This window comes from Sparus aurata, chromosome 12 (assembly GCF_900880675.1).
Source record: "Sparus aurata chromosome 12, fSpaAur1.1, whole genome shotgun sequence".
Lineage (NCBI taxonomy): Eukaryota > Metazoa > Chordata > Actinopteri > Spariformes > Sparidae > Sparus > Sparus aurata.
Window position 1 is genome coordinate 11,140,480 of NC_044198.1, and position 576,716 is coordinate 11,717,195.

General features: G+C 41.3%; 21 protein-coding genes and 3 long non-coding RNA genes across 59 annotated transcripts in view; 12 read left to right on the plus strand and 12 right to left on the minus strand.

The window, feature by feature from the left end:
* Window positions 1-25,794: 25,794 nt before the first annotated feature.
* palm2akap2 (PALM2 and AKAP2 fusion) lies at window positions 25,795-119,803 on the plus strand. Of its 4 annotated transcripts, none has more exons than XM_030435367.1 (17): window positions 25,795-25,955; window positions 35,238-35,289; window positions 48,749-48,829; window positions 55,563-55,684; window positions 73,008-73,122; window positions 73,482-73,503; window positions 74,409-74,534; window positions 76,473-77,297; window positions 84,920-85,005; window positions 107,910-108,131; window positions 108,357-108,719; window positions 110,027-110,125; window positions 110,217-110,312; window positions 110,443-111,916; window positions 112,075-112,253; window positions 113,209-113,247; window positions 115,803-119,803. In XM_030435367.1, the coding sequence occupies exons 1-17, from the start codon at window positions 25,912-25,914 to the stop codon at window positions 115,941-115,943; spliced, it is 4,086 nt and encodes a 1,361-aa protein (XP_030291227.1). In that variant the 5' UTR covers window positions 25,795-25,911; the 3' UTR covers window positions 115,944-119,803. The 4 variants fall into 4 exon arrangements, with proteins under 4 accessions (XP_030291227.1, XP_030291229.1, XP_030291230.1 ...); XM_030435369.1 differs by having other exon boundaries at window positions 113,209-113,235; XM_030435370.1 differs by lacking the exon at window positions 113,209-113,247.
* A 550-nt stretch (window positions 119,804-120,353) lies between these two features.
* LOC115592520 (uncharacterized) lies at window positions 120,354-124,038 on the minus strand. Its single transcript, XR_003986182.1, has 2 exons — window positions 123,477-124,038; window positions 120,354-120,389 (listed from the first exon to the last, which is right to left on the minus strand). It is a non-coding gene; the product is annotated as an uncharacterized LOC115592520 (long non-coding RNA).
* Window positions 124,039-124,956: 918 nt separating this feature from the next.
* slc46a2 (solute carrier family 46 member 2) lies at window positions 124,957-135,064 on the plus strand. Its single transcript, XM_030435374.1, has 7 exons — window positions 124,957-125,625; window positions 126,921-127,091; window positions 127,361-127,576; window positions 127,701-127,872; window positions 130,049-130,132; window positions 132,978-133,134; window positions 133,568-135,064. The coding sequence occupies exons 1-7, from the start codon at window positions 125,146-125,148 to the stop codon at window positions 133,623-133,625; spliced, it is 1,338 nt and encodes a 445-aa protein (XP_030291234.1). The 5' UTR covers window positions 124,957-125,145; the 3' UTR covers window positions 133,626-135,064.
* Window positions 135,065-135,229: 165 nt separating this feature from the next.
* On the minus strand, window positions 135,230-152,837 carry snx30 (sorting nexin family member 30). Its single transcript, XM_030435375.1, has 9 exons — window positions 152,528-152,837; window positions 147,921-148,136; window positions 146,278-146,388; window positions 145,994-146,152; window positions 145,103-145,292; window positions 143,833-144,032; window positions 142,426-142,515; window positions 141,835-141,987; window positions 135,230-139,909 (listed from the first exon to the last, which is right to left on the minus strand). Exons 1-9 carry the CDS (start codon window positions 152,648-152,650, stop codon window positions 139,832-139,834), a joined length of 1,320 nt encoding a protein of 439 aa, XP_030291235.1. The 5' UTR covers window positions 152,651-152,837; the 3' UTR covers window positions 135,230-139,831.
* An 810-nt stretch (window positions 152,838-153,647) lies between these two features.
* LOC115592524 (ints3 and nabp interacting protein) lies at window positions 153,648-156,118 on the plus strand. 2 transcript variants are annotated; one of them, XM_030435378.1, is made up of 5 exons: window positions 153,684-153,820; window positions 153,946-154,008; window positions 154,411-154,507; window positions 154,719-154,806; window positions 155,619-156,118. In XM_030435378.1, exons 2-5 carry the CDS (start codon window positions 153,984-153,986, stop codon window positions 155,715-155,717), a joined length of 309 nt encoding a protein of 102 aa, XP_030291238.1. In that variant the 5' UTR covers window positions 153,684-153,820; window positions 153,946-153,983; the 3' UTR covers window positions 155,718-156,118. The 2 variants fall into 2 exon arrangements, with proteins under 2 accessions (XP_030291237.1, XP_030291238.1); XM_030435377.1 differs by having other exon boundaries at window positions 153,648-154,008.
* A 94-nt stretch (window positions 156,119-156,212) lies between these two features.
* Window positions 156,213-161,843, minus strand: kiaa1958 (KIAA1958 ortholog). Of its 2 annotated transcripts, none has more exons than XM_030435372.1 (6): window positions 161,638-161,843; window positions 159,568-159,876; window positions 158,996-159,479; window positions 158,664-158,837; window positions 157,798-157,989; window positions 156,213-157,681 (listed from the first exon to the last, which is right to left on the minus strand). In XM_030435372.1, the coding sequence occupies exons 2-6, from the start codon at window positions 159,865-159,867 to the stop codon at window positions 157,374-157,376; spliced, it is 1,458 nt and encodes a 485-aa protein (XP_030291232.1). In that variant the 5' UTR covers window positions 159,868-159,876; window positions 161,638-161,843; the 3' UTR covers window positions 156,213-157,373. The 2 variants fall into 2 exon arrangements, with proteins under 2 accessions (XP_030291232.1, XP_030291233.1); XM_030435373.1 differs by lacking the exon at window positions 161,638-161,843 and adding an exon at window positions 161,021-161,427.
* Window positions 161,844-163,542: 1,699 nt separating this feature from the next.
* LOC115593210 (sorting nexin-18-like) lies at window positions 163,543-174,634 on the plus strand. Its single transcript, XM_030436659.1, has 4 exons — window positions 163,543-164,796; window positions 165,270-165,563; window positions 166,987-167,369; window positions 172,336-174,634. The coding sequence occupies exons 1-4, from the start codon at window positions 164,066-164,068 to the stop codon at window positions 172,560-172,562; spliced, it is 1,635 nt and encodes a 544-aa protein (XP_030292519.1). The 5' UTR covers window positions 163,543-164,065; the 3' UTR covers window positions 172,563-174,634.
* Window positions 174,635-176,237: 1,603 nt separating this feature from the next.
* Window positions 176,238-210,354, minus strand: LOC115592178 (chondroitin sulfate proteoglycan 4-like). 2 transcript variants are annotated; one of them, XM_030434721.1, is made up of 22 exons: window positions 210,239-210,354; window positions 191,360-191,523; window positions 189,621-190,739; window positions 189,074-189,484; window positions 188,870-188,991; window positions 187,950-188,058; window positions 186,307-187,635; window positions 185,427-185,519; window positions 184,503-185,000; window positions 184,227-184,361; window positions 183,615-183,800; window positions 183,249-183,431; window positions 182,756-182,932; window positions 182,448-182,646; window positions 182,213-182,344; window positions 181,102-181,277; window positions 180,813-181,008; window positions 180,547-180,718; window positions 179,998-180,436; window positions 179,678-179,830; window positions 178,739-179,320; window positions 176,238-178,217 (listed from the first exon to the last, which is right to left on the minus strand). In XM_030434721.1, the coding sequence occupies exons 1-22, from the start codon at window positions 210,243-210,245 to the stop codon at window positions 177,111-177,113; spliced, it is 7,689 nt and encodes a 2,562-aa protein (XP_030290581.1). In that variant the 5' UTR covers window positions 210,246-210,354; the 3' UTR covers window positions 176,238-177,110. The 2 variants fall into 2 exon arrangements, with proteins under 2 accessions (XP_030290581.1, XP_030290580.1); XM_030434720.1 differs by lacking the exon at window positions 210,239-210,354 and adding an exon at window positions 194,448-194,637.
* LOC115592179 (uncharacterized) lies at window positions 206,627-212,334 on the plus strand. Its single transcript, XR_003986082.1, has 3 exons — window positions 206,627-206,755; window positions 210,252-210,438; window positions 210,562-212,334. It is a non-coding gene; the product is annotated as an uncharacterized LOC115592179 (long non-coding RNA).
* Window positions 212,335-217,886: 5,552 nt separating this feature from the next.
* LOC115592789 (ras-GEF domain-containing family member 1B-B-like) lies at window positions 217,887-233,846 on the plus strand. Its single transcript, XM_030435919.1, has 14 exons — window positions 217,887-218,107; window positions 226,057-226,587; window positions 226,682-226,804; window positions 227,247-227,384; window positions 227,613-227,828; window positions 228,774-228,848; window positions 230,007-230,099; window positions 230,440-230,542; window positions 231,034-231,113; window positions 231,213-231,308; window positions 231,408-231,503; window positions 231,845-231,968; window positions 232,091-232,163; window positions 232,271-233,846. The coding sequence occupies exons 2-14, from the start codon at window positions 226,063-226,065 to the stop codon at window positions 232,302-232,304; spliced, it is 1,776 nt and encodes a 591-aa protein (XP_030291779.1). The 5' UTR covers window positions 217,887-218,107; window positions 226,057-226,062; the 3' UTR covers window positions 232,305-233,846.
* A 78-nt stretch (window positions 233,847-233,924) lies between these two features.
* On the minus strand, window positions 233,925-247,902 carry LOC115592790 (anthrax toxin receptor 2-like). The gene is made up of 17 exons (XM_030435920.1): window positions 247,566-247,902; window positions 246,430-246,501; window positions 244,420-244,491; window positions 244,147-244,228; window positions 243,823-243,927; window positions 243,306-243,374; window positions 241,893-241,973; window positions 241,739-241,799; window positions 240,413-240,508; window positions 239,285-239,354; window positions 237,203-237,281; window positions 236,453-236,548; window positions 236,226-236,276; window positions 235,199-235,294; window positions 234,934-235,107; window positions 234,663-234,743; window positions 233,925-234,065 (listed from the first exon to the last, which is right to left on the minus strand). Exons 1-17 carry the CDS (start codon window positions 247,688-247,690, stop codon window positions 234,027-234,029), a joined length of 1,449 nt encoding a protein of 482 aa, XP_030291780.1. The 5' UTR covers window positions 247,691-247,902; the 3' UTR covers window positions 233,925-234,026.
* A 4,069-nt stretch (window positions 247,903-251,971) lies between these two features.
* On the plus strand, window positions 251,972-260,456 carry LOC115593136 (progestin and adipoQ receptor family member 3-like). The gene is made up of 6 exons (XM_030436526.1): window positions 251,972-252,197; window positions 252,357-252,519; window positions 256,661-256,816; window positions 256,967-257,164; window positions 257,352-257,442; window positions 257,729-260,456. Exons 1-6 carry the CDS (start codon window positions 252,001-252,003, stop codon window positions 257,869-257,871), a joined length of 948 nt encoding a protein of 315 aa, XP_030292386.1. The 5' UTR covers window positions 251,972-252,000; the 3' UTR covers window positions 257,872-260,456.
* A 2,034-nt stretch (window positions 260,457-262,490) lies between these two features.
* slc26a1 (solute carrier family 26 member 1) lies at window positions 262,491-281,871 on the minus strand. Of its 12 annotated transcripts, none has more exons than XM_030436750.1 (12): window positions 281,770-281,856; window positions 279,725-279,866; window positions 278,752-278,850; window positions 277,071-277,146; window positions 275,271-275,593; window positions 268,540-269,021; window positions 268,181-268,387; window positions 267,564-267,810; window positions 267,247-267,478; window positions 266,586-266,769; window positions 265,662-265,949; window positions 262,491-265,581 (listed from the first exon to the last, which is right to left on the minus strand). In XM_030436750.1, the coding sequence occupies exons 2-12, from the start codon at window positions 279,798-279,800 to the stop codon at window positions 265,000-265,002; spliced, it is 2,796 nt and encodes a 931-aa protein (XP_030292610.1). In that variant the 5' UTR covers window positions 279,801-279,866; window positions 281,770-281,856; the 3' UTR covers window positions 262,491-264,999. The 12 variants fall into 12 exon arrangements, with proteins under 12 accessions (XP_030292610.1, XP_030292609.1, XP_030292611.1 ...); XM_030436749.1 differs by having other exon boundaries at window positions 281,522-281,852; XM_030436751.1 differs by lacking the exon at window positions 279,725-279,866 and having other exon boundaries at window positions 278,752-278,855; window positions 281,522-281,852.
* Window positions 281,872-285,687: 3,816 nt separating this feature from the next.
* Window positions 285,688-337,355, minus strand: LOC115592196 (5-hydroxytryptamine receptor 4). The gene is made up of 7 exons (XM_030434747.1): window positions 337,132-337,355; window positions 316,749-316,830; window positions 316,285-316,458; window positions 315,471-315,671; window positions 314,801-314,954; window positions 312,822-313,480; window positions 285,688-288,247 (listed from the first exon to the last, which is right to left on the minus strand). The coding sequence occupies exons 2-7, from the start codon at window positions 316,769-316,771 to the stop codon at window positions 288,154-288,156; spliced, it is 1,305 nt and encodes a 434-aa protein (XP_030290607.1). The 5' UTR covers window positions 316,772-316,830; window positions 337,132-337,355; the 3' UTR covers window positions 285,688-288,153.
* Window positions 337,356-338,467: 1,112 nt separating this feature from the next.
* Window positions 338,468-367,363, plus strand: LOC115592201 (putative cytochrome P450 120). Of its 2 annotated transcripts, none has more exons than XM_030434755.1 (11): window positions 338,468-338,611; window positions 343,657-343,734; window positions 343,930-344,014; window positions 344,483-344,518; window positions 345,365-345,504; window positions 345,767-345,890; window positions 346,995-347,139; window positions 347,231-347,341; window positions 349,936-350,063; window positions 359,684-359,771; window positions 365,598-367,363. In XM_030434755.1, the coding sequence occupies exons 2-11, from the start codon at window positions 343,695-343,697 to the stop codon at window positions 365,757-365,759; spliced, it is 1,059 nt and encodes a 352-aa protein (XP_030290615.1). In that variant the 5' UTR covers window positions 338,468-338,611; window positions 343,657-343,694; the 3' UTR covers window positions 365,760-367,363. The 2 variants fall into 2 exon arrangements, with proteins under 2 accessions (XP_030290615.1, XP_030290614.1); XM_030434754.1 differs by lacking the exon at window positions 338,468-338,611 and adding an exon at window positions 340,716-341,250.
* A 22,694-nt stretch (window positions 367,364-390,057) lies between these two features.
* dusp4 (dual specificity phosphatase 4) lies at window positions 390,058-400,713 on the plus strand. Its single transcript, XM_030436355.1, has 4 exons — window positions 390,058-390,671; window positions 391,923-392,050; window positions 395,096-395,315; window positions 398,096-400,713. Exons 1-4 carry the CDS (start codon window positions 390,302-390,304, stop codon window positions 398,482-398,484), a joined length of 1,107 nt encoding a protein of 368 aa, XP_030292215.1. The 5' UTR covers window positions 390,058-390,301; the 3' UTR covers window positions 398,485-400,713.
* Window positions 400,714-404,912: 4,199 nt separating this feature from the next.
* Window positions 404,913-504,742, minus strand: tnksa (tankyrase, TRF1-interacting ankyrin-related ADP-ribose polymerase a). Its single transcript, XM_030435292.1, has 29 exons — window positions 504,167-504,742; window positions 502,705-502,820; window positions 500,314-500,422; window positions 491,371-491,466; window positions 469,589-469,625; window positions 463,687-463,762; window positions 445,414-445,508; window positions 444,945-445,011; window positions 444,393-444,579; window positions 439,373-439,494; window positions 439,191-439,282; window positions 437,674-437,752; window positions 437,156-437,327; window positions 435,911-435,990; window positions 430,437-430,582; window positions 430,165-430,330; window positions 422,679-422,898; window positions 419,725-419,834; window positions 417,761-417,949; window positions 417,020-417,100; window positions 416,739-416,925; window positions 416,564-416,643; window positions 413,760-413,880; window positions 412,895-412,992; window positions 411,976-412,050; window positions 411,391-411,496; window positions 410,469-410,655; window positions 409,688-409,844; window positions 404,913-409,459 (listed from the first exon to the last, which is right to left on the minus strand). The coding sequence occupies exons 1-29, from the start codon at window positions 504,699-504,701 to the stop codon at window positions 409,373-409,375; spliced, it is 3,873 nt and encodes a 1,290-aa protein (XP_030291152.1). The 5' UTR covers window positions 504,702-504,742; the 3' UTR covers window positions 404,913-409,372.
* Window positions 504,743-506,683: 1,941 nt separating this feature from the next.
* On the plus strand, window positions 506,684-511,793 carry LOC115592384 (homeodomain-interacting protein kinase 1-like). Of its 7 annotated transcripts, none has more exons than XR_003986131.1 (12): window positions 506,684-506,819; window positions 507,206-507,388; window positions 508,593-508,784; window positions 508,862-509,040; window positions 509,209-509,332; window positions 509,814-509,924; window positions 510,084-510,164; window positions 510,263-510,411; window positions 510,554-510,642; window positions 510,868-510,960; window positions 511,042-511,432; window positions 511,572-511,793. XR_003986131.1 is itself a non-coding variant. In XM_030435027.1 (10 exons), exons 2-10 carry the CDS (start codon window positions 507,218-507,220, stop codon window positions 510,882-510,884), a joined length of 1,113 nt encoding a protein of 370 aa, XP_030290887.1. In that variant the 5' UTR covers window positions 506,684-506,819; window positions 507,206-507,217; the 3' UTR covers window positions 510,885-511,791. The 7 variants fall into 7 exon arrangements, 1 of the variants encoding a protein (XP_030290887.1); XR_003986134.1 differs by having other exon boundaries at window positions 511,042-511,156; XR_003986132.1 differs by having other exon boundaries at window positions 510,868-510,955.
* A 7,211-nt stretch (window positions 511,794-519,004) lies between these two features.
* Window positions 519,005-520,992, plus strand: LOC115592194 (claudin-23-like). The gene has a single exon (XM_030434745.1). It carries the CDS (start codon window positions 519,072-519,074, stop codon window positions 519,897-519,899), a length of 828 nt encoding a protein of 275 aa, XP_030290605.1. The 5' UTR covers window positions 519,005-519,071; the 3' UTR covers window positions 519,900-520,992.
* Window positions 520,993-523,930: 2,938 nt separating this feature from the next.
* Window positions 523,931-532,199, minus strand: LOC115592172 (uncharacterized). Its single transcript, XR_003986081.1, has 4 exons — window positions 532,018-532,199; window positions 528,062-528,439; window positions 527,446-527,510; window positions 523,931-526,866 (listed from the first exon to the last, which is right to left on the minus strand). It is a non-coding gene; the product is annotated as an uncharacterized LOC115592172 (long non-coding RNA).
* A 4,250-nt stretch (window positions 532,200-536,449) lies between these two features.
* LOC115592163 (low-density lipoprotein receptor-related protein 2) lies at window positions 536,450-559,766 on the minus strand. 2 transcript variants are annotated; one of them, XM_030434703.1, is made up of 45 exons: window positions 559,618-559,766; window positions 558,816-558,938; window positions 558,110-558,349; window positions 557,218-557,331; window positions 556,963-557,082; window positions 556,726-556,851; window positions 555,958-556,161; window positions 555,180-555,348; window positions 554,895-555,063; window positions 554,495-554,717; window positions 554,033-554,152; window positions 553,592-553,810; window positions 553,039-553,347; window positions 552,233-552,451; window positions 551,841-551,987; window positions 551,489-551,737; window positions 551,124-551,357; window positions 550,726-550,974; window positions 550,374-550,619; window positions 549,946-550,194; window positions 549,238-549,459; window positions 548,884-549,138; window positions 548,512-548,727; window positions 548,133-548,315; window positions 547,760-547,882; window positions 547,344-547,511; window positions 546,726-546,941; window positions 546,409-546,638; window positions 546,082-546,211; window positions 545,282-545,475; window positions 544,971-545,157; window positions 544,310-544,522; window positions 543,954-544,137; window positions 543,676-543,877; window positions 543,419-543,583; window positions 543,021-543,275; window positions 542,628-542,855; window positions 542,268-542,402; window positions 540,871-541,072; window positions 540,671-540,796; window positions 540,142-540,249; window positions 538,016-538,252; window positions 537,527-537,845; window positions 537,297-537,393; window positions 536,450-536,941 (listed from the first exon to the last, which is right to left on the minus strand). In XM_030434703.1, exons 1-45 carry the CDS (start codon window positions 559,673-559,675, stop codon window positions 536,858-536,860), a joined length of 8,466 nt encoding a protein of 2,821 aa, XP_030290563.1. In that variant the 5' UTR covers window positions 559,676-559,766; the 3' UTR covers window positions 536,450-536,857. The 2 variants fall into 2 exon arrangements, with proteins under 2 accessions (XP_030290563.1, XP_030290564.1); XM_030434704.1 differs by lacking the exons at window positions 549,238-549,459; window positions 549,946-550,194.
* A 3,323-nt stretch (window positions 559,767-563,089) lies between these two features.
* Window positions 563,090-565,083, plus strand: ndr1 (nodal-related 1). Its single transcript, XM_030436244.1, has 3 exons — window positions 563,090-563,312; window positions 563,612-564,360; window positions 564,468-565,083. The coding sequence occupies exons 1-3, from the start codon at window positions 563,090-563,092 to the stop codon at window positions 564,618-564,620; spliced, it is 1,125 nt and encodes a 374-aa protein (XP_030292104.1). The 3' UTR covers window positions 564,621-565,083.
* Window positions 565,084-566,250: 1,167 nt separating this feature from the next.
* On the minus strand, window positions 566,251-569,445 carry LOC115592884 (eukaryotic translation initiation factor 4E-binding protein 1-like). Of its 5 annotated transcripts, none has more exons than XM_030436106.1 (4): window positions 569,313-569,445; window positions 569,070-569,236; window positions 566,647-566,838; window positions 566,251-566,573 (listed from the first exon to the last, which is right to left on the minus strand). In XM_030436106.1, the coding sequence occupies exons 2-4, from the start codon at window positions 569,203-569,205 to the stop codon at window positions 566,548-566,550; spliced, it is 354 nt and encodes a 117-aa protein (XP_030291966.1). In that variant the 5' UTR covers window positions 569,206-569,236; window positions 569,313-569,445; the 3' UTR covers window positions 566,251-566,547. The 5 variants fall into 5 exon arrangements, with proteins under 5 accessions (XP_030291966.1, XP_030291963.1, XP_030291964.1 ...); XM_030436103.1 differs by having other exon boundaries at window positions 566,251-566,576; window positions 569,313-569,443; XM_030436104.1 differs by having other exon boundaries at window positions 566,251-566,576; window positions 569,339-569,355.
* A 563-nt stretch (window positions 569,446-570,008) lies between these two features.
* ank1b (ankyrin 1, erythrocytic b) overlaps window positions 570,009-576,716 on the minus strand; it is a 90,290-nt gene continuing 83,582 nt past the window's right edge. For 6 of the 7 annotated variants that reach the window (XM_030436099.1, XM_030436100.1, XM_030436097.1 and 3 more), the window contains 3 exons: window positions 576,372-576,443; window positions 574,959-575,053; window positions 570,009-574,733 (listed from right to left, as the gene is read on the minus strand). In XM_030436099.1, coding sequence (XP_030291959.1) covers window positions 574,985-575,053; window positions 576,372-576,443 — 141 coding nt within the window. In that variant the 3' untranslated portion in view covers window positions 570,009-574,733; window positions 574,959-574,984. The remainder of the gene's footprint in view (window positions 574,734-574,958; window positions 575,054-576,371; window positions 576,444-576,716) is intronic. The other variant, XM_030436096.1, reaches the window with a different exon arrangement.

Below are 576,716 nucleotides of genomic sequence, written 5' to 3' on the forward strand. Positions count from 1 at the left end.
CCTTAAAGGTCCAATGTGCAGGATGTCGTAGCATCTGCCGGTGAGGTTTGGAAAAACGCAAAAAAGCCCTCCTTTGAGCTTGTGTGTGGTTTGTCTACTGTTAAAACATTGTGGTGCAACATGGTGACCCCGCTCCTTCTGTAGATATGAAAGTCTCGATCCAAAGTAACAAAAACACCACGATACTTAGTTTTGACTGATTATACAATGATGTAAACAGAATAACGATTATATTCCATCTCTGCCATTAAACCTTCCTAATTCCTACACACTGGACCTTTGAAATATAGTCCCTCTAACTACTTTAGACCTAAACCAACTCAGACTGTATCAGAATCAACAAGAGTCAACAAAAAAGGAAGAATCACGACAAAATCTTCTTCTAGACTATACATTTCACAAAAGGTGAGATGAAAATGCAGTCTACTTTGCACCACAGTCATTTTGCTTGCTGCTTTGACTAAAATAAACAGTCTGAATACTTCCTGCGCCAGTGTTTCAAAAAACACACTCTATATGGTGATTATGATGCATCGTGCAATCAGAGCTGACTCGAGTCCACTCTGGTACTAGACACGCTGATGCACGGACCCAACAGCTGCACCAGCGCGTCATATTTTGCCTTGCACTGTAGATGCACCCTTTGATTTTTTCAGATGATAATGCATCTATCCATCGTACTCTTTTTCACGTCAGCGCTGTTTACATGCTCCGCGAGAAGAAGCAGCAGCGAGTCGTCTGTCGAGAAAAGTTAAATACATTAGTGTCTCAGGCTCACTAGGGGATGAGGGCAGGGGGGATGTTTTGGAAAAACTCCGGTTCCCAAGGTTCTCCCACTGGAAGGTCTGTCGTGGGAAAGATTCATCAAGTTGTTTGTGTTTATAAATATTTTGATGGCTCTCTCTCTCAGCAGAAACTCTTTGCTCGCTGAACTGAATGTGCTGCTCCTGTATGTTGATATTCAGATGGATATTCTGCCAGGGTATTCTGTTATACTGAAATTTCTTTTGTTTGCCAACCAATGGTGAGATACTGAAGAATGTGAACGACCTGCGAGGACGAAACATAAAGACGAGGTCGGCTGAGTCCAGCTGCTTTGGACGTCAAGAAAGATGTGAAATAAGCAAGCATAATTTCTTGTGCCAGATGCACAGGATCCAGCTTCTTGGGAACAGCTGACTTCCTGTTCTTTTTTTTTTCCTCTTCTGCTCCACGGTGCCCTGAGCTTAAAAAGAAAGACTCGAGAGCTCACCCATACAGCTGCAGTCTTGATAGGTTTGAAAAGGCTTGTTGACGGGAGGGAACAAGTACATAAACAGCTTAGCATAATGGAAGCATGCACAAGGGCACTTCATACCTGTTGGCATTCCTGGAAATGTAAGTAAAATGATCCTAAACCCCCAACCCAGTCTAGCACAAAGTTAATTAAAAGCTGTTATCAAAGGCATGGTCTTTTGTAAATGTCAGAAGCATTTTTTCAGTATGTTTTCAAGCGCTTCTGGCATTAATCTATAGTTTGAACACACTGAATTATTTATCTATTTTTCTCACTTTTATTTTTCAACATTAAAATAAGCCTGCAGGTGACCTGTAACTACCCATATTAGCTGGAAAACACAATGACTCCACATCATGTAGTCTTACATGGTCCAAGGTCAAATTAGATAACAGCATCACTGAAAGTGAATATCTAACACACATTTTTCGAAGCAAATGTGAAGAAAGGGCTTTTTTTTTCTCTCCCTGCCTGAGTTACAGAGGCAAAACCTCATTATGGTTCTTTATCTCATTCATTATTTACATTAACTTTGTACATATAACATAGTGCTTAAGCAGAAAAACAGCCTATTCAAAGAGCAAAATGCATACAACTACATAAACTTGCATAATACATTTTTGAAATTTGAAATCACATTGGCTACATGATGCATCAGTCATCAGGAGGCTGGTGTGTAAGTTGCTCAGGAGAGAGGAAAAAGGAGAGAGAGTGGGTAATATGTCTGCATGATCACTTGTTGACTGTTGTAGGCTTTAGAGCGGGCCTAGACACACCTGAGCTGTCAATCCTACAGGATAGGACAGTGTTTGTTGGAGTTTAACTCAATACACGTCACCCAGACACCTTATTGGTTGCAAAATAATTTTCAGTTGATTGTATCTTGCTTGTGTGTTTTTATGTTGAAATAGTTTGCATGAGTAGAACTGGCTATACTGACTATACAACTAAATTGAGGTGTTTAGCTGAATGCTTAGCTGTGTTTGTAAAGTCGGGCGAACTGTAATTGAGTCTGTCAGTTAGGAGTTTCACCACAAAGCTACAGAAGCTCAATGAAATGGAAAACCATTCTGGGTCCCTCCTATTGATGATGATGGCAGGGTGAGCATTTAAGAAAAAAGGAGCACCAATCTGTGGATCCATTCCTGGCTTTGGAAACTCTTACACTAAAAGGTAATTTACAGCATTTACACCTGCATTTTCCTTAAATCTATTTACACGTAACACAATAGGTGTAAAAGTCTAAACAGAGCACAGTATGTAGGACGCTTTTGATGATGGGCCTGTTTGTAGATCCATATGCACACTCATCCTGGGGACTACACGCACATACACACAGAGGAATATCAGCTTTCACTACATCACACAGTGTGGATGCTTGTCATCTCATATACTGTACGCCTGCCGTTATTCTGCCAAAGGAGCTTTGCACAGACCCAACAGTATAGTGTAGTGTTTCACCCGTATGACAATAGAGAGAGCAATAAAGCACGCTGGGAAAGAGATGATTAGAGGCACACAATAACAAGATTGTGTTTTATTAATAACCAGACCCACTGATGCGCGATGATTTACCAAAATAAATTAGAGTCTGAAGTGAAATATTCATTAGGATGATCTAAAGTTTACATGACCTAGCTCTTCTTCCTACCCGAAGCTATTACTTACTTCCACCGAATCACAACATTGTGAAATGAGCACAGTATCTCAAAAATATGATTAATATTTTACACAAAGGGGAAAATGTGCAAACAAGGGAAGGACAACATGGAAAAAGTGGAACATTACAGGTGGATGTGAAGGCAGGCGGGCAGAAATATTACCGTAATAGAAAATAAAGCATATGCAATGGGCATATTCATAGACGGTGGCCAGGTCAATTACAAATATCTGGCATTAGCGAGGAGGCACTCTCCTGGTTGAGAGGCTACCTGGAGAAAAGGTAACAGTATGTCAAAATGAATAACTTCAAATCCCAACTAGTCAAAGTTACCCGTGAGGCTCCCCAAGGCTTAGTGTTTAGCCCATTGTTTTTCAAGAATTGATCAAACAAACAGCACAGAAACTTCAAAACAGGTCAAATCCGGCCTGTCATCATGAGAAAATATATTAGAATATACTGATGTATGCCATATACTGTACACCATCTGTTACAGAAGCTTACTGTGACCCATATTTACATGTCTTGTTTGGTGGCGACCTCTAGTGGCCTTATTTATTATTACGGCTGCAAAGGAGGAAGTCAGGTAAAGAAGTATGTAGGGCAAAAAGGTAATATTCAGTTGTATAGGAATGTGAATGTGTGAAAAGCAAAAATTATGACCTCATGGTTTCCAAAAGCTGTTTCATATTAAAGGAAGTCAGCATGACTGAAATCCATCTAATCCATACAAACTGGATATTTTTCACTTCAAAATGATTTAAAAATCGATTATTTCACCTATCAAAAAACTGGCCTGTCAATTGTAGGGTTAAACAATCAGACCTGATCAGAGAAGGGAACAGTTCATTCAGTATTCATTGTACTGTATGTCCGGCCTCATTTCTTCAAATCAAACAATGTTTTACTCAAATTGTTTGTTTCAAATTGTTATGAAATTCTCCCAAATAGAATATTTAATAGATGCTTTAGCTCCCTAAAATGAACATTAGCCTTAATATCTTGACCAAAGGCTTTGTTTTGTTGTTTGGTCTTTTCATGCCATTCCAAAAAACCCTGTTAATGTCAGACAACATCTTTTCGGATGTCCACCATGTATCATCTGTATTCCAGAGTCCCTGCTCATTTCACTACATTTTTGTGAGAAAAGTGATAGTTACACTCCAAATCTCCCTCTTCAGCAGTTTGCCAACTGCCATGACTCCTCTCTCCAGCACTCAGTTAAGTGTCTCAGTGGGTTTCAAAAGACTCTTCCTGACTCTTTCTCCTCTCTGTACTCCATCTGAATAAGTGGCTGAATTTGTGCTACGATCTACTTATTGATGGAGCTTCGGAGTCGCGCTGAGGCCGCTGTGTGTGTGTTTCTGTGTTTTGTGTGTCTACGGCCCCATTATTCAAGAAGCTTATTGATCGGAGGGTGTTTGGTTTCTCGGCGGCTCCTAAGTGGTGGGCTCGTTTCCATGGTAACGTAACAGGCTGGCCGCGAAAAGCGCCGGCCTTGGCTGTGATCAATGTTGTTGGAGAGACTTGGAAGCGGCCATACGCATGCATACATGCACACTCACACACATATACACACACAGTCTAAAGACCAGACAATGGAGACATTTTCAACATAATACTGTCTGTCTGCTTCCAGCGCTACCCAGAGATTCTCTCTTTCATTGTCACAATGGGATGTAATGTACATTATGTAAACAGAGCTGCACTATGCTGTGGCTTCTCCATTTTATTATTAAACTATGTAGGCTATTGACCTGACAGACAGGCTGTACTGTAAACAAGGTTTATTATATGGAAAATGTAAGTTAATATGCATTCCCACCACTGTAAAGAATACAAATTCAAAATTAATAAAACGTGATAAAAAATGGTGTTTCTTGCTTGTAATATGTAAAACTAAAATCTGCCAACAGAACAAGTGTGAATGGTCTAAAAACAAGTGTCTCACTGACTTGCTACTTCTGTCTTACAGTCAGTGTAAAGGGACATTTCAACTAACAGTGAGACAAAAACAATTTGATTTTGAGTTTTTGTCATTGCTTATAATTATCACTTATCGTACCATGTTTATTGTCCTTTTTGCTAAACTCCTTTCCGTTTTGCAGTTAGCAATCCCCTCCCTCCTTTCTACGTTACCACACTTGTACAATTCCTTCCTTTTTTTTCCTTCTTTTCTTCATGCGTTTTTTCATCACTTGGCCTGTTTGGCAGTGTAAGCCTATAGAATCTAGTGGGGGTGGGAGCACTGGAATTGGCAGCTCTCCCTGTTCCACCATTGTTGGTGTTGATACCAGACCAGGAGGATCCTGCTCTCTGCATGTTCCCCAAGCAGACAGGACCGCTTCTTTATGGAGTTCTCTCTCCTGATTGGATAAAGTTGACAGGGATACCAGTCTTTTCTCTTTTGCTGCATGAGCAGGGGGAGGAGAGACATGTGTTGCTGGTCAAGCACTTTTTAACTGAAATTACTGTTGAAATAGAGACCTATTGAACACTTATTTTATAAAGAAATAATGCTTACAGCAGCTTTAATCTGGCGCTCATGAGTTGCAAAGCAACACTACAACTTTCTAGTCATGATTGACCTGTTTACTGGGTGTTTTAGTGTTCTATGTTGAAAAAGAAATATAACAGACGTAAAGTTGACATGGCATGAGCACAAGATGGACAGTTTGTGACCAGTGCAAACTAACTGGTGTGACCTTGATCACACTTGAAAAGTGTCAAAATAGTGACCTGGTGGACATTAAAAGATAAAAGCTGTCCCAAAAACCATTGCAGAAAGCTGTTTCATTGACATTTACCCTGTCGCAACACATCTTCTTGATGGATACAGTTCTGTTATCATTCTGTTCTGTTCAAGTATCATTCGACAGTTTGTGCAAGGCACTATAAGTGGACCCCACAGTCAATCAGGGGCGGATTAAATAGACAGTTTCCTGTAGGCAGACTTTTTTCAAGGCCCCACTATACACACGTTGATATTTAATAAAATTTAAATTCCAAAGTATGACTAACAAAAGAAAGTCTGGCCAGCTACGCGGTAGCTTTGTGCAGCTAGTTGGTGAGCAAAATGGTCAGCTTCTACAGAAAGAGGTGAAATTTGCCTGTTGATAACAAAATATGCATCCCCTGCTATACCTCATGCTGCATTCTATTTGCTAGCTTTCTAATGTTAGCCACAGGTAAGTCCACATACAGGAAGTGTCTCATGTGTGCTGTCAGTGGAGCTGGCCCAGTCAGATCCCACCAGAAAGAGTTAGCATCTGTAACCAAAGAACCTAAATACAAAAATATATCCACAAGAAAGCTGGATTTTCCTGAAATATAAATGCATCAGACACATTTATGTATGTTAATTAATTCATAACAATATGCATATTGTTCTACTGAGATTGAATCAGGAGCAAAAACTTTTTCTTGAAGAGGAAACTTCACACTGTCATCTCCTGGCAAAAATAAAAACAACAACCCAAAAAAAAAAAAAAAAACACACACATCCACACACAGCCTGTATTGTGTGGGAGTCATGCTGATCTGCTGCTATAAATAACTTGGCTCAGGAGGTTGTCGTGGCAACCAACAAACTGATGCCAGGGTGGGAACGCTCAACTCCTTGAAGAGAGAAAAAGCACGCTGAATGGAGGGACGGTGTAGAGGAGAGGGGCTGGATGGGGCAGGAAATGGAGATGGGAAAAGAGCAATGTACGACAGAGAGAGAGAGAGAGGAGAAAGATGATCTGGAGAGGAGGAGGAAAGATGAAAAGGATAAGACAGATGGAGGATAGAGGGTAGGAGTGGAGAGAGGGAGGAGATAAAAAAAAAGAATGGAGGAAGGATGACAAAAATAAAGAGGGAATGAAGAGAACAAAAGAGGTGAAAAGAATGGAGAGGCGGGAGGAGAATGAGCGCCGGAGGAAGATCAAGGAGGAATGAAACAAGAACAACAGATAAGGAGAGCAAAGAAGAGAAGGTGAGGCAGGAGGAAGTAGAGAGGAGGATGAAAAGCTGTGAAAAAAAGAAAGATGGAGGGAAGTTTACAATGAGGGACAAAGCAAACAGCCTTATCACTACACAGTATTTGCCAATATGTGGTGTGTATCCACACCATCCATTTACTACATGGTCTCAGTCTGTTTTGCATGGTTTGGGCCGGGCCTCTCGGTTCCTGTTAGTTGTGTTTCATTTTCAATTTTACATTTGTGTCAGCACTGAGCTTATGTTCTGGATAGGTTTAGGCACAAATACGCTTGGTTGGGCCTAGGACTTCATCATATTTTGGCTTACCAGGTTCTGTCAACCCAAACACAGCAGGAAAGTAAGCATATTAAAACTAGTCCTTTAAAGGTGCAGTGTGTAAGAATTGGCCGCTTGCTCACTAGAGTAACCGTTAACTGCTGCTAACTGTGGCTGCCATTGGCAAGTTTGCTCATTTAGCCATGCATATAGTGGTCCAGACTGGGAGCTCGGAGCACCAGGCAGGTGTTGGGTTGGAATCAGAATGTGGGACCAGAACGGACCGTTGCCAGCTGGTCTAGCTTAGATGCTAACTTTTGTAGATACTATATCTCTGCAGAACAAGACAAAAGTCTTCATCCTGTTTATGCATTTAGTTAATTTTTGAATGCCTTCACCTATTATTCCTCCATATTCCACCTTGAAGGGGAAATGTGAGTGTGAAGGAAATAGTGACATCTAGGGGTGTGGTATCAGATCACAACCAACTGAATACCCCTGTTCTCGAAAGTGCAAAAACACAGCCTGTGTTTGGTTTGTCTGTCTGTTTGTTGTCTGCTACCGTAGAAACATAGCACATTGTCAAGTGATTATAAAGTAATGAAAACATAATAAAGAATATTATATTTAATTTCTGACCCCGAATCACCCTTAATTCTACATCATACAGGGATAAAGTACACCTCCAACTTTGGGGCATGTTTGTAGAAGACCACAGTCTTCAAACTGAGGTACATACAGTACATATACATTTCTCTGAGCCTTGCTTTGAAAAAAAAAAAAAAGAGGCCCTATCCCATTACCCCCCAGCCTCACCCCCTCCTTTAGCCTCACAGGACAGATGCTGATCCTGACCTAGACTCTGTCTGCCTCCAACCCCACCTCCAACTAGTACAACGGCTGTCTGGCTTAATATGTGGCGCACCGCTGTGTGAACCGACACTAATGCTGACATGAGGCTTTAACAGGATCACAGGGAGAGGAGGGGGTGGGTCACGGCTGGGAAGCCAAAGGGTGCAGAGGGCAGAATTGATGTGCGAGAGGGGGCGATAGGGGAGAAGGAGATGTGTAAATGAGTGGGAAAAAATCACAAGGGACGGGTTAAAGGGGAGCCAAGGGCAGAAATATGGAGGGGAAAAGAAGACGGGAGATAGATGTGTGAGGAGTGGAGAGAGGGTTGATGGGAAAACACAGACCGAAGACGTTCGGGGAGGATGTGGGTTTAAGGAAGAGAGAGACGGGGGGTGCTGGGAGGATTAGTGAGGCAAGACAAAAGCCCAGTGCTGCGGAGGGAGCAGGAGCTTTTCATCTGCATCAGCCATAAATCATCACACCCTTCTTCTGGGGTGTTTTTCTGTCCTGCTTTATCTGTTTGATCATAAACACAGCCGGTGGAAAATCCTCTCCGTTGTTGTTGCCTCTTATTCTACATCCCTCTTCATTCGCCCGTTTCTCTCCTTGTCTCCAACTCCTTCGGTGTCTTGCCACTTCTCGTTTTCTCCATCGTTCTCCACCGCTTTCTGTGTAGACACATTTGAAGGCAGTGGAGGGGGATTTCCCCAGAGAAATCCCACAAGACTGAAGCCCTCCAGAGTCTTGCAGTGAAGAAGCTATCGCCTTTTCTCGCAAACTAAAAGTTCCGCTTGTTGAGGCTTGTTAGTGTATATCTAACTTTTGAAAATATGGAATCCAGAGGGAGAAGGTCAGTAAATCCGTCCTTTAAATTGTCCATCCATTGCTGCACCTGAACTTCACTGAACTTCAAACTAAAGGACGAATCTGATTCAGGAGAATATGCAGTCTAGACTTTAGCGTCTTTCATTACAGGACTCAGGAAAGGTGTTAAAGGGCAACAAAACACAGTTTTTAGCATTTATGGCACATATGATTAACACGATTACATATTTAGAAAGATATCAATCATTCAAACTGAAAAGAGACAGGAGCCCGGTCTTGTTTCTTTCTCGGGTGCTATACAGTTTCTGCACAATGAGCGCACTGCTTGACTAAACAGACTGGCCCAGTTTTCATATCCATCAAATCGAGGATGCCGCTGCACGGTAAAAGATGATCCCCCAAACAGACACAACTTCATATGAGGCTTTCTTCATCAACCACTAAAGAAGTGTTCCGTCTTTGGAAATATGGGCCTGATGTACCATCACAAACAAGTCACTAAGGTTACAAAGCAAGTAAAATGTGACAAAGGACCACTGCTATGGATCTTCCACTCAAGCGTCCACGCTGCCATAATAACATGTTGGCATTTTAAGTTCCAGTAAACGATGGATACGTTTGATTTGCTTGTTTCATATGTATCATATCAACATTTCTGCAATACATTTTATGTCAGATGTTGTGTACATCATCTGACTTTCTGGAGGAGAGTCAAACTGAATTTAATAGAGGCCAATCTTATCTTCATAACTGAAGGAACACAAGTAACAGTTATTTTAAGCCAAACCACGATGATTTCCTAAACCTAACCAAGTCCTTTTAGTGCCTAAACCCAACCGAACTGCAACTGTACGAGGAAGGTTCAGTATGTGTGAAATATGTAGTTTAGAGAGTCAGAGAGTTGTTTTAACAAGACGTAAGAACATTTTTAGCCATGTGTATAGTGAAAAACCTTGTGTTTGAAACCCCAGGAAAGATCTTTTCGAACACTAACCAAGTGGTTTTAGTGCCTAAACCTAATCAGACCAAGCAATCTCAACATAAAACTGAAAAGACGCGATATAAATAAGTTAATGAGTGCCAGTATTTAGTCTGGCAATTGACATAAAGCTGTTTTCCGGCTGCAGATCTGACTCTCAATGACTCGGTGAGCACTGAAGACGATCAGACGTCACCTCTTGCGGTGAACTATTCGAGATGAATGGGAGCAGATGTTTTTCTAGGGGCCTGAGAAGCATGAATGGGGCAGTGATGTCACTGGATGATGCTGTCGCAGTATGATTCAGCCGTGCACTTTGAGTTATGAAGATAGCGATTGACGCGGGTGAAGAATAAACCTTAGGAGCTCATTCTCTGGCTGAACTCTTTTGCTAAAATGAAGCACTCCATCACATCGCGCCACTTCAGGCTGAAAAGTTCACGCCGGCCTCAATAATTCAAATCTTAATTCAAAACTCACATCCTAAGCCTTCAGTAACCTTCTCCTCTTCACAACTTCAGATAAATTCATCTTAAGCCTAATCTCAACCATAAACCCCTCGGTCGGACCCAAAAATAGCTCCAAAAAAATGTGAGGGGCGACAGGATGTCCTCGAAAGAGCTGATTTCTCCCAGGTTGTCCGACCTTGTGAGGACGCCGCCCTAATCAGTATGGGGAGACACACGAACATACTCTGACACACACAAACATGCGTTGTCACGTGCACTTTAGTGGAATTTCATACACAGGCCTCAGGGTGTTCTCAGAAACTCTGTACCTTGTGGTCTGACCTAAACGATGACACAGGATTATACACACACACACACACACACACACACACAAAGGTAAGTTCGACTGCCTATTTGTGTGATTAAATCAGTGTTGTAAGGTGGAGGAGGCAGCATTCATCTCCATTAGAGATTCGGAGGGCTGAAAGCTCGCAGAAACACTGTGACTCACACACACACACACACGCACACACACACACGCTGGGGACACAGGGAATCAAACACATTAGTTATGGAGTTTGCTCAGGGCACTGAAGTGTCCAAAAGACAAATATAAAAATGGGAACGCACACAACTACACCCAAATACTTCATATTCTGTGGATTTTGTTTGATTCAATTCTGCAGTGTGAGTGCACACAGCGGGCACGGGTCCCACACAGAGGGTCTGAACTGCCATTCTGACAAAAATAAATACTATCCTCCACACCAATAACATCATTTCTTTTCCGGCCAGAGAAGAAATGTGCTGCCCATGAGGATAAATAATGTAGACTTACATCTGCAGGAGATAAATAATCCAACACACAATCTTTTGTTTCCTCCCCTCAGCCCTCTTTAAGCACCGACAACCTTTTCCTCCCCTCCTCTTCCCTCGTGTTTTGTCACCTCTCCTCCCCGAACACAGTCTCACAGGCCAGTGAACACACAAGTACAAATGTGATGCAAATCTAGCGACCATCCGTCTGTGCATAAATATCTCAGGTGCTGTGCGATTCGTGCGTGTGGAACAGAACTGAACATATAGAATATCTTTTTGAGCTCATATTTTCGGGAGCCCTGGTGCTGTAAAGGTCACTGATGTCCCGCAAAACCAATTTGCCATCATTAATGCAGTGAGCTGATATGAACATGATGTTTGAGTGCTGCGGTAAATTGTACGTTTTTACATCATGCACACATCGAAGCGACGCTGCTGACATTAGAAATGTCAGCGCCGAGGTAATTACATTAACGGGATGCGAGAGGAGTGTAACATAAAATGCACGGCTGGGCATCGCTGCTCTGTGGGTGCCACTGGAACGACTTCGTCCAGACACATGCTGCATCTTGTAAGATTGTTTTTTCATTACACGATGTCAAGTCTGGAAAGACCAGTCTGAACTAGGGATAGGAACTGGTGAGATTTTATAAATACTATACTATGCTGATTCTTTATCGATTCCCTCGTTGATTCCTGATCAATATTAAAAAAAAAAAGGGCTACACAACTGTTATCCAATCATGCTGTCTCTGAGTTTGAACACGGTGGGCGAGTTGAGCAAGCAGTAGCTACAGTCAGTCATCACCTAAAATGGATAAAATGAGTGAATGTACATACAGCCAATAATGTGCATGGTAATTTATTCCTCACAGGGTTGCAGATGGAAATGGAGGTTCCTAAAGGCCTTCATGCTACACAAAACACACAACTTGTTGTCGGGCTGGATGTAAACGGCAGCAACAACGTGGTGAAGATAATACAGCCGGCGTCTTCACATCAAAAGATGTTCAACATCTGTGCGGGAAACTGAGTGTGAACACCGAGCATCAGTGTTGTAAACGCTGAGTCCACCTCTCTTCCTTACAGCCCGTCGAGTCGCAACCGCTTGATCCCGAGATGTTAAGGTGGAGACAGGTCTCTGTGGGCACAGCCGTCTCTGATTTCACACTGTTTGTCCACCCTGAGTCCTGTTTGTCCATGTCCTTATCCTGCGGTCGAACTCCTAGCCAGGAGAAACCTTACACAAAGCTGGATTAGCATGGCTCTCGTTCCAGCTCTCTTCCTCCGCGGGATGGTCCAAAACGGTCAGGTCGCTCCACTTAATCCAAAACAATCCGCTTTCTTCTCCAATGATGATGAAAGTTTCTGTCATAGGCAATATGTGTCTGAGCAATAAAGCGGCAAAAAATGACGGCTGAAAAAACAGAAAATGTAGCATTATTTGGAGGAGCTACCGGCTGCTGCATCTTCATGCGCAGCTGTCGCCATAGCATCTCTAAATCAATAATGTTAATAAAATATGTCAGCGTAACTCGATGGCTTGATTCCTTAATTATGTCACCCTGCTTCACCTTGACTGTGATGTCACTATCCATCAAGATAAATTAGAATTAACACTCCTTTGTGTTATAATCTCTGCTTTGTCTGCATCATGTTAGCATGTTAACCGTCTAAGTCATGAATTGGGATGACTGCGGCAGGGTGCATCACGTGACTTACTGTCATCACGCTATATTATCAGTCTTCTTTTCAGGGTTAGAGTTACACACACAAACACACACACACACACACACACACACGCCCTTTGACACAGATCCTCTTTTTAACACATGAAATATATCTTCATTTAGTGCTAGATAACAATCCGTCAAAGCCACACAGCATTAATTCAATAAAAAGCCAAGCTACTGTTCAGCTAAGCGTTCTCTGAAATCTCCTTTTTTGTCCACAGTCCTTTGAAGATGAGCTGTACAGTACAGAGAAAGCGTACTGCGTTAATTATAGCCTCCTCCAAGTCCTCGTTGTTTGCCACTATTCCCAAAGCAACCGCGGACAACTTCCTGTGATTTAACAAGCTAGGAACTGAGACAGATGTAGATGAGCAAAATCTAAATCAAGTCCAAAAAAGAAAAAGAAAAAAAACAAAACATCCTGTCTGAGGGCATTGCAATGCTGATGCCGTGCTATAGTATGCTTCTCGACTATGACAAATGAAGTCGGAACGAGCTGAGGGGCTTACAAATTTGACAAATCATAAAAAAGGTATTGAAGTGACGAACAAGGGGAAATTAAAAAACTGTAGGCTTAAATTGAATGATCTTATTAAAAAGAGGCTGGAAGTGAAGGGAGGCAGGACAACAAAGACATTTTCCTTGTCCGGGAGAGAATTTATGACAACAGGAGAGAAGGAGTGGGAGGTGCAGCCTAAATTAGGGAGAGAGAATCGAAGAAGAAAGGAAAGAGGGGGATGAAAAAAAAACGAGATATGAACGAAAGGGGATCCGGAGACTTAAAAAAAAAAAGGGGGGGGGGATTATGCAGGCAGTAAAGCAGCTGCATTATGAAACCGTATTTTTGCAGCTGTGGCCTTGGGCACAGCATGAATTTATTGGGTCCAACACACAGGTCCAGTCAGCCGAGTGAAGAGCACACACAATGACAGAGACAGAAACAGACTTATATAGACCGGCATTGTGTCGAACCCACCGCGTGCATCCAGGCTGCAGACCATCCTTACGCCACCGCCAATTTTTACGACTCGCTTTCCTTGAATTAATTTTCTGCTTTTTGGTAGAGCAAACACCAAAGTCTGCTGGGAATCAAGCGTCTCCCCCTGAGGTTTCCTATAACATTTAGTTTAACCTTTCTTTATGGAGGGGGTGTGGACTGAATACCCTTGCTAAGGCTTTAAACACACAAACTCACGTATTCAAGCCTGGAGGAATCCAGGACGGGGACATTCCTGCACTGTCGCACACACACACACACAGGACCACCAAATGAAACCAGCAGGGTAATGCACGAAGGCACGTTGGCTGACTGTGCGGCACAAATTACTATTAAACATTTGTTGATGACTCCAAACATCACAACCCAGTGTTCTATGTGACCTACAGATCTGATCTGCAGTTTCCAGATATGTATTCAAACTGTGGGAGGTTTCAGAGTCCTCATTAATAGGTTGATGCAGTGGAAGATCAGATTTTCAGTTATGTCCAACTCCCGGTTTGTCGTATTGCAAAGGAGCAGAATTAACCCTTTGTCAAACCCTTCTCCAAACAGCGATTGTCTGAGCATAGCATAGCTTCTAGCCAAAAACCAGCCAGGGAGCATGAGAGCAAATGCAGTGCCATGAGCACAGGCTGTGATGAGTCAGATCGAACACTCACCGGCTAATAAAGATAGTGTGGGAAGTACCTAATATCTTATGTCCCAGCTTTTAATATCCACCAGTAATTCTTATTATCACCTGTACAGCCATTAAAGGTGATTTTATAGGGTTTATGTTTCTGCCTGCCATATCTGAACACAGAGCTCACTGAGCCTTGTCTGCATGTTTCTTAAAGTTGAATTTTCTGTTCAATGTTGTGAAAACACTGTGCTTGCTAGGAATAAGACCATGTTTCGGCTTACCTGGTTCTGTCGGCTCGAAAGAATCCCGAACACAACATCTGTTGCCCAAAACACGCTGACATCAGACAGCTCATTTAAAATAAAAGATATAAATACTTATATATATATAAAATAATACTTAATATAAAATAATGATGAAACACCGGCACAAAGATAGAAAGATAGAAGTTAGAAGTTGAACATATCTGTTGTTTGTAGAAACATAACCTGGAATGGGCCATCTGTGACAATACGTGAGGGTAAAAGTGAAGTTGGACTGTTGAATTTGTTGAACATCCAATATACTGTACATGACACGGTAGCAGCCACTAGCTCTTCACCATATAGCCTACTAACTTGTACTTATGTACCTATATATACTCATCTATTTCCTAATCCCTGACCATCACAACTCCTCAACCTGAAACAAAGTCTCCACACTCACACAGCTCTTTGTAGAAGGGAGGTCCAGATAGCATATTATTGCTCCCCAAAACTGTGCTCTATCTCAAGAACCTCAGAGCGATATAATTAAAACACAGTAGCACGCGTGCGCGCACACACACACACACACACACACACACACACACACACACACATACACACACACACACAGACTACAGTGCACTGTTAAAAGCATTAACACGCTCTCTCTCTCTTTAAGTATCCTGCTGGCTCCGGCTATTTCCTCTTCACACAGCGCTGTTTTAATAGTGTCCAATCATTACACACAGTCACACTCACACACACACAACACAAACACACACCTGTGCCCCGGGGGGAATTACGATACGTTACGTTAATTGTAATATTGATGCTGTAGTTGAGGCTGGGTTGCACGTTCCAAAAACACCAATCACATCCCTCATTTGATAAACACCACAACAACCCTTAACTGTGTGTGTGTGTGTGTGTGTGTGTGCTCTCACATTGGCGTGTGTGTGTGTGTGATCGTACGCTTGCTTTGTCTTCATGTGAATACATTGTGCCTACGTGTGTGTGCGTGCGTGTATGTATGTATGTGTGTGTGTGTGTGTGTGTATGTGTGTGTGTGTGCAGGCATGCAGTGGTGTGCTGCTCTCCATTTTAATGGCAATTCCGACGGAGCCTTTCCCGTCTCCCCGTCGCCATGGCAACCAAACGGGTAAGCGGCCACATTTGTCTCGGGGGCCCTGGCCTTCTTTTGCGTGCCACAGCTGCGCACACACACGCACGCGCACACACACACACACACACACACACACACACACACACACACACCAAGACGCACATACACACCCAAACTGAAATCATAATTATAAATACATTAAGCCCACTGAACAAACGTTTACTTCTCAGTGCACACACACACGCGCGCGCACACACACACACACACGCACACACACACACTACAATCTATGCACTCACAGCTCCGCCCCTCCAGCCTCTGAGCGCAGGGTTCTCCCCAAAATGATTCCCACACGCCTCCCCCTCCTCCAAACCAATGCTTGGGATTTCCCAGTCAAATACTAAAAGGGCTTTCCCAACTGTTCCTCCCACAGAAAGCTCTATAACTACTCCCTCCCTCTCACATACACATACATTACACACACACACACACACACACACACACTACCCCCGTGCTCTGAACCTCTGAGGCTATTAGCGTGGTCTTTGTGTGTGTCTACTGGAGCTGGCTGGCCAGTCAATGGGCTGGAACGAAAAATTAACACTCCGCTCTCTGATGTTTTACTCACGCTGCTCACATGTGGGAGAACTGTTGACCTCAGCTGGATGCTGATGATGAGTAATGTAACCTCGAACTGCACCTCAGCTCAAGCCAGCTACAAAAGCCCAGGCAGATGGGCACACCAGCTCAGCTCTCTGCCTTCAGTCTGGAAAACAGTGTCAAGAATCGATGCGAGCACAGCAGCCAGAAACTGAGGCGGTGACGTTTCAACGTAACTCCCCCACCTCTTCAAACTATTGAGGGCAAACATTTAAGTTAGGTACTGCAGGTTAAAAATGAAAAAATTATTCTGCAACCAAGTGACCAGTCCTCTTCTAAAATGTATTCAGACTCTGATTTTGACAGATAATTTTAGAAGATGTTCTGTGAGATGTTTATGAACAGCTGCTGCGATAACAGACTGTGAGGAGTGTAAGAAACTGATGACTGCTCAGTTTATTAACCCGCACAGGTTCCTGTTGATGTCTTACTTGTCTATTATGTAGTGTGCAGCCAATTAAAAATGATGCTTTTCCTCAGCAGATGCCTGTTGGGCCCTTGCAGACCATAACGACTAGAGACACTTGTATTTTATAGGTTTTAAGAGGTAGAAATGAGCTCCTGTATTTCAGTTAGTAGTATAAGACTCTAAATAATTTCTAGCTCTGGAAATTGTATAAATAAGACCTCAGGGACAGTTTTCTAAAAAACCTGTCTGTGTGTTTCTATGCAAAATAATCCCTAAAATGTATTTTCAATGAGAAATCTTTGCCCCCATGTCTCTTGCTACATCATTACACCACCCCTCCTATTGTAGTTTCTATGCCTGAGTACATAATTCAGTGTAGCTGGATCACATCTTTTAAGGTGTGAGCGTAGAGGTTCGTTCTTGACCTTGCAAAAGCATGTCTGACAAACCAAGAATGCTTTATAGGTATTCACAGGAAACTATTTGACCATCATTCAAAGATCGACCTGGTGGTATCGTGTTATTCTGGGAAAAACACTGGGGAAAAAAAACAAAACGATGGAAAATAAATTGTTAAAGACAAAAAACTTATCGCACAAGCTATTGTTTTTTTAACTCAGATATTCAAATATCATGACCCATCCCTTATCAGTTCTAAGACAGATCTTGAACAAAGGCAAACGCTGTGGAAAAAGATATCGAGTTAAACTTGAGTTGAGAAGTGTATCACCATTAACTAAGCCTTATAGCCTCTACGCAGGATGCACTTCATTTTGATTGAAATCAAAAAAGGCAACAGGCTGAAAACACTCATGTTGCAGTGGCTGATATCATGCCTTATAACAGTACATCAATATTGTGAAAGGTTACAAATCGACTCATAACACACGACTCAATTTTCACTAAGTATACTTTTTTTAAAATTATTTGTAGATTACCAGCTCAACCATTAAATAATAGCAATAATGAAAATAACTAAATAAGTTTTCCAAATACACTAAAAGGAATCACAAAAGAAACCAACAAATAGAATAAATCACAGCAATGTGAGCCTCTGTAAACCCTGGGTATGTTGCAACTTTATGCTTCTTTTGACTCAATTTTCAATTTTATCCTGTGACAACGCTGTAGTTATGCTCTAGTTAGGTTTAGGCACAAACAACACTTGGTTATTACACCCATTTTTTCACATATTTTGATCTAAATTGTTTTGGTCACCACAAATATGACTTTCTTTGCCACCAACGCTGTTTGAAATAGTCCCATGTCTTCAAAAAAACACACTGTGGTCCAAAATGAATTTGTTGATGTCAGTGAAAAAGAAGAAGAACAACAACAACAACAACAAAACAACAACAATAGGAACGGGAGCAATAAGAAGATATTTTGGCTATCTGAAGTCGATGACCTGAATAATGTATTAGTATATGTTTAGTGTTGTAAAACAAAAAACTGTCTAAGTTGTGAGGTTACCACATATCAAAACGCTCTGACTTATTTAGAGCTCTTTTTTTGCCTCCCCCCCCCCCCCCCCCCCAGTGTAATAAGATGTCAGATATGTGCTGTAGTAGAACAGTTTGGAGCACTTTTGAAGTGGGTCAGAGTAAATCCCACTTGTGGTTCCTGTGGTGTCGCTGGTTTATCTAAGCTGACAGACTTTCTGGATCAACAACTAAAACCCACCGGAGCATGAAGCATCACCAGCTCGCTCTCTGTCTATTTTTTTCAAGCGTTTTGCCTGTCAGTCCGTCTATCTGCTTACACGTACAGGAATCTTACACCACAGTATTACTGTGAGGGTGTAGACGCCCTGTAGCACTAATGGAACGTCACATTTGACTGAGAACATTGATTTTCAGTCGTTAGATGTTGCTCTCCAAGTCTCGGCTCAGTGTTGCCTCCACGAACATTCCCTTTACTTTACCTTATCAGTGTACTACAGACTTTGTTACGGCATCAGTGAGGGTATACTTGATAAAAGCACGAAAATAATACATCTTGTAAGTGATCATAGGGCTAAACTGAAGCGTTGCTCTGAAAGCCCTCAAAAGTGAAATACTATCATTAGAATGTGTTGCCTCCTCTTGAAATTCTGACCAGCAGTGCCCTCTAATGGATGTCCACTGTTGGTGCAGCCACTGTATCACTCCCTATTCATTGTGTGTTGTTGTATACACAACCTGCATTATTTCAAAGGTAAAACATTCGTACACATTTTTTTCTTGACACTATTTTAGCATTCTTGAGCTTCAAGGAAACAGGGACATAAGGACACTCCTACACAGTTTAAAAGTCTGCCAGCTCCCCCCCCCAGTCAGTTAGAACTGAAGAAGCCTCTTGCATGAGCGAGTGAAACGTCTTCAAGAAACTGAAACAAGTCCAGTTGCCTATGATTCAGCACTTGGATTTACCATGACCTGGATGACTCAGAACCTACCTCAACAGGACATCATAAACAACATCAACAAGCATAACACTCAATTTAGTATAATAAAGAAATAGTGGAGTGTGTTTGGACATGTTATATAAAGCTGCAGGGATCACACCCCATATGTTTAATAGTTCCATTAATAATCCTTAAGACATTGCTGTCTGCACAATGTCTGTTTTGAGACTCGTAAGAATAATAAGTCACATATTTTCAGATAGCTCACTAAATCCTCAAGATGGCGGTATACTCCACACTTTCAACAGACATTAACCACCACCACCACCGACATCATACTAGATTACACATACTGTATGGTATGTTCAATATGGCATGACAGACTACACGACTGTAGTCCCTTGAGGCGCGATGAATGACGATACGTGATCGGCTTGAAGATGATTTAAATGTACAGGTGTGAGAGAGTTGGGAACGGCTACAGGGGCACATTTTATAGGATTCATCCCTCCCCATCTTCAAAGTCAATTACCATTTTCAACAATCTACAATTCTCAAGCAAAGTGCTGAAAATGTGACACAATCATTTGGCTATTAGTGGAATATATATACAATTACTTGCATAATGGGCTTATTCTTTACTCGCTGTGTGCAGTAAAACCCTTAAAATCAGTGTATGATAACATCAAACGTGTTGAGCGAGCAAGTTGAAGGGTGTGGGCTGAACGAGTTGGAATATATATCTCCTATCTGCAAATCAAATCCATTGTGAAATTGTTACCGGCTGATGGCGTTGACATACAGCTGGAAAACAAGAGAGACTTGTTTTCGACCCATGGGAGCTGCTGCCCGGGAGGCACTCTCTCAGGTTGCTGCATTCTGCTGCCACTGACACCAACACCCAAATAAATCACAATGGGAATGTGACATGGGTGCACCGATAATACAACACAAAGGCACGCAACACTTAAAAATAATACTAGAATGTCTATTAAAGACGATACACATGACCGACATAATACCCTGCACAGCTAAATAAATATACTCATTGTTGTAGAGGGTACACTGATGCACTTGTTGTATGCGATCGTCCCATTTAGATAGATAGATGTCAAACCTAGTCCAGTATCTTGTGAAATGAGGTTGAAATAGCCTTTGCCAAACCAAAAATGGTCCATCGTACTATAGCACTGGCCTCCCATCAGCCAAATGAATCATTCAAAAGATATTATCTGTTACACTTCTGTATTATAATGTAAAAAAAAAACTATCACTATCTTAAATGTTTCCAACATTTATGTCCCCTCTACATTATAGTCATGAAGTAAACCACATTTTTCCTCCAGTTCCAGTCGGCAGTCAACATTACAGAACATAATCACCCGATAATGGGGGTCACCTCTTTCGATTGCCGCTGCAGTCGGTTTGATAAACAGGAGTGAGGATTAATCCACTTTCCCGAAAAGTTGAAAAAGTAATCTCAGAGATGTCCTCCTGTCAGTAAACAGCAGTGAGTCAGAGTAGACTAGCTTATTGTAGTTGTTGTTTGATGGAATCAGTAAAATAGGCTGTTTTGATTCTCCAAGACGATGATAGGCCTAATGGACTCGTTTGACCTGGGAACTTTCGTAGACCTTGTCTTGAGAAAGCTAAGTTTCCTATCACAGTGTTTTTAATCTCTGTTGTCATATCCCACCTTCATTTTTTTAATTTATTAGTTTACTGTAAGCTATAGGGTGCTCTCACTTAGCAATAATGATCGATGGCAGACACACTGACAACTCTCACATACCACACAGCTGGCAGGGTGGGAGTAAGTGAGTCTGGTGTGTGTGAAGGGTAGAGGGCGCATGTATGATGTCCATTTAAGGTCACTACCTAAACTCGAAGAGGAGCCTCAGAATAACTGGCATACCACACAATATGATAACCAGGGGCTCTGCGTGAAGAGTCAGGCGGGGACAGAGAGACAGAGAAGGAGGGAGCGGGAAGATAAGTTAGGAAGGAACAAGTCTTCCTGCAAGTGTAAACATCTAAATGTGTGACAGGCGGGAATGTGAAATGTCTCAGCACTTTAAGAGACGTGACCTTCACTGTGTGCTCTGAGCCTTTGGAATGACATGTTGCCGACTCAACCGCCGGTACATAAAACAAGAAACACTGAGGAATTCAGTTGTGCTATTAAGCCACTCTTTCTTCAGAGCTCATTTTATTGATCACACTATAGAAATTCTGTTTCCATACTCTATGGAAACTCTATACATATTCAGTACATTGCTTCAGGTTTTTGTTTCAAAATATAGACAATGCCTGATTCATCTGCTGAATGTATAAAAAATGTAAAAGCACTGTTGGTGTTGGACCTCTGTTTCACTCTCAATTATACATGCCATGGCTTCACATTAGACCTTTATCTGTAGTAGAAGGGCTGAAACTAAGAATTTCTTTTTTTTTTTATGTTGATTAATCTGTCCATTATTTTCTCAATCAAGCGATCAGGTGCTTGGTCTATAAAATGTCAGAGAATGGTGAAAATGACATCTCCTTCTGTCCACAACCCAAAGATATTCAGGCTACAGTCAATTCATAATTTATCTAAATGGGTGAGGGTTAATTTAATAGTCGACACCTAATGGATTAATCGTTGCAGCTCTTATTTGTAGGCTGCAATTTATGTGCAAGGGCAACAATTTACAGCCACAGGGGGGAAAAAAGGGAGATGATAGCAGGGAAGGAAATGAGAAGGAGAAAGGGAAAGAAGAACAAATGGAGAAGAAGCTAGTATGAAAAACAGAGGAATAGATAGAAATAGATGGGATAGAAAAGGTGGGAAAAGATGTAAGGAAGAAGGACGGACAGAAGCTACCAACAGAAACAAAAAGTAGTGATCTTGCTTTCCCTCTGCCCTCCAGTTAGTGCTTCTAAGTACTCCGCCAGCAGGTTATAGACCTAATAAAAAAGTGTGCTGGATGAATATCTGAGGCAAGGCCCCATAGACTAAACTGTTCTCAGTGTAGCAGTAGCACTCACAGTAGCAGCTGGATTCTTGTCTCATCGAGCATCAGAGAAGGAGGTGTTTGTTAAAGGAGGAGGCGGCGTGCCAAAATACCATCAGCCAGCTCTCTACTGTAAATGTCAGTTGTCTCCGTCTTGCTTAGATTGTGACAGCTGTTTCTTTTTGGCTGTACTTTCATAATTTTCCACACTGTCTTCCTTGAGACAGTGAACATCTTTTTGCAGTTTGACTGGTGTTGCTTTGATGATTATCCTCTGTTCCCAACTTTGAAAATAGTCGCCATCATGTTACAACAAATCAAATCAAATCAAATCAATTTTATTTATATAGCCCAAAATCACAATCACATTGCCTCAGTGGGCTTTACAATATGTACAGTGAACAACATCCTCTGTCCTTAGACCCTCGATTCGAGTGAGGAAAAACTTCACATGTTGATGGAAAAAAAACCTTTTAACAGGGTAAAAAAAACAATGGATTGTTAGGTTTAGCACATACGCTCATCAGCCAACTCAAACTGCAACAAGAAACTTGTTACTGTTCATACTTAATAGGTAACTCTTGAGCAGCCCTACTGCATGTTGCCTTGTGGGTAATGTAGGAGCCAGGTTTTGAAAAGGAAGAAGAATGCATTAATTAAATGAATAAAAAAGACAAAGTCTCTAGCCTGCCCCCATCAGAAAATGACTGCTTGGTTAAAACCAGCTAGTCGACGGTGAGTTTGTTTAACTTACTAACGTGGTACAGTTACATCAAGTTCGTAGCGCAACTTGCGTAACATAAGTAGGCTACGTTTGTAACTGAATTTACATAGCATACTTAATTTAACCAAAACCACAATATTTCCTAAACCTAACAAAGTAGTTTAAGTTCCTAAAGCTAAGCAAACTGCAGTCAAAATTAAATGATGAAGTGTCCTGTAGCCTACGCCTGTTGCTTTAACGCTGAGGTCAAGTTGTTTTGGGAGGCGCTGGCAGTGGACATATTTAATTGTTTTTGTTGGAGGATGTTTTAAATATCTCTGGTCCTGCTGTATTCATTGTGAATGAATTCAAGCGTTGCTAATGGGTATATTTGAAAAAAAGGCCTCAAGGTTAAATGTAAGTGTAAATTAGCGTCTATCTCAGTATACTGTGAGGCCTACTTGTTTTTTTCGTGCTGCTAAGCTAGCTGGGGGGCGCCACCCCGCGTGCTGCTGATATACAGCATAGTGACATGCGTCACGCAATAACGAGCAGCGTGTGTCAGTGTGGATCAACTGATGCCTAACGTACAGTTGTGCAGAGCCATAACTTTATTACAAGTTATCTGTGCGTGAATGAAAAGGGGGTGAGAATTTATCTGCAAACCACGTGTCTCCATTCTGCTACTGATAACTTCTGTCAGTCGAGGTGGGTCGGAGTTCGGAGCTTGGATGCTAGCCCTCAGTTAGCATTACGCTAATTAGCCCCTGTCACGTTGCATACACGCTAGTTTATGGCCCTCACATGACCCCGCCCGCACGAGAGTTACAAATATATCATGTCGAGTTCAAAACATGTTCAAACCTTTATTAACGTTACCTTTTGTTAGTACAGTCATGTGCTTAATGTTGGCCTTAAAATACTAAGGTGATATTGTGAACTACTGTTGCCTGATCTGTTACCGAAGCTTTGCTAACTTAGTGACAGGAAGTTACTCTGTGAGAGGATGTAGTGTGACTGTCGGCTTTCACAATAAAAGCAACCCAATTGTTAGACAGAAGGGTAATTCAATGCAAATATAGCTACACAACAGGAAATGTAGTGCTATATTAGCAATAAATTGGCATAGCGTTAATATATCTGAATATCCAGTGTTATAAGTGTTTAAATTATACTAGAGCGTAAAGGAAGTGCACTGTGAATGTATAGCCATTAGACAACTCCTCTGTTAGCTATTGTCTAAGTTTATGAGACTTTAAGTGAATCCTAGTCAGAACATTATTATGTTTTGTAATATAATACATGTCATTGCAGGTATGAGGTTAATGTATACCTAAGGTTTGGCTTCATTTAGTTGTGTTTTGTTATTGTTTTCTTTATAGAAACCATAGCAAGATATAACTACACAGCTGTTAATGCATGGCTACTGGAATACATGTGCATGTGTTGCTGTGAGTAAAGGAAGAAGTAAACGGCTAATTTCATCCTCTGTTTGTTTGGTTTGCTTTTCAAAACCTGGTGCGTACATTACCCACAATGCAATTTAGCCACTAAGTGACATAACTAGAGGCAATTCATCAGATTACCAACTAAATTTGCTGGTCTCAGCTTCTTTGATATGATGATTTACTGCTCTTGTCTTTCTTTGTCTTTGGGTCTTGGACTGCTGGTCAAATGGAAGAAGTAGTGAAAGAGATCACTTCGGTTTCTGGGAAATTGTCGGGAGCTTTTTTCACAATTGATATTTTATATACAAAACATAACAACGCTGGCAGATTAATTGACAGTTTAAGTACTAATTAGTTGCAGCCCTATAGGGCATTATAGTATGACCCTGCTCTGACTCAGCTCAGAACCAAACTGAATGTGATCCTGTAGTTTGTTCTGACAGAAACCCGAATGGAAACACCTGTAATCTGCAACACTAAAAACTCTTCAGAGATTACACTCAAATTAGGCATTGCCTTATATTAACGCGACAGCTCCAACCCGCCTTGATTTGGATGTGGAGGATTTGAATCCTAAACTGCGACTCAGTTGTAAGATAATGTCTGTCCATTGTGACCTGCCCTAGTTCTCGTATGTCGTGACGATTGAATTAGAATCGTAAGGGGACTTAATCAGTTTGTGTTTTGGTTGTCCACATTGTTTTCCCAGTCGCACGTCAGTGTGCTGACTTCCTTTATAGCTGACAAATTCTGCTCTGTATCATCCAGTCTTATTCATTCAAACATGCATCCATTTAATGTAAACATTTGTCCTGTATTGGGTTGCAGTACACTGGAGCCTACTTAAAGAAGATTCTTTTTCTTCCTTGAGTGTATATCCTATCTGCCTCTTTAAATGAATCCCTCCTCTGTCTCGGAGGGGAAAGGTTGCTCTCAGGGTAGCAGCCGGAATAAGGCAGGTTGGCCACTCCTTTCATTATACAGTAACTCCCCTAAGGCTCTCCTCCCTCTCTCCTGTCTCTTCTCTCTCTATCCTCTGCTCTCCATCCTGGCCCCTCTCTCATCTCCATCTATCACACTTGCTCCTAGATTATCTCTCTCTCTCTCTCTCTCACACACACACTCTTATTGACAGCATCACGCCCATATTCATACCTATAAAATACACAAGTGACCACTTTTTCTCTATTTCTCGCACACATGCTTAGACCCATCCCCTCCTGCCGGCAGAGCGGGGCGATGCAGGAGCAGCAACGGCAGCAGCAGCTGCTCTGACACATTCTGGCGCGACGAGCACACACCGAAAAGGCAGGAGGAAAGAAGAAGGAGGAGGAGGAGGAGGAGAAGACAAGGAGGAGGTGGGAGGGAGGAGGAGGAGAGGAGGAAGAGGAGGACACAACTCTGTCAAAAGGACATTGGAGGACGGGGGAAGGAGAGGAGGACGAGGAAGAGGAGCAGGGGAAGGAGAGCAGAGGGGTGTTGCAGCCATGTCAGACACACCTTTGCAGAGGAACGGCACCGCCACAGCACCGTGAGTAGATGGTCCTTGCATTTTCCTATCTATCTCTGTCTCCATCTCTGCTGTCCTTGCCTGCATCCCTCCACCTCTCTCCCCTCCATCTGACAGGCTGGGTTGTCATGGGAACGGGAGCTCCGTCATGGTAAGGCTGCTGCTCAGTCATGACTGGCGAGGAGACCCGCCGTACACCGTGTTCACTCCTCCCTCTCTTCTTCACACACCCTCATGCTCTCTCTGCAACCCTCTCTGCTTTCTGCACATCACCTCTTCATGGCTTCACTCTGTTCCTCTGTTCCCCTCTTCCTGTCACTGTTTCCACCAGATCAGTCCTGCACTCCTTCATCTTTATCTTACTCAGCCTCTCACTCAGATAGTCCTCAGATACAATATGTGTGAATGTGCACCAGAGTTGGTGTAATGTGGCATGTTTCAGAATAGTCAATGTGCTTGCTGCAGGCTCGGTCCAGCCTCTGTGTGTCAGCACAGTCTGCCATGCTGCAGACCTTTTTCTCCTGTGCGTTATGTGTGTGCCTGGACCTGAAAATGAGAAATCAACCTGAAAAAATATCCAATACACCCGCAGTCGTAAAATCACAGCAAGACAAGTATCAAGCAAATACCCCCGGTGTGTTAGGAATCATTGGAGCTTTTTGGAATTGCTGCTCAGATGCAGACTGTCAAGTCTTTGGTGATGCGTCCCACAAGTACAAGAGAGGAGCAGTATCAGCAGATTTTCAAATCAATCTGACTTGTCAGCTGCATTGCCAGACAAATATAGAATTGTAGAAAAAAAGAAAAGTACCCCCTGTTTTTCCCAAATATAACAATTTCTGTGTAAAATGTTTCTTTTTTAATATTCAAAGACAAAATATCCAAATGTGTATCGCCTTTATACAGAGCCAGTGCTAGATCTGATGTTACATAATGGGCCTGTTGCTTTGAAAGAGAGTTGTATTATGGGTTGTTGGTAGCCTTGGTACCACGCTAGTAAGTTTTCCCCAAACATCAAGCAGCAGTGTGGCTGTTAGCGTTAGTCAATATTACAAGTGTGCAGTTAAACAAAAAGCAACCAAATGGAGAAAGATGGTTGATTTTTGGGTCTCATCCCAACGAAGACAAATACTGACACTTTGAGTTGGCAATGGACCTGATAGCATCAGTATTTGATGACCTGGGAATGACGCTCCAAAATGTATGCATTCTTTTTTTTTTTTTTTTTACGAACTAACAGTTACATTTGGTAGATGGATCTCAGGTAAACTTTCCTCAACTCAAATGAACATAGGGAGTAATTTATCAATCAAAAGCTTTGCAAATCATCAAACAGCTGAGTCCGCTGGCTCTTGCTGAGTCTCGGCGGGATGAAAGGACAAAGTCAGTAAAATCATTTTTGTTTGCACCTGAATGTGCTGCGATCAGCTGCTATATGAATCGGTGTGGAGAGAAGTAGTGACAGTGATACTGTAGTGAGAACAGCAGAGTGGGAGTTGTTCTTAAACATTCAAAGCTTTGTGGGTGTACAGTGTTATATTCCACTGAAGCTACTTTTGGTGGAGGGATTCAGGTGGCTGCTAAACAACAAAATCCAGAAATTCATGACTGATTACATTTTGAGAGTATTGAGGTGCTTGTGGCAGATTTTACTTAGAACACCAGAAAGCCTAATGTAGATAAGGTACAGGAGAGTCTTGTGCTGAGCTTTAGCTTTAACATCTGTCTGTTTTGAGGAGACAGACAGTGTATTTGTTTGATAAAAACCCTGTAGATGTTGGAGATTAGGGGATGCTGTGCAGTCAGCTGGTTTGAGTGATAACCAAGGTGTTCTAATGCAGCTCACCTCCAAGCAGAGAGTCTTAATAAGCTGTCGACAGGCAGTTCGAGTGACAGGTGGGAGTGATTTTTCGCGTCCTCTGTCAGAGCCGCACCCATGAAGCAGGCAGAGAAAGTGCAGTGACGCGTGAGGCAGACCTGCTTCTTTGGCACATCAATAGTTAATGTTTTAATTGGGAAAATGAGACAGTGCTGTCGTGATTCAGTCTGTCACGTCTGATCTCTCCTGAGCTCTGCATGTTTTCCTCTCTCCTATGGGCTCATTTTTAATCACCATATAGGCCGCACTTTCTTTGGGTTGTCCACTGATTCAGCTGAAAGAAGAGGTAGTATTTGTGGTCATGTAGAGCGCAGACACCACAGTGGCAGATGGCCCATTCTCTGCTGCTATTTATTGCACACTCAGGGAAGTCTTAGAGAGAAGGGACTCTCAAAAGCGATGGGATGAATTTAGCATATACAGTTTTACCAACTCAGTGACAGAGAGCGAGTGCCAAACAACCATGTTAATCGCTGTTATGTTTTGTTCTTTTTAAATCAGAGTTGATAGGAATTAATCCTCATTTATCCATCAAAAATATTCAACAATTACTGAACAAAACAGGCAGTATAAAATTGTGATGAGCAGCTTTTACAGCAATTCAAAGACTAAGAAGATAATCAATTACTTGTTGGAAAAAAACAATGGGTTGATTGATCATGACAACAATGTTGCAGCCCTTATTCTTTATTATTCCTTATTTATTCTTGTACATAATGGTCTCGATGGGTGTATTTATGACCCTGTGAGCAACTTCAAGCTCGCTCATAGTAAACAATTTCATACAAATGCACCTTAATGTCCTTTACAGAGTGGAAAACAACATAAAATGTTAAAACATAAACACAGACAGAGAAATAAGATGAACCAAATACATGGTTTGACATGAATTGTAAAAACTGGATAAGAGGAGACAGGCAAACTACAGAGAGAAAGAATAATGGCTTCCAGAGAAAGAGGGAGCAAACAGAACATGCTGAGGTGATGAGAATCTGAGTGTCTAGAGGCCAAGACATCTGCTTCTCCCACAGACTTTAAAAAGGAAATGGACGGAGTGTCTGGGTCTGAAAAAATGAAGTGCCTCGAAACTGCATTCTTTCTAATGGCCAGCAGGGGACGTCTCCCCTGGTTTCAAAAGATTAGTTTGATTCTATGTAAGCTTATGAGAAGATTACCCTGCTTCTCATTTGATTTATGACCTCAGTAAACAGTTTCCTGATGAGGTTGTGGTCTCGACCACTAGTTTGAAGTCTACCACGCCACCACGATGTGTCCTAGGGTTTTCAGGCAGATCAGTCAGGATATCCTCACCAGCTTCAACCTCTAATCCAGATATGGTCACTTCTGGCTCCAAAAAATCAAGAAGGCAAATGGTGAAAATGCTAAATGTGAGGCTTCAGAAGGGTATTTCACATAACAGTGGGTGACATTACGTCCACTTCTTTTATATACTTCTACTTTAAAGTGCATCTCAAGATAATAAAAATTCCACTTTAAAGATTAGGGAAAAAAAGTCTTATAAAAACATGCAGACACACAAACATGTGCATTGATACCGAAGGGCATACATGTGAATTCTCCTCTGTCAATATAAATCATCCTTAAGATACAAAAGACTGAACGGACACACAGGAGGCAGCTCAGTTTACTGTTCACCAGTACAGTAGTCCACTGCAATTATCAATTCTTATGATCCACACTGCTTGCATCTACAGTGTTCAGCAATCCTAGGCTAGTTTACGTATTTTTTACATTCAAAGCATAGATTATTCACTGCTTCTGTGTTCTTCTGCAGTTGTTTGCAATCATTGAAATCAAATGCTTCGATTTGTTCTGAGCATTTCATCAGCTTTGAAAGCTGTCAGGAGTCCTAAAACCTTACAGTAAAATTAAGGTTGCAAGACAGAATTATTAGTCCTATCTTTTAGAAAAAAGCAAGACATCAACATTTTTTTCTCTCCTAGCCTCACCGAGACACATATTTAGTTTTTTTTGTTAAATTAGACCAGTTCTGCTGTGGAAAAATAAACATACTTTGCAGCAGTGACAAGACTGCAGTGCTCAGGGAACTGGCCGTATTGAATTTAGGGGAAAGGGTGCTGAATATGAGGAGGGGGGTGGAGAATGTCAGATTTTTAAATACTTTTTCATAGCTTTTAGCTAAACTGTGTGTCAGACAGACAGTATGGCATACAAACACAGCTTTACCTCCCACAGTGATGTATAAAATATGAATGAGATCAAGGTCTGGCACTCCCATCGCCAGAAATATGTCTGTTTTTGTTTGGGTTGCTTCTTCTCTCCCCCTCCACTCTTTTTTTGTCCCTCTCTCTTTCCCTCATACACACTCACACACACATATTATAATTCAGTCTGCAGCAAAGGCCAGTCTGTAACAGATGTGTGGCTTTATCTGTGTGTCTCCCTTCTTTTCAGCAGCATTTTGGTGAAATGTGGGAGCACCAAGCTCAGGAAAGTTGGGCAAATGAGATGAATGCATTAGCATAATTACACACATGCGCGTGCACATGCACAGTTTTTCTGACTTATTTTCTTTGTCCATATTTGCTCATTCCCTCTGCCTCCTACTCAACCTTTGCATGTTGTTATATTTGTGTGTGTGTGTGTGTGTGTGTGTGTGTGTGTGTGTGTGTGTGTGTGTTTTCGTGCCTCTGGATCAACATCTGGAGGCCATTACCTCTGGGCTGGGATGGGGGGGAGGCGGAGCTGGGCTGGCTGTGCAGTGAGGTCATCGCGTCGTGGCGATGCAGAGGAACAATGATGCTGTTGTCTCGACGACGACCAACCAACGTAGCCGACGCCATAGTTGAGGGGCTGAAGGGGGGAGGGAAGGTGGCAGAGTTTTAGGGGGCGCGGAGAGAGTTAAAAAGTGGTGGGAGTAAAGTGAAATAGAGGGGAAATAAAGTGGAAACCGTTCTAAAGAAGTAGAATAATGTTAGAGTGAAGAGGAATGATTTGTAATGACAGTGTGCGCAGCCAACATAATGATGTGATTGGTGTGAATCCAGGTCAAACAGAGACTCGTAGAGAGGCCAGAATTCTGGACTGCTGCTGGCTGTAAAGTCAGACAGCTGCAGAGCTGAGCCTGGGTTTATAACATAAACCATATATCACTAAGTCACCAAACAGGTCACGGTCTATAACCTGCATGTGCCCACATTACAGACATAGCAATATGTTTAAATGAAGGCGGGTCCTAGGGTTAAACAGTACACTTTTTAATTTGGTATCTCGATGGTGAACCTCAAGCAAGCCAATAGTATGTTTGACTTGTGCTGTAGATATTATACAACCGAATACGTCAACAAACTTTATTTTTTAATTCATGAAAACTAGCAAGTCACATGTGTAATACATGTTCTCATCTTGACAACAAACTTTTGCTAAATAAACCCTCAAAAGAGATAAAAATGTAAAAACAATTCCAGCTCACCAGTATGCAACAGTACTACAACGACCATTACACCAAACATAAAGTTAGGGACACCTGTTAAACCTGCAAACGACAAGCTGTAAATACAACACTGATGGATTATCACCAACATCAGACCTTACACAACATTAGCTATGATTTGAACTTAGGTTTCTTGCACCCTAATGAATGTAATTATTCCCTCAACTTTCCACCCTGTTTTTGGTCTCCACCAACCTCTAAGGGAAAAATCTGTCTCTAGACGCTTCATTTGTCGGAAGTAACTGTTATTGTTACCGCTGCTTCACAGTATTTGGTCTACAGAGTTGCAGGTTGTCAAACCAGAATAATCAGCTCAAAGACACAAGCTGACATTGCTCCCAGAGAAAGAAAGAAAATCTAGTATTGCGCCACTCCAAAGTTGGCCAACAGCAAATAATCAGGACCTGAACCCAATAATCTACACTGTCCTCACTGTGGACAACTGTTAAAAGGACTCACAGACTACAGTAATAACTTTGTATCATGATATATCACTTCATTAGCTCTTATTTTAAAGACTGTGTTGGCAGTCAGGATTAGTAAACCTTAATGCAGAACACAACCTCTAAAGACAAACACATTAAACCAAAGAATAGAATATGTTCTAGTCGTAAAGCTGAAGTAGACAATTCTAGAGAAAAACAATTTATTGATGAGTCTCATTCCCATGTCGTCAAATACTGATGCTTTTTGGTCAGCAGTGTCCAGCCCCAAGCGTCAGTATGAGATGACTCAATAATCAACTATCTTTCTCTAGAACTGTCTACTGCAGCATTAAATGAGAAGACAAATATGCTTTTTTTTTTTTTTTTTTTACTGTTGTTGTGCACAAAAGTCTTCTTGTGTAACTTTAGAGAATTGCGGCAGATAAAAATTGTCAGCACTCCAGAACTGATGAATCTGCAAAATACTTGTCTTCGTGCAGTAATTTGAAAATGATATAATAACACTGAAACATCAAAATCCAGAGAGCCTTAAATGTTTTATATAGATGCTGAACGAGTGTCATTTTTGATTTACTCAACTCTCCGGTGGCTTTACAGGACAGACACTCTCCAGCTGCAGCTATTTATTATACATTTTTTTCTCAGAGTAATGCAGTGGCTATTATGTCAGTGTGTGTTTGTGTGATAGTGTGTGTGTGTGTATGTGTGTTACATGCTTCTGTATTCCCAAAAGACTCGGCCAGGACTGCTGCCGTTTCTCCTTATAAGGACGTCTGCTGGTGGAAGGAGGGATGGAGAAAAAAAGGAGAGAGAGCAGGACGTGAGGGATCGAGGAAGAGGAGCAAGGAATTGATAGATAGAAGGACAGGTGGGAGAGGAAGAGGAATTCGGGCATGGAAAGAGAGGATGAGGGGATCGGATTTGATAGAGATTAAGAGGAAGAGGAGGTCAGGAAGGAGACAAGGAGGGATGGAAAAAGGGAGAGGAGGGAGGTTTCAGGGGTGAGATTTGAGGGGGAGATCATTTGAACGGGAAAGAAGGGAGGGAGGGAGGATGGAGATGCACCGTGGGAGGTATGTAGGAAAAGGAGAAGTTGCATCGATGTGCAGGGATAGTCACAGGGAAAGCAATGGAAAGAGAGGACAAAAGGAGGAAAAGAGGAAGGGATGTGAGGAAGGGTGGAGGGAAAAAATGTCAAATAAATTTGGTTGAAGGGAAAAAAAGAGTGAAAGAGAGGAGGATAGTAAGAGAATAAATAAAAAGGTCTAAGAGAGAAAGCAGAAGAAGAACAGATGAAACTCAGGTGAACCTAGAGAGTTAAAATAGGGAAGGAGAAAAAAAAATTGGGACACAGGTAACAGTGACCCATTTACACAAGCTGTGCTTTTGTCTTTTGTGTGTGTGTGTGTGTGTGTGTGTGTGTGTGTGTGTGTGTGTGTGTGTGTGTGTGAAGGTGTGTCGTGTTTTTGCAGTTTGTACTCAGTTCTACTGATGTTCATTTGCATGCATCAATTTCACGGAGTGGCACAATTATCTTCTGTTCTTTTCTTTTGTTTCTATCCTGTTCCTGTTTCTCTAATGTGTTCGATTGATGTCACTGTGAAAGGTGCCGGAACAAACATAAAACCAGAGTGACCAGAAATAGATCCTGAAGAGTCAGCTGTGGGCTCGTTTGTGTGTGGGCGGCCGGTGGACTTTTATTAAAAGATCAGAATTATTTAAAATGATAGTACAATGCTATGGTGCAGGTTTAGGCACCTTGGTTCTTTTCTAAACGTCTGAGAAATGTATTGCATGACCCCTACTATGAGAGAGAGTGCTTTCAGCTCACAGTGTTGTGGTGGCCTGTGACTGGAAGGGAGCAGCAAAACAGCAGTTGCAGCAATTCTGTAAACTCCATCACATATGGCCAAAGGCTAGGCTGCCGGGAAATGTGAGGATGCAGTGGCAGCAACTGGCCAGTTCTAGGTAGATCTGCAGCAATTAGTCAATTAATCGATCAGTAGATAATAAGTAAGTCAGTCACTGGCTTGGTAGTCTTTTCTTCTTTTTCCGCTACAGCCCCTCCAGCTCCAGACTTGACTGTTAGGTCAGAAACATGTTATATGTTATGTTAAAATGTCAAAATGGTACATAGCCAATGACACGTACAAATGTGGATGTGAGTCAGTGGTTGCAGAAACAATCGTATGTTGGACAAACAAAGCAATATGAAAATGTCACTCTGAGCGCTGGCAAGTTGTGGTTAGCATTTTTCACAAAATTGTGACATTTTATCAAATAAATGAATATTCATCCCTAGTTCTCAGGTATAAATGCTTCATTTCCTAATATTAAAAATATTTTTGGTTAAGGAATACATTTGTCAATTGTGTCCAACACACATGTAGCATTTCATGTTTCAGAGTTGAGACACATTTTGTACCCATGGTAAGCAGATTTCCAATTGTGAGCTAACTTTAAGCCATGGTTACTCAATTGATTAGCCTGTATATTAGCAGTGTTCTAAAATGAACTTTTCTGCTTCTATTACTCCTCTGTGACAGTAAACTGAATGTCTTGAGTTGTGGACATTTGAAGATCTCATCTTGGGCTTTGGGAAACACTGGTCAACAAAATTTCCCCATTTTATGGACCAAACACCTTATCAGTGGGGTCAATACAAAGGTTTTTTTTGGTAAACTGCTTGTTTAAGCACAAAACCAAGTGGTCAAAGTTGACAATGGGAAAGATTATTAATCTGCTTGTTTATCTCAGTAAAAAGATGAGCCTAAATCCAGTTAAGATAAGAAAAGGCAAGAGGCAAAATTATTAAAAGAGCAGTTAAATTAGTCTTCCCTGTTGTCTCCTCTCAGCTTTCAAATATGACAAATTACACCTCTGCTTCTCTTTTCCTTACTTCTGCAATTTTATTATGCTCTTCCGCTTTCTCTCCCTCTTTTCTTCTTCTCACACTCCCCCCCACCTTCATGCCATCACTCCTCTCTTCCTCCCCTCCCCTCCCTTCCTCTCCTCTCTCTCCCTCTCTCTCTCTCTCTCTCTCTCTCTCTCTCTCTCTCTCTCTCTCAGCTGCTCCTCCCAGCTGTTTAATCACACATGGCTCATGCCTAAAAAAGAGAGAGAGGGAGGGAAGGAGAGGACAAATGGGAGGAGAGACGGAGAGTGCAAGAGAAAGAGTGGGTGATAGAGACAGAGAGAGCGGCGGGCTGAGTGTGGAGGCACATGGCCAGTGAATGAGAGATCTTTGCTTCCACTCGGCGCAAGCTCCTTCTCCCACTGTCTCCTATCTCCTGTTGGATTACTGCTGAGGAAGGACCTCGCCTTCTTGGATACTCCTCCTTTCCTCCTCTTCCTCTTCTCCTTCTTTTCCCTCTCTCCTCCACTCCCCTGCACCTCTTCACAGAGGGACCCCAGCTCTCGCTTGTCTTCCCAGAGATCTCACGTCTCTCCTTTCTCCTTTCACCCCCACCCTCTCCCCTGCCTCCCCCCCCTCCTCCCCTCAGGATGTCGTGTGAGGAGGCTCAGCTCCACAAAGAGAGGCTGCAGGCCTTGACGGTAAGTCAGAGTGTGTTTAAAGCGTCATTGACCTCCTGTCTGTTTGTCTGTCAGTGACTTACACAGCCACCCCATCTTCTTCTTCTTCTTCTTCTCTTTCTGTCGTTCACTGTACATTATCTCACCCGACTGTCTGTCACCTCGGAGTTCCTGCAACTTCACCAGTCTGTCTGCCTCTTTCATAATTTCTCTCTCTCATTCCCTATGAAGCTCTCTCTGCATAGCCACATTACTCATTCATGTTCCATTCGCGCCAGTTCAAACACATGTAGACGAGCGGGAAAAAGTATCTGCCTCTGTTTTTGTCTCTTTGCTCCAAGTTGAAGATTGTTTTTTTTACTTTGACCACACAGCAGAGGTGTCAAACATCTTGGTGACCTCTTGGCTGAACAAAGTTTATAAAATCTGGTCACTTTTGTCCCCAAAATACCAAAATGGGGAGACATTCTGCTTTTTCATTTAAATCCTTACCTTAAGTGTATTTTTTACATGTTCTTGTGCACTCAAAACTTTATAAGCTCCTGAAACGCCTCGTCAGTAGTCTTGCCTTTTAATTGCTTGACTCTGATTTAGAACAGCGGCTCTGTTGTTGTTAGAGGTGCTGGCTCAGGCGTGTGTGAGCTGACCAATCAGAAGTGACTGGGTACTCAGTAGTGGGGTCCTTCAAGAGACAGGAGCTAAAACAGAGTGTTTCAGACAGAGGCTGTATCATATGAGCCGAAACAGATGGTGAAGATACATCTGACATCCAGTGTACAAATTCCCCAAGTTAGCCAGCAGTCATACACCTAAACATCTCTGGTGTGAGGTTAAATGTTAATCAGGGCAACAGAAGCTAAATTTGGTCACTGCTTGTCACTTCTTTTGGTCATCGTGATTGCAGGAGTGATGGTGCTCTTTAGCCGTTAAATTAAAAATGGCTTACATGGTACAATATGTGAGAACTTGCCACCACTCAAATTCATACTCAAAACAAATAGAGGGCAGCATATCACCAGAGAAGCCGCTAACTGCTGTTCTTTGCTAGTTCAGTCAGCTCAGCTAGCCATGTAGCTAGCAGTTCGGACTGGGAGCTTGAGACGAGTGGATTGACATGTTTACACCACTAGCACAGGAGCTTTGGGCCAGGATGGGACAAGCCTCGCTGGTTAGCATGCTAACACCGTAATGTCAAACTTCTTATTATTCACATTCTGTCAATAATTTTTGTTGATCTTTGAATATTTCTACTAAAATTCTTATTTTTTGCCCCTTTAGTGTTTTGGAAGCCCTAAAGCATGACATCATAGCCTCCTACACCCATTTTGGTCATATAAAACAAATTGATTTCAGTTGCACCCATTATAATGTCCCTCACTAGCCTTCATTCCTGCACTGCTGCTGTGTTTGTCTTTCTGTTCGTGTCAGCTTTCATCTTCTTCCATGTCTTTTTTCTTTTTTTAGATGGGAGGGAAACTAACCTCATAGGAAAGTTCTTTCAGGGTTTCTTTATGTCTTTTTTGGCAGATGTCTAAGGTATCAAAATAGAAGAATCTCAGCTGCAAGGTGGTCTAGAATATGTTTCGTTACGTTGCCGTTGTGTTTCATGATCATCTGTTGAAGCGTTCCACTCGGCGCTGGTAGGACTTCAGAGCAACGGTTAGAACGGGATTGCCGGACTAAATTTGGCGCCAGCGAGGAACCACAGCATACCACACACACTCAAGGCGCACAGAGGCACGGGAACACACACACTCGTGCGTACAAGTGGGGGGAACAGCGGCAGCAGATGGAGAACTATTTTGGCCACGTTGAGCATGGCAGCCGTACCAGGCTTCATGTACTTTGAGGGTGGAAAGTTCTCATGATTTTGAGCAGAGGGGAACAAGCACTTCAGTTTCTTGCATCATTCTTGCATGCACACTTGGCAAAATACCACAAAATGGTTGATTATGCGAAAATGAGCTGAGAGTCAACTGCCATATTCTGTTGGGCAGCTGTCATAAACACTACAAATACTGGCCGTCTAAATCTATCATATCAGACATCCTACTGTAAGTGCCAAAAGCTTTGACACACATTAAAGAAAGGTCAGGCACAGAATAGAAGTGAATCATTTGAGCCTCTTTGTCTCCTCCAAATGAGCATCTGTCTTGTCTCACCTCTCTGTGTATGTGTGTGTGAAGTTTATCAAAGACAATAACAGCACTAATAGCTTTCAAGTCCTACCAGGCACTTAAGTAGAGAAGGCTTACTATTACACTAATAGTACTAACAGCTCTCTGAGGCAGCGAAGCACTCGGAGGGAGCCAACCAGCGCAGGTCCAGTGTAAATACAGTAGCTGGACAGAGTCCTCCAGGGGAAGGAGGTTATAAAACCTCTTCTGACTGTCAATCAAGAGCAAGCGTATCTGAATCCTACAGTGGATTAAAACCTGTCCCTTGACAAAGTTTGATCATCATCCGTGCTGAGACCGAACAATATTATCTTGGCTTGTCTGGCTTTCATGATAAGCATTACTTAAACCCCTGCAGAGAGGTGAACACACTTACACCCACTGTCTCCGGTTCGCAGCTGACATGGTAATGTTTTCATCAATAATTGATACCTTGAGATTTCATTGTCATCACTGTCGGTGCCTGACTTCATCAATACTTCAGCAGATCTTTAGACAAATTGGAAGCTTCCTCTCAAATGATTGCCGAGGGGATGGACCGGTCGTCTCCAATTCCGCCTGAAGACACGCCTGCTGAATCAGACACTGATTTTAATTAACATGTCATAAAGATGCTTGGACTAAAATAAAGATCACCGTCAGGTAGCAGACAGCTGTCATTTTAATGTTCATTAGCCACAGAGACAGGTCTATGTGCTGTGTGGTTCATGAATAATGCATGCCACTAATGGCTGTGAATCAACAGCCCTCATTTTATTTTCTAATTTAGCAAAAGAGACGACAGACATATCTGCCCAGTCACATCGGTCCGAGTGAGATAGTGTGACATTACAGAATGGAGGAGAGTGAAGTCAAATCCCGACAAATACATTTCCGACACAAAAGTGACTCTCCACAGCTTTTTAAGTTTGAATGATCTAATTTCAACAATTACTTATTTTACACTCTGTAACCAGAAAACAACATTTCTAATTTATGAATTCATATATCAACCAGCTCTTGAATGACCTGTCTTGTGAGTTTATTCCTATATATAACTTTCTGTGAGTGCATTTACACTTCTTATTAATTATTGAAAGAGCATACGCGCAATGAATCCCACGTGGCATCTTTCTCCTCATGCACAATTTACGTACAGTATTTTCTTGCTGCCTTTCGTCCCTATTATATCTTGCATAAAACTTAAAGGGTAAGTTCACCAAAATATGATAATTCTCTCCTTTTATACTCAGCCCAATGCAGTTGGAAAGTCTGGTGAAGTTTTAGAGTCCATATTCTGGAGCTTTGCAGCTAAACAGCGTGGCAGCATTCTCCCAGAAAACTGAAGAAGCCCTTTAGTTCAGTTGTTTAGAAGAACGCTGCAACACTGTTTTGCTGTGAAGCTCCAGAGATGCTTTCTGGACTACAAAACTTCAACTGACTTTCTCATCGCTGAGCGAACTTTTCCTTTAACTCAGCAAAAAGCACGGCTAAGATGCTTCTCTTGAGATTCGTCTCAGTGTCTTCCAAACTGAAGAAAAAAAAATGTACAACTGTCTGGTTTGTTTCCACATAATAAGATTACTTAGCGTGTTAATCAGTCGGTGCAACAAAGGGTGGGTGTTGCCAGTGTTTCATTTAAGAGTAGATGAGTCGATTGGCTCATATGTCCGCCCTGCACACACAAACAAACGGACAAAGATCCCCACAGTCTGATAATGATTACGGCCTGTCAGCTGCCAGCAGTGCGGGCTTCCATGGTTACTAATTGGTCAGATTAGTGAACAGTTGTGATGTAATGTCGTTAAATGCAGACCTATAATTGTTATATTATTAACATGTAATTATAGCAGCTGGATGGAGCGCAGCCTGGTCAGTGTTCCCAAAAAAACTGATTACGTGTTTGTGTGTATGTATGTGCGTGTGTATGTGTCCGTGTGCATGTGTGTTTTTTTTTTTATTTGTGCGTGTTCACCAAAAGCCTGCATGTGGTTTCGAGATCAACCAGTGACTGATGGGTGCTTCATCTTTCTAATTAGCTGTTGCCCGTGTGGCCTGCCGACCGCCAAATGGCATGGCAAAATACATGTGTGTCTTTTTGCGTGCACTCATTCACTAACTTCTCTGGAGTGTCTGTGATATGTTTACACAGATGACCTCAGCCCGTTGGACTTTAAGCTGCCCCCCAAACCACACACACACACACACTAGCACACAGACACACATACACTCATACACAAGGCTGCAGATCTTTTGGGGCCAAAGGGGAATTAGGAAGTGGAGCATGAGGAGTGAGGTGATGGCGCTGTGTGTGTTGGAAAGACAGAGAATGAGGAAACGACAGCTGCTGGCACTTGGAACAAGACAGAGACTGACGGGAACTTCAAGATTCTCAAAATCTAAACCTCTGATGTCTCTCTTGCTTCTTTATGTGTATTATTAACAATCCTGCAAGACTAATATGCAGTTATGAATGGTTGTATTTCCTTGGATTCGACCATTGGCTGATCTCCTCGGATGAGTTCTGTGAAGTAATGTGTGCAGCTCAGGGTTGTTGTGGAAGCTGGTCAGTGTTCTGGATCCACTTAGTGAGGTCTAACTGAGGGGAGTGAGTGGGGCAGGGTGAAGGTTAGGGGGATGCTTAAGCCAGACCTTGGCATGCGCAGAGATTTGTGGCTGTGGCATGCAGCGGAGGGTTGTGTTTAGAGAGGTAAATAGAGTGGGGGGCTGGGCCGCCTGCAGGCATGTGTCGTTTTAGGTTGTGGTTTTACTTACAGATTGTCATACTGGCAGCGCTGAACCACCAAGATATTGAGCGAGGTCGCAGTCAAGCGTTTTCTCTTTGAGTTACTAATATACAATCCTGTTTCCCCAAAAGTCCAAACTCTGTTGAAAGTGTAGATAATGTAATTGTAATGTAAGGCAGGTTGTTCTTGCTTTAACTTGATAAGTTGATTTACCTTGGTCTATGGTTGAAGAAAAGCACAAGGACAACTTATCCTCAGTAAGTCTGTCACCTTGGTCACTTGTCAAAATACACAGAGAATAAAATAAGGTAATCTACATAACAAAATAAATCCTCACAAAAAATAAATCCTACATTATCATTTGCAAACAAACTGTTGAAAACACAAAAACACAGATAATTTAATAACATTTATTTATATTGCAACTAAATTTTCTCCTGTCACAACACTGTGCTTATGTTCTGGTTGGGTTTATTCACAAAAAACTTGATTAAGGTTAGGAAACCTTAATGTTTTGGTTTAAAAGACCTGTTTAGACTTCCTGTGAAAAAATATTTAATTTTTTGTCACCACACACGGCTGAAAATTGTCCAAAGTTCTCCTCTAAAATATCCAGTTGTGTCAGGCTAACAACTGCGGAAATGCTAGGGTTCCTGGTCAGAAAATATCCAGTGGTTTCCCACACAAATGTGGAAATGCAGAGGTGAACTGTGGTCACTGGCTTAGCAGTCTTGTTGTCTCAAGAACCACCACCGCCCCCTCCACCTCCAGACATTACATTCAGAGAGGTCATGAACATGAACATGATATGACACATTTTGCAGAAAGGTTTACACGGTGCAGCCTGTGACACACACTGATTTGAACATATCTGTGGTTCGCAGAAATGTTGCCTGAATTTTGAAAGCCTTGAAAGAAAGAAGCATTTCTTACAATCTTACAATGAAAGGTTTGTTACAGATTAGCTTTTAACTTCCTGACATCTGCTTTTATTCGCAGGAATTTTATTTTTAACTCAAGTAGGTAATGGAAATTAGATCAACTGTTGCAAACTGCTGTAAACTTTGTATGGCAGAGCAACAAGAGCATCCTGAAATAACCTCTGTTTGTTCCTGTGTTAGTTATTTGCCCACAATAAGACACATTGCCACTAACTTAATGAGACACACCCCTGTAATGGTGTTCATATGCTCTGTCTGAGGTAAGAGCAAACTCAAGTTTCCAGCCCTGGATGAGTGCAGTTCAATTAAATCTTTGACACCTTCATAACAGATGCTTGCCATCTCTTTAAGCTTGTTTTTACTACATGGAAACTAGCTTATTTGGTCAAAAAGGTAGCCAGGTTGTTCCCAATTGCTACATTAAATTGGAAACAATGTAAATGCAGATGGGAAAAATATACAGATTCTAGTTTATAATGATTCACTGGTGTAGGCTATATGCTCACATGTGATTGCTCAATGGGCTCCCTAAATCAGTGTCTTAGGTCTTGAATATTTGGCAGAGTGGGTGTGTCTACCAACGGAGCATATTTGATCCTGTAGGGGCTGGAGGTGGTCAGGGGAGGCTTGCGTTATGGACTTCTGCAGTTGATGGGGGTGGGGGAGTGTGCTTGGGGCAAAGTCATTTTAAGGGGGAAGCGGGGGTGTGGTTTGCTGGGTAATAGGGGGTCTGGGGCACGCCAGGCATTACATGCCATCTAAAATTAGCAGCAGCTGTCTGCTGGACATTTGAGTGTGTTTGTGTGTGTGTCTGTGTGTAGACGCCTGTTTGTGTGTATGTTTGTACGTGTTAGGGTCCACAGAGACTTGAGACAGGAGAGGCTGGAATGCAGCTCTAGTGGGCACTGCTGGTTTTGAAATTATATTCTTGACATTTGAGCTTAATTGGATAGTAAACAATATGGAGTGACAGGAGGACAGAGAAATAGTGTAGATGACATGTAGCAAAGGTCATTTGAACAGATGCACATATGAATGCAACACATTGTACCTCACATTGCTCCCCCCATAATAGATACATTCTGGTTTGGTGATCACAGAGAGATTGTCGACTCATGAAAGAAAGAGTCGACAATCTCTCGACAAGGTTATAAAATGTCTGTTTTTGTGTTTATCCATGTGAATGCAGAGGTATGCGCGCATGTGTCTCAACTCAATAGGGACATGATGAGTATAGTCACCACCTGCTCCTATCGCATGACAACGGCATTCAAGACATTTCAGCAATGTGCTAAGTTTGCATGTAAAGACATCAATGTTAGCTCGGGATTTAGCAGGTTAGCGTTCAGTTCACTGTAGACCTGACAAATTAGCATTGTCTGAGGAGGACATCACTTTTCATCGTATACTTTTCAATACTGAAGGCCTCTAGCTGCAACTAATGGTTATTTTAATTTCAGCATGACCAACATTTTAAGTCAATTTAATGTTGAATGTTATCGCATGATTTATTCACTCAGAAATCAAAATCAAATCAAGTTATTATTACGTTTATTCATAAAGCACTTTTAAAAACAACCAGAGCTGACCAAAGTGCTGTACTAATAAGTGGTAAAATCTGTGGTAAAAATGCACAATAACAATAATTTAGAGATAATGAAACTATTCAAAGCAGTATCAATACTGTGGGCAATAGTAAAAAAATAAAAGAAATAAAGCTTTTAAGATCAATTTATTACAAAAAAATATAGAAAACACTGAATTACTATGAGGCAACCAAAGAACTTTCTAAAATCTAGGTCTTTATAAATGCTGAATCACACCCATTCAACACATTGAGGTGGCCAGTCCATTTCAGTCCCTGTTCTGTAAGCGTTCAGGTATGGATACCCACTGAGTGGAAGACGATCACTGTGAGATGTCTCCTCTGGGTGTGTTGGCATGTGCAGAATGTGACCCATCAGATCTACAGCTAACGTCAGTGCAAGATCTCATCACCAGCAGAACTTTGAATTTAAGCAGAATTACATCACCGCTTTACCGCATTATAATCGTGTGTGTGACCTCATGCCGGGTGTGTATGTGTATCAGCAGAGAAGAATGTTGTTTACGGGCAGGTTTTGTGTGTGTGTTTGCATTTCAGTGCTCGCATGTGCACATTCTGACACTTTCGTGTTAACATTTTCGTTGTTATGAAAGCCTTCCAATTAGTGTCTGGACACGCGATAACAAACCGTTTTTTTGCCCTATTGGCTGTATGTATAAAAATCATGATCAGTGGTTATTTTATTTATTTTATTTACTTCACAGTTCTAAACCATCTTAGATTTTTGGACCCACCCCTTATTCAAATCAAACTTTTCCTACTGATAATGGTTGGAGTTAGGATTATTGGTTCAAATGTCCGTTTTTTACATTCCCAATATTTCCACTTAAACAGCCTGTGAAATGACAATGAATCCTGCTCACAATTTTTGTTCAAGGATCATTCATTTAAGTATTTCTTGGATTCTATATCTGGATCCCTTGTTTCTACCTTAAAGTCTTTCGTTTGTCCAGTTGAGAACTAGGGTTGGGTGATGTCTACAGAATTGGAAAATGACGACGACCACAGTGAAACAGCATGATTGTCGATGATATCATTTGTGCTGGGGGTCAGTAAAGCTGAGTAGGGAGAATCCTCACCACTGTAGTCACCACTGCTTCCCACTGTCACTCTGATGGCATCACCCAACTGTGTCACAAAGCCAAGGAAACTCTGGCTCCTGTCACCAGCAAAGGCAGGAGGCAGATCAATTCTCACATCTATGCCAGGCAAGAGTCCCACAAACATATCAGTGTCAGGTTTAAAAACGGTCTCAAAAACACATCTCAGATAGCAAAATGCTTGTGGCCCAGATCTGGCCCACACCCGGCACATTCATCCAGCCCATATACCGTGTGGAATGCCCAAGAGCCAGTGGACTTTGTGAGTTTGTGGATGAGGGTGTCGGGTACAATTTTGCTATCTTGTAAGTCATAACTTAGTTGTCTTCAGCCTCTGAAGCTTGAAACAAAGTAAGCAGATTAGCTATAAAGAGGAAACTAAGCTTAGAAAAGTAACTAAAGTAATGTAACCAAGCATCTTGGGTTTGCCTTACTGGGCAGGTTTAATAAGAAAACAAGATAATACCATCATGGAGACATGCATTGACCAACAACACCAACAGCTTCTTTTTATTTTCCCTCCTACATGCCACAAACAACCCTAGCCTTTTGGCAACTCTGACGGGACACACTACCTCAAGTCCAAATACCTGTAGTAAACACACGACAGTGTAAGGGATTACCTATTAGGGAATAGGGGTTACATACTTTCACGAGAGTAGTTAATTAATCATGTCTTCCCACAACAATGACATCATTGAAATCATGCCTTTCCCAGGACAGTGACCCTTTGATGTTTTATTGGAATGTAAATGTCATCCTATCCACCTTCCTGTAACCACCTCAGGCAAAGAGAATTCCCCCACATGTTCTCTACTGCACATTGATTACTGAATTCAAAAGTATTTAATTTACCACAACAGTCTGTGACAGTACAATTGTGTAATGTTTAAAATCACAATGTTATGATGGTAGAGGGATCAGTAGTAGATTGTCAGCCATTGGCAATGGTGTCCAAATGAGAATGGTATCATTTGCCTGAAAATATTTGTCTCACTTCTTAACAAAAGTGTTGAACAGTTTGTTAGGGCTGAGAACATTATACAAATCTGCTACAGGAAACCATCAACAAACAGAAGGAGGTGAAGGTTAGAGACTTTAATTCTTTTCTGGCATAAACACTACAAAGAAAGAGTGAAAGTTCATTGTGCTGAACTGAAGTTTATTGGAAGTGTAATCAGATACTGTAAGTCCACTCCACTGCCAAAATGTTCAACCCTGTAGGATGAGAGGTTACTGAGATCTGTCCTGTCCACGTGCCTTTGGGTTCACTTATGAAGATAAACAAATGAACAATGAGACAAAGTGAAAGTTCTCAATTGACCCCAACCATTTTAGATATCGAACACAAATGTTGGACACCAATTTCTCGGATGGTGTCAACAGTAGTGGGAAAAGTGATGTGTCCCTTGTATAAGAGCACAGTGGCAAGCCAAGTGGGGCCAAACACTCAAGTGAGTCAGAGTGTGGGAAGTCATGAGTTTGTCACCAAGAATGTCAACATATTTTCCTAAGGGGGAGGATGTGTTTTCTGAGGGGAAATACAGTGAACAGAACAAGGTCAGAGTCTGTCTTTTCAACTGTACCAGGCAACAGACTCTTTTCATCTTATTGTAATCAGTTTCTGTTGCAGATTCTCAGAGACAACGACCATTCCTCCAGCTAGTGATTTTCAGTTCTGATCAAGAAGTGATATCTGGACTTAAATGATTCCAACACTCTTCGACAGGAACTTTATAACTCCAGGGAGTTGACTTGTTCTTGGCACTGAAACCCAACTGAAACCAATGTCAAATAGTGTTTCTAATTGCTGAATTTGTACAAGATCCGAGAAGCACTATGATAGACATTTCTCCATACATACATATAAAGTTTCCTTGGACAAGATATTGTGTGAGGCCATTAGAAAAAAGCAGGGCCTACTTCCTGAGTTACATCTCTTCATGCAGTTATTTCCAAAAGGTCTCACACCAGCAGCCTCCAACAGAGTGAATAGCTTGGTCTTAATCTACAATCACACTGTGTTCAGATTATTGAGTGTATGAGGAAGGAGCCTTTTAATCTGAAAAGTGCCTTAAACCTCCATTATTTCCAATGGCCAATTGGAGACAACTCCAATGGTTGCAAAAAGAAGACGGATTGTGTTTAAGCTTATGAGAAAATTACTCTTCTTCTTACTTGAGTTATAACCACAGTAAAAATGTTCCTGATGAGTTTATTGTCTCAATCGATAGTTTCAAGTCTTCTTTAATACATGGTCCCATTTAGAGTAAAATAGAAGATAGAGCAAAGTATGTTTAAGTGCTACCATGACATGTCCTTCGGTTCTAAGTCAGATATAATCAGGATATCATCCAAGCTTCAACCGTCCAAATATGTTCACTTCTGGTTCCAAAACATCCAAGAACAGCAAACTTTAGGCTTCAGTATGGTAGTCCACAAACCAATAGTTGTTTACTCAAGGTTAAAACTTACAGCAGCACTACTGCAGTGCTGCTTAGGCAACATTAATGCCAAGACACCCCTCCGCGGGTTTTCTCCTTTGAGACAAGATTGTAGAACAGAAAAATGGTTACAGCAGCACTTAAGGTCTTGACAATTATTACCTGCAGTGTATGTGTGCTAGGTGTTTGATTGGCCAGTACAGAGTGTTGCAAGGTTGCATTGATCGGCAGAAAAACAGTCTGCATCAGCTTTTTGGTACAATACTGTTTTTGAAGCAGAGCATTGCTTTGGGTGGGAATGTCCATTATTTACATTGTATTTCTGTAATGGTATGGAAGCCAAACCGTCTTTGATCTGCAGATGTCAAGCATCTGTCTATATGTCTACATGTGAGCAGGAGTCTGCATAATCAAGGATTCACCAACACAGATTACACATAACTTTTTTCTGAGTACTGTATTGTTTTGAGAATGAATTAGTGTGTATATCATGTGTATATATTCGTCCCTGTGAGTGTGTTTGCTTTTGTGTGTCTGTGAACGTGTATTTTGTGCCTGCGTGCGTGTGTGTGTGTGTCTGTGTGTTTTGCCCATTCCTCAACCACATGTCCTTAACAGTCCTTGACATCTGGTGACCATGCCTCTGCCCTGGCCCTCTGACTGTACTTCACAAGCCATGGGAACCGCTGCTGTGTAGGTTGCTGTGGTTTGTGTGTGTGTGTGTGTGTGTGTGTGTGTGTGTGTGTTGGAGAGAGAGAGAGAGCGAGAGAGAGAGATGGACACAGGTTTGGTGCAGATGTTTTCACAGTCTGGATGCAGCTTTGTGATGTGTTTGCTCAGTGATACAGATAAAGTCATGTTGTTTGGATCTGGTCCATGTTTTCTATGTTCAGTTCAGCTTTTTATGACTAGTGTTTTAAAGATCCATGTTTCTCCTGGGCTTTCTTTTTTTGCGAAAGATTAGATCTGTTTAAAGATATCCTCACTTAGATCCTTTGTGTTCCTGTGCATTAAAAGATTGTGTCTATGTCTTGCAAAAAGGAAGCACTTGTTCATCATGGTTTACTAGAAGCAGGGTCCTCCGGTGGCAAGGGCAGCTCAGCATATCATTCTGAACAACAAATCCTCGAAACACTTACAGTAATTGACAAAATAGAGGTGCACCTATAGCTTCAGGGTTGAGACGCATACCATGAACCACAATACTGACACTCCTCTTCTGTCTGTAAAGGCTTAAAATGTCCCAGAAAATATTAAAAATGACAAAAATTGTTTCATCATCAGAGCCTCCAAAAACAACCCAATGTGATGGTCACAATAACAGTCCACATGACCATCTTCTGATCTGCAATCTCTGTGATCTGCAGTTTATGCACCAACAACTACTTGGTCACAGTTATTACAGTTAAAGCAATTATTAACTGTTAGAGGGAGAAGTATGGAGGAACGAAACTGCCAAAATCTGATACTCCACCAACTCTACTATTCTATGCTGTGCTATACTTCATCCATGCCACTCTGTTCAGCTCTAACCTTTCCACTGTGCTGGTCTATATTCAGTTCTCTTTATTCCTTTCTGTGTCACTCAGCCTGACTCCCTTTGAGAGGTGGTCTAAGGTTTAGTCACATTTTGGGGTTTTCCCTGATGCTTATTTTTAGCCGACAGGAAACGTCCCAGAAATCCTCTTTCTGCTCCCACTGAGAGTGAGTGAGAGCGATAAAGCCACATACACATCTACAGTATCTCGTGCCCTTCAGCCCCGAACGGGGTTGTTCTGGGAACTGCTTTGTTTATATTCCCATGCATATAGTGACTCCACATAGCCTCAGTCTGTTGAGTAATTCCAGTTTCAAACTTCCCACTGACTGTACGTCCTACCCAGCCTCCAAATGTCTCCTTTATCACCTAAAAGAAAAGTAAAGGATTGTTCTCCCCAACTCAAGTTCAACCACAGTGCCATTTGGAGGATTCAAGGCCTAATCCATCCCCTTTAGATAGCCTGTGGACCCTGTCCCCTCTCAACTTTCGATAAGCCCTGACCACCGATCTCTCTAATACTTAACTTCCTCCCTGCGTACACGGGGGGGTCATTTTTCTCCCCATCTCTCCAGAATGAGAAGTTGAACAGTGCAGATGAACTCAAAAACTTGGATGTTGCTGCTGTGACTCCACCAAACCATCAATTTAAACTGAATTAGACAGTATGCTGCATCAGAAGACATTAAGTCTCTGCTCGACTGTAAATTGAATGGATAAAAGCTGTAATTGCCCCAAAGGGATCTTGTCTTGATGAACACTTAATATTAAAACGTTACATCAATAAAACAGTGTGCATAAGTGCATCACCATGCTCAACTTCCTCATCTCTGGTTTGTTCCACTGCTCTATTAAACCTAATAAAACTACAATATAAATATATATCCAGAACAATGAAATGTTTATGGAGTAAATTCGACCTTTTTCTCTTCTGCTTTTTGTCTCTCAGGAGAAGCGAAAGCGACAGACGGAGATTGAAGACAAAAGAAGCCAGCTCGATGACCTGGTGCTACAACTGCAGCATCTCAAGGTTGGTTTGTGTTGTGGTATATTTAAAACATGGAGGTGCTGCTGGTGGTGAAATTACAGCCGCTCCGTCTACAATCTATCTTCATTCAGTGTGTTCCCAACTTACTAGGTGCACGTAGCTGATTACACATGACTTCTATTTCTGTTGGGCTACTCATAACATGCATTTTGATCCCACTCTGCCATCTGAATCCTTGTCACACATCAAAAAAATGACATTATTTGAGGTATGACAATGATTATTGTAACTTTGGTGTAAGTTTGACTTTGGTGCAATGATAGTGTCATTGTAAAGCAAGTCATATCAAGTTCATGTGCAAGTCAGACTGAAGGAGCGTTTCCCTGGGATCAAGGTGCAACATGAATAACACGACAAGAACATTTATACAACACAACACAGTCCCTGAGCCTGCATACCCAGACTTATAAAGTGCTGTTAAAAAATGCAGGTTAAAAGAGTAAAACCAATAACAGTAGTCTAAGGCAATAAAAACAGTATTAAAAAATGTTTTGCCCCTGAAAGTACATGTGCTGAATCATATAATAAGCTGTGGCTAGCTAGAGTGAGATGGGTCAGCTGATGGCCTGTGAAATATATCCCCACAAAAACGGATGGAAATATCGTCATGTGTCCTTAAAAGTATCCACCAATGTGACTCAAACTGTGGTTGGCCATTAGGCAGCCACCTTGGTGGCAATGACCCCACTACTGTCGTTTTTATGACTCCCAATGTGAAAGTTAGCTCACAAGCTATAATATGGGTGTGATTTTGCTAAATCTCAAGCTTGGCAGTATCTGTGGTTTGCAGAAATGTTAAGTGCTAACATATCCTGGCGACTAGGCTGAAAGTTAATGTGTTCTAATCTGGGCCACGATCCATCCTGCAGCCAATTTCCTTGGAAATCAGTTCTGTAGTTTTTGTGTAATCCTGCTGACCAACTAACCATCCACAGAGAAAAAGACACAAAAGAAAACAAACCCTCTCAGCAAAGGTAAAAATGTTAACTACATTGTCATTTTCATTTTCTCTCACTAAGAGATAAAGTATTGCTTAAGACTTAATACAACCGTTGGTCAGATATTGAGTTTGGGGTTAGATTACAATGAGGTCAGTGTTATAGTGAAGGTAAGGTAGAGAGTTCGAATTGGGGTTAGAAAATGACTGATGAATGATGCTCACAAGAAAACTTTACAAATGTGTGTGTGAAACTCATTCATCTCTCTTAATCCCCTCAATCCCTCTTTCTTTTTTCCTAAACAGACTTCTTCCCTTGACCCTATACGTCACAGAGAGATAAAGAGACAGTGTGCTCTCAAACATACATCATGCACCTTTCTTAACAGCTTTGTTCTGGTACTGCTGTTACACGTGCGTGCATTTAATCACTCGCACGCACGGATAAATGTGTTAGCTTGCGGCTGACAGGTAGTGTTTTATTCCAAACACCCAGATCTCTCTGTGCTCCTGGTGTGCCGGCCTGTTAGAGCGGCAGAGTTTCCCTTGGCCAAGCAGGGGCCGGCCAGAGCTGTTTTCTTCTTTCCAGATAAACAGCTCCAATCCAAACACACATAAACATATCCCTTAATAATTACTGCCAGCCGTTGCTCGGAAGCCAGGATTTTGTTTCAAGTAAACCCTGATGTGACGTTCAAATCGTAAGTGGTGCGTAAACAGAGCTACAAACTGCTGACAGATTGTGAGTTTTGAAAAAAATCAACAGCTTATTTATGTGGTGTTCTTGAACCTTTCAGCCAATGAAAAATGAGTTCCTTGACCTCACACACATGCTCAGAAAAACACATGATCAGTCCTGTCAGGTGGAGACGCGCCAGATATAAGCACCTGATACACTATATCATGTCCCTTTTTAAAATACATTTGGACAGCAAAGACTTCAATTTGTGTTTCCTGATAATATTCTTGGAATGTATGCGAGAATAAATGTAGCCAGAAATAGATTAAAAGCAGTTCAGTTAAAAGATATTTATACTTTCACTGCTTACTCAATGATTGCACAGCATGATTCATGCACTTTTTGCATACTGAACTGCTGAAGAGGAATTGTTCCTAAAATCCTGCGGCCCTAAATGCTCCGCAGATGTAAAGTGGGTGGGGTTTCAGCTGTGGGTACCCATTATACTACAAATATCTATGGCAGCCAGTTTTAATATTTGCCATAAAAATACATTCCATTCTCTAATTACAGCCCTTAAACACGCTTGGCATGAATGGTTCCTTTATTAAATAAGTCTTATTCCTGTACACGCTGGTGTTTTCCACCATTTAACACCCACTTACGGAAATATGGACAGAAGAGGAGCATTGATTAAACCCATGTGCACAGTCTGGCTATTAAACGTATTCAGTGCAGTACAGCCATTAATGAAGCGATCGCACCGGGGCTTAATCACGGCAGTAAGTCCAGATGATACAGTCTGTGCATGCTGCATAATAACATACATACCGTTCCTGGTCTGTTCGTGCACTGCTTGAATTTGAACCTGACAAGTTCCTTATGTGCAAGTACAAGTTTTGTATAATGTATTATATTAGTCTCTATGCATACTTTCATGCATCTCAGTCAGTTTTCCTTTCATTATTTTTTGGACCTACTTATTGTGCATGGAAAGTATAATGATAACAAATTATACCTATGACATCAACTGCTGACATTTCAGACCACTGCAGTGACTACACTTTAAACTACTGGCTTGTGTTGTTTTATTTAAATCGCGGCTGCATTGCAGAGATCCCCAGGGAACTCTGCTTTAATTACATGCAGCATTTTCATACACAATGTCTGTTTTTCTACTCTCGTCTTTCTAATCGCCAGCTCATAATAATTAAAATATGTCCTGGTCAAAAAAGCTTTCCATTTGCTTTTTTAAACACTTGATGTCTCTTTTTTCTCATGATTTTGGCATTTTATGCTCGATTGCATAACCATATCCTTGCATAGCTGTATCTATACTGCAAGGTAGCTGGCAGTAGAGAGATGACAGGAAGTGAGGGGGGAGCGATGGGGTCTCCCATCCAACTCACTCATGATTAGCATTTTAAGGCCTCATTCAGACCAAATCAGCTGTTGTAGCAAAAACACCAATCCTCCCTTTGATTTAAGCGTGGGTAGTGCGTTCAGGCTGCGGTGGTGCGACCACAGTGGTTGCCGAAATAAAGCCCTGTGTCAAAAAGTTGAAACAGAATCTGAGAACCTAACACTGACGTTAGCCTGTTAGCTTTAATTTCCCAGAACATAATTGGCCTTAAATCCATTTTTTGTTTTTGAAGCTGTTTACACTATATAGCCTTCTTTTAAAATGCTTATACTGGAATTTTTTCATCTTTTCTTATACACGTTGGTTAATATAATACATTCAGTGTCATGTATTTATTGTGGAATTAGCCTCTGTGGAAGAAGGGATGCTACCAAGCGGGGAGCAGGAAACCACACGTTAAAGATCCTATTTGTAGGACTTATCCAGTAATCATAAATATGTGCGATGGCCTGCGTCTTGTATCTCTTCCCAGAAAAATGAAAACAAGTAACCGATATCATCTTAATGCTCCCTAACCTAAACGTGGTACTGCTTTGCTCTATCATCCACTGAGCTATACAGGGAATCAAATCAGAGTCCTCAGAGTCTGTGTACTGCTCTGTTTAGTGTTCTTGCATACAACACCAGCAGGCTTGAACTCCAGATGTTATCAGCATCTGGTCACAAAGTCCCATTTAATGGCCATTACCTCTGAGTGCCACACAGCCAGGCAGCATGAAGCAGGCTTTGTAGTCTGCTCTCCAGAGACACAGTGGCCTGGGAGAGGAAATGGAGACTGGAGCCGAGAGATTTGATAAGAACCTCTGGGCTGCACGATTCAAGCCGGTCAGAATGGAGGCGTTGATTTGAGTCTGGGTCCGAGCTGAACACCACGATGATTTCAGAGTAAAGTTGACCTTTAGGAGGGATTTATGCTCCAGCCTGGTTTCCTCACTAAATGGATGGTTTTTCCCTCCGGCAGTCATGTATTAAAGCGTTTTGATGCTCGATAAATGTGTTATTTCAGTTTCTGATGAATAGCTTCAGACCTTCTAACCGACCCCGATCCTTGCCTTCAAAAGTGCAGCTCAGAGCAGTTGTGTGTCAGAGCTCTACAGGAAATGGAAAGTCTATTAAACAGCGTGAGAAAAAGCAGAGAGCAGGCTGGTTCTCAAAAGGAAACAACTGGTCAGTTATCCTACCTAACTTTATCCTCAGTGTTTTGTTGACTGTCAAAATGGTCCAGAAAACCTTTTTTTAAGTAATTACTTTTTTGTACAGTTGTACTTTGTTGAAAAAATTCCACATGGTGGTCAGAGGTTAGAGTCAGCTCAATGCCAGCAATCCTACTCAAGACAAATAATGGTTTATTTGCTTCACGTTCACAATATTGGTATGGTCTTTATTGGCCACAAGTCAGCATGACTTTAAAGGAGCCATATTTTAGAAAGTGAGACATCCATGGCTTTTTTAATGATATTACAGGCCTAGGTGCTCAAGCTGCAAAGAATCGCTGACAATCAGAGATAGAGCCTGTAAACGAGCCATCAGGACTTCCGTAAGGTTGCAAAGACACCAGCAGGACCAATGCATAAACACAGCGGGTGGTGCCTGCTCAGGCCTGTGAGAGCTGACCAATCAGAGAAGACTGAGCTTTACAGGAGGGGGTCTTAGAGAGACAGGAATTAAAACAAAGCGTTCAGATAGAGGGTGAATAGGGGTGCTGCAAAAATGTTGTTTAAATTATAATCAAATCCTTAAACTGGATTTTGGACGAGCGTGTATCAATTCAGTCCAACAACATAAAGGATGCACAACTTGAGCCTCATTCAGAAATACTTCTGGCCGACAGCTCTGAATACGTGACGCACATGATCTATGCGAGGTTAGCTCAGCTATGTGGGTGTGTAGCAGCCACACATGCAGACACAAACAAACAAATAGCCCCGCTGCCACATTCTGACAGCAGGTGGTAAAATGCTTTGGAATCATTTCTGCAGAGCTCATTGTGTGCTGTGTGCCAGTGGATGTGTGTATATGTGGAGGCACTCGTACTGTTAATTGTCAACTCTGCGACCTCAAAGCCAAGCAACGGTTTTGACAGTAAACAGCCAAAGGTAAAGCTAAGTGCTCGTCTCTGTTGTGGTAACAGTCCCAGACTGAGACATTAGTGGCATAAACACACAGCTCTGGCACTCATCTTTAATACATTTAGAAGTATTCATGAAGTATTTACCCCTGTGTGATGAGATGATTGGTACTTTTACCTCCGTGTATGCAGCCCTGATGTAAGACCTAATGTCACCTGCACATTTTAGTAACATAAACATTGTGCAAAAGGGATTATAACAGACATCTGTGTGACTCCTGGAGACAGAACTACTGTAAAGACAAAGACAGAATAGCAGTCTCCACTTTTAAAGAATGTTTGTGAGGCAAAAACCGCCATCTGTCTTAATAAACAGCTTCACACAAGATTTATTTTATTCAATAGACTAGTTCAGTAAAATCTATTTTAAAAACGGAAGAATTCCAACTGAAAGCAGCAGGCAGATTCTTTGGAATTTCAAGAAAACACATTTGTTGAAGTTCCCAGAGAACTTTCAGGAATGGAAGAAAGAAAACAGACTCATTTGTGGATGAACAATTAGAGGGAAAAAAACCCAAATACTTCTATGTATATGTGTATTTGTAGATAACAAGACTTACTTATGATTGATTAATGTCGTTCTCTTGGCTTGAATGGATTCTTTGTGTTTTCCTGAGTTTCAAGTCCCTCTGTTTTATCTAAAATACTGTGTGCATGTGTGGGCCTACAGTGAGTGTTTGTTTATTTGTTAGAGCTGTGCTTGGCAGTCATCTTACACATCTCTCACAAATTAGTTTCCATGAAAGTCTGCTGGCTGGTTGATAATGTCTAAGAATATCACAGAAGCGAAGATAGGAAGAGCTACTTGAAGAGTGTGGTGGTGTTTCTGTAGATCTTTACGATACCATTACTACTGGTGTGTTTTGAATACATGTTTAGTTTGCTCACTAAACAGCTTATTTGCTGCTCCCTTTGCTCACAAGCTTGCTGGGTATATGCCAGTTTCATGCAATTCAACAGAATCACAGTTGGTGGTGGTAATGACCCAGAGAAATGTGTTAATCCTAAATAAAGGGGTAGAGATGAAGACTGCCAGTTAGCAAACATGTATGTAAACAATGTATGTTTTAGAATGTTTATAGGGAATGAAATGCATTTAAGGATGCACACATTTTGGGCTTTTAGTGAATAACTGTGTTTACAAGACATTTCTACAAGCAGTGGCCGACTCAGGCTGTTTGAGGGGCAAGGGCCAAAAAAATAAAAAGGGCACCACGTGTGTGTGTGTGGGGGGGGGGGGGGGGGGGTACCAGGGTGCAGAAAATCATGATATATTCATAGTGGTGAGGAGCACTTGCCACTTTTGTGAAGGGCATCACATTTATAAGGGCACCCAAGGGGGCACTTTTGCTGCATCTTTCGAACATGGGTGCACCAATCAGTCCAGTTGAGTCAGACAAATCAGACATTTTAAAACATTATCATCTCTTCACATTCATAGTTGACCTGAGGAGGAGGGCTTCCAAAATGTCTGGCAAAATATATAACATCACTGAATAAATAAAAAAAAAACTGTCTGACCTAACTGCGTCTCTCTTCCCTTTTCAGTCCAAAGCCATGCGTGAGCGATGGCTCCTCCAGGGAATGGCAGAGGAGGATGGGGAGGCGCGGCGGAAACAGCTGGAGCAGGATGAAGAACAAGGGAAGAGGCTGGAAGACCTGATACACAGGTACGCTGGTGGACACCACAGTGACACTCGGTGTGGGGCCTTGTTTATTTTTTCTTGATATAATTTTGACTTTGCTGATCAGTTCTGGCAAACTGAACAGATTAACAGAGTAACTATAAAAGCAAAGTTGACAAATTGATTTTGTCACTGCACATCTGCTTTTCTTGCCTCTAATTTTAATATGTAGTCCTCACTTCTGGCAAATAAAAATGTAGATTCCCTGAGGACAACAACAATAGTTTTCATTCATCAGCCAAATTTGAAGCATCTAACCGAAGTCCCAATAAAGAGATCTAATTTTGTGAGACTAACCAATGCATACTGTACAGTGGTTTAAACACACACACAAACACACACACACACACACACAGAGTAACTACAGAAGTATTGGGTTTCAACGGGACAGCTCTGTAACCTTAGAGCAAAATCTACATTTTTCTTTTGCATCGATGTGAAAACAAACACCAACAGCAGCTGTACAATCACACATCTCCGCTAAAAACAGATGCAACAAGAGATGACCAGGAATGAAAAGAGAGAAGGAAGAACATTTAATGGAGATATTAAAGAAAATTAGAGCTGGAGTGCTGAAACAGGGAAACTCATAAAGCAGAGTCAGAAAAAAACAAGTGAAAGCAGGGCGTAGATACCAAAGGAAGAGAGTTAGGTATTGAGAAGGTTGAAAAAAGGGAGAAAAAAAGAGAGAGTGATGTGATTCTGTGGGCACTTCCTGCGTTTGTGTCTCTGGGAGGAGCTTCCTGATTCCCATCAAGCATTGCTGTAAGATAGTCCCTTATTCCCCCGATGAAGGTTGGACATGAGATCACCAGTGCTATGAATAAAGCGCCTGCCAGCACTTGCCACCATGATGCTTTGTAAACTAGGCTGTGAGTGTTTCCAGTGGCAGGGTGTGAGAATTGGGCCGGGCTGCACCTTGTCTTCTCTGAGACAGGACAGGCATGTCAAGATCACGTTTATTTATTTATTTATTTTGATTTATTTTTAGGAGCTGTCCCCAGGCGGTACAATAGAGAAGATTCTTTAGATTTTTCCTGAAGAGAATTAACTGTGAAAATTGTTTTGTGAACAGTGCATCATATTGGGAACAAGTGCTCTTGACTAGTAGTGTCTCGTCCTCCCGTATTATAAAAAAACAAGTGTAGGACGAATTGAAATCTTCCTTGGGACACCAAGGAAGTGAAAACTATGACACATTAGAATCTTAAAAAGACACAATAAACTCACTATCAACATGGGACACACCTTATTGTTATGCCCAACAATACTACATTGTAGACAACAAATCTGTGTTGAACTCAGCAGGAGAGCTCGACTAGGTCGCTGTGGCGTGCTTGGCTAACGGAGCTAGCAGCTACGCAGTGAATAGTGATATAAAGTTTGGAGGTAAATGTACTTCTTGTAAAATGCTAATACTTTTAGCTAACAACTATAGATGATAATTACAGTAAGTAAAAAAGAGTAGCATATTCATTTTGGCACAGTGTAACATCACTTTGGGACATTTAAATGTGTTTTTTTGGGACTGTTGTTAACTGATTTACACAGACACAATGCTAAACTGTATCTTCTTCCTACGTCAATAATACTTCAGTTTTTATGCATATCACCATTTATTCATGCACGGAAAAAGAGAAGGCTGGCCCTATAAAATCGCTGACTTTGCCTTAATAATGTATGGATATACAGTAGCGTGGACAAGAACGCCCTTGAAAGTTGCTTGGGAAATTAAAAGGAAAGGAAAAGCCTCTAAATGGGATCTTTCCCCGGTGTTTCTGGCAAAGACAAATAGAAAGAACACAGCCTACAGCAGCAGAAACTGTTGGCACAATGCAGCAAAGGGTAGAGGAAAATATGACACACACACCCCCAAACACACACACACACACACACACACACACACACCACTGCATTAACAAAAAAATAAAATACAAGCATTTGGAAGAATATGGGCAGTAGTGAAGTGGAAGCAGACTTCTGTCAGTTTTGAATAATGGGAGTAATCAGCCAACATGCAATGTATTACTTGATGATGTATAATTTCGTATTATATATTCGTGTATTTGAGCAAAGGAGATCAGAGCACACTCACAAAATGAGGCTCTGGGTCAAATTGGCATCCGTGAGTCAGGCTCCACCTCCTCATCTATCACATCTCTGCATGAAAGAGACTCTGTTAGCCGGCAGCTACTGTAGCTTATCACCAGCTCTGAAATAACATCAACATCGTACGTTGCCACGAACGCCAGGATAACACTCGCTCTGGTCTGAACAGAACAAGAGTGAATGGTCAAAGAGAGAGCGTTGTGGACCAAAAGGACAGTTGTGATTGTGAAGCCAAGGCTTGTGAATCACTTCATTCAGCAGCTGTTGAATAGACTTGTTGTCCAATTCTATGTTCAAAGAGGACATATTGCAGTTACTTACAAAAGCAATTAAAACCACAAAGATAATTCTTTACTGTGCCACACTGACATGTGTTTTTGGTCTGGTTTCACTTTATTTTCCAGTGTTTAGAGTGTGGCCAAATGTGGCTTTATTTAGTTCCTCAGACAGGAAGAAGAAAACCGAGCAGTATCACAAGGATGAAGACATTCTGTATTTAAAAGACACAGTGCCATAAGTTAAAGGCTCAGTTCCCACAACCACAGATCATCCAAAATCACCCACAGTGGGTCAGAAACATCCTGAGTGCCTTTTTTCCCAGACTGTTTCTGACTAAATCTTAAAGTTTGTGACAACTTTGTGATACAACTATCCCTTGCTTTGTTTTATCTTAGTAATAGCATTTGTCTCTTTTGGTCAGACCGTCCTGTAAAAGTGCATATATACTAGTAATTGTATCAGTTCTCAAAAATACAAAGAATGATAACTGTCTTTGCAGAGCCCAACTTTAGTACTTGATTAAGTGGCCGGGCATTTTTCTTGCATGTTTGTATGTAAGGAATGCTGCAGAAGCAGCTCTCATGCAATTACAATAGTGAACAAGGGTCTCAGATGTGAGCTGGAAATTGCTTTAAGTGGAGCTCAGCTGTCTGAGATTCAATCCTCGAGGCTTCCAGAAAACAATCTTCTCTAGTGGGCGAAGTAAAGTCACAGAGCTCATGTGTAGGAGTCCAAGGAGTGCCTTCAGTCAAAGAAACCTTAAAGTTAAAACACTTTAACCATTAAATTACCACAAAACATTGACCTTAAAAATCCATTGCAAAATAGTTCATCGCTTTAAAAACTTAAAATGTGTGTGTGATGTGACTCTGTAGTGTGTGACCGTGTATGTGTGTGTATGAGAGTATTTCAGGCAGAGGGTGTGGCATCTATATTTACACTCTATGGGACACCATCCCAGAATATCTTGTAACCCGGGAAACTGGAATCTTTCCACCACTGATAGGGACAGAGGTGAATCGTTGGGACGAATATGGACTCTGCATTATCCTTTGTGTGTGTGTGTGTGTGTGTGTGTGTGTGTGTGTTTTGTTGAACCAACAAAGTGAGGAGATTTTTGGAAAGTGAAGACAGTTTGGCTTCTTCAAAGGGCTGTTTGTGGGTTACGGCTTGATTTTAAGGGTAAGGTTAGAATTAGGTTTTGGTTAGGCCAAGGGTCAGGATTGAGGTTAGGCATTTAGTTGTGATGGCTAAGGTAAAGGTAAGGAGCATTATGCATTATGTCAATGAGGGTCCTCACAAGGATAGAAGTACAATAACGTGTGGTAATGTGAGAGAGAAAGAGGGTGACTAAAGCTATAATCATGGATAAACCTGGATTTCCATGAAAAATTCACCTTCCTCTACCTATAAACACTTCTTAAATAGACTAAACTGTCTTGTAACCAAAAGCACAGAAGCCCAGACTTCTGTCTGTCCCACTTTAATGGCTGCTAGACTAATAACACATGCACTGTTAGACATTTTAATGACAGAAAGCAACAAAGACAAAGCGGCAGCTCTTTTATGGATGCTCGTATCACTTCATGCACTGGAGAACATATAAACAAGAGTGGAAGAAAGAAAGAGGAGGACCAGCTGTATCCGTCTGTTGAGAACATCTCTAGTGCTACTGAGCTTCACATGCATGAATAAAAAAAGGGAAACGTACAAAGAAAGAACAAGCCACTCTTCAGATTATCCATACGATTATGCAAAGCTAATGGAAAACACATTATGAAAAACAAAACTCAACAAGGACAACAGCAGCGTCTTTGTGTGGTGTCGTAAGCCTTGACCTTAAACAGAAAATCATATAAAATGACGTGAGGAAAAAAGGGTGAACAGTGCAATCTTTGTATGGGCTATTGCACACACATACCTACGGTCTTTGAGCACAGAGAAGGAAAAGAGACAGAGGCAGTCTGTGAGTGTAGTTGTAACCCAACGTGAGGAACACACAAAGTGACAGAGCGATGAAGAAATAGCAGCCATTGTATGCAGGGAAAGACGCTTTCTTTGCAGAGCCCTGAGAACAAACAGACATAGGGAAACAGAATGAGAGAGTGTGGCAGCAGCAGTGGTAGCTGTACAGATATCCCTATCATTACATGGACAGGCTAAGTAAACAGAGAAAGGGACATAGCAGCAATAGGCCCTCTCACAATGTGGCACCGGCCCGACACGTACCCACACCGTGCTACTTTTGGATCATTGCTTGTTCCATGTTGCACTTGCAGATGTGGCCGTCAGTGCAGGGGAGCAGTGTGGTTTTTGTACTGCGTTTCCTGCCACAGCTACAGGACAAGTTTCCCAACACGTTAGAGGAGACATTAGGAGGAATGGTGTTTTGTCTTTTAACAAAATCAGAGTGTGCAGGAGCATTTCAGGCATGCAAAATTGTATTTGATTGAGTTAAATTCTATTTTGCAGCATGGGCAAAAAGTAGGACACTGCAGCAAAACGAGCCAGTGCATCTGCATTACTGTGTACCTGACCTCTTTATGTATATACACCCATACTTAAAGGGTAAGTCGACAAATTTTACACATTGAAGTGTGTTTATAGGTCTTGGGGACTACTACTGCATATCTGAAAAAGAAGTATAGAGCATTTGAACGCTAGGTTCAAAACAAAACTTGGTGGAAACAAGGCATAAGACTATTTTAATATCTGTGGGTTCAGTTCAGTATGTAAAGCTCACTTACTGACACTTTATATCTAATGTGTTTAAATCATATGAAAGCTGTCATGTAAAAACATCATGTCGCAGTTTTACAGGGCAATATTGGCTGGACTATCTCCTTCCCGGGACACAGAAGCTTACCAGAGTCTTTGCTGGCTGCCGGTTTTCATGCCAAGCTAAGCTAACTAGCTATAGTTTCAGATTTTCTTAACAGACATGAGAGTGCATCTCATTTGACTCTCTGAAAGGAAACAAATAAGCAGATTTTTCCCGAATGTTTAACCATTCCTTTAAATGTATTAGTAGCACATTGCTATGTTCACACAGTGATCTCTTTTCTCTTTTCCTGTTTGCTATGTGTGCTAAGACTATTAGTCTTAACTTCCCTGCTGAACCCTGCTGCTGCAGTGACCTCATTTCTCTACAGAAGATCAATAAAGTCACATCTAATCTTATCTAACTATCAATCAATTACCAGACCAGAAAACCTTCATTCTGAACTCTGCTGAAGAGGCAAATGGAGTGTGGAGGATACAAGAGGTCCAGCAGGCAGTCTGGCTGCAGCAAACTAAACTTACTGCAACAAGCCCATTGAAGTGCCCTGTATGGTGTTACATAACGGTCTAAGAATATTTGTCTTTCGCCTCACAGTGGCAGTATGAGAGCACACACTGTCCAGAAAAGTATTTCGTAGAGTAAACCTGCCCTGATTTCTGAATGTATCAACATTTCAGAACTATTTTAACAACTGCAGTGGGAACAAACTGCAGACACCAAACTTGAACTTAACAAATGGGCTTTAAAGTCTTAAATAAGTCATAGAATGTGACATAGTTCAAACAGGATACCATGTTAGGATAGACTAGATTTAAGAGAACAGCTTAACCAGGATTCATGTTGGACATTTACTGCAGATAAAATCAGATCCTACACAGTCTTTTGTGTCATCTTTTGCCTGGTTTACAATAAACTTGTAATCATAACACACTCACGTTTCAACTCTCCAAAAAACCCAAATCTTTTAGTCTTTGGTATCTATCTTGATGTCAAAACAGAACAGATTGTATATACAGAGGAATGAAAGGGTGCTCCGTCACGGCCATTTGCTTAAATGAAAAACTTAAATGTCCTGTCATTCCTCTGGGAGACTCAACTGTTTGAGATCTGGCTTTTATCCTTTTATGCCCTAATTTTATGTTAATTAACCTAATTAACTGTTGCTTAAAGTCAGATCAAATGAGGAAGTCAACTAAATAATAATAAAAAAAATTTAAAACACGGTAAATTCCTGAGGTGGACAAAAAAGTGTTTGTTTTTTTCTAACAGAGCCTGATCACATTTTACCCTTTGGCTGCATTTTGCCGCTAAATACTTATTTTTTATGTTAAAGCAACATGTCAGGATTATAACATTATAGCTTACAGATGCAATTGTACAGTCTATATATAAAGGTGCAATATGTAAGATATTTTGTTTTAAGTATTCAAATATGTACTAAGATTTTCAACAGATTTAGACCATATGTGAACGACATCTCTGTATTGTCTTTGCAGATATATCAAAGTTAGCAAGCAAACGAGCTAGCCCCTTGCTACTTTGTACATCAACAGGTGATAGTTAACAACAAAAACACTCCCTCTGGTTCTCCAAGCTCCCAGTCCAGGCAAAGTCAGCTATTACGACCACTAGCTGCATGGTGAACTGAGCAAATGACAGCGGCAGTAAGCAACAGTTAGCGGTTACTCTTTGTTTCCAGCATCTCCAATCTAAGAATGTTCTGCTCTTTACGTGTTTCATAATGTTGTAAACTGAATATCTTTGGGGTTTGGCCTGTTGGTTAGACAAAGTAAAGCATTTCTATGACTTTTTCACGGACTGAACAATGAGGTGATTGAGCAAAAAACGAAAAGAAACATTTATCAAAAAGATGTTCATTGAGTAATCACAAATATGTACATAACCCAATTTTTAAAGTTCACATAGCCTCATAGGCTCCTTTGACCACTAATCTGAATTTAAAACGATTCATCTTTTTGAAGACTGATGCTTCTTTCATCAGTCTCATGGCCTCAGAACCTTCAATGTTGTGAAGTAAAGGCCTTTGAGTTTAACACAACAATGCTGAGACTTAAAGACAGCTCTGTCAGGCTGTCACTGAGACACTGAGATATTATTATTCAAACCCACTGAATGTGCTATTAACACCTTCCCAGATCTGTTCACTGTAAGCATCTGAAATAAAACACAGCACTGTCAAATGTTATGGTAGATAAGGTGCTACCTTAGCTTCATGAGTGCAAATAATAACAGAGAAGAAACATGACAGGGTGCTACAGTAAGTGCTGACATTTATTAAAGTAATGTTTATATTAACCTTATACTTCTACTTCTGATGAAGTATTTGTGGGTGTATAGTTTATTTAGTATCCATTCTGCCTGCTTTGTCATGTTGATGGCAGCAGAATCTCTAATTTGCCTGTTTTTTCCCTTTAAACTTTAAACAATGATACAGATAAGGACTTGGGACAGAGATAGCAAGAGACATATAATATGTCTTTATGTTGAGTGTGACTCAGCCAAGGACAGTAAGTCATAACAAAAGCCGAAACAACAAAGGGCTCCTTCTCTGTTTTTGTGCCAAGTCTCACTCTTAACTTCCTCTTTGTGATCTGGAAGACAGATCAGCGCTCGGGACAGAAACAGGAAGAAGCACACTTCTGTCTGGAAGCATTAAATCTTTTAACAGCATCAGTGCGCCTGAGTGCAGACACGTGACACAACACTGATCCATGACTTTGGCAGGTTGTGTATGTAGTAACATGGTGTGGTGAAATATTTTGTTTAGCATGAGAAAGTGAGCCCCCGAAGGACTTTGCAATTTCGCAATTTTTTTCAACTGTAGGCAAATAATGGAGTGGCTCAGTGTTGGCCTTGTTGATTTGGCTCGTCTGTGGTACATCGAGCTGAGCTGTGTGTATTGATTGTGAATGTGGTTGCGGTTGAATTTGGAGGCCGCTTATGAAAACCTTTGCAAAGCAACACTGCTTTCATGAAAACCATTAATGCAATCACAACTGTAGAAGCTGTCATCAAAGAACTTGTGAAAAATTAACCACATCATATTAATAACTAACATATAAATATTTATAAATGGTCCATCCATCCATCCATCCATTTTCATCCGCTTATCCGGGGCCGGGTCGCGGGGGCAGCTGCCTGAGCAGGGACACCCAGACTTCCCTCTCCCCGGATACTGCCTCCAGCTCTTCCGGGAGGACCCCAAGGCGTTCCCAGGCCAGCTGGGCGACATAGTCACACCAGCGTGTCCTGGGTCTTCCTCGGGGTCTCCTCCCGGAGGGACATGCCAGGAACACCTCCCGAGGGAGGCGTCCCGGGGGCATCCGAAACAGATGCCCGAGCCACCTCAGCTGGCTCCTCTCGATGTGGAGGAGCAGCGGCTCTACTCTGAGCTCCTCCCGGGTGACAGAGCTCTTCACCCTATCTCTAAGGGAGCGCCCTGCCACCCTGCGGAGGAAACTCATTTCGGCCGCTTGTATCCGGGATCTTATTCTTTCGGTCATGACCCAAAGTTCATGGCCATAGGTGAGGGTCGGAACGTAGATTGACTGGTAAATCGAGAGCTTCGCCTTTCGGCTCAGCTCTCTCTTCACCACGACGGACCGATACAAAGACCGCATTACTGCGGCCGCTGCACCGATCCATCTGTCAATCTCACGCTCCATCCTTCCCTCACTCGTGAACAAGACCCCAAGATACTTAAACTCCTCCACTTGAGGCAGGAACTCTCCTCCCACCTGGAGGGAGCAGGCCACCTTTTTCCGGTCGAGAACCATGGCCTCGGATTTGGAGGTGCTGATTCTCATCCCAGCCGCTTCGCACTCGGCTGCAAACCGCCCCAGGACATGCTGGAGGTCCCGGCTCGAAGGAGCCAACAAGACCACATCATCCGCGAAAAGCAGAGATGAGATCCATTGGCTCCCGAACCAGATCCCCTCCGGCCCGTGGCTGCGCCTAGAAATTCTGTCCATAAAAGTAATGAACAGAACCGGTGACAAAGGGCAGCCCTGCCAGAGTCCAACATGTACTGGGAACAGGTCTGACTTACTGCCGGCAATGCGAACCAAGCTCCTGCTCCGGCAGTACAGGGACCGTACGGCCCTTAACAGAGGGCCCCCGACCCCGTACTCCCGGAGCACCCCCCACAGTATGCCACGAGGGACACGGTCGAATGCCTTCTCCAAGTCCACAAAACACATGTGGACTGGTTGGGCAAACTCCCATGAACCCTCGAGCACCCTGCGGAGGGTATAGAGCTGGTCCAGTGTTCCACGGCCAGGACGGAAACCGCATTGTTCCTCCTGGATCCGAGGTTCGACTATCGGCCGAATTCTCCTCTCCAGTACCCTGGAATAGACTTTCCCGGGGAGGCTGAGGAGTGTGATCCCCCGATAGTTGGAACACACCCTCCGGTCCCCCTTTTTAAATAGGGGGACCACCACCCCGGTCTGCCAGTCCAGAGGCACTGTCCCCGACTGCCACGTGATGCTGCAGAGACGTGTCAGCCAAGACAGCCCCACAACATCCAGAGACTTGAGGTACTCAGGGCGGATCTCATCCACCCCCGGTGCTTTGCCACTGAGGAGCTTACGGACTACCTCAGTGACTTCGGCTTGGGTGATGGATGGGTCAACCTCTGAGTCCCCAGCCTCTGCTTCCTCTATGGAAGGCGTGTCAGCGGGATTGAGGAGATCCTCGAAGTATTCCTTCCACCGCCCGACGATGTCCCCAGTCGAGGTCAACAGCTCCCCACCTCCACTGTAAACAGTGTTGGTGGAGGACTGCTTCCCCCTCCTGAGGCGCCGGATGGTTTGCCAGAATTTCTTCGAGGCCGACCGGTAGTCCTCCTCCATGGCCTCCCCGAACTCTTCCCAGACCCGAGTTTTTGCTTCCGAGACTGCCCGTGCTGCCGCACGTTTGGCCTGCCGGTACCCGTCAGCTGCCTCAGGAGTCCCCCGGGCCAGCCAGGCCCGGTAGGACTCCTTCTTCAGCTTGACAGCAACCCTTACTTCCGGGGTCCACCACCGGGTTCGGGGATTGCCGCCGCGACAGGCACCGGAGACCTTACGGCCACAGCTCCGGACAGCCGCGTCAACAATGGAGGTGGAGAACATGGTCCATTCGGACTCAATGTCCCCAGCCTCCCTCGGGATCTGGTCAAAGCTCTCCCGGAGGTGGGAGTTAAAGATCTCCCTGGCAGAGGGTTCTGGGTTTATAAATGGTGAATAGTACATTATGTTGTGGTTTTTAGCAGATATGGGGACATTTTGAGTATTTGTCACCAATCAAAACTTCTCTTATGAAGACATATTTTATATTTATGAAAGTTTGTTTTAGTATTTTTGTAATTCATTATCTATTTATACATCAGTCTTCACTTGTGGGTATAAAACTGAAGGAGTTGCAGACAAATACATAAATTAACAGCTATATCCGTTTACAACTTAATTTGAAAGTGCCTTTAAACAATTTATTAAATGTTTACATGCTGCTTATAAATGCTGAATAGCTTACGAACAACATTCATTTTTCTCTGAATGACATTTTAAGTTGAAGTTGAAGGTCACAGGAAATATAAGCAGAGTCAAAATTGAATAGCCCAGACTACCTTATTCCAAAACCCCATTATACTTTGCTGAATTATGGAAGTGGAAGTTTCAGCCATGAATCTAACTCATAGATACAGATTTAGAGTTAAAGGTGCAATACATAGGAATTGGTCACCAGTTGAATTCATTTTTTGCAAAAAATAGGGATAGAATATCACTTGAATCACTGTTTATTGCTGCTAAATGTATTCGGTTTAATCATCTATGACAATAGTTACTGTTAGCTTGTTAGCCCAGTTAGCCGTGCAGCCAGCCTGACTACCAGGGGAATGTTGGTGTTGAAACCACTAACACAGGAGCTTTGGACCACTGGGAGAAAGAAGTTTCTGGCCTGAGGCTAGATGGTTAGCATGCTAACTTAGGTAGATATCTCTTCATACAATACAAACATGTCTTTGACACAACGTCAAAATTGTTATATTACATTCTGTTGACAATTTGAAGTAATTTTTGTATGTTTTAAACTCGAATTGTTACATATTGCACCTTTAAGTTTTGTCTCTTCATGGATTGCTTGAAAAAACTATGGCCCTTTGGCTCCACCTACTGAGGCCTAGCTCAGCCAATACAATTTTGTCATCCTCTGAGTCGCTCTGCATCTTAGAAAGTGTCCAAGAAAACCTCCAGGAGAAGAACTCTACCTAGAAAGCAAGTTTACAATGGTCCCACACAGCCCACATGCAGCATTATTTATAAATACACAATGTGGTTACACTTCCTCTCTTCCACCCTCAGTCTGTCATTGCTTTTGTCAGTCTATGTATCTCTGACAGTCCCAACACATACACATACACACACACACACACACACACACATATACACACATATACACACATCGACCAAACATAAAACCAGATGTCTGCTCTTCCTCCTCCTGTATGATGTGGAAAGCAGTTGCTGCCCACCCAGGCGTATCCATGGCAACTGGCCTGCGGTTGGTTGACAGGGTGGGACGGTGACATCACCGGCCCTTTTCAGAATCGCCACAGAGATAGCAACACCGCCAGACACAGAAGTATAAAGAGAGGACGAAGAGGAAGTAGGGGGGAGGGAGCAGAGGCAGTGCAAGGTCACGGCCTCATCTGTCTCATGCGCACACACATACGCATAAATCACATATTCTAATCTGCAACATCCAGTCTGAAATGAAACATTTCAGATTAATTGGGTTTTGAATGCATAGCATTATAGTGTTTAATTATGTAACAATACACTTAATGCATGCTTTATAAGGACCTTGGACTGTATGATGATAAAGAAGGAAGAGACACTGGAGTAACATCTGGTCAGATGGTTAATGAAAAGGTTAAGTCTATAAGATTTGTAGACTTCATGATCAGTCAAGAGTATAAATAAAATTGATTTGATTTGATCAGTCAAGAGCAGTTAAATAAACCAGTAATATTTTATTGTAGGCAATATTTTAGTGACTTAAATGTGGGAAATACAACAGGACTTGATTGTCAGACGGGTCCATCATGGTGTTTCTTCTCCTTCTGTGCTCACAGTGTGGGTCATTTTTGTGGTTTGATCACTAGAGGGCACCAGACACAAGTTTGGCCAGTGTGTTTCTGTTTGCTCTGCACATAATCTAAGAACCATTCAAGCTGACTGACGCATTCAAAGACGTAATGGTCTCAGCCAGTCTGTTGGGCCTGGCGGAAATGTCACTTTTGAGGATTTTCATTGAGAGAGGTGAATAATTTTGAAGTTGTAGTTCCCTGCTGCGTTTTGGTGGATTGTATTGTGACGTTCAATTATACTTCCCTCCTTTTATACTTGCCTAGGTCAGACCTTCCCTCCCACCCTTTTCTATAGCAACTTCTTACCTACCCTTCTTACCTACGGTCTACTATTTTTTACATTGGATAAACTAATTAGGTGCCGCAGACACAGTATGAGTCCCTACAGGATTATAAAGGTGATATTAGAGCACTTTTTCATTTGAGGTGACAGGTCCTACTCACAAAGAAGGGTTTTGATCATATAAGAAAGGATTTAGACCATTTATTTTAGTGTCAATAGCAATTCAAAGCATTTATGCTACTCATACGTGAATATTTCTCGCATTTGTCTTGTAGGATGCTCCTCAGGCTATAATAAAATTCCTGAGTCTGCATCCTCCTCTGGCCACAAATCTTGTTTCTTGCCCATTTTGCAAGGCCTCATGCAGCTTACAGGAAGCACAAGTAAAAGCCATTTCCCTCCAGAAAGGGAAAAAGGAAATGAGATAGAGAGGAGCTGGGAAGAGAAGCTAAAGAGAGCCGACGGGGTACAGACAGCTGCTTCAGAAAGGAAAGACAATGGTGAGGGCTTGAACAAGACAGGAAATTTTCATTCACCAACCAAATAATCATGGTTACTGACAAACACTGCTCATTTTGTGAGTTAGAGGCCCAAAACACCATCTGTAGGTCTCTGTGACTCATGTTCATGTACTGGTGCTCACAAACTTCTTACGCTTTCAAAAACTACTTTTAAACTGCGCACATCTCTGAGACAGTTCAGAGGCTAACTTTGACTCTAACAAGAGAGTAAGTTCTGTTTATTCAAAAGACATGTCTGTACCATTGACTCCTGTCTTGTAACTGTATGAAAACCATGTATCTTTTGTGAAAGAGTTTTTACTATGACAGTGAAACAATTTGGACGATACGTTATAGCTAATAGCCTAGCTAAGCTACAGTAGTCCTAGCCTCTTCCATTTTGGACTCTCCAGCTGTTAATTTCCCCAAAGGAAGGTCAGCATTGTCAAAACAGCTTGATATTGTTCAAATTTGTGTGTCAAAGTTCACCAAAGTTTAATATGACATGAAAGAATCAGGCAGCGCTTGTTAGCCTGTTAGCACATGGATATTTTTAATGGCTTCCAGCAGAATTTGGTTAGACTTGCTGCCACAGTTTGGTTGGCAGACAATTTTTAGTGTCTGTCAGTGTTAATTTTAAAACAATAGTTAAATTATTTTTCTTTTAACACTTTTATCATCCCCGATTAATTTCTTGTTTCAGCTAACATCATGATAAAGCTTATAACTGATAGATTTTTTAAAATCTATTTTTACTGGAAGATTAGTCTAATTAGCTTCATTGACAGAAATAATGACACTAAGTAAGACACCTCATTATTTCAGAAGCTTTATCTTGTCAACAGCTGTATATTTTGGAAGGATAAACAAGCACACATCCACTGAAACCTTCAGCACATCCTGCTAGCATGCGCTTACACGAAAACAAAGTTTGATAGGCTTATATTTAGAGGTCCAGGTATAGCAAGTAGTCTACTTACATAAACTGATTACACATTGTGGTGCAGTCCTTGCAACTCCAATCCAAGGCTGGGTGATTGTTTCTCATACCAGCAAGGCTAGAGATAAATATAGGATGCACAGTCCAGCATTACTGTGTTTATAAATAACCTCCATCTCCCTGCTGTTGAGACTCCTAGACCCAAAACACACACAGATATAAAGTTGGAGAAAAGACTGAAAAGCTACTTCAGAAAGGGTAAGAGTGCTGAAAGTAAGAGTGCAGTATCACAGTAAGTACAGACAAAATGAATGAATAAGAATCTAGTTTCAGTCCAACCTGAGCCTGGCATGCTGCATTATGTTGAACAAGACATTCTGAAAAGATTCTGGCTCTCTTCAGTATTTACAGTGGTGTTGAAATAGCCCTTGTGCATGCTGCTCTGTTTTCTTACTTTAGCAGGAAACAACACTCTGCTGTTTTTAAATGCACAAACCCACTGAATCAACTGATTTCAAGTAACACACAGTAACACTGTGGTGATTATCTTGATCCAAACAATGGCAAGGACACAGTTACAAGAAGCCAATTCAATGATGAGAAACTGGTCATGTGCATTGTTCAGTCTTCAGATCCCATCCAAAGTAGTGCGTGATTACATTCAGCAAAGACAAACAACAGATTTGTGTGACAGACGCAGCCAATAAAAGCTTTGCTTCTTACTGCAGAATAGCTCGACTGCAGCTCTAAACTAACACACCACAGCTTCTGGAGTGTGTGCTGACTGCTCGGCTGTTCTCTATTGTCTCCAATGCAAAAGAGATGTTGATCACAATGAGATTACCTGAATGAATAAAGATTGTATCTATAGTGCTGTGTGCACAGAATGTACCATTTGGCTAATATTACTGGGAGTATACATGTATCCGTGAAAAAGGGTACGTGGTGCACACAGGTATCAAAGCTTTGAAGACAATTGTTTGGTGGCGCCCAGAGTTGTAGTCAAGACCACAGAAACCAAGGCCCAGGCATCAAGACTATGAGGGGTTGAAACAAAGTCAACACCAAGACCAGAGTGTTTCAAGACTCAAATTTTTCTGCTTTTTTATTGAAATATTCTGTATGTGTGTGTATGGTGCCACAGCACAGTTGGGGTAGCAGTATCACATCCAAGTATCACACCATTGAAGCTGAACTCGAGTAGAAACTGGCAGAAGGTGAAGTGATGAGTGTGGACTGTGGGGATTTGTTTAGTTAGACCTCAGTGGTCAGAGCCAAGTCAGCAGGTTTTCTGGCAAACATTAAGGACACCATCCTTGATTTTGTTAGTGCCAGCTAAATATAGCCAAAAATATCCTCCATGGTAAATGTTGATATTATAAAAACTCAACACAGTTCAGGCCAATTCACACTTAAAATCTGTGCCCTTGTGTTTCTCTAAACTGCTTCAGATAAAACGTCTGTAAACAGTACAGTCAGGACAGTGTGTACTCGTGTTCGTACATGGTCACTGATGCTGATATGATGAGGGAGCCCTATTGACTCTGGAGAACTGTGGGAATACTGACTGTTGATGGCATTGTTATGAACCTTAATATCTCTTTTACACGCACACGCTTGCACACACTGACGCACAAATTCCTCGTGTCCCAAAGGAGTATACATTGAAGTGTTCTAAGTGCTGGCGTTCAGTGAGGAAGCAGCCCCGGTCCTCCTCCCTGACCGCTTCCTAGTATTGTTGCAACATCCATCTCTTAAATGTCCATGTGAGGGTACGTGTGTGTGTGTACATGAGTCTGTCTTAGGTGCAAATTTGGGAATGATAGTGATGCCTAGAGATTGGCATCATCAGTAGAAATGACAGAACTGGTTGCGTGGATGTTACTAAGGATCTTCTGTTAGCAATGTGCATTAATTGTAAAATGTCTTGTGTACACCTTGTGTCGAGTCTACAAAACATTTGTTGACAGACAAAGTCATCATTCTTTTCTTTTAACCATGATTATCTTTTCATAACCTTATCCAATTTGTTCTTGGTTTCTTGAACTTATCAGGACCTGAATTACCAGGGCATTTATTCACAAAACTGAAAAATTTGAAACAGTAATATGGGTGGTTTTGGAAGGCAATGACAAACATAAGGACTGTATCACTTAGGGTTGCAAAATCGTCTACTACTTGAAATCAGGACAATGATTGGTGATTACCATTACGTACACTCTAAATGATAAGACACTGATAACCGCGCCTTCTGCAAATACTGCATATACTGTATGGATCATGTCATTCCTCAGACTAGGTGTCAGAGTAATCTCACACAACAACTCAATCAGGATAAACTGCACCATAACAACTTTACACTACAAAATTAATGAGTTTAATGGCATATATCTTCTGTTTTTAATTAACAGTAAGGCTACTTCAGCAATCTCACCACCAAAAGCATTGTTAATATGCATTTAACTCCATTAAAACCATTGTGCCCACTTGACTAATATACTACAACCTGCTGATGGAGGATGTACAGATTTGTCCACCAGGCAAAGCTCTCGGCCAGATGGCTGCACATTTCTCACTGATCCCCTGTCTCTGTCTGATAATTTCATGTGTTTTGAGCATCTGGAATATATCCAGACGAGAATTATACACTTCAAAAGGCTGGTGCAAATTCATCCAGGAGGCACTGAGAACAGACTGAAAATTGATCGCCAGAAGCAGGTGGTCTAAGATTGCATTTTAACCAGATGTTATGCCGTACAGTGTACAGTATCTCTCTGCAAGCCAAATGCTAAAGAAGAAACATGTACTGTTGGACATTGAATGAAATACATTTGTAAAGTAATGCTGTCACAACTTCACAGTCTCTGCCCTCAGCAATGAACTCTGCATGGCAAAAACACCGGTAGAGATGATGCGAAACAATGTAGGTGGTGTCTGTTCATGCTTGTGAGACCTGCCCAATCAGAGCAGACTTGCCTTTTTTCAGGAGGCGTACCTTAGAGAGGTATGACCTAAAACAGAACGCTCAGGCAGAGGGTGAATGGAAGTGCTGCAGCAACGGATAGCTCGAGAAAAATAATAACATTAAGAGCATGTAAACATTTTCTAGTAGTCACCCAAAGTAAAAGATGTGAGCCTGAAAATAGACGTAATAACTTTCAAGCTGTGTTGTCCTGTACTTTTTTCCGTCCAGGTCAACCTATTCCTTGGCTCTTGTGATATCATAACAGAAAATGTTTTCCTGTATTTCTTGTGTTCGCAGGCTGGAGTCTGAAATCGGTGCACTTGAGAGTGAAGAGTCCCAGATATCAGCCAAAGAGCAGGTTCTGCGGGAACGTCTGAAAGTGACGGAGCGCTCAATAGAAGACCTGCAGAAGGTAAGAGAACACGATCTGCGTCGAGCCTTGCTGTTGAGGTGTTGAGCTGCTTCAAGAGCTACAAATTATTGGCTTTAAATGCACTTACTAATTTTCTTAAACATAACTGGTTATTTTTCAAATGCTGTCGTATGCAGCGTCAATTCTAGCATTGCTTGAAGAAAAAAAGTGGTAAAAGACAGAAATAAATGCTGTTTTCCAAGGAACAAGCTCTAATAGAGTATCTCATTATTAAATACATTCCATACTAAGTAATCATTTTGAATTGTATAAAGCATTTAGTCACGATTATTTAATAAAAACTGCATAGGAATCACTCTGCTATGACTCATATGGATTTCCTGCTGTCTTTCTTTCAGAGTCTGATGACCCAGGATGGAGGTATGAGCGATGATACACACAGACAGACTGAAAATGCACAAACCTCATTGGGATGGTGTCCTCCCCTGAGTTATTGTTGTTTCCTAGCAGTGGGGTCCCTCGCTTTCTTTTTCTGTGTGTTCGTGTGTGTGTGTGGATAATAGTCTCGCTGAGGCAGGGGAGATGCAGGCCAGAGCACGCTCTTGAACCCCCACGGAATCACACGTAGACATATGTACACCTGCACACAAACACACACACACGCGCAGTGAAACACACGCACACACACACCGAACCCGGCTCAGCGAGACTATTGAAGCTCACACACACACAAGGCCATGACTCTGCAGCCTGCAGTCGCTGGCTTTATCCCCCCTATTCACCAGCAAGCCCCATAAGCCCCTAAAGCTTTGTTTCTGCCAAAACACACATATACATTCACACACACACATAAGCAGAAACAAATACACGAACACACACACGCACACACTTCTGCTGCATAAGCACTGAACCTCTGGGGTGCTAGAGTTGGTGTGTACACTGAAACAGGGAGACGGGGAGAGGTAGATGGAGTGTGTTTGTTTCTGTGTGTGCATGTTTATGAGTGTGTGTGTGTGTGTGTGTGTGTGTGTGTGTGTGTGTGTGTGTGTGTGCGTGCATGTTGATAGGGGCGGGCAGGGTCACTCAGGGGTGTGGTTAGTATCACTACTGGGGGGCTGGGCTGCAAGTGTGTGTGTGTTTGTGTCAGGGTGTGGTTACACACCACCGAGGTTTGTGTATGTGTGTGTGTGTGTCTGTGTCTGTGTGTGTCTGTGTGTGTTTATCAGCGTGAGCCTGTTGTAGGTGTGTGTTAGCAGCTCTCCCTCACGGCCTCTAACGTCCCCCTGGCCATGTGTCATTTCCCCTCTTGTGCTCCTGCTCACTAGATGCCACCGGCTGCATGTCCGCCCCTCTCTCGGACTGCACGGACCTTGATCCAAACCACCTCGTCCTGGCTACACAGCCGCGGACCGGCCCACCTGCCTCTGGAGAGCACGCCATACCAATACCTGGTAAGACAGTGGGAGGAGAGGAGGGTGATGGAGGGCAGAGAAGAGAGAGAGGGAGGGGGGAGTGAGGAAGAGAGGACGTGAAGGTTTTGGGTCGCAGCCAAGTTGGATTACCAGGACAAACTCGCGCGCACATGGAGGGTGGACAGACGCACATATGCACACGTTTGCATAAAAACAGTCAAATCTCTTATGGACTACAACAGTTTAACATCCAGTTGGGCTATGACAGCGACACATTAATATTTACATACACTTAAAAACATATACTGAAAGCACATGGACATGAGGCGCTGGATCAATATTTAAATTGACTTTGGAGAATTAGTGCTGTCTCCAAGCTCATGTTAGGCCCACTATTCACTTGTAATAACTGATTTTCATTAGCAAAATACAAAATCAAAAAACATTTACATTTACTGGTATTTTTGTCAATATTAGGATCACTCTCAGTTAAAGTTTCAATATAAAACATTTCTTATCAGTGAGCATTAATATTAGCATTACTTTCAGTCTCCCTGATATTATCTCTATTTCCTTGTTTTAGTTTCAGAATTTGTTTTAGCACATGTATTAGTTGTCGTGTAGTGGTACTACTTTGCTGTATTACATCACTAGATCTACAGTTATTAGCTTTAGTCTTGGTACTAGTAGGTTTAGGATTAGTAGCAGTTTTAGTCTTGATATTTATAGTAGTTTAAGTCTTTTCTCCTAGTTATATCTATACATTTTTTTCAAGTTACAGAAAGAACAAAAGTTTCAGTAGTAAAGTTAAGTTCTTTTTGTGAATGTTTTGTGAATCATTGTATTTGGTGCTGCTGACTTTGCAGTGGGGAAAAGCTCTACAAAATAAAAGCTCAGCTTTTGTGTCAGCAAGATAAAGTAAGACAGTAGTGCTTAGGCTTATCTGCAAGAAGAGAAAAGCTTTATACCAAAACAAAACGAACTAAACCTTTAGTATGATTATTCTTTTCTCATTCTTTGACTTAATTTTTATTCTAGAAAATCACTGAAATATTTTGTTGCCGAAGAAAATATGTATACAATTACTGCATGGATCCTTGTCAGGATTGACTGTGTGTGGACCAATGGTGATGTAGATGCATATTTTTATAGTATTTCCCAAATAACTGGTAAGGAAGTGAACAAAATGTTGTTGTCACTAATAAAACTTGCTAACAGTTTTGCACATTAAAGTGTGTTCACAGGCCCTGAGGAGTACTACTGGATATGTGGAAAAAGTAGTTAGGGATTAGAAAAAGATTTCTGTGTCTCCAGAAGAAAATGATTTAATCGGATTATGGGCAGTTGAAAAACAAATGATCAACATTGATACAGCAGAACCAGAGATAACGCCCTTTTATCCCTTGCATTTTTCCTCATTTCAAAACCTAGTGCCTACATTATCCATAATGCAACTCAGCCACTAGGTGACATCACTGAAGGCAAATTTTTTCAGATTATATGCAGATTCTTACGGAGCCACAAAATTCTTTGTAATACTTGTTTCACCTGCATCTGCAGTTTTACTCCCTAAGACCTGTGAACACACTTTAATATATAAACTTGGTGTAGTTAGCCTTTAATCCCACACGATATCTGCAGTTTGCTAGAGAGTACCATCCACAGTTTACTTGTCCTTAATTAGTTTAAGCACAGTGAGGAATACTTAAGTGTTTTTCTTGTTGACTCAACATCATCTGTGGTTTGTGTCTCTTAAGGATAACATTAAGGTAATGTTATGTCTCTTACTAATGTCACGTTTTACAGTTTGCAGATATCAGTTTTATCAAAACACTGTGTCCCCATCCTCACGCTTTACTTCCCCCGCCTTTTCCTCCCAACACCCCCCACCTCCTCCACTGGTCTCTCCCTACCCCTTCACTTTTCCCTCTGCATCAAACCCCTCCCTTCTCCCTGTCTCCCCTCCCCTTCTAACAGCAATGTTTGCCATGGAGATCAACGTACAGCACGACCCACAGACCGGCGAGCAGCGCGTCCTGTCAGCCAACCGTGTGAGCCCGCTGGATGCAGCATCGCGTGGCATCAAAGTCTATGACGATGGCAGAAAAGTGGTCTACGAGGTCACTTCCTCAGGGGGTGTGTCCACCACCACCGTGGAGAATGGTTGGAGCTCTGCACAGGTTGACCAGCTGATCCAGCGAGCTGCCAGACCTGTTGGAGGAGGAGATGGTGGAAAGGGTCAGGTGACAGTGACCCCAGCTGCACCAGAGGCCTACGTTTCCCCAGCAGATATCGATGATCTTTCTCCGCCCTCCTGCGCCCCGCCATCCATCCCTTCAAGCCCCCCAGCCCAGGTCATCCTCCAGAGGGAGCCCCGGCTTGGCATGATGCCCCCTTCTCCTCCCATCACGACCCAGCCCGGCTCAATGGCCCACCCAGGTAATGAGCTCACTTCCCCACCCCAAGCCAGTGCGGAGCACCCAGTCACCATGGTGTTCCTCGGCTACCAGGACGTTGAGGACACGAGCGAGAGCAGGCGGCTGCTCGGCTTCGACGGTGCCGTAAAGGCCGAGGTGGTCCTGATCGACGAAGACGACGAGAAATCGCTGAGGGAGAAGACGGTCACCGATCTGTCCATCATTGACGGCACGGCAGCCGACCTCGTGTCGGGGCGGCCAGCCACGTCCGAGGCTGTCAGCACGGAACTGTCATCTGACGGCCGTGAGCCTGACAGCGCCTCCTCGCCCCCCGCCAACCCCGACGCCACCACGGCCCCCCCACCCAGCCTCACCCCTGCCACAGGTACAGACAAGAGGAAACGCTGCGAGTGCTGCATCCTCATGTGACTGAATCTTCTCCCTCTTCCACCCTTTTATTATTACCCACAACACCCCTCTCTTCTCCTCTGTCTCTGGATGGTTACTAACAGAAGCCCTGCCTTCCTCCTCCTCCTCCTCTGGACTCTGATCAGCTGGCGCACACATGCACGCACTCACACGCTGTTGTCTGACCTTTGACTTTTTACTCAGTCACGTTATTACCTCTACATCTCTGCTCTTTTGTTACCTTCTCTGTCGACATGGAGTCTCTGCCCTCCCGCCTCCTGTCTCCTCAGTATGTTTCATGGATTCAAATTAATTGAATTAATGGTAAAAGCAGACATACAGATTGAGAAAATTGACAAACAGCTTAAACCAGGTTACATCAAACTACTCTCAGTGGCCAATAAGACTTTACGGACAATCAGTCACATTACCATGCTGTTTAACAGCATGTCTGGCTCTGAGGACAATCAACCACTCATCTCCTTTAATAAGCCAGTTATATAAAACATTCAAAAAGACAGACAGTCTCAGTTATTTCTTAAATTTCTCTATTCAGTCACTTTCCCTCTCAACAGACACACAAAAACAACCACACATCCGACTTACGAAACTCAAACGACCCACCCCCACCCTCCCTTGCACAGACTCTCTCTGACCAGGGCGGAGAGGAGGGGACTCGTTGCCTTGGTTTCTTTATGTGCCTCTTCATTCTTCCACATTGATAGTTAACAAACAAAATAGAGATAATTAGAAATTCTATTAGACTTTCATTTCAGTTTGCTGTTGTTATCTGAAATTTTTTTTTCCTTTTGTTTTCAAATTTGAAAGGCCATTGAATTGTTGTGACGGCTGTTTCCGTGGGAGGTTTTTGACACTGTAGGACTCTCTCCTCATTTCTCTCTCTCTCTCTCTCTCTCTCTCTCTCTCTCTCTTTCTCTCTCTCTCTCTCTCTCTCTGTCATTTTGTCCATTAACTCCAGCTATTCCACTGCTGAGGTCATTTCCTCCTATTCTAGTACTTCCTAACTCAGCAGCCAATAAGAAGCCGTGGAACACCTTTTGGCAGCCAGTAGGATCTGCACAGCCAACTTTTTCCTATAGAGCACAGGAAGCTAACGGCAGCTTAATGAGTACACTCTGGCAGCGAAGGAACATGTATTTCCACCTATGAAAACAAACATGGGTCACCTCTAACAACTAACAGCCTGGGCACAACAGTGTGAATGAATAGTGACTAATAACAGGCACTACCGTATAACTAATTATGACAGCTGTGCTCAGATGAGCTTTTAGAGAAAGTGCAATCCACATTCACCTTTTTTGTCCATAAAATTGGCTTCATCGCCGCAGAAGGCTGCCAGAGATCCATTATACTCTTTACAATTAAAAAAACACTGCCAGCTTTTGCTCTAGTCATAGACCAGGCCCTCGTTTACAAGGGTGCTACAAATAATGTGGCCTGGGTGTCATTATAACATCATATATATTCCACTGTAGGACATTTACTTGGCTGGCTTTCAGAAAAAGCTCTCAAAAGCAGTAATCACCGCCATTATTTCGAATGATAATGGATGCTCTGGAAAGATTTTGCCTCATTTCAAGTGTCTTTGATGGTACATAGAATAGAGAGGACGCTGATGCTTGATGGGCGTCTAGTTAGTGACCACACTTAGCCATTGTACACACAAGAGAAAAACGTGTTGATATGTGACCGAAGAAGACATCTGCACATTTACAAAGAGGTTATAGAGGCTCTTCAGATCTAAATAATGTGATTTGGGGTTGCTTTGTGGCTCAGGTGTGCAGCCAGAAACTGCAATGTCCTTGGTTCAATTCCATCCTGGGTCTTAAAATGATTAACTGACATCAAAATGTTTTTATTCACATGGGAAAACAGTGACAGTGAACATAACACTAACCTAGAGTGACCTTAAGAGCCTCAACAACCTTTTTTTTTACTCTTTCTCTTCAGTTGGTAAAAAGAACATTTTTGCACTGTGTACTAACTCTGATAATAGTCACAAAAATAATGAAAGATAGAATTCATTGAAAGGTCTACAGGTAAATCAAATCTCTCCTCACATGGCTCTGCAAACAGCTATCCAATCCCACCACTTCACTGTCCTCGACCTTCAAACATACATGCTTTATTGTGATTGGCCACTGCTGCTGTCAGTCAGTCCCGCTGGCTGTGTGAACGGCCACCGCCAAGGCCCGTCGGGTCGAGTCTCCTGTGTAGATAAAGAATGTAAATACACTATATATTCTATTTAGCGACGATTTTATTTTCCACATCTATATAGAGATCTAGAGATAATTCTGATTATAATGGGTACTGTGTCCCATGATGATGCCATATCACAACTGTATGAGTGCACAAGCGCGAGCTTTGTATATTTTCATCCTCTAACTTCACTGCTTTGCTGTGTGTTATATCACTATTAACCCCTCACGACTTTTCCCCCTCTTCTGACCACCGCCGCCACCTTCTCTGAACTCTTGGTGTCTGCTACCATTCCCAGATGTGTTCCGGTGGGCCTCTGAAGGCATCTGAGGGTCTTAAAACATTGTGCAGAGGCAGGATCTCAAATATCCATACCATTTGCATGATAGCCTATTAACTACAAATCACATTCAATTTACTTTACTGCTGACCATTCCCCACAGTTTACATTGATTCCCTCTGGACAGCCATTGGTTTCCATTCATTTAAGTAAATCCATTAAAAAATGTTGTTATCAATTTTGTAATTCATCTGCAAAGTAACAATTTTACCGATAAAACATGCCAGTAAATTCACCCTTTTGAGCACGTCCATGTTTATTCTCTTGGTTTGTATCTACCACATAGCAAAGTTGGTCTGGCCCAGTGGTGTCGATCAAAGTGAACCGTGTTCTGGTTGCTTTGATTGAGTGCAAGTGCTGGTTCAGAGTTGATTCCACCATGAAACTTTAAAGAACTGGTTTACTTTGAGTCACATCATTCAGAGGCTCTATATGTTTCCAAATTCCCACTATTGCTAGGAAAATCTATGACTGACATACATTGCCTCCTTACAAGTGTTGCTCCTGGCTTGCATGCCTACATTGGCATCCAAACATGACTGTCCTCAGACCACTGTTACTTCAATTTGGAGTCCATAGTAAAAATCTTGTTTATTGTTACGCTACACTCATTCTGGTTTCTGGGTGTAGGTGGTCCTTGGTTGAGATAACCCCGCCCTCAGCCCTTGACATAACCGGTTCTTTGTTCTAGATCAGCAAAGTGTTGGACAACAGCTAAATAAACTCAGCCCAAATACAGCAATGTATCACAGCTGCAGAGGTTGTTCAGATCTGGTAGCCAGGACACGGGTGCCCAAGACATCAACAGTTCAACCAATTGTATGACTATAGCTGGTCTATGTCATGAGCAGACATGTTCTTGCTACCAGATCTGGACCACCTCAGGACCGTAATTGTTGTATGTTGGCTGAGAGTATGTGGCCGTGTGCCCTGTCGCTTGTCCAAACTGGTGGCCCTCTTGGGTGCCCTTCCAGTAGACACAACATGGTGAAGTGCCCTCTCTTCACATGAATGTATCACAACTTTCTATTTTTGGCCCCTGCCCCTAAAACATCCTGAGTCTGCCAGGCCAACTTTGATTATTTGTACACTACACCATTTGTACAACAGATATCATTGGGCGACAAAACACGAAGATGGTTCCTCTCACACTTATTTTCCCATAGTACGTTTATTTTCAGCAAACAAACTGCGAGGCTTGGCAGGCTGGGGACAATTGCTCATGTGGTCCTTTTTAGCGTCCCGTATTGGCCAACTCATATTCATTGCATGACTGTTTGGTTTTAAAGATTGTGGAGGCTTATGTGGAGAAATCTCAAATGCGTAGTGTTAGTTTCCCCAACGTTTAATGCACACACGATGTGCAACAGATTAAAGAAGCACTTAATGTATGAACCTACAAAAGGAAATGCAATCACAATCTCAAAAACATTTTAAGAAAAAGGAATAAGACACAAGGCAAGTTAATGCAGCCTGACCAATCTGGTTTGCCTGTGTGTGTGTGTGTGTGTGTGTGTGTGTGTGTGTGTGTGTGTGTGTGCATGCCTGTGCGTGTGTGCGTGTGTTTACTTGATGTAAAGCGAGGAGCTGCACAGGAAAAGCAAACTTGTTGAGTTTACCAGCCCAACTGCCACGCCTGCAGTACTCCTCTGACTCTGTAGGGGTCTCTCTCTTTCTTGTCTGCCTGCCCTCACTGGTTGTATGGACTGTTAAAACAAAAAAAGGAGCCATTTTCTATTGTTCAATCTCTCTCTCTGTCTCTCTCTACCTCTCTCTACCTCTCTCTCTCTCTCTCTGGTCATGACAGCTCACTCTGTCACATTCTCTCTCTCTCTCTCTCTCTCTCTCTCTCTCTGATGTCTGTATCCTTTCTCTATCTTTGGTCAATAAAGCTGAGTTTCTCCAGTGCCCCCCTGCCGTCTCTTGCTTGTTGTTCTTTCCATCTGTCTCTAACATTCACTTTTCCGTTGGCTGCTGACACAGAGATCACAAGCTATCCTTACTGCACCCCTATCTGCCACTAACGAGCACACACACAGACACTTTCAATACTTAGATTCATGAGTTTATAAGCAGATATGTGAAAGGGTGTTAGAATGACAAATAGGCCTTTAAGACTCTTTTTTTCTCCCTTGATGCTAATTGGGTCAGGTTTTACAAGAAAAAAGACACACACACAGGATTTTAAATAAATGCAATCAGGTAAGGGCATCAATCCCTATGAATGAGAAGACGAGGCACAAACACAAGTGACAGTCTGGTCGCACAACTGTTTTCTCATACAGCATGTTCTGTATAAAGTCACTGATGTAAGCTTAAACAATTCTACTTGGAACCACTTTATTGAGAGTACCTTGGTATTTTGACTGAATTAATTTCATGTCTATAAACATGGTGCACCCATGTTAAAAAAAAAGTGCCTGCTTGGATGCCCCTATGGTATATAACAGATGATAAAGTGCCCTTGAGGGTGCCTTTTTCGTGGAAAAAGATGGTGAAGTCTTCACTATAAATACACTATATCATGAGTGTCTACGAGCTGGTGCCCCAACACATACATACAAAGGTGCCCTTTTTATTTTTCGCCCCTGGTTCTCAAACATCCTGAGTCCGCCACTGCTTTTTCGCATAGCACATGTTGCAATAAAAGCTCGAAAAACAATTCCAATTAAAGATTATTCAAAGTAAAGAAATATCCCTGTTACTATTTGCTTTTTTTAATAGCATCAGTGTGTTCCTAGAAGTAGTAAAGCCAAGACTAATGGCTGGCTGTGCAGGGACACGATATGTAATCTCTTTCCGTATGACTAGCCGCTGCTCATGAGAAAATCGCTTTAAAATTACTGCAGCATTCCTGTAGGGACCCATGCTGTGTCTGTGGCATTTAATGAGTGCACACAGTGCAAAAAAATAATGAGTAGGTAGTAGCATAAGAAGGTAATATTTGAGAAGATAAACAGAGAAGAGAATGTGGGAAAGCATAGCTTGTTTTGACAGAAGGAAAGACGAAGGGTATGGACGTCGTTAGATAAATAGTCGGATCAATGTGGACCCAACACATGCCCTAGTTTTGCAGGAGCCCTGGGGCGCCCCCTTGGTATCAATCGTAGGTACTGCAAAGAAAAAAACATCAAACAGTGTGACATCATCCACTGTGGTCACTCATCTAACTTTACTGATACCTCTGAACTCCACAGAAAGAGATGAGAGACAAGAAAAAGTACGCACACTCCGGGAACAGGCCACATATGATAAATTCACGCAATACACTGTGAGAACATAAACATACTGGAAACCATACACTGTGTTCTGTTGATCAGTACAGTGCTGTAACAGGGAGAGTCAGAGATTCCCTTCACAGTTGTACAACGTCAGCTGTCCACCAGCAGAAGCGTGACACACACTCCCACAGAACACATCATCCACAGTGATAAAAGATTATATTACAGTCCTCATCACTGAAAGATATCTGAAAACAGGACGAGCGGGAGGAAGCCACACACACATTTCCTGCACAGCGGATGGGTGTTTTCCGCGATGATAAAACACTAATTGATTTATCTTGAGACAATGACAGTCCGGTGTGTTCGACAGAAACCATGACTGCAGATAATTATTACACGCACTCACACACATGAGGGGGAGAGGATGATAATACAGTACAAGTGTCAACAGTGGAAAATATGTCCAACTGTACGCATTCGCTGTGACATTATGATTTTGGCTGCTCTAGTCTGCAGTGAAAGGAAAGGGCAATGACTTCATGGCCCTCTAACATGATTTGTGGTTTACTCGTGTAAGTCAAAGTAGTATATTTGACGTCTTTTTGAGGCAACAGACACAACAGAAAAGTCAGCACACTGATGAGCTGCACAATGATCCTGAATGATGAAATGTTCTGCGCAACAAGTCTAATTTTAATAAAATTCTACCACCGCTGATGCTACTAATACTGCTGCCACTATACAGCCACTACTACTAATGCTTATAATAATACAACGGCCAATACTGGCACTACAATTCCTCCTACCAGGTCTTTTTAGGGGATATTCTATATATTTTACAAGTAGCAATCATACAGTGTAGAAATGCTTACACTAAGAAACAACACATTCTGTACAGAATGGTCGGTTTCAAAGTATATTTATATTATAGTATAAATACATTACGTTATTGGATTATCATTACTGATGCATTAATGTTTAAACAGCTATTTAAATTGGATAGCTTCATCTATATTTTAGAAACTGATCGTACATACATATAAAATATTAATACACAAAGCAGCTCCTAACTGTAGCTGTCAAATACATGCAGTAGAGTAGGAGGTACAGTATTTGCCACAGTAATGTAGAAGAGATGAAGTAAGAATTGGCATTTAATGGACCCTTAAAATACTGTGATTTTAAGAACATTATTTTGGTTACTTTCCACCACTGGCCACTACTACCACTACTATGGTACAGCAGTTACAGTATGAAGTGAACTTATTTTGAATGATAAATGTTGGTGCAAATTTTGTGCAAATAACTGAAACAAGATAAAATAAATAAAGAGACTGCAGCTGCAGGATTTATTTTCAATGTCATGCAAAAAGAGTTGCTCTAAATCAAAAGTATTCGCACAGTGATGATAACTGACAGAATATCAGATGTAAGCAGTTTACCGTTACACAATCCACCACAAAAGCATAAGGGCAGGTGTGCAGGTGCATGTTTGAGTCATTATCTTTTAACGGTGTTAGATTCAGACATGGAGGACAGATGGATTGTCATGCTTTCACTACATTTCAAGGTGATACGATCCATTCATTAGCGGTTTGTGAAACCGCTCTCAAAGCCAGATAACGAGCCAAAAAGGGGGTTGTTTTTCCTCATGAAATATTTTGGAGTTATATAATGTTCGTTACCATAGAGGTGGTGGGTATACACTGGAATATGTACAGTATATAAGACACAAGTGCAGATGAATATGAAAGTATGATGGTGACTGACAAAGATGACAGTGGTATCAACTCAAATTTTGTTTCATCATAGGTTACAGCCCAACACAAGGGGTTACCATGACAACAGCAAATGGGTATCAAGCCTTCACTCCGGCCAGACATCCTCACACTGCCATGGTGAGTAGTCTGTGTCCCTGTGCGTGTGTTTTTTATGCTTATTTACTTGAATCCATAAATGTGGATTTACCCACATTTATGTTCTACACATAATGTTCTGTCACGTTTTCCCAAAAGCTTGGTATGACAACAAAGTAGTAATAGGCAACACTCCAAGGCGCTATATCTGCCTAGAAACCTTTCATGATGCAGCTATAAAGGGGGGACCATTTGTTCACCCTTTTACAGGCTTCCAAGCGGCAATTTCCATTATGCATTTTTTTGACTAGCACTCGCCTAAATGGTGTGTGTACAATGTGTGAATGTGTGTGTGTGTGTGTGTGTAGACTAGAGGGAGGGAAAAATCTGATGGTGCGATTTTCTATTAACAATTGTTCAAAAAAGATGTTTTTGCCATCATTAATAGCTAAATACAACGTGACATGGATAAAGAAATGTAAAAGGAACATATAGAAAAAAACAGGGATGTGGAAATAATTTAAGGGTGGGAAATGCAAAGGGAGAAGATTACAGAAATATATGAATAATTTAAACTTTAAAATGAATGAATTATTAAAATGGAAAATACAAATGGGAAAGTAAATAAATAGTCAAATTAATACAACGTTAAATAAATACAGAAGCAAATTAAAGCAGAAATGTCTGTGTTTATCACATTCTATACATTAATTAATGGCATCATTTACTCGCATTAATGTATCCATTGCGCTAGAATTTATTCATTTATGTTGGCAACTTTAGTCCTCTATAAAATGCAATTTCATGCAGGGTGTTAATTTTAAAATATGTGTCTTTATATCTCAAACTAATTCTTTGGATTCCTGTAAATCACGGATGTGTTGCTGTTGTGTGTCAGACAAACACAACAGCAACAAAAGACATTACAGTTAAAGAGAGGCATAGAGAGCATAGCGCTGCAAAGTCACAGGCAGCATAGCGTTCCACAGCCAAATCACCATGAATATAAAAAGTACAAAAAACATAATTCTCGAAAGGGAATTCATAATGAGTCCGTGGTGCCAAATACTTTATTTATGGTCAGCTTACTGTACTTTGGGGTATTTTTATCTACTATGGAATCAGTTTAATATAGTAGTGATATACTTCTACTGGGAGACATGCGGTCAGTGCAGTACTGTAAATTTCAAGTTTATAGTGACCCTATTATTCCCTTATGACACATTTTATCAATATTTTATGTATAATGCTGCTGGCTTTCTTTGTTTTTGTACATTGTAGCCACTCTGTAATAAGTATCCATCAATTTACTTTGCCTGGTTAGCCTGCTGAACAAGCCAGCTAGCCCATTCCGGTCCAAAGCACCTATGCTACTGGTTATATTATATCTAGACACAGCCTTGGAGGCAGAGCCCCAATCAGTCCTATGAAAGCTGCTCAGTGGCATTTTGAAGCCAAAAGAAGCTCGACTTCTATAAAAATACCTGTATCTATCATGTTGTGCCGCCCACAGAGCGTGCGTGGTAGAGACTTCCGCCGACCGAGATGGCTAACATCCGGTTTAGCTCCTGGCTAACTTGAATGGGGATTAAATAATTTAATCGCGTGGCTCTTCTAGACCTTCTGAATTTCATTGGACCTAATGGCTGTAGTTATGACAGTCAAACGAGTCATTTCGCTGGGGTTGTGATGCTCCAAAAATAGATCCATCGTGATACCATCACTGCAAGATTGGGTCCTACACCTTCCATTATGCAAGTTGATTGTGATTGGTCAGACCCTTTTCGATAACGCTCTAGTCTTTAAACTCCACACACAAAGTTTGTAACAAAGGCTAACCCTAATGTCATCATCAGGGTCATTTTCTCATACTTTGTAAAATCCCATGCAGGGCCGGAGAAGACAGTAGAAATGAGTGCCCCTTTAAATGTGGTAAGCCACATGTTCAAGTACTTACCAACTTGTGTAGGCTCGAGCAGGCTACATGTAGGTTAGTTAACTTTTACCACCACCATGGTTCTGGAGTGTTCTGACTCTGTTGTTGTGTCTCTAAAAATGCCACCTGAGCACATTTGGGTGAGAGGGGGTGGGAGGGGGTCATAGAGCTGGGGGTGGGGGAGAGAGGGAGAAGAGAGAGAGACATAGGTGGGGTACGGGTCGGAGCAGGGGCTCGGTCGGGTGAGGTTGGGCGGAGGAGGGGGGGGACGCTGGTTGTCCGGGCTGCAGTCAGGTTGTTTTGCAGCTGAATAAATGAATGAAAGGCGGTAACCTGATCCGCGCGGGTCGGCCTCTCATTGTGCTCGGCTGGAGCTCGCGCTGGCGGCTCGCTCTCTGATTGTCTCTGGAACGAGACAGAAAACGGCTCGCGAGCCCCCCTGCATTATTCAGCGCGCGTGCCTCGAGGAAGAGAAGAGAGAGAGGAGAGAGAGAGGAAGAGGAGGGAACTGCTGGTTGGAAAAAGCTGGCGCGTAAAAAAGCAGCTCAATGTCATCTCAGTCGCTGGTGATACCGCCGCTGAGAACACACGAGCATCCGCGCCGCTACTTCTCCTGTCCGGCTGCTTCTCCCGACCGGCCGGCGGTGCAGCTGCCGCGTCCACGTTTTAAGTGAAGAAGGAGCAGACAACGAAAGAAGTAGAAGAAGAAGAAGACGAAGAAGAAGAAGTAGCGGTCAGCAGGTCGGTTACGCCTCCGCTGTTAAACAACTAATCCCGGTTATTAGCCGTTAATTAGTCGCTCGTAGCCTTGCTAAGGAGCTCCGAGGGGGATCAACACTTAGCCACACATCTTCCTACACACAGGTAGATTTAATTAAAACAAAAGTACTGCTCAAAACATGACAGAAATGTAATTTTAACTGAAGTTTATGTAGTATAGAAAACTCAGAAAGGGACGTCAGTGAAAGTGAGGAGGCTTTTTTTCTATGCTGGTGTGTTGTCAATTAGCAATGTGTGTTAGTTTTTGGAGTGTGTGTGTGTGTGTGTGTGTGTGTGTGTATGTGCTGGTTAATAGAAACAGAGCCTGTAATTACACTGATTGGCTTTAAAGTGCGGAGGACACAGGATACTGCACCCTCCTCTCCTGACAGAGAGAGGCAGCCAAAGGAGGTCAGTGGACCAGACTGCTTGCTGCAGTAGTCTCTGTTTCTCCCCTCTGTGTGCTCCTCCTACTCCTCCTCCTCCTCTGCATCACTTTAACCCAGTATAGAAATGACCTTAACCTGGTTTTCATCATCCACGCGCTGAATGACTTGGCAGAGGCAGAGACACAGTCTTCTCTCTACTGTTATGTCTCCCTCACCGAGAAAACATCATACAGTTGTTACACTGGATAATTGCTTTGTGGGGGTTTTTTTGTCCAGTCTAGTTATCCCCTTCTTTTAATTCCCAATTATTTTGACAATCAGTTGTTTCTGTCATTTTCCAATCAAAAATGTCAAATATTTTGTGGTTCCAGCTTCTTAATCATAAGGATTTGCTGCTTTACTTTGCGATTTTTAATAGTAGATGAAAAGTGTTTTGGTTTTGGATTGTTGGTCGGACAGAAGAAGCAATGTGATCGCATCACTTTCGGCTCTGGGCAAATACGATGAGCAATTTTTGACATTTAAAGACTGAACAATGAATCGATTCAATGTGAAAATAATTGGCAGATTAATCACTAATGAAAAGTCAGTAGTTGCAGCTCCATCTCAACAGCTTATTATGTCTCTCTAGCTTTACGTAACTCTCAAACATGCATACAAACATGAACATGCTCGTGCTCTCATAACAAACCTGGTCAAGAGGCAGTGCACACAGTTCCAGCCCCACCCCTGCTAAGAAACACTCATTTTGGATATTAAATGCATGTTAAAATTTTTTTAAAAAGGTGAAAAGAGAAGAGGCAGTCACGACCGTCACAGAGTGGCAGCCAATCGAACCAGAGAGACAGCTGGCACATGTCCAGAGCAAAGCACCTCAAGTCAGACTTCATTTGTTTGCTCCAGATTTTTCTGGTGGCGAGTTTTCATTCTTTCTCTTTGCCCGTAGCTGTTGCCAGGCAACTTGCAATTCTTTTGATTGCAGACCTTGTCGGTGTTAATGGTTAAAGAGGGATGGACTGACCTTGACATGCTTGAGGTAATTGGCTGATGGGTTTTCATTTTCTTGTGGTGTCAGATCAGCTCATCAGAGGGCTGTAGCTTTCTGTGTAGCTCACTGATGAGCACAGTGATGTGCTGATAAACATCCCATACTGGGTTAGCTGATTTAATCCACTTATTTTAAAATTGCACACTCATGGTGCAGACATATTCCAGTTAAATCCAGTATCTCCACCAGATGCTGTTTTTTAGGAAGGTAAATCTTCCTGCTGTTGTCAGAATAAAGAAGGTGTTTGGAGAAAAAATAATTTGACCCTGTTTTCCCATTGCTTCAATCAGGCCGATTGATTTGACTTCACTACAGTCATTTTGCTTGGGTGCAGCTGACCCATACAACACCAGAAGGGTGTAATCAAGTGTGTGTCTTTGAACATCCTCACAAACGCTCTGTAAAGAGAGACATGTGTTCATTTCGAGTTTATCTTGGATTTGACAGCGTTTATTTGTCTTGCACCTAGTTTACTCACCACAGCAGTGCCTGTAAGATGGGCAAACACATCCACCAGACACAAGGAAGAACAGTACAAGAAACAAGGCACAGTGATGAGATTCTGGTCAGATATGAAACGCAACATTCAAAACTGAGGGGCAAGCAAAGTTGTGTTGGAGGTTGGTGCCTTTTTTATTGCCCACCACACTCTATTTAGAATAGCTCATTGCCTGTGTTCGCTGTTTTGTTTGGTCATCATTTGAAATTACTAGCTCATTCTGGAAATAATGAAGCGCAGCAGCAAACTGCCAATTCAGGCAAAGTGTTTGCCAATCGCTCTGCCGGGCCCTGGGACAGAAAAATCACAGCCAGCTCTACAGTTTGATTAGATAGTCATTGACACGGGGGTACCTGCCATATACAGTGCCTGTTTGTGTAGCTGAAGATTTGCGTGTGTGTGTCTGGTGGAAGTACATTTTTCGTCCCCACCTCTCTTTCAGCAGCATGAATTGTAACAATGCTGACAGGAACAACAAAGTTATCAATGATGTCCTCTTCCTTCGAACCTCTCCCTCTTCCCAGAAAGCACACACACACGCACAAACATAATCACAGGTTATATAACAGCTGTGTGGTTGATGATCCCAAAGCTTGGTGTGTACACAGGAGGTGGAAATGGGTCTGAAGGAGAGACATGATGACAGAGACTGACGCGATAACATGAAACAATGAGTAGACAGAGAGATAAAGGGCGGTGGAGGTGCAGGTGTGTGTGTGTCTATCCGTGTGTGTGTGTGTGTGTGTGTGTGTGTGTGTGTGTGTGTGTGTGTGTGTGTTGGAGGGTAGTTGGAGCTGTGAGTGTGAAGCGAATGAGGAAAACGTGAGGGAGGGAGGAAGGTGGAAGATGCGGGTCTAGGAAGTCTGTTCAGTCTCGCATGGCTCGAAGTGTTGTTGACATTAACTGGCCGATGGCCTTTCAATGGCCGATCTGTTGATGTGCCTCCACTGGCTGTCTTCCAGGAAGAGAGTGATACTCCGCCTTGTGTTATTGGATGAAGTCCCAAACATTACAGCCAAATCAGCGCTGTTCACATGGACACTAATTCTGTCATTGATACACCATTGTGGTGTCTTTTCAGTTATCAGTTCTCATTTCACAAGTGTAATGTGTGTTCCATCAGCTGACAGGAACAGGAAAGAAAACATTGTCATTGGGAATCATGTGAGAGCCCCTCAGGCACAGCTATTACACTGAGCCTTGAAATAATTTTTGCTGCATTAAGACAAAGCCTGCTCATGTTTGTGCATGTTTGAAGTACAGCTGGAATCTTAAGTAGTTCTTTGCGGTGTGAATGACACTGCGGCTATTTTTGTTTGGCCCTTGGGAATGGATGACAGCTTAAAGTGATGAAAGGACACAGTGTATCTGTGTTTATTTCTCAGAACTTTCCCTTTGATTACACAGCAAAATGAAATCACCTTGGTACTATAAGAGAGGAGCAAATTGTGGGTTCTTGAAAAGAAACCCAAGCATCATGTCATAGGAAAAGATAGAGTACAGAAATGGGTCACGGGCATTAGTGCTGTGATTGGGTATCCAGTTAGATTTGGCTTTTGGTACCACCTGAAAGATCAGCGTCTTGTTTTCACATTATTACTCAGTATAATTTTCAATTTACATTTCCACCTGTCTACTTCAAACGGAATGTCAACATATACATGCGTGTTGATCTTACTCATGAATGTCGCCAATTTTGTTTATTTTGGAGTTGGTTCTCGCTCTGGCTCAAGAAGAGGATTTCCCCATTGGTGGTCTTACAAAGTCAGCATTTGCTCCAACTCAGGGTACACCAAACCAAACAACCTCGATTCCCAAGAAGTTGGGACGTTGTGTAAAACAAAAAGTGTCTAATTGCTAATCCTTTTTGACACACTAAGTTGAAAAACAGAACAAACACAATATATTTGATGTTTTTTGTAATTGGGGTTTTATTTGGTTAGGTGTGACCTTAGGAACCAGGTTTTTGAGGGCCATGTAACGTCGATGTCGGTGAACATGACAATGAAAGAAAAATGTTTGACTGTAGCACCTGACGAGGTCAAATGGTCAATTTTTGTCGCATTCCATCTCAGAAAAGTATTTTGTCCAGCGTTTTGGTATTTGAGTTCCAGAGAGGAAGAGAACTGGAGGGATGCAGGAAACGCAACAATACAACCCAGCCATTTGATGGCCACCATTACACAACCTCCGCCACCCACTATTGTCTACAACATCCACCGACTATTGTTAAACTGTGCAACAGAAGTCATTCATTCAGCACAAAGCAAAGCACAAACCACCTGCTAGCAGAAATACTGTGTTTACAACAAAGACGCTCTCATACACAATGAAAATGCAGCGCCGGAATACAGGGAACGGGACATTTTTAAGACAACTGCCTTTGAATAGAATATTTCAAAATTTTAAAACTGCATAAAATGACTCGTCTGATAGAAGTAGAGCGCTGAATCATTTTTTACCATGAAAAGTTACAGTAAACAAGAAACTGTCTTAATCGGTAGTTCGGTGAAGTAAGGCAGGAGGTTGACCTCTAATGTCAGGGTTTCATCTCACAACACAGTGCTGTGTTTTGGTGGTGAAAGGCTGCAGAAGTATCTTTATCACATTCCAGCCTAAGATTGGAATTTCAGAATACCATTTGGGCTTGAGCTGTTGCAGAACGTGTGAGGGGGGACTTGGGGCACCTTTGTCTGTAGGGGTGTTGTCGTTATCTTTGTGAGAGCCCAGCTGAACCCTCATAGTCAAGGTCATTTAAAGGAAGTGAGGTCCGTTACATCTGTGTGTGGGTTCAAGAATTATGATTTATGGTTGAGCTATAACCATCCAGTTAGTTTCTTGGAAATGACTCACAGCTATTACAGGATCGAGGACATGATCCATAACATTTTTCATCCACTTTTAGTTCAAATGGCCTCAGGAAAAACTTCCTTTGGGATAGCAGGCAGATTTGTGGGCTGTTTGTTCTCTGAGCCAGATGAAGTTCAAGGATGTTCCTATGCAGTGTTAAAAGATCGTTGGGAGAATTCAAGAAATCGGTAACTGGATCAGGAGTAGATAAGGTATCAGTAGTGAAAGAGGGAACACAGAACAGTAAATTACAGCACTCCATCACGAAATATCTCCAGGAATGTACTGAACGTCACAGAATATGTAAATAAATCTGATGGGAGTCTTCCTTAAACTGGGGCTGGGCAAAAATGTCTCTCCTGTGGCAATCAAACTTTCTGTTTGTTGTTGGATTTGTAATCATTGCGATGATATGAACTTCAGGAATGTACAGGGAGGGAATCAGTTGAGGTATTATATCTATGCAGTGGTAATTTATGCACACAGGCACAGGAATGGGTTCAATCTAAAGTCTAATTTCAGTTCATGTCGTTCTAACTCTCTCTAGTCATGTTTGTATTCTAAGATTTACTTAATTATAGAAGTTTTTCTAATATTCGATACCACACTTGTATACAAAAATAGTACTTGTTACTTCTGTCGATACCACAGCAAAAAGCCCTGTTGCTGTAATCGTCCATCTTAATGCATGCACACTGGCTTGCCTCCATTTTTTCTTTTACTCTCCCCCAGCAAGGTTATCTGCTGTCTTCCTCAGCACTGTGTTTTATAAAGTTGCCAAGAAAACATACTTCGCGTTGAGGATATCTTTCACCCATGACTCTGTTGTCATGAAAGCAGATGAGCTCGGTGGTGTGTGTTATATAGCCGTATAGCTCACATACCTGGGCGGCCATACATATACTACAGCAGCCCACCCAAATAAAGTCTACCTGTCGGAAAAACTAAATGATAATAACTGTTCAGCCTCGGGTTGAAAATCTGATTGTAGATTTTTTAGTATTTAGTATTTTTTAATAGCTCCTGCACTTACGACACAATTAGGATTAGGAGTTTATTTATTTAAAACAGGGACAATGCACAAAAGAACATTAAACTCGTAAAACAAGAACAAATGTATTGAGCCAGGTTATAGCAATTTTGCTAGTTTCTGCCTGTAGTCCCTGGGCAGGTAAGAACAGATGAAAGAACAACAATATTAAAATCGTTGAGATATGACAGAATAAAAAATGATGTGATGGCCATAGGTATTTAAAAGTAGACATATATGGATCAAAGAGGTAATGAAGTATTGATACTTTTGACAGCCTCGAAGAGGTTGTGAGCACAGAGTGGTTGCTGCTGTATTTCAGAATTGTACTGAAGCCATGCTTCTCCCTTGAAACGACAGAAATAGAAAGCACTGATAGAAACAAGCAGCATTTAAATGAATGGGTAATGCCTCCATTGTCAGGCTCAGACATGTTTTCTGTCACCCGGCTGTTTTCTTCCTGCGTGAAGCCTCCTTCCTCTGTCTAAATACTGCAGCTAATGAGCTAGTTTCCTGAAATAGACAGGTGATTAACACACTGCTCTTCTCAGTGTGAGGCACAGCGGAGCTAGTTAATGCTATAAGCTAACACTGGGTGGAGGTTCACTCTCTTAGGAGAACAGTGTTATTATGCTGTCTGATGGGTGGGAATAGGTTTTTAATAATCCTTGCATGTGCTGTTCAGGCAGGGCCTGCTACAGCCATGCAGCTTCAGAACATACAGCTGGGATGTTATTTCTAAAAGCAGTGAAAATACCAATCTGTTGCGTGATCGATCGACTCATGGAGAAGACGAGCACGTTGGTGATGGGTGATAAGGTCAGACGCAATTCCTGATAAGTTCATGGTATTAGTCGTGGTCTCAGATATTTTACTGTCGTTGTAGTGTGAGTATTGAGACTAGCCTTCTGTGTGTTTGACAGGATGATCTCTATATCAGTCTTCATCCTCAAAACTACTTCAACTATTTTATTTCAATTTAGAGCTTTCATTGTAACCTGTTTGAGCGCTGACATGTAATCTTCATGTGCTTCTCTTGACAAATCATGTTATTTAGTCCGCAACATGTGGTGATAACAAGCCTGCTAATAAGCAAGCATGCTGGAGTGTGATTCTGTAGGTGGGTGTGTCAAGCTTTCTAAACATAGCTAGCTGCTATCCCAGTCAGTGTTGTACCATGCTGCAAGTCACTAATCTAATCTGTCTCCACGCTTTGACTCAAACAGTACATGTAAGGTCATGCTAACTTTGAACATCTGATTTGAGCTAATCGTTTGCAAAAGTTGGATGACGCCCATAGTCATAACCATGCTTGATTGGCTGATTATGTTTGTGATGCAGATTGACAACAACATCCAGCAACCAGTGCAGAACTGTACATGTGGAACTGCAACAAAAGCATCTTATTACCCAGTTACCACACACTGTTTTCTGATCTTTCGTAAAGCTAATGGCTTCTGTCACTTCGGATAAAATCCCTCCAGAAAGCTTACATGTTAGCCTCTCTGACCACATATCTTAATTTTATTCAGAACCTTTGGCCCACTGGCCTGTTAGCCTCACTGTGTGGTCGTTGCATTGAGAGCACTGTGGGACAAAATACTAAAATGGGCCGATTCACGCTGGGAAAGGATTAGAATTATATGCTCCGTGGCTTTTTCTTTACTCGCGCACACACACACACACACACACACACACACACACACACACACACACACACACTGGGGGTAGCACACAGAATTAGGCAAAACCACATCCTCGAAATACCCTCAAACTCAGCCATCCGTGTGTCCCTTCCTCCTCTAGTGCAGATTTGGTCCTTCATGTCTTTCCTCAGCTTATTTCCTGCACAATCTTCCTGTTATTTTGGATTCTGATTAACTGTCCAAAGAGGCTCAGATCTGTCTCTTTAGTTTCACTTCTGAGATTGCTTATAGTGTTTTAATTACAGACTTAAAGTTTCTGAAGTTCAGCTATAAATGGACCAGAGAAGCACTCTTTTTGTTGCCTGGAATGATCAGTTATTCTAAGGTAATAGTTAAAGGTTAGTGTATTGAAAGGTTACTGGGTTCACTGTGGGTGTTTGTGTGTGATGTGATAAGAAACAAAGGGAATGAAAGTTGACAGCAAGTGCTGTGTCCTGCTGGATTAACAGCGGGAGAGAGCTGGACTGTTATATAACCAAGGGAGACTGCTGAAAGGAAGGAAAAAAGTCCTTGGCAATGTGTCCTGAAATTTTGGGAGAGTTGTGTCCTTTTGTCATTGATGTCACTGATGAAATGTATTATTCCTGGACAATCACAGGTTACATGACAGAGGGAAGTTTGCTCAGTAGTGCTGACCCTTATTGTGTGTTAGTAATGAGTCCTAAATCCTGGAAATCAGTAAGTATTTTTGCACTTCCAGTTCCTTCATCTCAAAGGTTTGTTAGTTTATTTGTTAGTTTTCAATGCCTGAGATAAGGTCTGTGTTCATCACAGGCATACGTATTCACACATTTTGTTGAGAAGAAAACGAAATACATCACTAGATGTCTAATAATTGAAATATAAAGCGTTCACTTGTCTTAATAACAGCAATTGCTAACAAGTGTCTAAATGAGAGAGGTTGTCGGGGGACATTAAATGTAATCACACCGAACAGAGACTCATTTAATGTTACTCACATGCCGTCTTTACAGGATGATTTTAGGTGCAAACCATTCTAATTCTACTCTAACATTAGCTTTTTGCTTAATTTACTGAAGGGAAAAGGAGCTCCTCTAGACTGTGGTTTTTTAAGTCATCCCAAAATCTGCACACATGGAAACCAGCAAAGGGGAATACGAGGCTATGATGAGCGAAGCACGACCCTCCGTGCTCGCAACAGCTCAACACTTGACTTTTGAGTCTATTGAAGCAGCGACAGTGGCTGATGTCTCCCTTCTGTCCTCCTCTCCCATTAGACTCATGATTAGAAATTATTGCCAAGTACACACTGTAGGTAAATAACGGCTACAAGTTTAATAGTCCTCAGAACTAAAGAGCAAATTATTTTTTCTTTGGATCACCATTTCAAATGTAATACTGTCTGACTCTCAATATAACCAGAGAAAACAGCTCTGCAGGCCTGTGTGGTATCTAACCTTATTACTCCTCATTTAACATGTCTGGTCCATTTTGTCGATTGGATTCTAATCAAATTCACTAATGATACTTCATGGCTTTCTTGCTGTTTCTTGGAACCTGCTGGCAGAAATTACCTGACATAAAATTATGTTTAGTCACTAATTAGTTTCACAGCCTTCATCTAGTCTTTACACAGCTCTGTGTGTAAGCAGTGTCATCTACAAGAAAGTGTAAACTGGACTCGGATTTGCAACTGCGACTGATTTAACGTACGTTATCTGTCACATAATACACACGCGGTCCGCCATTTCACTGGGCAACAAGCCCAGCAAAGCTTAGTTTGTTTTACTTTCACAGTGTGAAATATTATTATACACACAGATCTGGGCACCAGTCAACAAAAGCAGTACAGTCGCTGCTTTGACTCAGTCCAAGACATTACTCATAATGGACGGCTGTTCAGTGTTACTGTTCGACTGTGTTTTGTCCCGGTTAGTCCTGTACTCATGCTCTCTGTCCTGACTGTGCTTTGAGAGCTCATGTACACAAGTGGTCACACTCTCTGACTACAGACCTTTCCGCTGAAGAAGAGCCCTCCATCTGTGAGCATGTAAGTGTGTGTGTGTGTGTGTGTGTGTGTGTGTGTGTGTGTGTTTGTGTGTGTGTGGAGAGTAGCATTAGTATTCAGGATTGAGAGTCTCAGTGAAGCGCCCGTCGGGCCCTTTGTTGTTGTTTCATGAAGGGGTCTGAGGGGGTCTGCGCTGTGTGTGAGTGGTGTCATGAGAGACTTGAAAAGGGACAAAAATAGTTGCCATGAGTCCAGACATGCGCTGCATTCCTCTCTAACACTCTAAACTCTAAAGGCTTCTTAACATGATTTCAGTCTGGTTGTTGTTTGGAGCTCTCTGGCAGTTGGTAGGTGCAAATCGCCTTCATTATTATTCTTTTGCGGTGCTGTGTATGCTGTCACCGTGTCTGTGTGTCTCTGTGTGAAGCTGGGTGGACGTGCACATTATACGCACTAACCTTATTCTACCAGTGCTGCTTAAATAGTGATGGACATTTATTGACTCTGATCGAGTGCACTGTTTACTCCGCAGAAGTCCTAGTGACGTTTGTAGGACATTTGTATTAAAATGTGTTCTTTTTTTTATCTTTATGTCTGTTTTTAATTGGATAGGCCCATCTGGTCATATCTTTCAGACTATTTATTAAGCCAAATGTGTGTCTTACAGCATGTGGCTACTAGCCTGTGATTTTGTGTGTTTTAGTGCAGGTGGCCTCTAGTTTTTGGCGTATTTCCTGTGTTGAGGGCCATTTCCATGGACACAAGTAAGCGCAGCTTCCTGGTTTCCTGTTTAGATGACCTGTGAGTTGTGATAGGCTTCTATCCAATCAGTTGCTTCCTCTACATTGCGGCATCATTTGTTATATTTTCTGTGCTCACCGCCCATCTTTAAACTCACGGTCTTCATCATGCGGCAAGAATTAAAATAGCAGTATGAGAGTGGAGGATTTAGGAGGGTGTTGGCCCTCAATGCTGGACTCAGCAATTGGCAGCTTTTCTGAGAAATGGGTGGATTTTTAATAGGATTTTACAGCCTTGAAAAAAAAAACTATATTAAAACAGATGATTGGCAGTTTTTTGCTCAACTCTGATGTCATTATGAATGCTTCCTTTTGGTGCTGTAAATGTCAAATGTCTTCTAAATATCCACCAGTTTTAAAATACATTTGAAGAGAGAAACAGACCATGCCGATACAGAAAAGTACTTCATTTTAGGACTGTCATTTGAAAACTCCTGCTAGAAAAATGACAATGTTTCTAGCCCCAATTAAAACATAATGTCTTTGAATTTCTTCAAAGACTCCTGCACCTAGCTCTTTATTAATTATGCAGCTGGGCAACACCTACTTTAACAGGCCTAAAGCCTGAGCTTTCATGTCGACATGACAATATTTGACTTGACTGAATTAATAGTCAAGAGCTTGTTCACGGACCCAAAGGGATTACACTGCTAAAAACTGTGTAGAATATCAAACACTGAAAGAAAATCCTAGCCTACTCCTTTATAGTAGAAGATTTGATCTCTTCTCTGTCTCTTTGTATGCATGGTGTGTTGTAGACTCTTGGAATTGCACCAGTATGAGGCTCAGTACCCAACTTACCTGTGATCGTAGATGAGAGCACCACTGAAAGGTCTCATACAGACCGTGTACCCTGGAGCAATGCTGGACTTAATTACTGAAAGATTAAATGTGATTTTCAGGTCGATAATATTTTTCTCTTCATACTTGTGGAAAAACACCCCAGTTTCTTACTGTACGTGCAAAGTCTTCTGTTTTTGTGTGTCTCTGGATGGTATGCTGGAGTGTTTAAGTGTGTCATTCATTGATCAATCATGATCAGCTTCCATGACATAAGACTGCTCTGGGCACTGCCCTTTATTGGCAGGATGGTGTTGACCCAGATCCATGCAGTCACATGTAGACACGCACATGAATAATCCGTCACATACACTCCGGCTGTCTTCCTCTGTCTTTTCATTTTCCCTTTTCATCTTTCACAGCTCCTCTGTTACTCACTCTATAGTCTTCAGCTCTTCTCTCTTTAAATCACCAGTGCTGGCATAATGACCATCACAAGTCTCTTTGTGTGCTACAGGAATTGAACTCCCCAGTGAATAGGCAATAATTGGGTTACTGTCCCAATTTTCTGTGACCGATTTCTCTTCATGATATGAGTTATTTATAGCCGGGAACTCACCAGGAACTTGTGATTTGCCATTTTAAACAGGGACACCTAAAAGGGACGGAAGATTAGGATTAGGGTTTTGTTTGTTTTGCATTGTAATCATGTTTTCATGGTGAATACATTATCCACTTATTGTACATATCTTATCGACTTGTCAATGTATGTACATGAGCTTGATCATTTTTGCTGAGCTTCATATTGCCTGTTGTGTTTACATGCGTGTGTGTTTATATAAGAATATCACCAACACTTAAACCAAAATGAAGCTAGGATAAGTAGTTATGATTTTTCTGCATTTAAAAGACTTCCATTAATTGTTTTGAAATTAATTAAACTGTTATTTCCTCACATTTGTTGGTTTTATTTTAAGGAAATCTTCTCAAAAAGACTCATCTAAAACTCTTAAGTTGTACATATTGCACCTTAAAGAACTGAATGTGTAGTACTGTTATTTCAGTGGCATAAAATGGTGTTTAAACTTGACATCATTATAGGTAATTTTATCTAAAGCCTTATTTCTGGAATGATTAAGTGTATCCTCCAACTAATTACACTCAGTGATGTTATCTAGAGACATCCACAGTTAGCGAGCAGGGCCAGCTCCTGTTTGTCACTCTCTGACAGGACATCCAGCTGTTAGCGGGCTCACATTGGCTTTTGCCTGCCTTCCTCTGCAGCCACAGAGTAGGATAACCTCTCTGACCTCTGGACCACCCTGCTGTTCTCGACACGCTCTCCAGATTTCAGTCCATTTTCAGTTTGATAAATAATGTCATGTTCTAAAGTTAAATGACTGGTGGTTTGTACAAAACTGTCTTTTGAAGGTTTTGTTTATTGCGTTTAGTTTATTTTGAAGTGACAGGTGATAATTTGGCCCTGAGTAATTTCTAGAGAAGAGGTCATATATTATTCTGTCAAATACTGTGGTAAACCTGCTTTGTCTTTTGCGTATTTAGCTTTTGAAGAATTAATCTTTAATGCTCTGATTGCTGAAACGCATTCTGACATTGGTACCACGCTTGTAGCGCCGTCCTCCATCATTTAGCAGCTGCTAACACAATATTGCTAATTGATCCTTTAAATCCGAGGAAAGTGTTTCCAGCTGCGTCTTGATGTGTTGTGTTTGTGGACAGAGAAAGTGAACCATGACTCAGGTGAGCTCTGGTTTCCACCGGCCCGATCCTGTGACCCGCACACACACACACCAACACGAATAGCCTTACAGTGACCTTTAGACGCAAGAATTAGATTTCTGTCTATTTAGAATAAAAGTTACCGATTGCTGATAGCTGTTTTTGACGGGAGATTGGGTTTTTTTCCGTAACATTTCGTTTTTGTCGTGGTGGACATGCTTCTAAAACAATATTGCAACCAGCCTGTTGTAAAGCCTCCACTAATAATGAAATACTTTGAAGTATTCAGGCAGCGTGAGGTCACAGTTATTATTTTATTAAAAGGTGAATACAACCAGTCCATCAGTCTAATCCTCATGTGGGACTGAGTCAACAGTCCCACAGTGATGATGACAGAAGAAAATACCATTACCTCCCTTATCATCTCCACCCCCTTTCTTCAGTCATCATCTCTTCATCATTCCTGCCTGCCTCTCTCTCTCTCTCTCTCTCTCTCTCTCTCTGCCTCCTGAGTTTTGACAGTAGCTGTAGGTTAAGGGGAAAGTGGGCGAGAGACATACGTACAGAACGGGGAAAGCGAGGGCTTGGTCTGACACAGGAAGGGAGGAGTGGGGAGCCACAGGGTGGATGTTTTTGGTGTGTGTGTGTTTGGATGAGGGGCCTGCACAGACGGGGTCTTTGTGCGGGAGGGCATCTGGAGAAACACACATACACACACTCAGCCCATGACATCACAGCTTACCGAGCTGCCGGCAGGAATGTTACTGAGAAAGGAGAGGCTTTGTGGAGGAGAGGAAAGAGACGGGAGGGGAGGAAAAGGAGGAGAAGAAGAGGAGGAAAAGGCTCGGCCAGGGAAAAGTCCGGCACTCCCACTATCTGGAACAGGACGGACCGAGGCTGGACTGAGGGAAACAGAGCTGAATAGGAAAAACGGATAGACAGATATTCAACGCAGGCACATACATGGTGGAAGTTATTGTAATATTACAAAACTGAAGGAACCTTTTTTATTATTATTATTATTTCATCATGGATATACAGATATCACAATAATAGAGAAAACCTACTGTTGAGACACAAGATTTTGTCAGAGCAGCAGGTGAGTACTAACCTGACTTGACTTTGTGGAGTACTATGACAGTTCCTTTTGCTATTTCAGGTATTTCAGGGCATTTGTGTTTTATACAACAGATTTGATTTTGTTTTGGTGAGACGTTTTTGATTAAAAAAAAGGCTAGAAGGCTACTTAAAGTGAGAAAAGGAATGACTCTTCACTGTACTTAAGTTTTTAACAGATCATTGTTCTGGAAGCTTAAACTTAAGTCATAAACAAAAGTCCAGTTCAAGTCATAGTTTTTAATTAAGTACTGATGTCAAACTTTAGATTCTGGTGCTCCGGTAGTAAAAACTGGCAAGATGATGGCTGCAACAAATGATCATTATCGGTTAATCTGCAGGTATTTTTCATGACAACCAACAGTCCAAAACCGAAAGACCCAAAGGCAGCAAATTCTTACATGCAAGAAGGTGGAACCAGCAAATATTTGACAGTTTCAGGTCTGAAACAATGAATCGCTAATCAAAAGCATCGAAAACTTTAGCTCACATTAGAACACTCAGTCCTGATGTTACAACATAATGTTGTAAGAACTGAATTGTGTACTTAACCCTCTGCAAACTTTTGCCTGAAGACCATGCCCGACATTTACCTCCAGCTGTTAGCTCCCTCATCCAGCCCACCTGCCTGTCTGCTGACAAACCAGCCAACCACTATGTGTCAATGTAACCACTTGTTTAGTCACTTAGTGACTGAAATCATGACTAAGTCCTTGATAGTGCTGTTTTTGGCCTGGGATCATAATCCAGGCTGTGTGGATAAGAACACCAGGTTAACCCAGCACCAGGCTCCAGTTACAACGCAGGATCATATTTATCCACGGAACAGAGCCGGGAACACTGACTGCACCGGGTTACGTTTAAACTCAAGAGAGTGTGTCCACTCCAGTGTGTGCTGATACAAGCCAATGACGCAATATTAAAGGCATGGAAAATATGTTTGTGTGGGATGGAGAGAAGCTAAAAGATAGAAGGGACATCAAGGATGTGTGTTTACTTCCAGTCAGGGAGGATTCATATTCTGGTAAATGGGTTCGAGCTTACAACCCCCCCCCCCCCCGCGAGCGTGGCATGCAGCCGAGTGTGTATGATTAAAGTGTGTGTTTGTCTTTGTGTGCGTGTGCATGTGTTTGTGGGTTTTGTGCATCACAGTCGGAGCGTAAGCATTTCCAGATGTGATGGGAATGGCGACAGGCGGAGAATGAGACAGCATTTACACAGAACACGGTCATAGCTAGCTGACTCAGATAGACTCATGACTGTATCACTATATTTCACTATCAACCTTCCCGGTTACATACCTAACTGTATTGTCTGGTTAGTCTGGGGAATTGCTCTTTTTTTTCTTAAGTTATTGATCCGAGAGAAACCAAAAACAACACAGCGCGTAGTACAACAAGCTCAGTTAATCCTTATTAGATTATTAACCCTAGACTCACATTTAAGCAGCATAATCCTTCCCTAATCTTGGCTGTAAAGCTAAATCCAGTCCAGAAAATAGTATCTTAATCTTAACTGGGATCTAAACTTTCTCCCCAAAACCCAACCAACATTATCCTGTAACAATCCCATAATCCTCACCCAAATTGTCAATTTGAAGGTGCAGTATCTAAGATTTTAGTAAGGAAAACAACTGATAAAAATAAATAGAATAAAATTAAAACTTAAATGTGAAGAAATAACAATTTTGTTGAGATATCTCCCGAAGCAAGAATGCTAAGCAGCTAGCGTGGCCTGTCCTGGTCCAAAGCTCCTGTGCTAGCAGTGGCAGATTTTCCTCAGCTCTCCATCCTTTTTTGGAAAAACCCAAAAACAGCTGGCGCATCATGCCGGTGAGCGTGTGGCTCTGTTCTCACTTTCACACTGTCAGCGTAACATAGACACTTATGTGCGTACTGCTGGTCCAGAGGTAATAATGCATTCTGATGCCTCCAGACATTCAAATAAATCATGTGGAATTTCAGCTTTTTCATTACCGTTAGATTATTTCTTCCTCCACTTATACACACACGTTGCTCCTCTAGGCAGAGTGTACAGCGTCCCTCATCACAAGTATTAGAGTCAGAGCCTTGAGGACAGCCAGTTATGCCTGGAATGTCAGCTCACCTCAATGAGAGTCAGATACACACACGTGAATACACACACTTGAAAGGACACGCTTACACTGCCATGCACTGCTGCACAACTAGGCTCCTACACAGTTTATCTATTGTGTGTGTGTGTGTGTGTAGCAGAATAGCATTGCATATGAGACATTCCTGTACTGTAGTACTGTTTTCCTGAGGCAGTAACAGGATATCCTCCCCCTCTGTACTGTCCTGCCTGCTGGACACACACTCACACACATTCCTTAATGCGAACGCACATACAGTACACAAACAATGGGTCCAACGTACCAAGACGGACACCCTTGTCTGTCTGATCAAATAAGAGTGACATCTGGCCCTCACGTGATCGCTAATATCCTTAACTGGGTGGAAAATCATTTGACCTGCTGATGGGCAGAGTGTGGGAGAGCGAGAGGAAAACAAAGGAAGTAGACAAAACACTGGAGATGAAAGAAAAATACATTAGCATGAGCATTGTGTTTTGTGCTAATTAGCAAATGTTAGAACCGTTAACACGCTAGACTAAGATGTTGATCATGGTAAACATGGTCTTCCTCATTGGCATTGTCATTGTGTACATAATAGTATGTTAGCATTTAGCTCAAATCAGTATTGTCTCAAACTACATGCTCACAGAGGTGCTAGCATGGCTGTAGGCTCTCGTTCTTCTGACCGTTCACTCTCCAGAGATCACCTGACAGTCACTAAGTGCATTAATGGGCTCCTTTTTCATTTCCATCTTTGTAATTAGTATTCTGCTTGTTTTCTGTAGTGCTGTACCCAATGTGATTTTTTTTAAGCTTCTACTAAACGATAAGTCTGCCTAAAAACAAAGTAGCCATCTACTCAACCCTCATGTTGATGGAAAGTCAGGTGAAGTGTTGTAGTCCACAAAACATTTCTGGAGCCTCACAGCAAAACAGTGTTGCAGCATTCCCCTAAATACCTGAAGTAGATGGTGTTTTAAAAAGTAAATAAAACAACTAAAAAAAAAAGAAGTATCACATATACTGTATACTGGATAAAAAGAATCTAAATGAAAAATAAGTATTAGGTCCTGTCAGACATTAAAAGCTTGATATAAACTTAATATATCAATTTTAATAACACTTTTAGTAACATCAGTACTGTAGATGTAAATGTACACAGTGATGTCCACGCTGTCAGCAATTCTGGAGAATGATAGCTGATTGTTCAAACTTATTCCACAATTGTCAAATACCGACCATTTGGATTGGGAGCCTCCAAACCAAAGCGTTGGTAGCTTGTTGCTGGGAGTGAGATTGCAGAATCGCTGAATAAACAAGCTAATAATAGAGAGAAAGCTGCACAGCATTCAAATGTTGATTTAGATTTCAAACGTCAACATTAACAATGAAGAAACTGTTGAGAACAGCCCAGTTTTCTGTATAAGAATAGGCTCAGTTGTATTTCTAAAACCAACTTGAAACTGAATAGGTATAATGATTTTGTACATCAAGATGTCACAGAGTTTAATAACAATAGTCTTTAACCAGATGTTCGGGAGGTATTCCTTTAAGAGGATGTGTTTATTCTGAAGTATATTGAGACAGTGTTAAGTGAGGAATTTGCATGTGACTGAGCCAGATGGGTCACTGAAATGCCCTCAGAGCACATTTTTTCCCTCGCGGTAGAAACAAGAGATGTGAGGATTGGAGGGAGGAGGAGAGTAATGAAGACAGGGCTGAGGAGGAGAGAGGAGAGTGTTGCTCTTTGAGGAGTGGCAGGGTGTTATAATCCACCGTGTGACCTCACTGACAACTGTGGAACAATCCCAGAGAGGAGAGAGGAAGTAAGGGAGGAAGGAAAGTGCAGTAAAAGAGGGAGACAGGAGATTCAGTGGAAGAAGAGACAGGGAGCAAGAAACTTAAAAGGGAGGGGAAAAAAATTATCAAGATTTTAGGCCAGCCGTCCACTTTAGTCCGGCTGAACTCTTCTGCTGATTTAAGTGCAGAAACGCCCCATGTTTATCGTTAAATGGCAGTCTGGTGGTGTGTCTGAGAGGGGTCAAAAGCAAATACTTCCTCATTATGGCCGTGTGTGCTTAAACTGAACAGTGTTCCAATTCACTGAAGTGCTCCTCATTAAATCTCCGCACACACACTCTCACATGTTACAAAGACGGAGGTCAACAACGCCTCATGGAAGTTAAACACATCCTTGGAACAGAGGTGTAATGGGTGCATGGCAGTAAAACAGGAAGCCAATAGAGTATTTGTTAGTGGAAGCAGGAAGATCAATAAAGACAGGAGTGTGTAAATGCAGCTTCTTGCTTAACGGTTGGTCTGGAATGTGTCGGATGGACGGTTCACAAAAAACAGAAGGTCACAGGTTTGATCCCTGCATGCCAGTGTGTCGACGAACGTGTCCTCTGACCAGACACTTCACCCTACTATGTAAATATCTCCTCTGGATAAATCACACTAGCTGTGTTTACATGGACAATATTTCTTCAGTCTGACTGCTGCCATTCTTGATAAGAGATTCCAGCTGAGCAGTTTACCTGGACGCTAAATGAAGCGATCCGATTACATTTTAGTTCACAGCTAACACGCAAGCTTTTAATCCGAATCTAACACTGTGACGCCTCGAATCTTCAGATCAGGATGGCAATCGATTAAGCACAATGTTCTTGTAAGTGTGGTGTGCGTCTGTTTCACAAAGCAAGAGATATTTGAACAAAATTGCAACTTTAATAACAATAGCCACTCAGAAGAGCATTCATTTGTCAAAAACAAACCGATCATGAAAGTGAAGAATTTTGCTGCTGGAGAGATGGCCCAATGTCTCGGGTGTTTATACAATAGAAAGACACATTATTGGTGCTTCGTGACAGGAGAAACCAGAAAGATGGGGGAGTGGTATTTCCTTTTGCTCAAAAGGTAGAAAACCTACGACAACCACAGTGCCCTGCATCGCACTGGATCGATAAACACTGATGGGTGACATATTGTGATTATGAGTGTACCTTGGTTTTGGCAGCTCTCTCTCTCTCTCTCTCTCTCTCTCTCTCTCTCTCTCTCTCTCTCTCTCTCTCTCTCTCTCTTTCTCTCAAGATCAATATTTTATAAAATTAGAGTTCGGTTTGTCAAAATAGGGAAATAAGAAGTCAAAATCACAGTATTGCGTTAACTGGGGATTATTGCTTCATAAGGGTGAAACACCCTCTTTGGTTATGATATAATAACTGTATGAGGAAGTCTGTCTATTACTGTTCGTCAGCATGAGAATGACATCACTGGATAAAACTGTTCCTCTTTTTATGAACTAAAGCCACCTTTGTTCGTTCATAATGCAACATATTAAAAACAGTTGTTAGATTTCATTTAGAAGCCACTATTATCCCATTTTGACACCTTATTATCAGTTATCATGCCAGTGTCTGCAGGCTGTGTGACCACCTCAACAGGGAAATGTTGGTTTCTATGACCTATTCCCTCCTCTCATAACAACCACTGATGATGTGGCCTTGAGCCAGGCACTTAATCCAGAAACACATCAGTGGAACTGCTCTGTGAACAGCTGAGGATGAGAAGATACAAGGAGTGAATGTGCGTAACAGGAACAATGAGAGGCTATAAAACTTGAAATATATTTAAAGCTACAGAACCTGAAGTATCTTTGGTGACTTGCCAGTGGTTCAGACAAACTAAATGCACAACAGGTATTAAGGTTAAGGTGTCGAGTGATGGTGAATAGAACCATCCGACTCAGGTCAGAAAAACTCAGGAGAAAAAGACAGTTTTAATGGAAATAGGGAGCTTTTCCCTTCGTTCACAAACGTTTCTCCAAAACTACAAAATGGAATATCCACCATACCACCTGCCAGTTTAACTGTTAAGAAGGCACAAAGTGACTGTATTGGGAATATATTAAGATTGTTCAGTATACTGAACGAACAAAACTGTCATCTTTCTGGTCTGTCATAAAGCAGCAGCATTGGACCTGGTGCCCCCTAGTGTTGGAAACCAGTCAGCACAGACTCCTGCTGCTGCAGAGCTTGATTTCTCTGTACTGCTGCAGTGCAGACAGACAGATTTAGTGTCTGTATTAGGTGTGTGTGTGTGTGTGCGTTTTAGAGAGTCTGACAGGTTTTCTTCTAATTTCCACATTGAGCAAACCTTGTCTTGATCATGAGGCGTGAGAGCGTGCAGCCTCTATGAACCTCGTGTCTTTTGTTTGTTTGTTGACGCAGAAATCGTGGCGGGCAGCCGAGGATGTCAGTGACACAGTACCAAGAGAGCGAGCCCTGAAGAGTGTCAGTTTCCAGGAATCGGTCAGCGTTATCACTGACAGGCCTGCAACCATGGAACTGGAGAGCCAGCAGATCCAACATGGCTGCCTCAGCAGCCCCAGTAACCGAGCCCACAATGCAGTTGGTGTGAAGGTGGAGACTGCTGACAATGAGGTGGTGCAGGTATGCAGGGTATTCTGAGAAAGAGCTAGCTCAACTGTTCAGTTTGTTTTTATTTGTTCTGTAATTTTCTCTGAGATAATGGGTTTGGAAATTCTTTCTATTTTTTCTGTTCTTGTTCTTTTAGCAATATGAGCATGTCATCTTATCTCCATATTATGTCTTTCTTTTAAGAAAAGGAGGACTAGTACAGTAGCTTTACACACGGTAAATCTCCTTTGTCTACAGGAGATCCGCTACTTGGACCAGGTTTTAGACGCCGCCTCAGAAACACCCACCAACGGAACCTCTTCTCCGTCGGAAAACACCAGACCAATCAGCATCGACGGAAACTCTCCTTCAGTCTTCATGTCGCCCTCCTCTCCTGTCAATCACCAATCAATCATTGTGGAGGGGCAACGACAAACCACGTTCCTCCACCAGGAGGACCCGGCTGTGAAGACCAATGGACACGTGCAGGGAGAGGAGTCGGGGCGCGGCGGGGCCAAGTTTGAGCTGCGAGCGTTTCAGGAGGAGAGACGGCCGGCGAAACTCTTCACCCCTGGAGAGGAGCAGCAGGTCAGGGTGACGAGGAGGCGACCCACGGAGGAGGTAAATGACAGTTACATAATGTGTCAGCTGTAACAACAACAACACACCGGCTCTGTTATTCTGAATCTAGACTCAGTGTCTGTGTTGACACAGTGAGAGTAAGTAATAGAAATCTGGGTGCAAGAACATTCTATTCTATTCTATTCATATCCTTGAGTAACTCCCACCTAATGAGTTTAATGTAAACCTCCCTAAACTAAGGTTTACTTCAGTTAGTTCCTTTAAAAGTCAGACAGTGATTGATACCTTTGTCACAAAGTCTAAACTGTTTGCTTTGTTATGTTGGACAAGATGAATGCACCAGCTAAATTATGAGAAGATAAGCTTGAAAATGAAACATTAACATTCAAAAGAGTGGTTACTACTGCTATTATTGATAGTGTTAATACTGGTACATCATTGAGCCCCCTCACGCAAAAAATGAACAAATAATAGAATAAGAAAATAGAGGCAGAGGGAAGGGTCTCAGCAGATACAGACACCACCACACACGTCTAGCAGGTCATAAGTGATGATTGAGAGAGTTTGTCTTTGTATATATTTATGTATATGTCTATACATTGTTTTTTAGGAGAATCCTGCATAGTAGAAAAGAAGATAACATGATAGCAGAACCTTTTGAGGAGTTTTGTGTTCTTTTTAGGTACAGTATTATTTCTCCGTTTAAGGCTGTAATTTCTTGATTTCATGATTTGATTTGCAGTGCATTGTGCTATGGATAGTATAAGCTGTGATTTGGGTCAGTCGGCCCCAGCCCCAGCCCCAGCTCCAGCCCCAGCTCCGGCTCCGGCTTCTGCCGCAGCAGCTCCAGTTACCAGGCCAATTGAGTATTAAGTAAAATGTTTGTGAGTTTGGACCCATAGCACAATGCACTGCAAATCAAATCATGAAATCAAGAAATTACAGCCTTAAACGGAGAAATGTTGAAACTGAAAGAGTGTCGTCAGTTAACCTGAAGTAACACAAGCACATCATGCGACAGCAGTGTCCACGAAGGCAGTTGTGGTCACTTTTAGTTAGAAATTCTCTGGAGAACGAGATCATTTTCAGTCTAGTCAGGCTGTTTATGATCCTTCTTTAGAGTAGGCGGGTAGAACATGGTTGGCTCGAGGGCAACACACCCTGCTTGGCAAGATGATGGCACACGTAAAGCCTGTCAGCAGGCCTCAAACAGGTCTCGTTGGACTGAAAGACTGATATGCAGGGGCAAAGTGAATTCAGATGCTTAATATGCTAATGCTAATAGCAAAAATGTTGTGAATGCTCTTTTTGCATATTCATATTCTTTTCTTCTCCTTGTTTGTCAGGTTCAGGAGCTGGAGCGTGAGCGTCAGGAGCTCATCAAAGACCAGGCAGTGAAGAAAAATCCTGGGATTGCCCAGCGCTGGTGGAACCCTCCTCAGGAGGTAGCCTCACATTTAAACTTCATTTGGAAATTAAACTATATTGACTTCCCAACAAAACTGATTAAGTGGTTCTTTGGTTGGTTAATTCAAGGTTCCTTTGGAAGAACAGCTGGACACAGAGCAGCTCGAGTCTCTCAAGAAATACCAGGAGAGGAAACAGCAGAAACAGACTTATCCATACACACAGGTAACAGACACACACACACACACACACACACACACACACACAGGCTCTGTACCATTTGGAAACAATGCAGAAGAATGTTAAGTTCTTTCCTTATTTTTAGTTTCCTCTAACTTTTTGCTTCTATTTGCAGCCCAAGGTGTCAGGTCCTCCAACTGTGGTGACCTTTGACCCGGAGCTAAACAGGAAGGTGGATATTGTGGAGGAGCAGATCGACTTCTCATCTGCCAGGAAGCAGTTTCTGCAGGGGGAGGCAACCAAGAGAGATGTAGCTCCTCACATATACTCCGCCAAACCCTTCTCGAAAACCGTAACCAGGGGCAGCCAGGGGAGCAGTGACCTTCTTGCAGAAACAGGAGATAGTCACGTCACCTGGTCTGATGAAGGCCTGGCAGGGGAATTTACCTGTGCACGAGCTGTTATGACAATCCTGCGTGAGGAGGAAGAAACAAAGGGCCACTTCCATCCGTCGTTTCACCCAGAGGAGTCCGACTCAGGATTAGACGAGCTGTCTGTCCGCTCTCAGGACACGACTGTGTTTAGCTTGGATAATGTATCTGACAGCGGGGCTTCGCTACCACCTACCCCGCTGCCGCTCACCCCGGTGTCACCGCCAACCCCTCAGCCCACCACGCCAGTCAATGGACAGAGCAGCGGCGGTCCAACAGAAGACGAGCTGGAGTACCACGCAGGGGTACTTGTCCAAAATGCCATCCAGAATGCCCTTGCAGCTCAGAATGGAGACGAGTGGCAGCCATCTGACTTGAATTCTTCACAGCTGAGCACCCCCGTGTCTCCATCCTCAGCTTCTACAAACAGCCCAGTGCCAGTTTCTTCCTCTCCCGTATCTTCTGGTGGAGCTCCCAGTCTCCAATCACCTGTGTCCTCCAGTCCTGCTCCATCCAACCTGTCCCCTCCGCCAGAGAGACGGTCAGAAGTGAGAGTTGTTTACCAAGAGAAGACATCAGAATCACAGCAGGCTCAGCAGCAGCAGCAGCCATCCAGTCCAGCCCAACAACCACACCTCCAGACACCTTCTCCACCTCCTTCTCAGCCCATCTCGCCACCACAGAGACCCAGAGATGGAGGCCCCAGGATCAAAATCCAGTCCTCATACGCCAGAGCTCTCGCCTCCTCGGCCCCAGCCCCAGCCCCAGCTCCAGCCCCAGCTCCGGCTCCGGCTTCTGCCGCAGCAGCTCCAGTTACCAGGCCAACCCCAGTCTACCGTCCCCCTTCTCCTCCAAGCCCAGAAAAAACAGAGTTCAGCTACTTCAGCAAATACTCGGAGGCGGCAGAACTGCGCAGCACGGCGGCAGCATCGCGAGCCCCTGAGGCTGAGCCAGCCAGTGGCCCATTCCGCCTGCGCTCCAAGAAGCAGCGGACTCTGTCGATGATCGAGGAGGAGATCCGAGCTGCTCAGCAGAGGGAGGAGGAGCTGAAGAAACAGAGGGAGACGCAGCCAGTTGTCGCCGTCCGCCCCAGCAACGCCTCCAGCAGCGGTCATGGTCTTGTGAGGTCGGGGATGCGGCCAACCATTTCCCCAGCAGATAAGATGAAGAGCAACAGCCTGCCAGCCAGACTCTCACTGACAGCGAGGACAGCACCAGGTTAGTTCGTTCTGTAACTGTACTGCCTCTTAAGGTTGTTTCTGATTGGTCCCTGTATGTGACACCTGCTAAATCTAAATGGAATGCAGCCACCATTAATATTATTAGCAGAACCTGTGCTAATCTAACAAATCCGTGTTTTGTTCTGTAATGTTCAGGGAAGATCGAAAAGGTTCGTCCTGCACAGCCCGTCTCGCCCTCACCCTCAGAAGGAGCCCTGTCTGATGCCGGCAGCGAGGACTCTGGAGGATCACGGCCCAAAAACTTCATGCAGACGCTGATGGAAGACTATGAAACACACAAGGTGAAGAGGAGGGAGAAGCTGGAGGACAACAGTGTAAGTATTTAAACCTGAACCACCTGGGGTTATCAGAGAGACAGGAAAGACTTGTTTCCCATCTATAAGTTCATTAAAAGCTAGCGATTTTAGGTTCCTGCAAAAATAAAACACAACAAATGCATTTTCTATGGATTTACACAGGTAATACTTTACAAAGGTAACACTTTTAATGAGCAGCAGCTGAAAAAATAGCTTAAGGATCTTTCTCAATCAAATAAAACACAACAGAGATTTTGTAGCATAAGCATTAAAAAAAAAAGCCTCTCAGTAATTGCTCAGAGGTGAGCACAGCTTATCACACATAATTAAGCGCTTGTTTGACTCTTGCGGTTCACTGCGATTTGTTAATGTCAACACGGTTGAATGCCTCCATCCACGGCCTGCGGACATGAGCAAATAGTGTACAACACCAAAGGGAATTCCCCCGCCTGAAGCAGGAAACGGAAATGAAAGTTAGGCACAGAAGCTAGGGGAATTCTATCCTGACTTCATCTTTTTCTCATTTTTTCTATGTGAACACATCTTTTCAGTGCCAGACTACTTATGGCAAAGTGTCACTGTTCAGAATTAGGTCCCTCTTGAGAGGAAGTATTGCATTTTGGCAGACTAAACTGTCTTTAGAGGGCTAGAAAGAACAGTTATATTGTTCATAAAAAGAGTTTCATAACCACCGGTTATTCATTCATACACACAATACACTCCCATACAGTAGATTTAACATTAACATACTAGAAATGATACACTTGTGGGCAACATTACATATCAACCACCGACAGATTGTATACTACAGAAGAAACTATTACATTTCGTTCATATTTATCTAATCATTCATTTTTCAAGATATTGAGCTGAATGTGCAGCAGGTTATTGTTGCTCTTGTTGTTGTTCATTCATGATGACATCACATATGTTGACTGTGTGTACTGTTGCTTCTCTCCTGCTGGTCGGTCAGTATGCCCGTTTGTTGCTGGCTAACGAGGTAACCAACGAGGTACCTGTTCCCTCTGTTAACTGCCTTTACTGACAGACCTGGGTCAGACTGAAGTGGACAGTTAATACGTTCCTGAATATAGTGGAAATGTTTGTGCCAAGGTTGAAGAGAGACTCACCAGTAGGGAAATTCTTTGTATTTTCTGGATCTGTATTACTATTCATGGCATTTGTTTGGAAAATTGGGATGATTGAGAAGAGAACGTTTATATTAGATGTGTCACAAGAGTGGAAATTCCCACTGGCAATCACTTTCTCATTCTCCATTGAGTGTAGATGAGTCAACAGTAAGAAACAATGTCACTTTCATCAGTCTCCCACACGTGAAACCGGTCCAGAAAATATAGACCGAGGTGTATTATTTTTGTTTGAAACCCAAAAACTGATGGATTATCTGAAAGATTTTTTTTTTTTTTATCTGGTCCCAGGTCTGCTTGTGGTCTCACTGCATTACTGTTCTGCTCTGTGGTGTTGGTGCTGCATGTGCTTGTCCAAGGATTTGTTGTGACCTTTGACCTCCCACCCCAACCCCAAACCCTGCACAGTGTCATGCACTTGACCTCTGTATGCAAAACATATCCTGTACAGTATTAGTTACAAAAAAAATCTCTGCCACTTAAAAATAGTAGAAAAGAAAGAATGGTCATGACATTAAAACATATCACAATGTTACTTTAAGATACGAATGTAATCAAACATTTTGGATGGTCTACGTTTTATAAATTTGTAATTGTTGGAAAATAAACCTCAGATAATGACTTTAGTTTACCAGACAATACAATGAATATATGGGGAAATATACAGTATTAAAGGTCCCATACTATGTTCATCTTCATGTTCGTATTTTTCATCTTCTAGAAAATGTTTACATGCTTTAATGTTTATAAAACACATTGCGTTTCTCATACCGTCCATTGCTGCAGCACCTCTATTCACCCTCCCACTGATCGCTCTGTTGAAGCATAGTTCACATAATGTACATTACAACCTTACGGAAGTCCTGACGGCTTGTTTAATGGAACGGTTTCTGAATACGGACTATGTGCATTTCTCCGTGGATAGAGTGTATTGATAATCCCCAAATATTGCTTTATAAATAAAAAGACTTGGAAATCTAGTTTTCTACAATATTGGACCATTAAAATTTGAAGTTAACCAACCATTTTGGACAGGAAAAGTAACTTGTTACATACATGTGTATAGGTTGGATAATATGGTCATATGACTGCTGAAAGGCTATGTGTTGTTTATCAATGAGTCTTGCGCACTTGTGGTGGATGTCTGCGTTATCATCATTGACTCGAGGTTCTAGTTACAATTAGGGGTGGGTAAAAATATCGATTCATCAATGCATTGCAATATATTTTTTCCCAATTCAATATCGATTCATAAAATCCTCTGAATCGATTCGGGCAAGCGACCACCCGCTGTCCCTCGCCGGACCTCTCGGTCCCGCCTCAAGCAGCTGGAAGCGTCTCGCCCGCGACCTCGATCGAGGGTCAGAGGGTGATGCGCCGCAGAAACACCATCAGAGCTGCGGAGGCGGGTAGCCGATGTCTGACGCACCGCTCTTTCGGAGACTGTAAACTCCCAGCGCAGCCGGTCTCACCCTGGCCGCTGCACCGCGCGCCCGCGGGTAGCACTCTCCTCCAGGGAGAGAGGGGGGGTCAGTGTCAACGTTTTACCCCCTCACGTCTAGCCGGAGGGCGGAGGGACGGCGGTTATGTCTATGTTTATGTCAGAAAAAAATATACCATGCAGTCCCAGAAACAATGGCACTTTCTCAGCTTAACTATGGTTGCACTATTTTATACCTAAACACATCTAGTACCTTTGTTTACATTTCAATTCGAACTAGAACTTCCTAGAGGAAAGATTTATAATTTAAGATGACTTTTTTAAATAAAAAAATTATCAACAGGTACTCTAATGAATTATTTGTTTATTACTACTTATTACTGAAGCGATATCGAAGCATTTAAGTCAATTAAGAATCGAATTGAATCGAATTGCGAAATCGAAATCGAAATCGAATCGAATCGTGAGGTTCTTAACAATACCCAGCCCTAGTTACAATAGCTTAGAAGCTTGAAGCTCGAGTGGGCTCAAGCTTCAAGTTTCAGCCTGAATTCTCCAGCCTGAGTTCCTGCTCACAAAGACGTCGTTCCTTTGTGTGAAGATGTACTCGAGTGCTTCTAAGTGTGTGTGTGATGGTGTGTGATGGCATGAGAGGTGTTTGGAGAATATGAAACGTGGAACTAGTGTTCAAGCATGAACTTTCCCCTGAAATGGAGTGAAAATAGTTTTTATTGTCAAATACTGCAGGTGCGCTTCATTTGGTGGACTATTGGTTTATTTGGTCAGTAGCCGTGAAAGCTCTACCGCAGGATGGTTCAATCAAGCGCTCCCTCAGTTTTTGACAAACACTGCATGCCATGTTGAAGCCACTGTGGTGTGTTTTGTTTTGTTTTTTTTGTGATGTAAAGCATGTTATTTTTCAGGCTCTCTCTTACATTGACTGTGCGTGCATCTGATGAGCTGTTTTGTGACTCACAGGTTCTTGAGGCCACTCGTGTCACCAGGAGGAAAAGCGACATGGCGCGGAAGTGGGAAGCCGGTATCTACGCCAATGAGGAAGGAGAGGAAGAAGAGGAGGAGGAAGAAGAGGAGGAGGAGGAGGAGGAAGAAGAGGAGTAAACAGCTCCCGAAAGAGACAGTTGAGAGACCGAGTGGAGAGGAGAAGGAAGCGAAGGATGAGGGAGAGGGAAAAGGAAACAGTATTTATTTTACTTATAGTATTCTGATGATCACATGACCCACTGGCTCGATCAATGGGGCTCATCGAGGAGAGGCATCGAGCTGTGGTGGTTGGACCTGAAGATTGAAGGCGCAGCAGCATGTTGAGTGACTGAGTATGTGAGAGACATTTGAAGTGTTGAGCTGAGTTTGGAGAAAGAAGAGACACTCTGAAAGGTTTCATTGGTGGTTCAGGAGCGCTGGTCAGAAGTGTACTTGGGATGAAAGGTTTTTACTAGTTGGTAGATGCTGAATGACTTTAATATTCATAGGATTTTACATTTACCTGTAATTGTTTTTAAATTGAAATATGGGCTGAGATCCACATATTTTATTTTGAAAGGTTGCCTGAGACTTATATGATGATGGTTTTGGCAATGGGTGCTTGATAATAACCCCTGTCATCTTGAAAATGTGTGGAAAAAAAGACAAGCAGGTGTGTGCAGAGTGACTATGGATAGACTTTGGACTGAAAGTTGTTCAAGAAAGGAGAAAAACGAGGCCTAATCGCACACCCAGACATCCACTCTCACCTGGATTTGATGATGCTGCATGAATCCGGCTGCGATCTTTGAACCAAATGGGACTCGAAGCATCACCCTCAGTTTTACTATCTGCGTCCTGCAGTGCCACAGTACAGATAACACACACACATAACACGTTGGTTGGCGCTTTCGCAGTCCTTTTCAAGCATCTGTATTAAATCTTAAGTGCCGACTCGGGGGTCAGCAACCTCGAACTTATTGAATGCTAGCGAGGAAATGTGCAACATTAGCATCATGTTCTTCAACTTTGCCTTAGACCAGTCAGTAATTGTCAGGATGCACGATCTGTATGATGTATTTTATCTTCTCCTGTTTCAGTAGACCTTAGAGAAAATACGCAACCACATTAGATAGAAAGTCTGTAAAACACTTTTTTCTTCGGTGATTTCACGTCTATGAAGTGCTGTAAGTTCAATTAGAAGGAGTTTAAACAACAAAGGGGGGAAAGAGGGAAGCTAACTGTGGGTCATGTTTGCGTCACTTTGGTCAGCGTGTGTGTCCATTAAAGGGCTGGGTCGGGGGTTTTATATTCTAAGAAATCACTTATTTTACCGTCTCTGGCTACGTCGCTTTTGTTGACCTGTGCTTTCTGATGTAAGCAGTCGTTGTGGTGTATTATACTGAGGTAGGACTGTGTATTTGATATATGAACATGTATGTTGAGATTCCAGTGGGGCGACTGCTTTTCTTGTATCTATTAAACCTTGCTAGCTGAGGATAAAGTTTTGATGAGAAATATTGAAAGAGCTTTTTATAGAAAAAAAAACAAAAAAAAAAACATTGTTATACCAAAACAGAATGTTGTTATTTAGTCAGACTGCACTCTCAAGTCTGTTTAAGAAGTATTGATTGTGTGCATGACATCACACTCCTTCCCTGACCTGAAACAAGCACACAACAAGCGGGAAGGAGAAGGCAACTGACTATCAGTAGGACACGACAATACAAGAGCAGGCTGAACGTCTCTGATGAGTTGAGATTGTAATGTTTGTTTTTATAATATAGCGTTGACTTTGCAGGACGATGTTAATTTCTGTTTTGTTAGATGAATGAAAAAATAACCACAATACAGGCCTCTCTGAGTGTGGTGATGCTGTGGATCGTCCAAGTGTAGCAAACAAAGTTCAGCTTTCAAAATAAAACAGTGAACGCTAAGGATCATCTGATACGATACTAATACCGATTATTAGTGATCAAAGAGACCGATAACTAATAATGGAAACCGATATACATTAGCAGTGCATACAGTCAGTGTTAGAATAGCATACATAAGTACAATTTTGAGGTAATTGTACTTCTAGTTCCATTTGGCACTACTTTTTACTTCCCCTGCACAACATTTTGGAGGCAAATGTTGTACTCTTTACTCCGCTACATTTATTTGAACCATAGTTACTGGTACATGTGGCTACAGACAAACAGAGGCAGCCGCGTCAGAGCCACAGTAGCGCATTTTTAAATAAATGTATTTTATCAGTAATCAGACAAAAAATACAGATTCTGAAAATCAGAAAAATGCTAAATCCAGTGTTTCCCACACATAGACTTGGGTGGATCGCCTAAGTATATAAACTTATATTTGGCGACCCATTTAAGCCTTTTGTACTCTTATTTTTTTTTTTTATCCGTCCGAGATCGATGAACTAGTTGACAATCTGCCCTCGCTCTTCCCTTCCCATTTATCGTCAACCACACATGCTTTGCAGAGAGAGGTGTTACTGTGCATCCTCCTGTAAATGCCACAGGTACAGGTCTGTGGGAAACACTCATAGCAGATCCAATAATCGGCCTTAGTAAAGACATTGACACAAAATCATAAAGCAATCCCTGGAGCCTCCAGAACTGTACTTATACAATAATGCAAAGTAGAAATCTGTCAACAAACCGGACTTTTGAACCACTTTAGCTGAAAAGTAGCAAAATGACTCCTTCACTAGCTTGTTTTATTGAAGCCTTAGAGATTATTTTTTAGGAGGATGGTAAGAGAAGATTGTGTTGTTATCACAACATCTGTTAGCGAGGCCTGTTCAAGTGTCCTTCAGCGAGGCACTGACCTTCACCGGCAGAACGCCTGATATATAACTGTACACTGAGGTAAACTCGCACAACATATGACAAATAAAGAATTGACACATACTAACCCCTTGACAACAGCAACTCTCCTTTATATTTATTGGGACCGTCCCATCCTGCACACATGACGAGTTTCTCTTCTTAAAGATCCTCCGACGTTTATTTAATTACCTCTTGCGATACGCAGTGCCACTAACCTCACCAACCAGAAGTGAAAACCAAGGTCTCGTGCCTCTTGTCATGCGTCCGTTTCCCCCTGAAACAAAAAAGCCCACACTGGTTCCTCAGAATCGTTCTTGTAATTGTTCTAATACACATGCAATAATATATAAAATGATGAAAGTATTTAAAGGACTAGTGTCCCTTTTTATGAGACGTTTTTGTGCAGCAGAAGGTGTGCCAGGGACAGTTAACTTAGTGTAGTTTGTCGTCCAGGGGTCAGGGACATGACCTGATGTGTCAGACAATATTAAAAGCACTTGCTTTACTGCTATGTTGATGCATCCTCACGTTAGGTTTTAGAGAAATCGAGACATTGTTTTTCAGGATGAATGTCAGGTGCAGATCCTTTCTAATGAATGATAGTTTCACAGTGGCCTACTCTGGATGCCACCTGAGCGTCCGCTGTGTCTCTCTGCGCTTCATCCGCAGCATGATAAGAGTTTTAAGCAACATAAGCAGACGGCTGCTTCCCTCCTGTACTGTAGCTGCAGTGTCACATCGTAAAAACTCTCTTATTGTTAAACAAAAACCCCAAGATCATTTTCAGTTCTCAATAAAGAAACGCTACAGAAATCATGCACCCGCAGAGGAGATAAAACAGTGTGATTTATTATTATTATTATTATTATTATGCTTTTGTTGTTTGAATCCATGGTGCAGAGGTGATTTATTTATCATTTTTGAAATGCTGGTAGCTTGTTTTTTTCTTTCTGCCCGCAGAAGCTGCAGTGTGGGACTCGCACTGTCTGTGTGTGATGAAGCAATCCTATTATACAGTATACACAGTATAGCCTCTGTTCCTATGTTAACCACTTGTAATGCTCATACTCTGCTTTGTTATTTTATAGCACATGTAAGGCTCACAGTTATACACCTACTATACATATTATGAATATTTTCTCATTAAAAACAAAACCTGTACACGCGGGACTGCTGAGTGCTTCATTCATGTGTGTTTTAACTAATACGGCGGTCTTGTTTTTAAGTTCGTCTGCCGTGTTTGCTCTTGAATGCATCGTTTTTCTTTGCTGTGCTTTAACAAAAGATTGGACCTCTGACGTACACTGTCGCTGTCCTTGTGTGATCAAAAACTAAACATTGTCTGGTTGTTGGTCCTCCAAAGTGAGGAACAAGGGTAAAAATTATTTACTTAAAGGGTAACCCCACCAGTTTTACACATTCAACTCAAAGTGTGCTCACAGGTTTTCAGGAGTCTGCTGTATGTGGGGAAAAGTATTATGAAGCCTTTTGGAGCTCCAGAGGAAGCCGCACATAATCTGACTCCAGTGATGTCACTCAGTGGTCAAGTTGCACTGTGTGTAATGTAGGCCCCAGGTTTTGAAAACCAGTCCCATGGTCCAGCCTTGGACGGTGGACAATTTAAAAACAAAAGATCAGGATCGATAGATAGCAGAGCCAGAGATATCTCCTTCAAATTCCACGCATTCCTGTTCCTTTTTTTTTTTTTTTTATGTTTATTTAACTGAACTGTTATCATCCCGTGTTCCTTCTTACGGAGCCCCTTAAGGGACATGGGGGGAAAAAAATGATGGGTGAAAAAAAAGAAATGATGGGTGAAAAAAAAAAAAAAGATGTCATTTTTGCAAGATCTCGCAAAGGTTTTGACTATGAGCTACAAGGACCAAAACCCCGATTTTGTACTAAAATAAGCCGTCCTCCGAGCTCGACGGACAACATCGATCTCTATGCGCAGCCGGCAGCCGGGCGAGTGCGCAGGGAACGGCCGTAAGACCGTTTTTTTTTTTGGACCGCTGGATTTAAACCCTATAATGTCTCATATAAATACCCAACTGAGTGATGAATGCATTCATTGTGTCATGATATTTTTTTCAAAAACGAAATAACACCAAAGTGTACATTTTAACAAGTTTAATTATACATTTAGTATCGATATCATAGTCAACCGTAATTATTGAGGTTTTAATAGAGAAAACCCAGAACAAGAAAAAACAATTAAAAGTAACTTATTTGATTATGAAGCATTTTATTTTAACACTTAATATATAATAAAATAAATAATGATAATCGAAAAAGCTGGAAACGAGCTGATCCAAAACAAACAAACAAAAAAAAGAGCCGTTTCGATCACTTTGAGCACTCCTTGAACAAGATGCGGGCATTGATCCCAGCCAGGTCGAGGAGGATGTTATAGAAGACCGCCACTGGCCATCTTCGCTGACACGGACACGGAGGCAGTGCCGGTCCGCTGCAAACGGAACCAAACACCGGACACTTGAAATGCCACAAGCCCGTGTGTGGTAACTGTACGAGAGCGGAGGTGATGTGCGGAGATGTGACCAGTGATCACAACGGCTCTTTGTTTGTTTTAGATCAGCTCGTTTCCAGCTTTTTCGATTATTATTTTACTATTATGGTTTTATTATGTATTAAGTGTTAAAATAAAATGTTTCATAGTCAAGTAAGTTACTTTTAGTTGTTAATTTTCTATGTGTTTCTCTATTAAAATCTTGTGTAAATATGCAATGATTACAGTTTACTATGTGCGATGATGTGAATATTGATAAATGTATAATTAAACTTCTGAACATGTTCATTTTGGGGTTATTTCGTTTTTGTTTTTGTTTTTTTGTTTTTTTAAATATCATGACACATGAATGCATTCATCACTCAGTTTGGTATTTACCTGACAGATTATAGAGTTTAAATCCAGCGGTCCAAATGACCGCTTACGGCCGTTCTAGTGAATTCTGGCCCTTCTGAAGTCCAGCTGACACTTTGGTCACCGAGGGTCCGCTGTGTGACAGCGGATCAGCAGCTGGATTTTGCGCCCACGGTCAGTAGTATTAGTAGGTGTATAGGCAAACAAACAAACAACAACGACCCCGACCATTATTCATTGTATTATTACTTGTGGGTTTATTACATTAAATGCTGCAGATTTGTATTACGTTTATGGGTTTATTGACGATGTTAAATGACGATATTTGTCTCTTAATACCTACAAAGCCTCCTGCAGGCCTGATGCAGATAGTCAATGAAGCCAAGAAATTCAAATAAGGAATGTTCTACCTGCTCTTATAGCCTATGCACACAGCGCAGGTCTTTTTATAGGCTGTAATATATAAAAAATACTCAGTAGGCCTATAGTGAGGGAAAATTAGCTTTATTTGTGATTAAAATATGACGATGAGGACCCAACGATTGGCCTTCCTTTCCTTCTCAAACTATGTTGAAATTGCATCAAACAGCCCAATTTTCAAAATTTTCGAAATTTCCCCGGACCCGTTAAAAAAAGACTTTCTGCGCAGTGATGCCGGTATCTGACCACTTTTTTCATTAACGAGTAATCTAACACGTCAACATTTACAAACCAGTAATCAGATTAAAGTTACTTATCATTATTTTTGTCATTTTCCTTAGTAAAAATATATAGTTCTGCTTTCTTCCTGACTCGGGGAGTGATGTCACGTGTGCCACAAGTCACGTTTTCAGCATGAGCACAACTCACGTGTAACACCACGCAGCGACACAAACACACACAACAATGGAGGGAGGAGAGAGATGCGCGTTTTCAAGCTGGAAATATTGTCATTATTTTGAGTTCCTGTCAGCTAAAGATGAGAATTGTCTTTGCGAGATCTCGCAAAACTACGGAAGAGGATTAGGGCCACATGTGAATTTTTTTTTTAGTTCTGACTTTAAAGTCAGAATTCTGATAAAAAAGTCAGAATTCTGAGATTAAAGTCAGAATTCTGACTTTTTTCTCAGAATTCTGAGATTAAAGTCAGAATTCTGACTTTTTTCTCAGAATTCTGACTTTAATCTCAGAATTCTGACTTTTTTCTCAGAATTCTGACTTTTTTCTCAGAATTCTGAGATTAAAGTCAGAATTCTGACTTTTTTCTCAGAATTCTGAGATTAAAGTCAGAATTCTGACTTTTTTCTCAGAATTCTGAGATTAAAGTCAGAATTCTGAGATTAAAGTCAGAATTCTGACTTTTTTCTCAGAATTCTGAGATTAAAGTCAGAACTAAAAAAAAATTTACATGTGCAGACTTCTGACTTATTCTCAGAATTCTGACTTTTTTCTCAGAATTCTGACTTTAATCTCAGAATTCTGACTTTTTTCTCAGAATTCTGAGATTAAAGTCAGAATTCTGAGATTAAAGTCAGAATTCTGACTTTTTTCTCAGAATTCTGAGATTAAAGTCAGAATTCTGACTTTAATCTCAGAATTCTGACTTTAAAGTCAGAATTCTGACTTTAATCTCAGAATTCTGAGAAAAAAGTCAGAATTCTGACTTTAATCTCAGAATTCTGAGAAAAAGTCAGAATTCTGACTTTAATCTCAGAATTCTGACTTTTTTCTCAGAATTCTGACTTTTTTCTCAGAATTCTGACTTTAATCTCAGAATTCTGACTTTAAAGTCAGAACTACAAAAAAAATTCATGTGTGGCCCTAATCCTCTTCCGTACAAAACCTTTGCGAGATCCCGCAAAAAACTTTTGCGAGATCTCGCAAAAATGACATCTTTTTTTTTTTTTTCACCCATCATTTTTTTTTTTCACCCATCATTTTTTTTTTCCCCATGTCCCTTAAGGGGCTCCGTACCTTCTCGCGGTCTGACATGCTCAGATCTTTTCTTGTTGTTCCAAGGTCCAGATTAGAGCCTTTGCATTCCGAGCTCCAACACTTTGGACTGACCTGCCTGAGGAGCTCATGGCTGCAAACTCTGTCTTGTCTTTTAAATCACTTTTGAAAACCAACATGTTTATTAAAATTACCTTTCAGTTTATTGTATCTGCTGTATAAATGTATGTTAAACTCTTCCATGTGTATTGTTTTTATTATGATCTTCTAATTAGCTCTGTGTTTTATCCGGTTACGTGACTGCGTTTTTGAAAGGTGCTGTATAAATAAAGCTCATTATTATTATTATTACTTCTTTCAAAACGTGGCGCCGGTTCATCGGCTCAGGAATAATCATAAACTGCAGTAAACTTTATGGCGGGACCATGTGTGTGCTCAGCTCCTCTGATGGAAGACAATAGCTCCCTGTTTTTATAACAATAGGTGATGTTCTGCTTTCAGACTGGGCATGTTATTGAAAGAAGTGTGGAGCTAAAAGACAAAAATGCAATCGAAACAAGAAATCATCCAGCACGTACCAGTCGATAAACTGGGATTTTGGTCATGTTCCAACTTCAGGTCAGGCCTGCTCAACTTCTTTACTTTTAGAAGGGCCAGTGCCAAACAATGCTCTTTTGTTCATTTTCATAATTGAATAAGAAACATTCACAAAAAATACAGGTAGAACAGTGCACCTTTTGAATTTTTGTTGTGGGCTGTCAGTTTGATTCCCATAAATTCCCCCTTCCTTTGACAGTCTGGGTTCACGCTTTTGAATGAAACGCAGATTTGTTCTGCCGTAGGTTGCAAACGTGTCAGAAAAACTCTCAGGTCGCGTCAGTGTTTTATCAGAGAGGCTGAGCAACTGCAACTGGCCCTTTAATGTTAGAGGAATCCAGCTAATTCTGCCACGAGTCGACTGATCGATGAGGTAACTGTGGATGTGAACTGATCACAGTGAGTGAGAGTAACCTGATGATCATCTCATGATACACCCTGCACTGCGAGTCACTCCTCAGTTCATCATTACTTACTTACTTAATCATTACAAAATTAGCTTTTTCCTCATGTTTGACATCTTTATACAGAATCTCTTTGGCTTTTTTGGTCTGTCGGTTACACAGGACAAGCACCCTGAACGCAACATGGGCTCCAGCATTTCAAGACCAACAAGTTATTGACAGGAAGAGAAGGCCAAGATCAACTGAGGCGGGTTGATGCAATAGAAGAACAGATGTGACATGTTGTTTTTTTGTTTGGTTTTTTTTTTTTTTTTTTTCTGAATGCCACACAGCTCCGATCAGTTTTACTTTCTCTCTCTCGTCTTGCTTGTTGTGTTCATGAGCACGTTGTGTAGATGGAAAAAACCACAGCAGAAACACTTCTGCTGGGCTGAGGTGGAGCTGGAGGAGAGGAGGGTGGTGGTTTCCCAAATTTCTGTTTCACACACACGAACACACCCCATGAGTCCGCTGAGCACATGGAGGAAGAAGAGGGCGTGAGATTGATTTCATTTCCTCCATCGCTGCTTTATTTTCAAGCGCGCAACTCACTCTGTGGAAGTTCGGACAGAAGAGCAGAGCAGGAGAGAACAGAACCACAACTGCTGAGTTGCACTGAGTGACAAGTTTGATTAACTCACAGTGAGGTCATGGTTCTGCCGAGCCTCTGTCTGACAGCCTTCACGGCGCTCCGGCACATTGAGCCCATCCTGGTGCTGGAGCAGCTGGGCAGCACCTTCTTCGACACCGCCCTGCTGATGGTGGTTAAGGACCGGTGCGCCAACGCCACCTACCCCGACACCCACCTCTCCAAGGGGGACAGCCAGCAGAAAGCCATGTCGGACTTCTACATGATCTACAACCTCATCATCCGGTTCACGCCGATCCTGCCTTCGATGCTCCTGGGCTGGCTGAGTGACCGCGGCTGGAGGAGGACCCCGATCGTGGTGTCCCTGAGCGGGTACCTGGTGTCCAGGCTCGTCCTGCTCCTGGTGGTCATCTTCGGCCTCCCGCTGGAGGTGATGTACGGAGCGGCGGTTCTGTTCGGGCTGTCCGGCGGCTACTGCGCCTTCTGGTCCGGCGTGATGACGCTGGCATCGCTCGGCTCCACGGTGACGGAGCGGTCCAAGGTCAGTGTGACAGGGTGGTGGTGCGTTCAGGGCTCCCAGTGTCACTAAACAATACAGATATAGATTACAGCATTAACTGCGAGGCTGCTTTAATGAAAGTGTCTGTAAACTCTGCTTTGTTATTGTAACCAGGGGCGGACTCAAGATGTGTGAGGGGCAGGGGCCAAAATACTGAAGAGGGCACCAGCTGAAGGCGGGGGGGGGGGGATGGGGGGGATGATGGGGTATCAGTGGGCAGAAAGTTATGTTGTATTCATAGTTAAGAAACAGTACAAATAGGGTCTCAGCACATAGTCGGGGGCATCTAACCTCCGCTAGCTTAGCTAGGGAAGCAATTGTGAAGCTAAAAACAGACTTCAACTCTCCTCCATCAGCTTCCAGGTCGGGGAAGTCCTGACGCGACGATTACTGAGTGCGATTAGAAATGCTCAGTTCCGTTCTTTTCCATGTCCGCTCTCGATAATAACTGTTATAAACTGGCAGGTAAGACACATATGAACTTTGATTGCTTTTCCATGGAGTCATAATCATACATTTTCATCCATGAGCCGCGGAACTCTACTGCACTCGGTAATCGAGTCGTCGAGACTTCCCGTCAACAGGAAGCTGCTGCAGAAGATCCAGCTAAGCTAGCGGAGGTTAGATGCCCCGGACTATGTGCTGAGACCCTATTTGTACTGTTGCTGAAGTTTGGTGCTGTTCTGAGCATTATTTGTGGCTTTTCGGTGGCGGTTTATATTTGGACCCATTTATTGCAATGTATTGTTGTCGTGCGGTCGTTTCTGAGGTTGATAAAACTCGAGAGGGAGTCTAACACAGTTTCACGGTATGTTAGACCATGGATTAAACTTACACCAGAATATCCCTTTAATGGTAGATAGAATGTGATAAATAGTGAATTCTCTGATTCCAGCTTCATAAATGTGAGTATGTTGTGTTGTTTCGCTCCTCTATGACAGTAAACAGAATATCCTTGGGTTGTGAACAAACCTCAACTTGGGCTTTTAGAAACACTGCTAGATACTTCTCATCATTTCCAAACATTTTATAATTTAATAATTGCTATTTGCAGCCCTACTGTTATGTAAAAGAGTTTACCGAAATCATTTAAATCCTAATACTGGTCTGTCATTCATGCCCCTGGACAAATGCTTAATATTGTACGTTATTGAATTACAGAAAAATACCACAAACTCGATCATTTGTCTGCTAAATACAAACTAACTGAGAAATCTCAAATTTCCTCAAAGTTGTCAACTTTTCACAGAAGTAACGTGTGTCCATGTCCCGTGCAGGTGTTGATGAAGGTGGAGCTGCTGTATGGGATGACAGGTCTGGTGGGCAGCCTGGTGTCGGGTCATCTGTTCCTGCTGTACAGCTCCAGTTTGGGAAACGGGACCATCCTGCTCACCATGAGCACCCTGCTCAACCTGCTCGCCTTCTTACACTCCATAGTCCTGCTGCAGGTCGGTGTGCTGTGTGTGTGTGTGTGTGTGTGTGTGTGTTCGTATTCTAACCACTGTGTGAAATGTACTGTACATGTAGTTATACTGGCGTACATGAGTCTCTGGCCTGAGTCGTCAGTCAGAAAAAATGCTCATTATCAGGCTTGACTTTTCAATGATGTTCGTACCATCACAGCCATATTTTCACTTTCACTCAACCACAGCAGGAAAGTATTATTGCACATGAGCATACGGCTGTTAAATGTCTTTGTGTCTCCATCTAATTCAAGGTGAAACAAGTACCCGACCCAGAGCCAGAGCAGGACGCCAATGTCCTTTCTCGCGCCTCCAGTGACGTCACTGTGGAGGCTCCTGCCCGGGTCGACAGGGTGAACGTGGTCCTGCTGTTTGTAGCTGCCGTTCTGTATGCCTCTGCGGTGGGCGGAGCCATGGAAATACTGGCCGTCTTTGTGATGAAAGAACCACTCAGCTGGACCGCCACTCAGGTGACACTTTGTGATTTGGATGCATGAAAGATGGAATATCAGGCTGTTTGTTTGACTTGTGGTTATTGTCATACACAGTTTACATCACAGTGTATACTCACCATGTTTGTCTCTCGTCCTCCAGGTGGGTTATGGGAACGCAGCAGGCTGCATGATTTTCCTCACCAGTTTCCTCGGTGTCATTGTGTTCCGTCGATGCGTCAGCGACGGTTTGCTCATCCTGATCGGCATGATGTCGTTCGCCTCTGGAATTTACTTCATGTCCTTCATCACGGCAACTTACCAGTTCTACCTCGGTAAGACTGAGCACCTCCTGAGTCAGCGTTTTTCATAGATCATGACTAATGGACATTATTTCAGGTCCTGCATACGCACCTTTTTTTTTTTTAACCCTAACCCCCACAAATTACAACTTGAACATCATTCTGTAACTCCTTAACATCTGTCCCATTATATTCCCATATATATCACCAGACAAATTACTGGAATAATAAGTTTGAAAATGTGATACTAAAATAATGTAAACTGGGTTACTCTGTTGCCCAGAGGTCAGAAAATCCCACCACACATCCTCAGAGCTCAAAGTAACATCTTCAAATCTGTTGTTTTGTCTGACCACTAGTCATGAAAAATCCAAAAATAATCAATTTGCAACTATATGAAACAGAGAAAAGGAGAACAAGAATAACTCTCTTTAATGTTGAGACGCCTGAACCGGTGTTTTTGCCAGATAAATTACTTTAATGATCGGTTGATAACCAAAATGGTTGGCACTCTGTTAACCGATCACTTGAACACATTCTGATATGATGACACACAGACACACAAGGTGAAAACAATACCTGCCTTGTGTTGCAGCTGGCAGTAAGTCCCTTTGTTGTCAACTGGCTGTTCCTATGAAGAAGAACAGGTTCTTATAATAGCAGCCAGGCACTGTTTTTCATTTTCATTTACAAAACTGCAATCAAAGCAAACATTTAAAACTAGGATTTGGTTCCTTTTTTAAGATTTGACTCAGCAAACAAAGAAGGAGGAACTGATTTCATGTCATCGGTGACGTCTTGTAACAGGTTTATGACAGATTTAGGTCAGCACAAATTGTAAACATGTAGGAACCAGATTGAGGAAGTGAGAGTGAGAAGAAGCCAACCAACCCTTTTTTAACAACTAGCCACAGATACACTGGAAGACATCCTCTTTAATGCTTCAGGTGTTGTTTGGATAAACAAGCAAGATGCAGCGTGTGAACAGTGACAGAGCCAAGCTAGCCGTTTCCCTGTTTCGACACTTCCTGAGGCTTCCTACTTGTAGTCAAGTGGAATCAATCTTCTCATGAAACACCAGTCGTCTTTACCCGACCAAGCTGAAAAAAACAACGCATTTTCTTTGCTGAAGTAAAGAGACACAAGCTGTCAGGCTACATAACAGCAAATGGAGGCTAAAGTGAGCTAGCAGAGACAAGCACACGAATGGAAATTCATGAAGCAATTGATGTTGAACCAGCCGTGTTTCAAAGCAAGCAAATGGACTTGCATATTTTATAATATCATGTTACATTGTAAGACTGATTTTGACTGAGTTTAGTTGACGTGGACGAGATAATACCAAACTAGCTCCATTAGTGACCTCTGATTCGAGTTAGCACGCTGCTAGCAGAAGCTTCTCACTAAGCTTACAGACATGCTAGCTTCATTATCAAGTGTTGTCAACCCTTGTCATAAAAGATTGACTGACTCTTCTTTTGATTTTATTGTTTACCAAGTTCTGCTTCTTCTGTTTATTCCAAACAAAACAGAAATGTAACACATCATTTTTTTTTGCTAAAGTAAGTTAGCAGACACAAGCTGCGCACAAATGGAAATTTGTGAAATTGATATAATGTTGAGCCAGTCACAGACATTCGTAGGCATTACTTTAACAGAAAAGACTGATTGTTTGGATGACGTGGGTGAGATAATACAAAACTAGCTCCATTAGAGACCTCCGTTAGTAGAAGCGTATTACTTAGTGTACGGACATGCTAGCATTATATCAATGACTTCTAATGAAACATTGCCTTCTTTTTAAAAAGTTACTTTTTTTTAAATGGTCCTGATTTTTTTGTTAATTCCAAACCAAACTAAAATATAAAATCACATAATTGTAATTACGGCTGAAGGACCCTGAAGAGCTATTTGAAGCGAGCTGGAGGCTAAACAACAGCAAATGGATGCTAAAGTAAGCTATCAGACATTCATATTCGCTAATATCACAGGTTACAGTATTACTTTAACAGAAAACACTGATTGTTTGGGTGATGTGGGCGAGATAATACAAAACGAGCTCCATTAGAGACCTGACCTGCCTCAAGAGTAAAAAAAAAAAAACAGTAGCTGCGTGGCGGTTGTGGGCGGCGTGGTGTGCGACAGGACGCTGTGGAGGGAGCGCCGAACCTGAGAGGGAATAAACTAATCAATTTTCATTTCTCCGCAGCTCGCTCACTCAACCTGTTTGCCCTCATCCCGATGCCCACAATCAGATCCCTGCTCTCCCAGCAGGTTCCGGCGTCCTCGTTTGGTGAGTGTGTGACCTCTGTGTGTGTGTGTTTGTGTGTGTGTAGGTGTGTAAAAGCACTACGGATGAATGATGACAACAGCGGAGATTGAACAGTGAAAAACAATTAAATACACACAGCGGTATTATGCAAATACATGTGACTGATGGTTTCAACATAATTACATCATTTTGAAGTTGTTTTTACAAAGATGCTGTTGGCGGTTTTTCGATTATAAAAGGGTCGGTTCACCTTAAAGGGACAGTGCACCCCACAATCAAAAACATGTATTTTCCCTCTCACCTGTGGTGCTAATTATACACGTAGATTGTTTTTGGTTTGAGTCGCTAAGTTTTGGAGACATCGCTCCAAACACATCATCATTTCATGAACTCTTCCTTTAAATGCGTGTCAGTCAAAAACAGTTCTTTAGCATTGTAGTACAGATGGTGCCAAAGATCAGACGGAGGGGCAGGATCGGGGTGTGTCAGTGTCAGCACCGGAGGAAGTTGTTGAAAAAAAGGGAACATGACGTGAAATTTCCGTAAAGTTGAGTTTGCAGTCAGGAAGTCACGGAGCAGTCAGAAGTAAGAAAATTGCTGATTGGATACAGATTCAGTGAGAGTTGTGTAATAGTACGTCAGCTGACAGATAATAAAAGAACTAAGACGATGGTGAAAGCAGACATGAAGTTCACTGGGATAGAAGCATAGTTGCCAACTCTCCCGATTCACGCGGGAGACTCCCGATTTTTAACCCTATCTCCCTCGATGCTCCCGGTCAGTAATTTCTCCCGTTAATCTCCCGATTTTACAGTAAAGGAAACAAACAAGATTGTGGGGCATATTTGTTGCAGTATCTGGCAACCCTGGCCTGCCTGTGCAGGTGTGTGATTGTTCCTGATAAATCCCGCAATCCGGCTTTTCCGAGGTCGGGTCGGGTATTGGACGTGATATCACGAGCGAATGGCGAATTTAAGTTGCACACAGTGACAAGCACTACACCCTAAGTTATCTTGAAGTCGATTATTATTCTCATTACTGCTATCTGTATAATTTCCACAAGTCACCGTTTGAGTTGAGTGACTGAAATCCTCGTCATCCTATTCAAAGGCTGCAACAGGCGACTCATCGAACCGGGGTGAAGTTAGTTTCAGTTTGGATATTCTGTGGATATCTACTCGGGTCCAGCTGAGACTTTACTGAGGTTCACCCAGTGTCAGCAGCAGGAGGATGGTCAGCTCACCTCTCAGAGCCTCGCTGAATCACTGGAGACTGATTTAGGGACCGTCATTAAATTACTTAGCATAAATATATTAATACAAAATAATTGCTGTTTTTTTCAATATCTTTCATGTCATGTGACCCAGTGACTCCAAACCAGCTGCAGATTGTATCAGTAAACTGGAAGAATAAGACACACCCCTTGTTATTGTATTTTAGTGCTTCCTCTATTTAATATGAATATTAATATGCAGAAATTAGGATTATTTTTCTCAATAGCTTCTATGTCATGTGGACACTGACTTCTGAAAATAAAAAAGTTCTCTAATGCTCAGGATGTGAACATATTTTCAGGCAACAATGTCAGCTTCTACACTATTTTGTCTCATGTCTTAGATTCTGATTCTGAAATTCTGAAAATGACTTTTTTTTTTAAATCTCAGAGATTTAAAATTTAAGATTTAAGATTTAAAGGGTAATTTTTCAAAATTTTCTTTGCCCCCGGACCCCCCTAGTGTTGCTAGGTTATCAACTCAGAGCACCGCTGCTATACAAAATTTAGGGGAAACACTGTTCTAAGAATTTTGGACATGTGTGGTTTAAAATACAAGGCAAGAAATTATGACGAATAAATCGCACACCTGGCGAAGGAACCTTGTTACTTGGGTCGATACACCAATGAAAAAAATCTCCCTATTTTTCACAACCCAATGTTGGCAAGTATGATAGAAGTCCCGTGAAAATGTTGCCGTGTAACATCATCTAACATCAGGAACGCTGGAGAAATGTGTGCCAGAAATCTGGATTTTTATTTGGAATAATTTGCAGCCTCATGCACGACACATCAGATATTCAAGCGTTGGAGGGGGAAATTATCCAGCTACTTAGGTCAGGTGGTGTCGTTTTGGATCTTTAGTGTGTGTGCACAGTGTCTGGCAGCTTTCAGACAGGTATGTAACCGTAGAGGTGCGGTGTGTACTGGAAACCTGCAGTCAGGCCGGTTTATACCAATAACATGACGCAACATATAGAGCCTGTTCTGCCTTTCTCTCTCTCTCTCACACACACACACACACAGGATAGGTTCACTAATAATTACAGACCCGGGGTTATTGATTGTCAGGGTTTTTCCTCGTGTTGTTTGCTCTGACGTGACACATGTCTGAGAGCTCAAATAAAAAACAGCACCAGACTCGGCTCTTATTTGTTCGCACACACGTGTATGAGGAAATTCAAAAACGTACATCAACACAAGACAACAGTCTGTCATATAACCCCTCATTAAAAGGCTGACTGGCGTATATATCCACTTTATTGGTGGTTGTAGTGATTAAACAAATAGGACATGACGTGAACTGAGCTTTAGAGGGGCTGGACGCTGGATTTTGCTGCATGTGGACCGAGTCAGGCTAGCTGTCTCCTCTGTTTCCACTCAGTTATGCTAAGCTAAGCTAAGCTAAGCAGGCTGATGGTGGTACCGTCACATTTATATGAAAGTGGTTCTAATCTTTCCAATCTGTCGCTCTCTTGGTGTGAGTGCATTTCCATCAGTTATCTATCTTTGTGAGAGGGGGTTGTGGAAGTAAATGTATGTGCACGTCTCACCTTGTCTTTAATGTGACCTGTCTGTTCTCCCTCCCATCAGCCACCACTCTCACAGCCCTGCAGTTGTCTCTGAAAGTAGGCGGTCTGGCCTACATCCCCGGCTACACCAAGCTCTATCAGAGGACCCTGGACTGGTTCCCAGGCTTCGTCTTCACGCTGTCCAGCATCTTAACGGTCCTGGCGATGATACCCGTCAGGTAGGGCCTCGGGAATGTAACGCTGTTGGCAGTGTGGTGATAACGGAGAAGTGTTTATTTTACTGTCATCATTAACCTAGTTAAGCATAAAGACTGAAAACAGGGAGAAACAGCTGGAGCATTTGTAACTGCTTTACTTTTTTTCTTAACTTCTGTTATGTTTTACTTGTTAGTTGCATTTATGACAGTATGTGTCAGTGTGATCCCGGGTAAACGGGTGGAAAATACCTTTAACTTTTTAAAAAAAATCTGAGTTTTGAAAAGTCAAAGAACGAATCAATGAATATTATCTATAAAAGATAAAATCATTAAGGTCATGTGTCAAACTTGGAGGGGTAAGTGCCGTGTTGACAGGATGTACAGCCCTGAAAAAGAAACGTATTTTAAAAACACAGATCTTCTCATCACAACACTTTCTCTCTCCTCCCTCCAGTATCATCGGCTGGAGATCACCTCGGAGGCGTAACTACGAGAAGATTCAGGGAGAGTGATGGCGCCCACGTCGTCGCCAGCGGTGGTTCAGCGTCGGTACGAGGCAGACGGGAACTGAGACTTGATATGGGCCAAAGGAGAGTGCTGCCTTTAATCTCACTTCCTGTAATGTTTGAACCACAGAGACCTCAGGAGAGCTGGTTTTCCTGAGGTTTTGGTCGTTACAGGAGGGACTGGTCGCAGGTTTTGTGTTTACATCAGCATTTTGTATAAAAAAAAAACAAAACATGACTTTTTGTAAGTATGTGTATTTTAATGATGCCTACATAGAGTTACGGTATACATGCACAGAGGTACTCGCATGAAAATCTGACAGCCCAGTTTGAAAAACGGTTGCAAACTTTTGACATCAGCCAGAGATATTTCTCAAAAGCTCTCAGTACATATTGATAGATAGATAGATAAGCTTTATTTCAGACTCAGGGTCCATACAAAATATTAATAAAATATTGTAAAAGGTTTCTCAAAATGGGGTACTATGGCTTTATTTTATTTTAATAGACTATATAGACTGTTTACACTTGCAGTATGCTATCTTTAGACTGTGTTGCTGAATAATGAATTCATTAACCGTCTAGTAGTGAGCAGTGTTAACATACCAACTGCTGTCTGACAAATAGACTTATGTATCATAGCATTCACTGCAATATTACAATAGATGCACTTTGTAGAATCTATGCTGACTTCTGAACCTGCAGGTCAGGGACGGCTGACAGAGTAAAGGGAAAGTTATTTTAAGAAGACATTTTGGTGACGTTGACTGTTCTCTTTTACATATTTTAACCTCTTGTAGGTCCTCACATGTTTAATCTCTTCTGAAGTTTATCATGTTCTTTCTGTTCACGTGTCTCTCTGACAAACAAACAGACATTTACATTTTGTAGTAGTTTGTTTGGTCAGTTAATTTGTCAGTTAGCTGTAAAGCAACTGATACCAAATACGGTTAGATATTTTAATATCTAGCTTGTGCTGTGTACTTTACTTGTTTGACAGCCATATTACCTGACAGTGATCCCTTCACCATGAAAACAGCTTTGGAACTGTGTAAACTGTCATTCTGTTATATGGTACTAATGGCAGATATGAAGGTCAAATCTGCATTACTGTTGTTTTTCATGCAACAGGAACACGAGGGCTGTCGGTTATTTAGTGGTTCTGGGTTATTTACTGGGTTCGAACACAAGGGAAAATATTTGCTGTAAGTTGTAAAAAAGTGTATATATATATATATATATATATATATATAAATATATACACACACACTTTTTTACAACTTACAGCAAATATTTTCCACTAAATAACCGACAGCCCTATAAACATTATTGAGGTATGTTTTCAAGTTTTAAAATTCCATTCCATTGATATGAAACTTAACGGATGCAATGTTTTATAAGATTCACCTTGATTTTGTAAATAAAGTTGTTTAAATCATTTAAAATGTATTTTGTTTATTATTAGTATTGCATTTTAAGACTCGTGTTTTGTCTCACGTATCATTCTGTATATTTAATCAAACACTTGCTTATTTTTATGCACTTGCAATACATTTTAACACACTAAATGTTACAGAGAAAGAAATGAGACTAATCAGCGGACAAGTGTATCAAATGCATTCATTCTTTTTATTATTGGTCCAATATATCCAAAAAAATCATTTGAGGTAAAGATAAATTGCATCAAAACGACATCAATATACAAGCTTATTTATAATTACAATGAGATGTTGTTAACATCCAAATGTACAATAAAAACTCTGAACGTAAACAGTACACACTGGGGAGGAACAGAGATTTAAAAAAAAAAAAAAAAGATTGAAGCTAGATCCACACGTTCATAAATCGTCTGACTTTGAACCTTTCACACAGGTTTGATTGATCGGGTTTGTCCTTGCGCTGCAAATCAGAACTTCTCTTCATGTGTGAATCAATGTGGAGAAGACAGGAGGAAAAGATGGGGACATTTGGCTTTGAAAAGATTTGATTTGTACATTTCGGAAAAGCAAAAAATCCCGGCTCTCGTGACTCCCCCTTCTTTATAACCGCAGCCGTTTTGTACCTGTTTGCAGACGATGCCTTTCTTTACATCACAGAACAAAGTTTCCAAACTGAGACATAAGAAACGCCTCGACCAACTCAACACCAGACTTTTTATTGTCATTTTTGGCAACTGCAAAAAAGCAATTTCAGTTTTTTTTTTTGTTTAATGTTTTTCAGCGGACATGTCTGCCCGAGGGGCGGAGGTCTGTATATAGTGCAAAAACAAATCAGCAGGCACACAGTATAAGATGGTGACTTTACAATGGCTAAGAAGAGCTAAATGAATCAGAGAGCTACGGTTAGGCTTCCAATGAGCATCAAAAATAATTTACAAAAAACTCCCTTCTAACATGTGTCACTTACTCAGTGGAAACCCAACAATGATCTCCAGCTTCTTTTATATAAAAATAGACTCAGCTGCACCATATAATTCAGCTGTACACTGGGGTATATTGAATATACAGTATATTGCCATTAGAGCAAAAAGAATTTGAAATCAAGCCTGAATGATCCCAAAGCTTTCGGCGCCCCCGCTCAGGTCCCTTCATTGGGTCATTACTTCATTTACATCCATAGCAGGAAAGTCTACAGATGCACTGATGCCTCGTACAGTGCTCAGCTGTAACAGACACAAGTACTGATCTGATCCAATCAGATCATTTTTCATTGTTTGCTACATAACCATTTTGTTAGTTCTTTTTTTATCAAGTCAATAATAAAATGTTCTTGGCTTACAGTGAACATTGGCTTCTGGCTGAAATGTTGACTTTTTGCAGGTGACTTCTAAAAATAAAGTTTCAGAGTTCGGCACGCTAATATGAAATGCTGAACAGATTTCGAAATGTAGAACATTTAATGGGGCTCTGTGCAACAATTTGCTGCAATTTACACGCATCAATCACTTTTCACTGACCATATGTAAGCAGATTGTTACTTGACATGAAAAAGGAGACCTTCTCAGTCTCTCTCGGTTGCCTATACAAGCCTGTGGACGAACTGTTTGAGTTGTTTAAAGCTGCTGGTTCTGTGGATTTCTTTGTGAAGGACTAAAGCCTAAAGGATCGGACTGTTGTCAAGATCCCAAGGGCCTCGTCTTGGCGCCGCTCTCTGCTCTGCTAACAGAGAGCAACAGTAGCTAACATCCGCCAACATAAACAAATGAGAGAAGTTCCACAGAGCCCCTTTAAAGTCTGATATAACAACGAGGTTGAAAGGTGCCCTGTTGAGTTTTCTTGTAAACAAACAGAAGTATTCAGCTTTTCCCACCACAATGCTGTGTGTTTCCACGAGATACAAACTAATTGGGGACTGGTTCAGGAAAAAAACGCTCTCTTGCGCTACTAATGGTCACATAGAAGTTTCTGTTTTGATTTTTAAACACCTCTTACTGTGGCTTTTCTTGATTGATTTTAACGTTTTGGTACAAATACAGTATTTTAGCATCAGTGCATCCACAGTACTGTCCGCTGTTGCTGCCTCGACACTAGATCACAGTGAACCCACCCTGAAAGCTTCTCTCCTTCTCAGAACGAACAAATTAAGTTGTCTTCACGTGTCACCTCGCTGACAGAAGAGGAAACATTAGCTGCTCCGTGCCTTTAAAGCTCGAGGGGAAAACATGAAGGACGAATAAAAAGAGAACTGACAAAGAACCAAAACCAGTTTGCAAGCAGCCACAGTCACTTCCTCTCTAGCATTTGGCTACACCAAGGACGGGCGCAGCGATGTGACAGCAGCCTGAAAAAAAAACAGGGTGAGGGCCGTTTAAAGACACAAAAAAAAAAGAAACAAAAACAACACATAAGATTTTCGGTTCTTAACTAAACTTCTTCACGGAGCACGGACGGGAGAAAGTCACATCAGCACCTTATTTCTGAAAATCCTGTCAATAAATAAAACGATGCTAAAGAAACTCTTTGTACACTTTTTGGAAAAAATTGTTTTCTTTTTCCAGTTTGAGGCTACAACACTGTCGGATCTGTGCCACACACGAACCAAGTTAAAATCAGCGTCTATGTAAATGTCGTTCTGATGAAGATGCCACTGACGGAGTCCGCCCTCGTCATCATTGGTCCAGTTTTTTGCTACTTTATGCCGAGTTAATAAATAAAAAAAATTTTTTTAATTCAAATCGCCAAAATAAAATTTAAACAAAATTTCAGGGATCAACCATAAATATGATAAATGGGAGAAAGACTTTTTGGGAAAAGTCAGATCTCACAAAGTAAAGCGGGTTCAGCAGCGATTACACACTGAATGGATTTTTCCTTTAAGGCAACATGAGTAACATTTTGAGCCAAAAAATAAGAAAAGAGGAACAAGTGTGACACAAAAAACGCCGTTGGCCCCACACACTCTTAAGTCGCAGCTGAGCAGATGAAGTCAAATTGTCAAACCGCTCTATCACAGGGAACTATTTCCACATTTAGTCTGATACCAACTTGTTTACTTAAAGCTGCACTGTGTAGTTTTGGAGAATTTTTAATCAGAAGAGAAAGATCGTCATTGAGTGTTTTTTTATGCCTTAAACAATTTAAATAAACCAGCTGTCATACTGTTTCACTTTGTTTTTATGTGGCGGACCCTGCCACCTTTCTAGGTTCAAACAGTGTTCTGAGGAAATTATTTTCCTCTGAGAACAGCTTGTTTACTCAATTATGGAAAAATAAATATGTCTGACTTTGTAACATTACCTCAAGACTATTGGAAAATATAAAAATCCTGAATTTGAATTTCTTCTCCAAAACTACATACTGCCTCTTTAAAACAAACAACTTCACCTTTTAAAAGTGAAGAGTGCTGGTTTATCTAATTTCCCAGGGTGCTTACATGACGCAGCAGGGATGTGAAATGCTCTGTTCCTCTATGGGCTAGTGGAATCAACATGTTTAAGTTTTTTCAGTTCAGAGCCCACATCCAAGAACTTTCTCCTCTTGAAACAGGACTAACATTTTGTTGATGGGCTGCGATAATACCACATGTTCCCAATGCAGGTTTCTTTCCTTTCAGGGATGTTCTATAATCCACTTCTAAAAAGCTGACAACCGATTGTTTTCACCTCTTTAAAGAGAATGAATTAGTGTACCACTGGACTCTTCCCCTTTGTTTCTCTCAGTGTGCTTGTCATTGAGTAAACCTGCCCTTCTATCCCCAGCTGACTTAAAGCCTTCACTGATATCCCTACAGCCCCTTGAAATGGCCATTGTTTAAAAATAAAAAAAACACGTGATATCTAAATCAAACGCCAGTTTCAAAAGACTGAATGCCATTAGCATCTTAACCACTAGGTGGTGCTGCTACACTCACTCAAAACACGAGCACAATCAACTCTGCCATGTGGATCACTTCCCTGATAGAGCTCAACATTCATAACTTGTTGGTAAATGTGGTGCTTAAGAGTCAAAAATACATCCTAAAGTTGACATTTCAGAGAATTATTACAGGGTTTTTACTGAGATTCGTTGCTACACTTTCTGCTTCATCCCCATCCAAGCGTTATTTCTGTTTGAGCACAAAAGCCGCGTCACGATTCAAGAATGGTTATGAGTATATGGGAAAACTATAAAATATATAAACCTCCTGGAAAAATGAGCAACAGTAATGGCAGGTATAAGAGTTAATGTGCTGAAACATGCAAAAACAACAGGAATGGTCCTTTAAATTTAGAGCCGATATCACACCTCTAAGAGTCTTGAGCGGAGAGTTTTAGTGTTAAGTTGTGTGAGGAGGTTGTTACAACCTGACAGGGAGAAAGTAATCTCCGGGATGTTCTGAATGCTTCAAACTTTGAACGATATCCGTATCTGTTTTTTTGCTTAAGAGTTACCCTTCACACTTGAGAACAGGCAGAAAACTCTCCCGACAAACACAGGCAGCGACTGACTGTTAATCTGATATATGAAGTAGAAAAAGTCAATAAAAACGACGACAAAAAAAAACAAACAAAAAGGAAAATGTCTGTACATAGTAGGTCTCTCCTCTTTCCTCGCTGTCCTTGAACGCACCATTCGTTACCTCAGGTAACGAAGACTCCCCTCCGTCCAGTCGTCTCCCAGGTGAACACGGGCAGAGTCCAGCAGTCCAAACCTGCAGCCCGGTTGGCCCTTTTCCTTGGCATGAGAGTGCGTTTCACAGAGAGAGGGGGATGTGCAGGGACATGAGGAGGTGTTTCAGTTCGTCTCACTCGTTTTGTCCTCAGTCTGTTTGTCCTGCAGGAGAGTTACGAGCGACTCCCACGCTGCCTGGCACTGCAGAGGGCGGAAATGGAGGGAGACATTTGACAGAGGCAAAAAAATAAAGGGAGAGACAGAGATGTTTCAATACATTATGTGATTTGTACAGCTCGTTCATTCCAAAACCAACCGTACTGTAAATGTTTTTTATATATCATTTATATTTGTTCTTTTTCCTTATTGTATTTTTTTCTATTTCCTATTTATGTTTCTTGACTTTTACGGTTCTTGCTTTTTATCTTATTATTTTTTACTACTACCATGTTTATTGATATGTACAGATTCCTTGTCAGTTAAAACTTGCTTGGCAATAAACCTGGTATTTTGGTTCAAATTTTTTATTGTGCATTTGGTTCAGATTTATTCTCACCACTGCCAGTTGTGAAGCCAATGTTCTTTGGCCTCTGGCTGTGTGTGATCACTTACTTTGTGTTTCCAGGTCACCGCTCTTGGACAGATCAGATAAATCTGGGAGTGAAGTTTTAAAAGTACTGCCACTTTTCGCGAGCAAATAATTTACCTCCTAACTGCTTCGGTGGATCAGCCTGTTGTTGTACTGTCTGGGTGTGAGTACGAACAGGCTGTCTCTGTTACAGAGTGTTCGTGGTTTGTGAATCTACTCCAGAAAAACAAAAGGTCAACAACTGACAGCTCATTTCAACTCATCTGGTGCTCTGATCTGGTGCCAAAGCTCGGCTTACTACAATTACTAGATATTTAACAGAAATGGCTTATTACTGAGTGTTGACTACAGACCTGTTGACTGAAATTAAATCAAGAGATTGGCGATGATGAAGGCTGAGTGTCAAACGTCTGTACTGTTTGACTACCAACTGAATTAATTCTGCAGTGCCGAGTACTGAAAACACATTAATAGATAGTTTTGGATGCAAATCATGATGCTTGTGATTTCATTGTACAAACAGCTATCCTCGACACATTTCAGACATTTTTCTCAAGGTCTTAAAAGTGTTTTAAGCATTGTTAAAAAAGTAGTATATGTTGACGTTACCCTACACGTGCAACGGCTTCTAAGAAGCGGGACTCAACACTTTTAAAATCATTATCACACTAATGGAGCCCTCAAATACTCCTTTCTATGCCCTGGTATCATAATGGTATCCTTATGCATTTACACAAGGTATTCTTTATGGCTCCTCTTTACCTTCATTTAGATTGCATCTCTGTCCAAAAGAGCAAAACCCTTGCGTGAGTAATTTGTGGTGGTGACAAATCAGCCCCCGACTCCCTTAAATAATAAATTCATGAATTGTTCAGTTAAGGGAGGCTTTATAAACTTTGCTAAAAGCTGCCTACCACTAAATCTTAACCATGTGTCGCTTTTTGTAAATTTAGTGAATGCATACTTTTTTTAAATAAAAATATTGTGTCGTTTTGTTGTAGGATACTCTGTTCTGAGATAAATCATTATGCCCTGTTAACAGTAGACCAGCAGCATAGATGAGTTCAACACACACACACACACACACACACACACACACACACTACTGTGCCTCATTCATTTCATTTTTCCCACACTCCTGCTGAATAACTCTCCTTTTAGTGCTTTGCTGCACAGAGCAGGCATATAATCGGTACTTTAGAGGCGAGTCTCTTTCAGCCTCATCGCTTGCTCTCTCTCCAAATTGGAAGAACAAACTACACTTTCTGTTAGCTAAAAACAAATATCTGTTAAAGTGTTATGATTTCTACATATGCCAGCATGTTGTACAGACTGTTTTTACGTGTACCAAAGATCTGAAACACAATGTAAACCAAACTGCCTGACACAACACAGATAACACCTCTGTTTCAACTAGAAAAATGATTTGATGAATGATCACAAGTCAATTAAATCTCCCCGCAGAGATTCCAAGTCTACGCCCGCACCGCAATGTTTTTAAGTCTGTTCCATGGATTCCTCCAGCAGCCTTGCATACCTTTTCATAGTGGTTGATGTTTTTGTCGGCCATGCCTGTAAGAAGCTGTTTGAAGTCTTGTCTCTTGTTGCTCTGCCAGCGCTCCCAGTCTGCCTTTAGGTCCGCGTTGAAACACTCCACTTTATCCTGGCACTTCTCCACCTCCACTGGCATCTACGGTGACACACAGAAAACTACAGCTACAGGGGCCTTCAGGAGAAATATTACAAGACTACAGGTTACAAGGCTACAGCTGCAGGAGTCTAGATGGTGCGAGAGTTTTGGATGGGAGGGTTGTATTGGAGAAATTTTACAACGTGACAGCTTTAACCAATTCTCTCTTTCTCAAATCCGGAAAATCTTTCTTTGAGGAGTTAGTATGGAAACTCCTAAAAAATTATATATAAACTTAGTTTTGGCAAACAAAACAAAGCCACACATCAATATAATGTGATTAAATAGTTAAATGCTCAATCATGTGCTTACAACAGGTCAAGGGATACAAAGTAGTGCGAAGTCAGCTTTGGGCAACTACTGACACACCCAGAAATGGCAACAGACATGGCAGCCATTTTTAAGGTTTACGCATGTGAGAGGAAGGAGGCGACTTACTGGCGTTCTGTCCTCCTGTTTGCGCAATATGGCTGCTTCTAGTCGACCCTCGTACTCCGCCTGGGTCTGGTCTCGCTTCCTCAAAACATTCTACAACCAACAAGAAGACGTCAACCGTTTCACTGAGTGACATTCACCGATACTGTAATATTTCTAAGAAAGATGAAATGTGAACAATATTAACAGACAGAGAGACATGCTGAGTCAGGAGCTTGGTGAGGACATGACACATGCAGAATCTCAGATGCTGTTTCCTCAGTTCAGTTTGCTTTGCTTAAAAAAAGAGCAAGCGTGTCGCTGTGTTCGAAATTCACACTGCACACTAACTCAAAGCAGGTTCAAGTCAAAGTCGGAGTTCGGATTTTCCAAGCTGAAATTTCCAACTTCCGACCTCTGAGCGTTCCAGGAGCACGTTGCCAGAAGTTAACAAAAAACTTGGCGGACAATTGAAAAATGAAGACTCTTTGGCTCACAAGTGAACCCTCATCAGTGCATTATCTTTGCATGTATAAACAAATTAGAGGGAAAAGACACATGAAGTCAACAGACGCCATTATACATTTTATTTTACGGCACTTTTATACCTGGCAACAGATCTAAAAATCCCATTCAATGACCTAATACAAAAACTGTTGAGTTAACAAGTTGGAATTCTGAGTCGGACTGACATTCCACTGTACTTTTTCTAGCAGGAGGTCGGAAATATTTGAGCTCTGAGTTGTCTGGAACGCAGCAGTAGTATGTCAGTAAGCATGAATGCAAAATTGTGATTGCTGCATGTGCAGTCAATACACACTATTCTCCAAGAATGCAATGCAAAAATAAAAACAAATTATAGGCAGTGAAACAGCTCTATAAGATCTGTTCTTGATAATAAACAAATAAAAAAAGTGTGAAATTATGTGAAATTCTGTTCAGATGAATTGTCAGTGACAATCAAAAGTCAGTTTGACTGACATCCTACGTCGCTTGTATTGTATCATTTCCTGTGTAAAATGGTAAAGCGTGTTGTGTTTCTATCTGCTAACTGCCATAGCTGTAAACTATGATGATTAGTATGCGGTGCACCCTGAACACAATTAGTATATACAATACATGTAGTATGGATTTGGGATACACATTGTTTGGTAAATAATATTGCTTCATTGGTCTTTGCTATCTGTACAGAGCACCCTCAATTTAAGTAAGGTAAAACTCCCCCCAAAATACTTTGCAGCAGGGGAAAAATGTTTTTTTTTTGTTTTTTTTTTTTGAATAATAAATTAAAGAATAATTTTTCACATTTTAATAAAGGAAATCTGTGGAGGTAAAGCTTTTTGGGCAGCAGGTTTTTCTTTCGTATCAGGCCCACAGTCGTTAATTAACAACATATTTTACTGTACCAATCTCTCAAAATGTCCTTCTCACCTTCATGGACTCTATGTAGAGGATGTACTCTCTGAGAACGGGCAGGAAGTCCTGGCTCATGTTCTCACTCTGGTCCTCCAGCGCTCTGCAGCACGTTGCCACGCAGCCGGCCACGCCCTCGAGGGGACGGCGCAGCTCCTCCTCGGACCCAGCCCAGCTGGAGTACACGGTGCCGTACTCACGAAGCTCCGTCAGGTACTCTAGCGGGGGCGGAAGAAGAAAAAAAAAGGGAGATGAGGAAGCTAAACAAGAAATGAAGAAAAGAGGAGTTCACCATGTTCGAATTGTACAATCTATGTTGTAAATTGCACATGAGAGGGAGTGATGGCTAAACGCCAGGCTGCTGAGTCAAGGGGCATGGCATTTATTTTTAACACTTCCTATCAGCTCACAGGCCTTCATTATTTAAAGTTCCCAGAGTTTCCATCTTATCGCTTCCAATGTGGGAAGACAGACCTTTTGTTCACCCTGTATTCTTGGACCAAAGACCACAGTGTGTCTAAAACCCCAGAACAGATGGTGACGACGAGCATTTCACACAGCAGATGACAGGTATTTACAGGATCACTTGTCATGCATGAGTGAGGCCTGCAGCTATCAACCACGCATCACCTCAAGGCCCAAAGGTCTGTGGGTTTTTCTCCAAACAAACACTGAGTGGGTCAATACTGCAGATAGATTCACTTGAGCTACAGTTAGCCACCTGGCTGAAAACTGAACTGTTTCATGATAGGCTAACCACAGGCACCATGAAAATAACTGCCAGTAAGCAGGTCTTCTAAGAAAGTAGATCATTTGAGGCCGTGTTGCAAGCAGCACACGCCACCGTTTCAAAATGTTTCTTCCTGGTGCCAAAAATAGCCTCAAAGAAGTGGCTTCAGCTCTTGAGTCTCTAAAAGTAATGACAAATTTAAAACAACCACAAATGAATTTTATTTAAAAAATAGCAATATTAATTCCAGGTTTGTCAAGAAAGTCAATGCGTTGCCTCCAAATATTAAATTCTACTATTAAACGCACTCATTGAAAATTAAAAACAATGTTTTTTCTTGTCAATCTAACATTTCAGGGTCAACAAAGACATATTTTCAGTAGAACATTCGTCTGCTAGTGGCTATCAATAGCCAGATGCTTTGAAACGTGTAACAACCTGGACAGATTTGTTTCTTTGCTAACAAGTTTCCAATAAAGGCCAAAAATGCCCCAAAATATAATTCCATTATCTAAAAAAAAGGAGGAAGAAGAAGAGTCATCAACCTCTGTGTGATACCTGACTGCTCTTTGAGGATCCTCTGAGCGATGCGGTCGATGGTTCCCAGTTTCTGGCTGAATGTGTCCAGGTATTCTCCCATGGCGCAGAACTCAGGCGGCCGTGCCCGCAGCTTGTACCCTCCGGCCACGTGCTTCACAGACTCGCCCACCTTGGTCAGCAGTGCCAGACCCTGACGCTTGTTCAGGTCCTGCAGACACACAGTGAGAACAGGCGACAGTTGCATTTACATCCTAAAGAAACTAGCATTCATAATAACATATTCTTTTCTTCCACCTGCTTAACAATGTCACGTGTGTTTAGAAAACCCCTCGCCACTACTGTTGTTTTATCACCTGTAGTGTCACTTTACATTGTAGACCTGATCCTGTTCTACAATCCTTATGCCCTACTTTCTTTCTTTCTTTCTTTCTTTCTTTCCCTTCCTTCTGAGTCCAATTATTTTACTGCTGCAACAACCTCATTTCCCCCACAGGGATCAATAAAGTCTTGTCTTGTGTCTCAGCTACTTAGAGACTAAATTTGTGACTGATGACAGACATGGAAAGTAAGGAAGAAGAAGCTCTGTACTGTGCAGTTTCACATTTACTGAAAGAACTGCTGAGATCACTGTTTTTTTTGTCAGCATTAAAAGATCTCATGCAGCCCAAGTGGGGTATGAATGTTGTGAAAGTATCAAGATCCTGTCCACGGAAACAGCTACATGGACACTGCGTGTAAGTATTTGACAGGAGAAGTGACAAATGTCCACCTTGGGTTTCTGAATTAAGCTCTCTTAGTAGTTGAAGAAGTAATAACAGTTTAAGACAAAATTTGTCTGTGAGATAGTCATGGAAAAAAAAAAAATTCTTAAAGAGAGTCCCTGAACTTCCCACTCATGTGACGTCTTACCTTGGCAGACAGGAAAGCGTTTAGATGTGGGTTGAAGGAGAGGACAGGGTGGTCGGCAACCCGCTTCAGGAACTTGTCCAAAGCTTTCATCCTCGTCTCCACAAACTCCTCCGAGAAACGATCGACCACGCCCTTCATCACGAACTTCTCTGGCAGCGGCTGGAGATGAAGAGGGATTGAGAGGATGAGGGAAGAGGAGAATCAGAGCAGAGAGGGTAAATTGAGCATTTCTAAATGGAAAACAGCATAGATTGTAGGTGTGCGTCATGGCTCGTTCGCCCTACAGGGATGAGGTGGGTCGGCTGGCTCTCCTCCAACTTGATCCTCAGCCAGTCAAAGTCTTGGTAGCGCCGCCGCACACAGTACTCCGGCAGGTCAAACTCTATTCTTGATGTCTGAGGAAACACACACATGAAAACCTTTTAATTCAATACACAGCTAATTCGGATACATTTTTCACTGTGTGTACATTCATAGATCCACTGTATGTATATTAGACTGGAGGGTGACCGTGTCTTCGATCATCACATTGACGCGTTAGGAACATGCTTATTGACCTTAAAAATATAGCTGACATCGCATGAACACAAACGCATAGTCTCACAGTCTCACAGCCTGACAATACAGTTCTAAAAGACGCCCACCCACATGCTCTCAATTAACACTTTGTGTTCATATCGGTTTGTGATATTTGTCATGGGCCTGAGAGCCTGTGCATAAGGTAACTGTCGTCAGCTCCTGGCAGCGTCTCCCTCTGAATCTGTTCTTTCATTACACGAAGGAACGGCCTCCACAGCTATGATTCTCTGCTGGAAGTCTGAACAAATTAACTCTCTGTCAGACAGAGAAGATGCTCTGCCTCTGATTACTGGCAGAGGGATTTGGAGGATGGAACCGAGGTTCCAGCTGGTAAACACAAGTTTCTGAATAAATCTCTGGTCTCAAATATATTTTTTTATGGATTCCAGTAAAAAGTCTTTCCCTAACTAAAATCTTAGATGTTCCATCACCCCTGGGATATATTCTTTGGCAAGAGTTGGAGACACTAGCATATTTGAAGTCTAAACTCCTACTGCTATTCCTTGTCATTCCTGTAGGCAGCACAGGCTAATGTTGTGAAGTACTCAAGTGTAAACCCACTGAACCCTCGCCATCTGGTTTTTTTCAGATCTAGAAATTGGAAGTTAAAAAGATGAGAGGATGAAGCTAGGAAAAATATCTTCACTGGATCTGACTGAGAATCCGAGGACAAGCTGTGGTAGCGACTTGTCAATCCCAAGGTTGCCAAGCCCCAAAGCATACCCCACTTTATCAACAATCTTACTCTAAAAGGGACAATAACTTCCAAAATGAACATCATTCTGTATTGAAGAGGACATGAAACTAGGGAATGAGACCCTAAAGTCTTTGGAAACTGCTTAATGGGGCAATGAATAAAGTGAGAAGTAGGTTCATTTTCTCGTAAGCTTACATACAATCAGAACTCCTTTTGTAACCAGTGGAAATGCCCCCTGCTGGCCATTAGAAAGAATGCACATACTGAACATTTAATATGAAAACTAAAGTTTCTTGCATAAAGAAAGCGCTGCTGCTCATCAGAAAGCCCTTAGCACTCAGATATCAAGTGTTCATTTAACACACCATGAAGGACAGCTTTTAAAAACAAAAATGAAACAAAGCAAAGTATGACAAATAAGAATAAGATTAATTGTCCAGTATGATGGATTACCTGTGCAGTGGTACACAAAATACTAATTGTATTCTTTGAAAAATTATCAGCAGTAAACTTCAGTATAAATAATTGGTGGGTGGACTAAAACTTGATTACCAAACAACACAATCTCTTTATATTTAAGTTTAATATAGCCTCCACTGTATAAAGAAAACCAAGGAGACCGTTTTAACATGGCACCTGCCAATAGCAAACCTTGGTGGAGACTCTGTAGGTGATGTAGGTCTCCATGGTGGAGACGTGCTTCTTTGGGTCGTCCACTGTCACAAATAGGTCGCGGGTTTCAGTTGAGGCGTAGAGGTCCCTGACGTCTGCTTCCAGGTCGTCGTCCAGCTGCAGCCTGTTGAACAGAGAGGACGCAGAGGCGGGACTCGACGTCTCAACCGGCGTGCCATTGGTCAGCCCCGCTTCCTGCGTGGACAGAGACAGCGGTGACATCAAATTTAGATTGCTGCAGTGGGGAAAGCTGCAAACAAAGAGGTGATAGATTGATGCTGATGGTGATGCAGTTGTTGCTGTCTGTCAATGGGGCTCTTGTTGAGGCTGCTGCTGCACACACTCTACACCATCTGACACTACTCCTGTCTGTGTAATTGAATGATGGATGAGGGCAGAGAAATGAGAATGTGGACCAGGGGATACATTTCCCCAGCCTCTAACCAAAGAAATTACAAATATGGGAAGAATGGCTTGTTTGAATATATGGAGGGTAACAAAATAACACATATCTGTTTCATTGTATCATATTTTTGAAAGAAACAGGGTTTTAACTTGTTTCTGCCCTTAACAAATGATGCCTTTTATTTTAGAAGGACAGAGAAGCTTTCCAGTAAAATAACACCCTCTACTTTTATGGATAAACAGGTGCATTAATCAGTAAAGTCAGTATCTGGATTTAAAACAAAAAAAAATCTGATCAATATAACTATAAAAACTGAAGCAAAACTATTTATAGACTTTTCACAGATGACACTCCCCCACAGGTCTGACTTGTTCCAACGCTTTCAATCTTTCAGTGTTTTTACAGAAACAAGTAGAGACGACAAACTAGCCCCACGGATGTTTTTACTTGCTTCTTTAGTGTCGATACTGAGAAGATAATGGATATTCTTTTCTGTTTTTGTATGTTAGATGAAGTTCATAAACTGCTGTTTGAGTACACCTGAGGGTAAGAAAGGCAAAGATATACTGAGCAAATGCGGATGACTTAATATTCCACATCTCTGATAGGATTTGTTGCGTTTAACGTCAGGAGTGCAACAGCAGCGTCCTTCTTCTTCTTCTAGTTTACAGTAGGATTGCAAAAATACCATCACTGACTATATAGGACTGTATAGTTGCTGCACTATTTAAGTGAATGAAAGCAGTGTGACTTTGTGTTATTGGCTCTATTTATTGATACGAATACATTTCCGATTATCGGTCAGATCATTCTGACATTCTGTATATCATGCATCCCTAGTCACAATCAGATTTTCAACTTGTGGGTGTTGTTTAATCACATTTAGGTTGAACGTTTTGAAAAACAAAACACATCTCTATAGTAGATTCAGTCCTGGGCAATATAACCTTACAATAATATTACAATATTTTTAGGGTATATTATGTATATATTACTAATCATTATAATCATTATCAGTCATGCGGCTATTATGACTAAGTGGGTAAAAAACAAATATAAGAAGAAGTAGAACCAGCTGATCTGCTCAGAAAGGGACATCACTTTACTGTGATGCAAAAAAACATGATTGATGATTGATGTATTGCACATTTATAGGGGACTGCATTAGCAAACTGGAGGGACAGCAGGCAACAATCTGTCAAATCTAAACAAGACAAAAATGTAAACACCTCAACAGGAAGTAAGGCAGCACACCGAGGCAGCAGGGTCGCCGCCTCAACGAAAGTGGTTCTGAAAATAAAACTAACCGACCACATCTGCCACCAAAACAACCGGAGTTGATCTAAACTCTTAACAACACTTCACAGCAGTTACTCATGTCCCGCGGGGCCACTTCTTGCCTCACATGGGGAAGGAACTATTTTCACCCTCAACAACGTTTAGGTGCACGAAAGCACAGAAGCTAATGTTCAACCTTAAATCGTCTTTTTCTGCCAAAAGCTTTTTTTTTTCTTTTTTTCATTACCCTGAGAGAGCAGGTGTGAAATTTTCAAATTCAATCTGTGTTTAAAGAAGGGGGGGGGGGGGGGGGGGGGGCTCCTCTCACTCCTGTATACACACTCTGCATTTTAACACGCACTGACCACACACACAGGGACAGGGTGCTGACGTTACAGTGCTCTTTTTCTAACCTGTGGTGGTAATCACAGCTAAGATAATTGCGTTGCGTTGCATCATTACAGCGCTGTGAATGAACAGCCAGGCCACGGCAGCACAAACACACTCAGACAGACGGGGAGGAAGAATATGCAAATATTAGATTGGGGGACACGGATCAAACTTTCCTCTGTTTGTAATACAGAGGAGAGTTTGAATGTAGAAATAGAATTACCAGTATTGTAATACTGGAACGGATATGTGGAGTTCAGCTTATTGTAACGTTCTGATCCAGCTATATGATTGATATTGTGCAGTTGATTGAAAAATGTGACGATAAGTCATGAACAGCATATACCAGCTTTATTAAAAATGCTTGTACAAACACAGAGTGTTGTTTGCTTTCTCTGATTAAGAAATTAAGTCCATTATGCAAGAGTTTTTGTTGAAACATTCAAAAGTTCAATTCAAGTCATCAATAGGATGTGACGCAATGTTCTGACATCTATGTATTGTGTTGCTGAGAGGTATATATTGACTTCAGCATGCCAACCACGTAGCCTCAGACAGTTTTCGTCCAACATTCCTGTGCTAGTGGTGCAAGCACCGGCACTCCCCTGATGCTCTGAGCTCCCAGTCAGGACCACGAGATGCAGATGCTACTCAGAGGGCATGTTCATCCACCAAGGCGGCACAAAACTCTAAAAGTATTCTTTTATTTAATAAAAATAGAGCTGCAATCATTCATCAATTAGTTGTCAACTACTGAATTAATTGCCAAATGCTATCGGGGCTCCGGGGTACAACTATTTTGGCTTCAACTGTACGAATCAGACATTTTCATTTGTCGCACCAGTGCGCCTGAATTGAGTTGTTCATTATTTCAAACAACTGAGGTTATTGCCCCTTTTTTGTTGTGAGTGCTGTGATTTAGAAAAACAAGAATAAAAACATGTATTTTCATCTTTAACCCTGTTTACAATCACTAACTAAATGTGTTTTTTTTAATTAATTAAATTGCTGGGCATACCTTAAATATATTCAGTGCCGTGTAAAAAGCTAATATGGAGCCCTTATTCGGGTAATAATCAAAATCAAAATTCTCTGATTACAGTTTCTTAAATGTGAATATTTACTAGTTTCTTTGACAGTAAACTGCATATCTTTGGGTCGTCGACAAAATAAGACATTTGAGGACGTCATCTTGCGCCGATCAACACTTTTAACAATTTTTTCTGATATTTTACGGACCGAACAAATGTAGGACTAATCGGGAAAATAGTCAACAGATTAATCAACAAGAAAAATAATAATTTGTTAATACTAAGAAATGTTATCTGCAACATTTTTTTTAAATAAAATACAAAGTTGGATACGATCATGGGATATATGTGCTAGATTTGTTTTCATTCTGGCAAATAAACTACTTCTTTAAACAACAGCAAAAGACGTGAAAGAAAATGCTAAGAATGCTAAGGGTAAGTCATCCTTTCAGAAAATCTACACTAGGCTCTGTTTCACCTCAATAATGGATCACTTGTTCACTGGCCCACCACCACAACCTGACCTTCCATCAGACATTATTGAAATGTGTTGACAAGTCGTTTTAATAGTTGGCTGACAGCCCGGGACCAGAACCATTAATGAACACCACTGGTAGTGGGAGGAAATAGGGGTGCATAGAGGTTTTGCCTCTAGTTGCCATTGGGTACTTGAAATAAAGAAATAAAAAAGATGGAACAGGACAGTATGTTACCATGCAAACCTTCCCAGAAGGACATATCATGGCATCTCCTATTGGCAATGATTAACTGCAATACCCAGTGGTTGTTAAGGTTGTTACTCCTGTGTAAAACATCAGCAGGAGGAGTAAAAGCCTCATGATTTGTTTGCTGGGTCCATCGCTGTTTACACTGGACAGCTCTGCTGATAATGATGCCAGATCCTTTTTTAGAGAGTGAGAGGAGAGAAATCTGTTTTCTGACCAAAACATGTGTAACCTGGAGTCACCACGTGAAAACATAATGCAGTTTTAATGGTGTTGACACATGACTCATACTGTGGTGAGCTTCTGTGAGTGTGTGTGCATTAGTAAGACTGTATTCTCCATCTCATCACTATCTCTGCTTGTGTATGCTTGATGCTGTAGTGGCTTTGTTGCTGTACTGAAACTAAAGCCAAGTGTATATTAAAAAAATACTGCTAGCTAAGACAGTTTCTGAGATTTATCTTTCATGCAACAGTGATTCGGTGGCAAACTCAGACAGTTTAGCTAACAGTCGTTGGCAGTAAACCTTAAACATTAACCAGAAAAAAAGGCGTTGGTGTAAATGTTTATCCCGTTTTTTCCATTAAACTTCCATTTGTTTACTACTTCTCACTTGCTGCATTTAGCCATAAACACCGGTGCCAGCCTGTAAACAGGTTAGTTTATAGGGTTTTGTTGGGTTAACGGTCCTCTCTACATCCCCTGGTTGTGTTCAGACCGATGAACCGGTCTCGGCTCAGCCCCAGCGGACCCTACCTTCTCCCCTCCGACGTTGACTGGGACCAAGAGCGGCTCCTCGGCGGCAGAGAGCGGATGAAGAATCTCCGCGATGGGCTTCTGCCCCGAGCTGGCCAGGCCTCTCGGAGCGCCGACACTCATCCTGCAGGAGGCGGGAAGACGTGGCCGGGTAACGGGGGTGAAGGCTGTCCGGTTCTCCGCGGCTGGTAGCGGTGAGCGCAGACAGAGGGAGGCTTTTTTCTCGGTTCAGGGTCTCCTGAGTTGAGATGTTACACCCGCTGGTTGGTCACAACTGTCAGCTGACCCCCACTGCGCAGCTCCGGACGTTAAACTACACGAACCCGGATGTAAACAGACGCGTCACGTGACGACAGGCATGCTAAAGATCGTCTCTCGCGAAGACCAGTGACTTTTTTTGAAACTGGTTACTATGCTAATTTTTAGCCAGCTAGAATAACCACACAGCACACAAGAAATACTACATAGAAACAGCATCTGAAAGGCAGTCGCTTAAATAAAATATATAAGTTTACAAACTAGTTCTTTACAACGCTTTCAACTGTATCTCGTAGTTAAAAGATGGTATTTTGTAATGAAGAGATAACTCACTGTCATTGTCACCAAAGTATCTCACTGACAACTTAGCAAATGTTGTCTGCTGATGAAAAGCAGGAACTGCTGTTTGAATACCAGGAAAAAAAGCTAGCAACTACACATAAAGTTTGGATTTCTTTTTTAATTCACCCAGTTACCAAAGTAAAGACTGAATTTAAATGTATTAATTTAAAACATGTGACAGGGTTAGAATTTGGGATAATTTGTGCTATTAGTGATCCAATTTTTGCTGACATGCACATGGCTCCTCTGCTTGTTTTATTGTGCATACGCATTTTAAATATGGGGGAAAGATATTTGTTTTAATTCGTGTATATTTTCCACAGACTGTACTGTAAATATGTGGGCATTCATATGATATTATAATTTATTTAAATAGTTCCCTTTAAGGTATTTTCAGGTAACATACTGTCATGCGTTCATTATGCTCCTTCGCTAGCCTTTTTGCCTCATTTTGGTTAGTCATTACGTTTTTGATCACCGGAAGTAAAAGCAGAGTGAGACCTCTTGTCTTTTTTACTCCTATCTAGCCAACCCATCTAACAGAAAAACCGGTACACGGTCTCTGGAGGCGAAATGTGGATGACCGACAGCACATAAACAGGAGTTTTATCATTATTTTAAACTTTCACTCACTGTTACACTGGTCTGCCACAGCAATTGTAATCTGTGTAGTTTATCCACCTCAAGTTCGAGGTACATTCGTTGCCCAGTGGGACTTTTATTGCTGTCTCTCATCCACCAGTGAAACATTAGCTGGGCGGAAGCAAACGCAAACATAAAACGTTGAAGCTAAATCATTAATATAACCTTTTCTGTAGTTTGTAGTTTCGACCTGCCTCTTGCTACCTGCACCAACATGGCTACTAATCCTCCAGGTCAAGGTAACTCTGTTGTTTTGGGACGAATAGCATTGGTATTGAGGTGCTTTGTCTTCCTTGAATCAACTTGTCCTGACTCCAGGGGCGTAGCTACGATTACTGGACACCCTGGAAACATTTTCCTCTGTGGTTTCTGTTTGGGAATGTGCTAACTAGTTAGCTTCGGTAGTTCCTCTCTAACATTGGTCATGAATAGAAATGCAGATATTTTAGTTTTTTAGCTTTTACTTACCATTTGTTATCACAACTACTATGTGGTCAACACAATCAACAACATTTAACGTTACTCTAAATGTCACCTGTCATTAGATGAAGTCAGTTATGTCAGCTAATATATATTGTTCTTTCTGTCTTTTTGTCCTCTGATGTCTTTCTGTCTTTTTGTCTTCTCTTTTCTCCATCAAGCTTTCCCAAACAAGGCACGGGTCGCAATCCTGGCTGAGCTGGAGAAGGAGAGGAGACGGCTGATGCAGAGTCAGTCCATGAACACACCTGGAGCCAGGTAGGTACTGGAGCCTCCATGGAGGCTAGCAGGGTTGTCTCTCAGTCAAAACCTTGGAGAAACCTTCATAGGGGGACAAATGAACCCCTGATATAGGATATTAACTGTAGTATATATCAATGTACAGTAGACTGAGGGTATTGTCAGTGATTTTACCATTATAAACTATTTCCATTTTTTTTTCTTTCTTTTTGGCCCTCTCATCACGTAGCATCTCGCTGTCCAGACCGAGTCTGAAAGAGTTCCGGGACAACGCAGAACAGCAGCACATCGCTGCCCAGCAGAAAGCTGCCCTGCAGGTGAGACAGAAGCCAACCAATGCACCTTCATGCCCTTTATCACCACATTTTCACACTGTATCAAGTAGCACAACAAATTACAATTAAAAATGAAATGAAAGAATTTGACTTTAAACCATTCAAAAATGTACTGTAATTATGAATACAATGTGATGAAACAACAGTTTTAACATTATGTCAAAGACTTGTATATACTTTGCTGCAGAAATACCTACTTGAAGTTACTTATTACATGTTACATAGTTTGTATCTCGAGATTATTGTCCGATAGTGTAGCTCAGGCCTCCAAGGAGTGGGCAATGACTGATAGGATTGCTAACTGAGCTAACAGGCTAATGACCGCTACAGTTAACAGCAGTTAGAGGTTACCCTGTGATATACTACCCTCTGTTTGGTATGTATGAAAACAGTATGAATTTGACTGGTTGCCAGTTCTTACTTACGGCACCTTTTTATGCAGTTGCACTACAGTCATTAAATGCTGAAGTAAATACATAGTTCTTCTAAATTACTATGATTTATGTGGAATATTATTTTTGTTTCATTCAAATCATAATGGTGATGATGAGTAAATATCCAGTTAGGTTTTCATTCAGTGTTGTTGTTTAGTTTGTTTTCCAGTGTTTGGCTCATCTTCATGATGTTTGCGGCTGATTTCTTTTAAGACTAAAATGGGTAAACAGCTAGCATGATGATGCCCAATTTACAAAAAACACCTGCAGAAGCACATTATATCTTCTTTTTTTTTAATCAATATGCGATTGTTGGCAAAAAATCCAAACCTTTGCCCGTGTTTGTCTTTTTTCTTGCAGCATGCACATACACACTCATCAGGCTTCTTCATCACTCAGGACTCCTCGTTCGGGAACCTCATCCTCCCCGTCATCCCGAGGCTGGAGCCTGAGACCTGACCTTTTTACCTCCTGCTGCTTGGTTTGAGACAGAGCTTTAAACAACATTCATGAACACCAGACCCGCGTCTCTCTCAGTTTCCTCTTTTAAGTCTGTGATTAATGGACGGTTGTTCGTCATGTCGTAAATCTCAGGGGAGTGTGAATCTTGCACTCTTACATTTTCCAGAGTAACACGCTGGCTGCTGAATTCAGGAAAGTTTCCAAAACAGTCAGAAGATCCTGGGAAGTTGTCCAGGAGCTAAAAACAAACTCTTCAGATTTGTTGTAAATCCTGCTCTGTTGCCTTCCACGGCCCTAATCACGTGGCTCTCCATTAAATGCACATTTTGCCAGGTTTTTTACAATTGTGATGGATTTGTATAGATATTTGGAGAATAAAGTTGTTACATTGAAATATATATTGAATTTCAGTTTTTATTTTTCTAAACACAATAAAGGGGGTTTGAAAACATAGTCTTAAACAATAAGGGAACAGATGTCTGCTTTAAAAGCCAATGTTTAAAGCTTTCTTTTATTTTTGACCATACACAAAAATAACAGGGATTTCTTTTAAATGCCACATGATACCCACGGATAAAGGCAAATTTCTCCCTTTTCTAATGTTAAAAGAGTGCAATATGTAAAATTTGGCAAGCTGTTGAAGTCATACTCGAAATAAATAGGGATCAGCTTATCGCCAGAGTAACGGGTAACTGCTGCTAACTTGGTCAGCTGTACATCTAAAGTGTCGACTGGGATTCACAACGCTCACAGTTTTCAGTGGTTTATGGTAACAGTGTAATATTAGTGGTCTGCAGCACACAAAATAACCTATGTAACAGAATAAAAACTTGATTGTGTAAAGAAAAGAAGAGAAAAACTTAAAGCTGCGGAAGCTTGAATACATAAAAGTCAGTTATTTATCAGACTACTTGCAGGAGCATCAAAGGAAGAGCAAAAAATAACAAAGAATAAACCAAATAGTCCTTGTTTAATTGTTCTTATAGCGAGGGGGTTGACATACAGCAAAGGGCCACATGTTTCTTAAAGGGTGAAACTTGATTATGATTAATTCTGAGCTGCCATGACTGCAGCATCAAATATTTATAAACAGTTTTGGTGAGAGGAGAATAAAAAAATTTTAAAAACGTCTTTCCCACCGCAATATTGCACGGATGTTTCACATACATACAAGGAGAAATGCAACAGATAGGTGGCAGAGAGACTTATTCTACGCCTATAGTTGCAGATATGTGCATCTGTGATTCAGCCTCATAATCATCAGAAGTACATTAGACTGGAAACAATTCCAATAACCGTGCAATGTTGTTCCTGGAATAAGCTGTTAAGCACCATGGACTCAGACGGTAGAGGAAGAATGTGTTTTCTGTTTGTGCCAAATTTTCTTTTCTGTGTAGGGGAAATACCTGAGGTCCAGAACATTCTGGCCTCATCAGATAGGATGTCATACGTACCCTGTATCAATGTTAGGCCCGATAAGGTATGGATCAGGGCATAGTGACACCTGCTCTGTGAGATTCTATCTCTCATGGCCTTTACAAACTTAGCGAGACAAACTGAATCTTTTTCATCCCTCCTGAATGTTCAAGCGAGCCGAAATTCCACAACAGAGAGAGAAGTGTGCATCAGTGTGATTAAGTCTATCTGTATCCGTCACTTGGACACAATGGGCAGCAGTTCGCCCTTTGCCTTCATCGTCTTGATCTTGGCTTTGATGTCGTCGTCCATCGCCTGTCTGCAGCGGAGGGCATAATGTGCCAGCGTCTCCTCCTTCTCATCCCACGGTGCCAGAGCGTGAAACACCTCCGGAGAGGCCAGGCTGAGCTCAGCTATGGCCGCCGTACGGGAGATGGTGTTGCGGTCCACGCCGACCCGGTCAAAGGCCACCTTCATGGAAACACTGCGGCGAAACTCTTGTAGGGCTGCCATGTAGCGCGCTATCACACCCACCACGTTTTTCACTGGAGAGGAGACAAAGGGACAGTGAGAGACACATCAGCATGAACTTACAAAACTAAATAAACGCACAATATGACTAGTGTCAGTGTTACAGTGTGGTTTACAGTCAGGTCCTTACTCCTGACTCGGGTGTTTTCTCCATCTCGGCTCCTCTTGCTCTTCAGGATCCGGTGGCACTCCAGAGGGTGCAGGTCCATTTCTTCAAACGAGTCGAACAGTGTCGCCGAATCAGACCCGGCCACGTCGTCAGGAGAGGTCATGTGCGAACTTCCCGGTTCCATCTGATTAGAGCGACGATGCGACCTCCTCTCTAGAACCAGAAATAGAAAAATGACAACTCCAAATCTGCTTACCATGTTGCTAATGCTAGCTATCAAACGTTAACACTGCCAACGCTAGCTCGCAAATATTAGGGCCGTAGAGTCCGTTGGGCACATCCTGTAGAGCTCAGCTATTCCTGTGGGTTTTCGTTCTACGAACTGGCAACGACCACAACTGCTGATCGCTGACGAAACACGGATAACACATGATACCAACAGCATTATACCACCGGCTGACAGACATTGTTAGAGGCAAGAGCCGACTGTCAGGATTCTTTCGCAGACATAAACAAAACAATCTTTCTGGACCCAATAGACACTGTAAAATTATTGATTCACAATCATAATATTACATTATACTTGTTTCGTATCATCTTTTTTAAAATATCTGTCAATATAAAAATTATGTCAATATGATTTAAATTATTTATTTTTTTTGTCATTTTGATTTTGACACCCCTGGACTTTCTATAAGTATTGTCACTATTATCTGCCGACTTATTTATTTGCTGTAGCATGAAACATAATGCACAAAAACAGGTGTGATTTTACTTAAACGTGTCAACCTGCTGTCAATTTGCTCTCAACGCAGCAAAAACTGTGTACAAGTTAATCTTACAGTGACTTAAATCATCAGTAGGTGGGCTTCCAATCCAGACTCTACCTGGCCGCAGTTTGTCCTGCAGGAAGTCGCAGATGAGCGCGGCCTTTGCGGCGAGTTCATGCTGCAGCAGCTCCTTGTCCTGCTTCAGACTGGAGATCACCTCTGTCATCTTCTGGTTGCGGCTGCGTTCTGCACACAGTAGCTCTCGCAGCCTCGTCATCTCATTGAGCCCCACTGTGGATGTACATCCCCAAGAAACACTTTCAGGGAGACAGACAGCTGTATACAAACACGCACATATGCATGAATTTAACTTACTTTTGAATATTTTGCAAAATCAAGTTTCATTCACGCAGATGTGAAAATAAAAGTCCCTCACAACAAAGCTGTACCTGCGGTCTTCCCTGTAGTCTCGGTGGCAGAGCTGCGTCTCTTGCTGTGTTCCGTGGTCCCTCTCGTGCAGCTGCGTCCTCCCAGCAGCTCCGTCTCTGGGTCTGCTGACCCCTCATTACCTATTGCCTGTCCATGCATGTGCTGAGAGCTGGGTGGGAGGGGCCTGCTGGGCAACAGTGTGTGTGCGATTTCACAGTGTGAGTCTGGTGTGGGCCGACAAGCCAGCGAAACAGCGCCTGTCACTGCTATGTTAGCAGCTGAGTCAAAATCCTCCGCCGAGGTTTCTTCCTGCTTGACCTTCTTCCCGGCAACCGTTCCACCTGGTGCCCCGCCTCTTTTCCTTGATGGGCGGGGCTCGTAGTCGTCATCGTCGTCGGTGGCCGAGGAGTCGCATCCGGCGATGTCAAACAGCCGGCTGCTGAACTCCTCCCCCTCTGATGCTGCTTCGCTACAGGAGAGGTCACATGACGCCCTCACTGTCACCTGGAAGGTAAGAAAGAAAGAACAGATGAGATGCTCCACCGATTTCTCAAATTCAAGATTTCACAAACAGAACATCTAAAATCTTTACCTTATTGGATGGACGCCCTCCAACAAACCTCTCCTGGCCCTTGCCGGTATTCGCTGAGCCTCCAGGGCCGTTGCCATGGTCACTGAGGGGCCAGTGGTAGGCGTGTCCCGCGCTGCAGCCCCACACAGCGACAGGGACACTGCTGCCATGGTGACCGGGTCCTGGGGTCGGCACACCGCGGTAAGATCCGGTGGTGGGGTGCTGCAGGCTGGGGATGAGGTTGCAGATGGTGCCGTGGCTGTGAGCCCAACGGACGAGTTTACACAGACTGTCGGAGGTTGTCTGAACCGGGTCGGACATGGTGGAAACCTAGAGGAGAAATAAAGGACATGCAGCGTGTCTAGACCGTGAAGCCGTTGGTTGTTAAGTGTGTAGCAATTGTTAAGGCTGCAACACATTAAATCACTTCATTCAAGGTTTTCAGTTTGGACCTTTTCATTCATGTATTTATTTCATACTTTCATTAATCCATAGAATGGAGACTGGTGAATGAACAGCACTACAAACCCAGCAGGCTTGTCAGTCAGTCGAGTTATCAGTTCACACTGAGACGCTTGTGTGTTTGTGAAATGTGTTCCCCGTTCAAGTGCCACTTGAATTTTTTGCAGGGATTTCAGTGGCTGCAGCAAGTTCCCCCTTTGTTCTTCCGTCTCCGTACTATTGTGATACAAATGTGAGGACATGTCAAAGAGGAACTGCCCTCCACAGTCAAAGAGAACCGAGACCTGTCCACATTCTAAGTAAATTCGCTGGTATGATATGAAACTAGGCCAACTTTGGCATCCATTGGTAGAAACCATGTGACGCTAGCGTATCGTAAAGAGGGCTGCGCGACAATTCACATATAGGCTACATTTTCGTGAGGGGAAGTCAGGAATCATCCCAGTTCTGTTTCTCATATTTGCATGAAAACTACCGTGGAATTCAACTTGCACTTGAAAACACTTCACACAAACACAGGCTTCACAACGCAAACTCACAGCTCAGAAGCTTTAACCCGCCCCCCTGACTTTCCAAAAAATGGAGCGATCTATTGAAGTTACAGTCTGGATATTCTGGAGTCTGGAAAAGGATATTATAAAGGAATTAATTAAATCAAATAATAAATAGATGAATAAATGTATTAGTAAATGAGAATGTTTAAGTACAGATATTAAAAAGTAAATCCACACATACATGTAATATTTATATTGTTATATTGTCTCTCCTAATTTGTGATTTATTTATTTATTTATTGTGACATTTAGTTTTGGCCCCTAACAACTTCCATACTGATCAATCAGGTTTATTATATTAGAGAAGCTGCCATAATTCTACTCTCTTCATTTTCTGTCTCGCTTTTTTTCCCTTGCTATCCAGTCTTTACTAAATACTACACAGTTGGATAAAATACCCTTATTAATCGATTTTTGGGGTTTTGTTTTTGTTTGATTTTCTCCTCCACATTGTTTACCTTTCCTCCTCTATCTCCTTCACCTCCCTTCCTATCCTGTGATCCTCCCCCTCCTCTTCCTCTCCACTCCACCTGGTTTAAACAAGGCTTGTGTGGTGATGCTTTGGCTTCATTTCACACTTCCAGGTTTTCTGGTCTAGTTTCACACAGCAGGTTTTGTGGCAGAAGAAGAAGAAGAAGAAGAAGAAGAAGAAGAAGTGACACGGAACTGCTGCAGCTAACAGCTCCCCCTGGTGGCCAACATAAACATGACACGACAGAGACATCAACCACAGGCGCTGCTGGTTTGGTCTTCCTTACCAAGTTAAATACTATTTTACTTTGCAAGTCTAAAAAAAGGAGATATCTCGGCGGACAGCTTCTCCCGGGGACAGGTCATCAAAAAAAGGGGGACTGTCCCTGGAAGACAGGGACGTCTTGTCACACTCACACAACAAAGCAAGCAGGATGAGTGAACTGTGCTGACAAGTCTCTCTTTAAACTACACTCAGACCATCATCGAGGATAAACAGACATCTTTATCCAGCACCAGACTTCACACATGTCTGTGTGCACACCGCGACTCACCAGGGACCCGAACAAAGCTCACACCACTCATCAACATGTCTCATATTTACCTTTTATCAACAGAAATTAAATAATTCCTGCTCAGAGTCCAGACAGCATCACATCCTCCGCGTTTATCCCGCAGGCTTCAGCAGCTTCACACAATTAATATTGTTATGACGCTAATGATGTTTGATTAAATAACATGAAAATCACCCATAATTATCAAATTCCTTGTCTGGAGGGTTTAACATGGACCGATTCACACGTGAAAGTCGCTTTACTGCCATCAGCTGGACAGGAGGAGGAAGTGTTGTCTCCTCTCACTGTGTGATGTAACACTGACCTCTGCTGGCCGGGGTCAATCATCGCACAATGAATTATATTACATTATATTATATTATATTATATTATATTATATTATATTATATTATATTATATTATATTATATTCAATGAAACTGATTCCTGTGAGAACAATTCATGTAAAATGCTGCTTTTCATACAGTTTTAAAAATATTGCCGTCCACCCTTTATTTGAGGGCATTTGTTACAGCATACAGTTAGATACAGGCTGGAGGGGGGAAAAAGTTTTGTTGTGTTTACCTGGAATGTAAGATGTGTACACATGAGCAGGATTTTGTGACAGCATAACTAGTTTGAAAGACAAATATCCACTGGTCTAGGTTCAACTTACACAAGTGTGATATGGAAACTTAAAGCCTCCAGTGCACGCAGACTGAAAATGGACTTGTCAGTGAAGTTGAGGACAGTTTTAATATATTATTATATACAAAATTTGCATGTTTAAAGGTTTTGGGAATCCATTTTATTAGAGAAAATAATGCTGTTCAAACAGTATATAGATAATATAATCTTATTTAAAGTATTTAAGTTGAGTTATTTGAGTTAAATTTGCAGTTTCTTTGCAAGTCAGTACAGTAGTATTACTGTGTAATATATGAGTTGAATTTGCAGTTGTGTAATGTAGCCCATTCAGTGTTGTCTTAAAGTAAATCTTATATTTACATTACAGTAAACTATTATTATTATTATTATTATTATTATTAATAATAATAATAATAATAATAATAATAATAATAATAATAAATGTGGTCCTAAGAGTGCAAGGACATAAAAATATTCTTTGGTATTTGATATTTTACGCCCATTCACTTTGTTTCAATGTGGCGGACCCCGCCACCTTTATGGCTCAAACAGTGTTCAGAACCATATTTTCCTCTGAGGCCAGCTTATTTATTCAGTCATGGAAAAAATATATAATATATCTGAGTTTGTATGATTAGCTCATTAATATTATAAATACTACAATTCCCTCTCCAAAACTACACAGTACAATACAATACAATACATGTGTACAATACACATGCAAATTTAGAAGTATTGGCTTGACATATTTCCATAACTTCATAAACAAGCGTCCCCAGAACACTGTTGGAAGTTGGAAAGGTGGCAGGGTCCGCCATATATAAACAAAAGAAAACACAATTTAATGTCGTTGTCTTCAGTTGGTTCAATTAGTATTTAAAAAAATCTATACCAATGTGATCGTGTGATGCGGTGTGTAAATGTGATATAGACTTGCTAGAAAATGAGTTGGGCTTGTTATATGCGCCTATAAATGGTTAAGTTACAGAAGTGTTGGCTATTCGTAGTTTAAATCTGAGTAATTCTTCCGACAAATGAAGGTTTAATACAGAAATATATTTTTCAAAACCCATTAAATTGTATGTCGGTAATAATCAAACAGGCTAATTAATAATGTAATTGACAGCCATTATATCACTACATGATTAAAAGCATCAGAGACGATGACAGGACAGTACATTTATCTATATGATGGAGTTCATGTCGGCCCAGATGAAAGCTTGTGTAGGGTTTTTTTTCCATGTATGACTCCGATGACATGACCGGACTCGCTCCTGGCTCCACCCTCCGTTAGTCAGCCAGTCTACTACGTGTTAAGACTGGTGCCTTTAACTTACAAGCATCTCGGGGAGAGGAGGAGACACGGAGGACTTTCCCCCCTACCCCCGGCTCTTATCTGGAGGAATAACGCAGCTACACAACCCAAAAGGAAGTCCGTCAACTTTAAAAAGTCGAACCGGCATCAGAAAAACATCCCGTCAGCACTGGCTTCATCTCCGCTTTCCGCCTTGGATTAAGTTCTGGATGGAAACAAGTGATATTTGAACCCGCAGAGAGGAGGTGGGTGTCGGGTACAGCCCTGTGTGTTTTCTGCTCTTGTTCTTTTAATGCACGGTTCTCTGATACGAGCCTGTTTGCTTTTGACAAAAGTGGGAGGAAAAAAAAACAAACAAACATCCCAGTTGTTGCTGTTGCGTGATTTAAACCCTGTTCAAGTTTGAGACTGATCTTAAAAGGTCTAATCCGGGAGGAAAAGACAGTTCTTGGGGCAGACTTGTGCAGTGAAGGACAGGACACGGCAACGTATAGAAGTGACACAAGTCCTGAAGTTATGGCATTAAAGGCCAGAGTGCTGTACGACTTCAGCTCTGAAAACCCAGGAGAGATCTCCATAACAGAGAATGAGCTGGTCACTCTGTTCAGCGAGGAGGAGCTGGAGGGCTGGCTGGAGGGGGAGAATAGCAGGGGGGAGGCTGGCCTCTTCCCTGCCTCCTATGTGGAGATCATCAAGGACCACATCACCTCCAACACCAACAACAACGGCTTCTCCTCGCCCAAAGCCAAAGCCCAGACGCCCACCCACGCCTCCTACACGTCCAGCGGCAGCGGTGGAGGCAGCTTCCACACCAGCCAGGGCAGCGATGACGACTGGGACGACGACTGGGACGACGGCTCCCCTGCGACCACTGCGCCTCAGGGTCTGGGCACCACGCCCCCCATGTACCCGGTGACCTCCTCCCTGCCAGGGAGGCGTGAGAGCACCCAGAGTCATCAGCAGCAAGCCAAGAGCTCGGCGACGGTGGGGAGGAACCTCAACAGGTTCTCAACCTTCGTCAAGTCCGGAGGGGAGGCCTTCCTGCTCGGGGAGGCCTCTGCTTTCGTGAAGGACGGAGACAAGATCTGCGTGGTGATGGGCAAGCACGGGCCGGAGTGGCAGGAGGACCCATACCCGTTCACGTGCACCATCGACGACCCCACCAAGCAGACCAAGTTCAAGGGCATGAAGAGCTACATGTCCTACGGCCTGACCCCGACGCACACCAACATACAAGTCAACCGCAGGTACGGCCTCTCATCGTCTTCCTCTGTCCTCCTCTCCACTCTCTTGGGTTTCTGAACTGGGCTCATTTGTTCACCGGATCCCCCAAACTCCCACACACTTAGAATAAATGTTTCTGTGGCTTTTCCTGTGGCCACGATTGTTCACACAAAATGGCAAAAACAGAGCTGACTGTGGCCTCTTGCCCTCTGGAGTCCTCAGGAATCTCTCCCCCCCTTTCCTTTCTGAGATTCCCTCTGCACCTTTCACATTGTTTCCCTGTCAGTCGGCCCATCATTTCCAACCGACACTTACTCCTTTACATTCCCACTTGGTCCTGCGGGGAAAACATTTTGACAGCTCGCTCCTTCGTTTTTCACTCCTCACCACGTTTCTCTGCCCTTTACCCCACTTCCTAATCATTCCCTTTCACCGAACCCTCTCCCTCACAAATCCTCCCATCTGTCTCCCCTTCCATCCCCCCCCCCCCCTGCAGGTATAAACACTTCGACTGGCTGTACGCCCGGCTCGTGGAGCGCTTCCCCGTCATCTCGGTGCCCCACCTGCCAGAGAAACAGGCCACTGGACGCTTCGAGGAGGACTTCATCTCCAAGCGCAGGAAGGGACTGATCTGGTGGATGAACCACATGATCAGCCACCCGGTGCTGGCGCGCTGCGACGTCTTCCAGCATTTCCTAACGTGCGGGGCGGACGAGAAGGCATGGAAGCAGGGCAAGAGGAAGGCAGAGAGGGACGAGCTGGTCGGGGCCAATTTCTTCCTCACAATCAGGTAGAAGGCTGGGTTGTGGAGAAGCTGTGGGTCCGATTTGCGAATGTGTTTATTACCTGACACCCTGATTCCAGCAGGTCTGACCGAGTCGCAGAAACGTTTTATTGAGCTAAAACATCAGGTTTAGTGTCAGGCAGTAGCAGTTGGGGTTGTTCTGATACTGATAGTAGTATCAGCAATACCTGTGATATCGGAAAGGACACGAGTCCAATGATCCGAGGTAATTTATTGATTAAATACAGGACCCTGCTAACTTCCAACTGGTCCCATACACATGTGTGCAACTTAAATATCTATGTGTAGAAATTCTGTGTTACATTTTCTGAAAACGACCAGAGCACTGTTACATATTTTGTTGAGTTGTGTACTTATGTCATCCCAAACGTTCCAACGATGTTCAAACTCAGAAGATCCACATGTTTACTCAAGGTAGTTGTGTGTTTTGTTTGGCTCTACGTCTGCGATAGGGAAACGGGGAACAGATCTCAACTTAACACAAATATTTAAACAATTACCTCGTCTGCGAACATTTGTGAGTCATGTCTAATACGTTTTCATCAGCAAAGGTGGTTTTATAATGGTGTATTCATTACCTGTAAGACAAGTTCGACCGCAGGATCAATTGTGTTTAGTCACGTTACTCATCGTGTGTTTATCTTCCCTTAACTGCCAAATTACCACTAATTACTCTGCTCAGAGCTGAATCGGATGGGATCTGGGCTGTTTATTCCTCCAGACGATCTACCTCTGCACCCGACTCTATAGATGGCTCTAGACAGCGAGCAACTTGTGTAAGCTCAAGCACACTGGTATCGTATCGGGACATCGTATCAGTTGAACTTCATTGAAGACATAGACGGAGAAATCCATAGTCGAAGAGGCATAGAGACCCACATGTCCGCCAATAACAGCAGCAAATACACCAGAATACATTAATGATGCAACACAGAAGGGGTTTTCAGTAACGGCCGTGGTCTTCACTTTCCTAACTTGGAAAAGTATCACTCTACTTCTTTAACCAACCACTGAACATATCAGGTTACGTCCCAGATTGTAAAAGACATGCTGGGAAATGTATGCAGATACAGCAGGTCGTCGAGATAACAATCAAGGCTGTGGTGTTGGGCTGCATCATAATACAGCGTCAGGTATTCCGCTTACTTTGTCCGCTGACTTTATAACGGTATAAATAGCTGTGTAGCATAATTTCCCTTCAGCGAGACACACTGTTATCAGTATTCCTTGTTCCATGTGCTGTGACTGAAGGCTTTCATCGTAGGGAGTGCCTGATAGTGAGATAAGTGAGAGGAATAATCTGCTCTATCATGTTTGTGTAATAAGGTTGATGTAATGAATGAATTAAAAACATCAAATTAAAGCTTCAAAGTCTTACGTGACCATCTTTTTTCATCCTTTTCTTTAGCACGCCCTCTGTCCCACTGGACCTGCACGAAGTGGAGAGCAAGATCGAAGGTTTCAAGAGCTTCACCAAGAGGATGGACGAAAACAGCGTAGTCGTGAACACCACCATCAACGAGTTCGCTCGCAAACAGGCGGTCGGGTTCAAGAAGGAGTACCAGAAGGTCGGACAGGCCTTCAAACTGCTGGCGCAGGCGTTCGAGCTGGACCAGCAGGCCTACTCAGTGGGCCTCAACAAAGCCATCTCCGACACCGGCGAGGCCTACGAGGCCATTGGAGAGTATTTTGCTGAGCAGCCGCGCCAGGACCTGGATCCTATTTCTGACCTGCTGGACCTCTACAGAGGACATCTGGCCAATTTCCCTGACATCATCCATGTGCAGAAAGGTGGGTCTGTGTGTGTGCGTGTGTGTGTTCATGTCTGCAGGAGCGTTAAAGTCTGAGCTCTGTAACACAGATATTTCCACTTTCGAGGGGGGATGTAAATGCCAAACACGTCACAGCCTTGAAATAAACCAAAAAAGCGCGCAGGGCTGTGTCGAGCCACAGCAGAAGTACGGACCAAAAAAATGCACTAAACTGTGCAACATGCCGGCAAGAAATGAAAGGAAGGACCTAGCATACTTATCTTCAGAGGGATGTCAGAAGTCAGAGGATAGCTTGAAGTGGAGCTGGTAGAGAGCGAGTGGTCAGGACTCTTGCTCACGGATGCCTGCGCAGGGTGGAGAGCAGAATCGAGGGAGGATTAACACGAGGCCTTTCGCTGAGTTTCCATGCTGCAGGCTGTATAATCTCCTCTGAAACAAAATATTTATTTATTTTTAGTTGCATTAGAAGATAATTAATGGCATTTCCAAAGGCCATCCAGCCCGCAGCCGCCCTATCTATTAATCATGTTGGTGCGAAGGCAGACAATACACAGTCCCAGATTCTGACTGTTTCAACATCTGTTTTCATTTACTGAATTGCAGTTTGAATCTAGGTTGAAAACTGAAACCCATGGCCAGTCCATTGTAACACTCTGGATACTGTGAGAGCCTGTACTTGCTCACTGAAAAACACAAACACAGAAACACACACACACACACACACACACACACACACACACACACACACACACACACACATAGCCATGTACAAAGGACTTGCAGAGGAGTTAGCTTGTTAGTTCCATGCAGGTTGGGAGGAGGGAGGTGCTCCTGGCACGCAAAGTCCTGACGTTGGCCAAAACCTAGAGGCACTGTTTCTATAGTCCGCTGAGCTCTGTTCTCTAGATACAATCAGAGCGCCGAGCTATGGAAACACAGTCTGAATCCCAATAGTCCCTCTGACTGACGGGACTTCACCTACTTTCTGATTGACAAATAACACATTGTTGCACGTCCCTGAAAGAGCCTCTAACCTCGAAACCGGTTTGAACATGTCCCGCATTTCTGCTGCACTGGAGGACACTGCTCCTATTATCGAAGCGCTGACTAATAAGCTTAAATTTAAATAGATTACATGAAGAAATTCTTCACAAAAATGAATTATCTAATCACCCTTGTCTGATGGAAACTGAGGAGAAGTTTCTTAGTCCACGAAACCTCTCTGGAGCTTTACAGGAAAACTGAAGTAGATGGGGACCTCAGATTGATTTGAAAAGATGTTATTTATATCCTTTTTTAAGCCAAGGTCTTTGCAGTAGATGCTAAGCTGTTTGCGCTCACTACATCTAACTTGTGTGCACTAGCTTGACCCCGCGTTGAGGGTGTAGACATTGTCCTTTCAAATCATTTTGGGATCTTTGGGCCTTCCTCGGACGTGGATTGTGCCGCACAAACAGTGTGAAGCCATTTAAAGTCCCAGTCTACTTCAGTTGGTTGGGAAAATGAGCAACGCTAGTTTTTGTTTTGCACCAGAAATGTTTTGTGGACTGCAGAATTTAGCCTGACTTTCCATCTGCACGGGGATGAGTAGATAATGACTGAAATGAAAGTTTTGGGTGACTGTTCTTTGAACTTAAATGTGAAATTATTGCTTGTCTGTGTCTCTGTGGAGCATGATCTCATTTGTGCTTACTTGTGTAAAACAGGGCAAAGGCACAAAAAGTAATGGATCATAATGACTCAAACAGGCAGGGGAAGATTATATGACATGAGACAGCAATGAAACTGTAAATAACCCAAACAGTCACTAAGCTAAATAATTAGCTAAAACAATCTTATTCGTTAAATTGGACCAAGCGTTACCAGGGGCATTGTACTACTAATAGTAGTGTCACAGGATATGATACCATTATTTCTGTTTTCACAGTTCTCACTTCTGTAAACCGAAGCTCAGATTTAGATTCATGGAAGGAAGGGAGACAGCAGTCTCAAAAAGAAACAAAAAGAAAACATACTGTATCGCAGTTCAAAAGAATTGGAGAATTCTTGAATCCACACCAACTCCTCATCATTTGGGCGATTTATTCTCATTTGGCCAAAATTTCCACCAGATTTCACTGAAATCAATGGAAACAGAAAGCTGCAGGGATGACGTATTTTTTGTCTGCCAACCCAGAAGTTCACCCTGGTTCCCTCAACAATAAGCCGATGGGACTTATTTAAATTGGATTTTGGATTATTGCAGAAAAATCTGTGGCATACATGATACTTACATGTTTTGTTGTGTTTTCTGGCAATTTAATGCTGTAAAATAAACGTTAGGCTACAAACAGACTATATTGTGGTCACATGACTTCAACGTCACCACGGCTCAGCATCTTACTACACGATTACTTTACACGTTTTCTTTAAACGGATCAAGATACAAGTTGTAAACTTTGAGTCGGCCTGCAAAGACAGACTAATGAGTAGAGTCTCCATGTTTGGCCTGGTGACATTTAATGTCCGTGACAGCTTCTGTTTTTAATACATGTAAGTGATCTATAATTAGACTGTGGGGAATTTATTGATGTATTTTATGTCGGAGAACAAAACTTGTAAAGATCTTCAGCCTGTGGTAACCACAGACCTCATTTCAGGCATTTAACCGAAAACCCATTCAAGAGACCCATTGACTCTGAGGCGAGGGAAGCAGAAGTGCAGAAATGCGACCGGATTCCCAGCTTTAAGGAATTCAGTTGCAAATTGATTGACCAACAAGTCTGTTACTAATACAAAGGACGTCATTGGCTCTAAATTCTTGAAACGTGCCCAGCATGTCGTAGATCATGTAATCAGTCATCGCTGGGAAATAAAGACATAGACTCTGGGTTATTCATTACTGCTGCGTTGTTTTGTCTGCTGAGTAATGCTCATGGACACAACCCCCACAATGCAATCGCTGCACTTCTGTCAGTTGTGAAATAACTACCTTCAACAATGGATGGCTGGTTTAGTCACAGTTTCCATAAACAGTCAATTTTATGAAGGACTCACATGTTTGAACGAGTGTAAATGTATAAGAAATCTTTTTCCGCTGGCTTTTTTTCCTTTTCTTCCACACCCCCCAAAAAAAACAAAAAAAACCAAAACATTTGATGGCATTCTTTTCACTTGGCCCACGATATAAACCCTGACTGCTGGAGTGTCACGTCCACATTCCACAAATATCTATCTCATTTGGGCACTGAACATTTCTCTAATGCCAACCGAATTACAACATCAAGTCAACATTGCAGCACAGATCGGCGAGAGAAACCGCTGCCGGGCTCTCAAGGTGGGACGGCTTCGTTGACCTAAATGTCCCCTAAATGTACGGCGGCGGCGGCGGCTGACTGTGCCGGTTCTGTCTGTGAGGTCCAGAGGCTACATCTGAATTGAATGAGCGGAGATTCCTGGGCCCCTTGTCCTGTGTTGCCCTGGGACTGCAGGAATGTAAAATGGAGTGGTCTCAGGATTAGCTTCCCCTCCTCCTCTTTTCTTCTCCCTCTTTTCCTCCTGGTCATACAGCGAGTTGAAGAGAAGTCGGAAGAAAAGGAAGAGGGGAGGGCTGTGTGTGTGTGTGTGTGTGTGTGTGTGTGTGTGTGTGTGTGTGTGTGTGTGTGTGTGTGTGTGAGGGCGCAGATAGTCACAGAGCCGGACAAGTTTCCCACCAGCCAACAGTACAAGAGTTCAGATTACAGCTCTGTAATCGCCTTGGCAGCGAGGAGACCAAAGTCCAAGTTCATTTCGGTTCCTTAGCTTTCCTTTGCAGGAATGGTGTGTGTATTTTCCGCGGGTACATACGTGGGTGAGATAAAGGGAGAGACAGATCAAGAGACTGTAGGTCAGCTAGATCAAGAAGGAGGTCGAGAGTGACGGCTACCAGCAAGCTCATCGTTTCCTTCACACGCCGTAGCGTCAGATCCCTTACTCTGCGAGTTCCTCTTCATCCATTTCTTCGTGGGTCATGTCCGTCCAAACTGCGCGACTTCCCCCTCCGAAAGTTTAGTCACACTGAACTAGACACTCTGAGTCACAGATGTGCTTTGGGTGGCTGCAAGGAAACAAAGAGAGTATGCAAACCAGCTCATGTCTATAGTATTCAAATAAAAAATGTTATGGCCAGCTTGGAGAATTTGCCTGCCCTCCTCCCCCGCAGCCGTTTTGAATGTGGGTTGTGCTAGCTCGTCACGACGTTGCCTCCAGGCTAGCTGCTGTCCCATTAGCTCGCTCAGTGTAGCCCGATAAAAGGTGTAAAAAGGGAAAACACTTGTACTTTTACTAGATGTTCTAAGATAAGTGCGTTGTGAGAATGTGCGCTTGGTGTAAGAGGCTTGTGGTAGATGGTGTTCTTTCAAAGAAATGGTTTGAAAGTCAGCTTAGCTTTGCTTATAGAGTGAAACCAGAGGGAACCAGCGAGCATGGCTCTGTCCCAAGGTGACAAAAAAGTAATCTGCCTAACAATGAGTCTACTGATTTACATGTTACATCTGGTTTGCTTTGCGCCCGTAACCTCAGTTGTGTCTCAGGTGTCCCATGTACAGAGGCTTTGTCCTCGCTGCAGCAGCCCTGGGTTCAAGTCCCAGCCTGGGGCCCTTTGCTGCGTCCCTCCCAAACAAGTTGTTAATCTAAGATTGAAATGTATATGGGTTTATCATCAGGATTATGGATGACACTTTACTGGATACTTCAACCCAGAACTCTCTCAACCCTATAGTCAAAAATACAATCTGTTGTTTAATTTAATCGCCCAGCAAAATAGTGTAAACTGTTTGACTATTTTGAGCCTGGTTTCCAGGCTGCGTTTTTAGCCAGTGGCCTGTGATTTTTAATGACGCTGTTTCACTGGAACTATTCCACCGAGCTCTATTTTTAGTTCGGCTCTGTGCTTTGTAAACTTGCCACACATTCTCAGTCTTCTCCCTCTCTGTCCCTCTCTTCCTCCCTCGCACATCCTCTCCCAGGTGCACTGACCAAGGTGAAAGACTGTCCAAAGCAGGAGGGTGATCTCCATGACCGCTGCAACATCATTTCCTGCGCCACCCTGGCAGAGATCCAGCACTTCCACCGCACGCGCGTACGGGACTTCCGCTCGCAGATGCAGCACCATCTCCGTCAGCAGATCGGCTTCTTCCAGAAGATCACCGCCAAGCTGGAGGACGTACTTCAGAGATACGACGATGACCAGTGAGGAGGAGGGGGGAGGAGACGGAGGAGCGGGATTATAAAGGCCTTGACGAAATGGAGGGCTTCTTGTTGTCCTTTAAGAGAGAGAACTATTTAATGGATCCTGGGCCTGGTACAAGTGTTTGAGGAAATATACCACTCTTAAAATATATAGGTCACCGGACTGTGGAATGACGACTCCTTGGATTATCGGGACCGCTCTGATGAATGTACCAGCAACGGGGATTTTGCTGACGCCCAAGGCACATCTTGCAACTCAGCGCGACTGTGGCGATATTAAAAACAGCTGCTCTCAACATGACGGGGGCCGCCTCTCGATTCCCGGTTTCAGGCTCACGTGATCTCTCCATGCCTCCTCTGCCTCACCACTTCAATGAAACCCTCCATCATCCGGGGAACACGGTCAACTCGACATACACGTAGAGACGAACCTCCCCAAATCACTTAAACTGGATGTTTAATGATTGAAAAGACAGGACTTCTAGAATTTCATGTTTTATGTTCTCTCTCTGTATGTGTCTGTTTTTACTTGAATGACCTGTTCAGTATTGTTTTTTCGACGGAACATGACAGCATGCGAGTGATTGTTGATGGGAAGTGGGCATAATCTTCTCCGTTGAATCATCTAAGTAGTTTTATCCCAGGATGAAATTTGACCTACTTCTTCTGATGTCTGACATCTCTCACAGCTCGGATGCTGTCACATCTTCACTCTATTATCATTTGAAGCCTTTGCATTATGCTTTATGTGTTGCCAGACCTTAAATAAGAGTTGATTTCAGACTCAGATTTTATTTTTTTCATGGACTCGGCTTGTTTTGAGGTCAGGGGTTTAGGGTACACACATTCCAACGCGTAGGATTGTATTGGATGCATCTTGGCTTCAAGAAGTGAACCCAGATTTTCCTCTGATGTGATCATAGCATATTTAAAATTCTTTTGTTTTTTTTGCAAAAAAGTTCGACAATCTTGACATGGGCGTTTCTCAAACCACACCCTGCACCCTCTCCATACACAGTTCCCATTCCGTTGGTGCGTCTGGGTGGCGGGTCCGCCACATTAGGTGCCATCCCAAACCAAACAGCCTGGAGTGGAAGCGGGTTATAAAACCTTCCAACAATGAGTGTACACGATGCCGACTTATGGACCACGTGCAATGCCGCGTTGTGTTTCTCTGCGGAAGATGCTCCGAACAATTAGAAACAAAGTGAAAATTGCTACAAATTGTCACATAGAGCCCCGTTTAAGTATCAAGCAGCTTATAAACGGAGTGAAACACTAGGAGACGTTTACAAGAAGAAAATGCCACTTCCAAAAGATGCTAATAGGAAACAATTTTCTCTCCGTAGAGAGAGAAGCTTGCCACAAAGCTTGCCTCTGCCCTACATCTTAATGAAGGGCAATTCATTACAGAGTGGGAGCAGGGAGGAACCGGTTTGAGGGAAGCCCGGTGTGCTGTCTTTTTTGATCCTACCACTGGAGGGCGCTGAAGTTAGGATTTCTTGAATTCTACGTATGGTGGCTTTAAGGAGGGTTGATTTTCTCAGTATGCTAACTAGCTACTTTAAAAATATTCTTGTTAAACCCGTAAGTGACCAAAATAAACTCATGTTTGTTGATGCTGGGATAGAAAATCTTTTTTTTTTTTTTAAGTTGGCATCCTGGAGCACAGACAGACTGTATCTATGTCCTGGAGAGACTTTCTACAGACATCCTGTATTGATTTAACCAGAAACACAACATTTCAATACAGTGATTTTGTTTCTTAACCCTTCTAATGTAACACAAAGGAACAGCATTTCATTAAATAAATGAAAGTAGAATTTATTTCTGTCATATATCTGCATTGGTGTCTGTTTCATTTAATGTAACTTATAGTTTCAATTGACACGTTTCAATCAGTGTTTTGATGAATACAAATGTTTTAATTATATTTAAGATACATATTCCATTTCAATGTTTGTGTTTGAGTTGACACATGTGAACGCCAACACTGTTTATTAAGATCAAAGAGGAGCCAAAGTCAGCCACCTTAATCAGCTGCTTCTGTCATTAAACAAAATGCAAAACCACAAACGACTGACATTTTATCACCTGCCTTTTATTCGTTCATCAAATTCACCCCAATTTTTTATTTTTATTTATTTTTTACTAATAATAGTGCTGATTGTTCTTAATTCAGGTCATAAAAAACAATGTTGGTAAATAAATGAAAATGCCTCATAGATGACACTCAGCAGCACGTGTACGTAAAGCTGATGAGATCATATATCAATCTACAGTGGAGAACAGCATGACAGCCAATTATTTATATGAAAATGACAGATTGTTACTTTAAATCACACTTACTTTTTTCAATAAGACACCTGCTCCATTATGTTTTTCATGAACATCTGTGTTAAGTGTGTTTTCAGTGCAACGTTTTCTCAAAGAGGAGCTGTTATCATTAGTTTTTCCTGTGGAGGCGGCAGCAGTCCGGACCCTGATATCTGACACCAGAGCTCGCAGACTGCAGGTCGTGTTACTACAGTCGCAAGTTCTTCATTATTTAGACCAGCCGCTTTCTCTTCTCCTGTTTTTAATTTCTTCTTCACTGTTTTTTGGTTCTTGGTCATGCTGAATCAGCCAATACTTTCACTTCATAAATATGTTATTAAAATTAGTTTATACATATATTATGTATGTATATTCTTCCACTTCATTCAAGAAATTAAGCTCTTCCGCGCTTTCAAAATGCTAAACTAAATCCACCAAGTTTTAAAGTTTCTGGCTGGTCATGGTGTAATATGAAACATGTACGTACATACACGCAAATTATATGGGTCAATGCACATCTGGAAACATTCACGTACTGACTTGGAATATTTACCTTGAGGCTGAAGCCCTGTCCTTGATTATTGAATCTCTCTGCCAGCGGAGGCTTACTTTCACAAGTTACATAAAGCCTCAAGGTTGTCTACGTAATCATCGCACAATTATCTACTCTTTACACCGGTTTTATGGCAGTTTCTAGTGTGTTCAGGTACTCGGCTTATAAAATGTGCGTGATCAGAAGAGCAGAAGAACAGCCTGCTCCTGTTGATCATTAAAGGACCTATTATGCTTTCTGTTTTTTTGCCTTGCCTTCAGTGTTTTATATTGTACTGTATTTCTTGTGCTTGTAAAAGATTGAAAGGTTAAAGTCTGGACCAACAAAAGCTCCTCTCTCCCACAGAAAAAACTGCCCCGGAAATGCCTCGTCAGATTCTCGCCTTTAATTCCGCAACTTTGTGACATCACACTACATCATCATGTCACACATTTTCAGACAGCAATGTCTGCCTAGCGGCTTGTTTGACACGTAAGAATTTAAGACAACTGCAGTACTGTTGTTGTTAATGGTGCTGGCTCAGGCATGTGTGAGTTGACCAATCAGAGACTGGAAGACTGAAGTATTCAGAAGAGGGGGCCTTCAAGAAACAGCACAGTATGAGGAAACTGACAGTAATATTCCAAAATAAAATGATGAGCTCCTTTAAAAGAGCACGACTATATTGTGCAAAAGTAAGATTCGAAGAGGACTGAAAAGAGATATAAAAAGGAAGAATTGTAATCCTCTTCTAGTTTCTACTCCACTGACTGTCGTTTGAGCTCAACACAAAGACATCTTTAAGAAATGTTTTTTATTAAAAATAAGTCTTTGACAGTGCATGGCAAAAAAGAGGCTGGCATGAGTGTGGCAATAATATTGAGTTGATCAAGAACTGAGGAAACTAAACATGGCTTTGTTAATACTGTACGGACTACTAAAAACAGTTAGACTCGCTGCCTCAATCAAAGGAAAGGGGAAAGTGCTAAACAGTGAATGACTCCTGCGTCTGTGCAGGAAGGTGAATGTTATTACAGTACAGCCACTATGATTTACCAGCTGACATAAATGCTTTTGAAGAAGTAACACATGAACTTTATACAGTTACAGTTTCGAAGAATACAAACATTACACATTGGAGCTTAACTTAAAATTCAGCTACATGAAATCAGAATATTTTTTACAGTTTATGTTTCACTTCCTTGTTCAGCAACAGTTACGAAAATATACCACATCCATCACAACTATTGACGTGTTTTCAGGAATTAGTCAGACCGTGTTCTGACTAATCGTTGACTAATTGTTGCTATAAGAAACCAATGAGGTCATGTCCGTGTCATTGCAGTGAAGTTGTGCAAAAACTGGAAAAAAAACCTTGAAAGGACAATGAGAAACAGCTGCCTAAGCATTAATAATGGATTCTGATTACTTTGAATAGTACTTGACGGCTCCTATAGGTAGCTGGTAAGTGTGTTCAGTTTAAGTTGGTTCAGTGAGTTGACTTAAATAAAATGGCATTCATTCATTTCCTACAAAAAAGAAACAATTTCTTTGACAAATGTGCATATTTTTGTCCTCATTTTAAAAAGGTCAGAGCAGGTCACATGTGCCTTAGTTGTCTCCTCAATGGTACACACATCACATTTACACCCTTCTCACCAAGAAAACACCTGTAAGGCACAGTTTGTCTTTGAGTTGCCTCCATCAAACCCAGTACTGGTTCTCTTTAAGAGTCGGTGTCGGGGACCTAGATCTCACAGAGGTCCTGAATCCTGTAGTGACGGCTGCACCACCACGGCTTTCACGATTATTCCCAACTCTCATATTCCCATCACCACCTGATCCATCTGCTTCAAATGGCCCCCAGAAGGTCATCCCAGGAGCCAGACTCCTCCTTCTGGGGTTTATGGATACTCTGGGTGAGGCAGGGCAGCTTCTTGGGCCGAGCGGGGTGACCACCACGGAGGGCATAGCCAAGCTCCGCTCAGCCCGGGCCAGGTAAGGGCTGTCCTCAGTGGGTAACGTCACCGCAGCGAGCTGCTGGAGGATCCGCAGTCGGGCTTTCTCCTTGCGGCGGCGGAACACCAGAATCAAAACTACAAGGATTACGATGAGGAGCAAACAGGCCAGTAGTGGCAGGATGATGAGGAGAGGGTCCGAAGCGGGGCGAGGGAGGACCTCGACCTGGACCGGGTGGGTGTCTGGAGGGCTAACTGGACTGTGTTTGTCTGAGGCAGAGGGAGTGTGGGGTTGTGGGGCATGACTGTGAGCCCCTCCTGCTCCTTCTGCACTGCTCCCTGATCTTCCTCCATGACTACGTGTGTGGTTCCCCCAGCGACCATGAGGCCTCAGCCTGTGCTGCGTCCTGTTGTGGTTCTTATTTAACAAAATGTGGGGGGGCAAACCATCCCCGGCCCCACCATGCGTCGTGGATCCCCCTCGTCCACCTCTTCCTCCTTCGGTTGTAGACCTATTTTGTGTGGGCACGTGGGTTGTCGTGTGTTCCCGACTTGCACCATCTACTTTATTTGAACCGCTCGGACCATGATGCATCTGGTGGTGGGGAAAGATGGTGAAGTGGAGCTCTCCTTTCGCTGGTTGGACGGTTCCAGCCTTCACTAGGAAGATGAAAGAGTCATTGAGAGTTGTGGCGGGGGCGTGGCCTCGGGCGGTTGCAAGTGCTGATTTGTTGTTGAGGAGCTGGTCGTCACCGTCACTGAGAGTCTCCTCGATGGCGACCCGGCCTTGCACCACATCTCTGAATGTAAACGACTTCAGGACCTCTGATGCTCGATTAGGGTCATAGGTCATCTGCATACATGAGAGACAGACAGAGAAGAGGACGATAAAGAACACTGAAATAAGACGATTAGAGGGGTTTCGACTTTGCTGACCTCCAGTGGCTCAACTTTTCCCCTCACAGCAGTGATGGAGTGGTGTAGACTCGGGTGTGTCAGAAAACCGTGACATCACAAAGTAGGGTATGGGTACAGCACCCAATTCTGACAATTCAGCCCCACATCATTAGTGATGCAGAGTTTTGTCATAGGTACAGCAGATTTGAAACCTTCGGCCTGAGAGGGTAGAGAAACACTGATTTTCCGCCTGGTATTGTGTGACTGTTTTAAAGACTTTAAATTTAAAACAGTTGAGTCAGTCATTTTATAGGCTTACTCATTTTGCTAACACGTTCCTGAGAAGGCTAAATAGACTTCAGCTGTCCGTGTCTTAAACTGAAAGTAATGCAAGTCAAGCAGCTGACACATGGTGCAAAATAATCACATGTCAACTTCTTTTAAGCTCTTTCAAACACTTACAATGAGCAGCTTTACCTTGACTAGTTTTCCGTGTTTCGGTGGAGACAGAACCTCGAAGACCGGGTTAGCTCGGCTGATTCTCGCCAGCTCAGAGGCATCGATCATGGCTTTCCCCAGTTTCACAGCGATACCGCTGGGCACCCTCACCGGCTCCCTCAGGTAGATCAGAGGTCGCACAGTCACCTTCACCGCCTGTGCTGTCAAATTTCCATAGTCGACACTTGGAGAAGAGGCTGACACCGTCACCTGGAAGCTGTCCTCTGATTCGCTGAGTTCAGTCATGTGGTAGACGACACGGCCGAACTGCAGGTCCTCGTGGCGGAAGGTCGTGACTTCCTGGTCGTTAATAGCGATGCGTCCGTGGCGAGGGTGTGAAGTGACGGCATAGGTGATGTTGGCCGGGCTGCGGCTGTTGGTCTGAGCTGCGAGCTGGTTGGTTGTCAGGACAACAGCAGTCCTGCCTTGAACCAGTGACAGGCCAGTGTTATTCACCATGGAGACAGATGGCTTTATCACCTCCAAACTGAAGAGTTTGTAGAGTGGACGATGATGACCGTCGGTTACGTTGAAATAGAAAACACCTGTTGAGGGCTCACCCTGAAGGAGAGAAGACAGGAGGGAAATATAAAAGAAACAAAGAAGAAATGGAATGAAAGTTTAACAGCAATGTACACTTCTCTCAACTGCATTATCATACAACATTCGTATAACTTCGTAGAAAATAAGAAATGTTGATGAATTACATATTGCAAACAGGCTAACTGTAACATGTAACCTTTTTATGTACAACAAATGTCTATTCTTAAAGCTTTAATTTGTTTGGACAATGACACAGTGGGGGACAACAATCAAACAGCGATGCCTGCACATCTTTACATTTTTGCCATCAGATTCTGTTAAACATCACATGAAGTATGAACACTGTTTGCAGAAATAAATCTCCTGACTCTTCACCTGCTGTATGAAATGCAGCCGGCCGTGGTTGACGTCGTACTGGGTGAAGGAGGTCACTGGTTCTGGTCTCTCCCCCAGCGTCAGGTAGCCATTGTTGGGCTTACTGATCACCAGGTAGTGCAGCTCCTCTGGAGGGGTGTCATGATCCTCAACCTGGACACGGGGATTGACAGTTTTTTTTTTTTTTTTTTAAATAAGACTACACCATTATTAAGAAGCAACTGGGTAATTGGAAATAATACATTTTTGTCTTCTATAGGTAGTATAGTAGAAGTTTAACTTGTTTCCAAACCTCTTGTACTATTTTAATACTTGCCCACCTGCAGATTATCTGGTCCAATTATGACTCTCTCCCCGACAACGACCTTCATACTGGGGGCTCTGCTCCTGATAAGTGGCGGCTGGTCGTTTACTGGCGTCACTGTGATGTTGAACTTCTCCGTCACAATCAGGCCGTCCTTGACACGGCGATGAGAAGTCACGTCTGCTGACTGAGGGGAGGATGATGAGGCTGAATAGAGAGGGGAAAAGGAGGAAGAGGATGAGGAGGAGGAAGAGGAGGAGGAATCAGAGGAGGAATCAGAGGAGGAATCAGAGGAGAAAGCAGACAACGAAGTGGAGGAGGGAGAGGAGGAGGAGGGATCCAAAGGAGCCACCCAGGCCCGGAAAGTGAAGCTATCGTTCGTTGTCTCTGAGTCATCGTGGATGTATGTGATGCCGAACTTGTTTAGGGTGACCTGGGAGAAATCAGGCTGGGTCCTGAGGGAAGAAAAACACAATTACTTACTTAATATTGTTATGTTGGTTTTGAAGAAGGGAGGAGTGTAATGTCAGTGTTTTATCGAGACAACGAGAAATGAATTAAGCACCTGGTGAGATTGTATCCTCGTACAGACAGAGCCCCGTGGCGCGGAGGGGAAATCACGCGGTACAGGATGCGGTGGTCTTTCCTCTTGGGCTCCGGGACTTGCTCCAGGAGATTGGAGGCATCAAGTTTAGAACTGTCAATCATCACTTTTCCTCCCTCAGCCACCACAGCACCTGAATAATAGATATAAAACACCTCAGTTGGTCCTCTTGACCTTATATTCTTCCTGGTACAAGTGTTTATTATCCACACCCAGTCACAAAGTACCTGCGTTGTTCAGCAGTCTGGTCTTGTGTTGAGGGTTGTCGTGATGCTCATTGGCCTGGTAGGAGATTAAGATGGTGAAGGTGTGCGGAAGAAGGAAAGCGGGAGGAGAGGACACGGTGAAAGAGAAAGAGTCTGCAGCCGACCATCCCACTGACTCTGGCTTCTTCTGATCATACAAGATGACCCCATCATTCACCTGAGAGACAGAGACAAAGAAATGAGGAAGGAGAATTTTATCTGAATCAGCAAAAGTTTGCCTCTAGCTGCAGAGGCAATACCTCATCCCTACCATGCTCTGTGTGAATGTGGAAATGTCTTGAGTGGAGTTGTCGGGCATATGTCGGACCAGGCGACCGAGTTTTGGAGGAGCGGTCACTGCGAACACCACAGAGTGGTTTCGTTTGATGTCGTGGACATCGTTGGTTACGGCCTGAAGCTCCTGCTCAGTGATTGGTGTCACAGAGCCTTTAAAGGTAGCAAAGACACAATGAGAGTTAGAGGGAAAGCTCACAAAAACAGAGAAGAGGCAGTTAAGGATCCTGGTTAAATGTATTTTATACAGCCCGAAAAAAGGCAGACAGGCTAATAGTATGGGAAAATCATGAATGAACAGGCAACCAAGGGACCTTTTGGTAACGTTTTTCTCAGAAGCATTTTAAAAAATATTCTTAAATATCTAAATAAATATAATTTAACTTTTATCATCACTTTGATTATTGGAAATTACATCTTTTAAAGCCTGGAAAGCATCTAAGTGATTTTGCAAGTAATCCAAAAGTATCAACATTGGATTAGATTATTTTTGTAACCCAACTAATTACATTACAATGTAATTTGTAGTCAGTATCTATTAACTACATTTTAAAGTATTCTGAGCAAACGCTGTATATAAGTGAGGTCATAACGTTGTTTTATGTTTATAAATTCATGATCACAAGGAATATATATTGTTAAAGATATTGTTATTACTGTTTATCATAACAGCAGCTGCACTTATGTGACCTTGATCAGACAGACTACAGATCAGTGCGTGTGTTTACAGGTTAAAACCACAAACCCCTGGAGAGTGCCACTACCAGCCTGGCACCAACTGGTCCCAGAGGAACTGTAATCTGTTTGTGTTTGCCGAAGCATAATGCAGCATGCTAATGCTCAGACATGTGATGCCACCCAGTGCCATTGTTATATTACTGCACTACGTTGGATAGCTTCACTCATCAGATTCTTTAAGAATTAAAGGAAGAATGTTTAGAATATCTTTTCATGACCTTTAGTGCTCTGAATGCTGATGTAAAAAAGTTGTAGATCAACAGGCTGGTTTCACTAAATTCAAGAGTTTGGATATTTAAAAAAAATGTACATGTAACTGTACTGTACAGTTTTTTTATTGTAAACCTTACCTGGGTAGACCTCCATCGGACGATTCCTCAGCAGGGTGAGGACCAGAGAGTGGGCAGTTGTGCTGAAGATCTGGCGAGGTGCGAAGTTCACGCCGTCGTTCACCTGGAAGTGAAAGCCACCCGTCAGAGCACCTACACAAGAGCAGAGTCAACGTTAACAAACACAGGGATTATACCTTCATCTGTTCATCTGAAAATCTAGAAGAAAATACTCCAAATAACAAAGTATGCTTACCACTGTGCACAAACACCAGTTGTCCAGTTTGTATGTGATCCTGGGTGAAGTTCAGGATGTGTCTGGAGGGGGCACTCTTCAGGACCAGGTGGCCGTTGCTCGGTGGTGTGACAACAAACTCCAGGCCGTCAGGCTGAGTGTCTGAGTCCTCTGCACTGAGCTCATTCACGGTGATTTCTGTCACGGAGCCCACCCACACCTGAGGCAACGAGAGGAAAGGTGGAAGGAAAGGACAGGAAGATTATCACCTTTAGACGATGTTTAAATGAACATGTCCCGTTTTGTGAGAGTATACTGTCATTCCCCACCTTCAAACCCTTGTTGACTGCCACAACAGGGATCTCATCGTTGACAGGCGTGACCTTGACATGCACGGTGCAGGGCAGGCTGTGCTTTCTGATTTCTGTCTGATTGGCCACGATGGTGAAGTTGTCTCCCTGTGTGTCGCTGCCATCGTGGATGTAAGAGATGTACTCACGTTCCACCTGCAAACAGAAGCGTGGAGAAGATTCATGTTGACGTTGACCTGATCCGATCAAATAATGGCAAGCAAAACAACAGGAGACTTTCTCTTTCTCAGGCCTCTTAATGACACGATGAAATTAAATCTTAGGGATGACTTTCCTGTAGATGCCTTAAGGGAAAACTAAAGTGCTGCTCTGAGAAATGGGCATTGTTAATGATCCACCTCTACTGGATCAGACCTAAACACTCTTTACAGCATAGATCTTCCTAATTATCTGTTTGAAAAGAACAATTTCAAAATATGTCCTCAGCGTATGTGTGCATGCTCAGTCAAACCTCAGTGTGAGTGAAAGCAGTGATGGGCATCCCCGGGATCCGGCTGTGCTCCAAGTGTCCGTGTCGTGGTGGAATGATGACCTGGTACAGGAAGTTCATCTCTGAGAAGTGATGATTGGTGACCCTGATGATGTCAGAGGTCAGCGGCAGGGACGAGCCCTCATCAAGTGTCAAGTCAGACACCTACAAAATCAACCAGAAGATTGATTAACTGATTGTTCGACTGGTTGGTTGGCAGGTCACTTAGAAGTTTGCTAACCGATAAACTGATTCTTCCTTTGTGTAATCCTTTGGTTAAGAAAACAAACTTTTAATGCATTTTTTTTCCTTTTTTGAGGGTCTGGACATCTCGACACACATTCTTACCTGTAGGGGGAGCAGGATAGGGATGATATCAATCAACAGCCTGACAGGTCCGACCTTTGTGAGCCCGTTTGTTGCTTCCAGCAGAACAGAATCGTTGGTGCTTCCTGCAGCCTGCTGATTGTAAACGATCATTCCCTGGTTGATGTCCTCCTGGGTGAAGGAGGTTGTTAGCTGCTCTCTCATGCCCTGTGTGGAGGAACGGATCAGACAAAATCATCAAGTGCTATTTGTGTGTGAATCTTTTGACACTTGAATGTTGGGTTTCTGAGACTGAATGTAAAACTGTCACAACTGTCTCCCACTTTCTTGAGCCCTACAGGACTTTTTAGTCCCTTTTTGACTTGTAAACTACTCTGCTTTCAATAAAATCAATAAAGTGGGGTTTTAACTATTAAGTACATCTCTATAACCTTAAATATTCATTACTAACTGAGCAACACTTAGAGTTAAAATGTTAAAAGAAAACCTCCTAAGTGACCATTAATAAGAAGTTAAACATTCAGAAACGTCAGATTTGGGTGGGTCTGGTTTGGTCAGATTGGAGCCCAATAGCTTATTTGGCTTTAAATGTAACAAAATCTGTTTTAAATGTTTCCTTAAAGATGACTGTACTTGATAGAGGTGCTGCTGTTCTCCATTGTTGTTATGGTGTTTGTCGTTGGGCGGAAACCTCAGAAGGGAGCCCAGGGCGGGAGGACTTTGGACAGTAAAAACAATTTCTGAGGGCTGGCTGTCCTCATGAACCACCTGTTCAAAGAAAACATTACATATTAGAAAATAAGGCTTATGCTTAAAAAATATTTATTACATTCAAACATCCTCTTTAACATTGATGCTTTTGATGTCTTTTATTATTTTATTTGTACTATGTGATGATAACTGGCTTACCTCCAAGTGCTCCCTGCTTATGGAGACACTCTCTCCCTCGGCCACCACCGCTGGACGGTTATTTATGACCGTTGGCGGCCTCTGGTGACTCTCCAGGTAGATTTTCACAGGCACTCCGATGTCCAGATGCACCTCCCTCCTCCCTCTATCCAGTCGCCTCTCTGTACTCTTCTCCGTTGCTCTTGCCGTCACATTGAACCCATCTGACAGCTCCTGGCTGCCATCGTGGTGATAAGCCAGGCTCCCTGCCATCAAATCTCTCTGGGTGAATATTGAAATTGCATCTGCTTCTGTTACAGTCTCTCGATCTCCATCATTAAAGCAGAGCACGCCCTGTTTGGGTGGAAGGAAGACCTCAAACGTCACTTCCTGTGGGTCTCGGATGTCGAGGTTGCTGAAGACGCTGAGGTTTGCAGAGGTCAAGGTTGTGACCCTGCCTCGCTGGACCGTGAGGCCTGTGTTGTTCTCAACCTGGAGGTAAGGATCCTGAGCCATCACCTACACCAGCAAGTTACACAGCAGAGACACAAATGTATTATTAATTGTTTAAAGCAGCATCACTAGGCTTTATACTATATATTTGAATTATATTCTATATTTGTATATTTTACTGTTTTTCAGATACATAATCATTCTCTTTTGTCTCCTTTGACACCTTATGTTATCTTATTATTTTGTTTTATAGTTTTATATTGTTTTTTTTGTAAAATAATCAATCAACAGTAAATAATGTAGAAGGAGCTATAATTTACATATTAAAGTAAAACCATCACATACACACAAACAAAAACAAAATCTTAAATATCTAAACATGAAACAAACTATCATAGCTTGAAAAAATGTTGCCCCCAGCATTTTTCCTGTAAGAACAAAATAAATAAATAAAACCGTAAAATACATCTAGTGTGAAGATATTATAATCACCTCCAGCAGTGTAGATACGTAATGTTTCCCATCTGTTACGAAGAGCACAAAACGCCCAAAGCTTACTCCTCTGTGGACAAACAGCACCTTTTTCTGAGCGAAGAGAAAAGAGGAGGAGATGATGACAGAAGAGTAAAAAGCTGCTGCAGGTAAAAAAAAAAAAAAAAAAAACAACTAAAAAAACTCTGTTTTGGCATCTCAGTGGTGGAACGGACTCCCGACCAATGTCAGGACAGCGGAATCACTCGCCATCTTCCGTAAAACACTCAAAACTCATATGTTCAGACTTCACCTCGACCCCGCATAGCATGAGTTCAACTGAAGAAACATTAGTATTACTCTCACTGTTATAACTACTGAATCCAGAAGTCAAAAGCAGCTGGATTTGCTTTTTAAAGTGGTTATAAGACCTTCAAACAGCATCTAAACCGGCCACTCTGCACACCACACCAGCTGCTGGCCAGGTGTGTTTACAGGAGAGCAACGATGGATTTGAACATCTACCTTAAGCTCTCTTAATTCATTTTTCACCCAACTGCCTCACTTTCTATGTGTAGAAAGGTGTAGCACATAAATACCTTTAAGGACAGACTATCTAAAAGTCTGCGCTCGTATCCTGATTTTTATGATTAACCGCATCCCTGTGTACTGTATTTGTATGTATGACAGCAGGTTTTTCACCCTTTAGATTCACGTTTCCTGTGAACTAATTCAACTATTGAAAAAGCTTCATCAGTTCTTCTGGGAAGTTGGAAGGCTTTTAACCTCATTATTTGGATCAGTCAGACGATCACTAGAGGTTTGCTGAAATTATGACTTAGTGGTCCTCAATATTTTGCCACCCGTACAACCATAGCTCTTGACAAAAAGGTGTCCTCACCTGCTCGAGGTCCCGCTGTGTGAACTCGTACAACTTGTGACTAGTATCGCTGGCCAGCACTAACTCTCCCATTGGAATCCCTCTCCGCGTGTACACCAACCAGCTGTCCTCAAAGTCCGAGTCATCGTCTCGGTAACGAAGGTCATTCAGCGTCACCAACCTCTGCCCGTCTCGGGCCACATGGAAAACTTTATCGACAACCCTGACAGGCCTCTGATCATTGACGAGCTGCACAGAGATATTAAAGGTGTGTTCGGCTTTGTTTTTATCCTCCTTCTTGTTGGTGAGTTTGTGCGGTTTGTAAACCATTATTTGAAAAGTAAAGGAATCCTGCTTGGTCTCGCTGTCATCATGAACGTACATGATCCTCTCCTCAATGATATCATGATTTGTGAATGTTTTAATGTTGTCGTTAATGGAAGTTGAGTTGGAAAGGTTGATCCTCCGTATCTGCCCGTGTCTGGGGCTCACTGTAATGCTGTAGTGGACCTCCCGGTTACTTGCTGTGTGAGTGAACAGGATATCTTTGTTGATGACTTTACTTCCTCCTTCCATGATTGACAGGCCTTTGTTTACAACAACGATGGCAGACGACTCAGCTTTGATGTTGATTCTGAAGTCATAAGCTGGTGAGCTGGCATGTGATGAAAACACCTGAAAGCTGAATGTGTCCCTTGTGTCATCCTGGAGCCTGGTGAGCAGCTCGTACTTCACCAAACCATCTGTGATGTTCCTTTGGCTGAAGGATGAGTTCCTTTGCAGAACTATGTTGTTGAGGAATAGCCTCCCTTTCTTTGGTACTGTTAGGAGCCTGAAGAAGAGGTCGCTCTCATTGAGTTTAACACCCTTAGAAATCGCATGGAGGTCCTCGGGAGTGACAGCTGCAGTCTGAACACCGTTTAGCTCAATCTTGCTGCGTGTGACTTTGAAGTGGATCCAGCGTACAGCAATAATGATAACAACCTCCTCCGTGGCCTGGGAATCAATGCTGATTTTACATTTGAAGTGATCAGTGATGTTGCTCCGAGTCTGAAGGCCATGGTAAGTGTTGACATATCTGACCCGTTCTTTTTCTATAAGCTTCTGAGAGAAGGAAGTTGTCAGTTTCCATTCGCCGCTTGAGTGCAACCGCTGGAGCTCACCATACTGTGGCAGCTCTGTAACGTCATAGAGAATGTCCACTGCCTGATCAGCCACATTAACTTCTACTGCAAGGTGATCGGTTGTGATGATGGAAGCCCCGCCTTGGTATACCTCCAGCCCGGTGTTATTCACTAGTTTGTGTTCGAGTGGCACCGCCATAATCCTCAGTACTACTGTGTTGCTCAACTGTGGAAAGGAGAGGGACATTATGACCAAGAGACTACAGCCATGAGCAGCACTATGAGGCTATAATCAGGCAGGGTGGTGGTATTAATGTTAATATCAACAAGCTAACAAAGTCACAACAATGCTAACAAACTGATGTTTATCATGTTCACCATTTTAGTTTAACATGTTAACCTGTATTTGCTTATTAGCCCTAAACACAAAGTACAGAAAACTCTGTCCAAATTTCAGTCACGACCAAAGTCACACCTAAAGGTAGCTCACACTCTTTATGTTACAGCTTCTGGGTTTATTACAAGCTGTACTCTACTTACTTTCTCCCCATCGCTGACCCTGAATGCCAGCCTAGAGGTGGGGACCCCAGTGTGGACATAGCTGATCTTTCCCTCCTCCAGGTCACTCAGGGAGAACAAATTAATAGCCCTGGAAGACAAATACAATCCTATTAAATTCATTGTTCTGGTTTGTTATTTTAGTTATCATCAAAACATTGTATTATAAGTAGGTTTGTAGTATTGCTGATTAAGTTTCCCAGATCATGGTAATTTTAACTGCTGTATCGTAGGCCACTGGACCTGTTTCAATTTCTTGAATATGAACAAGAAACTGAAACAAGTCCAGTTGCACTTTGTTGAGTATTAATATTAAATGTGAACATATAAATATAAATATATATATATATAAATATAAATATATACGTATATATATATATACTGATCTTGGCAGGGATGTGTGTGTGTGAGAAAATATATATGAATATGTGTATATCTATACATATGGGTACACACATTGGAGTATACTGTATGTGCCACTGAGTCCATGATATGTTTCAGTGTAGGAAGGTATATGCATGTGTGTGTCAAAAATGATGTGTCCAATTATTTATGATTGTTTGTATGTTTAAAAGTCTAAAAAGTGGACTCTTGGAAGGTAAGTATTTTTAGATGTTGTTGATATTATGTACAAGCAAATTCAACAAGGAGTGACAGATAGCTCCACTGGGACTGATTTCAGTGCATTGAATATTTGACTTAATGTGGATAAAGACTGTTTTAACATTTAACAGCCATGAGTCATTCATACTCAAAAACATTTCAGGCATCTTTCTTTTTGTAGCCTGGCACTAATACAGATATTACATAAATAAAGATAGGCACTTCTCCAACAGACCTCTATGACTGGTTGTAAGAAGATTTGCGATGTACAGTAAAGCCTCACAAGCCATAGCACAAACCTGCCGGGGTAATCCTGGTGCTCAAGGTGTCCGACCTCCGTGCTGAGGTTTCCCAGGGAGCTCAGCACCAGATCTGCAGGACTGCTGTCAGGGTCCGACACTCTCAGCACATCTGTTGTCAGCTGGGGACATTATGGTTGTATTATTATTCAGTTTGTACTTAACACACAGATTCATACCATCTGGGCATTCTGTTACACCTACTGGCCGTTTGGACTTCTCCACTAGAGTGAAAAGGTTTCCCTCCGGCAGGCTGAGCACAGGTGCATCATTTACAGGGCTGATGCTGATATCAAAGCGGTGCAGGCGGCTGCCCTTCAGAAACACAGGCAGCTCTTTCTTTTTACTGGAGAAGACTGAAAACATGAAGAAGTCCTGATTGACTTCTGACCCACTATGAACGTACATCACCCGGCCCTGCCACAGGTCCAGCATACTGAAAGTTCGGTCGGCCTCTTCTGCTCCTATTGTGATAGTCCTCCCCAGCCCTTGCCCTAGAATGCCTTCATGATCTGGAGTGAGGTCCAACCGGAGCTGGCCGTGGACAGGCTGCCCCTCAATACGAAACATCAACTGGGATGGGTGAATGCCCAATTTCCGGAAGTCCAGATTCACCTAGAAGGGAGTACAAAAACGGAACTGACCTATAAATCCTGAGAAAACTAAATAACTATGTAATAATAATAATATTGACATTCATATATAAGAAACCTGTCAAATAACTAAAAGTGAAGTAGACAACCGGTCCTACCCTCATGTGTTTGGGCTCCAGTGGTGCCCGGCCTCCCTCTGCTACCTCTAGCTTTCTCAGCAACAAAAAGTTAGGGTTCTTCTTATTGTTGGTAATTGGTCGTGTGGTCGTAACATCAACATCAGGATGATCTGTTGGACCAGTGGTGGCCACTGCATCTGCAGCTAGCTCTGTCTTACAGCCAACTGTGATGTCCTTGGTGATGACAGCTTGAGGTAGGCCCATTCTTTGAGTGTTCACCCTAATTTCTCGGAGGCAGCCTTTAAAGGAGCCTCCTCCCCCAGCCAATAGCCCCCCTGGCACAACGGTCAACAGACCGGCTCGCCTTGCCTCTCCACGGGCTTCTTCGTTCAGCCCTCCAAGGAAGAGCGGCCTATTGAGCTGGATGACCTGAAGCTCGAGACTCAGGTCAGCCTTGACCAACTCCTCACCCACCTTCAGCTGGACACTGTGGGGCAGCAGGTGTAGCTGGATTGGGTACCAGGTGTGGTTGCTGAGGACATATGTTAGAGAACGCAGCTCAATCTTACTCCCACCTCCATTTCCCACTGTTGCCACCAGGTGACCATCTCTGATCTCTATGGAAACAAACCCTCCCTGGCTGCCAGAGCTATACAGAACCATGCCATCTTCTTCTCTTGCAGAGGGGTGCATTTGGCATTCAAACACCCCCTCCTGTAGCACCTCCCACGGTGGGAGAGAAATAAAGGCTTTAGAGCTGAAAAAACTGACAGAATCTTCTTCTGTTGCTGAAAACTGCGGACTACAGCTCAATGATACCTCATGGACACTCTTGTATCCAGAATAAGGCCTCAGGCTGGAAAGCAGGTTATGTTCATTGAACACAACTTCATCTACACAACCTCTAAACCCGGAGGAGATGTTGAGAAGGTGTTGGTGGTTCAGTCCAGCTGCCCCTCCAACAAAAAGACCATCCTCGACACTGAGCTCCAGATCTGGTCCTGGCATACGGAGACTGGTATGAGAGTTTCTGTCCACGGTCATGGTTACATTATGGCGGTCGTGGGTCAGCTTCATTGAGTGCCATGCCAGGTCACTGAGATGGATGCCTTTTTCTGAACGAAGAGAACGCTCACCTGAACCCAGGTCTAGGCGTACCTGAGGGATATAAGAGGATGCGAGGAAAGGAATGAAAGCCAAGACAGATGGAAATGGAAGCCTTTTAATATGTGTTTATATGTCAAACACAAACTTTAATTAGTAAGACATCAAGTTTCAAGACAGGCAAAACACATAAAAGCTGACAAAAACATAGTGATTAGATCTTAAGTGTGCACAACTGTAAACAACATCAAGGGACTTAACTGACTGTTAACTGTAGATCTAAGGACTATTCCACAAACACAAATGCAACCAAACTCTTTCATGAGCAGCTCCCTTGCCATGCTGGAGTTTTCATTAAACTATTGCGGTCTTCTCTTTAACCGTAGGTCATGAAGGAACTTGTTCTAAAATGAAGCCAGTGCCAGGGGGTTAATTTTTTCTCTTTGGAAGCAATCTGACACCAAGAGTGTGTGTTCAGTCCTCTCTGGCCCTCCTCAGGGTAGTAAATGCCAATATATATGAGCTAAAATGACGCAGGGGAAAAATACCTTTTTTTGAAGGTGTTAGACAACTTTATGTGAGAGCCTCTGGACAGGCTTAGTCAACTCATTGGATTACACTAACAGATTTGTCTTGCTTGTTGTTTTCAAGTGCACTACAGTCCTTTAGCCTACCTGTAGGCGACCAGAGATCAGCTCCAGCAGCAAGAAGTCTCTGCTTCCAGCTGCCAAAAACAGCAGCCCTGTCTGACTGGAGGTTCGAAAACGTACATGGAGCAATGTCTGAATGGATGCCTCCACTGTCCGAAGGTGGATGTAGCCATCACCGTAGAACGACACTATAACAATGAAAACAAAGACAAACAAGAAGTCCATAAAGCTATACCGAAAGTTTTAACTGACACTCTATGTGATAACAAATTGGCGATATTGATAAGAACTTATGGCAGAACTTCTTGGAAAACTGGAGATTTGATCTGGGCAGGGACCCTTTTTTTTTTTTTCAATGACATTCTCAGTAAAATTTACATACAAACAATCTACTGACATAACAACATTTGGTGACCAAAGGCCTTCCGCCTCCAAAGGCTTTTCCACTAATTTGTATTGACTGGCTTGTCAATGTGGTGTCTACTGTGCACTTTACACCTGCTATCTGAATTCAATTAATGACAACTAATGCATTCTGGAGTGGGCCATTCTGACACGTTCTGATGCTAATTAGACTTCACTGTTGACCCAAATGACGCAGACTGCACATTGAGTTGTACAAACATTTCTCAATGGCTTGACTGCTCTTAAAGCAAAAATAATGTCATTGGTTGGTACAGAGCTCAGGGGGTGCTAAAGCAAATTTGGTCTGGCTAGGCAAGAGGCCACACAGCCACATACACTCGAACCACATACAGCATTGACTTACGGTCAAGATCTAGTCAAGATCTGATAGCCAGAACACAGGTTCCAATTACATAGGCCTGGGTTCAAGGCCAAAATAGGGCCAGCTTTAATATAGCGTCTCTGTGATGCTATACTGGTGCGATGCAAACATCAGCATGCTAATATGCTCACAATGACAATACTGACATGCTGACTTGTTTATGTTGTTTATGGCTATCATGAAAGAGACATAAACATCTGTACTAAAAAACACAAATATCAACCTCATTGTGGTGCAAGTGCAAAGTCAAATAATTCAGATATAGTATATTGGAAACATATATGCACACATTTTTATAGCGATCCATCTCATAGTGGTTAAGAAATTTCAGTCTGGACCAAAGAGGATCAACAGGACCACCAGTATGTCCATTGACATACCCAGAGTCAAGCCATGGTCATGCTTAAAACTGCATGAAGCAATTCTGCTGCATTTATATTTAAATGTTTTCCTCTGGCATACTTTGATCTAAATACATTTACAAATGATGAACACTTACTAGGGCTGGGTGTAATGGCTTGAAAATACTATCGCAATTAATTACATCACTTTACTGTATTGTAGCCTTTGAAACCAGGAAAAGATGACACTTGTGAGATATCAGGATATATAGTTTTCCAAACTCTAAGATGATATATAGTTGCATATCACAATATATTTTCCAGCCCTAACTCCTTTCCATTCTAGGATTCTCTAATTGTGTCTATATGCAATTACAATGTCTTGATTGTTAATCAATTTGACCTACAAAGCAGCTGTGTTGGAGCACCCTTTCAAATGAACGTCAGGCCATGGAAACAGTAACACACAGCAAATAGAGGTCAGGAGATGTGTGTGTTTGTGTGTTTATTGTTGGGGATGGCTGACACTCTACACTCTCTAAAACTCTCTGAACAGTACAACAGTATGGAGTTGCAGTGAGACTGAACACACAAAATCAAAAAGTAAAGGAGTTTCAAACTAAACCACAGAAATTGGTTTATAAAACACAATAAAAAGGGTTAATTGGTGTTATTGGGAGAAAAACTGAAGCAAAGACATTTAATGAATGAATTAGTCAGAAATTATCCAGTATAATTACAGAACAGCCATTAATTCATGTGCCACACATCACAGAAAACAATTTGTCAGCAACATAAGCCAGATTTTTACCTGTTGAGAACCATTACCATTCAAGACATAACATAGTGTTTAGTCTCTTTTTTTTTGCATGTGGTTAATGCATCTGTCATGTTGGACAACACTGATAAAACAGTTACAGTTGACTATTTTTGAGAAACCTGTTGTGGCTAACGTTAGGTCAAGTCTTTCTGGTTAATTTTTTGTTGAAAAAAACATCATCTTTTGCTTCCATTTGTATGTACTCTACATTTTTATCCTGCACTGGTCTCATTTGTCCGAATAGCTTATCAATTTACTGCCTTTAAATCCGTTTGCAGCTCTGGCTAGGAAATGCACTGCCTGCAAAAAAACATAGTTTATTATCAAGGCTATTAATGTGTGTTATAAGACTGGTCCCAGTGAGAAGTACTCAGTCAGCAGGCCAGCCCAGCATGCCGCTCTGTATAAAGCCTATAAGCCCGCTGTCAGTATAACCCATGTCTGTCCATCTATCTCTAATCTGCCTCTATGATGCCAGTGAACATTGGATTATTAGTAATCTTCCTACAGACACACCTCGAACGTGAATGCAGGTCTTTAATTCACTGTCATGTGCAGGGAAGAGGACAGAGACATGTATAATTGTCTTCATTGCACTGGAAATGTTATTCCCTTACATGCAGCAACCGGTGTTAGCTTTAAGGTGAATAGGCGAAAAATAAACCAAAGTCTAATCTGTTCATATTTAGAAAACACTGTCAGGGGTAGGTTGGTGAGCAGTTTGACAGATCAGGTACCCATTTTCCCACGGCAATAACATAAGTAAATACAAGCATCCAGCCAAAATGTAATCCATTATCCAGCAGCATATTGCCATATGTCTACAGACAATATTAGACTGGATTAAACATTAAGCTGCCAACTGTCACAGATTTTCAGATTCTCAATCAAATGTAGTGCAAAAAACAGCACTGCATTTACAACACCACTACTATCTCCTGTTTTAATTCATTAAAAGGTGATGGGATTCAGGACAACCACAGCTTGTGTCACAAGACCATAAGAAACTTCTCTAAGGGAAAGTTTTTACAGCATTCCTAGTTCCATAGTAGCAATGCCACAAATCATTGAGCTATAATGTTGACGGACAATTCTTCTTAGGTTAAACTTTTGCATCTCACAGTTAGGAGGAAGGCTGCTTCTCCCTCCTCTGCAGTGTCTTACCTCCATAAACTTGTCCAGTGGAAACCAGCAGGAGCAGAATCAGATCAGCCACAAAACTCCCCATTGTTAGTTTGGCCCTTCAAATCTAACCTGTGTTTAGTTAAGAGCAACATCTGGCTGCTTGATTGTGCCGTCCATTCTCATTACTGCACATCAGTGGCTCTGCATGTCACCACTACCTCCACCCCTAATAGTCTCTACGCGCTTTGCTAGCTTTGGCTTGCAGCTTTTTAAAAAAAATGTACCTGAGAGCTGAGCACAGTGAGGTGGAGCTCCACCCTCTGACCCTCCGATTGGATGCTGTGGTGATTAGAACCGAATATGAACACCAGGGGGCGGTGTCATAACACATACAGAGGCAGAGAGGCAGAGGGGGAGTGAAAAAATGTGCAGAGGCCTTTTGGACACTACAGCAGATTGTTTGTGTAGCTTTGTTCATGAGGAAACTGACACTGTCTCACCTTGAAGACTATTTTGAAAAAGGGATTCAGCCTGAACTGAACCCATCCTTACCTCAACCCATGGCTTGTGTTCTGGTGAGCTAATCTCACACATATACTTCAAAATGAGCAGCACTGACATTTAACCAATTTCTACTATAAATTTATCATGATGAATATCAATGTACGTATAGGCTTTGTGTGTGTTTTTTGGTTGACCTGGAGAAATTGTTACTTACAATCAATAGGTCAAAGAGTCAATGTGGAATCCTGGCTGTAGCAGTATAACTTCAAACCAACCGCTTTACAATTTACTGATGCCAAAATGATAAATGTATTTGTTATGATAGAAAGGTTTATCACAGATCATTCTTATGAGGGAAAAGCAAATAATCATGTGTCTCTTTCAATCTACAGAATGAACAGCTTTAAAAGCTGAAGAACATACTGTTTATTAGAGCTTCTTTCTTGCATGTGTTTTAATAAATCAGTCTTAAAAACAGTTTTATCCAACTTCTATCCGTGAACATGTTGCTTTGGTGTTTGTATGCACATAATACAGTGTCATGCATTGTTAATCAACTGGTATGGTAAACAACAGATAACAATCCTGGCTAGAACTGGTATTTCAACTTGTTGAACTGGAACGCAGTCATTCCCAGCCCCAACCTCTAAAGTAAATGGAACACACCACAACAGTATTTTGCAATGCTGAACTAGATGACAGAAGAAAGTCTATATCTTTCCTACCAATCTGACACATCCCTTCCCCCTGACAGTCTGACATTTTCAAATTCAACAGTCAAGAAGATAAATTCAGTTACTTGAGTCAAAGTACAAAAAGGGATTTTAAATTGGTATAAAAAGAGAATCGTTTTGCCAGCAAAGCCGCCGCCAAAGAAAACATTAATGGAAAGAATGGAAAGGTACAGAGTGTGCAAAATGGCAAAAGCAGAAGAGAGAGAGAGGAAATGAAAGGAGCAAGAGGTTAGAGGAGGGAAATGTCCTGTGGCTGATTGAGGTAAAGTGGAAGTTTGGGTGTGATTGTTCAAACTGCAGGACACACTGTATCCTGAACCCATCCCACCCTCTAACCTACACACACACACGCACACACACATGCACACACACACGCACACACACACACACACACACACACACACACACACACACACACACACACACACACACACAAACTGAAATGCGGTGCTGTGCTGCAGCTTGAGAGAGTTTGCTCCATTAAGCTGCTGAAAGAACACATAAGGGCTTTTATTCAGCTGCTGATTCAAACTCTGCTTGGCTCGCACATGAGAGGAGTGCTGGGTTTAGGTTTAGTTCCCAGGATGTTGAATAATAGACTCTGCAGTCTGGTCTCTTAAGCGAAGGGGTCACACCCAAAATGGGTCACAGTTCAGCCGGTGATGGGGTCTTCTCATGACGAGAGGGGTGGTGTCTTTTAATGAGCCTGGATCCCACGCTGAGAGGATTACCGTCTTGTCATTTAGGCTGCAAAACTATTTATTTTTTTCACTCTCAAGCTAAAAATAATGTTTATATTGAGTTCACATGCAAGGAATTAATCATGTCTATGCATCAGGACCCCTTTGCGGGGAAATTTCTGAAGCTAAATGCAAATTATCTTCTTCTCTTCTAATAAAAACAAAGTAATTACATATACACACATGGTTGTGGGTAAAGTTGGTAACAACCCTTTAAACTCCAGCAGATATTTTATTAGCATTAAATGCTATTTTGGGAACTACAGTAACTGATAGAGACTTCTCTTGTTTCAAAACACAATATTTAAAGGGAAATTCAAAGTTTTATAATTAATCACTGAGCTAGACACAATTGTATAATATAAAGTAGGTGCATTTATATTAATTACCTATAATGCTTCCAACCAAGGAAGCATTACAGGTTAACCGGTTTTTTAACCGGTTTACTGATACCTACTTGGAAGTAAAAGCAAAGATGAAAGTTTTACCCTATTACAGATATTTCAGGATTACTTTGTTATTGAATTGCTCTGAATTAGGCTAGCTGTGCATGCATACAGGTTTAAAATACAGTAGAGATAAATGAAGCTTATTTTAAATCCAGTTTGTTCTCAGTTTCCTATCAGCAGTTTATAGATATCTGTCACACTAGAGATTTATTTATAACCATCTGCTTGCTTGATTAGTCATGCTGCTTGCCCTCTTGTACAATGTTGTTAAGCTGTGGCTAACAGTGTCGCTACAATCACAGAATTTGACAGGTTGATAGTTAAAATGTTACAGTAACTTGTGATGCCCAAAACTACAAAAGCACCAGCCTATCGTAACCAAAAAAAATGGCAAGATATCTCTCGTCTTTGCAAGCAGCATAGTACGACCCATGTTGATGTATATTTTAGGTGGCGACCTCTAGTGGCTATATTCATCATTCATCATGATGGGAGCAAAGGAGGAAATCAGTTGACAGAATAAGAGCAACAAAGTCCACACAAGGAGGATGATGAGTTTGGTGACTACAACAGCAAGCACAGGGCTCTCCTTCAGGACGCCACTGATCCCTGAGCAAAACTGAATGTCACTGGCGAGTTCTTTTAATTATGTAACATACCTAAAATACATCCCATAAGTAATGTATGTTTAATGTTTAAAAGCACTTTAAAAAGGTGCAATATGCTCATCTTCCTGAATAAAACTGGTTGGAGCTCATTTGAATTTCTTCCTCTACAAAACACTTACAAACACGAATCTTCTATTAACACTAAAAACAATGATTCAACATACATACCAGCCCTGCAAATTGTTGGCCAACTCTCAGAGACTAGAACCAGAGCAGTGAAACTTATGTATCATACAAGGTAGAGAACAGGAACCACCTGGCTTGGGATAAGGCAAACAGCGTAGACCAGGAAGAGGTGGCCGATTGGGAACAATTTAACTCCATCTGCAGCTAAAACAACAAAAAACACAGCACACAGCTGGACGCACAAACCTAAAAGGCCCCTGCTTTAAACCCTGTCACCAACACTTTGCTGATTAGTTCAACTGAATATGTAAAGAATAGAGAACAGAAAGACAAACCTGCTTCCCTCGTGGAAAAATAACGGATGACAAGCTTTCCCCATCCTTCCTTCCATGTGTTGGCGCATTTGTTCATGCCTGCACACATGTCAGGTCCAGTTTGAAACAGATCTATTGATTTCCAAGCAGCTAAAAAAACAATAAAAATAGAAGAATAAGCCGAGCACATTATCCACCTGTGCAGTAGAAATTAATGAGTCACCGTGTTTTGATACTGGGGCAAAAATAAAGTTAATGGAAGAAGGCTTAAAACACTGTGTGGGCACTAGTATAAACCTTGGCCCGAGCCTTTCGTCCATTACCAGTATAAATACAGTAATTGAGTGACACATCCATTTTCTATTTATGAGCTGGTTGCGTAAGAACAGAGACAGAAAGGGGCTGTGGAGAAAGGCCAGAGTCTCAGACAGAGAGAAGTTTTAAGAGAGGCTGTCAAGGAGAAAAAGGGAAGCAGATTCTGTTTCTAGCATGTCACTCGTGTGGCTTTAGTCTTTATAATAGTCATAAATTGATCAGCAGATTCCTAGCATTGGGGAGCTGATGTGTAGTGCACGTAGCCTTGTTCTTCTGGTAAACGTGTGTAGTCTTCCCTTTTCGTTTGTTCGCCTTCAAGTGTTTCAGAGATTTACTGCAGCATACTGAGCATTAACGCCGTAGTAGCTCACATGCTGTCTGCGGAGGCCGTATAAACAAAGCTTAAGAGGGTGGACATCAGTAGATGGTCCATACACTGACATTAAACCATAAAGGACACAGATAATTAACAAGCTGCAGTTTTTCTTTGTCATTTTTAGCATTTAGCTTAAATACCATGACATTTTTTAACAAAACTCAACAAAAGAGCAGCTCGGGACATTTGATCCTGTCGAGGAGGGGGAGTGCATGTTTGTGTGAGTGAGAGGGAGGCCAGAGCTTTCAGCCATTCATTAGGTGTGCTCTCTCCATCCCTGGCATACACAAGTTACATTAGTAGTAAGACACACCAGACTATTCACACTCTGTGTGTGTGTGTGTGTGTGTGTGTGTGTGTGTGTGCGCGTGTGCGTGCGTGCGTGTCCCATCTCCAGAGGCACCTCTTCAAACGTTTCGGGGAACTTTTCAGATATTTGATATTTCTCTGCTAAAACATGCAATGTGATGCTGGGAACAGCTGCTACCTTTGCTTGGGGACGCCTTGGGGAGTCTTTGTTTGCGTGTGTATGTGTGTATGTGTGTGTGTGTGTGCGTGTTTGTGTGTGCCTACATGCGCAGGAAAGTGATTAAGGTGTGAGTCAGTTTGAGTCATAGCTGCTGTATTTAGCTCACTTATTGAAAGAGAAGAGGCGACAAAATAAGACACAGGGAGAGGTGATAATCACAAGATAAGAAGAAAATGTCATCCTCGGGTTCAATTTAAGTCATTTATCAAAGAAAAGAAAAAGGACAAATAGGATAGTGCTAAAGCTACAGTACCGTTCACTAAGCTAACTTGTTTTGGATCTAATCATGTCTGTTTGCAGGTGTTGCAGGCTCTCACACACTTTAGAAAACAAGACTCTTCAGCCAAGCTAGCAGCTCTGTGAATCTGTAAGTGGCACAATAGTGCTCTGAGCTGAATGTTAATGTTGGCACACTAACACACTCACCATGACGGTGCGTACATGCTTTTACAACCGTATATTGGTCGTTCCATTTACGTAAGAAGTTGGAAGTCGGAGCTGGGAATGACGACATACCCAAGTTGACTAGGTTCCAGTACAACAAGCTGGAGTACCAGTTCTAGCCAAGTTACATGTTGTTAACTATTGTTCACAATACCATTTGATTAACAATAGACTACACTAATGGGAATGTCTGTAGTTCTCTAGTTTGGTAATTAAATTAAGCAAAAGATAATAAAGTGAAGTGATTGCTACAATTTATGTCAACTCACCATGGGGGAGACAAACAGACCAACAAGCCAACACTACCACCCCTGGAGCCATATAGCTAGTTAACTACCAAGAGATTTCATGGTAGAAAGAGAAACGAGACAAAAGACAACAAACCTTTCACTGCAGATAAAGCACAGGTGGAACCACAAACATTAAAGACAGCTCAGTTCAACTGAAGTGTCCTAGTGAGTGGAATAAAGCCATATTTAATTTTACAAGTAACACGAGTGCTTTTCTGGCTTGTCATATCCAAATGTCTCTTTATTATGTTTTCTTGATGTCTGGAACACTACATTGATGTATGTACAGAATAGTTTTCAAATTAATATTTTGAAGACTTTAAAATCAAAAAGTAAAGCAAATGAAATCACTTTTTTCAAAATCCATTGGACTAACTTCCAACTCTTATGCTTACATTCATTTTCCTCTCCTCCTTCCCAAACCTATAAATCACAGATTGCTCTGAGAAAACAAAGATGGGCAACATTTGCAAGATCAGCACTTACGATGAGGAGTGACGGGAAGGGAAACTGCAGTGAAGGAAGGATGGGAAGGGATCAAAGGAAACGACCTGTGGTTATCTTGCAATGTGTTTTTTTTTTCTTCAAAATGGAAAAAGTAAGTTAAAGGAATGGAAGAAGCCTGTTCACAAGTCAGGAGGTCTTGCTCGTCACTGAGTACTTTTTGCAATGTTCAGCTCTACAAACACTCAAATGGTGATTCTGTTCCAAAACCCTGGCAAAACAAGTACGTCAAGAAATCACATCTCAGTTTTTGTCTGAATCAGTTTTCCAATTACTTAACACTTTGAACGCACACACTTACACAAGCATACAAGCATGCAGAAAAGCTCTGAAACACAGAAAAATAGAGGACTACACATGCAGGTATCACATGAATCCCTTTCAAGTCACGCATGACATGTTACTCTCTCTTACACTGCTCCCCTGATACAATATCACGCTTTGTTTTGCTCTCCTCTCTTACTCTTCCTCTCCATCTCTGTGACAAAGGTCAGTCCCCAAACACAATGGCTGCTGGCAGCTGGTGGCCTGACTCACTGCCAAACCACTCGACCCTGCAGCTTATCGGGTGATTTAACATTGTTAAAGGCTTCTAAGCAAAACATGATCTGAGTCACTGCTTCTGTCTTAGTCATAACGACAAGCACTCAAACTATGAAATGATAGACACAGTCCATCATGTCACTCACTCAGCTTGACTTGTTGCATGCATTTACTGTACAACGCACCATTCATACATGTGATCGATGACAGGCGCAGGACACAACTTTGCAGTCTGTTTTTTTAAAACAAATTTAAAACCTGCGTTACTGCCGGTGGGCCTTTGAAACAGACGGGAATTGCTTGTGCATTGAAAAACGGGAATTTCTTTTTTTACCTATCATGTGCTGTACCAAAAGCTAATATCTGGTCTCTCTCCCTGTGATCTTTTCACATGCAACGTCTAACTTGATTATCTAAGGTGATACAACTTCTCAGTTTACGACTCACTCGCCAAAAGCTATTTCTGTTAGAGAGATGGGCCATGGTTTTATTCCAGGAATAACAAAACAAAAACAGCATGCTACTAAAAACATGAGCATCATATTTAATGTGCTTAGAAGGAATCTGAAAGGACACACTCTGTGCCAGGCAAACATACAATGTACAATTATGTAATATTGGCTGAATTTAAATAAAACATTAAATCAAAAACGACCTTTGTTTCAGCACCAATTTATCACCGAGATGAATGACCAGCATGCAAATATGCAATCAAGAAAGTCGACTGAATTTAAGCACATATATACAACAAATTGTTGACATGCAATTAAAAACAACAACAGTTCTTTATATCCAGAGCAGTTCTTGCTTATGTCCTTTCAGACTTATAACTAGATCCGCGTGGATCTTGGCTATGCATTAAGTCCAGCTCCACCCCCATTTAGTTTTTAAACCTGGGCTGCAGAGATTCCTTCAGCCCCACTAAACAAGCACAACCAGTACAACAACTCCTCACTGTCTTGTCTTTTTAAAAAACAACAGTGAGCCTGGACTAGACGGGCAGTCGCAGAGTTATATATGAAAGAGCCAATTGTAAGGTTGAACTAATTAGGAGGCCACGATTGAGAGTCATAGACAAAACTGGGGTCAAAGGGTCAAACTGTAACCTGGTCATTAAGTGAGTTAGATATGAATCAGCTATTGTTGTCTTCCACACGGAAACATTTTGGGGGGCTTATAATTGAGTTTTACTCAAATACAAAAAAGCTTTCACCACATGAACTTATGCAAAGGATTCTGTCAGCACACTCAACTCAATTTTGTTTGTGTCGCATGTTTCATACAAACATGCAGGCCCAAAGAGTTTCATAGAGCAAGATGCTCCTCAGATCCTCAGCCAGACTCTTCCTCCTTCTCATTACTTCTCTCACAGTTTACTGAAAGCTCCTGCACATCACGCGGTGGTGTGATTACAGATGTTGCTGTGAAGCCAGTGTCCTATTATAGCGTCACTGCTTGTTTGTGAACGCAGTCTAAATTTGGTGAGACAAACTCAGATGTGTGTTGCATGTCTTGTACACAATTGTGTGAAGACTTTCTTTCATCACAGAAAGGTTATGGAACATTGCTGTATTCAGAAATTTGTTCCCATAAAGACGCACAAAGTTTCCAAAAGCTAGCTTTTAGCTCTGGTTTGGCTGACCAACTTTGTCCTGAGAAAAAGCCGACTGTAGAGTTGATCCGCAGTGGGATTGGTACAGAAAGTCTTTTGATTCAGTTCTAAGGCAGTCGTTGGCCATGCCCTCTAGAAAGACACTCACTGTAGAAGTGTTCTCTTTAAGACATTATTTGTTTTCCAAACGGTTACAAATTACCATAAAAGAATGATTATGTTTTATAATGTGAAGAACCGTTTAAGGTCAGGCAAAAAAACAAACAAAAAAACAACTTACAATTTGGGAAACATTGTTGTTTGGGCTAAAATGACCACTTTATTAAGGGGTTGTGGACCTTCATGATCGTTGCAATATTGAAAACTTGAAAAGGTCAAGTGTGACGGATAAAAGGGAACTACTGGCAGACCTAGAATATTTATTTTCATTAGTGTATAAAACTAAGAATCTTTTATATCTACAGAGGAAGATGGTCCACTTCTATGCTGTCTGCCATGTTACACCGCTATGTTTCTACAGAAGCCCAGAAAGGACAAACTAAACCCTAAAGACAGCAGCAAACGTAGGTTCTCCAACACACTTGGAAGGGGAAGGTAAGTAACGGGTGTTCAATTGGTTGCCATTTGCAACCTCACTGCTACGTGCCACTAAATCCAGCACACTGGACCTTTAAGGTTAGGGAACCATGATTTTGAATAATGTTGACTGTCGATTAGAAACAAGACATGACCAGCAGTCTCCTGTAAGTCTGAAGTTTTATTGACCCATACATCAATGGCAACTTTCTCCCTCTGCAGACTTTGTTACTCTTTAGCAACTTCACCTTACCTTCCTCCTTGACGTCAGCATGTGTCTGTTAGAGGAAAATTTTGCTGTATTAAATGTCAGGGACTGTAATAGCCAGCAATAAATCATACTGCTCTTACGTAATATGAGTTTGCTTCACCTCTAAAACATCTAATGGAAACTACTGTTTTGTACTATAATGTGTTATCTCTGCTCTTTTTCTGTCTCCCTCTCTTATTTGGAATGAATCACTCACATGAGAGGAACTGAAGTGGCACTTCACTCTAAAAACAAACTCCTCTCTCCCTTTGGCGCCGGTGTTTACAGACGAGCTGTTTGTGGCCCAGATGCAGATCACAAATCGTTGTTGTTAAATGAAAACCTGATGTCCCTTATTGCCGATAGTCATATGAAAATCATTATATCCAACGGAAGAATTACGCACTCATCTGAAAACTGAGGCCATCTTCAATCTTACGAAACACTAATAAATCAAGTTGCATAAACCCAGAAACAATTGGCAGACTGGCTGGAATTTTTTTTGTTCTTTAATTCTTGAAAACTTGACATCTCAGAGCTCCAAGTTATGGATGATCTATAGCTATTATAAAACAATTACTTTAAAAACATTTGTTAGAGACTAAGTGCACTATTGCTTAACCCACAAACTATCTCCAAATTCCTCTAGTATCAGTTACTTCAGAGGCGGCCAAACTGAGGCAAAAGGCAATTTTAAAGGATCCTATTATAGCAGAAGTTTCCAAACTGTTTGGAGAAAAAATTGGACCAAAACACAGAAATTAGCCCTCCGCTGACAAACTTTCTGTCCCAAAACACAATCTCAAGTCTGGTGTGGGATGTCTGGAGTAAGTCGACAACATGAAAATGCAGACAGGCAGGAATGTTTGCCGTGACTCGTTAGTGACGCACAATTTGTTGTTGTGCCACGCTGCAGTGCACTTATTGTTGAGGAGGGACACTTCACACTTGTTGGGGGAGGAGGAGGAGAGTGAGGAAGGGGCAGAGGGAGGGGTTTTGTTGTGAGAATGAAAAGTCGAGGGTGTTCTCCTTTCGTTTCCTCGTTTCCCTGAAAGACCCCAGCCCCCCTCCCTTGGTCTGTCACCCTCCCTCTCCCCCAGCACTCATGTTGTTCCTAATGTCTTTCCTGTACTGGGGTAGGATCTGTTCCCACACCGTGTAAGACGCTCTCAGACACATACACACAAGGAAAACACACCCTGCTGCCTGTACTTACAGACCCAGATACTGCTGGAGTTTGGCCAAATACTAGGATTTGAAGGACGGCATATTCTAAACTTTACACATCTTCTTTTCATGAATCACTAAAAATTGTATTACAGATTATATATTGGCAGAGACACTGGATTCAGTTTGTGCAGGAAAAGAAATCAACTGTCTGTTCAGAGGGCAGTGATTAATTTTGGTAATTTTTTATTGTAAGTTTTGAACAAAAGAGTGGTGGCTTTCTAGCTGTGAGGTTTGTTATGACTTCTTGCTCTTTGCTGGAAAGGTTTTCTAGAGGGCTCTGGAAATTTTCAATTTTGTTACCTTGATGGCCTTTATATCTACTGTTATCCAGTGGTTTACATTGGCTGGTATTTACGTATTTCTTCTGGCAATGTGCTGCTAATAGTTCTACTGCCTTAGGCTCAGTATTTGCTTGTTTTGGGTCAAAAAGTGTTCTGGCTAAGACAAATAAAAAAGACTTGTCTTGCCTTTCACCAATATTAAGAAAAATATTCTCATAGTGTACCAGAACCAAATACTTTTTTAGCATGTTAGTGAACATGTTAAAAAAAGGCCTTGTTTTGCCATCAGAGGCATTTCCTGAACGTCCAATGGCATTCTGCCAAGACCTCCCATTAAATACTGACTCAGATCTGTATTTAAACAGTGGTCTGTGTGAAGATAAAAATGTGATCAATGACACTGAAAAAGGATTTCACAATGATAGATGTGAATTTAGTCCTTCAACAGCGCCTGTTATGTAAGCCCCTGGCAAAGCATATTTTGTTAGATAAGCCCGTGCAAGGACAACGTTTGGAATAAACCTTTCGTGTGCACCACTGAGCAGAAGGGAACACAAAGCTTGTTTCCTGTTTGTGCCACATTCAAACCCCTCCCCTCCATTTCCTTCCCTTGGGTTCGATTGTGCACCTGCACCCAAAGGCCAGCACAAACACTCTTAGCTGCTCGCCGCTCAACTGGGTGCTGACTTCACCAGCTGCACAACAACACATGTGGAGGAACAATACAGCTCCTGGGTGAAAACAAGGTTGTTTTCCACTGATCCTTGACAGTGTGAATGGAAAGTCCAGGATGCCTTCAGATTCCTTTGCATTCCTCTCGTTTGTTATTGACTGTTTACCTTCAGTCAGCTGGATGAATATAGATGTTATATCCATCTTATTATGTAGAGGAATGAAAGGACAAACAAACATAAGGATTCTAGGTCACACTGATGGATGTGGTTAAGGAAAAGTACACTGCAGGGACCTGATGGGGCTTTTGAAAACACAAGAGGAAAACTTTTTTGTTTCTATCTAATTTTTTACTTTGTTCATTTCTTATAACTGTTCACAATATGTATTGTGGAAAAATAGCCTTTGGTTTACCACACATCAAAATAATGAATGACAGCTGAAAAATGTGCTTGTCTTTGACAGATCAAAACACAAGGTGTAAAGAATGCCAAAGTGTTCTCTGCTGAATCTATTATGTGAATTAATCCACAAGAAGTCATGAGGTTAAAGAAAACAAAGCGACACTAACAAGGCAAACAGTAAAGAGTCAGTCTTTTTTTTTAATAACAAGGTTATTTATGTGTTCAAATTGTGCAGTGGTAATGTTTACAGACAGTTTATGACATCATGAGCACTGATTTAGAGAAGTGGTTTAAATGACCATAACTATGTTTGAAGTGCGGTCTGGATTATAAATTATCATGAACAATACATAAACCAAAAATATCCTACATGGCCATGGTACAGTACAGCAAACCATTATTATTGTATTATTATAGAGGAAGTCAATGTGCTTTGGTTGGCAAGGCAATGACACATTTAATGATGGACCCTCAGTATTGTGGACATTTTTTCTATTGTAAATTGTGGCCACAACTAGGAAGGAAGTTTTCATTTTTCTGATTAAACGGTAACCAAAATCTTGGCACAAGTTGTTTGACTGACCTTCACTTAGCTGTTCCAACACATCCTCATACCCAAAACAGCCGTTGCACTGTACCAGCGACAGGCCCTTTGTTGTTTCTGTTAAAGGCTGTATAGGTTCAGGCGTTCGAAGAACTTGGTTAGGTTTCGGGAAATAAATGGTTTGGATTCCTTTGCTGCCATAATAATTTTACAGCCACAACAGGACGTCGCCTTAGAACAAGGTAAATATGGGTCATAACAAGCTGCCTTCAAAGTCAACCTATATGGGTTTTTTTCTAATGTGGACAGGATATATGGCGAGCAACAACAGTACTACTATATAATACCAACTAATACATTAAATCCACACCAGCCAATGTTTTTACTGTTTGGTGCCAGCACACTTATATTTAATCAACTCTTTGGTTCATATTGTTAATTTGTTAACATCTACAGAGGATACTACGGAGCCCCAGACATGACATGGTCAAAAAAAAATTTAATTGTGGCCACAATATAGCTATAACGTGCGCACAAAATACAAATTAATAATATTAATATCATTCCTGGACAGCTCGCTAAGCAAATCGAGCGCACCTTCTCTAGAAACCGCAATAGCCTATGTGATGTCCTTAAGTTGAGCGTCTTTTCTTATTCTGTTGTAGTCAATATCTTGTTATTCCGCATTTAGGCAGTGCCTTTCACTGACCATCTCCTTTGAAAGTAGCATCATGTGTGTCAGACTCTCAGCTGAGGGATTACATAGGCTATATGAGCCGCAGCGTTTAATGATGCCACCGAACGCAGCTGTGCAGTTACAGTAGCGCTCACTGTATGTATCGCGTTGCCAAGGGAACCTATAGCCTATCAGTGATCAGAATCCAGTTTGTATTGATTTGCAGGTTGTTGTTGCTCTGACTGAACTACTGAAGGTGTCTGTAGTGTTCTCTGGACATTTGTCCTTCAATAAAATCACAGAAGATTAAAAGTTCACTATATTATAGGCCTACTTAAATAACTGCCTAAATGCGGGATAACAAGATATTGACTACAACAGAATAAGAAAAGACGCTCAACTTAAGGACATCACATAGGCTATTGCGGGTTCTAGAGAAGGTGCGCTCGATTTGCTTACCCAGTTGTCCAGGAATGATATTAATATCAATAATTAGTATTTCGTGCGCACATTATACCTACTTCGTGGCCACAAATTAGTATTTTGTGCGCACGTTATCCTTATTTCGTGGCCACGAAATGTTAAATTGTCGCCACAATTTAGTATTTCATGGCCTCGAATTAGTATTTTGTGGCCATAATTTAGTATTTTGTGGCCACGAAGTAGTATTTTGTGCACACGCTATAGCTATATTGTGGCCACAATTAAAAAATTTTTTTACCATGTCATGTCTGGGGCTCCGCAGGATACAGAGCAACACATGTGTTTGTGTTTCTGGGTACCAGACAAGTTTAAGTCCAATATTCATTCTTCTAGATCTGTTTTTGATCTCCACACACTCCTAAGAGAAATATCTGTTTTTTTAACTGCTACCATGTTCACCAACTAGTCACTAACTTTGTCTGTCTGTTGTTTGGCACTCAGTGGTTGGGTTTTTAGAGCTTTTATACAGAAAACAACTGCATCCGGAAACAAAAATGATGAGAGAGGTGAGAGTAAACCAAAACAATGACCTGAGAGATGCTGCAAATCATAGCTGGGCTTCTTCACTATGCGGAACACCTTTCACATCATAGTTGTGTGATCCATACTAATATAAAAAATATTGATTATGGCATCTTCAAAGCATAGGTCAGTCTTACGCACCACTGTTAATTCAGTGTTTCCTTCATAAGAAGATACAACAGCTAGATACAATGGGAAATTGAATATAATAATAAGAAAAACAAACAAACACCAGGCCTAGTGCATAGATGCAGTCCTTTAATCATGATCGAATAACTAAATATTAACAAGAGTGCTTCAATTACTTCTAGCACTCAAACCAACAGAAATGTACACAGAACAAAAAACTAAAATTACCCCCTGCCACTATTGTTACAGAGAAAACACTGTCATTACTTAAAAACACGTCTTTATGTTTCTTGCATAAGGTCTTGTTGAACACTGACATTTCCAGCATTGGTCAGTCATTGTATGTCTGCAGGATGCCCTCTGATTATATTGTTTACAGAACTAATGAGAGCAGAATTGAAGTCATTGTGAAGAAGTGAAAGGAGTAAACAAGTTTGTTTGCATTTTGAATTGTCCTGTAGAAAAAGAGTGATTGATTAACGTTTGTAAGGACAAAGTCCATTTGCTCTGAAAACACCAGCAGAATTCCTCAGAAATAATCCAATTTGGTTTGGACATGTAGCTGAACACACACACACACACACACACACACACACACACACACACACACACACACACACACACACACACACACAGTACTCATACATTCCCTCCCACTACATCCAGTGCCACATCTGCAGATGGTGTAGGAGTGGTTTACAGTAAAACCACCGGAGCTGCAGTGAAATTACAGAAGTAAATCAAAACACTCACAGACTGTGCTCGCTCCCAGATGTATCTTTACTTTTGTTTTTAGTAAGAGCGTGGGCAGCTCTCATCCCACCTCAGACATCTATTGGGTTTAACGCTTTATTGGGAGGATTGGGAAACAGGAGAGTGGGCACTTCATACTGATATAGAAACTAAATGCCTACGCTTCGTCTTTAAAAAAAAAAAGGTTACATGAATATGTGTTCACCGACTCCTTTTAAATATTTACTTTTCATGGGTCCTCAGCTTTAATTAGACAGTATATTGGTTCATGAGAGGAGGGATGATTTAAAGGAAGAGGGCGAAGGAGGCAGAGTGAGAGGAGAGAAGTGAACTGGTGCATGAACTCTATGGCCTGGAGTTAGACCTTTATTTTGTAAGTGAACAATAAAGACACAAAATGAAAACAACAACAAGATTTTTTCTCTGTCATCACAGAATTCTGCCCATACAGGGGCCAAATTTCACCCACACAACAAGATTGTGCAAGTTTCCAAAGAAGTGCTGTGCATGGCTGTGACGGCAGCATTTTCATTGTCCAAATGGCAGACAAATGGTGTGTAAAGAGAGTGTTATTAACAAGTTGTGTTTTTACTGACCCAAAATCCACAATCTTATTCCTAGAATGGAATGAAAAAGGGGCATTTTTCTTTGTTCTACATTAACTTTAACCAAGTGAGCTTCTATCTCCTACATAACAAAAGTTAAATAAGTCACATGAATTGGGACAAAACATACTCCAAGAGCATGTTGCTTAATCGTTGGCCACCAGTCCACTAGAGTATGACTGAGGTTAAGTTTGGTATTCTCTTTGCAGTGATTCATATGTTTTTCATGGATTCGTTGGAAGCAAGTTTATAGTTTTTTGGCAGAACATTCAGTCTGAGGAGGGTTGGGTGAAAGGGTTCACCTGCTTGACGTCTTCTTACAGGTACTTGCAATATTTTATATGCCGACTGCACTGCAATATGATTCCACATACTTAGAGGTATGCACAGACCATCAAATATTCTTTTAAGTTAAGGTTTTACCTGCCATCATTTATGTAAAGCAGATGTAGGTCAGTGTGGGGAGTGTAAAGGTATTTTATACAAAGAGAGTAATATGTAACATCCAATGTGTGCGTGAAAGTGGGTCATGAATGTCAATGTGTATATGCATGTACCTTCCATCCTCAGAGGATATCTGTGTGTGTGACACTGAAGTCAAGGGCACATCCAGGAAACAGGCCCTCTGTCCGACTATCATCCATCACCATTAACCATCGCAGGACTCCCACATGAAAAGGCAGAGGGGTCAAAACTGGAGGAAAAAAAAAGAGGAGGAACAAGTGTTGGTGTCTTTTTGGCCTCATTCAGAGAAGAGGTACATCCAATTTGTTCAGCAAATATGCAGTCTACTCTTCATTCAAGTAACTACAATCCTGTGGAAGTTGGTTCTCACTACAGCTGATCGACCAATTGAATTCTGGTTTGTTTCCTACTTTAGTGCAGATGACAGAAATGATCTTTTTCGGTGAAGGGCAGCGAGATGCAGGTTTCTAGGAGTGAGGACGACCCAAAAGCAACTATAGAAAACACCAAACAACAAAGGATTCTGGGTGTGAGGGGATGGCCAGCCCATTCAATTAAATCTTTGCACAAATAACTTGGGTGTACACTTTGAAATCGTGTGCAGTGCATTCTCAAGAGTCACATTTTGCATGTCAGGTAGCACAGGTGGAGGTTGGGGTTGAAGCTGGGATGTCAAGCAAACACAAGACTTTTTTGTGTTCCGTGTAAAACCAAAAGTAAATGTTGACTTGTGTTCAATTATGTCTGTAAGTTAACAGATGTAACATAGTTAACTTATGTTGTAAACACAATGTCATGTCAAGATTATGTAACTTGTTTTGCTTTAAAATAACAGCTGTTGACGGTACAGTATCTTGTGATAGGTTGAATAGTGTCTCTGTCTCAGCCACTCTGCCCCCATCACTTGTTTATGATGTAATGAGTTTTGTTTATAGTGAGCACCTACATTATATCTGGCAAATTATTACAGACCTGGGATATTTCTTTATGACAGTGGTGTTGCACTCTGCACTCTTGCACTCAAAGACAACTGCAACCGTTAAATTTCTTTTCTCGCCATGAGAATGAAGGTCACCAACTGGATCTGCTCTCCACATAAGTTAACAGGAAGGATTGGGGTATCGGAAACATGCAATATGCATATGGCATAACCATAACCATATTTGGCATTGCCAAAATAAACTTTGGCAGGGCATATGCTTCAAAAAATAGCTTCAATTTTTAATTTCATGTTGAAACAACTCTGTGTTAAGAGTGGTTTAGGCACAAAGCTCACTTGTTAGGTTAAAGAAAATATCATGTTTCGGGTTACCTGGTTCTGTCCCGCACAAATTCAAAAATATTTGATTTTGTTGCCATACATTTGGATGGAAAATATCCCAACATCTCCATAAAAATATCCAATGGTTTCACAATAACAAATGTTGAAACGCAAGTGGCCTCTTGATTAACAAACATCTCGCCTCGCTGTAACACCTTCACCATACCTGACTGTCAGTAAATGTAATGTGAACTCGATACGACACGTATTGTAAAAAACTGACCTGCTTAAATTTGACGGTATCCATGTTTGCAGTATTATTCTGACAACACAGATGACATAGACAGGCGTAGACAAGACTGAGTTGGGATGATTGTTCACATCTAATAGGCAACTGTTCCTCTCACTTGGTTTGATGCCTCTTCATGTGTTCATATCTGTTCTTAACAGCAGGAAAAAACACACACAGATGACGACTGACGTTCAAGCTTTAGTCACCAATTGTGTAATCAAACACCTGCATTTTCACCGTTTGTTTCACCAAATAGCCAAATACAAAGAACAAACAGCACAAAGGGAGCATTTCAGATGCGATTAAAATTGGAATACGAACACAGATCAGCTGTCTGCCAACCTGACTCATAATGGAGCATCTCTTCACAAGTTTTCTGTCACATGGCCACTGTTGCCGTGGGAGAAAAGGATAGATGGATCGCTTCACAGAATCAGTATAAGTGAGTGAATGAGACAATGTGCACTTGAATCAATGGGGGCTAGTGTGCATGTGCTCTTTTAATAGGGAGGATGACGATGAGGGGTAAATCAATGCATCACAAATGTGTGTGAGTCATGTACTTGTGTTTTCGAGAAGTTGAAGCCTCTTTAAATCTAATCTTTCAACTAAGCTGACAAAAGTGTAAAAATGTGTCTGAGGATCTTTTTCTGGCAAATCATTCATGTCTATAAAACACATAAAAATAATCCAGATATTGGGCATTATTCACCATCTTGAGAGTTTCTACACACACATCCAACTCTAACCCTAGAAGAAGTGAAAGCAGTGGCAGCTGTTCGTTATCATCTGTGCTCTTGCTGCAATCTTTTTGTTTTTATTATTGTAAAAAACTTAAGGGTCTCTTTTCTTCAGAAAGTCAAAAGCACAGATTGTTACCCACTTATTGACTCCAGACAGGGTCAGGGGCTTCCAGTAGCTGAGTCAGGCCTCTTACTGGAAGCCCGTGAGTCACCCGTCTTCCTCTCCCCCCTTATCCACCCCCCTTCTCCCCTCCTCATATATCCTGCATATTAACCTGAACTCTCCTCACACTTGTCTCTCGCTTCAGGTCCTTCATGAATGTAAACATAAATGCAAAAGGACAACTAAGCATGTTGGGATTTGAAGCAGGTCGCTGTTATTATACAGCTACATTGTTTGCTCTTCTTAACTTATCCAACATATAAGTGCGCGCATTCCTTAGAGAAAAGAATGTCACCATCAAAGCTTCCCACCCCCCCTACCCCAGCATCCATTATACCTCAACCCCTCCCCCGGTTCTCGGGTTCTCCCCCTTCTTCCTTCCCCCTTTTCCCGCACCGTAATGATCTCACCCAGCTGTCACTGTGTAATCCCACCCACACTCACTACTACACTAAAGTCTGTTGCTGCTGCTGGTGGCGGCTGACATAATTTGTTTTGTCCCTGTCACCATTTCCCTGAAATCCAAAAGACGCTGCCAGTCCGAAGCTTTTGAACATTTTCTTAAGCATTTTTGTTGAACTCTTAGTAATGCATTCACTGTGACTGTTATAGCAACAGCTTGGTAAGAGTTTTACTCTAAGATTTGCAGTTGGCAATAATTATTATTAGGATTAGGATCATATTGTGCAACTAGGGTTCAGAGTCCAAAGTAGCAATCCTATTGATCAAACAGACAAATTGAACAAGATAAATTGAACAAATGTGGACATGTAGAAACACTAGAAATGTAACTGAATACCATGCAGTACAAGACAATATAATCAGTAATTATTGCAGAAAAAGTAAAAAAATAATTTCTGATACCATTGCAACAAAAACTGAAATCTGCAATAATTGATTATTTTGGCCACTTGAAGGCAACAGATATACAACACCGACATCATATCACCTTTAAGGATGATATGTTGGACATTTACACATCCAGCGGCAGACAAAGAGATACATGTAGGTCCAATATTTACTCTGCTTTCAGCTCTGTTTTTGTTCTCCACTAACTCCTCAATGACATAGCTGGTGCTTTTGCTGCTAAATGCTCCACTAGTTAGTTGCTTACTTTGTCAGTCCCAGCAGCTAGTGTTAGAGATAGGTTATAGGGTAGCCGTATAGGTTTTTCTCTAACAGCTGCCTGCTGCTACACTTTGATAGAGGTTTTCAAAATTTATTTTGCTTATAAGTTGTCATGTGATCTTTTCTTAATGTATAAATATTTTCTATATCCATTTTAATATGATAACCATGATAAAGTGATCAAAGTACATTTGATCATACTGGTGTAGCTAATATACTTTTAGTTACAATTAGTTTTATTAGCTGTACGTGATTTCATCTTAAGTGACTCGTAGTTACCAAAGAAGATCAATTTCTCTATAATTTCTCTGTAACACAATCTTTCATTGCTCAAACACCTGCCAAGATGACTGTTGACTGTCATACAGCCCACTGAATTTACTACTGGATAATACTGAGACATAAAAAATAGGCTAGTGTTTAATTTAGGGCCTGGTTAAAGTCATCCACTTAAACCTGCGTAGGACGAGGCAAGAGACAGGTGAATTATGACTAAACTACACCTGTTGTTACTAAATGTCTACTTTTAGGTTGCTTGTAGTCAATATACAATTTGACTGCATCAGATTTTACTAGAGAAACATTTGCCTTACAGTATATTTTGTCATGTGACTTACAACTAAGGACAAGACTGCTACTTTCCCAGTTTCTCCTAATGAAGTATTCAGTAACTGCTTAAGTAATTCGAATGAATAATGTGAAAATGAGAAACATCTCTTGCGTTATCTGCTTTTGCATGTGTGTGTAGGAGAAAGACCTGTAGGCAAGATGATGAGTGGTTTCCATAAATACAGAACAACTCACAGTGTGACCTTCACACTAAACGCTTTCGCATCAGCTCTGTGCATATGCACAGGGCACAGATTTGTTTGTCATGATGTTCTTTCCCTGATGGACGTTGCTTGACAACGTGTGCAGACAAGAAGCAGAAATCATCCGTAACTCAATTTGACCACCTTTTCATTTGACCAATTAAGCTTATGGAACCATATGGCCTATGTTTGTTAAACTGACTCAAAAGAGATAATTATTTATTTTGCTATATTTGGGAAACATTTTAGGCCAGACAAATCTCACTGACATTAATTAATAGCTTCTAAATGTCTTAAGGTTTACATAAGATGTTTTTTTAGAAAGTCTGAACTCTTTTTTATTTAATACTTCTTGAAGTTTTTGTCTTCAAGATTTCAAAAGAATGAGACAAGTGAGAACAAAGAAGAGACAACATCTGACAAAATGTGGAATAAAAACAAAAAGTAACTGTATGCAAATACATCCTAACAATAACAACTGTTTGGCTAACAGGGATGGCGCTAACGTCATAGTTGCAGTTTATCGTATTTACATTGACATCCTTGATTTCATATGCCATTCGGACAGGAAGTCTCCCTCAAAAGCAGCTGTGGGCATCATGTAGTCAAAAAAAAAATAAAAATCTCATGAGGGCCCTCACCAGAGCGTCGCCACGGTCAATGCGGGTGCATGTGTGTGTATAGGCGTACTTTGTGCTTTCCGCGCATTTGTGATCCACACATGGCTGAGCACAGCCGGAAGCTGTGCACTTGGGAGCCTGGTGTAGGAGTTGGGTTATTGACGAGAAAACCCTGCAGCCTAAAAGACTCAGAGATCAGCTATTCTCGCCTGAACGGTGATGTGTCAGAATGGAAGAGGCGTCAGTGATCAAAAAATGAGTGCCGCCCACAGCTTCAGGGCCCGGCCGTAGTGTAAGTCTAACACTGTGTTTATGTAATTGAATGTTTATGCAATGAAAAGGACAGGACTGTGTTGAGGTGGATGACAGTGGTGCAGTGGTAGATGAGGGGGTGGGAATGGTGTGCACCCACCTTGCTTTAATTACCATATTTCAGAGGAAATTAGACTGTTGTAGGCAGAATAGTATATATATTTAGAGTGTATTCTAAACATTTAGAGAAAGAGATGAGGTGTGTTTTTATGCTCTGACAGAATAAAAATGTGTTGTTTTAACCCTGCCTGTGCCTACAACGACCCACACTGCGCACACACAGAGCAGGATTTACTGCACATATTCCTGTTGTTACATGAAAACCTAAATTAGATAATCTTCTTGTTTTCCCTTCAATTTAAGGATAACTGTGTTATGGGTTGAGTAATTTCTCCAACTATGTGGGCTTGTGAAATCTTTTTCAAAGCCCCACCAGATACTGTCGCCAGACTAGTTTTCTTAAGTCCTGAAGATAAAGTTAATGCAGCGTGTAAATATTCCAGTTCCTGTGAAATAAAATAATCATGTAAATTACCACTTTGCCTTTAATGCCCACTGTGTTGAATAATGTACACAGCACAGCTGAGAGTAAATAACGGTGTTTATAGATTTACTCAAAGTCAGGTACAGTTTAAAGGTTTAGCAACATACAGTTACAGGTCGGTCTTGCAAGAACAGGTATGACCAGGTATAATTAACTGTGACCGCCAGTCTGGTATAAATTACCTAATGCGGTTCGAGAGTGTTATACTGCACCTTTACACACAAACATTGTATGTTGAAGGGATGTGTGGCTTAATAAAAGTATTATAAACTAGCTCTGAACTCTTGGACACTTCCAACAACACTTAATAAATCCTGATATCAACTGCATAACCACACTACAATAAACAAATTAAAGAGTTACAAGAGCTACAAGAGTTAGTACAACATTTTATATCAACAATTGTCCAAATTACTTATATAAAACAGGCAACTTGTAGTAAAGAACTAATTATCGAGAAACTAAATTCTCTAGCCTTCCACTTACGTTCTTTTCTACTGCAAAAGCGAATTGTTTTCTACTAAATGCTCCTTGCTTGGAAGCAGGCAATAGTCAGACAAAGACAGATACTGGCTAGTGAACATAACGTAGCATGTAGCAGCTTAAAAATCCAATATTCTTTATAGGAGCGTGTGGACACCGATAGAGCTGAAAGATGAGCATTATACCAATACATACAGTAAAGTGAACAGAAATATGACTCCAAACAAATGGAAAAATTATTTTCTGCTGGATTTGTAATGTACAGGGTTTTTTTTTTTACCTTATAAGGCATACAAAATAAAACCTATAAGGCTTTTAAAACACATGTCAGAGGTGTTTTCAGTTTGCTCCACTACCCACTAGTGGCCAAATAAATTAGTTTGACTAGAAGAGGTTATTTGTAAGCCGAAATCGTCACTGCATCAAAGGTGAACATAATGTCTTTTCAAATCAATTTGGGATCTTGGGGATTCAGGAGACTTGGATTTCACCAGGTGAGCTGTATGGAGTAATTTCATGTTTCATGTTTTTTTAAAGTTGTTTTTCTGTGTTTTAAAAAATAAGTCCCCATCTACATAAGTCATTTAGAAAGAATGCTGCCATGCTTTTTCTGCTGTGAAGCTCCCAAAATGTATTGTGGACTAGGAAACTTCACCTGACTTTCCACTGGCATGGGGTTGAGTATACAATGTCTGAATTTACACTTTCGAGTGAACTTATTCTTTAATTATTAAAGGCAACTTGAAGCCAACAAAAATGTTCACTGGCCACAATGACCTGTAATGGAGCAAATCTTTAAAGTTGCTTCACTGCAACCTGATACCCACACTATGCTGAAATGCAACTTATGACAGGTATAAATATTTTGGACTTAATGCAAAAACAATGCTACAACGCTTCAGGTCTACTATCCATATATGAGCATCATATTTCTAGCTAATAGCTATTAAATAACTTGCTAATTTTCATCTCCTGGACCATGCCAGCACTCATGTGCCTCATGACATCATTAACAAGATGAACCTTTATGAACACTACATTAACCATCTGATACACTTATACTCTAACAAACTCTTGCTTTTTAAAGTCACTGAGACTAACTTACAGCCACACACAAGGCCACATTCCGGGGCGAAACCTTACACCTTCCATATTTCAGCTCTCCAACAAAAACATTCACTTCTCCTGGCTGCGGTTGAAAAGAAAGAAACCCCAACGAACGGCGAGCCAGCCAATCAGAATCTCCGGAGATTTCGATTTTTCACCTCCTCCGCCGCGATTGGCCCGCGCCGCCCCCAGAGGCCGCCGCCCCCGTGAGGCGATTGGTCGGTTTTCCCGGCTCTATGGAAGTCATTTCAATACGCCTCGCTCTGAGGCTCATTACGGCGCTGCTGGTTCAAATTGACTCAGCCAGCAGTAGCAGGGACACAATGGAGGAGAGCACGGTGCGGACACACTGCTGACAGACTTGTGTGAGTGTTTCACCGTGCGGCTGTAACCGGAACGGAGATTACAAAGAGTTTGGGATAGTCTCGTTTATTTGTCTACTGTTCGTGCCGGTGAAAGAAAAGGCATTCGGACATTGAGCTGCATCACACAAGAGGTAAGTTGAGGGTGTGGATGATGGGGGTATTTATAGGAACTTTATTCTTGTTTGAATGAGCTTCATGCCCGCAAAAAAACTATTACGACTGTATTAAAACCTGATGTGTATCGCCTGGAGAGGTATAATAGGATGATAATAAGACATTTTACTACACGAAATTAAGGTTTATTGCCATAAAATTACGTTTATAGGGGTTTAAATTTCATTTTAAGTGGCTATGGGCATCGAAGAAAATGAAGCTTTATTCTCAAAAACGACCGCGGCTTCTGTTCAGTTTTGTAATACTTAGAAAAACAATGCTAATATTATCCTTCCTAATGTCTTTTTTTTTCTTCTTCTTTGGTCCATTTGTTGTTGTTGTTATTGTTTACCACCCATGCGGGTTTATAATTGGGCTGGCTGTCAGACACACACAACAAACCTTACTCACCAGCACCTGTGATGGGACTGTGGTTACACAGCATGGCGTTTTTCACAGTCAGCTCTTACTTTTACTGTGTTATGACTCAGTCAGAAGCCCATAATATAGACCAGGCATGGTGGCCTAGTGTGTGTGTGTTTGTGTGTGTGTAGGAGAGAGGGGAGAGAATAACAGATTGTGTATGTGTCTGCTGGGAAAAGAAAAAAGACCGCGAGAAAGTGTGTGTACTTCTGGCCAAAACAGACTTTAAACAGCTTTATTCCCTCCACACCTCTATATATAAACCGACGGGCTCTTAACTTGCTGAAATGATTGCCTCGGTTCCCTCTTACTTCGCAAGCTGACGTGACAGGCTGCTTGAATAGACCTCAATAAAATGGTTTAACTCATTTAATAATTAACACAAAGGCAGTCTGGGGAGCACGGGCAACGTTTGAGGCTTCGGCTGGTCTAAAAAACAATCAAGTGCAGTTGTTTTCCAACTTTAATCTTGTTCCTGTTGTGCTGCGAGGCAGTGGTTTGTGGGATGTGCAGATGTATCGACAATAGGAACTGTGTGTGTGTCTGTGTGAGAGAGCTTAGATTTATTGTATCCCAGAAGCAGAGGAGATAATGTGTCTTTATCCTTTCTGACTCTAGGTTAATACTGTACTAGCCTACCAGATCATACAAGGGACAGGTGTGTGTCTGTGCCAAGTTGGCACAGTGTGACTGTGCCTACTTCCATTTAAAGCACTGTGGGTGTGTGTGTGTGTGTGCGTGCGTGCATGTGTGGCGCCTACACACAAAGCAACAAATGCTTGAATGCAGTGTGTGTGTGGGACTAAAAGATGAAAAACAGGACCAGCAGTGGGTGAATTGTATTCCACGTATCTCTCCAGCCAATCTGAACATGGTGTCTGTTTCCGGCTCTGTTTGCCCGTCTATCAGATTCAGTTCAGCAGGTGCAGGTTTTATAAACTGGTCAGCGGGTCTCGGCGTCTGGTGTTTTGACAGCAGCCACAGGCCTCGTCTGACCCCGTACGCTTACTCGAGCGTAAAGTGGAGCAGTTTGTTTGAGCTCCGCTGTGTTTTCCTACTTTGGTTTTGGCTCATTTGGTCAGGTGATGATGACGCTTGAAGGCTGGTGGTGATGAGGTTGCAGAGTCAGAACTGTGATTATGGGTGTGCTGTGGGCTGCCAACCAGAACAAAATTGCATCTCAGCGGATGCTTGTGTTCAGCTGTTTGTTCATGTGTTCTTAAATAGAGAAGAAGAGACAGCTAACTGGACAGAAGAACGGTCGCACTGACACTTAGGCTATAATTTGATCTAAAAAGGAGAAAATTGCTCAAATGTCATGTTTTGATTGATCAGCAGTCCAGAAGAGATGTATGATTAGTGAAGTAATTGGTTAGTTGATTGAAAGGAAATAAGTAGCCAGCTATATTTGTATTAGATTTGCACTAGTGCACCAAAGGTCTTCATTAACGTGCACCAGTACATGATTCTGGTGCACGTAATTATACATACAGAAATAAAGAAAAACACATAATGTAAATGATTGGAAACAGAAATAAAGGTGCAAATGTATGTTTTTCTTCATGTAGATCACCGCACACGCAATAAGAATTTGCCCTAACCTCAGTTGTTTAACGAAACCCCACAATAAATAACTTAAGGTTTGGGTGGACTGGTGCAACAAATTAAATGCTCAGCTGTACTTGACAGACTTTTGTGCGCATGTGCAACCAAAATACTCGCACCCTGGAGCCCTGTTGAGAATGTGTTGCTTTTATTTGTGATTTATGTTAATAAATGAGGAGTCTTTGGGTTTTGGACTGTTGGTTGGACAAAGTAAACAATTTGAAGACGTCACTTTGGGCTTCGGGGAAATTGTGATGCGCATTTTTCACAATTTCTTGACATTTTATACAGTATCACCAGAGTAAACGCTTACTGCTGCTACCTACTGTAGCAGCTGTTAGCTAGTTAGCTCAGTTAGCTGCACAGCTAGCGTTCATGACTGGCAACGTGGAGCAGAGGGGAAGTGCTGATGTTTATACGACTGAGGTCGGGACCAGGACAGGCTAGGGCTGGCTGGTTAGCATGCTAACTTCAGCAGATATCTCTGCAACACAACAGACCTACATAGATGTTGTAATGTCAAAAACTGTTATATCTGTACGTTGTTCAATTTTGATTAACATATTTCACCTTTAAATGCACATCTGCCAACTGTAATTTCAACAGCAGAATCAGCGTAAAATGGTTATCAGTAAAAGGATGTGGAGCTAATGAGAATTATGATTTGCGTGAGTATAATTCATTTCCCAACAAGGTGTGGTGAGTTAGTCAGGTCTGGTAGAATGGAAAAATTTCAGCAGGCAACATGTGAGGTGCTGCATCAAAACAAATTGAAGACCAGACTGTCACCATTCCATATATTTAGGCGTCACAGTTTCATCTCATTTGACGTAGGTGACAGTTCTCCGCCTACAGAGTCAAAGTCTGGGAGTGAGGAGTCGCTCCTTCCAGAGAAAAATGGACTGACTAATGTGATCTCACTTTCTGTTGTTTTCTTTGGTAAAGGTGCTCTGTTGAAATTACTGGCATCATCTTGACATCATTATTTCTGTGTATGGTAGTAAGCTGTTTAAAGGGTTAACTCTTGTACGTGTAAGACCACGAGTAAGTGATACGTGCCCGGACTTTAACCTCATTTATTGTGACGAATAAGGCTGACTGTGAAGGGTTTCCCCTCACACTCCGTACTCGCTGAGACTTATTAGTGCCATAGTACATGAAGTGCAAAGTAGAATAAAGATAACATTGCATTAGATTGACCTTTTACTACTCTGATAAATTGTTTTACACATCCTGTTATCAGCTGCTTTGCTCTCACACCACATTGTGTGAACCTATATGGTGAACTTTACACGAGTTAGTGCATTTTAAGGTGCTCGGTATCCAGATTATGCATCCCCACTGGAAAAGATTCAATTGCTTTCAAATAAACTGAACAGTATGGACAGAATATCCCAATCACAACAAATTAATTACAGGGCTCCAGGGTTTGACTATTGTGATTATTATAATGTTTTTGTTGCGTGTGCTTTCATGTGTTTTTACCCTTGTTCCTGTTTGTGATCAATTACATAATGTGTTAAGAAATTAAGTTTAAGTTTATTATGCGCTGGTGCATCCTAAATGATAAAGTTAGTCTGGAGCCCTGAATTAGTACTTCACAGATGCTTACGACAATTTCACTGTGGAAAGACACTAATGTTGAATTGTTTTCTGGCCACATGTCCTGCTTTAAGCCTTCCAATTTAATTAAACGTCTCAAAAAGCAGGAGTCTTTGCAAACACATCTTCTCTTGTTCCTTTCAGCTCCTGTTGTGGTGAAGCATCAGGGGGTTTCAGGACTCTTATTAGGTCAGTGAGTACGTAGATGCTTACTGGGGTCAATTGGCTTTGAATAGGGACAATTTAGACTGACCAGGTTAGCTGCAGAGTGCTTGCACACAACAATCCATGATTATATTGTTGTTTTTAATAGTCTATATGTGTGCTGTACATGTATTACTTGCACAAAATGAGAGCTGTCCTTGAGCCACGTGCAGATATATCAGCTTACGTCAATATGTAAGTTTCGATATGCTCCTTTACTTAAGCCACTAAGTCTACCTTTATTGCACTGGGCAAATGAAACTGTAGGCTTTATGGCATGTTACCTCAGAGTAGTTGACGCCTGTTAGGGTATAATAAGAATTCACACCTTTCCGAACAATGACAAAGTCTGCTTTAATGGTTCGACTGATGTGAAAATGTTCCCAGGCTTGGTTCATGCACAGGCAGGGCGTCATACCGCCCGACGACAGCAAGCAGAGTTTGTGAAAGCTGCTGTGTGTGTCTGATCTGCTGTGATCTGCTCTGATCTCTTCCTGAGGGTCTTTGTGTTGCTGTTAATGCCATGACAGGATAGATAATACCTCTATTGTTGAAGACCTCCCCCTCATTCTCCCCCGCCTGTTATAACCGGCCTCAGCATAGCTGGGTGTACCTTTTTAAAACCACATTATGTGATTTAGGGGGGGGAAATGGTCTGCTTCAGGTTGAAAGATTTAGGTTGTTTTCAGCTCTGGAACCAACTGGAGTGAAGTTAATCTGCAGGGATCTACGAAGGAAGCTAGTCCAGCAGCAAAACCAGCGCTTTCCGTTAATCAGTTTATTCAAACACCCTCTAAAGACGCTTTCAAACTCTTATTGGATTCTAAAACTGAAGCTGGAGACAGAAAAAGTGTTCATGTGCTGTAAGATATTTGACAGTGGTCACATCCATTGAAACCACCAAATTATGTTGTCTCTTTAAAGGCACAACATGTCAGAACTGTACTTTCAAAAATAAATATTATCAGCAGAATGTGAAGAGTAACAGTTTTGACATTATGTCAAAGATGTCTTTTAGTGCAGAGTTATCAACTGAAGTTAGCATGCTAAAAGCTAACGCCAGCCATTCTTGTCAAGTACTACTTTATACATTAAAGGTGGTATTGATTGTATAGTTCAGGCCTCCATGGATGGGCACTAACTGATAGGACAACTAGAAGCACTTCTAACTGAGCTAACAAGCTAATAGCAGCTACAGTTAGCAGCAGTTAGCGGTACTCTGTTGACTGGTTGGAATATGGAAAAGGTGGTCAGTTCTAACATATTGCACCCTTTAAAGCAGTTTGGACAAATTCCGCTGGTTTAAATCCTTTAGCAGATGATATTTTGGCTGCAGCTCTATCAAACATTCAGTTACTTCTAACCTTTTGATGAACCGGGTTATGACATTTTGGCACCACACACAACAGTCTGTGCCATTTGTCATCACAGGAGATATTGTCTGTTGTGCCACAAATACAAAACTGATGCCAGTGATAAGAAAAAAAGCTGTAAGAAACCATATATTTTTTGAAAAGTTGAGCACTTGAGCAAACCCTGCACACATGCAAATGTGTTCTTGTGGTTTTGTTGGGACCGTGTTCTAACAAAACTGCACATTTCTGCCTTTTCCTGTATTTTTTACCACCACATCAAACCCCTGTGTAAGGCTGCAATTTCTCAAAGTTTACAAACAAGAGAATTTAGACAATGCTCTCAATATGAAATTATGCTTCCAACGTCATCATTAAGTCGTCCAAGGAGAGTTCAACCTATGATTTAGAGCGAGTAAAATTTCAGTGCTGCAGCATGGAAGCCGCAGACTATCCAGAGGTCAACTTTTCAGGAAGTCTGACTGGAAAAACTCAGATTGGTTTTTAAATTTTTAGACGTTGTTTTTCATGTGTGTCACCTTTCAATGCAAACACAGGCTTGGAGACAGATAAAAACAGCATTCAAACCAGAGTAAATATCACTCAGTGAATTCTTATCTCAAGCAGCGCTGCTCCAGAAAGAATAGTGTAACTTTAGGAGCGTAAAGCCACCGTAATCTTTTAACCGAGTTAGAAGGAAAACAGCAGGCAGAGATCAGAGAGTTCAGATGAGGGGCTGGCACTGGACTGGCTTACACTGGCATGACTCCAGGCGCAGTGGAGTGTGTGTGTGTGTGTGTGTGTGTGTGTGTGTGTGTGTGTGTGTGTGTGTGTGTGTGTGTGTGTGTGTGTGTGTGTGTGTGTGTTTGTCACTCAAGCCATCATTTGTTTATGTGTGACATGTGTGTGTGTGTTTGGATTATACCAGCGTGGGGCTAGGCGCCATGGTGGACAAGGGGTGTGTGTGTGTGCGTGTGTGTGTTTGTAAGATGTTGGCTCAGGCAGACACTCCTCTGTCGGCACTGTGATGGACAAACAAAAGTCTGCTGGAGTCGTGCAGGGTTTTGTTTTCTGGCACAGTTCACGTGCATGTGTATACGTCGCTGTGTGTGGCACATGTGTAAGTGTGTGTGCGACTTGGCATGTGGTTCCTAGACAGACAACAGTAGCAGGATAAAGATGGCTCCAGAGTTAAAGCACGCCTTGGTAGTGATCTGGGATCGGCTTACCTACCTCAGATCCAATTATCTACACCATTAAGACAGAAAAGATCGTTGCCGTCTCGAGATCCTCCATCTGTCGGCCTATTTTTTTTCCTTATGCAGCGCCAATGCCAAAAACATTTGCCTCAGGAATGTGATAAAGCAGGAGATGGTGGGGAAAAAAATCAGTGTTTAAAAGCCAATTGCTAATTTTTTGTACTCACAAATAAGATTTAGGGAAAGTTGATTTCACAACAGGCATCTTTCAACAGTTCAGAGCCAAAACGGTAAACAGAGGAGGGGTAAAATTATGTGATTAGGTGTAATTACTACTTCCACAGACATGTCTAAGTCTCTGGGTTGCGTGATCGAGTCCTCGAAGAGATACTTACACAACATGCGAACACAGCAAGAAAACATTCCCAGGCAGTGAGGGGGGGATTGTGTCATAGTATAACATCAGGAAAACTACAGCAGACATTTGTAGTCATGATTTTTTATGTAGAAAATGTGCACAGTGCTGTGTCTTCAAATGTTGACTGAAAGATGGTTACTACACAGCAGCATTTTCAAAAGCAGGGAATATCAATGTTTGAATACCTAATGTAGATAGAAAATCCTTCATTCATTTGGTGTGACAGTGTAAAACAGGGCAAAAGACATGACACTTCAAGAAATCACAAATAAACACTAATTATATCATAGTATCAGTACTATGAGACAGAAGGACTTTGTCTACCTTTGCTTGGTTGCTATCCCTTTAATTATCTTTATCTTAATCGTGTTTTAGGTCAGTGGTTTCCAGGGAGGTTGTAAGATAAATATGAGGGGTCATGAGATGAATAATGAAATAGGAACAGATCCAAAACCTATTCCTCTGCGCAACAGTTTTATTGTGAAATAGTTTTGTCCCTTCAGGCTGCCAGTTGTTACACAATAAGGCCGCAAATAACAATTATTTTCATTTTCAATTAATCTTTTGCTTATTTTAAGATTAATCAATTAATTGTTTAGTCTGTAAAAGAAAAGGTGAAAAATACTCATTGTTTTGTCCAGCTAACAGTCCCAAACCCTAAAGCTCTTCATTTACCGTATAAATGACAAAGAATACTGCAAATCGTTACATTAAAGATGCTAGAACCAGCAAATACCTGACATGTATGATTGTGAAATAATGAAATTAAATGTAAAATGGCCTGATATAGTACATAGTACATACTGTATTGAATATGGAAAGTGGTCACAAGTAGAAGACCGCTTTATTTTAAAGGGAATCACTATCAGATTGCTGTGGGCAGTGTTGCAAATGACTAAGCAACTCCACTCTATTTTTTTTTCATAGGATTTTTGCATCTATGTTATGAAATCAATAGATCAATCAATAGAATTACAAAAGGGTTTACAATTTCTTTCTTGATTGAGAAAATATAGAGAATATATTGATAAATAATTTCCCAGTCTGGGATCATTAAAGTAATTCTATCTATCTATCTATCTATCTATATGTCCTGTAACCTCCTCCTTGTGTCTTTTCTACAGGTCATCATGCCTCCCACGACCCCTTATGCCGGAAAGTTCAATTCTTACAGCAACAACAACAACCATCCTCATCCTCAGCCTCACAGCCCATACCGCAACGGCACTGGCCCAAAGCCCGCAAAGGAAAACATCTACAACAGCACCTACTCCTCCGCAGAAAACCCCTACGACATACCACAACGCCACAGTTCATACCGCAGCTCCTCAGTCTCCTCTTCGACCACGAAGGAGCATCATTACAACAGCACCTATGCCGTGTCGGAGAATCCTTACTCCTCACCGCAGCCCCACAGCCCGAGACAGCATAGCACTTCCTGTCCTGGGCGTGCGTACCGCCACACCAGCGGCAGCAGCGGCGGCAGCAGCGAGCAGTCGTGTCGCAACAACTCCATCACAGCAAAAGGCCGGATTTACCCACACGGCGTCACCGCTAGCTATGGGGAGATGTGTTACCATGACAACAGTTTGGTTTCAGCATCCCTTGAGGCGCTGATCCAGCACCTGGTTCCCACAGTCGACTACTACCCTGATGTAAGCACCAGTAAACTGCCCGAAATGTTTTTGTTACAGTGGTTACTTCTCTTCTCCTGTTTCTCTGAGAGCTGTTCTGTTTCCTCATCATCAGAGGTCGTACGTGTTCACCTTCCTGCTGAGTTCACGCCTCTTCCTGCACCCGTACGAGCTCATGACGAGGGTTTGTCACCTGTGTGTGGAGCAGCAGCGGTCCGGAGATGCCCTGCTGGATAAGGTGGGCAGATTAGACACTCACACGCGTTCACACATACACACAGGTGTAATTAAGCCTCTAAATTTCACCGTCCCTCCTACACAAACTCACACCTACTTCAACACTGCTACACTCACTCTCCCACACACATACAAACCTCTGTATTTCTTTTTTGGGAGAAAGTATTTATTGACTATTTCATGAGCAAAGAAATTTCAGAGAAGACAGACAGGGTTCAAATCCACACCGGGGATATAAAAATGAAGGGAACACATTTAATGAGAACAATAAATTAAACCAACACACAAATAATGGCAGCATGCAAAGACAGACCACACTGGCTTCTTTTGTGCTGTTTGAGAAAGGTCAAGAGGTTTGCCTCAACGGATAACAGTCAAAAAAGCTGTAAAATTACAGAATGTCTACTTCAGCGACACTTGACATGCCATATGATGTGTTTTAGATTCGTTTCCGTGAGGTGGCGCCCAAGCTGGTGCAGCTGCTGACCGAATGGACAGAGACGTTTCCGTACGACTTCAGGGACGAGAGGATGATGCGATGCCTCAAGGACATGACACACCACGTAGCTCGAGGAGATGAGGTCAGTGTCAAATCTACTGTTGAAATCTAAAAAAAAAACAGCTTCAATGTATACATATTGTTATTATAATTGATGGAACATTAGCCCAAAGCTAACTAGTTTTGGGCTAAATTTTTATGGCTGCAATCTGATCTGTACTTTGAGCTTGTTAATGATGGAATCTCAATTAGGCAGCATTGTCTAGGAACAACTCTTACGACTTGTTCTGTGTGTGTGTCATGTCTCCAGTACTCTTGGCGAGCCATGCAGCAGATGACCCAGCGGCTGATCAAACGCCTCTCTGCTCTCGGCCAGTACGAGGAGGCTGTAGCTGCGCTTAACACGGTGGCGATGGAGCGGCCCGCTTCCCTGAAGAGCAAACAGGCCTCGGGTCAGCGAAGCGATGTGATGAGCGTGTGTGAGGACGCCTTCATCCTCGCCCAGCAGCTCACACACATCGAACTGGTAAGACATGAGATGGACTAAGATTTGGGACTCTGTCAGGAGTGTCCTGTGTAACCATCTGTTGTTGCCTCTCTGATGAAATGTGTTGATTTTATTGCATGCGGTTACTACTCTACGGGTGGTTTTTACCCATCTAAATTTAGTGAATTCATTATTTTGGTGGTGTAAAAGCTGTGTTTTAAGAGCATTCATTTATAAGCTCAATAATAATGTGTAAACTGCTAAGTTGTGTATGTGTTGACTTACTGAGTTTTTTTTGCCGTTATTGTCATCACTTGGTTTTATTGTTTTTGCAATAAACCCCTTTTTGTGGTCCGTTCTGCTTCACAGCATATATAGAAAGTTAATAAAACTGGAATTTTATATGAAGATAAATTGTTTTTACTCATGCTGTTCTTCTTCAAAATCACATCATAGAGCACATGTTAAAAGGGGCAATATGTTAGTTGGAAACATTCAGAGGTACTAGATTTAAACTCGATTTATCACCAGAATGTGTATGAATAGTACTTTTGACATTATTATGTCCAATTATACATATAGATCTACTGAAGTTAGCATGCTAACCAGCTAGCTCTGGTCCATTCTGGTCCAAAAATCCTGCGCTAGCAGTGTAAATACTCACATACTGCACAGCTAACTAGCTATGGGCATCTACAGCTAGCAGCAGCTAGCAGGGGGTATGCTGCCCCCTGTGCATATTGCACCTTTAAGATGTAGGTGTGGGTTTTTGTTTAGCTGTTTTTTGTTTGTAATGAACATGTATTCTAGTAATAACTGTCCTTCCACACAAATTACATTTTCTCATCATCATTTCCAATTTTCTCAAGCATCTCTTTAATCGCATTTCTTTTATCCATCTCCTTGTCTTCTTGATTATCTCCCTCTTATATAATACTGTTACCGTCATCCTGATCATTTTCTCTCCCTCTTCACTGCCTTCAGGACAGACTGAGTTTTATCGGCCCTGAGGAGTTCATCCAGACATTTGCCATGAAGGATCCTCTGGAGAACCATAAGGTACAATGGGTTTGAATGAAAGCCATTTATTAGCTGTCTCTCCCCAGTTGTTGGGTCTGTTTTTGGACACCACAACTCAGATAATTTCAGAATTATATGATCCCTATCACAACCTTTGGAAACAATAAGACATTAAACATAATCACAACTTCTCAAGCAGGAAACACATTTGTTAGTTTATTTTATGAAGCTGATTACAAGGCTTTGTCAATGATTAAAGCAGTCTTTCAATGGGTGACATGTCTATATAATTATCAACATCAAAGCAATGATACAGAAAAGCCCCAGTTTGTAGTTATTCCTTATTTTGATTTCGAGTGTCTTCATTTTGGGCCTGCTCTCAGTGTAATTTGCGGTCTGCTTCACTTCAAGTTAATTTGCTTTAGAAACCACATGAAAGGTCCTCCTGGCAAATTTGGGGAAAATGTGCACCTTTTATTTATTTTTTTTATTTGGTTTTTATACATGCGTTGAACACAGTATGAAAGAGCCATTGTGTGAATGTCTAAGTATATCTGAAGGGCTCTTTCGCTCCTAAGTGGTCCTGTGAGTCAGCTGAGGGGTCGTTTTCAATCAGCTCTGCCGAGAACAAGCTTTCATCCGCTGTTAGTGGCCGCGTGGCATCTCGGCCCTCACCGATGCTGCGCCGCTTATATAAGATCCACTTTGTGTAAAAGAGCGTTTGAGTCAGCGTAAGGGGTCCTGAAGTGTAGAGGGGAAGTTTGGAGTGGAGTGGGCTGCCGCTGTTGTGTAAGCATTTAACAGATCCATGAATCTCGGGGATTACATCACCACAGCCAAGTCAAGGTTATTTATACAGCGCTTTTATAATATTTATTTATATAAAAGCGCCTCCGGCGAGCAGGATCACTACTGAGTGCCTCACAGAACACTGAAGCAGATGTAAAGGGGATGGAAATAACAACAGACACGTCATGGACTCCACTGTGCAGGTTCCACGGGTTGTGTGGGTGTGAAGGCTGTCAAGGTCCATTTGCAAAGGATATCACAGAGTAGCAGCAGTCTGTTTCCTTGTATTTCTTTTTGATACAGTTATTTATAGGATATTCTATAATTATAAGGCAGAATTTCATAGAGCTATTTAGAATTTGTCTTGACAGATTTTGACCATGTCATCTTCCTCTTTCTGTTTTTTAGGGTTTCTTCCGGAAGCGTAAAACCAGCAACCTGGAGGCCTACATCAACTGGTTCAACAGACTGAGTTACCTGGTGGCCACTGAGATCTGTATGGTAAGTTGTTCTTAGGAGGAGAAGTTTGTAAACCTGAAGTCTGACACCATTTACACAGCAGGGCTCTTGTTGTAAATCAGCAGGATTCACTTTCACTTTTCATCAGTGCTTTGTTCTGAAATTCGCAGCTACAGTCGGCCATTTAGGGTCTGATCTAAATAATTCTGAAACACAGAACAATAACACAATGCTCAGTCTTCTTCTGCAACATAACCAATAAATCTTTGCTCATTGTGCTCCAAAACACATATTAACAATGATCATTAAGGTTAAATTGTGCATATATTTCATGGCAAGTGATTGACGAGTCATTGATTCACTTCCTGTTCTCCCTTTACAGCCGGTGAAGAAGAAACACCGAGCACGGATCATAGAGTTCTTCATAGACGTTGCTCAGGAGTGTTTCAACATCGGCAACTTCAACTCCCTCATGGCCATCATCAGTGAGTACAGAACAGAGAAATATACAGGAAGACGCTTTTTATCAACAGACAATTAAACACAACCCACACACTGTCTGACTGACAGGTGAGTTCTCTGAAATTATATGAGGAGTCACCACGGTGCTTCAACCTGTGTCAGCACACATTAAAGAAAGTGAAAATCCAACACACATTACATACTGCTTAATGCGCTTGATATTTCTGAAAGGCATTTGATAGTCGGCACTTAAAGCAGTAATTAACATTACTTTCGAATTCACAAACCACTTAGTCACTGCTTGTTTTTGAAGTACAAGACACAGTTTAAATGTGGTTCCCACTATGTCTTTGTCCAACAGCCAATAATCCAATTCAGTGAAGTCAATAAATATAGAGCCAGCTGGAGTTTAGGCAAACGCTAAACAGTTTAAGGACGTACAAACTGAGTTAGTGGTGGCCTGAAGCTGTCCAGTCTGCTCATGTTCATACTTTCTTACATTTCTGTCTCTCAGCTGGGATGAACATGAGTCCTGTTTCCAGACTGAAGAAAACCTGGAGTAAAGTCAACACTGACAAGTTTGAAATACTGGAGGTGAGAAAACATGCACATGTCACTGATTCATATATTCAAGTGGATTGGCGATTTTGTGTTGGAAACTGACTAATATCTCCCCTGCATTACCTCGCTCAGCACCAAATGGACCCGTCGAGTAACTTCAGCAACTATCGCACTGCGCTCCGTGGCGCCACCCAGAGGTCTGAGACGGCACACAGCAGTCAAGAGAAGGTAAGAGAGCACATGACATGACATGACTCTTGAAGACCGATAAAAAACTGAAGTCCCAAATGTAAAATATCAATAACAACTTTTGCCTCTTTCCTCCAGATTGTGATTCCTTTCTTCAGCCTCCTGATCAAAGACATCTACTTCCTGAATGAAGGCTGTGCCAGCAGGCTGCCCAATGGACACATCAACTTTGAGGTCAGTCCTCAGTCCAAGAGACACATTCAGTTGTTGAATGACTGACGCTGAAGTCTGTGTATTTGACTTGATTGTTATTATAAACATTTACACACATAGCTGTGTTATGAGCTCCCTTAAACACAATAAGAAATTGTCATTCACTGTACAATTGTGTTACAGTGACACAGTTACATTTTAGGCCCTGGCATTTAATGTCATGCCTCCCCCCTGTGGCTAAAAGGGACATTACATTTCTCCTCATCATCCCCCTTTTGTGTATTTTCTGTATCTTCATGAGCCAATGAGATGAGTCCTATAAAACTGGTGTCATAAAGTCTGTTGTCACTGTGTACCAACAGAAACTGTGGGAGCTTGCAAAGCAGGTGAGCGAGTTCCTGGTGTGGCGTCAGGTGATTTGTCCATTCGACAGAGACCGCCGCGTCCTCCAGTACCTCGTCACCACGCCTGTCTTCAGCGAAGACGGTCAGTTTGCAGTTTTCTCTGCATTTTAATCCCACAAATGTCATGTGTAGCACGGCTGCTTGCCATCAAGTAGGAACACAAATTCAAACGTATTTGCGTTTTGTGTTGTGTTGGCGCCACAGAGCTGCACCTGGCCTCGTACGAGAGTGAAGGACCTGAGAACAACATGGAGAAAGACAGTCGCAGGTCTCTTCGGTGAGTTCACACACACTCAGTACAATCAAGCCACCTCGACTGTAACATGACAGACCATTTAAGACAGCAAAGCTGATTATCTTTGTTCTGCTTTGTTTGTTATTCAGATCTTCCCTCCTGCATCGAGAGAATCGATCGTAAGAAAACGATATGACAATCCCCTCTGCTCTGTGCTCTACAGACTGTACATAAACGAGGTGTTTTAAAACTACAGGTTCCTCCATGCTATCATATGGACACATTCTTACATACTAATGGCCAAAGTTAAGGTCTTGGACCTGATAATGATACAGGACAACAAATGCAGCTTGGAATCCTGTATGCTGTCACGGATGAACAGAGTATACTACAAAATGTGGGCTCTGATCTCTCAAGGATCATACATCAGAGAGTCCTTGATGAGGTCCATCCGGTGCCAAAGCTCCTCAATGCTGCAGTTATTACTATAACACTCTGCCTCACAAGCAAGACGAGCTCAGATTACCTGATTTGGATCATCTTCTTCAACATCAGCTCGGGGCAAGGCTCTCAGAGGAAGAACATGTATGGATTTTGTTTATATCTCCACCGAACCTTCATCATGACAGCCTCACTTTGTGGAAGGACTCATGCTGTGGAGGCACGAAGGGAAGGGCCAGTTTTGCCTCCAAATGAGACACATATGGACCCGATACTGCAACCTAAGCATTGCTCCTCTGCTGTGTTGAGTCAAAAACCACAGAGAGAGAGAGAGAGAAGACCCGATCTGAAAGGACAAGTTGATGATCATCGATTTGTATTATAAATAACAGGCTTACAACTGCTTTCAAAAGTGGCGTCGGCGGCAGTGTTGTTTTGTTGAGTGCATGATTTTTAATGAGAACATCTTGACAGCAAACGCTCCACATCCAGCCTATTTGCTACCAGTTTGCACCGACATCTGGCTATCACGCAGTCACGCAAGCCTCTTATTTCATTTAAACACATACTGCAAGTCAATGCATCAGCTACATATTACCAAACACATTTACAGACAGTTTTCAACAATCATGCTATTTGGTTCTAAACATTTTGTGGTGTGTGCACTATGGTGATGCAGAATTATGCTAATCGTGCAAGTTAAATCAAATGCACTTCAGTGGGTTAGGTGTGTTGTAGTATAGGATGTGGTGACTCCTATTTTAAGGCGTCTTTCTATACAGTATTATGTTGTATTTTGTATCAGAAGGTTTGAAAAATATTTTTTTTTCTGTGTGTACATTTTGTGAAGTTTCTCTGTGAGCTTGTTGCTGGTTGGCTGGCTCTGCTTTGGTAAGCTATTTTGTTAATACAACACCAGTTATGACAAAGAAGTGTTTTTGAGTCTGAGTGAAGCACAAATCGACGTGTGTGTGTGTGCAGTTTCAACAGGATCCTCGTCCTCCTCCTCTTCATCTCGTCTGTGATGATGTGAGCGTGATGTGATCCTTTAAAATCTGCCAGTGAGTGAACGTGATGTGATTTGTATGTTGTTGTTTTTTTTAAAAAAGCTCATTTTTGTGTTGACATGTGTTCATTTTATAAGTGTTTACCCATGTATTCTTTTTTTCTATCCTTTTTTTCCCCCTGTGTATCATTTGTGTTACCAGTCAGGGTACTTGTACTGAAGGTCTTTTGTGAAAAGAGAATTATATTTTTTTCTTTCAAATAAACAGATTAACTGAATGATGTGTTCTTTGGTTTGGTTTTTACTGATGCACAAAAAGAAAACAACTAACTTGAAATACAATAACAACACAAAAATGTAAGTAAAAACATTTATTTACAGCACACACTCAACTCGATCAGATTATCTCTTGAGTTCACATGTCAGTCATCTTTGGCCAAAAACGTCTCGTTTGAACATCAGCGACTCGGAACTCTGGTGAAGTTAATGCAGCGGCCCTGGAGACAACAAAAGACAAATACATAATATAAACATAGAACACAAGCAAACCAATGGTGATGCATGTTGTGTTTTGAAGCTAGAAAGTCAGATTTACACGGAACAGCACACAAAATGTACGCTCAAAATGTTGGCTTTTCGTTTGAGCTCAGCTTGATCAATGTCACACTTCACACAGAGAGACAAAACATGACGATAAACCATCAGATTTAGATCAGAGAGGAAAACAATCCTGGATCATTAGAGGGCCTGCAGCCTGCTTGATGACGCACTACACAACCGCTGACATTCAGACTGTTATCTATCACAGCTGAGTTGATGGAGTAAGCTGTTAATTTGACTGTTGGGTAGGTAATTAGAGGGGGGAAATTGGGCTGTGTTATTTTCTGTTATTATCTAATCAAAGTACCGTCGAGTCAAGAGGGCGGATTCATCTTCTAATCAAATTAACTGGCGACAAAAAGAAAATGTCAAAAACTTCTTTGTGACTGCAGACAGACGAGAAATAAATGATCAAAGTAGTCTGAATTGATTGGCGGCAATGTTTTCGTTCGTCTGACTGACAGTTGGAGGGAAATGCTGCAGATGTTTCTCACCTTGTCCTGAGATGTGGGTCTCATGACTGCCACTCTGTCGTACTGTCTCCTCAGTAATGCCAGCAACGCGTCAAAACGCCCCTGAGATGGAGTGAGATCAAGTTGATTCAGTGATAAACACAAGATAAAAATACCGATAAAGAATGCGTGTGAAGAACAGCAGTGAGAAATTCAGATTCAGATAGATATTGAAGCCTTAAAGCATTTAGAATCTGCCGATATTGGAAGAGTGAGCACTAATGACTTGTGATTAATGACACTACTGTCTCACCTTGATCGGGGTGTACCATTTGGACTGTGGCGGCGTGTTGAAGACTGGAGGAGGTCGTGGTGGGGGTCGGGGTATGATGGGCTCCTCCACCTCCTCTGGCAGAGTGACCACAGCATCTTTGGTTTTCTCCAGCCGTGAGCCTTCCTCTGTGGACCCCTTCTGCCCCCAACGCACCTACAGACCATGGGTACGTCACTGCATTCATATACCACTGTTTGTGTGTTCAAATGCTGAAGTTTTCCTCAGCTATCACATTTGTATTTACCTCCATGCGTTTGATTCCTCCAGGACCTCTGCCTCCGTAGTATGAAGCGTCCACTGTGGGCCATCTGTGTTTGGGCGAAGGATCTTCTTCTGGTTCCTTGAAAACATACAAAAGGACATTGAAATAACTTTTATATGTTAAAAAAAAACAAAATTCCATACCATTACTATCCAAAGTAGAAATCCAGATCTAAATTTTAGACCAAGTCAATCAGTCTTCCCTGTACTTAATGCTGGGACAAACATCTTTAAATGACTCGACACCAAACAGTGACTACGATGGCTGAAAACTGAAGCCAGTGCTCATGTGGTGCAGTACCACTAACAGCCACAAGATGCTGCTCTATAAACTGACAAGCACCATCAAGAGTCTCCTCTTGGAAAACTTTTTTTTTTTCCACATTTGGTGGAATAATCCGGTGGCAATAAAAAAATGGCTTTTTCATTATCAAGAGAGCAAAGTTTAAAGAGCGGCATGACATCGCTGTGGTTGTTTGTGTCGTGCACATACAAGTGCCCAGCCCGTATAGACTTATAAGACACTGAGAATACAGCTGCAATGGTGGAAGTGTGTCATGTGTAGGATTTAGAGATATTTAGGGACAAACATTTTATGCTGTATATTGGCAGAAATGGGATGTTATTTTCTTCAATGGACAATCACCTGAAACTAATAATAGTTGTGTTTTTGCTACCTTAGAATGAGCCCTTTCTGTGTACAGAGGGAGCAGGCTCTTCTTCCACTCAGTCTGTCATGACTCTACGAAAGCCCAGAATTGACAATCCAAACACTGCATTTTTTATTTTTTTTTCAAATCTGCCTGAACTTCTTGACTTTTGGTTAAATTCGACCTCACAATATGTTCATAATTTAGGTTTGTGCTAAACAAACCATCATTTCTGAGTAACAAATTGTGCTGAGAACCAAAAGAAAGAAAACCTGGATGATGTGAGCCAAAATGTGTCGGTCTCACTACAACTGATGATGTAAGAGAAATACGTTTCCCACCAGTCTGTGGCTTACTCACGATGATAGGAGGTGGAGGAGGTGGGCGTTCAGGGGGTGGGTCTCTGATCACCTGTAAGAAACAATATGACAAAAGGAAAAACAGTCACTCTACAGTTATCGTAGTGTTGCCAAAGTTATTACTAACACCTAAAAAATGTGGCCGACTCCCTAAATAACAGTGACACTGAATTATGGTTCATACTTCCGCTGGGCCAGAACTGGCACATATATGGACCTTAAACTCACCACAGTGCAGCAGAGAGGCCAGAACCACCAGAGCAGGACCAGAGCCAGCAACAGCAACAGAGCCAAGAGCAACCACAGCACCCAGGTCCCATCTGACTGAAATATACACACACTAATCAGCTGCACATTTTACACCACACACACATCTACGTTTTCCTCCTAAGGGACACGTAATGGGTGAAAGTTGACTGTTTGACAATTGCAATTATTGGCGACCTATCATTCGTTGTTACATTATAATAATAAGAAGAATATATCTAATTTGTAAAGCACTTTACATTTAAATAAATCACCAATGAAAGAAAACATTAGTAAAAGAAAAAAAGAAAAACACCTGAAAGTCAAAAGCAACTTAGTGGTCATAGGATCTGCTAAAAAGGAAAGTTTTAAGTCCTTTTTTAAAACATTCAACAGTCTGTGGTGCCCTCAGGTATTCAGGGAGGCTGTTCCATAGACGAGGGGCGGCAGAACAGAATGCTCGGTACCCTAAGGTGCGGAACTTAGTCCTTGGGGGGTGGAGACGGTGAGAGTTGGTCGAGCGGAGGGGTCAAGATGAGGTTTGTGTGGTTAGCAGTTCTTTAAGATAGGAGGGGGCGTTGCCATGGACGACACTGGTGAGTGAGGACGGAGACCTTGTAATCAATCCTGGCGGAGATGGGAAGCCAATGAAGTGAATGGAGGATGGGTGTGATGTGTTCAAACTTTCGCACTCTCATCAGGATCCTAGCATGAGGTATTATTGCTACTCACACATCTTGTGGCGTAGATGGTGATGGGACTGGAGATGTAGGATTTTCCATCGTTCAGGCTGACCAGCACCTCGATCGATCTGCAATCATCAGACAGAATCAGAAGAAGAGGAACCAGTTCCAGCACACCTCTTATTATTATCAGCTACAACTATCATACTTAGTTGTAAGCCCTCATTGTACAGTATGTTAGAACAATTCAAGCCACATTTGAGCATCACTTTTGTTTCATTCCTCCCAGTATTCACTGGATAGTTACCTGTATTGATCATTTATTATGATGATTTAGTGAACTAACCTTGACCCCTATGAACTATCAAAGGTCAGTAACGTGGTTTGATAAGTTACTCAATTTCTCATTTTGTCATTTATTCATTAATAATGAGGCTGTTGTAATCTCACAGTTGCTGTCAGTTTTAACAAAACCTTCACAGATCACACCAATCAGTTGTCTCACTGTTGATGTGAGGAACTCTCTGACGTGGTGTTTGACACCTTCACAGTTCTAATTAAAAAAATCATGTCGCATTTACAGATACACTCAGTTGGAGTATTTCCATTTTCTGCTACTTTGTACTTAAAGGTGCACTGTGTAGTCTTGGGGAAGAATTTTAATCAGAAGAGAATTTTGCTTGTTTATTCAGTTATGGAAAAAATAAATATTTCTCAGTTTGTATTATTACCTCATGAATATTGTAAATATTAGAATTCAAATTTCTTCTCCAAAACTCTTTACTTTTGATACTTAAATAGGTTCTATACCTTTACTGAAGTACTATTGGTGTGGTGATTATTATGTTTTCACACAATATCTTTACCTTCACTTAAGAATGACTTTTGGGTTTAACTTGTTTTTCTGGTAACCTTATCAGGTTCCCTGCCTTTAGTTCCCACATCATTAGTGCCAATAACACTGACTCACTAAAAAAAAGGAAGCCGTTCCCATTCATATTCTTATCATTTTGGGGATCAGATTTCCTTGTTCACCGTTAAGCATGCAGTTAAATATTGTTTGGTTCCAACTTTTGAGGTTGGACTCAACTGAGATTGTTTCAGCTCCGTCCCTGCTGAATTATACAAACTATGTATGAGTGTTTCTGCATGGAGGGAGTGTGACAGAGTGGGCGAGACATGATGGAAAGCGAGAGAGAACTGGGGACAGATAGGGAGAGAAGGAGGGAGCGCTTAAGTGGGTGAAGTTAAATCAGCTTTGGCTCGCTCACTAAATGCCACAGAGATATTTATTCTGGTCAGACTGGCTTCAGATCATCCAACGCTTTGAGCTGTTCGCACATATTTCTCCTGTAAACATTCTCCTGGCTTCTCTCACCGCTGAGCACATTTGTAGTTTCTAATTTCCACCTGTTGTGTTTGCTCAGGCCTAGTGCGGATCGACACGTAGAACTTTATCGTTGTTTCAATTTACGAGCAGGAGGAAGTTAGGAATGTACATTACTGCGTTATTGATCCATCATCTCTGTGAAATGTCGCCACACCTCAGTGTCGTCCTGGGGGGACACCATTGCTCTCCACTGGGCCGATGAAACACTTTTTTTTATGTGCCTGGGTCGAGCCAGTGTTGTCAGAGAAATACCATGGTCGTGATGTTATAAAACGATGTCAGCCAAATAGCTTTCCACAACTGTTTTATTTAAAAAAAATTTTAATCTTGTATTTTTTTTTAAACAGGCTCAGTATCGGCCTGACAGTGAGAGAAAAGGCTGATGCAGCGCAGAGAAAAACAAGGACAAAAGCCGGATCGTGTCAGCTTGGATAATGAGAGCTTCACTCACTATTTTCAGTGTTGGAACACAAGTGGGGTTTCTCAGCTGTAGATTAAGAAATTCTTGTGGCTACTGTTTAATCTGAGGGGGGCTGCAACACTACACCATTGACTCTACTTATCAATGATCAAAATGCGAGGACGCAATAATATAATTCTAATTAGATTTGTCATCAGCGTTTGGCATTTTTTAACGACACAAAACATATCAAACTTTTTTTTTTCCACTGGCTGCTTGTTTACAGTTTCACACAGGGTCACAAATGTTGTGTGTGTGTGTGTGAGTGTGACTTGACTTACTGTCCGACCTCGTGCAGAACAGGAGCAGGACACAGCAGATGTCCGTCTCTAACTACTGTTGGCTTCTGGTCTAAGAAGAAACAGAGACAAACAAACACTGAGACACTGTTTCTTCCAAAAAAAAAAGTTAAAAATAATTCAGTCAACACATCAATTTGCCTCTCTGTGCAAAAAAGGTGGCCAACACAATTGGTGCTGATGGTGTTTTGACTCCTGAAAGATAGCTTTCAAATCATAGTCTTTGGTGCATTGTGTAGTTTACTCTATGGGAAGGTTGTATGTGTCATGGTTTGGGTTTTTTGGTTTAGATATCCCGTGTTTCCTGTTTTATTTTGTAGTTATAACCTCATGTGTCTTGTTGTGACTTTCCACTTCCTGTCTTTGTCCTTTTCTTTCCCCGCCCCCCTTTTTTTTGTGTGCACCCATGTAACATGTGTTGATTACTCCTGTGTATTCCAGCCTGTGTTTTCCCCTCATTCTTTTTCAGTTCCTCTGTTGTTTTGTTGGTGTTGGTCCTGCAGCTCCTGGGTTCCTGTGCCGGTTCCTTTTTCCCTTGTCCCTGTGTGTCCTCTGTGTCCCTGCTTTGTTCTCTGAGGCTTCTGGTTTATCTTCTGATTTGTAAACTTTTCTGTATTCCTTTGCCGGCCTCTCTGTTGCCAGTTTTACATGGCCTGTGATTTTATTGCTCACACTTTTGGATTTTGGACATCAGCTCATTACAGCTCACTTTTTGTTTGCAGCAAAGGAAAGAGTGACAGGAATTTCCAGCAGAACAGATCAAAAACAAGAAGAAACCAAAGATAAAATACAGTCATGTCCTCCCAGTGACCCCCCTCCCTTCGATCTGTTAATAGACTAATGACATAGATCTTCTCCCTCCCCCTGCTCTCATAATGTCTCCTCTGTTCTCCGGGCTGAAGTCAATAAAAAGCAGCCACTGTTTGTTACTGGACGTCATGACTCTGACTTTCCACAGCAACACAGAGATCTGCATTTCGCATCACATTTCACTTCATAGATGATGTTGTCCTGCAGTCCCATGTGGGCACATGTTCGAAGCATCGCTGGTAAGTAAACACGCTGAATATCACATGTGATGAGTGTGGTGAGTGTGTGTTGTTCACTGACTGTATGTCTTTTGATTGACAGTGATGAAGCAGAGGATGTTGTCTCTCCTCTTGGATCCGCTGAAGCCGCTGCCCCTCAGCACCACATCGAACGACTCTGAGAAACATCAGACACATTTCACAGCCGTGACGTTTTACATACACTGCAGCTTACAGACACAGCAGTCCTTAAACAGCAAGTATAGTGTATGGTAACTTAGCAAATCAGAAGGAACAAGAGGCTCGGTGAGCGAAATGCTAATGCCAATATGATAACATGCTCATAATGCTAATGTATAGAAGGTATCGGGTTAATCGATTGTATAAAATATGGATGAAGCTTCCAAGTGCAGCCAGTGTGGATGTACATCAAACCTCCATTCTTTATAATGACCAACAGAGGGCGACTCCACTGGTTTCAAAAGAAGTCTGGTTGTATGTAAGCTTATGAGAAAATTACCCTACTTCTCAATTGATTCATAACCTCAGTAAACAGTTTCAGTTTCAGAGTTTTTGGTCTCAGTCATCAGTATCAAGTCTTCTTAAATACAACATGATGTTAATTTTGTAAATGATGGTCTCATTTAGGGGAAAAAAGGACAATAAAGCAGGGTATGCTTTAGGGCATGGCTACCTAGTGATTGAAAAATCACCACCATATGGATAGAGGCGAGGCAGTGAGTGCTCCCCAGCTCAAAATGGTCACTTCTGGCTCAATAAAACCCAGATGGCAACGACCAAATGCCAAACTTGAGGCTTCATAATGGTAGTCCACAAACCAATGGGTGATCTCATGATGGCTTTACACTGACCTATATCATGTTCACCATCGTTGTTAAGCTTGTTAGCATGCTAACCTTTGCTAAAGAGCATTAAACACAGTGTACGGTACGGGCGAGGCTGATGGGAGTGTCATTAATTTTGGCCATTAATAAAATTGCTGGACAAAATCCTCAACTAAAGGATGGTGCTAGGAGGTTGTTAAAAATCATCCTGATTGGGGTCCTGAGCACGGGTACCAAATTTCATAGCAATCCATCCAATAACTGTTGAGCACTTTCATTTAAAAGCACTAAATTTCAACCTCATAGTGGCAGTAAAAGGAGTCAGTGAATCACCAAAGTCATTAGGCATCATCCTCTAGGGATCATTAATATCTGTCGGTACAAAATGTTCACAGCAATACAGCCAATCTTGGTTGCAATGTTGTAGTTTGGTTCTGTAGAACAAAGCAACAGACCAACATTCATTAGCTGGTGTGGTTAAAATACCATTTTACATAAGGACATGATTTTTTCCCACCATATATTATCTGCATAGATGCAACAAACTCTTCCCCCTAACTTACCATTCACACAAACACTTGACGGCTCTATTGTGAACACATCTGCGCACGTCTGCTTCAGGATCTGTGTGGGGACAAAGATAATGGCAACAGCTCATGTTGTAGGTCTGTACTCTCACACTGTGTGCCAACGTCTGTTTTTGTGGTGTGACCTCACCGAGCTGACGATGTCCTTGAGGGCATGAAACCCGGACAGCACTGGGAAAACCTGGTCCGTGCTGTCTGCTATTTCAGCAAGCTGTAAAACAAAATGTATGTTATTTTAAAGCGGCAATGTCGACATCAGTGTTTGTTGGTTCTGGTGGCCAATGTGGACAGAAGTGGTATGAGCACCACCACCTAGTTTCCTAATATCTTGATCTGGATGTGCGCTGGCTTTGAAGCAAATGGAATAAAGGTGCAACATATTCTTATTAACATCTTCTCTTTTCTTTTCCATGAATAATAACCATAATAACAATGTAGAAATAGCTAACCATCCGCTGGTGTAGGTCATATATCTATAACAAACTTTACATTCCACTTCTTGCCTCCATTCCGGGAGGTCTTCTGCTTATTTCAGTTCAGTGCTTCAGCAGCGTTTAGGGAGGAAAAGGCGGGTTATAGGAGATGAAGGCTGCGGACAGCTGGCTGTACCTTTCATCTCCTGCTTTAATGATAGCAGAACAGGAAGCTTGTCTGGCGTTATCTAATTAGAGTGATGTAATTATTTCCTCCCCAGACTGCAGAGTACACTCGGTCACTAACCGGGCAGAGGGACACTTGCACCCGTTGACTACTGGAACTTCCACAGTCATGATTTTTAGGACTTTAAAGTATTACAGATTCTTATTAATACTTATTATGTTGAAAAGTGATGTGATTAAAGCGGCTGCAACAGCAAACCAATCAATATTAATGCATGAATGACTCAGGGCAGGGGGGATGTGTACCACTTTAAATGAAAAATTGCAGTGTTATATTTCTCAGCCAATGTAATTACAGTTTCTTTGCGCTGTAAATCTTATAATGGATCACTTCTGACCCATGCTGACTGCAGACCAATGGCTCCTCTGGGATAATGCCTGTTTTTGTATTCCTTTCCAAACAAAGTCAGCAGGATACATTTGGGTTCATTCGTATTCAGCATTTAAAAAAAAACAAGATTTCATCCCCACTGAGTTTAGTGTTTTCATTACTAACACAACACTCCCTCTCAGTCACCCGATACCTGCACAGGAGGGAATCAAAGTCCCTCAGAGGATGTGGGAACTCAAACCAAAATGTTTTCTGTGTTTTGACACAATTTAAATGCAGAATAAACTACAAATCCCTGCCAGCTGCGTGCTGTTCTGTCCTCGGGAGGTTTCAGACCAACCAAACGAGGTCAAGGTGAGTTGATAAATTCGGGCCAAAAACAGAGCGGCCTACTGAAGCTCTGACCCACACACACTGACACACAGAAAGACAAATACAAACTCAATGTTTGAACAACCCACACTGTCAGGACGAGAGAGAAGTGTCTCTTTCTCACAGGCCAACAAATGAAACTAATGAGAAACAGGGGGGAAACAGAAAGAAGTCCTCCTACCTGGTTTTGGTCAAAGTCCATGACCCCGACACAGTACACCCGAGCTCCGTACCCTCTGGCTTTGTCAGCCTGGGAAGTACAGACACAAATTTCTACTGACATACTCATGTAGATCATATATGATGATATAGTATAGTATTATCTTTAAATGAATTCATGTTAAATCCCATATTTTTTATATTATCACATAAGAGAAGTCTTATATACAGACCAACTCAACTGGGGACCTGTGGGCCGAATGCAACCCTTAAACAACCTCATTCTAGCCCTTTAATCATTCTATTAGTTATGTCTGTTGCTAAGCATTAAAAAATACTCTTATTTCATAAAAAGAAAAACAACAAAGCAAATCTTTTTTTTTTGTACTGTTCTTGAATAGAAGTCAATGGCTGCTTGAAAAGAGTTAGAAAACTTAGAATTTGTGGTTTGATCATTTTCGCACGTACAATTTCATCACACTGTTTTTATTACTTCAAATTATTTAGCAGCAAAGTGTGTCTTTGTGTACGTGCGATACCTCCTGTACGCTCAGCTCATAGGGGTAGATGTCCAGCTTGCCATCGGTCAGAACGATGATGATGGTGGATGACGGTAAAGTTTGTGCATTCATCTGATCGGACACCTGATGAGTGAAAATACCGTTATAGAAAAGTTTGGTTAATCGCTGTCTAAAGCAGCACATCATCTACTTTAGTAAACTTTTGTAGTCTGATCCATAGTCTAATCTAATAGCATTTGTGGCAGTAGGGAACTAAGGAGCTAGTAGTTCATGTTGAAAAATAATTAAGTGTAATTGACAGGCTCCTGGCAGGTAGTCATAATGTCAGATAAGAGCACCTACCGCTCTCATGCCTTCGTGCATGTACGTTTCACCAGCAGGTCTGATCTGGCTCAGCTTCACCAAACCATCATCTATCTTAGACCTTCACAGCCAGATCACAAAACACAGAACCACAGTGTAAATAAAGACTAATAAGAGCTCTGTGTGATGTGGTTATCAGTGTTGGGAAGTTGTTTTTCTGTGAGGAGGAGGAAGAGGAGAAAGATGGAGAGGGAGTGAGGCGGAGAAGGAGCAGCAGAGGAGAGAAGGAGGTGTAAGAACTGAACAAGGTACCTGTCTCCAGTTAGTGGCAGTATTACAGCTGCTCTGGCTGAAAAGACGATGTAGGAGACCCTCATCCTGGGACTGAAACACACACACAGGAAGCTTGTGAATCAACAGATTTACGCAAGCAAACAACACCAGAAACTGTGTTTTGTATATTTAAAAAACTGGCTCTGGATCTGAAAACAGAATTTCGTGTCAGCGCTTTTATATAATAATTGATAATATAATAATATAAAAGCTTTTGATTGGACAGAAAATAGATTAAAACATTATAACCCACAGGATTACCAGAAATAACATGATAATGTGTGAATACTATATAATCTGAAACAAAACATGGCAAAACATGGTTTAATTTATTTTTTCTCTGGGATAGTGCTGCATGTACAACGCAAGAGCCTTCTCCCTAAATTTTGCGAGTTCATCTTCTGGGTCTGGGTTATATGTAATGAGACTATGAAAAATAAGTAAATTAAATTGACCAGATTACATTGTAATCAGATTATAGTTACACAGCCAAGAATCACTTGATTATATTTTTTATTCCTTATTCAACATACAGCAAAGTTATGATTTTCTTTTATAATAACAAAAGCTCTACTAATTAATGAATATAGCTGAATATGCAAAATGCATTGAATTTGCACTGAAACATTTTTGAGATTTATTATATTATATATAAAATTATATTTATCAAACTCAGATGTCAGTGGGTACGTCAATTTTTTAAAATGTATTTTAAGGTGCAATATTTCCAGTGCTTGATTATAAAGTAAACTAAAAGTAATTCAACACACACTCAGTTTAGAATCTTCTTTTATGTCACTAATATCAATAGTGTTATTTTTATAAAGTCAGTAACTGATTACATTTCAAAGTACACTGTTTATCTTTATATATCTCTATATGTAATTCTGCTACTTTATCTGGTTGAATGCTGAACTGTATTTCGTTGTCCTGGTAGTTTACTTATGGTGTAATGACAATAAAGTTTGAAATCGCACACAATGCCAATTTCTACATAATGTTGCTTTAGCATTACCATTCATCACCCTGCATTTAATTTAATTAAAGGTAAAGAATTTTGGAGAAATATTGTTGAGTGTCGGGGTCATTCATAGGTAGGGTAGCTAAATACTGATGCGTTGGGTTGGTGGTGCAGTCGAGGACCTGAATGAGACTCAACAATCAGTTATCTTTCTCAAGAATCACACACATGCACTCACATCAATGCATGGCCAGCCCTGGTATGAAAACAACAGACAGAGGAGCTCAGATTACAACACACGCAGGGGGAACGTTATCTTCCCTATGCCCAGGAAGCCATTACTCCGCTATGTCTCTTCATAGCATACAGATGCTTTCTGCTATATTAATGTTCAACATGATCAACCACAACACAGTGGTATGATGTCAGTGCCATGCTCACCCAGTGATTTCCACGCAGTAGGGAACTGAACCCCTAACCTCCATCAGTTGTTACTTCCTTGCTCTGCCCTTCAGGCTGTGGAAGGGGGACAGGGCTGTCTGTTGTGGTCAGCACCACCTTCAACATCTGGGTGGATGTTTTACTCTCATATTTAGCAACCCGCTATTAAACCTAAAGATATCACACACCCTCTGCACCAGTACCCAGAAGGGTTTTGGGGTAGTTGGTGGCCCTGTATGATGTCTGCTGCCCAAAATAGCCATGGCCTACTTTTCTACGCACTACCACTGTTTGATCTGTAATTTAAAGACCTATAACGACTCCACACTCTTTAAATAGTCTTTTTTTATTAGTGTAATTTCTGATGTATGACTCTAGTTCACATTTAATACGCTGGGCTGTCTGTAAAGCACTTTTCCCATCATTTTTGACTGTAAAGTGTTGTATTATTTCACATTTACTAATTCTTTTTGTTGTTTAAATGCCCCTAAAATCTGTGGAGGAGGAGATGAGAGAAGAGGGGCTGGAGAAAAGAGAAAGGAATAACATCACAATATGTGAAAACACACAACTGAAGCTTTACTTACCTGATAAACCTGTTGGTGAGCTGCTCCACAAATCCATAGATCTCATCCCAGTGTCCAAACACGCTGCCTGACCTGCAAAAAAAACAGGCAGTGCCAGAGAGATAAATCACGCTCATCCAAACAAGAAACATCACATCTAACACAACACAAGATTAAATCAGCAGCAGGCCAAACCACGAGGACAACACGACAAGCAGAAAAAAACAAGGGAAGGTCCTCATAAGTAGAGTTAATTCGTTCTCAACCTGCGGTCGGGCACCCTGAATGAGGTTGCAAGTTAATTCCTGGGGGGTCATATTTTAAACTGGAGAATATTTGTTATGCTACATTGCTTGTACCTGTGACTGAATTTGCCTTAAAGAACAAGTTCACCCAAAATTTAAGATACAGTCATTATCTACTCACTCCCATGCCAACGGATGCAAAGACAACACAAGCTCATCCGGCAGGATCCAAGTCTCTGGAAGCCCCAAAATCCCAAACTGATTGGAAAAGATGATAATTAAGCCCTCAATTTGCGAACGATGCTTTAGAAGATTATCAAAAGCCTTATGAGTTTCTTATTATTGTTAACAAACATAGTTATTGAGTTTCACAAACTTGACTTTTATTTCATTGTTGAACCTTTACAAAGCATTTGTTGCTGCTTTATTGAGAGTTATACATGCCTTATTATGCATTTCTTAACAGATAACTAAGCCTTTTGCTTCTATTTGATCTCAAGCGAGAGTTAAGGCTAATAAATTCAACATATCAACTGAGGGTTACTACCAGGACTTTGATATAAAGCACAACCTCTAATCAAAACACGTCACTAGAAATACATGTTGCACAGAGTAAACACAGAATAGAAAACTGAATCAGAAATTGTGTTCTGTTCTCGACTCAGTTTGTTCATACTTAGCAACAACATAACACACTGAGAGGAACTCTGGAGGCTCTGAAAGTGAACTTTCTCCAAGTTACCACACACACACACTCAGAGGAGAAGAGAGTAACACAAACTGTCAGACCTGCAGTGAGGCAGCAGAGGGACATGGAAACCAAACACTGCCATACAAGGAGAGGACTGAGTCTCTGCACTGAGGTTACAAATATTACATTACCACAGACAGAAACAGTGTGTATCCACTCACCTGTCCAAGACAAAATAAATATCAAACGCTCCATCACAGGACGCATCGTCACCATCACTTGGCGATGAATTCACAGCAACACCTAGAAGAAGTAGGATTTGGCAACATATCCACATCCGATCCATAATCCATGTGTTTCATATCAGCAGTCAGCCCATGCAGCTACAGTGCGAGTCCCGCATCACTGTTCACAGCATCAGGCCGGAGGATCACATGTTGGATCAGTGCTGACTGGAGGCGCGCACACACACACACACACACTCACACACATACTGGAGCTGTGAGCTCTGACAGCAGGCTCTTAATGAAGGAAACGGGGCAGGGCTCACAGCTGCTGCGGCCTGCTGTCACAGCGGCAGCAGCAGCAGCAGCACAGAGACAGCACTTCCCTCAGGACTCTTCAGAGTAGACCACAGACAGCGACACGGACGTGTGGCACTTTTATAATGTTGCTGCTGTAATCCATTTATAAATATATCTAAAAGCATTTATTTTGTGATATGCCGCTAAAATATTCACCCTGTTATCTTTTTTTTTATAGAGATTTGTATGTTTGCATTTATTTGTATTTACATATTTACTTGATTGTTTCAGAAGGATACTGCTGTACACGGCCAGAGTCAGCCTTTCGTTCCTTCTTTTTTTAAATTTAGGCCTAAATCTATCTGTTATATGGATTATATTAGTCTGCTTTTCTTTTCAAGTCCCTGGACAGATCTTATATAATCAACATAAAAAATACAATTAGAATGAAAACAGTTCGTATGAAACATTTGTATTAAAATACTTTGTAAGTTTATAGTTTATAGGCATGCAAAAAAAAAAAAAAAAAAATTTAAAGACCACATTGATGGACAGTAAAGATGCATAGGTAATAGTGGTACGGTCTATATAAATTAATTGCAACCAAATTGTATTTTTCTATTTTTTAAAGCTTTGTTTTTTTGTATCACTGTGTGGTAAGCCTACATAGATTTTCAGGCACATACATTAACAACATAACATTAATTCAGATTTCTAACATACCGTACAAAGAAACAGTTTGTTAGTATTGATGATCATACAAACGATAAAGACATTTCATGTCTTGCATGTGTTAAAGCGTCTACAATAAAATTAGAGAGAATATGTAAAAAAAAGAAATGTTTCAGAAAATTTTATTCAATGTGATTTCATTCCTGTTTGATGTCTGACTCCAGTATGCTTTTATTTTGAAAGGGGAAATCTTTTATTTTCCTGTGTTGTAGAGGCCACTCAGATTTGACTTTCAGTTGCCAGAGCAGCTGGCATAAATACTGACTACAATACTGAGACAACAAAAGCACAAAGAACTTAAAATAACTACTACGGAAACTATCTGACCTTTAAATATCCCTGGATTTTGAATAAGAAGTGAAGGGAGACATTTTCCTCTCTATATAAAAATATATAAAAAAAAGAATTCCTTCTCCCTGAAGAGAAGAGTGTTTCAAGAGTTTATCAAAATTTGCTTGTCAGTCGATGAACAATCCAGCAGTGGCTTACTCCCTGACTCATAATTCACTCTCCCAGTGATGAACTCCACCGTTTTCACTTCAGGACATACAAGTGCATCATGTCCCTGTAAATCTGTTGCAGATGGAAAATCAGAATAGAATATGCTAACACAATGTCCTTGGTATGTCAGAGTGATTTGCAGCTCGTTGCATGAGCCTGTTTCCACATGGCGACTCGTTCATTTCAGCTTGTCCGAGAGCTGAAATTAAACCGACCCCTTTGTCTCAAGAGAGCGGACTGGGCTTGACACTAAACACACACGTCTTTTCACCACCAATACAACCAATCCCCTAAAGCGCACTTTGTCATGCCCCAAATGCTCAATCTGAGATGATCAACACATTCCAGTAGTTCTTTTCCAGTGTTGTGCTGTAATTATCTATGTCATTGTGTTTGCAGGGATGCAGTGCATAGACTGCCTGTGGCTTCCCAGTGGGTTTAATTGTAACTTTTGAGTAGGATGAAGTCATGACAGTAAACAACTCAAATAATCACATACCAAAGTCAGTAAGTCAGCAAATGTCATTTGCTATGTCTAATCTTGTGCTACAGCCTGGGATCCCTCAAGGATATACAGATACAGACGGCTGTTCTGGATTATGTGATCCGGGCTTTGCTCTTGGGTGAGGTTCTTGGACGGGACAGGAGCTCTTGCTGCACGTTCCCTCCAATTGTTGCTATTTCTTCTTTTATTATAACAAAGACTAAACACGTAATGTTTAACACAACTGCAGAGTGAAAACATGAGGAAAGACAGAGAGCGCCAAGTCTTCATTTCAACAGTTTTAAAGGTCACCCAAAATGTATGGAAATTCGGTTATTAACTGATCAACCCCATACTAATGGAAAGTTGAGTCCACCAAACAATTCTTGAGCTTCACAGCAAACAGCAACAACAACATTGCAGCATTCTCCTGAACAACTGCAGCAGACAGGGACTTGTTTTCAAACTTTAAAGGTGCAATGTGTGCAAATTTTAAGACGATCAACAAAATGCGAAGAAACAGTTTTGGCTTTGTGACATTTATGTATTATGTTCTATCTACTGAAGCTAACATGCTAAACAGTTAGCCCCCTCCCACTCCGGTCAAAAGCTCCTGTTCTAGTGGTGTAAACACCAACACCTGATACCAGAGCACCCAGTCTGGACCGCTAGTTAGCTGGCTAACTGAGCTAACTAGCTACCAGCACTTAACAGCTACTCTGGTGATATGCTGCCCCCTGTCTGTTATGAGTATGAATTCCACAGGTGGCAATTTGTCACATATTGCACTTCATAAAATGGCTTCGTACAGCTCATCCAGCTTAATCCAAGTCTCCAGAGGCCCAAGATTTTCAGTGGAGCAGCTACAGTGAAGATTTCAACTTTAAAAGGGTGTAAATAACTTCGATCCAAATCAATTTTAAATCTTGTGACCTCTGGAGTCTTGTTCCAGGACTGTTTTATGGAATACAAAACTTCACCCGACCCTCCGTCTGCATGAGAAGGGTCAGTAGATGATGAGGGATTTTTTAAATTTTTGGGTGAACTTATCCATCAAGGAAGATACACACTGTGCACAAAAGGACCAAATGATGCGGGATGCGGATGATACCTCTTCAGTCCGACTGTCTTGCTGATGTGAGAAGGGCTCGCCAGATGTTCTGCTGACCTCATTTAAAAAACAAAACCGAGGGTGTTTCTTCATACCACTGCTGATGAAGCTTGAACCACAGCCAATCCCTTCATCAAAAACAAAACAGATGAAATTGCAGGGTGTGGTCACAAGTCTGCTTTATTAAATAGAAAAGCATTTATACGGCCAGAAAACAATCTGCATTGTAATTAAACTGTTGCCAAAAGCAAGGGCGTGATCTTCCTCTCAGACTTTGGTGGAGAAATCTGCACAAACCACTAGAATAAAATACGCCCCAGGACATGTAATGCTCATCTGGACAAAACAGACTAACTCTGAGCCTTTTGGAAATTAATTCAATGTAGGATTCAAGAGATATTTCGCAGGAAAGTTCAGGAAATGATCTTGTTTCATGAATGATGAATGAATGAATGAACGAATGAATGAATGGCTACAGGTGCAGTTCTCCACACCCACCAGTTGGTGACAGCAACGTACGGTGTCGTCGTTTAGTGTAAACACCAGAAAGAAGAAGACTTGCTGTGTTTAGGAGCGGAGTGTCATTTAACAAAAATGTGACCATCTTTTACCGCAATGCCAGCTTCCTAGCCATCCGGATATGGATGAATTATCTGAGCCAGGACATCAACAGTCGGGCCGCGACTAACGGTGAGCTTTGTAACCCCGTTTTCAATCTGTTCATCTGGCTGAAATAACGTCTGATAAGGTCAGCATAACGTTACCCGGATGCTAACATGGCTCGACAATAACAAAACGGTCGGACGTGCAGTTTGAAGATGTCAGTGTGTCCGCATTGTTATTTAAAAAGCCTCTATCGCAAAGTGGAAGATATGTTAGTCTCTGAGTTGAAGAGTCAACACGTCTGGCTAGATAAACGCTGCTGAGAGGCTGAAGGAGTCGGTAAACATCAACGACCTCGTTAGCTTTAGCTAGCTCACCTGTAAACAGTAAAGTCCTACTCTGTTATCTTAAAACGCTGACATGTGGAATGTAACTAAGAACATTCGAGGATTTAAATGCATCGCTTTTACTTTAACAGAGTATTTATTTCTACACTGTGGTACTGCAGTACTTGTCATGTCAAAACATGTTCACCCTGTTTTCTTCTCTTGAATGTCTTCTGTTGTTTCTTGACAAACTAGTCTAACCGATACAACCGGAACTAAGATGATGAATTACTAACCAGGGTTTTCCCTCTCCCTCTTCACAAACTCAGCCTGAACCTCCCCAGCTTGCCTTGTGCCAGAGGAGCAGAGGACAGGATGCTGCTGAAGATGCCTCAGAAGCTGCTGAAGACTGCCCACTACATCGAGTTGGGCAGCTACCAGCACTGGCCCGTGCTAATACCCCAGAGAATAAGACTGTACACCTACGAACAAATCCCCCTCTTCCTCAAAGAAAACCCCTACATCACGGACGGCTACCGGGCTCACCTGCCCTCCAAACTCTGCCTGAGGAGGTGGGAAATACACACTTTTTAAATCAGAATTTAAGACTTATTTAATATATTCCTCTCATGCTTCTTTTTTTGTTCATGGTACAGAACTATAACCATGCTTATGTCAAAAAGGTGCATGCTATAACACAGTCAATCTTTGTTTCTTCTTTTCTGTCACAGTATTTTTATGCTGTCCAATGAGACGGTGAACATCTGGAGCCACCTTCTGGGCTTCCTGCTCTTCTTCTCTTTGGCGGTCAATGACCTCTCCTCGGTACTGCCAGCCTCTGGAGCTAACAGAGAGGACTATGTCATCTACACTATAGGACTGTTCTGCTTCCAGGTAAGATTGTTTTTGGCGAGTGGGGCTGACATAGGGTGGAGAATCCCTCTCTTGGAAAAGTTAATGACATTTGAGAAAATCTTGTACCCTCATCCAGACCTTGTGATGTTGTTTGGACATGAAACTGAATACAAAGATGTTGGTTGATGAGAGCAGTGCTGTGATTTGGTCCACACAGATGCCACACGTTTACTAAAATAAGCTCTCCTCAGTCCTTCCAGCCGTCATTTTCACAGAAATGTGTATGATCAGCAAGTGTTTGTAATTTTGCTACTTATAAATTCTAGTGGCTTCTTCATTTTGTACAGCTGCAAGTATTACGTGTAAATAATCTACACAGTGTCCTGTGCTTACAGTGTAATTGTATGGCTTAACAAACTGATTCATGTCGATTCACGTTTCCTGCCACATGTGCACTCAGTTCACCTCTGCCCACCAGGTGTGTATGTTGTGCGTAGCAATTGCTGTTGTAAAGGTGGGGCTCAGTGTATTATAAAGAGCTACATTAGGAGTGTGTAGTCCCCAGTGGCAGCTGCTGAATTGTTCTCTGTAGAAACAGTGTTTATTGTTTGTGTGTTAGCTGTGAAGCGTTTTTGTTGTAGGTCATGTAGAAGCTGATAATGGTATTGGTAATGTCAGGAAGTACACTACTCACAATAAGTTAGGGATATTGTTATTTACATGAGTGCTTTTCCTATTTGGTCTGAATTTTAATGAAATAAGTAAAAGTTCCCTTTGATATTACTAATAATGAATGAGAAGAAACACCATTTTCATTAGTTTAATATTTATTACCCCAAAAATTTAGACAATAGCAAGGATAGCCCCAAATAACAAAAATTGACAATGTCAGTAGCGGGGGTTTCTACCATTTGCCGCAATGACAGCTTGACAGCGACGTCTCATGCTCCTCACTGGCCTCATGATGTTGTTCTGAGGCAATGCGTTCCACTCCTCCACAAGTGCTACACGCAGTTCTGCCAGGTCACGTGGGGTTGGGGTACGATCATCCAGTCTCTGCTTCAGCTGGTCCCAGACGTGCTCTATTGGGTTCAGGTCAGGGGACATTGCTGGCCATACCATATGAGGCACTCCGACTTCCTGAAGTCGAGCTGTGACAATTCTGGCACGATGTGGTGGAGCATTATCATCCATGAACAGAAAGTTGGGGGTGTGCTGGCGGAATTGGGGGATGATGATGGGTTCTATGATGTCTCTGGGGGGAACGTGCAGTGCCCAGACTGTTGCACCTCCTCCACCAAAGGGAACCCTGGGGACCATGTTGACCTCGGCGTATCGCTCACCTCGCCTTCTCCAGCAACGCTGACGACCATCATTTCTGTGCAAGGAGACCCGACACTCATCAGTGAACAGGACGGTAGACCACTGCTGCATTGTCCAGGTCACATGGTCTTGTGCCCACTGCAAACGTTTACGGCGGTGTCTTGGTGTCAGTGGAGTCACCTGCAACAGTCGCCTGGCATTCAAGCCAAAGTGGTGGAGTCGGTTTCAAATGGTTTGTCTGGAAACCCTAGTACCTCTCACATCTCGTAACTGGGCCTGCAGCTGTGTGGCAGTTGCATAACGATGTCTGAGTGCTTAGGTCCTTAGGTACTGGTCATCGTTGCGGTCTGTAACTCGTGGGGCTCCACTCCTAGGTCTGTCACGAACTCTGCCAGTAGTTCTGTGTCTTGATGCGAGTCTGCTGATGACACTTTGAGACACACCAAGTTCATGAGCAACATCTGACTGCCTGCCACCGACCCGAAGGCGCGCTATTGCCAGGTGGCGCTGCTCGTCCGTTAAGTGACGTTGTTTGTTCATGGCTGTTTGAATGATGAACTTGGAATGACTTACTGACAATACCATCTTTTTATACCCACAGAATGTTGAAATTGATGCCACATTGAAAAGGGTTGTCTTTTAGTTTTTTGGTATTAGCCCCAATATGTAAGGCACACTGTACACAGTGAGACCATTACGTGGAAAACACAAAATGAGGTGTGTCTATCACCCCAATACAATTGCCTCCCTATCCCAAAACTCTCTGAAGTGAAACAAACACCCTATGTATGAAAGCCACTGAGTCTCTCACAATATCCCTAACTTATTGAGTAGTGTATGTTGTGTAAGCATTGTGAAGTAATGTTAGCCTACCACTCTTCTTCTTAAACCCCTTTTCTTTTTTCATAGCAGTATGTGGTGTGAGTGTCTGGATTGTTTTTACAACCATGTATTAGGATTTTGTTGACTTCTAATCAAAAAAAGTCAAACAAAACAAAAGTTTATCTGATGAAACCATAAATGACATAAAAAACATAAAACCATTAAAAAAAAACCCAAGTGCTGGAAATCCTTCAAGACACTAGGATTTTATGAGAAGTGCTCGAAACTGCTTGAAATTGTAACTAATACATTTATAAAATATATTTTTATACTGGTTCAGACAGGTTGTAATGCTGAGTCCACTGACAAACAGTTTTCCTTCATTTTGACCATTTTGTCACCCTTCTGTAGAATGTTCTCACAAAACATGATGTTGGTTGTTTGCAGTAAAGTAACATGTGATTTAATGCGATGAAGTGAAATAATCATTTTTAGTTTATGTCTTTATAAATGTGTATTTTTTAAATTTCATTTATCCTTTATCTTAGTGGGGAGGACCCACTGAGACCAAACTCTCTTTTTCAAGGAGGCCCAGCGACTACAAAACGAAAAAGAAACTCTACACATATAAGCACAGCTATACAAATTTACATACACATTCATGTGTATATATACATAAATACCCATAACTCAACACATATGCACTAGAGGTGGGAAAAAAAAATCGATATTTTCCATCCGTCCGTCCCCCGGCTCCTCGACGTCAGCCGGGGGGCTGACGGACGAACGGACGCTCGTCACCGTCAGCCGGGGGGCGCTTGTTTTTTAACGAGAAGACTGCGGCAGCCCACTAACACCCGCTATAAAGCAGCTTACATTGAAAATGAGTATAGCGGCGCAGCGCCGCTGTTCCACCGTCTGGAGAGAACCCTGAGCTGGACACATTAAAGTGCATGAACGTTAATAACATGTCTTATGTAAACCAGGACAGTGCTTTCTGATACTGAAAAGTCAGTAGCAACTTGTTTTATGTAAACTTGGGCCCGTTTTAGTTTAACAATAGTTAAACAAGAATAACATAAAAATTAAATGAAATATTGGGCACATTTCAGTATGCAACCAATTATGTGCAGAGTTATGTTCACCCATCCAGTACCTGGGAAGTGGGAACATAAAAGTGCTTTGGGTCAACCTGGACACATCAAGGCATATTAAATTTATAGAAAATAAAATAAAATAAATGCAATAGATGCATAAGAAGTTTTCCTTTTTCAGTCACATATCGTGATATATCGTTGATGAAATTTCTTGCAATATATCGAATATTGCAGATATCGTGTATTGTGATATTATCATTATCGTGGGCCAAATATCGTCACAGTATCGAATCATGACTTACCTGTATCGTCCCACCCGTAATATGCGCACAATTTGAACAACTGCAAGTATTTTCCTTGAGCAGTTCGGCCACTAGGTCTTTGAAAATACACCATCCGATACCAGAGAGAAAAGCTTGAGCGTTGTTCCACATAATGGCTGCAGCAATACTGAAGGCAGCCTCCCCCATCATATCCTATACCGTGGCATTGTTGGTGTGATCCAATCATGAGATCTATTTTCATGTGTCATGTTGTTGATTGACAAAAGACTATTCAAGTACAAAGGGATTTTACCAATTAGTGCTTCATAAATATAAAGTAAACTATGTTGCTTCCTCCGTTGACCCAGAAGGGGCCAGCCAACAGTGCTATACAGAACACAGTGGTGAGTTTGAAACCCAGCACCTGCAATGAAATGCATTGCGCTATGATATATATAGCATCCATTGGCTTCAAGATCGAGACTGCCGCATGAGTATAGAGTGTGTCTCTGAAGTCTAATACTGGCAAAAATGTTGCCTGCACATGTAATTAACCACTGATGTAAGATGCTGGAAATGCTTGAAAATGCTTCTTTTAAAAAAGCTTGAAAAGTGCTTGAATTTGACTGCGGATCAGGTGTCGGTCTCTAATGTTACTGTGTGTTTTCGTCGCAGGTGTGTATGTTGTGTTCTGTGGGGTATCACCTGTTCTCGTGCCACCGATCAGAGAAGACTTGCCGTCGCTGGCTGTCGTTAGACTACGCAGGCATCTCTGTCGGCATCCTGGGCTGTTATGTACCTGGGCTCTTCTACGCTTTCTACTGTAATGCTGTAAGTGTGTACACTTAAGATATCAAGTGATTTGTACTGCAGTGATTCATATAGAATAAAGAATAAAGTCAAATATGTTATGGACTAATAGAGACAGATGCTCCAGCTCTGATAAGACTGTATGTTATTGGTTTCTCTCCTGTCTTGCAGTTTTGGCGACAGGTCTACCTGCTGATGGTCCTGTCCCTGATCCTGGCCGTCTTCTGTGCTCAGGTGCACCCTCGTTACCTCAGCAACGACTGGCGACGGATACGGGTGACAATCTTCTGCTGTGTGGCTGGAATCAGTGTGATCCCTGCGTGTCACTGGGTCTGGCTCAACGGAGGGTTCGGTACTGATGTCGTACAGGTGAGAAAGTACAGTGATGGTAGAAAACAAGCAAAGTGAGAGTGAGCTGATGTTTGCTCATGTTATGTTTTTACACCTTTGTATATACTAGTTTGCAGTTTTCTTAAGAGTGTTCCTCACTCATGAATCTCTGCAATTTCTTTCTCTCTGTTCTGTCATACAAACTTTGTTTTTATCATGTGTGCAGCTGTTCCTGCCTCGTGTGATAGTGATGTACCTGATTGCTGGATCTGCCTTCCTGTTCTACGTCACCAAGATCCCTGAACGCTATTTCCCTGGTGAGTCCTCCTTCTCTCTCTCTCTCTCTCTTTCTCTGTGTACAGGTCTGAAGTGGTGAGCCTTAAACCAACTGAGACACTTGGTCACCAAAAGAAGAATTCAGCAGTTAAAGTGACTGTATCAATGACTGTTATTGAGCAGTAAATAAATATATTTCCCAGTGTTAATTAGATTTTATTTTGTCAGCATTAAGCTGCAGTTCAAGGTTTAAGATGGTTTGAACATGTGTCGTCTGGAACAAAAGCACGTGCTCTCAGCAAACAACTATTTCCTCTCTTCTTCTAGGCCAGCTGAACTACCTGGGCGCCAGCCACCAGGTGTGGCACGTACTGGTGGTGGTGATGTTTTACTGGTGGCATCAGACAGCCGTGCACATCATGCGATTCAGACACAGCCAGTCCTGCCCCAACCAGAACAGCAGCAGCTAAGTTAAACTGATCAACTATTGTGATGGGAAGGCCGTCAGATGCAGGCTAATTGTTGGTAGATATCAGTTAAAGTCATTATTTTATCATTCAAGGATTTCTTACCAGTTAGCTGCTGGTAAGAAGTTGCTACCTAACTATCACTAACTACCAGCAGCTCCTGACTATTATCTCCTAAGGTCAGAAACCAAGAGTCCGACAGTAGCTTTCACTGAGCCGTCGGTTACTGTCGGACTGTTCGAAAACCAGTATCGTCACCAAGTCTACTGAAGATGCTAGCTAAGAGGTTTTAAGAGCTACACTAAATCTTAAATCCTCTCAGCAAAAGCTGAACTGATGTCAAAAGTTATGTAGCCGCTCCACACTGATGGACATAAAATATCACTTGATGTTGCTCCGTAAACACTATGATCAATGCATGAAACAGGAATTCTTTTGTAGAAACTGACAAACGTTTGGTGTTTTTTAATCGGTTGATAATTGGTTATTATGTTTTTTGTACAGAAGTATTGAGAATCTATCTATAAGGATTCTTTTGAATCAAACAAACATAGCCTGTGTGAACTTCTTTTTGCATTTAATTTATCTATCAGTTCCTTCAGGATTAGATTGTATGGAATGTCTTGAAAGGTGGAAAGCAGAGGAAAACAAACACGACAACTGGAAATTCAACACTGTGAATTGAGTATTTTAAGCTTTTGAACAAATATTTTAATCAGCAATCAAACTGAAACATGTTAAAAAAGATGTGGGAACCCTATTTAGGCCACACTGTTTTCTTAGCACTTATTGATTTGTGTCTTTTTTTATTTTGTGTGTTTGTTCTTGGCAACAATGGTGGCAGTTCAAGAAAAAAAAATACTGTAAAATCTCTTTACTGTGCCCTCACACTATGTGGGCTGTCATCAGCCTAAATACCAGACAGTTAATCAACATGTTGTATAGTCATCATCACCTTTGATATAATTGTCATTATTGGCCTGCCATTACAAGGCAAGTGATGAAATTATAGCTAAATCTCTCTCATATTCATATCGCCATCGCACATCAGTCTGCTGACATCATATTGCATGATTCTGGTGTCTTATTTATTTATTAGTTTACCTAATTTGCCCATCACAGCTTTCGTTCGTAGACGCACAATAAATCGGATACAACTGAATGCAATTCTGGCCAGTGAGCAAGTATAAAGTTGAGATTTCCAATGAACCGACAATGCTGTGTTTAAATATTGTGGTTCATCCAGATTACAGCAAAACTATATGTAACTCACCTTTACAGGGTACACATAGTTTTGATTTTATGCATTGTGTGATTAATATAATGAAGGTGAATGGGATTTAGCTTTTGGTGTCTAAAACTTAAAAAAATGACATGAAAAACACTATTCTAACAGTTTTTTAAGGACTGCTGTACTGTCTGCCTTTGTTAGAAAGTGTTTTCACAACCTGGGCAAAAACAACTCCAGTTCCCTGAAAAGTTGGGACGCTGTATACAGTATAAATAAAATCAACGGAAAAAAGAACATGGGGAAACAAAAGACTGAAAGTTGTGTAAAGTTCCAAAAAACACCTGTTTGGATCATTCCACAGGTGAACAGGTTCATTGGTAACAGGTGATTTTATCAGGATTGGGTATAAATCGTTGAATGGTTCAGTCATTCACAATCAAAGATGGGGTGAGGTTCAGCACTTTTTGAAACACATATAAAGGAGATTACTACATGGGCTCAGGGGCACTTTGTAAAAAAATTGTTGGTGAACACATTTTGTAAATGATTGCATTTATGTTTTTACACAGCGTCCCAACTTTTTTTGGAATCAGGGTTGTAAAACAAAAACGAAACATAAATCTCATAAATGAAAAAAAGGTTGATATAAATCTTGATATGATATATTACTCTTTTAACAGTAGCTTGAGTTATTCGAGAAAGACAATGAAATCACATTTTTGCTGAGAGCTCAGTGAACAGAAGTTCACAGTTCATAGTGGTAAGCAGTTATCAGATGTGCTCTCTCTCATAAAGGCTGCCGGCGTGTTAAATCATCAGTGTCTACTTGAAGCTGTTACATAGGGCCAGTGTTTGGAGCAGATATGTATTTAAATGTTTTTAGCGTTTGTCTTGTGTTTACTTTTACATATTTTTAATCACATTTGTACTGCGTTTGCCTTATTGTCTTTGAGTATTTATACCGTATACACTCATACTGTTTGAATCTGTTTTTGGTCCAGAAAGAAACAAAAACCTAAAGAAAATGATCAAACACGGACCGACGTCATCTTCGCTGTCACACCACAAGGCCATTAAGGTTTTTACTGTTCTTCATTTTGCCTTTTTAAGTGTGTGTTTAGTTTTTATTTACGAACATGAACTCTGCCCTCTCATTATCATATATACTATGCCTGATGTTTTTCTGAATGATCTCATGATTGTTTGATCCTGTGTTTGGGTTTTTTTTTTTTCTTGAATATCATTAATATGATGAAGCACTGGCACTGACCTACAAGGTGTATAATATTTATTTCAGTGCCTATGTGAAAATATATTTTTAAATATTTTGAATGAATAAAGAATGCTGGAAAAGAAATTGCCACTCAGTCTTTGGTTTTGGATTTCAATTACTCTCCATACAGAGATGTTCACATTATTGAACAACAGAGGGCGGCATTGACACAAAAGTTGCCCATTTACATTAAAGAGTTCAGAGAAAATGTTTGTGGACATTTCAGATTTTTATCACATCACTGTCTCTCTTTCAGTGCGTGGGAATCATGTTTTTCCCTTGCTTCATTTGACCTACTCGTCCATCCATTGTCCTCTAACGGAGGTGGTTCTTGCTGAGTGGAGAGTTTTCTGTTCACCCAGAGTCGAGTGATTCACTTCACTTAGCAATTTGACATGCTTTTTAAACACAGGGACTTCTCGATGGCTCAGCAAGTCATAGTCACATGCTCATATCGTTGCTCTCAGCAGCTTGAAATGCACCATAAACATTCCTAACTTTAATAAAGATTGTGCATTAAGACTGTCTTAGTTGCTGCAAATAATAACTGCCCATCGACAGATCCCGTCATCCAGTGATGAATATTTAAGCAAAGGGTGTGTGACACGGTCAGGATGGGAAATCACCCTGACCTCGGAGACTACTGGAGCTGCCTTTATGATAGCAATTTTGAGAAATTGGCTTACTCATATTCTTGCTGAGGGTTAGGTGACACTCAAACGCTCAAAGTTGTGTTTTTGATAGATTCCACTGTTAATTGTGACCAGCTGCTGGTTATCTTAGCTGAGCAGACTGGAAAGAAACTATGAACTAAAACTAAGAAAAGTATGCCAAACTCAATACACTGACCAGCTCCTCTGAATACATAATTGTTACAAAAACTGATGTGAAAAAAAACAATTCACGTTTTTTAATTGGGTCGTTAGGAAGAAGCGTGTAACCCGATTGTAAAAGAGCTAATTGTCATCTGGACATAATTTTATGCCACACTTCACTTTTTGCCCAGATTAACCTGACAAGATATATTTTGTTAATTGGTGAGCTTTAGAGGCCCTGGTACTGTCGGTCATTAACCTACATTTGGACAGAGCCAGGCTAGTTGTGTCCTTGCCTCGCAAGTCTTTTTGCTAAGCTAGACTAAAACCAGTTCCCGGCTGCAGTCTAAGAGGCCGATCACTCACAGTGTTCCCATGAGAAACCTTAACTTTAAACTTTGTGCATGACTTTTCATTTTCGTCAATGTAAATATGTTTAATCATTGTCAGTCTCGGTGCAGGAAAACAGCTTACCTTCAGCATGTGCACAGTTAATAAGTGATGATGGGCCCTTAACCTGAATGTGTAACTGCTATAGATAATAACATGGATTATAAGGGCAGATACATGAAGTGCTATAGCAGCGCTGTCATTTGGGATGACTTTGAGCGTAAGAGGAATACTACCGTGTTTAAAGTATGATAATTATGTTAGCAAATGATAGCCATGAGTGTGTCACCTCATGGAATAATGGTTGGTTGTGTGGAGCCTGACACAGCAGCACAGTGTTGCCTAAAAGCGTTAAAGCGTCTCGGGTTGCTTAATCATCATTTCTGGAACATTTCAAAGTTAATTTGGAGAAATTTAAATTTAAATTTTATTTATATTATTAAAGATGTAGTTGACTTTAAAAAGGGGCAATATCCTTTATATTTTAATTTATAAATGTAGCCTTAGGTGCTTTATGACAAAAGGTCCACATGTTTAACTTTTGCATATTTTGGTTTTACAGAACCCCAGACCAACTTCAAAAATCTCGATCCGCCTTGTTAACCACAACATTATTTGTGGAAACACACATTGCTGCTGAGTTTTTAGAATTCAAATTACACATTTTATAAATGGATATAAAAGCAAAACAATCGGCTACAAGATGCTGAAACACTGCGAAGATGAGGAGATCTACAGAATTACATATATTTAACATATTTAATTTGAACCATTGCTCTTAGGAAAATATTGATGAGTGCAGCTGTTCTATTCCTTCCTTTGGCAAAATAATATGGTAAAAATAACATTTGTCATTAACAGATTCCCTCGGACATCTGTAACCAGTGGCAATGATTGAGTCACAGACACATGCTCCTCACTAAAAACTTGTCAGTTTAATTCAAGTATTCAAACATTAAGGCAGTGTTTGTATACAAGTGTTGAATGTCAACACTAAGTCAGAAATGAAAGATGAACGGACTCTTATAATCACTGTCATGATTTGCATTAAATGAATACATGGAATAAATGTCGATGACAAAACAAGTATATGAAAATATACAATGATGATTTTCTTAATCAACAAACAAGAAAGACTACATCTTATTACAAAATCAGTTCATCAGCATGATCTGAACTTGTTTTCAGGAAAGTAGAAACACATCCTGTTTAAATTACTTTCAAGACATTATTTGAAGTTTGAAGAGCTAACAGGGACAACATTGCAAGTCATAAAAACAATTCTTCTAACAAACCAGTGGCAGTGAAGCATATTGACAAAATAGGTGGCATCACCTGCTGCCATCAGGGTACTCAGTAAAAATATCAATTTCAGAAGCACCATATGACGATTATCTTTCATCCGGTACCCGAGATGAGACCTCAGATGTGTGTCAATACATCTACTTTTCAGATAATGCTGTTCTTGCTGGGTGATCGGGAAACAGGGCAAGAGTACAAGTCTGTTGTAATGAGCCCTGGTTTGAAGGCAGTGCGCTCTCTGTGTGCACGAGTCCTCGTGAGTCATGTAAAACTTCTGATCCCTCCACAAACAAGCGCTTCTTCTTATGGTCAGGAAGAGATTAACTGGCCTTTTCAGAAATGATTTTGAGGTCCAGGGTAATAGTTGGCTACGCAGGAAATCCTGCTGACCGTGGCTGAATCTCCACGGCTGAACTCTGGACTCTTGGATTAGGGCCATCATGGACTTTGGCCAAAGGCTTGAAGTGATATCAAATTTTAAAACGGCTTTACAGTGACACAATTGTGTCGTATTAAAAAAAACAAGACATTAATCAGCAACTGAATAGAAGCTCACCCGGGGCAAAAAAACACATATGTGAGAACTAACATTCTTACAAATCAACTGTAATCAATCAATCAATCAATCAATCAATCAATCAATCAATCCCTAAACAAGCAAGAACATACATATTAGATGTAGGTCACAGTGCTCGCTGTTTTTACATTTATGAGACCTCATTCTTGATATCACTAATGCTATGGATCATGGGCAGTCCCTTAATGGTCTTCAGACACACACACACACAAACACACACTTTGGTCTGTGAGTACCAGCATTCAGATTCATTGATTGAAAATGTTTTCAGGTGCATAATGCAACCAACTTAGAAAAAAAAATCATATCTCTGTTTCTTTATTTGCATATTAATCTGAAACAGCACTTCTGAGTCAGACAGCAGATATTTGACTATATGGGCTATAACAGCTTATATAACTTATATGGTGCGAAATTTGTAAAAGTCTGGCTCCATTTTATTGTCATGGCAGAATTTGCTGATCAGTGAATATATTTACTGACTTGGTGTTCTTCTTTTTCATTTACTTCAAAGATCAGTTTCGCGTATTTTCAACTTGATGCCTGTTATTTTCTCCATCCTCCTCTGTTTTGTCTTTTAACCCCTTCACCCTCCATTTTCTTCACTTTTCTTCTTGTCTGGTCAGTTGCCTCACTGTGGTCCACATTACATTAGACTGGCTACTTTTCTTATTATTTTAAATGATCTGTTAGCTGGTTGCCTCTGTTGCTGCTCTGTTAGCTCAGCTCTGAGCCTAGCCTAGCAAATTAGCTTAGCCTTTAGTCATCCACAGCTAACGCAACATCGATAACTGTGTTACAACAGTTTGTTTTGACTGTGCAGATGGGGCGTCTCTTCTCAAGAAACATGTCAGTAAGGTAGAACAGCTCATGTCTGCTAACGTTATGAGCACTCTTGAACGCTTAAGCCACAGACTTGATGGCAAGCCCGCTACTGATAGCATTAGTGAGTTTATTTATTTTCAGCTGCCAAGTAACTGGTGGTGCCCCTAACTTCATAATTTCCTGTTTTTGACTCTCACCTGCTCCATTGGTTGTCCTGTTGCCCCGCGTGCCTCCTCCCAAACAATGTGTGATAGCATTAGCAAAATCGTAATCCATGTTGGCACCAATAATGTCAAAATGACTAAATCAGAGATCACAAAAGAGAGCCCAGCCAAAAGTTTGCGTGTGCCAGAAAGAAAAATGTTCTGTCCACCATATAGTTTTCTTGGTGATCGTAAAGAAACCCTGATATTGAAAGGCACCTTGAGCAGTAATAAAGAGTGAACACATTTCATGACCTTTTCATCAGTGAAATGGCATTTTATTTCTTGAAAAACTACTTTAAAGAATGCTCATTGAGCAGGTCGGATCTTATTTTTGTTGCATGGTTTTTAAGTGTACTAATAAGGGTATTGGATCCTCATGGTAACCCTGGGTTTTCTTGGACATCGTTTCCTAAAAGGCAACCTCAAAGCTGCCCACTACAGTATTGTTAAAGATGGCAACATAGCATACCTAAATCGTCTCTTTGTCTCCATTCCTTCTCTTTCCTGCTGCTCTACACCACAGAGTCTTCTGACCTACTTTCTGCTGCTGCAAATGTACTGTTTGCATGAAGAACTGCAGCGTGGACTGTATGAAACAGCATACTGCTAATTTCTTGGTCATTCTTCCCAAAGAACTGTCCCTTCTGCAGGGTATCAATGACCGAGGTGTTACAGTTGGCAAGGAGAACGCTCACATTGATCTCATTATATTCCTTGACCAGCCCCTTAAATGTGGCCATGCCTGTTGAGTCTATGAAAGGCATGGCAGAGCAGTCTAAAACTATCGTGTGGAAATCCAGTTCTCTTTGGACGAGTGCAATAATGACCTCTCCGTTGTTTTTATCCCCATTTGCCTTGGTTTGTTTTGAGGACATGTCTTTGGCCTTCTTCTCTGCCTTGCTCCTCTTAGTCATCTCTAAGAAAGGCTCCACTCCGACAGCTTTGTAGAGGGATTTGAGAAATGAGTCCTTGTTGGCGTAGTACAGAGGAGCCTGGAAGCGGAAGACCTGAACCCGAGGTGGAGGTGTGAGGTCCTTGTACTCGTCCATGTCCTCGTAAATATCAGTGTCAGTGGCCCGCCCCAGGAGAGAGACCTGACATCAGATGATATGAGATCATGAGCTTTCAGCTTTCAGCCTTCAAAACCTCTATCAGCATCAAATAAATTACTCACCTTAGGGTTCTGGGTCTTAAAGATGATGCAGGTCATTGAAAAAACTACTCCGAATAGGAGGCCCAGCTCCACGCTGATCAAAGCTGTAGCCGACATCGCGACCAGCCACACTATAGCGTCGTTTTTACTGGCACGCCACTTAGCTGGGACGTCCTTGAACTTCCTCAGAGCCCCCCGAAGGCTGACAATGATGATACAGGCAAGAACGCACTTCTGGAGATCGTAGAAGAAAGGGGCGAAGAAGAGGAGGACGAGAAGGACAACCAGGGCACTGATCAAACTTGATACCTGAGAAATGGAGAGAAACGCGGATAGATCAGCCACAATATTAAAAGTGCAGACGTGAGGTGAAAAACATTGATCATCTCGTTACAATGCAATGTTCTGCTAGGAAAGCTTGGGTCACCACTTGACACACACAGCCCATCCAAACACTCTTGCAGACTAAGTACACCCACTCATGGCAATGGCAGTGGCCCCCGAGAAGGACAATAAGCCCTGACAAACCACAAGAACTTTTCGGAAACGGCTTGAAAAAAACAACAAAGAACCCAAGGCATTAAACGAGCCTCCAAATTCTCCAGATCCAAATCTGATCGAGTATCTTTAGTGTTTAGTGAACATCTTCCTCAATGTTAACATGAACAGGAAAAAAACAGTTTGGTCTACATTATTTCACGTATCCCCATGTTTCATCCTTGTTAAGAAAATAAAGGTAGTGAGAAAGTTTTGCACGGATCTTTGAAAGCATGGAACAGTATTGAAGATGTTTTGCAGGAGAAGGTAGCTCAACAAAAATGTTTAAATGTCACAGTGTTGCCTCCCATAAAGCATGTTTCCCACCTGAATCCACAAAGCAAAGAAAATGATTGGACCAATTATTAGATAAATAGTTTTGACCATTTTCAGAAGTGTGACATTCACCTGTGTCTGGCAGCCTGTTGAGTCCTTCACCATGGTTTTTGCCAGTGCTGCACTGGTGGTGAAACAGTGGAAGAAGGAAGGGATGATGTTGCACAAGCTAATGGCCAGCATCTCCTGGTTTGGACGAACCGTGTAGCCGTTTTTCTTGGCAAACATCTCGGACAGCGACACCGTGAAGGCAAAACTGCAAGACAAAATGAGAGTTTGTTTAGTTCCTTTTAGACCTGATGTAAATAAACACTCAGAGTGGTCATATTGAATTGTTCATCATCCAAGAACTATTCAACAAAAGCTTAAGTCAAAGCCATTCCTTTACTTTTTAGAGAAAGATAAGATTCTGCATTCATAAGTATTGTTGAATTAGGACTACTGTCTTGCAATGGCATACTTAATCCATTTCAAGAGGTATTAAAACACTTTTAAATGAGTGCTTTCCATCATTCAGCTATGTTCCTTCCTCTATAACTAAAATAATACAGGAGGAAATGTCCATAGTTGTGTGTTTCTTGGGGTGAAAGTGCAATGAGATCTCAATCTAGGCAACTGGGGCACATATTATTGCCTGACGGTAATCGAGCTACTAAATTATATCTGCAACTGCCGAGATAAGAGACACATGTTTGTGCCAAGCAAACCTGTTGTTAAATTTGTTGTACATTACCTAATGACTGCCAGTGGAATGGCATCCAGTGCCACCCGCTGCATCAGACCAAAGCTGGGCACCTGGGGAGGAATGAACCCTGTGGGGATGTGACCGGAAACACTGGAGCTGTAACGACTGTTCAGCTCCCCAAAATGGCTGGCCAGTGTAGCTCCTGCAACTACTACCAGCTCAGTCGGCAGAGGGATCTTTAGACGGTCCTTGTAGCGCTCCTGGATCTCTTTCCCTGCCACTAAAATTAAAATTCAGTGTTAATCTATGATAAAGAAAATTACAAATTTGAATCTAATAGGAGGCATATAACATCAAGGTCTTACCTAATATAGAGATACAGATGGCACTAGTGATGAGGTCACACAGGTTGGTCTTATGAATGTTGGCAAAAATGTTAATCCAGGTGATGGCAACTGTGCCGTAGCCCTGGTGACGGGGAATCTTTAGACCCAACAGGTATTTAGCCTGCACAGTCAGGATGGTGAAAGAGGCTCCAGTGGCAAAACCATCCAGCATAGGAGACGAAAGGTACACAGAGACGAAACCTAGCCGAAACACAGCCATCAAGAGCTGGTGGGGAGATTAAGGAGGTGGAGCAGGAAGGAAGAGGATGACCAGGAAAGAAAAAGTAAAAAAACGAAATATCAGTGTTTTGCAGATTGACCACTATTTAGGTATATATATTATCCAGAATATAACTCAAGAAATCACGTTTTTGGTTCCATCAATAGAGTAACATTTGCAGCACTGTGTATTACATCACCCATATACATTTTTACATACATGTAGATTGTTCTGTGTGCACTAGACACAAACAAAATAAGGACCAACACTTAAAAACATGGCTCTTTAGCACTGCTAGTGGTCAAAAACTGCACAGGGTGCCTTTAATTCAGATATAGAGTGTTTTGTCTCATGCATTTGCACTTTGTTCCTTTACCTGATAGATGCCAGCCAGGAATGTAAGAGCAGTAGCGATGCTGATGGCGTAGCACTCCTTCTCGCACTGTAGACCCATTAGCTCCACGCTGTGAGGCTTACCAATTGTGAGGTTAGTGCCCAGGGTGGCATTAAACACATCAGGGACAGAGGCTTTGGAGTCCTCATTGAGGTCAAAACCTGCCAGGTACAGCTCCTTATCCACCACCTGCAGGCAAGCAGAAACCACCAGCAACAACTGATCAATGATCTTGCTGACCAGTTTTCCAGGGATCAGTATTAGCAGGAATAGAATTTTTTTTTAAATGTCATTAATGACCCAAATTGTATGATCGTTGCTTGCTACTTGTGATCCATTACCTGTCCGACCATTAGGCTCATAAGGCTGAAGATCCCCACACTGACATGTCTGGACGTCCCCATGAGGAAGTAGATGATGTTGGCGTAAAACGACGTGTATAAACCATAGATGGGCTCCACTCCTGCCAACAAGCAGTAGGCAATAGCCTGCGGTACCAAGATGATACCAACGATCACGCCGGACATGAGATCGCCCCAGATGTACTCTCTGAGCTTGTATTTCGGAAGCCAGCGGACCACGGGGAAGAACCCGGTCAGGGTGGATCGCACTCTGGGCACGGAGCATGTCGCACTCTGCTTCAGCTTGGATTTGAGGACTGAAACTGTGGGCTGTCGCTGGCGAACCCGTCTTTCCAGGAGAGGTGGCAGGGCCGGTACGGTGTCTGTGACCTTGGTGGCCTCCTCCATGGTCTTAGGGAGGAAGAGGAGGGGAAGGTGAGAGGAAGAGCGAGGGGATGTAGATAACGTGGTCAGCTGTGCTCCTGGGAGATCATCATCAAGGGAGATAGGAGAGGGGGAGGACAGACAGGGAAAAGGAAACAGTCAACATCAGCGGAGATGCCTTCAGTCAGATGATAAGATATTGTATCTTCCTGTATATACTAAGTATGATTGCCATGCCGCGTCTGAATCCTGGGGAGTTCAGACATTTACTTCACTTTGTAGGAACACTGCTGTTGTTTCTGTTTTCTTCTAGAGCTGCACTGAGGAAATCAGACCCAATCACCTGGCACTGACCCCAAACACAAGGGACCATAACGTGAGTGAGACACTGACTTTAACAAGTGAAAGTGGAGCAGAATAACATTAAGTCTTGGCTGAGTATTACTCGCAATCAAAGTGAGTCACCTCTACAGACTTTTATGTGATGCCATCTTTTTATTGCTTTGTTGCATTTATTTTCTTTATTTGTATTCATTTGCTTTAATGTGATAGTCTTTTCTATTGCTTTTATTATTATCATTTCATTTACACAAATCAAACTGTAGACAACTGTTCTGTTAACCTTCGGTGAATAGTTATGATTCTAGATCACCTGATCTGCTTGTTTAACATGTCACTATACTGATACCAGTGTAGCAGTCCTTGTTGGTTATCTTTACCCTTATGGTGTTGTGGTCTGATATGGGGGTCGCGGTTGAGTATGGACAGGGTTATAAAAGTATTGCCATGTGTGATGGAAATATCCGTATAAGGACAGCACGAAAGGTCATGACCCCTGTCACCAATGGAATCAATCTCGGTGCTGCTTCTGGGGACTAGAAATCTCTAGAAGAGGAAAACGATGCGAACATTGTGACATTTATTTGTTTTGAACAGCAGCGTAGCTCTAGACAGGCGTCGTCGGTAAGTCGAGAGGATATGGCCAAATGACGTATGTGAGCCCCTAACTTACTAATTTATGAAATCAGGGACATGTGTCCAGGATTCCAAGATGATGAGTCCTAATGATTTTGGTGATCCCCTGACTTTCCCCCTAGAGCCACCATTAGGGTAACACTTGTAGTTTTTGTCTTAAAAATGCTAGGAAATTAGCGACATTCATTCCCCCATCAGGTTGAATGAAATTTTAAGGCAGTATTGTATCCTACAGTTGTTACGTGATGGTCTAAATTATTTTTTGGTCGGTTTCCACAGAAAATTGTACCATTAAACTGTTCAATGGGCTTTTTAAACCTACAACTGTCACTATAAATGAGAGATGTAGATCAACACATCCATGACACTCGTGACTGCAGCTTGTGATTGGCGGGTCACAGAGGGCCTCTCTCATAAGATCGAGTTATTTTCAGTAGCAGCCGGTCTCAGCTGAGATAACCATGTCACGGATATCATAAAACACTATAAATTACGTGTTATCAGCCTCTGCCATCACAGCAACTCTGGTATGTGCTGTGATTTAGACTTCCTGTGGCAGCACCAGCAGCTCTCACAGACTGATATGATGGGGGGATAAAGAAGGAGGAGTATTTTGTGTTATTCTTATGTCTTCATACAGCAGATCTGTTATTTTGCAGTTTTTTTTTTAAATGTTCAGTTTAATGTGTCTTTTTTCCAATTTGATGATTTTTCTACTCACTTCTGGACAGTAATTGTTACTCAATGTGCATGGGAATGACCCTTTAAATGGATGTTACCTTAGTTTTTTGCTATATAAAAAGGCACAGGAGATAAATAATGAGCCTAAGCTTTGAGGTACAACACACACAGACCGAAAACTTAAGAGCTACCCCGCATTTGTGTTTAATACTCCTGCCAACAGATAAAAACCGTCCACTGAAACAAGGTTTTCTTTCACTGAGAGAAACACACACACCTGATTAACTGCTAGACATGAGGGGAGTCACACTGAGGACCTTCTTGAATAAAAGGATTTAATTTACTTTAGTGTCAGTGCCGAAAACAATTGATTAAAGCCGCCTGTACACCATTTCTAATCAATGCTCTCTGCCTTTAATCATGTGATATAAAAGCACCTCAGCACTGCTTAGAAATGACCTGAAAGCATCCTCTGAGGGGGGGAAGCACGCTTTTCATGTGTAGTTGAAATCTTTTTCAGTCAATCGTGTTAAAGGAGCAAAACAAAGCCTGACTTCACAGACGAAACATCACCGTGTGACAGGAAGCTGATATTCCTCATGTAAGGTCTTCAGTAGCAAAGAAACAATATCGACCTTGTTCAATCTAATGCAGTTAATTAGCCCTGAAGGTAATTTTCCCTTCTTTTATCCTGCATGTGCAGATTTAAAGAGAAATCAAGTGTGAGTGTGTTGGCCAAAACTACCGAAATATGTATGTATGTCCAACTTTTAAAAACCTGATTCCTAATCTGGTGACAAATATTGTGACTTTTGAAAAAAACCCTACACACTGAGCAACACTCTTCTGACTTGAAGAGAGAACAGGTGGTTTTAAAGGGGTTGCAAATCACATATCCATGTTGGAACTGCAAAGCCAAGAGTCAAGAGATTCTTTTCAATATTTGACATTAAAGGTGCATCATGTAGTTTTGACATTTTAATGAGAAGTGACAGATCTTTATTAACTGATTTATTTTCTGCATAAACAAACTAAATAAACTGTCTTTGTTTTCATGACTGAATGATTTGTGCATATGTGGCAGACCCTGCCCCTGCCACCTTTCTAACTTCAAGCAGTATTCTGGGGACCTTATTTCCCTTTGAGAACATCTTATTTATTCAATAATGGAAAAAAAAAAATTCTCTGAGTTTGTATTTTTACCCCATTAATATTCAAAATATTTAAATCCTGAGTTTTGAATGTCTTCTAGTGCTCTGTTAAGGAAAATCATAAAGGGCTTGAACCAGTAATTACTATGACAATTATCTACTCAAGTGAAGCAGACGTAAGACAGTTCCTATTAAAAAATGACTCAAGTGAAAATACAAAACTTGCTCCATTAAAGACTATTCTGAAAAACAGTTACTTAGCTCCATATCTGTGAAAGGGTTTCATGTGGACTGACCAACACGTCTCCAGTTCAGTAACGCTCTCCACTGACTGAAAATCCAAGTCGAACTGATCCAAACTACAGCCGAACTGTACGATCTCCTGCCATTCTCACCTGTCCAGATGTGGTTATTATACAATACTTCCTGCCTGAAGGACAGTTAATGATTGTGGATTCACTCAAAACAGTGCATCACAAATCCCAACTGGACTGCCTTCAGTTACAGTATAACTACACTGAATGCACCAGTGTTCTCTTTGACACTTAAATCCAAATGGTAAGAACACACAGTTCCATTCAGTGAAGTGTCGCAACAAACTCACCTGCAGAGTCAGAGCCGCAGGGACAAACAGGACCACAAGTGTCCGATGTGTCGTACGTTAATCAGCTCTGTGTTGCCTTAACTTCTTCTTCTCTCTCCCTCTCCCTTTCACTATCTATATGTCTCGCCCTCTCTCTGTCTCTGATGTCATCTGAGCAGTCAGACCGCAGGAGATCTGAGTGATCGCTGCTGGATAAATAGGAAGATAAGAGCAGCCCTTTGCTCACCCCTCACACTGTTTCCTATTGGCTCGATCAACAGGCGTGGGTGGGGCATGGCGCCGTTCACTGAAAACCTGACAGGCATTTGTGTGTGTCTGTGTGTGTGTGTGCGTTTACTACTTATTACTGACACTGTGGAAACTTGTATTCGTTTGGGACACAAAATGAAGGTCCAGTTGTGGTAAATCATTACATTTTAGGGTGAAGATTTGGTTCATGGTTACTGGAAGGTTCAGTTAGATATAATGTGTATAATGCGCAAACATTTATGCCTAAAAATAACTTGTTGTGTACTGACATTGTCCAAAATCTTGCCAACGATCTGTAATGTTATTCAGGGGAACAGTAGGTTTCACTGGGTCAGCTGCCACTACATCTGATGAGGAAACATCAGATGATGCATCAGAGAGTGAGGAAGGAAGCTGGTCAACGCAACAGATGTACTTTGAATAAAACTTAAACATTACCTCGTCCGTTAGCATCTCTACCTGAGTCATGCAGAATAGATTTTCGGCATGGCAATGGAGGCTGTTAAACAATGAAGACAGCATCTCCCATGATCCCACGCTACCTCACAATGTCATCAAACTAGTCTTTTGTTTTCACTGATAAATGACAAGTTAAATACCTGGATCAAAGGGTTAGCGTTTATCTGCCCCGCTGCCGGCTATCATGTTTGTGAAGTGAAAATGAGCATAGACTCGTATGTCAGCTTGTCACACTATATAAATACATCTTGCAGAATGAGTGGATTACATAGTAAACATGAGATAAGCCACAGCTGAACAAGTGCTGCTGTTATCTGTGTGACCTGCAAAAGACACAACCTGTATCTGTCTTAAAGACTCACATCAGGGACGGGATAAGTGCTGTGTGTTTATCAAAAGTGGAACCAACAGGTAAAACGTGTGTATCTGATGTAAATATCAGATTGTTTCTCATTTATTATAAAAGCATCCAACGATGAAATCAATGCTCATCAACAGAGGCGTTAGTGATGCACCTATGACATTCTGACCCATATCTGCGTATAACACAAAATAGTTCAGAAATGATTGAAAGCCAATATCATTACATGTGAAGTACTTTGAAAAACTTTGAAGTCATGACAATCAAAAAAAAAAATCTTGAAGCACTGCAACTTTTGTCATTTAGCCAAATGTTAAAAACTTCAAACTCACTTGTTTGGATTTTGATATATAGATGGTATATAGTGTGCTAAAAAAGTTATAGTTGGCAGAACATTTACATTTTTTTATTTTTTTTTTAAAGATTTGTTTTTGGCATAGACACCTTTATTAAGCAGTAGACAAATAGGAAATATGGGAGAGAGAGGGGGATGTGACATGCAGCAAAAGACCTCCAGCCGGAATCGAACCGGGGTCGGCTGCGGTTATGGCATGCGCTCTAACCACTTGACCACCTGTGCGCCATTTGCATTTACATTTTGCCTTTTCCGGAGAACCATACGTTTCCATTTATATCATTATGGTATGAAATCTCCTGGCATAGACTTGTGACTTTCTTCAGAGGGTAAGTGAACATCTCATTTCTACACGTGGCTATTTGGTTCAGATGGTTTCAATAGTCGAGATCTTTCAAATAACTTCACATCACTACAAAAGTTCAGAACAACAGTGACAGTAATTAAAGAATATATGATGTTAAATGTGGATCACCTGCTTCAGGACTCACTGCACGTGGAGGAAAATGAGAAAACAAGGAAAACAACTTACAACAAGCTGCAGCACTTGGTGGTGAAACACATTTTACAGGAGGGATAGGTATAAACAATGGTACTGTCTTTTGCTTGCAGTATAAAGTCTGAGAATTTGGGGGGGTCCAAGGAAGTTGCTGGAATTCAGTGTCCTCAATGGAGGCATTTTCGAGGTGTCGAGTACCTGCATGAAATAATCTTAACCATCTAATCTTTCGGAGGAACTGACTACACTCAATCGCCATCGTCACTGTATGAATCAGAACTGCTGACAGCTCATCAGTGATGACTTTCTGGTTGAAAGCGTACCGTCATGTGAAAGCCAGATAAACAATCACCACCAATACTTGACAGCTTTACCTCTGATAGGATACGTCTGTACTGAACTGGACATGGAGGGGGATTTTCTATCATTTTGAGGAAAAATGCAAGCATGTTAATATCAACCACTGATAAGAAAGAGTTTCTTTTTTGAATAAATCCAACTAAAATTCACTGTGTGAGACAAAAGTGTGTCTGTGCATGTGTGTGTGGGTGTGTCCCTGTGCATTATATGCTTGTATGAATGGCGTCATTGTCAGTGTGACGACATGGCAATTTCTTTATGTTCATCTAAAACAGTCAGTCACAGTTAAGATTAGGGTCACATTAGGAACACACTACTGAAACATCGAGGGGGAGGGGGCTGCTATTTGGTATACGTGTGTTTTGTGTGTGTGTGTGTACAGTATATGTGTTTTCTTTTGACACTATCCATGCACAGTGTGACAGGCATTTGGCTTTGAGATGATAGAACCAAACCAGGGTATGATGTTAGGAGTTTCTCAAAGAGTTTCTCAAGTTCCTCACTTAACCAAAGCAAATAACCCCGCTCAACCTCAGAGGACAAATGCACTGCCCCTTTAAATCCACCGGCAGCATCCTTCTAGCATGTCATCTTCATCACAACACGATTTCTGGACACAGCTTGAGAGACAAGTGAAACGAGGGAGAACTCACCCAGAGAGAAGGAGCAGCTTGAATGCAGACAGGAGGCAGCATGGGCCATGCCTCCCTGACTGGTGCCTCTGCCTCCACCATCAGTCTGTTTCCCTCTGTACCGCCGTCCACTCTGCTGCTCCCTGACTGCTCCTGGCTTCTTCCTGGTTCCTCCTGCAAAGCATGATGGGAGAAGCACCCCCCTGAGTTGTTGCTGTCTGCTGATTGGAGCTGAGCAGAGGGGGAGGGGAGAGAGCGACTGCTGGCAGTGGATGATGGTTACCATGGTGACTAAGCCCCTATGTGTGCATGGATGACATCTTCTCCGAACTCCTGCTCCACTCCTGTATGATATTAATGACAGAACAATGTGTTAATTTTGAAAAAAGCTCAGTTTCAGTTCAGTTCATTGAATCTTCCATTTCGTATGTTTCTGTCTTTTTCTCAGAAACTCCTATTCTGCACGGTATCTGATGCATTAAAGGTATTAAATCATATATTTTTAGTAACATGCTGTTCAAAGCGTGTACCTTACAGTTTATTATAAATGCAAAAACTCTCCATCCATATTTGGACGTACTTCCTCTGCTATTGAGAAATCTTTACCAGGTATATAAAGCTTAGATAATGATGCCTTTAAAAGGTGCAATACGTAAGAATTTTTGTTGAAAAACACACAAAAGTCAACTAAAATGATCAAAAGCCTGTAAAGAAATAACAGTTTGTTATGACTGACTGACTTTAAACACCAGCACTCGCTGGTCTGAGCTCCAAGTCCCGACCGCTAGCTGCACAGCTAACTGAGCTAATGAGCTAATGGCAGGTACAGTTAGCAGCAGTTAGCGGTTTTCTTTGGTGATATGCTGCCCCCTATTTGTGTGTAGTATGAACTCGACAGGTTCATATGTTTACTCACCAAATCTACACCATAAGCCCAGTGGTATCAACCTTTGATATCTAGCATTTGGTAATATTCTATATTCTTTTAATTATGGACAAATCTCATGAAATAACCAAGAACAACAAGCCTGTGTAGGCACAGCATACTATGGCATATCTGTGCTCCATTATTACCCAAAAACTACTAAAAACCCATCAGTGAGTGGAGTTTATTTTGAGTCAATCCCACATGCCCTGTCCTGCGGCCAGAAATACTCACCAGAGTACCTGATGTGTATAACTACACCGCTGAAAATAGACCCTGAATAATTGTTTCCACCTGTTTGAGTGACGTTAGCTTAAAACTGCAGTGCTCTAGTTAATGATTCAGCCTATTTTTAAAATGAAAATATATATTACAGACTGTGTTCATTTCAACCACAGCAGTGCTCCTTTCGGAAGAACAAGCGATGCTCTTTTCACGTTCCCTCTGCAGATTAATTATCTCGAACCAGCAGCCATGAACAGTCAGGCCAACGCTGCACATTTTAAACTTTCCACAACAACAGCCGAGAATTTCCTCTTGTTGTTGCTATATCATTTGCGTTATCTATTGCACTGACACTGATCTTGATCTGTACGGAATCATTTACTATCTAGTGTCTGTCTATCTATGCGTGTGCTGCTGTGCAATACATTGTTACTAAATTACACCGAGAAAGCTTGATAGTGTCTTTTTAACATACTGTCAATACTTTAGTAAACTGACACTTAGACCAGTACATTTCTGGTGCCTTTGCCCTTATCTCCAGAGTGCTGGTTGTCCTAGAGAACTGGTCAGGCAAGCAGGATTCAAGAACATCGAGTGTGAAGTCAGGTAGCAGAAATTCAGGAGATGTATGATATGCGTGACAAGGTCAAGTACAGCTGAAAAATACAAACAATGTTTCGCTGGCGTTGATTGATGTGCAGATTCCCAGAATCCTAGCTAGGTGATGCTGTCCCAAACTGAGAAGATCTATGGGCACACAAATTCATAAGAAAGGAAAACACAATGTTAAGAAGGGATGGAGAGATGCCCTGTGGCTACAGACTAAGAGGGAGGGATACAAACAACCAGAAAAGACACTTAAAGGCGTTCCACCCTGCTATTAATGCCTCGCTCAGTTGGCTAATTGTAAGTCCTAATGGTGGCTAAGCATGCAAATTTGCTAATGTTAAGTCAGTGCTAACAGGCAGTCAGCTGTGTCAGCTTGTGGCAGATTTGTTAGCAGGCCATGTTGGGTCAGCCCGGCTGGAGGCCAGGAAGCAGCAGAATAATGACTGAATGTGGCCGGGTTAATGTGTTAGCTAATGTCAGTTCACTAACTTCAAAGCTTGTGAGTGTAACACTCAAGGCTTTACAATAATGTTACAACTTTACTGCGTGAGAGCTGATCTTATTTCTGGTTATGGAGCAGTTTTGGTAACGAGATAGAGGTTTCAAATCCTTTTTGGAACTTTAGATTTTTAATAAGCCTGTTGCACAACAAAGAAATGTCGATTTTTTGTGTGTCAATTTGGAGGCGTTACTCTGTGTTCAGCACCACATTTGTGAACATGCACTTCAAATGATAAAATGGCTTTTTCTGATGAACATTAAAAGGGTTTCCTGGGGTAGCCGGACATGCAGGATTACACTGCAAAACCGCGAGATTTCTATTAATTAGGTTTGGCATGTGTGATAATACCTTTGAAATCCAAACATCCTAATCAACAAACTCGCAGAGTGATGGACAGAGAACAAGGAGCTGATTGTTGTTTTTATAAATAACGCAGCAATGAAACACTCCTCTATCTACATCAGTGGAGTAGTGGTCATCACACATCACAACCCTGGTTAAAAAAGCACAGAGAAGGCTCTACTTCCTACAGAAACTTAGGAAGGCTAAATTCTGGAGCCAGATCCTGGTCAGCCTTTACAAAGGAGCGATAGAAAACATCCTGTCTGGCAACATCACAAACTGGCATGGTTCATTAACGGCCCAGGTCAGGAAGAACATCAGCGGTACCATCTGCAGAGCATCGGTGACATCGGTGAAGAACATTGCCACCACTTAACTTTCTCCTCCCCTCCGACATTTCTCAAGGGTTATAGGGCTCCGACAGCAGACACAGAGGTTCATTAAGTCTAGTTCTATACTCATTAACTCCTTCAGTTGAGAAACCACTTATCTGTCAGGAATGTAAATGTTTGAGGAAGATTAGTTGCAACAGAGGAAAAGTCATGCACACAAATAGCTGCTGCCAAGTCATTCTCATGGCTAAGAAAGACAGATGTCAGTGTTTCATTAAGGTTAGGTATGGAGAGCATTATGATTGGACACATCGCAAATTGGTTTGGGCAGAGCATGCATGTCACTCTCAACAACTGATGAAACTGCATTGAAAGAATAAGGATACAGTTAAAATGAATATGACAGCTGTAAAATAACATCACACACAAAATCAATTAATGTTTACAAGCTGAATCAACATTCAAAATTGGGCTTAATCTGTCAAAATCACCTTTCGTTACAGTGTGAGGCTACACATTTCAATGTCTGAACTGGGCATGCAATTTACTGCCTCTGTATGTTCTGACCTGGGGGTGGTAGACTGGGTCTTTGTGTCTGACCAAACTGACTTGCCTGGCTAGCTCCAGGTTCGGAGCTGCCAGGGCTGCTGACATTGGGGCTGGGGTCTGTGCTTTAAAAAAAAAAGAAAATTGTTATCTGTCCCTATACAAAATAAGACAGCCTGGTTACACCTCAAGACTGTGTTAGGCAGAATCTTAGACTATTTGTCCCCATTCTCGTGCGGTAGCTTAGTTTAAAATAAACTACCTGCCTAACTACAATAAAATTAAACTGGATCATGTATGCTAGTCAGCGCTAAGAAACTTGGTTATATTTTAGACCTTCACAATAGCAAACAAGCTACATCGACATTGAGATAATCTCTGAGCATTCATTACAATTTATCTTGAGCTCTAGTATAGCATTCTTGCAAACTGAGTTGATTTAAAGTCTCTAAATACCATTACTGAAAAACGATCTATGACCTGGTTTCCCCACATTATTCTAATCTAGTGCTACGTAGCTTCAGGCTAACATTACGTTAGCCGCTAAAGTTAGGTTAGCCGCTAACCTACTGTGTGAGTAGGCTAACAGCTAGCCTGCTCGCACAGTTGAACTATTGCAGACAAAATCTCTTCTCTACATGTGCAGTCGATTTGTTAATAAATTAAAACAATAACTCATCAGGAAAACACTTTGAAACTTCCTTCAGAATGAATGCTGTTGCGAAAGGCCTCCATCTGCCTTTCTGTAGTGGGCTTCTTTCAACAAGAGGTGCAGTGACCTGTCAATCAACATTGGAATCTGAGGTGTCCAATCAGCTCCGTCCCTGATACTTCATGAGAATTCTTTTGAGGTCCTCTCCACCAAATGGAGACCAATAATTAAAAAAGTAAAGCAATTTCAAATATGAAAAGTGTGTGGTGAGTGAGCGTTAGTTGTGACTGTGTGTTAGGCAAAGTAATTGGCATTAAAAAAAAATAAATAAAAAATTGGCACCTTGAGTGATGCAAGGACGACGGTAGAGGCCTTTAAATACTTGTGGACTACTAGCATGCTTTTGAGGTGGACTCATGGCTCTTGGCAGGTTCACTGTAACAGTCTTGTAGCGTCAGCTCCAACTCCGGATGACCAATGTAAACTGTAAAGGATTATAATGTTGTTACATTGCTTGTCTGGAGTTGTTACATTGACTTTATTCGTTGATAACGTTCAGATGGGATTTTGAAATCAAAATGAGTAAGTTTCCATTTCAACATTTGAGACTGTCTCAGCCTTTTTCTTGCTTTCTCTCACATCCTGACCATGAAATAATGCAAAAAATAATTCCTTGAGGTGAAAAAGATATTAGACCCGCTGTCTTCACTTTATGTGTAAACGGTTCAGAGGGGCCAACAACTTTAAAAAATATATATGCATTTGGAGGGAGAAGGCAACTAGATCTGCCCCTGAAATTAGAGCCTGCAGGCAAGTAGGCCTACCTAGTACACATGGCAGGTGGACAGAACGTCATGTGTGTTCTTCAATAGTGGCGTCGTTGAGTCCATGTTTTGTTAACAGATGACACCCCTTTTACCCACGATACAGAGACCATCATCTGCGATGGCCGAGCGGTTTATATAAATGTCACTCTAAAGCTATCCCTGGTAGAGGGCGGCCGCAACTCTGTGTGAAATGGTTTAAATACTCTCCTAAATGTGCAATAGCATCAATATTTTTTAAATTTTTTTATATGGTTATCTTTATTGTTTCTACTGCTTTTTTTTTTTTACTTATATCTGTCTAATCTTTTTCGTAGTTATTTCTACTACTGTTTTTAATCGATGCTCTCTATATTTGCTATCCTTTTTGCTGCTGTAATATTTCTATTTTTTTGTTTTGACAATTATCAGTTGTGATATTATGAGGCTTATTATCTTTTATAGGAACAATTTTGGTATTCAGCTCACTAATCAAAATGCTAAATTGCAACAGTTTCTCCATCTCAGTTGTGACAATACATTCTAATATGTGGTTCCTTTGTAGATGTGAAGCAGAACAGGTACAGAGTCATACATACATTAGCTGTATGATATTCACACTATTTAGTGAAAAGATTCAAGTTTGAGTTTTTTTGTATTTTGTTCGAAATCTGATTGATGGTGTTGTGATGATTAATTATTGATTGATGCATTGACTGACTGATTGATTAATTGATGAACATGACTGACTAATAATAGTATTCATATAAAAAAGAAAAAATCATCACGATAATATCAATAATTAATCATGAGTATCATGACATTTGATATTTTTCTGACAAAATGCTATAAATACGATCCACAACTGCAACCAAATACAAATTGGAATTCATCTCCTATGGATACTTCACAAGGGCTGAACTAGACTTTCATACAAGCGGTGGCCAGAGGGTGGGTAAGGTTTTATCAGGGAGTCCATATATTAATAAAGGAAAATATTATGACATAATTAAACTGCCTGTATAAAGTTAATAAAACGCCGTTATGGTCAAGAGTCCCCAACAGTACCAAAACAACAGTCCAAGTGTATTTGATCGAAAAATAACATGTTCTGGAACTTTAATAGTTTAGTCTTTATTCAAATCATATTACGAAAACGCAACAATCGGCATGTAACGGGATCATTAACGGCACCTGGTGTCTAAACGCTCTTGTTTGGTCTGCTTTGAAACTAGAGACGATAACCCTCTCCATTGATACCAAGCATAGCTTAAACCTGATCTAATCAGCTCATGGTAGCCCCCAAACAAAAATGCAACTCATATTGTTTCCTTACCTTTTCATGGTCATTTCAAGCCACTGCATGCATTGCTATGAGCTCCCTTTGTTTACAGTGATACCATGTTGTCACATGACAGCGTAACCATATGTTTTGTAAGAAAGTTACAAGCAGCATGAAAAATAGTAACATGTGCTGTTTGCTAATCAAAGGTGCAATATGTAAGAAATGGTTATCTGTCGAATTCATACTCAAAACAAATGGCGGGTGGCATGTCACCAGAGTAAACACTTAGTTCTGCTTACTAGAGCTGCCGTTCGCTAGTTAGCTCGGTTAGCCGTGCAGCTTGGAGCTGGGAGTGTGCAGCACCAGGGGAGAGTTGGGAGAATGTGATGTTCCAAGGCTAGCTGGTTAGCATGCTAACTTCGGTATATCTCTGCAACACAATACGTAGACGTCACAACATCAAAACTGTTATTGGTTCACATTCTCTTGATAATTTGAGTAAATTTTTTTAAGTTTTCAACTTAAGTGGGTACATGTTGAACCTTTAAGCATGACAATATCAGTATTTGGTTTTATAGGCAAAACTAGTCTAAATCCTAATAAAGGTGATTTCAGGTTTGTTTCTTTTATTCAACCCTCCTACTGTATAACTCAAAACAGATTCTTTTACCCTCCACTGTTAACGAGTGTGTGCTGTTGTAGAGCTTCCACTTCTCCTCCTCTCTGCTCACTTGACCTAACTGCTCATTGTTTGCGCCTGTCTTTGGAACATTAAAATGACAGATGAACGTCAGAGAACAGCAAAGTTTGCCAATGTTATGTGTGCCTTTGAATACCTTGTTCTGTATTATGAAGCTGCAGGGGAATATATCTGACTCTGCTTTGTCTAAGGCTGTTTGCCTTCTATTTTCTGAGTGAGTACAAGTGTTTAAGCCTCCTCAGCACCCAAACCTGTTGTATTACAAAACCAGTTTTTGACTATAAGAATGTGTCATACGATTGTTTCATTCATTCCAGTATTAAACACGTTCTCTTGTTACAGTAGGAACAACGCAGGTGCTACAAATAACATTCACGTTGGCTCTGTTCTGCTCAGGCCTCCAGCACGACATCATTTAACCCCTAAGCATTCACACCTGTGCTTTTCCTGCTGGGACACGTCAAAAGGTGAAATGGGCGTTCAGCTGCATGAGCTGAGTGTAGCCACTTGTGTTGGAGCAGCATCTAGTGGTTGTAATGAAAGAAGCAGCTAGGGTGTTAGAGCCCACACACAGCTGATGCTCACATCTTGTGTGTCTAGTGTGAGTACCAGTTTCACTCTGTTGTACATTGTGTGACATGTGATGAAATAAAGATTCTTCTTTTTCTTCTTCTTCTTCTTGATTAGAACATACAGTAGTTTGTCTTCCGTAAAAAACATTTAATAGTTTAAGTTTCTGACTGTTGAGGTGCTTCAACAGTGTTTGCAAGCAGGGTGTGTCCATGGTTGTCATTCCATATGCCCTACTGTGTCGGACTGGTTTGGTCTACTGTAACTGCCTACCTATTGTTATTTATTAAAGGGTAACTCCACCCATTTTACACATTAAAGTGTGTTTACAGGTGGGAGTAGGGAGCACTACTGCATATATGGAAAAAAGTGTTTTGTGGCTTTTGCATGTAATCTGATAAATTGCCTCCAGTGATTTCACTCAGTGGCTAAACTGCATTGTGGGTAGTGTAGGCACAACAGTCCAATATGGTCTTCAGATTCAAATGCTAGACCAAAACCTTGTGCCTTATGTTACCCACAGTGCAACTTGAAATTGAATGATAAGATTTATCTCCTCTGGAGCTACAAAAGGCTTTATACTATTTTATTCCCCAATGCAGTAGTACAAGACCTGTAAACACAGACTTTATATATAAAACTGGTGGAGTTACCCTTTAAATAAATGTAACCGACCATAAAGGCTCTCCTCGTAAGTTGTCATTTGATGTAGCTAGTCAGAGTTTTGGTGTTCTCACTGATATTCCTATTTGTTTTTTGTTTTTTTTAATCTTTCAAATTAACTTTTAAGACATTTTTCACTGGATCTCTGTAGAATAAATATAAAAGGATCTTACAAGGCAGGCAACCTATAGCCCAGATCAAATACTTACCTCTACAGGCTTTTCTTTATAAAATAACAAAAAAAAAGATGTTTGAAAACATTTTACAATAATAATACAGTTTAAAAAATGACCTTAGTGTTGCTGGTTTGAGTTTTTTAGGAAATGCTCCTTCTGGACTTGTTAGTGACTTGTTAATCTCAAGGTTGCCACGTCCTAAAGCAGACCCTGCTTTGTCGTGTATTTCACTCCAAACGGGACCCAAATTTACAAAATGAACATAATGTTTCATTGAAGAAGACTTGAAACTGGTGATTGAGATCATGACCTCATTAGCAAACTGTTAACGGAGGTCATTTTCTCATAAACTCACACACAATTGTCATTTTTGAAACCAGTGGAGTGGCCCCCTGCTGGACATTGGAAAGAATGCTCCGTCCACATATTAGGCTGTCTAAAGGCTGTTAACACCTGCTGTCAAGTAAAGCAGCAGGTGTTTTTCCACCATCTGGCCTCTGACAGCAGAAATTACAACCTGGCTCACCGTGATGAGGCAAAGAAAAAGACATCGAGCCAGGAAACTTAGTTGGACAGCAACACATAGGTCAGATTTATGCTTCACCAGAGGTGTTTTCAAACAGTATTTTTCAGTTTTACAAAAACAAAAGACTTCAGCGATGAAGAGTGTTTGGCTTCGCAAATGTACGCCTGGTTAACTTTCCCACCTCCGATGAAAAAACAGCAGCTCACATCTGCTTCCCTGAGCTTTTCTCTGGGAATCCTCCTAAACGGCCAGGCCCAGGTTTACTGCTTTGATGTCGGGGCTGACCTCTTACCTCCACATGGAAGGAGATAAGTAATAAATCCCCTCAAAGGCTTTATTAGAAAATCACATTTTAAACCCTAGAACAAATTGTTTCTTCGGTGGACGTTTCTGTTGGAAGAGCCGATTAGGTCGGGTTCATGCAGGAATAAAAACGTTGCATGACTAATTTGTGGCAGCCCATAGATGGATAAAATACTGGATCTTTGTCTTACGGGGTTAAAAATAATTTTGTGTTCCTCAGTTAAGTTCGGACCGAGCTCGGAGCCGAGGTGCTTTCAGAACAACCCAGGTCCAGCTGTGGCACTGCTGTGCTTTGAGCCAAAGCCTTGAGATCTTCATGCTTGAGACGGTGTGTAAGCCCGCAGAGATTGTGTTGGAGTCAGGGAGTTTCGAGAGGGCTCACAGAATAATGAATTCCTCCTCTGGAGTTTTCCTGATTGGTTAATGGCCCAGCAAATCAGCTCTGAGATTGTTTGCAGCGATGGGGGGAATGATTGGGGATAATCACATTTGCCGCTACCAAATGGGCTTCCTGACGAGGGGCTTTGTGTTTAATCGCTGCCTGCCACGGGCCAAAAGTAATAAAGGCTTGTTCAAATGTGTGACAGGCCAACGCGGGATAATATCAGCCGCCGCTCGATGCTCATGTTGTTGTACCGGCTGGGGCGAATTGCAGAGCTCAGGTGAGGATGTGTGAATCATCAACAGAAGATGTGCAAAGACTGTAACAGTTGCCCACCTAAAATGGCGAAAACTGCCTTAAAGTGTCAGTTAAAGAGCATTCACCGTATTTGACAGTGGTTCTTGATATAGAGTTTAACCCCTTAGGTGATCACGTAGTTAAATTTAGGGGTCTCAATATGATGCATACTGTAGTTGTTGAGTTGCAGATGAACATAGCGATCTTTCCCTCAGGACCAAAACAGATTTAAAAGAAGAGTGACTATCAGACTCCCATCCGTCCGGTGGCCAGGAACACGACTGAATGATAATGTTGATCTGTGGGTGCTGGATGTGTGAACAAGCCACTGTCTGCTAACCACTAAGCCACACAATGCAATGTAAATACACATTTTACAACGTGTTGTTGTCATTGTTGTTCTTGTCGTGCCAAGCAACTGGCCAATAAATAATTAAGCAGATAGATTCATGCAGGTTTGATGAGCAACAACACAACTCTACCGACTCTGGATCAACACGGAGAAATTCACATGATTCAAAAGACTCGGTACAAACCGTGTCTGCCATCTTGGCTCTCCCTCGTATGCTGCAGGTTAGAAACAAAAAACTTCCGAAATAAATCAGTCTATCTCAAGTTTATTCATCATCTCCATCACACACATAAATGATGAAATACAGGGAGCAGCGCACTGTTAAAATGTTGTCACATTGTAACAAGCCGTTCGTCGAGGCTGTCCGGAGGTTGAAGATCTGCTTTTGGGAATAAAAAACGGAACAATGATGAGTTGACTGTTGCTTTCTGAGGCAGAGATGCAGAAGGATTTCAAAACGGAAAACGCAGATCTCAGTGATGACTGTAGGCGTCTGAGCTGGTTTCACACCTCGGCGTGTCAGTCTCCTATATGTGATGTGTCTGGCAGAGAGAGCGAGACAGACGGAGTTCAGATATGTAAACTGAGCGGCAAACGTCAGAGGAGAGCGGAGACTGTTATAAAGACATTCTTCAATCTACCTTTGAATCAAATGTTGCTAATGCTGTCAAACCCACCGAGAAACACAGCCAGCCCTGCATCTCTGTACTGATTTTAGCTGTTATTGGCCACATTTTTCTCAATATTTTGTTTTTTTCCACGCGCCGGCTCGCCTGGCTAGGAAGCTGTTGCAATCAAAGCAAACAGCACAAAACAAAACAGCAGAGCGCACAATTAAGTGGCTGTTAAGAAAACAGAGACCAAATTAGAGCTCAAAGTTGAGCGAATATTGGATTTTTCTGCCCTTTAGTGGTCAGAAAACACTTACTGCAGCTTTAAAAAAACTCAACCATCAACTAACTCAAGAATGCAGACAAGCCTCGTGTTCTTTGTTTGAGTGACATCAGACCTTTAATATCCACCAAATTCCACTAAAGGAATTTTAAAATAGTTCATCAAAATGTTTTGATTTTGTATTTCTCAAGTTCACCGAGGAGAGGACACATTTTTTTTTTACCTGTGCTAAGAAACATGTGCGTCAGTGCATAAATGTTTATTTTGTAACAATCTTTAGAAAAAAAAAAAAAACGTGAAATGAACATTTCCAAAAAATGCAGATCATGAGTTGGCGGTTTAGTCGCAGCCATTAGAGGATGAAGTCACAGTAGCATCAACTGGACAATGAAAAAAAATTTCCTGTATTTTTTCATTTGTAATTTGTTTGTTATATTCAATTATTTTCAAATATTCATCAATTGCAATAAATGTAATCACTTCATCAGGATTTGTGTAAACTCAGAATTATGTCGCATTTCTTATGAATTACAGCCTGATATCATTTAAAAGCACTGTTAACTACAGTGCTTTTAAATGGACTAACTAATGGACTGTTAGTGGATGTTACCTCTAATGGATTTTATGTATTGGGTTTTTTATCGTTTTACCACTGTGTCAAATGACGGCTTGTTTACCTCTCTAAATAAAGGTAATGATGATGATGTGTGACAGATGATCACCTATATACCTACTGAGTTTTAAAATGTGGTCACTGAAATCCAAACTAATGGAGTTTTCATGTGGCGTTAATGCTACTGTGTCTAAAATTATGCTTCCTGTTTCAAGTTGTCAATTTTTTTTATAGCGGGAGCATTTTCTTTTCTTACACGGCACACATTATCTGCATTTTAAGAAATTCTGCCCACATTTAATGACACCAGAAAGTTGTTCTCAACTTTTTTCCAGATACACGTATTGGCAGTGTGATTTTAACACTGCTCATTTTCATTTTCCACCTTTGTGTGTCGTCAGAGATGCGACAGATGTCACGAGGTAAGTGCAACAATATTTTATGTGCCATGACAGGTTTAGGGAAGTGTTTCATCACAATGATAGGAGGGTTTTTATGACGCTGTATTTCATCACAAACTTTACAGACTTCTAATTTCACATCCTCAGACTGAGAAACTGGTGTTTCGAAGGGAAACACGAACATGAACTAAAGCATTTTAATAAAAAAAAAAATCCACTTTTGACATCCAACAGTTTCAGTGTGCCATTGATGCTTGTCAAAGGCAAGAATACAAACTTCTGTACAATAAACTGAACTTGAATCTAATAAGACCTGTGGTCACCTGTGTCACCAGCTGGCAGTTAATTCTGTAATGACGTTTCTCCTTCACAACATGGCGCAAAAGGAGTTCACGCTATGATGGAATGTCATCAAAGAGCGTAAAAAAGCAGAAGAGGCCTCTTGCTCCATCCAGCATGTTTGCCTTGTAGTCTGCTCTTGTTTTGTGAGATATGTGGCAGAGTACAGACCTGGAAACACTGGCACAAGTCTTCTATAACTATAAGGTTAATTCAGCACTATTACGCATCATTCCTTTCTCATTCAGAGTCACCGGGACGCCGATTTGCCTTTCAGCACTTGTCTGATGCCTCTAACATTTGGATTACCCCAGACAGCATCATCATACATGTAGCAAAGTCAAGGATGATGCTGGATCATAGCTGAATATCCAGGTAATCCTCATTAACAGGTCAGATCAGTTTACAGTGGCTGTTGAGAACCAGACCATCTCAAAGGTCCTCCACACAGCTCTGTGACGACATCCTCATAGGGGTCCGAGAGAGTCCTGGGACTCCTGCTCGTTGGCCAGTATCGTCCGCCCGTTGTCGCTGTAGCTCCGGTTTGGCAGGAAGGACAATCTGACAAAAGAGACGGAGACGTATTTAGTCAACTTAAATCAAGCCTTAAAAGCAAAAGTACCCCCTGAAAAACAATCCCAAGTCCGTCCGAAACAATCAAATAAAGATTTGATAGTTTGTTTTTGTTGGAAACTGTTGGGAGGTTGAGGTTGATGTCAAGGAAGACACAGTTGTACGATAGTTCTGCTGGCAGAGAAGAGTTTCTGTGGCAGAGTCAGTGGGAATAAAAGAAGAGGGAGGCATGGGAAATGAATAAAGAGCGACTGGGAACCACTGTCCACATTCTTCTCAAAGCAGGCAGCAAAGTCCTCACCAAAGACAGCGGAAGAGGAGGGAGCTTAGAAGCAGATAGCTGGAGTTTAAAATGGCCAAAGGACATTTTAGCATTTGTTTTTGCAGTGACAGTTTATTTAGTAAGTATCATTTTTAAAATATCCACATAGTTACCATGGCAAGAAGGAAAATATTCAGTGATCTACTGTATGTTTTCACTGGTCTGTTTACAACCAACCAGACTGAACCAGAGAAAACAGAAGCAAAATGTAGTTGTTTATAACCCGAGTGGATGTTTGGCCATGATTTTATGGTGGCTTTACAGCCATGACATTTTAAATGTTTCCAAGAACTGCAAACACACAGGTACGACGCATCGTGACAAAGAAATGCAGTAACTTCAAATATTTGTCCTGTATACGTTTGCACAGGACAAGTTGATGGTTTCGCGGAGAGAACGGAGAGTTGAATTTATGTTCCATCCTGGGACAAATAAATACTTAAGTCCTCCTGCAGGAACTCATGAGCACGTCACTACTACAAAACACGCACACAAGCAAACACACCTGAACGGAAGTCCGGGTGGTAAGTCCCCAGGATTAACTGTTATCAGACCATTTACTACAATGACCACACACACACACACACACACACACACACACAGTCCCACATGGAGGCATTTCCAGGGTTGAGGAGGTGACAGGGGAAATATAAACACAAATGTTCTCTAAGTTCTGCTCCTCTGTTTTGTGTGTTTTCTGTACAGCCAGTCTGTTTACTGTCTAAACACGGCTCGCTCTCCGTCTCTGTCTGTCTGTCACACAGTCGTGGATGAGAATAGCCACCAGGGGAGGGATCAGTGTAAGACAACAGCAGCCTGAAGCACCGAAGAGGAAATCCAAGAAAACAGGCATCCGGATTACAGAAAAAAAGAAAAAAAAATTAACCCTACATTGATGCTCACACAAAACTGATTTAAACTGGCAAATACTGTTCAGGGGAAATTGCAATTGCAGCAACTTTTCCAATGCAGTGTGGAAAGTGTGACACTCCAAGCGAGGATGAGATGCTAAAAATGAACATCTTACTCATACAAACAACATACTACAAAACATAAAGCATTAGCTGTAGCTTTAGCTTAGTGTATACGATGTCTGTATGCGACTCTGAGGGTTATGTTTGTGGTAACCTGCGTCAGATAGTGTGTTCGGAGGACATTTTGCCCCTAGCATCCACTGAATCCAGGGTTTGCACTGCATTCTTCAACATGAGTAACTAAATAGTCTGAAACTGAATATTGGCAGCCTCTCTTTGGGACCACAAATACCAACAACAAACCTCTGCCAGCAACAGCTGTCCTTACTGCCTTGAGAAAGATTAGATGTTTATTGAGTTTATTTTAATTGGATTGTAAAGCGGGAATCCTTTAAAAGACCCTCCCTCAAAATCCCTTTTTGTTCCCCGACTATTGCTCTTTATGAGACAAAGACAAAACCTTCCTTATCCCAGAGATCCGACCCCGATTGACATCATGTGAAAAAATACATGTCTTTGTAGGGACGAAGATCAAATTCAATCACTCATTAAGCATCGTTAACTGAATGCTCTCCCCGACATCTGGGGGCGTTTTTGGATTCAGTTTCACCCAGCGACTCAAGATGGATTCACTTTTAATTCAGATGTACAGTCCGACCATATAGACTTATACAGCACCGATTAAGATGTTTAGACTTCTTATCATCCTAAATGAATTCACGTTAAGTTGAGATACGGGTCAGGGTGCTGGACTTACATATATGGTATCGTTCGTAAGCAAAACACGAACATGTTATCCTTAAATCTAATCTGTGAGCGCCAAGCAGACGTTTATTGTCTACACACATCAGATGATATATGACACTTCAAGTACATACACATTAAATTTATCACTGCACATATCTTCCCTCAGACGTTCAGTGTAGCAGCAGCAGTGCAGCTTAAATTTGGGTCATGTCATTGAAAAAGCAGCTATTTTTTCCCATCCGTAACAGAACATTTAAAAAGAGAAGCGGAAGGCTGGGTGTGTTGGAAGTTTCCCACAACTTTAATCAAATCTTCTAACATCAGTTTCATGAAGGAACCGCAGGCTAACATTGTGTCCACAGACAATTTAGTGGTTAACTCCCACCAGAGACTTCCCTCCTGTGTCTCCTCTAATCTGTCTCACTTTCTGCTTCATCACTGTCCAGCTGGAAGGGGTAAAAAAAAGGGCAAGGTGAGAGGGATTTCTCCTGCAATACATGTGCACTTTGGGAAGTGTTCATCATTTTGTTTAGTTTAAGGGACGAGAAACATTTTTGTGAGGCTGCGTCAGCTGTCAGTATCGATCAAAATAAAAATGCTTGGGGAAATGGTGAATCCTCCAGTGTGGTCTGGAGGAGGAAGACGAGAACCAACTTGTGGTATTTTACCAATTTCTCTCAAGGGGATCTCAAATATGTTTCCGTTTCCATTCTTGATTACACAGCAACTGATCCTGAACTGAACTCCAGGGGTGATGACTGCACAGCTGAGAAACACTGAGAGTTTAGATTGAACATTTTTATGACATGAAACCCATTTTTGAGACAGTTTATGGTCCTCTTTATGTTGTGGTATTTCACTGTGGCGGGGTCCGCCATCAACAGGGACCCCCGGCCCGATGGATTCAGATTGCCTCCATTCACACATTTGTTTAAAGTGCATGTGGCAGCCTATGATCCAGCCTTACTCTCGCTGACATCTACCTCATCTTTCACTGTTCACTTTTAAGTTACTGCTAATGCTAACTCAAGTTTTTCTAGGATTCAAATGTTGAAAGACGGGTTCACTCGGAATGGGAACAAACACAGAGCATGAAGACTAGGCCTGGGATGACTAATTTGCGTCAACTCGTCGTCCCAAACAACCATGGGGGAAGGCGAATATCCGGAAGTGGTAGGACCTCGGAGGTTGGGAAAATCCTTCACTAGCCCCATTAAATGCCCATTCATTTGGGATTTTTTTGAAATCCCCTAACTTAACATAACATGTATCCTGTGCCGACATGTGGCTTCTGTGTTTTCTCTAATACAATACAAGGCAAAACAGGCTCAACTACCTCGTACTTAATGTTTGGGTCCCGTGAGAAGAATTTTTAGCATGTCCTGTTGTAGGGAAACTAACACTGACATAATTATGCCTGCGTCTTTTGGTCGCACTGAAGGGAAATAACCGTACTGTTCGGACAAGACGCTACCATACAATTTGAGGAGAAAGCCGACATTTAAGGTATGTTGAGCAAACTTACTAGAACAAAATCAACCTATTCGTCTATTCATTCATTTCTTTTAGGTCTATGCAAACAACTAGGCTACTAGATTAACTCTTGTCCCACTCCAGTCCAGTGATGGCAGTAATGCACCAGAACATTAGTCGCCAATCGCTGTAGAGTCCATAGTTTAAAACGGAAGAAGAATTCAATCAGCAACAATGGCGATGGCATGCAGCAACAGCAACACGAGCACCGTGGTGCAACAAATAGCAAAAAAAGTAAAGTGTAACTGAAAAATTAACCGTTAGATTAGTCGACTAATCAAAAAAATAATCGCTAGATTAATCATTCGAAAAATAATCGTTTGGGACAGCTCTAATGAAGACAGAGGGTGAATAGAGGTGCTGCAGCAATGGAGAGCATGTAAAGCATAGAAACCTTTAAAATTAAAGTATGAACCTGAAAATAAGCATTATATGAGACATTTAAGATATGACACTGGTCAGAGGCTTAATTTTCTAGTTCTGATTGTGCAAATGACTCAAATAAACGAAAATGAAATAAAATAAAAATATCTTCTTCAATTCTACATTGAATTGTACATTCGATGCTGTCAGATAACTTCTAAGTTGTTACAATTTCTTTAGTCCTCACACCTCACATGTCTGAGTGCCTGAGAAGCAATTCTCAGAAATAAAAGGCCAGTTTAAAAACAGCCCCCGTACAGGTCACATTCTTGCTGTTCCTAACTGCATCTGGTGCCTGTACGCTGCCAGATTTGCTGTCATCTACCAGTTAGTTTGATCTGTGGCTGAATGCCAGTCGATCAAAACATGCATCAAAATGCTAGATATGCAGGAAAAGATCGTGAGAAAGGAGTACTCCTTGACTCCTGATTTTTAAAGGGATTTGTTCTTTTGGGGAAAGAGGGGAATTTAACCAGCAGCAGGCACTTCAGACAAAGTTTATGAAACAATATTTATCATTTTATTTATTGTTTACACAGTTGTTTGTGTATGTTGGCTTCAATGTTTCTACTGCTTCAGCCTGGTGATTGTTTTCTGATGGACTGTTCTTGGTATTAGAAGTGGACATTTGACAAACAACAAAGGTTTTGCATTCTTTTACAGAAAATGTTTTTTAACAAGACAAGCGTTAAACTACTGAAGACAAGTCCCTCACTTTAAGATTTATGGGAATTTAATAAAAGATGCTTCCCACCCCAAAGGTCTCATGAATGCCTGATTCTAAAATGTCTTTGCATGAGCTGTTGTTGTAACTGTATCTATGCCACAGTCCTTGTGCAGGATTCATTCATGGCTCAAGTAAATTGAAATATCATAAATCATTATGCCAAGAATTAAAACATACATTGTACAAGCAACTTTTCTAATTGATCTCTGTGCTTGCATGTCATTTTTGAGAGGAAACGTCTCAGGTACAATCAGGTTAGGGCTGCAAGGCTTCAAAATAAGAGCTTTACATTGCACCCCATTGGAGTTTAGAACTGGGTTCTTAGCGGGGGGCTTTTAATTTGAAAGTAGCGACCGTTTCTAGCTTGTCGCTACAACAACAAGCTAGCAGTCGAGGCGGAAATAAGTGTACCGCGGACCTAGCCGTCAATAGGACGGGCAGATTGGCGGCTTGCTGCCTTGTCTAAAAACGGCTTCTCACACTCCTTCCAAACACTCAACTGCAGGTGGGCTTCCGCCACTGAATCACGTGTTGTAAAGACGCTTTACCACAGGTTGAGGGAGGAGGCAGCGGCCGTGCTGCGTTTGGGGGCGCTTCAAAAAGTCCAGGAGGAAAATAGGAGCATTTGTTTGTGATTCGGCTCGAGATATAAAATGCTTCAGAATCGCTGTGTGTAGAAATTAGATCACGTGTATGTGTGAATCGAGATCGCGATTTTTTAACGATTTTTTGTGCAGCCCTAAATCAGGTTATCGCTCAGACCCTATGAGAAGTAATCCCCCACGCACCCTTTCATATTTACTCGTCTGCCCCTCCAAATGCAAAAATTCCCAGTTCCCTTCTCCCTTCTGTCCCGTGCAACAAGTGACTTGTGACAAAACATCACCTGATCCATAATGTGACCTTAACAGAGATCAACACGAGATACAGGAGAGGTTTGTATTCGTTTAATTTTGTGCTAATATCTTTCAGGGACATTAAATAATCAAATTTCGCTCTTATCTCAGCGCTTTGGGAGCTGAAGTTGTTAGGAGGGAGCGCTGATAGGGACAGCAGATAAGCTGTGTTTTCTCACAGGATCGCAGAGGAGCAGGCTGGCCATGGATGTAGTGGTGATATTATGCCTGACTGACTGGAATGAGTGAGCCTTCCTGGACCAGTTTGCCAGATATTACTGCAAGAGATGGTTGTGTTAAGTTTCTAACCACCTTTGAGAGCATACTGAAGGTTTCACATGTGTTAATTACAAACTGTGTCTAGTTAACTTGATCATTTACTAAAGCAAAAAGACCTATTGTATTGTAATTTCAGTCACAAACTGATACATGTCAAATTAGTCGCTACTCTAACTCAATAAATTAATACATTTACTTAAAGCAGAAACAGACAGTATTTCCCTGTGGTATGAGTCCTCCTGTGGCATACACGCTAGCAACATGGCTACCGCTAGCAGCCTGGCTCCTGTCCGAAGCCAGAAAACCTGATCTCAGTGCTATGAAAAGGCAGAGTAAAGTGCCTGGTTATATTAAAAGGTAGGCAGGCTTTTTTTACTGACTGATTCAGTAAAATGAATGCCCGTTTTTAACTGTCTCAAGTCCTGGTGGAATAGGTGGACCCCACCACTCTCGTTTCTATTGCTCTCCCCCTATCCCTTCTTTGCCTTCTCAATCAGCTTGCTTGGACAGATCCAGCACCCGAGGGAAATTCACTGGCTAATTGGCAGCGTGAATTAATTCTGATACTCTGGAATCTGGACCACTGAAGCTTCAGTGCTTGAGAGATGAACTTAAAAAGTGAAATCCAAGTATTCTGTGATCTAGTTGTTTTATAATTTATGATCACCTGAACTGGTTGACCGCTAAGCACCACCATCTCAACACAGAAACAGGAAGTGATCACTCTGCTTTAAAATAAGAGCTCTACCCTGCTGCATATTAAACTAGATTTGTTTTTGTTTTGACATGTTAGATCAGACCATATCAATAATATATTACAGCCTTTTAGAGACCCACATTTTTTACTTTTCCTGCTTTCTACACTATAAACATTGTACATTCCTCCGAACTTGCTAAATTTTGCTTTTGCTCCTTATGGTAAAAGCGTAAGATGGATGCTTCTCTCTTCCAGTAACCCCTGATTTCAGAGACATTTCTTTGCAAAACCTCGATATTTCAAATTTGAGGGTTTCCCATCTCTCATCCTGAGATCAGACTGAATGAAAGCATCAAGAGCATGACAGGACATCAGTCAAAAACTATAGCTTCACTGAGCGCAGTAAACAAACACACAAAACAAAAACAAATCCAGCAATAAATTGTGATAAAAAGGTATAAATAAGTTGATACAAGTTTATCACTTTGGTGTTATTGTGTGTGAACCTTTTAGACCACCAGCTCAGTAAATTGAAGACAGAGAGCGACAGAGGAGGGGTCTTCTTCTATCACGAAAATATGACCTGACAAGCACAAGATGCTTTGCTGAAGTGTCTTTGCTCTTTGGAAAATAAAAAAATTCTGACTGCAAAGTGACAAGATGGCCCAAACATCACTTTAAAATTAAAGTTGTGTGCACAAACACGTCTTTGAAAACAAACTCTGACACTGACCGACTGAACCACAAACTGCATGCTCTAGCATCAATCCACACGGGAGTCCCGAGGCCTCCACTTTTTGATGCTGATCTGGGTTTCTAGGACAGAACACCCTCTGCATTTCATGTTTTCATGTTTACAACAAAGGAAGCTTTTCATGCAATGACTGAACACCATCTCCAAACAGTTCTTATAAGTCAGTCTTCACTAATAAGGTATTTTTATTAGCATCATACTGGCAAGTAGGGATGCAATTGAATCAGATTTTCATGCCACTGGAAAGAGACTGGTTCATTAATTTGATGTGGTTTTGTGTTGGTTATAAAGCAATATATAAGTTATCATAACAAATGTGATATTTAGATCTATAGGTTGAAACATGTTTACATGTTTAACCACTATGATAAAGGCTTTTTAACATATCCTTCCTCGTTTGTTACATTTTCTTATATTTCAAGTGCCTGGATTGCTTTGAATGTGGCACTAATTTTGCCCGTCTGCTGTGCGTCAGTGCTGATTCCCATCAAATAGCATTAAAAAAAAAAAGAACAAGAAAAAAAAAATTCCTTCCTTTCTCCAAACAGAACTTGTTTGGTTAAAGAAGAACGAAAGTGATTTCCTCTGACTGACTTTTGGTCCTGATCTCCCTCCATCCCATCAAAGTTAAACCATCTCACTTCCTGCTCACAGATGGATCACCTGATAGTGAGTTGCTGCTTCCATTTTAGACGCTGTTTTCTGTGTGTGTCTGTGTGTCTGTGTGCGTCCAGATAAACGACGTCATTTTCATTGTATCCTTTTTGTTGGATGAAATCTTGCCCAATAATCAAAACTAACTGTATCTCATGACTCGTTGCTAATAAATAGTTAGCAGCATTACTCAACCCAGACTGGCCTTATATGTTACACAGTGGCTAGTCTTCTTTTCTGCTAAAAAATAAACTTTGATTGCAGAGTTTAAACTGGTTTGATTAAACTTAGAGGAACAAGAAGAACAAACAAATAACAACCTAAAAACCTTTAAAAAATGGTCAGCAATTTTTCAGTTTATATCATTCATTTGTTTCTATGTTTTTGCCCAAACACCAGTATGGTCTGTGTGTGTGCATAGCCACAGCATTTTCCATGAAGCTTCTTCAGCTTCAGTCAGTCTTTTCCAATAGCTTTTTCCAATTCCTCTATCAATCCATACCCGCGGAGTGTTGATAGTTTTTATTTAATAAAACTCAATTAAAATAAAATGAAGTGACTGTCATGCAGCCTAGCCTGGAGTTTTATCTGGCTGCACCAGAAATGTTGGACTGAGCTCTGAGAACTGCAGAACCACTGGCCGATCACAAGCCAAGACAAAAAACACATGCGAGAAAAAATACTATCTATGTTCAATCTTTTGGCCAAACCTCAACAGTCAGAAGCTGTATGCAGCCAAAATCCATCCAATCCAACATCAGCACTGACAGATTACTGCAGGTATTCATCCACGCTCTCTGCAGACGGGTTGCCTGCCACTCATTTCTGATGGCATTCAAATCTATCCAAATTTCTGCAGGTCAGCGACTGTAGCAATGAAAGATTTAGTCACGTGAATTCTGTTGAATGAAGTCCCGATTTTCATACCAATAAAGAATGAAAAGAGGAAGTTCCTGTGGTTTTAAATGAGCTTATAATTTAGTGTCTGTTGTTTCCTAAATAAAAGGTTGTGTTTGTTAACTTTTTTATTCATTGTATGGTCTAGCATTTTTACATTGCATGGTTTCTTGGAGCTTCCTAAAAAATGTCTGAATGCTGCAGCTAGATCATGTACTAATTGTTTAAAAAGAAGAGCAATGTCACTACTAGAGGAACAGAGTGCTCTTGTTAAAATTTCCAGGGACTCAGCATAGTTTTTCCACATGAATTGCACTCGTCCTGTGCAATTTTTCCACAGGTGGAAAAAAAACTACTTTCTCAACGGTCATAACTTGTGAGAATGAGGTTTGATTACATGATATATTCAGTGAATCATCATCTGAAGACATCCCAATATACACTGAGAAAAACAGAGACTTATGGAACATTAATCTATCTTTAAGTCATTTACATTGCAGCGGCTGTGCTAGGCTCAGTTTTCAATTTAAACATTTGTGTATGCAGGACTACAAGTGTCAAGTGTCATACTTTATCACTGTCACATGTTATTCTGTCTCATTTTTCAACGACATTAGCATGTAATCTCAGAGTGACCCACTTCAGTGACTAACCCATGAGTTAAGAAAAACTGCTCATGATTTTCTCCTACCTGCTTGCTGTTGCTAAACAAATATTAGAAAAACACATTTTTTAAGAAAACTCTCTAAATGACTGGTTCCCTGAAGGGCTTAGAGCACACAAAAAAATCTGGGGAGGCATGAGAGAATCTGAAGGAAGAAAGCAAATAAGAAGTGCGCTTTCTCTCCTCTGTGACTTCACTGAATTCAGTAAAGTGCATGACAACAGAGAGGAGCAGCTCCGAAACCGACAGCAGAGGGCTGAGGCTAAACTGAGCTCTGTTGAAAGCTGGCTGTTACTAAAATTCACCATAGAGTTTACCTGAATAAATACAGTACACACACACACTGGCTTGAAACTATTGGCTAAAATGTGCTTATGTTGGAATGGTGTACCATCAACCTGTGACACAAAAGTAACTGAAGTGTCACAGTGTGAGCAAAGCACAGTTCATAGCCTGTACGTCAGATATAAACATCCATCTTTGTTAACTGAGATAATTCTGCCACCTATCCCAGCCATCCTGTCTTCCTGTTTTTTCTCACTATACATCCTTATGTCTGTATTTTTTTACTGCTGAGTAAATCCATCACTCTTAGAATTTCTAACCAACTGTAGCTACCTGTACATTTTACAACCTAGATAAAACGTACAGTAAACTTACACACGCACACACACAGACAGTTTATAGGTCACAAAGAATCATCTACGAGGGACAGTAAAGCCACATGAAATGTTTGACATATAAGGAGAGGCAAATGGTGCTCTAACTGAGAACACAACATCCAAATAGTTTCCTAGAAAACAATTTAACTGATCTGAATTGACCTGAATTACTGTACATCTTCACTCTTCCTTGAGGGGAAATGTGTGCTCTGCAGACAGAGTTTAAAGTAAAAACACATGATCAGAGCACTGAAAACAAATGAACAAACAAATCTGAAGAATGCCTGAACCTCATCCCCGAATTTAATATCAGCTCGGCACAACGCATTTGCTGAATGCCAGCATTTATGTGTGATTTAAACTGAGCCGTTATGATATCTGTATCAGACAGGAGTTATTTTGTTATTTTTCTCTCTTTTGATCGGGCGGAGAAATGTCAAGTATGTGATATTCACCTGAAGGTAAAAGATGGTCAGCAGTTAGAGATTGACAGAGAGACTTCTGACAACACCAGTGAAATTCTGATGTTCCGCTGTGAAGTTGAACATTTGCTGTATGATGACATATGGCAGCCTGACACAAGACCAAATAGTTCTTCATTATATATGCACACACACACGCGCACACACCTACTACCATCTCTGAAAAAACTCTTTGAAAAATCAGTAATTCTGTTTCTTGCAGTTTTTTTCCCCCAGAAGGTTTACAAAAATAAAAGCAACAACAGCGAAAAAACACAAAAATAAACACATCATTCAGAAAGTAACTCAAAAACAAGGGGAACTTTGGGCAGCAGAAGATGCTAATGTGATTAGCAGCGGGTTCTAGTGCTTGGAAACTCAAGCAGAAATAAAGTGAATCATCAGATTTGTTTCATCCATTCGCTGTCAAAATGTTAAAACCAGGTTATCAAAACTTTGTCCGTTTAATAAACTGCTTATGATTCATGGGATTTCTGCTTACAAGTCCTAAAATATCCTAAGAAGTCCTAAAATATGAGGCCGTAAATATCTTATGAAACACACCAAAATACAACAAAGCTGACATTACCAGACTCTTTTCGATACTTTGCTGGTGTGATCACACTCTTACTCATCATCACATACAGTATGTATCTACCTTGTGTTTTCGGTGACACCTGCTGAAAACTTGTAGAGTGCAGAATTTGCAAACATAACATTAGGGGAGCAAGACTGCTCACAGAAGAATGGAAAACTGAGATAGTGGAAGTCGTCAGAAGCCCAATCGGAAGCCTGGCAGGAATCCTGATGCAAAGTTTAATCACAATATTTCAAGGTGCTGAAATTAAGTTAGAACTTATCTTCCTGTTTTCAGCTACATCTATCTGTCAGGCCAACTGTCAGCTGAGGTGAAGTCCTGGGGGCGGTTTGGCTGTGGATCATCTTCTTTTGATATTCTGTGAAATCAATTAGAAGTAATCTGCTTGTGACACAGTGCTGCACATCTTGCTCCTGTTTGCTTATCAGCTTGGACATGTATCCTATTTGTCCTAATTCTCAGTTGTTTTTCACCAATGCATGAATGTGCACAACACATTTCTTGCCATTCTGCTTATCAGATATTTTGAATTTATTTTTCACAAGTCTGAAGGACTTTGATCACAGTCTGACAAATCAGCAAGCTGGATGCCTGAATGAGTGACTGACAGTTGGAATCCCTTTTTTTCTTATTTAGGAATACGCTCAATTTCTTGAGTAACTTTACCTTGCATATATGCTTATTGACAGCTCAAGTTTCTATTCTACATCTCCATGGATCTAAATGAGAAATTAGGAAGCGCAGAGGGTTTTGTGGTGTTTAGACTCAAAACCAGTGCACATAAAAAACTCCTGTCCTCTTCTCTTATTAGACTGATAATTAGGGATGTCCCGATCAGGTTTTTTTTACCCCGATCCCGATCCGAGTCCTTTAATATTTAGTATCTGCCGATACCGAGTCCCGATCCGATACTTGGCCTTAACTAATATTTTCCTAGATAATACAGCTGCATTAAGAAAAAATTAACCTGCATCTAAGCTGTTCCTTAATAGGTTTTTATTATTTTGTTGAAACAAAGTATATACTTTAATATAGCTCTTTCTTATTCTGCATATGCTATAACAACATAGGCCTCCACCTTCCTTGTGTTAGCAGGTGAGTGTGTGACGCTGCACTGTGACAGCAGACCCTCGTGTACAGCCAGCTGAAGTGTGTGTGAGACGCAGCTCACGCTTGGTACCTCCATATAATCTTTTGCTATTTCATGTACTTTACGTTGTCACATAAAATGACGTGGACACGTTGCTTGTCTATTAACGCGTTCAGCATCTCCTGGATTGCCTGCTTTACATGCTCTGCTGTATGAGACCCACGAAACTAGTGCGCATATACCGGCATGTTGTAACTCGAAAGTGGAATAAATGTAATGCAGAGATGGTAGGACATACCGGGGATTCAAAAACTCCAGGTGACGAAGAAAACCCTGATCCCCTACCACGGAGATGAGCTGGTTATCCAGAGCGATTAATTTGATGACCCTCTCTGTATTATTTGTGGACATGTCGCTGAGGATATTTCTCCTAACTGAAAGTATCCGCGACTGTTTGCTGCTTTGGTCTCCTTGCCTGTACTCTCGAGTGAACACGTTGTATTCTTTGAGTTTTTGTTTTGTATATGCTGTATCATATGAGTAGTAAAATGCAGCTCCGCGAAACGGCCGTATGGCAGATGTTACATGTCGCCGTTGGACTGCTTTCGCTTTCTAATTGACGTTATTTCCACACTGCAGACACTTTATTCACAGGTTTACCAGAGTAACACCACACGCGCGTCTGCGCTCGGCCACAAATTGTGCTCTGACGTTAAGAGAATGAAAGAGAAAAAAAAAAAAAATCGGGCTCGGGTCCACGTTCAAAATTGCCGATTCCGATCAGCGGAAAAATGCCCAGATCGGCTCCGATCCCGATCCTACAGATCGGATCGGGACATCCCTACTGATAATTACAACAATAACAAAGTACATACAATCAAATCATGACCGCAAGTAAAAAAAAAAAAATGTGATCAACAGCCCGACTCTGCAGTTCATCTTAACTCTACAGAGCATTTCAGCCTCTTTTAGCAAATGGTTTTGGTTTTTGGGCCGTGAACCTCCATAAATCCTCGGTACACTGTCTGTATTCAGAACCATTTAAAAGCTAATAGCCAGATATTTCCTTCAAGTGTTGGTTGATACCAAAACAAGAGGAAATAGGAGAGTGAATTTGGACTTATGCTCGGCGTCCGTCTGCTGGATGTATAATTAACAATGGCTTAATTATACATCTACCAGACGGACGCTGAGTTTGTCTTATCAACTTAAAAGGCAATAATTTGTTTGTCTTTACAGCTTGTTTCTGCTGCCCAGAGCAGACATTTTCACCTCTCATAGTAGGAAACTCACTAGTGTAACTGATATTGTTAACAATGGTTACATCCGGCCAACCAGGATCCTGAATCTCAAGCATCTTAATAGAATTCAGCCACCTGTGCTTTTCCTACTCAAATGTCTTCTGTGAAACAAGCCTATTGTAAATGTTAATCTTTTACTGTGCAATGTTGCGCAGTATCTGAAAGCACAAACAGGCAGTAGTTGAATGCATATAGTTTATTTAATTTAGATTGTATTAACATTCTGTATTTACATATGCCATTTATAGCTGGCAAGCATGTAACTAAAGCAACCTAGGGCTAGGTGAGCCCAGGTGTGAATAGCGAGTAGTATGTTATCATTTAAACACCCAGAAGGTCTTTAGTACCTAAAATATTTTTTTAAAAAACAACACACAAAGCCTTTTCTCACTCACAGAAAAAGATGATTTCCTTAATTAAATTTCAAAAAGCTGATTAGCCCAGGTGGGCCCATTCATGGTCCAATTTGTCACCAAGGAAACAATGTGTCTATAACAGGAGAGCAGAGACAGAGACGGACAGAGAGATGAGTTTCATTCAGAATCACAGCTGATGTCCTAAACCCAAGTCTCTTAGTTTTTATTATTTAGATGCAACTTTTTCATATTATATTTCCCCTTCTTTTCTTTTCCTGTATCCCTTTGTTCTGGTTGAAAGTAGGACAACAGACTTTAATCCTTTTTTTAAGAGCTTAGATGAGAAAGTCAGGGATATCCTGGTGATGACTTAATTGCACATAATTAATCTCCATTTCTTCCCCCTCTTTTCTAAATTTAAGGCATAAATGCTCAAACTCTTCTTTTGAGAGAATCTTTTTTTTTTTAAATAAAAAGGTTAACCTAAAAAGATCAACTTTGAAAGACAGATGGAGGAAGAAGAGAGAGGGGTGAAAATAGTAACGAGACAAATATTTCACACCAATTTTCTACAAAAAATAAGTAAAGAAACAGATGATTAAAAACCTTGTGAGCAATAATAAGACAGAGAGAGGAAACACTGAGAATCAGAGAGGAGCAGCTGGCGGATTTTAGGTTTCAATCAAACAATAATAAATCAAACAAGTCTCATAATAAATCACAGACCGGAGTGTTTACACTTCCCCTGCCTGTCTGTCCAAACTGTGTCTGTGGGCAAAAAAACATGCTCTTTTTCACCAGTGACCTGCTTCTCATTCATACATTAACACACCTTCACAGCTGCAGAGAGGGATGCAACCTGAACAACCACAATCTGAGGAGGAGGAGGAGTGCTAATACTCAAGGTTCCTGTTTTTTAATAATTTTGGCAGTGCTCAGCTCCGGCACCTTGGGACAAGAAAGGTCAGACACTCCTCTCCTGATGATGTGAAGGATAAACCATATGAGAGCGGAGGATGATAATCTATCCTATAATCACATCAATTCCTGGAGGATGTAACCATGAATCCTAAACCAAGATGGACAGATCTATTTTGGGACACTATTTTCACAAGATGAGAAGCAGCTTATTCTTATTCTCTAAGACTAATTTTACGTTAAAACAGAAAAGAGACTGAAGGCGACCTGACTTTCACGAGACATTATGTGTTTAAGACTTGATTTGCCATGAGACATCCAAGGAAAAAAGTTCAAGTTTCAAAAACAAGAGGCAGGCTTTGTATAAGCTTGGACAAGAACCTTGGCCTTGAAAGACTTGGACTTGCCCCAAAAGACTGAAAACAGCTGTCTCCAATTACTGACAGGAGCCTACAATTGTTTACAGCATGTTAAAGATGCATTCCACTGATTTGATATTTTATTTTCTATAAAGTTAGACAACACATGATTGGCAGTACTTCTCTACGCTAAAATCTTGCATTTTAGTCTCTAATACACTATATTGCCAAAAGTATTCACTCACTCATCCATCTGATTGAAATCAGGTTTTCCAATAACTTCCATGGCCACAGGTGTATAAAAGCAAGCACCTAGGCATGCAGACTGTTTCTACTAACGTTTGTGAAAGAATGGGTTGCTCTCAGGAGCTCAGTGAATTCCAGCGTGGTACTGTGATAGGATGCCACCTGTGCAACAAGTCCAGGCGTGAAATTTCCTCGCTCCTAAATATTCCACAGTCAACTGTCAGTGGTATTATAACAAAGTGGAAGTGATTGGGAAAGACAGCAACTCAGCCACGAAGTGGTAGTCCACGTAAAATGACGGAGCAGGGTCAGCGGATGCTGAGGCACATAGTGCGTAGAGGTCGCCAACTTTCTGCAGAGTCAATCGCTACAGACCTCCAAACTTCATGTGGCCTTCAGATTAGCTCAAGAACAGTGCGTAGCTTCATGGAATGGGTTTCCATGGCCGAGTAGCTGCATCCAAGCCATACATCAGCAAGTGCAATGCAAAGCGTCAGCTACAGTGGGGTAAAGCACGCCACCACTGGACTCTAGAGCAGTGGAGACGCGTTCTCTGTAGTGACGAATCGCGCTTCTCCATCTGGCAATCTGATGGACGAATCTGGGTCTGGCGGATGCCAGGAGAACGGTACTCGTCTGACTGCATTGTGCCAAGTGTAAAGTTTGGTGGAGGGGGGATTATGGTGTGGGGTTGTTTTTCAGGAGGTGGGCTTGGCCCCTTAGCTCCATTGAAAGGAACTCTGAATGCTTCAGCATACCAAGAGATGTTGGACAATTCCATGCTCCCAACTTTGTGGCAACAGTTAGGGGATGGCCCCTTCCTGTTCCAACATGACTGTGCACCAGTGCACAAAGCGAGGTCCATAAAGACATGGATGAGAAAGTTTGGTGTGGATGAACTTGACTGGCCTGCACAGAGTCCTGACCTCAACCTGATAGAACATCTTTGGGATGAATTAGAGACTGAGAGCCAGGCCTTCTGGAAAAATGGGCAAAAATTCCCATAAACACACTCCTAAACCTTGTGGAAAGCCTTCCCAGAAGAGCCTAAGCTGTTATAGCTGCAAAGGGTGGACCAACGTCATATTGAATCCTATGGATTAAGAATGGGATGTCCTTTAAGTTCATATGCGAGTCAAAGCAGTGAGCGAATACTTTTGGCAATATAGAGTATGTGTCAAGGTCCACCTGGATCCTACATATCCCACAGTGCAACTTGACAGCATCTTTTTGCTAGAATACTTGCTTGGTTAGGCCAAAAGAGGGGCAATAGGGTCACAACAACAATGATGTCTTCCAAACTCCAAACCTGCAGTTTCTAACAGAGGCTGGTTGGGTTTAGAAGTCTTCAAGCCCAATCTGAGACAACCCTGATGACATCATTGGTGGAGTTGTAATGAAAGATGTATGAAAGCCCTGTCCCTCCTGGTGGACCACTATGAAACCTTTATTCTGAAAAAAACCAGGGGAGTCAATGGTGTGATTTAAATTGCTCCACGAATTACACAAATAATGTTTGTTAATTTAAAAGATAATTTTGCAAGTCAATTATGTTGCAGTTTGACATCAAAATGTTTAACCCTCTGAGGTTGAGTGACGCGCTGGTGCGTCAAAATCAGATGACCACTTTAAGATGACGCAGCAGCGAGACGGAGCGTCAGTGAGTCTCAGTTCCGACTGTTGGAGTGGCCTTCAAACTATATACCGTTTTTTAAATTGTGTTGATAGGCCAAGTAAAACCGGACTTACGATAAGGACAGGGATAGCAAGTTTTTAGAGTTGAGAGACATTTGTGACATTTAGCGTGTTTGGAGTGTAGTGTTTGGTGTAGTGTGTTTAGTGTGTAGTGGAGTTGTCTTTTGGTTTAATGAGTCCAAACAATGAGGATACTGCTGAATGTGGAGCAGGCAGTGCAGCTCTTCATTGAGCTGGAAGGAGCTGAGGAAGATCTGAGCCAGAGGCATTGCCTGCATTTAAATGTAAATAGTATAATGTTGTACATTTTAAAAAACATATGCACACATTTAGCAAACAACAATTTATTTTTGCATGATAAGTAATAAAAATGGTTTGTTAAACATATTTATGGTTTTTACAGTAAAAAAAACTAACTAAACTTTTTCCTACTTGGATTTTATGTTTTTTTGTGATTTAAGGTCCATTGTGTTAATACAGTATGTCAAAATGAAAAAATAACTGTACAGTCACATATGTGAGGTTGTGCTGAAAATAATGACACCAAACAAGGTAAGATAAACAGTTTTTAAAGTGAAATATAATGACAAAATCCTAAATAGTCAAAAAAGGCCAATTATACCCCAGACGGTTAAGTATAAAATACCCAAAAGTGACTTTCCAATTAACACTCATAAAATGTGCCACGGTGACAGCCATGTAGATGTAGGTCACGGAGCAGTTTCACCCAAAACTATGTGGTACTTTATTGTCTTTGGAACAATATGCGACTTTCTTGACTTTCAAAATTATCTTTTAAGTTGATAAACACAATGGAATCATAAAACTGTATACTATACAGATTTTTCTTTGCCAATTTATTCTTGGACTTGACAGATTTCCTCAAGAGCTACTGAGAGCAATATACATACCAATGTACATTATTACTACTGTTTGACATTCTGAGTTACACAATATACATGGTGTAAAAATTGCTAGAGTGTGCTATTAACATAATGCGACAATCATTTACGTTGTGACCTGTCTCTTTTAGTGTTTCAACAACTATTTTGTATTACATTTTTGCACTCATAGCTCATAAGTCTCCTTTTCTGCTCAAGTCCTCTGTGTAGACCCTATTTCCCTACATGGAGCTGAATATTTTATCTTATCTCAACAATCAAAACACAGAAACATTGTGGATGGAAAAAAACAACTATTTGAGTATGGCGGCAGGGCCTTGAGATTCATCTTTCTCGTCTCCCACGTGACCTTCATTCCAGAGAGACTTCAAATTCTGCTGTTTTTCAAGGTACTAAACAGCTGTGCTTTGCTTTAGCATTGACTGCCAGATACATTGAATCACATAACAATCGCCCTGATTGTTCATGGCTGATAACCATCGCTGCTCGGCTTTATTTATGTGATTCTATATGACTTGTGATCTCTCTGCCAAGTTGAAGGTGGCGTCAGGAAGGATCACACTGTACCTGATTTACTGTTACAGGAAGAGTCTGACATTCTGAGCTATTGCTTGTTATTTTTCTCACCAGACACTTGAAACTTCGGGGAAGCATAATAATAGCACTTCCTGGCATCCCTAAAATGTCCAACTATGGGATCCTCTATTATCTCAACCATTTTCTTTAATAGGCACAGGATTGTACCCGTTTACCTGTGCAGGTTTTCCTGTAAAAGGAAGGTAGTTTGTCATCTAGGCCTGAATATGTGCAAATTAATCCAAAACCAACACCTTTCACTCTTGTTTGACTCACTCCCATTTTATTTATGAGCTCGAGCTCACACATTCAGCCCACACTGTTTGAGGTACTGATGTCAGCTGCTCTGAAGGAGGTAAGATGACATAGCTGAGAGCATCACAGAGAAACTACAGAGGACCAGAGGAGAAGTGAGATTCAACTTGGAAAATTCAGACAAACACAAAGCATTTACTGTCTTGACTTTTAACCACCTACAGAATCAGTCATTGTACTGCTGATGATACATTTTGTTTTTCTTTAATAAGTGGTTTTGTTTGAAGTTTAGTCACTGGCTCAGTAATAGCTTAAAGTACAGCTAACTCACATATCTTCCAATCACAATAAAGGCAGACGTAAGGCTGTGATCCACCTATATGTTGAAGAATAAGCAGGCAACTATTTTGTTCCCAGATTGTGAAATAGAATATCTAGCTGAATTAAATTTCATTTCAGAAATTAGATCACTTACATAGAGACCTTTTGTGGTCTGAAAACTATTCAGACTTTAAAGGGACAGTTCGCCCTTTGGTTTGAACCGAGCTTTAACTAGCCATCTAGTTCCATTATATGCAAGAGCAGATAGACATCTCTATGCAGAATATCCCCAAAACTCACACAAAAACAACCACATTATAAATGGCACTAGAGGTAAAACCAAAAATATGTTTTTTTGTTTTTGGGGTGAACTGTCCCACTGAAACGAGAATGAGGGAATTAATTTGAAACTATTTGCTTTCTCCCCACAACTTTTGGATCTTTCAAAAACTTAAGTGGAGTGTTTTTCTTCGATGGCAGATCATTTTCTCAAGTAGGACAACTGACTAGTATTGCAGCAAACACACCGGATAATACACATGGCAATAATATCTCAACTGTGCTCTTTTGAAGGGGAAATATGCTGAAATATTACTAAATTTCAAATGCAATGTGCAACACAGCTGTCCTTCATGAGGTAATAAAAGGTGCAAGTAGGTGTGCCTTTTGCTTTACCATAAACAACAATCTAGTTGAATTAACTAAAGCTAAACTTTAATACAAGCTTAACCGATTAATTTGTCCAGCTCCTCCGCATAACAATACCGAAGGTTCCTCCCAGTGTCATATCAGCAGTGTGAGTAAACAAACAAACCTTGACCATCAATTTGTCTGCTCATCATCTTTGTGTAAATGTGCCAACAGGGAGCAAAAATGCAATTACTGTAAAACAAAGTTGTACATTATCCACTGACTGGAGCAACACAAGGACCCAGGGGATGGTGCAACTGTATTTACTCAACAGCTTTAACCTCTTTCAGATGGTTCGATATGTCTTCTCTACCTTCTCTACTAGTGGGCACAACACACAAGGTCTTTGTTATGACTCTAATCACAAACAAGTGTCTACTATCCACTGCTGGAGCTATGAGCCACTACAGTGTGTGTGTTTGTTTGTTGTCAGGACCAATCAGGATAATGGCCTCAAGAATTTCAGAGTGGAAAATGACCACGCTGGTGCTGTTTCAGGAATGCAGATATGTGTAGTGAATCATAAGCCAAAACTCACAACACATTTTGTTTTTAAAACCTTCCACATGTTGAAGCCAAGACATCCAAGACAACAGGATTAGTTGAAAGATTTAAGAATTGTACTGTTACACATGAATAGACCCATTTTTACCCAGTATTTTCAACAGTATCCTGAGGTCTTATGTTGTTTTCCTGCCCTGCAGACACAAACTGTTGGAGGTGCTTTCAGTAAAAGGAACTTGCAGAGACATGAAACTTGCAAGGTTGCCAACAAAAACACAACCACTGCTACATCATATTCTTTGCCAATAGTGAATGATTGCTTGGAGCAAAATAAACTTCTAAGCCACATGACCAAAAAATACCAAAAAGCTACAAGAATTAGTCCATTAAATTGATTAGTTGTCAAAAATCGGTCTATTTTTGTTATCAATTTTTATTACTATGGTTCTTAGTATTTTTTCCGAAAGAATATCCAAATTCTCGGTTTTCAGGTTGTCATAATTTCTGCCTTCATTTTTCACAATTTTCTGTAATTTTTTGGTTTAACACCTAAGCGATTGATCAAGAAATTGATAGACTCAAACAATCTCATTAATCAATAAAGAAAATAATCATTACTCACAGCCCTAAATGGTATATGGTAGGCACCAAGTGGAAATACTCCTCTGTTACAAACTAATTGTATTTATCTGTAGCAAGGCTTCAGTAGAAACTCAAAATCTATTGCCAACCCAGATGAAAATGTACACTAAAGAAAACTGAAGGCTGTTAGCAGATGAAAAATGGTGGACTGACAACTACTTATTAATTGTGAAGGGAACAATCAATGGCTGCTTAAAAAGAACAGTTAAATTATGTATTGCCTTTTATCTGGTCCAGGTCCACTGACCTATTTTAGCATGTGTGCCCACAAGCACAAAAAAAAGATAAATAAATAAAAGACAGAGGACACTGAAGATGAGAAACACCCACACAAACACACACCATCCACCAGCCCACTCCATCCTAAACACCTAGACAAAATAATTCAACAGGATTCACCCAGTAATTTCAGTTTCCAGTATCCTGCCGGCTTTAATCTGATTGTCTGAGTCTGCTTTCTGTCAAGACGGTTTTTAAGAGAGGACATCAGATTGGAGTTAACACTGTTTGCCTTTTCTGTTTCCTACACACAAAGACAGAAAGCCCCAAAAATGCACACAGACACCACAGAAACAGACACACAGACTATACACACATTATACAAGTTGTAGTAAAGAAGGTCAGGTCAGCAGGTTTCTTCTCTACTAACTACATACGCACAGTGGAAACCACACATTACTAATGAACAGGCAATTAAAAAAAAGGAAGCACATTTAGAAGTGTGCGGTGTGTCATGTGAGACAACATTGGAGGGTCCCACTCACATGCTTGTGCTCGTACACATCTTGTAGAAATAAATAAATACATCAGCTGTGTCTGACTCTGTGTGTGTGCAAGTGCGTATGTGATTGCCTCTGTTTCTCTGCGGTGGTGAAGTACTTGTGTTAAAGTTAAACAGTGCAGACACAAGCAGGTCACCTCCTCCATCATCGCCACTCGAAGGAGCTGAGAGCACAAACACAGACGTCAAATAAATCACCACCATTAACGTCAACAGAAATCCTGCTAAAAAAAAGGATTGTTGGACTTTTACAGTGACATTGTACATTATCATCTAATCAAATATTCTGATCTGTAGAAAAGCCCAATTTGGAAAAACTAAATTGTTCCCTCCTGAAGTAGTCTTTCAACACATCAGATGACTCTAAGCTCAAAAACTATAACTCCAAGACTCATATCTTTAACAACAAGTAGCCTTATAGTGGCTACATAAAAGTAAGTACTACAAAGGCAATAAAGTTTACGGTCAGGAATAGTACTCATAGAAAAGCACCTAAGATCCTTTCAGTCCAAAAACAACACAAGACATAATAATAGTTAAGTCTCTTAATAGCCAGTTTAATGTTCAGTTATTAAAAACAACTTTGCGTCATTTGTAGTATTTCGTTCTCAAACAACAATTTGAAACAATGAAAAAAGGTCTTAATATTTTGCCAATAACAAGAAGACAAGACTAAAAGACTACAGCCATTCTAGCAGCTTGGTGAGGTTGTATTTGAGTTTTAGTGTAGCTTTGAGATTACTACCAACATCAACGTTAACCTGCTCATGCTTTATATTTAAGTTTAGCGTGTTATTATGCTTACATGTGATAACCAACACTGAAAGCACAGATTACAGCTGCAAGGCTAATGGGGATGATCAGTTTTCTTACAAGGGGCGAAAAAGCACAGCAAATTTAAAACTGATGACGGCATGAAATGAAAAGACAACAAAGCTATTCAGTCTTGACCAAAGTGGCGGATCAACATAGTGACTCTGACATCACCAGAGGCACACCTCGTAGATGATACACCTGGGTTCCATCCCATATCTAATTTACCCCTACGGCTCGTTTTGAAGTGTCTCCTTGCCCCTCAAAACAGATTTACAAGAGACTGCAAGAATATGAAAGGTGAAGATGAACCCTAAAATGTCACCAGTTGTCATGGATAGCGTATCATCAAATAAGAACACTGCCCCATTACCTGGCCACCGCTTTAAAGGCTAACACCAACAACCCATGCTCCTGTCTGCTCTGATATTAGAGGATTGTAGAATGAAGTCAGTTTTTTTAATCAGAAAGCAAACATAAGAGCTGACTAAACTCATTTTATAAGCCTTATATAAAATGACCAGCTCTTACTCTCAGCCACTCTAATTGTGATGTTGCTGCTGCTGGTTTGTCATCTGACCTGCTTCATGCTTTTACAGTCTGTGTCGTCATATTTCTCCGTCTTCCTCCCCTGCTGATACTGTTCTACTTCCTTACTACACGTGCTTAAAAGTTAAAGGAAGTTCAAAAACTATGCACATCTACAAAACACACTGCATGTGTTCCAAAACATGGACCAAAGTGTAAATTGTACTTTTAGTTCATGTTTCCTGATGAAATATGATAAAAGACAGAAAACATTTGAGAAGACAACATATCCACAACATACATACTATGCTCCAAATTGGAGTGATTCACCTATAAAATTAATTTTACCCAGGTCCAGAGCATTTTATTTTCTGGTAAACTGCTCCATCTGCAGAACACCACAGCTGCTTTGAGCATTTTGACATTAATTTCTGGAGAAGGCACAGCATGTTCACATCTATTATTTAAACATTAGGGTATGACACATGGACTAAATGAAAAATAATGACTTAATTCAAATAAAATGATGCTATTCTGTCTTGCTGCTGGTGTTGATGTGCAACTAATCTCTGATCTACTGGCCAGGATGTAAGAAAGACAGAACAAAATCAAATTATCGTTATTATTTTAAGGCAGCACTTTAACCTAATCTATTCGGCCAATCAGTAATTTACACAGCAGGTCACCTTGCATTTGTATCCATAAATGCAGTGTCCTTGGTACGTCCCAAAAGACTTTTGCAGTTTATAAGAGCTATGATGCAATGCTCTAGCTCTTTGGGCCAACTGGTCTAACTTTGGACCAGCACTGCACCATAACAAAACTTTGTTAACATCTGTTACAGTAATGTACCACATCCAGACTATCCACTGGTGATGCACACTCATCTCTTTTTGCAAAAAGAGATAAATTAACCTGTTTTCCTACCTGAGGCCTTGATCTGTTTTTTAATTTACTTTAAACAGAAAAGATAGCCAGTCAGTATAGGTAACTGAACCCCCTCTCTAATCTATCCTGTGTGGTCGCACAAGGCTCCATCCTCGGTCCCATTCCATTCTCTATTTTTGTGCTGCCTTTACATCAAACCATCCTGAGGCATCTCCTACCACTGCTACCCTGACAACACTCAGCTCTATCAACAATTGCTAAATCTGCATTGCCTCAGAGACTGCCTATAAGATGTAAAAAAGCTGAACGCCTCAAAATGTCCTCTAACTGAACAAAAACTTCTTCTCAATAAGATGCTATATTCACAGAAACTGGTACACGTGTGAGCTGAGCATTATTGTGTGTTTACCTCAGTGCCATAGACGTCCCATTGACCGACACAGGAGAGCATGCTCTGTGGGTGTGTCCATAGGAGAAGCTCCCATGCCGTGCGTACCGCTCATCCCCACAGCAGAGAATCACCAGAAATGCCCTCCGAAACGCCCGGTTCAGAAAGGCATACAGGAAGGGGTTCAAACCTGAGTTAATGTACCCGAGCCATAGCCAGGCTGTCCACAGCTGCCAGGGCACCGAGTAGTGGATGAAGGGGTCCACCACATTGGTGATGAAGAACGGCGCCCAGCATAGGCAGAAGCAACCCATTATGATAGCCAGCGTCTTGGCCGCCTTAGTCTCAACACGCATGCGGCTGTTCGCTATTGGGGCGTGTTCTGAAGAAGAGGAGGAGCCTTTTTTTGTCCTGAGGCGATAGTGCTCCAATGGATCAGAGGAAGTGGAGGACCTCACGGTGATAACAGGAGCAGTCCCGGTGACAGGGGCAGAGCCAGCCCGCTGTAGTGTCTCAATCTGTCGAACGTGGGTCATGGCAGTGACGTAGATACGCTGGTAGGCCAGGACCATGAGGGCTAATGGGACATAGAAGGCAACTGCTGAGCAGATCAGGGCATACGGGCGGTTGACCAAAAATATACAGCTTGTTTCATTGGAGCCTGCTCGCCTCTCCTCAATCTGGGAAGGAGAGGAGACAGACACAGATGTAATCTATATGTTCAGTTGAAATAGACTGATGACCAAAAGACAAATTTACAGGTATCAAATAAATGACCAAGGTCAAAACTAGACACATTGCTTTTCAAGTTAATGGGTAAACAGCTCGGTATTTTTGGAAATGTGTTTTGTTTTCGAGAGCCAGGAACTAAAGCCAGACGGTTTCTAGATGGCTGCTAGCCTAGCTTAGCATAAAGACTGGAAGCAAGGGGGAACTGCTAGCCCAGCTCTAGAAGTTTATCAACTCTTTGTTATTTTCATGCTTGTGTGCATGGATTAAACAAACAATGTATGTGTAAATTAGTAAGCTTTAGGCCTTTTCCACACACATTTTGCTCTAGTTCACACTGAAAAAGCATTTTAGGTCACCCCCTGCTCCAATGGAGTGAATAGACTTGTTCTTTCTTTTTAGAAAATGTTCTGACACAATTCAAACCAAGCAGACATGCTGTACCATATCGTTTACCTTGTGTCACAATTATTGAATCAGTTCTTGTGGCTTTGTGACAGCTGGAGTGAAAAGAAGTTTCGGTTTCAAACAACTCCTGTTTTTGGAAGTCACCGGAGTGCTATGGGAATCTTTTTGAATTTTGAGAGACAGATGAATGACCAGAGGAGACAGAAACGTACACACAACATGTAGAATAATAAACTAAAACCTGGCCCCAATGTGCAGACGTAAGTAATTTAAAGTTTTGTGCAATTTTCTCTGACTTCAAGACATCCAGTCAGCTTTTAAAAACAAAACATTGTTCTTTGGATGCTGCCTGACTGGAAGACAGAGAAAAGAGCCATGTATTTCATTAACTCTGGCCGAATAAATTCATCTATCCCCGTCTGCCTCTGGGAGTTCTGCAGCTTATTTCGGGGCAGCTCTGAAATAACCTCACGCCAAAACATATCCAAACCAGCAGAAAATGCTTGTTGAAGTGGCGTCTTTGCTTGCAGCAAGAGCGCCTCCACAGGGACTGGAATTGTTTTGTGATCACTGCATTACCTTGTCATTGTTCAAGGGATTGGAAACGTTATTAGAAACAGAGAATTTTAGCTTGGAAAGGTTTAGACGGCTTTTGCCCTTAGCAGAAAGAACATCTCTCTCTTTATGGGAAGTGTATAAACTCTTCAGTGTGATACTATTGTTAAAATTTACAGTATATTTTGTTGACAAAGGATTGTATTACATTTTTTTATTAATAATGTCACCAGCAATCATTTTTGAGCTCATACTGTGTCAACTCTTGCCCACTCCTTGATTTCCGATCTTAGAGAGAGAGGACTCACAATATCCTCTATGCCGATGGCGTTCCAGCTTTGCATGATGGGAAGGAAGGAGATGAAAGTGGGAATGAGCCAGCAGCCACTGAGCATCACTGCCACTCTGACCGGGGTCATCTTGTGTCTGTAGACCAGCGGCTGGCAGCAGATAGCGTAATACCTGAAACAATACACATGCAGAAATACATTCACATAGTGTGTACTACAGTGTACGGCTTTTCAAATGATAAACTCAACATCAATACTGTTACAATGAAAAGTGGATTGAAACTAATCTCACAAATTGACCCTTTAAATGGAATCAGGTGATAATCTTGGATCTTGGAAGACCCAACCAACTAAGTTCTTCCACCCATTAAATTTACAAGACTTTTATCTACTCTTTGTATCATCATTTCAAAATGTATTATGTATTATTACAAATGTATCATTATCATTTTATTTTATTGCCCTTTTTTATTCGACTTATTTGGAGGAGTCTCTTTGAAGTGCCTCTTTCATCAGCGGTTCTCAGTGCTTGCACATGATTTATTTTTTCATGATGTTTCTTTGGAATTTTTGGGATCTGCCTATTTGAATTACAGTGTTTTTAGGATCCATGTACACAACTTAGAGTATGAGAACATATGAATGAGGTTCAAATCCCCCCTATCATTTCTCTCTCACATACACAAACCTGTCCAGTGCAATGCAGCAGAGATGCAGGATGGATGCTGTAGTCAACTGGACGTCCAGAGACGTTCGGACCAGGCAGAAGATCTCTCCGTACCGCCAATGTCCGGTGGTCAACTCGATTGCAGCGAAGGGCATCACCACCACAGCAACTAGCAAGTCAGCAAATGCTAGCGACACAATGAAGTAGTTTGTCTTCTTCTTTCTAAGAAGAGACAACAAGAGACAAGTTAGCATGAAATATTATCCACAAACGTCATCAGAGACAGTTAATGAATGGTGTACTGTATGATGTACTCTACCACCGTGTCTCATATGACTATAATAAAGGTGCCTTTCTAACCTTCAAAAGTTGGTCAATCTGCCAACTGGCAGGGTGACTGTACAGAAATATGAAGCAGCTGGCAGTTTTCCAGTTTCTCATATAAAAAAGGCTGTCTAATGTCTGTTCGTTTGTAGGTTTTGATCATTTTTAATCATTACTTGATTGCTTTATGTATAGAATTTTCTTTTAAAGAGCAGTTTCTTGAAGTTTGTCCTTGATGTTAGAGAAGTCAGGAAAGGTCAAAGGTACTAAATATCTAACCTGTCTAGTCAGACTGTTCTGTCTGAGTGATTCTCCACATACTCTCAGGAAACAACTCCAAAACAGGTTTCATTCAAATGTGGAAAAAAAAAATACAGAAACTCAATACCATACCTTACCTGATGTGCTATGACAGCAGATTTATGACAGAGACAACACTAGCATTGTTATTGTTGTACATGGCATTCGAACACTGTATCCTAGAATGCCCTACAGAAACACATGTGCTCACCGTAGATGTCTGTCCTTGCAGAGTGCCACCATGACCAGCAGGTTTCCAAACACTGTCATGATGATGATGATGGAGAGAAAGATGGTGAGAACAACTGTCTCCAGTGAGCTCAGGAATTCCTGCTGCTGTTGTTGGTCTTGTTGTTGTTCTGTGTTTATCACGTCATCCAACAAACTGTAAAGTAAAAAAAAAAAAGGAAACTTTTCAGTTTGTGTTTTGAAACTCCTCTTATATCAGATTATTTAAGGTTGATAACAGTATCATAACTTCATATTTTGCAGCTGAACATGAACAGGGGTTTTGCATAAATAACCCCAGTGGTATCCTTGAGGACGGTTTCTTTCATGAATTAGAAAGCCAAACATATTTAGCATAAATTGCTAAAAAAGCAGCTGAATAAACAAGGCTTCCTACAAAATGAATTTCCTTTTTAGACTGACACAAAAGCATTTGACATAACTTACTGTTGAGGTGATGCTGTGGCCATCACTGGTCATCTGCATTGAGGTCAGTTGAGGATAGTCCTCATCACCCCATACTCTGGCCCTGCCGACACAATCACACATACAAAAACACACTGAGTAATTGTATTGGCTCTCGCAATAAGTGTGCGTTTTTCCGAAAATAGTATCCAGCCTGCGTGTACAAACGGGGTGGATTTCTTGATGTTTGTACGCCTTGTGGCAACATTAAGGCGCCAAAAATGCGGTATTTGTACCTCAAATAAGTAACTGGATCAGAGCTTGAAAGTGTGTGATATTTATAAGAAAAACAGGCTGCAACAGGCAGCAGCTGTGTCTGCCAGATTCCATCAGCATGTTAGTTTGTCTGTGTAATGCAATAATAACACCATGCTTTAGTCTGCACCACAAGGGAAATTCGCCTTTCTTATTGTCCCTGTCAAGGGAGGTCAAAGATCAGGGAAGAAGCTCCTGAAGAGCACCTCTGGGGCAGGCAGAGGTCCAGCAGATCCTTGTTGGCCTTTTTAAGGACAGTCCATCTGACCCTGCAACCCGTATTTTCCCAGGTAAGTGAGGTATACGTAACAATTTGACCAACAACAGCCTGAGGTGACAAGAGGACGTTTAGTTTTCAAATAGCTGAGGGAGGTCAAAACATTGACTCTGGATCAGCATACAGCTTTTAAAGTTTTTGCATCTTTGATTACAACTCAATTAATTACAAACCAAGTTTAATGTTCTAGTACTCCAGAGCACATACAAAGTCTAACAACAAGCTGACTTATCAATATCTCATCTTTCATTGTCTGTTTTTTTTAGTAGCACTTTTGAATATTCTTCTATCAGGAAGCTATCCCATTTTAAATTGGGTATGAGTGCACTGAGCCTAAACTTCTGAATTCTTATTCTATCATCAATTTAATGCCTCTATCACCACAAAGCACTACACTACAAAAACTATTTCTACTGCTAACATGATATGTGGTGACAATGCTAACTTACTGGTTATGTTATATTTGTGCACAGAGCTGGATGCTGACGACAGCATGCTAACAAGCTTACAATGACAATATAAGTATGTATTTACTAGGGATGTTCCGATCAGGTTTTTTTTTTACCCAGATCCCAATCGGAGTCCTTTAATATTTAGTAAATGCCGATACCGAGTCCCGATCTGCTATTTAGCCTTAACTAATATTTTCCTGGATAATAGAGCTGCGTTAAGAAAAAAAGAACCTGCATCCAAGCTGTTTTTAATAGGTTTTTTTATTTTGTTGAAACAAAGTATACACTTTCATATGGCTCTTTCTTATACTGCATATGCTATTGCAACATTGGCCAACCACCTTCCTTGCATTAGCAGGTGAGTCTGTGATGTTGCACGGTGACTGCAGACCCTTTTGTACAGCCAGCTGAAGTGTGTGAGAGGCGCTGCCCACGCTTAGTACCTCCATATCATCCATTGCTTTTTTCATATTCCTTACGTTGTCCCATAAAATGACATCTACCGACTGCTTGTCTATTTTACACGTGTTCAGCATCTCCTTGATTGCCTGTTTTACATGCTCTGTTGTATGAAGACCAACAAAACTAGTGCGCATACTGGCACGCTGTAACTTGAAAGTGGAATCAGTATATAATATTATGCAGAGATGATAGGGCATACCGGGGATTCAAAAACTCCAGATGATGAAGAAAACCCTGATCCTCTACCAAAGAGATGAGCTGGTTATCCATAGCAATGAATTCAATGTCCTTCTCTGCAATATTTTATTGTACCAAATGAGTAGTATTAAATGCAGCTCTTTTGTTACCCCCTCGCAAAACGGTTGTACTGCAGATGTTACAAGTCGCCATTGGAGTACTTTCGCTTTCTAATTTAAAATATTTCCACACTGCAGAAATTTCCACAGGTGTGCCAGAGTAACGTTACACGCGCGTCTGCATTTTGCCACAAATTGTACTCTAACGTAAAAAAGAAAAAATAATCTGACTTGGTCCACGTTCAAAATTCTCGATGCCTATATCGGCCCTAATCCGGATCCTGCAGATCGGATCGGGACATCCCTAGTATTTTCTACCTACTTTTCGATCATTACCAACACACTCTTCTTATTTCAATTTTTTTAGCATGCCAACATTTGCTATTTAGCTCCAAATATGGCGTACAGCTTAAAGGGGGGTACACACATAAGGATTTTAAAAATCTTAAAGAGATTTTTTATCTGTAGAGCCCCCACACATGAAGATTAAAAAATCTGCTTTGATCGTACTGTGTGTGGTGTGCTCCGATATTCTCAGCACAGGACACCACACACATAAAGATTATCTGTCTCAAGGCCGATCTAGAATCTAGTCCTCCGAGTCAGAAATATCGCGTGATTAAACGTGATCTACAGTAACCAATGGCAACAACCCCAGCGTCAACGGGCTCTTCATAAACGGAAAAGAGCATAGACTGTATATAAAAAAGAATAAATAAACGTTTGAAAACAAGAAAGACATGGAAGATATAGAAGAGGGAATGATGGTGGTCCTCGGACTATTGCTGTCCGAAAAATCCGGGGAGACAGCGGCAACAAGGACTTTATAGTCTACTGAGCGAGCTAGAGGTGAGTAGATTTATAGTTTATTTTTCCCATAGGGAAAGTTAGATCTCACCTCTGTTTTTATTTACGTCCGCTTCCGTATTCCTCAGTCAGCTGGTTGGCTACATTGCGTTTCACGTCACATTTCATGGAGTAGTGACTCTTTCCCCACACCCATCAAGACTTTTCGTCATAAATATTGAACAAGTTTAACATTTATGATGGTCGGCCGCGACCCGTTTCCGAGCAAATTATCGAGACAAACTGACTCTTAACACACCACAGACCACAGGATAATCGTATAGGATAATCTTATAAAACAGAAGATAATCTTCCATGGTCATGAAGGGGTAAAATCGGAGCCCGATTATCGTTATGTGTGTACCCCCCTTAAGGCGATGACAGTATCATCAGCTTAGCGAACATACTTAACTGAAGTATGAGACAGATTAAAACCTTGACCTGATTATGATACTAGATGAAAAGGTTAACAGCTACAGTTCATCTTCTGGGGAACATGAATGTTTGTAATCTATCCAGTATGTGTCGCAATTTTTCATCAAAATACAACCAATCATTGGTTTGTGGCATTGATTAGAACTTCTGCAATAGGGACTTTTGATGTCTGTAGCAAATTCTCTGGCAATATATCTAACAGTTGTCATTATATCTGACTCTTAACCACAAACTTCATGTCATGTTGGTGCAAAAGAAAATGTTTGGGGATTACCAAAGTCAGTTGGATTTGTCATCTGCAGACAATAAATGTCTGCACAAAGCTGAGTATTTCATGGAAATCCATTTTGTACTTGTTGAGATATTTCAATTTGGGCCAAAGTGGTTGACCTTTCAACAGACAGATGGACCTTCAGAGCAAACATTACCATCCAATGCTAGCATGGCTAAAAATAGATTGATTATAAACCACAGACAATTACTGCAGTGAGGTAAGACACAAGTACATCCTGTTTCTCTGTATTTTCACAATAACTGTGAGGATTATGTCAGAATCGACCAGTGTGACAGCAAACAACTACAAAGTTTGAACATGGCTGGAGTCATTTTACAGTAAGTATCTGTTGTTGCAGAGCAGAGAGCCTTCCATCAGTGCAGTTGGAGGTGCCTTATCAGCTTTAAGCACCTATTACAAACATCTGCTGCATCTCAGCCTTTTTATGATGCCTGTGCGCTTATTGCACTTGAGGGTAAATATCATCACCTGACAGATTGTGACAGCCGGCGATCCGGTCAACCACACCTTTTTGCTGAAGGCAGGTTATCATTTATAGCTGGTATATCATCCAGTCCAGTTCATTCTCAGTTCTCTGACCTGGTGACAGCGGTTGTACGGCTTTGATTCAAGTTTAACTAATCCACTGCTCACTAGAATCCTGGAATAGAATCATTTGATTTGCCCGAATGGTAAAGTTAACGTGCAGGTCCTCCAGACAGGTCTTGACCCCCTTGCTGGTCCGCACAGACAAAAAAGGCTGAGAAGAACTGATCCAGTCCTCACACTCTAGGGTCTGTAAGATATATTGTGCTTTTTTCCAAATGTCATCAAGATGGAGCTGAACTTGATATTGAAACAGCTGTGACGAGAAGGGTTCAGGATGGTTCATATTAATGGTTTCACTTCCTTGAGGAGAGTATAGAGATAACACAACCTAGATAGATTAGACCAAAGCCTCATTGTATTTACATACAAAGGCTATTATCTGTACTTATAGGGGCCAATGAGACACTATGTTCTTTTCTTACCACGTGAGGACCATGTGCAGATTATAAAATGCCACAACCAAGTCATCAGGACCTTGTTGGTCACCTACACAGGTGTTTGATGATTTCTTAATTCAACAATTCCCAACCAGGGGTACATGTACCCAAGGGTGGAACTTATGTTTACAAGGGCTCAACTAATTTGAAAAAATACATTAAAATTGGGTCACACTGTTGCCATGGCAACGTTGACTGTTGTTGCAATTCATGTTTTAAAATTACAATGCAGAATTTGATATCAGCTCCTAATGGTGGGTACACACTACAGGATTTTTCAAACCTTCACCGATTAGGAGACCACACACTTGATGATAACAAAAGACAGATCGCACAAGATCTAAGACCACACACTAACCGATTCTTCAGCAGAGTATCAGGTTCTTCACGCTCAATATTACAAATCTTGCGTGGTCAAACGTGACTTCAGTGTAAACAAACATGGCGAACGAACCGGAAGATGCAGTGGTGGTTGTTTTAGGCCTATTACTGGCTGAAAAAACAAAAACAAAAACAAAACGGCTATGGAAAAAGTCATGGAGACGGCGAGAGTGTGGGCAGTATGCGTTACAGCGCGAGTTGGAGGTGAGTAAAAATTGTCACAAGTATTACAGATAGCTTCGAGAGCAGCGCTGTGCGCTGCGGGTAACCATGGCAACAGGTAAATAAAAGGCTGACGGAGAAACACAGCTGACTCAGCTCGCGTCTTGATTGGCTGTTGGTCCAGTACACGTGACATCACACGCTGTGCGTGCTCGGCTCCGCTCGGAACACCCCAAACACTACAGGATTTCTAGTTGTAAATATTAAACATGTTCATTATTTACGATCTCTCCTTCCGACGCCTTCCGAGCGGATCTGACCGGACAAAATCACTCTTAACACACCCCACACCACAGGAAAATCAGACACGATGTCCTTTGCAAACATCAGATGATCGGGCCTTTGCTGGCTTTGATCGTAAGGGGCCCCGATTATCCTGTAGTGTGTACCCCCCTTAAGTTACCTATATAATGTATCCTGTTTTTCCTAGTAAACAAATCCTAGTGTAAATGTAGTTGTAAGAATACGTCTGAGTCAGAAAAAGATTGTGTGCTAAATGTGGGTAGATTTTGCATTTGGCAAATAAGTCTTGTACAGTAAGGCTATTGGCCACACTGGCAGGAAAATGTTTGTACAGAAGTAGTCATGAAACAGAAAACTATGCTGAGAGTTTCTGCTGCTTTCTGGTGTAATATGAGTGAGCTGCTTCGTTCCACTGATATGGAAAGATACGTCTATGCTTCACTCCTTTTGTTGTCTCTGTCTAAATTTTCCACCAATGAGGAACTTAATGGTGTATTCACATGCACACCATAAACTCAGAAACCTGATACTTGTTGTTTGAAACTGGAAGGTTTTGAGTTTGTTCATTAAAATACACAGGTCTACAGCTGTAATTACTTTCTTGTTCTTTCACTAAAGCAGACTTAATGATTAGATGCTGAAATAATAACAATTTCCCATGAATTTTTACATGGGCAGATTTTAGAAATTCTATTTGAAAAAAATCCTATCAAATTGATATCAGCAGAATCACCCATTTTTCTGAATAAAAGTCTAATGCCGACCTTCGAGTAATAAGAAGCACGACTTATTGATTAAACATTGCTATCCTCAACTAGTTTGCCAGAAATACTACTCTATCGACCCTATCCTCATTTTCTTTACTAATGTACACATTTCAATCCTATATTGACAGAATTTGCACTGAAATATCATGTCCTCTGTTGCTTTAGCAACAACAGCATCCGTCACTAAAATCAACATCTGTTTACTGTTGCATCTACGATGAAATACATGCATTATTGTATCGGACAATGTTTAACGTTACAGGTAAATGCTCAGTTTTACTGACTGTTCACAAGAGTGTTTTCTTACTTTCAGACTAGTCATATAGCCAGAGTTTAAACTTCTGTTTAAACCTCAGGAACATCCCATATTTATTGTCATAATAAAGAGTAAGCTTCCACCGGCAATAGGAAGACTATACAGGACACGCCTAACACCAGCCTCAGTCAGTTGTAACACCAAAACACTACATGCTGCTGTTGAGAGTCTGTAGCAAGCACACAGGGAAGTTGAAATTGGAAGTTTGGTGGTGATAAATAGTTGAAACGTCCAGCTTCAGCACTCCAGCACAATATATAACAAATGCAAGAGACCAAGAAGGCTAGAAAATTGACAATTCAAGGATCACTATTCCTTGCGTTTTGTCAAGACATACTGTTTTATATCTTTAACAGTGCTACATCCACTTTAAAAATCTAATCAATTGTCTACTTAATTCATGGTGTTGCATTGAATCAAATATGTGAATAGGTACAGAGATTTTTGCAAACGACCAACACAATTTCGCACCTCCAAGCACCTGGCTAACAAACAATCTAACAAACACCTAATTTAAAGCACACTGAGGCCTTTAGGGGCCCCTGACCCCTCGGCCACCTCAGCCTGTACCCGCAACCTTGATTAGGACACAAAAACACTTATTATACACACAGTAGGCTACATATTTTTAAATGTCAAGTTGCTGAAGGAATAATTTAGCTCAACAATGGCGCACAGATTGGACAGTGTTCAGCTTTGCATTCTCATTACAGCACCAAGTTTTCAACTGCACGCTGAAACATGACTGATTACTGTTTGCATCTTAAATGGTTTGTCGAAAAACTGTAATAAGCATTATGCTCTTTGCTCCCCCTCTCACACACAGAAATCATCATCGAACACCAAAACTAACACTACCCACTACCGTACTGGTTGCTCACTCGGTTACTCACACATCGGAATGTAAGGAATGAGAAAATATTTGCTCAATCTGAATTTCAGAGAGGAAGAAAAGAAGAGTGAGAAGGGAGAGGAGACGTGTTTCTGACAGGTTGCTGTGGGTTCTCCTGTGTGATGTGCATCCAGGGAGGCGTGTTTTCACAGCTCACCGTGTCCATTTCACATCTGGACGACACAGGGTTGAACTGAACAAAATGAACTCAGCAGAGCAGAGAGCAGGGAGAGACCAGGTTGCTTTTTGACTGTTTTATGACCTGTAAAGCCCATAGTGAAGCCCACAAAATTATTAAGACAATGTGACAAAGGTGACTTGTGTTAAGTAACCCTGACTGCTCTCTGCACTGACAGACTTCTATATATGTGGGATTTACCAGCGGGGAACCAAAGTTGTTCCATGTGTTGCCATCTATACTCTCTTCAAATCCATCAGACTGTAAACCACGTTCATCACTTAGTTTTGCATGCAAGTAACATTTGCATATTAGCATGATATATTTGATCAAATACCTCAAAATCAATATTGCGACAATATTGTAGGTATGTGCTTTCCCAAAATGCATTGAGATTTTAATAAATAATCATCATTAATGTGGATACAAATGGTTACGGGGAAATAGCAAACAGTATGGTTAGTTGAGAAAATCACATAACTTTACAACACTCACACCGTATCACAATACAATGATAAACTCATACGTCCCTGGAAAGATGTGATTCTCTCTTGATGCTATCACGTTATGATCAGATTAGCCTTGCCTTCAACTGCTACAAAATCCCTCCATTTGTGTTGACAGACAGCGAGAACAGGTGCTGTTAAAAAGACGTAAAAGGGTGTAAAGTGTGTGAAAATGCACACGTTATAGTGATTCACCAAGTTAGAAAAATTGGACAACTATCAAGAGAAGGTGCAAAAATGAATTCAGAAATCATTCATTTTATATCTTTTGTATTATCGCGGTGAAAGGACCATTTTATATATCAGCCTCCAATTCTCAAGAAGTGTCAGGAGGTCACAATATCAGCCTCCAATTCTCAATACGTGTCAGGAGGTCACAAAGAAGACACTAAGATGTTCTCTTAACATACTGAAGCACATTTCCTTCTTTGCTACCACTTGAATTATTGTACTTGGAATCGCTCCGTAAAGCTATTTTTAATCTAACATCAGAACTTGAGTGTTCCCTCCTCCCATGTGCACAGGACACTCCTGGCTGAAAAAGTCCTTTGTTATATAATTTAATGATTTTACCCATTTTATTCCTCTTCTGTTGGTGTCTAATAATTTTTCAGTACTGCTTTTAGCACTAACTGTGACATGGCTATTATAGAATCTAAACATGAATAATTTGCAATGTGCTGAGCCTTGACAAATTGTCCATTGATATTGAGTATTTGCTAAGATAGTTTGTAACTTAACAAAAGTCTAAAAGTTACAAATAATGTTGAATTAATCAAAGGGTAGTATCTGTGGTGACCATTTATCTCAGTTAACACAACAAATGCAGCAAATTAAATGCTCTTTAACTCTCCTCTCACTTGTTTTCTTGTCAGGTGAGAAGTAAATAATTCTCACATAATCTCACACCTAAGATTGTGAGAGGGCTGAACCATGTGTGTATGTGTGTGTGCACATTTGTTTGTTTGTATGTGGAGGAGGAGTCCTTGGTCCTGTTGCCACGGAGACTGAGAGGTATCATGCTCTGCAGACTATCCTCCTGTAATATTATATGTTTGAGATAGGAGGAAAGCTGGCTCTTAAACAAACCACTGCCCAGGCAGATGCTCTCACCAGACGTTGTGCTATAAAGTGTCTGTTAGTGTCTCTGAATGAGCTGCTGATAAGTGTTAATATGCAGTCCATTAGAAAGATCAATTAAAAGATGGGTCTGGAGATATCTTTTTCGTTTTTTTTCACTATTAATTATATTCTCTATAAAAACTTTTTTTTCTAATTTGATATCTGGTCCTCAAATATCATAATTCTGTCCAGTCAACAGTCCAAAACAAAGAATCTTCATTTAATGTCATAAATGACAACGAAAAGCAGCAAATCCTTACATTTAAAAAGGTGGAACCAGAGAATGTTTGTCATTTTGGCAGAAGAAACAAAATACAAATTAAACGATTAATCGATTATCAAAACAGTTGGTAATTAATTTCCTTTTAATCAACCAATCAATTAATCCATTTGTTGTTGCAGCTCTAAACACCATGTGAATCAATCCTTCTTGCCTGTTTTGCTAAAGGCTCATAAAACGTGTTCCTCTGTGTCATAGACCTCAACAAATGTCAGAAAATGATTTAAAACCCATCCAGAAGCCATATTGTTACACTTTACTGCCATAAACATGGTTACTGTTGTTTATTCAATCCCAAATTCACTTGCCTGGTTCCGTAAATAATCACGAGAGCAGCAGATGTGTATTTATCCACCACAGAAAACAGAAGTAATATTACTGAAGCCTTTTTAAAGATTTACATTCTCAGTAGGAGCCAATGACATTACTTCATACTGCAGACGTAAATCATAAATGGGCCCCAGACATGATAGAGAAGTTGTATTGACAAACAGACGTCTTGTGGGATTTCTTTTTTGACTAAACTGACAAATTTCACCAGATTTGTCCATTAAGAGAAAAATACACATTTCCACATAATTTATAAAGTTTTACAATATATGGTCCACTTTTTCCAAATTTCTATACACTTCTGCTTCATTTGGTGATTCACCATCATGCATTTAATCGGTGCAGGTGGAGAGGGTGACAGCATCCATCAAAGAAAATAAGTACCCCTAAAGCTGTTCACCAGATCTGCACTGGATTCTGGTCTACTTTGCTGCTACTATTAGTGTATTTATTTTCTACAGTGAATCTTGTGCTAAATGACGTCAGTCAATATTTTTGGAGTTTGTCTTTAATCATTTGCCAAATGTTAGTGGCTGGTATGATAAGGCCTCACTGGTAGAGGTGTTGTTTACTCATGTTACGATCTGCAAAAATCTCTTCTTTTTCAAAATACATTTGGAGCATCACACAGAAGCCCAGAAGAATTCGTTTTTTTTCACAGCCATCCACACACCATGCACCTTGTTGCTGCTAACTGGCCCTAACTGTGAGGAAAGTCAAAGCAGAAACCACAGGTGTCCCAAAATCGACCAGGACTATAACTTAACCACGGATGCTTCAGTGTTCACAACATTAGAGAAATAGGTATAACATGAATGAGGAAAGTTTACTCGTTCCAACAAAATATTTCTATAGTGTTCCTAAACTCTAAAAAAAATCCTCTCAGCTCACTGTGGATGCTCACTGGGATCCAAAAATCACATCCTTCACACTTCAGTAAAAACAGAATCTGATCTTGAATCTTAAAATATATAGGCTACTGAAGTCATATTGTAATAAAAATAAAGACATACACTATACCCTCTCAAGAGATACTCCTCACCTCAGCCTGACTTGAAGCTTGTGGAAAGATGACATCTATTTTGCCACTTTTTTTGTTTGACAAGCAGAACTTAAAGAGCGCTGTACACAACAGAAAGCAGAACTCCTGTCAGTTGTACTGAGCAATCATCACTCAAAAGCAAAAAACATCATCTGGTCTCCCTCTTCTTCTCTCTCTCTCCCCCACACACACACACACACACACACGCACACAAACTTAGCCAGGGAATTTTGATTCTACAGTATGACGTTAACTGAAAGCAGCAGCAGGAAACAGAGGAACGGGAGAAATTACAAAAGTGCAACGTTTGATTAAGAACGGATTGGTTTGGGACACCAATCAAAACCATGAAATGACTCCCCACCAGCAGCAGCTATCAACACACCAACACACACACAGAAACACAATCACACATTTTCTCTGGTTGGTTAGGAAGGCCACACTAAACTATTGACTGCGACTAAAACACATTAAATTCATAATCTGGCGTTGAAAGAGCATTTGTGTACTTGCCAGGCAACCAGATGAATCTACCAAGCTAATGTTTTATTTGCTCTGGCAACCCTGTATGTTCAGACAGATTGTGACCCGGCCTGGCCTGTGTCAGGCCAGTCGCGACTGCTTATCTAGCATGGGGTGGGTTTTAACCCTCTGAGGTCGATTGACGCGCCGGCGCGTCAAAATCACGTGACTAATTTAAGATGACGTAGCAGCGAGATGGAGCCTCTGTGAGTCTCCGTTCTGACTCTATGTGTTAGAGCAACCTTCAGAGCAACTATATGCCAGTTTTTAAATCGTGTTGATAGGCCAAGTAAAACCGGAGTTACGATGTATTATGTACGCCACACTTTTTCGCTAACGTTGCTGTCACGTTTGCTGCGCGTTTGGTGCAGGAAGAGACGGAAAAGAGATCGGGCTTTCCTCACGGACGTGTCCGCAAGCAGGAAGTGCAAGCAAAAAAAACATGTTCCTATTGGTGGAAAAAGGCACCACACCAGCCAATCACAAAATTACATGGCAAATCACGTGATTTGGTTGCTGAGGGCGGGGGGGAAGATTTGGAAGGGACGGGGCGGAAAAGTGAAAGCAGCAGTGCCGGTTAGAGAGGCAGCGACAGAGATCGCGAGTTTTGAGAGTTGGGAGATTTGTGACATTTAGCGTGTTTGGAGTGCATAGTTAGTGTGTTATGTTGTGTGTTTAGTGTGTAGTGGAGTCGTTTTTGTGTTTAATGAGTCAAAACAACAAGGAGAGTGCCGAATGTGGAGCAGGCAGTGCAGCTTTTCATTGAGCTGGAGGAGCTCAGGCAGACCTGAGCCTGGGGCGTTGCCTGCATTTAAATGTAAATAGTTACATATAACTTTGTAAATTTCAAAAACTTATGCACAGATTTAGCAAACAACAATTTATATTTGCATTATAAGTAATAAAAATGGTTCGTTGAGCATATTTGTGGTTTTCACAGTAAAAAAACTAACTTTTTCCTACTCGGATTTTATGTTTTTTTGTGAATTTAGGTCCATTGTGTTAATACAGTATGTCAAAATGAAAAAATAACTGTACAGTCACACATGTGAGGTTGTGGTGAAAATAATGACACCAAACAAGGCAAGGTAAATTGTTTTTAAGGTGAAATATAATGGTAAAATCAAAAATTGTCAAAAACGGCCAATTATACCCCAGACCCCAGAGGGTTAATAAAATGACTGACAAAGGAGCATCAGTGGTTCAGTCTTGAACTGCACACATCACGTAAATTGAGATTTCATAGACACGAATGATGCAAATCTGTGAATTTCATGTGACTTGCAAATATTAAGATTTCAGTAAAAAATGTGCGTGTGTTGCAGGGCTTTGCCTAGTGTTCTGTGGGTAGGGCCTGGCAGGTGTGGAGAGGCAGCTGCTGCTCTAAGCCGACCAGCTCTGGAGGAGAGAGCTGAGTGCAGAGCCAAAACTTCTGGAGGCATAAACAACTGGAGTCACACCAGATTCTTCTGCGATTAGTAGAAGCAAATACATCCAGTGCCAAGCTAACATGTTGTGTACCATCTCTTCGTTGGAGACAGAAAACAAACTAAATCAATGTTGTTATACCAGTCACCAAAAAAAATAGATATTTGTTGGATAAAAAAAAAGATGGAATAACTTTGCGGAGTAATATATCTTTAAGTCTCAGACAAGAGGATGTTTCTGCAGTGACAGCAGTGCACCTTGAACTAAGTGCCCTCTGGGTCATCAGCCTGGAATAGTTGCTGTCATGACAGATCCTGTTGGACAAAGTCTGCTGAGCATAAAGTCATTATCTCAAACCAGGATCTAATGTATGGAATGAAGATTAGATTAGAAAAATACATGACAACCTCTGCTCAACTTGCTGTTTTTAAACCCACATACAGTGGGCTCTGTATATGAGGCATGTGATGCGCAAACAGGACGGGTCATCTGGTAAGTTTTACAAAAACTACTACTCTGTGTAACAACAAGCATCAGGATAACAAGGCAGCATGTAATACTGTTCTCAGCCTGAAGACCACATTTAGCAGCTAGGATAAAGACAGAGATTGATGAATCTTATTGCACATCATTTTTACAAATTATTTCCCATCATATCAAATCTTTTGCCTCATGTATCTTTTTAATTTGGACCCAACGAAGAGCATTCTTTGCCAATAGGCAACTAAAAATCCAAATAAACAATTAACAATAGCTTAAAGCTACACAAAAAGCTACACCAAAGCTAAATCCTACTGTGCGATGAGTCTGTCATGAACAAAACCTCAAACCTAATCTCAGATGACACATACATTACTGTAAATTAAAAAAAAAAACCTTCATGTATCATAATTTTCTCGCTTTGTAAAGATGCATTGACTTTTCCATGTGCTCACAGCGATGCACTAAATCACACACTAGCCAGCTACACGCATGAGCAAGATGCTACCCTGAGTGGATGGAGCGTGTCTTCTGAATAAAGCCATGTGGGTGAGGGTAATGGATTTTGAGCGGGTAATTGAGTGTGCCAGGCTCGTAACAATAAGGGTGCCAGCTCACTGGATGGAGGGGGTAAACGGAGAATGACTACAGAATAAAGTGGAGAACCAGCAAATATGTGCATGCACACATAAATGAATGTGAAAGACAGGTAGGCTGTGGAAATAAAGCATCTACCCAGGGCCATCACCGGCCGTCTGCCTCCCCATGGATTTAGTTAGGACGGATCAGTTACCCACTTCCTCATAGCACCAGTGTCTACACCAATCTCTCTCTGTTCTGCATGAGCACTACCGGGGAAAAGTGCTTAAAATTTGCTCAAGGAAATAATAACCTGATTTGACACCTTATTAGAGCTGGCTATTACATTGAAATTCAGTCATTTTTGTGATACTATATTGTAACAAGTGAATTTTCCTAGTCAGGGATCAATACAGTCTTATCTTTTATGTCTGTAAATCTTACATTTTGGATAGTGTTATATGGTGCTATGGCATATGGCAGTGTTATGTCCTGGTTTTAAAGAGATGTAATTTTCTGAACTTATCAAACTGTTGCCTTTACCCACTTAGTCATTCTAACTACACTATTGATGATTATCAAAAATTGTGTTGATTATGTTACATAAGTAAATATGTTATGTCTACAATAATGTTGTGATATTGATATGTATGGTCAAATAAATTGTGATATTTAATTTTATCGCCCAGTCTTAGCACTTATTAGATGCCTTTGACGACATTACAGTATATCATGAAATATACTGTAATTTGCAATTATAGCAAAACATTTTCACAATGTTATTCTAAGGCCATACCACCTAATCAAACAATCTAAATACTAAAAGCGACAACAAATTAAAATGTTGTCAGTACCATTCATGGATGTATAATGGTTAACTTGACTTTTGTCCTCCTATCAACATAATTGTCAAAATATTTAAATAAAACTCCTTTCTGCACATACAACACTTGGTCCACAAAAATTTAAATGTGATAATATTGAACTGAACTTTTTATTCTGGTCTCTGAGTTGAGATAGACAATCGGATAAAATAAATCTTCCTTGTTCCTCTCAAATAGAAACCTTATACTGCCAACCCGCTTCCCTTATTGACTAAAATAGAGGGCCAACAATAATGTTTCAACACAATCTTGTAATTAAATTTTCGCTGCATTAAGAGACAAACATACTAACAGATTAATCAGTGTGATGGGCTATAGGTTTTGTTTGGGTTTCACTTCTGCGCACAATGACAGCTGATTATTATCTACATTGGCAACTCAGGAGGAACTGAGCTTTGTGTTTCTTCGGCGGTATGTGGGAAATAAAACCAGTACGTGATCATAGACACGGGGCAGCGTCAAACAACTGGAGGATGACAGCTGAACATCAACACACAAGGGAGTAGCTTGGAGACTCTCTGGCTGTAGGGGGTCAGCACAATGTCAGCAGTTTCAGAGGGTCTGCAGAATATCTGGCACATATTCCCCATTAAGCAGTTGTTCACCTGAAAGCTTCCATCATTGGCTATCAATCATAAACATGTTGGCTCACTTTTTGAAGACACAGGTACACTGTTTTTTTATTAGGTGAGAAAACTGTTCCTGGTACGATGCATAGAGAGATTCTGAAACAGGATTCTCTATTATAACTGTATTCTTCAACACATCCTCATACCTCAACCTCTGAATAGGTCAATTGTAAGGTGAAGACCCAAACCCTGAGGCTGTAACCAACGTTGAGTCTCGTTTTTAGACGATAAAATGATAGAAATAGTGAAAGATACTAATCAAGATTTCCCAAATCCCAAGGCCATGTCTTGAAATTTATTTTTATTTTTTTACCAATAGCCCAAAATCCACTTTTTGTTAACTGTCAGTTATCTGTTGAATTAATAATCGCCTGCAGGACTACATTGTATCCCTTTTTTGGAAGTATAAAAGTAGATGTCTGTAAGTCAAATTAAACCAACTTATTAACATTCTGGTTGCTATAACAATCCCAAGTGTCTCTTCTCTACACCTACACCTGTAGAGCAATAGCACACTTGTTCAGGTGTAGGTGTTCTTCCGTTTGCCTCAGCAGGTTGGAGTAGAATCAATCACTGGTAGCTTTTCATAGGGACTAAAATGAACAGCTGTAAAGGCAAAAGGACCAAAACAAAGACCTTATATCAATGTTGACAGCACTGTGTTGAATTTACTACTGGCCATAATATAAGATAACTTATCTCTATTGACGGATATGCTGCGGTGGGTGAGGTGATGTTGATAATGAATAAGGACTGGCTAGTCCTGGGAATCAGGCTAATGAGCTGGCTTTGGTACAGAGGGCCTAATTTAGCCTGAAGGCGGAGGCTCTCTCCTAAACGTCTACAGGGAGTGGCTAATAAGGACAGCACAGTGAGTGACAAAAGTTAACTGTTTCTGGCTAAGGAGGAGACCAGGGCTGATCCCCAAAGTCAGTTTTCTTTGAATCCTTCATTTGCCAGGTGTAGAATACTTTCACTATCACATTCACTATCACTTAAGACCAGTTTGTTTCACCTGATTCATTTACAGATGCTCATTCCTGGAGAGTGGCCTTCAGTCTGTTGGAGTTGTGCCCTGCTTCAAGTTTTCCCTTTTTGGCAGAAGCAGTAGGGCCTTTTTTTTCTTCCCAAATAATAAAAATCCAATTTCAATTTTATCCAGATTGAACTTTTAATAAATAAATAACAATATGATGTGTAATAATGGTGACTCACCAGGACTGCTTGTTTTCACAAATTGCCTTCTACTTATTTTTCTTTTCCCAGTTGCTGCCTGAGGTTACATAGTTGGGACTATTTATTCCTGGGAAACAATTCAAGGGAAGATGAGTGATGAGGATCTGTTGGTTTTTATTCTCAATGCTGAACAGAACCAATGTTGTGTGTTTAAAGGATTACACAATGTGGACACCATGTAATATGCTTTGGACATGTGGACGAGCCAAAAGATGTTGGCATGCTAATGTAGGTTTGGAGAAGATTTACTGAGAATAGGAGCCATGTCAAGGGAGAGCAAGGAAAATTATTTATTACCAGGGAGGGGATTTAAACAATGGTCTAGGGAATTGCTATTAGATGACACCAATACATCAGCCTTGTTTGAAAATGCTGAATCCCCTGCGATAGCTTAGACATGTTCCAGTCTGACAAAATGTAAGTCATCCCTTCCTAATATCTGTAATATGTGATGCTTTAAGACTAAGACTGCAGGCTACTGCCTGTGGGTCAACATGGTAGTCCAGCTGAGCAGCCTTGTCATTTTGATTATGTTTCATTACCTCACTGAAACAGAAAATAGTTCAAGTAAGATCAGTAAATCAGGACCTATATCCCCTGTCCAGTTCTACCATTTCACTGGCCAAATACCTTTTTAACTTTCCTCGACCTTCATTTCAACACATCTACAATACTGCATGTTGAAAAAAGATTCTGTCACTGAACTATTGCAATGTATTACATATTTTTGGTAATGAAGCAGGCCAGGTGCCATAGAAATGCTGTGTATGTATCAAAATGCTCAATTCAAAGAGAAATTCACAGAGCCCATATTCCGTGCCTTCAAATGAGAAGCCAGATCCTAAATGAGGTTGTGATGTCACAACAATACAGTCATTGCCCTCAGCAATGTCCCAAGCACAGCCCAATTGCAAAAAGTGCTGGCAGACCTGATGCCTCAGCCCTCAGTAACAGTGCCAGGCTTTGAGGCCAATTAGACATAGTGGCCAAACCATGTAATTACGACACAACGTAATGCAAGATAATGTTGTACTGAGCGTCAAAACCTCAATGAAATGACTTGTTACACAATCAGAATTTGAGACATTTGGTCCGATAATAAAGTCAAAAGAAGCCACACAATTAAACTTTTTTAGTATCATGCACCACCGGACAGTTTATATAGAAATGAACAGGGCTCTGTGTGTTCAAAGCTGTTTACAGATTTCCCTTACTTGATCCATGGCTGCAGTGGTAACCAGGGCGGGTGATGCCTTCTCAGGCCTGTAAAGAGCTGTCCAATAAGAACAGACAGGTCTTTTTGGGAGGCAGTGTTTTCCCATTATGCACCTAACAGCAGCGCCCCTCTGCAGCGGAAACATGACTGTCACCGTTTTACTGATGAGAGAAGAGTAGAGTAGAGTAGAGGAGAGGAGAGGAGAGGAGAGGAGAGGAGAGGAGAGGAGAGGAGAGGAGAGGAGAGAAGAGGAGAAGGGGGACAGGAGGAGACAGGAGAGGAGGAATGAAGAGGGCTGTGTTTTGTCTCATCAGTCGGCTTATGTGATTTGCTGTTTGGATTAGACAGCTGTGATTAGAGCATATTGACGGAGTAGGAACGCTTTCTTATAACTTTAGAAACAAACATTATATTAACTTACACTGACACACACTTGTATAAACAGAGAGGACACTAATTACAGGTCCGTGACGGTGGATGGACTGGATAATGAGGTGTGGAAAGATCCGATATGGACAGAACTCCCTAGTGATACTGGACACTTTTCATATTATTCGTATCTACAATACATAATCTTCTTTTTCTTGCTCTTGCTCATTTTCCGCTCTGTAAATGATCTGCCTGTCTCTGTTCACCACCACAGTATCGTGTGACACATATCTTTGTGAATTCTTCTGCCAACATTTTTAATTTTTTGCTGCCTGAAAATGGTTATTTTATGGACAGCTTAATGCAGCTGTGCACTCATAAAACAAGGTAAGAGGTGTACCTCAGTGAGACTGGAAAACCCAGCTGCTGTTTTCAGTAAATTTGTGTTAAGGCAGGCTGCATAAAGTTCAAGGAATTAAAAGAAAAAAAGCTTGAAAACCAATTATCAGTGTTGAAGGTAAATGATTTGATTGACTTGTGCTTGGGACATTACACTCTATTCACAACTTTCCCCAGAATCAGAAATCGCTTTTCACAACTTGTCAAGAACTGTCTCTCTGCCTTTCTCGCTTTTTGATCCCTCTCTTTATTGCTTTGTCTCACTCACAAACACACAAACACACACACACAAAAACACACACACACATATTCACAGAGTGTAAACAGCACAATCTACTTATATCAGGGAAGTTACGGCTGTACAGCTATATTACAATATTTACAGTCAATTAAAGGCTTAATCAATGAAAAGCAGCCAAATATAAAGCAGCAAGTGGATTTGGATCAATAGATTACATGTGTATGTGTGAGTACATAAAGCTTCTGAGTGTGTGTGTGTGTGTTTGTGTGTGTGTGTGTGTGTGTGGGGGGGGGGGGGGGGGGGGGGGGGGGGGTCATGTTCCTAACACACAAACTATAATAGTATAGTAATAAAGTAACAAGGAAGGAGAAATTGCATTAGGTCTGCAATGAAATGCCACCAATCAGTTCAGTGTGTTCTCGATAATTGAACAACAGCAGACCTTTTCATGTGTCCTGACAGCAAGCAAACTATTTCGGAGACGTCAATGTGAAACAAACTCTTACAAATCTTTCCCAGGAGTGACTGGGCAGAAGCCCCTGGCCTCTCCTCCTTTTGTCCACTCACAACTGGCCATTTTTTCACCTGTTACACACATCTGCTGCATGTCTACCCATCCATACTCTTAGATGGATACACCTGCCATAAAACACAAGATATGACTTTAAGATCAACCAACATTTAAGCACCTACTCTGGGGAAAAGTTTCTTAAAATTTCTTCTAAAATTAAGCCAAAAACTGTATCTTTGTCTTCATGTGAAGTTCTCCTGTTGACCAATTAACCTTTTCTTCTAATCTAATGCTAATCTTATATCTATAGATACAAGGGGTGGACAGATTATCGACCTTGGCCGATTATCAGAGCTGATATTTAGCATTTCCTCGTTATCGGTATCAGCGATTTTTCTGTCAGATTGATGAACAAAATTGAAAAATGTGCTCTGATACAGTAACCTCTCACACAATGTCCCGCCTACAACAACATCTGATTGGTAATGCATCACAACAAATAGCCCATAAACACTGAATAATCTGAATCTGCAAGGTAGCTCTGAACGGAAGTAATCAAATAAATGCAGTGGAGAGGAAATATTAAGTAGCAGAAAATTGAATTTTTTTCAATGTTGGAATACACAGTACATGCACATTATATTTGGGTATGTATTAAAGTCTCAGCTGTACATATAGATGTTCTGTGTGTTCTGTATTCTGTTCTATGTGGTGAAATAAGCTTATACTGAGAGGTAAATTCATAGTATATAAGATAAAGTAACGTAACTTATAAAAGCCATTACATGCATTCATTTCAAACATAGTTTTTTTGTGCAGGCTACAGGTTGGTTGGTTTATTATAGACATATACTGTATAAAAATTATAATCCATGAAACTGTAATACAAGTAATTTAGTCCAGCAGTAAATGACAGATATAAAATTAACAACCAAAACTAAGTGCGTTGACTTGACGGCTCGATGGAAGAAGGATGATGGACATTTGTTATCAGATGAACAACTGTGACACTAACGAATAATAACACGCAGAAGTCCTGGATGGAGAGGAACACAACTGTTCGTCTTGCTCGCAGGTAATTAGAGAAAAATAAGTTAGCTAGCTAACGGTGCGTCTCAAGTGCAGCTCGACGCCGCAAAAACGTGACTCTAAACTTCTACACATTCAAACCCCTAAAAAAAACCCATTTCCAATACCTTTTCTTCCTCGTGTCAAACTTTTACGAGTAATTTGAACGTAACGTGCTCACCTGTGCCGGGCTCCTCGCCTCCGTTGCTCCAACACAGTCGCTCCAAGGTGTGTTGCTGCCTCTCATGGTGCCGCTGAACGGACTGAAATAGCACAGAGCTAACTCCTGCCGCGTGCACACGGCCTGACCTGCACGAGCTGCTGATGAGTGACACTGGACGACAGACCGCCTCGTGCCACTGACACAGAGAGAGAGAGGGGAGAGAGAGGAGGGAGAGGAAAAGAGTGAGAGGGGAGAGACAGAGATGGAGAGGGGGGGGGGGGGGGGGAGAGAAAGAGAGAGGGGGTGGAGGAAGAGAGAAAGAGAAAGGGGGAAGACAAAGAGAAGAAGGGGGAGAGGGGAGAGAGAGAGAGAGAGAGAGAGGAGTGATGGGGAGGAAAAGAGTGAGGGGGAAGACAGAGATGGAGAGAGGAAGAGAGAGGGGGGACATAGCGAGAAGAAGGGGGAGAGAGGGGAGACAGAGGGGATGGGGGAGAGAGGAAGAGAGGCAGAGAGAGGATGAGAGAGATGGGGGAGAAAGAGAGGAGGGAGGGGGAGAGGAAGAGAGGCAGAGAGAGAAAGAGAGAGATGGGGGAGAGAAGGAGGTGGAGAGGGGGTAAGGGAGAGAGGGGTGGAAATAGAGAGAGAGGAGAGAGAGAGGAGAGAGGAAGAAAGGGGGAGGAGTATCCACAGGAGATGCACTTTTTAAAATCCAACTCGTATTTGGTTGCAGGTGTGGTTCTTAATTATAGCATTTTATCACAAAAACATCAAATGTCAAGATGCTGATGATTAATTATTGATTATATTGTGATGATATTTTTTTATATTAATACTATTATTAGTCAGTCATATCATGATCGGTGAAGCGGGCTATAACCTGAGGTCCAGTCATTCAAGCCAGAGCACCAGGCGTCTGTCTGTTCTATGTGCACACATACACACAAACTGAAGGCAGCGAGCAAAGGCCTGCAGATTTACACTTGTTAGACGTTGGTGCCCCCTGGTGGCAGCATCAAGAAGACACTGTATGCCCTGACTGTACCTGATTACAACAAATGTATATCAATCAATCCCTCTATGAATCAATCAATGAATCAATTAGTCAATCAATGCATCATTCAATCAATCATTAATCATCACATGACCATCAATCAGATTTCAAACAAAAAAAAAAACAACCTAAAACTTGACTCTTTTTTTTTTTCCCCCATGTCCCCTAAAGGGACTTGTGCGCACAAGTCTAAAGTATCTTGTGCGCACAAGAAAGTATCTCTTGTGCACAAGATACTTTCTGGTTTTCACATTTGAAATTGCTTTACTTTTCTAATTATTGGTCTCCATTTGGCGGAGAGGACCTCAAAAGAATTCTCATAAAGTATCAGGGACGGAGCTGATTGGACACCTCAGATTCCAACGTTGATTGTCAGGTCACTGCACCTCTTGTTGAAAGAAGCCCACTACAGAAAGGCAGATGGAGGCCTTTCACATTCATTCTGAAGTACGTTTAAAAGTGTTTTCCTGATGAGTTATTGTTTTAATCTATTAACAATTTGACTGCACATGTAGAGAAGAGATTTTGTCTCCAATAGTTAACCTGTGTGAGCAGGCTAACCATTAGCCTACTCGCACAGCATGTTAGCAGCTAACCTAACGTAACTTTAGCGGATAACGTAACGTTAGCCTGAAGCTACGTAGCACTACATTAGATTAATGTGGGGAAACCAGGTCATAGTTCGTTTTTCAGTAAGTGTATTTAGGGACTTCAAATCAACTCAGTTCACAAGAATTTCATACTAGAACTCAAATTAAACAGTAATGAATTCTCAGAGATTAATTCAATGTCCATGTAGCTTGTTTGCTATTGTGAAGGTCTAAAATATAGCCAAGTTATTTAGCGCTGACTAGCCTACATGATCCAGTTTAATTTTATAGTATCTAGGCTGGCAGTTGATACGCTGCAGCTGGAGAATCAATTTGGGATCTTTCGATATAAGTTTTGAATTTTGGGGCTTCAGGAGACTTGGATAATGCCATTCTAGATTTTTCTTATCTTTTAGCCTTTTCGAATGAGACCCCTTCTATTTCAGTTCTTTTGGGGAATAATGCAGCTCAAGCAATGTTTTGTGGACTATAAACTTTTCATCTTCATGACTGAACTATCATTTTTGGGGTGAACTTACCCTGAAATGACATTTAAAAAACATATATGGACACTGTACATCAGAATAGGCCTAAATTCTACGGAAGGTAATCGGGGAAGGATTGTGTAATGTTTCCTAAATTATAGGAAAAATGCAGACAGTCTAAGAGTGACAGGCCTGGATTTTCAGTTCATCAATTCCAGTTAATTTTTCTGGGGTGTTCTGGGGTTTTATTCAACTGAAAATGCGAGATGGAAAATATGGCTACCATCAAGCATGAAGTTCAACTGGAAAGAGAACAGTTTCCAATTCTAAATGGAAAATGAGTCAATATCTAAATGGATTTAAATGGGGCAAGCCTTTCAAGGACAATATTCAAAGGTCATTTTGAGAGAACATAAAACGACATGAAATAAAACTATTTTGTGAGAAGAAGCAGGATAAAGTATTAACATCTCACGATAATGAGCAGAATGTGAGAGATATTGATTATTTTACAGGATTCGTACGGGTGCTTGAAATCCTTGAAAGTGCTTGAATTTCAATGTTGTGTTTTCAAGGTCTGAAAAGTGCTTGGATTTTAGTTTAAGTGCTTGAAAGTGCTTATAACTCTGTGTCTTGGCAACATTGGGATCAGACTGGATAGTTTTGTTATTACAAGGAGAAATAAAATCAGTGTGTGTGTGTATCATCACACATGCAGCGTGGTAGCCATAGAGAAGGATGGCTGAGGAGAAGGTGAATTTGATGCAATTTGGACTGATGACACATTCAATATTAATAAACTTTGATGAATAAGCGAAAAGCTTATAAAAGTTTATGTCAAAAAAGAAAATTACAGGGTGCTCTCAGGTCTCTCTTTGTCCCGGTGCAAGTGTACCTGAAGAACGCCAAGTGGCTTCCCTTTTTTTGGATAAAACCTTTTGTTCTCCTTTAATTTCTAGTTCAGTTTTTGCTATCATGAAACATCATTTTAGATGTTTACAGCATATTACAATGTACATAATTGTGATAAAAAGTGAAAAAAATAATCATGAGTATATATATTCCTGTAGATATGTATTTTACCCCAACGATAAGGTGCTGGAAAATTTTGTGAAAGGCCCTTAAAAGTGCTTGAAAAGTGCTTGAATTTGACCTTGAAAAATGTGTACGAACCCTGTTTTAAAAAGTATGTTTCATGTTATGTCTCGATGTATTCTCATGCTCATTAATCTCAGAATGTATTGTAACACCGAACAATCAATCCTATAAATACATTGTAATTTTTATTCGCATTACATACCTTACGTTTTCATGTCTACACATAACAAAAGACAAAAAACTTCACACATCAATAACCAAACTGTCCGGGCCCTTTAAGAGTACCTTAAACACTTGGAGGCCCTGTTGAGGAGGCAGTGCAGCCACTTTAATTACGTGGCATACAGCAGTTGTAGTACAACTGTAGTAGCAGAAATATGCCAGCAGCGTAGTAGACATGACAAAAAACAGACCGACACAAACGCATCAGTAACAGGTAAGCCTAAATTACGATTAGTGCCTGAACGCGTCACTCTACGGTGCAGCAGGGTACTTCGGGTTACCTCAGAAAAGATAGTGCCAACAATGACAGAGCAGTAATTTGACACACAGGTAGCTGCGGTAGAGCCACGCTGATGGAAAATATTTACGGGCGATGACAGCGGAATTTACTGTGAACCAGGACCGAGTCTTAAGAAAGTCTGAACAAAGCGTGGTCGACATCCCTCGCCGAATCCACCTTTCCGAATCTCTGCGTAACTCCGTCTCCGACGTCGGCCCTGAATGTCTAAACTACCAGGAAATGCAGGTGTGTCGGTGCTCGGTGACAAGTCGCTGGAGTTTTATCGGGATCCGGTGAGCTTCTGCCGGCAGAGGATCGAGAAACACAGGAGCAGAGTGTTTCTGTGCCGGCTGCTGAACAGACCCACTGCCTTCATCTGCTCCGTGCAGGGGATGAGAGAGCTGCTGTGTGGTGTGTTATCTCTCTCTCATTCTCTCCCTCTCTCTCTATGCATTTGTGTGTGTGTGTGTGTGTGTGCGTGTGTGTGACAGGTGAGCACCTGCATCTCAAGAGTTCAGCTCAGTAGACCTACTTGTTTGCAAGCAACGGGAGAACAGACATGGTCATTAATATTTTAATGATAATTCACACATTTTATACTTAAGGGAATGCTTGACAACTCTATAAAATGTTTTACAGCTATTGTTTTAATCATCTGCATCATAGGTTGTATTCGCACATGGAAATTGTGTATTTATAGTTTTTAGTGAGCTCATAGTTACCACTTTGAGTCAGGCCAATTAGTCAGATTTTGCTCTCAAGTAAGGAACAAAGGGTAAATTTCCTCTGTATGAAGTCAAATTCCCCCCCAGGATTAGTGTGACCTGTCATGGGACAGACTCGTGATGATGCTGGAGGGGGGGAAAGGAGGATATTACTCAGATTAGGTTTTTATAGACTTCCACCATAGCTAATGTAATTGCACTTTTAACATTTATGAAATATAGCAACTATATGATGGATCAATAATTATCCTAATTCTAATGTCAGCATATGACATGTATATTAATAGAGGCTACAGGAGAGCTATGTAAGAAAATCTAGGAATATAAGAGGGGGAAAAAAGAGAATAAACATCATAAAACGTAAAAGTAAAGTTGCTATAAACTAACCTTAAAGTACAATGCAAAGCAATAAGAGTATTATAATGACATTTCAGATAAAATTTTAAAGAAGAATGTTACCTGAAATAAAAACTTAAGATATATGTGCCCGTACTACTTTTTGAACCACGGTGAGGATTGTAGACAGGTTTTTTCACTGCACATATCATATGCCAAACCTCTCAATGGTTGTTTTTTTTTTGTTTATAAATTTTGTGAAGCCCAAGGTCTTTATATCTACACATATAACTTGATGTCACACCCAAATAAAAGAAATAGTTTAACAGTATAATTAGATTAAAAAAAACAACAAAAAAAACATATAGAAAATGTTAATTGGACTTTAAAGGAAATAAAACTAATGTTCAAGGGTCCCATATTATGCTCATTTTCAGGTTCATGCTTTCATTTTGTGTGTCTCCTTGAAAATGTTGACATGATTTCATGTTCGAAAGCACATTATTTATCTCATAATGTCGGTCCCTGCAGCACTGTTTTTCACACACTGTTTGAACGTTGCATTTAGGGCCTGTCTCTTTAAGGTCCCTCTCACTTGAAAAAAGCACAGTCTGCTCTGATTGGTCAGCTCTCCCAGGCCTGAAAAGGCTCTGCCCACCTTGTTTCATCAGCTCTGTTTATGCATCAAATAAGTCCTGGCGGCTCCCTTTAAAGGAGAACTTCGGTCGATTTAAACATGCAGCTTCATTGCTCAAGCTACCCTTGACTTGCCAGTACCGAAGACGCGAACACATTTGGTCCAACCATTACAGAGCTCCGTGAACGGAGATTTAGCATTGAACGCTAACAGCATGGGGTCAGAACTTTACACTGGGTTTTAAGCGTCTTAACATGCTCCACATCTCACACCAAAAGTTATGCAACATCAGCAGACACCTTACAACACAGCACTGTAGTGTGTATGACTCAAACTGAATAAAAAAGTAGTTAAAACAGTGTGTTTGTGCAAGCAGCTACGTACCTGTTTGTTGATACCTTTGTCTTCCGGTAGCTAGACCAAACTAGCATATCCATCGAGTGTGCACTTAACAGGCTTAACAGGCTATTGTAAGGCTCATGGCTCATGACAGGCTGTAACATGGACATGTACATTATGAACAGAAACACGAAAATGCTGGATTACGTTTCCATCTCCGCCAGTGAGGGAGTAAGTGCACGCTCGACGGATTGACTAGTTTGGTCTAGCTACCGGAAGACACGGATGTCAACAAACAGGTACGTGGCTGCTTGCACAAACACACTGTTTTAACTACTTTTTTATTAATTTTGAGTCATACACGCTACAGTGCAGTGTGCTAAGGTGTCTGCTGATGTTGCATAACTTTTGGTGTGAGATGTGGAGCATGTTAAGACGCTTAAAACACAGTGTAAAGTTCTGACCCCATGCTGTTAGCTGTCAATGCTAAATCTCCGTTCACGGAGCTCTGTAATGGTTGGACCAAATGTGTTCACGTCTTCGGTACTGGCAAGTCAAGGGTAGCTTGAACAATGAAGCTGCATGTTTAAATCGACCGAAGTTCTCCTATAACACACGGTTTCTGAAAACTGTGTGCATTTGTTCATGGACTGAGTCTATTTATACTTGCAGCACCTAGACAGTCGTTGTTACACAGTGTGTTTGACTATGTACTAGATGTGTTTACTATTTATACAGGACATCTGTGTATTGTAATAAAGTTCATGTTGTGTGTTTCAGAGAAGTCCAACTTGTTTCTTAAGGATCCCACTGACTTGATGACCAACATGTATGGTGACACCGTTGTCACCACTAATGGTAAACACATGTACACACAAAAAAACCTCACAAATAGCACAAACATGTTAGGCACTTCCATTTTCCAAAATGGAACCACTGATTAACATCAATATATTCCCTACACTTGTGTAATACTAAATTGTTACTGTAACAATAAGCTTAAATTAAGCTGTTACAAATAGTATATGAGTTACTTGTATTTGTGTGTTGCAGGTGAGGAGGCATGTCTTCTTCGCCTGTCTCTCACCAGCCTGTTCACAGGAGGGTGTTTGGAGTCATCAAATGATTATATCACCAGGTGGGGGAGCATGAATTCATATCATTTGTTGTTGTTTAGTTTGGACTGAAGTCTGTGTTGATTTTTTATTTTACGACTGCGGTTCCTCTCGGATTGTCTTGAGGTTTCATTAGTAAATTTTTTTACTGTCTATTTCCTGCCCCTTGCTCAATGAATGTCCATGATGGTGCCAGAAATGACGGACAGAATATTTGCACAAAGCCTTCATTGCTGCAACAGTGGTCAGATCATTTGTCCTCACTTGTTGAAGGTTTCTTGAGCAAGAACTGAATGCCTGTCATGGCCAAAAATAACTACAATAATAATGTAATATGGTGATAAAAGGCTGGAAAAAAAGTGAATGTAGCTTAAGTTGTTTTTATGATAAACATAATTTATTAAAATGCACTGCCAAGACATGTTTTCAAACTTTTGCCTGAGACTAAAGTATGTTTGTCTATTTATGTTTCTACCTCTTTCTTTCCACAGTGTATGTGAGCGCTGTCTGAAGGACCTCTCTCTTAGGTGACACTCCACCTTAACCTCCACTAAGCACTCAGAGCAATCACTCAAATAGTCTTGATACATTATTAGTCAATTATTTGAATAAAGATTTTGAGGGGAGAGTACACATTTTGTTAATTTATATCCATGCAGAACAACATCACACAGGTCTTATAAAAAAAGGATTAAATAACTCAAAACAAAAGAACAGAGACTTACCAACATAAGATGTTTCCGTTGCCCGCTTGCCCAGCTCTATATGCAGTAAAAGTATACAATAACTATACATAACATAACACATAACAGGTTGCTTCAAATTGTATTTCCTTATATTTCTGTTTGCTTTTGGTCCTATTTGTCCTTGTTTTAATGGAGAACTTTGGCCGTTTTTAACCCATATCCCTGTTGATCGAGGTTACCGAGTGCTGTCATTAGGAAAAATAACGAGAACATTTGGCACAATATTTACCGAGTATCAGAACGGCAGCTTAAGCGAACCTATGGGGGCAGACATAACCGAAAGTGAGACTTAAGGATGTCTGGCCCCATAGGTTCGCTTTAGCTGCCGTCCTGATATCTGGTCAATATTATGTTAAAAAATTCACGTTATTTTTCCTACTGACAGCACTCGGTAACCTCGATCAACATGGATATGAGTTAAATACGGCCGAAGTTCTCCTTTAAGTTCCCCTGTTTTCTTGTACATAGAGTTTCATGATGTGTGGACATTTTTATTTTCGGTCCAATATGGGATTCATAGTCGTACATCATTCCACTAACTTCATGTTACAACTCAGATTAAACTGTTTTGGCATGGTAAAGGTTATGTATTCATCCGCTCAATGTTTGATCTGTGTGTGTGCGCAGTGGCAATCCAGAGTGTGTGTACTCTGCCTTTAAGCATCTTGGGACAGAGTTGGTGTTGGGCCTTTTCCTGAATGTGCGAGCAGAGGAGCAGCCTGAACTTTACAAGGAAATCGTGCAGCTCTGCACTGAGCACTGGCACGGTAGAGACACAAAGACATACTATGTACACATACACATAAACACCACAACTCATTCCATTAAAAAAAAAAAAAAAACAGTAAGCCAATCATTTCGTTTTACAACCCTGTGTTGTTGAATGATAAATAAATGAACCTTGTACCTTGTCATTCTGCAATACACTATTGCAAAATCCACCTCTTCCCCTTTTCGTTTGGTTCAGTAAACAGAACTTTTCCCACGTGGTCTTGACCGTGCCTGTGTGTTTGCCTCTGTCCCTGTCAGGTCTCATCTCTGCTCCGGTGAACGTGAAGGTTCCTCTGTGGTCGTCCGGTTTCTCCACCGCTCTGGACGCCAGAGACAAACTGATGGCCATCATCAAAGACAAACTGGAGAATGACACACAGGGGTGAGACTGCATACGTCTCTGTACATTGTCTCATAAACACAAACGGCCAAGCACATACACACAGAGACACACTTAGAAGTACTTACATTTTACATGAATACATGTTGACATATGTATAATTTACTTATAATTGTTCTTTTGATACTCAAGTAGATTTATTGCCAGGAAATTCCTTTGATACTTCAGTACATTAAATGTCAGATACTTACTTAATAAAGTCATACCATAACATATCTTTTACTCAAGTATGACTTTTGGACACTTTTTAAAATGCACGCATGCACGCACGCACGCACGCACGCGCGCGCACACACACACACACACACACATACACTGTTCCTGAGATGGAAGAAACCGCCCCACTGCATCTCTTCTTCCCCTCTCAGCCTCTTGTATCATCTTTCTTTCTTTCTAACTTTTCTCTGTCTTTATGTCTTTCTCTTGCATACAGTCACACACACACACACACACACACACACTCACACACACACCCACACCCACACACACACACACAGATATTGCTCTCAAAGTCACTGCTGATTGAAAACTGGGTTCTTAGCCAGCCAGCACAGAATTACATATGGCTTCTCTTTTTTGTTTCTGCTTCCTGTAGATTGCCAGTAGTTCTGTTTCCACAAACTTGTTGCAAGTTTCTATGTGATATATATATATATGTTGTTGAGATATATGTGGTAGCATGACATAAACCCTTTGTATCCCTCAGAAGAAGCAGAAGTGGTTACCACAACATCAAGAAAAAAATGCCTCTTCTCTTTCTCCAACTTTTCCATGTCAGTCAAGTACTGCATTTTGTGATTTTCAGCCTCTTTTATGTACCAAGTTGAAAATGCATTTTGTCCAGTTTGTCAGTTCAGAGGTATTGAAATACCTTTAAAATACAGCAGTTGTGATGGCTCAATACGACATTACATAGATCTCTTTCCTTCTGTGCTGTAAATCAGAGGCTAGTAAAGGCTTTTGATCTATGGTAACAGCACGTTCTTATTTGTTTACTGGAACCATGCATGCATACTTATTATTTTTTTAAATGGCATCTTAATCTGAATCTTGCTCTCTCCTTTCTGTCTTGACGATTCTCTCTAGTTTTGTTGGCTCTCTTCGCTCTTTGCCACTGCCTGACTCCAGCTCTGCCTCCCAGCATCTGCTGTTGTTCATCTCGGCTCTGATACCGAAAGCCCTGGCATCGCTGCTCACCTCCTTCACATTGGAACTCAGTGGAAATGAACAGGTACACAAACTTTCCCTTGTAACTTATTTTTCTTTCCTGTTTTTCTGAGCTAGAAATGAAATTAACGAACACAAATCTTCCCTGTGTTCAGGAGAAGATGCGTCGGCGAGCAATAGAAGACCCTGATTACCTGCGCGGAGTACTGCTGGAGGTTCAGAGACTTTGGCCTCCTTTCATTGGTGGACGCAGAATAGCTGATCAGGTAGAACTGTTTGCATCCTATTTTTTTTTTCATGAAATACTGAATAAGTATGCAGCACAATACTGAATAAGTATTTAGTATTTATTACCTGATTTTGAGAGATCAAGCCTTGTTAAAACACCCAAACAAAAACATTTGCATCCTCAGCTACATAAAAGACACAGCACAAATACTTTATAAGTTTTCATTTACTTCTGTTTGCTCTTTTGTATGAAATGCTTCCCGTTCCTGTACAGAATGTGTGATAGTTGTTATGACACCTTAACACTAGCCAGGATTTTTTTTGCTGTTTTCTGTGTTTCCTTTTCTCCTCTAGAGGGCGACATGTTACTGCTGCTGAAAGTGTCTTACGCTGAGGGAGCCTCTCTCTCCTTTCTCTCTTCTGTGTACTGCACAGTACTGAGAGTTACTATATATGATCGCTGCTCTAAATACCAGTTTGGTCAATATTATAATGTTTAGTTTTGTTGATTAAGTGTTTTTTACTTTTGTCAGTGGGCATCCTGTAACAACTCCTAACCAATTACTTACTGGACATTCAGCTGAAATTCACTGAGTTGGTACTGTAGGCCCAGTGTTTCTGTTATTTTGTACATCCCTTGTTTATTACAAGTTGTTCAGTGCAGCCATTATTTCCACGTGCTTTGTTTACAGGTGCCTTATTATCAGTAAAGGTTTATAATATTCCTTCCTGTGACCTGTTTTGTTGTCTTACATCCTGTAGTTCTTCTGTATTTGTTACAACATTGATTTTCATTAATTGCAATGATTGCTTTCTGGTTTGACACCATCACTGTCAGCCAATAGACTCCCACCTTCTCGATTGGCCGGCTGCTTACTCCTAGGACGGGTTGCTCGCAGTGTCCCCGCCTCCTCCTGCAGCCGGCTGTCTTTGATCGTTGTGACCTCATCAAACAGCCTTACGCAACAGCCCAATCAGAGGCATTGATCTGTCTCTGTGATTGATCGGCTCCGCTTCCCCGGAAGGAAAGGATGTGGGGTGGGCTGGTGGTGGTGGTGGGTGGATGGTGGGGGGGTGCGAGCGATGTGTGCTGGTGACACTGTGAAGCCGAGCGGAAAGTCATTTGTCACTTCTTGGAAAGGCATTGGCACACTTTGATTCCTGTCGGCTTCAGTGGGACACGGGTTCATGACGTGTGTGGTTTCAGATAGTTTTACCGACGAAAGTACTCAGAGACAACGTGCGTTTCATTTTTGAAGTCATGTAGTGCAGAAAGGCCATGATATAAAACAGTGAAAATGAAAAGAAAGCAAGATGGATTTGTTACAGTGGGAGAAAGAGTACGACAGCATTGATGCTGATTCAAGTTGACCAGATTGTTTGTGTTGAAAAGTACTTACTTTGCATCAATGAATTATAATGAACTAATAAAGTGAGTAAATAAATATTTTTTCTTCCAGATAATCAGCGATACATTGATACCTCATGCAGTCCTTTCTGTTGCTTTGTTTAGAAATGTATCAGATTATGACACCAAGATGGTGTTTTAATATGGAATAATTAACAAGGAACATAATCGGAAAGAGTGACAGTTGCACCTCCCCCAAATAAAACCTCCTGTAAAAACCTCAAACATGCTACTAATAAAAGGATAAGCAGAAAGGGAAGTGTCGGATGGGAAGTGCAAAGAGCTGATGAGATGTTTATGTGTGCAGGTGGGGGTGTAACACAGAGAGAGATAATCAGTATTCACAATCAGGTGGAAAAAGTAGAAGGTCCATCCAGGTGGAACTAAGATATGCAAAAGTTGAGACAACCTGAATGTGTTTGTGTGAGTGTGTGTGAGAGCGAGAGCGAGGGAGCTAGTGGGAGAGAGAATGAACTCGGCAAGGGCAGAGGCGTTTCTCTGTGAGAAGCAGGAGAAAGAAAGAGATTTGTAAAAGATTTTCCACTCCAGCAGAGAGAGGCGGAGAGAAAAATGAGAAAGAGGGTACAAGAAAGAGAAACGGTGATCATGTTCTCTGGCAGTCCATTAGTGCAGCGGCTAATGGATGGAGTGAAAAGATGAACAGAAAGGGCAACAATTGTGGAAGTGGTCTTTTTGCCTCAAGGTGGCTCCTTTTCTAGACTCTGGGAATTTTTTGATTAAAAAATTTAAGAATCATTAAAGCCAAACATCAGGGTTAAAGAAGTCTCCCCATTCATTTTGCTTCAAAGGAGTTTTAATAGTATGTCCCGAAAGCTGCGTCACGTCAGTGTTCCCTGTTGACTTTTTGTTCTGGTTTTGTGCGTTGACACTATGTGCTTCAAAATCCCCCAAACTCGTTCACAGCCCACTGAGCCAGTATGTTCATCTAGTCATTAGAGCGTGCTTGTCCAACCCTTGCATGTTTATAAAGGTCTCAATGCAGACAGTTAGAGATATCACAATATGTCCCAAACTTGATATATTCAGTTGTCAGCTACTGGAAAGCTGCTTGAAAATGTAAATCATCACAAACATGATCCTGACCAGCACTTTCTTTGCTTTTCAATGTAGATATATTGTGTAGATAAAGTAAAAGATAAGTAAATGTCAGTTGATCTCAATAAACTGTAATAATGTGATGTCTCCTTCTGTGTTTGTGTGTAGGACTCCACACTCGCTGGGTTTCATGTCCCAAAGGGTTATGGTGCAGTTTACATCAGCCAGTCTGTCCACCGTGACCCAGAAGTGTTCCAGCAGCCGGACAGCTTCCTGCCAGAGAGATGGAGCGGAAGGTCAGACTCTGAGTTTATTAAGTTTAGAAGTTGGTGCAGAATTAGACTTAAGTGTCATATTTGGTTCCTCCACAGAGTAAAGAGGTTTAGACTTATTTTACTTAGTGACAATAATATGATGCAGAACACACACAAGTTGTAATAGAAATGGAGGCATGATACAAAGAACCTCAAAGACAAGGAGAGCGAAACAAAAGAAATGGGAAAAGTGGTCATAAATTTAAGAGAAGGGAATGAAGAAACAAAGTGTATTGAAGTGTATGTGGGCATTATATTGTGGGATTTTATGTCCATTTGTATTCATGTCAAGTCTTTGCCACACATATGGGAGTGTTATGCATAAAACAAAGTTTCTAACAGCCAGTGAACCCTCTGACCCCTGCAGAAACATACAAATCTTGTCTCTCTGGGTTAAAGTTCTGTCTGTCTGTAGTCTGCATGTCTTAAAATTACCTGTAACCCATCTTCAGGATGTGACATGTCACATCCTTAAACATCACAATTTGTCAGGTACAGCCAATCAGTTCTTTGGAAAAATTCCTTTGCATGTGATTTCAGAGCATTTTGGTCAGAAGATAGAAAGACGATATGGCCATGTCGTTTTCAAAAAAAAAAAATCTGGTTTGTCCAGAGATCTAACACACAGTTCTCTGGATCTAACAGAGACACAACTTTCACTCAATCACACTAACGATAGGTCTACTAGCCAATCAGAAATACGGTGGGGGCGGGCCTTGACCAAACAGATTGATCCAGGCCTCGTCCACACGAACCAAAGCAATCTTTTTTTCCCTGTCTTACTTGGCATCGTTTCAAGAATATTTGCATCCAAACGGATCCACTGTAAATGACTCAGCACGTTGTTGTTCATATTATGGATTTGCTCATGCAGGTAAAAATAAACCAATTATTTGAACCAAATTTGAACTGTTGTCAGCAGCAAGCCATCATGGCAGTGCTGACCTTTGAGGAAACAGAGAGTTGGAGAGTCCTAAATGGAGGACGTTATCATAGCTGTACAATATCTGAGGTCAAAATGCCAGGCAGGAGTAAATGACCCAGTAGCTGCATAAAAAAAGTGAAGCTGAGAGCTACCCTGAGGGCGATTATGACGTAATAGCACAAGCATTTTTCCAGCTCACAAGCATGCTAGATTTTAGCTTGCCAGCCTTGTTACAATAGTCCCAAATGTGTTTATGCCTCCAACATTGCCTGTTTCACATAGAACGTGCTTCTTCTTGCTAGCCCTGTTGGCCTTAGCTGGAAGGAGCCTAAATGTTATTAGATAATGTTCTAGCTAGCATATGTGATCGGTTTAAACATCTCAGATGTCTAAATTCAGGGACATTTCCCTCTCGATAATGCTGCCTTGCGCTCACATTCATTAAATGTCTGAATTAATTGTCGTGTACAAGTGCACTTGTGTTGCTCCAGATGAAGACCACCTTTGCATCTTCTCAAGATAATGAAACCAAAATTGAAAGCTACACATTTACAGCTACACATAAATCTTCAGGTTCCATATGGAAGTGCAAAATCATATTAGTTTATATCATTACACTTTTCAGTACAATAAAACTCCAGTTAATGAAGGAGCTATAAGTAAAGGGGTTTCAAATTTTCAGCAATCTGAACTAAGTCCTTTTTGAAAGAGCAATCTCTTCTGTCTAGTGCTGTCGTTTTGCTGTTGTCTTCACGCACACATCCACTGTGTACTGTTGCATGTTATTATCTCAGGGAACTGAACCTGTAACTTTTTCTGACCACATTATACACGGTCCATCCTTTAAAGTTTGATGGAAAAAACGTCTACAGTGTGTGCAGCTCTGTTCACACACCCTACCTGGCCCTTACTGGGGCTGACTATGATATCACGTAAACACACTAACAAATGGAAGAAGGTAGAGAGAGGAAGCATTTAAGAAATGCATCTCAAAAGGACATCTTCATGAAACCCATACAGACAAAAAAAGACAGATGTAGCAGAAGTCCTCTGTTGTGTCATCCTTCCACACACAGTAGACTAGTAATCAACTTTGTCTGGGGGTCTAGACTGCAGCTTGCTTTATGCTTCTGTATAGGAAAATCACGCTTGTTAGCGTACGCCTACGTTGTTACCATAGCAACCAATGCAGATAGATTAACAATGCCTGAGCGCACAAATCTGACCTGATCACTTTCACATGTGCTGTGCAGCGCGGAGCAGCCATGAAAAATAAACAGATATGCTTGGCCTCCGAGCACAAAAGAGATACACAAAGAGACAGCTGAAGACCCGCTATGAGTCAACATCCGTCGCTCACACCTGTGTGCTACCTGCTCGGGGGAAAATTAAACCTGACCCTGGCTCCTGCACTAATTTGCTTCCTCTGTCAAGGGTTTTTCTATTCATACACATCCTCCATTCACCTGTTTATTCTCATTCATGCCCCTTCATTCAGGCGACAGAGCAAAAGGGGGGGAAAAAAAATCTATGAATGTATGTATGTAGGCAGCTGCTGTCATGGAAACGGGTCACCTGACACCATCTTTACCAATAGGGATTCCCCCTGTGCGTGTGTGTGTGCAGGGTGGGGGAGAAAAATGCCTTGTGGAGTGGGATGGGATACAGAAAAATGAGTCAGAGAAGATTCTACCCCTCTTTTTTTTTTTTTCTTTTCTGTGCGTGTGTGTTTTTATTTATGTATTTGAATTCCCCATTAACCACGAATAAGGTAGTAACAACTCTTTTTGGAGTCCACAACAAGGGAGAGCCCTCTTTTGTATGGGTCCCTCTATCATTTAAAAGTAAGCACCATTATAAAACCAGTTTTATTTAAGCTGACCGATAAATAAGATACACAGACACACAGACACACAAGCACACGTGCACACACAGCATCATTATAAGCAATTTCACAGGAAGGATTACCCCCTTTTTTCTTTCTTTCCCTTTTTTGCTGCAGCAACCATTTTCTGAAACTGAGAAATGATTCATCTTTATAGACAAACTCTCAGTGTCTCTTGCTGGTCTCGATGTAAGGATTTTGAGTTGTGTGCTTGTATATTATTTAAGTGTATTTTTGCTACAGCAGAAACATCCTCTTTGTGATCCAATAGATAAATAAAGCTTTATTCCTTATCTCTGTTAGAGGACATCTTTATGATCCCACAATTATTTAATTTAAAGGAACTGTAATGTAATCTATACGATACACTCATTAGTATGGATAAATTAAATAAAAAAATTGTCTTTGTAAACCAATGCATTTATCTGTCTTTTATAAAACACAGTGTAAACTTATGAATGAGTGCCATAAAGGCAACAGAACACTGCTGAAGGAAGAAATCTGAATGAATAGACAGGTAGCTGCTGCCATGGTAACTGGCCACCTCACACCCGTTTTTACCAATGGGGATTCCCTGTGCGCACATGGGATGGGGTTAAAGAATGAGTCAGAGGAGACTTTCCTGGAGACAATATGATGTAAAATCAAGCAAAGGAATTCTAAAAATACACTACAAAGAGAATATGGAAAAAAATTGAAATTGTCGTGCGTCAAACTTTGGCCGTAACTCGTAGTGTCAGATTCTGGAAGAATACGTTTTCTTACCACAAACCGTTTGAAATCAAAGAATGAAGTGATCTTACTGACAGGTATTGTTTGTGTAGCAATGCAGCAGATCTCCATTGTTGTCAAAATCTATCAAGACTGAGCCACACCTTTGCAAAAGACTCTTAACAACAATGTACAAAGGCGGGGCTGGATTAAATGGGTATATTACACTGGGCCGACCGTATTTCCCCCCCGGGTGCACAATTTGATATTTGGTAAACAAACATAATGTTTTAAATGGCTTATTATTATTATTATTATTATTATTATTATTATGCTCATTACTATATATTTTAGCCTTTTTATTTATATATTTGTGTTCACGCGCACTTTGTTAGTCATGTATTTATAGAAAACTACAGTGCCTGTTTCAAGAAATGAGTGATTACACATGTAAATACTGAAGGTCTGGATCTGAGATTCCTTTCAGTTTATTTTTTTTTAATGTTTTAAAATGTGTGGTAAACATTATTTTAATGTAGGCAGTCAATGTTCCTTCCCCTCTGTCTGTGTCGCCTAGTTGCAAGGATGCCCAATACAAGGCATGTGCCTTGAATACTTTTGTCTAAATCCTGCCCATATACACCGATCGCTAAGTTTGTGAGGCAGCTGCATTCACACAAGAATCCATCTGGCCAGGCTGCAAGCGATGCATCTCCGTCTGAACCCAGGTGATATGGTTTAGGTGTCAAGAGACGCGGGTTCTTTTGAAAACAACAGTGACTTCTTCTAAAGAGGTTAGCGATGCTGCTGCTAGCAAAGAACAGCACTGAAGGATTTTCGCAATGCAAAGGGTGTTTTCACTCTTCTCCAGACTGACTGTGGCAAGAGTTTGATTTACCAACTCTGGTTTGCTCTGATTGGTTGAAGTAAGCCCGTAATAGACGGATGATTCATCCAATCATCTGCCAAGTCATTTTTGAAGGTGCCCTCTTTTTTCCAATCACTTTCCAAGGACAACTTATCATGGTTCTGTGTAAGAAAACCATCTGGATCAGTTTATTACCACCCTGCTGCTGTAAATACTAGCTAGTGCTCCAAATTCACCTGCTAAAATCAGTCCCCAAAAAATGCATAATTTTCTGTTCCCGTTAGTTATTGATTACTAACATGTCCCCTGTCCACTTGTTCTAGGAAATTGTTTAGCCTTTTCTAGAAGGACCGTTAAAGACTGTGTTTGTGACCCATTTTTACATTTCTAATGTTCACTTCTTCAGGAGGAACCAATTGAGGCTAAGAGGTAATTGTTGGCGTAGGAGATGCAACGTTTTGATTTATATCAGTCTTAACTAGTGAATTTCCCTCAGGATGAATACATTAACTGTCTCTCTCTCTGTCTCTCTCTGTCTCTCTCTGTCTCTCTCTGTGTGTGTGTGTGTGTGTGTGTGTGTGTGTGTGTGTGTGTGTGTTTGCTGTAGCTACTCCTCCAAGCCTCCATTTATCTTCCGGTCTGTTTCCCTTTCCTCCTACCTGCTTCTTTCTCTGCTTCTCCATCTGTCAGTCTTCCTGGCGATTATTTTCCTGTCTGCCTTGATAGTTGCCTGGCTCCTCTCCTTGCCACCTGGCTGTTTAATAAAATGACTGCAGTCCTGTTACATAACGAGCCCACCTACAATAACTACACTTTAACCACATCGTCTATTTGTGTGTCTCGGTGCGATAGTTTGCCTACGTTGTCGGCTGTGTGTGTCCCGGTCATCCTGCGTGTGTGTATATCTGTGTGCTTTTCCAGTTGGAAGCAAATAGCGGAGCTGGCAAGTTAACATCCTATCAGCCAAACGCCCACACAGGCTTTGGCCGTAGATAAATGAATCGGAAACGCTACCAAACACAGATAAAAATCCAAGCTACTGCAGCGGGTCGTGTCGTTAGATAAATCTGAGGACAGGGAGTTTCCTTCTTGTCAACAAAAAAATGCTGACATCTGTTTTCATTTGAACAGCAAGTCTTTGATATGTGATTGCAGATTAGAGTGTGGTTACTTGATACTTCACTCAATCTCAGGAAATCAACTGCTGTATGAATGCAGAGAAACCATACAAGTCAACATATGAAACCTATATATAAATTCAGGTCCGTCCGTCATGGTCTGTGTAATAATGGACTGTGTTACCGATTCATCCCACTCATTTATTCTATAGTTTAAATAGCAAATTAATGTTTTGTTCCCTTTTAATAGGTTTGTCATTTGTTTGGGTACTAATTATAAGAAAAAAACCTCTTGCTAAAGGGTTCTTTGTGGATGTTTTTTCTGTAGCATCACTCGAGTTAGCACCATTTATTTTTCTGTGTGTTGCTTGCTAAAGTTCTATTGTTAATTGCTCATTTGTGCATGACAATCCAGTATTTTGATGCATTTCATTTGGACAGAAGGAACAATATACTAGTAAACAACAGCATCGAGCCAGAAATAGAAATGTTTCAGTGCTCAGCTGTTGCACCTCTGTTAAATCTAAGACTTAATTAGATAATTGGATAATTTAAATGTCTTCTAGGCCCAGAGCTCAGTGCTAGCGTGTCAGAGTGCACTCCCATTACAGTAGAAAAATTAATTATACTGTACAACAGATTATATGTGTCTAATTTACTTCCCATCCACTTAGCATATTTGATGTAGCCTTTTGCTGGTGTGCTTGGTAAGACTTCCCCTCTCTGTGTGTCTCAGTATTACAGGCCTGCATTGTACACTGCACATCTTACTGTTTCAGGATGAGCCTAATAGAACATTAAACCATTAGACAGATGCTGCAGAGAACACTAATATTCTCCCTTCTCTCTCTCTCTCACACACACAAAGCCCTCTCACACACACTGGGCCCAGACTATACACACCACTAATGCTTCCTGTTTGCCTTTAATCAGAGCTCAGGTTTCAGGAAGACAGGATGCATTAGTGGTGAGAGGGGAGAAATGGCCTGCATTAGCAGGCTGTTGACAAACCTGTCGGCTGGAAACAACCAGCATCTCTTTATTTTGAGTATATTTTTAGAGGAGTTAGAGCAGGTACGGCGGAGAGAATCAGACAGGCAACATGTGTCAAGTAGTGAAAATGATTCAGGCTCATGTTGCGTTACTGTGCACCTTTAGACCCGTTCTTTGTCTCTCACGTCACAGAGAGGCGAGAGGTTGAGGCGCTTTGAACAAAAGTGCATTTCCAGGTCGGACAGGTGCCATTTCGAGTCCTTGAACTTGGCTCTTAAAGGCACCCTGTGGAATTTATGTCTACTGATTGTAGTCGGTGCAAATTCAATCCATGTTTAAATTGCATTTATGCATTTTAACATAGCTGAAAGTACATAACAATGTCTGTATTTCCCCTAGATTTTTTTGTAGCAGTGTTGCTCTGACTCGGTAACCTAGCAACACTAGAGGGGTCCGGGTGCATGCCCCCCCCTTGAAGAAAATTTTGAAAAATAACTCTTTAAATGGTGACTACTGGTGAGATTTTTGAAGAAAAAAAAATGACAGATTGAGACTTACAAAATGAGTCTCATAACAACAGCTCATTGTACAAATGCGCCTTGAACTAGGCAGAAACAAGGTTCATAATTTATGTTAATTTTCAGCTTAATTTTCTTTGATATTTATCATAAGCCTTAAAAAAAAAATAAGTGGCACAATGCAGAAACGTATTTGTTGAATCTAATTTATTTTAAATACAGCTGCTTATATACTGCTCGTTTGGAGTCACTGGGTCACATGACACAGACGCTATTGAGAAAAAAAACGAAACATTCCTGCATATTAATATTCATCTAAAATAGAGGAAGTACATTAAAAAACAGTGTGTTATTTCTCCAGTTTACTTATAAAATCTGCTGCTGGTTCGGAGTCACTGGGTCACACGACATGGAAAGTATTGAAAAAAAACTGCAATTATGTTGTATAAATATATTTATGCTAAGTAATTTAATGACGGTCCCTAAACCAGTTTCCAGCGATTCAGCGGGAGGCTCTGGGAGGTGAGCTAACCGTCCTCCTGCTGCTCACACTGGGTGAACCTCAGTAAAAGTCGCGGCTGGACCCGAGTGAATATCTGCCGAATATCCAACCTGAAACTAACTTCATCCCGGTGGTTTACGTAGAGTACCGTTTTGCCTCAGAGTGTGGACAGCAGGTCTGAGGGCGCTTTAGAGGGCTCTGCCAAGTTTACCTAGCTAGCTGCTAGCAACTTTTAATGCAAGCTAGCAACTGGGGTCTATTGAATGTAACGTTAATCCAACAAGCGCAGTAATTCGCTCACGACATGGGGTAAACAGTAAAATCAGAGACGGTTAATAGAGGATCTAAAGGATATTTATTTTGTACTTGTTTTTATTCTAGCCTAAGTTAGGCTGCCTAACTATACAAATGTTGTTGTCTGCTTCACGTCCGGCTTCGATGATTTGCCTGTTGCAGCCTTTGAATAAGATGACGAGAATTTCAGTCAGTCAACTTAGCGGTGACTTGTAGAAATTATACAAATAGCAGTAATGACAATAATAATCGATTTCAAGAGAACGTGCTTTCACTGTGTGCAGCTTATATTCGCCATTCGCCCGTGATATTAAACCTACAAAAATCATGTATTTTTCTTTTTGCAGAATTTTTACCGAATGCATATAGGGGAAACAGTGCAATCTTCAGGACAGGGAGATGATGAAAGACTCACCAAAAGTGCTAAAATATCAGACGAGAAGGAGGAACGATCTCATTCTCCATACATGCCACACAGCTGATTAGATTAAATTTGTTGTTGCATGTAAATACCAGACCCCATTTATCCCATCCCATGCAAACAGTTGATTTGAAATTGTCAATTGGAATGAAGAAATGTTATTTATAAATAACATGTTATTTGTTCATGAAGATCTAGGTTCACGACTTTATTGTGTGATGACTACTAACTCTATTATTACTGATGAGCCCATTGGGCTAACGCTTCTAAATCCTTGAAAGTTCAGCGGGTCTGTCGGTGATGATGATACTTTGTATCACCCATAATCATTTCTCCAGTAACCTCTCCGGTAACCTTAAGAAACTAGGACATCTTAATGCTACTGAAAGAAAGAAACACATTTTAAAAGAAGAATTTAAGTGTAATATAAAAATGTTTGTGTGTAAAGTGTAAAATATTTATTTAGAAAAGTTATAATAATCTTTAAACAAGACTAAGTGTCAACAGCTATGCCAGCAGCTCTTTGAGGCTGTGCTTTAAGATAAATGTTGACCTCAGCATGCTAAATAAAACAACAATGACAACTCTAACATGTTGATGAGTGGTGCATATAATCTTTATACCATGTTAACATCTTCGATAAGCATGTTGGTGTGCTCACATTTGGTAATAATAACCTGATGGTGGTGCTATACCAATGAGATTACAATTCATACTCTGGGAACCTTGAACGTTTGTACAAACAAATACATAGAAATCCATCTGATAGTTGAAAAGATATTTCAGTTTTGACTAAATTGGTGGACTGACAAACAGAACGACTCTGCCTGGAGTCATGACGCAAGCATGGCTTGAAATATTAATTGTGTTGATAAAGGTCTATAAAAGTCTGTTTAATTGCAGTGTATAAAAAATAAATGGATAAACATATTCAGACAATACTGCACTGTATTCCAGATTAGGAGTAAATATACAGTGTTGCGTATGAGAGACATTCTTACAGTGCCAGATTTGATCACAGCTGCATGAATTAAAGATGAACAAGGTTTACTTGTATGATCAGTGGCCACTGGCCACCATTTGGATCCAATCACTGGTTGAGTGATGTGACGTCTGACCATCATGACATCACATCTGATGTGGATAACAGCGCCTTCTTTGATAGTTTTGTAGGAAACAAGGGCATGAAGTGGTCATTATTCTGCAGAGAACAAACAATCCTCAACGAGGGGCTTGAGTGCTCTGATTTGTACACGATACTCCTTAAAAAGTTTTCTGTTCATCTAACACTCGTTAGAATATTGATTTTTGCATCTCTTGACATTTTGTGTGTATGTTTAACCCTGTAAATCTTTGTATATGTGCAGGAATGCAGGCCACGAGCACTTCCTTTGTTCCTTCGGCAGCGGGGCCAGAAACTGCATTGGAGTTAAACTTACCGACGTCTTCCTTAAGGTGAATTTCTGTCCTCATAACACTGCCACACACAGACACACGTGAATACGTACACACACACACACACACACACACACACAAAAATATCATTTGTGCCACTTCTCATTCAGTCTGTAAAATTGTCTTCTTTTTGGCGAGGGAGGTAAAAGATGACAGATGGTTGTCTTTTTCCCTTCCTATCAGACTTTCGTTATATATGATTTTTAGTTACCGAAACAGACGCAAAGAGGAAGTTAAAATCCTGAGATGTTGAGACATCAGTGGTTTAGTAGCAGCCTCTGCACATCATTTTTAATTTTGTGCCTCTGGGTCACATTTAAATGGAAGTTTACTGGACTGAATTAAAGGTCAGTGGAGAATGTGTTTCTTCTCTTGGGGTAGGAAGAAACAGAGCTCATGTAAAAATATTGAAGGCACCAAAAGTTGTATAAACTGAACTTCATCCACTCTCCTTATTAGTGTCCTTATCTGTATTAGATAATATCTGGCCATTTGTTGTAATCATAGATTTAGAATATTTCACACAAAATGGCACTCCTTTAAAAAGACGATGAAATTCCTCCTTTCATGAGGACCTTTTGTTTTCGATGAGATCTGAAAGTCTCTACGGAATCCTTTACTGCCAAAACAACAGCTGCACGTGAGATTGCCTTCAGTATCTGTGTATGCTGAAACAAAAATAGTGTGAATTAAGGATGTGACTATTATTATGGGATACACACTCCGCGTTATATGATATAATTTTAAGTGCAACTGAAAGTGCCGACTATCGGGAGAAGAAATGGAAATTAGAAACTAAGGGGACACCGGCAGAGACAATTCTTTGGGAAAACCCCTACTTATCTTTTGAAATAATCAGAAGGACTTTTTTCAGTCAGTCATCGATGTAGTCATCATAGTGATGTGGATTTTGTCCAGTAGCATTCCTGAGTTTTGTAGCTTAACATGCACTTAATGAAATAAAAGAGAAACCAACAATGACAGAGAGAGGTGACCCATCCCCAAACCATTCAGTAAAGGAAGCTCTGCTCCTGTGAATGATGAAATGCTTAGTTCAGTGTGTGTGTGTGCGTGTGTGTGTTTATTAGAGATATATCTATATATAGATTAGAGAGCTCCGGTACAGACTGTCCTGTTTGAACCACCTGATAGTCCCCAACGCAGAACTCACCATAGCCACCATTGCCTATATACTCCAGAGACACAAACACACACATGCATGTGCAAACATGGCCTATGGAAGGCTATAGAACATGACAGGTGTGTTACAGGTGTGACAACAGGAAGCACAGAGATTTATGTCCCATGTGAGGAAGTTCCCTGTGGGAACAGCTGTGTGTTGTGAGCCTCGACACTAGGGAGTGGTGGGTGACTCCCGTTTGAAAACAACCACTGTGATCCACTGGATTCCCAAGGTTTAAACTGGAAACGTCTCAGATTTAAAGTGTTCACAGTCAAAGCTCGTGAGGGGAGAAGAGACTGAATCTTTGATTTTCTTAGTTGTAACCAATAAAGTAACACTTAAAGGCATAATATATAATATTTATATTTTCAACAAGCTTCAAACTAGAGGAAATCTGTTATTTTATTTGAGGTAATGGTGTGTTTCATGTGGTCGCCTATCAATAGTGTCATATTCTCTTGACCCCTTTGGTTGCTATTACTCCTGATGTGTATGTAAAAAAATATGAAAACATGTAAAAAACAAAACAAAAACATGATATGTCAGAGTTGATGAAATATCTAGCTGCCAGCTAGTCACGCTGTTGTTTACTAATATTCTTATTTGTCACTCTTGATAAGAAATAACATTATTCATTGGTGTTTGCTGCGCCTTCTGTTGCTGAATAAAGATGGCAACTCCCATGATTCCATGCTACTTCACAATGGCATCAAGCTCCATCTTTTGTTAGCATATAGAGGGTTAGGGTTAGGGTTAGCTGGAGAAATAAGCAGAAACAGCAGAAACATACTGTGCATTTAATGGACTTCTACTATGCAAAATTTCCTTGATATCTGTTGAAAGCATATTGTTTTCACACAGCAAATTATACAGTAAAAACAATCAACTCAATCATGTTCTTATCACACATAAATCCAAACTCAAAGGTTCTTGTTCTTGATAGCTGCACAGATGATGTCCTATACCTTCGCTCCAGTGGCTCATTATTACAAAACCTCAATAGTCTATAAAATATTCAACCAAAAGCTAATTTGTCCTACAGCACTCCCTCCCAAACAGCCACCGGTTCCTCTGAAAATGCATCCAACTGTTATTTCATTCTTATAAAACCCTGTTTGAACGCTTACATACTGGATGGAGAATGGATAAACTTTACTATGTCATGAAGAGGGGTTTGTTTTATGATACATAGTTGGCTAATGCAAAATTCATAAGCCTCTCAGTGATTTGTTGAAAGGCTTATGAAGGCCTGACATGCTAACATTGTGATCATGTAACACGATTTCTGCAGCCACACTTGAAATTTACCAAAGAAAACATAGTTCTGTTGTATTTTGAGTCAGTGGGCTACGCAATATTTATGACTTCATTAATTGCCACATCATCTGTTCATCATTGCTGTTTCTCAATAAATGTGGCAAGACAGACCTGATGAGAGAGCATGTGGGAATGAAGCAGATTGCAACACTCAGCCCATGAGGGGCTTATCTCAGCAGTTGACTTCTGTTGAGTCAGAGGGTTAACTGACACACTCAAAGTACGTTATTTAACCACCTCTGGTGAATTACAGTCACTAAGACGGCATTAACGTTTTTCTTCTCAGACTATTAATGAGCAAAAACAGCAAGGCACATGTACAAAAACAATATGGATTGGGATGTCACTGCAAGCTATCCAAAATGCAACAGTGAGGGATGACTCACACACACGCACATACACACACACAGTCATGAGTCATTGTTAATGTTAGGCCTGATTGAACAGAGCTCAGGTGAAATGTCCAATGCCGTTTAATGATCTGCTCTCTCCTCATTCAGGTCTCTTCATTGTTCAGGAGGACAATCATATCTCATTATTGAGAACTGGTTATTTTAGACAACCAGAGGCTGCTTGTTTTTTTTTTGTTTTTTTTTATAGGCTTGTGGCATGGATGGGATACTGTAGGCAGAACATTATTACTCTCCAAATGGACAATAGATAACCATCTTCCATGCATATGTAATATACACGTTGAGGGTGTCAGTTGTTAATTCCTATTTTACCACTGTTAAAGTGAAACTTACGCCAAAAAGCAACTGAGGCTTTATTTGTGATTGAATATGAGTCAAACCTTCGTGTAAAATCATAATTGCGACCTAACAGGCAGAAGAGTAATGGTGGACCGCTCCTCAAGCCTGCCTGTTAGATCGCACTCGGGGATCGACACTTTTTGTCTGCCATGAAGGCGGCGCTCCAGAGATACAGCTACTAACGAGAGTTGTTCAAAAACCTTCTTTTTAGTAAACTCTGTGTACACAAACAATGTTCTCAATGCTCATGTTCATGAGTAGAGACCCTGGTGATACTACGAGCAAAGTTTCATGTTGTGTCGAGCCTTCTTAGTGTTTTAAAAATAGCGGTTTTGATACTAGCATCAGAGTGCCCCTGTACTCCATTTAAAATTAGCTTGCCCGAAAACGAAACTACGGATAATCCTAAAAGTGCCTCTTTCGTCGTAATTATGCTTTTACACGAAGGTTTGACTCATATTCAATCACAAATAAAGCCTCGGTTGATTTTTGGTGAGAGTTTCACTTTAAAGCTAATAGTGGGCACATGTTGAGTAATAGCTTTGACATCACCTGGCAGGTCATCCAACAAACTGTTATTTGAATAACTTCAATAACAGCAATTGATATAGTCTCATAACATCCAGAGGCTGGTTGTTAAAATAATGTTAATAGCTGATGGAGAAGGACAAAACTCTTATGTAAATTCATCTTGAAAACACTGCTATAAGGTTGTGTGCTCTGTAGGTTAAATGCCATTTAACAACACTGTGTGATGCAGAGCTTCAAAGAGTGCCAATAAATCTGTGACAACACTGCAGTTAAATTCCTTAATACATTTTATTTTGCTTTCCTTCAGTGTTTTATATAGGTTCTTATGCATGTATAAATAAAGTCTTCGCCAACTTTCCCACAGAAAACACTGCTCCTGAAACACCTCGCTAGTAGACCCGCCTTTATTTCCTTGACTTCCTGACATTACATCACCATCACTACATCACCATAATAATAATAATAATGATAATAATAATAATGTAACCTTATATGATGGTGGAAGCTGATCAATTGGAGCAGATTGGGTATTCAGGAGGGGGGTCCCTAAAGGGACAGGAGCTTAAACATAGCTTCTAAGACAGAGGGGGAATACCGTGCTGCAGCTCAGGACAGTATAAGTATGAGACTTCTGTGTTTTTTGAGCATTAAAGCATGTAGACCTATTCTAGTAGCAGCCCAACATAAAATTATGAATCTCCTTTAATACTGTATGTCAGCAAATTTCATTTGATTTAATTGAATTATTGAAATTTAATACAATTATTTTTTTTAATTAAATGTTAAATTTTTTTATCGTATCTTATCCAATCCAGTCTAGTTCTTTTTCTCATCCAATGTATTGATGAATATTTTATTACAGGATTTGCTGACACAGACTGGTCACTTGCTGTCAACTAATCACTGTCAACAACATTAATTCCGAATCATGATGTCATTCAGAGCACGGGTTCAACCCTGCTCCTGTTCGCTTAGCTGTCTGAGCCTTCACAAAAGTGGCTCTGACCCAACACTGCCGTGTATTGATGGACATGAAATGCACACACTGTCCATCACCTGGTTGAGGTTTATTTTGCTTATGATTTTTATTCTGCTGTGTTCTTACTAAGAGACCACACCGTCTGGCCGATTGGCTCCCAGCAGACTGACCACTTGCACATACCACCACACACACACATACACACACACATGCGCGCGCGCAGAGGCGTGACCAGAGTAAAAAGTAGACCGCGGGGATCTAGGTCAGAGATGTGACTCATCGCCTCCTTCCTCCATCCTCCAGCTCCCCTCTTTCCTCCTCCCCCACCCCCATCATCCTTCCTCCATTCCTTCATCCCTGTTCATTTATCCCGCTCCCCCCCTTTATCAGGAAAATCTTCATTCATTAAGTGGAGGGAGGCTTGGCGAATGGCCCTGGTGGATGCAATTGGTCGGCTCTTTGGCTAAGTATCATCCAATGGGGAATGCTGACTGTGATATCACCAGCCATGGGGATCTGAGGGATTAAAATAGAAGAGAAAATCAGGTTCTTCCTGTCGTGTGCCACCAAAGTTCAGCTTTTACACAAATAGATGATAACCAGTGACTTTTGGGTGAAAAAATGGGAATTGTGCACAGTTAGAAAAAAAGCATTTATTGACTGTCAAATGCTTACATGTATAAAGAAAGTGTTTATGGTTTGAGTCATTTCTGCCGTCAACCACATCCAAGGACCTAATGTTCTGTTCTAGCTTGGCTGCTGAGAGGTGTTGCGTTGCTTTGCTATTTTCGAACCAGGAAAACAACATAAAAACAGACATGCAGCGTGATGGAGGCTGTAGCTTTACAAGTTGGAGACTTGTTCAGCGTTGGCGGAGGCTCTAGCTCTGCCAAGTTCCTTCTGGTTTAACATTTTGTTTTTGCACTGCTGTAGAAAGATTTGGAAATGTGACTTAACACCCCCACTGCTTTTAACTTTAGATATCATCCTTCGGGCAGGACGTAAGTTCCATTTACGTCGATGATGCAAAAAAAAACCCAGTTTTTCTTGTGTTTTGCTGCCAGGAAGCGTGCATGTACCTGTTAAAGCACTACGACTGGTGTTTGGACCCTCCATCGCAGGACCTCGAGTACAAATGGCTGCCTGTGTCTCGCCCTGCCAACCCCCCCACCATCTCCTTCACCCGACTGGATCCGACCAGATCTGACAGGAGCGACACCAGCTAGGGATGCACAGTATGTTTAGTGGAATAGCTGCTGAGGGGGAGAAGCACAGAAACTAGTCTGAGAAAACACACACACACACACACACACACACACAAACACACACACACACACACACACACACACACACACACACACACACACACACACACACACTGAGGGAAGCCTGCAAACTCAGAGGCTTTCCCCCGCTGCGTGTAAGACAGTGACGGTCATGGGGAAAGCCGAGGAGTATGCCGGTTTCACTTTGTGTGTTCCTCTGCCAGATACTCTGCAGCTCTCCTTCGATGAAGCTGCAACACAAGAACAAAAATTGAATGGCTCATTCTTCCATTATTGAATGTGACACCGCTTTGTTTTGAACAAAAATTTCAATTGCCTCAAGAAATGGCAGCTTTTATGCGCTACAATCTCCATTTTGTTCCCCACACTGCAGTATCACAATTCAAACCAACATAAATCCAAGGGAGCACACACGCGTACACACACGTGCACACACAGAGGTAATCCCTCAGATTCCATCACTGACTGCAAACCTGTCTCCCCCTCCCCATCAACCAGCACTGCTTAGCAACGGTTCCGTCATGCCGTCACTGACTTGCTCCCTTTTAGTATGCAAGTCTCACACACGTACACACACACATACTAACCTGGTTATATTTTGAGAGCGGTTGGCAGTGATACACACACCCTCTGAATCACATGTAAATGATGCCAGAAGACATTTCAAAATAACCTTAGCAACCTGAATAATTGTAGGCACATGGATCAAAAACTAGACTATTTATGATAAAAAAAATATTTCACTTGTTATTTATTAATATCACAGTGCTGTACACATTCCTTGTATGATATTACATCTTGTTATTATTTGCTTGCATCTTTGCAGAGTCATTTAAATGTTTTAAAATGTTTTTTCCATGTCGTCTTCTGGTGTGGGACAGTTTGTCCCTTTTATATTATGTAAGTCAAATGAAAAAGAAAATTCAAAATATCAGGTTTCATTGTTTTTTGTGTGCCTGTGTGCTATTTTTTTGCAAACATTTTAGCTTTTTCCCTTTGTAGTATGAGCAGCGCTGTCTCCAGGATGAAATGTCGTTAACGGTAATGCTTAGGCAAAACACTGATACTGTCACATTTGTACGTGTCGTAGGCTACGTGCCATACTGACATTTTTGTGTCATATCAGCCTAATGAGCTGGAGACTGCAGTTTGAGACTGTGGCAGACAAAATTGAATCTGGAAAGGTTAGGGAGCCAATGGAAATGCTTATAGTTTCATTCTTCTATATCCATTATATTGTGCATTCATCATTTATTTCATAATGATACGTTTAAGCATAAACCAGTCAATTGGCAGTTTACAGTACAGTAAGATAACATAAACATACCACACAAATCCAGTTTCAGGACAGCTGCAGTTAAATTGTCTCAAGTTAGCTGAATTTAATGGCAAAAATAAATGAATCCTTTATTTTATAAAGTCTTAAAGATATATTGGCAGCAGACGTGTTCTGTCTGTACCACAGCAGTTTGAGTGAAGCCTGAACAGTGTAACATGAATAAAATTTGAGCTATGCTGTCTGCAGTCTGCATAATCATCTATAAGCATGTGTCTCAGAAAGATGCTTTTGTCCTGTCGAGAGTTGCCCAACAAACCTACTGTGTTCTCTTTGCTGCTCCCTCTCTCTCTCTCTCTCACACACACACACACACAACCATACTCCTCTTATACACACTATATTGTGCTGCAGACGTGCATATTTCTCACTTGTCTCACTGAGTCTCTGTTTCTCTCTTGCACACACTCGTGGACATACATCACACAGGATCTGGCAGAAAATGGGGTTCTTGTGAACAGAGTGGTATGACTCACTGCTCTCCCTGCACTTGTCCATTAGCTGCAGCTCCTACTCAAAACAGTTTACGACGGGCGAAAGCGCCTTGCAGTGAATCCTCTTATCAACAAGGTCACACGGCTGTTCTCTTTATTTTAGCTTGTTTCACGTCATTTACTTCTGACATTTATGTCATTGTTTCCTTTACTCTGTTGTACCCCTCTGATGTTGTTTAAAACACAGAGGGAACACTGGGAGACTAAACAGCTGAAGTACCACACTAGTGGCTTCTTCCTTCTTCCTTCTTCCTCGCAGCTGCTGGTTTAAATTCATGTCTGTATAGTTGGAAAAGCACTTGCAAAAGAATTGTAATGTTCTTTACAATGGTCATGAATGCAGGGACTTTAAAGCGGTAGTTCTAATTTTGGGAAATATGTCAAATTGACTTCCTTGCCTCTCGAGTTAGGCGAGAGGATCCACTCCCATATCTTTCAGTTGAAAATTAAAATACAGCCAGCGGCCTGATAGCTTAGCATACAGACTGGAAATGGGTGGGTGGGGGAGACAGCTATCCTGGATTGGCAGTGATGAACTTTATGGTGGTATCAGTCAGAGCTCCCTTCAACAACTGCAACGGGTGCAAAAAGCTGCTGCCTGAATTTTAGTCTCAAAGAAATCCGAAAACATGACTAGTAGTAGTAAAGAAAGGAAAAACTAAATACAGTTAACAATACAGCTAAGTCAAACACTTTCATACTTTTCTTTCAACAACTATCACCCAAAAAAATGAAACTTCAGTCATCATCTACTCAGTCCAACACAGATGGAAAGTCAGGTGAAGTTTTGTTCTCCCGTTCCGGGCTTCACAGTAAAATGTCTTTGCAGCATTTTCCTGAACAACCGATGTAGGGGAGGACTTGTTTTAAGATAAAAGAAGGGAACTGAAAGAAAAAATAGGTCCATACAGCTCGTCCAGGGTAATCCAAGTTTCCAAAAGTCGATTTGAAGACCTTATTTACACCCCTTTTTTAAGACAAGCTCTTCACTGTAGCTGCTAATCTGCAAGAGTTCGCACACACAGGCTCAGCTGTGCGTCAAGGATGTGAATAACGCCTTTTGACATAAATTTGAGATACCAGGGATTCTTGAGACTTTGATTATGCCAGATGAGCAGTGTGGTTATGATGATGATTTAACTGAACTCCTTGTTCTCCTTGAATTTTATGTTACTTTATTGTAATATATTCCTTTTTTATTTATCACTGATCTGTTTTTTTTGTGTCTACATGTTACTGTACAGTATGTGTGCAAGGCAAGCTTGTTGAATCTATATCTCGGTTGATATAAAGGGCTCATACTAAGGTAATGAAAACACATGACTCAGTTTCAGGTGATTATAATATAGAATAGAGCCCCCTAAATCCTAAACACTGGTCCTTTGTGCTGATGTCCTCTCACTGCACACTTCCACAGATAAGAAAGATTTGTGACACATTGCCTATTGGGAAAACGTCCTCTGGCTTTTAGGTCACGAGATGAACAAATCAGCATTTCACGAAGCATATTTGCTACATTCCAGGCTAAACCAGCCATCTGTGCTTCTCCTAATGGTCCACCCCTTCACATAAAAAAAAAAATAATAATAATTTAAAACCAGCTGACCATGTACCCACAAACAATGGCCTGGTGAATGTGCTCGTGTGAATGTAATGTTACTGCGTTCCAAGACTGTGATGAGCTCAATCAGCATATTCCTGCTTTCCTACATTTAGACGCTGTTCTGTGGAGTTAAGTGGAAGCTCAAGTGTCGATTATGTGCACACGATCCTTCATTCATCACATACAAAGGGTCATACAGTTGGAAACTAAGATATGAAAGCTTTACATTCATAACGCTGTGACAAATAAGTTGGAAGTGCTAACTGTTTTCCAAGGGCAGAGGACTTCAAATATGTCTGCCGGATGATCCATAAATACAAAATTGGAAAGCAAACACATAAAAATACACTACAGGTGGGGTCATGTCTGGTCCCCGGAATGTAAAAAATAGCATATCATTTCAGTCACTCACACGCTTGTCTAACAGGAGGGAGGACAGTGTATCCAGATGGCAGAACAAAGCCTGAGGTCAGTTTTAATGAGCAGAGCTAATTACCACATGACTGGCCTATCTGTCCACTCCCAGTGGACCGTCGGCCTTTAAAGGGTATACAACAGGAAGTGAAGGCAGGAAAACTCCATCCCCAGCCCTTGCCACACACGCACACAAGTAACAAAGTGTGCCACACACGCAACCAGCGCATTTCTGCAGACACGGTCGACTCATTGTGATAATGAAGTGTACAGAGCTAAAAACACACACCTACATTTATAACAGCTCCTAAGTATTTTGACAGTAACATGGGTCTTAATATAACAAATTCTCGCAAAGTATTTATTCAATATTGACTTAATGTGTTAATAACATAAGCTTAATGTCACGCTATTCAGTCTCATGCTGAACTAAGTTTACATGACAGAACATGACACGGACAGCGGTAGACAAAAAGTGGTCCTCATATTTCTATTTTGTCAGCTATAATGACAGCTGTTGCTAGCAGATTTTAATTTATTTCAAACAGCTGCATAAGATTCATAAGAGTGGACCATAACACACATTGCTCCGAGGGTCATTTGAGTGTCTTACCAAATGATTTGATATGAATGTATTTACATTATGACCACTGTGGGGATAGGTGTTACAATTGTATTGTTACGTAGCCATTGTTTCCACACATATGTTGAATACAACAACAAAAATAATTACACCTACAGCAATTATGACCTCCCTCTTGACAGTCGTGAATGAAACCTTTCCTAATGTGACCAGTAAACCCAAAATTTATTGAGTTAGATTAAAATTTGGTCGTTGGAGCTATTGTCACAGAATTTCTACTATTGGTTACAGGGCACTTGCTGTAGTTAGCATTCTTAATTTGTAGATAAGAGCTGAAAAGCTCGGAGAAGTGAACGGTCTTCGCACACTTCTTATGCAGTTCCCTCTTTTTAGAAAGAGATCGGATTTTTCACAACACAGCTTGTTAACGCGATGCACAACATCGGGTTGAGATCGTTCCCAAAAATCTGTGTAGCCTTTGCGTTTCCTTTGCAACACCTGGCACGCTCAGTCCGACTGTTTTCATATGTAAGCCTACAAGTGTTTTTCTATCTGGCGATTCCTGCAACAGACCTGGAGCCCACACACAAACAAACAGAGGCACACTCACAATCCCAAAAACACACTAGCATGCGTCTGACAATTCAGCGCGCACACTCCTTGCTGCTTACTACTGTGTTTGTCTGTGCTCGGACAAGCAGGAAGGAAAAGCCATTAGTCACTGAGGTGCCATCAAGCACTGTTTAATTGTCTCATTTATCTTCCCTGTGCTGCTTAAACTCTGCACCGCTGCTCAGATTCACTTGGGAGCCCTCAGGAGCAAAGCACTCAAATATGAGTATATTATCATTTGTTGCAGCACACGGTCTTACGTCTTGTGATGTAAGTGTCTCTGATAGAATTTGAGAAGCGGTCAGCTCGTTGCCGGATATACTGTGACAGCATTTGAGTTTCAGGTCACTCAGCTCAATAGAATATTAATGAACTTCCTGTTATGGATGTGCGGACAGAGTGTCCAATCCTCCGTCAACAGTACTGACGTCAGGAGGTGAAGGTCTTCATGTGGGATGACCTACATTTAGTTTTGAAACAAGAAGGGCTAAAATAAAAAGAAGTGTGTAAAATGTAAGAGAAAATAGACTCAACGTGTGGTTGATGGGAATGTCATCAGTTTTTCAAATTGAAGAACTGGACAAATAAAAATGTTAAACTGATGATTTAACGATAAGGGATCATAACTCTATCCTAAATATCGTACACTTGCATACGTACACTAGTTGGTTTGTGACCGGCCTTTAGACACAAAGAAGAAACAAACACTTGCTTCATCAACACGTAGAGTAGCAGCATGGACATTGAAGTATTGTTTTGTATTGTCAGTGTAGATATTGTCCATACTGATTGTGTGACTATATGTTACCTACACAGTATATGGACAAGCCCTCCTTTTATATGGAGACACCCTCCTTTTACCTACACTTTTATTTATTTTCTGTGCTGTGCTATTCGCGACCGACCAAACTGCCACAATGTTACGCTAACAACAAACACTAGCGGGAAGAAAGCTGGCAGTTGATTCGCAGACATTGTATGTGAAAAAAGGCAAGCATGGAAATGTCTGCTGTCATTTTCAGATACATGGTTAAAGATGCATACCTTTCTCATGTTTCTGTTGTGCCTATTTTATGTGCTGCGGTGCTCCGCCAGCATCTTAAAACATCAAACATACATTTTAGCTGAATTAAATGCTGAAACAACATCGTGGGGAAAGAAAAAGAAATTTCTACGTGCTACGTGACGCAGGGGTTTTCTGCTACTAACCCCCAAAAAAAGCCAAGGGTTATTCTATGATGCTGCAGTTGTAATGTGAGCGATGGAGAGGAAACGGGGGAGTCGGATGAGTGGTTGGGAGTACAATTGAGTAAAAAGCATCCCTTCTCCAGCCTCCCTCTTTCCTCTCTCACTGGCACACTCTCACGCTGTCTTTTAAACGCGTTCAACCACTCGTCCTCCTCTTCTGTCTCTCGTACCGCTCCCCTCCATCTCGCCCCCCTCGACTCTCTTTGGGACCACCATCTTTAATTTTAAACATCACGGAACAACACTTGACCTGTTTTTAGCTGCTGGGGTAATGGCTCCGTCTCCGGTGACATCCGCTTGGGAAGAGGAAGAAGAGTGGGGGAGAGGAATGGAAGGAATGAGGTGGGGAGGAGGTGTGTAGGGCTGTGTGTTGGAGGAACAGTTCAGCCAGAATTTGAACATTTTACCGCCGTGTTTTTGACTGAACAAGTAGCTGCTTCTCAATTTTCTTAAATTTAACCTTTTGATGTAAAAAAATGTTTTTCTTACTGTTGACAAATCTCAGGAAAATACTAAAACTAACAGTGAATTTATCTAAAAAGCTTTATCTGTGTATTCAAAGTGTCATTGTATATCTGGTTGCCATAGATGAACTTATTTCCAGAAATTATATAAAGCACATCAACACCACACTGTTGCACCGGGTGACCTGTCCCATCTTTAGCATGAAATTGAACATTGTAGTTTTCACTTTTGATTTTGAGTCAACCCCCTGATGTTTTAAATACTCGCCAGCCCACCTAATGTGTATTAATCCGCCTCTGAAAATAGTCCCCAACAGATGCAGGATTTTCTCCTGTTTGGGTAATGTTGATAATTAACACTAAAAACTACAGTGCCCATCATTTTGAAAAAATGATTCCACATTTTTTAAATTAATGACACATGAAATGGGTTTTCTCAGTAAGTTTTTGTCTTCTCATGAGGGTTTTTCATTCGAAAAAAGAAAAATGTAGAATAATGGCAGTTGGGGTGTGTTTGGTTAAGATAGGAATTTGGTTTGACTTAGAATTAAAACTGAAACAAGTGGAAATTATGTCTTCACAGATAGTAGCTTAGGTTTGAGTCTTGGGCCCCGTCCAGGCCGGCCGTCCATACGGATCCTGAAAACGCAGCGCCTGAAAACGCACTTTTTTGAAAATGGGTCTCAGGGTGGAGAAATCCGAAAAACGCAGCCCTCCCGTTTTCATGTGGACGGCAAATCCGCATACTTTCCAAAACGATGACGCGATCGCCCCACCCCCGCGACGTCCCATAACAACAACAACAATGGCGGACTACATGCTCGTGTTTGTGCCGCTGAAGATATTGAGCCTTTCTTGCAACTTACTCGCCTTGTAGTTGAGTGTGAGTCGCAGCAGCAGTTCGACCTCATTAACGGTCCACACAAACGATTCTGGTTTCCTTGCACTAGCTATTTTCATCTTCTTGTTGTTGTGTTCGGTTTCTCCGTCAACTGTTTGTTTACAGCGCGCAAGCTTAATGCGCATGCTCCGTGTCTTCTTCTCCGTTTTTGGTGAATATCAAGCGCCACCTAGAGGCCTGGAATATGAACTACAGCACTTTCGGTCGTTTTCAGTGGATCCGTATGGACGCAAATATTCTTAAAACGATGACGAGGAAGATGGAGAAAAAAAAGATCTATTTCGACCGTGTGGACGGCCCCTTGGTTATAATGCACGTGTTAAAGGTCAAAGGTGCAATCTCTACGTCTCTCACGTCTTTGTGTTTTTTTTACCTGCTTGGTAATACTGGATGTTATTTAATTAGGCTATTGTTTGATCAGATTGTTCCTCAAGCTCATGATAAATTTTGCTCTACTTCTGGCACCTGACTTTTCCTATTTTATTGGTTTTAATTTGAGTTGTGGTTGAAGTCCCCGTCGTGCACACTTGTGCGGACAGAGTGAACGAGCAGGGCACGATCCAGACTCTCTGCATACTTACCCTCAATCTGTGCCGTTTGCTTGGTGTTATAGAGATCAGTATGTTTATCCTCAGCTGTTAGCAAAGCTGGCTTCCCAACACGCTCCAATACAGAGACAACAATAGTGGGGCTGTTTTTTTTTTACAGCTTTAGCCACGCTCACACAATTTGAATTAAGAGGTCAGGCCATTTCCTAATACTCCCTTTCACTCCTGACCACCAGTCCAACACAGGGAACTGTTCATTCAAGTAGGTAAACAAGTAAAGTGGTAGTCAAGCCGAGTAGTTTGAGTCACATAGTTGGCAGTCACGCGTTATCATCTTGAGTTTACTCCAGTGTTCACCTTTAAAACTTTCATTGTTCCAGTCAGCCAACTCATGTGAAATGGAAACTTAATGTGTATGAATGCAGAAAATGTGCATGAAATCAGGACAGCAAAGTTCGGGGAGTGACAATGAAAACTTTAGTAATTTCATTGTCTTACCCAAAGACATTTTGATGCGTAGAATGCAGAGGCTTGGGATCGATCCACCGATCACTCCAATAGATGAACAATATCTTTACCACTGTGGTGCAAAGCCATGATAATATTAATAGTTCCATTTGTCATTGAAATATATCTGAAATTATATGTTTTCAATACTAGAATGGATTTTGCAATTCCTAAAAATATGTAACTTTTGTTTTTTAATGATTGTACAAGGTTCGAAAATACTCTGATTCCCCTTGATGGTCATCCCCCAAATCTGGGTTCAGTTATAGTCAAATTGATTTTCTAAAGTGAACACATATGGGAAAAAAACTACCCTTTTTCAGCAATTCTAGTTGTAGTAGTCAGTAGTCAGTTCAATACTACATCATGTTTTGTTTTGTTTTTTCCTCCTGGGAACTCATTGTATTGAGAGTGTAGGAGGAGACATTTGTCTTTGCAACATTAGCAAAAATGACATCAGTCGGAACACAGGGATTTACAGCAAAACTCTCTCAGTCCCAATACTCCTGATGCAGGAAAGGAAAACACATTTTCTTCGACACTGATGAATGGACTTGGTGTTTGGCTGCTCCTGGTGGAATGAGTAGGAGTAGGACTGCGAGTTCCATTGAACTTTCCATTGTTATATCCTCCAGGTCTTTTTAGGATTTGAAGATACAGTATGATAATAAAGTATTAAAAGTCTGCCCACAATAGTGTCTTCCAGGATGTGAAGTGAAGATGGGTAATATTCCCAGCATTAGACAACATGCCCAAAATATTACCAAGTGTTTCCTGGCAACCACAAGTTTCAGTGCCATAAAAGCACAGTGCTGAGGCAAATGCGTGACAGGCTATAGACGTAATTCATTGGAAACATTTTGGGTAAGTCATTTCCCCTACAGTTTGAATGAGAGCCGGTTAGTGGGACACATTTGATATGGATGATACAGACCTCTCCAAAGAAGTAAAATCATTCAAACATCTTTGGTTCCCAGAATTAGATCCGCCCTCGGCATTATGTAAGTTCCTCTAACAGCCCAACTCTCCAGTAAATATTGCCCAAACATTGCTCTTTACCTAGGGTTGGCTATTTATAGACTATGTGTTACAGCAAAGGGCATGGGCAGTATTGCTTGCAGCAGAAACAGACAATGGGTATCCATGGCAGAGTCATTGTGGATAATGCAGTGTGCTTTAAAAGAGCAAAATATCATGTCATATCAGCCACAATACAATGAGATTAGCTAAGAGGTCCAGTGAATGTGACTCGACCCTCACGTCTGAAAATGTAATGATATTTAATGGTCTGGTTGGAAGTTACTAAAGCAGAAAACAGGGGAGGGTGCAATTAGATTAAAGAGAATGATAATCTTATTTTCAGACAATGTGACTTTGCTATAACCTGCCACAATACAGAGCAATTACACTTGAATGAAGTTGACTCTGCGTGTACAGTATGCTCTTTCACAGAAAAGCCCAATTCATGTTAATACACTACTGCTCATAGGTCACTTCCATAGCCACAAAATGGTGGATAAAACACTAAAGTCATTTTGTGTGTTATCCTAAAACACATTTTTGGCTTTTTGCGTGTCATTTTTTTGTGTATGCCATAAAGAAAGAAAATGTCAGGTTATGTAGTTAAAAGAGAAAGCGCACATTGGGAAAAGAGTCGGGGAATAAGTATTTAACTTTTTTTAACTTACATTTGTAACATACCGTATACTCTGGTCACGTATGTAATGTTACTCAACATACTTTTTTTTTGGGCCTTTTATGGCTTTATTGATAGAACAGCTGAAGATATGACAGGAAACAGGGGGAGAGAGGGGTGGAGTGACACGCAGCAAAGAGACCTAGACCAGGAGTCGAACCCGGGTCCGCTGCAGAGCCTCAGCACATGGGACGCACGCTCTACCCACTGAGCTAAACGGTGCCCCTTACTCAACATACTTATTTTAATCAGCATCATGTTTTTTAATTTTTTTTTTACGAAACCTAACCGAGTAGTTTTGAAGCTTAAATCTAACCGAACAGCAACCGTCTCACAACATCAACCACGTTTGTTATTGTCAACATGACAGAGAAGCTCACATTATTATTGTTACCATAACGACCAAGGTCACGTGACTTTGGGGACAGGGTTAAATGACAGGCGAAAAGGGTTAAAACGTCTGATAAATGCCCTAAATGTAAATGTAAAATGTAAATGAAACAGCTATCTCCAGATCAAAAGTCCTGTGTTGTTCGACCTAACCATCAACCCCACCCTTCGTGGATCTTGTCACTCTATACTACATCAACAGACTCATTTTGCCATGGATGTATTTACATTTAAGTTAATTGATATGATTTAAACGTCAATTTTTTGACCTGCATATTTCAACTCTTACAAGTCAAAAAGTATATATGAAAGGCCCAATGTACAGATTTTCCCTTAGCATCTCCCATATCCAGCTAGGATTTAATGAAACTTCACAGTAAGGTGTTGGTCTGCAGGTAAAGAGTGGACCCAGAAGAGAGAGCTGAGCAGCAGGTCTGCAGGTGAATGCACAAAAACATCCCAGATACAATATTAATTTAAAGAAAGAGCATGTTTTATGATGAACATCCTGAAACAATATGAAGATGTCCTCCAGTTACCTCCTCCAAATGTCAACACTAAAATAAAACACATTTTTATAGGACTGAAGATGCTCTTAGTTGTCTCCTGAGTCATCGCAATCGATTTGCGTGTCTATTTTCTTTCCCAAAGACGGTAGTATGTGCCGAAACATCGATTCACAGAATAGAAAATAAGACGCATCAGAGTCATGACTGTGCAGCTCTCGCCTCCGTCCTCTCGGTATTTTTATCATTCCGAGGATTCAAACCGGTGATCTGCAGGCAACAATCCCAATTCTCAACATGCCTTGTTCAGTTTTTAACTTGCACAGAAGCAACACCTGTGTTAGGGAGCAGCCAACATAGATGACGATACAGTGCAAAAAAAACTAAACAATGCCTGTTTGAGAAGGGTTCAGTTGGCGGTAAATATTGGTTATATAATCACATCATCAGGGGTCAAATGACAGAGGAAGGCTTTGCTTCCCGCTTTCCAAACTCTGATGCAAAACTGGTTGGAACAGGAATGTTGCTTCCGCAGACACACACTCCTCTCACTCTGAGATACAAACAATAGGTGTTGAGTTTTAGTTATCTTTTCTGTCACTATATTGTTTCTGTAACTCTTGTTATTTAAGTACCGCAACAATGAGACGTAATACAGTTAGTTTAAAGAAAATACCATAACTACAGCATATCTTGTAACAAACTCTGCCTGTAGGTTATAAGTTCACAGAGGATAACAGTTGAGTTACGGTGGATTACTACAAAAGTCAATTCACAATCAATTCGAAATAAAAGTGTATGCAGCATAATTTTTGCCAAAATACAGCTAAATACACAGCTGCTAGCTCAGTTTAGCCGTTTATGTTACGTGTGGTGTTTGCACCTGAAATTGCTGATGAGCAGCTCCTGTTAACAATAGACTGTTTGATCCACCATGTCCACCCACACTGTGTCTGTGGGCAGCAGCTGGCAGGTTAGCAGGCTATTGTTAGTGGGTTTCACACATCACTGTGAGTTCAGGCAACATTACATAATGTGTGTTTGTTTTCTAGGCTATATATCCTGCGATGTGAAAAAGAAATCCATGAGCTGCCTACATAGGTCTATCGGGTCTGGAGGTAGTTAATGTTCGGGGATTCAGCTCAAGTGCTTTAATGTTATTAGATCTATTGCTGTTCACCAACCAGCAGTCTTTCAGTTGATTCACCTGTTGTCACTACCTGTTGATCAGCTTACATGCTAATGTAAAGATCTTCAATTCTTTTAGAATATATGTAAACATCAAGCTAGATTTGATACATTTTTTTCAAGGCAGTAGTAGTAACAGTACTACCTGATAAATTAATGGCAATGTTGAAAAACGCCCAACGTTGAAATCTCCCAATTGCTATAGAAAGTGAGAAAAATGTCCTGGATCTGCCACTTTATCTCGATCCAGACCAAAAGTTAATGGGGTCAATTCTGGGCCAAGGCCCATCTTCCATCCACATTTCATGGAGTTCTCTTCAATAATTTTTGTGTAACCCTGGTCACAAACCAACCAAGCAACATACAACAATGGACACAGGTAAAAATACAACCTGTCTGGTGGTGGTATTAAATGCAGTGGAGAAAAAAAATCTGAAATCTGAAATGTAGTCGAGTAGAAATGAAAAGTAGCAGAATATTCATGTGTAGTACAAGTACAAGAACAGTTATACTTAAGACCAGTACTTGAGTAAATATCACTTTCCACCACTGGTTTACAGCGTGACAAAAGATAAGTTAATCTGTTTGTAATTAAATGTGTAAGCTACAGAGAGAGGCAAACTGGCAAACATTTACAATAAGTAATTTTGAAGACACTGACACTACATTCAACCTGCTTTGCACATGTAGGTAAATTAAGCATGCACATTTTTGTGTGGTTCAGGCTCCTCCAGGAGGCTCCACAAGGTTTAAGTGCAAGCTTGGTAACAATGTACATCTTACATTTCACTTTGACTTCTCTGCTGCATGATATCAGTACAGAGTGAGTGGGAAGAGAGCTCGTCAAATGTCGCAACACTTAATATGATTCAGTTGTGAGAACACCTCGAGCTCTGAGTTTCATTTTGTGCCTCCAGCACTACACAGGGGAGGGCCAAGGAGGGAAATGTTTCAGTTGTGTGTTGCGTAACTGTAGTCATGTTGGCTGTCAAGCAATTGGGCAATTGACTCATGGCTATACACTCATTCACAAACACACACACACTCACAGAGAGGAAATTCAATCACTTAAATGTGACCGTGTCACATTAACAAGGACACTCCGCTTCCTCCTGTTCCTCCCCCATTCATCTCCTGTCTCTCTCCCCCCCCCCTCCTCCCTTTGTACCCTCCATCACTGGTCAGCTGCCTGTCTTGCTTTCTGGGAACATAAGCAGAAACATGGTCACATGAGACACCGGTCAACATGAGTTCATCATGTTCGTTTTTTAATATATGCTCGTGTGCTATCAGGAAACACACAGGTGTGTGTATGCTTGTGTATATGTGTGTCTTTACCTGTCGTCACCAGTCATATTTGCCCCGCTCGTTGCCTTAGTAACCACAGTTTCATGGCTCTGTCACACTTTCTCAGACAAAAACATGATGGACTGATGACGTCAGGAATAACGCTGGTCAAAATTGGACGCAGCACAGCCACACTAGAGTGCGCTGCCAGGTTGTGTGTGCTTGTTTGAGTGCACATTAGCAATTAAAAAGGTGCAATTTTATCATGCACATCCACAAATTAAATGTACGGTTTACCAACAAGCTGCAGGAGAGATTGTGTGTACAGATGTGGAGAGGGTATCAAGGCCAGTCTGTTTCCTGTCTTTCATCCCCGTGGCTGTTCTGCTCAGAGTGCCACATGTCAGACAAACACACACAAAACACACAAGTCGTGCTTTAGTCCTGCCTGCCTTTGACCTAATCCCCGTCACAGTCTTCACTTGTAGTCATTCATTCACAATTGTGCTGAGAGGAGCTTTGAGAGAATGGGTCTTTGTGAAACTCTCTTGTCTGCCATTGATTCACAAAATGTAGTGAATGTAGATAATGTTGTTTTGTTTGCACTGATGAAAAAGTAAGCTAAATTACATATTAGTGTTTGTTGTGTAGGACAGAACTAACACAGGAACTATTTATTAGGCCTGTATTAGTATTAGTATTAGTATTAGTATTAGTATTAGTATTATTATTACCCGGAGACAAACCACACAGACACTTGGAGAACATGCTAACTCCACATAGAAAGGCCTGAATAAAAAAGGTTCCGTACTTATTTAACCTGACCGTCCATCCCGACCTCCTCCCTATGAGGACTTTTCATTCCTTTAACCACCTCCTCTCTTCACTTCCTCCTTTGTAGCTATGATAATTACTATAACCACATGGGTCATAATAAGCTGCTTTCATCATCAGTCTATATGGTTGTTTTTCTGATGAGGACAGGCTCCCACCAAGCTTCTATAACCTCTTGTGAAGGGCCAAAACAACTTGAACATTAGCAGTAAGCGTCATCACGTCATCCAAATATGATATCTGCTTGTACCTTCACCTTTCTTTTTTTCGGCATCTGTGGACATTACCCAGACTGCCAAACATAGATAAAAGCAGTCTGGACTGGTGCCTGAACTGTGAGACAGTATTTATGACAGGAAAGGTATTTTAAAAAACCTCAGCTTGCTCAAAGCAGTGATCTCCAACTCCTCTCCTGTTCTCATCTACTCCAACAATATTTGTATTAGCTGCATGGCTTAAAAGCACAGTGTGACCATTACAGGTGTCACAGGAATGTTTTACTGCACGCATGTCCCGGGGTTACAGATGTTTGAGTAAAATATGAATAGGTTTGAATATGATCTCACCAGTTCATCCTGTGCTGCTTTGACTATTCAAATCACACAGCGAGATTTGAATGAGGAACACGTGTTTTTTAATTTTTTTTATTTGAGTGTGTGAGAGAGCAAGAGACAGAGGCAGAAGAAAAGAAAACATTATTCACACTGTCAAGTCATTTTTACTTTAGGTTTATTTGCTACAATTTGGGTTGAAAATGTCAAAGCCTCCCACTGTAAAAACAATCCTCCATGACAAGTAAATACTTCCTTTATGTGATGTACATTTTCTGTTGATCTCTTATGCCCATTGGAAGCCTTTACTATTTGTTCTTACTTTCTTAAAGTGGCAATATGTAGGAATTTTAGTTGAAAACATTTCAAAATGCACCAACAGAGTGTGAATAAATAACAGTTTTGAAGTTATTATGTCTGTTTTGTGTTATCTACTGATATCCACTGAAGTTAGCATGCTAACCAGCTAGCCTTGGCTCGTAACAATTCAAAGCTCCTGTGCTTGCGGTGTAAACACATACATTCCCCTGGTCCCCAAATGCAGAGTCCAGGCCGCCAGCTGCACAGCTAACTGAGAACCAAATGACGGCAGCTACCGTCACTCTGAGGATACGCTGCTCTCTATTCATTTTAGGAATGTAGCCAATTCCTACATATTGCACCTTTAAAGTGCTAGAAACTTTACACATTACACTAAATCTACCTTGTGTGCTAAAAGAGTAGAACAACATTTTGAGATATACATTTTCTTGCCAAGAGGTGGATGAGAAGATTGATAGTCTAGCATTCTCTTTCTCTGATGCGTCTTTTCTCTCTTTATGGAGTCACAGCCAGGAGCAGTTAGCTTAGCCTAGCATAAAGACTGGAAACAGGAGGAGATAGCTAGCTTGGCTTCAAAGGTAGCAAAACCAATTTACCAGCATCTTCCTTATGGTTGAACTTAAGTACTACTACTTTGAACACTTCAGTTTTCCTTCTGTGTTCCATTGTTATAATCAGATTTTTCCCATTGTATGTTTTCGGTTTCCTAATAAAATAATCACAAGTTGAAGCTTAGTTGTGTCAGCAGTCAAGGATTGTAGTGTTTGCACTCAAGGCTGAGGAGGAACATTCACATTCATGAAGACTGCGCCGTAAGAGGCAAAAAGGCACGTGTATGTGTGTCGACAGAGTGTCTGCAGCCTTCGGTTTAGTAGGTTAACATGTGAGCGCGTGACAGGAAGGGATTCAGTGCAGTGAACTTACATCTGTGTGCATGTGTGCGTGCTCAGAGGGTTGATTCATTGAAATGGGGGGATAAGCAGCTGGTGACCTGTTTTATTACTCATTAACTCACACAGTCTCCACAAACAGCTCTGGACAAACATGACATCAACCCCAAAACTCCAGCGTATCGGCGTTAAAGGCGGCAGAAATCTAAGCAGCACCTACAATGATTGACAGATGACCTGAATCAAAACTTTAAAGTATCATAAATAGGCAATGGGCATCTGGACCCCAGTGATGTTTTTCAATATAATCGTAAAGTGCCATGGGATGATAGGAAATAGGAAAGCAGAAGGAAACAAGCCTCTTAAAATCATTTTTGATGCTTTCTATCAATATTCTTTTTTGTGTGTCTTACTGAGTAATTTTACTTCTCAGGCCGCTAAACACTGTTTAAATAATACAAAAGGTATCGTGGTGGACATAAGTGGGACATATGCAACCAGTGGCAATGGGACTCAAGTAGACATTACTTAGTTTGAAGAGGTCACAAGCCAAGAAGGTTGGGAATTATTAGTGCTCAAATCTCAAAAGTAAATTTTTCTAAGTTACCTGCAGCAGCATCAAGCCAGGCAGATTGTTTCTGTCCTCATTAGTAGGGACATTATTTCTCTACAGAAACATTGCTGTTAAAGGTGTCACTGATAACATTCAGCCACTAAATGTGGCGTTACACAGCTAGCTGAAATGTTCATGTTGCTAATGCTAGCTAATGGCGGCTAACGTATGTTAGGTTGCTAATGCTAGTAACTGTAAAACTCTTCCCATTTTAACATTTTTATCATGGCAACTACCAAGAATCTTGGTACACAGAGGTAAACAAAGCAATTTGGACCCTAAAAAAACTGTACTTCTCTGTACCTCTGTAGATGTATTTATTAGTATTTATCGTACATCTTTCTGTTTTTAATACTTTGAGCAGCAAAAACACAACTATACTAACTGCCATTGTATTGAGAGGGCAGCATAATGTGAATCAGGTAAACCAGCTTTTAAATATGTGTGGCACATGCTTCATATTTTAAAAATAAATCATACCAAAATAGTCTAGGAGTCTGTTCAGCAAAATATCACTGCCAAAATGTGGGTTATTACTGTTTTTATTTCACCAGGAGAGTGGAAAAGGTTAACCTGCTTGTCATCCCTGCCTTTGCACAGAGAGAAAATATGGATCTGCTCCAAACAGGGTAACAACCCCCATCACGCCACTCTCTCACTTTCACAGCTCAACTCTGCCTTTATTTCTTTCTGTTTATTTTCCTCTCCCCTCCGTCTGTGCAGCATCTCTCTGTCATTCTCCCACATGTTCATTCTCCCTTTTCTCTTTCACACACTTAAAAATCTGCCCCTCTCTCTCTCACTCTCTCTCTCTCTCTCTTTCAGCCCCCTCTCTCTGCCTCTATCGGCACACTCGCACAGACACATGACAAATGACACAAACTCATTCATGAAAACGTTGCAGCACTCAGTCAAGGCTTAACCACTGGATTATGGGATTAGAGAGTGGGACAGATCTAGAGCGTATACACATGAATCACAAACACACACTCATTCATGTCTGTTTGTGTGTGTGTGTGTGTGTGTGTGTGTGTGTGTGTTGTTTTTCTGGTGTGTTGGTGTTTTAATTATCCTGCCTTGTGGACTTCATTTGTGCTCACTGTAGGATTTCCATTATAAAACACCAGCAGTTCACTGTGCTATTGCTCACTGTTATGAATAAAATCTATTATAAACAGAATGTTGCAGTTACATTACATACTGTTACTTAGTAAGAATTCATGTGAAGGGATGGTTTAAAATGTTTGAGAAATATGTGCCCAGAGATATTAGAGGATTGATACCACTTTCAAGTGTGAAATTACAGCTCATGGTTAGCTTAGCTTAGCATAACAACTGGAAACCAGGGTAACCTGAACAACTAACCTGGCTCTGTCAAAATATGTAAAGGGTTGGACAAACTTGTGCTGATTAATGAGAATTAAAGGTGCTACTGGCAGATTTAGTCTTTGTGCTAAGCTACGCTAACCAGCTGCTGCATATTACTTCAAATATATTATTTGTACAAGCATGCAAGTGTGATATCAATCTTGTAACACAAGTTAGCCAACATGCCTATTTCCAAAATGTTGCACTATTCCAAGAAATGGGTCACTGGACTTTTATACCTCCACCATGAGCCTCTCATTCACCACACACACCGATGCAAAGTGCGGTCTATGCCACCGGGAGTGGATTTGCGTGCTGCTCAAGGACAAGTCGACATGTGGAGTCTGGGATCAAACCACCCGCCCTGAAATGGATGACCCACTCCACCATCTGAGCCACAGCCACAAATTGCTCCTTGCTGTCGTCACCTTGCTGTCAGTCTGTCTGTGTTGCTGTTGTCACCCTGCCATGTTGCTATGGTTTTCTGCTGTTTGCGTGCATGTATTTTAGATCAAGCTTCTGTGTTACATGTTTTCAGTTAAAGCGTTACCATTCCCTTCTTTGGGTCTGCACGGGAAAATGAGTCCAAGGCATTTACCCAAATGTCGTATTACTGCAACATGCACTGTGCCTTTAAATAAAAACAAACATTGACAACACGATGAAGGTGAAGGAGGGAGAGATTAGAGAGAAGAAAAATGTAGTAAAAAAAAAAAGGAGGACGAGAGATATTTACCAACACTGACGTGTGCAGTGCTCACAAAATACCCTCCCTCTCTTTCACTCTCTCGCTCACTGTATTGACGGATGACGGCATGCGGGCGAGCGATGTGAGGGGATGAATGGATGGACAGGCGAGAGCAGAGGGAGGGAGGGAGGTAGGGAGGGATGACATCAGTGCGGAGTCTGTTTGGGCCAATCCCCTCGCAGCCCCCTGCCTGTTGTCTCCGCCCTCCCACACCTCTCCCTTGTTGCTACGGCAGCAGCACCATCCCTCCTGTGCGAGGCATTGTTTGGGGTTGGTAGTAATGCTCTGTGGTGTGTGTGTGTGTGTTAATATGGAGCACTAGAGGCTGCAATCCAGCACAAGTAATCACCTCTTTTTTTCGTACTCTATCATCCGTCCCTCGCCTCCCCCCTCCCCTTCCTCTTTGTCATCCTTCATCTCTTCCTCCACTTCATCCCTGCGACGTCGCTGTCTTGTCTTCCATCTTCCATCTCACCTTCTCTCACCTCTCAGTGTTAACGTTCAAGGTCCTTTCACTCTGGATTTATTTTTGCTGCATTGATTCTTTCACCTATTAACACTCATCTTCACATGCACACATTATACACACATACATATATAGTTCTGTAATTATGCACTTTTTTCACATGATTTAGACAACATGTAAAACATAATAGAAAATAGGAGATAGAAAATCTGATCCAGATGAATGTGTTTCTAGCGTCAGATTACAAATCAAATGAAAAGAAAAACCTGAATGAATAGAAAATGCTGGCGCTTCCTCTGAGGGCATGAAGGGTCACTGAATGGTTTTGATGAGAAGGATGTGAATCATATTGTGGCCTTCACATTGCCACATCTCAACCCAGAACACCTGACTGAATTCCGTTAATACAGCGCTCCCCACAGTCGTTATCAAAGCATCGGATAGGGCAACATGTTTTGGCTGTACAGTGTTCACCCCTCCAGTAGAGTACCAGAGATATGGAGTTATGGCCCGACCAACCCAAAGCATCAGTATTTTTGAGTCCAGTGTGTCGGGTCTTCCAGTGTAGCCAGCGGATAATCTGGTTAACAGATACCCCTGTCAAGACTTCCTCCTCCTCCATGTGCTGGTCATTGTTTACGGTCCAAATAGCAACTTGAGACAAAAGAGTGGACGTGAGATGACATTTCAGCTAATCTGTATGGACTGACATCTGCATAACGATTACAAAAGCATATCAAGAGCTAAATTATCATAACAAAATGATCAGTGGGTTTCAGTTTAAATAAATTTAGCCTCTTCTGTTGTCGACACACATTGTTTACATGCTTGTAGCCAAATGCCCGCTCAAACATGATTGCTCAATACTACCCCGAAACTACAAATGGAAACCAGAATGCTTCAGATAACAAGATCTAGTCCCTGCATTTATATGCAGAAGGCTGTTTCTAGAGATTTAAGAAAATAACTCAAGTGATATCAATCGAGTCTTTTGGGCAAGTTATGGGCAGGGAAAGTCGAATAGTGCGTACATGTGATGTTGGGATTAATCGATAAAGTCTGAAGCCATAACTCACAAAGTCAGAGAAAAACTTGGTACACAAGTTGCCGAGTTGACGTCATATGATGCTAAAACATGGCAGTCGAAAGTAAATATCATGTTGATGATAACACGCATATTTATGAAACATATTTCATAGCTTACATTATTTAGTTTCTACCAATTTCAAATACCATTAGCAGCTCTCAATGTGTTGTTTAAACGCTCGGAGCAACAACATCGTCCATGTTGCTGCCATAGTTTGACTTTACGAATGTAAACACAGCCAATGTCAGAAGAACAACTTCTAAACTCCGGAGGTGGGCTGAGCATACAAACGCAGCAAAATGAAAGCCACTATTAAGATGCATTACGGGAAATGTAGGATTCAGTGTTTTGGGAGTATGACCCATACCAAGGACGAAAGTAAGTACTTTGAGACCTTTGGTGCATCATTTATCACTATTCTTTAAAATCATCATTCAAAGAAATTGTCATGCAAAAAATGACAGGTCCAGTTTTCATAGAAATACCTTCACGATTGAATTGTTGCCTTCCAACAATGAGCTGGCAGCCATATTTTCTCTACTGAGGTCTGGATTTTGCTCAAAGTTGAGTCCAGTCAGTCATTCATTTATTTATTTATTTATTTATTTTTTGAAGTCAGATCAAATTGTACTACATTAGTTACCCCTTGGAATATTCATTATAAATGATAAGGCCTGTACACAAAAGCTTAACAAACACAGATCCATATTTTCATGTACTGCCTACCCATGTATGAGCACAAACACACACATACATTAACCCAATCATAATAACTCTACCTGGGAATGATGCGGCAATAAACTGATTAAACTGTGTTTGTCTGTCTGTCTCTTTCAGCTGGAGTGTCTTCCTGTTTTGCAGCCAGCTTGTTTGTGTCAGGGTGTCTGCGTTTTCCTCCTCTCATCTGCTGCCGTGCTGCTCTCTTTCCTCTCGTTACCATGGAAATGAGATCAACATGCAAATACCTGAGCACGCTTGCTAAGGCTGTGTGATAGGAGATGCAAATTGCGTTTCCGCTTGTAGGATTACACACCCACACACACACACAGATGCACACTGAGACGTATGTACACACGCACACACAAACGTATGTGTGCGCACATACTGTGCGTAAGCACACCCACCTGCAGTCCAGCACATCTCTCAGCCCATTATACCACAACCAGACTGATATTACCTTATAGGTGAAGTAATGGTGCCGAACCTCAAAGGTGCAATATGTAAGAATTTGACAAATTACAATTTTGATGTTATGTTAAAGATGTCTATGTATTCTGAACTGAAGTTACATGTTAACCAGCTAGTCCTGGGCCTGAATTTTTTTTTTTTTTGAGCAGCCTGTAGCTCCTGTGCTGGCAGTGTAAACACCTAGAATTCAAGCCTCACAGTGTAGAGCTAACAAGCTAACAGGAGCTAAAGTCATGGATGCATAAGCAAAATACAGTTACCAGTTACTCTAGTGCCTCTATAATTTGGGAGTATAAATGATTACATATAGCATTTTTAAATGGAAATTGAATCAAATACAGTAAAGTAATTTCTTTTATTGAAATGCTAGTATTTATTGTCATTTAACCAAAATGACATGTAAGATGTATTAAATTCAAAAAGTGATATGACCTTAAAGCCCCTGTACGGAGTTTTTAACTGGATATATAAAAGTCTCTGGTTTCTGCTGATGTGTCTCTGTTACCTACAACAGCAAATGAGCCCATCAGTGTGAAGATACGCTTTTTCTAAGTAGTCTAATTCTATACCTCTGAAAGGCCTTGGTCGGGTCGGACCACTGACGAAACGATTTACGGCAGTCAGACCGGAACTGACGACATTCAGCATATCTGTTTTGTTGCTACGCTAGCCAGTGCTAACTGAGCTAAAACTTTTGTCATGGCTGATAATGAGACAATTAAAATAAAAATAATTCGAACCGAAGACCAACGAAAGGCCGAGAGGGAATCCGGTCGAGCTAGGGCTAAACACGGATAAACATTGGCGATTCCTTCCAGAGATGGAGAGAGTTGCGGGGCTTGAAGGGATTCAAGTCACATCCAGAATTTGCCCGATTCCTCCTAGACAGGTATGTAAATAGTATTTCATTTAAGAAATGTATTGCGGGACGTAGTTTACAGCAATACATGAATTTATGTTGTCACAACAAAGCTGGCTAACGTTACCACTAGATTAGCTCTTGATACTACACTCGTAAAAACGACAACAAACGTCTTAGATCACGCATCCATTTCAGCTGTGTGTATCAGCCCAGCCGACCTGCAACGATGCATCGGTAATATCCTCTGTCATTATAAATGATTCAGTTTCTTACTTAGAACAAAACATCCATCACAATCACTGTGACTTTGCTGTAACGCTAGCTCTGTAGCACTGTGGGTAATATATATAGCGGGGAAATTGCAGTGCAACAGCAGCATTACACACAGTGACAATAGTGTCTGTGTCTTTGCATGTTTAGCCTATGTCACAGACATCACGGTAATACAGTTAGCTTACAACGTAACGTATTATGTTGGCAATGCTACTGCAGTTTTTGTAGGCTTACTGTTACGAACTTAGATGTATGTCTGTGTAAATTCTCATTTGTCCAGGTCAAAGGCATGATCCAATTACATAGACAGAACTTAGATACAAGTTTTAACATTACTTTGTTTCACCGGCGGCATATTATATTACATAGAAATACAAATAGACACATTACCTCATCCATATGCACGCTGCAGATAGCTGCTAAAAAAAAAGTTTTCAAAGCAAGTCCAGTCTTCTCTCCGACGTTTCCAAAACAAATCTACATGCGCCGGCCAGACAAACGTCTTCACGACAGTAGGCGCTAGGGCTCATGGGAAATGCAGTCTTCATTCCGGCAAAACACCACCGCTTTCGTCCAGCGGGGCCGCCAAAATCAACACTAAATGAAAAGTCTGTACAGGGGCTTTAAAGTTGCTTTAGTTGATGTTTGGGCACCAGGGGGCAGAAAACATAAAAGCAAGCTAACACAGATAGCCTACACCGTCAATGCTATCTTATGAAGTTGCTAAAATGCTAGCAAACAGCTGCCTGCTATGACATCCAGGGGAAACAAATCGACATTTGCATTCTTTTGATGTTGTCACAAGCAACCATTAAAATATAACAGCAAACTTAACAATAATAACTACTAGCATCTGCAAAAGCAGGAGGCTCAGGAAGACAACATTACAGAATAAACACAAGGACACTCAGTCTGAGGTGAGTTAATACAAAATGGCACTACAGATATTATACAAACTACAAAATATAGAAAGTCAATATGAGTCATTACAAATAAAAGTGCTAAAACGGGCAAAATCACACGAAAAGAAGAGGAAAAAGTAATCTGAGTAAAGAGAAAAATAAAAGACTCCACTGAACGCCTCATGGAGTCTAATCTCCACCCCATCACCTCTCGTTTCATTGATGTCTGTTGTTTTTTTCTTTTTTTTTTATGAATGAACGGTAGAGGAGGAAAGGGGACGGGAAACTGGGCGCCGTGTGATAGGCTGCTATCGCTTGACGTCACCTCCGCCGTGACGCGATGCACCCATTCATAAAAAAAAAAAAAAAGTAAAAAAGAGTAACAACCCGGAGAAGGTACATTCACAGAGAGAGAGGGGAAGAAAGGAAGAGGTGACTGAGCGTATAGAGAGTAGTGCGGGTGCAATGTGCGGGACGATACGCGGATAGACGCTACAAGGCGAATCCACCGCAGGATCTGCAGGTTTGGAGGGCGGTGGTACACAGAGGGACAAGAGAAAAGCCACAGTGAAGCCTACACACGCAGCCTGACACGAAGTGCGATGGAGGAACTAGGAGAGATGGACTGCCCGGTGCTGAAGCGGTTCCTGAAGGACGACAGCGGCAAGTGTCTGCTGCTGGACTGCCGCTCCTTCCTCGCCTACAGCGCGGGACACATCCGCGGCGCCGTCAACGCCCGCTGTAACACGATCGTCCGCCGCAGGGCCAAGGGCGCCGTGCTGAGCATGGACCAGATACTGGCTGGGGACGAGGAGGTCCGGGGCCGCCTCCGCTCCGGGATGTACTCCGCCGCGGTGCTGTACGATGAGAGGACGCCGGACGCGGAGACGGTGAAGGAGGACAGCACCCTGATGGTGGTGCTCAACGCGCTGAACAGGGACGCCTCCGGCACACATATTTACCTGCTTAAAGGTAAAAACGGGGACCACTTGAATTAACGTGACTGATGGATACATGGGACACTGACTGTCTTCATTAAATATAAATTCAGCCTTTAAATTTGACTTTTTAAAATCTACTTCCTGAATTAAAAAAATAAAATGCAATGAAAATAATAATAACAGTACACTCACTTGGAGCATTACAATGATTCTGTTAATATTTTAAAACAATTGTAGTAATAATAATAATAATAATAATAATAATATCAAATTTGAGATGACACGAGACTTACTGGGTCGGAGCCCATTTTATTTTTTCAGCCAACACAATCAATATAATGCTTTTGCCTCTTTTAGATATACAGAATATTGTTTTTGCAGCTGACTAGAAAACAAAGTTTAAGATATTCTGCCGACCGTGCCTGCTCTATTTTTATGCACTGGTGTATTATTTTAAATTTTTTTTTATTTTTTCACAATATACACATACTCACTCAGTCACTCGCAGCTACACACATTCACGCACAGACCAATGGCCGTGAGCTGAGTGAATGAGGTAATGCTGATGCGTAGCAGCCACATCAAACCGGAGGGACTTACAGGACACACAAGATCCTTTCACAAAACAGTCTGCCTCGGATATATCACAGATGGAATGCTGTTTAAAAAAAAAAAAAAAAAAAAAAAAAAAAAATCAACACTTGATTTGAACCACCAGACTATATTTAGACTGCAGGAAAATCTGACAACCAAAGCTGATGCAAGCTGTGGCGCATTTTTCTTTTCTTTTTTCTTTTTTTTTTGTGCATCCTAATGACGCAGACGCCTTAAAGCGCATGAGTGTATGTATGTAGCTCCCAAAGATGACATTTTCCCCAGTTAATCTCGTTTGATCCCTGAGGTGCTGAGATAAACGGTCAGCCTGCAGATGTATGACAGAATGAAAATATAAATTGCACAGGGATGATGAAACTGTTTTCAAATCCATGGCAGTAGACACAGGATGGACAAGGTCAGGGGTCGGTTTAATAGACTTTGTGTCGGGCTCACTCAATGCAGAGGAGTAAATCCATGCGCGGACTGTGATGGGATGTTAATGTGCAGGTTGCAATGCTTCTGTTGTTCTTGAGTATGCGTCTGTAGTGTTTTATGTATACAAAACAAAACATTCTCTATTTCTGTAACTCTCCTGGAGGGTCTCAAAGTCTCTATGTCTAATTTTAAGATATAGCGTAGTACTTCTTTCGATGCATTATGTTTGATCATGATGTCTCTTTTTCAGGTGGCTACGACAGGTTTTTCTCAGAGTACCCAGAGTATTGTTTAAAGACCAAATCCTTACCGCCCCTCACCAGCCAGTCCAGCATCGACTCCGGGTGCTCGTCTTGTGGGACGCCACACCACGACCAGGTAAAAACACATAAAGCCCACATTATAATCCCACACACCTTTAGTGCCTGAAAAGAATATTTTTTGTTGTGACAGTTAAGTGTTTTTGACGAGATTTCAAAATATCAAGATACATGTTGTGTATCCAAATACAGCAGAGAATTATTGCAATATCAATTAAGGGCAAACTCATTCAGCCTGATGTTCATGTCGGTGTCAGGTCTTATGTCATTTTTATGTAGTGCAGACGAGAATTCTTCATAATTATGTAGCATTTAATTTATTCAGTGAAATTATTTCATCCACTCCACATCAGAAAAGACATCTTTTTTTTTTTTTACATGAAAGCTCTATTTTATCCTTTTACTATGACGTACTGTAAGGATGCAGCTAATTTTTCAGTCATGAAAGCAATGTCTCACTCAGTCAGACTGAGAGCAGTCAGTTTATAATAATATGCAAAAGAAAAGAAATAACATTGTTGTTGTCTTTGATATCTAAATCATTAAAAGTCTTCATGTGTTATCCAAATGGGATTTTTTTTTTATGTCAGGTTAGTCAACTGTTTCAGCATTTTATCCAGTAAAAGTCATCTTCACTCGCCCACGTTTACACAGAGCTGTATTGTGCAAACGCTGAAAGTTATTTGCTTTGCAACTCGACTGTTATTCACTTCCCTACATTCACTCAACTGTATTTCCCCATGCAGTGAATGTGCACTAATGCACTCCTTTCCTCAGTCTGAAGCTGTGTTAGTAACGGCTAACTGATGAGGAAATATTCTGAAAATCCTCTTTCTGTTTAAATCGCTTATGATATGGCTACACTGGAGGTCATAGTTCATCATTGATTCACCGCTGTGTCACTTCCTGGGACCCATGTGGCCTGGTTTTGTTGGTCAGTGATCTGCCATTTTAGCTTGCGCATTTTATGCAACGCTCACAGTCACATGCTGTGTGTGGGTTTAATTCCCCTGGAACGCATGAGGAGAGAGTCGCAGACAATCCAGCCTCTGTATGTTTTTCATAGAAAAATTCTTGATAGTCTCGGCCAAACTGTCAGGTGGAGTTTTCATTCCAGGAATGCTGTCGTAGCACAGAAATGCTGGAGCTAGATGGGTATCTCACTCACTCACTTTTTTTCCCCCCTCTCACAGTCCATCCCCATCCTCACATTACATCTCTTAGCAGTATTGATCATTTCCTGATGCTGTGTCAGGACCGAGTTCGTCAGCGGCAGTGACATAAACAGACAGGGCCCTCGTCAATAAGTCTCACTACCGGTATAGACCGCCAAACAGGATGACCCCCTCAGATCCATTGAAAGGGGAAAACAACACTTGTGCTTTTATATTAGAATATGACTTGATGTGTTTAAATATAAACACAAAATGGCTTTAAAATTTGATTGGTATGTGGAGGGCTGGGGAAAATATTGATAGTTTTTGTGATATGAAACTATATATAATCTTCGATTTTGGATATGTTATATGAAGAAATGGAGTAGGTGCTTTCTATTCCTGATTTTAAAGGCTGCATTACAGTAAAGTGATGTTCATACTTGTTCTAATACTTGCCTTTTGGGTTGTTACAATATCAGGCATTTACAAGAATCCTCAATAACAATATTATTGCAATATCTATTAACAATTGTAAATAGAAAAAAAAACCTCAACCAAATTCATCTTTTATTTTGTTATTGTGTGTTTTTTCTCTATTTTGGGGAATTAATTACACTAAAAGTAAAAGTGTATGGAGGTGGAAAGAAAATGTGTAACTTTAACTGCAAAAACAAGCAGGAAAAAAAATTACACTCAGTGAAATTTTCCATCTCACGGCGGGTGGCAGCCAGCATAACTGCTACCTACTAGTGAGAACAGAGAGAACCGGAAAATCATTTAAGAGGCGCTGGATCAATTATACAATTGTAACGTAAATGCATAATTAACTCAACATTAACATTTAATTTATAATGTTATGATTATTGTCATATGTTATAAATGTGTTATGTATGTATGTATGTATGTATATGTGTGTGTGTGTGTGTATATATATATATGTATATGTATATGTATATATATATATATATATATATATATATATATATATATATATATATATATATATATATATATATATATATATATATAATGTGTATATATATATATATATATATAATGTGTATATATATATATATATATATATATATATATATAAAATTGTGTATATATATATATATATATATATATATATATATATATATATATATATATATATAAACATATAAACATATTTACATTTTTTGAGAGACTTCCTTTTTCCAGGAAATGTAACAAACCATCATGTCCTCTGTCAATACTATGCTAATTAAGTGGCAGTATTTGCTGTACTTTGCGTGTTAGCGCACTGTACTTTCTCAGAAAGTGTTGCTGTGAAGCATATTTTTCTCAGAACTGTTTTTTTGCACTGATAAGTGTGATAACAGAAAGAGAACAACATGTCCTCAACACAGAATGAGAGTATGGTGAATGTTAGATCACCAAGATAAATGTACTGTACTTATCACTAAATCAGAAACATGAATACATCCGCTGAACTCTGCGGTTTCATTACCATCATGATCGGGATCAACATTAGTTCATCAGACACGCAAGCTCCTACAGTGAGTTTCCATATGGGCAAATAACGAGCGTGAAATAAACTAAATGGCTCATATCGAATGACCCCCATCACACGGGTACTAAGCTCGCCCTGTCTGATGATGAGCGTGGCTAATGTGATTAACAAAATATTTAAGCGAGGTCATGCTTATACTAAAGTCATCTGGTGTCTGGCCCCTGCTCCTCCGCCGAGACAGTGAATTCTTTGTCTCGTCATATAAGCTCTTTTTTATTTAAGTAATTTATGTCCAGCATGGCTTTCCAAGTTAGGTTGGGTCAGGAGACGTTTCCTCATGAATGAATGAATGAATTATGAACAAACTGGCCCAGAATGGAAAAAAAATGCATCTTGATTAATTGATTAATTCATTAATTTATCATCCTCCTCCCATCTCTCTTTTGTCCAGGGTGGCCCAGTTGAGATCCTCCCATTCCTCTACCTTGGCAGCGCCCTCCACGCCTCAAAGAAAGAGGTTTTGGACAGCATAGGAATCTCGGCCCTGCTGAACGTGTCGGCCGACTGCCCCAACCACTTCGAAGGGGCGTACCAGTACAAATGTATTCCTGTGGAGGACAACCATAAAGAAGACATCAGCTGCTGGTTCCTGGAAGCTATTGAGTTCATAGGTCAGTGAGTAAGTGTATGATTGTGTGTGTGTGTGTGTGTGTGTGTGTGTGGTAACTTAGCAGAACAAATGCATTATCCCGTGGTGGATAGCCGCAGATGAAACAAGCTTCCTTCAGGCTACAGCGGGCTTGTGCTTTATGTGGTTCATTTGTAGGTCATTATCATCAGTTTTAGGTCACACTAAAGAGGGTATCTTTGTTAATTTGGTTTGCTTATTAAGTCTTTTTATGCACGCTGTTCCAGTGTCTGCTTGTACATGTCAAAGACATTTTTAATATGAGTGACAACAGTCCGACAGATACTGGATCTTTGTGGCTGATGTCAATACCAGTATTGGGGATTGAAAAAAAAAATCCAAATATCAGCAAACTTCACCTAAAATGTAATAACCCCACCAAATTTGAATGCAATATTTTCCTTTTCTTTATAAAATATAATAGTAAATGAAGAGTATTTGGCTTTGGTTGGACAAAAGAACTAATTTGAGGACATGACTTTGGGCTCTGGGAAATTGTGATAGCCGATTTCCCAAATTTTTGGTATAGTAAAATAGAGATAAGCAAAAATTAAAAAAGAGAAAAGTAAAAAGTAAAAAAGCAACACATGAACAAGGGGGGAAATAAAACAGTAAGCTCACACTCACTAAACAACCCTTTTCCTCAATCCCACACTGGCTGTAAATGTCAAGTCCATCACTTCTTGTCTGAGTTTAAGAATTTCCCCAGTCCAGTGGAGAAGCTTTCATGTGCTGGATACACTCTGCATATAGAGCAGCCAGACGATGACAAATCAGACATTTATTCTTGGGAATCAGTCTGAAATGAATTTTTTCAAGAAACCCCTTTATCACATACATTTCAGAAGACTTTACAGAGGCAGACGAAGAGCCCCAAAAAATACTCAGCGACTAAAATGACGTAATCCAATCAAGGAAATAAAAAGGAGAGCGTTCGTAATGAGGAGATATATCAATCAATCATTTCTCTGCAGCATGGTTTGCATTTGTGTATATTATAATACAGACGAGTGCAAGATTCGCTTTCGCTTTGCATACCCGTGCTGCACCATGTAGACATTGTGTGTGCTTTCCGTGCTGTGAGTGTATGTTCATGAGCGTGTGTGTGTGTGTGTAGGTGCTGGTATGCGTCATAGTTAGCTGCTGTGGGACCAGAGTCTGACTCATCCACTGTTACCGGGTGAACAGACGCTGTGGTGGCGTTACCTGAAATCTGTCTATCTGTGTTCGAGAGAGAAACAATGTAGACAATCTGAAAAAAAAGCAGAGCAGAGTGGTTGTTGGCGGATCACGAATCGGCAGTTAATATTTCAGAGAGGGTCGTGGGGTGAGCTGGATTCAAAGCAGTAATTGTAGATTCAAACTGCAGCATGGCCAGCAGTGGTGGAACATTAGATTCAATTAATCGACGCAAAAAAACAATAAATGAAGTCTCTCAGTTGTCTTCTTATGACTGTGTGCTCTCAGTTTCCTGCAGGCCGCACCACACATTCTCCAGCATATTAGTGCAACTGTTCAACTAATCATTCCAACTTATTGAGTTACCGTAACTGCTTGAACTATTACCTAAATCTGGTTATTGCCAGTAAGGAAGTATGCATCTAAACATACTGAAGGAGGCTGAGACGTAAATAGGACAGGGGAGGAAGTGTGAAAGAGGCTGATGACTCAAATTTTTTGCACTTGCATGTTTCAGTTAAATGTGATTTTGCTGCTTTCTCACTTTGAGGTTAGTAACCGGTTTGACTGCGCAGAGAGGGGGAGAGGCATGAAAGTGTGGTGGGGAGGAAATGAGAAGGGCTTGAGGCAACGCGTCACTGTACATCTGTTGTGTTTAAAATACTTGGTGGCTGTAAAAAAAAAAAGAAAAGAAAAAGAGCAAACATTTTAGGGGACGGGTTTATTGATAAGGGTTAAAAAAAAGAGAGCTAAGCCTCAGTACAGAATTCATGTTGTGCTGTGTTTCTTTGCAAGCGTTAGAAACCGCTCGGAATTAGCCATCGACTCAGCCATCGAGCTGAGGTTTGAATTCTGAGGTGTCTCTGTGCTGAGAGGTGAAATAAAAAAGATCAGTTCCTTTTCTTTTACCTCAAAGGAAATTTATATTGCAAAATTATAGCAGCCAAACAAAAATGAGATTAAGAGTTGACTGCAGTGTTGGCAGCTCTGCCAGGCTAACCTCACGGTTGCACAGCTGATTTCAGCTAACATGCTAACATTCTCACACTAACAAAGCTGTGACGAGAATGTTTAGCAGGTAGAATGTTCACTATCTTCTCTATCGTAGTTTAGCGTGTTATTAGCATGTAAACATTTGCTTTTTCGCGCTGTGTAAGACTGAGGCAGACAGCAATGGTAACTTGGTGGTGACTAAGAATAACAATACTACAAATAAAACGTGTGATGGCCCAAGAGGATTAAAAAGTTATGGGGTTGCCAAAGTCATACCAAAGAGATTTTTTTTTTTTTTTTTAAGATGGCAAAGGAATGACCTGTCGTAGTCTGCCTTTGTTAGTTGGGTTGGTTAGGATTATTGTCTGGGAACCATGAATGTGAGCACCAACTATAGTTCCAATCCGTTCAGTAGATGTTGAGTTATTTCACTGCATAGTGAAAAGTTGACCTGCTTGTGACACTGGAGGAGAAAATTCCGGTCCATTCCAAAAGTCCATGGCAATCGTCAGATAGTGAGATTTCACCTGCAAGTCTAATTCTCTTATTTGTCCATGGAAACCTCTGACCTCTGACCCCCTCTCTCCTCAGATTCAGTACGAGACTCGAGTGGGCGGGTGCTGGTCCATTGTCAAGCAGGCATCTCCCGCTCAGCCACCATCTGCCTAGCGTACTTAATGAAGAGGAAGCGTGTGCGCCTAGACGAAGCCTTCGAGTTTGTGCGCAGGCGTCGCAGCATCATCTCCCCCAACTTCAGCTTCATGGGCCAGCTGCTGCAGTTCGAGTCGCAGCTCCTCGCCACTTCGTGTGCCGCAGAAGCGGCCGCCACAGTGAGCCCGCTGCTCGGGCCCAAGTCCTCAACGACGGCCACCTCGACGTCAGCAACACCCACCTCGCCGTTCATTTTCAACTTCCCTGTTTCTGTGGTGAACTCGGCCTACCTGCACCACGGCCCGATCACGACCTCCCCCGGCTGCTGATGGACGGCCGATCGCAGCCTTTCCCACTCAACAAACTAACTGAGCACAGACTGGGCTGCCATTGGGCGGAAGAGCTGTCGGTCTTACTGACTGCTGCTTATGCTTCCAGGGCAAGGAGGTGCGAAGCATCACGGTGCCTGATTTAAAACTCAAAGACTGAAAAAACTTTTTACATTTCAGAAACCAGCCAACGCTCCCCTGACCAAAAATGAACTGGCTAAGAGAACTTGTTTCAGTAAACGAGTGTGGACGGAGTGTTGGACTGACGTTTACTGACCCTCTTCCTTGAAAAAACAAAACAAAAACAAAAACAACAACAACATGCACAGAGGCACACTGACACACAAACACAGAGAGACACAGAGAGGCATGAGCAGCAGCAAACACACACTCTCTCTCTCTGCCTCACACACACGAACACACACACACATTCATGACTACCAACTGAATAAGCTCAGTATGAGGACAGGGTCTGTTGCTATGGAGACAACAGGTCTTTAGGAGAGGAGATGGACACAGGAAGGAAGGAGGAATTTTAAGCACCCACTCTTTCCCCCTTTTGGGTGTCCGTCCTGTTGCCGGACAAAAAGAGATGGATGGAAAGAAAGAGAGGAGGAGAGGGTGACAGAAAGCAGGAGCCTCTTCAGTGACAGGTGCTCTGCCGGCGATCCGACCGGAGCTTCCTGCCTTTCATGCGTCCTCTTCCTCTCTCTGTCTCTCCCCCATACCTTCCTCTCTTCTTTTTATCCTTTTATATTCCTCCTCCTCCTCATCCTCTCATCTCTGCCTCTCATCTTCATCCACCCCCTCTTCTCTGCTCCTCATCCTCCTCACTGAAGAGGGGCTAAATAAATAAAATAAGATGCCAAATAAAGGCCAGGGCCCCTTGCTAACGGACTGGGAAACCCCACTGCAGGCCCATGATACACACTGTAGGAAAGCCCTTCACCAACATGAGTTGTTTTGGATTGGAGGGTAAACTTTGGAGCACAGTAGTTCTGGTAGACATGCTGGTGTTTTTGCACATTTTAATCCATTATTAATAATTCATCCTCACTGTTTTTTAGTAAATGGGCTAAAATGTGCATCACCAGCGGAGGCTTCCTTTTTAAGATGTTTGTGCCTTGTTCTTAAAGGTATCACATGGATCAAGGCGTTCCTGGATTTGCCAGTGGCACACTTTTTTTCTTAGCTGCTAGAAAACAGATTGCTGAATGTTAGACTTTAAAAGCAAATCTCAGCATTTCAGCAGTGTGATACAGACTCTTGTTCCACAATGTCAACCGGGCAAAAGCTTCTTTCTTCGTCTCTACTTGCGTCCAGTCGCAGACGGACACAATCATGGAGACAAAGAGACTGCTTTGTGCTTGGAGGCCATAATCCAATAACAGGAAGTAGACGTTAAAATTCAGTTCATTCAGTGTATATCTGAGTCCTAATGTGCACACACACATACAGACGTACGTACAACACAACCATAACTCATGTCTGCAGTTCTCTCTGTAGCACTTTGAAGTCATGCAATACTGTACTCGCATCAAACCTTTGTAACAACACAATTTGAGAAGTTTGTACAGCTTCTGCTCTCGACCAGGCTGAACTCTACACTCTGTGCTAGATGTCCAAAGGCACAAAGTCAAACCATGGTTGCTTTTATACCCGGGTCCTGATGTACGCACAAAACACACACACACACACACACACACACACACACACACACACACATACACACACAGACGGTTTCAAAGAAAACAAAACCTTTCTCAGTTTTTAAAAGATTGTCGGCACCTATCTCTGTAGCACTTTGAAGTGATGCAATACTGTATTTATAATTTATGATTGATTTGTACATCATGGTGATGGTAGACTGACTAGACTCTGCATAAAGACATGTTGTCCACGTAGAGAGAGAGAGAGAGAGAGAGAGACAGAGAAGAGAGAGCCAATCAGTGAGAAACGCAATACTTTGTACACATCTGTGTGGTACCTGTCTGTCCGTCTGTCCGTCAGCCTGTCTGCCTCTCTGTGTTAGTTAATCTGTCTAGACTTGTCTCTCCGTCTGGTCGATGCTGTTTACCCATCATGGCAATATCAATCCTCCACTTGGACATTTATATATAAAAAACAAAACAAAAAACAACTTTCCCTCAATTTTATTGTGGAATGGATGATCTGTGCATTTATTTATTACTGAGGATCCACTGTTGAATAAACAATGTTCTTAATGAAGCTGGATGTGCTTTCTTTGTATGAATACACACAATTGGATAGATGAAGGGCTATCATGTGAAAATGAAGACGGTGAATATCATTCTGTAGTTGTGTTCACTTGTACATTTTGGGTAATGTAGGAACGTGCACATATTAGTAGAAGGAGTACAGTAGATGTGTTAGGTTAAGCTAATGCAGGTTCACGAAAAAAATTAATATAACTGAATGACTCATGAAATCACATAGCGATGACATAACAATGTCAAAGAAAGTATCAGTATATTATATATAAATTTGTTAAAAATAAGGCGAGGAGGCCGGAGCTTCAACACAAACTGCAGCATGTCACCTACAGTCAAGGGCTGGACACAATACAATAACACCTGTGTGATCTAATACAATCCAGTGAGCTAATGATTAACTTCGCATGGCTCAATATGTCCAATTTCTTTCAGTGATTAAAGGATAAATTCACCCAAAAATGAAAATTAGGTCATTGTCTTCTCATCCTCATGCTAACGGAAAGTCGGATGAGGTTTCGTAGTCTGCAAAACATTTCTAGAGCTTCAGAGCAACTGAAGCAGATGAGGACTCATCTTAAAACATAAACAACAGATTGACTGCACACTGGGGGTGTAAAAAATTTATTTTCAACTTGATTTCGGATCTCGGGGCTTCTGGAAACTTTGGTCTAACTGGACGAGCTGTGTGGAACCATTTTTATTTTTATTATTTTTTTTTTTTCACATTTTAAAACAATTTCCCATCTACTTAATTTTTGGGTGAACTGATACTTTAAAGACAAAATGCAGCATGTCAAATACAGTCGAGGGGGTGGACACAGTGATATTAAAACCTATTGAACCTAATCTAATCCGTTGCAATATCAGTGAGACAATAAGTGGCTCATGATGTTTAATTTTTCATTGATCAATATAAGACAAATACTATAGTATATGTAGCTCAGGTGTTTCTCCCCACTGATAAAGAATACACCTGTGATTCCAGCATTACAGTTGTTCATTTAGCAAGATAAGCATGGAAAACTGGTTTTGGGCTTCCTTCATTCATATCAAGGCATCTAGGCAAGCATATTTTAAAGTGATAAAATGGGAATCTATCAACAGCAGCAGCATGTGAATTCCTTGTCATTTAAAATACCAGGGAGAACTGTGGGTGGTGAATCATGAGGTAAGTAACATTATCCTGCATCACCATCTAGTGGTGGAGACATTTAATTGTCCTCTTCGGCCTTTTTCAGATGTTGACAGCAACAAAACGCGAGCAGAGCACTAACACAGCACCATGTAGGGGTTCGACTCCCAGCTAATACAATACAACAACAGAGATTCACGAGTCCAACGGTCATAGCACCTGTGTCAATACACAGAATTTCCTTGTTGCCCTCCTGAAAAATGCTTGAAAATGCAGAGGTGTTACCATCCATATTACCTGTGATCGTCATTTAATGCTGTAGTCTGTAACTATTTATTTGTTACATTTGCTAAAATTGTCATTATGATCTGACAGTAGAATAAGATGCAGATCAGCTGTGTAAAAATCCACTGTCTGTGACTCCATCCAGCGGCCATAATTTAATTTCCAAGAATCCACCGCTCCCGGATCAATACAACCAATCAGAGCCAAGGGGAGTATCTGAGAAGTGTCAATCACTCTTGTGCATACTGCTGGCAGCCCCCCTCCCTCACGCAGCGCCTTCTGAGCAGTGCCCCTCCCCCACGATCAAGCTCAAGCCCAAAGTTTGAACAATGGTGGAGAACAGACAACAACAGAGCAGAAAAATGTCCCCACCATAGCCCCATCAATGAGAAGGAATAAAAATACTGACGGAGAAAAGCAGTGTAAAAACTAAAAATTGGACAGAGCCAGAAAGAAAACTAGTATAAGTATCGGGAGTGTCATTTCAGAGGTGGAGGAGCTGCGGGATTTGTAAGGACTCGAGCGATGCAGAGTTAGTAGTAAGGACCCCTGCTTGATATATGTTTCATTCTATGTTTTAACCACAAGGCTATGGTGGTGGCGGTTACAGTAATTCTCGCAGTGGCGCAAATGGGCGTACAATGTTGCAGTCGAGCTACGTAGCTTGTTGCTAAATCTAGCTTGTTAGCTTGTATGCTAGCTCCAGTGTTTAGCTTTGTCTTTATGGTTATTGGTTAGCAAAAGTGTCTTTTAAGTGACCGGGCAGTTATAATAACATTAGTTTGTGTTCAGTACGCTCTGAAGCGGTTGAACTGGTTTAGAGAAATAACGTTACTCATGCTTCAGAGAGGCAGCATGGCAAAAATGTTGCACCTGGTAATGATTACCTTGTAACTCCATCTAGAACGATGTGAAGAATATTGTTTGTTACCCAGGTTACTACAGTGACTTGGCATGAGGCACTCGTCATTGTAATTTAGTTGTATTGATCAGAAACACAACAATCAGGGCTTATTTTGTTGGGCTTAGTTGTTGTTTTTTTCAATGCGCCATCTTGGTTTTGGTGTTTAGATAATCTGACGAAATTTGCTGTTCTTGAACCCCATCAATGCTAAAATGAGTACCATGAGGTGAAAAATACTGACGCTCCTGTTGTTTCATATACATAGACTTCCAGTAGTAACATGGATTACCACAATGGTTGATTGGGTCTCTTTATCTGCGGGGTTATTGATGAATTTGCTTTTTCTCACTATCTAGATTAACCATCCAAATGGGTGTTTCACTTGATGAATTGCAGCATATTTTCCCGCTCCTGGATTGGCTGAGCTGCCAAACGATTTTTACACTCATGGCCATTCATCTCCTCGCAAACACAGAAAATCAATTGAACGGCTTAGGAAACAGGATGAATTGGAGTTTCAAGACAGTTAAGTGCCTCACTAATCTCAGACAAGGAAATTAATGTCCTTAGATTTTTTTTTTTACTTTGAGATAAACCCTCCTTTTGTGCCAGATCTCACAATGCTGAGAACTGCTCACAGCCGTTGATTAACTTGTTCTGCCTCAAAGTACATTCATCAAAACTGGCTGTAATTTGGCATTAAAATAGCAGTGGAAGGTCAGAAAACAAAAAAAATAAGGAATAATCAAAAGTGACCAAATAACAGTTACCTACTTTTGGCCAGTTTATTTGGCAGACTAAGCCAAAGCCAAAACTGAAACAACCCTGACTTGCCTGCTTTGGTGGAGTTGAATTAACACACATAAATACAGAGGCAAGATGAATTATAAAGTACATCTAACTACAAACAAAAGACAAGAAACAATCTCTGTGTGTTATTTCCGTATCTCGAGAGCCATTCATCTGATCTACTTCACACGTGGCAGGTTTGTTGCTGAGGACCCAAGGAGGTGCAGTGTTGATGGTGCGGTTCTGACACATGAAATGATTAATTTTGAAAGAACAGCTGACGCTGCTCTGTGCAGGTGGGGCTGTGGGTTCAGCTCTTGACTCCATGGCTCTGCAGACTGAGACTGGGCTCACATGTGATCCCTCTCACGCGATTCTCATAGGGAAGCAGATGTAAACAAAATACAGAGTAGTGTGGTGCAACAACAAACAGAAAAACAAAAGCAGAACATTAAACAGGTCTGGATTAGTGGGGAGGCGCAATCAATCAGAATCCATAACTCTGCCAGAGCAGGAGATGAGATTTTAAATTTCTGTCAACAGTAGTATGCTAGTTAATGTTAGCCTTAAGGGCTAGGGTGTTTACCATTGCTTGGCAGCAGCACCAGCTGCTCCAGGATGCCATTCAGAAGGCTTTAGACTAACTCTGTAAAACCTTTCGAATACCAGATAATGACGAACGACATGTTTTGAACAGGCACTGATCAAGGCTTGTTAAAACAGCTAGAAAGAACGTTCATATTTATTCGTTTCTGGCGGCCCCTGTAGACAAAAGAGGTACGGGCACCACCACCAAAGATTTCAATCTGGTTTGCACAAGTATATGACATGTAGGCAATGCTGCTTAAGTAATGTATCCATTTGTGGCTGAGACCAATAACTGTAAAATGACAATGGGGATGCAAAGTAAAGTTTATTTTAGTGCTGTACCACCAGACTCCGGAGCATCTTCCTTCCTCATCGTCAGCACTAAAAAACTCAAATAGGTTTTATATTCAGTTAAAAGTTCCTCGTAGTATGTTTAAATAACCACATGGTCTAAACAAACTGGACAAAGAATGAAATAAAATCACAAAAAAACACATTTTGTTAAGTTCTTTTATTAAGATTTTCTTCTGTACAACAGTGAGGAGTTTCTCTGTTCCACATGTTAGCTGGTCAGCAGCTCTGTACAACCGTCTGTACAACAGGAGGTCAAACATTACTGATGAGGAAATGTGTTAATTAAACTGGTTGCTCCTGGTAGAAGGCAAGTCAGAGGGTGAGGCATGAATCGATTGAACCACATCCCTCCAAACTATTTACAGCAAGATGGCTGCCTGGCCCTTGAGACAGATAAGTAGAGACAGAGCAGCTAAAACACAATTCAAATAGTTATTAACACATAAAAAAAAGTCTTTGAAAAGTTGAAAAGGACACAAAGCAAGAAAAATAAACTCATAATGATCCATAAAGGAGCCGTTAAAAGGCCCATCTGGAGTTAGTTTATTTACAGTGTCATTTAAAACAAAGCCGCGGCTCTCTGCTAGTAAATCTGCTGACCTTAATGAGGTCGACACCGTAAACTCCACCTGCTCCGTATACGGCAACACTGTGATGCTGACACTTCACCTGAAACCTTTGCTCCAGTGCTGGCAAACAGGAAAATAAATAATTCTGCCTTTAAACTTGCTTTGTTTGTCATTAAACTGTTTTGAAAATATAAAATTGAGCTCAGGACATGTGAGAAATGTCAGTTCTTACAGGGGTACTATGTAGTTTTGGGGGACAAACATAATCAGAAGAGAAAGATCTTCACTGATTGATGTATTTTTATGTTTAAACAAACTAAAACAAAAAAGACTTTGTTTTCATGTCTGAATAAACAAACTGACTGTAAAGGACAACACATTCATACTGTTTTATATTGTTTATGTGTAGCAGACCCTGCCACCTTTCTGGCTTCAGTGTTCTGGGGACCTTACTTTCCTCTGAGAACAGCTTGTTTAATCAGTTATAAATGTGTCTGAGTTTGTATCATCACCTCATTAATATCGTAATAATGAAAATTCTCATTTTGCATTTCTTCTCCAAAAACTACAAACTGCCCCTTTAAATTATTTACTTTGTGTGGAAAAACAAATAATTAGATCCGATGATATCATGTGTGTAAAAGAAACATTTAAAATCATTATCATCATTTCAGTCATGTTTTAAAAACACATAAATAAAAGGGTCATTGTGTTAACTGTGTGCCAGTATTGAAGTCTTATTTCCCCAATTACAATTTCATTTCAAGCATATTAGTTTTTTCCTCATTTTTACTTTAGTCATCAGTTGCTGTTGCTCTTGTCCACTTATTCATTTAATTTTCATTTTCTCTGCTAAAATGTGCTGCTACTCCAGTCATTTCTGTTATCGCTCACTGTTACTGTGATGAAGTGTGTGGGGTGGCAAACAAAAAAGAGCTGATGTTGGAAACTTCACCACTTGAAAATAGTGCAACAAAAAAGGTTTTGTTTAAAAGTATCAGGGGCAGATATTTGTATTCAGCGTGTGAAGATTCCGGGCTTAGTTCGCTGTTGACACTTGTTTGCATGTGGCTCAGACCAACGTCATCTTCACCTTGAAAAATGCAAATCAGTTGAAATCTGAGGAGCAAAGTCAGGATAAAAAATAAATCAAATGTAATAATCGGAGCAGTTTGGTCAAAAAATGAATTGGATTTTCTAAACAAGCGATTCCAAGGCAATCTTAAACTCTTAAGGCCACTTCCCTCCCCAATGCACAATTTCAAGGAGTTTCCTGGACCGTCAGCGCTGCTCGACATGATGCGATTTACATGAAACTCGAGTGTGGTCCCGTGTGGTGTACAGTGTCATTAATCAAACATAATCATAAATAAACTATTGACAGAAAAACATGGTCGTAGTCAACTTACAGTACGTAGTGTGTGGAATATCGCCAGGCTGTTATGATGTTGGTGTGTCACTGAAAATTGTTCGTACAACCAGATATGTGATAGCTCATATTTATGTACAACATACCCATCATCCTCTAACTCAACCTGGACATATAAATATCTTTTTTAAGATATAGTGACTTAGCTCACTTTTCACATTCGTTTGTAATATTCGAGGAGTTTCAACCCAATAGTGTGAAGATGACGGATGAGGAAAAATTAATAAACAAAATGGAATATGCCTCATAAAAAACAAAAATAAATAGCATCTGTGTAGAAATAAATCCCAACATAGACGGCTTCCTAACAAACAGGACTCCTGTTTTCAATTCCTCCGTTGCACCACTAGGGGGCATCACATGTTAGAGGAAGCCAGGAAAGGGCTGAAAAGGCAGCAGGTTCATGTAAACAACAACATTTGGAAAGTGTGGGAGACATTAAAACATAAACTAAACGATGCAAGTATACGTAAGTGAGAGGAGTGACCGTTAAAGCTGCAACTGACATCAGGGTTGACCACAGCGCGGGGCTTCATAATCAATCACAACTCTGGAAAGTCAACCTTTTCACCCTAAACCATTTCTTGTGTTGTTGTCTTTTCAGGTCATTTGGTATTAAAGTTTCAACTTTCCTTAATGTATTTGTATTTGTCTGAGTCGCCAAGTGCAGCTTCGGCTTAAATGTAACAAAGATAAAGAGTTTGTATGTGTGTGTTTAGTGCTGATACAGTCGGGTGACAATTTCATGGAAAAAACAACAAAAACCTTCTATAGTCTCTGGAGCTCGTCGTTTTCTCCTCTAGATGTTCAACTGATTCACTTCTTTCAACGACTTCTTCTGTCCTGTATGACAGCACCTGCTCTTTTTTCTTGTTTCTCAGCTCATTCAGTCAGGTTTTTCCTTTGTCTCCCGTCTGTACATGTAGCAGTGTCACAGTCTGGTCCCCTTGTGGTCCACCTGTTTCTGGTAAAAGACTGATTTTGGACTGCTTTAATCTGAGCTGGTTTGAATCAAGCTGCAACCACTATGTTTGATCTGGAAGTTAGATGTAGATCTTAAAATGGCCTCTAGATATTCCAAAACACAAGTTTAAATTGAAACATAATTGTAGTTAAAGGTCCCATATTGTAGAAAGTTACGTTTCAAGTCCTCTTTGTTTATAAAGCAGGACTAGGTGCAACAAAAACGCAGTATTCAGAAACTGCCAGTAAACGACTCCTCAGGTCTTCCATAAAGTTATGATGTCACAACTATACAGCCACGCCCCCAGCACGACTGCATTGCAAGAACAACAGCAGAGCTGATGAGAACACCCGGTGTGTGGTCTGCTCGGGTCTGTGAGAGCTGACCAATCAGTGTGGAGTCGGCTTTTTGGAAGGGGGGCCTTAGAGAGACAGGCGCTATGACATGGCGATCAGAGGTGCTGCAGTATGAGAAAGTGTGCGAAATATAAAAGCATGTTGATATTTTCTAGTACACATCCAAGAAAAATGTGTGGTATACGGTGTACGGTACCTTTAAGCAGGAATGTTGGCTTGATTGATAGGTATCTCAGCCTATCACACTCAGTTATTGTGGTTGCTGCTTGTTTGTCAACAAGTACTGGTCCAGTACACCAGAGAAACATCTTCTAAAAACTCTATAAATAAAGTCCGTGTTTGTGTTAACTGTATGGATTTGGAGGCTTGCTGGCAGCAGCTGTCTTCTCACATGAACCAGTTTGGTCTGTGGCGGTAAAGTCTGGTAGCAGCAGTGGACTGTGGTCTCCTGGTAGTTAACTGCTTATTGACTTCTGGGTGTTTGTCCGCTGTAATCTGTTCTACTCTGCCCCGCTCACACTTGTTTCATCGCTTCATCTTTGCTTGTAGCAGAAAAAGATGTGAGCAAACACACAGAGAGCTGTGTCTTGTTTACATGAGCCTCATCGGTGAAAAATATGACAAGCTGTAACATAAAATGCACTGGATTTCTGTTTCTCGCAGCACAACAACCGCTGTTCCTGGAAGTGGCCCCTGGGTGTTGTTTTGTTGCTGTGGATGATGCACAAAGCTGATGGAGAACACGATATCAAAACAACACATTAATAAAAACTGGGGGCAGATACACAAGCAGTGCAAAGGTGCAAAATCAGGGATCTTTGTTTTGCTTTGGACTGTGTCCTGCAGTAATTGCTTCCTTAATTGCTTTTAGGATCAAGCCAGAGGGCTGCAAATTTAAAAATTAGCTTACTGGTACATTTCCAGGAATGTTGATCAAACCATTTTCTCTTTCCCCTGCTAAATTAGTTCCAATTAATTAAAGAATCTGATGGATTTTTGCTGTCTGCTGCTTTGCACTGAGCGTGTACTGTCCCGTGAAACTCAAAGACACTGCCTCCTAATCCTCCTTTCCTTCTTCTTCTAGATACATCCACGTCTTGTTCCCTGAGGGTCGTCCGAGGCCTGGTCCACACTTTACCCCCGACCCACCTCAAGTTTGGCTCCGGAGACCTTCATTTTGGGTCAGAGGTTTTAAACAACCTCATAGTTCAGTTCTAGTCCTCTAAGCGAGGAGCTCTAGTCCACTGCAGTCTGGCTTTCCTAGGATCCAGCTGTGACTGTCTTTTAGGACTTCTGCTCAGAAGTGGCAGCAGGCACGGCCGGACTCTCAGGCTTCACAATCTGGTAGGTTATCAAGTATTCTGGGTAAGCCTGTGGACAAAGAACAAATCAGAGCAAAACTAAATATCAAACTTATCTCAGCTGCAGTCAGTTCTTTCAAAATTTCTGACATGTCTGTAGTCAAACTGATAAATCAATAGATCTGAAAAAAATTATATATATTTTAGAGAAATCAAGGTTATTTACAGTTATAATACTAATATTACATATTGAAAACGAGTTGGCTTTAGGGGTGTGTGTGTGTGTGTGTACACCCACCTGCTCCCCTCTGTAGATGACATACTCTGCGTACGCCAGTCCGTTGACACTCGGTCGTCCTATAACAGAGTGGTGACCAGGGGGGGCGTGGGCCATTTTCATGGCGCTGAACTGAAGGAAGGACTTGCCCAATGTTACTCTGCAGAACAGCATCTGCCTGGAATGACAAACACACAGGATGCTGCCGTCAGCGGTACCAATGGTCACATATTCGGACGTACACAGACTATATTTCAGATGTCGCACAAATAGTTGTTTAAGTCATACATTTTTACTCAGATTAATAACATGTTACATTAAGTGTCATTGCTTCCAGCACCAACAGTGGTTCTGGTTGTTAATCCCTGTTCTCTCGACCCCTTTTTCCAATTCATACTACTTAATAATAGTATATAAGGTATTCTAATTTTCCATGTGCATATTTTTTTGCAATTATTATACAGAACATCATTGTGCTGTGTCGTGCTAACATTAAATGATGAAGCACCAACAGATTCAGATGAAACTGCGTGCTTGGAAAATAACTGTATAAATAATAATAAAAGTGAGCAAGAAAGCAAAAGATCAAAAGATTTAAAAACATCTTTAAAAGATGTTCCTGATGCTCTGCACCATCATCCAAAAATTTACATATTTTTGCCTCTGCATTGCAAAGTGGGATGATAAAAAACTTCAAAAACTGGTCGGAATCAGTGGTTAGTATGGAATTGAAACACCTGTACAAACTTGTAGTTCTTTTGGCTCAGAACAGTTTTACACCTAAACTAGCGACACGTCTCACCTGTGGCACACGTAGCAGGAGCGGTCTTTGTGGGTGGGGCACCCCGTGCCTCCACCAATCCCGTACACGTACTGGTTGCTTTTAGAGGAGTTCTCAGCAAAATAGATTCCGGCGCCAAACATGCCGCCGATGTAGGCATGTCGCTCGTCGAAGCCCTTGTGGATGATGGCGTTGATGAAGGGAGAACCTGGAAGAAGAAAAAAAACAAACACAAAAACATGACAGAGGACACTGAGTGACTTCCTCTGCTGGCATCAGGACAAACCTTCCAACACATCTTTGTTTGCCTCAGCTTCAAAACATGAAGTATTACATCCTATTCTGGAGCCTCCACTGAAAAAAATCCCCAAATAAAAGCAGCGAATAATAATTGAAAGAGTTGTCGTAAAAACTAGTGTCTCTGATGTTAAGTTTGCATTCATCATCGCTGCAATTAGTACACCTTTCCTTTCATAAGCAGCTCTCTTCTCCAGACAGTGAAGCGCAAACAAATAAAGCACAGATGTATAAAAACTACGCACATAAGGCAGAGAGATCCAGATACTGTTTGACTAAGTGTTATCCTGGGAAATCCATGATCTAAGAGACTTTGAACAGTGTGCGATTTTTTTTTTTTTTTTTTTAGTGCCAGACACACTGTTTCAGGCTTCACAGAAGCCAGACGACTTCCTGGGATTTTCTGCTCTACAGCGTTTAAAGAAACCAAACTCGACTGCAGTCCTTAGAGTTGTGTCCTGACCGATTCCCCGGCAGTTCAACAGCTTTTGAAAATACGCTATATTCAAATGTTGGTAGAGAGGAAAAATTATTGAACGACTCATAAAAAGTGAAAGTATCAAACAACAAGAACTGTTGGACTACTTGATACACAATGTATGACGAGGAAACCCGGCATGCTGAGTGTTACCATGTGTAAAATTACCGTGAAACAGCATTCGCTCGTTGTGATGGTTGTGATTCTCATCTGCAATTTCCTTTTGTCTGTGTGCGTATCTCTCCCGCAGCTTCTTATTCACCACCTTCTGAATCTGCAGTCACAGGGAGGAACAGAGGGAGGGATTAAGAACAAAATAAAGAGAGAAGTGTGTGTGTGTGTGTGTGTGTGTGTGTGTGTGTGTGAGAGACGTGTGCTGTGAATTAAAAATCTAAATCCATTTGACAAAGTGATCCAAAGAACACAAAGCTGATAGCAAAAAGTTAAGTACAAATTTCATAACTATCATATAAAACAGATTTTTTTTTGTAACTGAAGAAGAAGAAAATAAATCCCATTTTCTTGTAACAGAAGCATATCCTAATACCCTGGCTGTGTATTAAGCTGTCTCAGAGATCATATCTTATGTTATCATCCTATCAAGAACTGTATACTTGATTCTTCATTCGGCACTCGTCCCGTCATATTGGTTAACAACAGGCTAACATCAGTCTCAGTTTCTTCAGTAGGCTAACATCAATTACAAACTGTAAGTAGGTCCCTGGTATGTGTGTGTATGTGTTTCATGCACACCTTAATGATGTTATACCGGCTGAAGACTCCACCCGCATTGCCTCCATCACGGTGTTCTCTGATGGTGCTCTGCAGCTGAGGAAAAAATAAACAGAAACCAATCAAAATGACGCACATATGCAAAGAAGGTTAGCTAGAAGGTTAAAATGTGCTGATAAAACAAAATGCAGCTTTTGTAAGTCACGTGAATGTGATTTTTTTTTTTTCACCCTGGGAATGTCGTCATATTCAGAAAAAAAAGTGCAAGCGACATCCAGTGTCCACCTCAATTAACAAGTCAAATGTAGAGACAGTCCAGAGAGACCTCACATCAGTCATTTTCAAGTTCTCCAGTAAAAATCACAGTTTAAACTACCTGTTTAAACGTCTGCTAACATCTGACAGGTCCTCATTAATTTTAAACCCATTCAGACTGCTATCTGCTGTCTCTTTGAATTACTACTTTCAAGAGAAATATAGTAAGGAGAGCAGTACCGCTGATAAGGAGCCTCTTGTATAGAGTATTGTGTCCTTTGCCAGATGGCTGAAATTACTGATGATGGACACGCTCAGATGTAATATTAAGAACCCGCCTACGGAAATCATTCAATAATTTGACCAACCTGCTATAAAGTCACGCAGATAATGAGGTGAAAAATGAGTGTGCTGTATCTGTGCTTGTTAGACAAAAAACAATCAGCACTAGCCAATTTCTTCTTGAGCCGGGCATTGTTAGTCTCCCTGCACTGCCAGCTTAACCATTATGTATTTGTTAATTCTTTTCTGCAGTAGTATTTAGTTTTTATTCTAGTATTTTTTTTCAACCCTCATTGCTTTCTTTCAGTATTTGTATACGCCAGAACACCGGACTATGAGAGAATTATTCTTTATCTCCTGTATAAATGGCGGAATTGACAGTGAAATAGACTTTGATGCATACTTCCTCCTCCACAGACTGGAACTCCTTGTCGTCTGGTGCCAGGTCGATCAGCACGGTGCCCTGGCTGGAGCAGTGGAACGTCAGGTATGGGTTCCCACCTGCAAACACACATTTCGAAAGTGGATCAGGGACAAGATAAGTCAAACAAAGAATGAATGCTGTGCTGACTTTTTTCACAGGAACTCACCTCTGTGTGTTTGCTCTATTACATTAGCATGTTTAAAGGTGCAACATGTAAGAATTTCAGTTGAGAACATTTTTAAAATTAACTGAAATTATTTTTAAAAATGTGAAGAAAAAGCTATTTTGACGTTGTGACAGCTACATTTTGTTAGCATGCTAACCAGCTAGCCCAGGCCTGTCGTGGTCTGAGCAACTACACCTACAGCTTGAAGGGACAAATTAACTCACTAAGTAACTTTTATTTGACCCTTGCAGGAGAATTGCACCTCCTCCCTGATGTCAAAACTCTGCATGAGGAGGGTGTTGAGGGTCTGGTAGGATGACCTATGCCCTCTGAGGGGCTCCAACTTGATAACCATGGCCAAGATCAACCATGCTGGTGCCAGTCTATTTTTATTATCCATGCTTCAGTTACCTACCCAACAAATAACTGCTAAAAGTTCAAACTTACTCAATAAAAGACTGATAAATCCTTTTCAAGAACAACCTGTCAACAATAAAACCCTTCAACTTTCTCAAGAAATATTCTCTGATTGCAGATGGAATGACATGACATGTCATCAAAAGTCAGATTACAGCTCATTAAGTACATCTAAAAACAAACATGCTGGCTAATATAATTTCTACATAACAATTGTGCATCCCGTTATGTATGTGTGTGTGTGTGTGTGTGTTTCCTGACCTTGCTGGCCTCCCAGCAGCCTCTCGATGCCCTTGATGAGTTTGTGTCTGTGACCATAGGCATTGATGCCGATCTCTTTCAGCTCCTCGTGACCCATGTCTGCCAGCACATCCAGAGATATCTGCCCAAAACCACAATGAAGTCATGTGTCAGTCCTGCTCATGGCGGTGTCTGCTGCCAAAAGGATGTTGGTGAAATAACACTTTATAATCATTTTGTGCAGAACTTCTAATTTTGCACTTAGCACAAACATTTACAGTAAGGTCACAGCAGAAGGTCAAGTGACAACTGGGCATCAAAATCGCCACGGATCAATACTGAGTTCACTGATCTAAGACAAACTGAGGAGACAATAGGTTTGACAAATATTAATGAGAGAAAGAAGCAGCACGAGGAAAAGGTCAATGAATGAATGGCAGTAATCAAGCCATTGATATGCAAATTGTTGACGGTGTAGTTTGGCGAGTTTGTTCAGAGAGAGCGGAGATGAGATTCTCCCTGCAGGAAGAGATAACTGGGCTTTTCAGATGCTAACCTTTACCTACTTTCCTGCATGCTGCTGTGATCACGGCTACAGGTTTTAAATCATCACTGCCTAAATACTCTGCCGGGAGATTTAATGACGCAGACGGCGGGCAGAGGGAGGCAAAACAAACTGAAAATGTGTCTGGAACAAAGTTAATACATTTTTAAAAAAGCCTGATTCATTTCAGAAATCACAGCAGAGAGAAAAAAAAAACAAAAAAACTTGAGCTTATTACTTCTGCTGTCTGTATGATCTCTCTAGATCTCTCAGTCTATGTCACACCCAATTCTATCTGAGCATTCAAAAAACTATTAAAATCAGCCTTGTTCTCAGCATCAAGCTGCCGTTTTACAATTTCATCACAGCAGTGAAAAAGGCAGCATCAGAACAATCCACATGGAACATCCAAATAAACAGCTTCTAATCCCCAACGATCTATCAAAACTGTTTGATTCTATCTATAATACTAATAAAACTTAAGATACGATGCAATCATGACATGTTGCCCAGACTGTGGCCAAGTTGTATTGTGGGTAATGTAGGCAACCAGTTTTGAAAAGGAAGAAGAAAGCGTTGAATAAAAAGAACAACATCTCTGGTTCTGCCGTATCGGTATTGATCACTTGTTTTCAAGCCGACGGTGCTAAAAGAGTGCTATGCGGACCAGTGGACTGCTTTTTCAAAAACTGCCACTTACATTACCCACAATGCAACTCACCAACTGAGTGACATCAACTTAGTAATTTTGTCGGATCACACGCAGCCTCCTCCAGAGTCACAGAATATTTTATACAATTTATTTTTTCACATATGCAGCGGTACTCCTCAAGACCTGTAAACACACCTCAGCTTGTCAGGGGAATCTGTTAAGAAAGCCTGCATGTTTCAATACAACTAACGTATCACAAGTGGACGCGTTACGTTACGTTGCTGTATTGATGTTTTCTCCCACCCCTAGAAATAAGAGCCAGTGACTGTATTTTTTGCATAAACACTTCCATTACCTTTATGTTGACAAAGGTTTTCCTCTAATCCTGTTCTACAATAACAAACAAGTCATCAGTAAGGCTTTACAGATGGAACAGGGGGACTCACACAGTTAATACCAGTTTTAAACGATATTGTTATTTCTGCCTAAAGAGTAAAAATGATGGTTTATAACAATTACATGTATTTAATGGACTGATGCTGAACCACTGTATATACCTCTGAGTCCTTGTTTGTGTTACTCTGAGATGAAAATGGACTCTTCCACAAACACCTAGCTGACTCTCACCTCCGTCTCACTATTCCTCTGAATATTAATGACAGCTTGTTTCCCTTTAGGGGCACCGAGAATAAACCCACACACACAAACACTCTGCTCTGCCATCCATGTTTAGCCTTTTGCCCGCTGTCACCTTTCTATTCCTGTCCGTCTGTTTTCTCCTCTTTCTGTCAGCCCATCTCTCTCATTGTCTACATCTGTCTGTCCTTCTATTCTCTCCATCTTTCTCCCCACGCCACTGGTCTCTTCTCCTTCACTTTCTCACACTCTGTCCGTCTGGATCTTTCTTCTGTCTCTCTCTATTGTTGTTTTTGCTGGTGCGTTACGACGAAAGAGGGAGATTCTACAGCCATGCTTGTGGCTCTGTGATGCTGCATTACAACATGCGTCAACCAGGCTGAGGTGTTCTAACAATCACCCATCTTAGTTTAGCGTGCTAGCATCCTAACATTTGCTAAAAAAAAAAAAGCACTAAGCACAAGTTACAGCTCAGGCTCACGGGAGCATAATTAGTTTTGCAGGTATTAAACGTAGCCATAATGAGCCATAAAGTGTTGGAAAAATTACATTTTTTTTATGGGTATAAGATAAAAAAAAAAGAGATCACCAGAGTTATTAGAGTTCATTCTAAGGGGAACGTGGATGTCTGAACCAATTTTTATGACAATCCATCTGTTGTGGATAAATTTCGGTCCGGACTAAAGTTGTGGACCAACACAATGACATTAACATCCCTGGAGTCACGCCGCTAGAAGGGCAAAAAAAACCCACTGATATAGAATAAAACAAAAACAAAGAGAAGGACAGTGACCCCGAGAGATTTAAACCGCAAGACTAAAAGAACGATTGCAAACTTGGATGTTAATATAAGAAAATATGACCTAACAAATATTTCACTTGCACTCTGAATCTCCTTCCAGCTTCTCCCCCCCTCTCTCTCTCCAGTTCTTCACATATTTTGCTCTCATCACTTTTCTCCTCTTCCAGACACACCGAAAACAGCGTGAGTACCTGCTCCCTTTGGAAGATGTCTCTGAGGTGTTCCAGCCCCAGACTCTTCAAGAACTGGTTGATGGTCATGTCGAGCAGAGCTGCGGAGACATAGAGATGTCGGCTGTTAAACACATTCAAACGACATCTGTGACACCTTTGCAGCAGAAAGAACCAGCCTCTGATTCGTACGTACATTCTCCTTCCTTTCTGTCAGATCCAGACGCTCCGTCTGCTGGTCCGGTGGCCCCGCCCACAGTGATGTCACCCAGGGGTGTGGACAGGTTGTCTATGCTGCTGGCTGCTGACAGGCAGGACGGGGAGGGAGAGGGGGAGATGACCACGCCCCCTGTTGCACCTGTACTCACCACACTTGCGCTCACCTGAATGCGGAAGAGAGGAGATTTGGTTTAGTCAGACTTTCATCTATCTATATCTAAACTCATCTATACTTGTATCTAGTGTGTGGACACTCACCACAGTGGCCTGGGGCTTTAAGCAGCTTGGCAGGGCATCTGGCGGCATGGCGTCAATCAGCAGTGCTCTGATGTCATCAGCCTGCCACAGAGAAAGAGACAGACAGAATGAGAAGATGAACGCAGACATGTTTTTTATGTATTGTTACACACATTTCGTTTGGGGGCTTAAATCACAAGTATTTTCTCCCTTAGTAGATCGCTTTATGAAAGTCACCAACAACATTTAGTGGAAACTTATCGAGATATCAGCAATTGAATTGGTTTCAAATAGTTATTTCTCCGACTTTATCCCTGCTAGCCACCCTACTCTAGACTCAACTGGCAACAAATTATGAGTATGGATAATGCTACATGCTAAACTTTTTTTTGGCATTAGCAAAAATGCTTGACAAAGATTGACAATAAATAATGATTAAAATATTCTTTATAGCCAACCAGTCAGCCACCAGGATGTCTTTGTGTTCTAATCCCTAAACTGTAGCAGAGGTGTTGGCTGAAACCGCAAGTTGCAGCGACATAATGTATGTTCAAGCTGCTTGATAGGCAGCCTCATTAGGGTGTAAGAAGTTTGAACTTAGACGTCCGCCATCTCAGTATCTGCAAACTGTCTTCATGATGCTCAACTGTCTGAACAGTTAATCATGACCATGACAGATACTGCAAATTGCTGACTCATAACACTTCTAAGGCTCCTAAAATAACTGTGAACACTGAAACATTTCAAAGAAAGCCTTTGTACCGTTGCCAAGTCCAGCGGCGTCTGCCCCTCCTGGTTCTTCATGGTGGGATCGGCTCCATGGGCCAATAGCAGGGCGCAGAGCTGAGTCCGCCCCTTCTGCGCCGCTTCGTGGAGCGGTGTGAACGCCCACTTATCGGTGGCGTTGACGCATGTGTTGTACTTAATCAACAGGGCGGCTATGTCCACGTGCTAGACAGAGGAGAGGAGGTAGAGGTGAGGAAGAGGAAGGATGTGGCGATGACAGGCACAGAGCGAACGAGACAGAAGATTAAAGAGGAGAGATGTAAAGGAGTGCAGAGGAGAGAGATTAGGAATGAAAGAAGAGGAGGCAAAGAGACACAAGCAATAAAGGCAAATCCACAGGAGCGAATATGTGAAGCCCGCTGATTGACTGATAGAAAAATCGTGATCAGTAATACGTGGGACTCTATGGAACGGAACCTGTGTGAATTATTAACTCCATCATGATGTTGGTTTCCCTTTCCCTCTTTTCCTGTTCTTCTCCCTCATCTCCCGTCTCCGCCTCTTGTCTTAGCGTCAAACACAATGTAGCTTGGTTCTGAGTACCAGTGGGGAGGGGACGACGCTAAAATGTGTGTATGCGAGTGTGTGTCTCCATAACGCAGAGCTCATCCAATTTTCATCCGAACATGTGTTTCATGACTCTTTCAGTAGCAAAATGTTGTCGAGCTATACGGAAAAATGTGACGGAGGGAGAACCGAGGACTCAAGATGAAGGGAATACTACGAGCGCGTGCTTTATGATCGTAACAATCATTTCAATGGGAAAAATACTGTCTCGCATCACAAACAGAATGTTAAGTATCTGCAGGGATGAGAAAAGCAAGAAGCAGCATTTTTTTCTCAATCCCCATTGGCATTAAAAAGACAGTTCAACCCAAGATCCAAGATGAATAGTTTTCCTCTTACCTGTAGTGCTGCTTATCCATCTGGATTGTTTTTGTGTGAGTAGCTGAGTTTGGGGGATATCGTAGAGACGTCTGCTCATCTCTCAGGTACAATGCAATGGTGCTCAAAGAGTGAACCAAACACATTTCAAAAACTCAACAGCAGCGTCTCTTTCCACAAATCAACAGCCGCTTACTCAAGATAATCCACAGAGCTCGTTGTGAGCAGTTTCATGAAGGAACTATTTTCTTTCTACTGAACTAAACCCCATGGACAAAAGGCTAGCTAAGTAAGCTAACTAAGCTGTCTTAATTTACAGGACAGCTGAGGAGGACGCCAATTCATGTAAACACCAGGCGCTAAAGATTTACGCTCCCTTCTGCGCAGAGGGAAAATAGTTCTGACACAAAAGTGCTCACAAAAAGGAGTGTCGATTATCTTGAGTAACCAGGTCATGATTTCTGGAAAGAGAGATTGATGTTGAGGTTTTATCATGCATCTTTTTGAGCTCTGAGTGCCATCATATTCCAGAGAGGGTTGATATCTCCACACCTCAGTAACTCACACCAAAACTATCTAGATGTATAAGTAGCACTACAGGTAAGACGAAAAACGTTATTTTTGAATTGGGATGAAATGTCCCTTTAACATGGATGTATAGGAAAAATGAGGCACAACTAGCAGCTTTAGCTTGAAGGATAGTACTACAATCAAATGTTCCCAGGTGGTGTTTTTTTCAAATTGCTCGTTTTGTCTCATAAATAGTCCCGAACAAACAAGTATTCAATAAAAAATTATACCTTTCAATTAATAATTTATGAAGAAATGTGCCAAATCTTCATTTCAAGCATCTAGAAGAAGTGAGTGTCTTCAAGACTTTGGATCACACAATACCTTAAACTGTGCCGGCACTAAATTGAAGAGTTCATACTTAAACAACATTCAGGTTTCATCCTAAATTCTATATAAGATCAACAGATAGCAAACAGAGTAAGAGCGACATGGGTGAAAATGACTTGTGAACTGATCTCAGGTCTGCAGCTTGTGTGTCTTACCCCGTATGAAGCAGCATTGTGTAGCGGTATCAGCCCTCCTTTGTCCTGCGCGTTCACATCGGCTCCATGTTCCAACAGATACTCTGCTACCTCCAAGTTGTTGTAGCCAGCTGGCGAGCGACGCGGGGGTTCAGGTCGTAATGGAAAACAAAGCAGGGCGGAAAATAAAAGATGACGGAGGAGAGATCGATGGAGAGAAAGAGGATGAACAAAAAAGATAGTCAGGTAATAAGAGAGGGGGAAATAAAGGGAGAGGGACAGAAAGACATGTCAGCCTTCATCAGCTGCAGCGTGACAGCGTATAATCATCTTTTCTTTTTCACAAGCAGAGTACATGAAGGCAGAGGGTGCGTGGGTGTGTGTCTAAGTGGTCAGATCTTTGAAGAATCACAGACCTTCACAATGTTTTTCAGCAGTTCCTTAACTTTAAAAAGTGCCTGTCATGCCTCAAAACATTTTCTAATTAAAATGTTCCCAATTCATCGTACGGGCGCTCGCCCGCTCATGTCGAAAAAAACACTGAGGATGATTACATGGAGAAAACACCAGAGGCACGACATAAAGCAGTCTGAGAGAAAAGCAAAGGCATTCAACCATGACGACACCGGTTCAATACCTGAATCGTGACAACAGGTTTTTTTCTGCTGTGAGACGACTTGTTTAACGATGAGGACTCGATGCTTTACCCTCACCTGACCTCACAGGTAATCTTTACGTTATTCATGTCAGAGTTTGAGCTCATCAGTTTATGAGAGTCTTGATCAGCATGAGGATAAAAAATAAATATTGACCCTGCAATTTGAGGCGAGGTTTGAAGGGATTTGTGCACGGTGTTTACGCCTGTGAGCTGCTGTTTCTCTCTTCTTATCTCCGAGGCTGATGTTATCTCGACTGCAGACCCGAATAAATACACGAGTCTGTGTTTGCAGCTGCAGTATCTCTGCCATCTCTGCAACTTCATGAAGTTTGTAAAGGATCCAACATTGTTACATTACATCATAACTGCTAGTTTAATATTTATAATAAACTGTGATAAAAATGCTCTTGGTAATTTATGATAAATTTGGATTTATTATTTACATTTTTACCAGCCCAATACCCCCTAAACCTCTATCCTTCGGTCTGCATGGCTGGACACGTTCAACGAGAGAAAAAAGGCTGAACTTTCCCTTTAGAAATGATAAAATGTGGTGATCAGCTGGAACATACAACATTTTCTTTTACAACTTAATTACATTAAGTGAGAGCACACCATCTTTCCCCACTCCCCGTCTACTCACGGCTGAGTCATCTCTCATTCACAAGAAATTACAATACTTGACGACTTGTTTTTTTTTGCCCCAGACAGAAAATTAGCTGCACGTCTGGAGCTTATTCAAAAGGCTGCTGCCCAGCTTCTTAACAACGAGTAGGAGAAGAGAACATCTGGCTCGCTTTAGAATTGATTTGAACATCCTGCAGATAACTGTGAAGGCGCTGTCTGTTATATTCTGTTATATATACCTCCCAGTTACGTTTTAGACGTTCCACTCTGAGCCACAACATAATCTGAGACTATCTTACTATGTCGACACTGTTACACCGTTTTTATTATAATTTATTCTGTTCCATTTTTGAATATATTTTTAATGTTATTACTATTCTCTCCTACTGTGTTACCTCTAGTGGGGTTTTTTTTTGTAAAACTGAAATTATGTATCATTATAATTAACTGCCTCCAAGTAAAACTGTGTTACTTGAACAAACACTAATAACTTGTTAACGATTCATAGAGAACGAATAAGCTACTTTGTTCATGAAACTTGTACTCACCATAGAACCACAGGCTCTGTTACTATTTCCACTTTTACAGCAAAATTAGCTTGTATACTGAATGCTGTTATCTATCTTTTTCATCTGGGTAAACCCACTTAAAATAGTTTAAATACATTTTCATTGCCAGGAGAAGAGTTTGCCTTTCTGTTTGTTTTTTCTTGTTTGTCCCATTCATTATGCCCACATGTAACGCAAAAAAGCAGATCATGTACCTCGTCAGATCTGTAAGATGTTAAAACGTGTTTTAATCAGAAACCATATGAATCTGACACACAGTTTTTTTTCCAGAGCTGATGATGGAAGCAGCTAAGGAGGGAGACATCTCTGTTGAGAGCTGCACATGTGGCATAGTGATTAGGCAGCTGACAAGGCGTAGTGGCACAGAAGTCACAGTGGTTCATTTCTCAACATCTTTAATTAAGTTTGTCTTTCAAACTCAGTGCCAATTGAACGATCTGCCTGATCTGGCAGTGTCCTTAACTTTAATGAATGAACGTCATAGCATCGCACCTGACAAGAGGGCCACAATTAGCGCATCCACCCGGGCGTTATGTTTTCATCAGAGCTGATGGGAGCTGGAGATGATAAATACCTATGACTTGGGAGATTTTACCCGTTCACATTCAAAACAAAAGCCGGATGTTAGTAGGTGTTCATGGGTTTTCTGTCCAGTGTGAAAGTGGTATCGGTCAACGATTACATAACCCTGTCCGGTGGCGACACTGAAGAGCTCATATTTACTGACCTGTGAACCAAGTGTGGTTTAAGACCAGCCAACTGAGTGACGCTAAGCCGTACGCTCAATGATAACCGTTATGAAAAATGTTGTCCCAGCCTGCCTGTCTCTCACCAAAGTCTTTCTGTCCTCCAGACGTTAGCTGTCTGGATTGCGTTCATTGCCTCGTTCTTGGCACTGCGCTGAGCCAATATCCCAGGAGGTCGGCTGTTTCTGGGAAAGCTGCGGCCAGAGTGATTGGCACCGGCAGATAGAATGTGTCCAAAGTCGCTTAAATCCGGCAAACTTCAGCCGAACAGTGACTAAAAACCTCTGGCTTTATCCTTGGTTTTAGTGTGTCTGCAAAGAATTCAATGGGGTGTGTACTAAAAGTGACATGTGAATGTGTGCATGTGTGTGTTACCTGCGAGGTGCAGAGGTGTTGAGTTGCGTCCCTGCGTATCCCGACAGTTGATGTTGTCGGGGCTACATAACTTCTGCACCCGGGCCAGGCAGCCTTTTTTGGCGGCGTCCAGCAGCGCGGCGTCTCCTCTCAGCAGGTCTTGGATGTCGGTGTCCCCGTCCTTCACCAGGTCCAGAGGCGTGTTCCCGTCTCGGTTCTTCTTGGTGGGGTCCGCCCCGTGCTGGAGGAGAAAAATGTGAGAAAATGGTGAAAAAATTTTGATTAGAATTTCCCTAAACCCAAGGTGATGTCCTCGAATGTCTTGGTTGTCCACAACCCAAAGATATTCAGTTTATTGTCACAAGAGGAGTAGAAAACATAAAAATATTCAAATTTGAGAAGCTTCAGAGAATTTTGATTCATCCACAAACATTGAGATATGTTTAAGGGAATGTTTATCCTACAGAAACAGTACACAGAAATCCTTAAGGTAAATCGTGTTTTTAAATCGAAATGCAGAACTAAAACCATCTTAACAGAGACTCGATTTAATGACTCAATGTTGGCCCACAACTTGATTTTTAGAAAATATCAGCCCTCGAAATCCCTTATCGTTTAAAACCCCGCAGGAAGCGTTCCACTCAGACGAACGCAGAAACGATGACAAGTGACGAGTGGGAAGTGGATGAAGGTAATTCACCGGAGAGAAGAAGAGAGGGAGAGACGAAAGGGAGGTGAGGACAGGACAGCCAGTGAAGTGGAAAACACCACATACCCCGGAGACGGGGGGGGGGGAGCAGACATTTTCATCGCTCAACTGTCTCCTAGGTTACGGTTTAACTTGTCATTTCATTGTAGGTTTTGAAATCCGCTCATTAAAATTTGATATTGTGGGACCACTCCCCTGAGTATCCACTGCTGCTGGCCTGAAAATGTCCATAACACATCTCTCATGGCTTTATTGCCTTTCCCAAAGTTTTTTTTTTTTTTTTTCAAACTATGCATGTTAGGATTTTCCTGCCCTACTTCGACATTTCTATTATCTTCTTGCTGCTGATGTAATCACATTCTCACTGTAATTTATTCTCTATCTAGGAAAATTAGAATAGAAACCCATATAAGTTATAATTGGGACATTTCCATACGAGTAAATGTCGGTTTTGTTGGATTCAGTCTATATTTAGCTCATGACACTTTGTAGTGTAGTGAAACACTTTAGAGCCTGTAAACTCTCTCTTGTGAACAGTCGTCTGGCTCGTAAGAGGTAACGCATTTTACACTTTTGATCCATTTATAAACACAGTAATGAGTCTGCCAGTATGATAGCAGCTCTGTGAAGCTGTACTTGGGCACAGTGGTGCTTAGATCTGATTGAGCCTCATTTCTAACATGCAGATTCTAAGAAGGTGAAGTTTTTGCCAGCTTTGCTTTCCTATTTTAGCATGTTAGAATGTGAAAATTTGTTAATTGGCAGTAAGTTAGCACTAGAGTCAAGCTGAGGCTGATATCTATTTTTTAAAGGTCACAAATGACAGTTACTTTCATCGGCCATAAATCTGTTGTTTTTTTCTCAATTTATCAAATAGTTAGAAAATCTTGGCAGCTGGCGTATTTTGTCATACAATTACTGAAGAAGTTGAAAGATGGACCTGATTGTGGTGCTGGATGAAAAGTTAAAGCTGCTGTTAGTTATATATTCGTATTAAAATAAATGTTAAATCGTTCTATATTACAACAAAACGACTATAAACCTTTCCACAGATGTTGAGATATTTCTCTAAGAACCGAAAATGTAAGCCTCCTTCTAACGCTGGAGGAAAATTCAGGCATCAAAAAAGGGCATTAGGATTCATCATCTGGACTTTATGACCAAAGCGGAGCAATGACCAACTAACATACATGGCTAGAACCACAAGCAGAGCTAGAAACTAGAAAGATACTTGCATAAGCTGAAATCTCATCAACAGAAACGCTAATGCAAAAAGATTTCACGCTGTTTGACTGAAAGTTGGTCTCCTGCAAGCAGATAACACATCAAGCCAAAGATCAGAATTCATGCGAGCTTGCACATTTCTAACAAGTGCTAACAAGATAGGTTGTTCTGTAATCCCAGAGAACTTCATTATGTTCTCGCACTCTCAAAAAGAATGCTAATACGCGTTTTGTGCGTCTCACAAGATGTGCAGAATATCAGAGTACTGGAAGTGAGTGCAGCAGTTTTGTTTCGGGCACAAATCCAACACAGAAAAGGGACAATAGAAAGTTGACAACAAACAGAGGAGACAAAGGAACTCTGGAATAGTTTATTCAAAATAGGGAGAACAGTTAGATCCCGAGGCCGTGGCAGATTAACACCAGAGTATGGGAACACGTTGTTATTTTGTGTGCATGCCTGTGTTATAAAGGGGAAATGAGGGCGCTGCCATGTGTAAGCAGGAATCACAAACATAAGCTTCAAATCTGACTAAAATTTGCAAGGATTTTCCAACCATAGTGGAAAAATGCCAAACCTTCCCACCACCTTGAGCAATCGATCATCTGCCTGCGTTTCTAACCTCTGCCTCAGGACCTCTTATGGCAACCATCAGATAAGTGAGAGGATGGCCTGAGGGGAGCTGCTGTATCGCCGAACTCCAGGACTGTTTGGAGAGCACCGACTGGGATTTATCTGCACATGAGGCTGCACATACTGACAGTGTGGAATATGTTTCATGTGCTGCTACGACAAAGCTAACGACAGGGGGAACAGCCGCCAAGGTTTGCTGAATGAAACAACAAAAAATAACAACAAAGAACGACTGCTTTGCACTCAAAGGTAAGTCCATCATTGATGTTACACTAAACGAGGATGAACAATCACTTGTGATAAAACTCCCACAAAGATAAGAGAGCCTTTTGTTGGATGAACACAAACAAAGCTGCTGAGGCAGATGGTGTTCTTGGACACGTGCTGAAGTCCTGAGCTGACCGGGCTTCATGAGCATCATTAACATCTCACCGAGTCAAGTTACCAACAACAGACGCAAATTAAAAGCAAAAAGCAAAAGAAATATATTAAGGGAGACTTGTTGTGCTTTTTAAGTTGTGTCCTTTCCTTCAGTGTTCATACATGTTATTGTGCATGTAAAAGATCTTGAAAGTAAAAAAAAATAAAGAACTAAGTCCGTGCCAACAGAAGCTCCACTCTCCCACAGAAAACACTGCTCCTGAAACGCCTCGTCAGTAGTCTCGCCTTTAATTCTGTGACTTTGTGATCACACTACGTCACCATGTCACAAATATAACATATATATATATTCACATAATTCATGCCTAGAAGCTAGTTTGGCTAGTTTCTGCTCTATTGTTGTTAGCGATGCTGGCTCAGGCGTGTGTGATCTGACAAATCAGAGCAGATTTGGTACTCGGGAGGAGGAACTTAAAGAGACAGGAGCTAGAACAGGGCATTTCAGACAGAGTGGGTATACAGAGCTGCAGCACTGGACAGTATGAGAATACTTATGTGTTCATTAATCATCTGTAATCTAATGCCAACACAATTGACCAATAGTCTGTACAAGTATTGACCTTTGGCCCTCACCCTCATAATCACAAAGTGATTTAAGAAGAGGAGCCCTCTTTCCCCCCCGAGTGTGGATCAATATTAATTTGCCATTGGGGCAATCAGGTCAACATACTATGTAATAGAATTCTAAATAAGGATTTTAAAACCAGTAGTCACTTTTAAAAGAGATCCGTGAACCCAATGAGGCTAACATGGTTAAATAAAGGTAAATCAATAACATAAAACATTAATATTCTTAGTGAGGTAGCCTCCATAAACTCAATAATTTGGAACCCAAAGCACTAACGTGAAGCTGCAGACCAGACTCACATCAGGGTTGGAAACAGCCCTCTTCATCTGTAACTCCAAACACCAGAGCAACACCCAGCTGAGTACTGAGGTCTCTTCTCACTTTTTTTTTTTTTTTTTTTAAACAAGACTGCATGCTGGGAATTAGGTTTTAAAGCGAAGACTTGAAGAACATTTAAAAAAAAACAACTCTCTGCTCCCGAACAGATGTGAACGACCTTCACTGTAGTTATGTCAACATGCAGCACAACAGTATAGTAGTGAAATGTGCCGACTGCAGACAGTCAGTGTAGGGCTGCAGTCGGTGGTCTATTCATTAAGATAAATCTAATTACATTTTTAATGACTTCTGGCTTTGCTCATCAAAACTCCCCAGAGTCAGAGGTGACATCTTCCAATTGCTTGTTTTGTTTTTTGGCACCAACAACCTCAAAGATGTTGAAGTAATTACAGTCAGGTGTGAATCCATATGCTGCACAAAGTTTACTAGAATTGGCAGAAAATGCTAATTAATGTGTATTTCTAATCCACGACTGCGATTTATTAGGTGTTGGGCACAACAAGATAAAGAGTTCGTGGCACCAACTTTCCAGCCAGGTGCCATTAAACCACTGCAGAAGAAGTGGGTGTAACAAAACGATGTGGTTCAACGAACATTAGACAAACCTCAGGCGGTTGAAACCGATGTGGAAAACATGATGAAAGTATGGAATTTATGTTTAATTAACATATTGGGTTAGCTTCTCCTCATCTTTGTTGCGTCCTGTTCTTACTGATACACCAACCTCTCCTAGCTTGCTCTAGGAAATCACTTCTACGGACTCAACCAAAACAAAGCCAGTGCATGTTTGTACCCGGGTTCCTCTGTACAGCTGCACAGTCAGAATAAGAAATTGCTTTTTCCCCAGAGCTGTCACTTTCCTTCACACTGCCCTCCCCCCCAACCAAACCCCCCGACCACAACTGTCAACCCAGCAGCTCCACCTCACCACCACCACATCCGCACACACTCAGTGCATCATCGCGCTTTTACTTTGGTTCCACTAAGCCTGACCTTGTCAATCTCACAATCACACTGACCATGAGCAATATTCTTCTGCCTCTCACTATCCTCATACAAGCCTCGTTTGGAAACCTTTTAAGTCTTTACCACATTCTGTGTTTGTAAGTATTTAAAATGGTGTTATACGCTTGTTTCATTTTCTTCAGTGCATTTGGTAGAGATTGCTCCAAACCTGATCTCACTGTGCAACGGTAAAGGAATTTTAATTCTAAGTCTCGAAGCAACACATTATCCCCGCAGCGGATGTGTGCCTGCTTCGCCGCGTGCGTTCATGTGCATGAACTGAACAGTGTTGATCTAATAATAATTTATGCCGCGCCATATGGCAACAACACAGCGTTGCTGGAGCCTTGTCTGGAGGTGATTATGATAGGAACAACAAAATCACATTCAGCTGCAAAACTGCGACATTTCACAGGACTCATTTAGACTACGAGACGTGACAACCAGGTATCACACTGCAGATATTTTCAGCCCTGTAGTCTGATTGGTCAGTTTATCCCAGAGAGCATGACACATTATAGCTTCTATTGCGTCTGATGGGCCAATTTCTGGACTCTTAACGACTTTTACTTCAGATCTCTACTGTTGATTTGTACACACTGAGCAGCACACAATATTCACTGGACACACAGAGCATTAAATGGCAGGGCAGTTGTCTGAGACTTAGAAATGTCTTGTCATGTCTTGTAAATACTTTCCTCTGAAGTTGTATGTAGAGGAGGGTAAGAGAGGTTAGGGTTAAAGCCACATCAAGAAAATGGCTGCAGAATGCCAATGTTTGAATCCTGCAGACTTCAACATACCATGAAGTCCTGCATGGTATCTGCATCAGCATGCTAATGTTAGCAGATGTGGCTGGTGTGGTGTTTAATGCCAAACAGACAATAGAAATAATACATGTTATATACGTGAGCATTCTCTGGACACTTCCCTACTGTGGTTTTATTTTATTTTTATTTTAATGTTTATTTAACAGGGACGATACATACAACATTGCCACAGAAAATGGGAAAATGTGATGCATATAAGATGTCTAGATTCAGCTAATTTGCAGTCTTTGTCCCTGGTCAGGCTTTAGAATAGAATACATTATTCTGAATACAATAAATGCAATTATACAAAGGCAGTGGATAATACAGTGAATAGGTACAAATAAATACAGCTGCAGTTATACATTTCAGATTAAAACACAGGTTAAATTTTGGCATTAAACATAGAATAAAGTACTTTATGGACAATGACTTGAGAGAAGTTAATGTTCACATGTTCTGCTGCTGTTTAGAAACTGCTCCTTTAGAAGCAGATATTATCAAGCATGCAACTAACAATTAATATCTTCAACAAGCTTAATCCTGGAGGCATTAATGCAAATTTTACATACTGTTAGGCTACTGTTAATATCCAAAATCGCAATATTGTGACATGACATGGCAGACGACATGTAGCCTCATTCAAATCCGTTGGCTCACCATTCTTTTTAAATACCCCAAATATTGCCAAACTGGTGAGCAGGCGTTCTTTTTAGAAGCTAAGGCCTGCATGTCTGTATGTTAAAGCACTCCATGCATACTGCTACATCAGGCCAATTGACCTCCGCCAGCCCAGTCTCATTCTGACACTGTCAAATATCAATGCATGTAGTGTGAGCTGTCACAACACCAATGTTCTTTTTCAAAATAAAAGCCCTACAAAGCCATAACATCTGTTTGATATTTGATATTGGGAAACATATTGCAAATGAATCTAACACTGGCCCAAGCCTGCAAACTACAGGATCCACCAGCCTCATACTTTTTTTAAAAAATGTATGACTTTATGCTCAAGGACCTCTCTCTTTATTGATTGTGTTGTTATACACCACCATTGACTCCTAACTCCTGTTGACAGGCTGGTCAGAGTCACAAGTGATCAACAACTGCTTCAGTTTGGAATCTCAGTACTACCAACTTCTTTTTCATGTTAGACCAATTCACGCTGAATTCTGGCACCTTGAGATCGAATTTTGTTGTGAATTCAATAAATATTAATAAGATTCTTCTCAGGCTAAAGCTCAGTCTTTCATCTTTTCAGCAGTGTTTGACATTTCACAATATACCTTACAACACAGCAAAAGGCATTTCCGGCAATCGGCTGGGCTAAAAACAAAGCCTACCAATTATTAAACACACCACGTTTTGTGATTAGTCGTTGGTCAAGAACTGACATCCACAGAAAAGTTTGCTCTCATTTTGAATCAGAGCGTCTGCAGATTTACTTCATACCTGATATGTTTAGATCCATTTAGGTCAGGCCAAGGTGGAGATGATCTCTCATGACAACGCTTTTCTAGTTTTCATGATCGATTCATTGTTCAGTCAATAAAACATCAGAAAATACAAGAAAAACATGCCCAGAGAACATACCCTCTCCGTACTTCCACCTTCTTTGATTTAGGCTGATAAGAAGGGTCTTTATTTATCTGAAGAGCTGCCTCATGCAGCATTAGTCTGATTTCCAAGGCAGTGACTACCGCTGAGTTTTATCAAAACTTGATTGCTACTGAGGTGGCCCAAGTTTTAACATGAATTTAATGTAAATGCATGTCTTACCTTGAGCAGCAGTTTGCAGATCTCGTATTTGCCCTTGGCAGCAGCTTCATGGAGCGGCGTAAACTTCCACAAGTCGGCAACATTGACTGAGGCACCATGTCTGACCAGCAGCTCGGCCACCTCATAGTGACCATACGAACAGGCGTTATGGAGGGGGACCAGACCGCTGTCAAGGCAAAAACAAACGGTTATTTCTAGGTTATCATGTGAACAAAAGATGGACCAAAATCTGTCTGTAAATTTAGTTTTATAAGTTTTTTTAAGTGTCACACCCTTTGTCCTTGGCATGGACGTCGGCCCCGTGGTGCAGCAGGTACTCCACCACAGACACTCTGTTGTAGCCAGCAGCAAAGTGAAGGGGGGTGGAGTGTCGTCCCTCCAGGTCTCTACAATTCACATTCTGAGCCGTACACAATGACTGGAGAGAGACGAAGAAAGAGACAAAGAGGGGGGAAGAAAGTGAATTTTTGTCCTCAAATTAAAGAGCTCTGAAGAAATAAATCTATTCTCCGCAGCTGGTTACCAATCACACAGCGATTGCAATCAATATTTATTTTCATTATCGTTCTTATTATTTAGATTTAAACCTTTCTTTGGAGAAGGATTTGATTTAAAAGTTTTTCATCAAAGGCGTTTTTCATCCAGAACAATGAGTTTTCTTTTTAATGTTCAAATGCAGTAAAAGCATTTTCTTACTGAAGACAGATGATGAATCATTGTAAATAATCAAAATCTCAACACTGAGGGAACAAGAAAAAAAAGCAACTGTTAGGGAAACTGGACGCATCATCTTTCTCTGATAATTGGATGAAAACACTGAATGTAATTTGCATACAAATATGAACAGGGGACATTTCTTTGTTCTGCCTCGAATATTTCAGGTATAGTCTTAGAAACAATTTATAGTTTAAATAATTCAGTTTTTCAAACACAAGGAGCAGCTTGAAGTGTCTTAACAACATCACGCTCAGAGTAGGAAGCTCGATTGCTGGGATAATGTTACGCTGCTGTTTCTTAGGTTGCAAGTCTTAAAGCCGTCTCTGACAATTTATAATTTCACCACTTCCTGACTGAACAGCAAATGATGAGATGATATACAGTGAAAATCGGGGGGGATATCAGCACACATTTTAAAGTAAAACAACATACTTGATAGCTGTTGGCATTAAACCACTTCCTGGTAAACATGTTTCACTTTCAGGCTTAAATTTAAGTGTCCAAGATGTGTGTTAATGTGTGTTGATAGTTCAGAATTAATTTAAGCCTTTCCTACTGTAACATTAATGTTAGCTAGGAAGTGGTGGAGTGCTGGTCTTGATCGTTGTCTTGCAGAAGCTAACGGGTTTATACAATATGTGGTTTTTACTTTGAAAATGAACCAACGTTTCTCCAGATTTTCACTATCTGTCTAAGCAGATGAACCCTAAAGTGGTGAGGTGGTAACAATTAGTCAGATTCCCTACTTTTACAGGACATGCTGTACGTTATTGGAGAAAATGGCTGCCGCGTGAAAACGCTCTATTGCAATGAAACTTTGAACAGCCATTCGACTTAATTTTCCTCTGCCGTGACGTTTACATTTGTTGTTCTAATTCAAATGTCTCTGGATGGATTGACATGAGGTTGGACACAGACAAATTATAATAACCTTCATAAGTCCTTAACTTTGAATTTACTGCAATCAGTGGGTCAAAACTTTAATTTGTCTGATACTTTGGTTTAAGAACAATTACTTCCAAAGCGTATAACATTCCCATCAGCCTTAGCTGCATTTTTTTATTTTATTTAGCATTTAGCATGAAGCACCTTTGTGCCAAAGTACAGGGTCACAGAAGTTCTTGCATTGCTAGTATAAATATTTTGTCTTGTTCAACTGATGAAATCTGAATGCACCTTTCTGAGTGTAAGCTGTCAAAGTAGGATTTATATATCCAGCAGAAACATCTGGTGAGGAAGAGATATACTGTATCACCCTGAAATGCTACCCAGACTCATAAGTTTACATCATCCTTTTGATTCCCTAAAAACACAGTTAACAAACTACATTAGTATCAAACCAGACTAGCAGTACTTCTGAGAGACAGCAAGACGGATAAACACAAACAGAGAAAAGAGTAACATAGTTCCTCTGCCCACCCATCATGATTTATGATGAAAAATATGTCTGTGAAATGAAATATGTGGGGTGGTTTTAGGGAGCAGCGGCAACAATACTGAAGTTATTAACTGAAGTTGAGAAAAATAATGCAGTTCTGCTGAACTGAGGCCGACACCCGCTGCCCTGCTGTTCACAGAAAATAACCGCGCTACTTTTCTTTTATTTCACACCCAATTACACCTCGGATCAGAAGTAAGAGGACACACAGTGGGGAATTTAGTTTAAAGTTTATTTCCACTCTCCAGGATGCTGTTTTTTCACAGGAAATACAATCAAACATCCTGCTGGTAGACTGGTTCCTCAGTCTTAAGCCATTATCCTTCACTGCAGCTGCAGAGCACCTTCTGCGGATTAAAGCTGTGTTTTTGAAGAATATAAATAAAATTAAGTGGTTGGTTTTGATTAAAGCTGGCGGGTATGATTAAAATTGTAGACATTAGGATTCAAACAGAAGGCTGTGGCGACCTTTCGGTGGGATCAGGGTGACATGGGGTCATTTATGAATCAATTCCAGTTCCGGAGCTTCTGAGTGTTCGTTTCTAAGATGTTTACGTCAATATGAGCTGACATGACAAGTACACTCTGTCCCTTCAGAAAGAGCAACGAGGACTCTGTATTGAGCAGTAATATCAGAAATAAACAATGCGGAGCTGCGTCATTTAGTCAATAAATCTTTTAGTTGATTGACAGAAAATAAATTGATTGTTTTTTGTAAAGCAAATGAAGCCAGAAAATTTGCTGGTTCAAGCTTCTTGAAGGTACGACACAATACACTACAAAACACTATGCAACGCTATGATACGCTACATTACGTTACGATCTTATTGGTCTTTGCCCACTGAGAAAGGATGTGTCTGGCTCCTTAGCTGCTAAATGCGCCACAGTGTTCTCCAGCTAGTCGCTAACTGTGTCTGTCTGCTGTTTTGAACATGTAGTGTACAGTAGGCTTTAAGAGCTTCCTGCTGCAGCACACAATGACAAAATGAGTATGACTGGGAATGACATTCATGTAACTCATGATATGATACTATCAAGATAATAATGTCAAAAAAACAGTGATTCTGCTTGTTTTGAAACATCACAACATCTGTCAAAAAAAAAAAGGCAAAAAGCATTACTGCATCTTGGTTTCAGAGTGTGATGACTGAGTCAAAGCGTAGCTGAGCTTAGTTTATCTGTACCTGATTTTATGTTGTCACCCATTTCCTGTGAGCATTAGACCAATTTAAAAAAAAAAGTGTATTGATAGTGTATTGCAGGATTAAGCGATATTGTCATATCGATATTCTGTCACGCCCCTAAATATGAGAGTGATGACAGTGAAATAAAACAATAAAGTTGCAGCTCTGACAGTTGAACGATGAGCTGAAACTCTGTAGAGCTCCATAAAGGTGAAAGAGGCTGATAATTCTCTGTAGACTCATAGCTACGAGCGACCCCTCTCACATTATCACAGTGTCATTAAACACAACCTTATTATAAAATGATAGATTATAGCTGCTATGTCTCATGGGATTTTTTTTTTCTTAGTGTCATCTGATACAGTAAATGCAGCTGCAGCTTCTGTACTGTAGGACAAGAAATACCTGAGCACATCACTTAGTAATTTAATGCTTTGAATGATGTAGAAAATGTTCCTGAATGACACAGTCTGTCTTTCTTTGACCCGTCGTCTTGGGCGACTATCTCTCCAACAGTTCAGCCTGAACCTCCTCAACATGAGAACAGATGACAGGAATCAGCCACAAAACAGTGCAAAGGCTTTTTTGTTCATAAAATGTCAATCAGTAGCTTAGCCAGACAAGTCCCTGTATGTGCGCGCACGCGTGTGGTTCAGGTAACAAGAGACTGACAGAAAGCCAGACCAGAGCTCATCGTCTGTTCTGCCTCGATCCCCTGCCAACCTGCCAAGGCATCACACTTCACACACTGACAGACCCTCTTCATCTCGATAACCCCATTACTGTCTGTCTCCGCGGGTAAAGACACCAAATACTACTGTCAAATACTTTAGCGAATCTTCCCGGTCCTGACATTTGGTGGGCGGATTTTATCCGAGGCATATTACAGTGCATCATGAGCGCCTACATTTCTAACATGAGTGGGCCCGGTGCAAATCAAACTGCTAACAGTGGCGGTGCAAAGAGCTTGTTTTTTTCCGAATTTGGCCTTTAACAGGAAGAAATGTTTGCAGTGTTGCTGCAATCAATGTGAACAACAATACGAAGGCATGAAGAGAAAACATCTGATATCTGCCTGACATTTGACAAAAATGGCTTTGACCAGGACGCGGTAAGAGCAACAGAACCGTAAAAAGGTCAGAACATTTCGTTCCGTTTTTGTTTAAAAATAAAGAGTCTGGACTACCTGAGCTACAATCTCAGTGAGACCCTGTCAAATTTACCAACACAGTCACCAGAGTAAATGTTTCTGCAAATTATGGATTTGTTGTGACCTTGCATACCTTTATTTTGCAACTTTAAATTTTTTAAGGTTGCATTTTCAACATGTGCTTATGCTCTGGTTAGGTTTAGGCTCAAAACCGACTTGGTTAGGGTTGAGAGAAGATCAAGTTTTGGCTTAAACACCTGTTTAAGGTCACCAAAAATATGGCTGGAAATCTTCCTGGGTTCTCCTTAAAAAGATCCAGTGGCTAACCCCAACAAATGCTGAAATGCTGCGGCCCCTTGTCAAAAATAGTCAATATGACACTGTTGGCCTATGACATGTGCAAATGTGAAGGTATCAGTGGTTTACAAAAACGTTCCATCATTTCATGCTGGCGACTGGGTTGAATTTACCTGATACAAAAAATAAGAATCTTTAGATCATCAGCCTCGTTGTGTATCACTGCTTCACTGCTTGATTGAACAGTTAGGCTTTTACAGATTTACGGCCTATAAAATCATTATATTCATCATGTTAGGGCTGCAACTATTCGATTTTTTTTTCCATCATTAGTGACAAAGAAAAACAGAAAATAAATCCTTATTTTCTTTCAATTGACTAACCAATTAATTAATTAGTAGACTAATCGTTCAGCTCTAGTCTGTACAACTTGAGAATTGTTAGTTCTGGAATTTTCCCCGGTTTATAAGCTCATGTCGAGTCATGCAGCTGGTCAAGTCCACACACATTTCTCTGGACGGTATTCTGCAGTATTATTTCTAAACCATAATGAGGCAATTAAAAAGATTTCTGCTCCCGCAGAGGTGATTATTTCCCAGGACTGGTGTCATCACACACACCAAGGCTGCTGAGTTCATGGTGTTTTTTTCAAATAAAACCAATGCTGATTGTTTTTGAGGGAAATAAATTGTCTCTTTTCAATCAGTGAACCCGTTTAATGACCCAAACGACTTTTACTTATTTTCTGACTTACTGAAAGTCAACTGATCCTTTTTAATTGTTAGACTGTTGCAATGAATCTGGAAGTAGAGCTTTCATTTACTATGTTCAACTGAGAGATACCACATACTATATGTTTCATATGTATACACACTACACTGAATATCAACACATCTTACTTGTTCGCATTGATTTAACTAAAAACTCTCAACAATGGGTGACAAATGACATTAGTAATACCTTGACCGTGTCCAGGTCTCCGGCTTTAGCAGCCTCCAGAAGTCTGTAGTCCACATCTGAGTTTCTCACCGGGACGTTCTCTACACAGCAGAACAGACAGGAGAACATTAAAGAAACACTGGCTACACTACAAAGGATCATGTAAGTAAATCTCTGCTCTGCAAACAGGTGGAGGTGAGGAGAGAAGATGACGTTAGACAAAAACCACCCAGACTGTCACTAATGCAAGGGATGTGTCACAGGACTAGACCACTGATGCAGACAGGATTGTGCGTTACAACATCTGTTATTTACAGTAACCGACAGGATAAAGTGATTAATCAACTGCCACCTTACGAAATGGAACTATTGACAACTGTTCGTTGGAGGTGAATTTTCCACTCTTCCACATTTCCTCTGCTGTGGTTAAAAATAAGTGGAGATAAGATCATAATAAGAACAAAGATTTGCCAGTATACACCAGATCAGGCAGACACGCTCAGCTGCTCTCCTTCAACATTCAACAATATGCTTATTCTCTTTCTTGCCAAGAGTTAGCCAAACAGATCAATACCACCCTCAAGTATGTTTGGTCAGTGTGAAGCAACTCGTTCAGATCAACCGGCTGATTTGATTTGAAGTGACTGGTAAGATTGATATAACATGTAAAAACAGTGAGTCAGACTAGATGTTTTCTTGTGTTTTCACTAATTATGCTAAGCTAAGCTAACCAGCTTGTAGCTTAGTTTCAAATTCAACAGACATAAAGGTGGCATTGGTCTCCTCATCTCACTCTTGCATCTAACTAAAAAAATTAATTTCCCAAAATGTCTAACTATTCGTGCTAAAACCACCCATATCTGCCATTTAGCAGATTTTTGTTTATTCATTTAAGCGTTTGCACGTGTGCTTCTACAAAAGATCAGATCTGCCTCAATCGAAATAATCAAAACAATTAGACCTTTAATAATGTTTGTCCCAAAGTAGAGACCAGCTAAAGGCACTGTGCTGTTTGTTCATTGGTTGATTGAATCTGCACCTTCAGTCATACACTATTAATTTTGACCTTTTTAAAACATTTTCAGATAATCCGGCTGTTGCTAGCTGGTGCATAGCAACCAAAACACAGCATCTACACATCTGCACAGCCTCCCACACACACACACACACACACACACACACACACACACACACACACACACACACACACACACACACACACACACACACACACACACACACACACACACACAAAGGTTTGCCCACCGTTGAGTATTTGCTGAACAGCTTCATTTCCCATCTGAGCTGCAGTGAAGCCCTGCAGTGACACCAGCGAGGCGTCTGCCCCGTATCCTAGCAGCAGCCTGCAGGTCTGAAGGTGGCCCGCCAGTGCCGCGCGGTGCAAAGCCGTCTGACCCAGCGTGTCCAGGGCGTTCACCTGCAAACACAAAGACATGTTATGATACAGATTTACTGTTACAATACTCTGACATCAGAACAGCACTGCTGCATGTACTCTGACTCAGTGTTGTGAATCAAATGCTTTGGAGAGCTCTGTACATGGGAATGAGAATGAGATACAAACAACCAAACAGACTAAATAAATCCGAAGTTATGTTGTTCTATATGCATGTACGGATAAGCAGACGGATGTTCAAACAGAGAGATTTATACAGGAATATGAAAAGCATATTTGCATATATTTAAGAGGGATTACGCTTGGAAGTAAAGAGATACATAAATAGATTGCTGGCTGAAGATGAAAATGAAGAAATACGACCAACCTTGGCACCGTGTTTCTGCAGCACCTCCATAATGTCATTATGAGCGCGCTCCGCTGCCACATGGAGAGGAGTCATGAAACTACAGAGAGAGGAGAGAAAAAGGGGTGAGAAAGGTGAGTAGAACTGTTTAGAAGCATGTTCATCCAGTGTTCGATCTATCTAACGACAAAGATTATTAAAGAAAAAAATTTGCCTATTTACCGTTTTAATTAAAACTTCGAAATCGATACAATCAGAGTAATGAAGGTAATACATTGCTGCAGTAACTACGCTGTTATAATGAGAGATGTTTCTCATTTTAACAAGAAACCGAGTGACTGGGTTGCTACAATATACTTGTACATACTTTGTTGAAACTGCTCTGGTTGTAATTATTACGAATTTGTAATTTAAACTGGTAATAGGCAACTTCTTAAAATGAATGGTTAAAAAATCATTCTGAAGTAACTGCTGATTGCAAAGTGTAATAGCCATATGGGTTCAGATTGGCTCCCCAATCCCTCCCTTTCACTATGCTATTCGGGCAGCACATTCAGCGCGATTTATTTCACAAAAAACACAAGAACGAATTAGAGCACAAAGGAAGCCATTGTGCAAACAACACAGGAAGAGGCATTTTCCCTGGCTGCTGTACTTAGGGAACGGTGGAAGAAGAAGCCCCCCGCTGATGGAGGAGACAAAGAGGGAGAGGAGGGCGAGTGATAGAAACAGAGGTAAAACAAGAGTGAATGGATGAGCATTCACTCGATGGAAAACGTGCCGTTGTTGCGTCAAAGTTTCTTCCCCTGTTGATATGTGTCTCCCAAACCATCATTCTTTCTACGAGATCACCACGTAACCTGCTTATCAATACCATCGGGTGCTTTACTCTTCCTTTTCACAGCACTGAGATAGGGTTCAGTCAAATTCAGATTCTCACAATTGTATTTAGTTTTGGACAGCAGCAGCTAGTGGCAGCTATGTTGCTGATGCCTTGTGCGACTACTAGGAAACACTGAAAAGTTCACAAAGTTCATTTTTAATTTCCACGTTGCAGACTTTGCTGAGAACAATGGACAAAAGTTGGGTGCAATAAAGTAAATAAAAAACGCAGATATGTGCTTCAGTTACTTGTTGCTCCTCAGAGATAGGCAAATGCAAAATGTAGAATCACAGCAGGTTTTACAACAATCAAATGTATACAAATTTACATCACGCTTGCATCAGACCAAAATGCATGTCGAAGTGTCTTTGGGCAAGATACTGAACCCCAAACTGCTCCTGATGTGCTGGTCGGCACCTTGCATGGCAGCCATCACCATCAGTGTGTATGTATGAATTACTGTAAGTCTTTGGACAAAGCGTGTGCTAAAATGCCCTCAATGTAAATGATTACATGCACAGTATATATGTTTAAAACCTAAATCACTCTATGTATGTATGTGTTTGTTTACCATGAAGGAGTTACACACTTTCATTTCTTGATGCAACCTTTGTTGCATAACGACAAATATTAATCGCATGTCAACGGCACTCACTCTTTATTCTTCTCATTCACGTTGGCGCCTTTCCTCAACAGCAGCTCCGTCACCTGTCTCCTCTTCGGGTGCGGGGACGCTACAGCACAGTGCTAACACACACACAGACACAGAAACGTCATCTTAGCATCCGTGCCCCAGTGTAGGAATCACAATCAAGCGCGTGTGTGTTCGCATCTTACCAGCGCAGTCTCGTGTGTGTGTGGATGTTTGAAGTTGATGATCTCCAGGGCCAGGGTCTTCTTCGCTTTGGCCATGTCAGCTTCCCGAGCAGCTTGGAGCAGCGAGTGGCCCTTAAACTCATCTGAACACACACACACACACACACAAAAATGTCAACATGTCAGGAATGGAGAAAACAGCCAAAATTGTATCTTGACAGGGTTGAAAGTATTTCAACCCACAGAGGAGCATCTGACGTTTCAGCTGAATGAAAGACTTGACCAAAACTGGAGTTACGAGCATCTCCGGGGGTCAACCAATATATTCTTTCACTCGCAGCGACCCTGCGGCATACCAAATATTTCAGACAGATTACTTCAAAATTCTTACTAGCAAGCTAATTACTTATGATGCAACAGTCTGCGTGCTGGAGTTGGAGCGGAAACAAGCGATTATCCCTCCAGAGGGCCGAAAAATTACAAACAACAAACAATGTTGCTTCGGCAGCATTTCAGGCTGAATAAAAGCCTGTCTATCTACTGACCGCGCAGCAGCATTCGCGCATTTTTAATCAGACATTCGGTCGAATGGCATGAGCGCTAGACAGACGTCACGTCATCAAGGGAGCTCGGTCCACAGAGAGAGACTCAACAACAGAAGCAGCCTCTGCAGTCTATTGTTTGAGAGAAACTTTAAATCATTTTTCAACCTCGTTAGTCCGCCACAGTGCCTCCAAAACTATTGGGTTTGTGACCCCTTAAAATGAAGAATTGTCTATGTTTCATCACAGCTAACAACCTTAGTGTGGACAACCAAAACAATGTTCTTCTTCTCTGATTGTTTCATTTGAAGCATTTTTTTAGAGGCTGGAAGAGGAGAAAGTTTCCAGTTCCAGAGATTATGAACATGATGTTTTTGTTAGGTTCCCATGCATGGAGAATTTCAATTTGAATTCAAATGCGCAATGGTTTGTTTTGAGTGTACTATGAATATATTATATATTGAGCTTTCCAAGGATACTGAGACTCTTGGTTTAGGTGGTTTAGCTCAGTTTGAATGTTTAACACACTGCCCATATTCTACATTACCGAAAAGTATTTACAATAATGTAAGATTGATTTCCATCCTCACTTACAGCTGCTTTCATGTCGAGACTGTGTGGAGGACAACATTGAGTGCTGTGAATCACGCTTCAGACAGGAAATGCAGCAGCTAAACGGCAACCAATTAAATCAAATTGTCAATTATTGATTTTTTTTCTTTGATTTCTTTCTCTTGAATTCCACATCTGTATTCAAGACAACAATGGGCTGATTGTTATCACTGTACTTTACTGTTTTTCATCACTCCGAGAGGCTGCGATCTGATTTTTTGCTGCACCCGGCTTGAGTTCGAGGTGGTTAGTTACAGAAGGTGTGCAGCCTGTCTTCATGGAGCAGCTCACTGTGGCTGCTCCTTCTTGTTCCATGACACCCTGCTAAATTTAAAACGGATCCCCTGTCAGAAAATGATTGTCGTAGTACTGTACTGTTACAGACGCATTTTTGATCAATGTCAGTGATATGTGCCAAGCTTAATCACAAGCTTCATAATTGAGAATCAAGGTTTCGTTAAATGCTTTTAACATGAAGCTGCAGCTGTGGGACATCTTCAGCATCTTTTAAGGGAATGTCGCCACAGACACCCAGTTTGTAATCCTGTGAGTACGTAAATATTGCAGCATTTTAATCAGTGGAGAGGAAGAGGCTCAATCATCATTGTGTCACCTGATTTGGATAGTGACATTCATTCAAATTAAATTCTTTAGGATTTCCACTTCAGGTATTTGTCCAAGTCTGTACTGTCAGATAACATTTTCCACCAGGGAAAAAAAAGGAGCCTTTATCCTAACTCCTCCGATCTAACCCTACACTGAACACAAAGACTCTCACACAAACCCTACAGGCAGAAGAATCTCCAGTATAGAGGTGTGTGCTACAACACAAAACCTGTCAGAACACTACGGAGAAATGTCCGATTTTGAGAACAACAATCTTCAGGTTTAGGTTCGTGTTTCTGTGAAAAGCAAAGGTCCAACTGAGACACAAAGACACAAACCTCACCAGAGAACAAATAGCTCACAGGAGCAATTGTCCTGCAATTGCACACAATCATAAGATGACTCACGATTGATGCTGCATTGGATTTTTGTTCCGATCTGCATCATTAAACGGATGAAGCAACAAGTGCGACGGCGAGAGAGCTGACTCTGTAGTTAATTTTCAAAGAGTTGCGGAGAGCTTTCTGCCAAAGACAAAGACTGAGCTTGTCTGCTTTGACTCTGTGGTGGCTGTAGACACAAAGGAAGGCTTCAATTGTGGCACTCTTTATGTCGAATTAATGGAATATCGTGCATCTACTAAATGTTCAAGTAAGAAAACAGGGCAGGTTTTACGGCAGCACGGATAAAACTCACAAAAACCCAACCGGCATCTTTAAAAGAAACAGTTGTGAAGAGTACAACTACATCGGGAGAAGGTTAACTGCACGCCGCCCTGAATCAGCTTGAAATCAGAATGGAACATGATGTGCAGTTGTTCAAGGATATTTGGAGTAAAAGGTTTATGAAACAGGTCTTGATCCTCGTACCCTGAGGTGAAGGCAGGCTGCTTCTGTGAATGAGCTTCTGTATAAAAGCAATTCAATGGCAGGAGTTGTGGATGTGACTCACCGTCGAGCGGGAAAATAATAAATGCAGGTTTTATGAATAGCTCTACACGTTTGAGTTTTTCATGCCGCTGCATGTGTCTGCTCTGAATACATCAATACATACATGGCTGAGTGTTTTTCGGTATTCTTTGCATTTTATTGAGCTCTGCTTGCTTTCTTAAGACAACTGAAAGTGTGTGCATGGAGTTCATTTTCTCATTTGTTTATTAATACATTGGTGAAGGTGCAAGGTGGTTTTCTTCTACCTGCAACCCCGGATCATGATTATGTTGCTAAATATAAAATAAAATACTGTTCTAGAAAGTGGGCACTAGGGCTGCACGAAAAATCGTTAAAAAATCGCACATACACGTGATCTTATTTCTACACATAGCGATTCTGAAGCATTTTATATCTCGAGCTGAATCACGAACAAATGCTGCTATTTTCCTCCTGGATTTTTTGAAGCGCCCCCAAACGCAGCACTGCCGCTGCCTCCTCGCTCAACCTGTGGTAAAGCGTCTTTACAACACGTGATTCAGTGGAGGAAGCCCGCCTGCAGTTGAGTGTTTGGAAGGAGTGAGTGAGAAGCCGTTTTTAGACGGGGCAGCAAGCCGCCAATCTACGCGTCCTTTGGGCGGCTAGGTCCGCGGTTTTAGACAGAGGGCGGCCAATTGATGGTCTGTTTTGGTCCGCTGATTTGCCGCCTCAGAGGGTACACTTATTTCCGCCTCACCTGCTAGATGAGCAAGTGGACAGCCGCTAAGATCCGGGAGATGCTAGCTTCTCCTGGATCTCTAGCTGTATGGTTGTGTTAGCTTGTTGTTGTAGCGCAAGCTAGAAACGGTCGCTACTATCAAAGTAAAAGCCCCCCGCTAAGAACCCAGTTCTAACCTCCAATGTAGTGCAATGTAAAGCTCTTATTTTGAAGACAAATTCGTTGTCAACTGTTCACAGCCCAACTTCGGGCTTCATGTCACGTCACATGTTTACGTGAGGAAAATTACGCCTCCGTTTTAGAAAGCCGATCAAAGCAGCTATCACATATTACATAGCCAAAGATACGGCCCCAATAAACACTGTACAACATGAGGGATTAAAGGATTCCCTCTCATCTTGGAGACTAATATTTTTTTTTACTTTTGTAAAAATCATTTCTCATCCAATGATAGAACTTGAACAAAACAAAACAAAAAAAATGCTTTGGCAGAGGCATACTACAATGTTTTTTTACTCATCAGTGCAATAAACATTTTGTGAAAAAAATCGTGCCAGAGAATCGTGATCTCAATTCTAAGCAAAAAAAATCGTGATTCACATTTTTTCCAGAATCGTGCAGCCCTAGTGGGCACAGTACCATATTTGGGCACTCAGGTAACATAACATGACGACGCAGTAACGGCTATGCAGTAACACTACCTGAGACTGTAAAAGGACTGTGTACGTCCTTAATGGTGCTCAGCTAGAGAGTTTCTTCAAGTTCATTTAAAGAGCATCTTTTAGAGAAAGTCAGCTCCCTAAGTGTTGGCAGAGTTTAACCTAAAAGAGTTTCTGACAGCTTGTGTAAATTTGCTGCCAAAGGCGAAAATTAATTCATGATAAATGAAAATGAGCGGAAAGCCTCTCCACACATCTTTACTGCAGAAGCACACAGAAAGTCATGACAAAGAGCTGGAAAAGAAAAACGCAACTGGAACTGCAACTGACCCTTTTTTTTGGGTGTTTTTTTTGATTATTGATCAATCTTGTGATTATTTTCTTGATTCATTTGTTACCGGCTTGGCCTATGAGATACTACTATAACCAACAGTACCAAAAACAGGAGATGTTAAGTTTACTGTCCCAACAAACTATGAAATTGGCAAATATGAAAAAAAAAAAAAAAAAAAATCAGAGTTGTCTTTTATTCAGGCCAGTGTAGTATTTTTGCATTTACTCTATGTACACTGAAATATTACAAGCTAAGCAGGACATGGAGTTCTTTAATCTTAGACTACAAGAGTTGAGAGTTTGGCAGTTAAGGACTATCACTCGAAAAAAAAAAAAAAAAAAAAACCCAGCCGCATAAGAGCACCGCTCTAGTTCCAGCACATCAGCTATAAGCTGTTTGCATCTGTCTCTCTTTAAAGCCATAATTTTCTTGATTTCAGCTCCAGACAACAACAGCTACCTTCTCACTAGACTGCGATTCACCCTTTAAACTGCTCAATGCTTAAATAAATTCAAACAAACATGACTGTTGTAAATACACCCTTCCTCAAACAACCTATTAATTAATTCAGCACCATGACACATTCAGCAGCACTGTACATACTGCATCTGCAGTTTATGCAAATGAGGCGCCATACTCACATGTGAGTCTCTCCTTTAGCTCGGGAGTGGGCGCCATGTCCACGGAGCTCTTGCTGTGGCAGTTGAGCAGCGTCGGGTCGGCCCCGTGGCTCAGCAGCAAAGAGCACACCTCCACTCTGTTTTTAGATGCTGCCTCGTGGAGAGGGGTGAACTGCCACAGATCCATGGCGTTCACACACGCTCCGTGCTGGAAGAGAGACGGAGCAAAGTTTGCATAGATGAGCATCATTTTCTTTGAATTAGTTTTGGATCTTTCTAAGCTCAAAGTCCATACAAACACTGATTAATATTGGAATAAAGATGGTACGGCTCTTTCTTGTTTTTAATTAAATAGCAAAATCAACAACAGAAGAATCAGCAGTGGAACTAGATTTTCTCTGAATTCGATTTCCAACTTTATTAATAGCAAAAACACAATCCTATTAATCATTAGTCAGTGCCACTGCTTGAGTCATTATTGAGCCGTGTGTGTGTGTGTGTGTGTGTGTGTGTGTATGTGTGTGTGTGTGTGTGTGTGTGTGTGTGTGTGTGTGTGTGTGTTTGTTTGTGCACCTTTAGAAGCAGCTCAGTAACTTCATAATGTCCGTAGGAGCAGGCATTATGTAGAGGCACCAGACCACTGGAGGGGAAAAACACAAAAGTGAATTTTAATTAACAATAAATATAAATTTGAACCAATCAAAAACTGAAAGAGCACCTGATTCTGTACCTCTCCGTTTTATTTCTATTCTATTAGTATGCTAACTTCAGTGGACATCTCTGCAACACAATACATGCCCGTCATAAGAGAAGAGTCAGAGAATCACCAACGCTCAGAGGTTAATCCTCTGGGAACCATGTCTGAGTCTAATAGTTGTTTGGGGAGTGTATTTTGGAACAAAGGGTTGGATCGACTCACAAAATTCTGACAGCTGAACAGAACAGAGACAACATTATGCCCCATTCAAATTTTGGTCTCTAAAAAAAAATCCTGTCATCTTTTAAATTCAGTTTTTATTCTAATAAGTTTAGCTGTACGTACCCTTTGTCCTTGGCGTGAACATCTGCTCCGTGCTGTAGTAAGAGCTGAACTATCCTCACCCTGTTGTATCCTGCTGCCAGGTGGAGTGGAGTAGACTGGAGAGACAGGAGGGGGATTAAAAAAAAAAAGGCAAAGGAATGAGAGAAAAAAGGATGCCGGGGAAGAAGGAGACACATCGGGGGGGGAAAGAGAGAAATACAAAACAATGTTAGTCCACATGTGCGTGGACAGCCTATCGTCAGGATTTCATAACATCAATCCTGTACATACAGAGTGGAATAAAGGAAGAAGACGTTCTGTTCCCACTGAGCGGCAAGATGTATGAACGTTTCTTGAGAGAAGACTTTTCAGAGAGAAATGGGCTCTTCCAGCATTGAATCAGTCTAGGGTGATAACTTCTGACTTTATTTCCTCAGTATAAGTGATGAAAGGCTGCAGTTCTGAATGCTTTCAGATGGGACTGAGATGAGATGGCTTCAGCTCTCAATGCAAGGCTTCCTCTTTATGCCCTCGGCAAAGGGCCATTCTTCTTCCCAGGAAAACCTGGGAGCTCACCTGGTAGAGCGCCTACCACGTATCAAGGCTCAGTCCTTTGCTGCGCTTCATCCTCTCTCTCTGTCTATCTCTCCCCTGCCGTTCCTGTCTCTCTTAGGCTGTCACTAACATAATAAAGCATAAAAGCCAAACCATTAAAAAAGAAAACGCTGGAAAGACATCGGACTGGTGGCAGTGAGAACGTTCCCATTATTCAGACGGATGGAAGTTGTTGCAGGGAAAAATGTAATGGAAATCCTGCCTCTAACTCATGATATGAAAGTAATTTTTCAACACTGGATGTTCTAGAGATCACACTGTGAATAGCAGTGGGATTAAAGCTACAACATGAAGCAGGCACATAGAAAAGTTTTTAAATTGTACATGCTGAAGGAACCACAAATGTGATTGCTTTTTCAAATATGTATTTTTCCTATTAAGTCTAGTGGTTTTCATGTACCGTCACCTTCCCATCTGTTTCCTCAGTAGCCAACACTAAAAACACCGAAAACGCTTTGCAGCAAGGTCTATGGATTATGGAAGTGGAAATAAAAAAACTTGAGTTAACCGGCCTCCATGTGGGTCCTTCTGTGTCAAACTGGTAAGGCCATCTTTGAACAGAGAAGGTGGCCTAAGACATAACTTATCACCCACCTACAATGCAGTACTGAGTTCCCTCCCTAGACAGCTTAACAACCATTCACACCTCACCTTGCCCTAGCAGCCAACATGAAGGTCGGTAATTCAGCCCAAAAGTGGCCCTGAGGACTCTGAAACTCAGAGCTCACACGTGTCCTAAACGACTCTGTAAGGACACTACGACACAGAGATTAAAAGCCTGCAAACTCCTCTCCAGTTAGTTGGAACTGAAGAAGACTCTTAGATGAGAGGTGAAACATCTTCAAGAAACTGAGTTGCCTACGATACAGCTTAGAATTACCACAACCTGGATGTCTGAATAATCAACAACTCCAAATAATGACGAAATTGCACATAAATGCACATTTTCTTTTGCTCATTTTCTGGAAACGGGACACTTGACTTTCAGAAATTCATATTTCTCATTCATTTGTTTTATAAGATGATGATTCAATTCACTTCCATTTTGCTGGATTGGCTGGAAGAATCTCAGAGACGGAGATCTCAAAACTACAGCACATGAAATATAAATGAGCTCCATAGCTGCGTGCCACTAGTGGATACTGAGACATACATTGTTTTTTTTTTTTTTAAGGGGGTTCCAGGTAGGGAAGCACTAATATTTTTTTTTTGGATCAGTTTCTGCTGCTACCTGAGTACTGATCTGACACTAGTGCTCTCTTTTTCCTAAATTTAAAACCTGTATATCTCACTGCATGAAACATACTGTAAACGTTTATATGTAAGGTAACACAAGGCGAGGCACTGCTAACTTAATACTGAGTCGGCAGCTTGCCATGACTAAATTAATGCAACGGGTAATGGAAGATGTATTCAATGTGGATTAGTAAAGCTAATACCTAAACCACTTCACAATGTCAGTATCAATCCTGAGTCTGATGACTGCATTTCTGCTGCTTTTAGTGAAGTAAGGATGAGATCACATGATGACGGCGTTATGTTAAGATGACTTCAATGAGAAGGGGTGCCTGTTTTTTTTTTGTTTTTTTTTCATATATCTTAAAAGCTAAAACCATCCTCCATGGTGTTTTAGATTACACCCTCTGTGACCTGAGCAGGCGGCACAGATCAGCCCGCTGATTGTCAGTGAGGTAGCCACTCTCGACCCTTCACATTGCCATCACCCCCTAGGATCTGGTGTGAAAGTGCAAAGACTCGTCCATGTCATGCACACACTCATGTCACTGCAGTGCAAGCGATTCTGGTGACGACCACATAATGCGCTGAAAGAAGAACGCCATCAAGTCATGACTGTGGGGCGGCAGCAGGCTGATGGTGTAGGGGGAGTAAAGGTAGGGTGCTTAGAGGAGAAGACCAGGAGTTGTGACTCGTGACGTTTAACAGCTGCACAGTGGCACACTTCACCAAGATCTTAGGACGAAACATCAACACGATATCCATCCAACAAGCTAATTAAAACCTCAAAAACAGTGCATCAATCTGAGCAGAGGAAGCCGGCCGTGAGCAGACGACTTACCAGCATTTTTTGGGGATGTCAGCTGCTATCAATGTTGCCAAATAAAAACATCAACAAAGCAAAATCAAACAACAGCTGTGGTTATATGGACAATATCTCTTAAATCCCAAAGAAGTCATTGTGATTAGAGATTCCAACTATTGTTTGCATGGATGCTAAATAAAGTGATCAGATAAGACGTGCACTCGCATGCAACAGAGCAACTAATCAGAAAATAACTTTTTTGTAGCTCCGCTAGATGTGAAGCGTCTAATCTCCTGGATATTTAACAGAAAAATACGTTTTGTTCCAACTAGAAAATGTAATTTCTTTATTTATCATTCCGTCTATTCATCCGATTTTCAATATGGACCCTCCGCGTTTGGTTGGATTTCACCGTCTTTACAAACTCTTATCTGAACAAGTCTGTTTCAAAGCCTTTAGCAGTCAAAGCATTCAATCCTTAAATCTCTTAATATTTCCAACACAGGTCAGTTCTGTTTTGCTAGTTCCATGTGGAAGCAACGTCACCAATGTTAGCCCCCACGTGAGTCGAACAAGCACAGGTAAGATATTTGCTCCAACAACAGAGAACAGATATGAGTATAAGGCACACACATTTTCCTACTGTAAGAATTACAAAAAGGTTTACAGCACCCCTCACTTGATTGAAAATTAATTCAGATCGGCTCAGTATCTCCCAAATGAGGTGTTTACATGAGGCACTTCTGCTCTGATTTGGCTATTATTCTGATTATAAGTGGAATTTTAGCGTCGATGTTAACAAAGCTGATGATTGCTGCGTTCAGATATTGCTACTTTTTAGAACATCAGTATTTCTTGCCGTCATAGATAGTTTTCCTATTATAAAGCTCTTCTAAAAAGGTTGTTCAAGGTCCAGTTAAAGAGAAACATTTCTCTTTAAAAATAGAGACCACGACATAATTTCATAAGCCATGATGCAAAACCTTAGCAACATCAAAAGTATAAAATTGTTTACAAAGCACTGGTTTCCAAACTGAAGAAAACACTTATATTCCCACTGCTGGCTGTCTGATATTATTCAGCACACAGTACTGTACAGTAGTTTCAAAAGGTTACACGGACACGACACTGGAACTCCTATGACAGAAGACATAAGTCCAACTTTGATCAGAAAAGTGGCATTAGCTGTCGCAACTAAGGGCCTTCTTTAATCTGACAAAAGTAAAAAATTAAGCTCCAGGTGTCATTTCACTTTGAACCGACTCCAGCTCGAGGAGATCTTGAAAAATAGATCATCTTTGGTGATCTCTGCTGCTCACTCAGGAGTTGAGCTGAGACGCGGCAGCAGCAGTGAGGCAGAGCTGGGAGGACAGCTGGTACACTCGTATTTACAGGATGTGACAGCAGCATTTGCAAGGAGCAGGACATCGTACACAGTTAGTCATCATCCTCATTTCAAATGCAGCGTCGTTCTGTGTGTATGTGTGTGTGTGTCCAGTGTGCTTGTGCCTGAGTACGTGTTACTGCAAATTGTTCTGGATGCACACAAACAGAAAAAAACGACAAACGTGTAAAACATTAATCAGGTCCTCAGTACATTTTAAAGCTTTAGCTCCAGTGAGTTAGGCCTTAGACACACAAACACACACGCACACACACACACGCACACACACACGCACACACACACACACACACACACACACACGCGCACGCGCAGGCACGCGCACGCACGCACACGCACTCTTGCATCACTATGATGTCGTTGCCAGGGTCAGACTGATTAAGCTCCACCTCCTCAATCTGTCAACCCTGTGAGAAGAGGAACGGGAACATGCATATGTGTGTTCATGTGTGTGTGTGCGATCCGTCTGCCACACATAAACATCATCACTGCCTCAGTACGTCTTGTATTGAATTCTTCACACATAAGCTTATTTGGATTTAAGTAATTTAAAAGCAACTCCTGCTGAAACTTTTATTATGATCCTTATGGCCTCAGAAGCCACAAGCCAATAGTGCAAATAATCAAAAGCGTCAGTCATTTATTATTTATCTGAGGCATCCTACATCCAACATCCTCCAACAACCCACCAGGGCAGCCTCTTCTTGCTCTAGTCCACTGAGTTAGTGAAACAAAGCCATTCTACTTCTTCCATAACATCATATCGACCTTTCAGATGGGAGAGAATTCAAAAAAAGATGTTTTTTTATGAATGCTCTTAAGGCAACCAAAAGGGCATCAGCAGTTCTGTGAGCAGAAATAGATAAGACCAGGTTGGTTATTTAGAAAAACATTCAACAGACCACATTGACATGGCGAACATTTCTTCCTGCAGGCAAACTCAGGATGGGAAGCTCAAATTAGACAACAACTAACGTTACCTAGTAAGTTACCAGACATGTAGTTCTACCTTGAAATGTGACCCAATGTTCTTCTGGATACATGATATGATAGTAAAGGTGTAAATTAACTCTGTAGTATATACTATCAATGCACATCTTAAACACATTTGTTTAAATAAAACACACTGGATGTCATCAAATGGCTAGGAAGCGGTTGAAAGCTACAGGTAGCGGAAAGGTAACCAAATATGTAGATATACCTTGAAATATGGTCCAGTGCCCTTCTGGATTTTCATTAGCCATTATCCTATCACACTTGATTATTTGTACTATTGGCTTGTAAAATATAAAGCGGAGTCAGTGGCAGTAGGAGGCAGTTAGCCTAGCTTAGCATAAAAGCTGGAAACAGAAACAGCATGGCTATGTCCAAAGCTCAAATGCATTCTAGCCGTTTTTCCCTACTACAGCTTTATGCTAAGCTAAGCTAACCGTCTTCCTGCTTTAGCTACATTTAGCAGGCAGACATTAGAGGTATCAATCTTATTATTTATATCTGGCCAAGGTTTTTTTCTTCTGTGTTGTTTTTCCTTGCATGCTACACTGAATTTTGTTTACCTTTAAAATGGTATTAGTCTTTTTTGTGAATGGATGTTGACGAAGAATTAAAACCATTTGTTAGTTTGATGTAGTTCATATTTGGTGCCCTTCAACGGTCGTTTCTTCCTCTGAGGACTGAATACATTGCTCTAAAGTGAAAAACCAAGTGGACGATATTTCAAACAGATGCAATCGGCACTCACAGTGGCAGACTCAAAGTGAACAATAGCAATAAAAAAAACCACTCTGTTGTGTTTTAATCATCTAAAAGCCTTTTTGTGAGGTGGAGGGGTGTCAGGAGAGGAGGAAGGGAAGCGGATGAAGGAGGGACATATGGGAGGAAAATGAAGGAAGCAGGAAGCGAGGAGAGATGTGGAGGACATGTTCGAGCCAAGATGGAAAATACTAATCTTTCTTTCTGACTTCCCCTGGTAGCATTTGTCTTCTTTTTATTTATACCCCTTCCCAGCATGAAACACTATGCATCTGAATGGTAGCTGCAAACTGATGCAGTCTATAAGATACTGCTTTAGTTGGTGAACTAACAGCAGACACACTTGTCTAAAAAAACACCACAGAAAAATAATAAGACTATGAAAAATACCAACCACACATTTAGGTTTAACGCATCATTTAAAAACACATGGGGTGTGTAATCTGCTGCTGTGCTAGTTCCTTCTTTGTTATGTATTTCCATTTTTCTTTAACCTCTCTTACATCCTCTCCCTCTCTCCCTCTTCCTGTTCTCTTTACGAGCCTGTCAAGCTGTTCCCATGACAACGGTGACTGCTAGCTGTCAGCAGTTGCCATAGCAATGAGTAATGATCTATCCGGGAGGGCGAACAGCCACATCTGGTTGGTTTGTTTGGTGTCATTTGCATGAGTGCACGAGCCTCTGATGGTTATTCCTTAAACAACATTATCTTTATTCTTTTACTTTAAAATCCTTCTGAGGGTGGACTGACTTGTAATACGATGAATCATGCCTCTGTCATTCACGCTCTACACCCGAGGCCTGTTCTTCAGTCGTGTCACTTGGGTGGGCGTGTACAATCTCCTGCAAGAAGTTTGTTACACTTTATGGCACTATATTAGAATCCACCAACTTGCTGGTTAAAATGGATCTTTATCTATTGAGATAATTTATTCTGTTTTTTTTTTCTCTAATGTCCTCCAGCTGCTCTGCCTCAACTCTCTGTGATTTACGGTGTTTAATGGACAGATAGCTTTACTTGTCGCTTAAGTACACGCCAACTGCTGCTAACTATAGCTGCCGCTAGCTAGTCAGCTTAGTTCGCCCTGCAGGTAGCCGACTCTGTTCAGACTGACTGGGAGCTTGTGGTTGCTTTGGACCACGAGCAGGAGCAGCTTTTTTAAGGGCCAGACAGGGGAATGCTGTTGGGGAGCGGCACCGGAATGGGCACCAGAACCAAGGTCGGGTGAGGGAGCGACAGAACCTGGGTCAGCAGCCTCTACAACAATCATGACAGAGTCTAAGAGGCTTGCTGGCTTGCTATGTGTCTTGGTTTGTTTTATTTGCTTGATTTTGGCTGTTAGCAACATTTTCGGCTTGCTATGTTTTATCATAAGCAACATAATCACAACAAATGCATAGCTGTGCATATTTATGAAAGATGTGTATATGTGAGTTGGACTACGGAACTGTAAGTTCAAAGACATATTTGCTTTTAATAACACGTTTGGGTACGCACAAGGGCTGACTGCCGTATACTGCGACCCTTTGGAGCATCGGTTGTGCAAGTTATTGGAAAGCTACGCGTTTGCAAGGTGCAACTTGAGGCAATTTAACTCATGATATCACAGTGCCACAAACTGCCCGGCTTCTACAGATTCCAGGAAATAAATTATGCAACATATAAATTCAATTTTAACAAATGAAAAAAAATGAAAAACCATGGCAGAATGTAGGTGAAATAAATAGCTGAACCAAGAGGTGCAACGATGTGGTCTGCAGCCTTAGCGTGAGCATCAATCAGGAAAGGGGATCCGTCTGTTTCTCACAAGAAAAGCCATCCTTTTCATAAAAATGTACTTTTGGGGTTATAAACATCTCCTGCTGCGGAAGAAAAAAATGTCACTGATGTGTGGATTCTTACCAATCAATCATCAGAATGGCAGAAACACAGAACACACCCTGTTGACACACACATTCATCTTACTGTTGTATTTTTACTGCACGGCTTGAACAGATGTAATAATTCTGTGCTGGATAATGGATCAACAGTTCCTGATGTTCCTCGGTAAGTCATCAGTTTTATTCCTGTGGTGCGGAGTTCAGAGGGAGGACAGTGTCGTCATGCATCAGACTAACATGCATTAAAACATCTTTCTAATGTGTCTAAAGCAAACTGTTGCTGTTTCTACTCAGATTTAGTGCCTGAATATAATCATCAATCATTATGTCCTCCAAAGTGCAAAGAAACCTGAAACTACAAGTTTCCCAAAGGTCCCTATTGAAAAGTTAACTTTAACTAAAAAGACTGATTAAATAAAGGATTCAGTCAATCTGTCAAACAGACGCCCCCACATGAGTGCGTGTAGTCATTGTGTTAATTAAAAAAAGGTTTTTTTTTTACTACACAAAGGCTTAGAAGATGAGGTTAAAAAGAAACAAAATCTTGTCAAATTTAATGAGAAATATTTGTGAGGTGCTTCGGGTTTCCAATAAAACCATTTTGAATTTAAGAGTAAAACTTTGATGTCAAACTGAATAGTAGGGATGTCCCGATCAGGTTTTTTTTTACCCCGATCCCGATCAGACTCCTTTAATATTTAGTTAATGCCGACACCAAGTCCCGGTCTGATACTTAGCCTTAACTAATATTTTTCTGGATAATACAGCTGCATTAAGAAAAAAAGAACCTTCATCCAAGCTGTTCTTTAATAGGTTTTTTTTTATTTTGTTGAAACAAAGTATATACTTTCATATGGCTCTTTCTTATTCTGCATATGCTATTGCAACATTGGCCTCCACCTTCCTTGTGTTGGCAGGTTAGTCTGTGATGCTGCACTGTGACAGCAGACCCTCGTGTGCAGCCAGCTGAAGTGTGTGCGTGATGCAGCCCACGCTTAGTACCTCCATATCATCATTGCTTTTTCATATTCCTTCCTTCCTTGTCTATTTTACACTCGTTCAGCATTTCCTCGATTGTCTGTCATGCTCTGCTGTATGAGACCCTCAAAACTAGTGCGCATACCGGCACGTTGTAACTTGAAAGTGGAGTCAATGCAATGTAATGCTGAGATGATAGGGCATACCGGGGATTCAAGAACCCCAGATGATGAAGATAACCCTGATCCTCTACGACAGAGATGAGCTGGTTATCCAGAGCAATGAATTCAGTTACCTTCTCTGTAATAGTTTTGGCCATGTTGCTGTCTCGAGGATATTTCTCTTTGCTTTTGACAGTATCCGCGAGTGTTAGTTGCTTTGGTGTCTTTGCCTTTGTTGCTTGAGCGAACTCATTGTATTTCTTGAGTGTTTGTTTTTTTATGTGCCGTACGAAATGTTTAGTATTAAATGCAGCTCTTTTGTCACTCCCTTGCAAAGCGGTGGTATTGCACATGTTACATGTTGCTGTTGGACTGCTTTTGATTTCCGCACTGCAGACATTTCATCCACGGGTTTGCCAGAGTAACGAGTAAAAAATGCCCATATTGGCAACCGAATCCCGGTCCTGCAGATCGGATCGGGACTTCCATACTACATGGTGTTAAATCTATTTTGTGCTCGACACTTTGCAAACTTAGTACTCAGGTCAGGGCTGCACATCCGCAAGTGGATGCACTAACAAGATGAGTAGTGTCAGATGACTGGATCGATAAATATATTAGCAAATCTGTGTGTTATTCTCCTGACTGACACGCACCCACACACACATTACAAGGTGAAGACAGCTCAGCCAAGCCAACAGCTCGGAAGACAGATAACCAACAGCTAGTCTTTTCATCTAATGCTCCCTGTGCACACTTGCACAGTCAGACACACAGAAACACACACGCTGATATCTCAGCCATCACCTGTCAATCAGCTCTGCCTCTAAGCTACAAACACAGACTTTTTTCCAAGGAGCTGAGGGCTGCATGCAAAGTTTAAAGCTCGGAAAGTTACTTCAGGAAAACATTCCTTGAAAGCAACAGAAAGTGCCCCTTTCACTTGCGGTCTGGGACGGACATGTCAGGTTTATATCTGCTGTTAGCTGACTTGTATGTAATAAGTCTAAACAAAATGTCCAGACTTGCCAACACCACAGATCATTATATGTTTTAACATTGTTTCAAGGGTGGTTTTTTAATGCAGTCTGGTAAATTTCCCCACAAATGTCAATGGAGAAGCCTGTATTAGTTATAGTTAAATGTGTTTGTAAATGACAGGTTTACTGTCAATATGTTATATTCTTTAATACATTTTGTGTAAGTGGTGAAATCAGTTGAAACTTTGTTTTGAAAAGGCTGCAGGGAGGTACGACACATTTTAGACATGGAACTGGATGCATTTTAGACGTGAAGCTGACACTTCTTATAAGGTAAGAAATATCTTAACATATTGCAAATAATACCGAATTTGGTACGAATTATTTATATTATGCGTAGCTGTTTCACAAAGTTTGTAATGTTTTTTTCTTGTGGTGATATGCCGTTTTGAGTAAGAATTAAATAGGTGGCCAATTCTCACATACTGCACCTCTGATTTAACATTTTTAAGACACAAAAAGTGTTACAGCAGATTCTTCCTGATAAACTACCTGGACACCTGAGAGCTGCAGCCGGTACGTTGTTCCCAGACAACAACATGCCAAGGGCTTGGATAAGAGCAAGAGATTAAATTTGTCACTGACAAAAGTTTATTAAAACTTTTCCTTTCCCTATTTGTCATCTGTCACCTGATCAGTTAACAGATGCCTCTGGATATTTTTAATCTCTGTCACAACAGAGCAGGAGTCTAATATCTTTTTCAGACAGGGCATCGGGTTACATTTAGATTCTCGCTGTGAAAAATCCCCTGTCAAGCACAATTCAGACATTCCGACGACCTTGTTCTCCTGTATTTGTAAGCAAGTGTGAACTTCGACCAAGACAAGAGTCAAACAGGCTGGGCTCTGATCTGTGGAGTCATCAGGACCCAAGAGGGGGCCGACAAATGAGAGCTTAATATCTAAGGAGGGTTTCCAGGCAAGTTGGCGCATTTTTCAATACAGAGATGTCAGTACTGGGAATGAAAAGGGCCTCAGGAAACAGCGCACCTTACATGCCAGCATAGAGCACCTGCAACTTTCCCTTGTAACGGCGCTGTCATGTGAACTCTGGTGGCCTTGAAACTGACAGACTGCCGTAAAAAGGTTGTCAGACAAGTCAAAACATGGCTGACTCCAGAGGTGGCTAAAGTACACATATTCTTCACTCAGGCTGAATCACAGACACATGTGTGAAATAAGACTCTGCTATAAGTGAAAGCATTGATTCAACTACTTCACTTCAGTAAAAGTAAGAAAAGCACAAGCTCTGAAATGTCCTCACATCAATTCAATGTATTTCAAAGACAATCAAACTAAAAGACAGGATATGCAGGATTTGTCCGAGCTATTTGTAACCTACTTGACAATAAACCTGATTCTGTTAATAAATTCATTCTAAATATCTCCCATTCAACTGTCATTAGCTCATTTTAATACTTTGGTCAAGGAGGTTATGTTTTCATCTCTGTGTGTTGGTTGGTTGGTTGGTGACCAGGATTACACAACAACTACAGAACAGATTTCCACAAAACTGGGAAGTAGGATGTGTCTCTGCCCAGAATAGACCCGTGAACTTTTGGTGTGGGTCCAGATGAAGAGACGGATCCAGGAATGTTTTTCAACACATTTCTCATGATGCATGGATCCTGATGAAAAACATTTGGTGTATTTAGGTGGCTGGTATCTATCTTAATACAATTTAATGCAAATCCTAGATCTGGTGAGTTTAAAATGATATAGGGATATCCAGATTGATATTGATTAGGCTTGATTGAATTAAAGGCAACTGTTAGGCCTTAGTGGAGGTATGCGCTCTACTGAGTGCCATTCTAGTTTAATTCTGTGATTTTTTTTTTTTTATACCTACAAACATTTCCTTTTCCTCATCACATTTCTGTTTCTCTATCACGTGTATGGCCAGAGAAGTGACTGGTCCAACCTAATGTTACTGTGTCTGAGTAAAAGGAATAGAGTCGTTTCTGTTTCCAATACAACTTTAATCATCAAAATAACGACATCTGATTATTTTGGACATATTCAGTTATATTCTTGATTTGTCTGATATCTTTTGACTTCATATAGTTAAGTTCTGGGTCTCCAAAGTAAATACTACCCACTCATTTTAGTGATGCAGATGTTAATCTTAAAAACAACATTTTCAAATGGCCCTGAATTATAAAAAGGGTCTCTAAGTCTTTTCAGAAAGTTAAAATATCCACTTTATTCCTGAAAGTTCACTTTAGAAGATGCATGTTTTCACCAGATAGGGATAAAAAAAAATAAAAAGAATCCCACTGTCAGTCAGCGTGGTGCTCTCAGCAGGATAAGCTCCCATAATCAACATTTAAACAAGGCTTCAATGAAAGTCTTTTCTCTCCTCTTCCCTCTCTCGCTCTCTGAATCTGAATCCTGGTCTTGCTCCTCAGCTGTCTGTCTCTTTGATGTTCGAGCCAGCTAGGACGCGAGTGGGTGCGATGATTCTCGCTGGTAAGATATAGATCCAAAACTCACGATATTCACAAACACACATTCAACACCAGACGGTGCTCAGCGGAGTCCAAAACATGAAATGTATTCCATGAAAAACAAACAGAAAAACTAGATTTCCAGCGCCACTACTGACAGTCGGTCTGACTGAAGCCTGTAGGAAACGTTACAGAACAGAAAATTATTCTGTGAGGCCCGTATGTAATGTGTATGTGTGTGTGTGATCAGCAGGCAGTTCAAAAGCACAGGCTTTTTCCCTGAGGAAGCAATGTCTGCAGGAGCAAGTGTGTGTGTGTGTGTGTGTGTGTATGTGTATGTGTGTATGTGTGTGTAGGAGTGAGCGGTAGGTTTCAATAGAGGCAGCTTGATAACGCTCTCCACTCAGCTGTGTTAATAATATCCCACTCTGATGGGCTCTCAATCATTGGAGAGCACACACTAACACACACATACACACGCACACACACACACAGAGTGGCAGCTGTTATATTGCTGTTGCCTATACTACAGAGCAGTGTAATAAGAACATAAAGCTCTTACTAGAATTAGAGCTGTGGAGAGAAAAACAGTTTTATATAGGATGAAGATAAAGGAGCAGGTCACTACGTGCTCAAACATAGGTGGACAATACATCATTAAACTCATATGTCACTATTGTACATTTTGTTCCAGAATGCACAAATGTGAAAGCGTCCTCTCTACTGAAAACCTCAAATTCTCCCCCACCAAAACCTGGAAAAGGCTGTTCCAGAGCGGAGCTACAGTATGTGGTCAGAGGTGTCCACATACTTTTGGCCCCTCACTATACGTCTCCCTCCCTCTCTCTTTGTGTGCGTATGCTTTGAACGTGCAAAGCCTTTTTTAATTCCCCAAGAGGCCGTCCGCAATCAACATTTATGCTGCAGATCTGTGCGTTTGCATGTGTGGTTGGAGAGGGGAGACTAAGAGCGTGTGCCACTTCTAATTAAAATTAAACCGAGGAGAAGGGGAAGTGGGAGGAAGATGAGGAAGAGATGAGAGGGAGGCAGAGAGAGCGAGAGAGAGGAAGAAGAAGTGGCAGTTGTCTAATTTAAAGGGATGCATCATTATTATCAATCATTAGGATTCTTCCACGCTCTGTTTTGTCCCCGATTATCATTAGTGTCCTCATAACAATTTGTCTGTGCATGTGTCACTGTGTGTGTGTGCGTGTGTGTGCATTGTCATCTAACGTCACTCCATTATCCATCTCACTTTAAATCACATCAGCATTAAAACTTTAATCTAATTTTCTGTTACTTATACTCACTTTTAAGTCCCACGTCTGTCCCCACATCACATCAGTGTTTAGATGCTGGGGTTGGGTGGCCATACACATATATAACAGTGACAACAGTTGTCATCAGTTGTCTAAATTGCCTCTTGCTCTGTCTTAAATTGTTACCTACTGCTCCTTTAAGTGACATTATGTCATTTTTTTATCTTAATATAACAGCTTCAAAATCATGTTGATGGTTCACTGCCTTGTTTCAGCACTATGTAACTTTAGTGAGGATCACAGCGTCACATTCATGTTTACTTCAACAAACATAACAACATAACATAACATTGTTATGACGTCATGAGTTTTGTTTGTAGTTATCACCTACATTACATCTGACAAATTATTACAGACCTGGGATTTGTATTTATGACTAGTGTTGCATTAAAAAAACTGCAGGGGATGCCAAATGGCACAAAAGGCCAATATCTACATAACGTTGCTTCAACTACTCATACAATAAAACATTATTTGTATCTGAACCCCACCTTCAAAAAACGATTTAAATGTAAATCTTAACCAATTACAAACGACAGCTGTGTGACTGATTCAGGTTGAAATAAACAGTGAAAATGGAGCAGGAGGATTTAACAGTGTGAAATTACAATTAAATAGGAACCAATTTTCAAGCAGCTTTGTGTCTCCACAATTTTTGGAAGTATATGCAAATGAACAATTGCAAACTTCTGTCAATTTTTTTCCCGCATCCAGACCCCCCCCTCCTTCTGCCTCTCCCTCTCTTAAATCAAATGAGGGGCCTCGAACCAAACTCTGATAAAACTGTCAAAACTAGACACCGAAAAATGTTTTTAGAAAACATATTTTAGCACACTGTTAAGCTGCAAGAGAAGTTCCAGAGCTGGGTGTGGCGCCATATTGTTTATATTTTGTAAAAACGGAGGCTTAAAAACTCAGATCACATCGTACAAACAAGGCAGTGCTGATCATGTAAACGCGTTCCTCTTCATCGTCTATTTCTGAAGATGTTTTCAGAAAGATATCTTAGTGTACTGCTTAGCTGTAATGTGATACTGTTTGTTACCAGCTGGCCGCCTTACTGTTCCTGTTTAAAAAACAAAATCTTAGCTAAAAACCAGAACCGCCAAACTCGCACTACATCACCTATTGGCGTTTATTGGTCCGATGTGGCACAGTGCATTCTGGTTGTAGTTGTTCTAAATTTTGAGCCCTTGTTATCTATTTGCTCAGGTCATTAAACACCAATTTCAACGAATACTTTCTTCTTCCTACTGTAAAGACCTAGTTTCACGCAAGGGCCATCTGTCCAGTAGTGAAATCTGACTATTAGAAATGCATTGGGCTGTGTTGCATGACTTTTATTGAAAAAGTTGTGCTTATACAGTCATAAAAATGTGACGATAAACTTTATGAAAAGTGTCCATGATAAAAGAAAATTTCAATTTGACAGATTTATGACTGCTCGGATGGATATCTGTGTTTAACTAAATCAATCTGGATCCATTCAGAGCTTGCTATCTGCTCATGTTCAACTCATTCATTTATATCTATGTATTGATGAGCATTTATCCATTCTCTGCCCTGGTGTCTTGATTTCCATTAGTGGATTTAGTCAAAGGACAAGAATGAGAAGTCGGAAAGTTCTTGCTGTCCCTTAGCTTCCACCTAATGTCTGCAGCTATTACGCAGATTTCACTCGACAATTTCTGTTAGCAGTGGGAATGTAAATCCCCATCACCCTATTCAATTACCCTAAGACCATAACGAGGATAAAACTGCACCGGCGTGAAAATACATTCCAGCTACTGTGCACGACTGCTTTCAGTCAGAGCAATTAAAGAGCATTACAAATACAGACTGCGCAGGAGAGGTCATTTCAGACTATGTCTGAGCGCAGTTTTTATATTCTGGACATGGTCGCATTCACTCACTTATGAGCCGTTAAATTTCAACGTCTCTCTCGACGATCTCTCATGTTTGTCCCCCGAGTCTCCGAAGAATTTCAAATTACACGGTTTTCCCTCGGGGGTATCACATCCCCAGCAGGCCACCTGCACGGATAATAGCCAGAGGACGCTCTCTCACAATTACGGTATGATGCCGATGTGATGGATACAAGCTGCAGCTGAGCATCATCAACAACACTGAAGTACCCATGATTATAGGAACGAGTCTCCTCAAGGCTGTTATAGCATTTATGTGACAGTTCCCGAGAGCACAGCGAAAAAAATGCTCCCTTTGCTTTCCTGGTTATGCTGGCAGTTGTCATAGCAACCAATAAAATACAGTGGGCTCCACTGTGGCGGGCAATAAATTACAGCAATCTCTGTTTCTTTGAGAAATGGGTCTGACCAATCAGATCTCTTCACGATAACTTGCTTTTTACAAACACTTTACACCAGCGTCCTCTGCCACCGAATAGGTGGCGCAAGGCATCCAATAATGCGCCGCAATTTGGGGGTTTTCTTGGGGAGTTTTAGTCTCACGTGATAAGCTAAATGTTGTAAAGAGACGTTAACTAATTCAGTTTGGCAGATTTATCAGCATCAATAGGATCTTTTATTGGCTGAACTTGGCTTCAATAGCGTCCAATGGCTGCGAGCTTCCACCAGTCACATGTGGACATACTACGTCACTGTTTTGCAACTTTCCAATGCTGACAAGAACGATGGTCAGAAAAGCCCCTAAGAGAAACCGAAGTCAAGAAGGGCCCGAAATCTGTTTGTCCACAGCCAAGCTGAGATCAATCCTGCTCAGCTCTCGAGAAAAAACTAAGAGTCAGCAGCCGTCTTTATTTCTGCCAGGTTCTGATATGGTGGACTACTGGGAGCACTTTGGCTAAAGCTGGAAAATACACAACTAGAAAAGAGCTCTTCCAGCTATTCATCTGATGAACTAATCAGTCACAAGCTAAACTTGCTGCTGTGACGCCAGTGAGCTCAAACTGAGGCTCGTGTCTCCCTGAGGATGGAAAATAATCTCCATTATAAGTGTTTTTATCTGTCGGACAGACCACTTAATTCAGCACGTCCAGCGTTTTTTTTCAAGCCACCACAATCTCAAATCTAACAACACCAGAATGAACTCCCGAGTGCGGAGCTGGCTGTTAAAACTCGGATCCAATTTTTGGTACTTGTCAAGCAAGCAAAACATGCAGCTAATTACAAAAAGGCTACGCACTCTATCCAACACAGAGGTGACCGGCACAAGAGACTCAAAGAAACCGAGCTCCTTCTAGTTCACTGAACCTCTTAAATATGGCCGGCTTTGTGCACCGCAGTACCTGAGATTAACCCACTCTAGGGTGGCTCTTAATTAACCAGGCTTTCCTCGGCTCAACCATGGCTGTATTCAGACAGCTGCAGAACAATGTGAAGTCCCATTTGTTCAAGGATGATCTGTGCCTGTTCTCACTGGGCATCAATTCAGAAAAAGTTGATCAGACCTTCCACATACTTACTTCTGACTCTAAGTGCATTCAGTCTTTTTTTTTGTGTTATATTCTCCCTCATGTTTACACACACATACACCAGACTGAATGATTTACAGTTCAACCCCAATAAGACCTGCATACAGCAGCTGCACTCTTGTGCTGCTACTTATTTTCCCCTGTACTGCTATGTTACCTGCAAATTTCAATATCAGTAAAGGAACATTTTTATCTTTACACTGCACATACATATTTGCACAGCTTCCTTCACAGTGCCAACGTCAAGTATACAACAGTGTGTGGCGAGGAGACTACAGATGTTTGTAGACACGTCATCACGCCAAAAATGGAAATTCATCTATTCACTGGTCAACTTTTATGGGTGAACTTGACTTGAAAACTATTCTGAATCTAACTTTCTGACATGTAGATATTTTAAAAATGTATAAATACGTGTGTATAGTATAGTGTAGTAGGAAGGTAGTGACTGGGACATTGAAGTTTACATTTTACGCTTTTTTTGGATTATCATGCAAACTGAGAAGTGGTCTTCGTTGTGTGTACATTAGAGGCTCAGGTTCACACAAACTTTAATGAACTTTTAACAAAAATCATTCAGTGAAGCTGTCATGGGAAATATGTAAAACATGTTTCTGTGTCAATCAACTTCAGTTAAAACCTTCCTATGCACGGTAAAGGTCACCGCACTGGGTGGTGCCTTCTTATACTTCTTGCCAAGTATGAGCAGACTCAGTACTCTCTGCTGTGATGTGTTTACTACGAAGCAGCTGCAGGAATAATGTGGTCTGCTCCCCTAACTCTTCAAAACTAATCTATCTCAATACAGGTGAACTACAGTCACAGCCAAAAACTGAAAAGAAACATTTCCACCTTCTGTATGCTCCTCAGTCAACTGAAAAAACTAAAATCAACGCTTAAAAAGCACAATTTACTATCATCGTGTTTGTGGTAGCCTGACTAGTGCTTTGTATGTTACTGCTATTGTTCAGCAGGAATGCTAATTTATTCACTGACGGGTTTTGTGACTTCATCCATTTTAATGACTGACGGCCAAGAAAGGGCGCAAACTGACCATTTGATACAACCGAAAACGACAGCCTCGTTTCACTTTCCCCCGATGGAAAAATAAATGATGAAACATTTCAGTGCCAGTTTGATGGTTTTCGTAACCCTAATGACTTTCCTGAAGGTGCAGAAAATGCCAGTGATCGTGCTTTGCTCCTACCTTGCGCCCGTCGCTCGCGTGGCAGTTGACGTTGAGTGGAGTAAGCAAGGCCATTAGCTTCTCCTCGTTTCCACTCCTGCGAAATGTACACACACAGACGCACACACATTATAGACAGAAAACATCCAACGCCACCGAGGATTAGCACTGTTCCTCAGCAGGAGACTGTGGGGGGGGGAAAATGAGGGCGAGTGAGATAAGAAGCTTGGGACTGAAGGGAGAGAGGAATTTCAGCCACAGAAACAGACAGACGTATAGAAATGTTTGGATCGGATGGTGTGTGTGTTTGTGTGTTTGTGTGTGTTCCTGATAACCTAGCTGTTACAAGCTATAGGAAATCTGTTAAAGAAGACAATTAAGCCAAGCTAGAGAAGAATTAACATTTGGTTTCTGCTGATGGCCTGTGCTTTCTGGTTCCTAGGCTCGCTGCCCTGGCATTGGGTGACCACAAGGAAAGTTTTGCCAAGGTAGCGGCCCGGTCCAGCCATCATCCCTGTGACAGCTGTAAAGGAAGAAGCTGTCAGATGGAAAGAAAAGGATTATTCTTCTATTCTCCCATGTTTCCCCCTCCTCTCCCTCCCCGCTTTTGCTTTTTTCGTTTCACTCCTTCCTTCTCTTTATTTCTGCATCTTTCGCATTCACATCCTCTCACTCTCATCTCATCCCAGCTGTCCACCTTTACCCTCCCGCTCAACCCTCGGTTATATCTTCTGCACCTTTACCTTCACCGCTTAGCTTCCTCCTTTCAGTTCTCTCATTTGTTGTCTTTATTTTCGCTCAGCTATCCACCTCCTACTGCCTGTGCCCGGACAACAAGAGAGCCTTCATTTCGATGCAAAAGACACCTTAAGGATTTAACAGGGACGAAGGACATGGCAGGTTGTATGTGTGTTTGTCCTTGTCTGTTTAATAGATGTAGGGGCAGCACAACTTAGCATCTAGTCAATTAACAATGATATGAATCAAGTCAGCATGTTGGGATATAGATTTGCTTAGGGCTGGGCGATACGGCTGAAAAATGTATCACGATATAAGTGTTACATATCAGTCGATATAGATAATTATTTATTTATTTATTTTTTTACCTATTTGAAATAAGAACAATTTGAAAAATAACCCTTTAAATGTCAACTACAGGTGAGATTTAAAAAAAATTTTTTTTTTTCAAGATTTCAGAATCAGAATCTAAGACATGAGCCAAAATAGTGTAGAAGTTGACATTGCTGCTTGACAATATGTTAACATCTTGAGCATTAGAGAACCTTTTTACCATCATTTTCTTCATGATTATATATCTTTTATGGAAACAGAAGTCAGTGGGCGACATGACATGGAAGCTATTGAGAAAAAAAAAATTATTTCTGCATATTAATATTCATATAAAGTAGAGGAAGCACTAAAGTACCATAAAAAATGGTGTGTCTCATTTGTCCAATTTACTTATACAATCTGCTGCTGGTTTGGCGTCACTGGGCCACATGACATGAAAGATATTGAAAAGAACTGCAATTATTTTGTATTAACATATTTATGCTAAGTAATTTAATGACGGTCCCTAAATCAGTTTTCAGCGATTCAGCGGGAGACTCTGGGAGGTGAGCTAACCATCCTCCTGCTGCTCACACTGGGCAAACCTCAGTAAAGTCACGGCTGGACCCGAGTGAATATCCGCGTATATCCAACCTAAAACTAACTTTACCCCGGTTCGACGAGTCGCCTTTTGCAACCTTTGAATAGGATGACGAGGATTTCAGTCACTCAACTTAAACGGTGACTTGTAGAAATTATACAAATAGCAGTAATGACAATAATAATCGATTTGAAGATAACTTAGGGTGTAGTGCTTTCACTGTGTGCAACTTAAATCCGCAATTCGCCCGTGATATTAAACCTACAGAAATCACGTCATCTTTTTTGCGGTGGCGCTGAATCCAGTAGAATGCATATAGGGGAAACACTGTCTAAGATACTGCCAAACTGGTTACGTGACCTTTCCTCTTATATCCACAATTTCCTCTCGCGCTGTCGCACTCATTTTCTCCTTTCACTCCACACCGTTCTTTGTGTTAGAGCAGTTATGAAGCACGATGGCAAAACATTAAAATACTACTGTGCATGTCACTCAACAGGTTGTTGCTAGGTTACCAAAGAGCGAGTGAGTTTGTTCATGCCACCAACCTTAGCTGGGCCGGGACAGGTCGAGAGGCCTAAGCCCTTCCTCTGCCCACATCCCCCAGAATGCCTTGCAGTCCTGGATCGGGGTTTTCTTCCTATTTTTTTCTAACAGAGTTTGTGAAATTATCGAACGTTCTATCGAATGTATTTTTTATTGATACTGATCACGTGTCTATCACGATAGATATCGTTATTGTTTTATCGCCCAGCCCTAGATTTGCTTTCGTGACGAAATAAATTGGAAGCCTGACCCACCAGCAGCTAGCTGTTTACACCTGATTCTAGTCTACACACTAAGCTAAGCTAACCCAACATAACCAGGTTGTGTCACCAGCTGTATCAGTCATATCAATTTTTTCATCAAACTCTAAAAAGCTAAAATGCCTAATACCTACATGTAAAAATGTTCCTTTAAAGGGTATTGCCACCAATTTCACACATTCAAGTGCTTATATAAAAATATGTGAAAAAATGCAATTGCATTTCCCTAACTGGCAGTTGCATGTTGGGTAATGTGTGCGCTAGGTTCTGAAAAGAAAGTCAAATTAATGAAATAAAAAAGCCTATTTTCAAACTGCCAATGATGACAACTGTGATACAGGATTGCAATGCTAAACCAGTGAGCCACTTTTCAAAACCTGCTGCCTACATTACCCACAATGCAAATTAGCCACTGAGCAACACTGGAGGTAATTTATCAGATTGTATCAAGCCTGTATCTGGAGCCACAAAAGCCTTTAAACTACTTTTTTTCCCCACACATGCAGTAGTACTCTTAGTGTAAAATTGGTGGAGTAACCCTTTAAGTTGGTCCAATGCTCTAGCGCCAGGACTGTAATAATGCCATGTTTGCATATCCTGAGAGGAGAGTCGTATATCATATCTCAATTCTGTCTAGCTCTTTCTCGCTGAGGCGTTTCAGGGGTTCAATCAGAAAAAGATTTGTCATCTTCTCTGTGGTGAATGTTCTAAAGGCAGGTCTGATCTCACACAAATGATCTACGGTGGCCCACAAGGGACAGTGCTCATAACCATGCCTGAACATCTATTGTTTTTTCACACCTGAAAGAAAATGAAAATGCATTTCTGAGAATCTCTGAAAGCATGACCGGATCGTTTCAATTACATTTTTTATTTGAGAGCCGTTATTGGCGTTGCATCTATATGTGCTGCCAACGCAAATTAGATTATTGTCTCCACAGCTCCTTACATGTAGACCTGCATCTTATCAAAGGCTCTCAAATCTCTTAAGGTGCATGTTAATGGCATGAAGTTAACATAGTTAGACAATAGACTAATCAGGTTTGGGTAAAGCTACTCCAATCCAAACTTTTTCATTACATAAGAATCAAATAACAGTGTGTAATATGACAGGCGCTTGTAGTACAAACCCACTCTACGCTTCTCCTCAGCTCAAGGGAGCATTTAAATACATCGCAGCTCATTTTGTTTTTATTGCTTGCAACTTTATTGTTTTACTTCTATTTCCAAACGCAGCAGGCAGATGCTTTTCAGCAAAAGAGGTCAGAACTTACTCAATTACTTGTTCTTTTCAGTAAAAAAAACAAAACATTTTATGCTGATTTTAGTTCAATATTACAAAATAAGCATTTACATAATAAACAAGTATTATAATTAATGATGTATGTATTATTTAAGGTCAAAGGTCCAGGTCCAGTCAAGCCGGTGAATATAGTGGAGCACTTAGCAGCTATGGAGCTGATAGAAGAGCGTCGGTATCACCACTGATTTTCTGACTTATGACTCAAATTCAGTTAGGGAGATCTTTCAGTTACGTGCTGTTTAATCACATGGCTGTTGTGGTACAAACATTTATCTGTCAGTGTTGCAAATAGCTTTTAGAGATTTTCTCGCCAAAAGAAAAATCTACCTGCACTTTTCCCTTGCCAGGTATTAGTGTTGGACCAGGACACCCATCGATGACAGTATTTCAATGTGGCCATCAATGTGCAAATAATGCAGATTTGCATCATCTGTGTTAATTTCTAGGAACTCCATTCAACTTACCATGTAGAATATATTTCAATCACTAACCTTTATAATTGCAATAAACCATTTTCCAATATTTACTGCTAAGGAATCATAAAAGAGGACCAAGATCAAGACTTAAAGGGACAGATCTGGTTGACTGGACAGAGCTTTAGTGAGCTTTTGTTTATCCAGTCAATGCATCGAGTCACTGCGTTACACTCAGACTATGAAGAAGCATTTTTCCAGCTCTGGTTATTATTATCTATACCACTGTGATGACTGCTATCCGGGCCAAGAAAAATAAAGCAGAAAAACAACAATATCCCATAAGCCATGTGTGGGAGTTGTTTGACCAAACACAGCACTGAAAAATAAAGAAAATATTGTAAAAAAAATAAAAGGAATTTCTTCTTAAAAGTGACATTGGTGATGAGCCAGTCTGTGGCTCAGCTGTGATAGAGGCGCACTGAGTTCACAGTTCACACTTAAACAGCCTGCTGACCCCATAATACACTGGGGTACTGCTCCGCTAGGCCAGCTGCTTCCTTGTGTATGTGTGCCTGTGTGTGTGTGCATGCCTGTGTGTGTGTGCGTGCCTGTGTGTGTGTGTGTGTGTGTGTGTGTGTGCGCGCACACGAGTATGCCTCGGAGAGAGACAGGGAGCGAGAGGAAGGCTGTTGAGGCATCGAGCGCTCAGCCACCCACACACAATCTCAAACGAAAGCTATGCCATTTCCACATGCATGAGACAAGCACACACGCACGCGCACGCACACACACAAACTCATTGCCCACATGCACTGCCTGCAACCATAACATGCCTCCAAAATACACAAGTGTCCCTGGCCCACATGTAGTCAGCTCTCTGGCTATGAAGCACCTGTCTAGTGTAGGAGCTGTGTGTGTGTGTGTGTGTGTGTGTGTGTGTGTGTGTGTGTGTGTGTGTGTTGTGATGAAGGGGAAAGAAAGAACAAGTGATAAACAGTCTGACAGACAAGGAGATGACTGGATGCAAGCTGGGAGGAAAACTGAAGGCGGCAGCAAATGATGGAATTAAAACAAACAAGTTGAGGAGAGGAGAGGAGAGGAGAGGAGAGGAGAGGAGAGGAGAGGAGAGGAGAGGAGAGGAGAGGAGAGGAGAGGAAATGAAACAAAACTGAAGCGGAAAGAAAGGAGGGTAAAGACCGGAAATTAGAGAAAATGAAAGAAGTCAAGAGGAGGTAACACAGGGAAAAGATGAGAGAGTAAAAAGACAGGAAATGGGGGACAAGAGAGGGAGCTGAGAGGGGAGAGAGGACGAAAGAAAAAAAACAACAAACAAGGACCGGAAACAGAAAACAGAAGTGGATCAGAGAAGAGGAAGGGGAGGTGGCAAAGACGAGAAGAGGGAAGGAGAGGAAAAGAAGAAAGCTGATAAAGATGGACAAGAGCAAAGAAATAGGAAGAGGAAATGAGAGGAAACAGTGAGAAAGGAAGAGAGTATAGAGGGGACGAGGAGATAGGAGAAGAAGAAGAGAAAGGACAGATGATCAGGGGAGGAGCAGAGAAGAAAAGTAAGTAACAAGAAGAGAAGGCAAAGCCCTGGACAGGTGAACAAGGAGGAGGCAAAAACAAGCAGGAGAGAGAAAAAAAACATGAAGGGGTGTCACAGAGTAGGGGAGAAAAAAAGCAGAGGAAGGCGAGAACACGGGAGGAAGAGGATGACAACAAAGAGCATGCAGAGTCTGGTACTCACCTCGCCGCCTCCAGCAGCTCATCCTTCTTGTATTCACCTAGATGGTTACAGAAGATCATGGTGTCAGACAACTGGCTGCGAACACACACCGACCACACGCACACACACATGATCAAACAGAGAGCGCACAGCCACACACACATGTAAAAGACACACAGAGGAAGGATCTATCTATTGAAGGGGGGGAGAGACACCATCTCTCTTTCTATCTCTCCTCCTTCCTCCTCCCCCCCTCCCTCCTTCTCTCTCTTTTCTTTTTGCCATTCTCGCTCAGTGTGCGCACCCCTCTGGCTCCGGTTGCAGTGACGATGCGTTGCCGGCAGCGACCACAGCACGTTCATTGTTTGGGCGACGGGCGGCAGACTGACACGCGCTCTGGCTCTATCCGTCCGTGCGTCTGTCCATCCCTCCCTCCTTTGCCGCGTTTGCCTCCCCTCTCTCGGCCGCCACTCATGTTGCTAACTGCGTTCCCTCGTTCTCCATCATCTCTGTCTCTCTGTCTCTCTCTCCCTGCTTTTCCTTCCCCCCAGTGGGCTCAGGAGGCGCAGTTACCATAAAAAAAAAAAAAACACAGAAATAAACAAACCCCTCCCCCTACCTCCCTCTTCCTCGCCCTCTCCCTCTCTTAGCCCTGCCCCCCCGATACTACAGTCACAACACACACACCTTCCCATATGTGCCTGGGAAACAGACAGGGGTGGGGGGAGACGGGAAGCTCATCTCAGACATGGTACGTGCAACACCGCTGGATTCAGCCGTCTGTTTATGTAAAGCCATCCTGGTCTTCCTTTAGCGGTGTGACATTTGATTTAAAGGTATTAGACAAAACCTGATCAGTCTGCTGTGATAATCCCCTGGTGATCTCTTAATAATTAAAGCCCCCCCCCCACAGTGAAAAATGTTTTTTATCTTGTTCCTTCAGTTGAATGTTCGAGCTTCACTGTGTAGATTGACGGACGTGCAGAGTTTCGACTCTAGAGGATCAGTTTCACATTCATGGCTCAAAACTCACTTTCTCTGTGTTCATTAAAAATCAAATTTCTAAGAGGCGAGCATGACTTGTGACATCACAAATACACTGAAAGTCAATCAGGGTCCAATGTTCAGCATACACAATTTTTGAAATGTGGAAAATGTAAGCCTCCAGTGCACAAACATGGAGAATGGACTTTACAGTGACACAGAAGATCTCTTGTGTCCAACTGTCAAACATGTCAAATTAAAACAAATATTGCATATTCATATATTCAGGAATTTTTAATGAGGGAGAATGAGGTTGAGCCATTTCAAGATTTTAATGCTGGATTTTTATGTCAGACATACATTTGAGATTATTTGTATGCACTGAAGGATACGTGCTGACTGATGTGGACGGGGATTTTTTTTTTTAAATGTCCAAAAACAACTGAAAAAGGAGTAATTTCTGTTTTTTTTCTGTTTTTTATGTATGCTGATTTCCACTCCAGTTTCACAGTCACAATTACTGAAAAACATGGAGCCGTTCAATGTTTTTTCCCCTGTGGTTTTATTACATTTTGAAACAAGTCCCCATCTGCTTCAGTTGTTTAGGAGAATGCTGTGACACTTTTGCTGTGAAGCCCCATAAATGTTTTTTGTATTGCAAAATTTCACCTGACTCTCCATCCCCACAGGAATGACAAGATCAGGACTGAATCTTTATTTTTGGGTGACCTTGTCCTGTGTTGAAGAGATCATTAAAAAAAAACCATCCTGAGATATGAAAGTTGTAGGAATCACATAAAGCAGATAAGAATAAAAAGAAGAGTCAAAATTGAGAAAGCAGAGGCGGAAATGACTCCCGAGCATGGGTCAAGTTCCACAAATACTTGCTGCACTAATGCAACTCAGTATACTCTTCTGTCAGACCCTCTCTCTCTGCTCCTAAATGTCCACTTCTTTCAAACTCCTTGTCACTGGTTTGTAACACAGGATTTTCTTCTTATAATACTTAAATATTACACCCAGTCTGATAAGACCCTGAGGACATCATCAGGGTTGTTTTTGGAAACACTGGACAGCTTCCTTCATAGCCACAGAAGACATTGTAAAACTTGGTAATAGATGAGTAAACTGATCTTCAAGTGCAAAATTGCTTTCAAATTAAAGCTAGGAGATGGATAGTTTGGTTGAGGTTAGCCTAGCATCTAAATATCAACACATAGCGTGGTTATTTTGTTTTTGGTTAGGGTAGAGTAACATTTTGGAATGATTTTACTCTGAGCTCAGTGACTCAGTCTGTGCCTTTATCTAATTGAAAATAATGGAAATATTAAACTGTAAACTAAGGCACTGGACAAAGCCTACTGAGGCTGGGAATTAATTTTAATGACCTTTTCTCCATGGTGCAGAGACTTATTGTGTAACAGCAGCTGGCAAAACTTTGTAAGCAGTGCTGTTCCTCGATAAAAAAGTGGGCTATACAACAAAATATGAATATATTAGCTGCCTTATGGTCAGTAGATCGGACTTATCTATCGCAGTAGAAGAAGAAAAAAGAATCCACAGTGAGGTGTTTGATGCAGAGCTGCGGGCAATAGGCTCCAGCATGCCATCAAGGTAAATGCACTTTGCAGGAAGCCAAATGAAAAGGTCTGACCTGGTAAGATTACCTTTGCAACTTCTGCTGAAAAGCGACTTCGGGGCTTATTCACACATTAAAAAAAAACCAATATGCAAAATATGTCGGAACATTTCCGTAACAAAGTTCATCTGTAAAAGTGGCTGAGAAAAAAAAAAACGAGAGAGAGGTATAAAATTGAAATAGGAAATAAATAAAAAAATCAAAGAGAGATGGAGAGGCAAATGGGATACAGATAAATGGAAAGAGGATGAGGAGGATGGGCCGTGTGTGCATGGCGCAGACGGAGGGGCGGGGTGGGGCGAGGAGCGCAGAAGAAAGGTTACAGAGAAGGAAAAAGGGGGAGGAGGGAGGAACAAAGGATTTGCAGATGAAAGAGAGAAGGGATGATTAGGGATCTGGAAACTGACATGCATGGATTTGACACAGTATAATTGGTGTTAGGGAGGCTAAGGCAGAACAGGCGGGGGGAAGACGAAATGGGGGGGAGACGGAGGAGAGGGGGCCCGAGATAGAAAAATATGAATACAAAGAGAGGAGAGCGAGACGAACAGAGAGAGATCAAGACACTAAATTAGGTGGTGTAGTTTTGAACCAATTTATGTGCCGAGACAGGGTCGTTTTTCATTACACACCTGACAGTCACAATCCTTACGGCTGTCTGGATTACATTATCATTATGAGTATCATAATTATCACGATCAGCACTATTAAAGGGATGCTATGTAGTTTTGGAGAAGAAGTGCAAACTCAGAATGAAGAAATAATACAAACTCAGAATTATTAATTTTTTCCATAACAAAGTGCATCACACACAGCTATTTTTCATACATTATATTTAGTCAGCTAATTTTCATCTTCCGATAGTAAACATTTGTAGGAATTCTGGAGGATTGTTTATCCTCCTAGAGAGGACGGCTCAAACCCACTCCTATTTGAAGTCTTAGGAATTGGTCACACTTCAGTCATGCAAACTCTAAACCAGTCAACACTTTGAACTGTACTGGTTTAAAATCCAGCTTTTTCATATCTGTCATAGCTAGAGCCTGTAAACTCATCAACCTCTCTGCGCTGCAAAACAACAACAACAACAAACATCTTAAAGTGATTGCCCTCTCACAGTTTCCGCCCTTCAGACATGCATTTTACATCAAAACGTTCGCCGACGCCTCGGCTGATTTAGAGTCTACGAATCCAAAGGGGAAAGTTATGACTAATGACGGGAAGGCAGTGACTCAGCCTACCAATTCAATTAAGTGTAACTTACACCTAAACGAAAACAGTTTCTGTGTCATTATGTTTTGCTGAGTCGGCTGCATCGCTCAGTGTGCAAATGAAGGCGTTCAAAATGAATTGTGGGCAACGGGAAATGTATATATATATATATTTTTTTTTTTTCTTTTGCTCGGTGAGAGTTTGCTACCAATATTATTTAGGCTTCGAGAGCTAAAGTGATCATGACTCAGCAGTATTAATTACGCTCTCTTTCTCTCAGACATACAGACACCCAAAGCAAGGACGGGTTAGCTTAGCACAGCTGTTAATCTGCTGCCACTTTACCAGACTGTACCTCACACACTTAAGGCACCACATCAAACATAATTATCTTAAAGGGTGCTTGATATATGCTCATTAATTATCAACCCAATCGAGGGAAATTCATATCATTGTCCATTAATGATAAAATGATGAAAAAATAGCAGATACAATCCAAATTGCTTTGACCGACTTGACAAGTGGAGCATCTGCACTCTGTGATAGAGAGGTGATGGTATGAACTCAAGGCTGGTCTGTAATTAGTGATGAGACTCACACGTTGTGGTGAAATGAATTATCTGTGTCACTGTGAAACTAAGAGAACATTAAAACCTGACTTAAGTTGAGCTTTTAAGTCAGGTTTGTTTCTTTGATACCACCACCCGGAGTCTCGAATTCTGCAGTACGGTTGGCGCAAAAGAATTTTATCATGTCCTTGTGTTTCTACTTTAGGACCATATCAAATTACTGGACCTGCTGGCACCAGAATAAAATTATGTGTTAACACATCTCCTACCCCAGCTGCAGCTAGCGCGCCAAAGTGTCAGCGATGACAAGGGGCGAAGAAAACAGCAAAGAAAGATGTGAAATGGAGGAACTGGCTTTATCTCCATAACATCTTTTAAGTGAGAAAGAGTAAGAACATGACTGATGACTGAGTCACAAAGTCAGCCAAACACCCCAAATGTCATTTATTAATAGAATAAATGAAATATCAGTTTCATTACTGGCAGCATAAACCTCTGTTTGGCTGCATCTATAAAGAGGCAGATTTCATATAGGACAGAGGAGGATGTATGTATTTTAGTATGTGCGAGTTCATTTGAGTCTGGCTGTGCATGTGTCTGTCTCTGTGTATGTGTGTGTGTGTGTGTGTGTGTGTGTGTGTGTGTGTGTGTGTGTGTGTGTGTGTGTGTGTGTGTGTGTGTGTGTGGTGTCAACAATCCTGCTGACTCCAAACAGAAGAGACAAGGACAGGTTAAAGCTTGGGACAGGCTCGCTGCCTCCTGAATGATGATATTATGTGTATGTGAGTGTGTGTGGTGTGTGTGAGTGTGTGTGAGTGTGTGTGTGTGTGTGTGTGTGTGTGTGTGTGTGTGTGTGTGTGTGTAGGGGTGTGTCTCTGTGTCACTCCGTTGGCAGAGTGCAGTAGACACTGGTGATCACTGTTTGAATTCCAATTGTTTTATGCATGAAATGATGTAGTCCTTTTCGTTAAAGCATGCGTGTGCGTGTCTGTGTGTGTGTGTGTGTGCGTGTGTGTGTGTGTGTGTGCACCTGTATGTGTGTGTTTATGTGCATGTGTGATTCCAGGGTCGTGCACAGGTGAGTACAAGTCAATGTCAAACAGTCGCAATCCTATATATATCTTGACCGTGCAGACAGGACCACACGTACTGTGTGTGTGTGTGTGTGTGTGGGTGTTTGTGTACCAAGTGGCTGTACAAGCACAGATGATGCTGACTGATGCTGACTGGACCATGAGTCGCCTCAGTGCCCAGCTGTCCGCCTGTGTGTGTGTGTGTGTGCGTGTGTGTGCGTGTGTGCGTGTGTGTGTTTGTGCGAGTTAGTGTGTGTTTAAATCAAATATCATTTATTGTAGAAGCGGTTTATCTGCTGTTATACAACAACTGGCTTTGAGTCAGGGAGTTGAGCGATCCACTTATAACCTCAGCAAGGTCGCAACTGCTGAGGTTGTAAGTGGATCTATGCGCGTGCCGAGACCAATCAAAATAGGTGAAATAAATAAATAAATAAGGGAGAGGTGAAGGGAAATTATAAAAGATGGTGTTTTGGGCCCTTTGCTGGCTAGCTCAGCTCACTTCACACTCTCACCACTTACACTGTGTGATTAATTGCTTCACACAGAGCACCAAAGAGAACCGCTCAGGATTAACTGTGTGGTTTTTTTGGGGGGATTTTTTTTAAATGGCCACCCACTCCATCCTCTTTCACTTTGCAGAGTTTTATAAGAACGTGGATGGTTTTTGTCAGTGCATACCTCCGAACCAGGGGACGGGGATGTTTTATAATTTACGATGATGTAATGGGGCCCGGCCAAATGACTTATTATGAACTGTAATAAACAATAACTATTTCCTGTGGGTGAAGCCAGAGGTGCATTTAAGTGAGCCTTCATCATTCTCCCGAACGAATGTCTCGTTCTGTTTTCAGTATGTTTGTTCCTGTTCCGTAAGTTTGTCATCCACCAAAATAAACTAAAGCAGGAGTTGCTGAACAAAGTAATGCATTTGTTAGACCAATATATCGGTATATATGTTAACAGGTTGGCAGATATGAAAATGTTCTGGGTTTTAAACAACACCGTGCTGAAAACAATACTTAGGGTGATTGACAATTTTTACATTTCCAGTGAGGTTTATCATTTCAGTTCATTGATGTCATTTTAGACAATAAAGTTTATTGTTAAACTGATTAATACCGTGCCTCCATTAGACATTTTTGTTTGTTAACCACATTACAGGGATCACTGCAAAAAAAAATGTGAGTATATCTGCTAATACGTTGACACTGTAAGTTTTTACTCCTAAAACCTACATATCAGTCATGCTCTTTCATTTATAAATACGTTTTTATTGACTTTAGACTCATAGATTATGGTTTGTTGTAAGCTTGGGCAATAATCTTATAGCAATATTTACCAACGATTGACACTTTATCAATAATAGTAATAAAAAGTTTGTTTGATAGAGTGTTCAACACTTTAACTAAAGTCCTTTAAGGCAAGTTTCACCACTCAGCAGCCATCTTGACAACACCACAAGGCTGTTATTCAGATCACTTTTTACATGAATTAAGAGAGAGACATGACTAAAAAACTGCATCTATAGAATCACTCTTCCAATGTGATTAAAATAGACACTTCAAAGGGTTTATGACTTTGGCCCGAAATGAGGTGTTAAATACTCCCCCCCCCCAGGTTCTACTTCTAATATGAATACAGTTTCACAACACCAAGGTTTCTTGTGGCTTAACTGGGAATGTCGTTTGAACAAATGTGAGAGGTTAATGTCCACCGACACCAAATGGATCAGAACTGTCGTCAATCTTAGCTGTCACTCTCGTCAGTGCAGAAACATTATGGGCCAGATACACTGGACAGTTCGGCTGTTATTGAGACCGGTCTCGAGATGATTCTTCGATGGCCTCAGTCTTGTCTGGGACCAGACTGCATGTTTTCTTGATCTTGCTTCGGTCTAAGACAAAGAAGATTGGATTTTATTTCAAGACCTCAACTGCAGGGATCATCAATGTATAGTGAGTGTTTTCTGCCAATCGTTCTGTACTTGTTGGTAGTTTGTATCGCCCAGCCCTGGTCCTTGTTTTCCACGGTGCATGCTCATGTTTTGATCTTTACCGTATAGCACTTTGATTTCCAAGTTGAAAAACACTGTAAAAGTGAAAAATTGAGAAAAAGATAGTCATCATCTATACAGTGAAATAACACAGTTGTCACCCCAGCAGAGAGGCTTCCACTGCTTTGCTGAAAAATGGTTTCTTTAAAGACAAATCCTTCTGTAACTCCAACTTTCCTCCTACTTCTCGTACACTGTGTGAACAGTGCCTTGCTCAGAGCCCCTGCTATGATTTAAAACCAGATTTTAAACTTATATTCTCAGCAACAATGCCCCAAGGGCTGGAGAAGCTTTGCTGTATATGGATTACAAAAAAACAAACGACCCAAATGTTAATTTGTGATGTTATCGGGAAAGTAGTTAGCATGCCGATACAAATAATAATAAAAAAGCCACAACAGCACATCAGTACGGATTCCCCTTCGCCGCTCGTTAAACAGACACAAAAGGACAGGAGAGAGGTCGGAGCGTCCACTCCTCTGCCTCTCATGAGCAATGGTATAAACAACAAACAACAAAAACAAGTTAACTGCGGACAAATTAATATGGATAAGATGAGATCATATCGCAGCTGTCCTGAGTGTGGCACGCAAACAGGAGTCACGCAACGACCGCAGAGATAAACAACAGACCGCAGACGACTCAGTCCTCAACATCTGATCCTCAGCAGTCCAGGCTGCTCCAGAGTGACTCATCGTAGATAATGAAATAAGATTATTCTAATGTTTAAGATATGTCATAACTCAGTCAGTTAACCTTTTATCTATATTACATCTCAACACCTTTTCCTTATAAATAGATAAGTGATTTAATGGAGAACACTCCTCAAATGTCTTCAGTGTAAAATGTGTTGTTTCCTGAGGACAGCGATTAATAATTTTGATTAAATATTTAAGTTTACTCCCGCGGAGTGGTCGACTGCCCTCGCCAACTCACTCACTCACTCGCAAGAGTTGTGGAGCTGTGCGGCCGGGTGGAAAACTAGGCAATTTCGGCTGCAGGAAAGTGGCCCAAATGGGGCGAGGGAACCTTGGGAGTGCATCAAACACACACACATACACACACAGAGACACACTGGAAAATAGAAAATAAAAAAGTCACTTTGTTTTGCTTCCCTTGCTAGGTCATTTTGGAAATGGGGCTGGGGCTCATTCATCACTGGGGACCAATCGAACAGCAGTCATCGTGGTAATCAATGAGCATGTCACTGATAAGAGGAAGAAAGCTACACACTTGGCCTTGCAGCCACAGGAGCTCACACTTATCCTCTCTCCTTCCACGCACACACGTACACAGCCGCTGTAAGGTGCACACAGGTGCAAGATTGTTTTGGCTCCCGCAGCATTAGCAGGACGAAGCCTTCAGAGCAGCTACAGCGGTTCTTTGTCTTCATGATTAGGCTCCTAACATACACACCGATCAAGGCCGCCCACTCTTCCAGTTTCTTTGCATTCACTCGACGTTGCATCAGTTCATCTCTTTGTTCGTCTGTCACCCAAGACACTGAGCATGGTCATCTTTCCTCCCTCACGCCTTCTCTCGATTTGTGCCCTTCTTCCACATCCTTCCTCTTTTCTCTTTCTCTCTTCCCCCCGTCCATCGACTTTCTCTCCATTTCCAAGCCCCCTCCCCATCCCTCGCACTCTTAAATCTCTCATCATTTTCCGCCACCCCTTGTGAGAGAGCGCGCTGGTTGATTTTCTGCTATGTTACAGCTGTCTGCCCACCGCAGACCTCTCCTCAAAGCAACAATTTCCTTTTTCTCTTTACTTAAAATGGAGCGGAAGCACTTCCTCACAGCAATTCTTCGAAATAGCATTGCAGGAACATGGAAACACACACACACAATTTATGTTAAAGTACACCACGCTTCAATCTGCTTTCTTTTGGTGCTAGTCACACAGCAACAGCAGGAGGAGGGAACAGCGCTTCCCAAAGCTTCTGTTCAGCGCTGCTAGCTGGAGAAGCAGAACAGGGTGGACACAAGCCCCTAATTGATTCCAAGAGACGAAAACCTGTCTGCCAGTGAAAGGATCTGATTAGTACCAGTTCCAGTTATGACAAGACAAGGCGTATTTGAAGATGACATTTCATATTCCAAGTGCTTCATATTATGCTTAAAAAAAAAAAACAAAGGAAGGAAGGAAAAACGGCACTTCCATTTTGTCAGTGAGTCCCAAAAGGGGTGAGGCGGGGTTGAGGGGAGACTACACGGAGGAGGAATTGGAAGACTGATCCATGCGCTGGTTGTCAACATGCTGACACTGAGGCTTCGGTGTTGGGGGCCGCTGTGTGTCGGAGCGCAACATCTCGGGGCTCTTCTCATTTCTCTATTTTGGGCCTTCTCGTCTCCCCTCTTGCCCGTCCTCCTGCATGTGACTTGGAAATCGATAGAGCACAATCTTGAAGGATGTCTCAATTCCTGAAATGCATGTCGAGGACAAGGAGTAAGGAGGCAGGAGGCTTGCCAGAGGAGCAGATAGCAAGGACGCCAGCCCAGCCGCCGGAATAAAATGCTGACAGTTGATGCTTCTGCAAATCACACATACTTTCACATTTCTACGTGACATTTATACAATATGTGCTATATTGCAATCACATTACATGTTTTTGACCTGACGATCATATCTGGAGGTGGAAGAGATGGTGGTGGAGGTACAGGCAAGAAGGCTGCCAAGCCAGTGATCACACTACAAGACTGTGCATCAACGATTTTGTAGCATTTCAGAAGTGGTGCATCATCATATTGTTGAGTTTCAACATATCAGTGGTTTGCAGAAATGTACATCGCAAAATTTGATCTGGTGATTGGGTTGAGGATGCACGAGGGGATCATTTGCGTTGGTCTTTGGATGGGTGACACACAGCTGGAATATACAAACCATGGCAGGAGTCCTATAATATTTTTTCTTTTACATCATAGGTTTGTTCCTAATTATCTAAGATGAGCAAAGGCACAATGAAACACTCTGCCCTCGCTGTTTGTGGAGAACCCCGTAAGGCGCTGTTCTAACCACGTCCCTTGATAACATTTCACCATGATATTACTTATGTCACATTACGCCATGCTGTGAATTGAAGTAAAAGTAAACATACAAGCTCTCATGAACACCGTTATGCTCATCTGACAGATCATAAAATGTTGCAGTAGAACCTTACAAACCACGTCATGTTTAACCGACAGTCAAAATGACAGCTCCAAAGCACGGATGTCTCATTTTGTTAAATGCCTGTTACCACGACTCCTCTCTCCCTGCTCGGCTCGGATCTCAGGTGGGTGAGGAAAAGACGTGAAGAGAGGAGGCAAGGAAAGGAATCGAGGCCTAGCCGATGGGTGTTGCAATCAAAAAATGGTCCAGCAGTATTGCAAATCTGCTTGGGTAGGGGCACTTCTGCTGTGAAGAGATGAATACATCCCCGAAAAGGGATTAAAGTCATCAATTTAGTTGATCTCTGACCACAGGCCTTGCTGGGTCATGTGTTCAATGATAGAAGTCTGCAGAACCTGTTGACCCCTCAGGTGATCGCTGGCAGTGAACCAATAATAAACAACTGGGCCCTGACCCTTACCCCAGCAGTTCAATGAAATCTTGCTTTAGCTTCTGATTGCTCTTTGGAAAAAATCATTGGCACCCATATGTAGAATCATGTGATTAATTTTGGGGTGCTGAGACATCAGCTGAGGAATTATTGATGTCACAGAGCATAGCATGTGTAAAGCAGTATGCTTTTATTGGCTTACCACTTATTGTCTCTGATAGAACTCTTTTTTTCACTTTCATGTTCTTTATAATTTCCCCTTGTCCATCCTTATCAGCGGCCTTCTCCACTTGTCTCATGAAACGGTATTAATGGTTCAAACCTGCCCTCTAGCTCTAATGTCTGTAGTGACTGTGGTCTGGGTTGATGTACGACTTTGGCCGTTTGCTAAATGTTCGGGGTCTGCTGAAGCCATAAATGTTAAGTACAGCCTTGCACTTATCTTTAGGTCTTGTGTCCAGATTCCACCCATAGGAAAATCCCAGTCACAGCACATGACTTCACTGATTTTGCTCTCATGAGTCTGGGGAAAGTCATTTGCGAGTTGAAAACTACCTCCCCGGTGAGAGACATTAGGAGAGTTTCAAGAAGTTCACAAGTCTTCTCCAGTTGAAGTATTCTTGCTTAAAGTACGGCAATCTTCTGTGGTAATTAAGAAGAATGTTGTTGTACAAGGCACTGCAGTCAATACTCCAGTAAGTTGCTTTTTGGGAACGGAAGGTAGTTGCAAGTTGATGATCGCAGAGCCAGTTTCTGTTGTAAATTATCGTCCCAATGAATGTTCAAAGTAAAAAAAAAATCCCCACTTGATTTACTAGAGACAGGAACTTGTTCATCTTTTAACTTCGCCCTGTAGTTAAAAAACAGTGGCAGAAAATAATGTCTAAATGAAGACAAAGCAGAGGGAAAGAGCAAAGTGTTTCTGCGCTGTAGCAAAGCAGGATGATTGGAAGCCATTTTTATTCTCTGGAGATTCTTTTTCCCTCCGTCCCTCTCACATCAGCACATCCTTGCAGCTGCAGTTTCTTTGCCGCTGACAGCCTATTACTGCCGTCCGTAACTCAGTCCCCAGGATGAAAAGCTAACTATGACAAGATGATGGGGGGGATTCTTGACAAAAAAAAACTTGTTCAAACTTGTTTAATTCTGCAGTTGTTCACTCAGCCTCTTCAAGGTCTCCGCATTCTGCCTTCATGACAGACTGGACACAAAGAAAGATCCAAGTTACAGCTGGACACGGGGCTGAAAACCTACACCAATACAATAAACTTTATCTCATGTCATGTCTGAACCAAGCCTGGGTGACAGTAGTTTTTACTGAAATAGCAAATAGTGTAGGAATATGACAACAAAAATCCAGTGTTAATGCTCAACCCCATTTCCAACTTTTACCCCTCAGCCACATTGTTTCCCCTTGCCCCTCAGAACAGAGTTACAAAGGGTAGTGGATGAAATGTCCCCCGATGAAATGGGACAACCCTTCAAAACCCTCATATGTCAACACAAAAAAAATAGGTATGGTAGTGAGTGGAGAGATATTTTTTTGATCCTGAACTGTGTCATGATTCACACGTATGATGTCTGTCCATCTGACAGATAATATTTGAGAAAATCACAGTTTGTCATAAAGTTGATAGAACATAAGACTGTTAAAATCCGTTATTATAAAGACTACAGAGCCAACAGTCGCATTAGCAATGTCATCTCGTTGAACGGTCACCAAAAGACATAACTGAAACATTGCATTGTATTTTAGCTTGCTTGCAGAACTGACAAACTCTCCTTCACATTACTGCAGTTGTCAATATGGCAAGATTTGATGTGCTTTTCACCTTTTTCAATGTGTGTTAACGATGTTTGTTGAGCGAGACAATGTAGTTCACTGAACAGTTTCACACAAAACTAGATGATGTGTACCATCTTGACGACAAACAGTGACTTTATGAACTATCTATTTAATTGACAAAATTCCTTGAAATGACTCGTAACCATCAGTTTGAAATGTGCCTCTGAAAAAAACCTCTGTTTGGAGGGCAATGAGGTAGATGTGAATACACTAAATGAATGGGAAGGACTAAGTAGGGCAAGGGGTGTATTGGGATTGGGACCAGGAGTCAAGTCAAGTTGTGTTCGAGTTTTAAATCCAAGTGTGAGGCCAACTTTGACCACTCAGGTTGTGTAAGTGAGACTAATGCTTTGTTTATCCAATTCAAGGAATTGATTAGCCTATAAAGCTGAAAATGTTCAAACGTGCTTTACAGAATTAATAAGACGAAACGCAAAGACTCAATTGATTTTCATGGGGCAACTGGGTCACTGCTGTGGTAAAAGTAATGGGAGTCATCAAAGAAAGCTAATGAAAAAATACTCACATTTATCATTTATTCATATGAGTCACTTAGAAATGGTCCTCCTTCTGTTCTCTGCTGCTTTCATAAACAGAGTCAAACATGCTATTAATAAGAAAAATAACTGCTGCGACTTCAGTCCAATACTCCAAAGACTGTATTGTACCATCCTATATGTCCTGTGATCCACTGCTTTGGCCGTGAGGGAAATCCTAGACCTTTACTCACCCGTCTATCAGCAGCAGCCTGACAAAAGGTCACACAGATATTGCTTTGCACTTTCTGACCCATACTGAGCAACACTGTGCGTGTGTGTGTGTGTGTGTGTGATGACTCGTTTGCATCAAAAAGAAGAAAAATAGAAAAGAAGGATCAAAGGCTATCTTAACAGTGGCACTGGAGGTCTCCAACTTTAAGTATATTCACTCAGATTGAATCAATCTAAACAGCAGAGAATTATAGACACAATTTAGAACAAATTCCCACCTGCTGATCTACTCACAACGGGATGCACCTGCACTGACGCAAAAAAAGACAAGTATGTTTTCATGTCTTTTAAGCTTGAACGAGCAGCCTTAGCACGAAAAGAGAACGAGACGTGGCATCAGAAAACTCTGGCCAACGCTTGTCATCAGTTTGTCATATTAACCGCATTAAATCCCTTCCAGCGATAAATTATCATTATTCCGCCAGTGAGCACCTGCTGTGAAACTCTAAAACATGTTTGACACTGCAGGGAACGTACCAGACAAGTGTTACATCTGTCATTTCGAGTCCATGTTGGTATCAAACACGACGCAGTGTACATGCCGGAACGAATGTTACATCTTAATGTAGAAAGCCGACTTTTTAGTATGCCTGTAGAGTAAATTAAATCAAAGAGGGAATTTGTGTGCAAAAGTGTGAGTAAGAGTTAAAACAAGAGAGGCAAACAGAATAAGCAAGCCAGTGTGTGTGTGTGTGTGTGTGTGCGTGCGTGCGTGCGTGCGTGCGTGCGTGCGTGCGTTGACTGAGGTCCAGAGTGGAGAATTGATCTCTCAGAGGCTCAGAAGCAGCTAGTCTGTGAATACCAATCAGTGGTAATTAATAGCAGCTAATGGACTCTGTTTCTCACTCTCTCTCTGTTCTCGTCTCTTTTCCGTCTCTATTTATCCCCTCCAGTGTTCTTTCCTCTCCTTTTTATTATGCAGCAATAATAATTACTGGGATGAATAATCACTTTTTTTTCTGTCCTCACTTTATTTACTGTCCAAATCTATAGGCTTTCAGAAAGACACTTCAAACGTTCATATCTAAAGCAACAGTATTGATTTGACCTTGTCCTGTCTGCTGTTCTTCACAACATTTTGTACAAAACTCAAGTTGCACGGTGCCGTTCAAAACCAACATGCACAGTATGACATCAAAACAACCAGGTGCACTTGCAAGTTTGGACAAAATAATGGCATAAGTAGGCCTACATTAAATAGGAGAGGTCGAGAGATGTATTGCCAGGAGAGAGTATCTGTCTCTCTCTCTGTAAACCATGTGTGATTGACGGTAGATGGGAGGGGAAGAGCCGGGGCAGATTGCCCACGAGTTAATCTGTTGCAGACTTTGTTCTCTTGGATGGATTAAAAACATTTAAAGTAGGCCTTTAAAAGGCTAAAATGGGTCGCCAAAAATACTTGGGCCAGCCAAAATAAAGTGTATGTGTGGGAAACACTGTCATATCTTGAATTGGTTACATATCTTGGTTTGAAGTGACCTGCGGTGGCCTTATGTGCTGACTGTGGGCAAACTACCTCTCTAAGCTAAACATCTGAAGCGAGCCACATGCCATGCAGTTACATAAAGCCTTTCCAAGGCTTTATTTTAGTAATTAGCACTGTTACAGATGATAAAGGTTTTATCTGGAAGGAACATGTTAGCATGGTCCCGATCTTAATGCTGGTTGTCAACATGGCAAGCACTGTACCTAACAGCCCAACAGCATGTTGGCATTTATATTATGAGAATATTAGTGTTCCGCTGTTAGCGTTTAACTCAAAGCACTACTAAACCTAAATACACCCTCACAGAGACACTAGCATGGATGTAGTCTTTTAGTCTTGAAGCTCAAAAATGCCAAAATATTCCTGCTGACTGATTAAATTTCTCATTTGATATTGTTTGTTTCTCATCATAAAATTGTCAATACTTTGTACAGCACTTTCAGTCCCAGCACAACACGTAACTTTACACCTCTGTGTGGTACATGTGCTGTTAGTCAAGCCCTCCTCCCCCTCGGTGGCTCAAAGATCAACCCACACACGCCTGTCACTCATGCTGTCATCTAGCCCAAAGGCGGAAGTTAGTGAAGTCTCTTCTTCTTCTTCTACAGGTGTTTATCTCTGAAAAAAAATCTATATTTTTTTAAGAGAGCTAAAGCTTCACACAGTTTGTTTCCTATTTGGGACAAAAACCAACAAAGCTACGAGAGCTTAATTCAAAAGATGCTGACAATAAGAATATCGTACCGGAGAAATTAAAGAGACATTAACATGTAAATTACCTCTACCAGTTAAAGTATGTCTCAAGTGTCTGTTAATTAGAAGGATCTTAAAGGTATTTGCCGTTAAATGCATCGGACAAGGCCTTAGCCTTCTTCAGGGTAAGCTGAGGTCTTTGAAGTACCAACAGCTTATCCACGGGTACTTCAAAGACTGATAAAACACTGGAATCATGTTACTGTTGGAGATTTGAAGAGGATGAGGCAGAGCATTCCAGGCAGAAAGAGCAGAAGGAGAGCAGAGAGAGAGAATAATTTACAAATGTCACCGGGGCAAGATGGAAAGACTGATTGGCACAGAGCTTAAGGTGGGTGAGAGACGGCGGGGGGCAAGTGGACAAAGAGTATAGACGGTGCGTCGGACGGAAAGAGAGCGACACCAAGGCTGATGTAGAGGGTGAGGGGTGGATGGAGTTCATGCTGTACTTGCAAGCTCATTAAACAACCCTGTAATTGATGAGTGAGGAAATAAAGCCATGGAGAGATGAGGGGAGAAGAGAAAGAATCGTCAAGGGCAGAAACAACTTGATGAAAAGTGTCCTAATCACTGCTCGCCGGCCTGAGGAAGATCAATCACCAATGTCAGGAAAGACGGATGTAAAATAGAATCCTCCTGGTGATCCTTTTGTTTCCTAACTTAGCTCCTCGGTAGGGCTTTTCACATCATTACTCAACCCAATCTGCAGGGTGAAATGTTGGCAGTTTCCTCAAACCACTGACATACGTCACATTTGTACATGTCATATGTGCCATATTGACATTTCTACAATAAGCATCATATCACGTCTGTAAGCGAGAAGCCACAGGGACAAGAGACCGCGGCCTTTCAGCATGACATCACTGGATACGTAGACCTCATGACAATTTCCGGCCGTGTTTGACGCAACAAAAGTGTTATATATATATGAAGACCTCGGTACATCTGCAGCCTTGTTTGTGGCGACCAAAGCATATCGGTATTTTAAACCTAATCATGATCAATCCACAAGCTTTAACCTTAGCCAAGTGTTGATGTGCCAAAACCTAACCAGATCTTGACCACAGCACTGTAATGCAGTAAAACATTATTAAAAATGGAAATGCAAATAGAAAACTTCAGAGGCCATTTCAAGTCAGCCATAGGCTACAGTCACTCGAAAATTGTAAATAAGATTACAATTTAGATCCTGGATCTGTATGTCAAAAAAACAGATGAGTGCGTCGTGCATAATTCATTACACACGCAACACAAAATGTATTTTCTTTCATTGACTTTGTGATGAAGACCCGTGGCTGTATTAAAATGACTTGGCTTGATCACAAAATGTGCCTTTGTCTCGCATTTCTCAACTTGTTCCACATTGACGCGGGGCTATAAATCAGGTCAGAACAGACCAGCTCCGCTCCAACATCTGATAAAGCGCTGTGTACCGCGGGACGTCCGAATTTAGCTCGAGGAGCCGGTGACCATTTAGCGATAAACTAATCTCATAGAAAATCTGTGCATGCCCTCCTTTGTAACATGATAAGGAACAATATAATTAACTTAAAACTCTCCGAGCTTTTACAATATAAAAGCACAATAGAGTAATTAGGAAAGTTTAACCTCAAGGTTTTTTTTTTTGTCGGCTTTGATGAATTTACATTTTCTATCCGACTTAATTGCTCATTTATTTGGCAACAGTAGATTACAACAGGTAACACAATACGTTTGGAGTTCGTCCTTACTAGCTCCTTGTGCTTTTGCGAATAATGTCGACGCACACAGACGAGGCCTTTGTCATCAAATCCTGTACATGTGGAAAAACAGTTGTGTTCGCGAGTTTGGCCCCTGCTGTGGTGTGAACAGTGATGTCTCATTCCGAACTGCGGAATTCCCTGTTAGAGCGTGTAAAAAGGCAAATCTGAGGAGTGTGAATCAACATCGCCCCGGCCCTGTTCTGACATGTTCACCCTGATCAGGAAAACAAACTGTATGGCGAAAAGACGTAATTAAAATGCCGCGTGAGGGTTTGTTTGAAGCTGCTTTGGAAAAAAAAAGAAACTAATTTTCTCTGTTTTCCAGTTTCGCATCTCCAGCTCACAGGGAGCGGGCCTAGAGTCTATCATTTCTGAGAGCAGTCGGTTGGATGTGGCAGGGCAGTGGAGCTAATTTATGGGTCAATATAAACTTCCATCACCACAGACTGAAGCTGAAAGCTGTGCTGGCCTGCGGCAGAGATGAGGAATTGAGCAGAAACTCATAGTGTAGACACAGAACATATAGGACAGGGAGGAGAAAGGCGCCGGCAGGGTGGCACTGCAGACGCCTATGCGGAGGCTACAGATATACAAACACAATCGTATATGTTCACATTTACACTCTTGAGGGATTTTTCCTGGACAGAAAACGTACACGCCTGAGCAATAATGAATCCATCTTGAAGAGCTTTGTGTTAAATGCATCACTGCAAACAGTTAACTACAACAGTGGAATCACTCTGCGGTGGTGCGGGCGAACAAACAATGTGACTGGACGCTAGTTTAGCTAATTAGTGATGGTCGTTAACAGCATAATTCAACTCTCCAACAAGACGCTGTGAATTTGTCTGATCTGAACCACAGAGCAGAGAGAGCTGGTGTTACGGATCAACTGGTTGCTCTGTAAGCTTCCGATTTTCACCTGAACGCATCGCTGGAAACGGCAGATGTTGCAAACGGATGATAACATCTAGCCGTCTTTGTAAATGTCTCGTTGTTGCCTTTTTTGATTAAAATTTCACAACGCACCCATCTGCTCCTTTAGGAGGCTTTGTACACTTGAGCGAAGCTATGAGTATTCTGTCATGTATGTGTGAGTTGTAAGTCTATACTCCAACTGTAAATATCACCTGGCGACCTCCTGACAAGCTCCATTTCAAGACATTTTGACATGTCTCAGGAAGGCACAGGTGTAATTTATAACCTTAATTAAGGCTGCAATGCAGTGAGGCGATACACTGCCAGAGACCTGGTCTTTTACATGCTGCCTCTTTGGCATGGCTTAATGAATTGGTTTTATTAATTACCCCTGTGCTTTCCCTACTATGACAAGTTAAAATGTGTTCAAGAGGCCCCTATTTTGTTCAAATGAAAACATGTCTTCAATACCAAATCTCTCTTTTCCTCCATCACAGGGGTTGAAGATTCTTAGAGTGAGCAAATGGGGAATCATACATCTGCTTAAAATCTATTTCCATTTTAAAAATACATCAGGGTTCAGTAGGTCACCGGTGAAGTCGACTTTTGCCTCCCAGTGAGCTGGGAAAAGACCCAGTCTCATGAATGAATATGAGTGAAGGCAGCTGCTGCACACTGAACCCAATATCAGCATTCAAACAGGTAAAAATGTAAATGCAGTCACACACTAGTCCTGGAGCCGAGGGGCCAGCTTTAGACAAAACAGAGACAAGTGTGCTGCGGGTTTTTATTCTGTATGTGTTTACAATTTTGCAGATTGGCATCATTTAAGTGTGCCGAATTAGCCTTTAGCAGTTCCTCTTTGCAATGTATTCATGGGTGTAAAGACAACTATTACTGGTGTCGAGTGACACTTGAGACATTTGTAAAATGTGATTTTTCTAAGGCAGGTTCTGAGGATATACGGAACATCTTTTTCTATGATTTCTAAGCAGATCCATGGACGTTTCTCATATTATGACATCCCAGATAATATCCCTTTAAAGCATAGGTCACACTGAATCTATAAATATGCGTATCATGTCAGTGCGCTCAGATCTGACTCCAAGCAAAAGTAGCACCTCGAGTACCTCCATGAGCTGTGTGTCAAACACGCTGCTGTTGCGAGCGCTGACTGTTGGGAAGCACGCCAGATGAGCAGGTAAAAAATACAATACATAAATCCTTGTTGTTATCAGGGCACCTGGCCCTTTCACCTCATGCGGCACCTTTGTCTCATGTCTCTCCCTCAGAGCCTCAGAGTTTGAAAACGAATCTGAAATAACACAACGCTGCGACTGGGACGGCTGCTGTAATTGTTCTTTTTTTCTCTCTTGATTTAAAGATCCCGCTCACACCTTTGTTTCAGCACTTGATAAAGTAAGATAGTCTCCGTGTTCAAATCCTCGGTTTGGAGACCTCTTTGATGCTCTGTCATGACCTCTGCTAGTGCCGACTGTCAGTAAACACAACAAAGCTGCGCTGAGTGCACTCCAATTTGTAAGCACCACTGTGTTTGAGTCTGTCAGTTTGTTGTTTGCACTCTGAGTCGCCTTGAGTCATTATATAGTATATACAGTTCACTCACACACTTAAGAGTGTGCAAAACACTTTCTATCATATATAAGATCTGTGGAATTACTGCTATGCTCGATCCTCCACTTCTACTGCTCATAAATCGCATTTCCCTGACAGCTCCATTGTAAAACTTGTCTCACTGGCGATACTGAGATAGGGTGAAGGGGCTAACTGCAACATATGCAGCAATACTCAATAATTTTGGCACCGAACTACCTCGTTTCCATTCAAGCTGGCGAGGACAATCACTTTTCAGTGTGGCTGCGGCGAATCCCTCCCCTCGTGTTCTGACACTGCAAAGCTCCTCGCTGTGGTATCTCGAAGTTTATCTCATTTACCACAGAGCCTAACGAGGGGAACTGATGGTGCAAACACAGAAGGGGTGCTGCGAAAACTGATTTGGAGCCTATGTCGATAACGACAGAGAGAGACGGCGAGCCCAGGAAGAGATTTTTAATTTTAAATTCTCCTTACTCATCCACCACTGCAAACACAAAACCACGTCTTCAACCTTTTCCAACCGAGGGAAAAGTGAGAAAAGCACTCATTACTCATCAGCCGTCACTCACAACAGCAACACGTTCACCTGCCACATTGTGGACGAGAAGGTTCACGAAGAGCAAACCGAAAAATCAGGCCTGAAAACCTGCAAAAACTTTCTCGTGTCTGTATTTGCAGCCGTCCAACTGAGAGGAAATTGAAAAAGAAATACTATAAATAATTTATTTAAGAGACATATATTTTTAATTAGTTCCTCGTTTAAAAGCTTTAAATGCATCCCAGTGGTTCCTCTAACGCTGAGCAAGTGTAATGAGTCCTGCTGCCTTCAAGGACTTGTAACAATGAAAGGACCAGTAATTAGTCTGGGTTGCACAGCAAAGTTCTCCTGTCCCATGTCGGCCACTAAAGCTCTCCGATGAGTTTATCGATGCTTTTAAGGGTGTAAAAGCCTCTTTTTCAGTTCTTTGAATGGTAAACATTGAACATTTTCATCTGAACCAAAGTGGGACAATGATGATGATGATGAAGCAAAGGTTTTCCCTGGCCCCTCAATGAGGCCACGGTAGAGTGTGATCGATGGGGTGCAAGGAGTGTCTTTGATTATTCCTTAATGTTTCATGTCGTGATAGGGAGAAAGCAGGAATGGAGGGAAGGGAAACAATGGCAACCAAAATCCTCCAGCATGAGAGAGCAAGGTTATTGAGCAGCTGATTAGTGAGCGCAGCCTCAGCCAGGAGAGGGGTCAAAGGAGAAAGAAATAACATCAGGAACGACAGTAGACACTGACACACTTCTGACCCGTGGATAGTAACAGAGGAGTGAAATAAAGAAAATGTACAGCCTCGGACACAAGACTGAATATCAAGTAGTGTGAGCGCCAGGCCTTGTGAAATAAGGGGGATGATAGATTGACAGGAGGAAAAAACGGGTGATACCGCCTGGAGCGCTGGACAAAATGAGGAGATGAGCGCTGGTTGAAAGTTGTGATATAAACAAGCGATCCGTAAACAGAGAGCGAGACAGACAGAACACAGACGTGTACGGACTTGTGTGTGCGTGTGTTTGACAGATGATACACAGACGGGCGGGAAACTGACCTGTGAGCACGGCCTTGGCGGAGGGTTCGGCCAGATCCAGGGCGGACTTGCCGTCGGTGTTGCGGATGTTGGGGTCAGCTCCATGCTGCAGTAACACTGTACAACAACAGGGCAGACACAGACAGTAGCTGAGCTCCTGGACTGACATGCAAACTCCCCGACACACACCTCCTGCTAGTCCTCCTCCTCCTCCACCTCCACCCACTGCTCCTCCTCCTCCTCCTCCTCCTCCTGCTGCTGAACCACATCCTGCTACATAAACTGATCTTCCTGGACCTCCTCCGCTCTCTGCCCCTTGCTCCTCCGCTATCACTCCTCCTCTGGTCGTGTCTCCTGGCTCTCCTGGCAGCACCTCTGCACGTCCTGCTTCACATTTCTCTGCTCCTCCTCCGGCTGCTCCTCCTCTGTTGCTAGCGCTGCTCCCTCGGCTGCCCCTGGCTGCCCCTGCCCTGCGAGCCATGCTGCTGATGTAAACAGACATGCCACAACAAGAGCAGCGAGAGCTACGCTACAGCAGCACCGCCGGAGAGAAACAGCGGACCTTACAAAGCGTCTACGTGACTGGCTACAAAACACATCACACTTCCACGGAGGAGCTGGGGGAGGCTACGGTTAAGCTGAGAAAATAGTATTAAAAAAAAAAACGAGTGAGGGAGGAGCGGCTACAGCTAAAGAAGTCAGCGGCGGCAGCAGCAGCAGCGACGAGCTGGCCAGGCAGTGCGAGTGGAGAGACTCTCGCCTCTCCGACTGACTGAGCGATGCAGCGGAGAGCAAGATGAGAGGAGAGAGGAGAGAGGGGAGAGGAGAGGAGGAGAGGGGAGGGGGGAGGACGGGTGGGGGCTGAGAGTCAGAGAGGATGGGAGAGGTAGAGGACGAAAAGAGGGGAGGCAGAGCAAAAACAAAACAAGAGTGTTTGTGTGACTGTGTGGGGGAGAGGGAGGGGGGAGAGAGTAGGGAGTAGTAAAAACAGGGGCAGCGGAGAGGAGAATAAGAAAGGAAAGAAAAGGATGGGATGGGAAGGGAAAGGGAGAAAAAGAATAGAAGAGAGGAGAAGGGAGGAGAGGGCAAAGGAGAGGAGATGAGGATTTCAGGAGAGGAGAGAAAGGAAAGAGGAGAAGAGAAGAGAAGAGGAGAGGAGAGGAGAGGAGAGGAGAGGAGAGGAGAGGAGAGGAGAGTCATGCGTCTAGAGAACAGGTCTGAGCTGAATAACAAACTGCCTGCGCTCACTTCTTTTTTCGGTAAATAATCTCTTTTGAGGGGGCTAGTGTCAATACTCTAACTGGCTTCCCCTCTACCTCACTTCCCTCTATTGTGATTGCTGAGCGGTCCCGGGTGCACATGCCCTTTGACTTGTGTACACTTCGAACCACCCTGCTCAGCTCCGTGAGGGAAGAGGGGAGAAGAGGCGAGAGCATGTGCGCACGCATGCATGCATGTGTGAGGGTGTGTGTTAGTGTGTTTGTGTGTGCATGTGTGTGCCTCTGCCCCGGCACTGACGCAGACTTTAGTCACCCACTCACCCCTCAACAAAAATATGATTTAGCTCTGCACCAATCCCACACACACACACACACACACACACACACACACACACACAAGTAAGCAAACACACTTATGCCGATACCCGATGGTGTGAGAATAAAGATACGCACATAGTGAGGCAGACAGAGAAATCCAGTCTGAACCACTGTCTGATTCATCCACACTTGTCTACTTATAATGTTTTGTTTGTGGTTTTGTCTCTAATGGGCACGGCTCTGCTATAATACCTGCCAGAGCCCTCTCTGAACAGCCTAAATCCCCTTTTCGGACAGGATTAGTTTTCAGGACAATGTCATAATGCAACAGTTATCCTTTAACTATCAGCAGTGTCGATGTGCCACAAGAAACTTTAGGGGGGGAAAAAAATTTAAATTGAGATATTCAGATGTATATCTAAGGTGTGTTGTTCCAATACGAAAACTGCGAATGGGAAACACTGCTCCCAACAAGGGGACAAAGTGCTGCCACAGAAAGCAGCAGATAACAACAAACAACCAGCAGACGGGTGAAATTTTATGCAGTCTCATTTCCACGGGAGCTTTTAGTCGGTCTAAATTTACATTTGCGGCCTTTTGCCAGTTTTAAGCAAACGCCAGTTTTAAGCAAACGTTTAGGCAAAGAGCTGCCGGCACTTATCTGGGCAAAAGTCAAACCTCCAGCCTACATAATAAAGATAAGGAAGTGCGCCGTGCTGTCGCTGTCAGTAAAAATGAGCAGCAAGAAACGAGAAAGGAGGGCTGCAGAGAAACACATGAATCTGAAACAAACAGAGTGTTTATATCGAACGTAGGTGATTAGTAATGATTTTGATAACAAATGCCTTTTTAAGTAATTTATCCAGGAAAAATGACAAACAATTACTGCTTTTAGCGTCTCAAATGTGACAAATTTGCTCCATTCCACTGCTTGACATCACTGTAAATTCAACATCTTCAGGTTCCGGGCTGCTTATCGTACAAAACAGGCAATTTAAAAGACCTCACCTGAAGCGCTGAGAAATTCTAACGAGCGATTTCCACTATCTTTGTAATTTTATATGTAAATGTTTAACCAGAGAGAATAATCAATAATTCACATTTTCATTCATATTTCATCCCAATTTAACCGATGCAATCGACTTAACATGTGTCTTAGAAAGTTCCCCTGAGATGTGGGCAGGGCATCGCGCAGTTCAATCCAATTAAACCAGATAACATCCAGCCATCTCATCAACCGCACCGACAGCCAGAGGAATCCAAACACATATGACCACAACCAGTAAAATGACACAAAGTGGAACTGAGGACACTGTGTACCGAACAGTGATTCGTGGAGGCAATAATTTTTTAAAACCCAGAGCCAATCGTGCGGCTCCTTTGGGATTTCCGAGATCGTCTTATCCTAAGTTTGTTGACGAGATTTTCCCCCCCGAGACCTTGAGCTTCAAGACATGCAGGTCTGGTAATGAGAGATTAATTTCTTCTTACTCGACTTGTCTGAACACCAGAGAAGAGGATCGACCGCCCGTCGTGCTGAGCTGAAGTTACAGTCGAATCACAGTTGATTTGACCCCACTGCCAAATCTCTAACCTGGCATGGAGACCAAAAGCTCTGCCCAGTGAACAAGCTGCTGGAGGTCATGTGTATTCTGTTGACATGCCTTGTTTTGCTTGTAACCGTGCAGCTAGGATGGCAAATCACGCACAAAAATGCAACAAGGTCAGCTTCCAGAACAAACCTTTAACCATAAATGCAATTAGGACAAATAAATACAACATTATTTTAAGATTGCAGAGGTCCATCTGAGTGTTTCAACCTCACCAACAATGCTGAAAGCTTTATGGGCTGAAAATACACACAACTGTTGACCAGAGGTGTGATTTTCAACACTCAATGGCAAAGATTATGTCATTCCATGTTGGAAAACTATAAATTGCCTGTGCTGCATTATTTGACTTGTGAAGACCTGGTTTAGGTTGCTTCCATAACCCTGCTTCTCTGACTAACACGAGGAGGCATCAAAAAACTAGGACGGGCAGGAGGACAGACAGGAAGACGGACGCTTCTCCGCGTACAGCTGTGGTATTTTTTTTCCTCATATAAGTTGACAAGGACAGTTACAGTTACTACGTATCTTTTGTTTGGTCATATAACGTTGCTTTGTGGGAAATTTCTCTTTATTAAGTTGAGTGAAGGACCTGTGTAGTTATCAGGCTGTCAGACCGACACGCCCCCGCTCCGCGCCTCTGGTTTATCCGTTCACACTGGGATGGTTCGCCAATAATACGGCCCTGATACTACCTCCAGAGGCGGATCAGCACCGGAGCGAAATTTCACCCCTCGCCGCATCTGAAACTTTCACACAGACGAGGAGGCAGAGAATTGGTGCAGGATCCCCGCATACAAACAGCAGTGTGAATGGGGCTACTGTTAAAGCCCCTGTACGGAGTTTTTAACTGGATATAGAAAAGCCTCTGCTTTCTGCTGATGTGTCTCTGTTACCTACAACAGCAAATGAGCCCATCAGCGTGAAGATACGCTTTTTCTAAGTAGTCTAATTCTATACCTCTGAAAGGCATTGGTCGGGTCGGACCACTGACGAAACGATTTACGGCAGTCAGACCGGAACTGACGACATTCAGGATACGGCATAGCTGTTTTGTTGCTACGCTAGCCAGTGCTAACCGAGCTAAAACTTTTGTCATGGCTGATAATGAGACAAAGAAAAGAAAAAGAATTCGAACCGAAGACCAACGAAAGGCCAAGAGGGAATCCGATCGAGCTAGGGCTAAACACGGATAAACATTGGCGATTCCTTCCAGAGATGGAGAGAGTTGCGGGGCTTGAAGGGAGGGTCGGATCCAGAATTTGCCCGATTCCTCCTAGACAGGTTTGTAAATTTTATTTCATTTATGAAATGTAATGCGGGACGTAGTTTACAGCAATACATGAATTTGTGTTGTTACAGCAAAGCTGGCTAACGTTACCACTAGATTAGCTCTAGATACTACACTCGTGAAAACGACAACAAACGTCTTAGATCACGCATCCATTTCAGCTGTGTGCATCAGCCCAGCCGACCTGCAACGATGCATCGGTAATATCCTCTGTCATTATAAATGATTCAGTTTTACTTAGAACAAAACATCCATCACAATCACTGTGACTTTGCTGTAACGCTAGCTCTGTAGCACCGTGGGTAATATATATAGCTGGGAAATTGCAGTGCAACAGCAGCATTACTTTGTTTCACCGGCGGCATTTTATATTAAGTAGAAATACAAATAGACACAGTACCTCGTCCATATGCACGCTGCAGATAGCTGCTAAAATAAAAAAATAAAAAAAAGTTTTCAAAGCAAGTCACGTCGTCTTTCCGACGTTTCCAAAACAAATCTACACGCGCCGGCCAGACAAACGTCTTCACGACAGTGGGCGCTAGAGCTCATGGGAAATGCAGTTTTCATTCCGGCAAAACACTACCGCTTTCGTCCAGCGGGGCCGCCAAAATCAACACTAAATGAAAAGTCTGTACAGGGGCTTTAAGCAAAGTCTTAACTCAACTTCTCAGACTTCTCAGACTTTTCTTTCATCCATTGCTTTCAATAAATTGTGAGAGCTAACTTTCAGACAGAAAATGAGATATTCAGCATATGAATGGAAATATTGAGTCATCTTTACATTGTATCAGATTTCTTGCTGTTGTCTGGTAATGCATGAAAACACTTGTCTGTTCTGTTTCTGCAGACAAGGATTTTTAAAGCATCTTGAAAATATTTAACCTTTGAACCATTAGTGAATAACATATATCCGTATATCATCCACTTGTTTCACAAAATCCCACTCCCAGTGCTCCGACAACAACTACACTGGGATCTGCTGGGAGCAGTGCATGACAGGTTGACTTGACTGTGTAACAAGGACTCTGTGTCACAATAACATTGTTGTAGAGTTCAATTAAACGAAGCATAGCCTAGTGTTGGGCCCATGAATGATTGTTGATGGCTAACAGTCATCGGCTCTACCATTGTAGCGTTGTGATGAAACCACCACCCACACCAATGCCAGGGTGCATCCTGCCACACACACTACCACACACAGACAGGGTCCAAAATGAACACCTGCCAAGCACCAAATGTGGGCAGATTTTTTTGCTCTGGTGAGTAAAAGCTTGTTACTGAAAATAGCAGTTACTTGATGTAACTCTGGTTCAATGAGTACATGTGTACCCCTTCATGAATTAACCCTATCAAGACGACGTAGAATTCATAGTAACTTAATTCCCATAAGACGACCTCCAACAATATTACCATCCATCGCCATGTTTAGTTGTAAACAGCATCATGCATCAAACTGCTATACATACCCTACTGTGGCCTCAGTACAACAGCACCCTCTGCTTGACCTGCTCCATCTATACCCCGATGATTGTCACTCCAAGAAGACGGTTCTCATGGAAGAACATTTAGGTATTTTGATCTAAATTCCTTCATACGTCGGATTTGCCAAATATAAAACTACACAAACTTGCTCGATTCGATCTAATGAACACAACATCTTCTTTAAGAATAGTGCATGTATTTCAACACCAATCAACACCTTTGCACAGCAATGCTTAAAGTCGTGCTGCAGACAAAAACATGACACATTTAGCAGTGTTTGCAATTATATCAATTAGAACACTTTCATACAGCTGCTTAAAGACATGTCATTACAGAAGTGCCATTAAAACACATCTTGTGTTTCATGGGCGGCTGTCAAGGTGACGAGACAGGAATGATCAAAATTATACACTAGTGATGTTACACTGTCAACTATAATAATGGAAAACCATTATGGACAGCGACCCGGAGGGAGCTGTGGTGATCTGCCAACTGAACCTTGTAAGATGTCATGCCAATATGACAGTAAATCATAGAAACACAAAAACAAAAAAGAAACCCGAATAGCACTTAGTAGAGAGCATATCTCCACCTACCCCCTTTTATACTCACTCATAGACACCTGATATCTAAGTTCGCCTAATTTTTTTTGCCATCCAGGTCCATATATTATACCCTGAGAAATTACAAAAATGTCAAAAATCCTGCCAAAAAAACCAACCAAATTCCTGGATGATAATGAGGTGAACTTTGAATTATGTTTCATTTTGTTCATTGTAGTTGCTCTTGGTATCATATTCAATCTCTTTGTTCAGACCTCGGAGAAAATGTTTTAGTATGAGAGTATGATTAGTTTCTCGAATCTCTTTGTCAGAGTCATTCTTGTCCGTGAGAGGTCACAAAAAGCTGGAGTGAAGATACAAACACCCAACTAATGAATTTATGTACCTAAAAGTGGAGCTTGACATTACTAACATAGCATGACATCATATATACTGAATTAGATTCTTTCTTTGTGTTCTGTAGTTTTGTATTCTGGTGTATTTTAAACTTAAGTTTATGTTTATGTTTTATTTTCCTGTCTAATTAAGTGTTCTTGTTGACTGATGTTAATGTTAATCACTGCTCCGATTAAAAATCAACACCAAGCATGGGTGAATGAAGTCCAACAGCAAAGATGAATTATTTAACCTCGATATCAGTGCCATTCATAATTATTGATAAATCAATAACTGCTCTCGGGCCTGACAACAGGGTGAGGTTTGTGCATGTTGATCATCATAGCTCCACACAGCCCTCTGCTGCTATGCAGTCCTTCAGAGCGCAGACGCTCTGCAGCAGCTTCTGGAGAAATACGAACGACTGGAGCAACTTTTCCCTCCTTGTTGCTCTAAGCAATCTGATCCTGGCAGCAAGGTGACGACGACCATCATTGCAGTCTTTTGTTATTACTCCTCACGCTGAGCGATGCTTTTCCATTAAGATCATAAAGATTATCCTACAAACGTACAGCTTGGATGCTTTCCCTGCTACAGCGTTTCTCGTCTACTTCAGATTTTCCTTGGGGAACAGCAATACAGCCTCTCTATTATTCAATCCACCTTTAAAGATCAACTGCTGCTACTGATGTCCTTTCTAAACCGAGCCTGTGGTGCTGTATCACTTTTTAAATGAGAACTACGTTGGTGGGAGCTTACACATTGTAAGACAGAAAGAAATCGATGCTCTTTGATCCCCTGCGTGGGTTTAAGAATAAGCAGTGACACAGTAATTGCACTTTACAGGTTATTTGTTGCTTTGTGCCTAATAGAAAATAATAGCATACAGTCTGCGGGTGGTTTATTACAGTTTCTAAAATTACTGTGCGATTATACAGAACTCCAGGTTATGACTTTAGAGGGTCACAAACACTATACTTCAAAATCTACGGAGGATTTAATATCTCAAACTTTGCCTCAGACACCACCGCAAATAATGTAACACATGTGTCATAGTAAAGTTAGGCCTTTGTATTGGCCACAATCCAGCAATAAGTCAGGCATCACAATAAAGCGGTTCTGAATCAACATATTGTGTATATTTTCCAATCATTTTAGACATACTGGTATAAAGAAATAAAGAATACACCACCATATATGTATCTCCATAAGTCACTTTTTAAATGCTAGGACTGGGCAACAAAATCAAATAGGATCTTTAACAAGAATACTGTAGGAATGACTTCTGGTACAAAATATTCACACACTGAAACTATGATTTAAAAAAGATCAAAAGTATCGGATATAATTTTAAGTGTAAATAAGTGGGTAAAGGCAATTATAAGAACGAGGAAAACAGTCCAGTAAGGTCAGAAAAATACACAACTTCATAAATGCAGCCTTTAAAATGAGGAAAAGACAGCACTAATGCCATATTACAGTGTAACAATGTCCAAAAGCTAATACGAACTACAGTGTTGGTAACGCTTAATTATAACCATCATTAATAAATGGCCAATTTATAGTTAAAGGGGCTCTGTGTTGCCCTGTTAACAAACAATGGAACGCTTCATAACGATTTATTAAACAATTGTTAACAATACTTTGCATACATGGCCATTAAAAAGTATTAATAAATGGTTTTAAAGCAATTCATTGTTTGTTGACAGTGAAATAACCATTTGCTTGGGTTTCATTAACTTTACACATACCTTTTATTAAAGATGGTTATTAAAAAGGGTTACCATATTCTCACCTCACAAAACCATGCCATATCATCATATTGCCATGCCCCAAGAAACACTGACTTTTTGTCCCCTCAGGAATGATGCAACTCTGGGAACCACTGTTGCAACCAGTGTCAATGTTTTCTGCTTCTGTTCTGTTCACATAACTGATTCAATCTGACTCTGTCAACAGAAACAAAGAAGAAACTCCAAGTGCAACCAGATGCTGTATGATTAACATACCGACTCACTATGCAATCAGACATCCTGTTTATCAGTTAATACATACTGTACACACACACAACAACATTCTGAGCATTAGTTTATTGTGCTTACCTATACAGACGTCTATCTTGCCTTTAATGGCAGCTTCATGGAGTGGCGTGTAGTTCCAGTTGTCCCGAGCGTTGGGGTCGGCCCCCTGGCACAGCAACAAGGACACAACCTGAAAACAACACAGAACATCTGGATTTAATCGTTGCGTGGCATAAAAAAACCATTAAATCCCAGGTGCCCCTCTGTTTTCACGGGGAAACATTAATGAAGATGTGACGCTGTAGAGCTTTTTTGAGCAAGACAAAATTAAAACTGTCACTTTTTGGTGGTCTCAAAAAGTACTTTGGTTCAATTTCGTGCCCCAACAACAGTCCGACTGATACCAATTCCATCAGGTTGTCAATCTCACACTGCATCTTATGTGAAAAGATAATCCTACACCTCCCCCCTGCACTGCCACCCATTACACTTTCTGTTCAAGTGTGCAAGTCACCAAAAAAACATAAAAACGAAGCTGACGACTACTTTCACTCAGCTGTGTAGTGACTGAGTAATTGGTTTCAGCTTGGACAGTGTTTACTCTCATCACAATGCTAATCATCGCAGCGATCATGCAGTTGCATTAAGCACGCCACTTTTCTGACAAGGTCGCAAAGTGCTCTCCTGGAAAGCTCTAAAAGCCTCTAAAACATCCGAAACTGTAAACATTAGATTGATCACTGTGGTTAATGGCCGCGAGGACAAAAAGCACGAGCACATCCGTCACAGATATTGCAGCACATCATGAAGCACAGGCATGACCAGAATATGGAAGAAGGAGCAATGAGAGTGAATGTTTAGGATTTCCTCAGTGTGATCTTTAAGGTTGACTGTCCACATCATAGTTTAGAGGCAAACAGAACTGATTTGCATGTTTAAGCAGAGTCAACTTTTGCTCTCGTAACAACACCGGCTGCAATTTACTCCTACGTCCAGTCTGGATTTTACTACCACACCAATTCTTGGGCACAAAATTGCCTCCCAAACTTTTTATCACCGGCAATAATTTAAATTCTGCTAAAGTTTTAACTGTTTGGGACTACTTTGTTCCGAGGAGGGTGTTGAAAGAGCGGCACACATTTTTCACCTTTGTGTCTAATGGGTATTCACAGTCACCTTCACTGTTCTCTGTTGATTTATGTTACTTTAGCACGAATCATTGCCCACGAAGTATCTCATATAACTACACTAAAACAGTTGTGGTGTCAGAAAGTTCAAACACAAATGAAAATGCATATCTGTAAAAGTCCTGCATTCAAAGTCTTTCTTTGGTCAAATTTTAAGTATAGGTATTATAAGCTAAATGTGCTCAAAGTATTAAAGTTTGAAGTACTGATCGTGCAATAAAATGGTCCCTGTCAGTGTTTCCATTATGTTTTTGGATTCATTTTACTGCTGTGTGAATGTTAATGTTGAATTTTACTGCTAAAGATCTTTACGGCTGAGCTCATTTTAACTACTTTATATAATTAGATAGTTTAATCCACAACAATGCATTAAATTCAGTAAGATCATCATTTGTTTGTACTGTCACTGTCCTGTGAGAGACATGTATCTGTTTAATGTCAACTTTTTAAAAGTATTTTTTGGCCTTTTATGGCTTAATGTTGATAGGACAGCTGAGAGATGTCAGGAAATGGGATGAGAGAAAGGGGGGATGACCCGCAGCAAAGGACCGCATGTTGGACTCGAACCCTGGGCTGCTGCAGCAAGGAAAAAGCCTCTGTACATGGGATGTGCTCTCTACCACTACTGAAAATGTGTCTTTTTATTTGGGGTGTCCCAGTGTAGCCCAAAGAAAAAGACAAATACTGTGTCAGAAAAACAGCCTGTATCCAGTTTGGGAAAATGCCTTTTTTTTTTTAGCTAATACAAGGTGGTTTATTAAAAGTTTATTTAGCTTAAGAAGGGGGAGAATTTGAAGGATTAACACATTAACCCCTCAGTTTATCTCAAACATCACATTAAAAATCACCAAGTATGGTGATAAATAGCTTTAACTGGAGTTAAAGAGCATGAAAAATTGTCATCTGGAAAGTTACGGTAACCACAGCTGTCAGACACATGTAGTGTAGGGCTTCAGCGGTCATTGTAACAAAGTCAACAGTCTGAATACAGTGTACATTTTCTTATTCAAGGTTTACTCCGACTGTATTAGTGACAGATTTGTGGTGTCTATAGTCGCAGTCAGAGTCAATACAGCATTTTTGCTGTACTGATATGCTGGCTGTTGTCTGTCTGGAATATGAATTCAACAGGTGGCCGATTCTTACATATTGCACCTTAAATTACAGTACTTGAGTGAATCCGCTTAGCTACATTCACCAGCTGCGTGACATATGATACCACAGAAGTAAAAGAGCGGCAACAACAGGATAACATCAATCCCAATGATTCTTTGTGAAGTCTCACCTCGGAGTGACCGAATGAGCAGGCGTTGTGAAGCGGGATCAGGCCGCCGTCATCCCGCGCATGCACATTAGCGCCCGTCTGAAGCAGGTGGTCCACCACATCTTTCCGCCCGAAACCTGAGACAAGAACAGAGAGAGCAGGGAGGGGAGGGAGGGGAGGGAGGGGAGAGAGGGGAGGGAGGAGAGGATGGAGGGGAAAGAGAGGACGGAGAGAGACTGATGTTGAAACAATTCAGACGACAGTAAGTTGTCTTGCACAGGGACTCTGACTCAGCAACTTTAAAAGCTGTTCATTTTATGTCCTGTCTCACGTCTTCTGTATGTTTGGCTCCCTACTCTAAACTGCTTTTATTTTTTTTTCCCTATTCATGCATTTTGTTCATTAGCTTCTGTCAGGCACTCGCAGCAGCTGTTTGGGAAGTGAAGCCTGATACGTCTTCACTACAAACCTGCAGTGCGCCTCGAGAGAATCTGTTCTTGTTCAGGCTGCGGAGGATTAGGAGGGCCCGGGAAGTAAAACAGCTGTGCGTGTTTTTGTTTTTGTTGTTTTGTCTGCACTGGCGGAGTAATTAAAAAAGAGGCGAGTCTGGAGCTGAAGGGAAAGACGAGCCTGATTTATATCTGCGGGCTTCCTTGGTTCACAAACAAGTACAGTGAGGGTGCATATGAAAAAAATGAAATCTGGTGTTGATATTATTGAGTCTATGTTGAGCTTGTGCTGAGCGTTTAAATATGACATTTGTTATGTTTTAATAACACCACAGGCTTTCATATTTTAAACCACTTTTTTGATTCTGACGATACTCATGCATAAACAGGGATTTCTCAGAGCTGCGTTGTGTCTTTCTGTTGGCCGTGCATCGATCTTTTAACGCACAAAACAACTGTCTATGTGTGTGCAGGCCCACAAACAAACCTAAATGGCAGCTTGTCCCTTGGTGATTATTGTAGGTATGTCACTATCTATACATTTAACACAATGTCCAACCTTGAAACAAATTAAAATGCAAGTCATCTTTTCATCTGCAAATGCAAGGTGAGTTAGAGCAGCTCAAGTAATTCAGATATTTCAGCTGCTGTGCCAACTGAGGCAGCAGATCTGAACAAATGACTAAATCAAATGCTTCCCAAAGCCACTTTGTTGTTATCATTACAATGACTTCATCATCCTGCAGAAAGAGTGATGGAGGACATGACAGCAGAAGTAAACATTAGGCGTTTGCTTGAGAAAAAAAGAGAGTAAATATTCAATACTTGACTCCAACTGACTGAAAATTGTGTTTTTCATAGTTGTTGAATGTCAAATGTGTTGTCTTTCTAAAGTCACCCTATAGTGGTGAAACATGCAGCTAACAGTTGTGCTTGTAGCTAATGTCTGTTAGCTCCTCTGGCTCTCCCCAGCCTCTCCAGTCAGAGGTCTGCAGTCACTTTGGTTTGTTTAAAACGTGATATTCGTGGTTTACCTGCAGCGAAGTGCAGGGGTGTCGATTTCCGTCCTGCCATATCTTTAGCGTTCACATTGACCGCATCCACCAGCTTCTTCACCCTCGACACATCCCCGTTCCGACAGGCTTCAAACAGCTCCCTAAACGCCCCGTTTGCTCCACCGCCGCCGCCGCCGCTGCTGCTGCCGCTGCTGCTGCCGCCGCTGCCCGGGTTGCCGCTGCCCGAGTCGGGCGTAGAGCCGGGGCTGGTCCCGCTACCCTCGGTGGTGGTCGGGGAGCTAGCGCTGCTGCTAGCGCTGCTGCTGCTGCTGCCGCTGCTGCTGCTGGCGGTGAGGGCCAGAGCTGGGGAGGTGGTGGTGGGAGAGGCAGGGGCTACCTCACCGTCAGCGGCGTTCTCCATCGCGCCTCGGTGGGGAAGCGGGGTGGCATCGTCGGCGGGTGCCGGCGGAGAGCCAGGCGGGGTGCCGGGGAGAGAGGAGCCGCGGGGCGGGGAAGACAGCAGGGAGTTTGGCTGCTGTTGCTGCTGCTGAGAGGTGCGACGAGGCGTCGCCATTTTCACAACACAACAGTCCCCACTAGCAACAAAAACACTGCTGACAGCTTCCTGCCCAGGAGAGTCACACTTCCGCTCGGATCACGTCCATCTGTACACACGATCTGCATATGAAAACACATAACACATGGGCTGAGTCTGTCAACAAGGCCTTAAGAAAGCCTTACTGGGATATCGGGACAATAAAAATAAAATAGTATCATTTATTTGATGAAAATATTTGCATGCTTTGCAGACTGAATATCTTCTAGAGTGGTTTATTCTCTCCAGTTATATAAACTGAGCCCATCCCACACTTGCATATTAGAGTTTGTTTATTCATTATTATTATTATTATTATTATTATTATTATTATTATTATTATTATTATTATTATTATTATTATTGTTGTTGTTGTTGTTGTTATTATTAAAAATAGTTTTAAGAATAGTGAACAGGTGAGTAAATGGAAGTTTGTGTTTTAATTCAGGTCTGTAGACAGGTCTATATTTGTAAGAGTAACATGACAATCATGTTTGAGATAACCATAGCCATAACCTTTTCATTTTGTAGATACAATGCGAAAAATGCCAACGATGGTACCATGAACAGTGCTTAGGCATGGACACCGCAGCCCTGGAAAAGGCCAATGCAGACAGCTGGAATTGATGCTTGTGCCATCAAATCACTTGAGTCACTTTTGTCTTAGTTCTTTTACGGAGAAAATATTTATATCATAAAGTGGTGGTTGTATTTTTTTTTTTTAATTATGAAAATGGTATTGAGAATTTTCCCTTTATTGTCTTATTTGTTTTCTTTTCATCTTCTTTCTTTTGTAATAACATATTTAAACATTTTCATGTTTTCAGTGGCTGTTAATTTACCTGTTAAGCCAGCCCAAGCAAACTTGATATGTGGAAACACTTTATATTTTCCAATGTGACAATATTTATTTACATATAATCATGTGTACATAGTATGTGAATATGTTAAGTTATATGCCCTTTATGTAGCCAGTGAAAATATATTGTGGTCAACTAAATATTTTTTTATGACATTAAATTGTTGCGATACATGTGTTTTTGCCTGCTCAGTTTTCATAGGGAATGTATTGTTTTTCTTATTACTTACTATTAGTTATGGTGACATTTATTTTATATATATATATATATATATATATATATATATATATATATATATATATATATATATATATATATATATATATATATATATATATATATATATATATATACATATATATATATATAATATATATATATTGGAATTGTCCCCTGTAGGGCGCCCCTGCTTTTTATTACCCAACAAATCCCCCACTGTACATTACATATTGTTACATAAACTGGTTGAAATGCATATAATTGTATACCACGGAAAAAGCTGCAAATTACAAGTTGCGTTACAAAGATTTTTTCTCCACATGCAATGGTGACATGGATAAAAATACAAACAGACCCTTTGCTGTGTACAGTGAACTGAAGATTCGTTGTAAGTTTAGACTATGCGGTACTTCTATCAAACAACAATAATACTATTAATGAATCAATCAAAAAAAATTTATTTATAAATCATATTTCAAACAAATCAAATCACAATATATTCAAAGTGTTCAACAAGTGATAAAGTCAATAAAAAACGCTCAGAAGACAAAAATGGATTTAGAGACTAATGCCCTCCAAGACAGCAATAAAATATGTGTAGTAGAAGAAGATGTAATAGAAGATGACAGGGGCGGCTCCTCATATGGACAATGTGGCATTTGTGGAGGAGCGGCATGAGCCCCCGAGGAAAAAAAAATAAAACAATTAAAAAAATTAAATAAAAAAAGATAGCGAGCGAACAGTCGTCCACAGTAACCGGCTCTGTCGCAGCCGCCCCTGGGTTTATCTCATCTCGGCGGATCGGACCCGGTGTGTGTGCGCGCGCGCGCGCCTTTGAAGGATGGTGTTCGAATGCGTGTGTTGGGGATGATAGCAACCATCAAAGCAACAGTTGTCACGTGGGGCAGTTCTAAATGACTGAGTACTTAACTGATATCAATCTTCTAGCAGTCGTATATCTAAATATATCTTAGAGGTGATCCAGAGAAATTAATAGTCTTCAACCATTGTGATACAGGTGAGTGAACTCCTTCTTTTCTGTTTCAGGACTCCCAAAGTTGAGATGAATTGATAATATTAAAGACTGTTTAGTTATTTGCAGGCAATCAGCGCTCAGAGAGAGAATCTGTATGCTTATTTAAAGTACATTGATCTTAAATTTAACAACTATGTACAGAACATTAACATTCAGTGGAAATTCCCTTAATTTTGCTTAGACCTCAGAGCAGATCAGATCAGATGATCACTGAAATGTGGAATATAAAGTAAACAGAAGAAGAGAAAGAAAGTACTGGATGATAGCAAAATAAATGTAAACTATCTGTAGCGCAGTATCTGAAACATGGCTATCGGCCTTCAAAGTAACTTCTCCTTTTTCTTCTTTTCACCTGTTTGTTTCCGCAGTCCAAGATTGAAATGGAACCCTCTGAAGCTGCTCGCCTTTTCAGACTCCCCAGCAAATATACGTTCCTGAAATTTCTTGGAGAGGGCGCCTATTCAAAGGTGGTGCAATGTTTGGACGAGGAGACCGGTGAGACTGTGGCTGTAAAGTTGCCTAAACGCCGGTACCAGGAAACCAAGAAGGAGGTGAGAAACTTTGTTGATTTTAATGTTCACAGGTGTAAAATATATTACATGGATTAAAGTGTTCCGTCACTATGACGGATTTCAGTCAACTTGGTTCGGAAAAGGCCATGAATGAGATCGATGCAGTCAGATCGGAAGAAAATTAGGGGTGTCAAGTCGAATCTATGCCACTTAATTGAAGTACAGGACGGCCAGTCTGAGATCTCTTCTTGTACGGGTCATGCGTCACATGTTAGGGCTCACAAACGCGCTAGCCATTGCAAAACACAAGCGAGCTAAGTGACCTTGGCTAGTTAGTTAAAGTAAATTAATCTAAACTCATTTGAATGCAAATTCAGTCTCAAACGAAGACGAGATCAGCTCTGGGGGCTGTTTTCATACTGGGCAGCGAGCCGCCAAATGGCTGTCCTTCTTGTGGCTAGGTCCGCGGATTTTAGACAGAAAGCGGTATATAGGGGGTCTGTTTTGGTCGGCCAATTTGAAGCCTCGGAGGGTGCACTTTTTTTCCAACCCCCATTGCTATGTAAATCCAAATCATCGATGTGCTGGAAATTCTGGAGATGGGCGAAGGTGTCGATGACTGGCAATGTTGTGCGACCCATAGCCGTTGAGTTTTAAAATCAGGAAACAGGTTATCACAGCCTTCAGTCCATCACTTCAACTTATCCAATCGAGAGGACTGGTCAAATAGTTAAGGGTCAAGAGATTCTTGTTAGAATTTGTGAGGTAGCCTATCGGTACCTTTTAACCAAGGCAACTTTTCATTCGGTCTCTTAGGCATCAGTAGCCTGCATGTTGGCAAAAATAATAATGCAATAGTTGCTTAATAAAATTTGGTTTAGCCTATATTTAAACCCACGTTACAACTTAAAATTAGTCTCGGCCTGTATTTTGTAAAAAAAAAAAAATAATTCAGTCAGATGATTTTTTATTTTTTTTCGTTTAATCCCTGTATTGTATAGTCAGAGGTGCAGTATCTGCCTGGTGCGAAAAAGCAGTTCATTTTATCTAGCGTAATTGAATGACCTTAACGTAAAGATATAGTGATTATTTGTACGCTACATTTGGAGCACCACAATATGAAGCTCTGCCTTTCAGCACTCTCCAAGACGTCCAGCTCCAACAGTTTTCCTTGACTTCACACACGTTAACACATAAACCAACTGCGAACTACTAATCATGTCAAACTTGCCTGTGTCTCCAGATTTCCATGCTGAGAAAGATCAAGGGCCTCAACCTTGACAAACACAACATTGTCAGGTTCATTGATTGTTTTCTGACCAGCTCTGGCAAGGCGTTTGTGTTTGAGTCATTGGATATAAGCCGTTTTGACTACTGGGAGAAGACAGATTTTGCCCCTATGCTTCTGAGTGACATTAGAACCATCATCCAACAGGTATGAACACAACACCATCAGATGGAAAGCAAAGCACTGAACACTCAGCTTTAAGCTTTTGTAGATTATACTTTCAGATGGCCACAGCATTGGATGCACTGAAGGAGAACCAGATGATCCACGCTGTCACACTGGACAACATAATGATGGTGAATCACCATCAACGGCCCTTTGAAGTCAAGCTGATAGACTTCGGTCTGGCCATTCACGCATCACATGCCAGGCCAGGCTTAACTGTCCAACCACAAACTTTTAGGTAAGATAGACTATTTTTATTATTATACTGGAGTGAGTTAGTAGTGTACTGTTTTTACCATGAAGAGGAAGCTGTGTGCCTCCTCCCTGTAACATGTTTTTTTGCATGTGCTCACTTTCAGAAATACAACAGTGTAAACATCCTGCAATGTTTCTCTCCCACGTTCAGGTCTCCAGAAGTTATTTTGGGCGGTGGGTTTTCTGAGGCCATTGATATGTGGACCCTGGGCTGTGCCATGTTCCAGATGATCTGTGGCTGTCAACCGTTCTCAGGAGAAACTGAATATGAAATAGTAAGTCATCTACTATAGTCAGACAATTTGTCATATACTTGCACTTGTGTGTCTTCACCTGTTTTACTCTAATTGGTGCTCCATGTATGTCCGACATGTATGATGAGTTTGTGAAGAGGGAATCAAAAAGATATTTGAAGACAATAGGAAAGGAAAAACAGTCTTGTTCTTTTGTTCAAACAGATGGAAATGCCCTACATTTACTTAGAGAATGACGGAAGGAATTTATTGAAAATTTAGTGGTGCAAAGAACTTTGTACCTTCGCTACGATCGGAGGTCTTAGCATTAACATGTTGTCACAAAGAGATCAGAAGCCTTCCGGGATGAACTGCCCTGCTCGTCCTCTGATTGGCTTACCCTTTTATTCTTACCCCACCTAACAGGCCAATAAGATACGGTCGGGTCATTACTTTGCCCACCTGAGATAAATATTTTGCTTCCTCTTACATATTTTGATGTGATTCTCTGTTTAATCTGTAGGTGCTGAGCATTGTTGAACTCCTGGGTCAGCCAGATGCAGATTTTCTTGGTGGCTGTGAGCGTACTTGCGTTTTCTTCGAATCTCTTGACTACATAAGGTGGAGGATCAAGGTACCACGATGAACCTTCTCTGACCTTTACAGAACTCATTTAATCTTTTATTAGTATATTTTCTTGTTGACATTCATCAACATTTCACAACACTCAACAGTTGATCATTCAGATTGATTTTGAGGAACATTAATACAAACATTTTGATCCTTCTTGTAGACTCCCTCTGAATTTTTTAACGTTTGCAAGACAAGAGCCAGAAAGAGCCACCAGTACGAGTCTCTGGATGATATGAAAGCAGTAAGCATGAAGTTCATTGTCACTATGATCAGTTGTCTTTTCATGATCATGAGAATGAGTTGACTGGTGGTGAATTTGACCGATGTTTCCTTAACTAGATGCGTCTGGAAGAAAATAACCTGACTGAGGCTGTAGAGCGAGAGCAGTGTATCGAGCTCCTGAAGGCCATGCAGACAGTTGTTGACTGGGAGAGGATCACTCCCCGTGAAGTCCTCTCTCATCCATTCATCACAAAAGACTACCCGAAGTAAGTGTTCATCAACAAGATCCATGAGGAAATTTGCATTATTCTTTCAGACGCCATGACAATAACAGGATAATCCTCTGTGTGTGTGTGTGTGTGTGTGTGTGTGTGTGTGTGTGTGTGTGTGTGTGATTTCATTTTTTAGTGTCCAGACTGATGTCGGGTCTGATCCTGACTCGACCTGTGACAGCCGAGAACACAACGCTGCGGGAAGATCAGGGGAGTCCAAGTCAGGTAAGATGATGAAAAATATTATCACAATCTGTTGCCTTTATTATTCACTCACTTCCAAATCAAATCCACACAGCCAGATTAAGATCTTCATTACAGGAGGTAGGTAATGATTGTACAGATTTGGTCCTAAAAAGCCACAAGAAGCAACAAAACTGAAAAGTGCCTTGTGGCAGCTTTAGGATGCGATGACATTCACACGAACAACCTTTTCTTGTGTGTTTTTAGTTTTCAGTCTGTGCTGAACGAGACATCAGAGCCCTCAGTGAGCGACGCTGACGATAACACAAAGATGTCTGAGGATTCAACCACATGTGTTAAGTAAAAGTCTACCCTACTTGGGTCTTAATTGTTGTGCATTTTGATGTAAGGCTGAGATATTTAATGTCCTTTTATTTTTAGAAGACACCGGGACAAAAAAGAAGGGGAGGAAGAAGAATTGCTTCCGACACGTTCTCTCTTGGTTGAGGAAGACGTTCAGCTGCCGTGTTTCCCTCATTCATTAGGGATGTGTAAAGTAATGTTCTGTATAAGGTTTCTTTCTGGGCTTCTGGGGAGTTTTTTAATCAAAATTGTCATGGTCTGTATATTCTTCCCTTCTGGTTTTCTCCGGACGCTCTGGTTTTTCCAACAGACATGAAATATGTTTTGAAAAAACACTAGCAGGTCATTCTGGGATCTGATTGCGAACAATCACACATGTTAATATTTGCTTGGAAAAGCCCCAATATTGCCTGAATGCCCTATAACAGAAATACAGCACATTCCCTGCAGTTAGTGAGCTGAAACGTAGGTGAGTTATCTTCCTCTGGTCATGACACACATTTCTCAGAAGAGAAAATAGTTCAACTCGCCAGAAATAATTGCAGATCTGAGAGGAAGTTTACAGACAATAACAGGATCATTCTGTGTGTGTGTTATTTCACGTTTAGTGTCCGTCCTGATGTGATCAAGACATCAAGAAGTTAAGGCTCCAATTCTTCATGTCAGGACGTTGAATGATAGCCTACTTCTGCTCCTCTGGAGGTTGAAGACATATTTTGTGTGAGAGAAAGTGTGCATGTGTGTGTGTGTGTGTGTGTGTGTGGCATTTTTGGATTTGTTTCTGCTTTGTTTTGCTTGCTTTTATTGTGTAAAGCTCTTTCTGCTATATTTTTTTGTATGAAACGTTCTTTATTAATAAAGTGTGATTGATATTGATATTGATTAATGGGTGGCGCTATGGAAATATTCCTACCTAAGTAGGATACATGTAACCCAAAACACAACACTACCACCTAGTGGAGAATTTGTGTCCAACACACACCATACATGAAAATGAACACAGAGTCAGTGAGGTGTCAATTTTATTGAACACACGCTTCAAACCTGCAAGATTTTTGGGTCATTTAAGGGGACCTGAAACAAACTGTAAATGCTGCACTAAATATACAGAAATATAAATGCAACACTTAGTTTTTTGCTCCCATTTCTCTCACAAGTTGAAGTAAACAATTTTATAAAGGTTTTCTTTCTTATGTACACAAAATAATTACTTCTTTCAGAGTTTGAGTTTGTTAAAATCCAATAAGATAAGCATCCACCTGACAGGTGTGGCAAATCAAGATTCTGATTGAACAGGACTCAGGCACAGGTCCTGGTGACCAGCATGGGAAGCTGGTGATATTTCCTCTGGTTATGAAATTCATCCTTGAGTTAGGAGGGAAACATTTTGGGATTCATCTATCAGTCACTTATTCTCCCTGTTATGCGAGGGTTTTACTCCGGGTGCTCCAGCTTCCTCCCACACTCATTCAGTCAATAAAAATTGAGACTGAAATCCATAAAACTTCATGACTTTCATAAGGCTAGGTAATATGGTTAGTATTCAGTATTTCCTCAGTGTTGGTTTCAGGTTTAGTATGTGAAGCTGAACTACTCAGTGGTCTCATATGTGTCCGTCATAAAGACGAGCTCACAGAGAACTAACAGCAAAACATTTTCAGCAATTAAAAAAAAACAAAACCTCCACAGCTGGAGACGAGCTGGTGAACATATCGGAGCATTCTAACATTAACATGATCACACATTCTCACAACATTTCCATATTCAGTGTACAGTCATTTAATTTCCTTTCTTTTGTCCTATTGTAACGGCATGTCAGTACTGTGGGTCGACCCTTAACTTAAGTGGAACGGAGCTCTCTTTTTATTTCAAAAAGGGCTCACTGGTGAAACCTTGTAGATCTCGTATTGTAACTGTGATCCAGCCTCACAGGGCCGGCTGTATGGAAGTAAATCAGTGCCAGTGAAGTTTTTGGATTTTGAATTTTTAGCACTGAATTTTTTTACATCGAATTTGTAACACTGATTTATTTTATTTTTTTTGCATCTAAATCAGACATTGAATTTTAAAACCCATCACATCTCTAGCACCAAAATGTTTTTTGCCCCTGAAATTTTTTTATACATGCGATTTCTCAAAAAGTTCAGTGCAAAAAAAATTCAACATCTGGGTAACCAAGGAGAAGCACTCGATCCCTGTATCAAATCATCCAGCATCCAGCCAATCGCGTTATGCTCCGTTACAGAAATGTTTACCTTTTGTAATGTCCAGCAGCTGATTTAATTGGTGTCCTACCTGTTGAGTTTTGATGTGTTTGTTTGCGTCATTCTTTCAAATTTAACCTCACAGTGTCAAAGGAAAAATGTTGATTTATTGACAGGTGACCCAGCCTGTTCCACCTCACTTACGTGCGAGCTGCACATTCTTGGCGAAACTGAGGCAGTCTCAGGGTTGTCGTATCTGTGTCAACCCTGCGATCTGTTGTGTAAAAACAGTGTTGAATTGAATTTCTTTATTGTCACTGTAACAAGTACAACGAAATTAAGTGCAGTCATTTCAGTGCAATAGAGCTTGATAAATAGTAAAAAAAAAAAAAAAAGTAGAAACAACACATGAAAAACAATATAAAAAAACACGTAAGAACAGGCATGTCCAGTGGAAATAAAAAACAGTATTTAAAAAAAAGAAGTGCATTTCAGTGAAAGGAAAAGGTGGGTGAGTTATTCACTTTCTGGCGGTTATTTAGTGCAACCACAGCTGTTGGGTAGAAGCTGTTTTTGAGTCTGTTTGTGCGAGTTTTGAGGACCCTGTGTCATCTGCCTGACGGAAGTAGTTGGAACAGATTGTGTCCGGGGTGTGATGAGTCCCGAGAGATGGCCAGGGCTGTCCTGAGGCAGCGGGAGCTATGAAGTTCCTCCATTGGTGTCAGAGGGCAGCCGATGACTTTCTTGGCCACCTTAATGACCCTCTGCAGCGCTTTCTTATTTCTTACTCTGGACAGAAACCCAGTCACTAGCCTATTGCTGAATGTGGAGTTTTCTCGACCTGAGCTGCATGTGTTTGTACTGCAGAGGAAAAAACTCGAGCAGCCAGATGAAAGCCTGCCCAAAACTGATGAAAACTCCAGTAACCAGGCTGTGATTTGAGCCAAGCACCATCTCACCATCAGAAACACTGTGTCTACTGGCTGAGATACTGAGCCACTTACCAGAAGTAGCTCCTCTAAAAAGTGCTACATCTCAGGCAACTTAATTTGTTTCTTGCAGACAGCTCGCCTCTCATCCAAGAGGCTTCTTCAGTTTGGTTTTTTAGTTTTGGATAACTTTCTTTCGTGCCAGACAGTTCATTCACAGAATATTATAGTAGTTACATTAAATGGCCACTATGTTGTAGCAGACAAAACCAGGTAGAGACTTATGTCGGTCATGTATGTACTTAAATCCTTCAGCTTCCAGAATAGTCAGCACTGTGAAGTCAGGTTTAAACACATTTTAAGAATTTGATTAAACCACAAGTGAACTTAAAAAAAAAAACTGTTTTGTCTTCAGGCCTTTTATTCAAAGCATGTGGTCAAAAACGTCCCTGTCTCTGCCGAGCTTTCACTAAAAAACTAATTCTCAAGTAAAAAGAACTGATCGCGTGCACAGAGCACACAATTTATGCTCCTCTATTGATAAATGAGGAATCCATTACACTGCACCGGTGGTGTTGACATCTTGTTTGTTTCCATGAATCATATCCACTAATTACGGCGCCTTGTAAATGCATTAGGCAATGAATTGGGATGTGTTCGCCGAACAATTAATGGACCCCCGACAGCATGTAATCCATTATGCCTGTTGTTGGAGCTTCTTCTTGTGGTTTTGAAGAGGCTGTTTGTTGAGCAGGACGTTCATATTCTCACCAGCTTAAACAGTGTGGTCTCAGGCATCTCCGGTGCGTCCTCAGCGCACCTTGGGAGCATTCACACCTGGTGCTTCAAGGTGAAACTGGCGAGTCACTGGAAGTCATCATGGAGCCAATAAGCTACCACAGACACATTCTGATCATTTGAGGCTTTGGCACACCGACACCGTCCTGTTTTTCCACCTTACATCTGCTGCTCTTGGTAGTGGGGATACAATCAGCACCCAAAGGCCAATTGGATATGGAAATGTACAGTGTTTCACAACAGATCCCCCGTGGTTCTCATGCCCAAGTGTGCCACAAGTAAAGCAGCGACGTGACGGCTGATCACGCGACGTGCAATGAGAACTGCTGCAGCGGTGATTCAGCCCGCAGAAGTGACAAAACCAGACGGCGGTGTCATGTGATGGGTATGCACGTTTCTGCCCGGTCGGTTGGTCGACATACCGCTCATGCTTCCTTTTAACCGCTCAGTGTGTGTCAAAGCTCAAACCTGGCCTCGAAGGAACAAATCAAAACAACCCCAACGGCTCGTGTACTCTGTGACTCTCCGGTTTAAATCTGTACAGCCAACAACAATGACTTGCACGCGTACATTCCTCACACTTAGAGGAATTATCACACCCTCGCAAGTCAAGGCCTTAAACCTCTGTTTTGTATTCATCGAGTTCATCTGCACTTCATGTCGAGCGTGGAAACTGCTTGTTGGTCTTTTGTTCGATGGTTGAATATGTATTTGACCTCAGCGGATCTCTGACCAAACCTCCAGAGCTATAAAAGTTTTCTCTCTGTAAGCTATGACCTACAGGCTCAAGGACAAACCTTCAATGCGCTATAAAGATTCTTTAGATACGTCGAAATGGAATGTGCACAAACTTTGCAGAGGTGTTGATGGATTTAATCTGGAGCGAAATCCCTAGTAAGGCTCTTACATACTCAATAAGTTCGCCCCAAAATGACATTTTAGTCAGAAAGTTGGGTGAAGTTTCGTAGTCCACAGAACATCTCTGGAGCTTCACAGCAAAAGACAGAGTTGCAGCGTTCTCTTAAACAACTGAAGCAGATGGGGACTTGTTTAAAGAAGTTAAAAAAACAGAAAAAAACAGAAAATGGCTCCACACAGGTCACCTGCTGTGATTCAAGTCTGCAGAAGCCGCGAGATCCCAAAATGTTTTGTCAGGACGTTATTTAAACCCATTTTAAAGCTGAATGACCCCGTCTGAAGTGGGTGCACAAGGTCGGCTGTGACTCAAGGGTGTAAATAATATCTCTCTTTTGGACATTACAGCATATCAGCTGAATTAAGTAAGTCACTGGGGCGGCGGGGGAGAGCCAGCGTCTTGTTATCGGAAGGGCGCTGGTTTGATTCCTCTAGTCTGCATGTCAAAATGTCTTTGGGCAAGAAACTGATCCCCAAACTGCTCCTGATGTGGCACGGCAGCAATAACTATAGGTCGCTTTAGACAAAAGCGTCTGCTTAATGCCCTAAAATGTAAATGTTATTCCTGTTGGGTTATTTATCTTTATCTTTTATTTTTTTAAAACAAGTCCCCATTTACTTCAGTTGTTCAGGAGAATTCTGCAACTTTATTCCGCTGTGAAGCTCCAGAAAGGTTTTGTGGACTACGAGAATTCACCCGACGTTCCATCAGTGAAGAGTTAGGAACTGAATTTGCAATTGTCCTTTAAGTGCTACATCGTAACATCAATCAATGCCTCTTTAATAGTGGCCAACTTTTACATTGACGAGGTTGAGAGCAGAGCCTTGATTACTTTCACGGGAACTGCTCCAAGCCACTGGTTCGGGTATGTGGACGACACCTGGGTCAAAATCACAGCAAGGGAAGTGGAAGCCTTCACAGAGCATGTAAATGCTGTGGACAGTAACACCAAGTTCACACGGGGGAGATGTCAGAGGAGACAGTCTGCCCGTCTTGGACACATTAAAGAAGGCAGCAGCCTTAACATTGAGGTGAACAGAAAACCGACACACACAGATCAACACCTGCTATTTGACTCTCGTCCACCCATCGGAGCACAAGCCATCGGACTGAGGCCGTGCCCACAGAGAAAAGGGTAAGGATGGGAAAACAGAAGCACATCAGGGGAGCACTTGAAACCTGCGGCTACCCAAACTGGACCTCTGTCAAAACCTCTAGAAGATCCAGGGCACACAGAGAGGAGACGAGAAAACGTCCCGCAACCGTCATTCCCTCAGAAACTCCTCAGTAAAAATCACATCAAAACAAAATGTAGGACCTTTTTCAAGGACACCTATTATACATTTTTGATTTCTTTCCTTTCCTTTGGTGTTTTATAGGTTGTTATAAATCAAAACACCCAGGCATAAACGGAGTAATGTAGTTCATGGTGTTCACTGCAGCCAGGACCGTAAACGAATGGCACAGCACAGGAGGGCCGACTCCTCAGGTCAAGGCTCTGCCGTCCACTTACATCTAAAGGAGACAAAAATCAACGACCAGCAAGTGGCCCTGACGACCCTGAAACTCAGAGCTCGCACGGGTCCTGAACGACTCTGTAAGCACACTCCCAGACAGAGTGTTACAGCCTGCAAACTCCTCTCCAACAGTGTAGTATCTGGGCGTTTAATAGCTGTTCTCAAGTTTTTCAGTTCCCTTGAGTCCTGGACTTTCACGTATGGGGGTTTCAGGGTCTGTGCCCACTGACGCAGTGACAGTTGTTCATCTTTTTTTGGGTCTGTAGCCTCATCGACATACGACCGTGAACTTCACCTGCAGGAGAGACTTTAGTAGCATTTGCGAATAATCCATCACTTACGCGAGAACTACCACACTGACTTGAGAGGGAGCCTCAGAAAGAGCAGGATCTGTCGGAAAAAAACAAACAAGACGGACGAGGAGATAAATAGAAACAGGCAGACACGAAGATAGCAGCACAGGAAGGAGTGATGACGAGAAGACAAAGACAGAGAGGCAGAAAGGTATTTGGGCTGCTGTCAGGGAGGATTCCTGCTGAACCACATTCTTACTAAAAATGGTTCCCACACACACACACACACACACAAACAAACAAAGCCACGGTGGCATCGTCCATCCAGAGCTATCAGCGGAATCTCTGAGTCTGACCATGTTCCACTCAACCCGGTCACTAAATGTGAATTTGTAGTGAAGGCCTCCAAAATAAGATACTGGTTCGAGGTTAGGTAGGCTCTGTGTTCCTGAGGGGAGGTCAAGGACGATGACATTAAGTCACTGAATATAAAAGATTCCATAATCCACACAAGCCCTGTGCTGAACACTGCGTCTTCTTCTACAGTCCAATACAATCTGCGTCTCTTTCTTGTGTTATTGTATCAGTTGCCCCAAACCCCTCAAATAGGACGACTTGCTATGATTTGATATGCTCCTGCTGAATAAGACTTTAAAATAAAATGTTGTTTAGTCAACAAAGAGCTGAAAAAGTCCAGGTATGTTGTTAATTGATCAATCTGTGGGAAAACTATCTTTTGTGTTTTGCAACCGCTGGGTGCCCTTCCAGTGGACGAAATGTGGCAAAATGCACTCTAAGGTGAAATTTAACAATAACGATATGTATATATAAACGTAACATAACCTAACTGCCTGCATGTAGGTGCCCCAACACACACAGCTGGTGTCCTTTTTATTTTTTGGCCCCCAAACATCCTCAGTCGGATACACACTTCCTCTTTCCGTTTTTAATCGTTTACAGGAGTCATTCATGATCTGCTTTTCGGCTAAGTATTTTTGAGAGTCTTCGAGGAGTACAGCCCTTTATTACATAGATGAAAAGCACATGAAACCAGGACGATTCGGATGAGTTAACATGAGTGGATAACTTTTATCACATTGAAACGAGACACTGCTCAGTGACAAAACATGTAGATCTTTGTCTCTTCTGTAGCTCTTCTCACACACATTTGCATGATAAAAGCTCGGTCGAAACTTCCCTCTGCACGTCTCTGCAGTCGCAGGCGAGGATGAAAAAAGCTCCGATGCCGGCTGCGCACGGCGCGCCTCACCTGTCCTGTTAGGAGACTGTGGGCGGACAGGTGAGGCTAAAGCCCCGCCCACTGCCAGGTTTCAGTCCGACTTGTTTGTTAAGAGCAGCTGTTGCTGTCAAAACCCGATCACTCCTGTCTGAATTACTACACTGAGTTTAGGAGAAAGGACGTCACCAACAGTAAAAGAGCAGCAGCGATCATGCCGAGGCGATCAACGCAGGAGTGGATCCGCATATCCATGCGCACGCCGGGCATCCTTATCTTCGGGATGGTCCTGGCTCCCTGCGGATGGATCCTGGACCTCACCGCCACCGTGGCCCCAAACTGGAGGACCCTCCACAACCTCCCCAACACCCCGTCCGACGAGTTCATCCAGCAGGGCATCTGGGACATCTGCAGGGCCACGACGACCAACACCAGAGAGGAGTGCAACCTGCAGGACACCACGTACTTCGGCAACCAGATCATCGAGGTCGCGCAGGGTTTGATGGTGGCCTCCCTGATCGTGACTCTAATCGGGCTGGCCGTGGCCATCCCGGGGGTCCGCTGCTGGAGAGACAACCCGAACTGGACCGTGGCCGGCCTGGGCGGACTGCTGATCTTCCTGTCGGGCGTCATGACCATCATACCCATCGCCTGGTACACCCACATCCTCGAGGAGGTCTCCTCGGTGTCCCCGCTCATAGACGTGCGCGTCGGCTACTGCATCATCCTGGGCTACATCGGCGGGATCTTTGAGATCCTGGGCGGCTTCGTCATGTTCATCGGGATCTGCCGCTGCTGCGGGGGGAAGAACAGAGGGGAGAGACGCGTCGAGGAGGTGACCGGCAACAGGTTCAGCCACCAGAAGCCGCCGCCGAGACGAGTGGAAGTGCCGAGCCTGAACCGGGCCAGGAGCGCGGCCAGCAGCGTGCCATACTCCAAGGACTCCATGGAGGAGGACGTGTCCTTCCCCCGGGCCAAGAGCCCCGCGGCCCGGTCAGCCAACACCTCCTACAGCGGCAGACCCTACGATGCAGACCTATGAGGGAGAGGCCACATCTGGAGAGGTACAACGACTGTAGGACAGATGTGCAAGAAAAAAAAAACAAGGGACTGAGAGCGGCAAATATAACAAGGAGAAGGTGGTGATTACAGAATGACTCTGTGACGTTACGAATTCAGTCCGCTGCAGTAAAACTGAACCTAACCATAATGTTCTGGAGTGTTGCCAGCAGATACTAACACCATGGAGACGTTTAGAGGGGCAATAGTTCTGGAGGAGGAAATTCAAATTCAGATTTTTTTTACAATTTACAATATTAATGAGGTGATAGTACAAACTCACAAATATTTATCTTTCCCATGAGTGAAGCTGTTCTCAGAGGAAAAAAACAATGCCAGAAAAGGTGGCAGGGTCCGCCACATGTAAACAAAGCGAGGCAGAATGAGATTGCGTTGTCCTTTAAGGGTCAATTTGTTCTTCTGATCAAAACTCCCTACATAGTGCACCTTTAAAGTCAGTGGACTGATGTGAAGTTATGTGCAGGCCATAAAGGAGCATTGCAAAAGTATTGGAGTGATACCAACCGATCAAGAAGCCTCAAATGTTGATATGAAACCACTGTAAAGTCACTACAAAATGTTTCATTGGCAGTGGTACCTGAAGGCAATCATCTCTAATAGTGTTAAACGAGTGACAGTGTAATGTGGAGACTCGTAACTGCCTTATAATTAATGCTAACATCATTATAATCCAACACTAGATGTATGCCCCGAGCAGAGCAGTAACAGAGAGTGACCTGTAAAACCTCGTTGCTTTAAAGAAAAAAAACAACGACACTGAGTTGAAGTTTACCGTGGCTGTGTTTCTTTTTTTACATTCTGCAAATGATGCTTGGACTCACACTTGTAAAAAGTCATTTTAAAGGAAGCTTTTGCCATTTTTTTCTCCTCTCAATGCATAAAAAAGAAAAATCAGTCTTGTTTCTCGATTTTGATGTAAATACTGTATTCTTATGCACTTTACAATTACGGCCGACCTTGTGGGACAGCATCCTGACGTGATCGATGTTGTTCTCATCGCTCTGTGATACCAGCGCTGTTGAATAAGAATAAACGTGCACTGTTTCATAATAACAGATGACTGAGTGCCTTTTCTTCCTCAACTTAACCCTTTTTTTTTGTTTGTTTTTACTTTGCCTGAACACCTGTGGTTACTGTGGTAAATAGGTTTGTCCTAATCTCGTCGTGGTGAAGGGCAGAAGTCATTATGGACACTGTTCAAACACTGTCTGGGGCCCTCTACAGCAATGTGTTTCTTTTCTTTTAGCACCCTCTCCCATCTGCTCAGTCAGAAGTACACACTCTGTCACAAGGCAATGCAGCCTGACCGGTCTGAGAGGTTTGCTTTCTTTACCCGTCTTGTCTGACAACATCGCCTCTTGTGTTTAAACTGGCCCCGTCATTTGAAACAAGGCGACACTGTAGTGAACAATTGTCCCTCCGAGGCTCCCGCCGAGTCTTTTGTGGTTAAATTCACCCTCCCAGAAATAGCAAAGCCGCTCACCCTGCAGGACCTGCTGAGTGCCACAGCCAACGACGACCGAGCTGTGTGTAGAGTGAGACACTTTTTAAAAAGCTAAATGTACATGCTTCTACTAGATGCACTGCTCTAATACTTGGATTGATCTTTTTTCTTTCTTCCGAAAGCCAGATGGCAAAGCAGAAGAATCACTGCACAGAACTCACTTCATGTTGGACTGAGGCACATTGAGAGAGTGGTGAATCAAGCCAGAGCTCATTTCTATACAAATGATTTCTCCCTGACCCCGTGCTCATTGTACCTTCACTTTGGAACAAGTTGTGCCGTAAGAATCCTTTTTCTTGATTGGTTATTGTTTTGAAATCATTCATCAACTTCCATGGGTACACAACAACCTGAGGTAAACAGTATACGGTAAACCACTGTTCGAAACAAATACACTTTTATTTTGCAATGAAATGATCAAATGTCATAAGTGGCACATCTCACCCAGGTCTCCCCCAGACTGTGTTACAGCCAATTACAGTGATCGCAGTCGTTTCCAAGTATTACTTTTCACTCTGTGCTCCTCCAGAGTGCAGCAGTCACACTTCATCAGCTTCTGATACGGCTGACACCGAGACAGGCTTTTTATCTGAAAGAGTTTGTCATTTCTCCCTGCCGTCTCATTTCCTCTGAAGCTGGTATTAGTATATGATAATAGACCGTGTAGCTTCAGGCCGGTGACAGGAGTGTGTCGCCACTACTGGCAAATAGAAGAACGTGTTTGAGAATGAGGTACAGAGCAAGGACATGTTGAAATAAAGTGAAAATGAAGTTCCTTTTCATCAGCTTTCTCATTTTTTGGGGGGTAATTGTTTATGAAAAAGATCTTGAACATTGATATTAAATCACCTCTTCACTCTCTGGTAACAATTACACACCTCAGTAGACAAAATGTTGTATTAACTGGCTTCTTCTAAACCTGATTTCTACACTGCTGTCTGAAAAAAATGCCACACTGACTCCTCTGACTCATGCAATGACAGTCCAAGGTGTGGTGAGGATGGATGCTGCGTTCAGGGTGTGACACAACACGTCCGTTTTTATTAATAGTCTCCACCACCAGAGCAGGGAAATGTGAGTATTTTACATCCAGCTCTTGTGAGCCTCCAACAAGAGCTGGATTTTGGAACATTTTGCAAACTGGTGCATCAGAGACCTCCTGACTTGTATTGTGGGGAAAGCTCCAAAATCCTGCATCCTACATTTCCCATAATGCAACCTATGTGGACATCTTTCAAAGTCCACTTAACAGTTTTTTGAGCAGACTTTCTTCTTGATACTAAACCAGTTTTCTCATCCACTTCTAATCCCCATGGGAAAAACAATTGTTAAAATACACGGGACATTTATTTATTTTCACATAAATGTTTTTTGTTATCAACACGTGAAAATGGCTGGTAGCGAGTAAAAATGTGGGAAAGTATAGAATTCAAATGTGAAAAAGCAAATATCACGTAAATCTTATGTGCTATGTTTTGTTTCCACATGTGAAAAAAAGCATAGCGCATGTGAATATTGTGTAATCAACACGCAAAAATGAAAATGTCTTATGTGGAAGTTTTCATTCAAAGCTAGTCGCTGGTGAAAATGTCTATATTATTTTCTTCTCACACAACACAATGTGAGTTCACATGTGAAAACATTCAGTTCACTTGTGATTTTTACACGTGAAAAGGCAAATTTCTCATAAGACATTTTCGTAGGAGGGCTCCCATATAAACCTCGCGTTATGCCTGTAAACATTCAAGTTCCCCTTTACTAATGAAGCTTATAACATACAAAGTACTGCAGTTTGTTTTGCCATCATTTCAATGTGTTCCTCCTTCTGCAAGTCAAACATGCAAGTCATTCACATGAAAGCAGGTGTTGACACAGTGGTCCTCAAGGCAGATCCTTCCTGTTCCTTGTTGTAAGAGATCTGTGGTTTTTTTTTGTCATAACACAGACTGTGAGCTCGTCGGTCTGCATGACTGTCATTCCAAGGCTCAGGTTAAACATTAAAGCTGATACTATCGTGTCGCCGGATCCAAGAAGGAGGTTAACGAGGCAGCAGTGCATGTTGAGCTGTCGTCAGGGTTCATACACAGATACCCTACAGCAGTGTGTGACATCAACTTTGTAATGACCTTAAAGTGACAAAAGCCACTTTCTGGCTGAAACAAATGTCGTATTTCAGAATGAATGAATGCCTTTCTTTATGCTAGTGTTAGTTGTTAACTAATGGGTCAACAAATGTGTCATTAACCTTAAAATATGGCCTGATGTTCCTCCAGATTTTCACTATCCATTGTCTTTTCAGTCACTGATCAATCAGGAAATAGTAAAATCAAAACAATTTCGATTCCATACATTTTTTGAACTTGCAAGCTGGAACACAGCAGTAAAAAGTTTGAGCTTCCCAACATGAGCGTGATGTCAGAGGAAAAATGGCCCCATTGCTATGGTCTGAATCTTATCTGATAAACAAAACTCCTTTAAAGTAACAAGGGTTATGTGAATACCTGATTTTATTTACGTCATATGATTCTGTTGCCTTTTTAAAGGGGTTAAATATCAAACACAGATGTGTTGGGTTTTTGTACATATTATTAAGAGACTGATGAAACCATAAAACAATAGGAATACGCACCAATACAAAATGCAAAACCTATGACAGAAAGTGCCCTGACCCAGAAAACACAAAGTACTTTTCCCCCCTGAGAATAAACAGTGACAGCCACCCGAAACCAACACATGTGCACACCTCCCCAATCCTGTTTTGCTTCATTTTTTTGATTTCTGTCCTGTCATACATGCTTGGCGCACACTTGACTGCTGTCATTGTGTTTGGCTTAATTACCTATTTAAAAATAGTTAATTAAATAGTGTTTAATTTTAGTCACTTTTGATAATACGACTACAGCCAGTTGGTCATGAATATTTACAAGGAATTATTAGTGTGTGTACTTAGATAAGAAAACAAGTTTTCTATTTTTAAACTGTCTTATATCCCGTTTCATGTCAGCTCTGTACAAAATTAGCTTTGCCAATTTGGAATGGGTACCAAACCGATTCGTCTTTCCATGCTGCTGCGATTGTCAAGGATGTTTACTGTAGGTGCCAGATTAGATTCAAGATGGAATATTTTGGTGTTAACTGAAGACTCGGTGTCACTATGTCAAATAAAAAGATGCCGTGCATATTTTTAAAAAAGTCCATCAAAGGTGTATCTGAAATTCTTTTGTCACCCCAGTGTCTTCTACAAAGAAGAACAACAAACAAATTGTTCAGCCACTTACAATACATTTATATACAACAATTGACATTCTCAGTGTTCATACACAAGATACATGTCTGAATATATGAATTACTGCAACAAAAAACACGAAGAGGAAGACGAGATTATAAAAAAACAGTTGTGCGTCTTGTAGTTATCAGGTACAAAAAGGAAAAATGTGCATTAAGCATAGCCATTCAGTCAATAATACAGGATAAAAAGCACTAAATGAGGACTCAAATGTTTACAAGGACCACTGTGTCTAGCTGTGATTTTGAGACATCAGCACAGGCACAGAGGTTTATATGTGACAGCAATATGAGATTCAGAGAGCACAGAGTCTACTTGAAAGTTCATAGACAGAGTAAACATGAAATAGAGTGGACCATGCAGTGAACAGAGAGCAAATCTCGAGACACGACTGCATTTGTGAAATTAAAGGTGCGATATGTAAGAATTGGCCACCTGTTGAACTTACACACCACGTGACTAGGGGGCAGCAGAGCCACAGGAACGGCTGATGGCTGATAACTGTAGCTGCTGTCAGCTAGTTCAATCAGTTTGCTGACCTTTAAATCTAACATACCACACCTTTAAACTCCTGTGAAGATTCGGCGCTCACCTACTCTCAATCTTTTTCTGGCATCTGTCGGATATCTAATTTCAATCTGCAAACATCCTCTAATAATAACAATGTTTTTATTCAGATAGAAAGAAAAGACTATTTTGACTTTGAGCAAACACACAAAAACTAGCACGAGCCTAAATGCAGCAGGGATTGCACAATAAATCTGGCAACTGCAAAGTGCAAAAATGTATGACAACAACTGAATAAAACCACACCGTGCTGCTAAAAGTGCATCCTGTCTGACAAATCAAATCTGGTTCCTGATTTACCCTGTATGAAAAGATTCCTGTGGAAACACCTCACATTCTCTCACTTTAGTTTTCAACACCTGTATGAACTCACTCCTTCAGCGATACACATACTACAACATGGCAGTCAGACTCTCTCACTGTCTCTGTAACAGTCCCCTCTGCTTTCTCTGTATTTAAACGAAGCCAGGAGAACTACTGACAGGCGAACATTTGCATTATTTTGTTAAATATAGCCAGTGTGAGGGAGCGCCAGCAGCTTATCTATGGAAACAAGATTTTGCGCACATAAAGGAAGTATAGACAGAATCCATTTCCCCCAATGCATTCAGACTGTGAAGAAGTAGCTGCTGATGGATACAGTGCACTGTGCAGGAAATCTAAAACAGTTTGACGGCGCTAATAAGCAAATAAACATAGTTACATATTACATATTGTTGGTTTACATATTAATAGTCAATGGAAATGTATCATTTTCTGACTTTTTAAAATCTCCAAAATGTTTGCTGTTGCAGAGTTGGCAATGGCACATTATGTCAACTTCAGCTTAAAGCGACACTTCGTAGTTCTAAGAAAGAAATTCAACCTCCAAAACTATTAACAACTATTATAACTAATACAAACTCAGATATCTTATATATGTTTTCCATAACTGAATAAACAAGCTGTTAACAGAGGAAAATAAGGTCCCCAGAACACTGTTTGAGGCTAGAAAGGTGGCAGGGTCCGCCACATATAAACAAAGTAAAACAGTAATTGTGTTGTCCTTTAGAGGCGGTTTGTTCATTCAGTTCATTCAGTCATGAAAATCAAGAACTGAAGGTTTTTTTCCTCTGATTACAATTTCTTCTCCAAAACTACATAGTGCACCTTTAAAGCCTCTGCTGTGTTCTGCAGGTGAAGACTCAATGCTGCAGATCCACTGTAATAAAATGTTGGTGAAACACACATGATTGTAAACAAACTGTCTAAAGTTAAAGCTCATGAGCTGTGTACATGCATGCCATTTGCCCTCAGTGAATAATGTGTGTAGGGATGTACTCTAAAGTTTTCCCCATCTTTAAATGACATTATGTAAAACATTATTACTGCACAAGCTGTGTCATTAATGTCGGTTTAAGCTCCATTCATCAGTTTGAGTTCCTGGGTAGATCAGTCGTAGAGCAGCAGCCATAAGCAGGAGATCGGATGCAAAGTCCACACAATATTCAACAAGCAGTGCTGTAAGCTTGCTGAAGAAGAACGCTGATGGAGGCTCGACAGTGTCAAAAGGCAACAAACGTGGTGGTTGACCTAGATGACAATGAGAGGGTGATTATTTTTACTGTGTTTAATAGTCTAATATATGGTGGCAGCAAAGTGTCTGACCTCACACTTAGACACACTTACAGAAATCTGTATGTAATAGACACCCTGTGGAGTTTTAGTAGTAGTGCTATAGAGCAGCACTGTTTATGTGTTTTGATTTCATGTGTACACATGGGCAATGCAATTCACAGACTTTTAGTGGTGGTAACACACCTACAATCGTAGAAACATGCTAGCAAAGGAAATGGAAAAATATCTATAAAAATCACTTTGGAAGTGATCCATGAGGAAGGGAAGGGCTTCACGGTTACACAATTTGTTTTGGTGAGAAACACTGGTTCACATGAAAACCCCACGTGGCACGTTTAAGGATGTAGTTCCAGGACTTTGTTATGATGTATAGTAACTTTAACCAAAAAAAAATAATTGAATTTTGAAACTTTTACACACGTAGCATTCTATACTTCCGATGTCTATTCTCAAATTTGATTCCCAGCTAACAACACTTCTTCCCAAAGTGGAAAGCATTTAGTAAATGAATATACTGAACTGCCGACTGCCTACCTCAGATAATGATTTATCCACATTACACTTCGATGTTGTAGCCATGTTTTTCTGCCAGACGTTTCCTGTCAAGAACAGACAAAAACACACAACAGATGAACATTTTCTGCTGCCGTTGTTGCTCCTCCATCATTTTCTGCCACATGATGAAACCCTTATCATAAATGAGGAATGACATATTTACAAATGTAAACACAGTCTGTCTTTACAGTATTTACAGTATATCTTTTCTGTTGATGAGGTTTTTTGTGCCCCTTCGTGTTCGACACGACTCACACTCTCTTTTTCTTCCTTGTTCGAAAACAAACCAGTTGGATTTGTCACTTACTGTTTAAGAGTTATTAGACACTGAGTGCAAAAATGTCTGGTGTGTAGGATTTATAGTAGATGTATGTAGAAGCAAAAAAAAAAATACAAAGAATATACTTTTTCTATGTTTTTGTTTTGTAGCATGTTAGAGAGCTTTAGAGGATGCTGTGCATGTTTTCCCCTCACAATCAGGTTAACAGTCTCCCCCTCCCCATTTTTAGCAATTATGATAAGCTATGATAATTGCATCCTGACACCTGTTCTGTACATATGAATATACAAGGACAACACTGAGATATTTCAGTACCTCTTCTTCTTCTTTTGCTTCTGCCTCACTTTGGCGACGATGAAAGCCAGGATCAGCAGCCCGATGATGACGGCCAGCACACTCAGGGTCAGCGGTACACTTAACGCCCCGTTGACCGTGTCCTCGCAGGAGCTTCCCTGGTAGCCGAGGTCGCACTCACAAACTAACTCGATGCCTCCATCAGGAGAATTCTCACACCTACCATGGCTATTGCACCGAGTCTCACCACAGGTGGGCAGGTTGTAGTCGATGCCTCTTGGTTGAGGAGGCACAGGAGAAGACATTGTAGAAAGGGAGTATGCAGGGCACTATCAAAGGATGGGTGATAAGTGGACGGAGGTTAGGAGAGGAGGGAGATGAATGGGTTGAAGCCACACCCTAAAAGACAAAGAGGAAGAGAAACAGAGCCCTTTAACCTCAAATGGATGTGCTGAGGTCTGTCTCAGTCAAACACGTCTGCATGTTTCTTTCAGCTGCTCTCCTTTAACTCTGCTAATCAACTGAATGTTACAGATGAATCTGAACTTTATACACAGTTAAGCAACCACTGCTGTCTTCCAACATGTAGGAAAAATAAACATTGCAAACACTCTGTGAAAGCCTTTAATGCCTGTGGGGTTGGCACAGGTTGTCAGACATAATGTTTCCAGCACTCGCTCTGCGACAGGGACTGAACTGTCGACATAGTTTTGTAGCCTTGTTGGACTGAGCTTCTGTCGTATATGGACATCTCTTTTCTCGGTTGGACCAAAAGATTTCAAAGATCAAAAAGTCACCAGGAGTCTTCAAGGCTGAGTGCAGTAGGACTTTATTTGCCGGCAAAAAAGAACGGGATCAGACACAGACAAAATCTGTGAAAAAAACAAACTGACCCGAGAGTCAAAACCCTGAACATCCTCTTTTAAACACAGAAAAGGGGATGTGTCCGTTTGGACAACATGGCCTCAACCAATCACTATTCTTGTTAATTTGTGCTGACGCTGCTATTTCTCTATGGAAAAATACCATCTCTCTATAAAAGTAAGGAATCTCTGTCTTTCTGTCTGTCTGTGGGTGTATGTGTGTGTGCCTCAAATATCTCTGTGGATCAGGATCAGACTGACCTGAGACTTTCAACATGGCTGCTGTGTGGTTCAAGGGTGTGCGACTTCGCATTTGTTTGGACTGCAATGATACCATTAATAAATGATTTCATAAATGCTTTACAAATTCCGCGAGCATTGTCCACCAGAGCCACCACAGTCACGTGCGCACCAGAGCCAATCACTGCAGAGCGCACCGCGACCCCCCATCTTAAGAAACAAGCGGATTTATGCCTGCAGCGGCGCGAGCTGGACCGGGATTTTGCCGGTAGTTCGGTCCCATACTGTTCTGTGCATCTAAACTGAGTGTTGTGTATTAATGAGACTGAACGAGTCCGGACCGAGTCTGTTCGGGTCTGAGGAGATCCGGACACGCTAGGACAACAAACTGTGGATGTTCGTGTGTAGCTAGCTGCTAGCCCACCCCCACCTCCTCCTCCTGAGTCGACGGACGTGCCAGTGCGTCAAGTGACCAATTTAAGATGACGTAGCAGCAACCCGCAGCCTCCGTGAGTCTCGGTTCGGAGCTGCCTTCAAACTATATACAAGTTTTTAAATCGTGTTGATAGGCCAAGTAAAACCGCACTTATGATAAATAATGTCTGCCACGCTTTTTCGCGAACATTGAGGTCACATCTGCTGTGCGTTTGGTGCAGGAAGAAACGGTCAAAATGGGTTTCTCTCACGAAGCAAGGAAGTGTTTGCTTTGTGCTACTCCTTTTCCTATTGGTGGAAAAAGGCACCCCACCAACCAATCACAAAATTAAATGGCAAACCACGTGATGTGATTGCTTAGGAACGGGGGGAAGTTGTTGGAGGGACAGTGACAGCGACAGAGTTAGAGAGTTGAGAGATTTGTGACATTAAACATGTTTGGAGTGGATTGTTAGTGTGTTATGTAGTGTTTAGTTTAGTGTGTAGTGAAGTCGTTTTTTTTTTGTTTATTGAGGCAAAACAATGAGGAGACTGCTGAATGTTCAGCAGGCAGGAAGGAGCTGGGGGAAAAGTCACTTCTATAACTTTGTAAATTTCAATTCTTTTTAGCAAACAGGAATTTATATATTTGCATTATAAGTACATAAGCCAATTATACCCTGGAATATCGGATTTCACAACAAGCCTAAATATTCCTGATGTCTCACCTTCAAACACAACCTCATTTGGCGATCCATGAAAAAGCTACTTAACCTCCCACTTTTCTATAGGAATACATATTTCCTACGGGCACTGCACTAGTATTTCTAATGGAAAATCCCTGTACCTGTTGTAGAAAAAACCTGTATTACCTTCTGCGCATGCGCGAAGATTGGCATACGTGCAGAACTGCATGTCGACCAGTTGCTCTTCACCTTGCTTTGGTTTTTTTTTACATCGGGGCTTCCTCTGTCACCGGCTCTTAGAAACTCTGGCTTTGAGGCTTTCAGGTTTTTGATAATTCACTCCCCTTCTTGATATATCCCATTATATCTGATCACTCTTGGCACTGCATTTTTAAACATAATGAAAGTGTTACATATTTGGTTATATGATGTAATTCTTAGATTTGTGGTTCCATTTTCACACTTGACATCATCTGACTGTAGCAGCTTTAATCAGCTTTAATCGTCACTTTTCAGTCAGCTGGTGCCCAGTAGTATGGTTCAGCAACTCTTTCACACTTGTTACCCTTCATTTCTTACTTTTATCATCATAACAGTTATTATCAGTTACCATTAGTCACTGTTTACTAACTGTGGTTATTTTGTACTGACCACTATCTACTTACTATGGTTATTTCACACTACACTTCCAGAAACTGATTTCAAGCCCATTTTATTGCGGGGAGAGACACTTGATGAAAATTAAGTTGACAAGATCTTTTTGCACTTTTCATTTCATGTCTATCTTTCTCCTCACGGCATTTTAGTTGAGCATCATCATCAGAAAAACAACCATATGAATTGAAAATCAAAGCTTATTGCAGTCTAACCAGTAGTTTTCTTACCTAAACCCTAACCAAACTGCAACATTTCCACAATTCGATAAGTGTGTCCCTGGTGTGTTGCAAGGGCCATTTTGATTTGGTAACACTGATGTGTGTTGTTCTGGGAGACGCTGACATTCGACCTATTTAGTCGTCCCTAACTGATGACATGTGACATTTGTCATGTATGTAAACAATTCCCCCGAAACATATACATTTTATACCACAGTATATAAGTTTTGCTCACACGTTTCTATCATTAAACAGGAAAATCAACAAAAAAACAAAATGAAAGAATATATTGTGTGTATACAGGAGGGTATCATTTTACAATTCTCACTGCCCACATAGAGTATGGTACTGTGAGCTGCCTGTTGTGCAGCGCCTGGCCCTCGAACAAATTTTACTGGTAAATCCTAACATACAAATGACCAAAGACATGTCGTAGCCTGCAGGGTGCAAGTAGGGTCGCGAAACAATTTGACGGATTGACCATGTAGCACAGACCAAAATACGACTATTCTTTGCGAGAAACACAAGGAAGAACTCTTCTTGGGAAGTGCAGTTGTTTTGTCATCACCAACTTTAGGTATACAGAGAGTGATTTGGAATATACTGACAGACTAAGTTAAACAAAGGTGTTGGTTCACTACCTCCTGTACAGTAAAAACACTGGTGTTGAGAAATGACTGAGAGGTAAGAGACAAGACTGATCGTTATCCAATGTGGCACAGCGTGGAATGTTAACAGCAGCATTGGTAGTCTTAATCTTACCTCTCACCATCTCATTATTCAGGTTTCACATCAACACGGCAAGTTGAGCTCAGCGCTGGATTCAAGGTAGGCATACAGTAGAGTAAAACAGCGAAGGATCACATCGAAATCCGACAGAATGAAAAACATGTACTCACAGAAGCAAAGATCCCGCGACTAAAAATGCAGCCTGTGGAGTTTGAAGTCTAGTTTTTGGGTCGCCAAGGTGTCCGTCTGGGTGTGTGCTACAGGTCCCTTGAAAAAGAATCGTGAAGTTCCTCTTTCAGTGTGGGAATCTGCAACAATAGGAAGGAGGGGAGAGGAAGAAAGCTGAAACCTGTGAATACCTGCCTGGGCCTTTTTTTTCCCCCACAAACGCAACACACATAAAATCGTCTCCTCCTCCGTCTGCCTTATCTTTGAATGGGCTGAGTCATATACAAACTCTTGCTCACCTCAAATACCTCTGACACTGATGTAGCAACATTACTTTTCATAAGAGGACTGGAACCAATCATGTATTTCAGTGAATAGCTTTTTCTCGAAAAACTCATGGCTCGGGCATCCCTGGGGAAAATAAACACAACTTGTGTGTTAGCTTTCAGGCACTGTCGTATTGAATAAATATGAATAAAAAGTAACAGAGAAGGGTTTTTTTTGATGAATTGTGAATAAAAGTAAATATGGCTTTGATATGACGCTCACATTACACCTAGAACTGAAGGTTAAACTACATGGAACACATAGACGCTCACACACCCCTACCCTGAGGACAACTCTACTGAAATACAGTCGGTGTGTCTGCCAGATGAGCGGGGGATGGTGGGCAGGGGAGGGGCAGGTTGGAGCAAGAGTCCTCTGGCAAGACCAGACATGACTCGCATGTCTGTGTAACATGCTGGTCAAATATCTGTTGTGTGTGTGTGAGACTGTCCTCAAAAGAGAAGAAAATACAATTAGGTGCGATTTTAAAATGTTGTTATTTATGGCAGTACTGATCTGACATTCAGCTCACCAGGTCTAGTACTACGTATCGCAACAACTACTGAATGGACTGGCATGACATTTTTGTACATGGTCCCACAGAGGACAAATCTACAGACTGTTCATTCTCTGACCTTGCCTTGAGTGCCATCATCATACAATGGTCATTTTCCTCTGAAGTCAGGGTGGGAGGCTTGTGAATATGTAGTGGAATATGGAATATGGACCCTTTCCTACTTCCTAGCTCCCTAGTTCTGTCCCCCTTGAGCGCACCACACAACACTGTCGGGGCTGCAGCAGAACCAGAAACATTGTCTTTTCTACTTTACATATTCTTCCTCCTAGTCAAAACTTAGTACCTAGCCATAATGCAAGTCGACTGCCTACAGTGGGAAAAGAAAAAGATAACAGTAGCAGCTAATTTTGCAACAATCTGCTAGCTTCAAGCAGAGCTGAGGAGCAGGCTGGGTCACCACACACCCAGACTTCTTTCAGAAACTTTAGCCCTGGCCATCATTGACTCAAGTGACATCATTTAAGGCAGTATTTCAGATTTCACTCAGCTCCCTCTAAGACCACCAAAGACTTCATCTTTCTCTTTGTGAGCATGTTAGACTATTAAACTTCAGCCCAGCAACACTGAGCACAAGTTCTGTGGTTTTCTTTTTGTTTCAGTTTTTTTTATGCTAACAAGTAAACAGAACCAGCCTGTACATATACGCATTTGTGGATCTTTAGGAAATTGTCTCATTGATGACACAGTGTGATTCACTGGGAAAGGGATTTTTTTTTCAGAACATAGCACTGATTATAGTAAACACCAATTTTTATTATTTTTTTTACAATAACTTGTTAATTTCTGTCAAAAATAGCTTATTTTGCATATATTGCACTGTGTTGCTGTAATGACTGGCTCTTACTGAAGACAAGTCAGCACAGATATCAGTCATGGCTTTGTGGTTATTACAAAATTGTTGTTGATTCTGATCATTAGCCTGCTGTTGAGTTGTCAAACTCATGCTTCAGTTCTTTCATTCACCCGATTAAGAAACATCTCCACATGCTTCTCTGCAAAGCTGCCAGAAGACCACAGGGCAGACCAGAACACCTAGTGTAACAATCAGGAAGACCTGGAGGATGATAGGTGATTATCGTTTCTTTATTTTAGCCCCACCCATTTAGCATGTATAATAAACATGTATTAGGTGATTAATTATACCTAATTTACACTTCAGTGCAGTATGAAAAACAAAATGCAAACACATACATCTTGTAACAACGGAAAAATTAGTGTAATTTAAGATGTGATGATACTTAACATTAATGATGATTCTTAAGACCTTGGACTTTGCTTTATATGCATAAATGATTATATTATTGTTCTGATATATTTAAAAGGTGAAGTATGCAGTTTTGGGGAAGAACTTGAGAAATCAAAGAAAAAATTCTGTATTCATTGTTATTCACGACAGAATAAACTCAGTAAACAAACTATCATCACATGAAAACAAATTCAATCATTTCCTTTGTTTATGTTTGCAGGAAACTTCTAAGAAGCCACCTTCCTAGTTTCAAAGAGCATTTACACAAATTACACTTCTAGGATAGCTTGCTTAATCCATGATGTAAATAAATCAAATAACCATTTCAAATATATTCAGATTCTGAATCATTACCTTATTGCTGAGATCTTCAACAGGGGGTCCGTGGAGATACTGCAGGGGGGTCGTGAATTTTTCAGTTGAGACATTTTTAAAATATTTTTAAAAATATTTATTACCCCACAAATTTAAATGTCTTTAAATACACGTGCAAAAATCGAAGCTGCACCTGCAGCTGATGTAGCAGCTGATAAGGGTAGGATCTGATACTGATAATTATCAGAGGTTTGGATTTGCACTGAATTAATAAAAATAAAACATGAATCCATTATTTTAACAGTTCAGTATTGTCTGTAAGATAACAGGTATGTTTATGTTTGGCAGTGGCTCAATTTCATTTCCACATTTATGTTTAAAATAGTAAGGTCAATATGAGTTGCATGTATGCATGCTTATCATGCAAATGACAGACAGTGCTGATACTGGCATTGGTTATGTTATGGATGGCAGCGGCTTGCAAACATGAATATATGAACCTGTGTATTATTTGAACAGCTTAGTACTGAATGCACAATAACAAGGTATGTTTATACAGTTTAATATAAAACATAATTGTATACTGTATATATAGTAGGGGGTCCCGGCTCCATCTCTCCATCAGTTTGGGGGTTCTTGGCCTGAAAAACGTTGAAGACCCCTGCCTTATTGTAAATACTAAATACTACTAGTTCCTTTACACACTGAGATGACTTTTAATTGAAGGTTACCTCACTGAGGTGACCTTCTTTAGATTGTGTGGCAAACTGGTATCAGTCATCTCTAAAGGTTTGATACCTTTAAGAAAAGACAATAGGCCTTAAACAGCGTCTACAAGTGTACAGGAAACCACTTCTACATTAACACTGTATTCCACATTACTGTGGTGTCAGATATTTCACCTGAGTGTGCGTCAACAGGGGAGTTCACTTCAGACAGAAATTGCGTAATATATTATACTATAGGCTTACATTTGAGACTCCATGTTTGTTTTTCTCAAGCTCCAGTGTAAGGTGGAGTCAAAGGAGCATGTGTAACTTCAGTTTAAACGTGCATACACATTTGTTAAGGCATAATAGATATTAAAGTTGCATATGTAAGGTAAAGGCTCTAGATCTGACATAAATCGTTTTGTAAATAGCTGTCCAATAGATCAAAGACTTGAAAGAACATTTTTGGATACAATGATTAGATAGTGGTCAGTTTTCATTCAGTGTCACTTTGTCTTCATAGAGCAGAATGTGATACTTACTTATGGTTAGTATCGTGCCAACTATGCTTCTGCGGTATCAAAATGCAACCAGGAAGCATATCATATTGAAACTGGTGTCAGATTACAAAACGGCTACGGACAAACAAAGAAAACTGAACATTTTGGCGGCACATAAACTGAAAGGAGTTGTTAGGTTTTCTGTGATATAATTGCTGGGATTTTCTATGTACCTAAGGACAACATCGAGGAGAAAATGCAGTTGTAAAGCTTAAAGCACGAAGTTTAAACAGACTGGACTGTGTAGAATACTTCCCTGCTTCTGAGAGGAACTGCTGTTTTCAGCTGAGCTAAACGACTGCAGGTAGAGATAACACAGGCTTTAGCAGACACGCACCATCACGACAACAGTGAAGGTGTCACCACAGTAGGCATTAGTAAGATATACAACATATAGACACATTAAGGGATTTGAAGCTTCAGACGACGACAGCAACAGAAAGGCACAGAGAAGGACTGAAGAGATTAAACATGACAAGTCTGTCTGCTTCTGAGCCTAGAGAGCTCCTTTTATTTGTTAAACTAGCTTAACATTTTATTAATAAAAGCTCAAAATGAACTTCATTGAATGTCCATGCAGAAATTGGACTTGTAAAACTGCGCAATAAGCTGGACCTGAACTGTCTAGTAAGGCTGAGACTCATTACTAGATCAGTTGTTGCTGTAAACAAAGAATATGAAAACAGAGGAAATCCCACATTTAAGATGACTATTCTTGCATTTTATTTAACATACTCTCCAGGAATAGAGCTTCAATAAAAGTAGTATGTAATGGAGATAGGATACACCCTCTTATGCGCCATTTTTTGCCATCACAACTAACAGTCCTGAAAGGTGGACAAATCAAAAGCTGAAAATCAGTCATCTGTATTTTGGTAACAATGAGAACTTTCAGAGGTTGTTCTCCTTGTTAGAGATTAAAAACAGGCAGTGTGTGGTCTTCGGTTCATTTCTTGATCACTTTTATTACACCAAAGGCTGTCCATCAGTATGTTAAATTCATTATCACAGAAATGCATCTGCAGACCCCATTCAGGTTTGTCATAAAAGCCATGTATTCCAACAGTCTGTGGCATCAGCCACCAGGTGTTTATTGGAGGCTGTATTTCAGGATACAGGACTTGAGTACTTGAGCTGCAATGACCTTAATGCTAGCGTGGGGTTCTTCACATCCACCGGAGAGTCCAGCTCCTGGGGAATAGAAAATACATTTTTCTTGATTTATAAATAGAGCAGAGACATTAAACTTAAATTTTGCCACCTGCAAATAAAAATGCACAAAACTAACTACAACTGAGTGTCAATAAAGAACTTTTACACTCTAATCAAGAGTTGGAAATATATTAAGAACATTAAAATTTAAATATTGTGACTCGTCTCCATATTTATGACTGGACTTGTGACTTATAATTTAGAAGTAAACTGATTAGGCACTTTTCCAAACCAACAGCAGGTTTAGAAGATAAATGGTTCATATTCTTAAATATCATTACTGTTTCTGTCCATTTATCAAAATTACTTTCCACTCATTGGCTCAAAGTTTTACCTCAGAGTCTGAATCGTAGTGTTCACATGGCAGACCCATGTTGGCCATCAGAGTTTCTTTCTCTGTTGATCTGCTTCTGATGGACACCCACGCTCTCCTGTTAAAAAAAGATTTCAAAAACAGCAATGTCCTACATAAGTCACTGAGTTACATAGCACAAAATAGCTCTGCAGTGTTTCAAGTTTCCAATAGTCTCTTCAGAATATAATACTCTTCCTCGTGTTCAATACCTCTTAGTGAAAATAAAAGCAGCACCGATCAATAAGGCAACAAGGCAAGAGACACCCAGGATCACACCCACGTGACTTTGTCCGCTTTCGGCCTCTTCACAGAACTCTCCCTTGTAACCAGCGACACACTGGCAGCGAGTGACTTTGCGCTCTGTGATGCAGCTGCCCTGACCGTGGCAGTGTTGAAGATCACATGATGTGGAGTCTGTTTTAACTGAAGAAACCAAGTTCTTTTGGCTGTTGGGGTGAAAAGATGAAGACAGGGGAGAACGACCATCACTGGTTTTGTTCCCAAAAGAAGCCGAGTTTGTGTTTGGACCTGAAGAGACAGAAAATGTAGTAATTACTATACATATTATTGATACGTACTGCTGTTACCACCACAGAAATTTTTCTACAATGCATGTATCTTACTACTGTGCACTTTGAGTAACTAGAGCCAGACTTGAGAGGATTTTAAAAAATTTTATATGCCTTCTCAAAACTCACAGTCCTGCTCGTCTGACTGGTCCAAACAGTCGACACGTCCATCGCAGATCTTGCTGCTGCTGATACACTTACTGCCATCAAGACAGGATTCTTGCCCAGAGGGGCAGTTGAGGAGAGGGGCACAGGAAGTAGCATTGACAGCGGAGAAGCCCCGTCCGCATTTACACATCTGACCACCGGGATAGGCCAGGCACAGATGGGCACACCCGCCATTGTTTTTAGAGCAGGTATTAGTTCCTGGGAGAAATAGGTAAAAGAGCATTAGATTAAGCAACACACATCTTTTCCCCTTCTCCTGGAGGGAATACAAGTGACAGATTATCACACTTAAAAGCATGAGCAAATAAGCTAATGTGTACCTTAACTGGTCTTGATGCAATTAAATTGCGAGTGGATGGAAAGAGACCTGAATACAGTTGCTAGTCTTCCTGGACCACCAAATGGTAAATAAATGGTAAATGGACATGCATTTTCCATTCATTTCATTTTCATCCGCTTAAAATAATCTTTGAGCAGGGATGAGACGGGCATCAACAATGGTGCACACCAGAACATGGATTAGACCTCCTCCCATGTCGATCACTAGTCTGTTATGACTGTACAAACAAGTCAGGGCTTCGTGGCTGTAGAGTGAGCAATGACGTCAGTGCCAGACTGAGAAAACAAGTTTAATTTGACTCCAGGACATGAGAAACAGAAGTGTGTCAAAGTTTGTGAATTAATAATTACGCAAAATGGTAAAGTGCTTCTGGATATGTGCAAGTTTATGCCAACATAATATAATGTTACAATATGATCGGTCAGTTGTTCCAAGGATTGTAGATCCTGTTGTACACATAGTATGAAATTAAAGGGGAACAAATCTTTGGTAACAAAGCCTCAGTGATCATGTTCGGTATCCATATGTGTTTTGATTCATGTAAACAAGACAGACTTTGCTCTGAAACAGCACACAGCGTACGAGACTGGGATCTCCCACAGCTTACCAGGCCACATCTCTCTGCAGGTATCACATCACCCTGCTGTCTTTTCAACTCAATTTGAGCCTAAGTGAGTCTTTTCATTCTGCCCAGAGTGTCTGATAACACATGTTTTCTGCTCTCTGGGTTAAAAAGGAGAAGGTAAAGTTGAAAAGGATAAATATAAATGTGTAGATCATTTGTGACTGGGAAACTGGTTGGACGTGCTTCTGCCTTACAAATTACGATGACATTGGTGCTGCAAGCCTGTTTGTTAGCATTGCAAAAGCATTATGTAGCACAATGAGAAGTTGATGAGCCACTTTCACAATTTCATCCATCAGAATTTCCATGTGACGCATGCCGTGACAGCATGTTCAAATGGTTGTGAAACTGGCTCCAAACAGCTGCTGGTAAATCAGCACTATGGCAGCCTGGTTGTGCACAATATAGCTGGATGAAACTTGTAAGTGTTAGAACCATGTTCTGATTCATGCCATTCCCTTTGTGTGTCTGAGATACTGCAACTTCTCTGGAGAAGCTTTATACTTGCTCGCTCATTTCCAATTTTCTAAACAGGACTTTTAGCATCCTGACCTGTATGTTCCAAGCTCTGTAATGCATTGTGCTACTGATGGGACACCAACTATACACAATGTTTTTACTGATACACAAACTTTAGCAGAAGTGAGAGACTCAATTATGTTTTTGGGACTTTTTGATTTAAGAGATTTCTTTAGCTGTGTTTTATTTTATACTATTGCATATTTCTCTTTTGGTCTCACTGCTTTATTTGTGTCGTAGTTATATGTCTTGGTCTCCCTCTTCAAACTCTTTGCAATCCCAGTCTGCTCTGGAATTTTCTACCTTCCATCAAGCCTCACCTGCCACCTAGTGGCCATCAGGGAGTCCTCTCACTGAAAGCAGTCCTATATATACACACACACACACACACACACACACACACACTTCATATAGTGAGACTGACTATTGAGATTAAGAGCAGTAAGTATGTTTAAGTCCTTGTTTCCTATTACATGCCTAAAAGTTGTTATTGTCTTGACTGCTTGTTCAATTGCACTTATTTACCAGCACAACTCCCTGTTTCAGATTGAAGCCTTCCACTTTTAACTCAACCTGCTGTGTCAAAGTCAGACAGATGCCTACCAGACTGACTGTCGATGCTGTAGGCTCTGACTTCCACCAGACTGGTCTTTGTCTCAAACCACAGTTGGTTGGGCTGGAGACCATCGCTGAACCATAGTTTGGTTACATCTACAGTTTGGAAAAACAAAAACACAAAAAAACACCTCAGCAACTACTGAAGCGCAGAAATCAGAGGATTTGATTGGGTGGTTGGTAAGGAAACACTTTTGCCATCAGTCAGACTGAATTTCAAAATTTAAAGTAATGAAGAGGAGAAACTGTAGTGATAACAAGTGGGTGTTTAAAGATGTCAGACAATGTAGATTCCTACAAAGAGGTTGGCTGAATAATTAACTGTTACATTGATTAGTCTGATGCCATCTGCTGCCTGAAGGGGAGAAAGATGGATGAAACGAAGGTGAATTAAGTTGTATTACAAAAAACATCACAAGCAGGGTATAATCGTGAAAAAAAGAATATACCAAGACATTGTGGGTATTTGAGACTTCAAAGCTGAATTGTATAGAATAGCAAGTGCTTCAATCCTTACCTTTGTCCAACGTGGCCCAGAGGAGGATGTTCTCTGTATGTGTGAAAGAGATGAGCAGCCCTGGCCCTGTTTTGTACTGTTTATATCCTGACCCATCCACTCCAATGGAGCTGATGATGCTTTCACCTGGCGGAAAAGAGTGATCAGGCGTAAGGTAAGCCAGCAAAAATCATCCAATAGTGAGCATTTTAACTCCTCACCTGTGTCAGCCCAGTAGATCATGTTCCCTTGACTGGAAAAGACGAGCGAGGTGGGGATGCTCGACTTCCTCCACAGAACTGCTTTGTTACGGCCATCCATCCAGGCGCAGTTTACCTCTGTCTGAGTCTTTCCTCCTGGCGCAGCTAATGCTGTGTAGCAAAGTCGTCCTGAAGGGGGATGCAGTGCGATGGATGTGGTACCCTGAAAAGACAATTAAGACCAGAGCTCTATTTACCAGGAGAAGCAAATACAAGACAACCAAGAAAAGGAACAGTGTTGTGGGTAACGTGTTACAGAGTAACGTGTTAGAGTACTCTAATTACTTTTTTCGTGTAACGTAATGTGTTTGTTTTGTGCGTCAAGCAATCAGTAACTTAGTTATTTTTTTTAAAAAGTAATCCGTTATTTTAAGAATTTCTCCGGATAAGGAAAAGAAAATCCCGACTGCAGCCTGCTTTTTGTCAGACAGTACTGTGCCACCTGCGGATGTGTCAGCGGAGGCGCAGCGCTGTGATGTGTCTGTGCCCTGCTGCTGACCTACGTTACCTGTGTGTGTGTGTGTGTGTGTGTGTGTGCGAGTGAGTGAGTGTTTTCGAACCCCCGGCAAGATGGCAGAGAGGACAGCTTTTGCATCGTGGAAGTACGCACATTATTTTCAATTCGCCAGCAAAAAGGACAAGAGCAACATAACGGTAAAATGCAATGGTGAAAAGCTTCTGTCGACCGCAAAAAATTCCACTTCAAATTTAAAAAAAAAACAAAAACAAAAAAGGCTAGACGACTGACGTTATTCGTCATTGTCGCGACTTCTCGGTGCATTTAAAGGAGGCTGTGTGTGTGTCAGTTAAGTTGCAGCATGTGCGAGGTGCTGCAAACGGCTTTTAATTTTTGGTAACGCATGAGTACTCTAACGGGTTAATTTTATTCATAGGTAACGCTGTAACGTAACTGATTACTTTTAATTGATGGTAACGTTGTAACCCACGGAAGAGGATATTCTGAGAAAAAAGTCAGAATTCTGACTTTTTTCTCAGAATTCTGACTTTTTTCTCAGAATTCTGACCTTTTTCTCAAAAACAATTCACATGTGGCCCTAATCCTCTTCCATAGTAACCTAATTAACTACTTTTCAAAGTAACTATACCCAACACTGAAAAGGAACAAAAAAAAACAAATTCAGGGGTAAAAGAGCAGGCATGAATACAGCATGCTGCCTTGTTGTACAGAGGTCTTGATTTTTATATTATTCATTTGTCGTCGGTTATACCATAGCCAAAAGAAACAGCCGCTGTAGTTAAAGAGACATGTATGTAGGGATAAAGGAGCCATATTAATGTCAGAGGTAAAGGTGTCAATGGATGAGCAGAAAAAAAACAATGATCAGTGAAACCTTCACCTTCAGTGATCCCTGCAGCAGTGAGGTGGTGAAGCCTTCATGGTGGGAGGTCACGTGGAGATCGGGTCTCTTGATGCTGCTCCAGTAGAGGTTGGAGGTCACCCAATCAACTGCCAGAGCTGTGACTGAATCATCCTTGTGAGAAGTTTAGATGCCAGAATTTAAATCTAAGTTGGGTGAAGCTGAATCAGAGTCACTACTTGGTAAGTACTGCCTGAAAATTGTTGTCTGAGATGTTTTTAACAGTAAAGTAGTGGATAATGAAGGTATCCCTTTTTAACACATGATGAGACTGGGTTATACCTGCCTCGCTTACCAGAGATCAAGCAAACCCTTGAACAAAGTGATGATCAAGCCTACCCTCAGCTTTAGGATTTGTCCAATGGGTGTCAGTCCCTGTCTGGACCTGGGGCCACCCAGTTTCAGCACATCCACAGATCCTTGTCCTGCATCAGCCACATACATAGAAAGCTCCTGGATGGACACGTCCAGGCTCGAGGCCTCAGTTACCCCAGGGAGGGCTAAATCTCGGCTGACAGGCATTTTTTTCAAAGCAATACCATCACGATGCATGGAGTGCAAGTAAATCTACAAGTTGGGGAGTAGAGGGCGGGATAAAATTGAAAATGAGCAAGACAAGAATAGCATCAAATTCTACCAGAGAAGAGAAAATTGTCGAGAAACCTTAAATTAGTTTTTCGAAAGTAATTGGCAAGATCCTTCTGGTCTTGCAACCACAATAAGATCATTCACCTGGTAGACTATTGTACGTGACAAAAGCAATATGAAAGATGACTCCGTAGGCAAAGAGCAGGTCATCTTGTCCTTGGAAAGTAGCATCCCTTTTGGGCATCGGCAAACTGCTGTAGGCTCCCTCACAGATTGATCTCCCATCGACGCTGGTGCTCCAGACCTGCCTTTCGCTGCTGGGGCCAGAAGGCAGAGATGGGAGCACTGTAGCTTATCACATGGACTGGATATTGTGGGTTGGGAAAGGGCATGCATCAGCTATGGAGAGAAGGGAAACATAAGGCTCCTGTAAGTTGCAACCTCTCAGATATTAAAAAGGTTACAGCCAACAGTGATATATTCATAAAATATAAATATGTTTAATTAATTAAGCTCCTCAGAATCATTAGTTGAAGACTCACTTTCAGTCCAAACGGCTGCCCTGGTCTCTTCAGAAGAACCTTTTGATCCTTGCCTGTGTTCTTGTCAGCTGAGCGAATGGTTCTTCTTTTTGTATCGGACCAGAAGACGCGATCATTGAAGACCGCCACAGAAAAAGGACTTGGTGTTTCAGCTAACTGGAGGATCTAGTGAGAGAAGGACAGTCTATAGTCTTCCTCAAATGATGCATAAACTTTAAATGTTATCCGTTTATTTTTAATCAGCTGGTATTTTTGACCTTGATGTTGTTTCCGTCCAGAGAGGCCGAGCCGATGCAACGCAGCTTCTCGTCAGCCCAGTACACTCTGCTGTCCAGGAGGTCATAGGCCAGACTGACTGGCCAGCTCAAGTTTCGGCTCACTACCACCTTCCTCTTTGAACCATCCATTCCAGATCGCTCAATCTGAGGGCTGCTGCCGATCTCAGACCAAAGCATCAATCTGAAAATGTTGATTATAGAATAAATGTAATGGCGAAACGTGGAGTTTTTAGGATTTTTCAGGTTGAGCACCTTACCCTTGGTGCGGCAACAGGACCAATGAGCTTGGCTGTTCCAGATCTTCACCCAGGACCACAGTGTAGCTCTGAGATCTCACTGTAACATCGCTGAGTTTCACAGCCAGAATCTGGCCCACCAGTCCGTCCACCCAGTACAGGTTGTTACCAACCCAGTCCATTGCGATGAAATCTGACTTTACCCCTGTGACAAGATTTCATGTGAATACTGCAAATAGGTCAAAGTCAAACTCTGACAAGCAAATGGAATGAATATGCGTTTTGTACAGTTTCTTCAAATCTTGTTGATTTAGGGAACCATTCAGACAATCACGCATCCTCATCACACAAATGTAGAGTTCCTGCGACAGACATACCTTTGATAAGTGTCCCTGTGTTGCCTGAGCTTTTCATGTCGGCCCAGCGGATGCTCTGGTAGTCGGGACTCAGCCAATAAACTCTCTGCCGAGCCCAGTTATAATCCAGAGAGAAGACTGGCCGACTGGCAGAGGACAGTAGACGCAAGGTGCTGCTGTGGACTCCCAGTAGTAACAGCTCAGACTGCACAGATGCCAGAAGCAAAGGTTCGTCTAGAGATACAAACATGATCAGTAAGTTTTCTCCAGAACCAGTGACATTGACCAATAAAATTTTGTTGAGGTTCATATATGAAGTTTATCTTCCTCTGCATTTGGTCGGCCAAACATAAACTAATCTGAACAAGTACAGAATGATTTAAAAAAGTAATATTTCATTGTTTTTCAGGAACTACAGACAAATCTGTGGGGTGTTTAGCAGGGATAACTCAAATTATCATGACGATTATCTATGGTGTTCCATCCCATTCTGTTGTAAGACTGGTACTACTACTACCACCACCAAAACCTAGGCATTTTGATGACTTAATTACAATATTGACAGTTCACAAACAATTGAGTACAGGAACCTTTCAACATTCACCAAGTAAGATGTTACAGTCAGCTGCTAAAAAGCATTTAATTCACATGATATACAGAATAAACAAAAGACAGACAATACCTTTGGTCTTGCAGCTTTTGCTGTCAGGCTCCAGGTAGAAACCAGGGTGGCAGTGACAGCTGTACGATCCATGAGTGTTCAGGCAAGTGTGTCTGCATACGGTATTTGGCACAGCATTGCACTCATCAGTGTCCACACAGGACACAGCACTTAAGTCTAGTCTGAAACCTGCGGCACAGTAACACATCTGAACAGAAAAGAGGGGACAAAGAGTCAAGAGAGACATGCTGTTGTTGCATCAAAGCATGCTGAGGTTCAGTCGGAAACAACACAGGAAAACAACCAGACGGCCACATCTGTTCTGTACTGACCGGGCCATTCGGGGTGCTGACACACTGGTGGTCACACTGAGGAGCCGACAGACTGGAGCAGTTGCGTTGAGAACATCCAGCACCCTCATCTGAACTGTCGGCACAGTTGGTGAAGCCATTACATACCAGGCGAGGGTCCACACATTCACCACTGCCACACTGGTACAGGTGAGAGGGGCATTTTCTCTGGCTGCCTGTGAATGCATAGATTAAATTGGACTCTACGGTGATTAAAATACATTTCACTTCTGTACCGTAAAGACCCCATATTATGCTCTTCTCCAGACTGAAATATTTTTACTTGAAAGATTTTACATACTATTGTTAAAAACACACCGCCTGACTGAACATTCCGTTTTAGTGCCTATTACTCTCCCAAACAGCTCAGTCGATGTCGATGTGGCCGAGGGCGGTGAGTGGTCTTGATATCAAGTCCTAACAGCTCGTTTGAACGCACATTTTGAGCTACATTTATTTCTCCGTTGATTAAGGTTTCTTTAAAAATATTTTTTATAGCACCTAGACCATCTTAATAAACAAAAATCCAAATTTCTTCAATGTGGGACCTTAAGAATGCCTTGAAATTGCAACATGGCTGCACGACTAATGAAAAAAAACTTCTGAACAATTTATTTTACAGCTCAATTGAGCAGATCCAGTTGAATACTCGTGAAAATTAAATGGCTGATTTATAATTGACTACAATTAATCATTTTGGAAAAGATTATGGACCCACTGAAATGTTTCAATCAGTGATGAACCCAGACTAGGTGTCAGTATTTGGGAATAAACAAGCTCACATTTGTCCTCGTCCATCCCACTGTGACAGTCCTTCTTCCCGTCACACCTCCAGGACAGAGGAATGCACTGACTGCTGTCTCCACACTGCCACTGGTATTCCCTGCACTTCGCTGGTGGCGACATGCAGTCCTGGACACACATGAAACAAAATTTCACACACTTTTTCTAAACTCACTCATAAAACCCTTCTTGTTTGACCAGCAAAGCTTCAGTATGTATCATCAAAATATGATAAATGTTCATGAAGCAAGAAAAAGACTCCTTCAACATCTGCCTCTACTGTTCACATACAATTTACTTCACTCAGACTGTAGCTTCTTTTTCACCTTCTCGTCTGACCCATCTTTGCAGTCGTCCTCGCCATCGCAGAGCCACTCTTTTTGCAGGCACAAGTGGCTGTGTGGGCATCGCAGCTGAGGTGGGCAGCGCGGTGGTCTTGTGCAATCCACCTCATCAGAGCGGTCGCTGCAGTCAGCAAAGCCATCACATCTGAGAGCCTCAGACACACACTGACCACTCGCACAGCGGTACTGGTTAATCGTACAGGCCACCAAACCTGGAAAAAATTTAACCATTTTAAAAACATCTAAAAATTAGATTTGCAGGTTTTATGGGTTCCAATACAATATTGGACATCGCCTACCACACTTTGCCTCATCTGATCCATCAGCACAGTCTCTCTCTCCATCACACAGGAAAGTGTCAGGTATACAGCGAGTGTTGTTATCACAGCGGTGATGGCAGCCCTTAGTCATAGTTGAACAATCCATTTCATCGGATCGGTCTTGACAGTCATACTGTCCATCACACAACTGCTCTGGTTGTATGCATCTATTTCCATGACTGCATTGGAACTCAGCTGGGAAAGAGAAAATACGCCTCAAAAACTCATCTCTCACATGTACAACATCTATTTTTCAAATGTATCAACGACTGATCTAACACTGAAACTAACCAGTTCATACATGATATTCCATTTACTGACACAACACTATGGTGGTTTTCAAATCTAGATTAACGAGGAATTCGATTTAGAAATACATTTCAGCAAATCCTTAAAGACACCCGAGAAGCTGAAAACTTTCCCAACAGCAAGCCCAAAGAAACAGCTGTTTGTGTGCTCGCCACCTATAAACAAGTGATTCCAGAGTATATAGTGCTGCTTTGACAAAGCTGAAAACAGATTCATGCAAATCCCTTAGAAATATTAATTACTTTTATGGCACTGCTTTAAGCTGCTTGTACAATGCACAAAACTAACCTGCTTTGCACTGAGCAGCACATCCCTCTTCGTCTGAGCCATCCTTGCAGTCCATCTCTCTGTCACAAACGTGGCTGTACATAACACACTCGAGGCCATCTTTACAAGGCCTGAAACCTGTGCGGCACCTCAGCGGGGCTGATCTTGTACCGAGCCCGTTGATGGAGGCTAGGGGAAAGAGAAAAAGATGCAATCAACTGGGTTATGTAAATGTAGAGTTTAAATGTATGATTGGGGGAGGAATACAGTCAAGGATTGTTTTCTGATTTACAAATATTTTTAAGCACATCAGGTATGAGAGACAGTACAACAGCGTATTATCTTGCAAGAACAACAACAACTACAACTGCTGTGCCTAGAATCACATTTATCTACAGTTTTAATCCATATTTTGGGTTTTGTTGTCGCTGGCTTACGGCGAGCTGTAGGATGTGCTGATTGACAGCGCTTCTCATCTGAGCCGTCAGGACAGTGGGCACGGCCATCACACACTTCAGTCCTGGGGACGCACGCTCTCCGGTCGCTGCACAAGAAGTCATCTGATGTGGAGGAAGAAAAAGGTGTCAATATGAGGAACAGGGAGGATTATTTGCCAGTGGAGGCATTTCTAAAATACCTATTAAATCCCCTGTCATGGATATCAGTATGTGCAGGCTTGAAGACTATTTGAAGTCGTGAGCAGTATTAAAAGCGACAGCACAGCGAGTCCATGCCATTATTAGTTTGCCATAGACGTAAAATATTTACTACCTTTGGAATACCCGTTGTCAGGGCTGGACTCACACTAACCTCGGTTTTTACACTGGAACACACAGTTGTTTTCATCAAATCCATCAGGGCAGTCTCTATGCCCATCACACAGCTGATTTTGAGAGATGCACTGTGGTGAACCCGGACAAAGAACTGATGGAGTGATGCATCTTGACTTCGAAGTGGGAACAGGAGACTCTGTTGATGCAGCAATAATAGGGTCTGGAAATGGAAAAACTCAAGTTATAGCACCTCATGTCCATGTAAAAGTTCAAATTAGTTTTCAATCATTCCCACCAATGTTTTTATTTCTACACATAAATCACGGCTTTCAAACTTTTACTGGTGTAGGAATTATGCTACTACGTTAGCCTACCACCAGTGAATGACAACTAGAAAACTGGATCGAAAGACTTACTGCAGCCAACCTCATCTGAGCCATCCAGGCAGTCTCTCTCTCCATCGCACATGAATTTCTTTGGGATGGAGCGATTGCCATCGCCACAGCGATGTTCAAAGCTTTTGTTTTTGTCACTGCAGACTAGTTCATCAGACTGGTCGCGACACTGTGACTTCCCATCGCACACTTGAACCAGAGGAATGCACATACCTCCATGAAAGCATTTAAACTCACCTGTGAGGGGAGTACAAAAAAACAAAACAGGTTTGACTATCTGAATGGAAGCTCCTCTTTAAAGTACTAATTTCAAGTAAACTGGGGGGTAAATGTCTAAACGAGAGACTATAGACAGAAACAGACTATAAAAATTTCAATTGTTTAAAGTGAAACCTTGTCTGCATGTGTCTGGGCATCCTTGTTCATCTGATCCATCCGTACAGTCTCTCTCTCCGTCACACACATGGCTATATAAAACACACTCTGTGCCATCATTACACGGTTTTGACCCAATGCGACACTTCAAGGCTGCAGGAGGAGATTTGCTCGGACAGTTGACCTCATCTGAGCCATCGTGACAATGAGAGTGACTGTCACAAACCAGACTCTTGGAGACACAGCTCCGACGGTCCTTGCAGAGAAAATCAGCTGAGGAGAATAACGTTTAATATATCAAACAGAAAAGCAACAAGATAACAAAAAAGTGTCTCAGAACCTGGGCCGTAAGGCTAATATCTGAAAACTCACTTTTGTAAGGACATGTTTTCACACAGTTCTCATCATATCCATCGGGGCAGTCTTTCTTTCTATCACAAAACTGTGCTGGATTGATGCATAGAGAAGAACCTGGACATAGAACTGAAGGAGTGGTGCAGGATGGCTCAGTGGGAGGCTCAGTAAAAGGTTTGACAGGTAAAAGGGCTTTGTTGAAGTTGTCTGAAGCAGTTGAAGGGTCAGTCTCCGCAGCATCTAAAAATTAAATCAACACAACAGTACGATAAAGTGTAAAGTTTCATTTCAAAACATCATATGATCTTTGCCATAAGATTACACTGGCAATTACCATAAAAACAAAAAACATTCCTACATGACAATTATGACAGTCTTTTTCAAATTAAAGTAGCTACAAGGAACACCTTTTGTTAATTCTGGCAACCCCTGTGGACAAAAGCAGGATGAGAAACACCACCTTCTGTAACAAAAGACAGTATATGGCCAGCATTTGTTTTCGAAGCAAGCAAAGGAATATAAATACAGCCATTTGCCAGGCAATTTTAAGTATGCAACAACACAACTAATCAAACTACAAGGAAAAGTTTGATTTATCTGACAGAAAACTGGCATGCATCATATGCCACAGCACAAAAAATTAATCTAAAATCCATCTTGAGATTTATTATATATACACACACATTATTCACTCTAAAAAGAAGAAACATTTCCACAGAAACTTACCACATCCTTCTTCATCTGATCCATCCCGACAGTCTCTCTCTCCATCACAAACATGACTGAAGAGGACACATTCTGTCCCATCTTGACATAGTTGGGAGCCCATGCGACACTTCAGGACATTTGTTCGAGCTGCAGGAGCGCGCACACTCGGGCAGTTGACCTCATCTGAGCCATCGTGGCAATGAGAGCGACCATCACAAACCAGACTCTTGGAGACGCAGCTCCTACGGTCTTTGCAGCGGAAGTCAGCTTCAAAGGGTAATAAGAAAAATTAAATAAATTACTAGAATTACAGAGACTTGTGAAGGATACTTTAAATTCGCACGATAGAAATGAGATTGTTGCATTGGTTCAAACTACTTCTTGTGTAATGTTAATTATTGGAAACTCAATTTTAAAGAACCAAGTATAAAAACTTAATGATTTACTTTTGTAAGGACATCTTTTCACACAGTTCTCATCAGATCCATCAGGACAGTCTTTCTTTCCATCACAAAACTGTGCTGGTTTAATGCATATAGAAGACCCTGGACAAAGAACTGAAGGACTGGTGCAGGGCGGCTCAGTGGGAGGCTCAGTGGGAGACTCAGTGGGAGGCTCAGTAAAAGGTTCGAAAGACATAGGGGATTCATTTAATTTTGTGGTAGCTGTGGTGGGGTCAACCTCTGCAGCATCTAAAAATTAATCAACACAACAGTAAAAAAAGAAATTATTGTCATGATGATTACATCAGTGATAGTGAAGATAAAAATAGGCCCGGGTCCAAAATCCCAGACGCACCACATCCTTCTTCGTCTGATCCATCCCGGCAGTCTCTCTCTCCATCACAAACATGACTGAAGAGGACACATTCTGTGCCGTCTTGACATAATTTGGAGCCCATGCGACACTTCAGGACATTTGATAGGGCTGTAGGACGAGCTATGCTCTGACAGTTGACCTCATCTGAGCCATCATTGCAATGAGAACGCCCGTCACAAACCAGGCTCTTGGAGATGCAGCTCCTACGGTCTTTGCAGCGGAAGTCGCCTAGATGGAAATTATTAAAAATGAAAGTTTTTCCAAGTTTCAGGATGCTTTAAAAGCTCTTTTGAGCATGCTTCATTTTTAAACATCATTTGAGACAAGGGAAATGTATATCATCACCACCTTAGAGAACACATCAACTCAAAGCTTACTTTTTGAGGAACATCTTTTCACACAGTTCTGTTCATCAAAGCCATCAGGACAGTCTTTGTGTCCATCGCAAAACTGGCTTGGAGAAATGCAGAGGTGAACAGAAGAACGGGGACAGAGCACAGAGGGGCTGCTGCAGGCTGGGACAGTCGGAGCAGGAGGTTTGGTGACAGGTGGCATTTTGTTGAATGGAACAATATTTGATGTTGCTGGAGTCATCATCTGATCTGTGGCATCTTCAACATAGAGTAGTGATTACATGGTAAAGTTAAATTATCTGTTACACTACACTCAGACTATAGATTGCATCAGTAATTCTTTGTTACTGAAATTTTCCCAATAAGTATAACTTTCTTAGGAAACTCACCACATTCCTGTTCATCTGATCCATCCCGACAATCCTTTTCCCCATCACATACATGCCTGTATAAAACACACTCTGTGCCGTCTTTACATGGCCTCGAGCCCGTGCGACACTTAAGGATGTTTGCCAGAGTTGCAGGAGAAGCTACGGTCGGACAGTTGACCTCATCTGAACTGTCACGACAGTGAGAACGACCGTCACAAACAAGATTCCTGGAGATGCAACTCCCACGGTCTGTGCATTTGAAATCATCTAAAATTGTAAACAAAAGGCAAAAAAAGAGAAGATTAAAACAAATTTCAGAGCAGGGGAACTTTTTTCTCATGTGACAAATTGTGATATATTGATATTTTACCTTTAGACGGACATGTGGTTACACAAAAGTCCTCATCATCTCCGTCAGGGCAGTCCTTATTCCCATCACACAGCTGGACTTGTGAGAGGCAGATTGATGTGTGTCGGCACAGCACAGAGGGTTCATTGCAGACTGGAGTATCAGGCACTATGGAAAGTTATTATAATGAAATTGAGAAAATTAAGAAACATGTCTAAGTAAAAACATTTATGTCAGTTTTCAATGAACTCTTGTCGACTCCTTGCAAGTGCTGAATATCTAGTTCTAAAACTGGTTTAACTGTGCAGCTAATATGAGCAATGATGGGATGGACATAAAGACTAAGCAGCATGGACAGAAACTTCAAATAAGGCGACAGAATGTGTCTGTATACATTTGTTTAGTGGTCTGACCTGGACGGACGTCCTTGAGTGCAGCAACTACACTCAGCACTTGACCTCCCACAGACATGTCTTGGATGGCGCTCCCATCACGCCGGTCCCACAGTGTCAAAACATTGTCAGAAAGTGACAACAGGAAGGGCTCAAAGGCAGCTATAACCGAGCCCGAAATGTTCCATCTCCTGCCAGCTTGGTGGCTTCTTTCCTGCAGCAAACTCATTGTTGTTAAGCCTGGGAAAAGAAAAAAAAAAAAAAAAAAGGCCAAAACTCATTTAACAGGTTTGTATTGTTGAAATATCAGATCCCAAAGTAAGATTCAATCAAATAGTGTTTATGTAGGGAAATTAGGCCTGATACACCATCTAGCATAACAAATGAAATTTCTTGATGTTAGAGCTCAATGACAGACTGAAAGCATCACTTATTTCTGTCCTTATAAGAATCTTTCATTATTTTGTGATCAGTATAACACTGGCAGCTGTTAATCAGGCAGGATCACAACAAATTCAATCTTTTTATAATTTTTGTGGGCACAATATGTGCAGTAAAAATAGGGACATGATTAGAGCCTGCAAGTTCTTTTATTTTGTTCTACTTTCTAGGCTCCAGTTAATTAGATGTAGCACACACATGCAGTACAACGATGCAAAAACATACCTTGAAATAGACACTATAGTTCTCTGAAAAGTAACTACTCTCTAATAACAAAAATAAATAAATAAAATTTCACTTCTTTGAAAAACTTCTATTGTTATAACTTCAGCTTCTAAGACATTTGAACATGGAAAAAAAACATTTTATCCCTCTGATCTACAGACCTGCCCTCTTTGAGTTCCAGAGTAGACTACCAGCCCTGAAGTCGAAGGCAATGTTCCCCCCAACACCTCCTGCTAAGTGCAGCAGCTCTCTGGCTTGGCCTCCTGTCAAGGTCATGCTGAGGATTCGCTCTTCCTCCAGCCACAGGAGGCCACCCCTCAGCCAGTCCAGATACATGTCTCGAATCTCCTTTGTTGTATGGTACAGCTGCTGTGAGTATTGATTGTTGACTGTGGTGGTGCCGATGCTGTTTTGGTCGCATGAGACCCAATACAGGTTCCCTCTCCTCTGGTCGACTTTTATCAGACAAACTACAAAAAAAGAGCAGGTCAATCAGTTGTGACAGAGAAGCAACTGATTGACCTGCAACCAATGCAGATAAGTTACTGACACTTGACCATCAAAATTCAATCTAATCACTTACAAATAAAGATCTTATTCAAGAAACAAATCAGAATTGCCTGCAGTCCGAACATACCTAAGTGATAAATAAAAATGTCTCAGTTCCACTTTAATAGCAGCATGTCTTCTGCACTAAAAGCTCAAACCACTTGCCTGGCAACGGTGCTGGGACCACCTCAGTTTTGGCCTCAGTTAGACTCGTGCGTTGGATATGGCCAGTTTGGTTAGCCCAATAAAGCAAGTCTCTGTACCAGTCCAGATCGAATGACAGGATACTGTCATCAGTGGCGAAGAGCTGGGTATCAGTGGAGACTTTGCCTCTAAACTCCAACATGTTGATGTGGGTGATAGTAGCATATATAAACCTTGGATCTATGGAAACAAAGTAAATAATGTTTTTTATGAGTTAAAGAAAAAAAGTTATAAAAAAGACAAGAGTGAAGGACTTCAACACATTCCTAATCCAAGAGTTTGGAACCTTGATTTAGAAAACTAAACTTGAGCAGGATCAAGTACAATTTATATCATTTATCTCTCAAAAGTGGCATAAAAGGCATTTGTAACATAGGCAAATTAAGGCTACGGTAAACCTACATTCACATGTCCCATCAAGCAACAGTACTTTGGAGTTAGGACAAGCACAGGTGAATCCCATGGGGCTTCCTTTAGTTAGCTGACACAGTTGACATGGAGTCTTTGTACATGCTGAAGAACCTGATTGATGACAAGACAAAACATTTTGATATGTGAGTACTATTATTAGATGTGAAAGAAGTTACTTAGGTGAGTAAGGAAGATACACTGACACTTTGAGAGAGTTTAAAAAGTTTTTTTTAAAAACAGATGAAATATCTTATAATATTAGTCGACACATGAACAAAATACGACCCTTTGTTACGGAAATTATTTTAGTATTCTATTCAAAATTGTCATATCTGGATACTTTGCATAGAGATAACAGTACTTCAAATTTCAGTGGAAATTCAGAGGACAACAGCACAATGTTGCGTTTTTATCTGCGTTTTTAAGCTTTTTATCTGTTGCTCTACTAAATACCTTGAGGCTGTTGTAGCTTGTGGTAAACCGCTAATATTGGCAGTGCGGATTTCAAGATGAATTTCTTTTGATCCGGTTGTTTCTGTGGAACCTGCCACAGTCCTCTGTCATCCATCCAGTAGAAGGAACTTTCAAACACAGCCAGGCTGAGAGCCGGTCTGCTGTTGAACAGTCCTGTGAAGGTGTAACGGCCAGTCCCATCCACCTTCACCGTCTCTATAGACTGAATGGAATAAGTTCATGTTCACTGTATGAAGGATAATTATTAGGGTTTATCAGTTTAGGTCAAGGATCTCTCTTTTCATCATGCAAATTAAGTGAAGTGTTATGTTTTATAATATTCTTTTCATACTCCAGTTTGTTTGATGTACGTCTACCTGCGTTTCGTTCCTTAACTCACCTTCTTGAAGTCACTGATCCAGTACAGCCTCCTGGCAGCAACATCAGCAGTGAGGCTGTGAGCGGACTGAGCAGTGAGCGACATCAGAGAGCTTCTGTCCGACCCATCCATCCATGACTTCTCTACTGTCACTCTGTCCCCGTGGCCAGCATTGATCCAGAACATCAAGCTGGAAGTCAGAGAGCAGTGTATTTGAATCAGCACTACCCAAGTTATTCCTCATGACGTGATTTTCATGTCAAATCAAATTAAAAAGTACTCAGATGGAATGAATGTCAGACATACCTCTCCACAGGTATAAGCACCAACTCTGATGGGCGGATGTTCTTGCTCAGCACAGAAGTATAACTTTCTCCATCAGCTGCCTGCATGTAGATTGACTCTGTCTTCTGATTGGTCCAGAACAGGTTTCCACTCAGCCAGTCACAGGCTAGACCCCCGATTCCAGGCTCCCCTGTTAAATTATATTAGATATAGATATATAGATATTAAGGAGCTTTTGGTCTCTTTTCCCTCTGCAGTTGGGGTTCAAATTTTGATGCCGAACAAAGGGATTCTATATCAGGTCACAGTCTGGGACTTTTCATATTTTTGTAGTATATACACACACAAGTATGTATGTGTATATTTATAACAAGTCAGCTTAATAATTCAATAATGTAAAGATCTTACAAGATTCACAAGAATTTAATTGACATTCCTGGAAATTCAAGAAGCACAAGTAAATTACATTTTATCCAGACTTTCCTCTGCTCTTTGCTTTTTTCCTTTTAACAATTTGATGTTATAACAACAAAAAAAACCCTGCTAAACTAGATACAGCTGGTAGACAGTGTAACTGGTGATGAGAAGCAGACAATGCTTTGCTATAACAGGGAATAAGACAAAAAGTCTCTAGGCCTATTGATCATACATAGTTAACCATCTGTCAAACTCTCCTTCAATCACTTTATAATTCATACACTTGTTTAGAAAACTTGCCAAAAAAATATAACAAGCTGTATCACCATAATACATAAAAAAAACTAAAAACTAAAAACAGTATCATGTTGGGTCAACTAACCAGTGTAGCTCGTCGAGCTGTGCTGTCCATCACTCTTGTAAATGTTGCCCTGGTTGTCAGCCCAGTAGTACCAGCCTCGGGCAACATCAAAAGTCATAGCCACCAGGTCGAAGACTGGAGTCTGAATAACTTCAAACTGCTGAGACTTCACATTCAACAGCCCGATTGATTTCCTCTGCACTGTTAGCAATCTGACAGTGTCACCTGGAGACATTTATAGATACAGAGAAGTGTGTACAATTAGTGTGAATATACCATCTTTGAGTAAGTTTGACTTCCTATAAGTTAGACATCCCTCAGTTACTGACTGACCTTGCTTATCACTTCAAAATTGAGTGTAGAAAGTAAAAATAGGACATTTTTGGATAATATTTGGGCAAAAAATAACCTGGATGAACATACGATAAAACATTTTAAGCAATTTCTCTTTTGATGTTACCTGCTCGATTGTTTTCATTTCAAGCTCTTTTGATTTATTTGATCTTTTTGATCTTTTCTTTCTTGCTTTTGTCATAAGGTCGGCCACATCACAGAACCCCATTAACATGTCAATTATCTTTTGTCCAACTGAATTTGTTTGTTGCCGAGTTTGATCTTTTCAGAAAGGATGAAACTAAATCCAGAGGATGTTTAAATGGTACAAATAAAGCTAATGACTAGCTCGCTAACACAACATGAAATTTGTACTGGTGCCACCACACAACAAAAGGTGGAATGGCCACAACATGTTAAATACACCAACTTGGATTTAGACAAACATATCATTACCTGTAGCTAGACATGCAGAGTTTCTATCTAGTTTGAATCCGTCTCTGCAGTGACAGTAGTAGGATCCAACGGTGTTAGTGCAGTGATGCATACAGGGAGAAAAAGGTTGGGCACATTCATCCAGATCTAAGGAAAGATCATAGCTTTTATTTTCATAAGCATGATACCGCAAAGGGCAGTTACCTCCATAATAAAACTGAAAAGTCGAGTCTAGTCATCCCACACACACACACACACCTTCACAGACAGCTCCATTGGGAGAAAGCTTATATCCATCAGGACAGGCACACAGAGCGCCCCAGTCTTCATCAACACACACATGGCTGCAGCCACCGTTGTTAATAGAGCAAATACGACCTGCAGGAGGAGCAGCATGGCTTAGCGTGACAGAAATTCATGCCCCAAAAGCAATTCACTGTATCACATAATTTGGAGATCAAGTTGCAGTCAAGTGTAAGCAATTTCCCTCACTGTAATCCGTGTCCAACCTACCACAGGTTATAGGCTCATCGCTGCCATCTGAGCAGTGCACCTGTCCATCACACCTCTCCTCAGCAGACAGACACGTCCCCTCAGGACAACGTATACCACCCTCCCCACACAGACCTGTAAGAGGAGAGACGATCAGGACTTGATTATTTAACTGGTTCGTAAGGAGTTTGAGTCGACTTTACATGATCACAAGGTCAGAGCGAACAAAGTATCCGTTAGACTGTTAATTCAATCATAATGAATTATTCACATTGATGTACATGAAATCATAAGAGACAAAATAATGTCATTGTTCATGTGATTTGTGGAGATAAATCACTGTGATTTAATTTTCCAATTATAACAAAGACCCTCCAACTCACTCAATTTTCTTTTTTGTTAACTATTAAAATTTACTGCCACAAACTCCACATGTTTCAGCACCAAGCCTTTGTCAGGGAGTCAAACAGATCTCAAGTTTGATTTTGTTTTTAAGATCATCTAGACAATAACGGCATTTTAAATATTTAAAAAATTTAGAGCCTTACAGTTGTTTTGTGATTTTCTTAAGTCTACACATATTGAATAGAATAAAAATAGAATTTTTATTTCATTGTAAGCTTATCTTACAATGACATCACAGATGCATCGCTGTTCAGTGCAATACAATACAACATAAAAACATACGAAGAATGTCACAATAAATATATATATATATATATATATATATATATATATATATATATGGCAAGTTAAACTCCTACTCCTTTAATTTCTTAAGGGCTAGGTTGGTAAAACATAGCAAAGCACCAGAATAAGATAATGCAGGTTGAACATAGAATGGGCATCTTAAGTATTTTAGATGTATGGATACATTCCTGTGGCGCAATATTCAACCCTCCACCCTTCTCACCACAGTTGTCTTCATCAGAGTTGTCCAGACAGTCATTCAGTCCGTTGCAACGCAGCTCTGTTGGGATACAGATGTTGTTTCGGCATGTCCAGTCAGACTCTAAACAGCTCTTAGTAGCTGGACAGTACTCTTCATCTGAGCCGGTCGGACACTGGATTTGTCCATCACAGCGGGCCGAACTATTAACACAGCCGACAGAGTCTACACAGGACAACTGACCAGGAGGACATTCAGAAGAGCCTGGGAGAGAGAAAAAACATAACATACAGAAGGGGAAGAATGGGTTTATTGAACAAATATACATGAAGGATTTAATTCTCCTTTGATTAAGGTGGCTTTCTCTTAGAGTGAATTACTTTTGAAACAACACGACCAAACATTTATTTCATTATATCACAATCCTTGTCACTCCACTATAAAACCTAATGTTAGAATGTAAATATGACTAAAAATCAGCACCAACGGTTTTTGCTAAACCTTTTTTATACAACTTTGTGCCTTTCAATTGTCATTGTAATGCAGATTGATTACTCAAATATTAAAAACAAATAAATCTGCCCTTATTGCTACAGATTCTATTAAAACTTGTCTTGTTAAATATGGTGTATATCATTTCAGTCAGACAAGAAAACACCTCCAACGACTATGATGGATGAAAATATGGCCTTCTTAAATAATTTGGGAACACCGCTTTTGTCATACCTACCAGTGCAATCCATTTCATCAGATCCATCCAGGCAGTTTCCAGCTCCATCACATCTCCAGATATCAGGGATACAGCCTCCATCATCACACTGCCACTGGCCTTGATGACATCCCAAAATTTGACCTTTTAAAAAACACAGAGACAGACAAAGTAAAAAGATGAAATTCCCCTTTTTATTAAAGTAATATTTTACAACTTCAGACATCATGGAGAATCCAGATGAGCCACTGAACATGGCTCAGATTATTTGTCATTAATCAACTAGAAATTAAGCTAATTTGAAACAGAGCTGTTAAACAATTGTCCATTTATTGACAGGAAAAGTAGACAAAGTTATGTATGTAGCCTATCCAATTTACTAAGGAGGAACCCTGGATATGAGAGACCAAAGAGGTCTTGTGTTTCACTTGTTAAAATCATGCTAAAATGGCACCCAGGACAGATATATGCTTGTAAATGGTAACATTAAAGTTAGCTTGACTAGCAGGTTAGCAAGGTTCTTATTGTATCCAGCCTGAGTGAGGTCCAACACACAACAGTGTCCTACAAACTACTTTTAAATTATTTTTTTTACCAAATATGTTTTAGTTAAAACTTCTGAACTGTGATTAACAAATGTTTAATTCGAACCATTGACACTCTAAACAGACTGACTCGAGATTGTGAGGATGGCCGCCATGTTGACTTGTTCATGTTGTCATAGAGAAAAAGGTCAGGACGGCCCTTATTCATCGTTTACACACGTGGGGACTTGAATTAAGGTCACACAAATTACTTAACAACCATGAAGAATAACATTTACCTCTGGAAATGGTCAAACTGGCCAGAAATATCGAACAAATGAAGAGTGGTAAATCCATATCGGCCCGCTCGGCTCATCGGGACAAACTGCGTCACCTGAGAGGAAACGCTTTAATCAGCTCGAGCTGCTGCAGGTGCGGTCAGAGGACACGTCCAGGTCCGGAGCATCCATCTTATATATATTTTATATTTAATCTGTGCGACTTTCTTACCATAGTTTATTTATATTTATATATTTACTTTTGTTTGTTTGTTCTCTTAATGGATGTATCTTGTCAGCCCTTCGAGCTATCCTTATCAGGTATGTTAAATGTCTGGCTAATGAAACATCATCATTTATATCATATATATATATATATATATATATATATATATATATATATATATATATATATATATATATATATATATACAGTAGGCGATTTGAGGGGGGATGAGGGGGGATGCCATCCCCCTTGTTAGCAAAATTACCAAAAAGCATCCCCCTTGTTAACCTGACATCAGTCTCCATCCGCTAGTAGCAGATAGTGTGCTAAAATCACAAGTGGCAGCAATCAGCTCCGACGCACAGGGGAGTCAAGCCGGGCACGGTTGCTTTGCGATCCGGCTGCCTGGTTCATTTTTGACGAAAGCCGCAACAAGCTGCACAGAGCAGATCGCGCCAACAGGAAGTCAGATACACGGAAACGGCATAGAGTATCCAGCCAGTTCAAAATAAAACACTCTGTGCAGACTCCCGACTGTATAAAAACGAAAAAGTTACCAGATAAACAAAGTCTGGCAGGCAAAAGACTCCGCTTCTGAAACGTTCCCGTTATGATGCCGTGCGGAGGGCGGAATAAAACCTGTAGCAGACGCACATGTTTATTTTCAGTAATGTTTAATTTTTTTCAGAGATTAGTTTTTTCTGACAGTTTACTATTAATAGTTTGTTATTTATGTTCTAAAACTAAATGTTACTTTTTGTGAGTGTTTTTAGTGTGTCTGTTAAGAACATGGTGGCTTATGTTATGTTGGTAATTGTCATTTTTGTGCTGGTTTATAGTTTAACCATTAGTGAGGTAGCTGTTACATTTCCGAGCTGTTTTACCCCCCCCGTCGAAACGCACCCTGCAGGAGTGACTTTCTCCATTCTGTATTTGTAGTTTTTAAATATAAGGTCTTCATATCGGACAATATATTCGCTGATCCCGATATATCTTTGAAAATATTGGATAAATAGATATAATAAATAGATAAAATCGGCCAACAAATAAGTCGGTCAGGCTCTACTATTTTGCACAATGAGTGTCCTTTAAGAAATTTAGATGGTAAAACATTCCAAGTGCGAGAAACAAGAAAACCCTGCCTGAATAAACTCAGTTATAAAAAGACAGTTGTAGCCTAGTAGGTAGAGAAAGAAGATAACTGGATAAAATGGAATTGTAGAATTAGAATTGTCATAGTTATGGTTAAGAGTGTGTACATAGGTGTGTCGGGGCAGGGTGATGCTCGCGTTGGGCCATCCCCCTTGTAAAAAATTAACAAATCACCCACTGTGTATATATATATATATATATATATATATATATATATATATATATATATATATATATATATATATATATATATATATATATATATCTTTAAAAAGTAAATAAAGTGTTTCTCATACAGATTGGACCATTTCAGGATCATGGGCTTCACACGGCACAGGCAGTAGTGTTGCATCTGGTAAAGTTGGAGATAATTCCCACTCTTATAGTCTAAACTGTGCGGTAGCTCAATAATAATAATAATAACGATTTGTCAGTTTATATTATTATCTTGTTTATAATAACTGTGTTAATGATAATTAATCTGAACCAGTAATTTAAGAATAGGGCTTATCGTTACATCACCACCAACGCATATTGTTAAAGTGCGTCAGTGCAACTTCTTCAGTGTCTTCAACTGTACAGTACTGTACTGTTCAGTACAAACTTGCTTGTGGTGCACTCAAATGTATTAGAATATAATTTTTCTTTATAAAATTGTCCGTCAATATGATAATACTGCTTCATTTGATGCTTTCATCGTTGTGGTTTGATGTAATAATTCCTTTTATGTATTAAGGTTTCAATCACCCAACATGTGCAGCAAATCAAAGTTCAGAACCAAAGCTGGTTTGATGTTGTGACAATAAAGAACTTTCAAAGAACGGACTCATTTAATACAAAGAGCGCTTTTCTTTATTCCTTGCACACATCGTGTTCATCAGACGGAATCAAAGCTTTGTAGTCGGCCATCACCTCTTTCTTCTCTCCTTTGAGGTCAAGTGTGCAATTTGACTTATGAATAGGCGACGCAACAAGCGTTAACGTCACTAATGTCCCCTTAATGCTGCTGTCAATTAGCACGTCAGATGGTGCTGCATGAAGTCTTCTCACTGAAGCTGTCCACAGTGGAAATCGATCTTACAACTTACAAATTTCTATTAATTGTGCAGCCCTGTACAAATGTATATCCACTAAATAGAATAAAAAAATACAATTGTTACCATTGCCTCCAAAAGAACATTACTAAGTTTTCTTTTTCAAAAGTGTATCAACAGAAATGTAAGTTAAAATAAAAGTTTAGCTCTTGAAGAAATGCGTAAGAAATGTACCATTTTGATTATAATTTATGTGTCATAATATGTAATTGTTGACATTTATTACCCTACTTGAAAAACTTTTCCTGTTCAGTCCATTATTAGTGTTGTTATAGGCTTATATTATGGGGTTCATCCTTCTACAAACCCACTATATCAATTTAATTGTTTTTTATTTATAGTTTATGACAAATAAATTGTCCCAACACAATCGTTGTTGAATATTTATGATTATCAATTAATTCATATCACAATAGACCCTAGCAGGATGAGGCTATTTAAGCTTACATAGGCAATGTACATGAACCAATAATTAAAATCCTTTCTTTATGGTCAGTGTCAGTGTGTCACATTGACCTGAACTTGCCCTCAGCAGGCTCCTAACAGCTCAGCTGCAGAGAGTCATTTTCCTGATTAACTCCTGTATTACTTTCCCATTAATCACAGCGCAGTGCTGCAGCTCGTAATCTCCTTAACTAATATTATTGTCACGGCTTCTTATCAAAGGGATCTGTAATATACACAAGAACAACACTCAGAGCGCTGGGCTTTTACACTTTTCACACCTCGGACACTACAAAGGCCAATTGGTTTCGATACACAACAAGCTTGTCACATTAAGTGTCCCGTGGATCACACACACCCTTCATCCATCCAGCCTGACACATCCCTTCAGAGGACGTCCGGATGAGAGAGGGCGGGATTATATAAACCGAGGGCCGGCCTCTCACCTGGACCATTTGTGGATCTACCTTTGGACAAGCAACAACACAGCCTGGGAATTATGAAGGGACTAGCAGTGGATTTCTCTTTTGCGCTTCTCCTTTTGGTGGATTTGGTTCTGGGTCAGCCCTTTCCCGGGATGCACCCTGACGGTCTGCACCGTGGGATGAGCGGCGGCTCCAGACGCTCCGTGCAGCGGCATCAGGGCGGCAGGCTGCCCCTCTACATGATGCAGCTGTACCGGACCATGCTGACCGAGGACCGGGCTGGGTCTCCTCCTGCCAGCGTAAGCGCTCAAACAAGGACGGAGGACAACCCGGCTCTGCACGACTCCGACTCTGTCATCAGCCTTGTCGCTAAAAGTGAGTATTCAACATTAAAATTGCATTTTATTTGACTGGAGTTTGGTGGGACGTTGCTGTGCACAGTTTACCATGCAGTGCAGTTGGACTGGGTCACTAACTGGGGATTAGTTTTCCTTTGTGCATGTGTTAATTTATTTCACTCACCTTAATTTAATCATCTGGCTCATCACATGTATGCAACTCACTATTGAGAATAAAAGCTGTGAGATTTCTAAGAACTGCAATATTACAGCCGTCACATGTTTAAAGATGACAAGTCATAATTAATGCTGATCGATTTTTCTTCATCCTTTCAGGCTGCCATCAGATTGGCAAGAGGTGGTCCGTCACCTTTGACATGTCCTCCATGTCTGCAAGCGACAACGTCCAACTGGCTGAGCTTCGCATCCGCCTGCCTGCTTTCACCGAGTCCTCCCGAGCCTCAGTGGACATCTACCACTCCCACAGGGACCACTGCTCCGACATGCACTGCCCAGAGAACAGGCTGTTCCTGGGCCGCCTGAGAGCTCATCCCAGTGCGATGGTCTCCCCGTCCTCCTGGAGGGTGTTCAACATGACAGAGGTGCTCCGGCGCTGGCTGCAGCGGGAGCACCCCACTCTGAGGACGGAGGAGCCTGAGGTGGAGGAGGAGGAGGAAGAGCAGGAGCGGGATGGAGTCCAGCACCACACAGCTGACCGGGTCATGATGGTGGTCTTCTCGAGGCAGAACCCAAGCGGCCAGCGAATGCCAACACTCATCCGCACAGCTGAGCACTCCAAGTACGTCAGTCTGGACAGGGACAGCTCGAGGGCCAGCAGGGCCAAGAGGCACCACAAGACCCAGCAGAAGAGACGGAGAGAGGTCAGAGCTGCTCCTGCAAGCAGTCCCACAGAGGAGAAGAAGGGTCCTCTCTGCAGGAAGGTGGACATGTGGGTCGACTTTGACAAGATCGGCTGGAGTGAGTGGATTGTCTATCCCAAACGGTACAACGCCTACCGCTGTGAGGGGAACTGTCCCACACCAGTGGATGAGACCTTCACTCCATCTAACCATGCATTCATGCAGGTAAGGAGACAACCTTTTACTGTACTGTATTTTCCTGAACAGGATGCACCTTCAACACATCTTAAAGACGCGCTCTAATCAAAAATGTCTTCTCTTTCTTTCTCCAGAGCCTGCTGAAGCTTCACCATCCGGACAAGGTGCCGTGTCTCTCCTGTGTGCCAACCCGCCTGGCACCGCTCTCCATGTTGTACTACGAGAACGGAAGGATGATCATGAGGCATCATGAGAACATGGTGGTGGAGGAGTGCGGCTGTCACTGATCCAAGGACCTGAAAACCTTTCGGTTAAAGGTCAGACGGACTGAAGCCGCTGAGCCGTAGGCCCAGAGGAACCCACTGACACGGACCTGAGCTGCTCAGAGGCACAGAGTGGATGGAGGTCCACATGCACTTTAAAGACAGAGGCTGCTGCTGCATTGCACAATTTGAGAGAAGGGAATTGCTGTTTATCCTGGACACAGCTCTATAAAGTATGGATTTAAGGAATGAAATGTAATGTAAAATTGTTGGTACTTTTTGTAGAAAATTAGGTGACCGAGACAAAACAAGACAGAAGCAGGGTGTGGTTTCCTGACTGAAGCACTATTGAAGAAACAGTTGTACAAACTGTTTTCTATGCTTGTAAGCTGAATTTCTAAAAATTCTATTGAAATGACAAATGTCTGAAAGGTGTAAGCGCTTTGACTTTATTGAAATGTTTGGGTCACATTGACCCATTTGTATATTTACCATGTACAGTAATACAATAAATTATTTCTTATCTTGAACACAGTGATTGATAGTTTTTATTTCTGTGTTGATGCAAGAGTTTCATTGAATTTGCTCATTACAAAGAAAAGATTTGTGATCATAAACTTTTCTACAGTAGACATTTTGACTTGTGAAACTGACAACATGTAACTTAACAAAAGCCAATCATGGAAGACTTGAAAATACCCTATTATTCATATGAAGGTGTGAGAAATGGCAGCGTTGACTTACAGTAGAGATGCAATGGTGAAATAAAACCAAAATATAAAAATGACAAAAAAGTAATTTAACTTAAATCCATATGCAAATATTAATGTAGTTGAACTACCAGCAAGCTGCAATAAAATGTAACTAAACTACTAGTTTAAAGACATGTAGTTCTACAGAAGCCATGAGAGGCAGGAGAGAGTCCAGTTCCACTGATTATTTTCTGAGTCTGATCTCAACTGTTTTTCTGCCACGTTCATGACCATAAAACAGGTGAAATGTTTCTTTTTTCATCTGTGGAAATTTTGGCAGGTGCACTATCCTTTGGTTGTACTAATTTCAGCCACAAGGGGCTGAAGTGCACCAATACATAATGATCTCAATAAGACTCAAAGCATTCATCAAGTCTTCTTCAAGGTGAGATTTAATTTCGCCAGGTGATCTAAACACAAGGTACATCTTCTGTGTGTTACGTAACACGACTTTCACGCCTGTCTTTTGGCTAGGAGTGTATTATAATCTACTGTCAGTGTGACGGATGGAATAATGTCTATATCAGCAAGTCACATCGAGCAGTACAGTAACGTTTAACGGCTTCTTACGCAGCATTTGTAACCTACTGATATATGACTTTTTCGTGCTCTAATGGATACTGTTAGGTGCAGCAGTTAGAGTTTGTGTTTCCTAATGTTTTTACGTTCAAACTGTCGTTTGACCGCACGGCTCCTGCAGGGCGGGTGTAGTGATGTTGAGCTACATTGCAGGACACTTCTAGAAGTCCCCCATAATAAGGGTGACCGGTAACCTTTTATAAATTACATACAATTGGATGCTGTTCAATGAATATTGCAATTATACAGCAAACCTTTTTTTTCAACAAGCGAAACGATTTCACAGACGAAAAAACGTGTTAAAAGTCATCAAATAAGTCATGTCCCATAAAATATTAAAGGTTTAATCATCACAAGACTTTGATTTACATGTCAAATATTTCACACATCATACAAAGTCATAGTAAAGACACTGTTTTATGCATCACTTAGTGTTTGTTTTAAAATCTTTTTTACACATATTAAGCATTATAAAAAAAAATGCCATCTTGTTTTCAGAACAAATCTGAAAGTGGATTACATCTTAGTAAGACCAGGCTTCTCATTTTAGCCGACAATCTTTCAACCCAGTAAACAAAGAAGCAACGCTGTAAATCCCTTTTGTCCTCTTCCTCCTCTCTTCAGATGTCCATTTCAAACTGGGCATCTTCTAGAAAAAGAGAAGACAGTGAGGTTGAGCAGAGGGGAAACAGACAAAAAAGGTTGAACGACACATTTACCTGCGTTCTCCTCTGGATGGAGGTGGTCGTTGTTATTGTTGGCTGTCCGTTCAGGCTGGTTTGTGTTGTCAGAGGACTCAGGCTTGAGCGGCCTGGTGACTCCTGGGATGTCGGGCAGTTTAGGAGGCGTACGTGTCAGAGGAGACGTCCGGCACTGCAGGAGGAACTTCCTGTCGTAGATGATTCTGGTACCTGGGGGCGACAGCAGCAGAGGAATCCAAAGTTACCGGTTGTCAATGGCAAAATTTCACATCATCAATATTTGGAGCAACTGTGTTCATATTGTACATTTTGTGGAGATACAAAATGTTTTGATTTCACAAGTCTACCACAGCAGGTCACTCTGATGAAAGCCTTTAATTTAAATAATGAAATAAAACTAAGTAAATTAAATGACAATAAATGGAATCTGCCAACCTTGAAATGTAGCCTTTGTAAGTTAAAACAGAAAACAAAAAACAGCAGCTAAAAATGAGATTAAAGACTTTTGCCAAGTTAAAAACAAAAACATCACACACTTTTAAAAAGTTGAAAAAGGATTAAAATTTTTTTTGAAATAAAATAAAATTCGACAGCTAACATCAACATTAAAGACCTGTATTAAGTTTATAGTAGAAACAAGCTACATTAAATAAACGTCGACTACTGATCTAAACATTGGACACTTTTAAATAGTTGTTAAAATTAAATACGTTTACAACAGCTTACATGCACATGAAAGACTCGTTGTAAATGTATTTAATTTTAACAACTATTTAAAAGTGTCCAATGTTTAGATCAGTAGTCGACGTTTATTTAATGTAGCTTGTTTCTACTATAAACTTACTTACTATAAACTTAACAAAACACTGTAACATTAATACCAAACACTTCCAACTACTGAAAAGCATTAGCATAAAACGATTAAATTAAAATGGACTTTAATAAAAAAACAACAACAAAAAAACACATTTATATATTTGTATACATGTCTGTACATGCCTACGATGGGCAATGACCTCATTTCTGTCATCCATATCAGGGACACTGACTCCTTCACCTTCACTGACCCAATTCTGTTTTATCTGTGTAAATCTGTCGTGCCTGCTGACGTGGGAACAGAACACAGTATCAGCTGGCAACATGTGGACTCTACGTCACCTTTCTCACCAACACACGCGAGCAGAGAACATGTTCTGCTTAATTCTGCCACCATACTGGAGATTTCCCAGGATCTCAAGCTTATAGCTGTTTGAGTAAACACTGAAGAAATGGGCCACACAAGTCACTCAAGTGACTCTGAGTCATCATAGTTGGTTGTTCTGGGTCCTAGCCCTTGATTGATATCATCTGTCCTGATCCCACGTTGACTGATCCACACTTGTTTTTAAATGATTTTGAGGTCCCATTTATTAATTTGTACCAAAAATGAGACCAATTCATGCTTTGTGCATTTTTTCCCTCCAAAATAGTGGTTGTAATTTCTAATGACACAGTTTGTTGTATTCATAATCTATACAGTAATCAGTAGCTCTATTGTGCCTCTTTACTATAACCTGTTTGACTTAGCGGAGACCACAGCTAGTAAACATGTTGCTGCAGCTCAACAACAGCCTGCTGTGATAACCAGACTATTAATAGGACATGACTGAGTGCAGGCTGACCATTGAGTCCTTTGATTGTGTAAGTAAACCTCTGCTACAGGCGACTGACACTAAATACTGATACTCTGATTCTGAAATCCACAGATCATCTTGATGAGCCTTCGATGAAGGAAAGTGACCATCAGACACACGAGACTACTGACAGGAAACATACGAATCATGTCTGTGCACTGACCGACTCCAATGGCATAAATGAGCTAATAAATCTACATGAAACCATGCATTAAGCAGAATGCAGGGTTTGGTCTTTAGCCTCCAGGAAGCCCTGACACTGTAAAACATTAACAGGGAAACATGACCCACTGTGGACAGGGCTGAGGTCTGTAGCCTGGCTGTCACATGTGTCTCCTCCAGCATGAACTGTATTTTTTTTTTTTTTCACAATTAATAAATGATGAAGGCAAATAAAATAAAAATGTGTTTTGAATGAGAGTAACTTCTCCCTACATCACTGCAGTGTTCTACAATTTAAAAACAAATCTACATGTCAAACTCAGCCACTTTCAATGTGATGTACCAAAGCAATGTAATGCACCAAATAATTCTGTAGAATAGCGGTGAAATGTTAAAACCTCCTGGATTTTAAAAACGTAACTGTATTGCACTGCCTGTCTCCAGCTCAGCATGCAGGTCTTTAGACATTTACTAGCCCATTAAATGTCCCTTAAATCTGTTTACCCACACTTTACAGCCCTAAAAGTAAATCTTTACATCTTACATGTTGCTTTCTCCCTGGTGAAATGTAACTAATGTGTTATTGATTCCCCCCCAGTGTGTTACCTCCTGGTGTAGTGCTGAACATAGTCCCTCCAGGAGTCGTGGAGTAATCCTGGGGCATGTGAGCAGAGTCGTGGATAGCGACCCGCCTCACGGCCGGGATGGCCTGGCTGCTGGTGGTGTGACCTCCCGCAGACATCTCTCTCAGGACCGGGTCTGCTGTTTCTGCGCTGCTGGGACGAACCACAGGTGAGGACAGCGGCTGTGAGTGGTGGACAGTGTGTAGGAGGATATAAAGCTGCTAACCTGCAGTCGGTCCGCAGAGAAGTTACCTCTCCTGCTACACGTGGTCACCACACGTCCAAAACAACCCTGGGACTTCCTTCAAAACAACACGTACAGCGTAGCGCTGTGATTGGCTGAGAGCAGGGGCGTCACAACATGTGGGAGTTGTAGTTTTTCGTGATCCAGCTGCTGCGCTCTTCTTCTTCTTTCAGGTTTTACTGGCAGTTGGCCAGGCTTTACTGCCTCCCTCTGGCTTCAATCGTCCACTGTCCACAGATTCGATAGGATTTGGCTGTGTGACACATGAAGAGGTAAAGACAGGACATCTGGTGGTTTCCTTTGGTGTCTGCCACTCTGGCGTTTGTGGCTGATCCTTTGAGTTCTGTGGCCCCCTTGGATGGTTACTTGATCAGTTTGGGATCTGGTGAATTTGGAAGGTCTATGCTTTGAGATCTTTGTCATGCTCCTCAAGCAGATTTGGAACTGTGCCCACTGCCATCAGGAGGAGGTGGCATTTGGTGGGGTGGTGCGTGTCAAGTTGATGCCAGGACCCAAAGTTTTTTCAACAGAACATTACATTGTCACATGATGATAAATGTTATTCACTTAACCTAATAAAGTTAATGTTGTGTCTGATCAGTGTATACCACTTACACTGGATGCACATGTAGGACGATTAAACAATAATTATACTGTTTACAAAGACAACACACACCATTTATGTCACATCTTTGTTTATTAACTCTTGTAAATGGTTTGAGCTGGTGTACAGGGTAAGATGATCTATACATATCTTCATGTCAGAATGGTTCTGATTGAAAGGCTTGTATACATATTCACGTTTGTTTATCCTCTCTTCAGGACAATACAAAAGAAAAGAAAACAAGTGGTCATAGCTACAAAGCCTCTACATTCCACATGATGTGGGCGTTGGCCTAGTCTAGATAATGCTTAAAGAACATCCATAACAACTCTATGAGGGTGCATAGCATTCTAATTAAATATATTTTGTCATATATTTATACATATATTTTCATAAAAACATCTTTTTTTTTGTGCATGTGCGCAGTTGCATTCCTTAGGATAGAGTAATATGATATTGCGTTTACATTGTCATGTATCCATTCTAAAGGAGTATAGGTGATCTCTATTCTTTGCAACAGTTAAAATTTTACAATACTCTTTTTTTTTTTTTAAATACATCGTCGTAGGTTTACACGTCCTCTCAAGTCACAAGCCTGGAAAAAAACTTTCTCTCTTCTTCCCCCACTTTCAACATCACTCACTCACACGCACACACACACTTTAAGCACAACACAAACACGGTGGAGTTTAGTTCATCATAGTGCAGAGGGTCACTGACTAGTTTAATTCTGACAGTAAATTTAAATCATGTTTGTAATAAACACCTCAGAGTGGAAACAGAATATTTCCATAAAGTTAAACTACTGAATACGTTACATTGCTCAGTGGTTTACGTGAACATCTGATCTGGATTTAAAACTGACTGATATTTTTAACTATAAGTTAAATAAGGGGATAATGACTCAAAGTTAAGGTTATAATCCTTAAGATTTCAGTCTCGGTTGATTTAGTGACCCATGTGGTTTGTGGTGGCAAATATGAAGTGTAAGAGGAAGTGAGGAGGAGTATAAAGAGTGAACATGTCCACATAGGAGGGAGGAAGATGGGATGGATGGTAAAACTAACACAGGATGCTGTTCCTGTCCTGTGTTCAACCCGAAGTCAACAGTGAGCTATTTTAACTTGCAAACATAGCTGTTGTTTTGGGAGTTGATGGCATTCAACCTATTCATTTAGGTATGAGGGTGGCTTTACATTTTGGATTATCAACACAGAAAAGTTTTGTCTTTTCTTTTTTCTGCACATTGTACCTCCTATCTCCTGTCCTTAGTGGCTACTTTGTCAATACGACAGAGGAGAGAAACTTGTGGATCTATTTAAAGCACAACCAGCAGTATATGCTGATAAGAGTCATCGTGAACACTAAAGTGTCAGTACTCACAAATACTGATCCAATTTTGTCTTGCACATTAGTTGAGACATGTCAATTAACTGTTCTTTGTCTTGTGCATCATGTCCGCCCCAAGCAATGAAATCTACTACCGTATTTGGCAGAGATGCAATTCCTCATGCAAAGATATTCTAAGGATGTTAAGAAAATGCCATAACGAGTGTCAAAAATGGGGTTTGACGTGATTAAAATATTAAGGATTATCACTTTAGTTGTCAGTTCTCCTTAAAATGCATAAATCCAATCTGTTTCTTGTACTGATACAGTACAAGATGTCAAATAGAGACTAATTAATGAAATATAAAGAGATTTAAGAGATTAAGCTAGTTTCTGGCTTCCATCATTAAAAGCTGTCACCTACTTCTATCATGCAATGTTAAAATTTAGACAGCATTTTTCTAAAGAGACAGTGTATTTGTAGTCCTCTGGTAGGTCGATTAAAAGCTCAGAATTAAATCCTGGACTTCATGAGAAAAGTTGCTTTGGTAAGACTACAGATCAGGTCAAAAACCTTAAATGAAACACTGTGGTTTGTCTTGCAGCCCACATGTTAGTTGCACATTAATCAAATGAAACGCTCGTGCTTAATTTGGTGGATTCAAAACTTGGCTGCTTCATTGAAGTTCACCACTCCCAGGAATAAATTTGGTAAAATAGAACCAACAGAGGCAACCATTGTCATGTCTCCTCCCCAGGAGCTGAGTGGTTAATTACCACAATACTCTGTGTCCTTTTTGGTCTTATTTAATCTCTCCACCACACACACACACACACACACACACACACACACACACACACACACACACACACACACTTACCATCCTGCTTCATAACGCCCTACCAACTACTCCCTCGTCCTGTGAATCCCCACCCTGCCCTAAACGTCCCCAAACACCCAAGTCTTACTCAGAAGCAGTCACTTTGTGTCCTGCGCTCGTCTTCTGAGAGGAGGACTCAGAACTTAAAAAACAAACCAGAAAATCAAAAAGAAACATTTTTGATTCTGACTGAGCAGAACTGAAAACCTGAGTGGAGTAACAGTGGAAAACATGTGATATGTAATTAAAAACATGTGCTATATCGGATGAGGCATTCATGGGCATGGAAAATATGTGCATATGTGTGATGTGTAACTAATGTGTTCAGTCATTCACCCAGTGTCTCAGTCATTCAGGCTACAGTAGCATTTACAGTACTTAAATATTGTTTAGATTTCCAGGAAATGTGTGCTACTATGACATGACCCCCTTTATAGTGCTGCCGTCAGGTTTCTGCATAAGGTAAGTGTTTCAGAGATGAAAGGAACACGAGATGGGTGGTTTACAGTGATGCCAGTGTATGTTTGAAAATGGTGAAACACTTACAACTACAACTTAAATTACTCTGAAAAAACAACACGGAGATCAGTGGTTCCCACCGTACGGCAGCGGCAGACTCCTTAATAGGTATCAGTGTATTAAGTTAACATATCCTGGTTTATATTTTGCTACGTTAAGTGCTGTAAAACAAATAATCCCTCTCAGGCCTCTGCAGTCCAACACTGCCACAGCTGAGTCATCCGCCCTCACATCAGCGCGTCCTCTCTGACTCCGGTCAGATACAGCACGCTTGCCCAATGTCAAACTCAGCTGCTGTTCGTCCAGACGGAGTATCTGTCTTCACTGAGGAGTTCAGTCAGCTACACCTTTCACTTTCAGCTCCTTCATTCACATATACAGAACCACGGCGTCCATTGTCTGTGCTCTTGTTAAGTATTATTGCTGCAGCATACTCCAAAAAATCCAACACTCTGACCAGGCTATAATTATTTAATGATGACATGTATTTTTTTTTCTCTGATAATGTGTGTGTGTGTAAGCATGTGTGTTTGTGGATGTGCTTTTGTCTGTGTGTTTAAATGTTTGTGTGTCTTCACAGTTCACGAGTCTGGGGTCAGTGTTTAATAAGACAATCACAGTGCTACCTGTTGTCCTCACTGCACAGCTCCTATCACGATCGCATGTTGTAGTAGCATCGTGCTACTTTCACACTTGAATTCCTCCAAACCACTAGATCCTCACATGAAACAGCTCCTACATGATTTCACCATTTCAAATGAATCGACCAAAATCCAACTGTGAGGCCCTACAGCCGTTGCAAACAGATCAAGAGGAAACACACACAACGTTTTTTCTCGAAGTTTTTAACATTAGATGGAGGAGCTATAGATGCTGATGGAGAGGCATGTGATTTTTACTGCATATCGACTGAGGCTACTGATAAAAGGTGAGTCGAGGGGATGTGCGCTACTGGGAGAAATGACGGAAGAAGGTAGAAAAGGTCACAAGGGAGGAAAACGTCGATCTTTGTGTTGCAGAGCTGCTGCACAATGCAATCAAGCCATCAAACCCCTTTTCCAAAGAAAACATTCCCCGTCGTTTTTCCCTGAAAACACGAGGGGTGAAAGAGCTTCAGCTCTCTACCGAGGTTAGACAATGCTTAAAACCATGGTGGACAGGTTTCAAAGGAACGGATAACAAGAAAACGAGCTTCACCCACAAAGGAAAAGACGCCAGCGCACGCAGACAGGAACAGTCACAAGCAGGGAAGCACAGCGGCTTTCTCATTCCAGCACTGAGCGCACCATGACATCACAGGGGGCAGCGAGCCAATCATGAGGCGGGGGCTCAGCGCCAAGCCAGAAGCAAGAAACACATGCGGTAGAGAAAAATACACGCACACATACGCACACATACACGCACTGACACATGTCCACGTAGCATAGAGTGCATATATCACATTGAGAATAATAGGGAAAAGGTCCAGTGAAAGAAGCATTGGTAGGCTCAGCAGAGGCTTAGCTGTTTACAGAACCATCCGTTGAGGGACTTTTTTTTTTGGCTGTAGTGTTATTGGACTCAACTTGCCTGCCGCTCCAGTTGCAGGGGGGGATGAGGTCCTTAAAATGGCCTGAGGCCCATGTGTGGGTCTGCCCCGCACCTTGTACCCCTTCAGTTTGTAGATAATGACAGTTCAAAAGGTCAAAGGGCATGCACCAGCAGTCATCATGCGATTACAGTTCACAGGAAGCACTTTTTGTTGCTTTTTTTTTTTTCTTGGTTGTTTTACTGACATTTATGGTTTTTTTTTTTGTAAAAAAACAAAAACAAAAGAGATCTTCATGCCTTAGTCTAGTTAATATCTTCTTTACAAATGTTATAAAACTACAAGTTGAACTCCTCTTTTTTTCTTTCTCCGTCTCTTCTTTTGTGGTACTCCATGGTCACATGTTGAGGATGATTCTGTGTTTGTCATTTTGTAGTTTGCACTTGTTAGTCGCTGTCTTACTCCTCCTCCTCCCTTCCTCATTTCCATCTGCGTTCTGGTTGTGTTTTTGTGGAGGATGATTTGGCAGTGGCTTTCCGGTCCTAGAAAACAGAGATAGACACCATTAACACACAAAACACGGGCTAAATGAAACTGGTCTTCCCAAAATATTATCAAAGTAGAATGGATGCCAAATCTAATTTTGAACATAAATGGAACAGAACAGCATGTAGAAACTATTGAGCTCTATCAGAGTCCAAATATGTTGCCATACAGGCTTTAATCCAAGCACTGGGATTCACAAGTGCTTGTTGTGTGTCCCGTACCTGAAGGACTGGGTAGTATGTGTATTTCAGTGTTTAACTCTCCGCAGACTGGTGCGCTGCACTGACTGAGCGCCCTTTCTCACATCCACCCCCACCTGGAGCAAGGAGGGAGGGAGGAGGGAAGGAAACAACACTTGGACCAGTTAACTTCTGAAGCCTCTACATGTAGCAGAGCAGGAAACTAACTCATCTGTTCACTGGCCGACCACTGCGGCTCGCTGCAGTCCCCAAAATTTCACAGGCTGTCATTGCTTTACATTTAGAAATTCATCAGAATTTCAGAGAAACATCACTGTCTGAAACACTTTGTTCAACATATCAAATCAGTTTACAAATTTGCCAGCATTGTGACAGTGAGGACAATAGTGATGAAAGGTGGTAAAGTCTCTCTTTTCTACTAACGCTAATTACTTGCTGTCTTTAAAGGTCCCATATTATGCTCATTTTCAGGTTCATATTATATTGGATGTCTACATCGCTAGTTGAACATTTTTACATGCTTTAATGTTCAAAAAGCACATTATTTTACTCATACCATTAGAGTTTTCAACGGGTCGGCCTGACAAACCCAACCGGACCCGCAGGTTCGGCAGTCGGTTCGGGCCGAAAAAATACGCAAATAAGCCGGGTCGGGTCGGGCCTCCGGCTTCCTTTTTTATAAAACACATTTCATAAAACACATTTCTTGCAGGTTCATGTGTGGTGAAGAGTGAGTCTGGCTGCCTGCTTCATGGGGAGGGGCAGACGCAGACCTGACGCCGCTGCGTAAAGTTACGATAACAAGTGTATGAGGAAAACAATGCAGGCGTGCGGGGGGTTGGGTTCGGGCCCGGTTCGGGCAGACTTAAAAACCCGCGGGCTGGGTCAGGTCGGGTCGGGTCGTAATTTTCGGGCCCATTGAGAACTCTACATACCGTCCATTGCTGCAGCACCTGTGTTCACCCTCTCTGAATGCTCCATTTTAGTGCCTGTTTTTTAAAGCCCCGTCCACAGAAGCCGAGTCTGCTCCGATTTGTCAGCTCTCACAAGCCTGAGCGGGTACTGCTGCCCATCCTGTTTACATCTACCAATGTTTTTGCAACCACAGTGATGCTGGGTGTGTGGTTGAGGGGGCTGACTGTAGAGTTGTGTCAGGAAGTCTCACCTTCTACGATATGGGACCTTTAATATATGGATGTCCAATTTCTTCATTTATAGACTCCAAATTACCATAAACAGAGGTTGGTTTGTTGTCAAATCTGCTAACGGGGACAAAATATTTCTAACTATCATTTGGCTGGTGGCTCCTGTTAATTTCCCACCCTTTGTGCCAGGTTGTGTGACTGATCTAAAGTAAAATGCTGTCTGCTCGGGTTTACAGTGCTAGTGAGTGAATATGATTCAGTGTTAAAGATGAAAACATGACTGACTCACTTTTCGAGCAAGCATATGTCCATGTTCAGAAACAAACTGCACCTCAGCAGTGTAGTCCTCTTTCTCCTCTCTCTGTAAAAGACAATTTACATATAAACGGCAGCTCATAGTACTCACATTTGTTCAGTAACAAACTTGTTTGTAATCAGAAATGTAAAAGGAAATGAAAAGGTATTAGACATGGTAGATATTCCCCATGTGTTGCACCACACAACACATCCATCTGGTCAGATTCATCAAAATATTACATTTTGATGATTCCTCAGTTGTTAAGTGAATACTGATGGTCGTGTGCAAATAAATCAAACGAAATGACTGTCTTCCATCTGATAATTCAAAAAAGTG

What these genes read in the sequence shown, in the direction of transcription:
- tnksa (XM_030435292.1), bottom strand. Translation starts at nt 504,701, where the DNA reads ATGGCGACGCCTCGTCGCACCTCTCAGCAGCAGCAACAGCAGCCAAAC. An exon ending in TCCAGTCTGTGGAGGAGGAA is followed by an intron (nt 412,051 to 412,894) that starts GTATGCATCAAA and finishes TTTTTTCCTCAG; the next exon opens with CTGCAGAGCACCATCAGAGA. An exon ending in TCATCTACAGAGGGGAGCAG is followed by an intron (nt 409,460 to 409,687) that starts GTGGGTGTACAC and finishes CTTTGTCCACAG; the next exon opens with GCTTACCCAGAATACTTGAT.
- slc46a2 (XM_030435374.1), top strand. Translation starts at nt 125,146, where the DNA reads ATGGTTCTGCCGAGCCTCTGTCTGACAGCCTTCACGGCGCTCCGGCAC. An exon ending in ACTCCATAGTCCTGCTGCAG is followed by an intron (nt 127,092 to 127,360) that starts GTCGGTGTGCTG and finishes ATCTAATTCAAG; the next exon opens with GTGAAACAAGTACCCGACCC. An exon ending in TCAGCTGGACCGCCACTCAG is followed by an intron (nt 127,577 to 127,700) that starts GTGACACTTTGT and finishes CTCGTCCTCCAG; the next exon opens with GTGGGTTATGGGAACGCAGC.
- LOC115592194 (XM_030434745.1), top strand. Translation starts at nt 519,072, where the DNA reads ATGCCGAGGCGATCAACGCAGGAGTGGATCCGCATATCCATGCGCACG.
- LOC115592790 (XM_030435920.1), bottom strand. Translation starts at nt 247,690, where the DNA reads ATGGATCGGATGTGGATATGTTGCCAAATCCTACTTCTTCTAGGTGTT. An exon ending in TGGACTTTGACCAAAACCAG is followed by an intron (nt 241,974 to 243,305) that starts GTAGGAGGACTT and finishes TTTGTTTTACAG; the next exon opens with CTTGCTGAAATAGCAGACAG. An exon ending in GGCCTCTCTGCTGCACTGTG is followed by an intron (nt 236,277 to 236,452) that starts GTGAGTTTAAGG and finishes TGTTTCTTACAG; the next exon opens with GTGATCAGAGACCCACCCCC.
- LOC115592524 (XM_030435377.1), top strand. Translation starts at nt 153,984, where the DNA reads ATGGCTACTAATCCTCCAGGTCAAG. An exon ending in TACTAATCCTCCAGGTCAAG is followed by an intron (nt 154,009 to 154,410) that starts GTAACTCTGTTG and finishes TTCTCCATCAAG; the next exon opens with CTTTCCCAAACAAGGCACGG. An exon ending in ATGAACACACCTGGAGCCAG is followed by an intron (nt 154,508 to 154,718) that starts GTAGGTACTGGA and finishes CTCATCACGTAG; the next exon opens with CATCTCGCTGTCCAGACCGA.
- LOC115592884 (XM_030436103.1), bottom strand. Translation starts at nt 569,205, where the DNA reads ATGTCTGCGGGAGGTCACACCACCAGCAGCCAGGCCATCCCGGCCGTG. An exon ending in GTTCAGCACTACACCAGGAG is followed by an intron (nt 566,839 to 569,069) that starts GTAACACACTGG and finishes TGTCGCCCCCAG; the next exon opens with GTACCAGAATCATCTACGAC. An exon ending in CCATCCAGAGGAGAACGCAG is followed by an intron (nt 566,577 to 566,646) that starts GTAAATGTGTCG and finishes CTCTTTTTCTAG; the next exon opens with AAGATGCCCAGTTTGAAATG.
- dusp4 (XM_030436355.1), top strand. Translation starts at nt 390,302, where the DNA reads ATGGAGGAACTAGGAGAGATGGACTGCCCGGTGCTGAAGCGGTTCCTG. An exon ending in ACATATTTACCTGCTTAAAG is followed by an intron (nt 390,672 to 391,922) that starts GTAAAAACGGGG and finishes TCTCTTTTTCAG; the next exon opens with GTGGCTACGACAGGTTTTTC. An exon ending in GGAAGCTATTGAGTTCATAG is followed by an intron (nt 395,316 to 398,095) that starts GTCAGTGAGTAA and finishes CTCTCTCCTCAG; the next exon opens with ATTCAGTACGAGACTCGAGT.
- LOC115592178 (XM_030434720.1), bottom strand. Translation starts at nt 194,511, where the DNA reads ATGGGGAGTTTTGTGGCTGATCTGATTCTGCTCCTGCTGGTTTCCACT. An exon ending in TGGAGAAGTCCAAACGGCCA is followed by an intron (nt 188,992 to 189,073) that starts GTAGGTGTAACA and finishes TAATGTCCCCAG; the next exon opens with CTGACAACAGATGTGCTGAG. An exon ending in TCCGATGGAGGTCTACCCAG is followed by an intron (nt 181,278 to 182,212) that starts GTAAGGTTTACA and finishes CTACCTTTAAAG; the next exon opens with GCTCTGTGACACCAATCACT.
- LOC115593136 (XM_030436526.1), top strand. Translation starts at nt 252,001, where the DNA reads ATGCTGCTGAAGATGCCTCAGAAGCTGCTGAAGACTGCCCACTACATC. An exon ending in TAGGACTGTTCTGCTTCCAG is followed by an intron (nt 252,520 to 256,660) that starts GTAAGATTGTTT and finishes TTTTCGTCGCAG; the next exon opens with GTGTGTATGTTGTGTTCTGT. An exon ending in ACGCTTTCTACTGTAATGCT is followed by an intron (nt 256,817 to 256,966) that starts GTAAGTGTGTAC and finishes CCTGTCTTGCAG; the next exon opens with TTTTGGCGACAGGTCTACCT.
- palm2akap2 (XM_030435367.1), top strand. Translation starts at nt 25,912, where the DNA reads ATGTCAGACACACCTTTGCAGAGGAACGGCACCGCCACAGCACC. An exon ending in CTGGAAGACCTGATACACAG is followed by an intron (nt 55,685 to 73,007) that starts GTACGCTGGTGG and finishes TTGTGTTCGCAG; the next exon opens with GCTGGAGTCTGAAATCGGTG. An exon ending in GCACGCCATACCAATACCTG is followed by an intron (nt 74,535 to 76,472) that starts GTAAGACAGTGG and finishes CCCTTCTAACAG; the next exon opens with CAATGTTTGCCATGGAGATC.
- LOC115592196 (XM_030434747.1), bottom strand. Translation starts at nt 316,771, where the DNA reads ATGGCCACAGCATCACCTCAACA. An exon ending in GCCACAGCATCACCTCAACA is followed by an intron (nt 316,459 to 316,748) that starts GTAAGTTATGTC and finishes TTTACTTTACAG; the next exon opens with TTTGTTGGATGACGTGATAA. An exon ending in CCATCGGCATAGAGGATATT is followed by an intron (nt 313,481 to 314,800) that starts GTGAGTCCTCTC and finishes TCTCCTTCCCAG; the next exon opens with ATTGAGGAGAGGCGAGCAGG.
- LOC115592201 (XM_030434754.1), top strand. Translation starts at nt 341,061, where the DNA reads ATGTCTAAACTACCAGGAAATGCAGGTGTGTCGGTGCTCGGTGACAAG. An exon ending in TCAAATGATTATATCACCAG is followed by an intron (nt 344,015 to 344,482) that starts GTGGGGGAGCAT and finishes TTCTTTCCACAG; the next exon opens with TGTATGTGAGCGCTGTCTGA. An exon ending in CTGGAGAATGACACACAGGG is followed by an intron (nt 345,891 to 346,994) that starts GTGAGACTGCAT and finishes GATTCTCTCTAG; the next exon opens with TTTTGTTGGCTCTCTTCGCT.
- LOC115592163 (XM_030434703.1), bottom strand. Translation starts at nt 559,675, where the DNA reads ATGGATTTACCACTCTTCATTTGTTCGATATTTCTGGCCAGTTTGACC. An exon ending in GAAAAGATGTTCCTCAAAAA is followed by an intron (nt 550,975 to 551,123) that starts GTAAGCTTTGAG and finishes ATTTCCATCTAG; the next exon opens with GCGACTTCCGCTGCAAAGAC. An exon ending in TGCTGCAGGGATCACTGAAG is followed by an intron (nt 541,073 to 542,267) that starts GTGAAGGTTTCA and finishes TTGTCTTTTCAG; the next exon opens with GGTACCACATCCATCGCACT.
- kiaa1958 (XM_030435372.1), bottom strand. Translation starts at nt 159,867, where the DNA reads ATGTCCGACCCGGTTCAGACAACCTCCGACAGTCTGTGTAAACTCGTC. An exon ending in GCAGGACAAACTGCGGCCAG is followed by an intron (nt 157,990 to 158,663) that starts GTAGAGTCTGGA and finishes TTCTGGTTCTAG; the next exon opens with AGAGGAGGTCGCATCGTCGC. An exon ending in AGAAAACACCCGAGTCAGGA is followed by an intron (nt 157,682 to 157,797) that starts GTAAGGACCTGA and finishes TCTCCTCTCCAG; the next exon opens with TGAAAAACGTGGTGGGTGTG.
- slc26a1 (XM_030436750.1), bottom strand. Translation starts at nt 279,800, where the DNA reads ATGAGTCCACCTCAAAAGCATGCTAGTAGTCCACAAGTATTTAAAGGC. An exon ending in ATTCCACTGGCAGTCATTAG is followed by an intron (nt 266,770 to 267,246) that starts GTAATGTACAAC and finishes TTTGTCTTGCAG; the next exon opens with TTTTGCCTTCACGGTGTCGC. An exon ending in CAACAGGCTGCCAGACACAG is followed by an intron (nt 265,950 to 266,585) that starts GTGAATGTCACA and finishes TCCATTTCTCAG; the next exon opens with GTATCAAGTTTGATCAGTGC.
- ndr1 (XM_030436244.1), top strand. Translation starts at nt 563,090, where the DNA reads ATGCACCCTGACGGTCTGCACCGTGGGATGAGCGGCGGCTCCAGACGC. An exon ending in CATCAGCCTTGTCGCTAAAA is followed by an intron (nt 563,313 to 563,611) that starts GTGAGTATTCAA and finishes TCATCCTTTCAG; the next exon opens with GCTGCCATCAGATTGGCAAG. An exon ending in CTAACCATGCATTCATGCAG is followed by an intron (nt 564,361 to 564,467) that starts GTAAGGAGACAA and finishes TTCTTTCTCCAG; the next exon opens with AGCCTGCTGAAGCTTCACCA.
- LOC115592789 (XM_030435919.1), top strand. Translation starts at nt 226,063, where the DNA reads ATGCCTCCCACGACCCCTTATGCCGGAAAGTTCAATTCTTACAGCAAC. An exon ending in ACAAGTTTGAAATACTGGAG is followed by an intron (nt 231,114 to 231,212) that starts GTGAGAAAACAT and finishes TACCTCGCTCAG; the next exon opens with CACCAAATGGACCCGTCGAG. An exon ending in ATGGACACATCAACTTTGAG is followed by an intron (nt 231,504 to 231,844) that starts GTCAGTCCTCAG and finishes GTGTACCAACAG; the next exon opens with AAACTGTGGGAGCTTGCAAA.
- LOC115592384 (XM_030435027.1), top strand. Translation starts at nt 507,218, where the DNA reads ATGGAACCCTCTGAAGCTGCTCGCCTTTTCAGACTCCCCAGCAAATAT. An exon ending in GAGAAACTGAATATGAAATA is followed by an intron (nt 509,333 to 509,813) that starts GTAAGTCATCTA and finishes TTTAATCTGTAG; the next exon opens with GTGCTGAGCATTGTTGAACT. An exon ending in CTCTGGATGATATGAAAGCA is followed by an intron (nt 510,165 to 510,262) that starts GTAAGCATGAAG and finishes TTCCTTAACTAG; the next exon opens with ATGCGTCTGGAAGAAAATAA.
- LOC115593210 (XM_030436659.1), top strand. Translation starts at nt 164,066, where the DNA reads ATGGCATTAAAGGCCAGAGTGCTGTACGACTTCAGCTCTGAAAACCCA. An exon ending in AATTTCTTCCTCACAATCAG is followed by an intron (nt 165,564 to 166,986) that starts GTAGAAGGCTGG and finishes CCTTTTCTTTAG; the next exon opens with CACGCCCTCTGTCCCACTGG. An exon ending in CATCATCCATGTGCAGAAAG is followed by an intron (nt 167,370 to 172,335) that starts GTGGGTCTGTGT and finishes ATCCTCTCCCAG; the next exon opens with GTGCACTGACCAAGGTGAAA.
- snx30 (XM_030435375.1), bottom strand. Translation starts at nt 152,650, where the DNA reads ATGAGTGTCGGCGCTCCGAGAGGCCTGGCCAGCTCGGGGCAGAAGCCC. An exon ending in TCAACGTCGGAGGGGAGAAG is followed by an intron (nt 148,137 to 152,527) that starts GTAGGGTCCGCT and finishes CTGTCCACGCAG; the next exon opens with GAAGCGGGGCTGACCAATGG. An exon ending in TCTACATAGAGTCCATGAAG is followed by an intron (nt 142,516 to 143,832) that starts GTGAGAAGGACA and finishes TGTTGGTTGTAG; the next exon opens with AATGTTTTGAGGAAGCGAGA.